This window comes from Poecile atricapillus, chromosome 7 (assembly GCF_030490865.1).
Source record: "Poecile atricapillus isolate bPoeAtr1 chromosome 7, bPoeAtr1.hap1, whole genome shotgun sequence".
NCBI lineage: Eukaryota > Metazoa > Chordata > Aves > Passeriformes > Paridae > Poecile > Poecile atricapillus.
The window spans coordinates 16,939,617-17,516,332 of record NC_081255.1 but is presented as its reverse complement, the minus strand read 5'-3'; the positions used below and the strand labels follow the sequence as shown (position 1 = coordinate 17,516,332).

Here is a 576,716-nt window from a genome sequence, read left to right as displayed (position 1 = left end):
AAACAGATTCTTACTGCATCTCTTTCCAGGGTGGAAGCACTGAAAACACGTTTTTTTGACACAAATGCTTATTCTGAGGTCTTCATTACCAGGATTTCCAGTAAAATAGCCATAGGCAAGAAAGCACTTAATCTGACTGTTGCATTAGGCTTCCTGAAAGCACATATAGGTGCAATTCTGAGTGAAGGCACAAGAAAATGTCCTTATACATCTAAACAGACTAACAGAATTATATTTCTATCAATATGTAAGGTTGTGATGAGGTCCTACTTAAGGGGTAGTCCTGTAGTGTGTTAGAATTGGGTTTTTTTATAAACCAGTGTGATTTCTGTTAGTTTATGCAAAGCATGCCTCTAAGAATGAAACAGATTGAGATGGGACATAACATCCTGTCACAGCAGCATAATTCATGACTGCACTCAGGAATCACTTCTCTCTTTAGATTTAGGTATTAGTTCAGAAATTACTTCTAGAAAGCAGTATTCTCTTTCAAACATTCAGTTCTATATATCTCTAATTAAGTGTTTAGCTAATTTATTACTGCTGCACATCTGTTATTTCTGCAGTAGTGGGTAAATACAGCACAATATTTTCAGTGTTATTACCATCACTGTTTCTGTAGGTGTTGGCCCACTTCCTAATCAGAACCTACCCTTCTAACTGTGGTACTTGGTGTTTTGAGGCTGTGGGAGGAGGAGGACTCTGGAGGTCACCTGACTTCTCTCACCTTTGTCTCCTGGATGCAAGGAACCAAAGTAAGGGAATTAAGGGAATTTAGCTGCCCCTTGAAGGTCTCCACCAAACCTGCATGACTTCACAGGAGTTGCAGGTTGGACAGAGGTAAAACTCCAATACTAAACCCAAGATGTTTGCTACAGGCCTAATCCCAATGTCCCAGAGCAATGAAAGGGCAGCAGAGGCACCACTGATACTCATCACCAACATGGCAGGAGTGAAAAGACCTCTGGTCTGTGGGCCAGTCCCAACTCAGTAGCTGAGGCCAGCTGCACAGCAATTCCCTGGTACGTAGCTGAGAGCCACTGCTTTGCTCAAGCAAACCCAGTGATGTCATCCAGACACCACTCACAGGCATGCAGGTACAAGCATGAGGTAGAGGTAATTGGCAAGGTCATTAAGGAAAGTCCATACTCCCTTGTTTGCCCAGATGTAGGTCTCATTTCCTTGTCACACACTTTGAGGTGAAGACACAGAAGTGCCCATCTCAGAACAGCAGCTTGAAAGGGATGAACTCTTTCAGGTGCTTTTTCCCCCTTGGGACAAAGCAAACAAGACTGTGGAGAAGGGAGGACGTCCCACCCAACATGCCATGAGAGGGAACTGCAGCTTCCTAAGGAGGAGAGCACAAAACGAGAGTGACATTTTCCCAGCATCTTGTTCTCAAAGATGGCTAAACTACAGTGACTGCCTGTAAACCCAAGCAAACAGCAACATAACAGGTAAAGCGCCACCATAAGAGAGTTCAACCTATTTTGTTGATGGGCAAATGAGAATAGGGACCACAGCAGCAACTCTTACACAACATTTAAACACAGTGTTTCCTATACGCTCATAACATACAGCAATCTCCACAAACAAGTTCTCTTAGGTCGTAATGACTGCTAAGTAACCCAAAATTTTTTTTTAAAAAATAAGAGCACTAAACAATTCTGCTTTTTAAATGCAACAAAAAGATCAAATAAAGGGGAATTTGAAATAAATACCTGCTAGGAGAGGACTTGTCAAACTCTACTCTCTGTGTTCTGCTAGTTTGAGAAACCCACACCCAAAACCACAGAGCAGTCAGGCAGGGTCCCATTGCAAGGAGGCTTCTGTCACACAATAATCTCCCCTCTCCACTAAGGCTGGGTTCTGACCAAGAATGCGTTCATCCTTCACCTCTGGTTTCTGAGGATTCACTGTTTTGTTACAGCACTGGATATATCGCTTCCAGTTTAATGCAATGAATTTCAGGCTGACCACAATCAGGTGCAGAGCTACTTAACATGAGTTCTTTCTCCAGGAAGGTTTATGAGTAGCCTTTAGTGTTAGGTTAGTCCCTGGTCTCGAGGAAGAACAAAGTGAAAAACAGATGCTGCAATAAGCACAAAGACCAAATGTGCTGAGCCACACAAAATTGCAGTGGAAGTACTGAAGATAAGAGTAACACCCACTGTCCTGGCTTTCCAGCAGCCAACAGTGACCAGGAAATGACCTTTTATCCCCAGCGGACTGATCATTGCTGAGTTCGGTTGGCAGAGGCACCTCACCAGCACCAGCGAGATTCTTGCAGTACCAATTAGATGCAATCCACACACTGATTGAGCTACAGACCTGCAAAAACATTCAGTTCTGTTTAGAGCACAGACCACTCAGATTTACACTAAATATGACATATTAAATGTAGGTCATTCTACAGTCAAGTTCCCGTTCTTTAATTTCATTTAGAGTAAGACAAATCTGTCATATGTGAGTCAGCTTCAAAATGCTCTTGGAGCAGTGGGAGTTTCCCTCTATACAGAACTATGTAAATACCAAAAAAGAAACTAAAGATTTGACCTTTGTTTATCCAAGCGAGTCTCAATTGACCAAAAGGCATGTTAGATTTTAACAGCATTTCTAGGATTGATTCAGCTCTGACAGGCCAACTTCCACAACTTGACTGCAAGTACAGCACATCTGTCAGCAGGAAGCCTACACAGAGACTGCAGAGGTACCAGGAACCCACAAGTTACAAAATAAACACTTTGGTGAAAAATCTGAAACAGGAGCAGAGCCAGCATGATAGAATGCACTGATTTACTCACTGCCTTCACTCTACTGAGGAGCCCTCCTTCAAATGTCTCCATCATCTGGCTCTCCTGGGGGAATGCCCAGAGGGCTGGAGAAGGTGCATGAGCAATGATGAATCAAGTCCTGTCTGCACTTGCACATGGGGGCCAGTCATCAAGGGGTCCATCTGAAACTAGCCATGAGCACCACCAGCATGGGAGCAGTGCTGTCAGAGATGCCCCATCACAAAGCTCTGTGTCCCTTAGCTCACATGTAAGCCCAAGACAAATCCTCAACCAGGGCACTTTTACCTTTAGTCAGACACAGCTTCATGACCGTCTCTGTAATACCTTGGGCAAATATTGACTCGGATCCAACAGACTGAAAATATTTGGTTTGCACCAGATGTGGTGCGTATGTATCTTTGAAACATTAGCTAAAGGAGTGATTTGGGAAAATAAAAATTGTAGGTGGATGTGTTTACTTTGCAAGGTTGTTCACATTGTGCCCAGATGCCAGAAGTGTGCATGAAGGTTTCCCCCACAGGAAGAAAGCCAGCTGTAAGTGCTGTGATGCACAGTCAAACTGTGTGCACGTGTGTTCCTGCGCCTGCAGCTCACCACATGATAGAGGAAGGGCTGAGGATCACGGGTGAGACGTTAACGGATCCATGTATTCCTGCTCTGAGGACACCTGAAAAGGTCTGTTAGCTATAGAACAATTACTGACCTTATTGCTTCAGGACACAGCCTCCAAAGTTCTTGGTGTGTAGTGTTGGGGCTGCTTTCTGCAAGAGCTTGGGCACCATTTCCACAGCCCACGGACCACAGCAGCTTTGGAAATGCAAACACAGGGAAGGGAAGGGAAGGGAAGGGAAGGGAAGGGAAGGGAAGGGAAGGGAAGGGAAGGGAAGGGAAGGGAAGGGAAGGGAAGGGAAGGGAAGGGAAGGGAAGGGAAGGGAAGGGAAGGGAAGGGAAGGGGAAGGGGAAGGGGAAGGGGAAGGGGAAGGGGAAGGGGAAGGGGAAGGGGAAGGGGAAGGGGAAGGGGAAGGGGAAGGGGAAGGGGAAGGGGAAGGGGAAGGGGAAGGGGAAGGGGAAGGGGAAGGGGAAGGGGAAGGGGAAGGGGAAGGGGAAGGGGAAGGGGAAGGGGAAGGGGAAGGGGAAGGGGAAGGGGAAGGGGAAGGGGAAGGGGAAGGGGAAGGGGAAGGGGAAGGGGAAGGGGAAGGGGAAGGGGAAGGGGAAGGGGAAGGGGAAGGGGACTGCTCACTCCTCTCCCATTTCTCTTGTCCCAGCTAATTAGAAATTAGAGTTCCAGTAAAAACATGCATCAAAAGCACACATCTAAGCAGAAAAGCACCTTTTGTTAGAAGGCTGAAAGCAACAGAAAGGTGGTTTGATTGGTTTAAATTACTTCAGTTCTCAATTCTTAAGTCCCTCCCTTACCCAACTGTCAATTCCTCATGTGCATCTACTCTCTCCTGCTAAAAATCATCAGTCAGGTGCAGCTTTGGCAGTCACGGAGCTTGCTTATGGAAACTGGGAGAGGGAGGGAAAGCACTTTAGCACCATTCAGTAACCTATGGATATTTCTGCTATCCAATATTTTCATATTGGGAATTGATGTGCATTCATTTTGGGAGCCTTTCAGAAGGAACAAGAGTGTGAAAAGAGGTTCTTTTCTGTATATATTATACCAAATAAGTATAGAAGAAAAGAGGAAACACTGAATTTTGTTCTGTATATTTGCAGGAAAAAACTTAGTGAAATATTTGTTTGCTGGACCACTCAGGGCCAAACTCAATTGGTAGAATTTGGTACAGAACAGAATTATTCTTTGGGGACTGGAAATTCATAGCAAAGCCCTTTAGTCATCTCTCTTAAAATAATTGAATTGGCAGCACATCCCAGCCAGCACTTGAGGAGTACAAGAGTAACATTTTGCTGAATCTTTTTCCACAAGTGAATCTTTTAATCAGATACACACCACCTGACACCTGGGGCTTTTATGCCCTCTGAACAGTCAACAGATTTTGCCCAGATCAAGAAAAACCAACAAGCCATATAATGATCCACACTACATCTACCTCTAATGCACTGCCTCCCAACTGCACTGGAAATTCAGGGGTGTTGGAATTTTCCTGATCATGTAGAACCACTACAGCACCCAACCCATCCTTCCAGACAGCTTACCTACAGGCTTACTGTGAATCTCTGCAGAAAACTAACTCTGAAAACCACTTAGGCACTAAGCTTGCAATTCATCTGATAACACTGAGCTGCAGGAACATCACACCTCCCAAAAGGGGAGTTACAGATTTGTTTCAACATCATGATCAGTTAAACCAGCACCAGGAAAGAGATGAATCTTTAGCCATATGTTTCCTTGAAAATATTCCAAATTCATTACCAGAGGCCAAGACACTTCACAGTAACATACCATAGGTTCAGGAACTAAGGTTATTTTAGAGGAGCCCTAAAAAGACACTTCTCTGTACTCATGGTAAGGTAGTTAAGCTCAGGCCTCAGTGTCACAGCAGCATGCAAAGCCTCCTAATGCAGCAGTAAATCTAGAAAGGCTATCTGAGGTTTCTCCCTGCCAAGGAAATTCTTTAGACATGTTACAGTCAATGTACCCCATACCCAAAGACTTTTGAGCCATCATCCCCTCCATCCACTGGTAGGGCTAGGACCTCCCTCCACAGCTAGTTACTGGCAGTCCAGCAGGCTCTCAGCTCTGCGTGTCCGAGTGAGTTCAGCCTAGGTTTCCTTCCTCCAGATCACTGCATGCGTTTGAGTACTTCATCTCCCAAGTCATATTCAGTTTATAGTCCCCCTTCAAGGTGTTTGAGGGTTTCCTGTGGAGGAATCAAATCTGTCCAGCACCACCTCATGAATCCTTAGCCTGACCTTTCTGGCTGAAGCTGCCCAGAGCCTGGGTGTGCCAGAGGCACTTACTGCACACACATTTTCTCTCAGTATTGTGGTGGAGCTTCCTCCACCTCTTTGTCAACCACTGTTACAACATAAAACCAAGCACAACTGTTAGCAAGATGTGCAATTACCCTATTTTAAATTTCTCTTTTAGGTTTATAGGACAGCAAACACACACAAGGAGTCCCTAGCAGGTCTGTCTATGCCATGGACTTAAACACAATCTCTTCTGGCCCATGACTTTGTTATACTGATGATGTCTTCCATGTTCCCTCTGTTCCTCTGCCCTGGCCAGCCTTTACACGTAGGCGTAATTTAGTTTATTCTGTCTAACAAAAGTGAGTTTCAGTCCTCAGGGCATCATATAAAATTAAGTCATATTGTCAGTCCCATGAACAATGCTTTGTCAGAAGTAACAATGAAAACCTGCCGTTCAACAGATCCTCATCTCAGTTTGGCTCATTTACACTTGTTGAAGTTGACAAAATATTTTGTTATACTGTGGAAAACATAAAATGTCTCAGAAGCATGGCTGGGCAGCTGCAGTGTCAAGGTGATCAGAGATTTTATCACGTCTCTGGCTACTGTGGGCTGTGCTAAAAGGCCACTTTAGCTCCTTTAGCCCATAAACCTGATTTCAGTTACCACCCTTTATTGTCAATATACATAAGAGCACCCCATTGGAGTAAAGGGACTGAAGAAATAGGAAGCAGAGCATCCAAAACACAGACCAGGAGCAGGGCTTCACCATCACAGGCCTGTGTTTGCCATGCACTGGCCTGCCTGGGGGGTCACATGCAGGAGCCAGATCTTGGCAAGGTTGACTGTCACCAGCTCTCACACAGAGGTGACACTTTTCCTCTCACAGCATGGGGGGCCAGGAAAACTCAGACTCCTGAGTCACCCCCTAGCAGCAGCAGAGAACAGGCACAGCAATGCCTACAGCCCAGCCAGAGACAGAGGAGAAACAGCTTTTTGGGTAGAAAGCAAGGACTGGTATTTTTTGGCTTCTACATTAGTCAGGAAAATGAAGCACAAGGAAACAATTTTTTGTCCTTGTTGACAGGTTTTTTTACCCTTTTTACCCTCCAGCAAAACAAAGCCCATCATAGCTTCAGGACTGCCAGGTCTCTGGCACTGGTACCACCACTGGAGACTGATTCACATGCCAGTACTTGTGACCTCAGGGAGCTTCAGTGATTGTCAGCTGAGTTGCCACCACACAGCTAACAGGAAGAGGGATTGGAGAGAGGGCAATAGCATTTACCTAGGAGACTCTCACTACCAGCACCAACAGACACCCTCACTGTAACACATGCTGCACTCCAGTCATGCTGCTTAACTGCAGCATTTCCCCTGATTCAGGTGGACAGTGGTAGAACCCAACTCAGCCGATGCAGTTGTCCCTTTGTGTTACTCTTTACTATTATGGGAGTCATAGGATCCAACAGTTTCTGGGTGAGAACCACACCTCCTTGCATTTTGTAGAGATCATCTTGGCTCTCTAGCCACTGTTGAGATCTAAAAGCCAGGAGTCCTTAACCTTACCAAAGCATCAATACAAAGGCTGTGGCAGCTTTCTCCAACATACAGAAGTTCACAGAAAAAATTGCTCAAACATGAGATTTCAGCAACTGAACATACAGAGGAACAAAACCAACATTCAAATGGTAAGTGGAAAGAGCCACAGTTAAAAACTAAACCACAGCAGTCTCAGAAGAGAGAAGTAACAAGCTTCAAGCATCTCCCCTTCTGCAATTATTTGGTGCCTAGCAGTTTGAGGCACTTCACACTTAAGAAGGCACATGCTCTTCCATGGCCCCATGTCCTCCTGGAGTACGGTGAGTGATGTGAAAGGTTTCAGACAGATATATTTAGAATTCAGGGGAAAGTCAGAGAGGACAGAGCTTACCCCACTTGAATAAAACCCCTTCCTCCCATAAATGCAACCGTTCTTTTCCATCCCTGCAAAGGTCTGTGACGCAACTTGGGCTGGGGAAACTGGGAAGGAAACGCTCACTGGAACATCACCCCCCTTGCCTGGGATGAAGGGAGAGGTGGCAAACGGCCTCACCACCTCAACTGGCCACAGAAATCAATCCAAAGATTGCCAAACCCCTGCAGGGAAAAACAGCAGTGAGCCCTGCCAGAGCCAGGCCCAGCTGACAAACGGGCAGGGAGAGAGCAAGGCTAAGCTGGCTTAGTAAAGGAGCTCACAAGCAAAACACCTCAGCAATGGTGGAAATATCACACAGGAAGGAGACTCTTCTCAATTGCCATTAATGTTAATTTAAGCTACTGAAAACACAAATAATTCCAAAACCAACTGACAGCAGATACATAGAGTACACAGCAGAGCTCAGCAAAGGTCAGGCCCCTTCAGCACAAAGCCCAGCACAAGCACACAGGAAGACCCAGCTCTTTGCTCTCAGAGCTCGAGGTGACAGCACCCTGACTCACACTCACTATTACTCAGTGTGAACAAGAGCATCCTGGTCCCGGAGGTCCGAGCTCCCTGACTGCAGGTTTGCAATAAGGGATCTCTACCTGCAACCATCATTTCTGCAGCACCTCAAAGAGTTAGAACAGCTACATAAAGAGGATCAAGACTATTTTTTACCCATTCCCTTTTTGGGTCTCAACCTCCTGCCTGCCTTTCCATGTTGCTGTGTTTCAGGGAGGCAAAGAGCAATAGTAGAGGAAGAGCTGATAGTCTGTGAAATTGGGAATTTAGCAGGTATAACAGGCAACATAAGATCCCTTGGCTTAAATCAGTTAAAGCTAATTGCTAGAAGAAATCTTTGGAAGCTATTTAGACCAAAGTAATGTTTATTATTTTCTGAATGTGGTTGATTCTTTTATTATGTGGCTGACCACATAATAAAATACTATTAATTTGTGTGGCTCTTCACTTCAACACTTGAACTTTCCTACATGAAATACTAATAACATATTTTTTTTCTTTTTCAGATGACTGTACTCATTTGAACACTGGGAGTTAGCTTCTTGTCTCTTGCAATGATACCTCTTTTTCCCCTTTGAAGTCACCCCCTGAGTCTAACAGTGAGTTTTGGGAATGTATTATTCACGGGGTGGGGGAAAGCGTAAAATGTAAGTTCTATATCATAATGAACTGTCTGTCACCTCAGAGGATTACAGTTTCCCTTTAATGCCAGCTGGCCCTATTACAGTACCTAAATCAATGGAATACCTTGGCCATTTTCAACACCTGCTGTGCTGCACTCCTGCCAGCCAGTGCCAGTGCGGTGGCGGAGCAGCCACCTCTGAGGCGTGTGCCACGGAGGGAGCTGGCAGCACAAGGCAGCAGCTGAGCAGAGGAGCCCAGCATTGCTGCAGCAACTGCCAGTGCCTTGGGAAGCTGAGCCTGAGTGAGCTGGGGTGGATGTATGCACTGCAGTATCCAGCTGGATGAGAGATCTCATATGTGTCAGAAAGTGGGCTGGACAGTATTAAAATAATTTTGATACCTGTTACATTATTTTCCTTCTATGTTTGCCTTGTTCAGTGTTCTTATATCATGTCACCTCTACTAAAAAAAAAAAAAAGCAGATGAGGTGGTGAGTGTCTTGGAACAAGCACACAAAAATGGTTTGCTTTCAACTTATTTGAAAGTAGTACTTATCACATGTTCCAGGTAAATCCATTAGGCAACATTATTCCATCAAGGTGTGGCCAGCATTTTTGTAATATATGAAATATTTCCTTCAGATTTATGTGGTCTCTCTTTACAGTCTGTATGTTGTGCATATCACAAACTGGTGTGACACAAACTCAAGAAATGTTCTGAGACTGATGTGTTAGGTTTTATTCATTTTTCTTCCCCCAGTAAAGAAGTTGGAGACAAAACTAGATACTCATATCCAATGCACATTCAGACATATCTGCAGCTTAGGTGTGTATCTAAATATGTATGTATGTATATATACAAATACCTTTAAAATCTGGTTCCATCATTTTACGTGCTTTATAATGCATAACAGATATTTACATGCCTGAAATCTATTTAGACTGCTTTATCTCAGAGGAAAAAATACTGGAAACTACCACTAGCCTATTGACAATTTAAAAAAAATTACCCTTGGCATTTTCAGAAGCCAACTCCACTGCAGGTGAAAATAGATAGACAGGATGCGGCTTGGCAATGGAGTAAGGTCTAAGATTCAGTAGGGAAAATCTCTGGAATTTTAACTCTAAGCAGGCATCTAGTAAGGTCTCTGCTAGAGACACACTCCATTGACTTACATGCATATTTCAGTGCTTTTCTAAATCAGAATTTCCTCAAAGGGCTGTATGCTGAGCTATGTTTCACTATTTAGAGTAAGACCCAAATCTTGCAGAGTAAAGGCAAAATCCATTCCTGATGTGAACTGGGGTTATGTTGGAGACGAATTTGATACAACTGACCTGTTTGGTTTTTCTCTCTTACGGGTGGAAAACGCAGAGACTTGAGGAGCACACCTTTGTCAAAGTGCAACAGCAGCACAGCTTGCAAGCAGAGTTGCACAAGTCTCGCAATCTTTCATCCAAGGCTTATTCTAGAAACCTCTTCCTCCCTCCCCACATGAACTGCAACAAATGTTTTGCTTGAGGAAGGAGCAAGACCCAGAAGAGCTGCTCTCTAACTTGTGTTGCAATATCCAATCTGAGTGTTACTATCAGCTTTTGGAAACTGACTGTATAGAAAACACAGATGATGTTTGCATATTTTAATTTTAAACATCTCTGCTTGGCATAAGCATGGAACCTAATAAGGTGCATTGTTTCTGCCTCATGAATTAATTCAGCCTGCTAACTGATTTGGATAAAGCATTTTGATTCCAACTAATAAACTTGTTTTCTGTGCAGGCAAAACAACTTTTGGAAGCAAAATAAAAAGTTCTTTAGCTTGCCAGAGAAGTACTTCTACAGTATCTGTAAGAAACAGACCTTTTATTTTTATAACCCACTTGTTCCACCCATGTCTTTTACATCAATCAGATAAATTCACCTTGTTTTTCAATGCCCTGAATCCTGATAGCTCTGCACACTTGATAGGTAATTTAATCATTGTTGGTGTGGATGAACACAAGCTCAAATTAGCTTCTGAAAGGCTTAGCTGTCCCGTAGATAGCTCTGCCCTTCCACTTTTATGCAGGAACTGAGCTTCACCAACTGGTTAGCTAGAGGTGTCATTAAAAATTTACAGAAAGAAACAAAGGTGTGCTCCAGTGTCTCTCCTTACCCTTTCTACTGTTACTCTGGCAAACAAAAGGTATGGAACCTGCTTCATGAATAATGGGTCATGTAATATGCATAATGCATTTTTAATGGCACACAGTAATAACACTGAGAGAGATATTTCCAATCTTCAGACTTGCTCCACAGCCTCTCAGTAGCCTGTTCTGATTCTCCCCAGATAAATCTTCTTTTCCTTATCTTCATTTCAATTCCTCACCTTAAAGCCATGACTTTTCCCCACGGATAGCTGCATTTCACCTAAACCAGCAGCTGGCACTCGCGCAAGCAGGGCTGGGGACATGAGAACACCCTCCCATGCAGCAACACACAAACATTTCAGGGGGTTTGGATCTGAGCTGAGCCCAACAGTGGTGTCCTGAGACACACCATTAACTGCACCATGCTCTGGGAGGAGACACTTAACTAATAAAACATCTGTGGGTTTCTTCTGTGAAGAGTATTCTTGCCACCTGTGCTATCTCCATGCTGCCTCCCTGGCCACCCACCCCACCCTGTGGTCAGCACTACACTCAAACCACACTTGTTGCCCTGTTTGGAAATGGGATGCTCCAAGGGGACAAGCACACATTGCTATTATAGTTTTAAAGGTAAATGCCAGCAACTGAGCCGCTCGGGGCCTGCTGGAGCAAGGCCTGCCCAGAGGGAGGAAGGAGGGAGGCTGTGCCTGGAAGGAAAGGTTCTCCTGAGGGCAGAGGGACTGGGGGCAACAGCTGCACCCCAGCTAACCCATACCCAGGTCAGCACTCATTCCATCCACAGCAACAGCTTCCCTGTGAAATAAATACTTAGCATCACCCTGGGGCAGCCCCAAGCCTACGTGTGCCACCCAAGCCACACCTTAGAGTCTCCCCTGGCCTGGGTGGGACCCAGAGCATCACAGGCCTTCCACATAAGCACCGAGTCTCCTGCACTGACCTTCTGCATTAATTAAGCCAGCATAGTGGGCCTAATGTGGTCTTCAGAGCAGCTGGCACCTCCTGTGTCCTGGTTGCCATGATTGTGGCCGCGTTTCTGCTCAGCGAGAGCTCGGCATGCAGTGCCCGGCCTGGGCAGCCTCAGGAGCAGAGCCCGAGTGGGTGAGCCCTGAGGGGACACGGCCACAGCCTGCCAGGGCAGCCCTGAGGGGACACGGCCACAGCCTGCCAGGGCAGCCCTAAGGGGACACGGCCACAGCCTGCCAGGGCAGCCCTGAGGGGACACGGCCACAGCCTGCCAGGGCAGCCCTAAGGGGACACGGCCACAGCCTGCCAGGGCAGCCCCGTGGGGATCCAACCAAGGTTCTCAAGGGTGACAGAAAGCAGAAGCACAGGGAGGACCTCGGTGTCACCAAGGCAGGTGAGTGCCCCAGCCTCGGGTGGGCAGGGTGCCCCAGGGCTGGGCCAGCCCAGCAGGGCACAAGGGAACTCTGTTCTCTGGGTTTGTCCAGACTAAATGTACAAAGCTGAAAACATGAGTATATACCTCTGTGGGCACACAAGATTACAGGTACATGTAAAGAACCAGGCTACCATGCTGTGTGTGCTCTGTTGGGAAAAGGACAAGGGGCCCCTCCATCATCCTCCTGCTTCTCTTTTGTATGGGCTGCAACTGGCAGATGGAGCCAGCCCTGCTGACAAGGCAGGCAGGCAAAAGGCCGTGAGTCCCAACAGGCTTAAGTATAAATGATGCACCTGCTGCTCAGGTGTCCCTGCAAACTCCCAGGCACAGACATTTAATCTTGGAGGAGACATTCAAATTGCTCCTGGGCTAAGCAGGGACTTCTGGCTGTCTACATTTCCAAAGCAGAGCCTTAAAACTGCTGTTTTCCCTCTAAACACTTTTATGGTGATAGTCCAAGCCACGAATACCCTAGTCCTCAAAAATGTGAATTTTTATCTGAAATCAGTATAAGAATTGGACAAATAAATATGGCAGTTGTGTTCTTTAATCACTACAGCTCTTGTGCCTGCATTCCCTCCTTGGATGCTGCATCCCTGATAATCACTGTGGTGTATTGTAATGGCTGACATTCACAAATGTGCAGTTACATATTAAATAAAAATCACTCTGGACCATCCTCATTACTTTATTAACTTAAAACCTTGTTCTAATAAATATGTACCAAGAAATGTAAGACACTCCATAAAATCTAAATAAGGACATTTACAAACTTCTCAACAAAGTAAAAACAGCTTTTTTTTTTTTTTAACTGAGGTACATGCAGAGTTGTTAAGGCAAATTAAGTGAATTATACTTTTATAGTAAGTCCTGCCTACCTCAGAAAGTTTCCCTTTAAAAATTAAAAAAACAAAAACAAATATACAACTGATGCTATTGTGTAGCTATTTTCCAGTTATTAGAACAAGCCCAGAGTGTAGAAGCCAGTAATGGTTCTGGACAGAAAGTCTGTGCCTCCCTGATGCTCCTGCCCTCCTCAGGCAGGTTCACTTGTTGGATTGATTTCTATTTCTAAGGCATAATTCTGTGCTTTGGCTTTTCCACTGGTCTTTCACAAGCTTCCTTATCCCTAGTAGATGGAGGAAGAAGTAACCCTCCGTTCTTCAAACACTCTGGTAGTCAGGCCTTGGACAGACAGAGATGGCTCAGGGAGGATAGCAAGGACCTCTCTGTAACTGTTAATGCAGCTCCTGATTTGCACCAGAATAAGTGAGAGCAGGATCAGTCCCAAGTTTTAACCTTTGGTTAAAAAACAGCAAGATGTCAAACTGCACACTGGACCTGATCCTCCAAGTTTTCCTGGCAGGAAGTCATCCAAGAGTGAACCCATTCAGCACTGAACTCAACCAGGGCAGCTGCTGATGGCTCTCTGTCATTACCCCATGTAAACACTGTTATACCCATGTTTCCCTGCCAGCTGATTCAAGCTACTGAAAACTTGAAGGGGCTCATCATAGCCATGGGAGAAATATTTTTCAGCTTGCAGATATTTAGTAGCTTATCCATTTTTGGAGTATTAGGCTTTATATCTAAAAGGCTTATATTTCAGTGTTATTTCAGAAAGAACAACAGGAAGAGAAAGAGAGAAACCCCAGCCTTTACTTTCCCCTTCCACAGTCATTCAGGCTGAGCTGGCAACACATGGCTCTGTCCTCTTCTTTCCTCTTTGAGCTCCTGTTCAGAAAGGTAATGCCAGGTCTATGTTCAAGACAGGGCTTGGGTCCAGCAGGGAAGCCAAAGGAGTCTGTTCTCATAGTGTTGTAGGTGCTTTCCATATTGTAGTTTGGACTCATTTCAGGCCATGCTGTGTCTCCCGGTGTCTCCGTAAATCCACCTTTCGTTGGAAGCCTTTGCCACACAGATCACAGCCAAAGGGCTTGAAGCCTGTGTGCTTCCGACTGTGGGTGATGAGGTTGGAGCTCTGACTAAAGGCCTTTCCACACACCTGGCACTTGTGAGGCTTCTCACCTGCAAGCAGAGGGTGGGAAAGAGAGAGGCTGTGAAAGAGGCAACATGCTGCTTACGTGGGACCACAGCAAATATACACTGGTACTTAAAGTTTATCAAAGAGATTTTTGTGTGATTACCTAAGAAGTCATTCTTACAAGAAAACATGCAGTTGGGAGCCCCAGAGAAACCATAAACTGAGCCTCCACTGCAGCTGAGCAGGCCCAAACTTGGGTGCACCTCCAATAACCCAGTACAGTCCTGGGAGTAGCCTGAAGCACAGAGTACTCCCAGGACACCACATCTTGTGAATTGATTTGTCTGCATGGGCCCTGTGCAATTTAAACTGGCTTTGTGTCCTAGAAACATGACGAACTCCTGGAAAAGTGATGAATGCCTGACATCGATTACTATACCATCAGCATGAGGGCAGGTGGAATAGGTAGAGATTGTTAAAAGAAACCCAGTGATCTGGGGTCTGTCCCCAAGGGAGGTATGAGGGCCATTAAGTGAATCCTGAAGGGCAGGGTTCATCCAGACATCTGTTCTCTCTGTTCCCCACACTACAGTGCTAGCAGTCAGAGGCCTGAAGTTTTTACCTGCAGATAAATAATGTAAATGGGAATAAATGCAGAACTTCTACAGAGGAGTCAGTGGCAAAACTCCATGGGAGCAGGATCTAGGTATATTTTCATACTGTTTACTATCAAATAACAAATAAAAAGGAACCAAACCACAATATCAAGCAGGATTTTCAGAGTGGTTTTGCACCTGCAGAGCCCACTGGCTTCAGCTGGGAACAACAAACTCTTTGGGTGTTTGAAGATCAAATTCTCAGAATCAAAAAATAATACAAAATGTGCTGAAAGCTCATTTCAAAGTATATGGTGCATATGAAAGTAATCCCTCATTCAGTTAAGGATTCACTTTTATATTAGCGATTTAAAAGCCCAGGCACAGTTTCTGATCTCTCAAGAAAATAATCTGATTCAGAATTTGTCTGAAATTCTACTTCATCAAGCCTCATTTGAAAAGGTTACTATGGAAATACTTCTTGAATTACTTCATAAATAGTCCATTTTCATCCAGCAACCTTCAGTGAAAAATCTTGATAAGTAACATTTATTATTCACTGCTTGTCACCTAGAAAAGTCACAGCCAAGCAGTACTACATATAGTGCCATTTCTCTACATTATTTGCCTTTTTTAGGCTTCACCCTTTATATTTGCTAGTGGCCATTACCAGGGAAAAGAATTTTGGTCATCTGAACCACAGGTTTGGCTGGTACAACAGATATTTCATGTCTACAGATTCTTTCATATCTTACACATTCATTTCCCTCTACTTCAAGTGAACGGTAAAGGCAAGGTATTCTTCTAATGACTTCTGATAAACCTGCCTTCTCACTGAATGATACTTTTGAAACTATTTCCTTTGGTGATTCACCTGCACTACATATTAGTTTCCATGTTTATTAGTAACAGTGAAACTCGAGAACTCTGCACCTCTCCTCCCATTCTGTATCAAACTGCAGCCATTTCTCAGAAAGTCCAGATGGAAGTGCAGACAATCTCTGAACAAATATTTAGACTAAGACCTAGGCCCTCCAGTTTAGTGTTTGATCTAGAGGAGGGGACTCCTGTTGTTCCTATTGTAAATTGGTAGATCCTGCAAAAAGCAGTGCTGTAATCAAATTCACCTGTCATTTTCCCGGGACCTCAGCTGTAAATCAAGGCCACATGAATATATTACTCTACAAATCATCTTACACAAAAGCCCTTTGAATAAACATCGGTGGATCCTATTAAGAGAACACTGATTGGATTGCGAGGATTTTTGTAGGTTATTTTGCAGCTGCTGTTCATTAAAGCACATTCAGATCACCCTCCTTTGCCCAAGTACAGCTCAGATCGCGTGAACAGCAGCAGGACAGTGGAGGTGTGTGCCCTGTCCCAGCTGAGGAGGAACGGGCTGTTGCAGAGAAACCTCTTCAGAGACCTGCCCTCGTGTTGGGGCTGACACCAGCAGCTGCAGGGCTGACCTGTGTGAATGAAGGTGTGTTTCTTCATATCAGATTTCTGGTGGAACCGCTTCCCACAGTACTGGCACGGGTAGGGTCGGGTGTCTGAGTGGATGAGCAGGTGGGTGGACAGAGTAGAAGATCTCTTAAAACTCTTGCCGCAAATCTTACAATCAAAGCTGCGTTCCTGCAGAGATGAGCCCACACACACACATTACATCACAGCAATGACCCCAGCAGCACATGAGTGTTGTGCCTTCTGCCTTGGCAAGAACTTACATTTCTCCAGAGAGCTGGACTGGCCTACACAGATGATAACACTGGCTTGATAGCAGCATCACATGATAAAAAAATAATACATCTCTCCTAGTGCTGTGCACTACTAAAATTTAATTGAACAGCTCTTCCTACTGGCAGGAATGGCCAGGTGGGAGCAACCCCAATGAACTGGGCAGAGTCTGCCAACGCACTTTATCAGAGGCCTGAGACACAGTCACTCTACTGGGAAGCCCAACAGCTGCAGCACTGTTCAGAGGCCACCTCTCCACTGTACACAGCAAAAGTGGGTGCCAAAAGCTGCTTGAGTCTCTTGGAAAATCCCTGTGATGGACTGAGTTCTGGCATGGTAACAATTAATTGTTTTTTTTAGTTCCATTAAAATTCAAGTGGAAGGCATGTAGAGCACTTGGGACAAACAGCTTTTCAGCTTACTACTTTAACATATAAAACCAAACGCATCAAGACCTCTCACCTCTCCCTCACACATTCCTCTCAGTTTCTTATACCATATATCATCTCTTCTTTCCATCCTTTAACTTCCATTGCATCTTTCTCCTCCTTCTATGCTTTCACACAACCACCTGTATTTGGCTTTTAAAGCATTCTCCCCAAAACGCTGTCCCTTCCATGGACACATTATGCAGTGCTGCTCTTTTCACCACTGTTTGATGGATAGTAAGATATCTCCCTTCATTGTGTGCTCTGCTTGTTGCACACTCATGCAATGATACATTAAAGAGAAAAAAAACATTGCTGTAACTCTATCCTCCAAAAGTCAATCTGAAGAAGGAAGATTTGCCAGGTCAGGTGGGTGGGGAAGGGGAAATATGGCATAGTATCAGCAGGTGGAAAATGTTACAAGTCCTCCTACCAAAATTAACCACCATATTCTTTTGGTATGTGAGTCAGTGTGTTGCGACAGGTGAAGTCAGTGCTTTATACCTGAATGATCCTTCAGATGTTCCCTGCACTGACAAAAATTACTACAAACAAGGGAAGACTCACTTCTTTGTGGGAGGGAGGAGAAAGAATGAGGAGTGCTGCATCAGAAGAAAGCACAGAGTTGCTTTAGCTGTTAAAAAGAAGCCAATATCTGCATTACAAGTTCCAGCTCTGAGAGTGAACATTTATTATTTTTTGTTACTTCTGGAGTGCCAGAAGTGCCCAATGCTTAATACCTGTGCAAGATCTGAAGAATGGAAACAAAGCCTATGTTCTTTGATTTGATTAGCTTCTTTGCACACAAACTGGCTATCCTTTCCTCTGATTGTCACCATATTCTTCACCTACAACTTCCCACTGCAGCCCCCCACGTTCTTTCCCCTCCTCAGTTTAGGTCCCTACCTCCTTGCCGTGTATTTGCCTTTGTGGCTTCCCCAGCCAGCAGCATAGAGCAGCTGGCCCTGGCCCCCAGCCGTCTGTCCTGGCAGCCTGCCTGCTCTCACCTGTGAGTGCACGGCCTTGTGCTGCTCCAGGCTGACTGCATGGCCGAAGGTCTTGCCACACATGTCACAGGCAAAGGGCCTCGTGCCACTGTGTGAGCGGCGCACATGTACCTCAAGGCCATGTGGTGTGGAGAAGACCTGAGGAAAGAGAGTACACAGTGTCAAGTTTGCCACGGAGAAAGGGCTGGGGGAGAGTCATATCCAGTGTGGGAGAAAGGGACTCCTACCTTGCTGCACTTGACACACTTGTAAGAGCCAGTGCTGATGAGCAGTGGGCGGCACAAGAGGTCAGACTCCACTTTGAGGCCAGCTGGCCCCTTCTCCTGCTGCAGCCCAGGTTGTGTTTCGGCATAGAGTCCAGGAGCTGCTGCTGGCGGCTGCTCAAACAGCCCCGGACCCGGGGAGCTGAAGTCACCATACAGTCCCAGGGAAGAGCTGCACTCAGCGCCATAGAGGGCGGGCTCGGAGCCTCGGTCACAGAAGAGCCCCAGGGCTGAGGTCCGCTCCAGTGTCGGGCAGGGCCTGTAGCTTTGCACAAGGTGCCTGAGCTCAGAGCCACCCAGGCTGTTCCACATGTACGGTTTGAAGGGCACTGAGAAAGGGGGTGCTTCATCTAGGGATGGACACACAGATCTCTCTGAGGCTGTGGAAACACAAGGGCATGGGAATTGGTGCACTTCTTGATCCAGACACTACAATGAGGCAGAACAGTCTCAGCACTCAGGCTTGTGTCCAGAGCCTGGCCCCTGTACTGCACTTTGAGGCTGCCCTTTCATCTCAATGGAAGGACATTTTATATTGCACATTAGGGTCTGAGTGTCCAGTACTACCTACTTGCCCAGTGTCCCAGCCAAATTATTTAAAGCCAACACCAATTTTGTCTACCTCCACTTCTGAATGCCTGGGTGTGTACACACTGATCTGACTAGCAAGACTCTAAACAACTCAGTCTATAACTTCCTATAGTTTTATCTGCAGCTTCTTGGAAACATGTATCTACCATGTCCCAAAACGGACATCAAAGCTGACTCTGATGGAGACCACACACACACACATATGTGCAAATATAACATTACAGAGGTGCCAGACAGAGCAAATGTGCTGAGATTTACCTGGTCAACAAAATGAAGAAAATCTTGTTGCATAATTTAATGCCCAAATCTAGTCTCTCAACTTCATGCCACAATTCACCATAACTATATTACAGCATAACTTAAATAAGTAACACCTTCTGAGGTGCTTGCACGTTATGCTTCATTTTTTCAGAATAAAATAAAATAATAAAAACAAAAAATAAAATAAAATAACTCCTCATTTGAACAAAAATCATGGCTGTTTCAGATTGCTCTGAGGTTCTCCATGTAAAGAAATTGAATCCACCCAAAACACAGAGCTTTGTAAAGTCATTGGGATGGGCCACATTAAAACCTGAGAGACAAACCCATTTTCCTAACATTTGTAATCAAAGTAAAGCAAATTTCCACCAGGGCAAGCTCAAATGCAGCAGGCTCTAAGAGGCTTGCCTTCAGCAGTGGCATCTGACCAATGCAGTGGGCACATGAATTACATGTGGGGGCCCACAGCAGTCTGATGGAGTGGCAGGAGCACAGCCTTTGAGAGGAGTGTCTAAAGGCACAACTGCTCAAGGAGCCTCACATGTAGGAAAGCACAACCGGGCAAGGAACATGAGGCACCAGACCCCAACTGTGTCTGCCAGAGATGCTGATTAATGCCCAAGGTGCGCTGCTTTCACTCCTCATTGTAACAGGCAGGAGCACTGGGAGAGTCAAATATCTCCACCGGACAACAGTTTTAGTGAACCAAGGAAGAGATGGATCAGTGAACTACTGAAATGCTGATGCCTTCATAGAGATATTGGCATCCCTTACAACGTGGGCTTCCAGAGTAACCTCCACTAACCAGAAACTTGTCCACCCACAATGGATCTCTTACTCATATCAGCTCCCATGGCTTTTTCAGCCTTTGACAAACCAAAATAAATGGGGGTGGACTAGGGAAAGAAGGCATGTGTTGGGCCATCCATCTGGATAGACAAGTGGTCACTGAGGGGTTACAGAAGGCAGTAGGAAATTAGGTTAAAATTGAGCTTTGAATGACTTGACTTTTTCCTATCTTTTACATAATTTCGGATATTAACAGTCTCAAATTCTTCCACTGAAATTAGTAATCTTTTGGTTAGAAATATATGCACACATACTAGCTGGGCCATTTGAAGAGAGTGATGAAATCAAATTAGCTGACATGGTGTTCAGCATGATTTTTCCTGTTCTGCACTGACTGCAAAGTTGTGGTCAGCATCACATCATCAATCTTGTGTCTTTGTAACCAGTTTCAGTGTTGCCATCTCTCACGATTTTATCACAAAATTCAAACCTATCTTAAAGTCCCAGCTCTTAAAATGGCATGATTTCATCAGGCCCTCAGCTTTGCTTTTGTTTGTTCTTGTTATAACTTTATTTTTTCCTTTTAAAGTCAACTTCTAGCTCAAACTGTAAGAAAAGCATGAAAACAAAAACCCTCAATATTTCAACACTAGAACTGAATATCCATAAGGTATTACTTACAATCTTGATTTCTGAGCCAGTTCATTGAGTGAGAGGAAAGGCTGACCTGATTTTTGAGCCCTTGGAACTGGCAAGTACAGTATACAGTGAACATTGCACCACAGATCAGTTTGCGTGCAACTTTCCTTCCATCACCTCATGCTTTGGAGACCTCTCGAGCACAAATGCAGGGGAATTCCTCACATTATTCTCAAGCTATCCAAGCCCACTGGCAAAGCAATCTCCAAACCCTGCTCTGCCACACTGCAGGGCATTTCTGTGTGTGCCTCTTCTCCACAGCATCTTGAGGGGGGAGCAGAGACAGAGAAATATTCTCCCTCATTTTCCTAGAAATTCTGTGCAGCTGTTACACAGACTACTTCTGGGAGAAAAAAAATCTATATTTGTTTTTGGAGGCAAAACAAACTCAACCTTAAATGGTTGGGAACAGATTGATATGCAGAACAAAGAAAGATTCGAGTGTCCTCTTACACAAAACACCACACTTCCTTCACAACTCCATTATACCCAGGGAAAGTCTGTCCTTCTGCAGCACCAACAGGCTCATCAGGAGATACTAATACTGCTGCACTGAGCTCCCATGCACCTTCTGCATGTGCACATCCGTGTGGTTACAGACACATGTAGAAAGTGAGGTTAAATAAAGTGATTTGCACTGATGGAGTTAACATGTTAATATGTTATTATGTCTATGTTGTATGACCGCCTACATCAGCAGCACAGTGCTCAAAGACAAAAGTGAAATAAATACAGCTTTCATTGCATACTGAAGTGCAACCTGCACCTATGTTCACTTCTAGAGATAAGGGAGTGGTAGTACTACTCACCACACATGCCTTCAGCATTATTTAGAATCATCATTTCCCATCTGCTCTGCCTGGTAGAGCATAAAAATTGTGCCCCATCCAAACACGATTGTAAGAATACAGTCTCTCACCACTGCATCTTGCAGAAGTGACCCAGACACGAATTCTGGCTTCACACAGAATCTGACAAAGCAGTTTGAAAGCAGAGGAGCTGGAGGAGGTGAGCTGTGAGAGGAAGCCCAGCTATCTAATCCTGTTGCCACTGTCCACCTCTCTTAATACACTGAGATAAGTTTAATAAAGCTCTTACAGTACTTGGACTCCTATACATTCCCAGACTCCTGTGAATGGGATCAGACAGCCCCAGGACTGCTCACCCCACCCTGAAAAATCTTGATCTGTGGACATCATCCTCATTTTGTAAAGTTATCTTCCCTGGACAGCCTGATGGTTGGCTGGAAGTTGATGAATCTCACAGTGAGGGAAGAAATGAGAGGGAAGGAAGAAAAGACAGAGCAGACCTGGTAAAATACTCGCTCTATTTTACGTCTGTCTTTTTGACACCTCATGAAAATGGTTCATTTTCTGTGCCGGAATTTATTTGGGAAAAGAGCAGGAAAAATTCATTGGAACAAAAATTACACACATTGCTACAATCTGTGCAGAAATATTATCAGAAGAGGTATGCAGCAATGCTGCATTTGGTCTGGTGTGTCATTTGCACAGACTGAAAGTGTCCTGTGGCTGATGCTAGACAGCATTTTGAGTGTCCCCTAAAAGGAGCTTAGGACTCTTGAAAGAAGATGAGGCTTTAAATATGCAGATCCACATCATTACAATTAGCCATTGATATGCAAGGACACTGTAAAGACCAAGTGGGAAATGGTGACAAACTGGGACTAAGTATTTGTTTGCTGTCTGCTGTCAGTCGGTAAAGCTGACACAATTTTTCCTTCATCAAGACAAAAATTGTCCTTTTTTCCACCCGTCTCTTTTTAATCGAGGCAATAAAAAGTGGTTTTATATATATATATGCATATTTTTGTTCTAAACGACACCATTGTATTTTTAAACGATAGAAGTATTTGTGCCAGCCTGGGGACAGCATCTCCCACTGCCCCAACAACATCAAAGGCAGGACAAGGGAGCTAGAGATAGGCGCTGTAGCCGTGTGAGTTTCCTGGATTTGGGGTGTTTAAATCTGACTGACATTGGGTTTTCTTTCCTCTGGTTTTTACAAATATGTTTTTAGAAAAGAAAAACAAACAAACATTAAAAACACAAAACCCAAACAAAACAAACAAAAACCCCCAAAACAAAAAACCAAACAAACCAACAACCAAATAGCAAAAGAGAAGGACATGAAGGATGGGAAAGACAGACCTTTTTTGTATGCAAGAGGCAAGAAATAACCTGAAAGGGAATTAGGAAAAATGTCTAGCAGGTTGTAGAAGACACAAAATCAACGCTGTTTACTACAGGTATATAGATTGCCTGTACTGTCTTAAAAGACTAAAAAAATCTATGTAGGCACGACCCTGTTGGAGAATGCTGGGACCTTTTAAACATAACTCGGTTTGCCTCTAAGAATTAATCACAAACCAAAAAATCAACACCCGATATCGTGACAACTTTCCTACAGCCTGTCACCCGCTGCTCCCTCAGCAGCACAATACGGGCTGGAAAAGCAACCCAAAAGAAGCAACCCGAAAACGAGTGGAAGGAACAGATTCTGGAAAATCTGGGAGAAAAATAATAATAATTTTTAAAAGGAACTTGCAAATCTGTCCCTTCTACTCGTTTGTGGTGGTGGCGCCTAGCCGAGCCATGCTCCACTGCCCCACGGCACGGGCACGGACATGCAGGCTGACCCTCGCGGAGAGCTGCTCGCCCCGGTCCTACCTGGCGAGACAGAGGGCGAGGGAGGTCTCCAGAAATCCTCGAACTCGGACACTCTATCACAGACACTGCCCTCGCAGCTGGGCGCTGACTCGGAGGTTCCATCGGCAGCCTCGGTAAGGTGGGATTCCGGGGAAAAGCGCCCCTGAGAAGGCTCGGGATCGGGCAGGGCAGTGCGGCACAGCTCCGTGTCCTCGGGGATCTTGCCGTCTGCAGGGCAAAGGAGGAGGGAACTCCTCAGTATGGGTCCGTGGTGGGAGCCAGCCACCTCCCGCGGCGGTCCGCTCCCGCCAAGGTTTGATGCCCGACTCTCTCCGAGCCCGCATTAGCCCCTCCGGCGTCCCGCAGGGGCCGCAGAACGACCGCCCGGTGCCGCGAACACCGGGGTGATGTCGGGCGGGTGGGCAGTCTCCGAGTGAGGCTGCGACCGAGAGACTCCTACCTGCACAGATCTGGGCTAGCACCGTCTCCAGCCGCAGGCTGTAGTCCTCGTCGGCGGAGCGAGGCTGGTGGTAGCTGTGGGCTTTCTTGCTCTTCACTAGGAAGGACCTCGGCATGGTGGGGTGCTGCCACGGCCGGCACGGCCGCACTCCCTCTCTAAACGCTGGGCACGACGGCGGTGGCGAGCGTTACCCCCGAATGTCCTGCGGGGCGGCGGCGGGGAGGCGACCTGCGGGAAGGCGCCGCGCCCGCCGGTGAGGGCCGGGGGCGCCGGCCAGGAGGGGCCGCTCGCCAGGGGCGGCGCGCCAGGTGGCGACGCGCAGGTGGCTCCGGCCACCGCCCCCGGCCCCGCTCGCCTCGCCCCCTCTTCCAGGAGCGCAGATAACTCAGCCTCCAACCGGCCCCAGCCAACGCGTTTTACGCCCTCTCCCTCTCACCGCGGTCTTGGGGCCGCCCCAACCACGCTTCGACGGCTGCTGCCGGATTGCGGGGAACGGGCAATAACAGCAGCTGGGCACCGTTCTTCGGACAAGCGGGGGCTGAGGGAGCTGAGGGGCGCGGTCGGGTGTTATCCCGTCCCTCCAAGTGGGCGCACCGCGTCTCCGTGTTTGCCCCCGCGCCGGCAACCACGGCAGAAGTGGTGCCAACAAATCTCCCCTCCGAAACAGCTTATCACGTCCTACCGCCCTGGACGGGCTGGCCAGTGCGGGTTTGTTACTGGGACGGGAGGGGGAGTCGTTACAAACCCAACAGCCTAAACCTGGCGCCTGAGAGGCTGTTGCTGTCGGAGGGACTGATTCACCCATCCCGCGCGAACCACGAGAACACGAGAACGAACAAAACGGAATCTCTCCTGCAGCCCTCAGCTGTCGGCGCCGTGCTACCTTGCAGCTGCGGGCACCGAAAGCCGGGGCGGGGAAAGGAGACGAGGTGGGAAACCTCCTACGGGAGTCGGGGGGGACCGGGTTAAACAAAACTTCCCCGAGCCGACTTCTCTGGGGAAGGCCGGAGAGGTTCATCCGAACCCATCCAGCACAGGGCCGCCTCTGCCGTTATACTTGACTTTCCAAATAGCGAGTTTAATCCACGTTCTTTTGGGGGTTTGGGGGACTTCGAAGGGTTTCAAACGGGGAAGAGAGGAAAGAGGCCAGCCCGTCAGCTGAGGCCCGGGAACTACCCCGCAGCTGGCGGCACAAAGCTCCGGCCCGCCTCCCCCCAGGCAGGGGCAGGGCTGTTCAGCGCTGCTGGGGAGGCACCGCCCCCCGGCACGGAGCCGGGTGGGAGCGTTGCTGCGCAGCCCCACCTGTGCCTGCGTTCATCCTTGAGCAGGGGCTAGCAGCCAGCGAGCCCGCACGGAGTGGGCAGAGAAATCAAAGCGGCCCGATAACGCGTCAGTCACCCACCCGCGCCCCGACAGCAACGGCCGCCGCAGCCGCTGGGGGCTCCGGGCGCCGGCGCCTCTTCTGCCGCGTATTTCCCTCCAAAAGTCACACCGCGGAGGAGCCGCCGGATTCCCAAGGCCGGAGCTGGCCAGGCAGGTGCCGAGCCCGTGGGAAGGCGAGACCCGCAGCCCACCTTCGCCCCGGCTCCCGCTGGCCGCGCCTGCTCGGCGGCCGTCGCTGCGGGGGCGCGGGGCTGGCGCCGGGCCCCGCGGCTGAGGCAGGACCGGAGCGGCACGGGGTCCCAGCCGAGTGAAAAGGAGTGGCTGCCGGCCCGGCCCGCCCACAGGCAGCTGCCCACGCGAGGCGAGAGAAGAGAGAACGCTTACCCATTTAGAGGACCGAAGGAAGCTGGGATGCGGACGGGGTATGCGCGGCAGCCTGCTAGTTTGTGTGACTTTAAATTTAGCCTCCCTTTAAGGAGCAATGGTGCTTGAGTTGGCTTTTTTTTTTTTTTTTTAAACTTTTCTGTCTCTCTCAACTCCTTCAGAGCTCGGCCCCCTAAACCACAAATTCCACTTCCTGAGCGTTAGTTAGGAGCTTCTGCAAAAAAAAAAAAAAAAAAAAAAAAAAAAAAAAAAGCGCCAAAGCCTCACAAATCAGTAGTGTTCACCGCCTCTGTTTCTCTCTCAGTTTTCCTTAAATGAAAACGTCTTACCGCATTCCACCTCACAGATCTCGCTGAAGGGACATCGAAGCGTCATTCTGGAATCGGGCGTTTCGTTTCTCTCGGGGTTCTGCTCTAGAAATTACACACATCTATCTGAACTATTCTTGGATCCCCTTCGACTTCCGCAACGAGAACAAGTCACAGATTCAAAACACAGATTGACTAGGGCGGGCAGAGGGCAGGGGCTGGGGCAGCCGGCGCTCGCCCTGCCGAGCCTGCTCCGCTCCGCATCCCCCGCTTTGGCCCGGCGGCGGGGGGAACACACCTCCCGCCACCACCGGGCCGTGCGTGGCGTCGTAATCGGGGCTAAGGCCGGGCCCTGGGCGACGGAGACCTCTCCTAGACTAGAAATAACTTGTTGTGGAAAACTCTTCTGGGATAAATACGCCCAACGGCGCTGAAAATACCTTAAGACCCAAGCCTAGAGGTTTGCTCATTTCCCTTCGGATTTAGGTAATGGTTAAATATGGAAGAGGTAGGCGAGAGGTGTCGTCCCCCCGTCCCGTTCCCCCCCCCCCCCCCCCCCCTCCGGCTACTGTCGCTTGACAGCTATTCAAACACTAAGGCGACAGGGGAGCGGAGCTAGGCAAGTGGGAAGAGATTGCCCTCCTCGTCTGCGTGCTGGTGCTCAGGTGCTAACTCGGGGAGGATCCGTGAGGCACCGGCGACGAGCACGGTAACGGGATTCGAGCCAGGCAGCGTCCTGCACCTGTGGGGATCCCTGAGTTACACAATGGCAAAGCCTGCTTCCTTCTGCAAAAAGAAAAAGTTTCGCCTTGCTTTATGGACACACACGATCCCAGAATGCAGTTTTCCAGGTCTGATCTCGGATTCCTAATGCAGCCAGGAATTCAGGCTCGGATCTTCGGTTTTTTCTGAGGTGGCTCTCAAGACATCTCAGGCCATCAGAAACTTCGTTTCGGTGACTGTAGGGTCACCTAAAGTGCGACTCCGCAGTGAGCGAATCGAGGTTTAACACCGTTTCCCGTTCAGAAACGACTGAGACTGAAGTCGGACATGGCAGAAGCAAACTTCAGCCTCCCTTACGCTCAGGAGTGTGCTGGCTTTGAGACCAGATGCTTTTTTTTCACCACCAGCCCCAAAACATTTACAGAAAAATTAGCCTTTTGGTGCCTGTGAGCCCCTACGGCTCATAGGACTAGTTTGACTTCCCAAAATCTAACTAAGCAAGCGAACACCACCTCGAGTAAAACTGTCCAACAACTGTGTGATGCTTTACTGTGATAAAAAAGGAAGATGAATAACACGACTGACGTCTTCATTTTTGCCGGAAAGTTCCTGGTGCTGGGCACAGCAGTTTTATTTACGGCATTTGTGTACTGCGGTCGCCTTGTTGCACCTTAGGTTGATCACTCCGAAAATCATTCACGCCTTCAGCTTCAATAATCAATGCTGGAATCAGTAGAAATAACCAGATTAGAACAACCAGGAGTAATTTCGTGTATGCATCTTCGTTGATTCACTGTGACTTTTTGCAAAACAGTCTTTCTCGTTTGCCTCCGAAATGGGATGATAAATTCATGCCCTTTCGTTTACCTTGCTACACACCGCTTTGACTGTGTAGTGAAAACAACAGAACACATTAAATTACTAGTAACGCTCATAAATAATTGCGACCTGGTTACAAGAAAATACACATTAATCTTTATAGATCTAAATTCAAAATATATACAGGTGCTGCTGTGGGCTGTAAGGCGTGGTGATCTCCGTTCAGAGGGTGCTTGCAGCCTTTCGGGAAGCGGGACGGGCTGCCGGGTGCCGAGTGGCTCCGCTCGGGGCTGTCCTGCCGGAGGTAGCCTGCTGAGCCCCTTGTGCTTAGCCCACCTGCAGACGGCCCTTTCTCACCTACTGCTTCCTAATCAGGTTAAACCCCTTCAGCGGAAATAAATAAATCAAACGAGTGAACAAAGCAAATGCTAAATCCAGCATATAGTCTCTCGTGTGAGGGTGGGTGCTGCACGGACACCGGGAAAGGACCTCCGGTTCCTAGGGTGTCAGCTTTCTCAAACGATTAGAGGAGAAATGATGCGAAACTGGCTGTATTTAATGTTTTACAAAACTAGATCGTGCCTGAAGTATATCCTCTGCCTTCCTCGATCCTGGCTGGACGGGCGGTTTGTTTCATGTCGCCGGTGAGGACGGGGGAAGCGGGACGCGGGCGCTGCCCACCGAGCGGGTGCCGAGGCTGACCCGAGGCTGCGAGCGAAGTCTTGTCTTTAGCTCTGTCACTGGAAGGTGCGCGGGCAGCAGCCTTGGCCGGGACGTGGCGGGCTGCGGGTCATGGCACGGGCCGGCGCTAGCGGGAGCCGTGAGGGTTCGCACAGCCCGCTCTGCCGCGGGGCCCGGCAGGGCCGGCGCTGGCGGGGGCCGTGAGGGTTCGCACAGCAGGGCCGGCGCTAGCGGGAGCCGTGAGGGTTCGCACAGCAGGGCCGGCGCTAGCGGGGGCCGGGTGCGGGGCCGCCTCGTGCGCGCGGGCTGCTACGTCACGTGCCCGCGGGCGGTGGCACGAGGCCGGCGAGGCGCGAAGCCGCCCCGCGCGCTCGGCCCTGAGGGGAGCCCTCAGCGCAGCCTCCTACAGCCATCGTCCCAGGGCTCTTCCCACCCCGAGAGGAGCTGCTATCTGCAGTATCAGCACGCCGAACAGAGGTGAAGGGGTTCAGCTTTTATTCTGGCTTAGTGTGACTTGTGTGCCGGAGCTCAGTAACCATTGAGATCTTTTGTGTGTGCAGTGTCGAGATGTGTGACAGTGCCAAGTGTTCTGTGGTTCAGTGTGGAAAAGCCATAAACCAAGCCCAGAGCTGGCACAGCGATGTAATTCATAGGAAATGTAGGGCTGGGTTTTAATGAAGTTATTCTAATGCTTCTCTCAAAGGGAGGGTGATACTCAAAGTTAAACATAAAAACTTGGTAAGATCCAGTTGAATGCAATGGCACATGATTGTTACACCATAGTGACAAGAGAGGGGGAGAAATAAATAGGAGGGGGTTAAAGTAGGGTGGGATTATATTATAGTCGTGTTTAAGACTGAAGAGCTACTCAGTGTAATTCACTGCACAGTTTACAGTAGTTGCTTGGTGTCAGCATTAGATCTAAAACATCATCATATAAAGCACCAAAGGTGACAAGCTAAAGGTGAGATCTCTGTGTTCAGACGTGATGAGACACTTTGCAACAGGAGGAAGGATTTGAAGAACAGGATTTGGCAGGTTAGCTGCTTGGTACAGAGGGGAGGAGAAGCAGTTTCCTGTGTGGGGGAGTCAGGACTGAGAGAAGGGAGCAAAAAGGGTGATACTCTGGGGAATTTATACCCACTTTAAAGTGATAAAATTTGGGATCACAGTTATGCAGAATAATTCCACTGAAAAACTGCTAGAACTTGTAGCACTGTGCATTCTGTTGAGAACTGTGTCTTTACTTTTTAAAAACTTTTTAAAAATTACTTTTAACATGCTGCCTATTGTTTTTTCCTCTCAGCATCTTGTCAGTACCTCCTCTGTGGTCCTCCTTGTGGCATAAATGCATGCTGTAAATATGTCAGAAATTAATCAGTGATTTTGACTGCAATTTTTTATTGCTGGGGAAACCAAAGTAACTTCTGCTGCTCCCAGAGCAGATTAGAAAATTATCACTGTGAGCTCAAACTGGAGAGGGAAAGTGACGGTAAGCTGTGGTGTTGAAGGGTGGGATGAAAAGAGGGATTCCAGCTTTGGGAGGGAATGGATCCAGAACGTACCTCCATTACGAACAGCAGAAAGTTGAATCAATTACTATAGAACATATACTATGCAAAATGTTCTCATAGGAATTCTAGTTCTTAAAGTGGAGCACTAGAAATTTCAGTCACTTGTGCAGTACAATGCAATTCAAAGAGTATGCCACATTGCTTTTGTTTTTCATAACTGAGAAATAAGGTATTAGTTCCTGGAAAAGGAGAGCATTAAGCTGTTGTATCTTGGATCTAGCAGTTGTATCTTAGTGTCCAGAAATGAGTAGGTATGCATAAATTAGCATGATTGCCCTGAAGCTGAAACTTCATGCTACATTGATGTTACATTGAAAGTCAATTTACTGTGTGCTTTCCATCAGTCAGAATTTTTCTATCTGTTGCCTACTGTGTAAATGCATTTTACTGATTTTTCTTGTCTTGGACTAGTGTGTAAACAAAAAAAACCAAAACCAAACCAAAACCAACCAACCAACCCATCCCCTCCAAAAAACAACCAAAAAACTCCATCAGTACATAAACCCCTCAGAGAATTACAGAATATATACTGGTAAGAGTATTTCACAGACCAAAATGTACTTCATTTAATCTAGAAATCTGTTAGTTATCCATAGCTTTTATCTTCCTTCTTAATACACAGAGTTAGTAGCTGGTGTATGATTGAACATAACACTATAGTTTCCATATAGATTGCACTAACTTCTATCTTATAGGTTGATTTTTTAGTTTTAGTCTCCCGGACTACCATAATGGCTTTCCTAGGGGATTTGCATTGTCTCTACCATCCTCACAAGTGAATTACATTATTTGGAGCTTCTACAGGTAGGGGAATTAGCAGCATATCATATAAAATGTGGATATTTTTATGCTAATGTATCTTTAGGTCATTCTAGCTTAAGTTTTTAAGCATCAAGTTTCACTAAGTCACTAACATTGTCTCCGATATCAAACAGTGATCACATTAATACCCCAGAAAAACATGCAGTTCTGTGTTGCAGTTCCACAAAAGGGTTCAGAACTGATCAAGTTCAATAGCAGGATGTACAAAGAGGTTTTGATAAATTTATGTAAACTCCAATGTGAATGCTTCTTTTTATCCTTTTTGTAGCAATGTATTTCAGTTAATACAGAAATTGCACATACAGTTGAAAATTGAATTTAGCGGAAAATAGTACTTTGTGGATATGTATATAGATGGTGCCTGCTTTTTGTTAAACAAAACAACATAAAAACCTGACCAAAGTGAACAAATAGTTGTTGAGCTGTGAATGCAATACACTTTTCTTAACTCCACAGATGTATTTTCTCCCAACTAGTCACATTACAAATTTTTCATAAACGTTACAAACTTCTAATACATGAAATTAAATTACTTAAAAGAGGTTTAACAATAAATGCTATTAGTACCTAAAATATTCACTCCTCTAGCATAGAGAAATAAGAAAATGTAGATGTTGAGGAGTCTCTGATTAACAAAGGCACTTGATTTTCAGGTTGGGGAAACCATTTTCACTACCAAACATAAAAAACAATTTGCACAAAAACTCCACATATAGCAGGGCATTCCCTTGCCCTATTCCACCTGTCTTCTCAGCTGCAGCACTTGCATATTCAGAAATCTGTATTTTCATGTTTACATGCTTTTTTACCTTATGTTTTTAGTATTCATATTGAACTTTTACAGCCTGCATGCAAGAACAAATCTAAGCAAATAGCAATGTTTGTTAGAAAGTCACAAAAGAACGGTCATGGTGTACAGTATAATTAATATGTTTTATTTATTGACACATTATTATATATTATTGTCTATTATGTTAATGATTTGTCATTATGCTGATGTATATTCAAATTATAATATATATATGCAAAGAGATTAGTGTCATTTATTTGCCAAAAGAGTTGGAGAAAAAGCAGAATGATTCTGAAGAGCCTATCCTGGACTGTCTTACTAGGATAGTCTGTGTACAACCAAGTCTGAAACTGCAGTATGTTCAGTGATTCACTTTTATCACTAGAAGAGATGTAGTCAGTTGGATAAGAACTTCTGCATATTTTTATTTATGCTGTTATTCAGTATCAGTATTTATTCTATTTGTATACTTTAAAACCACAGAAGTTCAGGAAATAACCCTTGCCATCTAATCTCATTTGCTATCACTTGAACAGTAAGGCAGTTATTGCAAAATCGTAACACTTCACTATTCAAACAGACAGTTTTTATGGCACTCCAACTGAAATTTATGCCTGCCACTTATTACAGAACATTACCTTTAAGAGAGGCTTGCAGCTGGTATTGATGACAGGCAACAAGACATTTGTCACCTATCCTCTTGGGCAACAATGATCCAGGTGCAAACATAAGTTAGCAGATGCTCATTGGAAGGAAAGAAGACAACTGTAACTCATTTGTGAATGAAAGTGCTGATTTGGTTTTGCATACATAACATTTTCAACAGGAATAAGAATCACTCAGCTAATCCAACTCAGAAGTGGCAATTCCCACAGGCTGTACTTGGAACTACATATTCACTGCCAGGATATGGGGAAATTTGGCAGAAATACCGAAACAAGTTGGAGCTGCAGAAATCAGTAATTTGGAATTTGTCACCTACATGCTTAAAGATTTAAATTAGATTGCACCTGGGCAGATAATATTGTTGAGATGCCCATAATGTGCTGTTTCCATACAGTCCTCTCTATCATTCTTTGAGCATTTGTTATCTCCTAATTGTGCTGTTTCTTTCTGAAAACATATTCAAAACAAAGGGAAAGGAAATGCCTAGTGGGACTAGCAGATGCATTCAGCTGAATGCTTCCATACTTTTTTGCAATTTTAAACAGCTGCACTGCTTCTCATGGGTAGCAAACTGGTTAACATACACACTGCCTACCAGTACCAAACTTCTGTATTGCTACTTTTTATTTAATAGAACAGTTGCAAACATTGCTAAAAGAAGTCTTAAAGATTACTTAATTACATAGGATTGCGATAACAGAATATTCTTGACTAGAATGTGTCTGCAAGTGCACGTAAATTTTTATAAGAAAATAGTAGAATCTCTTGTTCTGTCCAAGAAACTAAGGCTGTTCGACTGGATCTCAGTTTTTGGGAGACTAGGAGCAGATTGTTCAGCTCTTCTCTTTCTGCTTTGCTCAATCACAGCTGTTTGGTGATGGCACCAATAGGTTATTTCCTAGATAGCTCTGTAATATAAACTGTAAGAGGACTGAATGTAGATATTTGGACTGCACTGACCACATCTTCATTAAAACTAAGACATGAATAATTCTTCACCTTATTTGAACCTAGCTAGAGCCTACAAGTAACTATGTGATAACCAAGGACTATAGCTTGGAAGGGACTAAACAGTAAATGCTGCAACCTTGTTAAATCATGAAAAATTTATTTTCATTACATATACATGAAGGTAAAAGATTTCAGTCAATAGTGTTTTGAACAAGCATTTCTGACATGAGCCTGTTAGTGTAGCTAGGCTGAAACAATGCAAAGTTAGTGTTTTGCCTTTATTTAGTAATTCACTTTTAGTGTATATACAGAATTCATTTTCCTGTTAGAATACCAGAGACAGTAATATCGCAACATTTACATTCCTCATATAAAATGGAGTAATGTACATTTTCAGCTTGGTGTAGATACATAAATATGTACAAAATAAACATTATTGTAATTAACATATTCAGACCAGTTATTATTTAGCAACATCAAAAGCAGATGCACATAGGTTTAAGTGAAAATGGTGAAAAACACCTTCATGACATTAGTGACCATTATTTGCATATATGAAGTAGTACAGATAAAGGCTTGTGTTTCAAGCCTTCTGTGGGCATCCATCAACTTTAGTAAAAAACCAAAACTAATTGAGAAGCATAAGATAATTATATATATATGTGTGTCATGATCAGATGGTTTACTAGGGTCCATCTTGATCACAAAAGGATAACAATGTAAAACATACACATTTGTTCAGAGCATAAAATATTGCACAAAAGCAATTTCTTTTGAGGAAGATAATTCCTGTGTCTGTGAACAGCAAAAATGCTTCTTACACATTAAAGAAATAATATATTTGCAGTTTCTAAACCAAAAAACATTCAGTAATACTGTCAAAACTGTCATACATCAACTTCTTCCCAGCCTATTTTATGGCAATGGTATGTCATTAGTAAGATTTGGCAAAGAGAGAAGGCAGATAGACAGTACATGTATATATTTATCACAGGCCAGACCAAATCCATAGTTACCTAAACCAACTTCTAGATGGTTTCAGTTCCCTCACAATTTCAGCCTTAAAGAAATATGCAAGTCTTCAGTACTAGTCACAGTGATAATCACACAGTAGTAGAGTAAGATTCCATTCTTCTCTGCTTAGAAACCATCTTGTCTGAATTCCCAGTCTGAAGGGCACTTTCCTCAGTATCACTGTCACTGCTGTCTACAAGTGTGTGATCCAAAGACATCTGACCAGTCCTCCTGGGAAGATGAAAGTTCACCCCACTCTCCTGTATGGAGTTAGTTATAAAATCTTCATCAGAAGAATGAAATGATTCATCATCTCCTGTGAAATGGTTGACAATGTGAATCCCATCAAAAGTGGGTTGGTCTGAGAAGTTTCTCTGGCCTTTTAGGCATTTGATCTGTTAGAAAAAGTAGAAGTTGACAGTTAATTAGAGCTCAAGAGTCCAGCAGTAAAAAACCCCAAACAACAAAAACCAAACAAAACAAGAAGTTCATTTTCAACAAATACCTCATTGAACTCTTACTGGATAAAATTAAAGATCTGAAAGTAGGACATTTGATGAACACTTTGAGTATTACAGTTTTAAGGCTTAACAATCAAGGGACTTAGAATCAGTAATGACAGATTCCGCTTTTACTGCATCTTTAATATCCCCACAAGGATGGTTTCTATTTTCTATAGTGGTCCATTTGTTTTGACAGCACTTTTGGGCTTAACATTTTACTTTTACAGCTCCATTCTTTCTCGTATTGTCTGATTTCTTACTTGAGAAAGCCCCCTCTTCAAAGAACAGGGTCACAAGTGAATATTGCCAGCTGCTTACAGTCACAGAGAAAAATCCTCAAGAATATGTTTAGTTCTGTCTATATTGTAGCATTAAGTGTCTTAACTATCTAATTCAGAGCCAATGAGATTTCAGATCAAGCAGTATGAGAGAAATGTCTCTGTACAGCATAAAGAGATTGTAGTTGCAATTTTAAGACAACATCAAACAAGATAAAAATTATTGTCTGACCACGGACAGATAAATAACATTTTAATTCAATGTGCTGCAGAGTGATACACAATTTCAACCATGCATTCAAGCTACTCGAAACTAAAACCCAAAGCACTAAAGTCTGGCAAGTCCCCTATTAATTTAATGAAAAATAACTGCAACTCATGGAAGACACTGTGGAGGTTGGTTGTTTTTGTGGTATTTTGGTTTGTTTGATCTAGAATTTCATTTTGGTTAGCTTTTAGTAGCAAATATCTCAGAGTCAGTTTGACAGTCTAAGAGTATTAAAATCAAATATCCTGAGCATGCAGATAAACATTAAAAATGGATTATAGAGCCTTCCAAATGCCACTCTAAAAGCTTAAAAAGGAAGATGCACCAAGTGCTACTTTGGAAATGACTTTTTGCAGTAAGAGACCTGAAGAATAGAAGGAATAAAATGCTGAAGAGTTTCTTTACCAAAATCTGTTGATGTTTCAGAAATCAGAAGCAATATTCAATTTGATAAATAAAAAAAGTTTGTATGTCCTTGGTATTGACACCAATAGGAGATTTTTACCTGTCCATTTGGGGAAGAAGGAATCTCTGTACTTACCATGGGCTTGAGCAGAAGATGAGAATAAAAAAGGAGTTGAAAAAAGATCACAAGAGTCATAATCATGCTAGAAGCCATTAAATTGCATGTTAGCGTGTAAAAACTCCAGCTTTTGATGCTATAGCAAAAAAAAAATCCCTGTTTTCTGTTAGGAATTGTTGTTACTGTGCATACTAACATTAGGTTTTTGCATTTTCTTCACATACACATAGGCTGCTGGTGTTTGATGAGGACTTTGTATAAAGACAAGTAAAACAGAGCTCCACACTTGTACAACATAACTCAGGACACAAGCAAAATCAGCTTATGACAAACATAAATATATCTGGAATAGATTTTTTTACTAGCTTATATGCCTAGATGCAAGAAAGCCTGGTACAGACATTGTTGTGTTACTTAGAAATATATTCTTGAAAATATCCTGCAATATGATCAGATTAGCTACCACATGAATTTTCCAAAACAGCTATCAATTTTAGTCACTAAGAAAATAAAACACAGAAACCCAACAATTTCCCTCCACCCTCACCACAGGAAAAAAAAGAACTGCTGTACAAGTGATTACAAACTTCATATTAGAGTAAGAAATTATATGCTTTTAGGTCTGTATAGTTAAGCCATTGGTTCACCTGAAATTATAAAGCTGATACTCAATGTTAGTTGTTTTGAACACTCAGAAAGGCAAGCCAATGACCTCAAATGTTTTCCTGAAGACTTAAACATGATACCTTTAGATGAAGTTATTTAGGTAACATGACAAAATCATGGTTTCACAGTTTTAGGCAGCAACCTTTCCAAATGGGAGTCTGTGGAAAATGCTGTTGGTGAAAATAATCCTGAATAGACCAGCCTTTGCCAGTTCCTCCAGGGAGTCTCAGAAAACACTGTGTTATCTTTGTGCATCCTTTCATTAGAATAACAAATCTCTGACTTTCCAGAAACACATTTGATCTTCAGCTTTACACTTGCCTGCCTTTTTTTCTTAAGCACTCCTCACATACAAGGGGAAACAGACTGCTGTGAAGAAACATGAACATACTGCACAGAATACACACTACGTATCTATCAATGGTCATAGAGCTCCAGAATTTCTGTCTGCTTCAGAAATGGCCACCTCAGCCAGAACATTGTGGCATAGACCTTGTTTGTATTATGGGGATCAACAGGCTGGAGAGCAACACTGTTGAAGAGGACAATGGGGTCCCGACACACAGGAGGCTAAGCTAAGCTTGAATCCACACTGTCCCTGTGCAATGACGAAGGCTAGCAGCATACTAGGCTGCACTGACAAGGGCAAGTGTACTTTCATACTTGAAGATTGTTCAGGGACCCTTCAACCTCATATTTGTTCAGGAGCATTTCTGAAGGAGTTTAATTATTTGGAATTTTTATTGCAATAGGAAGGCTTTCTATGGCTTCTCAAAGCATTTGAAACAACTTGCAGACAGCCTGCACTTATGCAATTAAACCAAAAGCTCTAAAATGGAGTTTTCCTAAAGTTTTGTAATCTCACATAAGCTTACAGTCTAGCAAGTGAGGCCCTACACCTCTAAAAAAAAGTGTCTTTTTTCAAGGAGGGAACGTTACTGTCCTATTGGCTTAGGGCAGGGTCCATCAGCCTAATATGGTACCTCCAACAATGACAACAGGATGTTCATGTTAGCAAGCCTCCATTCAGCTGCCCAGAAGCTGTTGTAGCAAATATGAGTGAAATCTTTTTCTAGCTGCTTTGCATATGTTTGTAGACCAGCCATCCATGACTGATAATACAACTTGCTGTTTACCTCCGTATCTTCCTGTGGTGTAAATTCCAGAAATTCCTTTATTTGTTTTAAACTAATCTATTTGTTTCAGTAACTGCACCCAAATTCTAATAATGAAGGAACAAGTGGTAAAAAGTAGTTCAGTGGTTATTATTCTGCAACTTACATCACAGTACCTTCTTCAGCTTTCTCTCTAGAACAGATGAGTTCCAATCCATTTTAGCCTCTCATAAACAGGCACTAATCAAGACAACTATCATTCAGTTCCCTTTAACATCCCTACAGGGCTTTTTAAACTCTCTACTTCCATCCATATATCCACATATATCTCACATATCAAGTGGCAATACAGCTCCCTTTATTTGTTTTTTAACATACTTCCTATTAATGCCCAATGTTGCCTTGTCTGATTTGGCTGGTGCTGCATGCTAAGCCAGTGTCAGAGGACTCAATACCTGATTTGTAACTACCAATTCTATGTTCGCCATTGTGTAGGTATGGCTTAGATTTTGCAACAGATGAATAATCAGCTCATTCACACTGAAATTCATTTGTCAGCTTTTTAAGACAGACTTGAGATTTTCTGTGACTGTTTCATTTGAACATGGAAAAAGAGCTTAAGGTAGGAACTAAAGCATTAGGCCAAGATCTTGCCATTCATCTAGCCAAGCATACCAAGACAATGGGAAATCCAACTAAGGGCTTGGAATGCAGCATGTGTGGACCCAACCCAAACACTCCCCCATACCCTAGTTCTCCTCTGTACTTATCTCTGAAGGAACTACAGCCATGTTGAGCAAAGTATGGACTTGCACCCCAGAGTCTCTTAGTTTCTGTTCTCTTTTGTACAGTCGATATTAGTTAAAGGCTTTCAGTTTTGGGTCTGGCCTTCCTTCATGTGAAGGGAACTAGATCTCTGTCATTCCAACAAGTAACATTTAAAGGAACCTTTTTCTTACTGCTTCAGTTCTGCAACAATCTCAAATCTGATCACATCTGCTAAAAAAAACCCCAAAAAGTAACCAATAAAAAACCAGGTCTGGTAAACCCCATGTGTTTTGCTTTTCATTCTCAAATCCAGGTCATATTGTCTATATTACTGCAGCTTTAACCCAGTTTTCACTACAGCACATTTACATGGTCTTTAGGAAATTTCAAAGGGTTAATAACATTATGTGATCAGAATATATATCATCATTATCCCTTCAAAAGCCAGCTGAATCAAGAACAAAATTTTAATAATGTGTTAATTAACATACCTTCTTGTGTCTAAAGAATGCAGCATTTTAAAGACAAACTGTATGTCTACTAGTCAACATATGAAAATATTTGACTGTACATACTCTTAACAGGTAACAGTGTACTTCCACAAATACAGGAGAGCTGAAAAAAGGCTAACAATCAGATCCTTGAACCTTAGAATAAACTTTCTTACCTGATGCTGACTGCCTCATCAAGCCAGGCATGAAGGAGAAACAGTAAAGAGAAATTTAGACATTTTAAACAATTCAAAAGGTGATTAAATGTGATTTAAAATTAAAGGTGATAATATTATGGTATATTAAACCATAAAATCAAGTTTGAAGAGTAATAGTTGCAAGAAAGTTATATTTCTAAGCCCCTTTGGTTGTTTTGAGAAGGGAACATAGGTTAAACTTTCAAGTGGGACTTTGTGAAAGAGTTTGACTTAAGCTCTGGGAGACATTTTTATGTTGCAACCTGTGCAGTTTTAAGCTAGGAGTTCAGTGGTGAAAAGTCAAACTAAAATGCTACTGTCTGCTCCCTTTAAAAGGCTTCAGTAACTAATTCTTGAAATTTACTCAATTCCAAAATAGTAAAGACAGGTTTTAACAAAGCTTGACAAAAATATTAAATCTATTCACAGTTAGATAACAAAGAAATACACAAGTGAGACTGAAATAAGACCACTGCCTTGGGTGAATTAAATTTGTTTTGGCAGAAGGCAGTATGTAAATTTAAATATTTATTTAAAGAATAAAGATCCTGAATTCTCAGCGCTTTTACTTATAAGAAGAGGAATCTAAAAATCAGAGTTCCTTCTTTATTTGTTCCAACCTTAGTAACAGCTGAAACTCTTCATAAGATTTCCTACTTAAAACCCAAACACGATTCAAAAGAAAACTAGAAGGTTGCTGAAAATATGATCTAACCACATTTAGCTGAAGAAATAACTCATAAGGATTTTCAAGTACCTTTCCTATAATTCAGAAAAACATTGTCAACTTGGCACCATGAAAACAGATATTTAGAAAATTACAAGTCAATTAAAAAAAAATCAGTTATGAACTATTAAATATAATCATTTAACATGAGAAAAGCAAATTAATTTGAGTTTTTAAAAATTCCTGAGTGTCCACAGCATCTAATGCTTACCATACTTTACAGCTGGCTGCTACTTAGTGATGACTCTCCTACTGTAACAAGATGACTCCAGTTTAAGGCATACAGGTACACTATCACTTCTTTAAAAACACCCCCACTAACTACTTCTGGAAAAATGCTTATTAGAGCAAATCAAGTAATCGGAGCATCTCCAATGGAATTTGTGGGAAATGTGCTGCCACTAAGGACACAAATATCAGTCCAGACAAATATTACATCCAGCAGATATTACAATGCAGAGACCATTCTTCCCCTGCACTCAGCACCGGTTAAGCTGCAATTCAAGTGCAATTCAATTTCAGACCTGGGCCCCTCAATTTAGAAGGGCTGTTGAGATGCTCAAACACATCCAACAAGGCTGGTGAAAGGTCTAGAACACAAGCCCTGTGAGGAGCAGCTGTAGGCACTGGGGTTGTTAAGCCTGGACAGGAGGAGGCTCAGGGGAGACCTTATCCCTCTGTACAAGACCCTGAAAGTAGGCTATAGCAAGATAGGGGGTCTTCTCCCAGGTAGTCAGCAACAGGACAAGAGGACAATGTCTTAAGCTGTGCCAGGGGAAGTTTAGGCTGGACATTAGGAAAAAAAGTCTTCACAGAAAAAATGAGTGAGCACTGGAACGGGCTGCCCAGGGAGGTGGTAGAGTCACTATCCCTGGAGGTGTTTAAGACTGGATGTGGCACTTAGTGCCATGGTCTAGTTGATAAGGTAGTGTTAGGTCATGGGCTGGACTCAATGATCGCAAAGGTCTTTTTCAACCTAGTTAATTCTGTGATTCTGTGATTATTGGAGTTTTTAAATGGATTCAATCTAATATAGCTGCAGTATCATTTTATCCACTTCTTCAAGCAATTGCAGCAAAAAAACCTTGAAACTGGCAACACTAGCTAATCAGAAATCAGAGCAAGCAGTAAACTCCAGGCTGGATAATTCTACTGTGGACCCAAGCCAGAATAGCAGTGAGTGACAGTATTAAATACCTGAACAGACCTAGGCTCATTTTTCTGGCTGAGCCACTAATGCTGCTATTCTTGAAAGTTAAAAAACCCAGAGAGTCTCTGACTTTTTTTTTCTTTTCTCTTTTGTTTCTTTTTTTTTTTTTTTCCCCCCATCTATAGTAGGCTTAAAAGCAACAGCCATAAGGTACTACAACATTAATTGAATCTGCCCCCCTCATTAGCTCTTTGGAAACAAAGTTTATATATGCAATTAATTAAGTCTCCCATTTAAGGAAACTATTACCTTTGTTTTTGAAACTCCTGTTTTAAAAGGACGACCAACATATTGCTGTACAACCTGAAATATTTATCTCAAATGAACTTCGCTGATCGTGCCACTAAAAAGAGATAAAACCCCTCCAGTGCATTGTAAATCAAGAGCGAAAGAGCAGCAGCAAATTTCCAAGACTGAGTAATTTCAGGCTTTGGGGTTTTTTTAACAGTATTTAAATATTTGGCCTCTGTTTTAAATTGCCAGCTTTTGTAAGTCATATTCAGTCTAAGGGTAATACAAAATGTGTTACAAAATCCCTATAGCTGTCAGAAAGATTAAATAAAATCTATGGAACAATTTTAATGCATTAAAAGAAACCTCATCTCCACTTGTCCATCTGTTTATTTCATACTGCTCTGAATGTACTCTTAAATTTCTTGACTTAAGTTTTTATAAAAAGCAGGTTTTTTCAACATGTTCATTTTGAGAGTACATGAACTAAAATGAAATATGATGTTAAATTAAATGTATGTTGTATATCAGTTTTACCATAGACAAGTCTGCTGCATTGTAAACGTGACAAAGATAAAAACCAGCAACAAATGTTCAGACCAGAAGGTTTCCAGTGAATCAGAACAGGAAACCAATAAAGCGATCAATGGGAGGTCATGACTTTTTGATCACTGCACTGTATGGTTAAAGTATCTAGTTTTGATCTAGTGCAGTGTAATCAAGTTAAACTTTGAAGTTATGTATCAAATATGCAATAAAATAGCAACAGTGCTGAGGAATACCCAACTTTAATGCTATTTTGAAAAGAAGTCAGTATTTGGTAACTGTGTCAGGCTTTATTTCTTGAGGGAATTTTTCTAAGAGCTGACAAGTTTGCTGTAGTGAGACTGTGTGCAGTTCCAAAGGAAGTTCCAGGATGACAGGCCTAGGAATTTTCCTTCTACCTCCTAGCTAGTTATTTATAGAAAATTCCCAGAAACTTTTTCTACAAGTAGCTCTAATGGAAGTGTTTGTTTGGAGCGAGGATACAGCAACAAAAATATTTTAAAACAGCAGTATAATCACATTTAATGTACTGCAATTATTACATTCAAAAAAACACCTAAATCTCAATACTCCTTCTCACTGCCATATGCATCTATAAATACAAACGTTACTGAAACCTCAAGCATTAACTAGAATGTACCGGCTGATAGAGACTGAAAATGCACCCGTTGCAGGAAATGAACATTTCACACTTTTACTCTGTACTTTAAAAGCAGGACTTAAACTCAGCATTTTTAAATGGACTAAATAATATTTTTGCCCCTGATTGCAGAAACTACTCTCATCTGTGCTGGCTGCTGCTCAAACTGATAAAAAAAATCTAGGAGGTGTTTCCACCACATTTCAACTGTTTGCTCTGCTTATATTCAGATAAACTTAGAGACCTATTACAAATTAATATATTGCAGTCTTCTCCTGAGCTTGTTTTCTCCCATAGTTGGCACCTCTGTATGGGTGCTAACACACAATTTTTGCAGGGAACAACCACTCAGATAAACCAGTAGAGCCTCAATTCCTCCATTTTTCAATCCCCAAAACTTGATTTATAGGCAGAAAAACATGACACACCCTGACAGCTCTAATCATAAAGCAGACAGGTCACAGAGATTCATTATAATGACAGGTCACAGAACATTATAATGCCACGATAATGAAATAACTTTATCTCTAATTGGTTTACTTGCTTTGGCAATCCACACAAAGGACACAGTGTAATTAATTATAGCTATCTTTATTCATCTCTAATGCTGCAATCAAGAACTATTATATTGCTCAGCAAGACACATCTTGAGCTGTGATGTGTAGGACACAGGAAAAAAAAGGGGGGAAATGTTTATAAAAACAGCATTCACCAATCTTCATTTATTTTAGCAATGAATTCAATCTGTCACTAATGGCAGTGAAACAGTTAAGATTCATACCAAAAACCATTGCCCTCATCCAAATAAACAAAGTCATACCTCTTCCATTTAAGGACAGACTACATCATTATCCTGGTTACATTGATCACATTTAGAGGTTTTCTTCACCCTCACAAGGGATGGAAAATATTTTGTTGGTGGTGTTACCAGGGAGGAAGGGCGAGGAATCAACCTTATCTGATGCAAAGATGATGATTCATTGAATGAAATACCACCATTATGGAATAAAGACTGTCATTTTGGGCAAGTGTAACATGTCTGTGTTAATTACACTGTGACCACTTGAAGTTAATTGAGTTAAACAAATGATGGTCATAAAATATACAGGGATTCCATTGTAGCTTCCATCTGTCTATTGCTTATTTAGCGAGATAGTTTCTCAAGCTAGTTGCTTTATTAAGGGCAACTAAATTGGTGAAAGTTACCGGATAATTAAGTCTCCCAATCAGTTCAATCTTTCAGTAATAATCTGGGTATTATACCCAGTATAACATCTCTGATGTTTTTAAGGACAAGCTGAGTTAAAGGAATAAAGCAATTCACTTTTCTAAAGTACAGAGTATATATTTAACTATCCTGTGTAGACAAAGCTGCTACATTAGATTGGGTGTTTGCAAACCACATGACCTCACAAACGCTATCTTATCACATCACAGGTTCCTCAGACTGACCACAACCACTTAAATCAGACTCTGCCAGCACAGAAGTTCTGTAACTTTGACACATACTAGTAAAGCAACTACATTTTTAGCTGTCCTTGCAAGAGCTTTACTTGTGGGGTGGGAAAAATCTGATCATCTCTTGTCCAACTGTTTTTGCAAGATATGGTAAAAGAAAAGCACATGATTTATTGTGCTATAAACTTCCACCACAAGCTGAAATGCTTATTTTGTAAATCTGAGGGCTAACATATTTCCTTTCGAGGACAACATTTCTTATCAAGTAAGAAAACATTTATAGAGAGTCACATATTTTGAAAGCATTTGTCTAGTTAAAAAAACTATTAGAAGATGTTAATGTGACTCTAGTCTGTATAGAGAAACAAGTGCTTTACAAGAATTCATACAGGACTTTCAACCAACATTACTGAGGACTATGTTTTACCGAGAGCTATGAAGGGAAAATAATTGACTGAACTAAAAATTGACTGGAATGAATCCCACAAATATTAGCTGCTTTATGAAAGTGAGCAAGTAAAGTCACAGTTTCCAAGAGACAAATGTATTTGTGCTTGTACTACATGAAAAAGGAACAGTACACCTCTTCCAGAAGAAATATTTGGTGGGGGGGGGGGCAGTAGAATAACTTAGCAAGAGACTGACTTAAAGAACATTATATCTAATTGCAAATAATTTCTGGTAGATTGAACTTTAACTACAATTTACTTTCCCCAGTTATTCATCTCCATTATGCAAAGCTATGTTATTTACTCCAAGTTATTTGCTCTGCTTCTGAATGTAGTTTCGTGGTGCATCAGATAAGAGAAGATTTGATTTGGTAAGCATTGAATTTGACTCAATAGAAGCCTAATAGTAAAATTATGAGATGAAAAGGAACAATGCTTCCCACTGGTATCCCTTCATCAAACCCAGATGCAATTATTATGAGAGAAATAGGAGCTAGGAATGCTGCTAGAAGTGGCCAGCTCATCTTGTGCTACTCCAATGGGCCACAAGCAGCATCATAATTTTGTTCTCATCTATGGCTAATACAGGAATCATCATTTAGCTGCTTGTAAGGACATTCCCTCATCTCTTCAGAGGACAACCTGGATCAATCTGTGCTGGGGCCCAGAACTACTCACTGATTTAAGATTATTAGCTAATAATAAAAAATATAAGGAGCAAATAATTTACAGCTTTAAAATAAAGTTTACCTACCATATAAGTTTATGGTATTTAAGACTAAAGGAACTGTTAATGTGGTTCAGTATTTCGTTCTGTGTACTATAGCACACTGAATTTTATTCAGGTATTTAATAGTGTGGTCCACATAGGTGAATTTTTTTAATCCTTCACACTGATGGGCTACAGGTTTACTTCCCCTTCTCCATTTCACTTTCAGCAGTGAAAGCCTAGATGGCTAATGCGAGTTGCAAGATATATCCTTAATTCAGCCTTATAACCAATTACTCTGTTGGTCACAACTTATACATTATTTATCCTCAAAGTCATTACTTAAAGTGTCTTGAATTTTATTTACACAAGCAAAATCTTTTAAAAGCATAGTATTTAATCTCCAACTTTTATATCTCTTTTCATTAAGCCAATCTTAAAATGTTAGCTCACCAGGAGCATGATCAGACCAAGAGATAACACCTATATCAGAATCTTACTGACTGCATTAGGTTCTTAAAACGTAATATCAGATCCATTCCTAGATAAACTATACATATGTGGAAATAGAGGAGTAGCAAACTAATGCTCACTACTTCTTTGAGGAGCCATCAAGTTTTCAGATACTGAAATGGGAAATACCTTTAAAAACACCCCATTTTCTGCACTGTCAATATGCAAGAATTTAATCTCTAGAATTTCACTTAAAGATACTATTACAAGTCTTCTAAATGCCTGAACATTATTTTGGCTGAATAGTAATGCTCCTGTTATTTGCCATCTTGTTCTTTTCCATCAGCCATGCTGAGATACCATTAACTGGATAGGCTGTAGTTTGTGTTAGACCAGTGTGCCACACTAACATCAGAATTTTGGTTTTCATTCAAATATCAGACACACCTGCATATGATTTGCACATCATCCTTGCTTCTTCTCAAAATATTTAAACTAATCATTTGTCAAAAGGATCTCTCATTGGAAAGAAACAGCTACGCAAAAGCTCTGTAGTCTCCCTCTGACATTGGTCAATAGCAGATGCATGCACAAAAAAAAGACAAAAATTCCAGCAATAATCTCTAAATTCATAGTAGGTGGAATAGTCCCTGCAGATGCACAGATGTCATAGCAAAATTGAATGGGCTATCTTTAACATCCATAGTCCTGCTTTCTAAGGATAAAATGTCTTAAGTGAAGGAAATGCTATTTCTTTCAACAGTGTGTTGCTGTTGCTTTCATAAAGCTGTCCTCTAACACAGATAGCCAAATACATCCACAATCCCAAACTGTAGAGGCTACTTGCTTTTGTACAAGCAACACGTTAGGCAGAATTCAGCTTTTAATATGAAAACTGTCCTAAGATTAAACCAAATCCACATTTGAAATACAATAGTATATAAAGATAAAAAACTGAAATTTTACAGCAAAACAAACACATTAAAGGATTACAAGAGCAACAAAAATCACCTAACAGTGTGACAAAGGCAAACTTTGTCAAATTTCATGTGAAAGACCTTAAGCACTTCAGTCCTAAATCACAAAGTCTGAAAGACTGGAAACCACTTGCTTTTGTCTCCAAAGGTGTCTTGTGGTCTGCCAGTGTAGTTTGTGGGTAAGCACATCAATTCTAATCTTTTGTACCACCCCTGTAATCTAGGTAACACATACAAGCCTTGCAACATCCAACAGGAAGCAGAAGCAGCTGCTGGGTAATATATATAAAGTGACTGCACATACAGAGAGGTAGTGCATGAAATGCAGAACTTCAACAGTTTATATATCATCTAATTCTATTCAGTTTTAATTAAAAGGAAAAGGTGGGAAACTACAAAGAATCTCCTCCTTGTTTCTCCAGCATATGATTTGTGTTGAAAGAGCAACAGCTTGTTCAGTAGTCATAGTTTTTCTTAAGCCTTCAAATTTACTTAATGGAAACTTGTAACAGGCCAAACTTCCAATGTATTCATTTCCACATAGTTTAACAGCTTTAACTGGGTACTACCTACTTAGTGAGATAGTCTCTTGAACAGTAAAAATGTTTCACAGAAGTTGCTTTCACATAACATTTCTGCATCTAATCAAAGACAACTTCTGTGAAATACTAGTAATCCTGGTGCAGCCTGGCGGTATCTAACCACAGTACAACCTTACGGTGTCTGTGTGCTCCTGTCATTTATATTACATCAATTAAAGCACATGAACTGGAAGGTCAAAGTGACAAAATAGACTGATCACTAGACCCTATTTCTGCTGTGCCAAACACAGGGCAACCAAGCTTCTGTACTTACTGACAAGAGTAACAAAAGCTGCTTCACAGAAGCTGTAGCCTGTTGGGGCTGCACAATGAGAAAATATTTTAAGTTAAAATCCCACTAAGCTAGAAGTCAAGAATGTTGCAGAGATAGCTTTGAGAATAGGAGGTAATCAGAAGAAGAAAGAAAATGCTAGGTGGAAAGATTTCAATTAATGAAAAAATGGCAACTAAACACATGATTCTGAAAAGGCGGAGTGTCTAAGGCTAGTACATATTAAAAGCTCTCAAAGTTTACATCATGACTTCCTGTTTGTGATGATCCTCAGCATTTCAGGTTTTCACACTAGTTTCAGCCTTCAACAATAAAGTCGTAAGTCACAACCACCTAACAACTTTGTGCCCAGTAAATCACAAACTCAGCCAATAAGGAGGAAAGGAAGTACAGCATACATATACATGACTTATCACAGGATTAGCTACTGGATAACTAGAAATACTTCAATCTGAGTGTCCTTTCATTATGCATCAATCAGCTGCTCTTTGAATACTGATAGGTTGTGTAAAAGATTACAGGAAAGCTGTCAGTAACTTTCTAAGAAATGAGCATAAAACCAGATATGTTTACTAAAGATCAAAATGTAAGTAAATAATAATTGATCTACATGTATTTGATTTCTGAGTGAAGCTATGGTTGCACTGAGGAATTTAATAATTCAGTCACTATTTTAAATAACATTATAAATTACAGTTAATATTTATATTCCAAACCATATCTGGTTGCTCAAATCAATGCAAAGAAAGAGGTGCATGTAAATAGATTTAAGATAATGTGCATAGATCCATAGAATTATTAAGGTTGGAAGATGCCTCTAAAGAGTCCAACCATTAACCCAACACTGCAGTGTTCACCAGTAAAGCAGAAATTTACAGAAGTCTAGAGTTTAGTAAAGCAGAAGTTGACAACTTCTGGTTATAATGTTCTCAAAGCTCCAAATTTTGTGTGTTCTCCTGAAGTGTTCATCAACTACATGTTTAAGACTTACTCTGAAGTAGTTAATATTCAACTCAGATTACCATGCTACAGAAATCCTCTGGTTAGGTATAAAAGGAATCAGGCAGGCAGCTTCTTAAGACAAGCCAAAAGTCCAATAATTCCATTTATAGTTATTTTACTGTATTTGAATGGTTAAAAAAAAGGCATATTTTTCTATTTAATTACCTTGTACATTTAACACCAATGTGGTCATCGGTTCAGTTTTGGGTGCCATACTACCAATTTCCAGTATGTGCAGTTTTATTCAGTAACAGGAACACAACTTGAATTAACTACAAATAAGTCTTCTTATAATATTATTTGAAGACTGACTGTAGCATTACTATTCCTAGATGAGTAATAAAAGCAGCTGAAATTTATCCTTTAGGCTGCAAGCTGCATTATTCTTAAGAAATAGGCAAAATTTTTAGCTCAGAAAAAGATGGCCAAATTAATTTTATTTTTAAAAAATTTTGCTTATACTTACAAAAACTTCCAACCAATTGTCCTTTGTAATCTGAATCCATTGATTAATCATTTGATACAGCATGCAGAGCTCCAACACATTGGAATGAATGAGAGAAATATCTGAATACTAAGGGCCAAACTTTTCTCACCCAGAAAGCCAAGAGATGGTACAGCAGCAGCTTGTTGCACCTGTGCCATAGCTAAATCCCACCCCCAACACAACTTTCAGTGAACAATTCAGCTTTAAACACTGTGATTAACATAGTGATTCCTCTGCTGTCCTTATTAGTGTTCCTCACTGATAGTCTAGATTTGCCCTGTGCCTGGCTACTAGCCTGGCTTGCAAACACCGATGGAACAGTAGACCTTTCACAAGAACTCTGCAATTAGGATGGATTATGCTGCATTTAGGACTGATCATGCTGTTGCCACAACTTAGTGCCATCACTATCTGATGGATGGTATCACAGAACAGAATGAAAGTATGTAGCTCCTCCAGGCTCCACTGACACAGAAACAGTTACATTCACACTGTTGGCCAAAGACATAAAATAGTGTTTATCCAAAGGCCAGAATATGGACTTAGCCTGCAGTTTGAATACCTATCCTATTCAATACAGGATTTGGTCATTATTTTGTTCCATCCTTCAGATGGAGAACCTGCAACTTTTCTGTTGTAAAAATCTGTAAAAATGCAGTGCTGGAAAGGAAAAAAAAAAAGTTAAAAAAATAGTATCAACATTGATGGCCACGCCAAGACATTTCATCTTGTTTCACACATATCCTTCCCACTCCTACCTTAAATTATAAATTGTGCTTTAATTAACATTTGCATTTATGTGCAGTTTAAAGTTACACAGTTATAATATATTAGAAGGTAACCATACAGTCACCAAGAGCTCTGTTCCTTTTCCAGTGCCTTTTATGTGCTAACCAGTTGGGAGCTTTGTGGTCAGCATGTCACATACACTATCACCCTATCTTCAGGAAGATGCATTTGTAAATGTGTAACGTTTCTTTTAGCTTTTGCAGAAGTAGAATCAAAGCAGCTAGCCAAAAAACAAATAACATGGTCATTAATGGATGTATGCATGAAGACATTTAAGTACAGATTTAAGAAAGTTGTTTATTTAACTGGCATTGACTGAATTATACTTCTCCTAACATTTACCAGTTGAAAGCAAACATTTTTGCCTCTTCCTGCTGCCATTTTCTTCAGATTTTGCTTTTTGAGGAAACACTGCTTTCCCTCTTAAGATTTTATTTTAAAAATAGACAAAGAGATAGATAACAGTAAGGGGGAGAGGGAAAAAGAAGTTATTAGTAAACACGGACTTCAGGCTTGAATAAAGTCTGTGTAAAGAAACATGCAGAATGCTGCCAAGGTAGCATACATCTATTACATACAGAGTTTCATAAAATCATAGAATGCCTAAAGTCAGAAAATATCTATAAAATCATCAAGTCAAACCATTTCTTCTTACTGTTCCTATATATCCTAGAATGATTTCCTTTCTATAGTGTTTACCTAGTTTTGAAATTAAAAGTTTAGCCACCACAAAGCACATATCTGGAAGAGGAGTGATTCTACATGGAATTACTCAAACTCTGCCATTGTTGAAATTCATGTTCTTCACAGCATTTCCTTTCTGTCAAATTGAAATGCTGATAAAGATTTGACTAGACTGAACTGTTTAGGAAATCACTGGTACTACTTAGAATTATCATTATTCTGTGAGCTTAGGAACCTCATGTTCTTCCCAACCTGTTCACGTTAAGTTATACACATTAAAGATGTACAATATTGCTTGCCTTCATGACAATTCAATTGCTCAGCCAGGCATACAACAAATGATTGTATAGAGAAAATCATGCAACAGCTTTCCAAGAGTATTTCTACTTTTCCCCCAAAGCAGTGTTTCTTACCTTTTAAACCTACAGTGAGCAGAGGAAAAAATCAGTACAGTGCCTTATTTTGTTCTTAATGCAAAAATACACTAAATACCTGACTTTCTTGGAATTCTTCAAGCAAGCAACAGAGAAAATTAATTAGGATGCTTTAATGGAGAAAGCCAGGTTATTGATTTTTTTAATCTGTTTTTAAGTGAGCTTAATGATTGGCAAAGGTGCTGGACTGGTGGCCCTAGAGACTATCCTCCATCTATAGCATAGTGATCTATAGCATAGACAACATTCCAAGATCCTCAACTGTGTTATAAGTCTCAAGGGATTGATCCTAAAAGCTTGGGTCTACTCAGATTGTTATGAAAACACTATCTACACTTAAAGGAAAGATGTGTTTATTTAATAAAAGCAAAAAGGCAATAAACAATTAGGTTGAATTGCTCTACAATCCTATGGTTTTAAGCAACACTCTCAGAGCTGTGTATGAAAAGGCTAGAAAGAGACTCTACTGCAAAGATGACCAGGCATTTTGCCCATAATGGAGTATTAGGTAAAGACATTTCTTCACAATGCAGCATGAACTGAAATGTGCCACTGAGCACAGGAGTTACATAAGCCATTTTGGTTTCAAGACCTTCTGATCTTTTTAACTAACATAAAGTTACTACAACTATTAGAGCAAGGAAGTTTGAAGACAGACATTTCATAGATTGAAGGGTTTGGCAGTTTAAAACTTAAAAATCTGTTAACTGATATTAAGCAAGCATCCTTTTTTTTTTTAAGCAATCTCAGTACACCACCACATAAAATTCATTTTCTCAACAGCAAGAACCAGAAAATTTACGCATGGATTCTTCTACTTGCACAAATGAGGTTTAGTTTCTAACTATAGTAGCCTTAATAGTTGTAGCAAATAGAGACATAAAGGGGCTTATTTTCATATATGTAGTTCCAAATGGAGTAAATGCAACACAAATATGATCAACTCATGAAATTAAGGGAAAAGCCAAGATGGAACATAAATGCCAATCTCATTTAATGTCAAATCACATAACTAAATATGATTTTGTTCTCTTATATTCCAAGATAAAGGCGAGATTAATGTATAAGAGTTTTTATTGCATTCATTTAAAATAACATACTTCAACAAAAACAGGTACTACAGATGTAGTAACTATTAAATAAGCAAACCCTGCCACAGGTGAAAGGACAAAAGGTACAAGTGATCAGAGACTGTAGTATAATATCACTTACCTCATGATGAAGCTCAGCTATCTGATCTTTCAGTTCTCTGATGTACTGGTTAGAATCAGATTTATTAAGCTGCCCTTGAATTTTTCCTTCTTCTTTCTGTTTTGGTTAAAAAAAGGAATCATGTTCAAATTATTCAAAGATCTACTATATTAAAAATCTTATTTTAACTGCCTGCATATTTTTGTCATGAACAGAAGCTATTCCCAGATACCACCCAGTGCTTTCATTTGGTTGAAGTTACAGTAGGTATCTAGAGGTGACAGTGGCTCAGACCAAGTTGATTCTCTCAATAGTACAAGGCAGGATTCTATGGAGGAGCATGAAGAATTAACAGCTTCACAGGTGGAATCCACATCCTATGTACATGAGATTGCATTTTAGTAAAACGCCCCTACAGAATACTATCAATACATAGAACATATCTTAGTGTACTTTATTTTCATTAATGTACAGTTTATGTTTAGCAACAAGACATTTCCTTTTGTCTCCAGTTGAACAAAACAGTTCTTTCCTTGCACTGTGGGACATGCACTGGGAAACACTACATAAGACAAGCTTCTTTTGGCCTGTAAGAAGAATTGTAACATCCAAAATATTGTGGTATTTGTCACATAGGAGTTTCAGAGAGTATAAATGAAGAGAGGAATGTCCCCTAATACCATTCCTTCAAGAGCTATACAGAAAAATTGGAAAGTAAAAAAAAAAAACAAACCCAAACAAAACTAGTAAACAAAAATAGATGAAGAGGAATATGACTTTTCTCTCATCTGTCAATCAAATGCAGCTCCTACACTTCAGGATGCTTAAAAATATTTCACTTGCACTAAATGCCTGCAGCACTGCTTTCCATCTTTGTCCCTAAGGGACATCCTAATGTGACTGAACCAAACTTGGCAGATCTGAGATGAATAATCACCCTGATGAGAAATGCACTCTATGTCTTCTACTTGCTGCTAATAACGACTATGCTCTTGCCTTTTTCCAGAGAAGTAATTTCTGAAGCAGCTACCACCTCTAGAGAATGCAAGCATCTTGGTTTTATATAATTCTCTACCTTGACTGTAAATCACATACGAGCAATATATTACAGAAATACAAATATAATGGGAATCTCTTGTTTTGCTACCTATAGCTCATTTTGCCGAAGTTTTAATTATACTTGAAGAAAGCAAACAGTTTACTTCAACGGCCAAATTGAATGTCATTAGCAAAGAGAGATTAAATACTTTTTAGAATGAAAAGTGTTAACTCTTTGTCAAAATACAAGACAAAAAGCTATAATGGAGACATTCCTTTAAAGCATCGCTCTGAAATATAAACCTAGAACAAAACTATGAGGAGAGATAACATGCTGCCTTCCAAACCCTTTTGCTGAGTGAAGAGAACAACATAGAACACTGTCAGTATTGGCAATATCAAAGCAATATCTCTTTTTTCAGGCTTTGTTTTACTTGCATTGAGTTATGCATTGCAAAATTGCTCAAAAATGATTTTGTTGTATTCACTGTTAATTCTCACAATCTGTAACATGAAGAACAAGATCCTTTAATGCATAATTCTATCCTGAACCTAGTTTCCAAGGTAACCTGCAGCCAAAATCGCACACATACACAAGTTCCTGTCCTAAATAGATAAAAAACCCCAAATGTAGCCTAACCCCATCATGCCTCTCTACAAGAATGACTACTGGCCTATGAAACAAAAGCAACATAACCTGCAGACTGAAAACACATAAGCATATGAAAAAAATCTTCCTTGCTGTCAGACACTTAGATTTCACACAATGAGCATGACCTGATCTCTTGAGGTAGCAGGAATATAAGAGAGAAATGCTTAAGTCCTTTCCCTCTGTTTGAAACCTTGACTTTCCCATTTAAGCCTCTTACTCTATGGACTCTACTATGTCACTACACACTATGCAATCAAGATGCAACAGTAAAACAAGGTTTTAGGAGAACTAGAACTGAGGTGCCATAGCACTTCTAAAACAGAAGTGCAATAAACAGCTGAGCTTCCATAGAAACCGGTGCAGAAGAGGCCGTGACACAGGCACTTCCAAGGTCAGTCCATATAAACTAACAGCAGAAGCAGTAACCCAACGCGGGTTGGGTCTGGCATTCAAATAGCTGAAAAGCTGTTCCCGTATATCATATAGGAATTCCACACTTCCATTACTTTTAACTGGTGTTATGGTTACTCTTTATTTTTAGAAATAACATTGTAAAGTTAATGCAGATATTACAGCATAATTGTGGGTATTTGCTCATGTAAGAACTGACTGTAGCTACAGTAAGTTAGAGCTGAATGGAAGGCATAAGCCTAGCTTGCCCATTATTACTGAAAGGCAAGTAAGTTTCAGTTTTCTTTTCAGAACTACAGATTTTTTAGAGCTGGCAATTCACAAAATAAAAAAAAGTAACCCTGCAATGGCATTTTCTACAAACATACTTTTAAAAAAGTCATTCTGTAATGTCCTCTTGCAATATTCAAAATGCAAGCTGATCCTTTTAACTTGCTGAAAAAAAATCATCTTCCTAATTAAATAATCCCATATTCTGTTGGCTACCAAATCTATCTACAGGGGATGAATTGGAAGGATGACATAGAAAAAACCATTAGGACAAGGTATCAGAGTCTTCTTTACAGCTGCTGGTCATCCCCATCCAACAGAAAAATATAGTATATTAAGTTGATCATGCCATTGTCTTTTAAAGAATCTTATGCAAGCGTACCAGTAGCAGTACGGCTCCAGTTCTAGTAGCAAACCACTGGAAAACATGCAGGAGTCAGAGACCACAGCATTAAAATGTATTTTAATTTCTATCAAAATAATCTAATTTAAAGAATAAATAATAAGTAGACAGCTGAAAATTACTATCTACAATAGAAAAGAAACTTATCTACAGCTAATGAACAAAAAAGTCCTTCAAAGTTTTATCTGTCATATTATGATTTTTAAGTTACCCAATATGCTTTAATACTGTGAAATGAGACTGATATGTCTCATCAATACATACATTTCTAGACAAGTACAAAGTATTACCATGATCTTCCAAATTGTTTAACCTTCCAGTGACATTTCATGTTAGAAAGTGATCTGAACTTAATGCAAATTTTCACGTGAGGAACTTAAATTTGGTCGTAATATTCTCTAACAGTAATTTTTTCTTAGGGGAGCTTGACACCACCACCCCTCAGCCTCTTTTTCTCCAAACTAAATAAGCCCAAAATCTTTAGCCACTCTTCACAGGACTTTTTTTTTTTCAGCTGTTTCACCAGCTTTATTACCCTCTGGACACATTGAAGGACCTTCACATCCTGGAATAGTGCAGCCCAGGACTGCACACAGTAGTCAAGGTGAGGCCATACTACCAGTTACTACACAGTCACACCAACATATGAAAAATTAAATTGCTTCAGTGCAGTTTAATTTCCTTCAATGCCTCCTGTTGTGGCATTTACTTTAGTAGGAACTGGACATGTAACTCTGCACTGCTTGTATACTGTGCTTGAATAGTTTTGTATTACTGTGCTTGAGCAGCTTTGTACTTCTGAGGGAAGCACTCAGATCAACAATATGGGTTCAAAACTAAATATTAAGACTCCACTTAAATTTTTTAAGTCTTTAAGGTATGAATGGCACATCTTTTAAAAGAGAATAGCATAAGCACAAAGTAATCTCTATGTTTAATTTTTAAAACCTAGAGTTATACACATAGGATGTGGGCTGATGGCTTGGTTTTTGGTGGTGAGAGGGAGCACTATTATAGCAAATCTGATATTTGGAGAAGTCACAACAAAAACTAGCTGGTTGCTAGGCAAATCACAGTCATTTTAAATTTAAAATAAATATACAGAGAAAAAAATCAGAAAACATATCAATAAGCAAAGTGTGGTTATTATCAGAATTGCAAAATAATGAAAGGTAACCAATTCTAGAATTTAGGAATTTGTTTAAAACATCCTGCAGTCACATGTGAATGAATCTCTCTACACCCACATCCCTGGCATACTGCATCTGCGTATTGGCACCACTGCAATGCCTACCTCCTCTTCCCAAAAGGTTTTTAGCAAGCAATGCCAACTGGTATTACACTGTAATTAAAGATGCATCATCTCAATTTCACTGTTTTTGAAGATTTTTAACTGCTCCTTTTTAGTGTCTTCTGGCAGACCAGCTCCAACAGCACCACCAGGGTTATAAATCTGTATCAGGGTAACAAACACCCTTGTGGCAGGTGTCACCTCGACCCTAGGGACAGGTGCTTGTAGCAGTGTACACAGCCAATACACAATCCAACCCCCTGCCCCAGAGGTTGTGCATACAGTGGGAGTAGCACGGGCAGCAAAGCAGGAAGTGAGCTCTATAGATCAAAAAAACGCACTGTTAAAACAGAACTCACTTAGGCCCCTTCACAGTTTTGGAAGCTTTCACCTCTCTCATCCTGCTGTGAAGTAGTAGAGTGACTGTACTTGTGTGCATACCAGGAGTTATACTGAGAGCTCCTGAGAAGAAAAATCCGCACTCCAAAATTTTGCTCCTTAAAATGAGGAAAAATTCTGTCCACCAAAAACTATCAGCTGAGAATTATGGTTTTCATATCACACTTAAATACTCTTCTGTCTGGCTTTCTAGGAGAAAAGTATCTTGTGAAGAAGCAGCAGCTAGTCTCAAAAAACCACCTGACGCGACTGAGAGCTCCTGAACATGTGGAGACCTTTCAAACTCAATCAGCATCAGGCCAGGATGTGTAGCTGGCAACACAAGAGTGCAGGGACAGACTGCTTAAGAAAAATGCTGATTTAAAATACCTGGAACCATTACTGCATAATGGCCTCCCAAAATCAAGTTTAGTACTCAAAATAAAAAATATTGTTGTTTATACAACAAATAAATAAATCACCAGAAACCACCTGAAAAACACTGGAGGCCTTAAACCAACTTTTCCTGCTTAATCAGAGTTTAAGATACAGAAGATTAGTGTAATCAAATTGCAGTTGCATATGTTTCATCCCAAGAGGAGCACAAATTTTCTGAAACACTAAATTATCACATCAGATAGGAAAGGAAATATCCATCAATAAGAAAATAAGCCACTTTAAATAATAAGAAAACATCTAGGGTTGTTTTCATTTTAATAACTGTGAACTTAAAAACACAGAAAAAAAATGTTTACATAGGCAGTCAAAATCCAAGAACACTAGACAGTTGCTGTTCCTCAGATAACATCATTACTCAAAATGACTAGAACATAGGATGTTTCCCTAACACCCTTAATTTGATCTTTTCTGACTTAGAAATATTTACTTGGTAACAACTTGCCTCAGCCTCTTTTCAAGAGAGGCTTTAAAATTCTTACTTTGTGGCAAAAGACATTGCATTAAAAATGTAAATGAAGTATATTCAGAAGGGTAGATGTGGTAACTAGTGTCCTTTCAGTGACTTTACAGTGACTCATTCTAGACTTTCAAAAAACACATCACTAACATCACACACCACTATTGATAAGAGTAAAAAAAAGTGTTTCCTGTAATTTGAAAAGATGGAAACAATTTCTTTACTGAACAGTCAGTACTTGGAAAAGTTATTAAACAGAGGTCATAGAAAGGCTTCATTCTAAAGAAATAGTGCTAAAAGTTTAAACTGTGGGGAGATTACTAGCACAATCATGGATTTCCTTTACAGTTGTTCTCAGAGCAGCTTTGACCGGGTTAGAGATAGAGTAAACGTGACAAAATTCTCTGAATCTGCCAGGAAACACAGCAGGAAGAAGTGATGTTACTCTCTGTCCAGATCAACCTAACAAAAAGAAGAATTAGTTCTTACAGATATTTTTTGCTTTAAGATTACTCAGTGTAAAACTAGCTTTTATATATGCTCTATAGCGCCCAACTCAACCCAGCCATGGGTAATTTTAAAAGGGTACTACATGTCACCAGCGTGCACAAAAATTGAAGGAAAGGGATTAAGCTACCAAGCAGAGGCTACAGCTGCCCCACTCTGCTTCCTCAACCTGCCTACACTTCCACTGGTCTAGTGCTCCTCACCCTAGGCAGCTGAGTGACTGCAGCTTGTAAATTATTTAACCTTGCCTGCATTTTTCTATTCTTCTTTCAATTACTGTAGGGAAAAGCTTAAAAAAATGAAAAAAAAAAACCAAAACCAACTTTAGTGGACCAAGAGGACTGCCCATATGCAATCAGAAGGAACACTTGTTTATTATTAGGCCAGAAATATTTGCTTGCAGTTTGAAGCTCCCAGTTCAGCTAAAAATAAAGGAAAGACTATCTTCCTGAGGAAACAAACTTGAAGCTTTGCTGATTTACTATAGACATAGACAATATCCATTCCTTGGCTCTTTTCATCTTAGGAAAGGATGAGACAATCAGGATCACACTGTGTGCAACCTGACCAGGACAAGCCATTTAGTTGTAGGGTGTAAATCTCTAACCTTAGTGAGAAAGTAAAAGCTGCACCTTGAATGCTGTGTTCCGTTTTGGGACCCTCATACAAGATAGACATTGAGGTACTGGAGCATGTCCATAGAAGGGCAACAGAGCTGGTTTGGAGCCTAAGGCTTACAAGCGGCACCTGAGGGAGCTGGGGGTGTTTAGCCTAGAGAAAAGGAGGCTGAGGGGAGATCTTAGCACTCTACAACTATGTGAAAGGTTATATAGCAAGGTGTGGATCAGTCTCTTCTCCCAGACAGCAAGTGAAATGGCATGAGGAAATGGCCTTAAGTTGCCTCAGGTGAGGCTTAGATTGAATGTCGGGAAAAATTTCTTGATGGAAAAGGCTGTCAAACATTGGAACAGGCTGCCCAAATAAGTAGTTGAGTCATCCTCATCCCTGGAGGTATTTAAAAGATGTAGATGTGTCACTTTGGATCATGGTTTAGTGGTGGACTTGACAATGTTGTGTTAACAGTTGGACTTGATGATCTTAAAGGTCTTTTCCAACGTCAATAATTGTATGATTCTATGTATGCTTCTCCTCAGTGTGGAAATACAAAAAATAGCAGTCCAGTCATCCAAAAATTCATCCTTCATCTGTTAATAAATTGCTCAAATGTCCTGTTCAAAGCCCAGAAATCTGCTAAATTTGTCCAAGTTGTTTTAGGGAAGGGATGCCATCCAGAGAGACATGAATAAGCTTTAGGACCAAGCTGATGGGAACCTCATGAGGTTCAATAAGGCTCAGTGGAAGGTGCTACACCTGGATCAGGGCAAGCCCCCATATCAATCAAGGCTGGGGGATGAATGAATCAAGAGCAGCCTCACCAAGAAGGACTTGGGGGTGCTGTTGGCCAAGACTGGATGTGAATTGGCAATGCGTACTTGGAGTCCAGAAAACTAAACGTGTCCTGGGCTGCATCAAAAGCAGTGTGGGCAGCAGCTTGAGGGAGGGAATTCTGCCCCTCTGCCCCACACTTCTGAGACCCCACTTGGGGGCTGCTGGGTCCCCAGCACTGGAACAACACAGACTTGGTGCAGTGAGTCCAGAGGAGGCCGTAAAGATGATCAGAGGACTGGAGCACTTCTAGGACAGGCTGAGAAACTCAGGGCTGCTCAGCCAGCAGAGGAGAAAGCTCCAGGGAGACCTCAGAGCCCCTTCCTAAGGTGGCTACAAGAGAACTGGAGAGGGAGTTTTGACAAGGGCGTATAGTCATAGGACAACAGGCATTGGCTTTAAACTGAAAGTGGATAGATTGAGATTGGATATTAGGAAGAAATTCTTTACTGTGAAGATGGTCAAGCAACCTGGTCTAAGGAAAGCTGTCCTTCCCATGGCAAGGAGGTAGGAAAAAGATCTTCAAGGTTCCTTCCAATCCAAGCCATTCTGTAATTCTATGTTTGCCTCCCAAACATAAGCTGAACTGGCAAGTGAGAGAAAAATAAAGACATGATAGAGGAGTGAACAAATGCTGACAAAGTAAACCTTTGTTTCCACGTAACAGGATTATAACATCAGGGTTTTTCTTTGTCACTTCTGGGGCTTAGTGATATGCAACGTAAGTTAAACTTCAGTTATACTTCAATTCCATGCTACTTTTGCATGGAAAGTCTAAAGAAAGAATATCCATCATGTATTGGACAACTCATTGCATTTCAATATACTTACACCAAAGTTTAAAAACTCAGTATCATGAACTGCACGCTCAAACAAGACAAGGTGACATTTAGAATATATTAAGAAATAATTTCTTAACATCATAATAAACTGACAACTTGTTGCAGAATTACATCTGTTATTGAATGATAGTTCACTCTCCATCCCTGTCACTAACCAAAACTAAGAGTGACCCAGGAACTGTGATTTAAATCTAGGATGTGTGTGTGTGTGCTGTCAGATCAGTTCTTATGTGGGAGTAGTGATACTCTGTGTTACAAATTTAACATCACTGTCTTGCACCTACACCTACATAAACATTTAAAAGAAAACCTTGCAGTTTAGGTTAAGCATTGCTATGGCCCATGTGGACCTGGAAATTAATCCCTTGAGCTTCTTTGAAAAGCACCACCCCCTCAAAAAAAAGGGAAGGTTATGTGGTAGGTTAACTTCCTCCCTTCATTTTTATCAGCTTTGAAACAGCATGACAAGCAGACCTATTTGTGATGCTCTGTGCATATGTACTTTAATCTTGGTACCTATGCACCAAGACTGGCCACATGTATTTCTGGTCTTAAATACTGCATTTCAAGTCATTAAGGCAAGTTCTGATTAAAAGGGCCTCTGGTCCCCACATGAGGTGCCAGCAATTACAGCAATGAGCTAACAGAAGAGAATTCCTCCAATAAGGAAGGCATTATCTAGATTTTCAATTTCCTTTAAAATTCTGTTTTGTGCAAGTCCTATTATCAACTGCATGTTTTACAGTTTACAAGCTTTGGGACTTCAGGATTTCAAACTCCATTATTACGTTTCTTTTGGTGCAGGTGTTTCAAAGGCTTTTGAGCATGAGTACCCAAAAAGGAAGTTTTGATCACAAGTTTCATATTTGCTGCCAAAACACACTAGTCAAAAATACCTGCTTAGACTCTTAAAAAAATCCAAACATATATCACAGTTCAATAAAAGCATTTCAAGTAATGTTTACAGGGTCAAAAATAAATAAATTAACATTAGAAGAACTTATTTCTGCTAAATAATTAGTTTTAAATACTATAAAGTTCACACTCAAAATCTGTATTTCACAATTGAAGAAGTTATCTTTCCTGCTACTGTAAGTTTGAGATCAGATATTCACCAAAAACCTAACAGAGTAAACCCAGGAATGTGAACCTCAGCCAAAAAATTCCTTCATACTCCACACTGTATACAAAGAAAGCACAGCCACTCTCACTTTTGTGAAGAAAATCAAGAATTTTACTAAGATCAAATTCAAGTAATCATTAGCAGGTGATAATCTGAGAATACTATAAAGACTGGAAATTGAAATGCACTTTGGAAGGAAACAAAAAACCTAGAATATTAAAAACATAACTAAAAATTGCATTGTGCAAAATAGTACTTGTGAAAAGAAAGGAGAGATGATGTGGATAAACAACTGAACCTGAGAGAGTGCAATATTATGTCAAAACAGGAGTAGTGTGATCATTGGATGTATTAGCTAGAGTCATAAAATAGATTATGTTTCTGCACTTCTTTCTGTCTCATGACAAGGTATTAAAATCTACATTCAATTCTGAGATCCCAAACTTAAGCGAAATATGGAAAAGGAATAGGAGAGAGCAATAAAATGATGGAGCATGGATGGTTTGATCAAACAACAGAAAACCAAGTCTGATGTATTTACACTAAAAAATGAACACAATTTTAATTATGTGACAGCTATCAAAAAATTCCCAACCGATCATTAGACGAGTCACCATTTAATAAGATACTGACTACATTTTGAGAGATGTGTATTAATCAAATAATGGAAGCAGGATGGCATTTGAAGTCTGTGCTAAGGTAAAAATAATACAAAATGAGTACTCCCCACCTACAAAATCACATCATTTGAAGAAACCTTTAAACTTCCCCTCTATTTTTTTTAAATGTTAATTTGAGCAGAAGATTGACCTTAACTTAGCTACACTTTAGTTATCTTACTAGATGATAAATGATTCATATGCAATGCTTACCATACTTCTAGATATTTCTACTGATCACAGCATTTTATGATTTAAAGAAATGATTGCTCTAACTTTCAATAAATGTAGTGCTTGCTGCACTAGAGGAAATATAGCAAGAATTCCTTATGCAAGCACAATGAAATTTATTTCTACATTCCGTATAGGAAGAGATGAAAAAGATACAACTAGTTGAGAAATCATAGGGAAAAGGTGGCTTTGAAACAATATTATCATCACTTCAAAGGAAAGATTTCAGAGGGAAGAAACATGATACCAGCACCAGATTTTAAAAACAGTAAACCAGACAGTAACTAGTTTGTAACAGTAAAAATAACCAAGAAAAACTTTGCATCAGAATTCAGAGAGCACAACAGTATACAAGTATAGAAAGGTCAGACTACAGTAAGACATCTCTCAAAGCCAAGAAAATATGAAGCACAGCAATTTCTGGTTTTCGCATCAAGGGAGCAGCAAGTTCATGGGACAGTGAAAGCTCCGAAAGGAACTGAAAGTGTAAGGAACAGCACAGAGGACAGAGGATGCCCCTTGAGATCCTACAGTGGTGTGGTAGCAGTAAATATTTCTGGTTTCCAGATTTACATGAAGGGAGTAAGAGTTTTACAATAAATCCTTCAATACTGATCATAGCAGAAGAGTAAGCACAGGGAAAAAAAAAAGGTTGCTGGAATCAAAATTGTATGCATGTTTTTTTGGACAGAGGATGTTTTCAATCTTGTCTATTAATTGGTAAGAAGTATACCACCAATTATAAGCAAAAAACAAAACAGAAGTCAGAGTTAAAACGACCGCTGCCTTTAACATGGTATTTGTACAGAAGGAATTATTAACAGCTCACAAGTATGTGCCCAAGTTAGATTTAAGACCTCGCTTACACAGGAATTCAGCAATACAGCATTATCCCACTTGGCAAAGGCAGTGTCTTGTATTCACAGTAGGCTAATGAACAAATACAACAGAGGAAGAAAAAAACTCACAAAGTACAAAATCTAATCAGTATCAAGTTTCACATTTAATGCCATCACTTGTTACCTGGATTTCTAATTCAGCAATATGCTGCTGGAGTTCTGCCACAGCTGCAATGCGGTCTGCCTCACGGAGCCGTACTGCCATCACTTCTTCTTTACTCTGAAACAAGCCAGAAATGGGAGCTAACTAATACCAGTTTTAGCTGATTAAAGACTGTGCACTGCTTTTACCCAAAATCCTGAGAAAACTTAATACACTGCTATGCAAACTTCTAAAGAACTCAAATTTAATTTTAACCCATAGGAGGATTATGTAATAATCTAATATAAACTCCAAACTATAGTAATCTAAAAAAAAAAAAAAAAAAAATCTGTGCCGTTTTGAAAACTTGCTGTTATAAATTTCAAGGTCCAGAAAACAACTGTCTTGTTTTCCAGAAATATTATACTGTAAATTAAGAAAAAGAATCAGCATAATAAAAGAAATCAGCTCATGTTTTAATTTTGGACTTTATATGCATAGAAACAGCAAAGCTAAGCAAGAGTTACTTATTTCATCATTTCCTTTCTCCTAAAAAAAATTTAAAAAATGAAATACAAAAGCAAATGTATTCTCAACCTCATTTACTCCAGCTTAATCACAAGTATATAACAAAGACATTTTAGAATAAAATACTAATGCACATAACCTACAATTGGCCTCCCATTGTAAGTTTAACCTACAAATCTGTCTATAAATGATAGGTAATTTGAGTTTGAATATGAGAGAAAAAAATGTCCTGTTTTATGAGGCAAGTCCTCAAAACTCCAGAGCACACAACAATATTATATTGTCAGCAGCCTGGTACACCCACAGAGAGAAAGCAGTGTTAGATAATAAGGGAGCAATACTATCAGCTAAAGAGCAAACTGTTCTGGGGAAGAGACAAATTAGGCTCAGGTACACTTACTTTTATAGCTGACTGGTGTAACTAAACTGTATTTACTGCAAATCAGTTCAAGCACTTCAGTTATTTTAATGTGTTCTGTAAACTAACAGTACTCAATCACCCTTCATTAGACAGTGGAGTTGAGATCAAATCGAACGTATCAAAGCTTATCCATACTAGCTACTTCTAAACATGCTATTTGTTCGGTTTTGTTTGTTTTTAAATATTTCTGTAATGGAGGTGGATAATCTACAGGACCCAGTTAACTGCATTTGTAATCAGTGGAGCCCATTTCAGAGAAATCTATCATGTGCTAGCCAAAGTTTAGCCATTCTTGCTAAATTCTGTTGCATGATTGCTCAAATGAAGCCAAACCGACAAGTCCACAGGATTGCATGTATTTAACTGAAAGCTGAAGGAAAGACTGGCTTGGTTTGACTTTGGTATCAGAGATGAGTCAATAGTGCTGCTCTAGATGGCACTGATGCTTTATCTCTGAAACAGAACACGTTCTCAATAATTACCACAGAAGTTGATATGGTAGGAAAGACAAGACTGGGTGGGGGCACAGATCTTAAGTTGTAAATTCTTTAGCACGACTGATTAGAAAGATGAGTGGTGAGTTTCAAGAAAAAAAATTGAAATTGAGTCCTTCCTGTAGAAGCAGTAGTCACATAAAAAGGGAAAAACATAACAATACACACCTGTGACAAAAATGATTGCTGTACAGGTGGTATGAGATGCAACTGGCTACAAAAATTTTTATTTCTGCTTAAGTATTTCAAGATATCTTTTAAAAGAAAAACACAGGCTCCTGAAATAACATGCCAGTCTGTTATGCATAAAACAACTGGGGAGTTGAAAATCCAAATATATATTTTTTGAGACAGTAGAAGTATTGCTGCCTAGCCAAGACAAAAGTAAAACTAGAGCATGATTTCAAACAATTTGAAAAAACAATTTGAAAAAAAAATAATCCAACATCAGTTATTAATAGAATCAGGAATAATTATTGTTGTTTCTGATATATAATCAAATATTACTTGTAAAGCATCTTACAGTGTAAATTGTAATCTTTTTCTATTAGCTGCAAAATAAGGTTCAGGATCTAATGTTAGTGTATGTCAGTGAAGATATTTCACTGAATATTGACCACAGCTACTTTCAGAATTTCACAGAATCTCTAAAGAATATGACTGGTGCTCTGTCTATTACTGTCACACTTTTCTCTAGCCCATGCTAGAACATTGTTCTACAAATGTATTATCCCATTGAGAATAGTTATGTGTACTAACTCATTTATCAGGTTAAAGACATATTGCTCTATATATAGTCAACATGAAAACAGAAGATTGACTCTCAGTCCCTTAAGGATTAATGAGCACATTCAGTATCAAAAACTAGCCAAACAAAATAAGTTACGGGTTACATAAAAAAGACATCATCAAGATTGTGATTATTAAAAAAAAAATCAGTAAAAATAATTTCAACATTAAAAAACTGTAATTGGGAAACCAGAGATTATGGCAAACAAGAAAGTCAATAGAAGAAATTTCTTCTAGTTAAGATTCAGTGTCTTTTTTCTTAAAAGTGATGGAGTTTGATGAGTCAGCAGAAATTACTTCTTTGCTGCACTGTATATTCAGGTCCCACTAGAAACAAATGGAATCAGCAAGACAGTAAGAAAAATGAGAATCTGAAAGAGTCTGTTGTTGAGGAGTGTCTTTTTATACACAGACACTTTTCTGAGTAGAACCACACTTTAAAGTAAATGTTTATCTTCGTGGGACCACAAAGAAACAGCTCTGTCAAAACCTCAAGTGTTTTTTATGAGATGGTAAATTCAAGAGTGTATTGTCAAAGTCAGTAAAAAGAACTTTGGTTTTATGGTTTATGCTTCTCAGTTAAGACACAATTTTATTCAACAATGGCAGACAAGACTGAAATATACATATATTAGCGCACAAGTATTCTTTTCAGGATGTTATTTACCTTGCATTCAATCTCTGCTTGTCTACGTTTTGCTTCATTCAACTGAGCCAGAAGTCCTTTGTTCTGTGCAGAAAGGTACTGCACCTTCTCCTGTAGGTTGGTAACCTCTTGCTCTGCCCTTCTTAAGTGATTACTATTGATCTGGTTCTGAAATTTATGAAAAAAAAAAAAAAAAAGGAAGCTAAATACATGTTAAGGAAAGGATATTAACTAACTCCCTGAAGTCTGACAAAACAGACTTAGAGATCATTTACCATAAAAAAACTTTTGATGAAAAAGCATTCAGAGGTTTCCAAGTGTCATCAGAAAAGTTTGCATGACTTTTTTTTATGACCAGGATATTAAAATTGTTCTTAAACAGATGTCTCATTGTAAGAGCATTATTGCAAAGCTCCAGTAGATCTTTTTTTCCCAATTTGTTGCCTAGGTAAGGCAGATTTTGTGAACTTGTATCCTAACTGCACTATGCACCAGGAAAGATCAGGTATGTCAGAAATACTGTGCACATTTCCTGTCCAGTGAATTCCTGAAAGCAACATGGCACCTTAGTTGAGATCAGTGCACATGTACAAGTCACAGCATTTGTACCCAAAGCTGTGCACACCATACCACGAGAATGGCATTGCTCTCAGATGACAGCCAGACAGCTAGAGCACACACCAAGACTCCATGTGAAACACTCAAGTGAGAAGTACCCAAATACATGTAAGCCAGACAGCAGGATCTCTATGCCCCCTACTGACCAAAACAATATTGACACGTTAGAGAAAACTTGAGAAGGCAAGAAGTCCAAGTGGTGCCTCTGTCAGAAAGAAACCTTCATATGCCTTGCAGTTGGTTAATCTCTCTTCAATAGCACGTCCTTACATGCTCTCCTGGTTTCTGGAATTGTTGAATCTTGTCAAGTAAAGCTGTTGTTTGTTTAGTTTTTTGGATGCATAAATCTCTTTCAAAAAAGTAACGTTTAGGAGGTATCTCATGGGAAGATTTCTTAGAAGTCTGTTACAAATCCTACTCAATCACTAACACATTGTGCTTATTACCTTGAGTGGAAGTTTTCTAATATAATATGAACTCATCTCTTTAGTGCACTTTCATTGCAGGTGCTTGGCAACTTATTCCCTAGTTACACAAAAAAATCTTGGCAGTCAAGGTATGATTGTTTTTTCTGCACAAACCTCAGCAGGAGTAACCCACGCTTTTCTATTCTGGCACATAAATGGCAAACCTTGTGATAAAAACCCCCTGACCAATACATAGCTGCTTTGCTGAGTCCACAGCTCAGTAACCAGATTCATGACCTCAGCAGAAAATAAATCACCAATGTCATCACACAAAAGCACACACTGCTATCTAAATACTACTATTATCAGAATTGCCAATTAGATTTGTGAAATTTAAAATACCTTAAACATACTTTTGTTGTTATTACACCTGTTAAAATGTAATGAATTAAGATGCACACACATTCAGCATCTACCAACTAACCCAAACTAGAAATTCAGGAAGCATAGTCCTGGAGAAGATTAAAGAAGAGACATTAAAGTTGGACTGTATGCACTAGAGTCTCCCATCCCCATCTAACAGAAGTAAAAACATCCCACATTTTGGAACTAAAGTCCTGCATGTAAGCAGTGAAGATCATCAATCAGGTATCTACCATTTAACACCAAACTGCCAGCATCCCGCTCAATCCACACGTCCTAGTGTTCAATAACATACCTGTGTCTCCACCTCCATCATTCTTTGTTTGGTCTCTTTCAGCTCAGCCTGAGTTTCTGCTTCTCTCAACCGCACTGTCATCAGCTCATCCTGTAGCTCATTCACTGCATTTTTTTTGGGAGGATCTTTCCATCTTCCAGTGGTACGAGCTAAATGACGCTAGAAAAACAGCATGTTTTTGCTGATAATGCTTGATCATTCCTGGTAATTTTCTTACTTCATCTAAGGTCTCACAGTTATATGAGGACAAATAGCTAGAGTTCCCCTGTTGATCCTGAAAGCTAAAAACCAATGGAAACTTACTGGTTTTAAGAATGGACAATTAAAACCTGAATACATTAATTCCCAGCTACAGTAGTCAGTGAATTGCAAGTATATCCTGAGATTTTTGTCTATTTCTAGCCCTTTCTAACATTTAGCAAAGTAGGAGTACTGATCAGGTACTTCCCTCCTACCATTACAGTTAGCTGGTAGCACAGGCCCTCTGCCATTTATAACAGCTAGGCACCAATTTCTAACATACTTTTGAAGTTAAGTTTCTTGTTAGAATGAATTTAAGGGTTTTCTCACCTCAGCAATTTGATACATTATCATTAGTTTCTACTTCATCTCAGTATCTCAAAATTTTATAGTCTTTTGATTTATCATTGAAAATAAAAATTCATAAAAGTGTATTGCTACCCATACCTGCCAGTGTTCCTCCAAATCTTTGACTTGCTGCCTTAGTTCTTTGAGACCCATCAAAGATTCTGCTTCTCTTAATTTTACTGCAATCAGTTCTTCTTGTAGTCTGGCAACATTTTCCTCATCAGGGAGGGAGCTGTTCCTCTGCAACAAGGACCACCCTCTTAAATATGTATTTGAATAAAATTGTGCTTAGTGAAACCCAGTCCAAGAACATAGACATGGAACAATAACTAAGAAAACTTTAGGTGCACATCCTCTGCAAAATAAAAATCATCAAAAATCTAAGCTTCTGGATATAGTGAGTGTGTATAAATAACTGCCAACTACAAAGAAAAATTTATAAGGTAGTCGTTCTAGCTACTCTGACTTCAAGACTTCCCTGAATGGTATCCCTAACAAAAAATTACATTTACAGTATTTGAACACATCATCAAAAATGGAGAGTAATCTGAAAGGTTTTGATCTAGTTGATAAAAAGTAAAGCAAACAGGGAACTGAAATTACACCTTAAAGCTCTAACATTTGTTTAGGTTACAGGAAAAATAATGAATGAAAATTTATTTTTTAAGAAGTAGGTCATCAGGCTTTGAAAAGGAGAACAGATATGCTGACAAAGGAACCATCTGTTAATATTTACAAACAACAACCAGTCAAGAGATCTTAGAGATGAAAGTGCAAGACACATGAGGGAAAAAGCAGAAAGGTGAGAGAAGACTAAACAGAAAACGTGAACACACCAGGAAAAGCAAAACAGATGAAATCCTAATAATGGAAACCTGGGGAAAAAACAAGAGGGTAAGAAAATGGACAGGCTGTCTACAATATCCCTACAACAAATCGCTGGTCACTAAATATTCAAAGTTGAACTGTTCTTCATCACTTTCTACTTTTATCTCCCAGTAGTTGTTTTCAGCAAAATCAAGTGGTTTTGCAGATGTATAGTACTGTGACAGCTGTCAGGTTTTCCTGAGAGTTGAGTAAAGCACATGATTAACATTAACAGAACACAGCACAACAGCCATTGATTAGCATTCCATGCTTCAAAATCACAGGATCTGAGTATTGGTAAATACAGCAAATGAGAGGGTATGTTTCTGAATGTTTATGGCACTGTCATTATGGCCATGCAAGTCTCAGGTTATTCAACAGAAGCTCCCCAGATTACACAACTCATCACTAATAGCAGTAAAGAGCTGCACTGGGGGAATTTGAGGGAGTTCACTTCAGCCACTTTCTCACGTGCATAAGTTCATTGTGACAGACTGAAATATTACTGTATGTCTGAGTCTGTCTGGTACACTGGAACTGACCGCACTATTCCACTTTTTCTTCACGGGTAAGTTTTCATTGTATGTTGTCTCCATACTGATGAAGCGAAGTAGTCTCCTAAATTTTGAAAAACACTTTATATCCTGAATTCTTAGCAATGGTCAATACAGTAAGAACTAACATGCTATTAATACTAAGCCCATCATATAATTGAAAAATAAATCTTGATTCCAGTGGGTTAATCTAATTTGGTAGTAAGTTCTAGCCTGGGTACATAGCTCGTTAAAATTTGCTAGGGAAACTAATTCCAAAGCCAGTAGAACAGGATATGAAAAGCATGCTTTATATCAGGTCAGTTATTGGGGTTTTCTTCCTTTTGCTAGTTTATCTTGCAGTTAAATTTTGCTTCAAAGAAGCAAATTTAACAGTAAGTTTGAGTACAGCTTGAACTCTGGCATCAGTAAGTTACAAGCTAGCATGGCACCCAAAAGGCAGCAGAGATTCTGATACCGAGCAGTGAAGGGATTCTTTCCCTGTCCACAATGGGACGGAAATGCTAATATTGAATCCTTTCTTCTTACCCTCTCAAACTATTTAGTTTCACATAATCTCAGTGCTCACTCTAAGCCCACTGCTCTTGTTGCAGGATATTATTTTGAAACAATTGATGTTTCCTGTCAAGACTTAAGCAGAATCCAAGTTTTTCACTACAGCAGGCTTCAGGAATAGAAGAAAAGCGATCAGTTATTCACAAACTTTTCCCAGTGCAAACAGACCTTAGTTTCATTGTTGTAGTTTCAGGTTAGAAAAGCATCTTGCAGTCACAGAAGCATAGAAGAGAAGGTTCTAGAGCACAGTTCTGCAAAGAATGACAGGGACCCGCAGTCTGTTTCTAGTGCTGTTCTGTACAGAGGGTCCTGGTTTGATTTACCTTTTCCATCTCTAGAACTTTATCTTGCATCTCCTTCAGGGCACAATGGGATTCTGCTTCACTCAGCCTGGCTTGGACCAGCTCTTTTTCCAGCTGTAGCACAAAGTCTTCACTGTATCGTGAACTGCATTTATGCTACAAAGTTTGCAGAAATATGTTTAGTATGAAGTACAGATTGTTTGAAAGGGGTTTTATATACCAGATTTGGTGGGAAAAGTACATTCAAATGCTTAAGATCAGGAATTCCAGCCTAAGTGCTTACCTTATACAAGTCTGTAAATGTTAATCTAGACTGCTAACAAATTTATCCCTACTGCTCTGCCTCTCAAACAACTGCACCTCCACACAGCCAAATGTGTCAGCCAGATCTGAGACCCCTACTAGAACTCACAAGCAACAACTCATACTTTTCTCTCACTGTCAACCAAATTGAAGGATTCTCAAACAATCTGTGATTATTTTGTGATCTGCAGAAAAAGATGTTCAGGAAAGACCAGCAATTACAAGGTTAACACAAGTACCACTGAAACCCTGTTCACTTGAACTCCAATTCAACAGAATGCTTTCATAATCTTGGATTTAAAATAAAACTACATATGCTTCAATGCACAATGACTTTAGTTTGCCTCTTTCTTCACTCCAGCTCTTGGCTCTCATTTGCTCATACTCTATATATTCCTTCTGAGATTCAGATACCTCCAACTGAAGCACTTATATTCAAAAGACTCACTTTTCCCCCCAATCAGCAGTTTAAAAATACATTTTATCTCTTTCCTGGGTCTCTTTAAAATGACTTGCCAGTTTGACAGATTGTCAAACTTGCTCAATAGGCAACACCAACCTAAATCAGCCTTTAAATTTCTGATTGAAGAAAAAAGTGGGTGTTGAAATCCTCAAAGTGTAGTTGTTTAGTTACTTTGTTGACATAGCTACTCTGGAAATTACATTTAGAGGAAAATAATTTAATATACTTTTGGTGTCATTAACTACATTATAAAATGCAAGTACTACACTTGGATGCATAGATTAAGTTTTAATTAACAATTCAACTTTTAAAATACTATTCCTGATACTAAAGATACAGCTGTGTCTTACTTTATGTTTGCATCAAACAATTTCGTTTTCTGCAACTGAAATCAGTAAAAAATGAACAGAAATCTTCAGTCCCACATGCTTCTGTTAGGGTGTGACATTCCCTTACTTTTTATGTACAAATAAAAGGCAAACAGGACAAAACAAGGATTTAAATGTAACTATATGGTCAAGAAATTTTTTTTTTATTTGCTTTTTTACTTCTGCAGGCAAACTAAACCTTTTGTCATGACTTACAGTACAATCCAAATGCAAAATGTACGCTTCTCTTAGTGTTACTATATTTCTTGTATGTATGTGCCTACAGGAAGCTGTAATGGAGGGGATAGGTACAAAGCATTAAAAGGCAAAGGCAGCTCAGGCAGGCAGCTTTTAGTGTCACTGACATCATCCCCCTAAGCACTCAGCATACTGTGTGCATGTGAACACACACAGAACCCAGATACAGTATGATCCTTTTACATTAATATTAATTCTCCCTTATACCATACTAATCAAATTCATATTATTTTCAACCCACACAATGTTTTTGCCTCAGCAAGCAGTGGGGGCAGACCTGATTTGAGTGTAAGGAAGAGGATGGTGGACAATGCTAATTCATTTCTACAGCTGCTTCACATCACGTAGCAACACAAGTACCATATGTAACACCATGCAGAGGCAGAGAAGAAGCAACCACTCTTTTTAATTCCCTCGCTGTTTGTACGAGTTCATCCCATGATATACACAGCAACTTAGATGATGGACTCTACATTTCATGTTCAGATTTCTGTCTGAGATACATATGGAATGAGAGCAAGTGCAGCGTTCTCTCTCTTGTAAAGTAGGAAGTTCTCTAGTATTTTCCAGGACACTGAGAGAAAACCACAGATTTAAAGAACTGAATACATGCTGATTTTGCAATAATGTAAGAGTATTCTGTAAAAATCTAATTGATGTTTATCAAATAATGAGTAATGGAGAATGTAAGAAAAGTTATTAACCCAGTTTCAGGCATGTGTCATGCCATCTTTAAATCTGTCTTTAGGTTTCACCTGCCTAAGGAATATGTTAAGAGTACTTATTTACTTAGCCACAACAAACTCGATATACTGGTAAAAAACCCCAGCTAAGATCAAAACAGACTGACGAGATCAAGATTCACAAATTAAAAGTTGTGAGTTTTGCTACCTAGTAAAACAAAGCACAATTTTAATAATTTAGTATATAAAGGTAATACAAGTTTATAGTTAGAACAGTGTTTGAAAACTACTTTTAAATTGACTGCAGAAAAAAAGATCTGCTTTTATATATTTACCTTAAGGCCTAGAATTTCTGACAAAAGCCACAATGCAAATACAGACTTTCAGGCACCACCAAACATTTTAACCACAGTAACACTTTCTTGTCCATGTTGAAGAGACATATGTAATATAAAGGGCTAAAACTGTAGTTCTACAGCCACTTCATTCTGAAAGAAACAAGTCCTTGCTTGGCTTCATACAACTGGATTTATTTCCACACAACTTTTCTTAAACATAACCATAGCAAATATTATTTTGGCTGATGACAGATACAATTACACAATGTTTCTCCAGTACACTATACTGAAGAGCAATTAACAGATGATTCAGCAGCTCCCAGCTAACTTTGTTTACACATTTAAGCACTAACTGTAGTACTTCCCTAAATACAGTATTCTTATCTTCTGCTTTTTCATTGCAAGTCAGAACACAGTATTAGGAAAGTATACTGTAAAATAAAGTGAAGCCTTCCATAAACTCATTTACAAGCATATATTCCCAATATCAGTTACTGTGTTCTTAATTATTATCAGTCATTTTAGCATGAGTTCCTGAAAAGAAACTATGCATTATGAAGTTGCTGTAACAATAACCACATACATCACTATAAATTACCTTGCAAAATTCATATGCTTCCATCTGAATGCTTAGTCAATTAAAATTCTATCTTCACATAATATAGCTGAAGAGCCTATTTAAAAATAAGATGTGAACTAATTTTAGCTTGATTAGCCTCCAATTTATCAGATTCAATTTTAAAGCATTCAGACTAATGAACTGGGTAATCATTGACAATTACAGTGTCACAGGGAAAGACAAGATTTGCATTCTGGAGGTGTTTTCATCCAGCAAGAAGCTACCTTTTCATTTAGAAACACAAGGGAAAAGAACAGAAAATAAAACTTTCAGCACATAATTATCAGGAGTAAGTTACAACAAGCTGATTACCCTTTCCCCTAACTCCTCAAATACCATTGCTCTTGGTATGCCTCAAAAGAAAACTCTGTATTTCGTTCTTGATTTACTAGCATACTAGCAGTATGAGGAAGAAGCCACCTTCCTCTTAATCATCTCGTAACCCACCATGACTTGCCTTTGGCAAGCTTCTACATTTAAAGACCAGACAAGCCAGAGAGAGATTAGTATCATTTGTTAGTATAATGTTTACCTCTTTAAGTAGACTCCACACTTCATAATGAAGTCATTCTAGTTTAAATAAAAACTATCTATAAATAGCTTAGCACAGTAAAAAATAAACTTGTGCGTAATTTGGGCTTCTGGTGTTGGGCTTCGATCAAAAGAATACTCCTCTACCCTTCTCTATATTCAGAAGTGCTGCAGGGGAGAATTTCTTCAGACACAAATCCAGTAAATACCTTCAATACTTACCCTTAAGCCATCCAGCCTATGCTATCCAGACTCATAGAACAGATAGCATAAATCCTTGATAATACTCAAATACAAATATACAACCTTTATACAAAGGATATGCTAACCTTCTTAGAAATACAGTTGTTTAGATAATTTTTGCTACCAACAAAACAGTGGGTTTTTTTAATCCCACAGTGTTGTTCAGAAGAGGCAGTTGCAAGTACCCTTAGGCAGTTCTTCTAATATATTTCTACTCAGAAATTCATGTCCAAACACTACAGTTTTTATCATGCTGAAACAGACAATTCAAGACTGAAAAATATGTAGATGATAAAATATATGCAATAGATGCTGTATCTTTAAATAAGCACAGATAAACTATGAAGTGCAATAAGTTTACAAAAGTACAAGTTTACAGTGCAATAATTCTTGCTTACAATAAACAAAGCTGAAATAATTAGAGAAGAAAACATTAAAGACGACAAGATACTTGCAAGACAATACTGAAAAGGAGTATTGCCAAGAACAAAGCTGCTGGCACTAGCAAGTGGCAAAAAATTTACCAGTGTACAGTAAAATATCAAAATTCCAAATAAATCCATGCATTCCCACCAGGTGGAGCCCTAAATGCATGCAGCTGCTTACATTTGTTGCTCCCACATCCATGCTTGGAAATAGTTAAAGCCTGTTCAATTACATGTTTTACTGATGCAGCAGAATCTAGTGAATGCTCCTCACTTAAACCATTTTAACACTTTGACCACGCTATCTGATTCTGATGGGTCTCTAAGCCACAGTGCTATTCCCTGCACTTCAGAATAAGCCAGCTGTTAGGCACAAATCTGTCTGTAACCATATGGATTTACAGTCTCAGTTCCACACACACAGTCAGTTATCCTACAGCCATGTGGAGGAAAAGTATGCTGCAAGCACGGAAAGAAGGAAGCATGCTCATAATTTAACTTACTCTCCATTCTCACAGTACTTGTCTAGTTGTCTGCACTCACAGCTCCAGCCCAGTCAAATTTGCAATCCACAGTTATCTAAGGTTTTGCTCAGGATCAGTTCCCATGCCTGTCAGGCAACCTGTCAGGTCTTCCCATCATTGCTACTCAGTAAGGTCCCCAGGATGGTTAAAGGCATTAGTTTTAATAGTCATTTTCCCACCAATTAACAAATAAATAAATATAGTATCTTAGTCTTCTAATAACTTTTAATTGCATACAGGTCATTAACATGGATGCCTCTAAAAAACACATACCAAAGGTATGTGTACTATTGTAATCAGACAATAAACACCTGGATATCCAAAAGTCTATAAATGTTTCTCATTGCATTTTACTTGAAAGATTACAATATATCTAAAAATGTTGGAAAGCATTACTAGACCATCCCCATCTTCCTAATCATAATTTCTTCATATTTTTCCCCCTAAAGAAATTATTCAAGTTCTATAAAAAGCAGTATTTCACATGAGAGAGTAACAGCTCATTAATCACTTCTTACAACTATTCTAAAATGTGTGTCTTTTTTACACTGAAATGCATTAAACAGACATAATAAACTAGTTCTAGAATGTTGCACTTAAGTTGTGATTTCTTTTCACTCTAACAGTAAATCTCATCTTTACCTTCCAATATGAGACACAGGTATTTCTAGACCTTTAGTGGAAGACGTAAAACAAACTGCCATACTGACATTAAGAAACCTGGTAAGCAGCTGCAGGATACTTAGTTCTAGTAAGTTGCATTTCCTACTCCTGAAATTCCCAAGACTCTGGACAAGTAGTTGGATACCACTTAAAACAATATGAGGATATTCACATCAACATAGTGGTGCACAGTTTTAGTCAGCAAGTGAAGATGCTAAAATGCTTCCCCCTGCCCACCCATAGAGAAGATACTGAGCACTTCCAAGTGTCTTAGGGGAAGTAACTTCAGTCTTACAGCAACAGTCAGAAGTCTTGACCATTTTACTACCTAAAACACAGAGTGCACACAAGTGCAGCACTAGAAAAGGCTACTAAAAATTATTTTCCTGCTCCATATGCACATAAACCCACACTTTCAAATCAAGTTCTGTAGTTCCAAAATCAGGGACAATACTCTTCTACTTCAGCAAGCAGTAAATTTTAGCATATTCAGAAAAAAAAAAAAACAAATACAGGTACACAGAAAAAACAATACGAAAGAAACTGACGTCAGTTATACACTAGGTAAGGGCACTGTGAATCAATGCTCAAATTTGAGTATTCAGAGTGACACAACTTGCAATGACTAGATTTTTAGCATTAAGAGCTATCAGAGGTTGTATGTATGTTTTTTTGTATTTATTTTGTGGAAGGGTTTTGTGTTGTTTTGTGGGAAGTTTTTTGAGTTTTTTCCTTGGTGCATTTCATTGTGGGTTGGTTGTTTATGGTTTTTTTATTAACTTATAACTTACACCTATCCAGGGTTATGAATCTCATCTATCAGTAGAACAGAGCAAAATTTCATTTAGTCCAATTTGTGTAATTTTAAGAATGCAAATCACAATGAACAGGGGTTTACAAAGACAGCACAGAGACCATGTCATGTAATGATGAGGAAAAATAAACACATGTGACAAAGATGAGATGATGTGCTGCCAGGCTCCTTACCCATTGCTGCTGTTGCTGGAGCTCCCTGATGGTATTCTCAGCTTGCTCCAGTTTAGTATTGGCCTCATCACTCTGCTGTTTGATGGTGGCCAGCTCCCGTTTTATGAGGTAGTTTTCCTCAGCCTCCTGGGCCCTTGTCACTTGTCCCTTAGGACATAATTCATTTTTTTAAGCACTTGACAAATCCAAGGAAAACTACCTTTGTGATGCTTAGCTGCTTATTTCATCAGATTGGTTTTGCAAACAGCACAGAGTATAATTGGTAGAAATTTTAGGACAAAGTAGTACTAAAAAGCTGCTTTAGTACTTTATTACAAAGTTCAGCATCCATTTAGCAAGCACAGTTTTGTACTTGCATTCAATAAAATTCCTTTCATGCATTATTACTCAGTTGTACATGCACAGATTGAGGTTCACTATTCAATTTCATTGTTAATACAGTGTCATAGAATCCATTTGCCACAGGAATTTGTACAAAAAATTACAATAGGTTAGGAAAATTACTATAACGTGCAGGTATTGGGTTTATATATTTTTAGTAAATGAAATTAAACAAGTCTCTAGCAGGATATATTAGCTCTGTATTTATTCCAAATCAGCAAAGCAGGGCTAGAATACAGCATGCAAATATGCATGCATTAAAGCAGTTGGGGTTTTTTATGAGTAGAAAGAGAGTCATACAGTAAAAGACTAAAAGACTATACCTGTATCAATCTATCTGCCAAGGAAGCACTTTCCTACAAAGGAAAAATTCAGATAGGAATGAGGAAAAGGGAAACCAAAATACAAGGGGCTGATAATAGTGACAAAAAAGACCAAGAGCTGATAGAAAGAAAATGCCCAAATTCTACCCATTTTCTGTGCAACTCTTTTTGTAAAATCAACAACTCTTCATATAAATGAGGCAACTCAGCCTGAAGGCCCCAGGAAGAAGCTTTTTCTGCAACAGATTTTCTGCAACAGTCCATCTTTGTTACAAAAAGGTTTCAAAGCCAGATTTCTGTAACATTTAAAGAGATTGGACATTTAACATTTAAGAAGATTCGGTGTTTTTATTTGAATGGCTTACTTCCCTAATCAACAAAAGTTACTGAAGCATTATCTGATATGATTGAATAGATAGATGCAAGACACAATCTACAGTCCCCCCACATGAAACAAAGGCATAATTTGAGCACAGAGGGAACTCCACTAAGCACTGAGGCACTCATGCAGCACTACAGCTTCCACTAAGATGAAGCAGGGAAGTTAAATGGTGCAAACTGACAGACAAGTAGGAAATGTCAACTATGACAGCTAACATTCTGTTTTACTGAACTCTTGTAGTAACTCCTTGAGCAGTTCATAGATTCTCTTTCCTTGCCAAACTTGCAAGACAAATTTTCAGTTTTGCACACTGACAAGCCCTACCATCCTGCTGTTGCATTTAATTAATTTCTATTTTATCGCCTCTGAAACCACTTAATTTTTTTGAACATTCTACAACAGAGAAACACATCTATTCCCAGACATTCTTTGTCCTTGCAACCTCCACTAAAACTGAAGTTCAAACTGGTAGGTAAGAGCTATTTCTTAAAAGTTAAGATACACTAAGGAAATCACAACTAAATCAGATGGGTTTGAATGATGGAAAAGTACTTTAAAAGTAAGTTTCCAACAGAAGAACTCCACGTATTTTTCACACTTTATGATGTCTTTCAAATGCTGCAATGTTAACAATCGGCAGAAATTCTTATTAATAGATATTTTCCCATGTTGAATTGTTTTAATTCCAATCAGATTGGGATTTTCTGAGGGTGAATTCTGAAATTCTAAGTACAGAATTTGCAAAAGCACTAGCATCTGGCAGTTCATTCTGGACTTCCTAACTAAAAAAGAAAATATTTCAAACCTCTACAAGTTAAGTATAAAACAAGGATATTACCTATTATATATTTGCCAAGGGCATTGAAATGATTCACTACAGCTTCAAGCTTCTCAAAGAGAGCCTAATCTTTCCCATTCATTTTATAAATCTCCAATACTAGAAACAAAAAAGTCCATAAAATCGTATTTTTGGTCACAGCTTTCACAATGTCCTCATTATGCATCTTTTCCAAACTAAATTCTGAAATCAGTTAATTAGAATTTGACATAGACGGACTGCTTTTCAAGAAATTGCAATGGGGTTTAACATCTGAAGTGTGAGGTCTTTCAATTATGTCACTCTTAATTGAAATGTTACCATTTTCTTCCCTGTGAAATGTGAACAACTGTTTGCAACTCACAAGAACATTCAATTGTATTTGTTGAAAGATGGTCCCTGTTTGTCCCTGCTGTTGGTCCCTGCCCTAAGCAGAGCAGTTCAGATGCAATCTGCCACAGGAAATGTGATACCAGGATACAGGAGAGGCCACTGGAGAACAGTTGGCAAAATATCCACAGCAGTCTTCATGCATACTTTTGAAGTTTCAGTCAGTTACAAAAAAACCTAACAGAACTCTACTTCAGACTACATATATGAAAATAAGTATTTAGATATTCTCCCCACCACGTACCCAAAATTGCCACAAAACCTGAAAACTACATCGAATGAATGAATGGCAGTGTTCCTGTTCTCAATCTGAATGCTGCAACATCTCTCTGGTTATTGGTAGGTCTGTCATTTTGCTCCTACATAAAAACACCAAGCAGCTTCAGGTTTTCAAAACTGAGGATTCTCTCACAATGACCTCTTTTCCAACCAACCAGTCCACTATTTCATGGAGTCTTCTGGACTTTGAACATATGCTTCTAATTCAGAAAGAAAACAGTACCACACAAGCTGGGTATGTCAAAATGTTTGATTTTATAATCACTAAGAAGCAGTCATAACCTTACATATTTAAAGCATTGACCTTAATTTCTTGGTGATAGCCATGTTATTTGGCTAAGCACTGCTAGTAAAACACCAGAGATTATCAGGAAAACAGTAAACTATAATTCTGAGATTCCCACTTCACATAATGAAATTGCAATCAATAAAGTCTAAATTAATTGAAATTAAATCTAATCCCCAACATACTTACTTTTTCTAGTGTTTCAATGCGTTGTTTTAGGAGTCTATTTTCAGTTCGCAACCTCTGGAAGGTAAACAGTTCACAAATCCATTTCTCAAGTTATGAATTGAAAGTCTGATAAAAGCAAAGCAAACTAACAACATTTTTATCTCATCACATCCGTGAAAATCAATATAAATCCAAAAAATAATTAGTGACCTTCTTAATATCCTTTCATATTACGTACTAGCTCAAAATATGAGTTTAAACAGCTTGGCACGGCAAAAGCAAGAACACATCTCATGTTATGCAACACTAGTTGCACTCCCTGCACTAGGACAAGCTAAGGAGGCAGCTACAAGGTCTCCTTCCCTTTTCACACAAGAATTTACATAAATCTGTAAGGTTATACTGAGAATTACCTCAAATGCCTCAGAAGTAAGAAAGAATTGTACTGAACTCCAAACTTTACCAAGTGCACTTCCTGTAAATTTTTGCAGTCAGAACTGAGATAGAAGAGGTCGATACCCCTCAGAACAGTGCATTGGATATATGTTCAGTAAATGCTTTCTTCTGACAGGCTAAAAGGCAAACTCAAAATATGGTTGTTTTTCTATCTCCCCTAAAATAGTCTCTTCTGCTAAGAAGCTCTGCTAAGTCAGAAATTGTTTACATATGTCCCAAAGTAGGCCCTAGAAACAGACAGCTTTGTATTGTTTGGTTGGGGTTTTTTGGTTGGTTTTTTGTTGGGGTGGGCTTAATGGTTTTTGTTTGGGGGATGTTTTTTGCTTTCTCCTTTTTTTGGGGTTGGATGGTGGCAAGAAGTAAAGGATTTGAAATGAGTTTGTATACTAGAATCTAAAGTTACAGCTGTCTTTCATATGCTTTTACTTTGTCCTGTTCTGCAGAGAGTTGTCACTTGAGCCCTGCAAATCTGATTTCAGCTGCTGCTACAGCAGATACTGCTAACTGCCTCACTACCTGGTACAATAATAAACTGCCTGAAAAGGCTCCTAATACCTTTGTGCTCCCAGATACGTCTCACAGTAATTTTTCTGAAGAACTGGTGCCTTATGACCGATATTGAAAGTCAAAATGACTAGCAGTGGACAGGAAGAAGGAAGGCTGTACCTAACTCCCTCAACAAAGCTTTATATAATACACTTGCATATCATTTCTCCCAATGTCTTTTCTCATAGAACTGGCTAAAAACACAAGGAAGAAAATCCAGATCAAACAACATGCTGTGGAAAAAAAAGTGAAATGGGAAAAAAAAAGGCATCAAAAGCCTATTTATGTCACAAGAGCAAAAAGATGCAGTGATTAAGTACATCCAGGAAGTAGGCCAGTTAATAAAAAGGGAAAAATAAACCCTGTCAGCTTGGCTTTTTCCCCCAGTTTATATTAACTGCAAAAGCTCCAAAAGAAAAAGTGACAGCAGACAAAAGATACTACAATTTGGGTCCAATACATAAGAAAAATCAAGATCTTAAAATCAAAGACAATCCACTTAAGTGCACTCTATGAAGTCTATCCTAGCATGTGTCATACAAACCTCCTGTGTGGAGCACCTACATCTAAACCAGCATATTTGGAACCTCTGATAAATGAGGGCATCTGTTATTAAGCTTTTGTCAGCAGGAAATACTAAAAAAATAAGTACAGCAGGTCCCCAAAGATTTTTGTTTAATGTCCACCAGAAGTCTCAATGTCACTGTAGGTGTCCTTTATGAACAGACACCCCCAATATAAATGGTGAAAGAAAATAATTTGGGGATCTTAATTATGTCCTGCTACATGCAGAGATCAAACATGTAATTCCCCATCTAGGAATTAAACTTATTCATAAATAAATTTGCTGAGGGTTCCTTACTTTAATTTCAACTTGTTCTTCCATTTCTTTTGTCTTTATTGTAGTGTACTCTTTTTCTAGCCTAAAAATTAGAAATAGTAAATTATGATCAGAAACATTGTGGATAATTTACTTGTTGATGTAATACCTAACAAATAACAGTAGAACAGAGATACATATTATTGATACTTCCTCTGAAATGCACTCCAGTAAGTGCTTAGACTGGACCTTGAATTTAAACACAGATTTCAGTAGATATGAACAGACTGAACCAGCACCCTGAAGTGCAGGAGCTTGCTTGGATACATTACAGTGGCAGCAATTTGGAGCTACTCTGTAACAACCCCTTTATGTGATACAGTCATCAATTCAACAGATTCAGCCAAAAGAAATCAGAGCTTGGGTAGCCTGGAAGAAAAAGATGCAAAGAAATCTGAGAAAAATACCTTAAATATAAACAAATTTTAGCTTCTACCTGGCAAACCAAATGAAAAAGGAGGCAAGAAAAACCCACAAGCTAAGATAACAATGCCTCTACAGAAGGCAGATCAGGAAGTTCAGACTTTGAATGGTAGGATTTTCAACTACATACACTTGTACAGGTTTGCAAAGAAAATATTTTTCCTTAAAGCTTTGTTGTTACTTCTTTTTTAGAGAAGACTGCTCACTCTACTGATCATAGGCTGCTGACAGGAAAAAAAAAAAAAAAAAGAAAAAGATTGACAAATTCAGCTTGGAAGACCCTGGGCACAACCTGCAGTGCAACAATGAAAATAAGGTACTTTACAATCAAGGGGTGACCCACCAAACTTAACCCTGGCAAATCACACTACCTGCAGCTTGGCTAATCAAAACAAAATTTACTAGAGGCAGAAGAGACATGCAATTAAAAACAAGTAGTGGTATTCTCAAGATTTCAAACACCAAATGAAAGCTGTTTTACTGTTGTCAATGTTACTACAAAGTTGTATCAATCTATATTTTAAAAAGCACTAATTTTGACTATAAATGCACTTTAGCACCATGATTATTTTTCCAGTTCCTGAGAACTAAAATCTTTAGAATTCAGGCCAGATTGTAAAAGTTTCATCTCCTTTCCCTGCTTCACTCTGAAAAAAAACCCCACATTCTCCCTTCCTACCAGAAAACCACCCTCTACCCAGCCTCCTATTCAGTTCCTTTTTACAGAAGTGCTGTAATTCCCCATAGCCTTCAGGTTTTTTCAAAAGCTTTTTTAGTTATTTTTGTAAATGAGATATAGCTTTGTTATATTTAAGAAAAATAGCAAATACTACTTTAGAATTTTTTTTGCAGACGGAACTTCAGTTTTAACTGTTTATATAGTATAAAACCCCCCAAAAATGTAAAGACAAAAAATTCAAAATGAAACACTGAATAACATTTCTTAAGGGTAAACAAACAATAACTCAGCAACAGTATAATCTATTTTCTCAAAATGTAATACCTACTTTTTCATCTTTTTTGCATTGTATTTGACCTGGTAAGATGCTTGGATTAATTTGTCTGGACCACTGTCAAACTGATGTGGAATGACCTTTTGAAAGTGCTAAAAGCAATCAGAGCACAAGATTACATATAATTAACAGCTGCAAGGAAATATACACACACTATACATTTCAGATATCTCTTAAAATTATTATAACCAATAATAAATAAATAATAAATTTATTATAATATTACCTGTAACATTCCTTCCATGTCAAGTTGCAGTAATTCTGCCTGGTTCATCTGAAGTAACGCTAAGCCTACTCGAAATACTATCTCTAAACCCTGAAAAGAGAAATTTAAAAATATCCAACAATTATTCATTGTCAACAGTACAGAGTTTTTCTACTATTTAGTAACATTGGAAATCCCACCCAAGTAAGCACAAGTAAAGGGGCTACTGAAAAAATCTCTCAACAAATGGCTTCTGTGTTTCTTTTCTTTTTTGTTGCAAGAACAAGCAGTCTGGCTATTTGTCCTGATGCCAGACATCTCTCTCAGAGAAGTTCGTGATGAGGCAAAATCTCGAGTGACAGGAATTCTCTAGGTCAGCTCTATTAACCATTTTAAGTATATCTAGCAGAAAAGGCTCCAGTACTTCTCAAAAAAGCTGCTTTAATTTCAGACACAGCACAGTGTAGTTAAATTACTAAAAAAAAAAAAAAGGAATGTCTCACTACATACCCCATCCTGGACTTTCCTGAGGGCAAGCTGAAAGGACCTACCTTTGACTTACTGCTTTCTTAAAGCTGATTGCAGACCAAGCATAAGCTATGATTTGTTACTAGTTACAATTATGCAAATCTCTAATCCTAACCACAGCATAGGTGTCTTTGTGATAATGACTCTGAATAATTCCCTAAATTTCTTTGGCACCAATCTTCATCTGGACAATAAAAGGAACTAACACTCCCTCTTCTTGGCTTGCATATCCCCAGTGAACTTTAACTTTGCCCCAAAAGCAGCATTAGTTTCCACTGCAAACTCACCATAATACTGAGGAATGGATGTCCCTGCTTCATGCAATGCTAATGCACTGCACCCAGAAAGAACAGATTTGGGAACACTTCAACAGGCTTAGGGAACAAAGCTACCCACAGTATCAACATTCAGTGACTTAGCTGCTCCTCCTTGACAAACTGCACACACAGACACCTTCCCTTAGAATAATCTAATCAGCATAAGAAATAAAAAACAAGACTATGAGATTTGTCCATCATGATGGGATTTATACCACTACCTACAGTGCTTTCAACAGCTACTCTTGAAATATAACATATGACTACTATTTATTAGTTACCTCAGACATAAAGATATCAAATATTCTCGTTGCAATTGGTAGTGGAAAAGTTGTAAGGAATATAGTTAAAAACCATGACGATGCATACATAGAAGTGTGGAAACTCTGAGACTGAAAGTGCACATAAAGCTCTGGAAGATGTTCCTGGAAAAGAAGAGAAATAAAATACACAAGTATGTTAAGCTTCTGCTTCTAGTTTTAGTGCAGACGTGTTTTTGACAAATTTTGAATATAAGAAAATGATTGATACTCAGTACAGATAGCATCTGTCTGTACTAGCAACAGCACTAGGAAAGATATGACACATCATTATCAAGAACCATGCAACAAAAATCCCAATATAGTATGTCCTATAGAATGTCTACCCTGCAAAGCAGATAACAAAAACACTTCCTGGTCATACAAGGAAGTCAAATGTGTAAATCCCTGAGTAATATCTAGAATGGGCTACTAAAAAGAGCTGACAAAATTTAGGGCTACGTGATAGCTCACCTCAATCATCAAGTTAGAAACTGGATCACAAAACAGAAACCTATTTTTCTCCATCAGCCTAACCAAGAAAAACCTGCATTCCAAAGCTGAAAACAATTTCAATTCTACATATGAGGTTATCTACCAATTTTCATCTTTTAAGATACTATAAATTGACTAGGAAGACTTTGACTTTAGAATCTTCAAACAGAATTAAACATTCATATGCTTAAACTGCAGCAATACAAATCCTCATGCTTCGGTGTTTAAAGCCAGTCACTGTCTGCCAAAGGTTAAAAAAAATTGCTCACAGAGACACATGCATTTACTTCTGAGGTTCTGAAACTAGCTATTATCAAGAGTACAGCCTGTTAGCCAACAGACATGCCTGCTCTTGAGCTGTAACTCCCAAGTTCCTTTTCCATAGTTACTGAAGAGCAAGTTTGATAGATTTTGTATGTACCTGTATCATGCATTCAAACTGGTACATACAAAGGCCCAGTTCAGCCATGCTTGGTTTAAAGAGTTCTCGTAGTCTGTAATCTTGCATTAATTTAACAAACACACAGAATGCCTCTTCTTCTGGCATCTATATCAAAAATAAAAAAGCACAGTAAAGACTCTGGACAAATATAACAATATATCAGAGTAAAAGCCTGGGAGGATTTAGAGTTGGGGTTTTGTGTGTGTGTGCATGTGCACACAGTGGAGTGGTATTTTTGGTTTTTGGTTTGTTTTGAGGTTTTTGTTTTGCTAAAGGGATTTACAGCCAAATACTCCAATGAACTTTTGTATATATTAAATTCTAGCAAATAATTTCTAAACTGAAATGGAGGTCTGTAAGTTTCTTATTATATACCCTACTTTTCCATAAACCAAAAACCAATAACACAAAGGCAGCTTTAAGATAATCAAATCAACTGTATAGTTCCATTTGAACTCTGAGGAGATTCCATGTAATAGAAGTGAAATGAGAAGTTCATTTATTTTTGAAGTATCACTCACCAAAATAGCTCGCAACCCTTTAATCCTGCCTCAGCTCTGAGAAAAAAAATACATTCTCCCACTCCTGTACAGTATCTTGGCAAATAGAATGACACAAAGTAAATCTCATTTCATCTCCAGACTAAACAGCTGCCCCTGACAACATTGTAACAAAATTATGAAGGAAAACCATCGCAAAAATTCCCAATAAATCACCACAGTATATTATGCATTCTAGCATGGATTTTAAAAGTTCACAAATTTTAAAATATTTTTTACCTGCATAAGCAGTAATCCAACTATAAAAGCACTTCCTTGACAGTATCCAACCTCACGATCCACCAAAGAGTAAGCCTGGGAAATGAAGTTAAAATTCTTAACAATTAAAATCTAATTATCAATAAAAAGTAATCATAGCTCATCCTGCTATCTTGTTAATGACTTATTCTTCCTCTCCCCAAATCCAACAAGGACAGGCATCCTATCCAGAAGTTTTAGTCAGACATTCTAGCTTCTACTTGCTGCTACAAACACTGGTCTCTGAGCACTTACAAAGTTAAAGCTAAGGCATACCTACCAAAAATACAGGCAGTTTTCAACTACAATTCAACAGGAATTTGCTAAAAGAGACCACAGGCATACAAATCTCACAAAGTACTACTTTTATAGAACAGACCAGACAATGAAACTAGTTGTCTTCAGAAAAAATATATGTTGCAGTTTTTTTTAACAGATGAATGAAATGTGGTGATCTCCATGCAGGTGGCATCTTTGTTTGAGAGTTATGGAAATTATTATGATTTGGAAACCTGCCAACTTTTCTGCTGAAACTATGTTGTATGGAAAAGTCTGATCTTCAAAGTTTAACCTCTAGTAAAGACTAAGTAATGCAAGCAATGCTACGTTGGCATTTTCATTTGAATGCCAAATGAACCGGAACAACTGCATATTAGCCATTTGCTCCTGCTGCCATGTGCACTTCCTCTTTTTTTCAGAAATACCTACAAACTGAATACTAGTTCTGATTGCCAATGTTCTTGTCTTGGGCAATGCTGTTTACTTTAATTCATGGCACACTTCATTCCATGACAGTATCAGCAGTTAGTCTGTGACTTTGATCTAATGGCAACTTGGTTTTACCTTGTGAGATATAAAAAAAACTTACAAGAATGCCATCGAAACTAAAATGGGATTTGTTAAATCATTGCAGTGTCTGTCTTTCAAAAAAAACTTACAACACATGAATCTGGTGCAAGTTTTCTATATACACGGCAATCCAAGCTAGTGCATGTTCTTGCTAGTATATTTTCAAGGGCTGAAATACCAACTCACCTTCATTACGTTGAACAAGACCTCCTGCCCAAGGCTATCTTTTTCTTTGAAAAAATCATGTTCAGGGTATGTTCTAGCAATGTCCCTTCTTATTAATTTTTCACAAGGAGATGTCATTTTTAAAAGCTCTGAATACTGATCCTTAATTGGCATGCTTTGAGCACTGCATAAAAGTTGCCAAACAATTGCTCTGAAGTGATGAGGTATACCTTTTCGAACCAGCTCCTAAGGAACAAAATATCAATTTATATTTCCTGAAAATATTACAAAAAATAAACCTAGAGAAAAATCAAATTCCTCACAATTTCAGAAAAAAATTAACATTATGGCAAAATAGTACTCATGCAGTTAACAACATCAAATTCAGTGGGATTATTAACAAAAGTAAGCAGTCTCTGAATAATTTTTAGTGGCTAAATTAGCTACCGAAAGTAGTCCCTTATCCATGGCAAGCTATGTGAAAAACTGAATAGTCAAATAATTTTATACAAGAACTTCAGTTAAACATAATTTAATACAATGATGTCTATAGTTCATTAAAGATCACTGAAGAAAACTCCCTAGTAATATTTGTAGTAATTGAGATCTAAGAAATCACCAACTAAAAATTACTTCCAAAATTGGTAAATGACAAAAAGTAGAACTAACCATAGCACAGTCAAGTGCAACAAAAAATTTGCACAGTACAACTGTCATTTAACAAACTTGACAAGTTGTGTCTAATTTCTCTGGTGTGCCAGTATTTCCAAGCTATCTTTTAAGAAAGCATTTACATGCAGTTTCAGACACTGGACCAAGAAAAAATTAAGTTTACATCTACTAAATCAACTAAATTTATTTTATCTTTTGAAAAAAAAATCTGCTAGGTATTATTATTATACAATTCAAACATGTCCAGATGAGTAGACCTAAGAACCTGTTACTTGTCCTTTAAGAAATCACAAGGACAAGTAGTCTTGTTGCTTGATCTGCAAACTGAGAAAGAAGTATTATTCAGGAATTTAACAGACTGTCTCGGTGGTATGTTTTGCAATGGAATCAGTCTGACCTAGAAGATTGTCTCTCCAAGACTATTTCCTTTATGTACCTTAAGAACTTTTTGTACCTTAAGAACTGTTATCAAGTATTCCATCTTCTAAAGGCTAATTTCTTTCATTATTATTTATTATGAAGCCACAGTTATCTCCTAATCTGCAAAGCTTCCTCTTCCTCCTGTTTGTTCCACTTATTTCTACTTCTCCAACATTAAAGTTAATAAATGCAACACTGATAACTTTCAAAGATACTCTTGCTTTCAAGATTTTTCTTAAGCTTGAACTCTGCTGCCAGAGTTTTGCATCACTGACCTCCATTTTCTACTATCCCTAAATTCTCAATCCATCCTTCTTCAGAACCTCCACAGTAATGCCACTCCAGCTATTTCTCCTGCCTACAACACAACACAAAGGGCTTTTTCCTAAAAGATTCCCAACTCTACCAGACAAGAACCCTAAGACATCAGCTTTACTTAACTGTCTCTATCTATCCTTTGTCAACAACAGAATTGGACTGTACCTCAGTCATCTAAAGCCTCAAGGGCTACTAATAAAGCAAGAAACTTCTTGCTAATGCCTCGTTAATGTACCTGATTGACAGAATAATAGAGTTAACCTCTCCAACTTCCCTAAAAGGAACAGCAGGAAAACACATCTGCTAGGCATGTCATGTGAACTGAACAGCAGGACTGAAATCATCCTTCATAAACTGCTCCATATTGGATTTGCATCCATGGAAGTGCTCTATAAACAAGAAGCAAGTTCTGAAGTAGATTGAGAGACGTAAAGGATGGAACACATCACCTTTGGAGGAAGGTATAGACACTTATATCTAAAACCTAAAAACTTACCAGATTTCTAATAACCTAAGACCAGCTTCTACAGCCAGGACAAAAAAACATATGCTGCTACCTATGTACATACTGGCACAATCAGGGAATAGGTGTGCATGCTCTGATATTCCACCATAAATGCAGACTCACAGTTAAGTTTGACTTTCAACAAAAAAATACCGAAAATTATTTAACAGCAAAGGAAAACTTGGCTAGTTTTCAATATAATATTAGTCAGCAATATAATTAAATATTCCCTGAAAGTTAGTCAAATACTCCTAAAATTGTACTTGGCCAGCTCTAAAAACAAGTAATACTTGTGAAATGTTCAAACAAATTCTAACTAACCAGATCTTATTATCATCTCACTTTTCCTTTCTCTTGCCATGTTCCTGTGGCCTTCTTTTCATGGCCTTTTGGAACACCTTTCTCTATGCTGTCTCTATGCAAGCAGGAAATCTTTAGTTCATTTTCTTCCTTTATTTCCTCTCTCAAGTCATGTTCTCTCTTCACAACTGCTTCATATAAAAGATACTTTACTTTAGCCCATTGTTCCGCCTTCCCACAACCTATTCATAGACACATTTCAAACTGTTCAAAAGACCCTGACACATTTGTATTCTGCACATAAAACTACAGACTACAGCCAATAAAGAACCAAAGCAGAACAACTTGCCTACTAACAAAAAAAATCCCACACTGCTGTGCTTGCTGCCACTAAAACATGGATATGTTCAAATGCACTAAATGCTTTTCAGTTTGAATTTAAAGTGTAATTGAGCTCCACTTCTGTACATGACCACAACTAACCCAGACTGGACACACTGCTCAAAACTCATCTAATCCATCCAGAATTTAGAAACTATGTGTTCTTCTGCCTAAGGCTATCTCTGGGATCAACATACTTGGCAAGCACAAAAACCGAAATTCATTGCAGCCTTTGAGTAGAATTAATTATTAAGAATGCTTTAAAAAGTGAGCTGCTCAGGATATAGCAGTATAGCATACATATACATAATCATAGCATCAAGCTACCAGATACACTTAAGTTGATTTTCAGTAATTCCGTTTTTGGAAACATAAAGCTAATCATCCCTGTACTCATGGAAATCTCTCATCAGAGGTAAACTGAAAGCTTTAGCATTCAAGATACAGTAAATGCATCTGGTTTTCAGCTGGGTGACAGCACATAGGAAGGTTACAAAGGAAGCACTAAGGCTTAGGGATGGAAAGATTCAACTGGAAGTTTGTATTATATATTTATTTTAAAATAATAAGCCCATCACAAAGATAAAACAGTATCACTTATATCACATTAAAAATATATCCAAAAAACAGTTTCCAGCTTCTACCTTAACTTGCTTTTCTTTCTTCTTCCGTACATCTTCCCATTCATTCACAATCCTTCCCCACAGGATCCATGAGTCTTCTTCAAGATGGCTGAGATTGCTAGAAGCTGATGAACTAGATACAAGAGAAGATCCACTATTTCTTCTTGACCCATTTACTGATCGTAAGGATTTGCTATCTGTTTCCAAGAGTCTGCAAAGAAAGCACACAAAAAACAAATTCTTCTAATCAAAGGATCACACTACTAATTGTTTTCTTGACAAAGAACACACCCAGAGATTCAGTGAAACAATTTTACCAGCATGGATTTGGACTAAATGTGTAAAGAACTGTTCAACATTACTGCTTTCTCTTGAGATCACAAGTAAATCTGCAGACAGAACAGTTCACACTGCAGCATTTTAAGAAACAGATAAAAATGTCACCCACAGCTGTCATGCATCAGACTGACAAAGAAAACCTAAGGAAGTCAAATATCCTCAATGATAACATCAAATGTCAAAAAACTTTTAAAAATATATAGTCATCTAAAAGACAAAAAATTGGCCTCTTGGAAGTCTACCTGATTACACTTTTTTAAAACTGATAGTGTAAATAAAGACAGAACAATTAAAACCTTTGAAATAATTCTGAAACAACTGACATTTGCTGACCAATGTTCACAAATCAACTCAGTGTTTTATAAATGCACAGGAGAAATCCCAGACCTACAGACCAAGTGAGGCAACAGAAGTGATTGGTAGAGCTAATGAATGTGTAATTAAAGTGAGGAGTTCAAACGTGAGAACCTCTGGGGTTATCCAGCAGCAAAGCATAAACAAAGATGTGTTAAGTGCTAGACAAGTTCCTGAGGAGACTTCCCTTAGAGCTGGCTGCTGTGGCCATGGACTTGGCAAAAAAGCAATGCTTTGTTAATCCTCAGATAATATTGAGCCCCATAAGCAGGGAAAACTTTTTTAGACCATGTGTTAGGTAAGAGCAAGAATTCAGACTAACTTCAAAGTGTTTTGCTATACCAAGAGTTTCATTTGTGCTTTAACTTCTAAGAATACCCACATCAGTACATCAGTCATGTGGTTGAGTAATTTCTCAAAAATTAGTATGAAAGTTAATCCACCAGCATTTCAGCAAGGTCCGGTTGTATTTTAGATAATAAACAAATTATAACCCAAGGTATATAATATCTGAGGTGGTATGGAAATCTCAGCATATCTACAATTTTTAAGCTCTCTGCTATAATAAAGATATTTATACTAGCTTTCCCTGTTCCCAGCTTTCACCTACTGATGTTTATGAAAGTAAGGGAAAAAGTAATTTAACTCCTGGAGACAAATAGTACAGATTCTCCAGGAGTATTTTGTTTGGAAAAGAGTTAAATGGCAATACCTCATGGGAAAAAAAAAAAGTAAGAAAGCCTTTTCAAGACAAATTTTAATTTGGAATTTTATTTTTAAAAACAAAAAATTCAAATAATTTTCCATTTATTAATGGAATGCATAAAATCTAGTTTTGAAGAAAATACTTTAAAAATCTACTTCAAATGTTTAGAAACCTGGGTTATACTGATCCATAATGAAAAATTAGTTTGAAACTCCTTCTCTCAATCCAAGACAATGCCTAAAGACCAAATTCAGAGTAATCACAGAGAAAAAAAACATAGAATAAACATTAAGATTACAAAAACAAGGTTCTAATGAGACACTTCCAGTTTCCACAGGTTTCTGTAGAAGTTATACTAAGTTTCTGTAATTTGACCTTACCTGGCTAAACTCATTGTCCTTAGATCTGAAAACAGGAAGTTCTTTTCACAGTAAGTCGCAAGTTCTGTGACGTTTAGCCACTGTTTTCTTCCATTTAAAACTTTATAAATGATTTACTAATGCCAAACAGTTACAACAGGACTCTGGACTGAGCTTCCTCTTTATTTTGCAGGGACTTTCATTATAATTAGATTACCGAATGCTACAAGACATAGCTTGAAACAATTTGAGTTCTTCTCTTTTCTGTTACCTAATTCATATTCTCCTTCTGACATAAAAGCCTACAAAAAACCCAAAACCTTTACAAACATCCACAGCAGCAGTTCTTCCAGCAAGCAGAAAGAATGGTTCCCTGTGAACAGAGTACAATTGTCAACAAAGTGCCACTGTGCTAAACTGCAGATGCAAACTGTTCTGAAGCTACAGTGCAGCCAGCATAAGCATCGAATTTCAGTATTAAAGGGCAGTATCTCACCAGCAAAGATACACTTGATAGGGTAGCCTCTAAACAGAATTGACACACAAGAATAATGTGGGAATAATAACATGTCTGGCTAAAATAAAATTAAACCAGAAAAGATTGGCTAGTTTATTTACTAAATGAAGAAAGCTGATTTGAGACAGAAAGCCCAAGCTCACGTTCTTCTTGCAACAAGCCAGGTAGTCTGACTGCAGGCCTTAACGAGAAGACTCTAGATGTAAAGACATTACATTTCAACATAGATAAGCAGTCCAAAGAACAGTTTGCTTTTCAAATACAAGCTAGCTGTTTTGTCATGAACAGACTAGAAAGCCTCAGATTAAATGCAAATTAGCTTTCTTTAAAGTACTATTTAACTATTTTTTTGCTTCTTTTGATAATTTTTAATTTGCACAGCAAAAATTACACGGAGTTCATCTTCAAAGACAAGGAAGAGCGTATGAGGTGGTTCTAGAAGCTTCCTTCTATTGTCAAAATCTGGACAGATGTATCAAATTCCCTTCAAATTCTGCTGCTATCAGGCTGCAGAATGTAGACATGAGAGAAGACATGCCAGGTGACACACAGGCATTGCCTCTTCTCCTCCAGTTACTCTCTTCCTCCACTGGAAGTTACCACCCTCAGAAGTGACTCAGCAGAAAAAAATAAACAAATAAACAGACCAACAAAAACAAAACCCCAAGCCAAACAACCCCTCCCAACCAAGAATAAGAATAATATTATTAAAAAGGCACCAAGCCACACACAAAAAAATACTGCCAAAAGAAAACCACAAAAAAAAAAAAAATCACCAAAGAGCAACCCCCTCTCCCCAAATCCACCAAACAAAAAAGAAAAATAAACCAAACAGAAAAACCGCACAAAACAAAAGAAACAAAAAAGCCAACAAAAACCACACAAAAAACCCACCCAACCCAATCAAAGACACAGTACCTCAACTGCCTCAGTGCAAAGGCCAGCACACTCACAGAAGCTGGAACAGAAGCTCATTTGAGCTAAATCATCAAGCCTTGCACTTCACTACAGCTCAGGGATAGCCATCTCCTGTAGATAACAAAGCCCTGCAGCTACCTGCCAAGTCTGAAAATCTATTTGGAGCTCAAGTTGTTTACAGCCAACCTCTCAAAAACTACTGAAACATACTTTTCAAATACAACCAGATTTTGCAAAAGGACAGATGACTTAGGAGTTCTGCCCCAAAAGTGCAAAAATGCGTATGGCTTCTGGAAATTCAGCATTAAGAAATTATACAGTCCAATTTAATTTCTTAGTGATATTCTGAATTTGCATCACTGTGCACATCAAGAGCAACTGAACTACCTGAAACTTGCATCTTGAATTGTACATGGGGCAGATAAATAGGCACCCGTGGAAAGTTTATCATGAAAACTGTTATTTACTAAACATAAAAAGGCAAGATGAACAGAAAATATCTGATTAGGAATGTACTTTTAATTAATTTAAGATATTGTGCATGCAGCACCACTAGTGGAACAGCAAGAAGGTGGCTGAACAGGGTTCTATCTCTGTACATAGCAGACTATGTAGCTGAAACAAGAACTGGATAAAAGTGGAATAAAAACTGAGAAATATTTAAGATTTCAAGAAATTCATAGAAATTCTAGTTATAATCTTAGAAGGTAAGAAAGTTACACACAAGTCTCATCCCTGAGATGCTCTACTTTAAATTGCATACTAAAAATCACAGTGTAATTTCTTACTATTGGAGGCAGCTATAAACACTCCTGTAAAACTGTAAGAGAAAATCACCTTTTAGAGTTCCACAAAAACATAACTTGTAAGAACACAGCACAAAAATACAAATTCTTAAACCTCTGGGCTTTCAAATTGAAGTGTTGTGCCATGAAGTTTTAACTAATTCCCCTTTAACAACCTCAATGCTACAACTGCAATAAACCAATTTTAGTCTCATTACCGTACTGTAAAGAGCAAAGTTTTCCATTCACCTGTTCTGTTCCTCAAGTTTAGCAAGTAATTCCAAGTCGTCTGGGCTCAGCTGTGTTGGTGAGGATGGTGACAGGGCAGGTGTGGACAGAGTGGTGGAGGGGGATGTGGTGTGCAGGGAGGCAGATGGACTCGCCACCTGGCTGGCCATTTGACTGACGGTGTGCGATACCGTGTTCTTCACCCATGAGAGAGTGGAGCTCAGCTTGCCTGCAACCTTGTCTGTCGCCACCTGTATTGAGAAAAAGAAGAAGATGCAAAAGTTGTCCTTTTTAAACTCCTTTTTTCCAGCAAACCTGCTGCATGGAACAAAGGAAAAAATATACAGTATGCACAAAGCAACACTGAAATTATTTATTTCTCCAGGACCCCAAGGCTGTCAGAAGTAACACAAGCATCACCAGCAATACAGTATTATAGAAGTAACATGCAAGTATGTTGCTAATCCACAAAGACAAACCCCGAGAAACTCCTGATGTATACTCACAGAGCTCATCTCTGCAGTACAGAAATACCACAGGATCCAGGATCAGCTCCGACTTCCCATTATAAAAATAAATAGAAATAAAAGCTTATTTTAAAACATCTTGATAAACTAAAATAATGGCACAGAAACTGTAGAAATATAGATATAGAAACGATCAACTACTTTACTGATAGACACTGAAGCAGAACATCAGTGTAACCCCCCCAGACCACCCACTGCTCACCTTCACTAATCCCTATAGTGCAGGACAGAAGAGCAGGGGCACCACATTTCTTATTTATGTCCACACAAAGCATCCTCCAGCACTGTCAGTGTACAGAAAATGGTCACAAAGAAGCCATACCCACGAGTCTACAACAGCTGAAAGTCTCACAGTAAGGCATCACACTCTTTTCTTTCCCCACTTTCTCTTCAGGTCACTCCTACACCAAGCGTCCTTGATCCCCAGTCCCACTGCCAGTGCCTGGACAGACCCCAGGGTTTTGGGGAAAAAGCAAGAGGTGCTGTTAGAGTAAGGGAAGTAGTGGGCTCGGGAAAGCAAAGGTTAACTGGCGTTGATCATTATCTGCTGCTAGTTCTTGACCAGTGCTATGCAAAGAAGAGCAGCTGTTGGGGGCATCTTCCAGTGAACCCCTCACTAGAGCTTCCCTTCAGCATCTGAAAATATATAGGCTTTGACATACAGTAACTCAGAGTTTAATCCTTCCCCAGCCCAACTCAGAGGAAATCCAGATGTACCAGAGGAAGAGGTAGCTGCCTAGCAAATGTTAAATCTTCACAAAACCAAGGCTGAAGAGGAACTTCTGAAGTAGTGCTGCTGTTAACTATTTATTTTGAACTTTGCTGATTTCCTCAAAACACTGAATTACTCAATGCCACAAACAATTCTGCAGTACAGCCCATAAATAATTACTAAGATACTAAAGACACTGAGATACAGGGGGAAAAAATCCTTTCCCAAGATCCTCCAACAGAATCTAATTAAAGCAAAGTTTCAACTGAAATAAAAAACTCCATCTCATCACACTGCACATTTATCTGAAGCACAGTATAAAGACTGATTGCTGAAACAGGAGCTTTTATTTGGATACAATGCTACAAAGAACTTTCTTGTCAATCAAATCCAGCAGCATTTTATTTTCACTTCATATCAAAAATAAGACACATCACAGGCCAACCCCAAACAAGTGGTACTCAACCTTCCCACTTATTCTCCAACAACAACATAACAAAACAAACAAACACCTAAGAGCTCTCCCAGAAGACTAGAAGTTTCCAATTTCCATATGCTTAGCATTCATTCTGAAAATATTATTAAATTTTGCTAGAAGTCTTCAGAGGCAAGAATGCAAACCACAGGTGGGAATAGTAAGATACCAAGATAAGCATCAGAAAGGTTCCAGCTGGTTCGTGTCACTACTGGACAGCAAAAGTCAGGTATATAAAAAGAAGAAAAAAGGAAAAAGAAAAAAAAACTCACAACAACCCAAAACACAAAAATCTCAACACATATCTTTTGAATATAATTTTGGAAAAAAATTGCTTCCAACACTAGCATTTGGCATCATCTTTTATAAAAGAAAAGAATGAAAATTACTAGAGATTTCAAAATTCTAATTTTAATACATGTATTAATATTTCATGCAGTCTATATCCTTTATTCACTATTGCTATGAAAGGATAAATTACTGCTGTTTCACTTTGAATGAAATCACATTATAATGAAGGTAACTCATACATCTCACTTAAGACTGATTATTTTCTCAAAGGCTTTAAACTGCTTAAAATATCACAAGTAATGCAACTATTCCAAAAATAAATGCTGGCAGAAACAGGGCCAATCTTAATACAGTAAAAATTACTGCCATACGCAGCAGGCTTTAGGAGTCACCCACTCTAAGAATCTTAGGTATAAGGATTAGAAAAGCAATGATTTTGAGTAATATCCTATGTGGTGTGAACAGGAAGAAAAAACATACATTCAGTGTTTATCTTTACACAAAGTTAAATAACTGGGAAGACTTAAGACATAAAACAAAATTCAAGGTCAATCTGGCTTATAAATGACGAGGCTTACACTGTACAGTAAGAGAGCTGAAGGGGGGTGGTGTAGCAACAGAAATCAAGAATCTTGCCAACATTCATTCACCAACATACCACTGGGCATTAAAAAAAATAACTCAAAAGTGTGAAGAAGACAATTATGTGAAGAATATCAAATGTATGGTCAAGAAAACCATGCAAGACAGCAGTTAAGTCAGTCAAAACAATGTGCCTAACAATATTGTTTCTCAGGGCAGCTCAGAGGTGTATTAGAATGTATCAGAAAATTAGTACCCCAAAACTATTTCTAGCCAGCTATCTGAAAACATTGACACACAGAACAGGCAAAGTGCACAACTGGCAAAAGCAAGTGTTTGAACATCAAAAAGCTCACAGCCAAATTTGCATCAAAAACACATGAAAATTTTGTTTGGGGGAAAAAAGTTATGGCAGTCACCTAGGGCCAACCAAAATTAAGAAAATACAATTCTGATCTAACAGCTAACTAGTCACACCTACATCCTTTTTGCCAGACTTTTCCAGGTTTCCTAAATATCTAAAGCCAGCTCTCTTAGCTTGTCAGCATCAGTGAAGACTCCTGAACCATGACATAGAGGTATTTAGTTATGTTATCATCATCCATTTCCCTAAATAGGATACAATAACAGGATTTTTCATATTTCATCATTTCACCTATCTTAATTTCAAAATGTATAACAGTGGCAGAAGATTTCAGAGGTAAACTTTGAAAAGTGATTTAAAACCTTCTAGAAAACAGGTCACTGAAATTTGAAAATGAGAAAACCTTGGGCTGTATCCCAAAACATCTGATCTGAATAAATGCATACTTCATTAATAAAGAAGATTCTATATTTTTTTATATCTATGGCTCTAGTAAACTGACTGCAGAACTCCATATGCATCAGAACACTAATTGTCAAATAAGTCATATGTGGTTTTTAGCATTTTTTTCCTCTTTGTGATTTTACTCTAATATGAGAAGTTGCTGAAAATTTATATTTTGATGAGAAGTGAAAGTAAAATACTCTGACTTGGAATTACAATGTCCAGAAAGTCAATTATAAAATACCAGGATTTTTCAAAGTGAGTATATATTGTCATTAGTAATTCTAGGGGTTTGGTTTTGATTGTTTCTTCTAAGTATCTCTTTTCTTTTGGTTCCCTTTAAATACTAACATGCATATAGAACCCAGTCTAAACTGTAATAGAAAATCACTGGCAACAAAGTAAATTATTTTGATGGTAATTATTAGTAGTGTTGATTCTCTTCAGGAAGCATAGAAATAGCAATTACATTTGTTGAGCTGATTCTAATGATTTGGAAAACATGGAATAGCAATATTAACAAGTAAAGGTCTAATTAATTAATTAATTAACCATATTTAAGCTGCAAATCTATAGTTTGGTTTAATTATTTTTTCCTCCTGTAAAGAGCAATGTGCCAGCATCCCTATGGACACACAGAGTATACCTGCCTTTTCAACTCTTTAGCATCCTCTTAACAAAGACTGAAAATCCCTGCTATGTCACCATTTCCAATCCCATGTACACCATTCCAACCAACAGCACAGCTGTACTTGGCCATCACTAAACCACCACTGTTGCCTCCTACCTTTCTGCTGACAACCCCTGCAATAAGAGATCTGTCACACATCAATGTGCACACACAGCACACAAGCGATTCCTACTGACTCCCAGGAGATCTGTACCTCTCCTCTGACAGCACAAAGGTTTCATTCTAGCCCTGACAGAGAAACTGGGGCTCCCCCAGTTACAAACTACAGTGACAGCACTGAGAATACATTTACTGTAAATGACAGCAGATAGTTTCACTGGGCATCACCAGCACCAGCAAACACAGGAAAATTTGTGTGAGCATTTGGTTTAACCTCCCTTCTTTAGGGATGTGACTTTGCTTAACACAATATTCTGGAAAGATTCAAGAGAACAAGTCTCATTAAACCTTTAATCTTTGGGGTTTTTGGACAGTGTCCTCAAGGCTTTCCTAAATAAGTAATTCTTTAAAAACCTGGTTATTGTTTTAACAGGTACATCTGCAGGCCTGAAGGAGTATCTGCCTACAAGGATGATGTTTTGCACTTCACTTACAAAGTGTCCTTCCCTTTGCTACTCTTCATTGCTGTGGAAAAGAAATTGTGGCCGGCTGTTTGTAGCAATAACAAGAACAGCCAGACACACCACAGCACCTCTCCAATGATCTTAGCTAGGTCACAGTGGTAAATCCAGCTACACATGAGACAGAAGTTTTACCCCCACCCTCTCATCTCTGCTGCTGCCCCCTCACTGCTGGAGCTCTCCTGCTCTCAGAGCTGCTCCAGCCCGGCCCTTCCCAGCCAAGCAGCACACACAGAGCGTGAGCCCAGACTGCTCCTGAGTCCCAACACTTCCCAGACCTAGGAGAGCTCTCCACACCCCCTCAGCTAACCAGTCCAGGCTGGAAGTCCCCAGTGAACAGAATTCTTTGCTCAACTCAGTTCAACCAGTTTTTCAACTCTGCAAAGAGAACTGGTTTCCTTGTTATTCTCAACATTTTTCGGATGCTGAAGTCTGAGTTACTTTTAAAGAGTACAAAAGGTAATCTACATTAACTGCTACGCCAAACCATCAAGAACACCATCAGGATGCTCAAGCTGTTTCAAATTATAGATGTGTCATCAAAAATAGACTTAATCAATTCTTAAAATGTGCTTTTTCTCTGGAGGGGGATCAATCAAGAACCTGCCAATTTATCCAAGATTTTGAACACAAATGCCACTTCTAGCTCACTCCTGGGACACCAGCCCCTTCCACTGAAGATGGCTAGGTCTGGAGATAAACAGGCAGGGGCACATCTTCCTTACCCTGCACAGGACACATGGAATTGAGCAGGCATCTCTCAGCTCCAAAGCAGGCACACTCATTCAGGCTCCCAGTCCCATTAACCACTCCCAGCTTGCCAATGAACCCAGAGCACAGGAACCATTCACTGGCATCTGCCCGCCTGAGGTCATGCAGATACCTCCTAATACCTCCTAAAGAAATGTGTGAGTTTTGAGTTTGAACATTTTGATCTTTAAAAAGATGATGGGACACAAAACTTAATTATCAAAGACTTTGTACTCTTTCATTAGGAAAACTGAACTACCAGCAATTCTCAGCCACCTGATGAGCCAAACAGGCAAGACACAGATCTGTCTGCTACATCCTCTGAGCTACTGCAAAGACAATAAATGTTTATATTGATACTAAACATAGATGCATGATATGTAGCATATATATATATGTAATATATATATTCCAACTAAAATATATAAAATTCAGTATCTCAACTTTATGTTTAGTATCTTTAATTACCTGATGATTACAAGGCTTTATTACCGAGAGAACTACAATACTGTGTTTAGTTTTCCAAATTACTCAAAGGAATACTGCGATGAGGCTGCATATAAAATATTTTAAGTAAGGCCAGCTACAGGTAGACTGCAACATTCCACGCTAAATACAAATGTATAAACCTCTTTCCCTGAGAATACTCAGGTCATCTTACAGAAGGCCTAATTATGTTAGCAACCTGTGTATTTGCATTTGCCAGACAAAATCTGTTTTTCTTAAAAAAAGCTATTTTGATTTCTTTTAAAAAGGTATTTCACTGTACACATTGAATTTGCTTACTAACTTTTTCCTGCATTTTCCCAAGGAACATTTGTATCAAAGAATTATATCTTGCTATTTTGATTACTCAAAAGATTATAGATATCTTGAAACACTATCTCAACTATTTTTCTTACCATATGACAAAGTAAAAATAACTGCAAGCCTTACACAAACACTGCCGTATGTATCATTTGTTTCCAACCACTTCTTCTCTTCATGAAAAGAGAAAGAAACAGGAACTTCCAGAATACAGGAAGTAATCTCCATATTACTCTACATATAAAAAGAAGTCTGACATAATTTGGTCTGAAATTGTATATGTGGTTTTCTAGCTAGTTTTATAGCATTCCATAGACCCAGTCTCTTTCCTGCTTCAAAGCTAATACTATTCTAATATCTGTAGAACAAATTAAACCAACTCACTCAATGACACATGTAGGAGGTGAATCAGCCTGCTGTAATGCTCCCTGACAAGCTAAAGTCCAAATTCAGGGCTCAAATGTAGCTTCACTATAAACTTCATTTGGGTCTTTTATACGAAAAATTCATGTAACTGATTTCGGCCAAAGCATGAGTGAGAAGTCTTCACTTACCCTCATATTCCTGATTTTTCTTGTAAAATCACCTGACAGTAGTCAGGAATATCATGGCTACCATTCCCTAGCTTCTATTTCACTTGATACACACTAGCTCTCCAAGTCCTTCTGAGACAAAAAATAAAGCAGTCTAACATTTTAGATTGTATAAAATTTAGGCTTTCAAAGCTTTGTGTAGCATCATTTTTTAAAACTCATCATCTGACTAACATGTCATGTGGTTTTGATGGTCCCAGAGAAACTTGAAGTGGCCAGTTCACATGTACAGCAAATATATGAAGTGTTTTAAAGAGGAACTTCATTAGAAATGTTGCAGCAACCCACTAAAGGTTGAAACCATCGCTCAAAGTCATATGAGTAACATTTGCATCACTTACCAAATTGTACTAAATTTAATTTATTTCCAAGAACAATTCCAGGTTTTTAATTACCTCTGCAGTCCAGTATGGTTTACAGACTGTCAGGCTCTGTCCTGGTGTGCTGAGAAGACAAACCACATTGCTTTTGCTGACACTATCTTCTGCCATCTAGAGATGGTCCTTCATCAGAAAAAGTTTCACGTCTTACACAGGACTGTAACAACCTTCAAGAAACTGAGGCCTTCTTTCAAAGGAAAAGAATTAGATACAGTGCTTTTGTGCAAAAGATGGCTGAGAGCTCCTCAGAGCTGCAAGAGAAAATACTGATGGACTACACTAAAACCTTCAAGAGAAAACTTCCTTTGTTCTCTTAGACCTCAGTCTGGAAAATTTCTTTGTATTTGATGTTCAGCATGTCAATGGCACACACATATACTTGAAGGACTATCCCCTTGGCTAACAAAACAGAGGGAACAATCAGATTAATCAGCTAAAATAAAATCAACCATGTCAAGTAATTTTATGCAATAGATTGGAAGATTCAAGGGTTTTGTCTTTTCAGTAAAATGCAACTCAATTATTTAACTTAAGTTCAAGCATTATTGGGCACTTACGAAAGAGTAACACACTCTGAAGCAGACATGTTTATAATTTTAACTCCTTTCTATAGATTTTATTTTCCTACTCATTCCCCAAAGCTTAGCTTCCTCCTGGAAGGGGACAGGTCTAGCATCTACACTACATTAGGACAAAAATAAACAAAAGCACACAAATGCAGATACATTTACTAAAAGCTTTAGGTCCGTATCTTAGAAATAAGAAACAATTGAGTCCTATTTTTGAACATTCACTGATCCTCAATCAAAATCAATGTTTTTAACATAACTCTTCTTTTAAAAAGGACACAAAATTTACAGGCAGTTAAATTGGTAAGTTTAAAACACTTTAGTACCTGACACATGAAAACATACCATTCCATGCAACTTTGTTAATGTACTAGCAGCTCAAGAATTTTTTAGGTCTAATTCTCCTTTTTACAGAGACCAGATTAATTTATGTCACAATTTGCAGGTTAGAACCAAAATGCTCATCTCTCATTTACTAAGCTGTTCCTAAGAGGTGTATGAAATGAGATTTATGGAGAAACCAAAGGACGCAAGCGTGTCCCTTAGGCTATATGGTAACACTTAAAACCTTATCAATTACTTCCCAGAAGTAAAAAAAAATACATGACAAATGTTGGTGAGACCCTCACCTTCAGGATATTCCTCTCCTACAAATGATCAGCTAAAAGGCCAACTTTCTATCAGTTACACTCACAAGTGAAACAGTTTGTAAATGACTGACTGGTAACCAGCCTTTCTTGTGGAGAACTACAACTCATTGCAACCTGCAGCTGCTTACAGAGAAGAAATAAATGTAAAAATTTCAGCAGTGAGAAACATAACTAATTAGTAATTTCCACATAGGAAAGGTGTCCAAGCTACCCAGTAAATAGAGCAGATATAAACACAGCTCTAAACATCAATAGTCAATTCTTTTAAAACAATCCATGCCAACATCTGTGGTCCTGCAGAAATATTCCATTTTGCCCACTAATTTACTTACCATAGCCATGACTTGCCTTCACAAGCACAGCATAACTGGAAGCAGTGTATTTTTGTGCTGCAGAAGGGTCTTGCTCCATGCTAGTCAAGTCTGTAATAGTGCTCCAGGAGCCTTCTCTGAGCACATCACAGAGAAATCTAATTGTCCTTAGATATTTAATAAAGAAAAGGGAAATGGCTCTTCAGAGAAATGATGTATCTGCTCATCATCAAATGAAGGCAGTTATGTTCTGATTAGTTGGCCACTGACTTCTGCACTTTTATTTAGAAATAAGGGCCTGTTTACTTCTTCATAACAGCCTGCTAGGGAAAGAATGCAAAGGAGATCAATGAAACACAGATGATTTTTTTGTGAGTGTGACACCAAAAAGTTCAGGTAAAAATCCCAAGTCCACTTTAACATAATGTGTCTCACTATGGAATTTAAACTTGCTTTTGTAATCTTGTCTTTAGAAAGACTGATCACAATTCTTTCTCCAAAGGGCTAGGAAATACTAAGACTTCAGCCAAACCCATAAAGTTCCACCAGTAATGCATTCTAATGGAGGAAAAAAATTACTTTGCTCAAAGAATACTGAGTTTTAACTCTGCTGTTTCAGGCAGCACAGAAGTTGGAATTTCTTTTTACTATGCCTGGACGTAGTTCACTGCCTGAACAACATATAATCAAGAACGCATGACAAGTGAGAGACATCAAACTAACTTCTCCACAATAGTTATGTCAACAGTACATGTTCAAAACTTTAGGTTTTGGCTAACTAATAATTTTTACAACAATTTTAAGTGACATTTTATAGTTTTAGCCATCTATAACAAAAATTAACAGCAAGCTTCTCTAACATCTTCTTAGCTATAAGTGCATGGTTAATTTACGGCAACAACAATCCACTACTGAAAGACTGACCTGTCTGCAAGCCTGATGAAAACAATGAAAAAAAATGCAGTTAATGCAGTATAAGATACTGATAAGTCAGAATTCTAAGAACATGTTATGATGTCATCAAACAGGTATTTAATGCTATGCTAAGAATCACTAAGATTTAGTCATGACAATAGGCCACAAGAAAACTCAGGAGTTTGGGAAAATCAACAGCTTACCATATGGCAGAACATATTAACACAGCCTACTATCAAAATACTAAGTTTGGATTTTTCTTTTTTTTTTTTTTTTTTAAAGGATTGAACCATAGAAGCAAAAGCAATACTGGTCAGAAGAGATGATAAAGTAACATAACCCATGAGCGACAGGTAAAGTTTGTTCAGGCAAAAGAACAAAATGATATTTGATGATGGCTTTTGGCTGCTTTCCAAGTTGGAAATTAGGAAAAAATAGGTGTCCACAGTCATTCTATCACACCACCTTACTTCTTGTCCAGAACAAAAACCCACCTTAGTACTTTACTTCAACCCCAAATATACAACCACCTTGCTGGGACTGGGGAGGATCACTTCTACAGGCAATTAGCAAACAAAGTTGACGGTCACGCTGTCAACATCACCTTTGTCATCATGACTGAAAGGATATCCATTGCCTGAATCCTACAGCAGGCTCAAGACTTCTTCCTAGGCTGTCACCAAAACACCACTTGATGGCTAAACTGAACAGTTTCCAGAGTCCTCAGAAGTTAGACGACATTAAGAGTAATTACAGAAAAGTGACAATTCACTAAATCACTTCTTGCTCCTCTGAGCAGAGGTTTCTGTGCACACATATAGGACAAAAACACATCACAACTGTGTGTAAAATGAGCAGAGGCAGAGCAGGCCCAGGCACTATCCATTACCCATTTCTTGCAACCACCACTTGCTGGAGAGGGAAAGGATGCACTGCAATGCACAGACACTTGAGCAGAGATCCCTACAATGAAAGCAAGACAGTACTCCAGATTTAAAGGAATCCAAACATTGGCAACACATGATGTTGAGTGTCACAAACAGAGAAGGCACAAGGCTTGAATTCAGCATGCTACCTACAAACGTCAGTCACATATTCAAGAACTCAGGGAACACATTTAATAACTCAAAATTACATATTACTATAATATTTACTATTTGCCTTTTCTAAAACTATTACTGTTTTAATTGGATCTAGAAAAAAAAATTATTTAAGAGACTATAACCAAGGCAAGTGTAGGCTGGTTTAGAAAGCAACATTCATAAACGCAGGGTTAGTTGTTATTGTTTCTTGGATCAACCAGAAAAGATTTTTTTCTTATAAACTATGCACTTGACACTTAAAATTAGAGGTAAAATGTCAAATTCTGTCTGTTTCTTAAGCATTAGAATTTCTTTTTTCTACAATTTAAGGAAACTGAAGTCAGAAAGGGTAAATAATCTTAAGAATGCATACCCCTAACTCAGCTGTTTTTCCCTTTCTAAATTATGATATTAGAACCTTGAAATAGCAAAGTAAGCATTTCTGTTTTCCAAAATTCACTGATAAAGGATTTGTCTTCCCGTTTTTAAAACTTCTCAGATTACTATCAGTCTTACCCAGAAAATAAAAGGACAGTAACTGTTTAGGCACATCACTTTTTCTATCCCTTCTTCTGCTATCGATCTGGAAGGGCTTTTCTCCTCTATCTTTCTTTCAACTACTCCAACCACCTCCTGCTTACTTCTTCAACAGCAATTAAACAAGTCCACAGAAGACAAAGATATGAAGAGCAATTCAAAAAAAACCCCAACCAAACAAACCAGCATTACCAAAACAAAATATCCAAGCCACCAGCTGTAGCTCAAGGAGTCCTTAAGCCTCAACCTGTGGGAGTGTAGGAAGAGACATGGGAAGGAAGTAGGGCTGTTCTGTTGAAGCTTTCTTCTCCAAACATCTGTTCCGCTTAGAAGTGCTGTGGGGCTGGATGGACACTCAGTGACAATCACTATAGCTGCTCTCAGCCCACTTGAAAAAATTCAGGCAATGCTGACTCATAATACTGAGTGCTTTCCTCCTGATCATGCCCTCCTTCCACTGGCTGTCTCTATTTTCTCTCCTAATCTTCACTTGAGAAAGAACTTATATCTATGCATTTCAAAATAAGCCTTAAATCTTTATAAGCATAAATAGAGAGCTGTACAATTGTGATCAAAGCTGACAGCTCACACTGGGAAAGGGAAAAGAAATAAACAGGCACATTTATACAAAACATCTTAATGCTATCTACCAGTAAACCAAAAAGATTCAACTGCCATCTCTTTTAGGCACCTGAAGCAAAGTGAATTGAAAAAAAAAAAAAAATTTTTTTTTGCAAATACTTTTGGAGATAAGTAAAACACATTCAATATTATCTGTCCTTCTGTGTTTCAGTGTCTCCTTTCTACGTTTTTTGTATGTGAAATTTGAAACAGAAAGAGCTATCCTAGACTGATGTGGAATGCAATGTTTTGATACAGACAGCGTTAATGGCAGCTCACACTGGAAACTGAAAATCGTATAAACCAACTTCTCCTTTGCTACAAAATTGCTTTAGCAATGCTGACGATTAGCAGGTGTTACATGGAATCACAGCCATAACTGAATAACTAAACCTGGAATATATAACAAGTAGACAGAACATTATTATCGACTGTTTACCCTCATTATATAATCCCGTTCAGGCTGATGCAGCAGGAGTTCTCGCATTTGAAAACTGAAAATTATCTCGCTCAAGAATGACAGACCCGCGGGTTCCCGGCTCGGCGTTACGCCGATAAGCCAAGGAGGAACTCGCCCTCTGCAGACAGACCGGCCGGAGGCTCCCCGGGACGCGGCCCCTCCCGCGGCCGGTGCCTCAGGGCACTTCCAGCGCGCCCGCTGCCCACTCGCGTCGCGCCGGGCCGAGGCGCGGAGGGGCCGGGACACGCCGGCCCCGCGGCCCCCGAACCGGGCAGGGCCGCGCAGCGCGGCCTCCCCTCACTCCGCCCGACGCGGACGCTCCCTGCCCGGCAGCACCGCCCGCTCCGCCGCCCACCGCCCTAGGAGGGCCCGGTCGGGGGCGGCCGGTGGTGCCCCGACACCGCTCGACCCGGCCCCGCCGCCGCCCGAGGGGACGGGACGGCGCGGCCGCGATCGCCGTGCCCCGCCCGGGCCCGGCCGCCCCTCGCCCCCCGCGGCGGGGCCGCGCGCCCGGCGCGCCTCACCTTGGGAGCGCTGCCCGCGGCGGGAAGCGGCGGCGCGTGCGGGCATCGGCGTCCGCGCCGCGCCGAGCCCCGCGCGCCGCTCCGCCGGCCCCGGCTCCCGGGCCACGTCCCTGCCCGCGCCGCGCGCAGGCGCACTGGGCGCGCAGCCGCCGCGAGGGGCAGCCCCGGCCCCGCGGGCCCCCCGGGCGGGGCGGGCGGCGGCTCTGCCGCGCCGCGCTGCCGCGACTCCCCCTCCCGGGGCTCGGGGGTCCCGGTGCCGTACGCTGGAAGGCCGGGCGGCGAACCGTGCCCGCGGCGTGCCGGTCGCTCCTGTGCTGCTCTCGCGGAGGTTCCCCGCTGTGTCACCGTTGCCGCCTCCGCACGGCCCCCGGCCGTGAGCCGAGCCCCCGCCCGGCCCCGGGTCGTGGCATCCCCGCCGCCCGAGCTCGTTCCTCACGGCAGCGGCACGAAGCCACCGCGCCCCGCCGCACGAGGCGAAGCCGGTGCTCCGCGGAAAGCCGGGGTTTTGGTGTAATCAGTGTGTCTGCACAGGCATTTCCGTAACGCCGTCTCTACGCTAGAAGCTGCACTCAGTAACGCGCTCTCCGGGAGCACCGTCGCCTCGGGCTAGACGGGCCCGTCCCTCCACACATTTGTCAGACACGTTTCAGCCAGATGCCGATTAGGTTACACAAACAGTTGAGAGACTGTCTGCCCGGAGCAGCTCCCCATCTAATAATGAGCCCATTCGCCATTGTCCTTCTACAGTGTGTAGAGACTCCTAGACAAAACCATACAGAAATTTTCATTTGCAACAATTGCAACAAAACCTTTAATAGATAATTTTTATCTAAAAAATATTTATGAAAATAATTACAACACTACCAGAACACATACAGCGCTCTACAACTCTGCTTTATAGCCAAGTATGCAAAGAATACACTCTTTAAAAAAAAGCATGCAGCAATAGCAGGGATAGGTTATCGCCAGGCCTTCATCCAAATTCTTTTTCATTGAATTAAGGCTGTCACTCCTGTAAGCAATAGCAAAAAAAAAACCAAAACAATTCCTACAAGTGATCACATGGGTCAGTCCAGTCACCGGGCTTTACTACTACCTTGACAGGGCTTTACTACCCTGAGTCCTCTGCAGGCAAACAGGGGAGAGAGTCCCTGCTTGCAGAAGATGCTGCTCAAGCATCAGTAGTACTAGACATTGATCTAAAACCCCTGCTTGATACCTTGCTCTCCAGAACACACCTAAGTAAAAATGCCTTATACAAGAAAAATTGAGAAATAGCATTAATGAACAACAACAAAAAAAAAAAAAAAAACAAAAAAAAAAAAAACTTATACTTTTTCCTTATCAATGTGCCATGAATAAAAGGTACTTAGGTACTTCATTAAAGCACTGAAAATACTAGCTTTTACCTTGACGTGCTCAGGGTGTGTATGAACAGCAGCCACCCTTCCAACAAACATTGTCACTAAAAGCCAGAGGAAAAAAATGCCAGGGGAGCCCTTCACCCCAAATTTGTAAGAGATGCTGGGGTGGGGCAATAAACCCAGCTGGAGTCTCCCTTTTGCAGGGTGGCAATGAGCAAGAAAGCATGGGGGTGTGTTAGGTTAACAGGCTGGTTTTTGCTGTGGTGAGCTGTTTGAGGAGTAAAAAGTCTTGTTACAGAGAACAAGAAATCGATTTTGTTTCCCCTTGTTTAACAAAAACACTAACAAATCTTGCTTATGATACCATTGTCTGAGAGGTATTTGTCATGGGAGTAATTGCCCAGTAGGAGCAGCAGATTTTTTGAAGACTATGGATTTATATACCAGAGGGGAGAAAAGACTATGCGCTCTGATAGAGACACTTTCTGTACAAATTGAAAAGCACATAGAATTCTGAACTTTCTGAAATTCATTCTTAGATCACAGAATCATTTTTCATTTAGGTTGAAAAGATATCCAAGATCATTGAGTCCAACCTTTGATCACCACCTTGTCAATTAAGCCAAGGCACTAAGTGCCACATCCAGTAATTTCTTGAACTCCTCCAGGGACTGTGACTATGCCACCTCCCTGGGCAGCCACTTAAGCCAAAGCTTAACCACCTTTTCAGTGAAAAAATTATTTCTGATATTCAACCTGAACCTTCCCTGGCACAGCTCGAGGCTGTGTCCTTCCAGGGAGGAGGCACCAATCTCCATCTTGCTACAACATCCTTTCAGTTAAATTACTTCCAAAGCTAGCAGGTTCCTGCCAAGTAGGAACCACGCTAATACTTGCCTGATGTAAATATTTTTTTTCTTTCATATTCTTGGTTATTTATATGAAATTAATATATTTTTTAAATAATGGCTTATGTATAACTAGCAAAGTGGATTGTCGGTATTTTTTTAGTGATAATGAGCATAACCAGACAAATGCATCATTCAGGAATGAAGATTCACTATTATCTGACAATGTCAAGAAACCTGATGCCACTTGACCTGTTTGATCTAGTGTATGTATATATATATGCAAGTCTATATTCTTGCTATAATTTATTAAATATCAATAACCCCAAGCAGCTATAATTTATTTTAAGTACAGTATTCAATTGAGATTTTTGTTGGTTTGATGTTTTTAATTATTTGCTGCTTGATTGGTTGTGAGAATTTCCCCTAGAAAATGATGGGAATTAGAATCCTACTAATATATACATAATTGGCAACTTTTTAAAAGACCAAATCTATAGATATTTTTTCTGTTTAAGAACCCCTTCTCTGTGATATATCCTTGGCTAATAACTACCCAGGCATTTAACATAAGGAGACTTGGAATCGATCCTGCATTATGTGTAGACATTAGATTATAGCAGTGTTATTTTTTTCCTCTGAATTGTGTTTCTTTGATATCACAGAATCAATTAAGCTGGAAAAGACTTCTGAGATCATTGAGTCAGAGCTTTGACCGAACACCACCGTGTCAAGTAAACCATGGCGCTGAGTACCACGTCCAATCTTAAACCCCTCCAGGGACGGTGACTGCAGCACCTCCCGGGACAGCCCATTCCAACGTCCAATCTGTCTTGTGAAGAAAATCCTCCCAACGTCCATCCTAAACCTCCCCTAGCGGAGCTTTAGACTACGTCCTCTTGTCCTCTTGCTGGTTGCCTGGGAGAAGACGCCGACCCCCATGTTGCTATAACCTCCTCTCAGGCAGTCGTAGAGTGTGATAGGGTTTTCCCTGAGCCTCCTCCTCTCCAGGCTGAACTTGAGCTCCCTCAGCCGCTCCTCGCAGGACCCATTCAGTCTCCAGACTCGTTCCCAGCTCCGTTTCCCTTCTCCGGACTCGCTCCAGCACCTCAGTGTCTCTCCCGAAGGCACGGGTCCTGGCGGGAGGCAGCGCTCGGGGTCGGACTGCGGGGCTCCGGGGGCTCGGCGGGCAGCGCAGGGAGCGCTCCCGGCGGGAGCCGCCCGTGCCCGGCGGCGCTGCCCGGACCGGCCGCGGTGGGTCCGCCGGGCCGGCAGGGGGCAGCACGGCGCGCGCGCGGCCCCGCCCCGCCGGGCAGGGCAGGAGCTGCGGCTGCGCGGCACGCGCGGCCTTTTCCCGTTTGCTGCGGAGCGCAGTCGTTGTGCGGAGCGGGCCCCGGCCTGAGGGACCGGACAGTGCCTGGCACGATGGTCGGTACCGGTACCGGGGGGCTCGGGGGCATCGCGTCCGTTGTTCCGCGTCCGCCGCGCCGCGCTGTCCGCGCGGATGGAGCCCGATTGCCGCGGGTTCGGGGCGTCCGCCCGGCGCCGGCGTGGCAATGGCTGCCGTTCTGCCGGGGCTGCGCCGCGGGCGGCTCCAGGGGCTCCGGCCCGGCCCCGTTACCGGCTGCGCTGCCCCCACGGGCCGCGTCCCGCCGACGGCGGCCGGGTCGGGACCGAGCCGCGGGCCCGGGGCTGATACAGCCCCCTGTGCCCTGCAGCAGCCGCGCCGGGCCCCGGGGTGCGGGTGTCGGACTGGCTGAGGGCGGGGGTCTGCAGGGGAAGGGGCTCCGTGGCAGAACGTGCCAGAAAAGTCACTGGCTGTGCGGAGTGACAGGAAATGAGCACGGTCACTGCTCCACTCCGTGCGGACGGGCAGTCAGTTAAAAGATACTTTGGTAAAAGACACACGTTGGTTTTCTCTTGAAGCATTAGTTCCTGTCGGAGGAGTAGAATTTATGGGGTTTGATGTGCCCATGTTTATTTTTTTCCATTTCATTTTATCTTTTTATCTAAAACATACTATTTTTATCTAAACATACAAGAAAATCTGGTTAATTCCTGATTGCGCTCTAGTTTTACTCATGACACGTTTAGTTAGAATGGTCTTGGTTTACAGGATTATATGTTAATAACACGTAGTTTATGTTTCTTATCCAAGGGGTTTGTGAAAGTTGTCAAGAATAAGGCATACTTCAAGAGATACCAAGTGAAATTCAGGAGAAGGAGAGGTATTACTAAATTCCCTGTAACACACAATTAAACGCCCTTGGTGAATATTCCAACTTTATTCACGCGTTTTGCACACTGCAACTGTTGTTTTTCAGAGGGAAAAACTGATTACTATGCTCGCAAACGTTTGGTAATTCAAGACAAAAACAAGTACAACACTCCTAAATACAGGATGATTGTGCGCGTTACCAACAGAGACATCATCTGCCAGGTAAGGCCTGCCGTGTTTGCTGCTTACTGACTGCCTTGCCAGGGTGAAGTCAGCACAGAGAGGGAGGCTTGGAGCACCTGGGGTTTCTTAGGCCGGATGTGCAGAGTGTTTGTACTGTAAAACAGCTCCTTAGAGGAGGACAATCTTCAGTATTATTGCAACTTCAGTAGTAAACAGTACTCATTCTAGTAAAGAAGTTTTACAAGTGTTATCACTTCTGCTGTGAGGTTATTTGCAGTGTAAGATTGTGATACTTCATGATGCTGGGATAAGTAGAACATTTTTGGGAGAGGGTCGGACTGCGGGGCTCCGGGGAAGATAGAGGAGAGGGAAGATGTCTCTGGGTGTGTTATGTTTTGCTATATTTAAAGGGCTTCAAAAAGAGGCCTTTTTTGCTTGGCTGAAGACAACCAGTTTGACAGTGTGACCTGTCAACCTGCATTGACTTGTGCTGTGTCTAAATGTGACTTCTCTTTTGAGAGTTCTATTTCTGTGATGTTGGGTGGCTCGCATGAAGCACTGAGGCCTTATGATGGCTTTCCTGTGAGATTAAAGCAGTCTGGTAAACAAGAACAGTAGGCATTTCTTCATGGTTGTGGTTGTGTGTAGCATCATATGCAGTTCTTCACCTCTGGCTCCCTTGTTTAATTTTTTAGAATGTTTTGACTAATTCTGAAGTTAAAAACTTAGGAATACTTGTTGTATGATAAATAGATGTTGAGCTCTAAGAAGAAGAAGCAGCTGAATTTAACTTGTTTTTCGTAGAGTAGTTATCTGTTGAGAAAAGTCAGTTCAGTCATTAATGAGATTATTTTATCTTTGAAACTCAAAATGAAAATCAGTGGTGGCAGACACTTACATCTGACTGATAGTGCCTTTCCAGTATGTCAGAATCCTGCAAAAATGGGACAACATTTGGATGTAGAGAGGAGGTGTAAGAGAAAAAAGGAGAAGGTCCTATACATGAAAGGAACAGCAGAAACATATCTGATAGTCCTGCTGTCCCTCAGGAGACCCTGGGATGATGATGGTCTCAGACCACGGTTAATAAAATCATTGCATAAGGTTACTAACAGTGTTACCACAAAGTGTAACATACTTGTTATATTTTTTGAGATGAATCAGAAAGTGGGACAGAATTCATTGCCATTCGTAATGATTTTTTGTAAGGTTGCTTTTGTAGGCAGTTTCTGGCCTCTTGTTCTATGTGGGAAGGTAATTAAACAGTTGCTGCTGACAAATGTTTTAGCTGGCCTAATACAGATTTGATTTACTTGAGGAGTTTTTTACTCCTTTTGCAAAAACAAACAAGGGGGGAAACAAACAAGCAATCACCCAGCAAACCAAAGCAGCAGCACTCCTTGAGCTTGCACACAGAGATTTGTTGTAAGATTCCCCATTGGTCTACAGTTTGTACCCTCCCCTGGAGGTCGGGCCATACTTAACTCCTTGCACAGCAATGCTCAGGGCTCTCTTGGACCTGATCCCTTCCAGCGTGGACCCCTCGTTTCCCTGACCTAGTAAAACCATTGCTGGGAACCTCAATCCAGGAGAGACTCCTCTACTTTCTTGTCTCCACCCCTGACACCGTGCACCACAGAGCTTGGGGTGGCCCAAGACTCTGGAGGTTTCACTGAGGGAAAAGTCACTACTCCCCCGTGATTCCCCACTCCTGGCGTTCGCCTGCGCCGGAGTGCAGAGACCACCGTAGAGCCAGCCAGAGCTCTGGTGCAGTGCAGCGTCAGCAGTTGGCAGTCTTCTGCACACTCAGACCCAGTATTCCTGTTGGCTTGAGTAGGGGTCAGAGGAGCAATGCGTGGAGCCCCAGTGGTGGAACACTAAGGTTTGTTTGTTGCCAGATTGCCTATGCCAGAATCGAGGGGGACGTGATTGTGTGTGCTGCCTACGCCCACGAGCTGCCCAAGTACGGCGTCAAGGTGGGCCTGACCAACTACGCCGCCGCCTACTGCACCGGCCTGCTCCTGGCGCGCAGGGTACGTACAAGCACAGCTGGGGCTGCTGCTCTGCTTCTCTGGCTCCTGCAGGCAAAGGAGAGACTTCCTTCAGTGCTGTCAGCCCACCGGAGTCTTGGGGGTTCTCAAAATCATAACTTTTGCTCTTTAATAGATTTGATGTGTCTGGTGACTGTCAAGTCACAATGAGAGCTATGACAGCATGCAGTCTCAGCTCCAGCAGCCCACTTTTGTCTCAGCCCTTAAGCTTGGGGGAGGGAAGGAGGGTAAAAATGTGAGAAATGCACCTTTTAGAATTGGAAAACATGTAAACAGCAGCCATCCATTTTCCAGAGGGGTTCTTGAATAAGTCTTAAGGACGGTGTACCTGTAAGAACAGAAGATTGGAGTTTAACAGATACACTTACAGTGGTGGTTGTATAAAAAGCTTTGTTATTAGTATTGGGTCCATACTTTTTGTAAAGAAATTTGTTAAAAACATGGCTCTGCTGCAAATTGACATTTTAAAGTATTGGTAATTCTACATTATTATCAATAAATGGAGGGAATTTCAAAAGTGCATTTTCTTTCCCCACAGCTTCTGAATAAATTTGGCCTTGATAAGATCTATGAAGGCCAAGTTGAAGTCACTGGTGATGAATACAATGTGGAAAGTGTGGATGGCAAGCCTGGTGCTTTTACATGCTACCTAGATGCAGGTCTCGCCAGAACTACCACTGGAAACAAAGTCTTTGGTGCTCTGAAGGGTGCAGTGGATGGGGGGCTGTCTATCCCTCATAGGTAATGTGTGTTATGATGAATTTCTTCAGGGTTAGCCTGAGATGCTTCTGTATGTGACAGTCTACTTACACTAATCAATTTATGCTGAAATAATTTTGTACTGACATGGTAATAGTTACGTAATTAGGTTCTGGGTTTGGAGGTTTTTTGTTGGTTGACTTTTAATCTACAAATGCAGTTCTGATAGTGCTGCTGGGAATCTTAAAACTGTCAAGAGATGTTATGAAACTTGTAGAAACTAAAGAGCTATCTTGTTGCTTTTACTAATCAAGTGAATGTCCTTATGAGATCTTCAAAGGGTATTTGCTTGGTTTAAGTCTTCACCAAATTGTGTGTAGGTGTTAATTTCAGTGTGAAAAAACTACATACCACATAAAAACCCACTGGTACTTGCTGCAGTTGTCAGTACAACAGTAAGTCTGAGCAGTCCACCTTCATTTAGAATTTCCATGTGGATATTTTGACTGTTACCTAACACTGATACTACCAGCTGAGTGCTGCTTTCTGCTAGCAGCAGTGGAGGAAAGAAAATATTGAGATCTTTTCTGTGTTTTCCTACCCTCTCCCATGCTGTCCTATTCTTGGCTAATTGTCCAGTTTTTCTGACTTGGCTGCTACATGATGATACTTGCAGTGACTGAACACACTGTAGTTGGTCCATGGTGTGTATTTGATGTACTGCAGTGTTTCAAGACGGGACTGATGGCAGCTGAGATCAACTTAAAACTTCTATTTTTTATTTTTTATTAGAGGGTCCTATCCCTCAGTTATCTGTAGGGTATCTGATGTATCAGTCATTTCAGTGTGCATCTCAGCCTCTGAATTAGAGCCTTAATGTGACTGTACCTGCTGTTTGACAGCACCAAACGTTTCCCCGGCTACGACTCAGAAAGCAAAGAGTTCAATGCTGAGGTTCACCGCAAGCACATCATGGGCCAGAATGTGGCTGATTATATGCGGTACCTGATGGAGGAGGATGAAGATGCTTACAAGAAACAGTTCTCCCAGTACATAAAGAACAATGTAACACCTGATGGGGTAAGATTTATCCAGCTGGAGCTGGGGAATTAATAGAGCTGCTGATAGGGACTTCTGTAGTAATGCAAATGAGTCTAATATATGTAAAATTATGTGACTCATGTTGTATGTTGCCCATGCAAAGAAAATATTTTTTTTCCTTCATTAAGGGCTCTGTAATGCAGCATAGAACTTCTGAAAATGAGATCTTTTTGCCTGCTGTGGAACTTAGTATTTCTGCCTATAAATCCAGGTTTACAGGACCTGAATCTGTGCAGGACCACTTTCCCCTCCTCCTCAGTAGAGAAACTAAATAAGTTTCTGTACAGTCTCTTGGCTTTTCTCTTATTCTGCCCCAGAGCCTGTCATTTTTGTAGCTGTAGTGGTTGTAACTGTGAGTGAGCATGTGGTTGTGGGACAAATCTGTGATACTGTTCCTGTGACCTTAGAAGGGAGTTCTGATATTCTAGATGAATGGAGAGAGCCCAAGGTAGCATTTCATGAAAGTCTACACTGTAAAACACTTTATTTTAGTGCTGCTCTGCATTCTAGAGTTAATAAAGTACTAGAAGATGGGTAAGAATACAGAGGTGCTTCTACTACTTTTTCCAAGTATTAAACTCCTTTCAGATGGCTTGTCCTGCTACCTGTAATGTTCTTGCCTGGTTCTCCTAGTAAGTGATGTTGGAGCTTTAAAACACAGCTCCCTCATATCCCCTTTTTAAGCTACAGCAAACTGCATTCTCTGTCCCTTCATTGCAGTGGGGTTTTGGGGTTTTTATAAATTTAACTAGTTGCTATTTTTTTCTAACAAGTTCTAAAAAGAAAGTAATGTAAATGCTAACTTTATCTGCTTCCTAAGCAAACAGCAGTTACAGCTTGAAGTCAAGTGAGTCTAGGACTTAGGTCTGTAGATAGACACTCGCTCTTTGTACATCTGAAAAGTTTCTCACAGCAGAGATCTAGTGGTCTGAATTAACCACCAGCAAAAATATTCTTACAATTTGTGCCATTATGGAGCCAGAGTTGCCTTTGGAACAGAGCAGCATTATTGCATGCCTGGGGACAATGCAGGCCCAGGGATCTTGGATTTCTGATAATCCTACAACTGCACTACTATAGTAAATTTAATTATTTTTTTTCCCCCAAGATGGAAGAAATGTATAAAAAAGCCCATGCTGCTATACGGGATAATCCAGTCCATGAAAAGAAACCCAAGAGAGAAGTCAAGAAAAAGAGGTAAAATTCTCATTCTTTTTAACATCTGTGTGACTTCTCTGTTGGCAACACCTTAGTTACAGTAAAACAAGTAATGCAGTTTTCCAGTTCTGTCACTAGTCACGTGTTCTGGACCAGGTTAAGATACAAGCAGTTCTGTATAACTTTGGAGTTAACTTGAGCAGTGGGAATACGAAATTCAGGACCTCTTAAGTATTTAAAAAATCTAAGTGAAGAAAGTTTTTAGCTTGGATAGCTGGAATAGTTTGTATCTTCAGCTCCCAGGGTTTTCAGTGGGAAAGCTGCTTCTCTTCAGCCGAGAGCTCATTGACTAGTCTGTCAGTACCAAACTATTTTGATTTTTAAGGGCGTGGGAGAAAAGAAATCTAGACACAGCTATTGGTATTGGGCTTGATAATATCTATACTTCAGTCATAGAGAGGAGAGTTTCCTTCTAGAGAAACTGTCTGGACGTGCTTTTTGTGGTGGACCCAGCCTTAGAGCATTATGAGGAAATAAAGCATGTTACAGAAGTGGGAATATATTCTCCAATGCACTCTTAAGCACAGCTGTGATGCACTTCTACTTTTTTGCTTTGGATCTACTGCACACTGTGCTTCCATTGCAGATGGAACTGTCCCAAGATGTCCCTGGCCCAGAAGAAAGACCGTGTTGCTCAGAAGAAGGCCAGCTTCCTCAGGGCCCAGGAGCGCAGAACTGAGAGTTAAGACAACTTCCACAGTTCTCTGTGAAGCTTTCAAAAAAGTGGCAATAAATTTATTGAGGAAGCAACTGTGTAAGACCAGCTTATTTATATAGTTCATAAAAAAAGAGAATATTTTTATGATCTAGATATTCTGTACCTGAAAGGGTTTTTTTCTCCCCTCTCAAAGTACCGTGTGAATTGAGTTTTCACAGAGAAGAGAGGTGACAGACTTCAAAGACCAAGGCTGCTGCATCAGAATTACTTCTATAAAGATGGAGAAGGAAGTCAATTTGATTAATTTTTGGCATGGTTAGTATCAAGGACTAACTACAAGAGCTTGCTGCTTCTAACTAGAGAAAGATTTAATTTTTTTTAAAGGCTGTACCTGTCCTTCATAATTCTTTCAGCATACTTCATGTTTGGGTGGAGTCTGGCTGGAGCTTAGGAAAAAACCAAGAGAAGTCACAGTAGGTTCTAAAGCCTCTGCCCAAAGGTAACCTTGGGATGTCAGGCTCTTACCACCTTCAAGCTTTGGCTACTACTGTACTGTCTTGAGCTGAATTCTTCACATTATTTAGTTGATCAGAGAATTCACTTTTAAGTTGCATACACAGGGGTAGGTACAGGGGCCTGGTTAGGGAAGCATTAATGAGGGTCCCTGGCAGTTGCACATCAGAGCCTTTCCCCTTGACTCCCCACACACTCCCCACGTAGCCAGACCACATTCCCTTCCAGTTCACCCCTAGGCTTCCCTTAGCAGAGCCCACAACATCCCATTCCACAAGGCAGTTTATTCCTGGTGCAGGAACAACTCTACGTGGTCCCTGTGAGTGGCACCCCATGGCTTTTGTACCCTCAACACTGCCCCGCCCCTCCTAATCACCCTGGTACCAGTCTCCACCTCCTCAGTCTTCTCCTGCCTCCCCTCTCCATGTCCATCCACCTCACCAATCACCAGCTTTCATCTTCTTATCCTAAAGGACAGCTCCCACCCAGAGCCCCGTCTGTGTTTCCCTCTGCAGCTTGCAGGCTGAGGCACCTGGAAAAGAAGTATTCCTCACCAGCCTTGTCCTGCCCTGGTCTTTTGCCTCCTCCCTCTCAGTTTCATAGGCATTTCTGTGTGCCAAAGGATTTCCCATTGCACTCAGAAACTGCACATTTTAAGCACGAGTCAAGTAGGCTACATGGAGGAATGTTTTGCTCTAAGATATGGGTATTTGGTGTAAATACTGCTTTTGAAAAAAAAGAGGCCTGTGATTTATTGTAAACAAAAGTGTATTTTTTTCCAATGAAAGCTTCACCTTGATGCAACAGTAATAAAAATGAAGATTCTGTACAACAAACTGCACTATTAAACATATTCTCCAGTTGTTAAGATACCCAAAGATGTTGGGTATTAAATCTCTGCCCAGATAGCAGTCACTGTCAGATTTTTTTTCACCAAGAACATGACCACTTTACATTTTTAGTGCATTGCTGCTTACAAATACTTCATAGCTCATAGCTGGAGCATATTAGCAAGTTCAAGACAATAATTAGCATGAGCATAGTATTTCTTAAAGTAAAAGGCTGATGTTCACAAAACAGTCTTAACCCAAGCTGCATATTACTACATCTGGTATGGAGAAATTACTTTATTGTGGTCCTCTACTTCAGTGTCATCATTCTAGGAATGCATTTAAGACATGATACCTAAAGCAGTTAACCTTTCAAATTACTTAAGGCTTGATCTTACCTCTACTGAAAATTAATTCAGGGGCCAGGATTCAGAAGTACATAGATGACTGCCATTAAAATCATAAAGATTGAACAACTTTAGGTATAAAGCATTTATAAATTAAGTGTTCAATAGGTAAGTATTGAGCATGTATTCAGGTGTATTATGGACATCCAATTCTGCATGATTACAAACACAGATGTGAATCTGAAAAATAGAAGGGTGCAGATTGAAAGTGGTAGAGTGGTGGTGCTTTGTGGAGTGCCAGGATCAGGTGATGTTAATTTACTCAAGATGAGTCTTAACAGTGACTCATAGATGCTACTAGAAAAAAAGAATAGTAACACACTGCAGCTCACTTAGTAACAGCAAGGAATGAGCTGGAAAAATAGGCTCTCATTTGAGCAATATTGCACAATCCTGAACAATCCAGCTTATGTCTTAAAATTCAGGTCTAGCTCTTGCTTACATATTTCCTGCAGTAGTTAAGAAGACTGAAGTACAGGTCTGTAGCTAAATGTGGAGGACAGGAAAGAGGCAAGACTATCCACAACTATTAATTGTTTCTCATGTCATACAGCAGATGCCTACACTATGCAAACTTCCTTTTTCAACTGGTTGGACACGTCCGCTATTCAGTATTTTTAAAAATTAGCTTCAGCTTTCATACAATAGCTTAGTCCATGAAGTCCTTGCTTTTCACTATTTGCTACAGCTTAATTTGGGTTAAAGGTTTCCACTGAAGTTTTTGAAACAGATGCTGGTATTGCTGCTAAACCAGATAGATGACTTTAAGAAATAATCTAAAATTCTTGGCTCCCACAGGGCTCACCATATTTAATTAAAAATGTCAAACTACTTAAACATTCAAGATGTAAGCATGAGGTAACAATGTGTAAACAGAATCTGATTTGTCTCATATTACAACCTATACATTCTAGAATAAAATTCTAATTTTCCACAGTTAAAAATTATTTAAAGTGCAAATTCTGCCATGCCAAGGTATTAGTAAACTTCAATCTCACAGTTCAGTTTATTCATAACAGCAGCTTGGACTTGGACACATTACTTGCAGTAGTGGTGATTCTTCATAAAACTACTCAGGAAAAAAATCCTCTGCAGGTATTTCACAAGTGAGCAATGTTTTCCACAGAAATGGAAGATGTTCCCTCAGCTGATGTGGTGGCACAGTGAACACTTTCATCCTGTTCAAGATCTGACAAAGTGCACAGAACAGTCAAGCATGCAGAGTTGTTGTTTCCATAACACAGCACTGAACGCCAGAAGGACTTCTGGCCTCTGCCTGATCATTCAGTGGCATGTTCATTTTTTGAGAAGCCCTGTCATCAGTTACTGACTGAAGGGCAGGACTGAAAGAACCATTAATAAAATCTGAATAAAGAAATATCTTTTTTAAAAGGTGCAGATTGTTTTTATCAAATGTCTTAGGCCACTTCTAGTGACAGGCATCAATATTCTCTTCTGCTGGTGGAGAAGCTACGAGTCATTTGTATGAGAAATTTTCTTCCACAGTAAAGTTTTTAAGTTATTGAGTATTAAAGAATGCTCCATTTCCATCTGATTTGCTGTGACTTTAAGGGCAATGCACAAGTAGAGTTGTTTCTCTAGTTCTTCATGGATATCAGAAGGAGCACCACGAAGCAGATAGTCTTTAAGGAGCTGACAAGCTTTTGCTAAGTTTGGCTGAATTACTTCAGTGGTACATCGCATTTTGCTTTGGTCACATAGTGTTCTACAGTCTGTACCATAAACGCAGTCCAAATCTGAGTCACACTGACGATCTTTAATTATTTCCTTCAAATTAATCTCTGGCACTATTTTTCTCATGTCCATCATTTTCAAATCATATTTATCATTATATCCCAAGTTTTTGGCACTTGTATCACACATAAGAAAGTTACCGTAAGGTCCGTGGAAAATGTCTTCCACAAATTCTAAAAGCCCTATAGCTATTTTTGCCTTTCTTGGCCATGATGGAGTGAACCACTGGTCCATGCTTCTCCTGAAGCCAGAGGGAATGAGAAGTTCTATAATCCATGGAAGGCTGATTCCATAGAGAGAGGTATATTCAACTCTTTCTGTCACATAGAGATCCCCACAAAAACCCATCAGCTTGGGAGTATGCTCTTTATCCTGCAAGATCACCATTAACAGAAACTCTTCAAGCTGCAGGAGTGCCCATGCAGATTTTGCCTCTGGCAAAGAGACTCTTCCATCTTTGTTTCCATCAGCGAACGACAGGATGAGATTAACCAGTTCTGAAAGATTTCCTTGTTCACCCAGTTTTGCCTAAAAGCAACAAACGAAAAATATTAAGTAGATTACTTCACTAACTACTCCCAATCCATCACTCTACCTCCAGTTACTCTCCTTCTAGGAGTAATACAAATAACTGGGTATGTTCTGGTTTTCATTGGTTATGGATATAACAGGACCTGCCATCAGGTGCCTGCAGAGCTTCCTTTTTGTTCTGTTTTCACAGGCACCAAGCATACAATCCTCTGAAAGTACTGCCTTTCTCTGCACTTCAAAATGCAAATATTAAAGTTCAATCATTGTTTTTGTTCAGACCAGTCTTTAGAAAAATTGTATCAAGTAGCTTCTTCAATATTCTCTAAGAAAAAGTATGCAGAATTCAGAAGTTTAGATCTGGTTTAGTTTTCAGCTGATTAGCCCCTACAAATGGAATAATGTTATCAACTACATTTTGTCCAATTATTAAGGGTACCAAGACAAACCAGTACAAATCCCATAATTACACTTAAATGCTTAATTTTCTTATTTGATGTAACTACCTCCATTGTAGGAATACAGAGAAAGAAGCCATTGCTGCAATCAGAGCTGTTCCATTTTCAAGTACGCAGATCAACTTTTTCCAAATTTTCCTAAAAACTACCCTAACACACCTGCTGCTCACCATTGTTAGAGACAAAGCTGCTGTAATGCACAACTGACATCAGCCTTACATCATGTTTTCCATACCAATACTAGCAAAATCTATACACATACAAGATGAATGTCAGCTTCCATCATTTAAAGATTAAGGAAAAACCCCTGGTAATTAGTACTTCAAACTTCAAGATAAACACCTCTGGGAAAAACTATTTTTGTGCTGATTATTTTTCTAGCACACCCTTGAACAAGGCTCATACGACAGGGTATCCTCTCCAGCTTCAAGAAAACAAGCCTTTCTGTCAAAATAGAATAAATAAGAATACACTTACTTTAAAAAGACCATATACCATTTCTTTGAATTTCTCAACGGTGGTTCCTCTTGTTGGTTTATCAAATAGGACTATTTCCTTCCTTGGTTCTGGGTCAGTACCAAAATCAAGTTGAGCAGCTTCTTCCATCTGGCATTTTATAACACTTTGCAGATTTCCCCAGATTCCTAAATAGATCTATGTAGAAAAAGAGGGGGAAAGGCATAAAACACTGTAGAAGTCCATCTGAAGACCACCTGTCCTCCAACCACTGCTTCAAGAGTCAAATAGCAACACAGATCAGAAACTGAATCCTGTGTGCAGACAATGATTATGGCAATTATGGCTTCGAACACAACCCACTGCTGCAAGTACTTCAGAGACACTGCACTGTAAAAACACAGCTTCCCAAACAACAGATTGGCTTCACTGCCACCTTTGCATAGCTTGTTACGAGGCTGCTGCTTCTACTGGTGATGCAGGATAGCAGAGAAGCAGTATGATGTACAAAGTATGCACATTCTGGCAAACTGTGGAAGGATTCAGTATATATTATATGTTTCCAAAATACACGTAGCATAAAATATCTACATACCCCTCTACATACAGGACACACATGCTCTGCCTGTCACAGCAAATAAAATTTTAAATAATCATTATTAAACAGATTCAACTTGCTGATGCTAAGGTCTACCTTTGTTCCAGATAAAGACATTTCAGTGGGAAATAATAAAACTAGGATGGATGAGTAAAGCTTTACCTGGTTATTGGGCTTTGTTGACAAACATTTTCCAAAATACAATGTTTCTTTAGCACAAAGACTGCTACATGCTGACCCATCAATAACACCGGTCTTGTATTTATCACACTGAAACAAACAGGGGAAAAAAAAAATTAACAAATTGCCTAAGAAAGGACACAACTGTGTCTCTTCCAGCGCCTGAGTCTTGAAAGAAAAACCTAAGAAAAAATTTTAATAACCCTATGCCAAAATACTGTTAAGAGACACAATTGGTTTTATCTGTAACTGAAGTTGTAATCTTAGTTCAGCATGATGGAATATGAGAATTTGATTAAATCACATGTGGCACTGACTGAATTAGTCAAACACTTCAGAAAGCTGTACTAAATATACTTACTATTATTTTCCTACAGTCATGTCCTCTGCACAGTTCTGTGTAGGTGGAGTACTGGACATACATAATCCAGCTGCCAATAAACACTACCAACCAGGAGATGAAGAGATATTTGATCCGCACGTATGACAGACGGACCTAGAGCACACAAAGAGAAAATATTGTTAGTAATTCACTGAGCAGCAGTAAACATTATTTACTATTTCATCTTTAAGGAATTTGACTTCCACAGTGATAAAATAAGCAGACTGCGTTATATGGAACATTTGCTTCCTTCAGTGAGCAAAACTGACAGCAGAGGTCAGTTTGACTTATGTGAGAGGATGAAAAATTGAGATATAAATGAATAGAAGAAAAGGGGTCAGACCCTCACAGGGCAAGGCAGACTGCAGGAACCAATTTGATCAAAATCATAAACTCCCAAAGCTCAATTAAATGCATTTTTCTCTAAGACCAGTTACCTATGTTCCACTCATGGTAAATCAAATCCAACAGACCAGGAATTTGGCCAAAAATTAATCTGTGTTAATGTGTAAATATTTAAGATAGAGATACAATAAGCAGGGTGAATATCAGGGCCAGGTTCCACGTGCTGAAATCTCCCACTCCTTCCTTGAAATGACACCATTCATCATGCAAATAAAATTCTTCTGTACTAGCTGCACCTTCACCTTCCCACAGCTGTATACACAACTTTCCTGATGCTTCTGTGGCCTCACATACCAAGTTTTCACAGGGACAGAAGGAAAAGCTATTTCTAAATTAAGAACTGAGGGAGAGCTAAGTGTCTTACAAAGTAGGAGGGATGTTTTGATCTTTTCCTTCTTTCATTTTTCTCCTCCTCAGAGTCTGGTGTGCTATCAGGTTGATTTACATACATCAGGATCAGAAACTAATTAGAAGATCAGGATCAGCTGCAGCAGCAGGATATAAGTGCATGAGAGCAGCTATATTTGGTCAGTATAAGATCCATTTCTATCACTATCCTGATCTTCAGCAATAGCTACAAAAGATGCTACTGAAGACTGATAACATATATTATATGTACCAAGTGTGCTCCCAGTTTCCTCTAGAAGAACTTGCTAAGCCAGATGTGATATTCTATATTTAGTAAATCCTAAATAATTTATCTTTTAGTAATTTACTCACATTCCCTTAAAAATCCACATAAGCTTTTAGCATCCACAACAAACTTTAGCAATTAATTCACAGGTCTACTATTCACTACCAAGGTGAGGGACTGGACTTTATTTTGCTGAAGTCTGATTCATATTAGCTTTGTTTGAGACCCCCTAGTTCATTTATTGGAAGAGAAGAGTAAACAATCTCTGTCCACTCTGTCCCCATCCGACATGATTTTTTAGGCCTCCATAATACACCTCCTTGTGACGTCACCTCTTTTCCAAATTGACAGGTCCCAACTTGACTGTTCATCATAGAGAAATTATTCCATACATTTGAAAAGGTTCCAAGAAAGGTAGTAATGATGAGCAGTTTTGCCATCACATACATACACAGAACTGCAGCAGATGCAAAAAGGAATTTTTTTAAACTGAAAGACCGCAGTAATTTATTAGTATTTATTAAAACATAACAAAAAAAAGTATGCATTATATCCTTTCTCTTGGAAACAAAAAAATCCAGAAAAAGTCAGTTTAAAAAGACCCAAAGGTGATTCCAATCCATAAAGCTGTGGTCCTGCCACGTGCTTCAGCTGTGCATCCCTATTCTTTCATGCCTTCGCATGCACTCACTTGACAATCATAAAACTACCTGGTTAAATAAGGAGAGGTACAATTAACTTTTTACTCCAGTGATTTTTTTTTTTTTTTAGAGGCAGGTTTTATAATTTTGGCATGTTTTAAATCTATTTCTAATAACCCTGTTACGTAGCAGAACATGAAGCACAGAAAACTACTGGTGAAAGCTGGGGAAAATCAAAAGAAATAAAACTGACAATTTCAGGGCAAGTTGTGTCGTGTAAAACTGCTTGGTAACCAAAGCTTCTGGGACAACAAACCCTCTTCATTCCTCAGTGTTTCTTGCTGAATCCTTCCATGAAGCTTTATAATACACCTTAAACCTAAGTGCTGTTTAATGAAATTTTGTATTATTGTATACATTTAAAACAATCTCAGAGACCAGCAGCAGCCTGCAGGCCACAGGACCACTGCAGAATATTGACCACTCTCACAGTACAGATACTGTACATATTGTTCTCCTCCTTAGGCAGAAAGGGAACGTACTTGAGACCAAAAATCCTCCCCAAATGCCATCTGACTACGTCATGTATTTGGCAGGAAGTTCCAGAGAAGCTAGATTTATTTTGAGCTCAGCACTGTGCCAATGGAGTCGTGCAGCTTTTGACATGAAAAAGCCGCCCAGCCAGTTCAGAGCACGGACAGCAGCATCCCTCTGCTTACAGACAACCAAGGTTCCACTCCCTGGTTCAAAGGGAATTGCTTTTCTAATAAGAACTTCCTCATCACGTTCAGCAATAGGCCTGATCATTATTTGATTTCTTCCCACACATTCCCCTACCAAATTTTAATTTTCTCCCCAGAATGGGTCTGACAGAATGGTAGACACACTCAGCTCACTTCACATGGCACATGCACACGCTGTCCTAATGCAGGGACAGGGCTTTACTGAGCTGGTTTGGTGACACGGGTGATGCACCCTGAGCACAAGGACTTATATCAACTGTGCAGATCACTGGAACGTGTTTCTGAGCAAGAAGTCCCAGACAGCATTTAGGGAACAACACATATAAATGGACTCTGCTTGAAGCTGTGACAAACTGCCAGGAAACTTGTCATAAGAACATTTTTAGGGCAACAGAATGACTGAGAGTTCCAAAATTATCAAAAAAAGGAAGAAAGTGTTCAAAACAGGGAAACTGTTTCCTTTTTCAACTCTACTCTTCCATCAAGACTTAAATATGAGCCAGGGAATGCAAGAATGAGGGAAGCACTTGCAGTGCTTGATGTTACAGATTCAACTTCTCCCATCACTTGTATATTCTGCCAAGTCATGTGCACTGAATAATAATTAGACATTCATCCCCTGAAATAGAACTGGAAAACCACTTCTGGCAAAACTCAAGCCTGGATGCACTCCAAAGCATATGGAGAGTAGTGAATCAACACGCAACATAACTTGACAGATTTTTGGTGAGTGTACTTTTTATTTAAAACACTTTTTTGGTTAAAGAGTATTAAAGTGTTTCTTTGTTTAATGGTACAGAGAGCTTAATTCTGGAAAGTATTACACATAACTATAGTGTAGTAATCTTCTCCAAATCACAGTTCCTCACTCCATTTGCCTTACATGAATGCAATGGAAAAGGACAGATGAAAAAAAAGTAGGCCAATCACATTAGAAATTCTGTTTTGTTCTCTGTTCAGATTGATTTGTCTATCACAGGAGGCATTTCAGGTAGGCTGACATGATGTCCAAGAGCATTAGCCCACACTGTTTTGGATGCCATGAGCAGGACACATTCACATCTTTAAAAGCAGACAGTGCATGCTTATGATTATGCCAGTGTCTTGAATTATTTTGTATCCTGAGTAAGCAAAGTGAGGAAAGAGAGCTATCTTTTGAAATAAAATAATAACTAAGATAGAAAATGGGACATCTCTTCTTAAAAGATTAAACAAAGCAGAAAGGATTAAGATCTTAGAGCAAAGAGATTATTTAGGAAATTTCTGCCATGTGGGGCTTTAAACTTGCTTATTCTCTGGCCCTTCAAAGACAGTCTCTTGTACATTACTGAAGTCCATGAGGCACCTTTAAAGAGTCTGTAAACTTGGTCCAGAATCGATGAAGTCAAACTTCCACACATGCAAGTGCTCTTTACATGATTATTGTCATAAGCAATCCTGCTGGATAGTCCTCAGCCACACAACACAATTGGTAACTACAGCTGTCAGAAAGAACTTCAGGGCAATGTCCCTTAAATTTGGGACACTAACTCTCCTTGTCAAACAAGATCCCAGTGTTAATCACCCAACTGTAAAATTAAATACAATTAAATTATTTTTGTGGTCTTTAGTGGTGTTTAACAGTTTGCCAGGTTTTAGGGTATTTTTGTTGTTTACTATCATTAGATGATTTGCAGTCTAAGCAATGGCAAAGCTTTGTACTTCAGAATTAAAGTTCTGTCACTAAGAAGAATAGTAACATTTACTCAGGGAGGCCCTAACACTAAGTTTTGGGCTGAGCTAAGATAGCTATGAGTGTGCCCTGCTCCTTTGACATGAGCTGACACATGGCAGGATGTCTTTTTTAGGCTCAAAGATCACCAGCTGATTACCTATAGGTCTTGCATTCTGCACAAAAGCTAAAGCACACAAAGTAAGAGAACATTTGCCATAGAATATCTGTTGCAACCCAGCTCATAACATCCTGCTCCCATTAGGGCAGAAAACCTGGAACAAGTATTAAGTTCTGCCTCACAGAACCTGATGTTCTGGCAATTAATTTCACAACATAACATTCAAGAAGTCTGGAACACCAGCCAGCAAAAAACTGGCACTCACTCAGTGATAAGCTTCCACTGTACAAACATCTCCCCTGGTGTGCTACTTGAAATGCTGCATAGAAACACTACACAAGTCTTTCCACCTTGCTCATAGCCCTACCACTTACTTGGAGAGCATTGGCTTCTTTGGAGACAAATCTCAATAAAGCACTCAGCAATTAATGTAGTTAAATCATGACTAAATTTGTCATGTACCAACAGTAACATGCAGTGACAAGAAAAGCCAATATATTGATAGTTGCTGCCATTCTATGGATGCATCAAATATCAACACACATTCATTAATGCAGGAAAATATGTTTCTGCCACTATTAGATCTCCTAAAACAAGTCTGTAGAACAGGCAAAATCAGCTCTCAGTATAAGAAAGCACAACTAGAATTTTAAAAAAAAATCTGCAATAAAAGCAGACATTTAACCTCTTTGGCTTTTCTAATGAATAATTTTGTGGTCTTCTTGTTTCTTAGCAGATTTTAAAATAACACATTATGCTTGGAAGGCCTTAAACTAAGTTTTGAGGAGAAGAGTAGAGAAGAATGTTATCAGATGTTGTCATATGATGATAAGAAAGACTGTCAAGGCAAAGGAGGCAAACAATTTGGAGACTCCTAATTTGAAAGGTAGTGTATAGATTATGAATTCATTTTTATTTGTACTGAAGGCTTTATGTCATGGGAATCCAAATATTACACAAATATCTACTTCAGTAAATAGATCTAGAATAATCTTTTTTGGTTTAGAACCCAAGTGATACGGGCCCGGAGTTGCAGATACATGCCATGAAACAAATACTAAAGAGGGTAAAATTGTATCTGGATGCTTCTCATTAACCATTACACCCCACTCCAGGTACTTCCAGGAAGAGAACCCGATTTCTCCTCATCTGGAAAAGTTCCAGATGGGGAGAAATTCAAACATTCAAGATTTTAAAATGCACCAATATTAAGTTTAAAAATTTTTAATCCATTGATCACTAAGCGTATCAACAGATGACAAACACATAAGCAGCATATATAAGAAAAGCAAACATTATTTGTCTCCTCCAACTTAACAAACGCTCACCGTAGTTACAATCTAGTTAAAATACAATCCAGCTGGTAAGGGGAAACCCAGTGGATAAACCACCAAGCCACCACAACATCACGATTAACATTTCACCGCAGAACTTCCTATGACACAATAGCCACAGTACTTCCAACCAGAACACCCTTACTCTACTAACTGAACTAATACAAACACGTACCTGCACACAGAAACACAAAAGCAAGTCTACGAACATATAAAGAAATGCGGGGAGCAGCATAAGAAAAGTGCCCGACATTAATTTTTTAGAAGACACGCAGAAAAGGGCACGAGTTACTCCGGCAAGCTGCGGTCCGTGCGCTGGCAGGATGGATGCCTGCAGCACGGGCGGTAGGTGTAAAGCAGGGGCGCGGGGCACCGCACGGGGCTCCCGGGCCGCGGCAGCGCCGCAGGTGTCGCTGCCCCCCGGCCGTGCCGTGAGCCCGGGCGCCGCGGGCCGCCCGCCTCCTAACAGGTCCTGCGCCGGCCGCTCCGCGGAGCGGGAGAGGCCCGATCCGAGCGGCGGGCGGGCGGCGGGAGGCACCGCGGCCCCGAGGCCGCCGCCACCTGCTCCCGTGCCCCGACACCCGCCGGCCGTGCCCGGCGCCGCCACCTCCCGCCGGCCGAGCGGCAGCGCGGCGCAGCCGAGCCCCGGCCGCTGCCAGGCGCCGGCGTGAGGGGAACGGCGGCCGCGCCGGGCCGGGCCGGGGGAAGCGGCGAGAGCCCTGCGGGGGGCGCCCGCTCCGGAGGGAACTTTGCGGGGAGGGACGGGCGCCGGCACCGGCCCCTCGCCGGCCTACCTGCGCGGAGTGGGGCTTCCTCAGCCAGGCCCCCGGGAAGAGCCGCCTCGCCATGGCAATCACACATCCCCGCAGCGGGCGGCGGTCGGAGGCGGAGCGGTGAGGAGCGCTCCCCCGCCTGCCGCTGCAGCCGCGCCGCCGGCTCCGCTCGGCTCGGCGGGGAAGAGCTGCCTCGGGCACCGGCGGTGTCGGCGGGCAGGGCGGGCGAACGCCGCCTCAGGCACCGCTCACGCCGCTGCTTGAAGGGGCGACAGCAGCAGCTGCGAGGGAGCGAGGCGGGGCTGAGGCGGCGAGGAGAGCCCCGCCCGCCCCGAGCCCCTGGGGCTGTCCCAGTCCCTCTTCCCGCTCCGGGGCCGCCCGGAGCCCGCGGAGCCGGCAGCCACCCCCGAGTCCCCCTCCTGTCTGCCAGAAAGTGCTCGGGGCGCTGTCTGGGGACAATCATGGAGAAGTCAGTTAATAAATAACGCGTGTCGCTGATTGCAAACAGGTTCCTGTTATTTACTGTGCAGGGTATTAAAAACAGCTGTAGGCTCCTTACAGTCTTTAAAAAACCCTATCAACCAAACCCCCCCCCCCCCCAAAACTCCAAAAAGGTGTAGTTCCTCCAAAATAAGGAAAGAACATTTGCCTGGACCCAAACTAACGCAGATGAGTAAATTTTTTACCCTGAGGTTGGTGTGAACAACCTGAGTAAGTTGCTCAGAGAAGCTGTGGATGCTCCAGTTGAAGGCTAGGTTGGACAAGTCTTTGAGCAGCCTGGTCTGTTGGGAGTTGTCCCTGCCCGTGGCAGGACGGTTGGAACACGATGGTCTTTAAGGTTCCTTCTAACCTCAGCCATTCTATAATTCTACATCAGTGCCACAAAGTGAGGAAAAGTTACCTATTTCTTCTTCACCAGAAGATCTCTCAGCCCTTCATGCATTGTGGGAAGCCTCAGTCTAATTGAAATGTGTGGGAATACTATTAAGTTCAAGTAAAATCATCCTTTCTTACGCAAGGTTTGGTTTCTGTCTAGCCTTCTTGTGTTTATGACTTGATTGTGACTTCTTTTAATGCAGTGTATTAGAAGAATCAAAGCCAGAACCTAGGAGTCTCAAGTTCTGATCCTTTTTGTCTATGAGACTTTGGGCACAAAGATTCTGCCAAGGTGTTGGGATAAAAATGAGACAAACATAGCATGTTACGGCTTTGGGTGTTCAGTGCACTTACCAAAGAATGCTGCTTTGGTGAAAGACAAGTCACAAAACACTACTGTAAGGATAAGCTGCCACTTTTTGGCAGAGCTTACTCGTAAGGAAAGATGTATACGTAGAAACCAAATGTTAGGAGCTCACAAAGAGTTTAGAGACTTGTGCTTGAAGATTCAAGAACAGTCTGTGACTGTTTTTTGAATAATATAATCACTGCCAGAGTCACCCTGAAGTATAAATCTGAAAATTAATTAGAAAGATTTGGCACTCCTGTAAAAGCAATCCTGGCTTTAGTAACAGCTAGTGACTCTTGCAGGGTTTTCTCCTCTTCTTATTCAGCAGGCCCAGATGGCTGTGCTTTCTGCATCACCTCTCTACACTTCAGTGGTTTGCACAAGTTTAGCTGGGTTATGGGCATGCAATAGAACAGCAACACAAGAAGAGGCCACAGAGCAAAACATTTTAACATTTTGCTGAATAATCTCAAGCCCTTACTTCATTCAGTGCTCTCTGCCAACCCTTGGAATAACAGGCTGGGAGTAATTGTGAAATGTCGGTGTCCCATATGGCTGGCAAGGATCTAAATGTTTCATTCCTCTTACATCTAGATCCAAACAGTTCCTGGCATATGTTCATTAGGAGATATATTTTTCACTTAGTACTTGAGATCTTCATCATCTGTGAGAGCAGGTGCTTTATTCCAGCACTGAAATGTTTAGTTCTTCTTCAAGTACTCTTTGTGCCCAGGCTTTGCTAAATGCTAAAAAATAAGGTTGTTTCAGCCTTTTTCAGTTACCTGTTAAATTCCCAGTTAAGCCTCAGTAGAGGCAACTTCTATGAAAAGCTAAGCCACTGTCTCGGTTTGGAAGACAGGTGTCTGCTAGAGAGGGCAGGAGCACCCCTTGGAATGAAAATGTAGAGCCCCTTCCTCCGAATTATTATAATTTTGAAATCAAGGACTCTCAGGCAGAGATCTGGGGATAGGAATAACAATTCTTTACTAATATATATAACCAGCCAAACAAACAACAATAACTACAGCATTAGCAAGAAAACAGAACCAGGGACCCCGTGACAGCCTTCTCGGCCGAGACAGGAGGGGATAGAGGAGAGGCTTTGCTTCACAAACCCCCTCGGGCAGTCCCGGTGCTCCTGCAGGGCTCTGAGGAACACTCAGCTGGAACAGCAGGGATGAGCTGAGATCCTGGGCCGGTGGCTGAGGTGGATCAGCAGCTCCGCAGCGGTGGCTGGCACTGCCACACGTCCCGGCAGGACAGGGGGTGCGAGGCCACCAACGAAGAGGGAAGAAGGAGAAGAAGCAGCAGCAGCAGCTCCTTCTCGGTGATGGTGAATTCCCTTCTCCCAGACGCAACAACTCCCAGCAGAGTTCTGCTCTGAAGCTGAAAAAACCAGCCAGCCCCAGCTGCCCCCGCCCTCCCTTTTTCCTGCCCCCCTTCCCCCCTGGGCCCAGCCGAACTCTTTGTGTTTCTGAAGCACCCACTAAATACCAGCCGCCAGATTTCCCCACCACTGATAGGTAAAAAATTCCATAGGTGAGCCAGAACAAAAGGAAGGACACCTAACCCCCAACAGTCACATAAGCCAGAACAGTAACAGGAATCATGTAACTGACTTGGTATTCCCAGGATGTGGAAACCCAAAGGAATATTCTAAAGACTTGGGGGCAGATGCAGAAAACCCACAAAGATAGAACATAAGTCATATTGATGTATTATTTACTGTACAGCCTTTCCATTCACACATTTCCATTCTGTAGTTCACACATTTTTGCAGGCCCACACCAAAAGTTTGGTATATCTTAATGTCCGAGCAGTAGAAGTTACGCTGATTTATTGCTACCTATTAATTCTTAAGTTCCCTATCCAGCTATAACAACACTACATATTGTTATTCTAGTGATGCAGGGTTTTGTATATGAGAGAATTCAACTACTAGTTGTACAATGCAGTGCTTGTCACTCACAGTGTCAAAAGGTAAATGTGGTTTTATAATACCTTCTTACATTCACCTACAGTTCCATGACAATTTGGAGCTTATTACATATTAAGCATAACTCAGAAAAAACAAAAAATGGTTGCAAAGACCGAAGCATCCAGGAACTCTGGACATATAAGGAACGAATATATGAGACAAATGAAAATACTGAAAAGCTACAGAGAAGAATTTGAATTCTTCAAGACAGTGAATGTAACGTGCGCCTTTAAAATATAATAAATAATTTTATCCAATTTCTTTTGAAGGCAAGTCTCTGTAACTTGAGCAGGTAATAAGGTTTTAACATCACATGAAACCTAAATATTAACTTATTGCAGTGGTGCTGGACTTGCTTCTTTCAGTTATTTGAAGCAGCTGCACCCACTCAAATGCTGTCATGAGACTCCATGGGAAGTCCTCAGGTTTCACACTGTCCCCACCATTATATTATTATATGAAGGGAGCCTCTGGCTAATGTTAATAATCACAAGACTTCTCTTTCTCACAGCAGCTTTACCAACTTCCATTCTGCCTAGCATGGCTTCCTAGATTAAAGTTCTTTTTCTCTGGATATGCCTAAGAAATATTCAGTGATGCTGAGCAGCTACCACAGTCTTAAAGCAATACAGCAGCAGTAGAATGTAATGCCCTAGCATTTGCCATTGCCCAGGTTTGTAGCTACATTTATTAAGTGTATTTACACAATATATAATACGGTAATGATTTAAAATAAAATTACCCGTGTTTCCTAAAATAAAGTCAAGAAAAATTTAGAGATTTCTCTCTTTTTGTGCTACTCAGCTATCTACTTGCTCACATATCTGTCTAAGAGTCTGTTTTTATACAAACTCTACTTTCTTAGGCCTGTCTTGGTGGAGGAGAATGAAGATCTGGGGACTCATCCAATCTTTAGATATAAACTTTCCCTCATGTTTCCTTCAGAGAGAGATACTGTTTCCTTCCCCTTTGCAAATTTCTGTTAACTCTGACTTAATCAGTGTGTTAGCTTTAATTTTATCCTAATAGATTATTTCCTATTCAGATTCTTAGAAATGTTAATGCTTCTATTGCATGAAGGGCTGGAGCCATCTCTTACCCAGAAAGCAGACACAGCCTGTTAAGGATTCCCTTGTGGTTTAACTTGGTATAAACAAATCATTAATCTATTTGAGGAAACAGACTCTTCCAGCCAACAGGTTTCATTTCTAAGGCTCTATTTACATGGTCACTTTAATCTCACATAAATCCACCCTGCTGCTGAAGCAGATGGTGTCACCTTCTCTTGCTGTTGGTGCCTACCTTCTCCCTTGGGTTGGCACAAACATTTCTGTTGTTGTATAAAGAACTAGATCAATGATCTGAAGTAAAAACTAATCTTGTCTCTTTTTTCCTCTGAGATAGGTTAGAGGCACTCCAGTTCCTTTCATCAGTGGCTTGGACTTACACAGGAGAAAAAGGGCTGTTTGTAACCTCTGAAACCTTTATCTTACTTAAACATATATCCTTGTGAAAAATCACATTTTACCATCAGATAAATTATATAAATGTATGTGACTCAGTTGTAGCTCTTGACTGAGATTAGATACAACCACTATTATTAAACATTCAGATATACTGATTAATTTGATATACAAGTCTTTGTTTTGAGAGACCCAATGTTTACTCTTTTATTCTGGTATATTTTTAAAAATTCCAAATGTGCTAAAAAACATTACAGTAAATAGGTCTTAATCACATAACATATCTAGAGTAAATAGTCCTCAAAAATCCAGAATAGAAAGCTTTACATATTACAATCCTGTATACATTAGAGGAATAGGAAAACCCCAGAAATATTGTGCTCAGAAGATTCAAAGGTGGTAAACAACTGTTTGCATTTACGTTTGCATTGTTTCTAAGTTTACAAAGACAACACAGTTCAGATTCAAGCAACCAGTAAAATTAGGTTTCCTTTGTACATATTTGTGCTTTCAAGTCTACTTCCTCTATTAATTGCTGGAGTTATCAAGTTCAAAATTTTACCCAAGATTAATTGAGGTTATATGTTAAAATGCATGGTCAGAGTGCACTTGCTAGCATTAATCTATTTCTGGTTTGGAAAGCCTTTTATAATTTTCAGATAACTTATTTTCGACATAGTTATTTTACTTAATTATCCAGGCTCTTTCCTTCTTTGAATTAGAGGCAAAATAAAGTTATAATCCACTCTGGACTTCTGTTTGCACTACTTGAAGTAAAAGACTTCTTTGTTTTGTTATTTTATGCTTGTGTTAGTCATCTGTTAAAAACCACAAACCGCTATATAATTGAAATGTTAGTCTTAATTCCTATTTATGGACTTTCCAATAAACAGCCTAGTTGGCATTTTCTTCATGCCCTACTCACATTTCCCAAAATTTCTTCCTCTGAATTAACACTTGCACCTTCTTGGTTACTTCATAAGGTAGGCTCAGAGAGCTAGGAAGTATCCAAGTCCTAGCCCACACTCTTTAAAAAATCTTCTTAGGTTGTAAATAGTAGATTCCAGTACTGAATCTGGTACATACTGATATGAGAAGGTCAAGATAAAAGGAGATGAGCAGAATTCAATTCAGAAAGAAGATGCTAATTTTTACCTCCTAAGGAAGTATATTGGAACAAATCACCGAGCAGCACAGTACATTTTTCAACACGTGGTGCACTTAGGAGAGCTCTGAGCTAAGTGCAAAGCAGAGAACAGCTGCAGTGGTTGAATGCATTGCTACCCCCAGCTGTCCTGCCATCCCCTCTGCCCGAGGACATTTCCACAACAGAACTCTTTCAGCTCACAGTTGAGCACATTTGCTTTAATTGCCTGAGAAGTCAGTTCATGCTAAAATGTTAGACTGTGAACCTCAGCTAGTGAGGTACAGCTCTGCCCTGCCTTCTGCCAGCTATGGTATAGAGGAGAAAAATGGGAAGAAGAGCAACTACACATAGCAGAGCTACTGTGTGAAGCCCTTTCCTTGCTCATCCTTTATTACTTCTACCTACTCTCATGCTGTTCTCTCACTTCTGCCATGCAGCTCTTCATGTAGCTGAATGGTGAACTGTCTGATGAACTCAAATTAAAAATAACACAGAAAAAGAAAAAAGCCATATCAGTTCTCCATTTTGATTCTGCATGCCACTGCAGAGTGCCACATTCAGAAACACAGGAATAGCTTGACATTTGGAAGAAGAGGCAGAAACAGGAACTACTTAAAATGGGATACGATGAAAAACACTTCAAGTCTGCCCTAAAACTGATGTCTCCCTATAATACATACTCCAACCCAGTGATTTGTTGGGCAGAATGAATGAAACATTGTATTACGTAGGAATTTGAACTACTAATCATTGTGTCAGGCCTTAAATCATACACATATAAATCTGCTTCAGTTCACAGGCTTTAGTGAAGCTGGAAATCTGGTCTCCTAAGCAAGAATTAGTACAGTGTAGTTGCATGCCTTATCAAACAGTCTTCAAGATATTGATAAAAATTAATCAAAACATAACACTTTGTGTTACTTTTTTTGGCTACATTCAAAACCTCTATACATAAAATCCAGAAATTTTGAACTGAATTGTTAGAAGATTCTGGCAGCACCCTCAAAAAAGCAGTAATGATTAGAAGAAATCTCTAGGAAAGAAATATTTCCTTTTAGTAAACCTCTAGTTGTAAGGTCTATCAAGTTTTTAGGTAAAAAAAAAAAAAAAAGTATTTTTAGTAGTAGCTTATTGAAGTTAGTAATTTTGAGGTAATTTGTAATCGATAAACTTTCTTAAAAAGCTTATCAGCACTTATGAAGGCAGCATCTATATCACTAAAATTCCAAGGTCTTAATAAATATATGTACAGTTAATCTATTTAAGTATTTATCATTGTGTTTTTTTCTCTTCCCTTTAAATAAACAAAACAACAAACAGACAGTCATGTATATTCCTGCAGAGCAGGAGCAGATACCTTTTTCGATCCCTAGAGTAAGCCATGTATTGATTATATATTAATTAATTCCTGGAGCCTACTTAATGGAAAGTGCTATGGGATTGTTGATTGAAAATGCCAGTGGGCATTAGGTAGTAATTGAATTATTTTAAATTTGTCAACATCTAAATTTCTACAGTACTTAACAGGAATTCCCACTGTAAATATAATTGCTAGAATTAAGTAAAACTATCTTATTATTAGACTGATTTTTTTAGAAGGAAAAATGCTGTTTTAAGCAAAGTAGGGAGCTGCTTTCACACACAAATTTTCTTACATCATTAAAAATACCTAGGCAGAATAAATGCAGTAGTCTAAAATACATTAATTGGGTTCTTTTCTGTGTAATAGTACATATTTCTAAACAACAGATTTTTTTATCCATCTATACAACATAGTAAAAGAATGACAGCACAATAAATACCAGGTTACAGCATTTCTAAAAGTGTTTTCTTTTTCCTAAATGAATGACAAAAGGCAATTTGGAGAGTGACAGTTTAAAATGCTATAAAATAAAATAAACAACCAAGCTTATGCGAAGATAGTATGCAGTATTATTTTTAGCTCTATGCTTCATTAAACTTCGAGGTAACTGTCACTACAGTCATAGATTGACTATGCCATACCAATATGCTAAAAAAAAACCCTTTTCAAATTAGACTTATGCCCAGTTCTTAGAAGGCTCTACAAGTCTGGTGTTGCAGGTCTCATTGATCAGTTCTGCTACATACTTTTACAGCAACACTGAAGTTCACAATAGAAGTTATTTTTGTACTGCCCCCTCGTTTTATATCTGTACCATAGATGCACCATTCCACCCCTCCACCCAACATTATTCAATGGTTTTAATTAGAGGTTATTTTTAACCCGGATTATATCTATTATGAAATTTGCAGCACAGCTGAACAAAGTTTTTGCCTGCACTAAGGGTGTGTGGAGAGCACCCAAGAGGCAGATTGTGGTCAGAACCTATTAAAGCAGCCCAACTGTTAAAGAAAATGCATCATGGAACTGCAACTAAAGTAACTTTGTTATTTGACAATATGGTATCTGTAAGAATATGTAAAAATGAATATAAAGATGTATTTTAAGATTGCCCTGTATGAATCTACATCAGAAACCATGCTATCTGATTCCTTGTCTTTTGTTTAAAAGAAACCAGAGCTGCATTTTATATACAATCAAGTGCATTAAAAATTGCTATAATGTCTAAATATATAAGAAATAAACTCTTGCAGTTAATGAAAACTTTTATTATCTCATAACAAACACACTGAACACATATCTTTTGTGCTAAACTGAATATATTCAGTGTCATTATGGTGAACAGTGCAACTGTTGTGCCTGCCCTGAGTTCTCATTGTACATAGGTTCAGATCCCTCTTTCCAAACACAGCTTTCAAATGACACCACCATCACTTCTCAGACAGAAGCTGTAGCAGATAAAGCATTTTCTTTTGATCGAGCAGGCAATAAGACCCTTTCTAGATCTTTTATACTACAGTGTAGCTGAACAAAAGGAAACGATTCACAAACCCACATTTCTAACACAAAACACCAATTTTGGTTTGGGATTTGGGAGTATATCTAAAAAAAATAAGTAGTGAGTGAGGTAAACTGAACTGTTTGAAGACACAGAGAGTCTTTGTTACACCTTTACACCTCTAAGAAGGGTTAAGTGGTAGCTGGTCAATGTAGTCATTGTAGTTGACACAAATAGTGTGATTTCTATGAAAATATTTCAAATTTCTACAGTTACTTATTTTCTGTTTTATCTAAATAATATGTATTAAATAATTTGTTATAGTTTAGGCTGACTTTGTGAGATTTGCAGTGTTTTCAACCAAGTTATTTTGTGACTTCCTCTTTATACACAAACAAACACACTTACTGTGTATTGACATCCCAGCTTTTACCTGTTTTATCCCAGCTTCTTGTTCTCATTGTGCAATTGTCCACATAAAAAACCCTTCAGCACAGTATTGTTTGAACCTGGACTCATCTACACTACCGAGGATATAGGTTTATACCTAGTTCTACTTCCAGTCAAACTCTAACCACAAATATAATTTTCCATCAGGAATCAATGGTTACAATTTATTTGAATTTAAAACCAGAACAGAGTGGTAACTATACAACTTTTCCATCTCTTTTTTTTTCCCATCCATCTTCCCAGCCATCACGTGAGATTCAAAGTGCATTCTAAACAGAAGAAAATTACATTTTCAAGAATTTTGCTGTTTCTGATTACAAAAAGGTTTTAAAATAAGACCTGGATTTATAGGTCTAGCAAGTAAGGGTGCCCTTTTCACCACAGCTATCTGTTGGTAATTAAATCACACCAGTAATCTGATACAGCATTAGATCTTTAGTAGCATGATAGCACTGTCACAGGCATTTTACATCCTAGAAACTGCAGTAAATTAAAAAGTCCTTGGAGACCATCACTACTTGACCTCTTGGTCTTCTGGATTCCAAGCAAGGCAGAAAAAAATCAGTTCTACTTTTAGCAACCTCCTGCATATTAGTGCAGTGTCTTATCAATGCTTGCCTACATATCCTCCTATCTTTGGCAAGTACAGCTCTAGAATTGATCCTACCTGAGAAATTTGAGACAGCTGGTAAAGTTCCTGGGAGACACAACCTGACAACGGTCTGTTGTAATTTGAAGGAGAATTAATCTATAGTGAACTGACTTCTGACTTATATAATCCTCACACATGCTTACTAGGCCTTCCCTTTTGTGCAATGTCTTCTTTAATTTGTCTCAGCCTTTTTTTTTAGGGTGTTTTCATATTGACAGCCCTTTGAATGTGGTCTCTTATCCTGAAGTTGTCTTCACATCTGCTTATGGCAGGTCTGGGTATTCTCTTTTGCATCTCTCATGGTCAGGTGGAGGGATCTTGACTGGGTGTAATGGGGCACAGCAGAGCCATCAGTACCCCTCTATGGCCATGGGTGCTGCCCAGTGAGGGAGGCACATGGCCCTCGACTCCATTCAGCCTGAGCCCATCACATGGCACTTCTCAGCAGCAGTGAATTCACAGGGCCAGTGCGCCTGCTTGGCAGTGCTGCCTCGCAAACTTCTGCTTTCCTGACTCAGGAAGCAGCTCATTTGTCCCATAATCAGAAATATTTCAACTGTTCACTTTGTAAGTGGCCCATGACCACAGAACATACATTTGGTATCTGAAAGAGAGGGCAGCCCATGGGATCAAACTGAAGGTCAGCTTATGTTTCCCTTTTGGCTTGTAGGTGTTTCATCCTGTAACTTAAACACAGGAGGAAATAAACTTTTTCTCTCTGCATTTCCATTTTGATGTGAATATTTGTATCACCTCTTTGTACTCCCTCTTCAATATGGACATGCTCTCAGCTCCTGGCCCCTGAAATCTGCAAGCTGACCTGTCTGCAAACAAACCTAAAGTTACAAATACATGTATGTGTTATATAAACATATATACATTGAAGTTTTTCAGCAGGAGCAGTTCACTGAGCTGCCACCTCTGCATGGCTCCTGGCATAGGGGAGAGCCAGCATGTCCCTGAGCAGAAGTGAGTGCAACCTTAGATGGCAGCAGCTGTTGGACAAGTGTGGCTGAGTCAGGTAACTGTACCCTCAGCTACAACTGCAGAGAACAGACGGAATTAAAGCCCCTTGCTGGTGTTCTGCTCCCTAACCCCTTCTTCAGCCCAGGCCTCTGCTGTTTCTGGAAGGAGTAAGCTCAGGGGACTGAACCAGCAGAAAACATTTTAACCACTGTTGTGGGCTTGGTTTGTACTTCTGAGGATATGGAGCAGGTCAGAGGAGCACCCACATAGACTCGGTGGGAGCCATGGCAGCACACTGGGAGGGAAGCAGCAGAACTGCCAGATCTTGATGTGCTGCTTTGTAAAAATCACATTTCCACCTTGCTACAAAAGCTGGCAGAGGGGACAACTGATATTTAACTAATATTTAGAAACTCATCACAAAAGAACATAGCACAAGAGAAAAAAAAAAAAAAAAAGGAAACCCTGTCTGTTGCAGCAGCCCCAAATTTGAGGGATTGAGTCAGGACTGTATAGATATGGATGTGCCTCCATATCTATATGGTATGAAACAAGCCAAAATTGAAAATAAGTGACCAATGTAGTAAGAACTGATTTTGATCCTGTTTCTGTATACATATTTTTTAGCTGAATGCAGATAAGTAATGCTGTATTAGAACAAAATCTGGGCTTTCAGGCTGAGAGAACATGACATCAATGTGATCAAAATACGTGTGTGACAATAGCTTACATTTGGATTAGCTAAAACAATGACACTTAAATTGCACCTTTCAAGTAAGCATATCAAAGTTAACAAATGTAACAGTGTCATTATTTCATAAGCATTGCAAGAATGAAGAATGAAGCGTGTAACTGGTGACTTGGCTGGTGTGTCAGCCTGGGACCACTTACGGTTCTTGCTGTGCAGCCCCCTGGGGCTGGCAGCAGAAGGGGCTACTGCTTTATCTTCAGCCCCCACAGCTGAATTTGCTGGGCTGCAAACAGCTCTTCAGCCCCTGCTAAGTGTTAGCAGGGTCTTGTCATGCTGCACTGTTCAAAAGTATTTTGTCTCTGGCTTCATAAAGAGATGCTATCAGGTAGGAAAAAAAATAAAAAAGAAAAGAAGAGAAATGAGGGATTTTCCATCTGAGTGGGACTTGGCAGACCTGCTGAAAGCTTGTTTGAAAGCTCATACTGCATTCCAGGTAGTGGGAGAGCAGAAGGAATGCTGTCCTAATTCTCCCTCCAGCCAGACTGATATCCAGAACAGATTTTTCACTGCAGATGAAATGGCAATATTCTGCCATGTAACTGTGTCCTAGGGGCCATTAAGCATTTTTTAACTTCAGTTTAGAGTTAAGAGGTAAGTCTGATCTGTACTGCTACAAAATTTAACCACAAAAGAGCTGGAAATTCTGCTCTGGGAGACATTTTTACAGTCCACAAAGGAGCACAGATGCTGACAGGCAAAACCTTACCATAAAACAGTATGATGCTCCTGTCCTCAAGAAGTTATGATACAGCCCATCTCGATGTAAAATATTTGAGATTGCAATTACTTTTGCAAATCTGCAGAGCATCACTGAAGTGAAAGAATAAAATGCTTGCTTAGGCTTTAGCTCTGAAATGCTGACTCTGCATTTTAACTTAAGTCACTAGCTAGAGCTTCAGTAACTGCTTTCAAATCTGTGTGTAGAGAGGAGGGGAAGGAATGCATCATACGGCTGCATGACTCAATTCTCAGGGAGTTTGAGAACCGGAATCTCTTTCTGATCCAAGCAATTAACCAAAATTTCAAGCCTTGGCAGCTGTTTGTTTTCTGAAAGGAGGCAATTATATGACCACAGCATCAGAATGACAGTGCAGGCAGAGAGTAAACCTTTCTTAAATTCCACCTCTGAATAATGAGCTCAGATTTTTAGAAACAGGTCTCACAAGAAAATGGAGGAAAATATTACTTAGGACCACACTTGCATACCCTCACAAAATTTCCACTAGCTGGAACAGTTGAAAATTGCAGTTCTCTCACAGTGATTTTGTGAAGCTAAAATACTGCTACATTTGCTCATAAGTCTTCAACTCAGAAAAAAACAGTATTAGCAGTAAAAACATAGTAACTCATACATAAGCCCTCTCAGCAAGGCCAAACCTAGTCAAACACTTATATTTTTTTCCTTCAGACTCACTCACCGTCTTCAGGTACAAAAAACGTGTTAGTATAACCAAGATAAATGCGAGACAAAATCTGTTACAATAAAAGCCTTTTGTGCTCTTAACTAGCACACCCAAAGGTGTTGTAAATAATGTAGAAACACTGTCTCAAGCTCTTACTATTTCTGTCCTTGAGTATCTCAGTCTACAACAAGGTTTTTTTTCTGCACTGTTACACATATGAGAACTGAGGGATTTTTCTTGTTCAGCCACTTCCAGCAAACAGAATTCAGCCATGGCAGGGTATGGACTAGAAAATAGGAATAACTAAGGGCTTATAGCAGAATGATGTGAGCATTTAACAGGTTGTAAGTGCCTTGAATTATTAACTGTAGAGCACTTGAAGGACTATCTATCCACCTATCAAGGATTACTCAGTCATACAAAATCTTGGCTTATGTTTTACAACGAATTTCAGCAAGGTTACACACCTGGAATAAAATTTTAAGTGAATGAAACATTAAGGACCTTTTAAGCATCAGCTTGTTTGACATTTTTTCAGGCATCTGAAGTGTGTGCAATTAGATGAAGAGCTAATAGGCAGAGTTGGTTGTTTTGTTTCTTTCTTAAAGTGTCTGTGGTGCTTTGAGTAATAGTGACAGAGAAAGATTTAAAGAATAATTATAACATTGCTAAATGTTAATTTTTCAAAGGTGAACAACCATCTAATGATTTTCAAGTCTAAATGTAGCTTAGTTCAAAGTCTAATATAGATTGTGATACAAAGAGATCATAGACTAACCCACAAAGGGCTTTAGGGACTTAATAAAAAATAGGACTGCCATACTCACAATATTCTATCTTCAAAAGTTAGCAGAGTTTTAAATATTAAGAATAAAAAAATATAACTGCTTAGAATTAGCAGGACAAATATATTGTTTTTCTATGCATTGAACTTAACAGAAAAAATCTAGTATTTGACTGGCTAAATTGGGTCAACAGTGACACTGAACACATTTAAGAGGGTATTTATAGTTTAAGATTTATCAGGCAAGATCATGACATTCACAAGAAGATGATGGAATATAGGACAGTTTTTTTCAGGATTTCATGATCCTTGAGAAGGTAAAAAAGGAAGAAATGGTGAAGTGCTTGTACTAGGAAAAACATGGATTTGTGTGAAGACCTACATAAAGGCACCTTACCACAGAAATGTTAATTTACTTTCCTCTCTATGATGTTATGTGAGGATGAAAAAAATATTAGTATTTTTGTCTATCTAGAAAAATATTTAAATATGTTTATTTTTAAATGTTTTCAGTGTTATTTTTATATCTTTAGCATAAAGAGAGAAAAAAAGCTACAATTGTTAGCTAGTTGTAACACAATTAATACAAAATTCTTCATATCTTACCAGCTGCCTATTTTTTAAATTTTGAAATTGAAAATTATTTTCTGAGTTGAGCTCTAATAAATGCAGCATATGTGCTTTGTCTTACTAATTAGTATGTTTATGTAAAAGTGGATGTACCATATTTATCTTGATTTAAGATAGGAAGATCCCAGATGAGCTTCCTTGCTGTTTCTGTGCTTAAACAATGCAGAGAAAATGTCCTGGGATCTAATTTTCCCTCCTTGCTGAATTGTGGTCATGACAACCATCTGTACAAGGATAAGCTTCACAGTATTGTCTTGTTCAAGGGTATCATTTTGATGTTATATTGTGTGATACAATAAGGTAATGGCAAATAATACTGTGCAGCAGTTGGTGTTCTCATCGACATACACTGCTGGCTTACGCTTCTGGTTTTTGTGTGGTTTGGTTTGCTTGTTTAATATTTAAGTGGACATTGGGGCAATATAAGTATAAAAACACTAACTTGCAAAAAAATACATTAATGTTTGAGAGAAGGACTAAGGGAAATGCCATTGTTCTGAATCTTCAAATTTATCCATCTCTACTGGGTACCAGAGAATTTACATGTTGCATATGATATTCAATTTCTCTCTGCTGTGCCAGCAAGGCAAGACATAATTTTTAAAATCCAAATTTCACATGTCTTTATGGCAAGAGATTGCCTAACAGTATATGGACAAATATAAACAGAGGTAAAGACAGTTCTAGGTTGTTATTATTTAGCTTCTTTCTGAAACACAGCTATTTATAAGATGATGTGGAATAAAGCTGAACACACCTATTATTAAGCAGAGTACGACAGATAATAAAAGTCTTTTTTTCTCCAAAACTTCTACACAAGAAAGCCCTTACTGACATTGCAGATAAAGTAATTTAATTTGGCTTTGGTCACTCTGTGCCTCAAAGTACAAACATAATATATGTGGAATTGAAAACACAAAAGGAAAGATTGCTTAAGCTGTACTTTGAAATACTTTTGAGATACTAGCAGAAGACAAAAAAGAAAGTAAGTCGAGTTCCTTCTAAAGGCATGACATACAGTGTTGCCAACTATGAATAGAAGAAATAACAGGTTATTTTACTTACTACTAGCACTGAATACAAAACAAAGATTCTAACTTGCTCCAAATCAGATTAATCATGCACGTCTCATAGTATAGTAATGGGAATGCTAGAAAAAGTTGTTTAAACATTCTGAATTGCTAAACCCAGCATTGTTGATTTTTTTTGCCCCACATATGTCAGTCATTAACAAAGGTCCTCCTGCAAACGTAGGTTTGCCAGCTTGAGCATTTTAAATTGAAAACCATTTGTAAAGGAGCATTTGCACATTTCCAGTAAGATTTCCACCCCTGTAATAAACTGATCAGGCTGTGCAGAGGAATAATCAATGTTACACTTTCTGTGCATATTTCTTGTCCTGGAACACAAGTTACTGAACTTAACTCATCTGTGTCTATGTACCCCTCAGCCATTTGATTTACCTGCTCTAGCAGATGGGTTGGAGTCACACACCTTCTGCTCTGGAAAGGTGTCAGATGGAAATTCAGTGACTTGCTTAAGTGATCAAAAAGGATGTTATGAATTACTAAATTAGGTTGCTGGGGGATGAGGTGTCTATGTGAGAGGTATAGAGCTTGGAATTTTTCTAGCTGAGTTTAGAGGAAACAGAATTTAGTGTTTTGTTTTGTTGGGGTTTTTTTGGTTTTTGTTTGTTTTTGGGGTTTTTTTGTGTGTTTGGCTATGAGCTCATATTGTTCTTCGATATTACAGGAGAATAACATGGAATTGAGGTTGTGGCAAAATATGCAGTCTACTTTTTAGTAATAAGGCTGAAGGTAACAAGCTTTGGGACTATATTCTGGTTATACATTCTAGTTATTTTTTATTTTCTATCTAGTTATTTTATTCTGCCCTAACTATTGCAATCCATGTAATAGCAAACAAATCAATTTATCAAATCCTAATTATTCTTACATAATGTAGGGATTCCTAGTTTGTTTTTGCGCTGCCCTCACATAATGCTATTCCAGCAGCAACACCTAGCTTTGTGACAAGTGATGTTTTATGGGTAGGATGGGGCCATGCAGCTCTGCAATTCTACAATGAAGTTTGCAAACTCCTGCTGGAAACAATATTTTAAGGACAAGGAGCGTAGAGATGGCACATGTCTTCCTTGTCACAAGATTTTGTGTTGAGCTTGTGGGGATTTTGAAGCTGGTGGTGAAACAAACTCCAAATTTACATTCCAGGCAAGTCATTCTACTTTGACAAATTTTGATTAAATTAATTTTAAAGATATAGCAGGACAACAGGCTGGTAAGACCTTTCAAGTATGACACTAAAAAAGGAAGTTGTGATGTAGCCAATTATTGATGTTCATTCTATTGCTGACTAGAAAGTTTGCTTTTTAACTTAGCTGAACACTGGTTCTCACACAGCCACTGTGATTGAAAAACAAGAATTTGTATGTGGATATACTTCAGATTGAGTCTAATTTTTTTTTTTTCTCCTGCTGGTGACCCTTTGCCCTCAGCATCAGCAGTACCTGACTGCTGTTCACTGTACATGGAAATCTGTGAAGAGCAAGCAGGGCCCTTTGTGCTGTCCAACTTTGTTTTTAGCAGACCATCACAACTCCTGAACTGTGTCTAGTTAGTGCATCCAAGGGAGAACTATCGCCTCAAACTTGTATTTAAAACAGCTCTGAACAAGGGATTTTGTTTATAAATACTACTTTATTCTGATGTAGCTAGGAAGTGGCCAGACTAAGCTATGCTCCAGTGCTCTTCCTGGGCTTCCCTCCCTGTGCCCCTTTCCACGGATGGCAAACTGCTCCAGTACCTTAGTTTCAATGGCTTCTGCCAAGAGGGAAGATGGTTTTGAGAATTTGGGCAGTTTGAGCAGGAGTCAGATTGGCATCCTAAATTCACTGCCCAGTCTTCTGAGTTCAGCCATTCCTGCGACTGACACCAGTCGGTGAAATCTGATCCAGGGAGCACTTGCACACCAGTGTTGCACAGGACGGAGCTGCACACAGCAAAGGCCCCTACATGGTCAGGACACGCTTTATAGTGTTTATTACTACGGTATTGGGCAATTGCCATACTTAACCATACAAACCACAGAGACCGGCTCAGTACTGGAGTCTGAACAACTGCAAAACACAATGATGGAAAACAAAAATATATTTCCGGAATCACAGAATTGTCAGTGTTGGAAGGGAGCTCTGGAGATCATCTAGTCCCAGCCCCCCTGCCAAGGCACAGTCACCTAGACAGGTAACACAGAAATGAGTCCAGGTGGGTTTTGAAAATGAATCCAGAGGGAGGCTCCATGGCCTCCCTGTTCAACCTGTTCCATGAGCTTAGCTAATATAGCTGCTGCTAAAAACTGGAACTGAGATTCAGCTAATCTCCTAAAATGGCAGCATCCCGATGTCAGTGCAGAGGAGCACACAGTCCAGCCCGCTGCCCACGGGCCGGCTGCGGCAGCCTCCGGTACCTGGGCCGGGCCTCGCTTCGCCTCGTCTCGCCAACCACCTAGGCAAGAAGGCGGACCCAGAATCATTCCACATGGCAGGGCCGACCCCACCAAGGCGGGGAGCTTCCCCCTGAGCTCGGGCAGGGGTCCCGCGGAGCAGCAGGGCCCGCGCCCTGCCGCATCCCCTCAGGTGCGGCGGGAACAATGAGCGCCACAGCCAAAACGAGCCCCGGCGGCGCGCACAGATCCGCTCTAGGCGCGCACGCCTAAAATAGTCCCTCTTTGTTCACCAGCGGCAGAGCCTCTCCCGCGCCCGTGTCCCTCCGCCGCGGCGGCCCCGCGCCCGCCCCCGGCGCTGCCGGCGCAGGCGGGGCCGCCGGGGCGGGGCCGCGGCCCTTTGTGCTCCCAGAATGCACCAGCGCCTCCTCCGCGGGAAACAAAAATGGCGAGGGGCTGCGCCGGGGCCGGGCTGCCCGTGAGGCGGGTCTGACCGTCCCCCGCCGCCTTCCGCCGCGGGTCCGCGCCTGGGGGGCCCGCTGCGCACCGAGCGCCCGGCCGCACCGCATCGTGCCGCGCCGCCGGGGGAGGCTCCCGAGCTCGCCGATTTCCCTGTATGAGGCGGTTGGCACCACTGGAGAGACCGAATGAGGTGAGGGGTGGGGGGAGGGAGGGGCGGCCGGGCCCGCGCGGTGGGGGGGGCGCGATCCCCGCAGCCCGGGCCGCCGGTGCCGCATCCCAGCGCCGCGGCGGGGAGCGCTGCGAGGGGCCCGCTCCGGAGCGGGGGCCCGAGGCCTTGGGGGGAGGGGGAGGGAGCTCCCTCCGAGCGGCCGCTGCCGGGCGAATGTGAGGGGTCAGTGGTGCTTCTCGGTGACCAAAACAAAGGGAGGGAGGCAGCGGGCCGGTCGGCTGGGCCGGGGGCTGCAGCGGTGAGGTGCCATCAGCCTCGCGCCAGCTGTATTTTCATCTTCTCCTTTAAGGATATTGTCCGAGTAGGCTGCGTTTGCTCGAGTGCGAAGAGAGCAGCACAAAGAGGTAGTGGTGCTCGTTGGTAACTTTGTTTTTGGGATTTTAAATTTTGTTTATTTTTATTTGGATTTTTTTTTTGTGTGGCTTTTTTTTGTTTTTTCTTTCTTTGTTTGTTTGTTTGCAATGCTTCACCTCTTAATTTCTGTCAGGCTTGACGATTTGAATGTGCACAGCAGGTTTTTAGTCCACTTAAATGTGGGAACTGTTGCTGGCTGAAAGGATATGCTGTAATGCATTTTCTTTTTTTTTTTGTATTGAATTCTGTGGAAAGAATGGGCTGATACCTCTTTTACTGAAAGAGAACAATATGGTTCTGTGCTGGATGCTCTGGACACCGATATTAGTGTTGAAATACGAGGGGCTGTTGTTCATCCATGAAGGATCAGGGTGCTATTAGAAGTAGAGGGTTTGCATAATTAAACGAAACAGGAAAGCAGTGTAGCATTGTGGTTATTTCTGAAATTTGTGATAGGCCCATCTTATCATAACTTTAAAAGGTCAAACGTAGTAATGGATAATGACATGGTTTTCTCCTGACTGAGTGTAAGGGAATGTGATCAATGATACAGATTCAAACTACCAGAAGTGTGGGATAGTAACAAAAGAGTTCCCCTCTTGTTTTTTTTTCTTTTGATTTGCAGTCAGGTTGGTAAAAGTTAACCTGGTAATATTTGTCCCTTTTTTTGAGAGCTCAAATTACATTTAATTAAAAGCATTTGAGATTAAAAAAGAGAGCAAAAATGTTTAATTTCTGTATTATTAGAATATAGGTAATGAGTTCATAGCTTTTCATTTAAAGGAGAATAAGGGAAAACAAAGATTGAATGTATGAAAGGAAGTGCATAATATAGTGAAAATGAGAAGGATCTTTGCAAGGAGCTACAAGCTGTGAAATGTGGATCTGTACTGAAAGTATAATGAAGTAATGTTTTCCACAGTTAACCCTTTTTTTTGTCAAATACAGGTGTGTGGCTTCTTAACAAGTTGCCTTTTCTGTTTTGGAAAGAATTTAAAATCAGATGTAGATGATTCTCATATGACTTAAGTTGGCTAGTCAGCAGGGTATATATATTTTTTTAGTAGGTGAAAGAGACATGTATTGGTAGTTAGTATGAAGTTATGTTTGTCCTTCCTTGCACTGGGAGATCAGGTAAAATTTATGAGAAGAGCGTCTGTAACAAATGAGTTCCAGTTAATTTCCCAGTAGACAGTGGACTTTTGTATTCCCTGGAGATGGATGTGAATTAATGTAGAGGCACTAAAGCATATTTTGTGTTCCTCATGTGAGTTGTGGAGGAGGAAGCTTGGAGATGTGACTAGAAGCACATGTGACTAGAAGCCAGCATGAATCTTCTCTTAGTTTGTGAATTGACTGCATTTTTCATCCAACTGGCCGCTGGCCTCGCTGCAGAGTTGGTTTCACCTTCTTCACAGGCCTTCCTTGCCGGAAATGGAGAGGAAGTGTGTCTTTGAGCAAAACACAACAGGAGAAGAATTATAAATCCACAGTTATTGCTGGACAGATAATTTCCATGGAGGAGTGAAATCAAGATGCACCAGTTTCTTTGAGAGAAGGAGAGCTAATGATGAGAGCATTCCTAACGAGTCTGGACATACTTCATTCACTAAATATCTTCAAGGATAATACTACTTTACTTATGTTTCAAATATTTTTATTTTTTTTTAATTCTGTGAAATGCTTGTGGAGGTTGCTGTTCTTGCAGACTAACCTTAAAGAAGAAAAGTTAGCATTATGGGATGTTGGTCAGCTCTGAAATCCTTTTTCTTCCCCACTTCTCCCAGAGCAAGGTAGCATGTTGTCTGTTATATTTTTCATTGCTGGGTTGTGTGCTCACACTCCCTTGGGTGTGTTGCTGCATGTACTGGATTTGGATACTGTAGAAACCCAAAAGGCAGTTGGTGTATTCACAGAGGTGCTGAGGATATAATTAAGGGGAATTTTGGTCTGAAAAGGTGTCTTGTGACCTGGTACCATTGTTTTCTCCCTGTACCTTACCTTCTGCCTTTCACATGCAAACACATGATTGATCCCAAACAAATGGCTCTTGCAGTACATGACTGCCCTGTCCTACTTCCCTACATACTAAATATGTTATTCTGGAATGATTTTTTTAAACTCTTTACCTGTTCATATAAAATAGATTTAAGACACTTCCAGTTAGTTAAGATTCCTTCAGGGAGAATGTGAGCAAAAATAAAATCACAAGTGATTGTAGTATCATGAACATGGGAGTACAATTACCCTGGTGACCACCTCTTTTTAACAGTATGCATCAATCTTTGTAAGGACAGTCATATTTCACAGGGGCAGAGAGCAAAACACCACAGTATTCTATCTAAATGCTATCTAACAAGTTTTTTGCCACAAACAGTTACTTCCCCTCAGTCTTCTGGCTAAACTTCTTTCTGATATGCAGCAGATTCATAGATCTAACTAATAATCAGATTAATAGGCTGCAGGGCCTCAGTTTTTATTACCAGTTTTTTATTTCTTAGAAGCAGAATTTATTACTTTTGTCAGATAATGTGATGTATATACTTTTGAAAACATGAATCTACTTAAAAACTCAATAATGAAAATATACTTTGTGATAACTAAACAGTTGCCTAAAGAGTCTAACCAGACAGAAAAATTCAGAGAAAAAAAATCATAGCCAAAATATAAGGCAATTTGAAAGAACTAAAATCCTCACCAAAGCCAGCCACCCTACTGGGATTGTAATATGTTATGCGAAATCACATTTGATCATCATGGGTACTATTAGGGTTGGTTGAGTAAAGCTGAGAATAAGCAAGTTACAATTTCTCATCTTACTGACAAGGAGTGGCTTATACAGAATGGTTACCCTGAAATCATTGGTAGGACAAAGTTGTTCTGCCTTAAATGATATTTTAACTTCAATACATGGTGGATTTGTTAAGCTTTGCTTGAATGGCCCCATGAATTGGCTTGCTGCATGTTTGAGCAAATGTGAACTTGACTCATGTAGGCCCATGGGACCAGACTGCTTTCAAGAGCACTAAGGAAACTATGTAGGTATGTATGATGTTCTTGTAGGGCTCTTCCTCACTGTTACAGGTTGTGAAGAACAGGGCTAATCCATAATGATTAGAGAATTGCACGTCTTACACCCAACTTTGGAAAGGGCTGTGAGCTAAACCCAGGGAACCACAGGCTGCTTAGATTCCCTTGGTCATTAGGGAAATCATGAGGTCTTCCTGGAGGATGTTTCTGGATACATGGAAAGGTGATGGTTGGTAACAGTCATTAAAGATATAAATCATGGCCTGAACAACCTGACTGTATCAGGTTAAAACCTGAACACTTTCTGTGTTATAAATGGCAGAGTTTTTGAACATGGGGAGAACCTCATCCAACCTCAGTTTCAGCAAGGCTGAAGGAAGAGATTGAGCATGAACATCATGAAATTCAAGAGATAAGGAAGCAAAGTCCTGCATCTGAAGAAGGAACCCCAGGCAAAGATTTGCAAGATTGGCTGGGGATCTGACAGATAGAAAGCAGAATATGAGCCAGCACTGTGTCCTGTGAGCTAAGACAAGTGGTATCCTGTGCTGTAATGACAGTAGTAGAAGACCGAAGGGAGGTGGTTATTTCCTTCTACACAAAACTCATTAGACAGTATCTCAATAGAATGCTGTGTTTTGGTGCTACCATGCAATGAAGAGACTTCAAACTAGGAGAGTTTGGTGTAGGGCCACCAGGACAGCTAGGGATTGGAGCACTTGCCCTATGAGAGGAGCCTTAGGGAACCAGGTTCATTCAGCTTCAGGGAGACATAACTGCAGCCTTCCAGCTCCTATGAGAAAATTAGGGTGATGCAGTTAGTCTCTTTACAACTGCCAGTGCGTGGCAGGAGGAAAAGAGGTAATGTGCCTATTTTGGAATAAGAGAGATTCTGATGGGAGAGGGAGCATTCCCCCTCCCCAGGGTGGCAGCTCAGCAGTGAAACAGGGGCCCAGGGTGCTTGTGGGCCACCTGGTTTGGCCTCGTGCTGAGCAGGGCTAGAGAATCCCTGAGAATCTTTCTACCCTGAATTATTGCATTATCCTAAACAACACTTGAAACTGAAAGTAATTTTGATAATGTATTTCTTATCCCCCACTCATTACTCTCTACTTTTTGTAGACTTGAGGGATGCCTAGGTTAGACTCCTGTTGCCCTTCTTTGGTACAGTTGGCCTTTGGTTGTACCAGCATACAAAATAGTGTAAAGATGAGGAGTTTCAAATGTGTTTTGTAGATGTTGTTTGATTGGAAAAGCAATATTCATTTCAGTCTATGAAGTAGTGTAGATGATAGACTATGATCTGGATTTATATTTGATCCTTTGCTTGATAGAAGTAAATGGCAGTGTACTAATATAATAGCCGGTTTGTGTGTAATTGAAAAGTGACTATTGCAATAATGTTGGTATTATGGAAAGCAAAGTGTTTTTTTCTTTTTTATTACCAGTTGGATCAACCTGATCTGAAGTTTGGACCTGGAGTGGGGTGGAGGAAGTTAACTTAAGTTTGACTTGTCATCCTGTTAATTTTGACTGTCTTCTTGGTCCAGCGGAATCTTTTTTTGGGGGGAGGAAAGTATGTTTGCCACAGTGAACAGATAATGGTTGGTATGAGATCTCATAAATAGTGGAGAAGCTGAAAGGAAGAAATGTGGCCAGGATCCAACATCTCTTCAGCTGTTAACGTAGGTACCAGATCCAAGTCACAGGCAATGCTGGAAACATGGTTTTAGCTTGGTTATGTGGAGCTGGGTAAACAAGCTATGATTATTACTCTCAGAAAAGATTAATTTCCCTTTTCTGCTGTCTTCTAGCTGTGAGCACTTGTTGTGTACCTGGCTTGTTTAGTCACCAGATCTCTCTGTGAGGTACTTTGTTTTAAATACCAGTCAGTAAATCCATATTAAGGGAAAGAAAACTGAATAGAAAGCTAATGGAGAAGCCAGCTTGTCATTCCAGAGCTGCTGGGAGGGGAGCAAGCAGCTGTATTGGATAAGCCATGTGTGGAAACTGCCATGGTTTTTTGTGTGTTCTGGGCCCTTGCTAGACCTCCACTCCCCTCATTCCATGTGAATGTTAACTCTCCTGTTTTAAGGAGAGAAGAACAGACTGCTAGTATTTACAGTATCTTACAACTTCTTCATAGTTCAGCTTTCTCTAATAAAGGGATAGTTTGCAACTTCAGACCAAAAAAAAATTGTGATTAATCAGCAGTAACATCATACTTCCAGAATCTGAAGTTATTATCTCTAGTTATCCTAAGCTCTTTCACTATATTTTCCTTTTCTGTGGGATACCACACTTCAGGTTTTGAGATAGATCCTAAACCTCTGTGGGCTGTCTTACTATAATGCTCTGTGTGTGATTGCTATCTGAATTCCCTTCTGATAAATCTTTAGTGTAATCATCCCTTCACTGTGATTTGTATTTACTAGCATTAAATGAGCTGTTTGTCCTGTTTTGGGTTTTCTCAGTGGATTAAAATTTTCTTTTCACGTTTTTTGGGCACTTTGTTGTTAAAACTTAGTATCTTTAATGCTTCCAAAAACTATCTGTGCTCATAGGGTAGCTATAATCTGTTACTGGTGCAGCATTTGTGAATTAGGCAGCTCTTCTCGAAATTTCCTGAAATTGTATGGATTGTCAGTGAACCTGACTAGTTCAGTCATGCAGTCTGGCGGTGCTAGCTGAGGTAGCTTGTGTCCCAAGTTGCTTGTTTGCATTTATTCAGTTGTGCTTACAAGCCATTCTGTGAAACAGATCAGTGAATTGAAATAGCTGGGCAAAAAAAAAAAAAAACAAAACAAAAAACAACCCATCAAGGGAGTTTTTCTTAACAGAAGTTTTTTCAAAGCAGTTGTTGAGACTGAAGGAGTATACGAGAATAAATGATCTTAAGAAAAAGACACTTGTAAACAAGAATGCTCAGTCTTTTTAATCCTCAAGCCTCTTCATATCTTTTTTCCCAGCTGTACCTTCTGTAGGATAGCTGTAGAGGAGTAGAGACACCGAATGAAGACCAAAAATTTCTGACTGCTAATTAAGAGGTTAGAGTTACTAGTGAGTCAAAACTAGCAAATGTAATTTTGATATATGCAGTGCCAGGTGTAGTAACTGCTTATGGTTCATAAATGAGACTGATTTAGGCAGTTGACTTTGTGAGGCAGTTTGCCATTCCTGTTGACAATTTCCTGCTTTTCCAGCATATAAACTAATTCATTAAGTAGATGAATAGAAGGTATCCTGCCTGGCTTGCTTGAGAATATCTGTGACTACGATCTAGACTCCAAGGTGAAAATCAGTGAGCATTTTCAGTACTTCTTGACATCAACTTCTCAAGAAAAGGTGGAAGTGCAGTTCTATTTTCAAAAGTGTATCAGTGTGCAGACTCATTTTACTGACTGCCACCATGAACTTCTGAAAGATTGTATGGGTATATAAGTACTTTTTTTTATTTTTGCATTTTAAGTGCTAGAGTAAGAATTCAGCACAACATACTTAGCATTGAGTAATAGATGTAGAGCCATACGTGCTTTATGACATACAATGTAGTTTGGTTGTGGAAGTTAAATGAGATAATGAAGATATTTATACTGTATAGGATTTTTTGAAAAACAGTGCATTTGATGGCTATTGTGCAATTATAAGTTCTTGGAGAGAAATGTTTAAGATGGTGGGGAAATTGTTATTTGGAGGTTACTAATTTTGTTGGTAACCATATTATTAAATGTTAGAAACGTGCTGTGAAGCTAAGGAAGACTGGAAAGTGAGTTGCTGGAAAATGTGGGACCTTTACTTTCTTGCCAATTTTGAAATTCAGTTTGCATTTTAACTTCCAACAAAAGTATTATTTTAATAGTAGGTGTGACTTTTTGGGGTTCCACTACAACAGTTAGAGCTGTGACAGGACAGAAGGCAAACTAGTAACATTTTATGCGGTGTAGCTTTTACACTGGTATTTACTGCATTTCTTGTGCAGAGGTTACAGAAGATACTTCAGAGACACCTACTTTAAGTAACTTAGGTCCTGTTCATTAAAGTCAACTTGTTAAAACAGTGGACTTCCTACTTAGTCGCAGTCAAAAACATTGAGGGAATGTGTTTCTGTGGAGAGAAATTTCCTATCCGTGTGGAGAGCAACTGTTAAGTTACTGTCAGCCTATTGTAATAAGTAACCCTATTTTCAGTCTCTGAGACAAACCATAAAGTGCCACAGCAGGAGATGCTTCATGAGCTGTTTAGTTGTCACTTCACCACTGCCATCACTCACATAGAGAACAGTGTGGACAATGGAGAAGTATCTGATTTATTGGCTCACATCTTCACTGTGTATCAAGCTTCTTCAGGGTCTGAAGCTGCTGTTGTGTATTTATGTTGTTGTTTAAGTGAATGTATGGGTTCATTTAAGTGTTTTGTGTCAGAAAATTATGCACACTTATTTTGTTACGATTTCAGTGGTCTTGTGAGACAAACTTTTGTACTTAAGAGAAAGCTTTTGAAAGCATTTTTTAAATAAAAAGCTCACAGTTGTTTTTTAAGTGACAATCTGTACTGTTTATGACCAATGAATTTGTCTTTGGTACAAGATCTTTCACACATTTTTTTCAAGTACTGGAAAAGAAGCACAAACATTCTTGCCTTGTAGCAGGAATGAGCTACCTATTTCTAGGCTAGCCTATCTAGGCTAACCTATCTTTTTCTAGGGTCTTAAACTCCAGAAAAAAATGGGTAAGAAAATCTTTGAACCTCTCTGAGAGTAGTTCTGTCAAACCAGTTGTAAGCCAGATGTTAGTGCCAAGAAAGTAAAAAATGTGTCCTGGACTACCATGCTTTTACTCTGTTACTGTAAACCTATTTTGAATGCTGCATGTATCCTGTCTCATTTATCTGAGAGTAGAGCTGAGGAAGAGAAGCAGTAACTTGAATTAGCTTTTGTGTCAGAAGCAGCAGAATTGGTTAGTCTTTATGTGAGAAATCTGGTTGGGTGGTGGGTCTGAACATTGTTACTTGCATCATGAAGAGAGAAGATGGAAAATGACAGTTTAATTTTCTGATGCAGTAATGAAAGTTGTCAGATGAAGTGACAAGCTGTGAAACAAGCCACAGGATTTTTTTGTTCCTCTGGTCTTCCCTAGTCACCCATTTCAATATTTTTGTCTTTGGCATCAAACAGGACTTAAATTGGTGACCCAGTTGTGCATGAGGATGCCAGAGGCCCATTATAGCTGCTCTTACTGTCATGTCATTGTTAAATGTCACATTAATTATAAATATGCTTACAGCAGCTGATTTTCTTGTACCTCACCTTCTTGGTTTAAATTGTTTAATATGATATTTTAAGCCATTTCCTTTCCAGTTTTATTGTCATATTAAATGTGAGTAGTAAATTCTTTAGAGAGAAGATTGCTTTCTCTTTGAAGCTGGAGAGCAACTTCTCAAATAACTGTATAGCAATTCTCAAACTGTATGGGACATTGATTAATTTACTGCTTTTGTTGGTGCTTTGAGATGAATTCAAATGTTTCTGGTGCTGGTAATGTACCTAAGATAATCTTGAGTGAAGTGAAACTGCTCTTCAGTTAACTGTATCCTATCTAATTCCCTGATCCCTACTTGTGTTTGCATCCTAGTTGCACATATACATATAGTTTTTAGGGGAAAATACATTCGGATATACAAATGGTAGCTTTATTACATAGTCTCAAATTCTGAGTATTACTTATGAAGTTCTTCCTTGTGCGGTCTCTGTTCCTGTTTTATATTTTTCTGTATTTTACTGCTTTAATTGAAGTGTATTGTTTGACAGCTAGTCTGGCATAAAGGCATATCCACACTTACATATGATTACACTATATATTGAGGAATATATGAGGAAAAATGCTTACTCATACAAATAACTTATAATTTTGGGTTTCATGTGTGAAGAAAGGTTGCAAGATTTGTTGTTTTTTCTTCCTTATCATTTTCCACCCCTACTCTAACAGAGAGGAAAAAATATTTTACATACTAAATTCAACATGTAGATGTTTCCTGTGCTGGAAAGCTCTACATTTATGCTTAGTGGCATTGCATTGATTCTGTGTTGGAGGTACGTCAGTATTTACAGCCAGCATAATTCTCAACCTGTACTGTTCCAACCAAGGTACTACAGTTAGAATTGGCTTAGGACCTTTTTAGCTTCCTTGGAGTTTTAGAAAACTGGCAGTGATTTGAGTTTTGCATAAGTAATCCTGTATTGAATGTTTTTGGTGTGTTTTTCAATGGTTCTGGTGATTTTATGAAGAGTCTCTGGGCTGGGATGTCTGTGCATCCCCATCCTCATTTACATTAGCTGATTTCCTAGGACATTTCTATAAACTTGTCCCTTTCAGATTTTGTACACTTGTATAGTAGCAGAGGCACTGCTGCTAAAGATGTGTACAGTCAGTAAAGATGAGCAGGTCTTTTGTTACCTGAAGTTCTGGAGTTGGTCGTGTTGGTATTTCCAGTCCACGGTTCCTTTAATCCAGTTCTGGTTCCCTGTTCTCTTCCTTACCTTCCCACAGAGACTCCACAGCGGTGGGTAATTCACTGGTCCATAAGCGGTCTCCTTTACGTCGCAGCCATAAGAGCTCAGCGTCTCTGGCCAAGCTGTCATTACGTGATGGACAGAAAGCCAAAAAGCCAATTTGTAAATTTGAGGAAGGTCAGGATGTCCTAGCTAGATGGTCAGATGGCTTGTTTTATCTTGGAACTATCAAAAAGGTAATCACATCTTTTAACTTCACTGGAGTCTTAAAGTGTCACATACTGTTGAAAATTGCAGCATTATTGTCTCACTTTCGTAGTAGTATTAAATACATTCTTCTGTTTGGTGCTTTTACTCACGGCTTCTGCTGTATTTCTGTCTTTCAGATAAACAAACTGAAACAGAACTGTTTCATTATATTTGAAGACAGTTCCAAATCCTGGGTTCTCTGGAAGGACATACAAACAGGCAAGAACTTCCATGAAGTAGTCATTGTTTGGTATCTTACTTGTTTAGATTACTGTTATCTGTTAAAAAAGATGATTATAATATACTCTTTTTATACTAAAGAGTAATATCATTTAATGTGATCCAGGAATAAAAATTACACGAATAAGAAAAAAAATATTTTCAAACAACTCTGTCATTCAAGTAACTGTTTTGTTTTGGGCTTTTTTTTTGTTTGTTTTCCCATGTGTGAGGTCGAGAAGCCTTCTAAAAATAATTGTATTTGAGTTTGGGTGGGGGTAGATTATGTTTTCTGCTTTAACAGAAAATTCCAGTCCCTAATTTACACCAAGTTTATATTCTTGAACAGTTTTCAGTTGAAATGACATAATATAGAAGGAAATTAAAGCTTGGTTTGAACAGTTTTGACATTTAAAAGCAACACCGTAACTGTTGCACATAAGAAACTGTTACAGATTTTGGAGTATTCGTGTAATATAAAGAAATGTGTAGTTAGCAAGTGAGGCACATACTGTGTAATACCTTTTTGGTTTTCAGACATTTTGATAGTAGTTTATATTTTTCTAACCTAATCCTAATGAAGCATGGATGATAATTTCCTTTGAAAAACAAGTTTCAATTTCCTCATTGTACAAAAGCAATGGAAATCTGCTCTCGCTCTTGTTGATTCTTGATGTTTAAGCTAAACACTGTCTACTTAAAGGTGAAGCTTTGTATTTGTAATAGCAAAGAATCAACTGCTTAATTTCTTGAAGCTTATAAAAAATGCCCTTCTGCTTCTGTATACTACAAGTTTATGATCTCTGATTAATTTATGCAAATTATCAAAATTTAGTAAATGAGTATGAGAAAATTTCAAGTTGATGATCCTTATGGGTCCCTTCAAACTCAGAATATTCTGTAGTTAAGAAACTTGTATTTTAATCACCTGTTATATTGGTATGTGGTATAAATGGAGCAAGATGTAGTTTTGTTTCCATTTTGCAAATTTATTTTTTCTCCTTCCTCTACCGTAACTGTGTGCTTTTGTATGCTTGCAGATATGTATAAATAGTAATAACAGTGCTGATGTTGGAGTTTAAGGCAGCTTTGGCAGATCTGTCAAAAAGACATGCAAAGTGTGTATGTATTTACATGGAAAGAAACACTAAGTGATATGAATACAAAAGATCTATTGGTTGCCCAGATAGTATTAATTTATAGCTATTTTTAACCTAAGTTTACGTTCTTTATTCAGTTACTGAATTTTTATTGTTGATGTTGATGTTGAGGAACCATGGACCGCATAGTCAGTAGGCAATATAAAGCCTGTAAATATTTGATAGCTTATCATAAGTGATATAAATATTTATAATACAGTCTGTATAAAATGTCTGAATATGTTCTTATTAAGAAGTTTGGCACGTAACAATGTGTTTCTACAATGCATGCATCTGTAAGTGAAATTATGAAGAAGGCTATACATGTGGTAACTGTTCCAACTGCAGATTTAATCTGAAAAAAATCACAATCTCATCTTTGTCTAGGAGCCACTGAAAGTGGGGAAATGGTCTGTACAATATGTCAGGAAGAGTATTCAGAAGCACCAAATGAAATGGTTATATGTGATAAATGTGGGCAAGGTAACTAGATTTTTTTTTTCTATTTACTGCATTTTAAAAGTTGTTTTGATTTGTTTCACAAAGGAGGATATTTGCCCGGCTATGACTGACTGCTCAACTGATCTTAAATTTTGTAGCCCTTAGTGGCTATTAACAGCTCAGTGAAAGATGATAATCCATGTTAAAGTGACTAACACCTGTTCTGTAAGTCAAGATTATTTTTTTCTACTAAGAAAATTTAAAAGGCCATTTTGAATGTGTTACAAATCTTTTTGTTCAGGTTATTGGCACTTAATGATGGGTAATGCCTTATAATTGCATTGTATAGTTAATTCTGTGTAAGTTTTTGTCATTTAAATAACAGTTTGGCTGATCATTTTTCATACAGGTTACCATCAGCTGTGTCACACACCAAATATTGATTCCAGCGTGATTGATTCAGATGATAAATGGCTCTGTCGACAGTGTGTCTTTGCAACAACAACAAAGGTGTGTTTCTAGAAAAATGTTAATACATTTCATATTGCATATGTCTTTATCTTTGAAATTGAAACAATAAAAATATATGGCTTTTTTTAGTGATTTCTTTTTTGTCTGTGATCTGATCTCAAATTTTGTATGTTGAGAAGTAATGCTATTTTTAGAAATAGACGATGTTTCACTTCTAAACAAACATGCTAGTATTAAAACATAAATGAACCTGAAAATATTTGACTTCAAAGTTATGAATAGTTTTCTACAATTAAATTAAAAGCTTTGAAAGTTTCAGAAATATGTTACTGTTTTTTGTAAAGTTATGTATCTGTTTTGGCTCAGAGAGGTGGTGCGCTTAAGAAAGGACCAAATGCCAAAGCACTGCAAGTCATGAAACAAACGTTACCATATAATGCAACAGACCTTGAGTGGGATGCAGGTCATAAAACCAATGTACAGCAGTGTTACTGCTATTGTGGAGGACCTGGAGAGTAAGTAAATGCATAATATGTAAGAACTTTTCTACTGCAGCTACAAACTTGGACTCTTTTCTTGTAGACTTCCTTGTGAACTTGTTAGTTTCTGTTTCTGTTGTGTGTATGTATCAGACTGGATGCAAAGTGGGATTTTGAATTCTCTATACATTTTTGAAGTGTCTCACAGTAGGAAATACATTATTAATTTCTTTTCTTCTCCCATGGAATATTTTGGTTTGTTTTAATTTTGTCATGTGACCATCACAGATATCATCACAGTACATTTTGTAAAGAGTGAGAAATTTTTTTGGTGTTTTTACTGTTGATGTGTTGAGTTTGGATGGAGTTGTTTGTTGATAATCTTGCAGTTCTAGGAAGAATTTTTCTGATGTTAACTCGGCTCTGTCATAAGTCACGAAAATAAATATACCTAGAGATTAATTTATTAAATTTTGTTGGAAATAGATAGCTGTCTGATTCTACCATAATGTCATATCCTGATTTTCAGTCACTGGGAGGGGAAAGATTTTTTTTTCCCCCTCCTCTTATGGCATTAGAGTCCTCTGCTGGTTATTTTTTACAAGAAAGGCAAGAAGAGGACTTCTTAAGCAAGTAGAGATGAGTACTCTGATGTCTACATGAATGAGTGAATGAATAAGATAGTGTCAAAGATCTGAGGTGAAGGCAGGTAGAGAGTCACACAAAAAAGCAAAGTGTTTGAGTGTATACACACAGGACAGTGCTCTGGTTTGAGACTTTTGAGACTTGAACAAACATGGTGTCAGTTTTGCATGGTTCCTTTTCTCAAGGGAGAAGCTGAAAAGGAAAAGGTGTAAACTGCGAGGTTTCTTTTGAGGATTCAAGTAGTTGGATCCTCAGAACAAATGTTTGTGACTTAATGCAGTTGGGTTGTGCTTTAGAAAATAACAAAGAAACTAATCTAGTATGTCAGAAGAAGCTTGTATGGAGTTCCTGAATTCTTACTGAGAATCAAAAGATGGATGTTAGAGTAAATTAATTAGGTTTTTTTCTTAATTTAGTAACTTTATTGTTTTACTAGGCCATCTTTTTATTATTCCTAGTCTGTCTTTTCTAGTAATTCACTATGGAGCTAAGTGTTACTGAAATATCTGTAGAGATGACTGTTTTATAAATGAAAAATCAGTTTCGGTTAAAAGATCTCTTCCTATTTAATTTAAACATAATGAAGAAACAATTTTCAGTAACTTTTTTAACACATCTTGTGTCTCTTTCTGTTGTTGAAGCTGGTATCTAAAGATGTTGCAGTGCTGCAAATGTAAACAGTGGTTTCACGAGGCTTGTGTGCAGTGCCTCCAAAAGCCAATGCTTTTTGGTGACAGGTAAGAAAATTAAGCTGTACTTTATGGTTGTATTTATTTTAAATGTGGAGGAAGTCTCACATATGAGCTTTTATTAAGGCATCCATAACACAATGGTATTTTTCAAAAAGGAGTTGAATTTTGAGTAAAGTCTATACACAAGACAGTCTGTGTTTGGATGGCAGGAAAATGTAGTTCTTCATCTCAGTTGAACGGGGGATGCAGTGGTGGATGGTGGAGAGGTGGCTAATGAAGAGTTGGATTCCACCTGTTACTGCCTTCACTTTGTGTGGAAATCCTTTATAAGATAGGTGCAACTCTACATCCTCTCATCTGTTAATGTGTGAGGAGTTAGGACAAAAAGAATCAAAAAAGAGTGCTGATCTGTGCTTTTATTTTAAGAGGATCTTGGAGCGCTTCCAGCAGATGAAAGGAAAACTGGATAAAAGGATCAAAGAGTATTTAATTCACTATTTATTATAATTCTGTGTGGGAATTTTTCTGGAATGTATGTATGGAGGAACTGAGTTAGGACCCAGAAATGTATGGGTTCTTAAAATGCATATCTACATTGGTGCATGGGTTTTTGCATTTGTGAGATTATGCTGGGGACATTACAGAGCACCGTCACTGATACAGTCACAGGTTGAGGGACTTTCTCAGGCAGAATGAAACAGTGGTAGCAGGATGAAATTGAAGAAGTATCTTGTATCTGGCCCAGTAGGTATTAGCACAGATTACAGAAGTTGCTAAAGTAAGATAAAGAATAAAGGGACTCACAAATGCCATTTGGCCAAGTTTCTGGCTTGCTTAATTTACATTTTTTTTTCATAATCAGGGTGTTAAAACACTGTGTGTGTGTGTATGGACACCCACCACCCAGACATGTGTACATATACATATGTATATATTTTTAGGTTTTATACGTTCATTTGCTCAGTTTGCAGTTCTGGACCAGAATACCTCAAACGTTTACCCTTGAGATGGTAAGTATGAATTTTTTAAAGAAGGGTGAGTTGAATACATGCTCTACTTTTCTTTTTGGTGTTTTGGTTCTCCTTCCTAAAAAGGAAATCTACTTGTTACCTTGAGCTGTTTCCTGAGTCGTTCTTGCTGTATGATCAGGGATAAATCTCTTTCAAAGTTTATCTTTAAGGGTAGAGATATATTGTGATTGCATGCTCTTGGGATTCAATCCTGGGATCATTCAGTGAAGTAACAAGCAACTACTCACTTGTTGTGTATGTGAAGATTGAGATATCTAAGTTAAGTGGTTTTTGCAGGTTTAGGATCCTGCTGTATTATGTAAGCCAAATGTAGTAAGTACTAGAGCACACATCCTGATATATTTTATAATAGTTTCCATGAATAGTCTTAATGCAACTACTCTGTAATAGAAATTATATCCAGTTTAGTGGATATATTATGTAGTGCTAACAAATACATTGTGGCAATTATCTTGTTAAATGTTAATTCACCAAAATACTTGCATGAATTCAGACTTGCTTACATATCCCATGGTCCAGACCAGTTTGGAGTTTAAAAAAATATCATGACAATGAGATGAGGCAGAAATAAAAATGAGATGCAAAACAGAAGGAATCACTTGAAGAGAAATTGCAGGAGGCTTCATAGTGTTGTCTGGATTGAGTGTCTTAAGTTGGGCTTTGTGTTCCTCCACCTGTATAATGCTAATATCTTTTCTACTAAATTGTTTCAAAGGAAAGCAATTGGAAGAAAAATACTTGTTTTCTCTGGTTTTTTTATTCAAATATTCTAGGGTAGATATAGCACATCTTTGCCTTTACAACCTAAGTGTTATTCATAAAAAGAAATATTTTGATTCGGAGCTTGAACTTATGGCCTACATTAATGAAAACTGGGATAGATTGCATCCTGGTGAGGTAAGTAAGTAGAATACCCTTTCTTGTTTTTAAATCACAGTGCATACGTATGTCCTGAAAGTTGACAACCTGTGAACTTTTCTATTCTGGATGTTAAATCCTTTAGTACCTTAAAATCTGGTAATCCCAAATAGTTCTTGATTTCCTTGCAGAAATTAAATGCCTTTTAAATGGTGCATATTTTTCTAAACTGTAAAATTTCTTCAAGTTACCTAATTACTTGCATGGCAAATTTTCATTACTTAACCGTTTATTCTGTTGTGTATCTATGTTCTCTTTTAGTTTCATAATTCTTTTATTACTTTGATATTTTCATGTGCTGTGACCCGAAAATCTTAAGTGTAGAATTGAAGGCAGAGTGTACTGCATGTGAAGACCACATTCAGTATCTCTAAGGTGTAACACATTCTTTATGTGTTAAATATTTTACTCAAAATTTTCTTCTTTTCTTCCTAATACTTACAGTGGGGGTGGTCAGTTTGTGTCCAGTGTGTTTTTGATCCTTTTCCAGTCAGATTCAGCTACTTGTCAAGACATTTTGATTTTAGCTCATTACTATACTAGTTATTTTCCCAGCTATTTGACTACTGAGCATTTATCATAGCATTAAAGGAAATCCATTTGCTCAAGCAGATTGATTTCATATTTAACGAAGAGGACCAGTGTTGATCTTTGTTTCTGCTGTGAGGTTAGGTGCAAAAATTTATGACATAACTTCAAAGTGGCATACTGCTAGCAGCATGCATGAAAATTCTTTAGGGTTTGGAAGGTTTTTTTAATACATGGCATGTAATGGGTTGAAATTTTCTAACTGTCAGTATATCCTACTTTTATATGTCTCTTGAGTAAATTCATACAACTGTAGTCCATTTTTACTAGTACACACCATTTGAGAACCAAGTGTATGTTCTTGGTTTAAATGAGTAACTGTTTTTCATAAATAATGGAAAATAGTCCAAACATATGTATTTTAAACTATCAGTATCAACAGTCTTTTAGAAAGTCAAGCAAACACTAAAGCATTACTAAAAGTTAGAGTAATGAATACAGATCTGGTTTACTTTGATATGTATAACATCTTTTACCTAAGTCACATAAAATAAGTCTGTCATAACAAGTCTTGAAGTTTGATTGAAAACAAAAAGGCTGTACAAAATGTAATTCTCACACCATTTTTTTAATAGAATAAATCTCTTTGCTGTTGCACTGTATAGCTTAACAAGTGTGTAAGCTGTATTTAATTTTGAATTTTGTTTTTCTTAGTGTTGAGGGAAATGTGGAAGAAATTATATTCATTTAACATAATATTCCTTATATTTAATGGAATTTCATGTCAGACTGCCTGGTCAAAGCAGTGGAAGAGGAGAGTGGAGCTGTCATTGATTAGGAGTACATAAGCCATTTTAAAGAAGTTGAAAGGCTACCTTCCTCTTTGTGCTCTTCCCCTTTCTGCTTCTAATCCATCCATGCTCAATCTGAGAAAAACACGTCACTAAAGGGGAGGAAGGAAAGGGCAGATCCAAAATAAGTAAACTCACTTCTTTAATTAGTATTTTCAGTTCTTTAATATTTCTACACCTTCAAGGAAACTACTAATTTGAAGTCTGAATGCTACATTTTAAAGGGCTAGACTTTGAATAAATCCATACAGGCTGTATTGAGGAAATTTCAATACTTTATTTTGAAAAGATTTTAAATGACTTTCATGAAGTTGGCAAAAATTGTCTTGAAAAATCTGATTAACTTTGGTTAATTAGGGAGATGAGAGAAACAGAAATTAGTCACAGAAATAATTGACATGTACAATATAATGGTTTTAGGGGTTTTGTGGTCTACTTAAATTGCCACTGTTAAAAATGACACTTTCGTTCCCTTCTCTATCTATTTATACTTGAGTAAGAGGAAAAGGGTTTTAGCTGTAGGTGAGACAGTAGTAATGAATGGTGGAGTTCCTAATCCAGTAATTTTTAACATGTTGTTGTTTAGAAAGCAATAATATGTGGCAGTTTTCTGTAGTTTAGTGCTGCAGAGTTGCAAGACCTCTAGATAGCAGTGGGTTGTATGGCATGCATACGGTGAAAATGGAAAACAAGTTGTTACTTTCTTTGGCTAAAACCACTTGAACACCTCCCTTAGCTTTGGTGGTCAGGTAGACTGTCAATCTTGCCCAAAATCATGTTAAAAGATTGGGGTTTGAGTATATTTATTCACTTATTTTTAGGTGTTAGCACATATTCTTTGACCTTTTCTCTCTGTCTTGTTTGGTGAGAATTCTATTCTTCAGAAATTATCTGATCATGAGTATTTTGTTGGGTTTCTTTGAGCTGCAAATGTTGTACAATCTGGTCTATAGTATTCATATTAATAGTGAAACTTAGAAGTTGCTGTCAGCTCTATAGTTAAACATACAAATTTTGGTATGGCAACTGGAAATAATGGTAGTTTTGCTAGAATTGAAAAGTAGATATATAAATATAAATGTAAACAATCTTATTTTGCATTATGGTACATAAACATTGTGTCCACATGATGGTCACCACCATACTTTTTCTGCTTTTCTTTGTAATTCTTTATGCAATTTTTCAGAGAGATTTCATGCTTTGAAAACTTGATAGGGACTAGTTATTTCAGTCTTTGGTGAAAGGAGGGAGGTTAGACTGGGACTTAGCTAAGGGGGCATGAAAATAGATCTACTAGTTTGGGGTTTCTTTAATTCAAATAATTTTTCTGGGTGTTTGTTTTGTTTTTTTTTAAATCAAGTTGAGTAGTGTTAAAAAAAATGTGAATTGTGTACTATGGCAGGATTTTGCCATAATTATCATAAATAACTAGTTTTTTCTTTTGTCTATATAGTTATCCTCTGTTTGCAATCTCAATTAATTTGGGAGTACATACAGAAGATTTTTTGTTAAGAGTCTCAGGAGAGCAATCTAGTGTTCTTGTTCCCTCATTATACTAAATGTTTTTGAGATATTTTTCTTGTACTTCCTAAAAGTGAAACTCATTCTATGGCCTGGGCTTGATCCTGGCATTAATTCTGTGGATGTAAATCACAAAATATGTGGGATTATGGTTAACATGCAACCACAGCTAATATTTTGTTAATGTAGTTCACATTTAAATCTGTAGTTACGACAACTCAGTAACTGGAATCTTTCTATTATTAAAGAATTTGACAGGTTAAATGATTTCTTAATACTTTACAGCTGGCAGACACACCAAAATCTGAAAGATATGAGCATGTCCTGGAGGCATTAAATGATTACAAGACTATGTAAGTTATTGGTACTTTTTGTTTTAAATGTTTGCCTAATTTAATTTGACTTACGTTACAGTTTTCGGTCTATGTAATAACCTCTCTGGCTCTAGATAACATTTTAAATTTTAAATAATATTCCTAGTTATAATATATAATTTATATATATATATAAAAATATATATTATATATTTTTTATATAATGTTCCTAGTGTTTAGTTTTTCAAACTATAACATGACATAAATATTTTGATTTTAACCTATACCAGGAAGGAGAATTGTTTTAACTTTCATCCTCCTTCCACTTCACATTCTGTTTTTGAGAAGGAGGATTGTGATGGGGAAATGAGGGGAGTAAAGTAGCATTTGAATGAATATTCTCTTAGGATAATTTTGTTTTGCATGTACCCTGCTATTTTAAAAGTTGCGTTCCCTGGGATCAGACTTTTAACAATTAGTTTAACATTATCTAGGTTTATGTCTGGAAAAGAAATAAAGAAAAAGAAGCATTTGTTTGGCTTGAGAATTCGAGTTCCTCCAGTGCCACCGAATGCTGCTTTAAAGGCTGATAAAGAACCAGAAGGAACTTCACATGAGTTCAAAATAAAAGGCAGAAAGTCATCTAAACCAATCCCTGATGTGAGGTAAAATAACCCAGTCCTTCTAGCAGTGTTGTGGTTAATTTGGGCTATTTTGGGTATTTCTTGGTGCCATCAAAAAAGGCCTTTTCTTTGTAGAATTTTTTAAAAAATAATTATTAAGGCAGATTATTTGCGAGAACAAGGTCTTAGAACAAATGTAGTTAACTATCCATTAGGATTCTTCTAAAACATGAAATACAGCAGTAAGAACAACAGAAAATATACCAACTTTGCTGTCATTTGGGAAACAAAACCTTTTGCTTTACTGGATCTCTTAGGCAATAATCTAACTAGAATCCTCAATAGGAAATATGTTGTGAAACAGTAACTTGTATTGGTTATGTGCCATCTTTTTCAATATGAGTGATCATATGAATAAATGATATTTAACACTTGTTCATTCCTCTTCAACATTTGGTAATCAGTAATGTCCTTAGAAATACATTGAATCTGTTCTGTTATTATAAAGACAAAACTGTGTAGTTTCACAAATTTTGATTTGACAGAATCACCTCATTTAATACAGTGCTTTAGAGATAATGATCTAATTGTATATTCATTGCCAAAGGAAAACGTGTATTCAGTGAAAATTGTCATCAGTAATACAGAATAAAATACAAATTTTCTTCTAGGGAATTAAGTAATGGTATAGAAAGAAAGGGGAAAAAAAAATCAGTAGGTCGTCCACCTGGTCCCTATACAAGAAAAATGATTCACAAAACTCCAGAGTCATCTCCTCTGGTAAGGATATTTCTTCCCCCTTCCTCCCTTCCTTCTAATTGCATCATAAATGTTGAAGAAAAACATAACAAGTTAATATGAATTTATATTCCCCCTCTTGCTCTCAAATAAAATCAAAAAGAAAGAATAAAGTTGACGTACCTTTTTTTTTCCCCTTAGGATAATGAACCAGTTCCAGTGATAGAGAACCCAGCCTTGGAATTACCCTGCACTGTTGGGTAAATTATAAAAAACCAAACAAACCCTCCCATAAAACATTTAAATACCACATAATTTATCTGTTTGCTTCTGAAATGTCAACTCAGTTTTCAGTATAAGATTATTTTTTTACATGGCAAACCTGTTATCTTGCAAAACAGGAAATCTGATGGAACTGCACATTCATCCAATACCTCAGATGTGGAATCCACAGGTGCTGCCAGTATGAAAGAAACTACCTCATCTAACATTTCCAGACATTATAGGTAACTACTCAGTCACTCTATCTGCTATAAAAATCAAGATTAGCAGCGTATTAATTTTTAACAAATTTTTATCAGACTAGAGCTATAAATAGCATGGGGAAATACAAAGAAGTATGATAAGTGAAAATTTCTCTTTAGTAATTCTGCTTGCAACTGAGAGGGATTTTTTGGTCCTCACTAACCATTGTTTTTGATGTAAAATATGTGGCTAAGTGACATTTACTGAAAAGGATTAAACTGTGTAAACATTTCCTGAGCTTAGTTTTCTGCTAGTGGTCACAAAAGAACTGATGCACTCTGAATTAATTTTAGTAGCTTTTGTTTTCGTAGGTTTATGTATTCATGTTATGAAATACTAAGTATGCTGTGATTTTGTAAAGTTAATAGAGCATGAAAAAATTTTGGCACAGAGTTTATAAATAAATTATTAACTGCAGTCAACCTTCCTGCAAGCAAATAATTACTTGAATGTTTCCTTCTTTCAAGTGCAGCAAAGAGAAATTTCTCTTTTATTAACACACGTGGATTCTACTATTTTGTCTCCCCTTTCTGGCTTACGCTATTGAGTGCTTTCATGAGTCATTTTTGTATGCATTATTGATATAAATAGTCAGTTTTTAAAAAGCTTATGTTTAATTTAGAGTTCTGAAATTGTTACCTAAATACGTAGAGTTACCTATCTGTAGGAAAAAAGTATTTTTTGAGTGAAAACCAGCAGAAGTTATTACATGAGTGGCATGGAAATAACTGATGATGCAGCACCCATTATGAATTCCCTTGGAGTTAATGCTGTGGGGTTTTATTTTCAGTAGTTTATCTGACTCGAGAAAAAGGACTCGTACAGGAAGAACTTGGCCTGCTGCAATACCACATTTGAGGAGGAGAGGCCGCTTTCCACGAAAAGCACTCCAGACTCAAAATTCAGAAATTGTAAAAGATGATGAGAGCAAGGAAGATTACCAGTATGATGAACTCAATACAGAGATACTTAACAACTTAGCAGATCAGGAGTTACAGCTCAATCATCTGAAGAACTCCATCACTAGTTATTTTGGTGCAGCAGGTAGAATAGCTTGTGGGGAAAAATACCGTGTGTTGGCTCGTCGGGTGACGCTTGATGGAAAGGTGCAGTATCTGGTGGAGTGGGAAGGAGCAACTGCATCCTGACTGTAGGACTGAACATTATGTTCACTGCACTGTCATCTGTAAGTACAGTTCATAATGCAGAGCCACGAGAGAAATGGTCTTTAAATGTGTTTCTAAAAAAAAAAAACAAAAAACAAAACCAATTTAGCCTTAACATCCTTAACATGTAATTGTTATCATTACAGCTCTTGTGATAAAGACTTATCTTTTTAAAATCTGATCTGAGACTTAAATTTTTTAATCTGAACATTGTTAGATTGTTTTAGGTTGGGATATTTTGGGTTACAATTGCTTAAAAATGTGCATGGTGTTTAAAAAAAGATGACATTTTCTAGAGAACATTCCATGGATACAGTTATTGTGATTTAGAGAAAATATTATGTAGATAGCACAAATATTTGAAAAATCTTGGTTTGTTTTCTTACCCAAATGTTTGCAGAAATGTATTTCTATTTCAATACTTTCTAGATTTCATAAGTGCAGTGTATATAATGCCTACTGAAGACTGTAAAATACTGAAGTTTTCTTTCAAACAAAGTGTAAAAAAAAAAAAAAAGAAAAAAAAAGAAAAAAATATATTGAGCCTGTAAATTGCTCTGTGACCAGACTTCATTGTCTTCTTAATATATTCTCTGTGTGTGTGCGTGTGCGCGTGTGTGCGTATATACTGAGGTGTATATGCACACACAGACCTGGGCGTGTATATAGATGTGTGATTGTGACCTATGCAATACAAATTATGGGATTGGTCAGCTTCTGAGAATACATCCCATAATTCTTTTTTCAGGAATAGTTGCCAGTATTTACACAGCAGCATTTCTTCTCAGGCTTATTGGGTGCTGTTGCTTTTTATGTACTAAGGAAAAGTGTCCAACCAGTGCAGCGTGTTCTGGCAATGGGTGCAGTCATTGATGTTCATGTGCTCTACATTCCATTATTTTCCATTTGAATTAACCGTTAAAAAATAATGCAGGATCTGAAGATTTTGAAATTAATTCTACCAGAAAGAACAATTTGAAAGCTCTTGTGGCACTCTGATTGTAAATTTCATGTCCCAGTTATAAAGTAAGTTGACAGGAGTCGTGCAGGATCTCTACATATCTGTAGAAACAGTCATATTTTGATAAATGTAGTATGAATTAAGTGTATTATTGCACAGGGTCAACAAATGTTGCCATTTGAAGTAAAATTACTGATTTTATTACAACATTACCTCTTTGTGTTTATAAAATGTACCAAGTTTTAAATTGATGATTATTTTACTTGTTTAAAAAAAAAGTCAAAAAGTCTCTTGCCAGTATTAGATGTTTTTTCTTTGTCTGCTACTTTTGAGGGGGTTTTAGCCAAAGAGTAAACAGAAGAATATTTTTACTTTGGTGGTTATTCACTGTACTCTGTATAAGGTTAGTTTTCTTACGTGCTTACAGTTTGCCACCAAAATAAAATTATATAACATTAACAAATGACAGAGTGGTTTAAAGTGTACTGCCTGACTTAGTACTTATTTATTCCATTACTTGGTTATTTGACTTTTTCTGCTCATCTTGAACATCTTGAAAAGGTGATATTTTTTTCTAAATTTTATTTGGTCACCTTATAGCCAAAGGAAGCAGAGAAAGCTTTTTATCCTGTGCTTGGCTTATGGCTGGCTGGGTTATATTAGCTTTATAAAAATGCTAATTCAAAACTCCCACTTCTGTTTACCTTCACTAAAATGTGTGGGTTTTTTTTCTCACACCCTCAGCTATTAATTTAATGTTGCCTTGCCTATAGCTGCAATATTTTGATAACACAGCAACTTCATGTTAATTTTTGAATGTTTATATCTTGAGATAATGCAAAATGTAAAGCCTTTGTAACCTTACTCACATCATCTGTATTCGTCTTTGTTTCACTTTATTCAAGTCCTTTAATTCTAACTGAACACCAGCAGTATTTTTCATAAAGATTCATTTAACGATAAATATTGGAATGTACTTGGGGACTTTAGTGGGGGAGGTGTGGGGAGAAAATACTTGTCAAACTTCAGCTGTCCATTGACCTAAGTATTGTGAATGTCGTTTCATTTTTTTATGGTGGTTGACTTAACTCTGATGTTCAGTTTGTATTTTTGGAATTGCTTTTCTCTTAGAATTAAAAGACCAACATTAAATGTGTGTATTTTTTGATAGAGAAGAATGAGTTTTGATTCTGTACTCTTGTGAAGCACATACTTGGTTGGTGCCATCTTCCCATCCATCGTTTACCAATCTCTAGCTTTCCTGTTCCTGTCCTGGAGACACTTGCCCTGCACATAGACACTAACTGGTGTTCCAGCTATGGTTAAGGGATGCTTTGTTACAAGGTGTCATGTACTGGAAAATGCTGCAATAGTGCTGCTGAAGATAGAACTAGAGTAGTAATTAAAGCACACCTACAAATGCCTTTCTCATTTATGTGAATTTCATTGTATGTAGTGGTGGTGTGTCTAAAGGAAAAAGAAAAATGTTGCTGTATGTAATGATTTCATTTTGGTATAACTCGATCATTGTATGTATGCATGTGTGTAAATATATGTAATTCAACTTTGTTGTGGTCACTGATTTAGAACCATTTCTAAGTGTGTATTTAATATTTTTCCATTATGTTTTATTTGTGTTACAGTAGTATTTAGGTAGGAAAAGTCTATTATAACAGTTCTAAAAATATAGGTGTCGCATGAACAAGACAGCAAAGAAATAATGGCACAACACTGGTCAGAATTGTAAAACGTGCATCATAGCAAACTATTTGTCAACTCATTGTTCTCAACAAAAACATCAGCAGGAATTTTGAATAAAACTATGGATTTTCTATGCATAACAGCCATTTTGAGTGAGATTATGGAGGAATTTTGAAAAATATCTAAGCATGATACATGAAATGAAGGTCAATGTTTTGATTTAACATGAAGACAAATAAATTAAAAAAGGCCTTAAAGGTGAAGACAAGCACTTTATTGTCTGGAGGGGGGGAAAGATAATTTAATAAACAGAAAAATGGTGTGTCTTTGAAACATCCTACTAAAGTGATCTTTAGTGTTATATTTTAAAAGGAAATTGGTGAATTGAGATGGAACATACCAAGGCTGACGATGGAGCAATAGTCAGAACAGAGTGATAAGAATAAACTGGACAGAAGCATCAGTTCTGAGCACAGAGGGAAGAGGATGAGTCTTGCAAGTGCTACGCAGGTAATGTGTTCAGGCATGTCTCTAGTTGACTTGTGTCTGAATGCAAAATAACCCTCCAGTTAAGGGCATGATGGAAGAAAATTACATACTGTAGAAATGGAGAAAAGGGTTTAGGATGCTGAGTTTTGTTCAGTCAATGTTGAACTTAAACTCACGGTTAAACATCCATATGGATATGTCAGATCTACTGATATCCTAGTTTAGTTAGAGAAACTAATGCATGAGTTAAATTCTGGGGTTGTTTATGTTTGTAGAAAAATTTGCTGGTTTGTTTTTTTGCGGGCTTTTTTTTTTTTCTTCTGTAAATTGGATCATCTATTGGTGAGGTGTAATGAAGAGAAAAACATGGGAAGTCTTCTAGAGTCCCTGAAGGGAGTTGGAGGGGGAACAACTCTTTTAGCAGAGGTAGTGCAGGACAATAGAAAGAAAAGCAAAAGACAAATACTAGTACAAGCTGTGCAGAGTCTGAGAATGAGCTTGAAATTTCATGCTTTTGCTGTCTTTCAATTTTATCATCCACCAACAATGAAACAAGATTTTTGTATTGTCTTGGTATTTTACTGTTTTGCATTTTTGAATCCCTTGATGTTCCCAGCTAGCTCATCTCTGCTGTTTCTTAAATCAGGTTTGTACATATTTCAGCATTGAGATCCATATACCAAAATATGAACAGTTGTTCTGGTTTTCATTAGTACCAAAATATTTTTCGTGCATATACTAGTTTTTCAAACACAGCTGTAGTTCATACCATTCTTTTCATATAACCTTTCTTCTAATCTGTTTACTGATACTGTTTCATCAGTGTGTGTTTGTCTTGTTCTAATTTATGTTTCCAGCTTCTCAATTTGACAATATTCAGTTTACTTCCCATTCTTAGCTACTTAGTATTTGGCACGGATTGACTTCCATGTGGTTTTGGTTTCCTAGTCTTCTGCTTATTTCATGTTCAACCCAGGATCTTCCAATCCTGACATCTGCAGTTTTACTCTTAACAAGCTCACTTACTTCAAAACCTGCTTTAAAGCAGGAAGCTCATTAATAGTTCTATCTTGCTCTAAATAAAGTTCTTCTGTAAGCACCATTTCCAAGTCCTTCATTTGTGTTTTGCCATTGTCTAATGAACACTCACAAAACTTGGCTATTGTTGCATTCACTTGTGTCACCACCCAGTGGGATAGTTATTGCTTTGCTATGTACCTGTTTTTCTCATTCATGAACATTACTAAGGTTGCTTTCTTTGTGTTACTTGGTTGCTCTAATTTGGTATTCATAACTTCACAAATTGGTTGCATGATAGCAGAAACCAGAAAGCACTAACGGTAAAATTCTAAAGATCATCAACAATAGCTGGAAATTGTGGGAAGGGGAATGAATAAGCAACTGGAAAGGTTTTAACTCCATTAAATCCTTAAATGTAAAAGAATATTATATGTTTAATTTCAGGTCCCTTAATGTAAGGTTGAAACGTATAGATACATACTTCTAGAACTTTTCTTTTGGCAACTTTATGCCTTCATTATACACCTGTGTTCCAATTTAGCAGGTAGCAGATGGGGAGTGAGGATGGATATAGTTTCCAGAAACTTGGTATTCACCAAGTGAAGAAAGGAGTCTGTGAGCAGTACAAATTCCAAATCTCATTAACTGCTGTCAACTCTAGCACTAGGTAGCACAAGAGATGTAATTCAGATGCTTCTGGTGAAATTTCAGCAGTGTAGGCGGGCTTACTATTACTTCTGTTTTTCATAATTTTATTACTATTTTATTATCCTTGCCTTTGATAAAAATCAAGTTATGTGAATTGTTGGTTTTGAAAATGAAGTTATACAGTAAGTTATGCAGGTTTTGATTGCATTAATTTCTATAGCGATTTGTGTAAATTGTGCTTACTTATCTCTGTACCTCACTATTCATATGGCACTCCTCCTGTATGAAAAGTGAATTTCTGTGGGAGAGTACTGCTGGAGCCAGGGGGAAAGCATGGAAAAGGAAAGGCTTAACAGAAGCAATTTCTTAGCAGTAACTAAGAGTTGTATGTTTCCTGTCCACCACAGGTTGCTAAGTTCTCAAATGAAAGACTTGAGGAGAATTGTTCTTTGAAGCACAGGAAAGGAACTGTTAGTTTTTAAAGAAGTCATATATAGCTCAGTTGTCTTAGTTTCAGTCTGAAACTAAGTTTTGGGGATAATGAGTCTTTAGAACAGATTGCCATATAAATATTAAAAAACCCAAAAAACTTAAGAAAGAAGAAAAAAACGAATTACTGTGCCTAATGGAATAAAATCTTTAAAACTGTGTTCTTAACACTGTACCATGTGGTCATGGAATGAGGATGATGCTGCAACCTGGCAAACAAGTGGAGTTAAAGGATGCTGTGCTGTACTGCTGAGCATGAGAAACGATGTACCAGTGTGAAGCACAAGGCTGTGTTGTGTTGTACAGGAGAAGTGAAGGCAGAAGGTGTCATTTCTCATGGAGCACACTTGGAGAGATCAGGAAAGGGAACTTTTGCAAGTATTTCACATATCTGTGTCCAAAAATAGCTCCTGAAAGTTTTTACTGCTCATGTACTATTTCAAGTCAAATCACTGTTCCTTCTACCACTAATTGCCCAATCTGACAATGTAACATTGTACCTTAGATCAAAATGCTATTTCATTGATTCAAAACACTGCATAAAGGAAGTTCCTGTTTCATTTCTTGAACAATGTGGTTTGCAGGCTTCCGGACAGGCCCGGGTGTCTCAGGAGTCTTATGAAATGGCAAACAAGCTTGGGTTTGTTGTGTCAATTACCCAAAAAAATGCTCCAATATTTTCAAAATATTCCAATATTTTGAGCTTTATTCTCAGGATCTTGAGTATTATTTTATGAATAATGCAAAAATATTACATAAGAACAACTAGTAGTAATTGATGAGATTCTTAGTTGTGAGCTTGAGATTGTGACACTGCTTCCTGTTGATGTTTGCTGCTGAAATAAACAGGTAAATATGTTAGATACTTTCTTTTGGAAAAACCAGAGGTTGGTATCTTTCTGAGCTGATGCCTGTGTAAATCTGAAATTATTTGCACTGATAAAGTTGATATTTACAGTGAATAAGAAGAGAATTTGAACACTGCACGAGGAAGAAATGAAAAAGCTGCATTACTAAAACTGAATTTCCTGTTAGCTTAGCATCCATAGGTATTCACTGCATTCTTCCTTCATGACAAAACAACACAAACACAGGTTTAAACTTGATTTATTGAAAATCTCAGTTTTGCATAATTATCCAACATTTGCAAGTCTTAAAACATTTAATTCTGAATAAAAAGTCCATTAAGAAAAAAAATGTTATTTATATTCTCCTTTGTAAATTTTATACAGTCAAAAGCAATCTACTCTTCAAAATCCATGTACAGTGTTACTTAACTGCAACTTTGAATGTCAAATCCTTCACCCATCATAAACATATTCCAGCTGCCAAAGTCAATGAACCTTTCTAGTTATTCCCTCTTCCATTTTCTATAGTGGACCTTGAATGAAGAGCAAATACAGTCAGAGCTCTTAGTTGCAAATCAATAATTTCTTCCAGATGACCTCTGCTGCTGATTGCTGCATTTTCCTTCTCCCAGTGATGGCTGTTTGTGATGGGAAACACTGAACTGCAGCAGTCCTCTGTCTTTGATCAGAGTTGGCTGCATCCAGTAGCAGGTTAAACTGGGACACCAAACGCCTTTGCCACTGATGTAACTACAGAGAGGCACAGCAGAGCAGCTGGGGGAACCCAATCTCTTAAGGCGCCCTTGGAAAACTTGGCAGAGCTTATCTGTTGCAGTTGTAAGGTGAAATCTCGACTCTAGTAGCTTGGAGAGCAGAGGTAGATGTCAGTCACAGCTTCCTAGAGCTAGGTCAGCATTTTGCAGATGATTTAGAGCATCACACGTGGTGATGCAAGCATATAACATGATATAGTGCTGCTGGGAGAGGGAAGGAAAACATTATTTGCTACTCTAACTGAAAGAATTATTTTTCCTAGACTTTGTTCTTATCACAGAAGTAAGCTTTCTACTTCCAGGCAGTTTAGACTAGAAAGCATCATATTAGAATTAAGATACACAAAACCTTAAAGGGGTAGTCTTATTTTGGACGTAGCTCTGCAGAAGGTTGAAGTGGCTCAACAGCCTTTGGAGCCCTCTATAACAAGTTCTGTAATAATAATTTTGCTTATAAAAACTATTTAGAAATATTATTGCTAGGTCCTCTTGTCTGAAGTTGAAGCTGAAGTGCTGTTTCTATATTCTGTAGCCCTTGCTAGCATCTGTTTCATTTGAACAATGTATTTCTTCAATGCAGCTATTGACCCTGTTTTTATTCATAAAACAATATTTATCACAGAAAGTCTCAAAGTTGCAACTCTGCCATTCATACAGATGACCCCACAACAGGCACAACACTACTACATACACTTTTTTAAAACACTTTTTTAAAAAGTGTTTTTAATAAAGTTTTTAAAAAACTCTTACGATGAAATGTAGTTAACACATTTATACAAGAAATTCCAATGACTTGGCACATCGTAAAAATTACTAACTTGAAACTACTGAAAAAAAAGTTAATTCTGATGCACCAGGGGTTTTGGCAAAACCTATGCCCTCACTACACTGTTAAAAGCCACTTAATCCAGATATTATACATTTCTGATTTGGTATTAGCTTTGCCTTGATATGATACTACATGATACTACATGTTCAGCTGATCATAAAACTTGAAGCCTGTACTTACAGCTCCTGTGATTTCTGCCTTATCCAGATGAACAGAAACATGGGTTATATGAAGCATATACTTACACAGCTGAAAGACTTGTGAGAGTGAACAAAAAAGGAAAGTTTAGGTGAACAGCTTTGGTTTTATATGCCTATGTAAGTCACCTGACTGTTGATTAGTCATAGTTGTAATAAAAATGAAATGGATAGTAAGAGAAATTTTGAAACTACAACAATCAGTGTTTGTTTTGGCAAACAATGACAGCCCCTACCTTTCATAAAAGGAAAAAACATGAGAAATTACTTTAAAAAAATTATCTATTACATGAAGTGACAGTAACTAAGAATTTGCAAGTCATACTTCAAAGTGTGCCTGTATTGTCTGTATACAACGTAGTCACTTGTCTCATGTAACAGCCAAAAAGGAAAATAGGATTGTACAACTACAGGACAGGAGGATTTATGAGCAGAAGTTATACCTATTTTTTCCAATTGTTTTTCAAGACTGCCTCAATTTCACATTGATGGTGCTTTTTTTAAAGTGCTGATATTAGTCATCTGTTATAAAAAGAGGTCTCATGTTCTTACATAGTTAGCCCAGCGTTTCTCCATGATGCCAAAGAACAGAAACTGAGGATTTTAAGAAACATGTATCTTTGAACAAAAATGACACTAATTACCAATCCCATAAACTTAGGCACGGTAAATTCAATCCGTATTTAACAGCAACTCAACCAATGTCTAAGTTACTACTTAAACTTTTTTTTGAAAATGAAGAAAATTACAGTTATATTAACATTACTTTGCATATGCACCAAGTATGCTATGCATAAGGTAGGCATTAATAATCATTAACAAATCCTACAAATACAAAAAAATAGTTAGTAGCATTTGGAAAAACAGGAGAGTTTGGGAGGAGGCATTATGTTCATGTTTAAAAAAAAAACCCAAACAACAAACCACCACAAAAAACAGAAAACCCCCAAACACAAACAAGACCAGCACTATCACATCCAAAAAGCCCAACATGAAGTGAAAACCTGATTTTTACTGTCTGTTCAAAAGAATCTGGAAGTTCTTTATTTTCTTTACTGTAGTTTATTGCTCCCCTTCTCCCCCATACCTGTTATATTGTTATGATCATAATATGAACATTAATGAATATTAAGTTCTACTTTTCCTCTTATCTTCAAAGAGACTTTTCAACATGTAAACCTGAACAGCTGATACCACCACCATTACTCCCAAGTTGACCATGGACCAGAAATTCACTCTGTCAAAGTTGCTTTCTTGTATGTTTCGGTCACGAGCCTCAAATGCTCTGAGTAGGGTCTGAATCTGGACACTTTTGCTCAATCTGGCTTTGACACTGTTGATGGATTCCTGGTAAGTAACAAAACAGTATTTTTAGAAAAAAAACCCACCTGAATTAAGTATATAGCTCGCAGCACATACAAAATTATTAACACTGTATTACCACCTGTAATTTAATTTCTTGACAAGTGAGTTAATTTAATTTTAAAATATACACATCATCACAGTTTTTATTAATTTGTCTAGTCTGTGTATCATCTAAAAAGACTTAATTAGTTTTTTGTAGTAATTTTGTTTTTTCTCTTTTATAGGTAGGGAGGTAAGAGAGAAATCAAACCTATTTGGACAGAATTACTCTCAGAACAAATTATGTAGTGGCAAGCAAATGCAGAGTTTTTTTCTGCTGCATAATAAAATTAAGGAGTTATTTAATGGAAACTACCATCAGGGCTGTATCTGCAGCAAAAGAAAAGTAAAATAATGTTACATTCCTGTCTGCTTCTGGTGTTTCCACTGTAGTGGCTATAAACTGCTGCTTCAGCCCAGATACAAAAGCAGAATTTTGACAATAAATCTTGAATAGGACAACTGGAGGTCCTACAAAGGACACAGAGTGTGACCCTGGAACTAGAGGAAAGTACATGGACACTCCAGCAATGACAACAGCAGCTCAATATTTGCACCCTTATTCTGCACTTACTAAGTAAACATCTGGTCCTATGATCTGTTGAAGTTTCATCCACCACACAATAGATACTGACAACATAAAAGCTGGTCTCAGGAAATGCTGAATTATGTTCTTGATATAATTATAGATCCTGAAGTAACTTTTAGTGAGAGGAGTAACATTTGCAGTAAGAGGAGGCTAATAATTTTTTAAAAAAACAACCCAAAACCATAAGGTTAAACCCAGCAGTAACATTTTTCTGTTTTGTATTAAACAAAAATATTTCAAAATAGCTATTCTGGGGAGCCAAATAATTTTATGATGATAAAGTTCATTGTTACACAATAAGGAAAATGAACACCACACAAGAGCTTTAAACGTAAGATACAATTCTCTATTTTTGCCAGAAAATATGCTCTCATTAAGGAATTAAACTACTAAGTGCTTATGTTGGTCCTCATAGATCTTACAGGGAAAGTAACCAATAGTATCAAATACTAATCTTAACTTTACAAAAATTACCTATGTTGTAAGATTTTCAAGACTCTCATGGGTAAGTTCTGCATTTCTTTTTCTTTTGGAAGATACACCAGTATGTAAACAAGTATCTATCAAATCCATTCAAGTATTTTTTGTGATTAGTGTGAGTGGGATTTTCTTCCCAACTTCACATACAAATTTTTCTTTTTTCTAAGTGTCTTGAATGCCAATTTTAAAGATCTGGTCAGATTTTCAGATTCTGTATTTGGTTTTATTATTATTTAAAAGTGTATCATACACTTATAAAATATTTTAATTAATATTGTTTTGTTATTTAAAAATCTGCATTGTGTTTATGGCAATAAATAATGCACTTCATTTTTCTACATGATGTATTCAGTAAGTGTGTGCAGATGTTGGGGTTTTGGGTTGGTTTTTTTTAAGATACTTATTGTCTGTAGCTATGATCAAATAAACAGTAGCTCATGGCATCCTACCAAGTATTAAGAACAGTGGCACTGGAGCACCAAGAAATCCTTTGCTTCTAGATTAATCTCAATATCTAATGATCATAAAGAGAGTAAGAGCTTTGATTCAGCAATAGGCTGAATCCTATACCAAACAGGCTCAGCATACAGTTTAAGAAAACGTAACCACTCAAACAGTGTCTGCAAATATGAACCTGCAGTTTATGCAGATGAACTCGCATTCTGTTTATTAGTTTGAAAAGATGTAATAAAATTTGGGGGCATAAAACCTAATATTGTAGTATCTAATTTACTGAAGATAGCAACAGATATCCGTACTTCTGCAAAGATGTGATGAAGAGGCTAACACAGTACTTTATCTTTAAACATTGATAAAAATTATGCAGTAATTCCAACTACATCATTGGCACTAAATAATACTTTAATGCTTGAAGTATTCATTTAATTGCTGCTAGGGAAAAATGTCCCCTTTTAGCAGTGGGAAGAAAGGAAGCTGAATTGGAAACCAAGTAACTGAAAGCTAGGCAGTTTCTTCTTGCTGATGAAGGGCTTATTCTGAAGAGATCTTCAAGTTTCTGTGTGTCAACAAGAGATGCATGGCGCTAGGCTTCCTGTATTAGTAAAAGCAATATATGGAACTGGAATACATTCCAGTATGGTGCAACAGACCAAAGCAGAATGGCTACATGATGTTGAGTTTTTTTCCAAAAGCTCTTACATTGAATAGAATTGAAGATCAAATACTAACCAGAATATCTTCCAGTTTCATGTCTAGGAGATCTGTGCCTGTAACATACTTCTTCCAATCTTCCTCATCTTGACCATCTTCTCCCATATTGTCCAGGATCAATTCAAAGAAAATAACCTTTTCAGAAATGGTACTGAATGTGTTGTCAAAGCAGAACATGTAATCCCCATCTTCTGTCTCCACCCTGTGTATATAAGCAAAGCATGATTAACTATACTTTCTGTGCTGGTTATCAAAAAGTCAGTTTTTGCAAGCATACCTTCCCCTTTAAGACTGACAACTGTGCACTTACAAATAAGCAAATTGTCTTCTAAATAAAAATAAGAACTCTAAAGATGCCTTACACATTACACAGTTGCAGCAAAACAATCCCACTAACTCCAAAAGGTTCAGAATGATAAAGACAGCAGCTTGCTTTCATTTATTTTTGGGGATTTTGAATCATTGCTAATCATTACAACAAAATAAGGAGTAAGTGGAATTCTTATGTTGTATAGTAAAATTACAGCAAATATTACATATTTTGATGAAAGGACTGGAAAAATAGGGGACTTTTATCTTCTTATTTGTATGACTCACATGATCTTTTGATATTAGATATGGAGACCTTTTTCAACTCCATAATAATTATTTTTATCTACTGAACATTAACAGCTATCATTTAAACAAAAATACCCTTCACTTCATGGTACAATTAACGTAAAAAGCATTCAGTATTTATAAAAAGAAAATTGGTATTCTCAAACTGTTCTATTATGAAGTCGTTTGTAATAGTAAGGAATAAAAAGTACTCAACCTTCATTTTAGTTATGTTTGCTAAAGAAACCAGAAAAGTTCTTTGTTTAACACTTCTGAGTCTGAAGATTTTAAACTTACGTGTGAACTCCATCTGATTTTCTTTCATCAAAAACTAGAGTTTCACCTTTTGGGGACAGCAGATGAAAATCAACATCTAATCCTGCTCCATCTAGAACCTGTGGAACAAACAAAAATAACCAATCTCTGTCCAGTGGAATTCCTGTTTGCATTGCTGACAGCAACGTTTTTAGAGAAGGTGTTTTGAGAACGTTTTTTAGGTAAGGGAACAGAAAGAATCTGAAAGATTAATCTGTCTGGATGAGCTGACACCAAATTAACTAGAAACAGATTAAAAAATGGCTCAACCTAGAAGTATTTTAGCAATTTCATAAACTAAATGTAATCTAAACCTGCCAGGCTGGGCTTATATTGAACCATTCCCTGATTAATAAAAACTTTTATGTTTTTTCAGGAGGAAGAGTTAGACAACCTGTAAAAAAACCAGCAACAGATGGCTAAATCTGGTATTTCTATAGCGGCTATCTTTGATTGGTAAGTACCCGCACTACTTCCACTTCAGTGGTAGAAATGTTCCAACAAATCACTTGTACACTACATGGTGTCACCTCTTTGTTGGGTGAATTAACAGTACTGAACACAAGACCAAACCTCTTAGGCCAATCAAAGCTGTACCACAAGACCTTCTCACAATTTGATGCACATTTAAGGTCGGAATTCTGCCAGGACATTCTCTTTTCCCAAAGGTAGGAGGAATTGAAGGCATTTAGCTTCCTAAGTTCTCAGGGAGTATCTACAGCATTACAAAGCTGTGCTGCTTTAACTGTGTAACACAGCTACAGTTGCATCACCACAGCTATCATGTTGAAGAACTTCTTTATAGGGAAGGTAGGGACTGCATAAGGGGGTGGAGAGGGATCATTTTTATGACATTACTTAAGGGGGAATTTTTGGTTTGCTTGTTTTCCAGTGAACTTTTTGAATACAGTTGTCTGCTCCTGCTGAAAAGGAGGGCAAAGTTTACACCGACTCAAATTGACACTGAAGTCTTACCAAAACAAAACAAAAAAGATAAAGGACAAAGAAAATTATTGGGTAACAGCTGATCAAATTAAAAACCATATATAGTGACTTATTTTCAGGGCTATGCTCCAGTCTGAACACCTAGAAAAGAACCTTTGTATTAGAATAGTGTTTACCTTCTGTCTTTGGAGAATGACCTGCATCCTATGTTAAATATTCCTATGCTTCAACCACTCAAATTAAGTACAAAATAAATCTATTTGCAATAATATACAGAGATCCTTTTCTACACATTCAAATAAAAGGATGAATCATTACTGTTAACAGTAGTGCTAAGAAATTTATGCCTGAGTAGAAATAAGTTACATATATAATGTTATACACGTTAGTCCTTTCTAAAATAATGTCTTTATTTAGCCTATGATCAGACTAACATCCTACTCTATGAAAAATAAACTTCTGTTCGGCTTAGAAAGGGCCTTAAACAAAGCTTGAACATCTCTCTTTTATTCTTGTTCAGTTCTGCATGTAACAGAATCAGAAATTAGAAAAAACCCACAAATTTCAGCTTTCTCTTTCAGTTGGGAAACAGAGGGGAAAAATAGATGGAGGGCAAGAGAGACATCCTGGCCCACTTCGAGGCACAGTAATAGGGTGGGAGAATATTCAGTGCAGCTTCCCTCACTGTACCTATTTTACTGAAAAAAAGGTTTTGTTTTAAGGAGGAAAAATAGTCTGAGATCGAGATCTATCCCAGGCATCACTGGGAAACTCGAGTCTTCTCAAAAAGGACATAAAAATCTTAATGACAAACTGTTAAATTGGGCTGCTTCTGTAAAACTTTCATCATTGAGATGAAGGTTGTTTAATATCAGCACAAAGTTAGGCAAGTACGGGCTCTGTGCATCAGCACAAGGTTCCTTATGCTTTAGAGCTAAAACACAAGGTCAGAACCGTGAACTTTCTACATCCTGCCCTTTTAAAGGATGGCGACTTGTGCTCTTCTAAAGTAGAAACAAAAAGCTCCCCCCAAACCACCAAAATAACTGAATTATTCTAATTTAATTAGAATAATTGAAAAGGCCGGTAAATTAATTTTTAACTCTCGAAGGCAGAACTTGTAACAGTGTCCAATTCCGACGTGGCTTTGCGGGCGCTGCCGAGGCCGGCAAGCTCCCGGGCAGGGCTGAGCTCGCTCGGGGCAGGCACCGCGGCCCTCGGCAGCGCTGCCCCTGAGGCAGGGCCGAGCTGCGGCCTCAGGCAGGCAGGACGGAGCCGCTGTACAAGGGGACGGGCAGACGGCCCAGGGACGGCAAGGCCGCCGCCAGGGCGGGGTGCGGGACCCCAGCTCCCTTCTGGACGCCCCGCGGGGAGACGCCCCCTCCCGCCCCGCCCGACCTGGTACTCGAGCTCCAGCGAGGCCTCCTTGCGCATGGGCTGGTAGAAGCACTCCTTGCGGCCGGCGGGCAGCGTGAATGTGAAGTCGCTGTCCAGGGAGGGGCTGAACTCGGCGGCGCCGGGCGGCGACAGCAGCAGCACGAGACACCCGAGCGGCACCAGGAGCAGCCGCGGCCCCATCGCGGCACCGCCTCGGAGCGCGGAGCCCCCGCGCGCGCACGCACCGAGCGGCGGGGAGCCCCGGGGGGCGGGGCCGGCATCGCCCCGCCCCCTCCGCCCCGCCGCGCCAATCGCCGCCCCGGCAGCGCCGCACGCTGCCCGCCCACACTGCACCGCGCCGGCGCGCGCGCTGCTCCCGCCCCAGCGCGCCGGCGGCGGGGCCGCGCCTGCGCCGTGAGGGCCCCGCGCGGTTCGAGCGCGGTGGGAGCGGCGCCAGGCTCCGCCACCGGCAGCGGCCTGCTCGGAGCTGAGGGACGGCCGCCAGCGCCCCGTGCCGCAGCTCTCCGCTAGTCCGGGCCCCTGGGTCGGGGTACTGCGGCGCCCCCCGCCCTGGCTGTGGTGCTGCCCGTCCGCCCGGGCCGGTTCGCTTTCGTGTCGCGTTGCGCCGGTCGCGGGCAGCGAGGCAAGTTCTGCGCGTTCGCGTGTGCGCCGTTCGCTTCTCGGGCTCCCCGCCAGCTGCACGGGACTGCCAGATCTCTGAGAGTTTTGGCAAATAATGTATAGCAGGTTTTTCCAGTTTTCATATATGGCAAGTCATGAAGCTTTTTGTACCTCGTGAATGCATACAGAATTCCTTACAAAAGGGACAATTTGTTACATTTATCTAGTGAACGTAGGAAGGAGTAGTGTGTGAAATTAATGTCTACATTTGGAAATTCAGTTTTTTTCTTTATTGTATTTTTTCTCCTTTTTGTTTTTATAAATAGTTTTCATGCCCATTTAACAGTGCTTTAATATTAACTATTACTTTAGCCTTATCCATGTTACCAATGGAATGTAGTATGTGGACTTGCTCTAAAAGTGGTGCTCACGGCGACCTGCTCGCAAATGTAGAGTCATTACAGAATCAGCTGAGGAGAACTGAAAAAAATCTACAAACTGTAGAAAAAGAGCTATCCAGGTATGAGCGTGTCTGGAAATGAGAACCTCCTGTCTCTTGTAGTGTGAGTCTGTTGTATTTTGTGTGGTGGATCAGTGCAATTAGCTCCTTTTGTGCTTTTCATTTGAATAGTTTTTATGAGCAACCTAATAAAGAAAAAAAGGAGTAGTGACTTTTTGCTCTCCCTCCAACCACTAGTACAAGTGAACATTACAGCCACTGCTTCGATGAGGTGATAGATGTCCCTCTGGAGGACTTTGTACAGCCGAATTACGATTGTCAAGGATTTTCCAGCTTGAAGAACTGTGGTAGAACATCTCGCCAGGATTTTCAAAGAAAATCCAAAGTAAATATTTCAGTTCATTACTTCTTTTTACTACTTTTGCTTTCTATTCTTTGCTATGTTTTTCAACATTTTTGGTTTGTGGGCTTGGAGCATCAGACAGTGGTGTCAGATGAACACTCTTAAGTAGTATCACTCGAGTACATTTCTTCGGAGAAGTTTCCACTCCCGCCTTTCAGTACTTGAGGTGTGTAAGAAAGATGGGGACAAAGTTTTTAGCAGGTCCTGTTGCGACAGGACAACTGATTTAGATTAGATGCAACGAGATGTAACAAGTGTTTTACTCATGAGGGTGGTGCAACACAGGAACAGATTGCCCAGAGATGTGGTAGGTACCCCATCCAAGGAAACATTCAAGGTCAGGTTGGTCAGGGCTCTGAGCAAGTTGATCTACTTCAGGTTGTCCTTGTTCAAGGTGGTTGGAGTAAATAACCTTTAAAGTTCCCTTTCAACCCAAACTGGTTTTGATTCTATGGTATATTTTAATGTAAGTGTGTGTATATGTATATATAAATGTATTTTTATGTCTAGTCTTACTCAGTATCCACAACTTTGGATAAAACTGTGGAAGAAAATGAACATCTTCAGGAGAAGTTGGATGCCCTTTATGAGCAAAATGCATCTTTGACTTCTCAGAACCACTACCTAAAGAACAGAGTGGAAACAATGAACTTTGAATTGTTGCAGTCAAAAACAAAAGTATGTATCTTTATTGTGTTCATCAAAGAGAAACACAAGCCCCAAAACACCCAGTGAGCATGACTTTTGAGTTTAGAATTCCAAGAATGTGCTGGGTTTTGTCTTACGTTAATCTGTGTATGTTTAATATTTAGTATATATTTAATAAACAGTATTAATCTTGGACAGAATAATTTGGAATCTATTTCTCCATGAGCAAAACAACTATATTAATTATGAATTCCATATACTTATGTTCCAAAGTTTAAGCTAAAGACAGTAACCTCAGAATGAAAAATACACTATAAAAGAAAATAGTTCAGTAATGCATTTAATGCTGTACATTCACATGTCTGAAACATTAATGGGAATAATAATGGCACAGTAGTCATTTGTCTAGGAAATGAAAATAGTTGATCTCTCAGGTTGGATTAATATTGCTATTTTGAAAAAAGTGAAGATGAGTTAGAAGGGAATATTGTATCTAATAAATCATTACTGATTTAATGTACACTTGTCTGTACAGGTTTGTTTCAGGACAACTATGTTCTTTTATTTGGGTTATATATAATATTAATATAATATAGTTATGCTTAGTGGCTTTTTTTGAAAAATGTTATCTCCAAAATAGTATAAATAAATAGAGTAGCAAAATGTTGGACTGTGTGACACTGAAAGAAGAAGTAGTTGGATATAAACTTCTGGGGAAAAGCAAGAGACAAGATCAAACTATAAAGAATATATTATGCTAGACAGAATATCACACTGGAACGGGAAGGAATGTTAAATGAGCAGAAAATTGGAGTTAAGGTGGTGTAGATGAATAAACATAATTTACAGTGGGGTTAAGAGCACTTTCTTTCAGTAAGCAGTTTTTTATTCTGTTTCTCACCTATATATATGCAAATGTTAATGAAACCCCAAATACGTTTGTATTTCAGATTTCATATCTTGAGGCCGCTTTAGCTACACATTTAGTCAGCATTCCGAAGTTGAAAGAACAGATTGTAAATTTGGAAGCAGAAGTTTCAGCTCAAGATAAAATTCTGAAGTAATGTGTACTATTAAATCAATATTTTATTGTTGTCTTCCTGCTTGTCCAATCTCTTTTTAGGAATAACATAATTTCTGGTACTGTGTGGGTCATGTAATCTGGGGTCTGGGAAACTTGCATTTCAGAGCCATTGATAGGAGGAGGGAGGTGGTTTAGTTTGTGCTGAATGTACTTCAAGAAACTGAGAAAAAATAATAAAGACTGGTAAAAGAAACCAGTTTGTAATGTGTGCTGAATAGGAATGTGCCCTTACAACTGGATAGGGTGATTGTTTGCTCCATGACCACATATATTCTCTTGTAACAAGCATATATATTTCTGAACATGACCATGTTCTTTGTAACATAAAGGATTCTTTCTTCATGAATACATTAATCAAGGCAAATGGCCAAATAAAGCTGATGTAAGCACTGTTCAGAGGTGTCAGGAAGACATAAAAAAAAAAAAAAGGTAAAAATATTTATGTTAAATTTATATTTTAGTGTTCTTTCCCAGTCACACCTCTTGGCAGACAAAATATGATTTCTGTGATCAGAGCTCGTGACACAAAAGTCAGCTCTCGGGGTCCTTGACAGTTGTGACATTTGGTGCCTACTGATAAGTCTTAGACACCACTCCAGTCTGCAGACATACTCCTGGGGAGTCTGGAGACTATGGGTGTTTCTAACCTAGTTTTGAGAGTTACAGCATATTTGTCTAGCACTTCTGGAACAATGTGTGCACTAAAGAACAACAGAAATCTATTTTTTTTACAAAAAGTTCTTATTTTTTTATTATGCTTTGTTTATTTGCTAGAGATGCAGAAGATAGACTAGATGAAAATCAGAAAACAGCAATGGAAAGAGAACACATGTTGCAAAGATATCAAAAGGGCTATAAAAATCTGCAAATTGAATTAATTGAACAAAGCAAGCAAGAAAGGAGGTAATTGACTAATTTTAATAAATTAGCATAGAATAATAGAGCAATAAGTGTTTATTTCCATTGGAAGTTGTTTGCTTTGCCGGAATCAAATTACTTTGTCTGTTTTAAGAATGTTATTTTGAAAAAAAGGGGAAATTATGTGGGAAGGTACTGATTATTTAAATGCGCATGTTTAAAATTTTGAAATCGGTTGTTGCAGGCTGATATCACACACTGGAACCCAGTTCATCAGCTGTTTTTTTTTCCCTTCAGAGTAGATGTACTGCACTGGAAAACTTCAGTGTGCAGAATATATTTTTCCTGAATTATTTTTGTATTGTCTTGCAAGAACCCGCAGTGTATGCTCAGTAGTTGGTATTGAGCAGTATTCCTTGGTGTGAGGAAAGTGACAAAAGAACAACTTAAATCAAGAAAACATTTTAATGTTACCCTTAATCTTACCTGCCTATATGATAACTGTTGAAAAGGGTGCTGTAAGTCCATCTCAATCCCCATTTCCCATTCCTATTTCCTCCTTTAGCCTGGTGGCTCTGTCACTACTTAGGAGGATTAGGGAATTTGCCTGTTGGAAGTTGCTACGAGCACTCCTATCAACTCCAAAATGTAATTTAAAGAAGTGAGTAGAATAAATTAAAAGATCCCTACATTCCTTATTAATTAAACGGCATTACCTGGGGCAAAAAATTACCTGAATTCATGGCTTGGAAAAGCATTTCTTGAACCTTTTAAATGCAAACTATTTGTTTGACTTGTGGCTCTACCCATGAAATTACTTCTGACCTTCTTATGGCAAGAAAACCTGAAATACTGTGGGGCTTGCACTGCTGGTTGAAGAAATGTTTTGTGATTGCTGTTCCATTGGAGCATGTGGGGTTGGAACTAGCTGTACTTAGTTACTAGTTGTAAATGTAAATATTTTTGTACTTCAGAAAAGCTGAGCTTCTGCCAGGTGTTAAGTGTGATGTTATGGTTAGTATCAACAATTATTATGGTTTACTTTTAATCAGTAATTGCAACAGCTTATTCTTCTTTACCCAGGCAAACTGAAGTGCTTTAGCTTAATGCTTTTTTATTCTGAAATGTTTTTAGCCCCTTCTCTGAATACTTTTGCCATCTCCAAATAGGCACTGGTCCTCAGTGAGACACCGATCGGAGGGTTGGCTGTACTTAGATGAGGCACTGCCCCATCCCCAGCCCCCTTCATGGAAGAAAGAAATGTTATTGAGCAGCAGCAATTCTTGTGTGCCTGTACTGGCTGTCCTGGACAGACTGCAAACCTGAGCTGTGCTGAGGTTACTCTGCCAACTTCTTCCCTAATGAGTAATGACAGGGGAAGGGGCAGTGGAGTGATAGAGGGGAGCATTGGGTAGCCTGGGTTGTTTCTTGGAACAGAGTCTCATGTGATGTCTGGGGCTTGGAAAGTTGGAAGAAGAAAGGAAGTACCTGGAGCAATTACAGTAGTAATTGTTTTATTAACTGGAGAAGATAGTTACATTAATGGCTGAATGGAGTTTGTGGGTTTTAAAATTGGTTTGCATCTTTTGCTTGGCAGAGCACATCAGCAAAGAAATGAAGCTTTGTTGAATGTGGAGGAGCTGACAAGAGCTTTCACAAAGTGTAAAGCAGAAATAACTGAAAAACTAGAAAGGGTGAGAGTTTTTTCTTCACTTGTATTTGCCATGGTGTTAAGGTGTTTCTTCCAATAGGCCCTGCAGCTAATAGCAACAGTTCATCAGGGAGTCAGTTGTCTCCACTTGTTGGTGGCAAAGTCCTAAAAGAGGTGGGACAGGGTAAGCAACTGTTTGTGGTGATAAATTCAGTTATATAATTTTATACTGTCTTTGCACAGTCTGGATCTTTGGAGTCTGCATCTTTGGAGCATCCTAATACTGCTGCTGTTTCTTATTGACTGCTGCTTGCCAGCTGGAAAGTTTACATTTTAAAAATACAAGATTCTTTTAAAAGCTCTTTTTCCTCCATATGTATAAGCTGTTTGATGAAACATGTGCTGAAGAAGAGCTAAGATGAAAATGTAGTAGTCTCCCTAAGTTCTGATGATCAGAATTGTTAATCATTCCTGCCTTGTGGGAGGAGAAAATACAGTTCTTACAGAGATTTTTTTTTTTTTTGTTAGACTTCTTTCCTTGTAGAGCAAGGTTGCCAACCTCAAATGTGCCCTAAAATATTAAGTTAATTTTTTCCTAAATGACAGGAAAAAAAAACTTCTTTGCTTCTCCTTCACTTCACAATAGTGAGCAATAGTGTTATCTACTGACTTACAGAAAGAGCATAGTGTTCATAACATTATTTTAAAAATAGCCTCTTGACCATGGAAGCTTAGTTTATTGCTATACAGTAATGAAAAAAAATTGCTTTTTAAGGCTAAAGCTGAAGAAGTAGTTTTGGGAGAACGTTTAACTAATTGTGAAAAAGAAAAAGAGAAGTTGAATGAGAAGTGTATCAGCTACAAAAAGAATCTAGACATCCTAGAAGAGCAACTAAGGTAACACAAAGGCTTTAAAAAATTCTCTGCACATTTATTTTACAAGAAATTGGATGTTGCAATTGTCACTGTGAATGTTCTGCTCAATTCATACAGTTCAAACCAATGCATTTCTACTTATTTTCTGTAACTAATTTTTGAACATTTTAATCCCACATGCTGCCCCCAGTCTCAGGAAGAAGCTCCCCCCTGAGCCTTCTGGGGCAGTGGTTCTTTGGCTCACTGGCTGCTCCTGAGGGCAGAGGGCTGCCTGGTTTGCTGGGTACCTGTGCTCTGCCCCTGGGCTGCTCCCCCTGGGGGTCCCCTTGCACTGCCAGCTGTGTGTCCCTGCCTGTTGCACACCACGTTTTCAGTCCCTGGCTGGAGTGAGGGATACTCTTGGCATCTGATGGGGAGGCTGCACTCAAGCCTCAGTGGTGGTTGTGATGCTGCCTGCAGCTTATGGAACAGTCAAACCTGGTTTTGACTGCTTTCCATCCCAACTCAGCAACTGTTACAAGTTTTTATATTCCTGTATGTTTCATTTCAAGCTGAAGCCCCCTTTTTTTCAGGAGTTCCTTGGTAGTTCCCTCATTGCTTTAATGAGGGAAGGCAACCATCAGCTGGTTGTCTTTAGAATTGTTAGGTTTGGACAAACACCTGCAAAGACATTTTGGGGTTACTCAATTTACATGCTTTGTCCACACTCACATTCCTGTCTTAATTGTCATTCTTTAGGCCATTTTGGCAAGAGTGGGCAGTGTATAAACACCCTTACGTTAGCTTGAGTCTCCTGAGTAAGTCTCTGCTTCTAGTAATAAAAATACCTTTTAAATGTCTTTTTAGACAATTAAAGAAAGAGAATCACAACACAAAAGAAGAAATTAAAGCTCTAGAGGCAAAGAACACTGAAATGACAGTAATGCTGAGTCAGTCTGGTCAGAAGATCATCAAGCTTGAGAGTGAACTTTCTGAAAAAGAAATAGTACTTAAAGAGAAAGATGCTCTAATAATTGAAAATGAAGAGCTGACAGCACTTACTGCACAGCAACATAACCACTTGAAATTATGTCGTCAAGAAATAGAGGTTTCAAGGGAAGAGCTCAATGTACTAGAAACCATTATTTCTCAGTTGTCTTTAAGTCCATCTGAAGAGGTAGAGTAACTGATATAGTCTTAACAGTGCATTATGTTTTGAATAATTTTAAGGATTGAGTTATCCAAACTTATAATATCCTGAGATATGTATCTTAAAATTTATATGTCAGAATAACACATGAATTAAGGATGCAATAAAAGGTGTGAAGCAATAAAAGGTTGATTTTTCATTGACCTTTATTTTGTGTTAACTTTTAGGTCAAATGGCACCCTTTCAAACAGCACCTATTGAGTTCTTCAACAGAAGCTACCTCTGCATCTTGTGGTGAATCAAGTAAACCTTTGATTGCAGATCTAAGGTATAGCTTTCTGGTTACTGAACTATGGCAAGAATAGGCAGATAATAAGGTGCTATTAGAACTAGAATGTAGAAAGAATGTTAAATAGCTGTCTCCTCCTTTATAATAGCATTAAACTGGCAATGAAAGGAGCAGAAATTCAAAAACCTGGTGAAAACTTAGCTATCTGTACTGGAGCTGATCATCTTTCTAACGGTAATGAAGGACAAGAAAACAGCAGGTTGTGTGACCTGGAAACAGAACCTGTCAAATTGATCAGAAGTCCAGGAGGTAAGCTTGCTGAAATAGCCGTGCAGTTCTGTCTAATTAATCCACAGAACAGAAATGTTCTGCAGGGGTTCAAATTGGTTTTACAGCAAGTGTGCTTTGCTTGAACAGAGAATATTTTTCCACCTTGTAAAGTGTCATGTTCTCCAGAGAATAATATTTCTTTCTTTTGCTGCTTAAGTTACTTGTTCAGCAATAGCTGAGCTAGGATTTGTGTTGAAAGGGGAACCATGTATTTCTTTTTTCATGCAGGTTGTGCTAAAGTCTGTGTTTTTGTTGATTCTTTTCTCTGTATCCTGCTGTTACAGTGTTTCTCTGATTGCTTCTGTCATTACTGTTTGGATTGCTCCATGAAATTATGTCAGGGCACCTGTCTTTATTCTGTTTGTTGATTTCTTGGGGTTTTGTTGGGGTTTTTGTTTGTATTCATGAGTCACTGATTTCAGTTAAATTATGGGTTTGCATGTGCTTTTATAAATTAATCTTAAATTTATTTTTTTCTACTTTGAGAGAGGAGAAAATATCAACAGCTGGAACTTATAAGCAAACAATTTGAAAAGGTGAGGCAAAAATTCCAGAAAGAAGTAGAGGAGCTACGCACTAAACTGATGAAAGCAGATGAAGAGAATTCTGCCTTGAGGACCAGCATGGCTCAAAGAACCAGTCAGTTTCAAATCATACAAGAAGACCTATTGAAGAAGGCTTCAAAAACTAATAGCTTAGAGAGAGAAGTAAGTTTTTAATAGCACTGTTTTCTTCAGTTCAGTAATCAAAGATAGTAAAGGAAATAGTTACAGAAAAACTGCAATTGCCATATAATTTTGAAATCTGATTAATTGGAGAAAAATTCAAACTAATCTTTTCAGCAGGCAGAAAGAATTAGCAGCCCTAATTTGTTAGTTTTCAGAAATAGTTTTAAAGCTGGTGTAGTTAGTAGGCTTTTCTGCTACTACTTTGATTTGTTATGTGAAAAATACACACAGCCTTGTTACTCTGGTGTGGTTGAATTGATGGGTAATCCTAGGAAACAGGCTGAAGGAACAGTTGTATTTTTCCTCATTCAATGTTACTGTAGTTGCTAGAGATGAACATCATTACCAGAGAGTCACCAAAGAAAAAGTTTAAGCCTCAGCTTTTCTCAGGGTAAATAAATTAAATTGTAATGTTTCCATTCTGGTGCTAATGTGTTGTAGAGTTTAGCACAATAAGCTTTGCAGTTATTTCCTAATAATGAATGTAAATGTTATAAATATGTAAAACTATGTCATTGATAATTAATTGGATAAATTGTAAGTAAATTGTCCTGAATCTTTTTCTGTAAGTAATAAAATATAATGGTTAAACAAAATCAACCCAACTACTTACTAAAGGTACTATAGTAGTAGCTAAAATGGAATTGGTGATAAGAAAGTGCATACAAATATTTGAATAAAACTAAAACAGTTGTCTATGGGCTGTTTTGTGCCATATTTAATTTCAGATAAGAAAGAAATCTTCTCAGCTTTCTGCACTTGAGAAACAGTTGGAAGAAAAGACTATTGCTTATTCCACTGCTGCAGAAAGAAACGCTGAGTTGGAACAGGAACTCATGGTAAAATGTTCTCAGTGAGAATCCACATTTATTTAAAAAGACATAAAAGTTTAACTTGACACTACTATTCCCTGTATTCAAAATGTGTGGACTTTCAAATTTTCTAAATAATCAGTGCAGATTTTAGGAATGCAGGTTTGAAAAACTGAATCTTGTTTGAAATAAAACATCCTTTTTTGCCTGCCTTTGAATGTGGTAAGTTATTAATGAGCATGTTACATTCTCCTTGTGGCCACACGTGCAGTGAAGGTCTGGCCCTGTTGAATTGCCATTTGTTTCAGTGAAATACATGTAGATTTGTAAACAAAAAAGTCTTCAAAAGTGTATTTTAAAGATTCCATCTATCCATATGAAGATTGAATTTCTTTTTGTCGTTGTCAGGAGTTGTTACCTGTGCCATAATCCATCTTGGCAGGTGCTTCTCTCTGGTGGCTTCATTTACTGACATTGTATTCTATACCTGTGGTATAGGTGTGACGTCCTTTGAGATGACACATGCTCTGTGTAACTTCAGAATTTTGTTTGCTGTTCCTTTATGAAATCTAGAAACCAGATGATCAAATAAAACACTAAGTGTTTTTATTGAGTCCTTTTATTTTGGCAATTCCCAGGGAAAAAACAGATGCATTCATGAGCTGGAAATGACTATCAGTGAAGAACATGAGAAAATAACTTCTGCTTTTGAAAATGAAAAGTTGCTTCACCTTGAGCAGCACAAAGAAATGGAGAGACAGATTGACCTAGTAAGACCTTTATCTTGTAGTAGTGTGTATGACTGTTATATTTGGTATCTTTTCCCTATATTAATTTGTCTTGTAATTTTGATACACATCCATTAAAAAAGTTATGTTAAAAAGCTCCTTCTTTTCCTTACTTTCACTGATATTAGTACATTTTCCACCTAACTAGCTATACAACTTTCCCTCTGAAATATTCATATCCTGCTCAGCTGAAGAGAAATAAGGACTTAGGAAGAGTAGTGTTGTTCTTTGCTCCAAACAAAAAAGAGTATAGCTCTAGTTTTTTGGGTTTAAAGCATGACAGCTTCTGAAAATGTTCTTGTTGGCTGAACCTCTGCCAATCTGAGCCTTATGAGCATCTGTTGTTCTGGGACACCTGTTGGGGGGTTTTCAGTCTCTAGAGAAGTCTGTTTCTCCATGTGACTAGAAATATAACTGATTATTTCAAGCTGTTTAAAAGATTCTCATCTTTTAGTAAAGAATGTATTTATGTCTTATTGTCTTGGCTGCTGACAGACAATTACACTCTGTCTGCCGTCATTCTCCTCTGGATTTAAGATATTAAGTGCTTGGGATTTCCTGATAATTTTAAGACTGTGCAATGCTGTCAGTGGCAGTAATGTATTTAATTTTCATTATAATAATGATGGGCGAATAGAACTGAATCACATATTTAGGTGAACAAATTCTTATTAAAATAAGTTACGATTTACTTACGGACAGCTTCGGACACAGCTGGAGACAATACATCAACAATACATTGAACAAGAGAAAATAATATCTATGTTACAACGAGAGGTTATACAGAAACAGCATCACATTGAATCATTGGATGAGCTGCTAATAGGAAATAGAGAGGTAAGGTTAGCTCTTGACTTTGTTTAAATGCAAATCAAACAAGTGACTAAAAATAATGAAAAGCATATCCATAAATACATGGAAAGATTGAGAAAAATGAAAGATGTTTATGTTTTTGCTTCTAAATTCTTGTTTGAGTAATTGACTGAATCTAGTGTAGTCACCAATTACTGCTAATACTACTATATTGTACAAATTTTAATGTATTTTTAATGTACTTTCAGTATTTTCTGTCTTAGCCTTCTCTTTATGCCTCTGGATTGCCCCTTGGGTGTCTCTCTCTAATGAATGGAAAGATACCTGGATCAAGAATGATTGCATCAATCCTGCACTAGGAGGAAAAACAATAATGTTCTAGTATGATAATGTTTTGTTTCTTTTAATAATGCCTGCTGCTGCAGGATATGAAGAGACATCTCTCAGCAACCAAATTCAGTTCAGAGTATCATGTGCATAAATATTGTAAAAGCAATTGTGTTTTAGATACACTGATCTGCACTTCTTTTCCTGATTCTGATTCTGAGTTTTTATTAAATTACTTATAACCGTATAACATTAGATTAATGTTATGTAATATTTATATTTGGTTCTCTTGAATAAAAATATGTGTAAAAACAGGAAATGGAACATCAAAATATCAAGAAAGATCAAGGATTGAAGATGCTGGAAAGTCAATTAACAGAAGAAAAAATCAAAGTTAGTAAGCTCTCTATAATGTTCAAGTAGTAGTTTTAAAGGTTGCATTAACAGTATATTTCCTTTGATCTTTTATAGAAAAACTGTTCTATATAAATGTCTTAAATTCATATTCCAGAAGTCATTTATCAGAAGTATTTCTTTCTTTTCTGCTGTTTAATTTTGTTTTGTTTTCTTTTTTTTTTAATTAATAGTAGTATGATGAAACCTAAAGTAAGAGAATGTGCAATGCATAATTGCTTAATGTGATTACTGTAGTTACAAATAGGGCAAACTTGTGCTTATGGTACTCTTAAAGTCCAACATTGTCTCATAGACATAATGTTATACGTACTTTTGGTCTTAATATGGAATTTATTTTAGATATATATGATCCTACAATGTTGGTCATGTTTTTAGCCATCTGTAGCTCTTCCTAGTGTTTGCCTGATAAACATTTTCCATGCAGCACTTGTAAAAGGATTTTAATAAACCAGTGCAGATTTACCCCAGTCAGGTTTCAAAGTATTAAATCTTCAGGATATCAGTGGGAGAAGATACTAGGGACTTTGCTGTTTTCATGCTCTTTCTGAGCTTGTGTTGGACCAATTGTCTATCCTAGTGGCTTTGTAGTATTTGGGATGTTTTCCAGAAACTTAAAATTAAGACAGGTAGTAATTTCTCTTCAAAAAGCTCTTGAATCAGCTGAGGACAGATACACAAAGTCCAGTATGGTTTAGAAAACTGGCAGTCTGATTGCAAAATTGAAAGAATTGGACATTCTGCAGCTGAATTCAGGACAATTCTCATTGATGAGAAATCCTAGCATTGAAACCAAATGGTTAAGAAAAGCTTAATTACTATGCCTTAAGATCTCTGGGGGTTTGTTTGTTATAATTTTTATCAGTTCAAGGTTATAAGGTGTTTGTTAGAGATTACTCAAACCCAAATGAGCATTAAAAGTGTAAAATAGATTGACAGTGTTGACATTGCTCGAAGCTTTTCCCTTCTCATCTGGTGAAACTCAGGCACTGTCTCCCAGTGCAGAAAGGGAAATTGTGCTGCTTGGTAACTTTTTGAAAACAACTGTTTTAAGGTCTGAGTTTTTGTTTTTTTTTTTAAAAACATGTGTGTCAACTCACTTATGATGATAATTCCAAATTTGTTTATGCAGTTCTATATGTAATAAAACATGATGGATTAATGATTCGGTATTGACCCTATGTTTGCTTTTAAATTCTAGTAACTGACTGGCATTTCTCCTCATAACTGAAAGTCTCATCTGATATAAACACAGTCTAAAGTATTATAGTTTTGAATTTTGCAAATAATTTTAATTTTTGAAGACTGTTTCAGTTTAAAGTTTACTATAATCTTCTATTACTATTTTAATACTCTTACGATAAAAATGTAGTTTTTCTGATGTTTCACACAAAGCTGTCTTTTAATACAATTTTTAGACCAGTTAATACAAAACTTTTCAATTTTAAGTAATTTTAAATAATTAAATAAGTAATTTAAAATAATCTATTGCATTCACCTAGGTACGACAGCTTGAGTCAGCATTAAATGTTTGTAAGGAAGAAGTTGCGCTGTATTTGAGCCAGTCACAAGAAAATAAACAGATGTTTGAAAATCAGCTGAAAGAAAGGTCTGAAGAGGTAACAGATTGTTTTACAACTCCTGCAGAGAACACTTGTTACGATTGATTTAATCTAAAAGTTTGTGACGTGACAGCCAAAATTTGCGATACGACCTGTGAATGGGAAGTAAACTGGGAAAAAATGATAGATTTTTTAAAAATGATAGATAGAAAAAATTGGGAGAGCGCTATTGCAATATAAATTTAAGTGCACAAAATTGATCTGTTTTTCAACTATCTTAATGGGGAAGAAGTCCTGGGCATAAAAAAATGTTTACTTCTAGACCCTGAGTTTTATCATGTTTTCCACTATTACTTGAAAGAGTTAACTTTAAATATTAGAATTAATTTTTTTTTCTGGGTGAAGTAATTAATAGTAGGCTGATCATGTCAGTGCTGGCCTACCTGCTGAGAGCTTTAGTCAAGTGGAGATTGCTGGACCCTGTACAGGATTAGCATGATGGAAGTTGTGTGGTCATTGTCAGACATAAGCCTGTGATATTTACTGCTGCTTCCTAAGCCCTAAACACTGTTGTTCTTATACTGCACATGAATGGACTGGATGCTGTGTGAAACATCAAGTGTGGCAAGTGAGGCTTTATAATTGTGACCACTGTTCTCATAAACAAAGTCCAGTTACTACTTCTCCTCTGAGTGAGCAGTTAGTGATTTCTTTTTGATTGTTTTTTCCAAGAACACTCCTCCTTTTTTTATTTTTATTTTTTCCCCCACCCAGAACTGTTCCTTCTTGTATTCACCACTGAGAAACCAGACTATTCAATATAAAACAAGTTAGGCACTCAAAATTCCTTTTTTTATTGGAATGACTATTGACATACAGGCAAAGAGAAATAAAGGGGAGGACTGAGAAAAATCTCAAGGGGAAAACAAGGACTTCTTGAGAAATAAAGAAGACTGGTAGAAAAAAAAAGTAGTTCTAACTAAAAATCTGCTATGTATGTTTTTAAAATACTGAGAAGTTATATTTAGAAAGCAAGAATCAAAACCTGTGACTGACTGAGAAGTTACTACTTTCCTCACTTTAGAGCATAACTCAATGATGAATTATGAAGTCTGTTATCTACTGTTGAAACTGTAATGCAGCTAAATTCAGAACCAAAAGTTTTATTGAATCACAAGTGTGATTCTGTGTTCATTATGAGAGAATAGCTGATGCAACTGCAAATAAAATGTTTTATTGTAATGGAGAATAAATGTCTTTTCAGCTTCATTATTTACAGAAAGAAATAAAAATAAAAGGTCAGAATATTCAGGACATGAGTGAACAAAACATTCTCTTGCAACAAACTTTGCATCATCAGCAGCAAATGTTACAGCAAGAAACTATTAGAAATGGGGAGCTGGAAGATAATCAAATTAAACTTGAAAAACAGGTATGGTGAGAAGTGTCTACATATATAGAGGAAATTAAATGCCTTGTATATGTTTTCATAATACCTATAAAATTGAATATTTTTTGATAACTGAGTTGATAATTATTATTTAGATATATCTAAAATAAAGAGTTTAGTAGCTTGTTTTATCTTAATCCAGGTTCTGAGCTATCAAAAATTCTAGTTAGCATTAGAATGGCTAGGTACTTGGAAAATCAAACCCTAGGCTGCAGTTAAGGAGAGGTGCATTAATTCAGAAAGTTGCATCTTGTTATATTTGCTAGAAACTATTTGTCTTTCAAATGTGCAGTTTTAGTTTTAAATTGTATACAGACTATAAAGAAATCTGTTGTGTAAAAACTCTCCCTATGTGAGTTGCAAGACAAGAAAGTGTATTTCTTTTGTATGCAATTTGAAGGTACTCTTTAATTGCCATTTTAAATAGGTATCCAATTTGGAAAAAGAGCTTCAGAAACAGAAAGCATGCACAGAAGATAAGTTGAGAAATGCGGAGGAGAAACTGCGCCTAGCTGCTCACGAAGCAGATTTAAACAGAAAGAAGGTGGATGAACTTAATTCTACAATCAGGTGGGTTTAGTGTAGGTGAGAGGTGTATTCTGAGCACGGGCATATGGATCAGAGTGTTTTCTGTCTGAGGTGGTGTTCAGCTGTGGGCTTACACTTCAGTCTCTGTGAGCACAGACTGGAAATCAGAAGGGAAGCTTCTGACTAGCAAAGGCATGACTTTCTGGAACACTTTTCCAATGGAATTAATGCATGTCCTGGCAACCTATTTAGCCTTAAGATAGCACTTCATAAAGCAGTTCAAATCATAACTGTATCAGCTTGCTTGTAATTGTAGATAGTACATTCTACAGGAGCTTGCCAGTCTTAAAAAATATAGCTTTGGTTACAAGAAAATCCTACTTAACATGACTTTTATTTCTGTTTTAGTCACAAGCACTTGTCTTAGAGTGTGTTGCTCTTGTTCCATGGTTCATTTTAATCTGGTTACTTCTGTTAGACAGATGAAATTGGAGATGGCTCAGTGCAAGAATGAACTTACTGGCATGGAAAAAGCAGCAGTCCAATTAAAACAAGATGGTGCAAACAAAGCACTGCAGATAAATCAGTTGGATATCACTCTGGAAGAAGCAAGATCAGAGCTCAATAAAAAGGCAAACGAGGGTAATTTGGCTATTTTGCTTCTCAGGCTTCCTTTCATTGAACTATTCCTCTGTATGTATTAGACCTTTTTCCTCCTCCTCCTTTCATAATCAAGTATCTAAGAGTCAAAAAACGATAATCTCTTTAAGCCCAAACAAAACCAAACCCAAATGAACAACACCCCCACAACCCAAAAGAATCACAAATATTTTTCACATGCTTTTGCAAATTCTTGCTTTTGTGGTATATACCTTCACCCCAGGTGAAATGTATAAGTAATTTCCCTGTAAACTGATAATGCAGATTCATAATGTAATAGTCAAATTATACACTTAGCTTTAATAAAGGTATATGCTGTTCAAAAAATGCATCCCTTTGAAACATACAGAACATCCCTATGGAAATAAACTTTCCAATCCATCTTCTTCCATTTAGTTTAATCGTATCATTGTTTTAAGCCAGAGAAATACCAGCAATTCTCTTGCACTTTCCTAGCACTACATGTTCAGTTACTATACTGTGTCTGTATTGTCTCCTTTAGACATCTTTTAGATGTTTTTAGATATATCCTTACATTTCAGGTCAATTGTTGATTATGAACTGAATAAAACTAGCAAATACTTAGACACCATAAATTTTTTTTTTGTAAAAGTGGTCACTGTTTTTCTAGATTGTCTTAAAACATAGTGATACTGAAAATTTATCATGACCACAAGTGCTACTAGGTAGTGGTGTTGCATGAAGACTCTGATGTACTGATGATTAAAAATTTTTTTGTGGTGTGTGTGTAAAATAGTGAATGATTTTGAAGATAAGCTGCTTCAAACTGAGACTTGCCACAGGAAAGCCTTACAGAAAATAGCAGAACTGGAATCTGCATTACAGAAAGCCTGTGGAGAATTAAAGATCACTTTAACACAGCTTCGGGAGTTGCAAGATGCATTACAGAATGCACAGTCCTCCCTGGAGGAGAAGAACATTGCTATCGTGGATCTAACAACTGAGCTCAGGTGAGCTGCTATCTTTTCCATCAAGAGAACTTAGGTATGTTGGTTATTCCTGAAGAATAGCAAGTAGTTTGGATGGGGTTTTTTAATGTTCTTATGTTCTTATTCTTTTTTCTTATAGAGAGCAGCTCTCTATAATTTTTAGATGGTTTGTGTCCATGAGGTAACTTGATATTTGAGATCCTCGGCTCATTTTTAATTTCTAAAAGTGGTGCTGAATTCCTTTTGGGGAATTCTGTTTTAAAATCTGCTGAAATTATTTTCTGAATCCTAAAGCTATGAAGTAATCATAAGAATAGACAAATTGTCCAGTTTCCTTTCTGTCACAAATTAATGATACTTTATTTTTTAAAGAATCCTGATATAGCCAACTAAGTAATTTGAATAATGAAATTATTAGGAATTGCCCACCTGGAATATAATCAACAGAATTATTCTATTTGGCTTTGTTTCCTTGCTATCAATTCACCTTTAGGGTAATATGCTTTAAGTAAGTAATACATCTTGTGATTTTCAAGCTGGGTATTTGAAGCCAAGCAACTGGATGTTGATTAAGCAATTAAACATATGAGAATTTCAGGTATTGCAAGGATGAAATTGAAGACAAAAAGCAGGAACTCCTTGTCATGGACCAAGCACTGAAAGAAAGGAATTGGGAACTGAAACAAAGAGTAGCTCAGGTCAGATAATTTTCAAGCATGTTACTGACAATTATGCCTGTTATATAGTAGATCATTTATAAAAAGCCTGCTAGGTTTGGTTGCTTTGATGTATTGTCTCAAACAGTACTGGTTACTACAGCCACAGTGCCAACCTCAGACCAACTGTATGTTGCTGAAGCATTATGTACCAGGAAAATCAGAAGCCTTATGTCATAACTGCCCCAAGATTCTTCATTAGTGCTAAAGTTATGGGACAACTGTTCCCATCTTGATGTTTGCTAAGAGGAAGGAAAGGTCTGTGCTGAAGGGTGCTTGGAGATGATAGATTCCTTTCCTTGTTTGCACTGAAGCGTATTTGATTCACATTAAAGCAGCCCCTAAATAAGAAATTATATCTTTGTTGTGAATAAATTTCTGTAGCTCACTTGAAATATTTTCAGTCTTTTGATCTGGCTTCAGGATTTGATGCCCATGATGGGAAAATTCTGCTTCTGTCATTTTATTATAAGCCTCTTCCTGAAGGAGTTACCAGCCTTTGTATTCAAGAATATTTGAGGTTCAGAGAAAAGGAGCGGGGATTTGAATAAATCTGTTTAAAGAACTGACACTGTAAGGAGGCCAGATCTTGCAATGTGTTTTTGCCACAGTACCCTGTGAACTGCCCCAGGAAGTCATCAAAGCATTTGACTGATTGAATTTTTTTGGTTTGGCAAAATTTGGCACTTCCTAACAAGGTGGATTAGTATAATAAACTACACATATTTCTTTGAAAAGGAGAACTAGGTTTGCATTATGTATACATGAGGACCTAATATATTCATTTATGGATTTTTCCCAATTTCCCCTTTTCTTTTTATGTTTGGCCACTATTTAAATGAAATAGTAGGAGTAGCTTTATATTGACTACTCAAGAGAATATGCTTGAGGCTACAAAGGATTAATTGCATTCATTTTGCTCTCATAGTTTGTAATATGGCATAATATTATCTGCATATTAGTTCAAAATAAAGTATTTCCTTTTCTTCCATTTTACCTCTAGATTACACAATTGGATATGACAGTTCATGAGCATAAGGGAGAAATGGAGCAACAAATAATTCAATTACAGTGCAATTTAGAGAAGTCAGAGTTGGAAATTAAGGAATGCAATAAACAGGTAATTCTTCTTCATCAAAAACACAGTTTCCCTAACAAAGAGCAGCTAATTCTATAGAAAGTCTGGTCCTGGGACACAATAGCTGGCCAAATTTAATCTAGAAGATAAAAACTCTTTTATATTGCAGGGAGAGGGAAGGGGAATGTATCAGTAAAAATAAATGTTCATCAATTAAAACTATAGATTTTGCAAGGCTATAGCAGTCCAAGAATGAAAACCCATTTTTCACTTGGTATGATACAGATCCCAAACTGCTCTTTTAGTAAAGGAAAATTTAGACAAAACCAAAAAATTGACAGAGGAATCCAAAGTCAGGGTTAATACTGACAATATTTGTGAGTTTCATTTGTTTTGTGTGTGTTTGTTTTTTTAATAAAATTGTTCTGACTTAGGTAAAATATTGGTTCTGATTTAATTGCATTTTCTGTTCAGATTGAGAGCTTAGAGAAGAAACTCCAGCACTCTAAAGATGAGCTTCGTGAAAAAGAGTTTGAATTGCTCCAGAGAAATCAGGAAATAAATCAGCTGAAGAAAAAAAAAATGAAAGAAAACAACATAGCCTAGAAGCTCTTGGAAAGGTAAAACATACCTTGGATAGACAACATACTATCAATTTTTAATGCCACTACTGTACTGCCTAGAAGAAATTATAGGTTGTCTCTTTAGTGTAAATATCATTACTTCTCCCAGAATCATTGTATTTTATAGCCTGGTGTTTGCTGAACCTTAATCCCCTGAAGTGAAACTAGTTGAATTATTTTAAAATTACAAATTTAATGGTACACTCTTAATTGTCTGCTTTCTGTGGAGAAATTCGATTACTGATTATCTTTAGGGACCTGATTTTCTGGCTATGATATGGTCTTTGTTGAAATTAAACAAAGCAATATATGATTATAGCTTCTTATGGCTTAGGTACCTATCTTGTGAAAATTAATTGCATTAAAGCTCTATCATGCTTGTAGGAATGAGAAGTGAGAATTTTTTGGCATAATGAATAGGAGTGTGTGGAAGGACTTAAGAAGACAGCTAACTCTGTGAATTGTACCAATCTTTTGTTTGGTGCATGAATCAGTCTCTACAAGTACAAAGGGGATCTGAGATAAACAGGCTTCCTTGCACAAATAAGTTCAGTCAAGGATGATTCCAAGTACAGCTAAACACCAAAGCCAAGATGGCCTCTGCCGCTTCAGTTATGCTGCATCTGTGTGTTTGTTTTCCCTAGGGTGAGATATCAGAGAAGCCTCATTTCTGTGTGAACACCAAAGGCATTTGGTCTGTATTCTAGATCATGAGGGTTGGCTCTGTCACAGCTGAATATGAAGGTTGTTTCACTGCAAATTGAAGCAATGCTAGCTCTTCCATCTTGAATTCTGTTAGGTTATTGATGATGCTTGAGAACAGGACAGTGACTGCTGCTACCTTTCACGCATATCATTAGCAATTTCCAGCTTTTCCTGAGGGATGATTCTGAAAGAAAGAATTTCCTAGCTAGCCCCAGTACAATTGCTTACTAGACTCTTTCCTTCCAGACAAATTGTCTTGTTTTTGCAAAGGAATACCAGGAAGAGGCCTAAGAATATATAAGAAAGGCTTTGGAAACAGACTTACTTGGTCATATTCCTTCCAAGACTTGGGATAAGGAAATGAAATTTTATTTTAATTGTAGTGAAGTAGATAAAAAGCCACTGAATTTTGGAAGCATTCTGTGTAAAACATGAAATATGTTGCAGAGGGCTTCTGGCTCCACATAGAATATTCTATGTTTCCTTCTTTGTTTAAAAATTGAGTATATTAACATAATGTAAGAAAATACTTTCTCCATTAGTAACACATTGCAAGATTGATTGACCAGTCTTCCACAGAAATTTTCTGTCCTAGTTCTAAAAAATAAATTACTTAATCTATCTAGGGAAAAGGGGTGGAGAGGCAGTGTGTATGTCTTGCCCAGGGGTACAGTCTGTCTCGTTCTTTTTTTTCTTAATACATTGCCTTTCTTGTTTATTACAGAAAATATATTAGTTCAGGGAAGGAATTGCTAGGAGGGTTGATTTGTGTTCTGGTCCACTCTGTCCCTTTGGGACTCATAAAATAACCAGGTCACAGAGTTGTCTTTGTTCTTACTCTGCTTCAATCTGCAGTGAAGATTTTGTAACAATACAGCACTTGGCTACCCTTAGAAGTTGTAAATATTCCAAATAAAGGAACTGAAAATATCTTGCTGAACATTAAGGATGGCTTTTTCATTTTTCTGGGAAATTGAAGTAATTTTCTGTATTGAAAAATGATAATTTTATAAAGGCAAATTTGATTTATAGCAAACTGATGTTTTGTGACTATAGTTCTTCCTGAAATGAGAAGCAAAATTGTATTAAAATGGTAAGTAAGAAAAAAGTTAGTGCTTGCAATGATTGACTTCTTAAAAAAGTGATTTTTATAACATTTTTGAAAAATTGTGTATGACATAAAAAACTTAGGAATTACTGTAATAATCTTTCATATGTAAGCTGTAAGCTGCTTATATGCTACTTACAAGTGTTTGTGTACAGTATGTATAGCATGCCTCAAAGAATAAGCACTTAGCTAAGCATGGGTAGATAAACAGTGATCCAATATAACCTCTTGAAATTTATAGCAGGAACCTTAGTATAATATGATGTGAAATAGTAGTGGCTGATAGTCTCTTGTGCTCCAGCACTAGCTAATGTGAACATGACTGCTGTGTATCATGTACTAACGACATCTAAAACTCTGTTTTTGTCTATAAATGAACTCTTGAATAATTAGATCCAGCATATACACTTGTTTTTAAAAGGAGGGGCAGGGGTAGTAAAGCTCTAGAAACGAAATAAAACCCTAACCTCAAACATGCTTTGGCTGCATTTACTTCTATATACAGCTTAAATTCACACTGCTATTTTTCTTGCTGTGTGTTGGTGGACATTATAGGATTTTTCCACTTGATACCTTGATACTACTGTTGATGGGGTTTTTACAGACACTTCCCGAACTGTTAGCAACTTAAGAACAAAAATGCAATCCAACATGAAAACTTAAGCCTCATGCAGAGGAGTTATTTTAAAAGACAGTGCTTATTTAAACTGTACAAAGTTTTTATAGAGATTTGCATATGAAGATTTCTTCTCAAAAACATTCTGCATAACATTTTCCTTATCTGCTAGAACTGAATATGGTATCAGAAAATTTGTAAGTTGTGCTTTTTGAGACAACAAATCAACTTCAGTTACAAGAATAGTGAACAAAATAACATAAATCAGAATTTGAGATGGCAGCTATGGACTTGTGACCTGCTGTTAGTTTTTCTGAATTTGTAAGATAAGGTTTAATAATGAAAAGTAACATCTTGGTAAAAATTGATTTTGATATGGTAATCACAGATATTTTGTTTCAGGTACAAGAACTGTGAAGAAATGACAGCTGCTGCCTATTGGACAAGCAGTAACCCAGAAATGCTGTTGCTGGCACAACTGTGCACCCAAAGAGGACATTTTAAAGCTGTATTTCTAAATAAGGAATGTAGTTATTTGTACTGAAGCAGATGACAACCTTTCTATTTTTCCAACTGTTAGTGAGATTATTGCCTTCATATAATAACATATTAATTTATCTTTTATACTTCAGAATAAAATTTATTTATTTTAAGTTGTAGGGATGAATTTCAGCTGTCATCTTTTTCCAAGGTTTTTAAATTATGTACTTGTTTAGTATCTCACTGCTAATCAAAGGTACAATGGTAGTACCTTATTAGCAATTCTTGTTTGGGAATATTTTATCTTTTTTTGTATGCATTGCAGATACAACATCTTATTAAAATGGACCTGTTTGTAAGATGTTTTGGGTCACTGGTTTGATCATAGACACTGGCAAAACCTGCTTGCTTTACTTCATGCAAGTGTCTTTGAGATGCAGAGTTGTGGGACAGGATCATAAAGCTTGTGCTTGTTTCATTTGATATTTTTGATCAAATGAAAATCCATACAAAAATTCCCACAGATTAAATTCACATCATAACTATGCATTGTAAAACATACTTATTTCCAGGTTTTCAAAAGTACTACACAATTTAGCTGTTATAGATGGCTAGTGGCCCCACTTTTATATTTACATAAACATCAGGAACTGCAAATACGCTTTTGAGGCCTCAGTCTAAGTCTGATTAATGCACACATGACTTACGTGCATTAAGACATGTGATTCATACTTCAGAAATTAAGTTACTAAAGTTATTTGATGTAAAGAAGAGGAAAATAATCAAATGTATTTCAGTTTAAATACCAGGCCTCAGTTAAGTGTTTTGCATATTAAAAGTGTATCTTGGCCAATAAACTTACCTGAGGTATTCCAGAAACTTTGCAAGTGGCAGTTTGCTAGACTCCTTGGGCAGTACTGGATCTTTCACTTTATGTAAACACATTCCACAAATGTCACGGGTTCTACATTAAGTGGTTCTACAAAACCAGCCACACATTCTGCTACCGTTGACAAGTCAAGATACACTCATCTAAAGTATTTCTGCAGTTTCAGATTATTTATTCTGCTATTATGAAAATTATGATGTGACAAAAACCACTGTTACTTACATACAATTAAAATAAATATATTGTGTGTTTTAAATCAAGGTATTTCTTTCTCTACATAACTGTAAAGGGAAAACCTTAGAATTAGGTTGACCAGTGCAATAATTGCAAATTAAACTACTTTTATTTTTTAACTCTCTTTCTGTGCATCACTTTGCCTTCAGCCTAGAAGTGTATGCATCAAATTTTAGACAGATTTTTTTTTAAGCAGTGGAATATATAAGCCCTTCAAACCAGGATTTCAAGTGGAAAATATAACCAATCTTAATTACAGCTGCAACACAACACTAGTGGAATTCCACTAACTAGCATTGTATAAAGCCTCATTTGCTCCTCCTACATGCACTAAATATAAATGTGCAAGAGCAGCAAAAGTAATTTGCCTAATCTCTGAATCAGCTAAATAGCATTTGGACTAAAATTTTGTCTGTATACTAACTTATCTGGTTAAACTCTAGGTTAAACCTAATAAATAAGTAGAATCATAATTGTATTTTATCTTTAGATATTTTGTTGCTTGCCTGAGAAGTTAATAATTCCACTTACACTGTTCAAGCCAATTTATTATTTTTGGAAAGGATGGTCTTTTTTAAACATAAGTTCAGTTAAATATTTCTGTACTGTCCTACTTCTTCTTGAGTTACTAATCAATTTACATCTATGTAAGTCCTGGAACACTAAGCTCATTCTTCTGAAGTGTGTTGCATTTACACAGGGTTGTTGACTGTTGGAAAACATTTTACTGTACATAATGTTGTTGCAATTAGCTGAATGCTGTTCATAAGGCTAATTGCTTATTAAGGTATTTTTTTTTCCTGTCACTCAAGACAGAAACAAGGGACTGATTTTCTTCCTGAATGTTGTATGCCTACAGTTAATGTATGTTAAACATGAATTGCACTGAAATGCCAGCCCAAATGCCCCTCTCTTTAATCCATAATTTATATGCAAAATATTTTCTCCAAAACCTAGACATCAGGCTAGCTGTTATTTTTTTTAAATGTGTCAACTGCAGAATCAGAAGTGTTGAAAGAGATTTCAGTCTCAGCAAGAATGCAGTGAAGCTGGTCTGTTCAACATTTCCTGTCAGTTCTCTGCTGCAGCATACTTGCTTACTTTCTCTGTTCATGGTTGGGAGCACTGCCAAAAGGAAATGTGAGGAGTCTGTCCAACAACTTGTCTCTTTCAGAATCCACATACCATTTTGCAATTTGGGTTTCTTTTTCTGTAATGCCTATTAGAACTCTTACAATAGTAAGGCATCAGGGAAGAAATCCATTCCTCAATCTGTTGCAGAAGAACCAGGAGCATGCTGTAGGTGTAGGAATTCTAAACAGCTTTAGCAGAGGGATCCCACTCTGGGTGCAGTTTACTTTCCACAGATGTGAGTGGAGGACTTAGTGCTACAGACCAATTGTAATTGTGGCAAGGCTTTTCCCGCCAGTACTGTGCAAGCTGGCTATTCTATTGAAAAAAAAACAAACCCAAACAAGTAGTTTACAAGTGCCTCAGTTTATAGATTAAACAAATTTTGTATTAATGAGTTTTGATAATGCAGATTATAGGCACATGTAGGAGCATCTGCTTCTATTTTGTTTAGTCGGAGATTATCCCTTAATCATGCAAGGTCCAGGTGTGCATTTTCAGATTTGTTGACTCAGGGAAGATGGAGATAGTATTTAAGGCCAGTCACATTATGCTGTCATTACATTTATGTTGTTGCTTCTCTGAAGAATTGAACCACTCAGTGAAGAGAATGGCAAGAAGAAATGTCCTCATTACAGGTTGCTCCTCAGGAATTGGACTGGCATTAGCTGTAAAAATGGCAAAAGATGAACAGAAAAGATTTAAAGGTAACAATCTATCTGTTCGTTATTAAAACATAGTATTTGAGATAGTGCTGGTTTTTTCTCTGTGATCTAACAGGTATTCAGTTTGGTGAGTAGTTTCTGGCTCGTTTTCCTCTTTTACTGTCAAGAAAATACAGTGAAAATATACTGTTTTCTGTAAGCAAATGATATTTCTATACCTTTATTGAAATGGAATAACTGTTGGAACTGAATAGTGTACACCCACATACACAATGAGAAAATACAGTAGTATAAAATGAATAGCTGAAAATACCTGTAGTATTATGCTGCTCTGGGTATATATTCACAGCTGTGGTTAGCTCTGCTTCTGGCTACTAAAATCTGTACATGTAAAGGCCTGTGCCCCTTTGAAGACCAAAGTGATGATTTCAAGTAAACAGTTTCTAAATTTGCAATTTTATCCTTCAAGCACATTTCATTATTCCAAGCCTGTGTAGGCAGGTGAACAAAGGGGCTGGGATTTGTCTTACTGCTGCAAAGCAGGGTATTTGCTATGATTGAAAATGGATGGCAAGGTGAACACAGCAATCTGTGGCAATTCAGTCTCTCAGGGTATTTTACTGCTAACTGACTGGATGCAGCTCTACAGCTTTCTGAGGAATTAGGCTGCAATAATAACTCATTTCAATTTTGAGATGTAGTTTACAAAACCAGGTATTTTTTTCAACCTAAGGAAGTATGTCTTCCACTTTTTAATGAAATTATGGTTGTCCTGCTAAATATTGTGGTGGTGATTTTTTTTAAAAAGGGGAATTCTGGAATCTAGAATCAGGTTTTGGGTACCTAAAAACAATTTAGTGGCATGATTTGATACCCATTTTTGAATATTTTGGTGATAGTACTAACTTGATACACTGCATGTTCTTCATTATGCATAGCTGTTTAATTCTTCTTTTGAGTTTCTTGAAGATTTCAGAACTGGACTGTGAAATTAGTGACAATATATGTTGAAAATAGAAACCTTTAACTTTTAGTTTTTATGTGGTTTCTATCACTGATATTTAAGATCTGGATGTAAAAGGATTGTTCTTTAATACTTCTCAGTGAGACTGTCACAGTAAAGATTTTATTTCTGGTGTTGTTTCTGGTGTGTTGCAGTGTATGCCACAATGCGGAACCTGGCCAAGAAAGAGCCACTGGAGGAAGCTGCAGGTCACAGGCTGGGCAAAACCCTTGAAATTAAACAGCTGGATGTCTGTGATGAGCAGTCTATTAAAACTTGTGTGAATAGTATCCCTGACAGAAGGATTGATATCCTAGGCAAGTACAGGATGTGTGCGCTATCAACAGATACCAGATTTCTATTAAACATTGTCTCAAATACCCTGGAGAAGTTTCATTAGCATATTTTTTAAATTATCAAAGTAATAATGATTATAGAGTGTATTTGGTTCAAGATTTTTAAGACTTCATGCAGACATAAGTGGATTGAATCTCACCCTGCTTCCATGAAGTAGGGAAGTTTGTTTTCCCTGTTTACAAAGGAGAAACTTGATCACAGGGAGGTGTTTTGGATAAAACAATATCATTTTAGTAAATGTGAAAACTGGCATCTTCATGTGCAAGACTTTCCACCCTATTGATGAAGCACAGCCTTTTCTATAATGAAGGTAACACCTGTCTGTACTAAGAAAGCAACAGCATTCAGAATTCACCAGAAAAAGAACAAATGCAAAAAAATAAGAATATTTCCATTTTGTATTGAGAACTGAAACTGTACTTTACAAGTCATTCAGCAACAAGTATTTTCCTATTGTTTTGCTAAAAATAAATATTGGTATCTTAGTGGAAATGCTTACACCATCAACTATTAAATCTTACTTACTAGAAAATTATGGACCTGCCTTTTTTCTTTCTGATTAATTATTAAAGCAGTGTTTAACAACTATTTCTGTAAAATTTATTATACTCTAATTTGCTGTCTTACTTCTAGAGCAGAATGCCAATCCTATCATCACTCCTCACTTTTAAATATCCAGGAGGCAAATAAAAATCAATGGAATTGTGTGTTTTGGTTTGTTTGTTTATTTTGTTGGGGGTTACTTCCTCTTGAAGATATATGAATGTTAATAAAACAAAAAACAGACCAAAGTATGGCTTGGTCCATCAATTTCTGAAGATTTCTATTCATTCCTATGGGTATTGACTGTAGCTTCCAATTCTTAATACTGAATTATAAAAAAATACAAGTAATTCTTGATTTATTTTCCTGTAATCCCTTTATATATTTTTTTGAAAGGGCTAATCAGAAATAAATTAGTTAAAATGCAAAATAGCAGATAATGTAAATTGATTAAAAGCACAATTAAAAATAAAGACATATGGAAATGTCAAATGTATTTGGAAAGCTCTAGTGACTAACATCTTTTAATTCTTTCTTTAAGAATTATTTAGGATAATTTAACCCTTAATCCTCACATTCCTTGCAAGTGCTTTCCAGTAGCGATTACAAATTTATGTTTATGGAGGTTTTTGCTTGCTCTTGTCTCCCATTTTGTGCAGTGAGCAATGCTGGAATGGGGCTCATTGGACCTATTGAATGTCAGACCATCGAGGAAATGAAAACTGTGATGGACACCAACTTCTTCGGTCTGGTTCGACTCCTGAAGGAGATCTTGCCTGACATGAAGAGGAGAAAGAGTGGGCATATAGTTATAATAAGCAGTGTTATGGGAATACAAGGTAAAGCTGGTTTTTCTGTTTGCTTGAACTAATAGATCAGTGTTCAAAATCCAGAATTTTCCTCTTTTTAGGGAAGAAAAAAAAAGAAAAAATGAGAGGTAGGAGCTAGCATATCTGACTCTTGTGCTTTGTAATGCTGAAGTTCCAACTATAAAAAGCACCTGGTGGGTTTTATGCTTTCAGCTAGTTAGTTACTACACAGCTACTCTCACAGCATTTTAATAACAAAACCTGCAGGGAAAATTTTTTTAAGTGTTTTAACTTAAACTCTATAATTTTTTAAAAAATTATTGTTATATTTTTATTATCTGGAAAATAGGACTTAGCATTTTTTCTTTCCTCTTGGAAAAAATTACGGGAACAGACAAACATGCTTTCACTACACTCTGCACAATAATAATAGAATAAACTCTAATCCTGGACAACTGTACCACCTTTTTATAAAGTTTCTCATCTCACAACACTTGAAAGTCAAATTTTACTGATAGACAATGATACTCTCATGTCCCATCCTCTCTAGCTGTTTTTTTGTTTTTTAATTTATTACAACTATGACATTGATCTTACCTGGATTATTCTGGCGAGCAAGGGTCCTCTATCTAACTCCAAGAATTGTTATTTTAATATGACACATACCCTCCGCCTCAATGGATTGACTGTAGTGCTTTCTCTAAGTCACTCAGATGCAAGCTGGATCTCTTGCATAATTGTATCTCCTGCATTTCACTCAGCCTCTGTGTTCATCTAGAGCCTATAAAAGTCTTGCTGATAAATAATGCAGATGGTATTATATGTGCAGACACTTTCATATCTTAGACTACAAAATAATATCATCCAAGGAGACCACAGCATCAACTAGGGGGAGGAAAAGCATTAGTCAAGCATCTTTGCTAGACTAAGCCACTTTGAGAACACAGGCAAAAATTAGTATTGAGATTCAGTGCACACAAGGATTTTTCTAATGTTTTCCCAGCAAGACTAGAAATTTTGGGAAAGCACATGAGTTTTTAAAATCAAAACTATTAGTATGTTGGATAAAATCACATTCTCAGGATGTTTTGTTTGTACCATCAGGCATCTTATTTAATGATGTTTATGCCGCATCTAAGTTTGCTGTGGAAGGATTCTGCGAAAGTTTAGCTATACAAGCACTTAAGTTCAAACTGCAGTAAGTATTGATCCACTGGTGTAAATGGCATTGATTCATTGGTGTAAATGGTATTGATCCACTGGTGTCAATTGTCTTTTAGGTAGTTCAAAATATATTCAGAGGTAGGAAGAAAATCTTTAAAGCTTGCTGCTAAACAGACTGAGAAGCCCTTGAAAACTGTACAAAAGGCATAGAGATGCCCACACTCTTCACATTATATAAGCAAAGAAAAAGATCTAAATGTTAAAATAAACACGTTCTCTTGAACAGTTAAAGACTATTTAATTTGGGATAAAATACAGTTCACGTAACACTTCTGAAAACAGATTCTTACATATGACATCACAGGAATAAAATTATTAACCTGTGATCTTTCCCCTTAGAAAAGATGATGGCCTTCTTAGGCAATTCACAGATAAAAAAGTATCAGAGAGACTGAGCAAGTGCAAATCCATCAGAATGTTACACATTCTGTGGTGTACTATTCCTAACATTTTAGACAGTATTTAAGAGACTGGTCTGTTCACCATCCTCAGGTTTGATTTGTCACATGTTTATTCACCCATATAATTCTGCTATTATTCTTTGTGTTAACTCCAATAACTGGTTAATGTCCATTGCATCTCTGTGTGTCTAAGCATTTAGACCTTATGGGAAAAAAGACAGCTGCTGTTGTGGAATTTCAGAGACAGAACTGTGATTCTGCAATCATGCTCTGCAAAGTTTGGAGGGATTTAAAATAAATGTAATGATACACAGGACATACCACAATTCATGGTGTGAATTAATTATCTCAAATAATGAGATTTCAGGAGCATAAGATGCAGCAAAAAGGAGGTTATAAAAGGAAGTATAATAGGAAAAATTCAAGGTGTAATGGGAAGAATCATGCAAGAGAAAAGCTTTAATTCCAGCAGTAACTGGAATTCTGCCATGAAGGTCAATAGCTTGATTTAGTTCTCAAGAAGAGCTTTTAGAACATCCCCTGAAGAACTCAAGTCTAATAAGAGGCCCAGTCCCAAAGACTGGGTGTTTTTGATAAACACAGTGGCTGGGAGTTATTACCCTGCCTGAGAATAGAAGAATAAAGTTATTTTCTCTGCCTGAGAAAAGAACCAGGAAAAATGTTACCAGTAACTGTATTTCAGTAATTTGCTATGACATACCAAACTTGGCAGCAGCCAGAATCTGTCCACCCACAGTAAAAATCTCTATATTGTATTTTATTATTATATAGTGATGGGATCTTAAATTATGTAACACTAACAGCTTGACAAAGAAAATCCATGTTTGGGCAATTCCCCCATCTTTTTCAGCTACTTCTAGTGTTATCATGTGAAACAAAGAAACCTACACAGGATTTGGTCCAGAAAGAAATGAATTTTGTTACCATCCATTAATTATTTTTCTTAATATCTGGTAAGTCCCTGTGAAAAAGTCACCCTTAGATTCCACAGCTGTGAGAGAGCAGGTAACAACTGGGCTCACTTATGTCATGAATTAAATTACAGCACTTCTCTGAAAGTTAAACTATGCAGATTTCTACTGCTGTATGGGGATGGGTGGGAGGAGCAGGACAGCAGTACTGCAGAATGGATTGCCTTTACAGAAGGTACTGTTATATACTGTTTGCTAGTGCAACTTTTCAATGTTCCTTTTGGAGAAGGATTGAGGGGTGTGTTTTCCATGAAGGATAGTCAACAACCAGTTAACTTTTTTTTTTTTTAAACAGGTTAAGTTTGATTGAACCAGGGCCAGTGGTTACAGAGTTTGAAAGAAAAGTGTTTGAAGATGGAATGAAAATGGATCTTTCAGCTGCAGATGAAGAAACAGCTGAAATGTTTACTAATATTTACCTTAAAAATTACAAACAAATTTTCCAGAGCCTAGGACAAAGTGCTGAAGATGTTGCAGAGGTAACTCATTAAAAAATCTTTTATTTTTTCTTCTTTTTCTTTGTAATTTACAAATGCAGTGGTTGGTTGGTGGGTTTTTCTAGTAGAAGCATTCCATTTAATTAAATGTAATATACACAATTAAAAAGTTTTTTTAAAAATTCAAAACAATTTTCAGAGTTTTAAACAAAAGTCTACAGAATACCAAAAGAATGTTCAATTTGAAGTATTGAAGACAACTATGAATTGTAATCTAAGTATCACTGAGATATTAGCTGCCCTTTACATCCTCTGGTGAAGTCTGAATATTCTGCATTGTTACCATACATCCAGCCAGGGTTCCCAACACTGGTAAAGCTCTGTCCTTTCCATCTCACTCATAATCTCTCCACTAAGGGAAGTTCACTCAGCCACCCCAGGCCACTGAGGCACAATAAAAGAAACATGGATGTTTCTGGTGCTTGGAGCTTCCTGCAGGAAGACAAGTTTAGGCAAGCTGTGGGAGAGGATGATGATTTCAGGTGTTTGCTGGCAAGGAATAGCTTCAGTGTCAACTGAAGATTCCAGATCTTGCTGCAAAAGGCACTGTCCTGAACGTTTCCCAGTGAACTGCAAAAGAGAGGATCTACCTACTGTACCCATATAAACCCACAATAATTTGGAAGACCACTCAGGATACTTAGGTGTCAGGTGCTATCAGCATGGTATAGAGAAACAGAAATAGAACTAAGAATAAATAAGAAATACTTCCTATGGGCTTTAAATATTTCAAGAAAAAATTCTAATGATATTCTAATAAAACTATATACAGGGTTTTACATAATTCTAGCACTTTATTCGTCTACTTTTCCACAGTTTAACTGAAAATTGGGTTTTTACTTTACTGTCTTGGTAAAGGTTATTTAAAAATTCTATTTCTCCTTCTCTACAGCACACAGTAAAGATAATTCTTGCAGAAAATCCACCTTTTCGCCATCAGACCAACACCTTGTATACTCCAATGACAACTCTGAAGTATGCAGATCCAAATGGAGATCTACCCATTGATATATTCTACAAAATGGTTTTTCAGCATGACAAAATCTTCAGTGCAAGTCTCAACTTCATCAAATTGCTACGGTGGAGAAGCAGAAAGAGCTTTGACCTGGGAAAGCCCTCACAATAATTATGAGATTATACTGTGCAAATTGGAATTACTTCTTGTAGCTACTGATGACACAGTATGTTGTTATTCAAATGTCTTTGGTCTGCAATTATGAAAAGGCATGCAAGATGTTTGAGCTCAGCTAAGATATTAATTTCAATGTGTATCTCTTGAATGTTACCATTTGCAGAACCTTGGAACTAAAATTCTCTAACTATAGTTTTATTCTGTTTAGTGTTTGCTTTTTGCAGAGATGTGTTCTTAGGAACATGAACATTGACTGATATTTGTGTATTCAACATTAACCTGACCTCCTTTACTTACTTGGATATAATTCACACTGAGAGGTGTACAGTATGCAAACTATTTTAGATTCTTAATATAATAAAAATATGTTTTTACTTATTAGGATAGAATCAGTATAGTAATCCCTCAATCACACACTGGCATTCTCATTTCCAGAAGTCAGATCTATTTATCAGCAACATAAGAGAAAGTCTCATAAATCTTAAAATATAACAAGTAGAATATTTATTAATCATATATACTTCTAATATTCTGAATGCTTCCTTTATATGCAATGGTTACTAGCATATTGCACTTAGTGAACAATAAAATATATTTTTAAAGCATCTTAAAATACCTTCTTACTGTCTGGGTACTACTTTTTGAAAACAAAATATTGTCAGTAATAAGTAATCTCAATCCACTTAATGCCTTCGGTACCTTCAGTGTCTTGACACAGAACCCTCTTGTTCCAAGCTATCCTAATAAGCATGTGTTAAACCAAAATTCTACCATGTAGAGCAGGTCTTTTCCCTAGTTTTTTCTCAGTCCTAGTCCTCCAAGTGGGCTGAGGCCGAGCAGGGTGACTGGGCTGCAGTGCTGTTCCTGCCCGGCATCCCTGTTCCTGCCCGGCATTCCAGCTCCTGCCCGGCATTCCAGCTCCTGCCCGGCATTCCAGCTCCTGCCCGGCATTCCAGCTCCTGCCCGGCATTCCATCCTGCCCGGCATTCCAGCTCCTGCCCGGCATTCCAGCTCCTGCCCGGCATTCCTGTTCCTGCCCGGCATCCCTGTTCCTGCCCGGCATTCCAGCTCCTGCCCGGCATTCCAGCTCCTGCCCGGCATTCCTGTTCCTGCCCGGCATTCCAGCTCCTGCCCGGCATTCCTGTTCCTGCCCGGCATCCCTGTTCCTGCCCGGCATCCCTGTTCCTGCCCGGCATTCCAGCTCCCTGGCCCCCGGCCCTGCCGGCTGCCCCCTTTGCGCTGAGGCAAAGGCCGGGTGTCCCTCGGGCCTCCAGGCTGCAGTTTCTCAGCACATTCCAGCTGCTGCCCTTGTTTCACCCACAGAGCCCAGCTGGAGCTCACTCGCCAGGCAGGAACTGATTTTTTCTTTCCTTCAATACCGTCTCAGAAAGCCAAAATCTTAATTCCGTGCTGGGACTTGCAGCGGCCCTGTCCCGCCCTGCCTCTCCCCAGAGGAGCTCAAAGCTCCTGCGGTACTAACACAGCTAATGCAGGGCTTGCTCTGCTCTTGTGACCCTTCTGTTGGGCCCAAGGTGCAGGGGCATGCAGGGCAAGCCCGGGCCAGCAGGCAAGGGTCTGCGGGGACGAGAGCATCCGCAGCAGCCCCTGTGCACAGCTGGAGGCCCCAAACACGTTCCCAGCTCACACCTCCGGCAAAACACCGGGTGTCTGGAGCCCAGCGTCAGCGTATGGGTGGCAGAGAGGTGGGAACAGCAGCGAGGCTTGAAAGGAGAAAGCGGGAATTGAATGGCAGCAGTGCTGCCGGGGCTGAAGGGAGCCTGGCAAATCGCCCCTCTGCAGCCCGAGATGTCATTGTCACCTGCTGCGGCTCAGTGCTGGACAGAGACACCACAGAAGGGCTGGGCCTGTCAGGAGCCCCTCAGCTGTGGTTGTCTCTGCACTGCAGCTCGCCCTGGCCTGCATTCCCTGCAAGTTTTTTTCCTTTGCAGTACAGAGCAAGGCAAGACCAGGACTGTGGGTCTAATGGGCCTTACACAAACACTATTGTGGTCTGGTTATTTCTCCCTCACACTACTGGTTATGGAGTAAGCGAAAGCAGAAAATACACTGTAATAGATGGCTGCCGAGGAAAACCAGCCATGCCTGCAAGTCGTAAATACGCAGCAGATGAAGCGCCGAGCCCGTCCTGCTTCAGGGACAAGCTTGGCGGGGCTGTCAGATCCCCTGCTACTGCCGTAACCGAGGGGAAGGGCGTGTGGGGCCCGAGCGCAGCTCCTGGCGGAGGGGGGCGGCTGAAGGACCCCTCGCCGCCGCCGTGGCCGCCGCCGCCCGCACGTGGCGCCGCGGCCTTTCCGGCGCTGCCGGCGGCGGAAGCTGTTCCGGCTTCCGGCGGAAGCGCCGTCCCTCGCAGGTTGAGCCGGAGTCGGAGCGTTTCCGCCTCGCGGCCGCCGCACGGCCGGGACCAGCCGAGCCGAGCCGCGCCGCTCGCGGGGCGTTCCGCCGCTCGCCTCCCCTCGGGCTGGTCATAAGGCAGCGGCGCCGGCGGCCGAAGGATGTGGCGGAGGCGGCAGTGGCAGGCGCCGCGGCCGAGGGAGCCCTGAGCTCGAGCAGCGCTTCCCGGCCCCGCGACCCCCCAGCCCGGCAGCGACCCCCGGCCCGGCTCCCGCCGTCCCCCGCCCCTCCTCGACGTCGCCCCCCGCGGCCCCGCCCGCCCCCGCCGGGTCCCCGCGCCCTGGAGCCCCGCGCGGGTGCTGAGCGCAGCCCGTGAGCCGAGCGCAGCCAGGATGGCCTCGTCGTCCGGCAACGACGACGACCTCACCATCCCCAGGGCTGCCATCAACAAGATGATCAAAGAGACGCTGCCCAACGTCCGCGTGGCGAACGACGCCCGGGAGCTGGTGGTCAACTGCTGCACTGAATTCATCCACCTCATCTCCTCCGAGGCCAACGAGATCTGCAACAAATCGGAGAAGAAAACTATATCCCCGGAGCATGTCATACAAGGTGAGCTTCCGCGGGCGCTGTGCCGCTGCCGGGTCGGACACCTGTGAGCCGCTCCTGTCCCGCTGCCCCTTTTTCCTCTCCGGTTGCTTGTAGCTACGTGGAACACAAAAGGCAGGGTCTCGTAAGAGAGAGAGAGAAGCGTGTGTTGTCCGGCTTGCCAGTCGCACTGCAAGAGAGGTTGTCTTTGTGTGGTTGGAGCGGCTGCTGGGTGTGCTCAGGACCAGCTTTGATTTTGTGCTTCAGAGAAGCCTGTGATGCTCTGAGTGAAGTCACCAGATCTCTTCCTCGTACCTGTGAAACAAGGTCTGCTTTTTCGAATGGATATGCAACGTGTTTTAAGATTCTGAATGTAGTAAATGTCTTTCTAGTTGGAGATTGATTATGTGGGGCCCAGGCTTTATTCCATGCTAGTCTTGTCTGGAATCTCTAAAGAGTATATTTCTTTAGGGCTGTCCTTACCGTCTCCTTGTTTAACGTTGGATCTTCGTATCTGTTGCAGAAAGCATTTAAACGTGACCTATGTCCTTGTATCTTTCTGTGCTGTTGACTTGCACTTCTGCTTGCTTGAATAAAAGGCGAGTTCTATCTGTCTCGTTTGTTTTTCTTTAAATTCTGTCACAACCTGAAGTCTGCATTAGGCATCGTTTGTCAGAACTCATTTGCTTTGTTTCTTTTGCCAGGGTTGTTGATACCAGTGTCTGCTACAAAAAAATTTATAGCAGCAGTAGTGAAAGAGTACTTTACTCGGCTGTCTAGGAGAGATATTAACAGCAGCATTTGTAGCAGAGCTATTTTCAGGGCTGTGATGGTATCAAGTTAGTTTTAAAAATGTTGTTGTATGATTTTTTTTTTTAAGCAATATTTTCTGTTTGAAACAACAGAAAAAAATTGGTTTGCTTGAAATTTGTTACCTTGCTCACCAGAAGATATTCAAGCACTTGACTGGGTCATGAACAGCAAAAGAAAATATGTAGCATGCATGAACTTTAATGTTAAATTAAATACATGTAAGCTTGAAAGTTTAGCAAAGTAGTTCCATCACAGAAGCCTAGGATGTAAAGTAAAACCTGTGCTTGCCCATGGGAGCATACTTTAGGTGTGGTGCTCTTTAATACATGGATTTCTTCAAGTCACCACAAAAAATGTTTGAGGTTAGTTCTTAACACAGGAATAGACACGATCTTTAAGGCTGAGGGCAATAAAGGGTTTACGTGTGAGAGTGTTTTGTGCCCAGTACTGGTGGTCCATAGAAAAGATTTCACCTATCACTGTCCTAGACTTGGTCTGGGTTTTTTGGAAGAGAAATTGAAACTAAAGTGATTGTGCATAATGTCAGCAGATGGTCCCATGCCAAGTATTTTGCTGGGTTCTATGTCCTTGTGTTATCGCATCTTAGAGTTAGGAAAAGTTATTTTCAAATTAAATCTATACTTTCTGGTAAAATTTTGCAGTGTATCCATTTTTGTAATGTTCTAGAGATGGAAAGGATTTTCTGCTGTCCTTATGTTTAAGGAAGCTCTAACTGCTATTAGCTCCTTTCACATGCCTGTCAGTTGGCAGAGGATCCCTCTGTGAGGTTTGAGGGTTTTGGTTATCAGTTTTGGAAACAGTGATCGTGTGTATAGGTAGAGTATTTCAGCATTTTCATCCATCTTCATACATTCTAGATACTTGCTATTTTGAATGCCTCCTACTCCAGCTTCATGACACCGGTGCTAACAAATGAGGCAGTTTGAATCTGTTTGCTGTGGCCATCCTTGTATCTTTTTCTTTCTGAATGCTTAGAAGTCAGATGAGGCTGACAGCCATCACCTGGTCCACATAAGCACAGGGTGCTGCTGAGAGGAGTTTTTTGTGCCCTCCAAGGGCTGCATCTGGCACCCGCAGATACCACCGACGCTGAGGCTTTTGAGAATTTAGGGCAGAGCAGGGTTTCCTCTCAGGTGAGTTGCTGGCTGACTGGAGCTGTAAACAAGAAGTTACTAGACTGGGAACAAGAAGTAGGAAGAGTATTTTGCTGGGCCAGAAGAAGGGGAAGAGGCACTCTGCAGCTGGTGACACTGCTGCTGGACTGTATTAGAGGTGAGGTGAAACTGCACTTTGTCACTGAGCTTAGGTGTTTGGCACAGTGCTGCCTGAGACACCCCTTCCTTTGCTGCACTGTTAAAGTGGTTGTGTGGCCATCTGCTGACGAAGAACTCTCTCTACCCTTGGGTTATACTTCAGATAGATGAGGTCCTTCCTGTGTTTTATTGTGTGGTAGCACTGGCACAGTGCTGTCTACAGCATAGGGAAGGGAAAGCAGAGGCTTCTTGCATCCCATTAGAGATCTGATTTGATAGATGTTCTCAGACTATGCCAACACTTACTATTGGTAACAAAATGCAAGACAGCTTTCTTGGAGAGTACCCAAAAGCATCAAGGCTATGTAATAGTTGTAAGTGGAGAGCTCCACGTTTATTGTTGAATTCCACCATCAGGAACCCAGCTGTGAATCTGTAGCTCTAGTAAGCAAATGAATGTTCTTCCATCCTGGAACAGAAAATAGAATTGTTTGAGTGTTATATGACCTGTGACAAAGCAGACTTTTTATGAGAAATTAAATTTTCATTGAATTCTGAAAATGATGACTTGTAAAATCACCTTTTTTGTGAAGCTGGTTACTTTGATTACTTGGTCAACATGGAACTGTTGTAGAGTAAGGTAGGCTGTGGACTGATGTCAAGTCTTGTCACTTCTTTTAATCAACTGTTAGGATACTGACAGTATGTATATTATCACTTAATTTAAAAAAAAAAAATCCCACACAGCTGTTGATGTTTGGGATTTTATTTTGGAAGTTCTTTTTTTCTTTAAAAGGAGCATAAAAATTTAAAAGTCTCAGATATTAACAACTTGATTTTATAAAATAAAAGTAGTACTAACTATGTGTCACTGATTACTCAGAGACCTGCACCTTTATGAAGTCATTAAGAGTAGGAGGAAACCAGGGAAAGGATAATTGTGATGTGGTGTTTGTAAATATGAGTTGTGTTATCCCCCCAAATGCTATGTTTTGGAATTCAGCTGTTTATATTTGGTGGGATAATTCTAGCCTCAGGAAGATACTGAATTTTCAGCAGTCTGGGTAGGATGGCATGTTTAAAGGCTCAAAAAATAGGAAGCCTTTGAGTTTTGATGAAGTAGCAGCTCTGATAGAGGAATAATCACTTGTCCCACATTTTAGCACCATGGTGGTATAAAGAGATTCATATTCCTTCCATTCATGTGTTCTGTAAGCCTTCATGTGCTCCAAGAAGATGGTAAACTTTGTCAGTTTTTTCACAGGCAGTAGAATTTTGATGCAATAGATTTATGATGCATATATGGTTCTTCATAGCTTTGTCATATTGAATAATTGTAAAAATCTGCCTTGGTTGTATCACATGGGGGTTTTGAAATTTATTTTTGTGTGTGTCTGTGTTATATATAAAACACAATTGTTAAGTCCTTTCTATTAATTTATTTTCTTTTAAGGACCATGTAAAATTTCTGTAAAAACCCATCTTGCTGCTAACTTCAGACTCAGCAGCTGTTCATACTCTGCATCAGATTGCCAACCCTGGTCGACCTCTGGTTTTGCCATCATGGTTTTCCTTAGTGACATTAGACTTGTAGATTTCTTCAGTTTGGTTAAACAAGTATGGCTTACAAAAGTTTACTATATATACTGTTTGCATTTTAAAATTGAATGACTTCTTAAATATCTGTAAAGTATTAAGATAACCAGTTCTGGACTATGAGACATGGATTTGCCTCCTCTCTGCTGAGGCTGGATGAAACAAGTTTCTGAAGTTTTTTGTTAATTCTCCTGGAAACTGTGGGTTAATTGGAAGAAGTGTTTCCAGTGTCTGTGTGTGGGCTGGGGCTGAACTGGCATACTGTCTCTGAAGTAATTTGATTATCTCTAAATCAGTTTGTCTTTTAACTTCCTTTTTTTTTTTTTGAGAAATAAGTATTATGTGAATTCCTTTGCCAGGTGTTCTCTGTTAAAGGGAAGCTAGTGCTGTATGACTAGAGAGCAGCACCCACAGCCCTGTTGAAGACAGTGTGAATTGTCTTCCTTAGAACAAATTGGAAGCTGAAAACTTAGGGAATACCTTTGGGCTATTGTTTGGATTATGATACAATGACATGCTGCTGTAATTATGGCTAGGAAAATGTTGCTTCCAGAACTAGTGTTAGGATATTGTCTGAGTTTCTGTAAGTAAGATCTTGTTTGTAACAAGCTGTTGATTTCTGTTGTGCAGTTTAGTGCTATTTCTTAAATAGCTTGTCACAAAAGTTTGAAGTGAAGATAAAGGTTAAAACAACTCTTGTACTGTAAACTCTGAATTGTGTAAATGCTAGAAAATTAACCATGTTTTTTATTAAACTGATGCTTGTTTCTAGTATAACTGGTGTTTATGTAATGTTTCCAGTATATTCTGCAATAGGTTCACTTTGGGTGTGTGTGGAGGCATGTCATACTAAATGGTGCATGAGGAAACTGCCTTTTGTCACATGTGCTACCTGGCTTTTTATCATCCTTTCTGCTACCTTTGCATTCTTTAAAAAAAGTGTTGTTGCAGGATATAGCTGCCTTAACAATTTCTTTGGGCAAGATTAAAAAAGATAAAAGATAAAAGTGCAAGATTTTAGCTTCATAATACATTTTAATGTGGAGATAAATAGAAGGGTTCTGTTCAGAAATAATAAATATTATAAATAAATTATAAATAAATAACAATGAAGAGCTTACACATAACTTTATATAGCTTTATATGTGTGAACTATGCATCTTATATATAGGAATTTAGATACTAAAAGACAAAAGTTAAAATTCAGCAACCCAACATAATATTATTTATTTCTGCCTTTTTGAAGGTTTTGTGATCATTTTACATGTGTCACTTCTGCTCTGTTATAGCGTGCTAATTTACCTTCTACTGAAGACTTGCAAAAACTGGAAAGGTAGAATCACTGAGAGAAAATTCAGATAGAAATTCAGATAGGAAGGACTTCTTAGCTGTATAAATTATGTCAATTCTAATACAGAAAGGATGGGAAAAAGAGGTCTTTTGAAGAATAATGACTGTCTCTAACAAAGTGTATCTGAAAGCCCTGCATCCTCTGCAAGTGCAAGCTTCTTTGGTTGTACTTGATGACCCTTAATTTTTTTAGCCTAAAAACATGAATTCCTAAAGAACGTAGCAGAAGAGAGAGGGGAAAATAGCTGTCAGATCTTTTTAAGAATAGAGATTTTTGTCACCAGATGATAGGAAAGTTACCAAATATTTTGCTTTTCTTTTAAGTAAAAAAATCAGTATCCATTATCAGAAGCTTTGTAAAAGGTAAACAATGCCTTTTCTTTTCTTTTTTTTCTTTTTTTTTTTGTTTCTTTCTAGCACTAGAAAGTTTGGGGTTTGGCTCCTATATCAGTGAAGTAAAAGAGGTCTTACAAGAATGCAAAACAGTAGCACTAAAGAGAAGAAAGGCCAGTTCACGCTTGGAGAACCTCGGCATTCCGGAAGAAGAGCTACTAAGGCAGCAACAGGAATTATTTGCACAAGTAAGTGAAGCAGTGCTTGTCCTGGTGAGGTTGGAATAATTAATGCTGCAGGTCTAGGGCCACACAAACATGTGCACACCTCAAGAAGTATCCCCTTCCTTGTGAACTGATTTGGCATGTGGAATGTATTGACCTTGGCCTGTTTGAATTGAGGAATGTGAAGTCAACAAATAAGAAGCTGCTACTTGTTACATCTGTGATTTGACATATAGGACTTTGTATGTGAACATATTTCATATTCTAGCTTTAAAAAGCATGGGGTTTTGCTGCTACTTGGGTATTTCCAGTCTATCATAGAGAATACATTAAGAATTAGTTGAGGAAATAAAATAACAGGTGTTTCCTAGGAAATTACCCATTGTGAAGCATTAAAAAGTGAAAATAGCTTTTCTGTTTATGACCATCAGTGCACAAATGTTATTTCTGATACTTGGAAAGAAACTTTATTCGTGGCAAGATTATAATTGAGTGAATTCATGCATAAATTTTTAAAGAGACCATTGAGGCATGGCAAAAGCATTTGCCTGCAAATAGTGTACTAACACAGACACACACACATTTTCCTTCACCCCAGCCTTATCCTCTTCCAACTTTCCCAGATAGTTGCACATCTCCCAGTTTGACTAAAACCTGATTTTCTTTGTCTTCCTACACCATCTTTCTCTTGACTACTCTCTTAGTTTGGCAAGACCATTCTCTAAACTAAGAGATGAGAAAGTTATCTGGTATTGCTTTTTTCTCTTTACCAAGGCCAGAGTCTTATTTTCTCACTGCTTGCTTTGGTTTCCTCTGATGAAAATGCTTATTCAGTTAATGTCTGATTACTGTGACCTCTCTCCCCTTTGCAATACTTGTATCTTGCTGAAACTGTTGTTTTTCATCTTATGACACACCAACTACTTTAATCTCTATTGCGTGATGAATTTTAAGGCATTTAAAATTTCAGCATACCATGTAGCTATTGCAGTGAACTAGTTATGATCAAGTCACATGTGCCTAACTCTTGTTTGATTGTACTAAATTAGAAAGACCAATGTGGCTGCTTCTGGATTTTAGGTAAGATTTACAAATAGGAAGTTTGATACCTGTTTTTTACTTACCATTTTGTGTAAGTAACTCAGCATGATACACAAAATAAAAAAGCAGCAAAACCAAGGCTTATTAAGGGAATACTAGCTCCACAGTATCACTGAAAAAAACACATAAAAATAATTGCTGAAACCTCCTTATGCAAGCCACACTTTGTCTAAGGAATGACAATTTTAAGAATATTCTTTTAAAGTTCTGTTACTGTGCCTTAACTTCTAATTTAAGACAAAGCATGCCGGTTTGACAAGATTGTATGAATGTTTTTTAAAAATAGCGTTTGGTAATATGGAAAATGTTTGCTTAGATTCAAGGATGACAGTCTCATTTTTCAAAAATAGTAGCTGTGATGTGCTGTTGGAGATACTGTAATTAGTCTTAAAAATAGTTACAGAAGTGCATGCTTATTTATTTGTGTTAATCTTTTTAATATTCTAGAGCATGATACTAATGCTGGCTTCTTGTTCTATTTTTGAAATGCCTGCCTGTTAGTGTTATGAATATTTGACACTTCTGGCTTGAATGATTGTAAATATTTCAAGTTAGGGGAATGTCTAAGTTTTTGTGCAACACAATGGTCTTCATAAATTTGGGGATTTTTTGAGTTTTCCTAACTGGAGTTGTTTAGTAAATTAGTTAAGTTTACCAGGTGCTTATAGAGCTTCTTGGTCAGTCCAACTCAATGGAATTCTTCAGTATGTGTTTTTTTTTTCTCTTCCCATTTCTGAAATGGTGAAATGTTATCATTACAGATGTGGCAGGGTGGGCACTGACAAAGTGATGCCTCCAGTGTGAAGTGCTGAGCCTCTGTTTCCTGGAGCATCAGCTCTCTGTGTGTACAGTAAACTTCACTGGACAGAGTCACTAGGGAGCTGTTTTGTTATCTCCTGTCTGATAAGTATTTGTGCCTTCCTATGTGGACAGATGCTGCTGCCTTTCCTTTAAAACTCTATGATGTCTTAAATTGTTTTCCAGCCCTTGTAGCTGTGCTACCACTTGAAGTTTGATATACTGAAAAGTTTTCATTGAGGTTTCTACTTCTGTAATTTTTTTCACTGCTAGAACAGAGGAAAATGCAGCACTTTGTAATAATACAAGAATACTCTGCTTTTTTTTACATTGCTATGTTGAACAACAGGGTTTGATTCTTTTCCAAACATTATCTTTTGGCATCTTACACTTTGCGGAGCTGAAAGAAAATTTGATGCTTTGGGAAAAAAATAAGAAAATTCAGTGGGTGCAGTAGTCTTAGTGATGACTTCTAAAAATAGAAGAGTGAAAAAGATTGAAAACTACATTTTGGGACCTTTTTCTTAATGTTCACTCCAAATAGAAATTGAAGTTGTAACTTTAACACAATCAATTAGTATATTGCTGAAATCAACAAGAGTTAACAAAAAACAAGTGCAAACTCTGGGCTATTTGAAATGTTGTGGTAGAATCTCTTCTACTTTTCAGTAGAAGTCCGTACCTTTCTGTAGCAAAGCCATCCTCAGTTATCATACCTGAATTTGAGAAGACTTGCTCTGCTCTGTTTTGCAAAGATTGCTTAGCAAAGTAAGATAATGGCTTGCTTTGTTTTTGTGATAATGTGTGCCTCTGTGGTTCAGTTGGATGATTTCATAATTGGAAGTTTTGTTATTTGTAATCAACAAAGCAGTGCTGTTCTCGTCTCTGAACTGTGATTAAATGTTAAGATCCCTCGAAACTGATGTCTAAAGTTTCCTTTGCTTTGCCTCAGTTAAATTTTTCATTAGTTAGTGGTTCAGCACAGTCCTTATAGTGGAACTTAAGTACGCTAGTTTCTGTCTGTTGTTTTTGTAAGTGTAATGCCTCCAAACAGTGGTGTCTTCAGAGGAAGAGAGAATATAGCTAAACTTGTTCATACAAATAATTAAGGTACTTCTCAATGTGGTTTTGCATATGAAATTAATAAAAAAGGAATCTACAGGTACAGATAAAAATGTGTTTGAAGAGAATGTGTTCTAGAGTTTCTTCACAAGCTATTTATGGCCTTAACAATTAAATTCATGTCTCTAGGCTAGACAACAGCAAGCAGAACTGGCACAGCAGGAATGGCTACAGATGCAACAAGCAGCTCAACAGGCACAGCTCGCTGCTGCCTCAGCCAGTGCATCCAATCAGGCAGGATCTTCTCAGGATGAAGATGATGAAGATGATATCTGAAAATCACCAGCTGAGTTGTCTTACTAAGAAATACATTTCCTGCACAACGAAAACAGTGAAATGAATGCTTACCTGTAAGTTTGTATGCATTGTGGACTGGCAGTTGGTATTCTAGGGGTGTCTGCTGTTGTGTGCTGTACATGTATAAACTGTCTTTTTTGAACTCTTGAAGATTTAAGGTTCAGTATCATATCAACTTTGGATTTTTAATGGTGTATATGGAAATTTTAGATAGCAGTGCGTCATTTATTTGATCAATAAACAGTGTTACAATAAACAACATGTTTATAAAATATAGTGAGATTTATACAAAAAGCTCTAAATCCACATTTGCATTTCTTCCCTTTTAACTAAACTATAAAATCTTACTTAGAATTTTTAATTGTTTTTTGGGGGAGTGGTACAGTAGACATAATCTGTTAATGGGAAAAAAGTAGAGTTCAGCATAGAGGAGTCTGAATTCTTAGTTCTTTTTAAAATGAGGATGTATATGGCAATAAATATTATATATGCTCAAACACCACACTTGTTAAAATTTGAAAATGATACATTTTCACCAAGCTAGGAAAAGGTATGTTTAATAGGAGTTGTACAAATTCAGTAATTTTTTTTTGTATAGGGGTGAAAAAAAATAAACCCATGGTTTTATTATGACATCCTTTTGACAGTCCTGAGTATTTCACTTCAAAGACTGCCTGGTTTGAAGAACTAACTCTTCTATTACTTCACTCCAGTTTAATGTTAACTGTTGTTGATGATATTTTGTAGTCCAGATTTATGCATATTGTTGAAATATAAAGCTGGAACTTAAAGAAACAAAATTGTTTGTTCTGCTGATGTGACAGGGAGTGATTAAGTATTCAAGCCCAAGAAGGCAAAAGCTGACCCTAACAGTGTGTTTGTCATAAAAGAGAGAATTTATTTAACCTTGATTAGTCATTGTCAGCATAATGCTAACGTTCTCCAGACTAGATTGCCACTGGATTACTAAGATACCTTGTTGAAAGACAACATTTTCTTCACTCAGATTGGTTTGTAGGTAAGTCTAGATTTCTGATAAACTGTTCCCCAAGAGTGATCAGCAGCAATACATGAAACAGAAATGATGTACTTGTCCTTTTGATAGTTCTGTTGATTTAATGGATGAGCAGCTGTCCTTTGTGTTGAAATAAAGCACAGTAGTGTCCATTGCTGAGTTTTAATGTGTTACTTGAAGTAATACTGGCATATCTTCTGGTACACTAATCTGAGCAGACTAGAAAAGCCACTTGCATGCTGCTGTAGATGACCCCATAACTCTCTAACAATGTGGATGGTTTTATCAACTTCCATCCTCAGCGAGTTGCCCTAGTTAGAATTCTTGAGAAGGGCTGCAGCAGTCTGTTTACATAAGAATGCAAACAGCAAATGGTGGGCCCATTTTTATGTAAATATCTGAACAAGATCCAATTGGCATGTGTTCAGATCTCAGTCACATAGTGACTTTTGATTTAAATTTGAGATGTGTTAAGTTGCATATTGAATAAATGTGAACATGTCTTTAAAAGCAGTAATGCAGTGAAAATGCAGAAGAGTATTTGTTTGAATGTTTAAGTTTTAAAGAGAAAAAAAAAAAAAACCAACATCTTTCCTGGATACTACATAAAATATGTTAGGCAAGGTTTGACTGAGGAAGTGGTTTTCTGTAAAGGTTTAAGTACCAAAGGTAGAAAATCTAGTCTAGTGATACAATGTTAATGTGCAGTGTTGGCTTTTCTAATTTGTACTGTAACACCTTCACACTTTCTATTTTAAATACGTCTTTTCCTTCTAAATAATACTAGGTATATTTTCACACCTTTCTTTTCTGATGCAGAAATCAGGTTAACATTTTACTGCATCTGGTATGTATGGTGTAATGTTTGAATTTTTGTGACCTTTCTTTTTGGACATTCTTGTGCTTTTTCATATGCTGTATTCTTCAAGCAATAAAATTCTGATGTGTTTTTATAAAATTGCTTTTATATTTAATGAATAGTCTGTCTTCTTCATTTTCTTTATAAACAAAAAACACTTCTTAAACCCTGTTTTTATTTTGGCTTACTGAACACTTTTTATGACCTGAAGTCTTTACCGTCTGCATTGCTGTGCACTAGGGTTGTTATTGCTTGCAAACAATATTTCTGGGCTCGACCTGCTCTCTTTCCTGTTGGGAATTGCCTTTAGAATGTATGTATTTTTATAAACTGACATTCATCACCTGCAAAATTGCACAAAAGCCCTGTAGATTGTATACCAGCTGCTGCAATACTTTCATAAAGTGAAAGGCCACAGGCAGAGGCTGAGGTAGTAAGAATTTAATTTCATGTAGACAGTCATGATTAGAGATTACTTATTCAGCCATTCTTCCCCAAGTATGAAAATAAACTCTGGCACTTTCAGGGAGAATCTTCACTGATCTTTCAACAGACATATTTTGTACTACTTGGCTGTTGTGCTTCCATGCAGGAGCTGCTCAGTGAAGACAGATTTTTGAATTTATGGTACCCCTGATGTTTTTGGTACACCAGGTACATAGAGCATAAAATTTGGTTAGTGAACTGTATTGTTGCTTTGTCTCACAAGAAATTTGTATAAGGATGTGCCTGTTAAATATTGAATCAATGAGATTATCTGTGGGTTTTCCATAATTACTCTGACAGTCTGTTTCAGAGTGCTCAGGTGACTTACAAAATCTTTCTATTCTATTACTTTTATAAAGTAATTTTTTCTATTACTTTTATAAAGTGCATGCGTGCATGACTGTGGATAATGAATATAGTTGTATTTACTACACTGAGGTATTTTAAAAGGAGTATCTTAGGGGTTCTAGACATCAAATTGGTATTTGAATTTCAGTATTTGCATGTGGCTAATTGAGCTACATTTTGAAACACTGGAATCTCTGCCACAATGGAAAATGTTCCTGAAAGCCAAAAGTATAAATTATGTTCCTTAGATTTTTTAAAAGTACCTCCACAAAGGAGGACTATGTGTAATAGTGCTTGGTTGATCATTTTGTATGGGAAGATTGTTTTCATTTGAAACAAAGCCAAGTAAAGGTGACTTGGCATTTGAAACAATGCCAAGTAAAGTGACTTAATGATTGTGGAACAGCCAAACCCTTACTCTGAAATGTGTACCTCATTTTAGTTTCCTAGAGTTGGATTGTGATTTTGTGTAAACGATGCACAAAATATTGTGGAAGAAGGAGGAGGAGGGGAAGTGTAATATGAAAGATAAAGCATGCTATGGTAAAATTTACTTTTGGTATTATACTATTTACCTGTCTAACATGGAAAAGTTTTACTCTGCAGCTTTACAGTGAGAGCACATCAGTGGGATGCTGGCTGGTGTTCACATGGATTTTGCTTACAGTCAGTATTAGCTCTTTGAGCCCTCAGATTTGTTAAAAGGACATTCAATAAATATGCCATCTGGGACTAAATGATGCTGTATGGGTACAGCTCAGTGATGAAAAGGAGCATCTGTGAGCTTTGCTTTTGTCCCATTAAGGTTTGCTGGCAATCAGGACCAATAGGTTCCTTTTCAAAATATTTTTGTACTTAGTTTGAATTTTTTTCCTGATTTAAATGAGTGCTTTTTGTTGTGATTCCATGCCACCATTGCTATAGAAATCAAAAACTGAGAATTTAGTAATGGCTTTGGAAGTACTTACCATTTCTTGGATATGTGGGGCAACAAATGTGCTAGAGCTTTGCATTTCTGGAAAGAAACAGATTGAGTAAAAATGTTCTGTGGTACTGTGCTGTAATACGACTGAAGACAATACCTGGGGAGTGGAGGTTTTGCAACAAAATAATTAGACAGTGAATCCAGTTGGATACACCTAATCCCATACATCAGTCATGGATAAATCCAATAAACAGGTTTTGCTGTGTGGATAAGCCTAGCAGAAACTTCGGTAATCTGGAAATCTGTAATAGATGATGTTCTGCATATGTTGGGGAAAGAGACATTTGATTTTAATTCTTCATGGCCATGATTTCTTGTTGCATCAACTGCAGGAATACATGAAGAGTTCTGTCTCACAGCTTGAACCAAAAGTTCAGGTAAGGATGGACCACAGTTGTTATAACCAGTTTGGGTGTTTTTTCCCTGCATTTTAAATGGGCACAGCTTTACATATCTGGGGTGAAGATTTATAGCAGACATGTCAAGCTATGTAAAGACTGCACTTACTTTTAAGGCTGAATGTTCATGTGGTTCATTTTCCTGATACTTCAGAGATTTTATTTTGGTCTTGTTTCAAAGGTAATAATTGATTTCTCCCTCAGCCCCCACCCAGGGTGACTAACATTGGAGCAGTAATATTGCATGGTGTAACTTTGATTTCCACACTAATTTCAGTAGTAATTAGCCGAGTTTTGGTATTAGTTCAAAACATACTACTCAGTAATTGTAAACTTTAACATCTTCAAAGCACGATACAAGTATTAATTAGGTGTAGGCAATGTTACATTATGCTTTGAAGTTAACACTTTCACATGCTACAGAACTAAGGTGGTGCACTATGTAGAGGAAAAAGATGTTATCTTCATGGTAGGGTGAATCATCTAGACAGCAAATAATTGGGAAAACAACAGACTTGTAAAAGTCATTGTCAGAGATGAAAGCATTTATTTGTAAGAGCCTAGTGCTTGGGATTCCTGGTTATGGACCAGGACTTCGTTTCATTAATGTTGTGTTCAAGTTTCATTCTGTCAGCTCAGTGAAAAACCACAGCTGAATTAGAAATCAAATTCAATGTTGTTTTAGTTTCAGGTAGTTTTTTTTTCTCAGTTAGGCAGCAGTGTAATCCACAGAAGAGAAGTAAATTTGTCAGGGCAGTGGCAGTGTTAGTAAAACAAAATCCGACAGTCTTTGCCATCCCAGCCTGGAATGAAGGAGACACTGCCCTGTAAAAATGTTAGAAAATATGTGTGAAGGAGTAATGTGACTAATAAATATTTTTTTATTCTACTATAATGTAAACACCTAACTGGTGCCATTTTCACACACAGATAATTAATATTGAAGCAGGTAAAAATCAGAATTTAAATACAATTGCTTCTTAAGTATGTACTTACATACATCTTCCATATTATCTGATGAATTAGCTATTCTATGCCTGTGGCAATTTATTTGTGTCGGATTGTTGGGCAAGTTGTATGCAACTAAACTCATTACCTTGAAACCATTAATAACTTGATTTTTTTTTTTAATATGTTCTAATGTTGGAGATAATCATATTTTCATTTCTACAAAAATTTTACAGTTTTTTACAGCTGTTGTTTAAAAAACAACTTTTGTTTAAAAAAAATACAGTTATAGAAATGTAAGCAAAGTAAAATGTTGTGGACAAAAAATTAGTTTATCTTGATACATTGTATCATTAGAATGAAGGGACAGTTTTTGAGTGACTAGGAAAAGGTATTTATCCTGTCTTCAGGATATGAAAATGGGTCTGAACTCAACATCACTTCTGTTAGTGACTTAGCTTTCCCAAAATGTGTAAAAAAGTATTATTTGATCTTTCTTTAAAAGCACTAGTGGATGTTCTGAGGCAAAAATCACCTTTCAGACTTTGCCCTCAGGAAGACGATTGGCTGGCAGGCATCCCTTCCAAATATGAAGGATCTGGGGCATGAATCACATAGTCCTGTGGGAAGAACTACAGGAGCAGGCAAGCCTGGAGGGAGGACATTTTCACTGATTGCTTTAACTGTGTTTTTGGCAAAATGCATTGAGAATTTCCCATTTTCCTAAAATGAAATATCTGGTATTGACTGTGTTACAATAGCATAATTAAAAGTTTCTCCTTTTTGGACACAGGATAAAGCTTCTAATGCTTAGAGTTTTCAGACATGTCTGTGTTGGGATATATTTTTGTAACATGCCTCAGTGGCCTCTATATTCCAAGGCAGAGGGGCAATTTATTCCTCAAATTGAGTAATTTTTTATCGGGTGCTGAAAATAGTGCATTCTTTAATGTGAAAAAAAGAACATAGGAAATAGTGACATGGTAACTTCTTTCTGTGGATGAAGTATTAAGGATACAAAGTAGCAACACAACCCTTACATTCGGTGTATTTAATTTTTGGAAATTTATCAGCTGATGAGATCTGAACATAAGGAGAGTTCTCAAGATAGTGGGAAATCCAAAGGGAGGAACCTTGGCTACTAGAAGATGAGTGTGTTAGGGAGGGAAAAGAACAGTTTTAGTACGTTGTGTATATTCTTCCCTTTGCATGTAACCTTGTCTCAAAGGGAAAAATGTACAAAGACAAAGGGATGTGGAGGAAAAGTCTCTTACTAGGATGCAATGGGCTACCTGTTGGATTTGATCTGCCTTTGAAATCCAAAGAGCAAGCATTGCACTTGGAATTTAGTTAAATAAAGCTTCAGAAGTGTAATGTCACAAAACCAAAATTCTTTCATAATTAAGTGATTTCTTTATTTTTGGTTTTGTTCCTCTGGTATTTGAAAGCTTCAGAATCTCACTTGGAAGAAATAAAAATGATAAACTGAGTTGTAGCTATCTTAAATAATGTGAGATTGTGACATAGAAAGGTAAATTATTTGCTTAGTGGGGTTTCTATTCTATGCACAGCACTCTGTTCTCATTCCCATTGTTTTCCTGATTCCTATTCTTTTAATGTGATTAATAGTGGGAAGGAAAGAGTTTTCTTTGACATGTGAATAACTTTTGAGTTTCCCTACAGATTGTGATACTTTGCAATTTTTTCCATGCATCAGTTAAATGTGGTATTATGCAATGGACATCAACTTTCTCATGAAAGAAGGAGGAACCACCCCAGACGTAAAATAAGGGAAGGACACGTGAAATAGAACCCACTGAAATTAAATCCTTTAAAGAGAGAAGTGATGACCTGCAGTTGCATGGAAGGTAGGACAATCAAGGGGTTGTTGGCCCTCTTGGTTTCCCATTAATGTAACTCACACGATGTTCAGTGGGACGGGATGGGCTGGTGCAGCAGCAGCAGGAACAGCAGGAGCTGCAGCAACAGCGCAGCAGAGCAGGAACAGCAGCAGAGCAGGAACAGCAGCAGCAGCAGGAACAGCAGCAGCAGCAGGAACAGCAGCAGCAGCAGGAACAGCAGCAGCAGGAACAGCAGTAGAGCAGGAGCAGCAGGAACAGCAGCAGAGCAGGAGCAGCAGCAGCAGCAGGAACAGCAGCAGAGCAGGAACAGCAGCAGAGCAGGAGCAGCAGGAACAGCAGCAGCAGCAGGAACAGCAGCAGCAGAGCAGGAACAGCAGCAGCAGAGCAGGAACAGCAGCAGCAGCAGGAACAGCAGCAGCAGGAACAGCAGCAGCAGCAGCAGGAGCAGCAGCAGAGCAGGAGCAGCAGCAGCAGGAACAGCAGCAGCAGAGCAGGAACAGCAGCAGCAGCAGGAACAGCAGCAGCAGCAGGAACAGCAGCAGGAGCAGCAGCAGCAGCAGAGCAGGAGCAGCAGCAGCAGGAACAGCAGCAGCAGCAGCAGGAACAGCAGCAGCAGCAGCAGGAACAGCAGGAGCAGCAGCAGAGCAGGAGCAGCAGCAGCAGGAACAGCAGCAGCAGCAGGAACAGCAGCAGCAGCAGGAACAGCAGCAGCAGCAGGAACAGCAGCAGCAGGCGGCGGTGCTGTGGCTGTGCCACTGCTGGGGCTGGCCCTGCCGGCAGGCGGCTGTCGAGCCCAGAAAATGGTTTGAGCCTTAGAACCCAAACTAGTGAGGGTGACCTGAGCAGCTCCGTGCTGATAATGCGTGAACCAGTTCTAAATTACAACTCGCTAGGGAGCTTAAACAGTAACCTAGGATGCTGAGCGTGTTCAAATGCTACGGCAGATTTTGCACAACTGCACATTTGTTTCTGATTGTAGTTCAAAGTCAGATGATAGTAAAATATTGTTTAGCAAATCTTAAAATGGGTGATGCTGATCCTTTGCTACACATTGATCCACTATTCATTTTTCTACAGCTTGAATTAGTAGCATGACAGAGTCTCCATCTTTCAATATTGAGACATGTCAATCCATACACTGCTTGAAAGCTGCTATTGATGCCAAGAGCAGTGACTGTTGAAGTTTTTGGTTATTATCTAAAAGCTAATAATCTTTATGCCTGTAGATAATATGATAATGAAAAAAAAATTGAATCCCAGAATTTACCATGGCCAGACTTAACTCTGCACATTAGATAGAGCTTGATTTTCTTTTAATTTAAAGTAACATGCATGGAAGAGTTCATGGGAGAATGGAGAAGACATGGGTTAAGTGAACTGGAGATACAGAAATTAAGGTAGCAAAGCCATTTATGGTTATGTTTTGATATAATTTTGAAGGGATGCACAGTGGAAGCAAATGGTTTTATAGTGTTCAAGAAGGCAATGCAAACATTAGAGAGTTGAAAATCATATTCTAAAGTAATGATTTTTGGGTGTTTCCTGATATTTTGTAATTGTCCAGCCTCCAGGTTGGGATACAGTTTATATTATCAAAAGGAAATGCTGAGTTATCATGTGATAGTCTTGTTTCACTGGGAAAAAAGTAAATTCCTGTGAAATATGGCTGTTCATACTTATAATATTGCTGGTTGATGCTGATTGACAACACATTTTCTCTACTACATATGGCATGGAAAGATGTGCTCTTGGCTATAGTGCAGGCAAAACAAAGTGAGCACAGGATATTTCGTTAAAGCAGATGGAAGTTCTCATTTTACTCCTATTTATAGCTGGTATTTGTAGTGTCCTTTCAGTTCTGTTATCCAATCACTGTTGATGTATTTCTGTTTACTGAGATGAGAGGGAATAAAAGAAAAAAGCCTTTCTTTTGCTATGTAAAATTCATTTCAGTACAAGAACTGGACTGGAAAAGATGGAAGGGATGGATGGTTCTTCCCACAAAAATTCAGAGATAGGAGAAAAATTAGAATTAGGTCATTCCAAGCAGTGGCTGAGTTTGCACTAATAAATGAAGTTTTCCTTCTGTCTTGAAGCAGGAGTGGTGTGGTCTAACTAATATAGTTTCCTGGTAATTTTCTGCTTTAAATAAAAAATAAATCAGTACTCAGAGTAAAACCATAAGTTTATTTTGCCTAATAGCTGAAATAGGAACCGAGTGGAAGTAAGTCTCTGGGCAGATGCAGAGCTCCCAAGGCTTTGCATACTGCTGGTTATGGTTAACCAGCCTCTGGGAGACACAGGAAGTCTGTGGGGAGCTGGGCACAAGCTGAAGTGTCAGGACACCTATTCTTTTTTCTCAAAGTATTTCCTGAGCTGTGAAGTAATGATTACCCACTCACCACATGGAAGTGTTATGAACATAAATATTTTTTAAAATTAGAGCACTTAGAGTGCTGGTGATGGGGGAAATACAGGTGTAAAGGAAGGAGGGAGCTAAATTCTTTTGGTTTTGAAGCCAAAAGAGATAATACTGTTTATGCAAACCTTCTTTTTTTTTTGTGGAGTAAGAATCTAATTTTAATATGCCAAAGAGACTGCTGGCTAGCAAAGAAAAGAATTAATGGCACCTCACACTGAGACAGAGATATTTGGAAGTAATTTGTTTGGTCCTGCTGAGTTTTGTGGCAGTGGAAAGCTAAGCTGCTTCTGTCTTTAGAAAGTGTGCCCACAGGGAGTGCCAGACAGCTTTTCTGCCACTCCAAATTACTGATTCCGATTGTTTTTCTGCCAAGATAATATCCTTAGGTACACTTAGAAACTCAAGTAGATTCTGTTGAAAAGTGAACAGAATTAACAAAATACACAACTGCTGTAATAATTAGAATTATGTGGATTCAGTCCAAAAGCAGAATTGGGCAGTTTTCTTTTAAAGCCTGCATTAGTGAGTCAATGATGGGGGAAACAGCTAAATTTAAAAGTAAATTTTCTAAGCTAAAAATAAGTTGTCGTCATCTGTCAGGAGAAGCTAGTGGTTTACAAGAATACTAGAACAATGCAATCTATCATGAAACCTTTGTTGCATGTAAAATTACTTGAATATGTCTTTAATATGTTCTTGAGTCTCTTTAGTTGCATTCCCTCTTCCAACTGATGATTTTAAGGATGTGACTAGAAGAATAAAAATCTTTTGGGTAATATTTGTTTAATTATTTCTAGGCTTAGGGCCATTTACATTCCCCGATAATGGAAACAGTGTCAAAATTCTAAGTGATTAATTTTAGCATTTCCAGCAATATCCCACAGAGATGTGGTAGACTCTTCCCCTTGTCTTACAGCTTGGTCATTTCACATCCTCAACTGCTAAACTGGAGGAGAGCATGGCTCAGGATTTATATGGGACTCTCCTAAAGCAAGAGTGTGCTTCAGCAGGAAAAGGGGGTAACAGTGCCTGATGTCAGATTTCTCACTAAGCTGAAGTGGTAAGTATTACGCTGCTAAGACTTCTGCTTTATTTTTAATGAATTAAAATTTGTTTCAGTCACAGGGTCTTAATATACTGTTCATGAATTCCAAATTTTGCAATAATTTGTCTAAATGCTTTTTGTCTCAACTTCAAATCAATTACCTGTGTAGCTTATTGTGGTCTATGATCTTTACTGATTGACTTCTAGTTAAGTAAAGGTGAAATGCACATCTCTGTGTATGTACCTGCCATATATGTACCTGCCATATATGTGCTTCTGTTTTTGGAAGAAGTATGAGTTAAAAGCAAACTAAAAATCAGAAAGCAGTCTTGAAAACAGTTGTGCCCATATTTAAATTCAAACACTAATAAAACAACTGAAATATGTTGGGAAGAAATAGGCTTTGCATTTGACTTTTTAGAATCTCCTTCATCCTTTGAGGCAGATTTTGTGTTAATTCTCTACAAAATGAGAATCACAATGCCTGCAGAAACACTAGGTTGGGTCCCAGAAACAGTATGTTACCGTGGGCAATTTCTAATCAGCCTGACTTCCCAAGTGTAATTGTTGACTTCCAAAGTGAATAATTAGCCAGACAGCAGCAGTTCTATGATGGTGTCCTGTTCTGGTGCTAGCTTGTTCAAAGCCTGCTCGGTAGTATCTTTTGATTGCTCCTCTTTATTGTGCACACGTGCTCTTAAAAGGCAGCTGTAGCCCAGAGCTGCTGTGCTGTCACCTGTCCTGTTTTACACGGTATTTCAGAGCAGCCTCTCAATCAGTTCTGGAGGTTGTGAAGTTACTCAGAATCCAGAACACCCTCCAGCCTGTGATGCTTGCTTTACCTTAGGGTTTGAAAAGGTGTTTTTCAGGGAGAGCTGCCTGGAAAGAAGGAATCCTGTTTGTCCTGGGAAAACCTTTCATTGCCAGATTTAGGCTTTTTAAGCATTACTGAGTAGCTAAATATTGTATTAATGCTGCAGTTTCCTTCTCCTAAAATGTCTACAAATCACCAGAAAGCATTTTATTTTGTTACATTGCTCTAAATAAAAACAAGTTCTGACATGTTGAGAATGTTGGCATTGCACATTTTGCAGAAATAGGAGTAATTGATTAATTTTAATTTAAGAATTAAGTAACAAAAGGTTAATGTATCAATCAACCAACCACAAATATCAATATAAATAAATAAATACCTATATAATGCATTGAAGCCCCCTTGATGTATATTTAATGCAATGAAAGGCCAGTGTTTAAATTTGAGTGCCAATTAAGTGCCTGACTTCCAAATCTTCTGACTCCATAGATTTAGAACTTAGGATCAATTTTCCAGTTGATTAATTTTCAGTACTTTACTGGGGCTTCTAAAGGTGAAAATTTTTGCTCTAAAGTTGTTTCTCTAGGGTTCATTTTTAGATATCTAAACTGAAAGAATGCAAATCTGAATTTACCTGCAGTAATCAGGAAGTGAAAAATCCTGGCAACAAATTTGAAATTCACATCGGGACTCTTACCTCTAGCGTCTATTAAAGGTTCAGTGTACATCTTTTCTCAAAGTGACCGTTTTTAAAAAAAAATAAAGTGCCATACCAGGCACCCAGGACCAAAGCTGCCCAAATTGTTGTATGCATTTATAAACCTTGGTTGGGACACAGTGCAGTAGGGATTACTGGGTGATTAAAAAGTGTTGAAATGCCTCTTTCTAAAATTATTACATGTGCAGCAAGTTACAGGTATTAATTTACAAGAGATACATTGGAAACATATAAAATGAACAAATTATTTTAATTTTTACTTCATTGTTTTTTGCACACGTGTTATTTCATTGTATCATCTGATTATATTTTTTGAAGAATTCTATAAAGATATGTGACAAGCTGGTAGCTAAGAAAAAGACAGATTGATCTTTCCAGCACTTAATGGACATTGTTTTTTCCCAATCCTGAAAGCCATGTAAGTTACGTGAATTCAAACATATAAGTAAACTATAAAAATTATTAATAAATATTTCTGCTTCATTACCTGAATCCTCAGTGTATGTTCTGCTTGCTGAATATTTTCAGTAATTAATACAATCTACCAAGTGAGTTAATGTGCCAGACTTTAACTGAACTGTGCCCACATATGGAATTTCATCTTCAGAATCTAAAATGTGGAGGGTTCATGACCATTACCTTGCTAAGAGCATACACAAAGGTCACCACAGCATGTGGCACATTTACTCATTTTGTGGATCCCCATGGACCCAAATCCATTTCTGGTGTAATCTGACTTTACCTTTAACATTTTGCTCCAGGAGTTATATTCACCTGTGAGGTCCACTGCTTATTTTGATATTCTGATTTTATTGTAGTACAATAATTTCATATCAATCTGAAAAAATTTGCATGCTCCTTTCATATGGAAAATAGAACTTAACCTAAATTGTCATGCAAAAGAACATTACCTGAAAGGCAACTTGGGAGTCAAAAAATGATTGGATTTAAGTAATTTTTGTTTCACGGTATAGAGACTTAGTAGTATTTATTATTTTATTATTATATTGAATTTTTATCCCAGCCTATAAAAATTATTTCTAAGCAAAAAAATGAGAGGAAAATTTAAAAATTCATGCCCTCAGAGGGGAATTTAATTCAGATGGCTTTCAAAACATTTGCTATTAGTAGCTTTGTAACACTTAGGTGGAAAAATAATGTTTTACAAGAATTTAACACCTTTTCTAGTTGCTGAGGAAACTCCCTGTTACAGTCAGTGATATGGTTCACCCAAGTACTCTGAGACATGGGGTTTTTTTCCCTCAGCTGCCTCACTCACCTTTCCTAACATCTCAATTTGTGATTTCCATACAGAGCTGTGATGTAAACAGTATAAAAATCGTTGTTTACGTCTCTGTGTCGGCGCGGTGCTCGCTGAGGAGGGGGCGAGCCGGGACCCCGCCGCTGCCGGCCGTGACTCAGCGCGCTGGGGCGGCGGGGAGGCCTCGCAGCCGGCCGGACACGGAGCCCCGGGGCCTCGCCGTCGCCGCGTTAATGAGTAACAAGGCGGCGGCCGCGGGGCCGCTCCGGGCGCGACACCTTCGCCCCGCGGCGGCTCGGAGCTCCGGGGCAGCCGCTCCCGTCCCGGCCCCGCCGCTCCAGCCGGACCCGCCCCTCTCCCAGTCTCCTCCGCGGCTCCCCCTCCCGAGCCAGGCGGAGCTGGGGCTGGGAGCGACGTCGTTCCTCGCCGCCGCCGCCTCTCCCCAGTGACCGAGGGCACCGGCGCTGCCTGGGGGGGTCCCGTTCTCCGGCCGCCGCCCGACGCCTCATCCCCGCCTCTGCCGGAGCCGGCACTGCCCGCGGAGCAGCCATGAGCTGGGGCACGGAGCTGTGGGTGAGTCCCGGCTCGCCTCTCATTGTGTCTGAGATTCGCCGCCTTCCCTTGTCTGCTCGGGCGGCTGCCCCGGGGAGGCGCGGAGCGGCCGGAGCCGAGGCGCTGTGCTTTGTTCGGCACTGGGGCGGCGGGCAGGGGAGGGGGCTCGGGCGGGGCGGGGTCCGGCGCTGGGCCGGGGGCGGCGGGTGCCGGGCCGGGGTCGCCGGGCCGGGGGCGGCGGCGGGGCGGGAGCGCCGCGTCCGGGGTGCGGTGCGCGCGCGCCGCCTGCGCGGCCATGGCGCTCCCCGGGCCGGCCCCTCGCCCTCCGCCCGCCCGGCGCGGTCACGGCGGGACGGGCGCTTTGTGTGCGGCCGGAGGAGCGCCCCGCTCGGGGCCCGCCGGCGGGGCCCTCACCGTGCTCCCGGCACGGCCCGGGGCGGGGTCCCGGCGCGGCTCGGGCAGCGGCCCGCACCGGGCAGCCTCGGGGCGGCGGCAGAGCTGCTGCTCCCCCGAAAACCCCCGGGCTGCTCGGATGAGCAAAACGTTTTCAGCTGCCGGCCCTAATTAGAAGCAGCTACTATATAGCTTTGTCTCTAAAACTACCGCAGAAGATTGGCTAACACTGGATTGTATTTGTTTTAAATAGGAAGAATTGGCAGCAGCGAGACAGGCAGTGTCTGTCTCGCGTTAGGTCTTTTCTTAAAGCTGCCCTCTTCCCTCCAAAGGCCCTCTGGCTGTGCCGAGGAGGGCAGAGAAGGGGCTTCTCCCGGGGGAGCGCCGGAGCCGAGCGCAGCGGTGTCTGCTCGCACTGCTGGGGTGCTGCATCTCCTCTGTCAGGCTTCCTGCTGCTGCCGCTCTGGCTGGAGCTAACACTGATCATGGGAATGCTTAGACATAAAAAAGAATAGCGCCAAGGAGGGTTTAACGTCCCCGCTTTAAATGCCGCCTGCCCTCCATTTATTTGCTTTTAAAGACTGTGAAGCAGAGACTTTTGTGCTACGAAAAAAAAGAAAAATTACCGAAAGCCAAACGTGACAGTTTGAAGCCTGGCCCAGAAACTCTTAGTCTGGACCCAGCATAATAGGTTGTTTGGTAGTGCGGGGCTGTTAGTCTTTGGAGGAGCGAAGATCTCGCAGCGAGACGAGCCCGAGGAGCCGGGGCAGCCGTGGCGCTGCGGGCGGAGTGGCTGGGTGGGGCGGGGGCTGGGAGCGCCGGCGGAGCTCCTCCAGCCACCTGAATTAAATTGTGTCTGATTATGCAAAATGAAGATGTAATAGCATCACGTGTCCTACGTGGAGAAGCCTGATTTAAAGGTATTTAGGGGTTGCTTTAGTGTTTTGCATGCATAGTAGCTTGTACTTTACTAGGATTTGTAGGCACGATGAGAATTCGGACAAAATATATTTTTTAAAGACTCATGGTACTGCTGTAGCAGGCCTGAAATCTAAAGCTGTCGTAACACTGGCAGTAAGGAGTAAGTAAAAGCTGTGATTTATATTGGCTACACTAGTGTGTGTATAGCTCATGCCTGTATGTACTTCAGGTGAGAGGTGTCACTTGAGGAGAGTGGGGCTTGGTGTTTGGGTGAGCACTGACTGTAAGCACTCAGATATGTATTGCTTTAGAAAACAGTTCTAGCTTACTCATATCTGCTTATTTTTGTAGCCTCTTAATAGTATAGGGTTTTTTTGTCCAACTTTTAAACAATAGTTGGAGGTTTTATGCTCTGTCTTGTGTTCAGTTTTGTATGAAAGGGCTTGTTTTTGTAGTGTGTTTAAGAAACATATTCAAAAACATGGAATTTGACCTCAGACTTCCTTTTAGTGATAGGTATTTAACTCACAGTGTTGTAAAACTAGCTGAAATTTATTTTCACTTACTGTATTTCTTTTTTCCTAAGTCACTAATTCTTATGCATTAGCTGGCAGAAATAATGCCAGAATTTTAAGCTAAAAGTTTTATTGCAATAGTTTTATTTTAGCAAAATTTAATGTATTTTTTGCTTGATATCTGGGGATGACCTGCATCTCTACACTGAGGTAACTTCATGCATAAAATGATCTGTTTGTTACTATATAACTACACTTTAACAATGCAAGTTTTTACATTACAGGGTACATTTTCATTTTTTTTAAATTGAATCTAATCTGCTTTAAAAAAGTATACTATGTTTATAAGTCAAACTGCTTTTTTAGTTGGAAGAATATTCAGTGCTTCGCTTACTGTAAAAAGTATTAAACTTTAATTGTTTTAACAACTTGTGCTGGGCAAGTAAAGATTACTTTTTGAAGATCTCGCACGAAATCAAGAATTATCTTAAATCTAGGTTAAAAACACAGGGAAAAACAGTATTGTGTGTCTTCAAAGCCAGGGCTCTGAACAAGATAAAAATAAACTCTTAGACACGTTTGTGTTCTGGTGTGATGCGTTTCATCATTCCCTGTTGTTAGCATTAGTGGAGCTCCAGGAGGCAGCCTGAGCTGATCTGTGTTTGCTGATGGCAGCAGGGGCACGAGAAATCAGAGAACTCTTCTGCTCAGGTTTTCTGGACACCTCATTAGGCCTAAAGCTCTCCTTCATCAGAGCTTTCACCTCATAAAGTGGAATTTTGCAGGTTTAAGACAGATATCTAGATCATAGTTTTTCAAAACATTTGCACTAATGTATGTCAGCTTTGCTAATTCATTGAAGCAAATCTGATGATTCTGTACCAGGCTTTTTTAATATCTCCTCAACTCTGCCTTAAGTTATGCTGTTTTTTTGGTATTTTATGCTGATTTACAGTTCTTAGGTATTTTTTTAATTGTTCTGGAGTTTTATACTGTATGCTATTTTGGATAAAATAAAAAGCTGAACATGGAGGGATATAGAGACAAATAAGGAGAAAAAGAAGAAAAAATAGGGGATAAGGAAAGCAGCTCATGTCTGGTATTTATGTGGTAATTATTAAATATAGCAATTTTGTTATTGAAATGATGCATATTCTAATTAAATGGTTACAACAGGGACAGGACAAAGGAAAGATTTTCTTTGATTGGCCAGTATTTCCTAATTCTTTAAATTTGGTAGTGGTTTCTTTGTTTTTCAAGCAAGATTTTTTTTTAATAAGTACACCACTATTCTCTGAAGTGAATGTGCATTGTACAAAAGTGTGCATTGTGAGTGTGCATTGTGTCTGTCTTGATTAGACTGAAGCACTTGGTGCTTTTCAGTGTGTCTCAGCTGAAAAGCATGCTCTGTGTTTCTTTTGATAGCATGACATGAAATAATGTAAACGAATAATACCAAAATAAATGTCAAATCATATAAGCCATCCTGAGATTAGAACTGTTTCATTCCACAACATTTTCTGTGCTGTGGGAAATATGGTCCCCTTTTCTGCTTTCTTATTACAATAGAAAATTTTGATTATGCTTTGAAAGTAGTATTCAACAAATAATTTTATTCTCATTGCTCTGTGTGTTTGTGGTCGTTCTGCAGCACATTTCTTATGGTATGACCACACAGGACCCAAAATACTTTGGTAAACTGCTGTGCCTAATATTCTCTTAAGGGTTAGAATAGAGTAGTGAGAACTGGCAAGTCTTGTCTAATTCAGTTGAAATTAGAATTTGAGAATTTGGCTGTTGGGTGCCAAATTTTCCTATCTCTAATATCTAATTTCTTTGTAGGTAACATTTGTAAAGCAATAATTGTCTGAAGAAAGGCGGCACATAAATGCAAAGTAGCATTGCTGCACTTCATTAGTAATAGAAAATTGCTGCTGTTTATTTAGATTCAGGTATTTTCCAGAATTAACTTTTTGGAGTTTGTGGTGCTCTTTTCAAATACTGCACTTCATGAACAGTAGGAGGGTTTGTACATTGAATTTGTAGTTAGACTTGCATTTTTGCTTTATAAAGTGCCCTGACTTCTATCAAACTGTGCTGCAATATTCAAAGCAAGAATAGATAGATGGGACAAAAATTGGGGTGGGTTTTAGTAACTTTAAATATTTAGAAATAAAAATGATAGATTATGATATGTTTAAGAATCTTCTCAGTATGAGCATCTGTTCAGTGTATATGTTTCTGTACATCTGGAGTTCTTTTTCTGGTGGGCGTTAAGTGTACAAATAGCACAAACATAGAATATTTAAAAATATGTCTGGTTATTGTCATCTTGGGTTATTGTGCTGTTAAATCGAATATGTAGTGCATTTGCTTTGATGCTAAAGGCTTACTAACCTTTGGAGACTGGAGTGTAGCTGATAATGAAGTTCTTGGTGTAATGAGTGGAGACAGTGTGATTTGCACTCTGAAGTGGCTTCTTTGGAAATTAATTAAAGACTTTGTGCTGTCTCTTTAAAAAAAAAATAACCAGGAAGGATGTTTTTTGACTTTGGATTCACGTTCTTTTGTTCCAACCCCTGTGAACCCCTTAATAGCAGTTGGCAGAAAAAGAGTTTGAATACCATGTCAGAGCATTTTCAGTCTGTAGAACCAGTCTAGCCATCTGTTTCTCACCTCTTGATAAATATTTAAAACAGAAATTTTGCTGAGGGCTTTTTGTGCAGAGATTTCTTGATTAAAAAGAAATGGCTATAGAAGATTTAATGATACTATTGTTGTGAGCTCCTTGGGGCCAGAAGCACACCATCTTATATAATTAAGAAACCACTGGCACTGGAGAGTAGTATTTTAGAAATTAGTTATGTTGGACCAAAGAAAGATCAAAGTATATTTGGTGATGTGCTCTTTCTAATCTTTCCTTAAATAAAATTCATTCTGTGCCTAAACCCGAGTTCTACTTTTAAAAATATTAAATAACTTGGTTGCATCAATAATCTTCCAAAAGCTGTTAAATCTTTTCTTATGTTGTTAAAATGTAGCTGTTAAAATTTTCAGTCTCGCTTTTAGACATTGTTTCCTTCTTGCTTTAAAATCTTAGACTTTTTTTGTAGAAGATAAATCATGTGGTGATGTTGTCTAATCTTAACAGTTGTCAAGTGTAATTATATAGGGAAAACATCCACAGAATGTAAATAAGGAGTTAACTTCAAAAAGTAGCTATTATGTAGCATACTTCTGTCATAGTAATTTATTGTATTTTTGTTCACTAGGTTAGAAAATTTAATTTTTAGCTGAATAAAAGATTTTTTTACAAGCAAAAAAAGAGATTTTTCTCTCAAAACTGAGAAACTTTCTTGATTGTTAATGTGAATGTGGTTATGTAGTTACTAGCATTGTTAATACAGATAAAAAAACCACTGTAAATAATTCTAAATATCAAGCCATATCCCATATGGAAGTTCTTATGTGCTTTTGAATCTTAATAGTTTGTAAACTTAGTCTCCAGTGTGCTAACATATACTCTGTTAAAGACAGCACTGTTTAACAGGGGGATGTTTGAGAGATGGAATGTGGATTTATTTATTTATTTTTGTCCCCAGATTTCTCCATCATCTTAAACCAAAGATTGCAAACAGTATTCTGTATAGGTTCTCTCTTCAATCAGTACTCTCGCTGCTGTGGTCTGCAAATGTGTGCAAGGAACGTGTGTTGTGGCTAAAGTATAAGATTACAGAGTTTTCCAGCTGCATGGTATGGTTGCACATTTCCCCTGTCTTGGGTGACACGCTGGATAAAATGCCTTGTGGCTGTGGGGTTCCAGTCTTGCACGAGCACTATTGTGCAGCTTACCTCATCCTTGTGAAGGCCTCTGAGATTTCCAGATAGAAAGTTATGTAAGGATCAAATACCTGCTCATTGAAAGTGGAGGTACTTTAGGCTTTGGTGTGAAAACAATTGTACTGAGTTGTAGTTGGAAATGTTTGTCCGTATTTTTCCAGCAATTGTCTGGTTCATAAACATCTGACCTTTTTACTGGTTTTTCCAGGAAGGGGTGTGTCATTGTCATGAGACTTTATCAGTTCAGGTTTGATGTTGAACATGATTTAATTTAAGAATGCATACGTGTGTCTTTGACTATCTATTTAGAAAGTGTTTTTTTTTTTTTGAGTTTTGAAAACTTTTATCATCTGATATCTATTAAAAAGGCATCTGTTTTTATTTATGGCCCCACTTGTTTACGTACTTGGAAGTGCATATGCTTTTCAATGAAGTTCCTACAAACATACATGGGACTTTACTCATCTGGAAATTCTGAACACTGGAAAAGTATTGCTGCCTTATAAAAAATGTATGCAGTATCCATGTTCATAGTACGAAATCTAAGAGTTGTCTGTATCAAGATTCTAAATGCTACAGCTGTCATTTGATTTCCTGATTGAAAATAATAAAAAGGTCATTGGATATTGCAGGATATTTCATCTCAACCAAGCTGAGGATTTCTTTAAAGTGTGTATCTGTCAAAATAATGATCCTCTGGAATGACAAATCCCTCAGAATTTGGGATGGAGGAAAGCACAGCAAGAAAAGAGTGTTAGCAATGTGTTGCCGCTGAAGATGGACAGATCACACGGACACAGGTCGAGGTGTGGTGAAAAGAAGAAGAGTTTATTTTTCCTCCCAGGATTTATAGGCTTCTGACCACGGCCAGGGATTGGATGGTCAGGATAACACTTTCTCACTGCACTGGCCATGAGAGATGCCCATCACAAGACGTGTAACAGAAAGTTTTCTAAAGACTTTCCCAGGACAGTAACTGTAAACATAGATATGTGTACATTCTATGTTAGCAAGCTCAGAAGCTGAGTTTTCAGGGCGACAGCAATGTGCTCATGAGCTGGGGGTTGCCCAAGTAGGTATGATTTGTGCTTTCAGATGTTTGCAGGTAAGTACTGGAAGACAGAAGGTTTGTTGTTATTGCTTATGTAGAATAGTCACTGATGCTGTAGACCTACTGAAATAAGTCTAATATCTAGAAATTAACTAGTGTTGTATTTAAATTATTTCTTATACTGGATTGATCTGGGTGAGACCCTCATTTGTTCATATAGTATCTTTAAATAACTCAGTCCTTAAATTTGCAGAGCACTTTGTAGTGTTCTTTGTAAAGCCAGTAATTGAGTAAGAGAGTGTTTTATTTTTTTGTGGAGGGGAAGTTATTTCACACAATGCAGATTAAGTTCTCATTGTTCATGCAACACATGTGCATACTTTTTAAAGGACTTAAATTCTTTTTGGTAGAGAAAAGAATTCCCTGAAGTCCAGATATGTTCAGCTTTTTCCTTGTAGTGGTGAACAAACTGTTCAGTGAAAGCTGAAATTCCAGTCAGATTGTTTCATTTTGCCCCTTGTGAGTTTACGTACCCCAGTCCCAGTGCTCTCTTGGCAGAAGGTTTAGAGGTTTGTCTTCAGATGTATGTCAGTGCTTCAGCTGGATGGGAAAAGAAGGGGAAAAAAAGTATTATACTAATAAAAGCCTTCTGGTTTTCATTAAAATGCAGACCCTCTACACTGACTTTGTTTATGGAATTATCTGCAATAAATTTCTGTGTTGCTGGGGTTTTTTTCAGCTACAAGTCCTAGTCCTAAGAGGAGAATGGCAGAAGTATTACATTTCCTGCTAGGTGACTAGAACAGGAGAGGGCTTAATTTTAGGTGTACTAAATTTTCTGAAAATTTCTACTGTATGTAAATTTGAAATACTTACATGTAAGATCCATGAATCTCTTTTCTTTGATTTTTTTTTTTTTTTTTTTGTCAGAACTCTGCTTCTGCTTTGTCACTTAAAATGAACAGGGCATTAGACTGACGAAACTGCTTTCTGGCATTGTGCTTTGTACATTTTCCTGTAGTTGCATTACTATTTACATCTTGTGAAGAAGTGCAGTCATACTGTGAGCTAAAAAGGTAATCTTGCAGGACCTGAATTTTTCTTGGGCTTTAATGTGGAACTCTCGTGTCATCTTGGGCAAATTAAGTTTATTTTTTGTCCCTGTTAGATGGGTAGTAAAATTGGAATGCACTTTGTTTTAATCAAATTAATATTGCAGCAATATTTGTAGAATACTTCAACATTCTTTATTGTGTAAGAGCACGGTAATATGGTGCTTTAAAATGTTGAAAGTAACCCCTGCACTTTTATCCTGGTTTTGGAGGGGATAGAGTTAATTTACTGCTTAGTAGCTGCTGTGATTTGGATACTCACAAATGTTTCAGAGGCAAGTACCATGCAAATCCTTTCTCCTTGGCTGGTACACAAGAAATAGTACAACATGGAACTTTTTCATAGTTCCATGTTAAGGGAAGGATACTTCTTCAGCATTGTGCGATGAAATGACATCCACTAGATTTAAGTTTGGAGTTATTTAAGTATTAAAGAACTTCTGAAATATGACAGCAGTTGCACTGGAGAGTTGAGAGGCAGCCTTAACTTTTGGCATGCTTGAGGTAACCACATGTGAATGCAGGTGATGGAGATGGGTGTGCCTTTTGGATCTCCATCTGCATTTTAAATCCTTTTGTAAAGAGAGGTTTTGATTACTGGATTCTTTCTCATGATGGATGCCCAGTTCCAGTGGCTGTGAAAACCTCACTTGGTATATTCTGGTTGGTAATTTTCTTTGAATACGGGTATGTTTCTTGTACACTTTGTCTTTACCCCAGATGCCTCATTTCTTTCAGAGGAGGTCAGTAATGCTTCCCTTTCTAATAATATCTTTAAATAAGCATTTGGTCTAGGTGGCATGGATTTTCTTGTGGCAGTGAGTGGAAATATAATTGATGTGTGTGAACTCCAGACAACATCTGTGCTCCAGTGCAGTTGGCTGTCTCTACAGCAAGGGAATACTCTGGACGAGGAAATTGTAATATCTGACACTTTTTAATCCTTAAAATAAATGGATAAAGTGTCCTCTTCCAGTGATCTGTTGTGGCATTAAATTGTCCTGTATTTTTTCCCGCGTTTATATGATGTCAGTCACAATTAGAGGAATATTTAGGCTATTTGACATTTGTAATCAGTTGTGGGATTGTATTTTATGTTGGTATTTATGTATGACCTAGTACCATTAGTCATGTAGTGTCCTTGTGTTGCATTCTACACAAACTTGTTGCAAACTTGTCCTTGCTGCTGCATTCTGCACAAACTCAGTAGAAAGAGCATCCCCAATCCATTTAACTTTGAGTTCCAGCGGGGGCTGGGCCATGTAGTGGTGGTGCCAAATGAGAGTTGTGCAAACCCCAATTTTAGCACAGTGGTCGGTGATCTCAACTGCAGCCTCTTAGCTGTTTCTTTTGGTAAGCCTTGCAAGCAAAGGGTAGTGGTGGGGTGGACATTAGTCATGTTTGCAGGGGATGAGCACCCAAACAACCTAAAAGAATGCAGGAAATACTTGTTGAAAAGTACAAGGGAGTGTTGGTGTCTCAAGTGAAGCAAACAGCAATCCTTGGTATGATGAGGTAATAAGCTGGAATCAGCCAGCAGTGGCCTTGAAAGTGAGGTTAAGAAGCTAATGTTTGATGTGATAGAGAAGGAAGATACAAGAAGGAAGATTTTTTGCTGGGTAAAAAACATGTGGGTGAAAGAAAAATCTCTCAATAGATTACTGATGTGGTGTGGTTGAGAAAAGAGATGGATGGAAAAGGCCTAAAGATTGCAGATACTGGGATGGTTAGAAAGAGACTTTTTTTTTTTAAAAAAAGGAGAAATTGTTAACAAGTTTTAGGATGGACATAGATGGGACATTCAGGAGAGAAGTCAAATAATCAGGTGAAAGAAAGGTTAAAGTTTGAGACCTTAGTGTAAAAGGTATAAACCAGTAAAATGCAGTAGCTGCAAAGATATGATGCATATTGTATGCTTTTAAATGAAAAGTTTTTTCTTAGTTTTTCCCTGAAAACAAGTTCAAATTTGTGATTAGTAAATGGAAAACTGTTTGGAGGTTCACTAAGGATGACTGATAAAACAATTTTGTTCTGTCGAGTCAAATATGGGTTCCCTCATGCCCCTAATACCTACTTTATTTATACCCTGATAGTTCAGATACTCATTTACATAATTTTACCAATACTTGCTCATTTTATGAGCAAAGATCTCATAGGATCAGTGAAACTCATTAATCTGCTTGAGACTAAATACTGTATTACCAGGAAATTTTCAAAGCTGTTTTTTGTTTTTGAGAAGGAATATTTGCAACCTAGCTCTACCTGTACCTTGTAGTTGATGCACAGCATTATTTAAATCAGCAACAATTACTGATGTTATTTTCTTTATTTCTGCATATTTCAGCCTTATGAGTTTTGATGGCTATGAACTGTGAGTTAGAAGAACAAGGATATGTACTTGGATTATGAATGAAGAAAATTTTATTTTCAGAGTATTTATAATTTGTTTAATTAAAAGTTTTATCTCAGTAACTGTGGTTTTTAATATCTGGGAAATTGGCTAAACGACAGATGATGACATTTGAGATCTGAGCAATATGGTCAAGGTGTCACAGATTTGTTTGGAGGAGGACGAGAAAAGGATGAACTTGTCTTGAAGAGTTCTCCAGCATGTTGTAATAAAATGGTAAAAGCCAGACTGGAATATCTAGTTAGATTTCATGTCTAAGAAGGTGGCAGGTTTAAAGAGGAAAAATTAATTTCTTGAAAATAAATAGTAACTTATCAGGAAAATCCAAATGTTTGGGATTTTTCTACATTGTAGTAATGTCAGGGGAATGTAGACTGTACTGCTCTATGAAACTTAAATAGAAATGTCACCATGTGAGGCAGGCTGAGCAGTTTTTGTGAAGTATCCTGGCTCTGCATGATACTCAAATATTTACTCCTGCAGCAAGAGGTGTGGTGGTCTGATTAAGTGTTTAGGTTGAGACTGAGGAAACAGGGGTTGTGGGTTATTTGTTTTGGTTTATCTTGATTACGTCTTTTTGTAAAAGCTGTGAGGTCTTTTGTGTTATTTCTGAAGTTTTACAATCGCATAAATTAGACCTTTTAACTTACCTCCCCAAGTTTGAGACCCTGTTAATTTTAGGACCTCTCTCTAATAACAAGGGTAACTTCTTCCCCAAATGGCTTTTCAAGAAGCATGTTCACTTTGGTGTTAGTGCTAGGGAGAATAATTAGCATCTTTCCAGGAGCAGCATTGCAGTTGTCCCTGTGCTTGAGAGATCCTATGGATTTCCCCAAGTGCCAGCTTTATGTTCTGCATTTCTGGGACAGAAGCAGTGAGGTAGGAGTAGTTGAGTGCAACAAGAAGTTTTTGCTGGAGGAAACATCCACTTAGTGGATTGGAGTCGGAGTTTTGTAAAACCGGGGATTGGCTCTGCATATTAAAGTTGTAGTAGGTGCAAACAAACCTTGTATTAGGCAGAGTGTGCTACCTGCTCTTCCTGCTTGGATGTCTTAGCACCCAGTGACTCCAAATTATTTTGGTTCTTCATAGTTGTCATTCAGTTTCACTGAAATTTCAGTAGTTGAACTGAAATAATTTTCTTAAAAGAGTTAAAATAGTCTTAAAGATGAGATGCAAGTGGTATTTAAGCTTAGTGATTCTTAGATAAAATGTTTTTCCATGTTCTGTCTGCTTTATACTTCAAGGCTGTAATTGTGGGCTGTGTAATGAATACATTTCGACATCATTTGTATAAAATCCCTTGCAATTTTTGAGAAAACATGTAGTTGTCTTAAGGTGGTTGTGCTGAATGGCCAGGATTCATGCTTTCTACAACAATGAGGTACCATGGAATATCAGTGCTCCAAACTCAGGTTTTAACCTTGAGTTTTAATTCTGAAAGGAGAGCTTCTGCAGACCTTTATGCACACATTAGGTGGGAATACTGCTGTTAGTTTCTTATGATCTTGAAAGACTATTTGTAGTACTTTGTACTTAGCATTTCAGCTTCTAATCATGCAGGCATAATCAGACTTAAGTCAAACCTGGAACTTGTGGCTTTCCTGACTACTTTTCTTCATTGTGTCACTGGAAAAGAGGTTTCATTTTGTGCTGACTTGTGTTCATTTGTGAGAAGAGGATCATGCTCCCATATCTCCCTAGTTAATCTAAAAGTTGTCTGGATGTTGCCTGTTATCCTTTCAGGACTGTTACCCCGGTTACTCTGTTATGAAGACAGCATAGCTTTTCATAATGTTAGTTCTTCCTGTCCTTTCTTAATCAATGTTAAATAATGTTTCACGTGGTGTAAAGGGTATTGTGTTTTAAGGAAGGTGGTGAATTTTAAAGCATTTATTCAAGAGCACTTTGCAGATTTTTCATTTTTTTTTTCAGTTGATTTAAATTATCTCAAAGTAGCACAGTATGCAGTTTAACCTCATTGAAAGAAATTTTTTAAAAAATATTACTGTGTTTTGCAAAAAGCTGATAAGAGCACTTGAAAAATACAACTAAAAATCTCTGTATTCCTGCTGTAGTAAAGGGGTTTGAGGCTTCGCTTGTAGTTGGATCCTTTATCTTTTGATAGTCTCTGCCACTAAAGCTAATCCAATAGAAGGTTTATAGCAGGAAATGGCACCCTAACATCTTAAACAGCTTTTTTTTTTTTCTTAAACTATCAGATTCTGATTGTCATTGTTCTGAAAACAGTTTCTTCTGATCTGAATTTACTAGGAGTTCCTAACTATTCCTAACATTTTTAGGTTGTTTAGACTATCTTACTTTTATTCATCATCGCCTTTTTCTTTGGTGTTGCAATTTATTCAATTGCTTCAGTAGCATTAATTTCTGTATTCTGCTTAGTATTAACTTCTATTTTATGAGGAAAACAGATGGACAGAGAGGATGGCAAGTTAACAGTGAAGTAGTATGAGTTACAGAGTTATTTGTAAGATCATCTTTTGGGGTATAACATGCTTTCTGATGTGTGCAGTTTTCTTCTGGGCTTTGTATGATCTGTGTTTATCATGTCTAACATGGTATAAAACATCTGCAACACCTGTAGAGGTGTTGCTGAAGGCTTTCATGTTAGTATTTCCATATGAGGGACCCTTTTCAGTAGCTGTCATTGCTTTAACTTTTTTGAGTGGAAACAATGGTAATTATGTTTTAGATAATCTCATAAACTGCACATTTAAGCACTATCTTTTGACTTTAAAGACAGTACATTAAAAGACTTTTCTAGTAAAGCTGTATTTAATACCAGATGACATAAAAGGTAGTATTTCTTATCCAATTACATTAATCTGGCTGGAAACTGTTTACTGTTTCATCTGCAAGTAGTTTATATGAATTACATTTGGTGTTGCCCTATGATATTAGCAATCCTAAGTTACTTCTTGGAAAAACCTTTATTAAGTATTTTGAACTAGCTGTGTATTTATTGATGATGTGGCTCATTTTAATTGGTACTCAGTTTTCTGCTGTAGTTTCTGGGAATCTACTTGTTTCTGTTAAAAGTCCTTTGCACGAGTGATAAACATTTTAATTTGCATTTTAGTTGATTGTTGAGTTGGGAATCCTTGATGTGAAATGTTTGCAGTAATCTTGAGCAACAAAATTCTATGTCAATCAGATACATGCTTAGTAAAAAGTATTATTGTTGAGGTATTGGTGCATGTTATCTCAGCTTGATTGTAACGTGGAAGTAAAACAAATGATGCTGATGTTGGTGACAGCCATTTAAGGTGGGTACTGAGAACCACATCTGTTTAGAGAGCATTAAATTATTTCTAAATTGTTCTTGTGTTACTGTTGATTGTCTCTATGAAGTAACTAGTTGATACATTTGTTTGTATGAATGAGCTGGTTTGTGGAATGCTAGAAATTCAAGTATTTATTTTGTGCTACTATGTATTCTTGAGAGGCATAAAAGTTTTTGATTGTTTGTATGTAACCAGAAAAAAAGAGAAACTTTATTTTATTATCAGGATTGTTCTCTAATTGCAGCAGGTTGATAGCAAATGAGTATTTCCAGCCTAATGGACTAATGCCAAATGTGTGCCAGCCTGATGGACTAATGCCACTAATGCAAAGCATGTCTCATGGGATTTGATTCATGCTTATATTTATAAAACCTAATTTGAAAACTGGACTTTTAACAATTACAGTAAAACTAAGTCCAATAGAACTTTGTGAACTGAAAAGAAAATATATTAGTATAGGCTTTCTTTTTGCAATTTAAGAAATGCCAAGAATTAACCAGTGTTCCATGACATTAACATCAGGGTCATATTCATCTAAATGATTTGGGCTCAAGTCTAGTTCCCTTGGATGATTCAGATGGGAAGGTCAAATTGCAAGCAGTAATTGTTCTCTTCTGTATTTCTCTCCTTACAGAAGTCTTTCTAGATTGTACAAGGTTATTTTCAATTCACAGAAGAGTGAAGTTGCTTCAGAGTTAAGAAACAGAAGAAATCTAGCATTCTGAAAAACTGCATTTAATTGCTAAAATGCCGTTTCAGGGTACTGCTGACAAGATATTATATTCTCAACTTTTACTTTATCCAGTTTGCTACTTTCATTTCAGTTTACTAATTCGCTTTGTAACTGGATAGTGGCTATATTTGGTGCAAAATACTTAATGTATTTCAGTTTATCTGTTAAGTGTTTAATTTATGCTTTTTTATTATATGAAACAAATATTGGTTTCACAATTAAACTTGTGATTTTTTTAATGTAAATTGTGCATTCTGCTCCCATAAAAGTGTAATAATTTTGCATATTCTTAGAAAGTTTTTTAAAGTATCTGGGAAATGAATCATTCTTGTGACTATTTTGTGGTATATGTGGTACCATAAGAAGAACACTCAAAATTTAGTCAAACATATTTTGATAAATGGTCTTTTGAATGTTTTAAATATTTAGTATTTCTCTGAGGCTGATGGGGGCAATAGTATCAAATAGTTTCCTTTCCAAATCATTCTCTTCAGAAAAAAGTAGTTGACTGGTGAGTGTCTTTAATTTTCCATTATACACTAAAGACGCACTGAATTCAGAATACTGTTACAGATTAATTACATTTAATTATAGTTTTATTAATTTTCATTCTAAAAGATATGCATGGTTTTATGCAATGATATGTAACAACAAAAACTAAAAAAAGAGATTCTTGGGCAAAAAGCACTTGCTTCATGATTTTATGGTAGAAAAAATTAGTGTGCTTTTGATTACAAGTTGGCATGCTTTAATCACTGATTTTTAAATGTTTTTTGTAAGATATAAAGTGTTAAGGCTCCCCAGATATGAAATACCAATTTTCAGTGTTTTTTAAATCAAGCTGGTAATGTTAAAAACAAAATTGAAACTCCCATGTGCAATTAGATGGTTTCAGTTTTATAGTCAGTGTAATAAAAGATACAATAGTTTTATTCAGTATGAAAGAAATGTGTTTTAGTTTTTTCATTATGTCATGCTTTATTCAATATTTTAGGCTATTTGTCAGAATTTCTTCAGTATTTCTTTGACAGTTCCTAGACCACTGATTATTTACGGAGATTTATCCTTTATTGCTTAATGTTTGGCTATTTTAATTCCATGCAGACTTAGTGAAATGAGTGCTTAATAAAGATATGAATGGTACTTCGTGTGGAAGAAAGAATGAAATCACAAATAATTAGATTTTCCATAAAGGACATAATGAATGTGGTGTGGCAATGACATTAGATACAGGAAAGGTTATATCTTTAGGTGACAAAAACACTGTTGCTTTCCTCTACTTCTAGGTCAATGTGCAATAAAGGAGTGTTAAGTTTCACAGGGTTCTTTGGGTAGAACTGTTTTCTTTTAAAGGAAAGTACAAGTACAAAGGTTTGGAGGTGTTCAAGGCCAGGCTGGCTGCAGCTCTGTGTGACCTGGTCTAGTGGGAGGTATCTCTGCCTATGGCAGGGGGTTTGGAACCACATGATTTTTAAGGTCTTCTCCAGCCCAAGTCATTCTATGATTTTACATAGTGAATTTGTAGTAAGTTTTGATCTGCAGTATATTCTGCAGCTGAATTTTGAACTACGTCTGCAGTATATCACTGAGCACTTTTTTACTGTTTTGCTCTATTATTTCTGGTTTGGTAATACTGAAACGTCATTAGGAAAGAAACCTAGTAATTATTTATGACAGTAGTAGTTTTTCTGTGGCTGATCAGTGGAACAAGATGCTTTGCACAGAGTATAGAATTAACTCAGTGTTTAAAATGCTACTTTTAAATTGGATTCCCGCAGTATTTCTTTATTGAGGCAGGAAGAATGTTCTCGGTATCTGCTTTTGAAGTAAATAGTGACGTTATGTCAGAAGGGTAAGCACTGCAAAGGAGGCTTAAAGAAGGAATTAAAAGGGAAGTAATGGATGAACAAGAGTTGAAAAAAATTAGACCGGAAGAATAAAAAATCCTGAGAAAATATGAGAGGGAGAAACTGGTAAAGATGGTTCTGTTTCATTCACAGAATCATGGAACGGGTAAGGTTGGGAGGAGCCACAATGGGTCATCTGGTGCAACCTTCCTGCTCAGGCAGGATCAGGCCAGAGCACTCTGCAGAGGATTGCATTGCAACAGTTCTGGAATATCTCCAGTGGCAGAGACTCCACACCCTCTGGGCAATCTGTTGCACTGCTCAGTCACTCTCACAGTGAGGAAGTTCTTCCTCGTGTTCAGGTGGAACTCCCTGTGCATCGTTTCTGTCCATTGCCTCTTGTCCTATTGCTTGGCACCACCCAGCAGAGCCTGGATCCACCCTCTGACACCTCCCTTCAGATGCTGCCAGGCACTGATGAGGAGCCCTCTCATCCTTCACAGGGCTGAGCAGGGCGAGCTCTCTCATCCTGTCCTCATAAGAGCGTTTCCTCATCCCTGTTGCCCCCTGCCAGACCGGCTGCAGGAGCTCCCTGTCTGTCTGGTGCTGAGAGCCCAGAACTGGGCACAGCTCTCCAGCTGTGCCTCACTGGCTCTGAGTAGAGGGGCAGGATCACCTCCCTTGACCCACTCACGATGCTCTTCCTGGCATTTCCTTCTTGGCACCGCTGGCTCATGGACAGCTTGTCATCTGCCAGGACCCCCAGGTCCTTCTCTGCAGAGCTGCTCCCCAGCAGTCAGCTCCCAGCCTGTGCTGGGGTTATTCCTCCCCAGGAGCAGGAGCCTGCGTTTGCCTTTGTAAAATTCAGGTGGTTCTTCTCTGCCCCTCTCTGCAGGCTTCTGGAGGGAGCCCTTCTGAGGGGCTGTGGCCTCTCCTCCCAGCTTTGTGTGGTCAGTGAACGTGCGAGGAGGCATCTGCCCCTTCATGCGAGTCATTGATAAATAAGCTAAAAATACTGGGCCCAGTTTTGAACCTTGAGGTCCAGTCACAGATAAAGTACTGAGATTTGGTGCTTGTTCATCTATACTGTTCACATCTCCACTGGATTTTAGTGTGAATACCTTTCTTTTTTTATCAGTTTAGTCAGGAAGGAAATAACTGAAGAAGGTAGGCTTCTGCTGAAGTACTTTAATTTCTGCATTGCCTATTCATTTGACTCCCAAAAAGAAATTTGCTCTCAAAAAAGAAATCGATGTGGTCTGGTGTCACTATAGCCAGTGTGACCCTGTTATTCATGTTTATTTCTGTCCTGAATGCGAGTACTATTTGTCTTGCTTCAGAAGTATTGGCCCTGATTATGCTATAAATTTGCTTGCTTTCAGCATGGAGCTCCTGAAGTGGTGCAGAATGTATTTATGGACCCCACTGTCCTTTTAATATGCTGGATTACAGAAACAGTATAAAAAATTAGATGTTAGGAGTTTGGACTTTGTACATGTTTTGGAAAGAATGGGGAACCTAGCTATGACAGTACAAAAGTGTGGGTTTTCTTTTCAGAACACTAAAGTTTGTACTCATCTTTTGTGTATGCAACTTCAGTGTCCAAATATGCTGTAATTGGGTTGTTTTACCTTTTTGAAATTGTAACTTTTTAAATGGATGTGCATAGGCTTATGGTTAAATTACATCACTCTTCTTATTTCCTTTGTAGTTTAAGGAAAAATACCTCGTTAATCAAGGGAAACGGTATGTGTTTTTGTATGATTTGATTTATCAGAGGAAGTACATTTCTTCTAGAAATAAAGGTTTTATGAATAATGTTATACTTACAAGACAGCTTATGATTCTGAAAACTGGTGAAATATAGGAGAACTTTACTGTATAAATACTGAAAATACTGTATATTTCTGGGCTCATATCTTAAAAACTGAGAGAAACTGATACACGGCACAACTGCGTTACATTTTAATGTTATCTGAATCACAAAACCTTGAAAAATTCCACTGTTTAGAAGGTGCCAGTAATAACATCTGGTTTTAGTTTAAATTCTTTATTCAGTTATGTTAATGTTACTATGAATTTTGCTTCAAAAACTGAGTACAGTAGATTCCATTGCAAATAGAGGATGTGGGGGGTGGTGTTGGTTTTCATTTTGTTTTGAGTTTTTGGATTTGGGTGGTATTTTGTTGTTCCTGGGTTTGTGTGTGTGTTTGGTTTGTTTTCTGTCGGGGTATTTGTCTGTGTCTGAAATAATGTTCCAAAGAACAGAGGAAGGCTCTAATTCACTGCCATGTTAATTTCTTGTTAAGTGTATGGATCTGGTTTTATGATCAAGTTTGAAAAGTGTTTACTGTTGTTGGCGAGGTATCTGTGAAGGGAAAAAGATGTGGCTACTGTAGTCTTTTTCTTGAACACTCAAGTGTATTCACAGGTGATACTGAGAAGGGAAGTGCACTTTACGGTAGGACTTGTTACAGAAAAATCCTCTTGTTCATTGGGTTGACAAAACAAACAGCATATGGCAAATCAGTTAACAGCCTTCCAGTTCTGTAACTATTTATGCAACTGGTCCTGTGATCTCTGGTTTTCTGAAGTACTGAGCAGTGTCTGCTCCCTTTTAGTGGGGAGTGTGCTCAGAACAGGCTGTGGTATTTATTTAACTCTGTTAGTATTTGCAGCCCTTCCTACACCATAAAAGGCCAATGATTTAATTCAAGAAAGTTGAAGGGCTGATCAAAGTACCTATGTATAGGTATCTTACTCTGAGTGGTTAAGAAGAGCAAATATTTGTTTACAAGCTATGTAGGTATAGTTGTATCTTTTGAATATCAATAACAAAAAATGTATGGTTTATGCCTTTGTCTTAAGTCTGTCTGATGGAAGCTGATAATAACACTAGGAAATACCTTCTCATATTCCAGCTGCATTCACTATAGCTTCCTGCATTTAGGAGGAGGGAGTAGTTGAGACAGTTTATCAGAGCTATGCTGCATGAGGAGGTTTTGTCTGGATCTCTGTGCTTAGTGCTAGCTGAAAGAGTCATGTTACAAGATCTTCTGTATTTTTTTCCTGTGCCAAGTTCTTGTAGGTTTACTGGGTATTGTAATTACACCTATTGTGAAAAATTAACTAAAAGTTAAGAGCAGGATATGTTTGTTATATTTTTGTGCTGTAAGTTTTATTTTATGAGTTCTTTGTTCACTCCATTTGCTGTGTAGAAATAGTGCCATGAAATGTGTATTTTTAGGGAACTGTTGACAGGGGTTGAAGATTCTAAATAATGTGCACCTTCTTTAAATACATATGAGGGAAGTTATAAGGAATATGCCATAGATACACCTTGCTCTCTGTTGAAATGAAGTTCTACTGACGATACGCAGTGCCTGGATTCTGTGTAGATATTTTTACACTATATTTGTCCTAATTGTCAGAATCAAACAATATGATTCAACCCATACCAGATAGGTTCTTTTCTTTCTGACAATTCTATTGAGACAAAGCCCAAAGATGCATCTTTTAAGTATGAAACACACTAAATTCACTTGCCTGCCTGGGATTTCTCCATCATACTTGTTAAACAGTTTATAATTTTTAAGTCAGTTGAAAATGGTATCCTAAGTCTACTTAATAGCTAGCAGATATACAAGGAAGTGATATTTGGGTGAGAGGGAAGTTGCTACTCTCCCTTCTTTTTCAGCTTCTCCATCTGGCAGAAAGTACTTCCTTTTTCTAAATTTGTATCAAGCATCTTGGCTTTTTGATGAGTTCAGAGCTGTGACCCTTTTATAGTTCTAGACTGTAGTAAAGTTTATAGAATTGCCTCTAAGTAATATGCAAACTAAGTTATTTTATGTCACATTTCAGTTCAGTAAAACTCACTAAATAGCGCAGTGTAAGCTGGGTCTCATGGTATTGCAGCTGGACATGTTGTAATATAATTTGAACAGTTGTGTGTGCACATGCAAAGCTGGTGCATCTTGTTTTCTGAATTTGTGATGTAGGGCATCTAAGTGTTCTGTAATATTCCATGTGCAAACCTTTTATCCTTCCCCTACTGCCTCGCTTTGTAACATTGAGACTATTCCCTTCTTGTCTTTCGCACACTGTTCACTCCCTTAGTGTATGGAGAGGGAAAAACCAGTGTTAGCTTCTATGCCAGAGCAGGAATTTAACCCTTCACTGAAGAAGTTGTTGGTAGGTGAGATCCCTTTCTTGTTTCTACAAGTTCTGAAAAAACAGATCCTTCAGAATGCAAAAATAGATTAAGTCACATGTGCAAGAACTGGGGAATGTCGGAGTTGCTTGCTCAGTCAGTCTCCTGTGGATGCATTTTTAATAATATTGTGGAAGTATCTGTAGTTGGTGGAGAGACATTTAAGTTTTGAAAGATTTCAGTAGTTTCAGCAAGGGTTCTTTAGTCATATACTAAAACATTACATTACGTGTAATGTACAATAATATTTTGTAACTGAAGAACTAAATGATTGTTTACACAATTTTTCAAAAATAAAAGTCTTGCATCAGTGTTTTCCAAGCCAGCTGATTTGTTCTTGCAGATTTTCTGTAGGCTACCATTAATGATGCAGTAAATGTGCTGGTTTTGCACAGAACTACTTTTTCACTCGAGCCCTCACATGGCTGTTGGTCATAGAGCAAATTCAGTATTCTGCTGCTTCGTTGATATATAGCCTCACTGCTTTATAATCTGTTATTCTAGTGTTACTGGTGTCCTAGTTTAGGGCGTATTTGGGAGAAAAACTCCAAATGGGGGTTTCACCAGGGGAAAAAAATTCAAATGACCCCTCCCCCTGCACTGGTCCAGGAAAGGAAAAAAAATTTCCTTGGAGAGAAGAGGAAAAAGAGGTCCAGGGAGCTCCTCTGCCTCAGCTAGCTAAAACTAACTAAAAGCCAGAGAGAAGCTCTGTCCCGCTGTCTGTCCGTGCTGCAGGCACCACAGTCCAGGAGCGGGATGTGTGGGAGTGATGTTTTTCTTTAACACAAACTGCGCGCTTCTTCTTCCCCCCGCCTTTGCTCTCAGAGCCAGTCTAAAAGGTGCAGAACTTAATATATTAACATAAACCAGACGATTGGGGATACCAGTATCATAAAGTCACCCCAGGACAACTGGAAAGATGGAATTTTTCTCTAGATATTTTTTGCAATGAGCAACAGCATCTCTAAGCATTGTATGAACAGTAGTAGCATTTTTTTACTGTGATGCTGCATGGTATCGCGCTTACTTCATTTAGGGTTAAACATAGTCTTCCTGTCTCCTATTTCAAGTGACATAACTAGGACTAAAATGTACTTACGCTTCAGTCTGTTTATTAACAACCTTCAGCTATTCCCAGAAGACTCAGAAAGTGCCTGTTTTCTGACTTGGCTATGGTGAAAATAAGATTTCTTGGTGTTTAGGGGAATGGACATAATTATATCCTTTGGATATACAAGGCAAGTGTAATACTGCCCCTGTGTTAAGATGGCAACTATTTTAATCCAATAATGCTCAAAAATACATGGTTTGTGATCTGCTATTGTCTTGGATAGACATGTTTGAAAATGATCTGTTGTAAGTTAGTGTGGGAATTAAGTTTAAAATTGAACGTGTTTCAGAATTAAGCTTTGGTTCAGATGCAGATGAGACTCAAGTATTCTAACAATCTCTATTAAGAACATATGTGAAAAAAATTTGGCTAAGTTTCTTTAGAAAAAAATTCTTCCCAGTTGAAAAATTAAATGAAATTAAGGGGGTGATTGAAAGCTAAGTGAGTGGGTTCTGATCCAGTTTACAAAGTAGGATTTCCTGATCTATATTTTATGTATGCTAGTATCCTAGTGATACTTCGTATGAGTGTGTATATGTGTTTGTATTTTTTTCAAGTGGTGGTGGTAAGAGAGTCCATTGTGACTGTTTGGGACACAGTACTTACCTCCTTCCTAGCTTGTTGGTAAAGATACGACAGCTGATGCACACCCACAGTCTTCTTCATTGGCAAGTACAAAGTGGAGAGGCTGTGATGGGTAGCAGAGAGGAAGGAGGCCTGGAACTCTGTTGTGGTAGAATTTCCTGAGGAGGAAGAAATGGTGTGTTTAGGAAATAGCCCTCCCTGCAGTGTGTGGCAGGCTGTGAGCCTGCTGTGGGACTGCAGAGCAGGGTCATCTGAGTGAAGAAGAGAGCAGACCTGTAGGTACTGCAGAGAAGTGACATTTTCCTTACTTTAATTTCCATTATGGTGCAGTGAGGTAAATATACTGTTCTAGTTCTTATGAATGTGACTATCTGTTAACTGAAGAATTCTGGAGATTATTCATTAACAGGGCAAATAGGTGTGGTTATTGAGATACCCTCTGTGGCAGTGTGTTCCTTGCCTCTCTTAACACCGGTGTTCACTGTCCCAGTTGTGAACTTTTTCAGTCAGTTTGCTCTGCTGGTAGGAAACTATTGCTGCTAAAGTCTAACTCATCCATTTAGTGGCACCGGTGAACTGGAGTGCACAGCTGTAATCTTTAATGTTTTTCAGCTGATCTGCTAATCTCTAGAAGCAGAACTTGATTCTTTTGTAATTATGGCTGCTCATTTCAAAAGCAGTCACAAGTGTTTCCATGCATATTCTGTCTGTGGCAGATTCCTCTTCTTTCCTGGAAACTAAATGTGTCACACCTGTGAAGTTGTTGGGTCTCAAACAAGGCATCCCCTCCTGCCAGACCCGACTTTCATCTAGAGTTTCCAAAACAGTTCCTTTGCTGCTGGTCTGGGGACATCTTTGTGGAGAAAAACAGTCTTAGTCTTTCTCTTCCTCAATTGCATCTCTCCATTTTTAGCTTTGCTTTGACTGACTGTATACATTATCTTACATCGTGGCTGGATCTCCAGTGGCTCAGTACTTTTTTTGAGCTTTTTGCTCACTTTGTCATGCAAATATTTCTTTAATCATAGAAATTGACTTTTTAAAATAAAAGTTGACAGTGATAGTGCTTTTTAAAAATATATGCTAAAGCTTAACAGAGAAATAGATTTTTCATACTTTGTTGATACTATGAATTTATTAATTCTTCATTCCTCAGAGCAAAGTAGTCTTTTGTCCAGCTAAAAGTGACTTTTTAATTCCATTTGTTTTTCTTTTGCATGTTAAACACTGCATTTCTAGCAGTTTCTCACACAAATATTTTCAAGCTACAACATAGTTTACTGTTAATACCAGTGTATTAATTTTTGCAAAGTAGCTCCATGTCCTGAAGGTCAATCTACAAACTGTTTTGAGAAATTCTTTTTAGGAATTATTCTTCTTTTCATGTCTCAAAAAGACCAGCAGGTTTTCTTCATAATATCCTGTACATATGCCTGTACAATCTACAGTGAACTTGTGTTTTAGTGTGAAATTAAAATGTGAAGTACTGTTTAATTGATGTATACGAACATGTTACTATTTTTCTCTTCTTAATCTGAGTGCCTCTGCTTTATTTCCAGTGTCACTGTGGCTTTTGATATTGCTACCCTGAACCCTCTAATTGATATTAATCTTTTAGTCTATAAAATACTTAGCCTTTAAGTTTGCTCACAGCACATTTTTTCCTCTGTCTTGACTGTAATACCTAGATTGTTTTCAGAGAGGAATGAGGTATAATTTGCAGATCAGGCTGGAGCTACAATCCAGAACTCATAGAAAGCAGAAAAGCAAAGCACTTTGTTTTTTGTTCTTGATATAGAAACAGCTCTTTGTTAGTTTTTAGATGTGAAGCTAACGGGTGTTTTGAAAAGATAAAGTACTGTTGAGCTGGAAGCAGCTTTTGTCTGCCTGGTTGGAAGAAGCACATTGCAGTTGCAAGGAAACAAGAAAGACCTAACCAAATTGGTAATTATGAAAACAAACAGGCAGGAATACAGAGAAATGATAATCAGTTCAGACAGTAAAATAAAAGAGCTATTATCCTAAGATAGAAAAGGAAGCAGGAATGCATAAAGATGGAGACAAAAGCAGAAACCAAAAACAGACAGTGAAGAGGTATCCATGAAGAGAAACTGAAATTTATTGTCAGAAGTAGATTAGTGTAACATGGTCTAGTTAAAATAGAATTTTATAATTAATTTGTCCTGAAGACAAATAGGGAAAGGTATATTATACAGGTACCTTCTCATTAATATATTCATGGGTGATTATGGTTCCCATAACTTTTAATGTAGCGTATCAGGTAGTTCTTTGTATAAATAGGGAAAATTTTTTTTTTTTGCTTTGTTTCATTTTTTTGAAATAAAGCAGTTTCTTTGGTGATATCTTCAAGTAAAACAGTGAATCACTTGAAGGTGATCATTATCTAAAAATAAAATAAATGAAGACCAAGCTGCGTAATGTTTCATAATCAAGCTTCAGCCTCCTATTTCATAAAAGTTTTATAAAATCTTAAATATGTTAAATCGTCACTTTAAAATGTTTTATAACTTAAAATATGTAACTTCTTGAATAGAGTTGGGTATTACGAAGCAGTCTTTTTTTTTCTGCTGTGTTGCTTATGCAGGAAAAAAAGATATGCAGAATTTAATCTATCATTTAAATTTATGCATAATTCAGGTTCATTTGATAAACCTTCATGGGCATTAACTGAGTAAACAAGAACTGCTAAGATTCATATTATCACCCACATTTTCTCACTTGACTTTCTGTGGACTTGTGTGGTTAAGTAAGTCATGGCTTTTCATAAGGTGATAATAAAATACAACAATTATATCCACAAATGCACTGGGGCTTTTTTGATGCCAAGTGTTTTGATTATTTTTTTCTCCTGAACCAAGACCTGACTGCTGCTTTTCCATGCTCTGAGCACTGGCATAGTGCATACTTCTGTACACCAGCCTGCACAAGGGTTAAGAATTTAGAGAGCAAAAGACAGGATTGAGTTTTTAATCTCTCACTCACTGACTTGGAAGTTTAGACTGTCTGTGCAGCCTGGAGAACAAAGAATTAGGAAAAAAAAAATTCATCTTGAGCCAGTCCTTCAAAAGTGCAAATAAGATCACTTGGGTAACTGCGGACTAAAATTGTGGTCAGATAAAAGTCTGGAAGTAATGGTGTGCAATTGAGTCAATAGAGAATAAAATGATGGTAGAATAATTAATGCAAAGTATCCTCATTTCAAATAAAATGTTTTATTAAGTAGATATTGCAGATGTAATTAATTGAGATTGGTTTCTGAAACTTGTAAGTCAATGTACTTGAATGTTTAATGTGATTCTTAAAACTTTCAGCTGTCTTGTCTGGAGGTCAGTGGAACGGGAGACTAATTTGAAAGCAATTGGATGTTAATGCAGTTGGCTAGTTTACATATTGTAAAGAAATAAATTAGTGAAACAGAAGGTTATTTTATAGAATGACACCACAATCCTAGCTTTAAATGCAAGTAGAATTGCTTTCTGAAGTTGATGAAAGCTGGGAACATTAACCCCTTAAAAATCTGTCTTGTTTAATGCCTTTTATTTGCAACTCCCACACTAGTCCAGTGTCTGGACTGGTAGCTTTGGGAAGACTAAATGCCCAGTATTTATGCTTTAGCATGCTCATCCCTCTGAAGAGATCTCCCATGTTTTTATTTTTATTGGTTCTTGAGGCTTGTTTGGAGAAAAAACAAGTGTAAGTATGAGGAGGAGAGCGAGACTCAAGTTTAACCCAGGAGAGTCTGTTTTGTCTTGGTTGCTGATTTGAGTCAGGTTCGCTCTTGGCTTTGATGCTTCAGCTTCTATTTTTGTAAAGCTTCCTGATATCTGCAACCACATGGTAACTGCAAACCTGGAGTGTTTGTAACACTGATCTGTGGTTCCAGTAAAGAATCTGAAAGTAGAATTTAGGTAGGTGACATTTGTTTTGGAATAGTCTGTTTTGACCTATTACAAACTTCTTGTCAAGTGTCAGATTTGTTTGTTTGTAATGGAGAGGCTTTGGACTAAATTCCACTTTTGAGTGGGCAGTTCCTACGTAGGGCCACCATCCGTTAGCTGACCTTGATTGCTTTAATAATAGTCAGCTGCAGTTTTAATAAGGCTTTTTACAAAAATTGTCTGCTCAGCTGCCAAGGGGTGTGGGCAGTTACTAGACAAACAGCAAAATATATTTGCTTGGAAATACTGTTGAGAATATACTTTATTATCAAGGCATAGATAGCCAGATATTGTAGGATGTGATATTTTTTTTTTAATAACCTTTTGCTGATCTAGTTAATGCAGTTTTCATATTTCTTATAAAGGAGCTAGCCAAATTAATACACTGATGTATTTATTTTGAAGTTACAGACCTCAAATTTATTGGACTATTTGGTCTGTTTTCTTCTCTGTACAGTATTGCTTGATTTTGGACCATTTTTTTTTTTCAATTGAAGACATCACTTGTATCTCAGTGCATTAGTTTGATTTCCTCTGTAGCAGTCTGGAAGATTTGCTGTTTGTGTTCTGGTACAAAAAAGAAGCTTTTTGCTTAATTGAGGTCCAGAGCTCGAATGTGGGCTTCTGGAGAGGGACTGAAAGTAAATGAGTAGATTTGTGACTCGCCTCTGGAAGCCTTTCTGAAAAGGCCAGTCCTTTTTGCTTATTTGTTGATGTTGCCTTTATCTTTTGCTCATTTATCTCAGTGGCTTTACAGAACAGTGTAAGGTGATTCTTGTGACTACAGACTTTCATTCACTGGTTTATTGTTTATAGAGGATTTGAAAACTTGTGAAGCTTGTGGGGTAATCCAACAAAGCTGTCTTTGCACAGAACATAGTGTTTCTAGAATCAGATGAGGAAGAGGAATTAAGGAGGGGGGAAAGAATTTTTGACATGTGATCAGTGATGAAATCCTTGTAGTAAATCGTGATAGTTTGTCAAATGTAGTTTTCATATTAATAGCAGGTCTTGAAGGAAGTTTGAGCATTGGAGTCCTTTTCTGTTTCAACAAAATATTTGGAAAGCCACCGTCTCTGGTTGCATGTTTGGAAACATAAGTAATGTGGTGTTCCCTAATGCTAATGAAACCTTAGCAGCAAACGAGAGCTTTGTGGTCTAAAGAGCTTAAGTAGGACAGCAAAGGCTTTGTTCTGCTGTGTGCTGAAGGAAGTCAGTTCTTTTTAATGGTATTAGGTATTGACTTCATGCCAAAAGCATCTTTTACAAACTGCTTTTGGATGCTACGTTAATTTTGTCAGAGTAATTACACAAATGAGTGGAGTATAAAAAAGACAGACTTCTTGAGGTTGATGTATTTTTATGCATGTTTGCAAATGTGGTTTGACGCTACAGCCTAATAATTGTCTTCCTGTTCCCACACTCAAAACAATGCATGTGCAGCTTCTCTAAAAGCAGTAGCAGAAGTGTCACTTTATTTGACATATTTTGAGTGGAAGTGTCCAGTTGGTTCAAAGTGCACATGTCAGAATAATGTGAGACACAGGCCACGGTTTCCCACATACATTGAAATCTTTGCTCCCTCTCCTATCTCCTGTTTCTGTGGTTCTCTGGTGAAACATGAGGGAAAGTGGTTGTGATTTTGGTGGAGAGAGTGGTGCAGGGGCTGGTGGTAGAACAGGATGGATGCTTTTGGCTGGCAGTACTTGCATGCCATCACGCTTGAAGTGTTCAAGGCACTAATGGCTGTGGTAGTTAGTCCAACATTTGAGAGCAACCTTAATCTTGTTAGGTTATTTTTATTTTCCTTGATTATATAGTTGTGTTCACCTGTCTTTATGCACGTTCCTTGAGTCTCAGGCTTTGCAGGATTTTATGGCATTTTTTAATTTAGCTGTAGATCATCCTACTGCATGTTGAAATTGAACTTAAATTGCTAATACTAGAAGTCTACATCATTCATTAGGTTCAGGCAAGCTACTGAGTCTGCAAGAGACAGCCTCTGATAAACAGCCTTCAGAGCTTTTTTGTTTAAGTTAATTAAACTTTGAACTTAATTGCTTCCTTAGCTTTTTTTCTTTTTCTGCTTTTTATTTTTTAAGATTACTGTGAAGTGTATTTGGATTCAGCCTCGACTGGACACAGACTTTGGTGTTTCAGTTACTTGTCTTTTTGGATTATTAAATAACTGCTAATTTTAAATGCTATTGTAAGCTGAAAATCCTTGATTTTTTCTCTGTGGTGGATTATTGTAGCATAAAATGCAAGTATGTATTTGACTAAAAATGTTTGCTAGGAGGTATTTTGTACCTGTTTTGTACCTCACCTGTTGATCAGTACAGGGTGTGGTGAAAGATGGGTTTTGAAGATGGTTTAATGTGTTAAAAATTCCTAAACTTTTTTTTTAATGTAGTTTATTATTGACTGTTTCTCTTTTTTGTTTTGTGCCTTTGCTGTAACTTAATTACTAAGGACAGATTTGCGTTCTTTGGAATCTCCTGTTAGAGCTGATCGTGAGTTGTGTATATAGTTGTGATTTAATAAACATTTTTGATATGCAGACTACACCCAACTTAGTCATGCTGCTAAAATCTGTTATTTTTTTTTCAGTGGGTAAGCAATCCTAAGAGTGAAAGTAATTTTTTTGTATCCAATGAAATTAGAAGTTCTTATGTTTTAAAGCTTCCAGGCATCTCTTGTGCAAGCTGTCTCTTACTTATGTAATAATGATCTTTGGTTGTGTCTGTTACCTTGGTGGAAAAGATTCACTTTTGAAATAAAGGGTTTTAAGAGGAAGGAGACAGATTTGCATTGTGAAAGTGATGAAAGACTCCTTACAACTTAACATGCAAGTATTCAGAGCTGTGTTTACAAAAAGAGGTAGATCTGTTCCTGCACATGCAACCTACTGTTCTGGTTTATGGCTGATACCAATATACACATTTGACTGATTTATAAGGTGAATGACTTCTACCCAAGTAGCAAGCATTCCCTCAGAGCACAGCTTATAAATAAATGATGTGTAAATCTGGTTACTGCTGTGATTCTTAACTAATTCTGGGTAATTTTGTTTCCTTTTGTTTTTAAAGGATCAGTTTGATAACTTGGACAAGCATACACAGTGGGGCATTGACTTCTTGGAGAAATATGCAAAATTTGTAAAAGAGAGGATAGAAATTGAGCAAAACTACGCAAAACAGCTGAGGTAAGAGTTTTTTTCTTTGCAAGGGGATCTTAAAAGTTACTTAAAATCACCGTAACACTTGGTGGGCAACTATGAAATGCTGTGATTGATGTTTTTCATTTACAGAGCGAATTAGATCACTAGCTATTTCCACGACAGACCACTCCAAACCAGAAAATTATCTTTGGGTGTGCACTTGCTTGTTTGTTTTTGCCTTTTTTGTCTTTTCTCTCACCCTTCTTTCCCACCTACCATTCAGATCTTTGAACTAAAAAGATTTAAGGCTTAAAATTAAAGATTCAAACCAAGGAAAGCCATAGTGATTTTTTTGCACTGACTGTCAGCATGTTTGCTGTAAAGTGCATTATCTGTGTCTACACTTGAGTGTGTGTGTGTGCCTCTGCTACTAATTAATTTCTCATGCTGAATTGGCAAGAGCTACACTACATTGTTTTAAGAAATCTGATTGAAATAATTGAGTAGAAGTTGAGAAAACAACAAGACCTTCCCGTCCTTAAAGCACGCCCTTTCCATAGCAGGTTTTGTCCCTTTGGTTGAGACGGTAACCCAGCCACCCTTTGTCTTACCTCTGTTCTATAGCTGCCAAGTGAAACATCTTTTAGGTCCAATTGGAATTTCCCTTCAGGGATCATACAAGGAGAGTAGCAACCATGAAATGTCTGCTTCAGAATAAAGTTATTTCTTCAGAATAAAGTAGGTTGATTTTTACCAACAGTGCTCTCAGTGCTTGAAGAATAAAATTTAAAGTAAGACACTCCTGTGAACTTGGCCTTCAGTGCCATCTTTGCCTTCACTGCCTTGAATTCCTTTGGGGATTCAACTGAAGATGCTGCCTACCCTTGTCAGACTGAAACTGATAGCAGCTTCTCTCCTGTGGTTTCTTCCATCATCTCATCATTTGCAAACCAGATTGTTACTAGATAGAGAGCTGAAAAATCCTTCCTCGTTAATACAGTAATGAGGTCCACAGCTGAGGATATGGATGTTCTCTATCTGGGGTGCTCATTTCCTTTTTGATTTCTTCATCAGTTTCTTTTTATCCAGTTGGATATATTCACCTAACATAATAACCTGTTGTTTTACTGAAGGAATTTCTTTCTTAGAAAGAAGAAAATAAATACCACTTTTCCAAAGCTGGTATAGAAGAAATTGAGAAGGTAAAGGAAAGTTGGAAGCATGCATAGCACAGTTTGCAGCTCTGTTTTGATTTGTTTTCAGTTGTCTGTGAAAAAATAGAAATATGTTTTATTTCCACAGATCTCTATCAAAATATTTTCCTTAAATAGTATTCACAAATGCCATTTTGCTTAATTTGTATTTAAAGGTTCGTTCCACAGCTAGCAAGATGAGACACCACATTATGACTTCAGGATTTGACTAAAAATAGGAAATTTTCTCTGTTCAGCATTTTACTCTGGGTAAAACTATTGATTTTTCTCGAAGTGTCTTTCAAAAATGAAAGAGCTTTGTCGAGTCCCTCTTCTGTCAGATGGCCGGAGTGACTGTCCCTGTGCAGTAAGTATGACAGTTCTGGGAAGCACAGGTCTTGCTGCACACACATTATACAGTGCATGCATGCACTTCCTGCCTGCTTCCCACGAGGCTCTGGACAGCACACACGTCAGAGGGTGACTGATTTTCTGCCAGTAGACCAGATGAAGCTGCTCTTTGATATTCTGGCATATGTATTCTCTGGAGGAGACTTGATAGCTTAGTAGTGAACTGTCTTGTGATAACAACTTGATTTCAGCCATCATTCCCCCTGAGGACACTCACTGTTTTTAATTACGTAAAATAGTTATGAGGCCCAGGGGGGATTGAGATCAAGCAAAATTGTCACCTTCAGAAGAGTTAGCCATCCTGCATCTTATTCCTGGGAAGTTCTGAGGGAGAAGATCTTGTGGAATGGACTGTGGTTCTGGTGAATTTTTATATTGGCAGCATATGGCCTGTGAAATAGATACTAATATCCCTACTGGAAATTTCTAGTATATCACTGCTGCTTCCATTTGTAATGGAAAACAATCTGAAAAAGAGTGTTGAGGCTCTTTTTTATAATGCACTTTATAACTGAGATTAATAATGCTCTTTGTTAGTAGAGGATAAACAGTACAGCAAGAGGTCACCTCTTGGTAGTTCTGTGGCTCTCTTAGTGCTTGGATGGGAGACTGAGGAAAGCCAAGTTTAGACAGGAGATAAAGCTAGTGATGTATGGTGTTTTTTTCTGTCTTGCTTTTAGTGTGGACTGTGAACATCCTGTTGAGGTCATTGGTGGATCTTATTCTCATAGACTTAAACCCGAGAGAACTTGAGTGAGCTTTTCATAACAGTTTTCACATATTAGAGTCGTCTCCTGGCAGAAATTCACATTCACTTTGTGTATACCCTTGCATTTTGAAAACTTTATTTTTCTGTATACTGTCACAATGAGCCTTTCCCAGGTGCCAACAGCCCTTCCAGGTCTTGTAGGAGATGGCAAGTGATGCATGTATAGCATAAGAAGAGCTGTTTGAGCAAACTCGCTATATTCTTACTGTATGCAGGTGTTGCAGCTCATGGTTGCCAAGTAATTCCAGAAGCGATAACTTTTCCAAATGTTGGTTTTAGGTTACAAGTCAGTTCTTGCTATTCTTATTTGATACTGAAAAAATGACAAGAAAAATTGGGGAATCCTCAATTGTCTGGGGTGGGGGGGGAGAAAAACACCTTAGACAGCTTGTCTTGTCTTTGTCTGCACATCATGTGTTCTGAAACAAAAAAAGGAAGCACAATTTGATTTTGTTTGAGCTAACTTAAAGGAAAATCTGAAGTTTTGTATGGTGTAGGTCTCAGCTAATGAATGTCCTGTGTTACCCCAAGGTTTGCAGGGGTTATTAGAGGCTGTTACTGAGTTACAGGGATGTGAATCAGGACAAAGATATTGCAGGGTACGTTGTACATTAAGATATTCCATTTTAATGATATGACTATTTAATTTGGTTTTATTTTGTAATTGGAAAAAAATTAGATTTAGTATGTACCAAACTACTGCACTCTTGACTGAATTTTTCAATTGAATTCTCAGATGCTCTTTTTCATCAGGATTGTTTTTTAAAAGGGGCAAGGTGAAGGTTTGTTTTGTTCTGCATCATTACACACAAAATAATTCTGGAGGTTCATTCCCTTTTCATCTTGTCTAAAGCATTATGACACTTGAGCAGACAGTGAAGTTCCACTTTCTGTGATGTTAGGCAGTAATACAAGTTATACCTGCAGCTGGAGATGAAACTGCCATGGAATAAAATTTCTGAATATGGTCAACTTCTCTAAAGTTGGTTTAAAGCAAATAGCTGTGATTGTTCTTGAGCTGTTTGTTGCCCATTAAAATTGAGCATTGTGATCTCTGGAGACATCTAGTTACTCTGATCAAATCTGTTTTTCATGTTCCTTTAGTGTACTGTTGTGTTTAAGTGATATTTTCATAAATACAATATTAATATATGCATTTGTCTAGTCAAACTGAGACAGTTTCCACATTTTTATATGCATAATCTTGGAAACATTTTTGAAAATGCGTGTAAGCGCAAATGTAAACCTGGGAACACGTATTATCACCACATGTGATCATTTCTCAAGACTTTGTTCCTTTGATTAGAGCTGAGATTTTTACACTGCTCATTACTATTAAAATATGGTTGTGGCAGGTTTTTTTTTATAATCCTGTTGCCATAAACTTAAGCATGTGATTCCTTAATGGTTCCAAGGATATTCAGCTTTGTATACTTGAAGTCTGGGTTACAATTTTTTAAGATTGATTGCTCCAGTGTTTCTAATGAGGTGTTACTGAACACAGTTAATTGTTAGTGTTTTCACCAGTGAAATAATACTACATGTAACATATAACTACATAATACTGGTCTGCATTCACTGAAGATATCAGAATGGTATTGAAACGATTACTTTACATATAAATAGGAAATGCTTTTAAGTACTTACTGCAATTTTAGCTACTTAAGAAAGCAAAAAAAGTTTGTGACCAGGCTCATTTGTAATGTGATGTAGAGGCTGTAGTGGTTTAATATGAGCAGATACCACAGTAGCTGAGTTGCTACCTTAATAGAAATTGTGTTGATACTGCTGCTTCTGTTCTTTACATGCTGTATGAATTGACTGAAGAAAACTTAGCTTTCAATTGCTGAACACAATTTTTTACACATCTGTAAAATTTTGTGTAGGTGTTCTATGTGCCTGACTATAAGTAATTTTTATCAGCTGAAGTGCTTTTTGAAACTTCTGCCTAGGTGACTTCTCTTAAAAATCAGGTTTCTGTCTCTCTGGTGTTGACCTGAGACCAACTTATACCAGGAAGTGATGTTAATAAAATTACAGGAGCAGCACAATTGGATATGGTTAATCCTGTATAAAATCTGCTTCCAAATGGCTGGCTGTAAGACAGAGTGTGATAGAAGCCATCAAAATTTTACTTCCAAAGAGGATTCAAGTGTCATCAGCTGCACTTTTCTTAGGAAGCAAAGACATTAATCTTGTAGATATGTTTCTGTTCTGATGATCACCAATTACTTGTAGAGTTTTCTTATAAACTAGTCCAGATCCATGTCTGAATTCTGAGATTTAGGCATGGATTTAGATTGAAATGTCAGAGAATGTTATGCCCCCTTAGAAGTGTCAACTGGCTCCTCTTTGAAAGAATGCTTCACTCTTCAAATCCATGCTCATACTGGCTGCTTGTCAACCTGTGCTTTTTCAAAGATTTAAATTTAATATTTCTGTTTTGATTAGGTATTGGTATTCACTTACTGGAAAAGCCATCTATGCATAATTGTTCACATGAACACTGTCTATTTCTTTGATCTTTAAAACCTACATTTGCTTGTCAATTCATTTTTATTGCCTTTGATTACTGTACCTTGTACTCTTAAATCCTAATGTCTCAAACCTGTGTGTTCCTTTGATCCAAAGGCAGATGAGATTCACTAATGAAACTGGCTGTTATTAGGAGAAGGGATTATATAATATTTTTCTCTATCTAGAAATAGTAAACAATTGCATTAAAGAATGAAACCAGAACAGAAATCAGCATGCTAATAAATCATCTGCATTTATGACCCTTCTCTCCTGCCATTTTAAACTGTGTGGCTGTAGTAAGTAATTTCTTTTCTCATTTTTAACAACTCTGAAAATCTTCCCTTGAAAAGGCTCATGCATGGTTGCTTAGCTACAGCATTGTATGTGTGTTATGCATTTCACATTCTGAATAAAAATAAGATGAATTTTAGGAATTTCCTATTCATTAATAAGCACTGAGGAACAAAGCAGAAATGTAAAGGAAAATGGACCACAGTAAAGTTGCTTAGTGAATATTATTTTTTTTTCTATTGTGTACATGCATTTTCCTATCAAAATGTCTGCATTTAATTCCTACCAAGCAGAATGGCAGTGGGTTCTGGGGACAGTGAGAAGAGATTCTTACTTGAACATCAGTAAGGAGGTTACTATAAAATGTGTAGATAATTTTTAAGAAGTCAGTGTTTATTCTGTTTCTTAGTACATACTGATATTAGAAGGACCTGACTTTCTTAACATAGTTGGGTTTTTTTGGTTGTAGTCTCAGAGGGTATAGAAACACGCAAAAGATCCAAGTTTACTATTTCCACACCAACTCCCTGCTCATATTCTGATGTATACTTTGTGACTGGACATAATCTCACTATGTGGACTTCTGTACCATAGAGATGACTTCCAGGTAAATGGATTTGAGAAATTATACGAGGTTATTTTGGATGAAAGCAAAATGAACACCTTTCTTTTAATGTTAAGGTAGTTCATAAATGTCACAGCTGAAGTTACAGAGAGGCAGTGGCGTGAAATACACAACATCCATGCCAGATTTTTTTCTCTAGGATCTTCTCTTAACTCTTCCATTCTGTTTGTTCTCTGCATTCTATGATAAGCAGATTATTTGATATCAATGTTATCAGAAGTTAGACTGTGATACTGTGTTAAGTACCAGCCCTGTGGATTGTCTTGTAGAGATTTGCTTGGTTTCTAAAATCCGGATATTTGCGATGCTGATGGTAGGACAAACTATAAAATCTTTTTTCTATAAAGACATGTTGCCTCTCCTGTTCTGGATGTGTCCTTGTGGAAGATTTGGGAATACTGTGGTTAAAGTCTTTGACCTGAATCTATACTCAAAGCTTGCTCCAGGCAGGGAGCTTTGTGCTCGTGGCACAGCACACAGTGCGCACTGTCCGTGTTACACCGTGCTCATACGTTGGCCTTGTCCTCGTCTGCTGCCGCCTTCTGCATGCGGGAAAAGGATGTTAAATAACAAACTCTTCATTTCATTCAACTGCAGTAGAAGTTTTCAAATACTTGCAAATTGTTCTAGGTCAAAGTGGTGTAAAGCTTTGATAATACCACAGATTTCAGCCTTGTGTTATCTCAAGAACCGTTATAAGTTGACAAAGGGAATAGATTTGTTCATAGAATGTTAAACAGAAATAATTTGTTCATGCAGTTTTCTTATGTGTGGCTTCTCAAAAGAGACTCTAAACTAGGATCTTTTTTTGTTCTTCTTTAATAGAAATCTGGTTAAGAAGTACTGTCCTAAACGCTCGCCAAAAGATGAGGAACCCAGGTAAAAATGTCCATTTCAAAGTTCGATGTGTAAAAAGTGAGAACTAACAGTATATGCTATTCTTTTTGGAGTTTTTGGGTTTTTTTTTTAAGATAAAATATTTAATTGGTGATGACAACAAAAGAATTGTGCTTGGCTTTTTACAGTTCTGCTCTAATTCTTAAGCATGAAACCTTTGTTTACTCCTACTGGTGTTTTAATGTAGTAAACATGGCAGGTTGTACTTGCTGCTCCCTTCCAAATTAATCTTTAGGTAACTGAAATTTTGAAAGCAGAAGTTTAGCTTGCCATGTACAGTCTAGTATTGTTTTTTAAAGAAAAGTAAGAGTGTGTCCTTAGGCTTTGGTTTTTTTGCATAGTAATAGAGATTTTCAGTGCATTTTTATGGCAGTACAAATGTAGCTGTGCATCCTTATCCTGAGACCAGAGTGTACACAAATTGTCACGTTATGGGCAAGAAGAATGCTTAAAATGCTGACTTGCTTTGACTCTGGAGACAAAATAAGTGGGTGCCTAATGGTGGAGGAACAATTTGTGCTAAACAACTTTATTTTTTGGAAGTGTGCTTGTTTTGCTGTCCATTCCATAGCCATTTAAAAAATTTATTTGAAAAAGCACAATACTTTTTTTTTTCCTTTAGGGATAAGTCTTAGGGAATAGACAAAGCGGACAAGTTTCAGGTTGCAGCCAGAGCACATGCTGTGCAGAGTGCCTGAGAATTCACAGTAGGATTTCCTCCAGCTCCTTTAACTATGTAAAGATCCTGGACCTGAGGGAACAGGCTTTCCAGTGCTAGAGTGACATTTGAAATTCCCAAAAGCCAAGCCTATGGAGATGGCAGTATTCCACAGTTAAAAGAGAGAAAGATGTATATTTTAATGCGGTGCCTGTTTTTTTTTCCCTTTCTTCCCTTCCACACACACTTTCTACCCTTTGCCCCTCCTCTTCCCCCCTTTTTAGTGCCAGCCATAGTGGCACCTTACTTCCAGCCAAGAGGTGGGCAGGCAAACAGGCAGCTGTCTCCAGAGCTGATAGCAAACTTGTTCTGTAGAATCCATCGGGATGCATAGGAGTGGTATGATTGGCATGTTCCACCCTCAAGACCAAGCACATCATCTCTGCAGCAAGCTCAGCCTCCGAGCCTAGGGACGTATGTATCCGTTCCCAAGCTCAGGCCTCTCCCTGGGCAGCTTAGGAGATACCACTATACTACAGGGCTTGCCAGGTAGTATTCTTCTTCTTTCTTTTCCATCCACAAACCCGTGTTCTTATAAAATGTATTTGAAGAGACATTGCAACATAGATTACATACAAGGCTTTAACATAGGCTTTCCCAGCTTGTGTTTCTACTCTAACTCAATTAGCATGCGGATGAGGTTTACTGTAAAATGTCTATGAATTTTTTTTTAATCAGGAGTACAGACTATACTAAAATAAGTGTATTTTTAAAAGCTGTCTAACTTTCTGTGCATGTTTGTGTGTGTGTGTGCTTTCTGTCAGGTTTACTTCGTGTATTGCCTTTTTTAACATCCTCAACGAGTTGAATGACTATGCAGGACAACGAGAAGTAGTTGCAGAAGAAATGGGACACAGAGTGTATGGAGAATTGATGAGATATTCTCACGATCTAAAAACTGAGAGAAAAATGGTAATTTCCGTGTTTTTAAATTTGAAAATAGGATATCAAGATGTATGTCTTTTAATGAACTGACCTATTTGTTTACCAGTTTTGACGAACATGGCAATATATAGGTGTTGTAATACATTTATAAACCACATTTAAGGTTTTCTATAATATATAATATTATATACTGTAATACAGTTACTAAACCTAAAAATTTTTATCTTGGGAAGACAGTGCTTACTAGTAGCCTTTTTTTTTGCCAGTGTAGCACAGTATCTGTGATACTATTCTTGCATGTTACGTAATGTCTTCCAAAGAGTATGGGTAGCTTGTGGAAGATACTGCACATCGTAGGCTGTCAGTTAGTGCGGGGACTAATTAATGGCAATAATACTAAAAATATAGGCAAACTTAATTTATTTGTAATGTTTTTAGCATCTTCAGGAAGGGCGAAAGGCTCAGCAGTATCTGGACATGTGCTGGAAACAGATGGATAATGTGAGTTTGTGTTTGGGTTTTATTCCTGTTGAACTTAAATAAGATATACAGGCTGTAAGTGGAATTGTTTTCATTTGGCTTGCTTAGATTTAATATTTAGGTATATTATTAAATGTCCAAGTAACTTACTAACATAATGCAGTTCAATGTATTTATAGTTCCTTGGTTAAAAAAATCTGTAAACAGCTTCTGTGTTTATGTTTGAGAGAAGCCTTGGCTTTTATCCAACGTAACCAGCATAAAGGAATCTGGTTTTAGCATGGGTACAGACTTTGGTTGCTTTTCCATGGGCTACTAAAAAGGATAGTTTATTTATATGAAGATGAAACCTTAAGTCACCGAATTTGACTTGAGCTTGAGGGCTTGTTCCAAGATGTATTCAAGAACACCACTATAGACTACTGTACTTTCAGGAGGTAGAATTACTGTTTAACAGAGAAATGCAGGAAGTGAATGTCTCTAGGACAGACTATAAGCTTCTTGAAACAAATGCTTTTAAAGGTAAGAAAATATAAGATTCAACCAAGTCTGTTCAAGATGTATTCTGATATTCTGGTTTTCTGTCTTAAAAATTTATTATGTCTTTGATCCAGATTATTGGGAAGTAATACTGGAGAAATGAGTTTCTATTCTGTTGTTGTGGTCCCAGATGAGCAGGGTCTTGCTTCACTGTCACATCCAAGAGTTTAATTCATCATCAGAGGATCAGAATAGAAGTAGATGTGGTAGTTTTAGATGTTATTCCTCTTCACCAAGTAGTTCAGCCCACAATTCAGCTCAAACAATAGAGTGCCTTGTATTTACCTGAGTGCAAAGGCTGTCTTTTTAATGCATTTAGATGCCTTTAAGGGACACACTAACCTCAATTGACTGACTTTGCTGTGAAGCAGGAGCTCAGAGTCTCAGTTGCAGTTTCTCTCTAGAGATGTGAACTTCTGCAACAATTTTTCCTACAGCAGTTGTCTTGACAACAGCCGCATATATGGAACATCAAGTATATTGAATGCTGTTGTCTGTGCTACCTACAGCTGTGCCACTTGACATGAATACTGATGATGATTGTAGTGTTGATACATCCTTCAGACTGCCTTCAAAATAATTGAGTTGACCTAGTTGCTGTGCTAACAATGTGCTCCTTTAAAGGGACTTCGTGAATTTAAGATACTTAAATGGAAGCTTTGATATTTAGAATTCAGAATTAATGTATGAAACCAAATGGGAATAGTGCCTGTTGAAGCAGTAAGTTTGTGCCTTTTGTAGAGCAAAAAGAAATTTGAGAGAGAATGCAGAGAGGCAGAGAAGGCACAGCAAAGCTATGAACGACTGGACAATGATACTAATGCAACGAAGGCTGATGTTGAGAAGGTAAGGGCAGTGACTTTTCTTTACTTCATTATCGATGATATTTCTTTTACATGTTAATCATCAATACTGAAACAATATTCATTGAATGTATAAAATCGCATATAAAATATGCTTACTTGTTATATGCAAAATCAAAGTTTCAGTGATTTATAAGTGTAAGACAGCACAGGAAAGGGGTGTTTTTCAGAATCAGAATTGTTTGAGTTGAAAGGGACCTTGAAGACTTGGCAGGGACAACTTCCACTAGACCAGGTTGCTCGAAGCCCCATCCAGCCTGGCCTTGAATGCTGCCAGGGATGGAGCATCCACAGCTTCTCTGGGCAACCTCCCACCAGTGCCTCACCACCCTCATAGTGAAGAATTTTTTCCTAATGTCTCCTCTAAACCTGTCCTCTGTGAGTTTAAAACCATTCCCCCTTGCCCTATCACTACCTGCCCTTGTGAAAAGTCCCTCTCCAGCTCTCTTGTAGACCCTCATTAGGTACTTGGAAGGGGCTCTAAGGTGTGCCCAAAGCCTTTACTTCTCCAGGTTGAAAATCTCAAAATCTCTCAGCCTGTCTTCATAGGAGGGGTGCTCCAGTCCTCTGATGGTCTTTATGTCCTCCTTTGGACTCTTCTCAGCAGGTCCATTTCCTTCCTGTGCTGAGGGTACTCCAGGTGGGGTCTCAGGAGGGCTGAGCAGAGGGGCAGAGGCAGCTCCCTTGACCTGCTGGCCGTGCTGTTTTGGTGGAGCCCAGGGTAGGGTTGGCTTTCTGGGCTGTGAGTACACATTACAAGGACCCCCAGGTCCTTCTCCTCAGGGCTGCTCTCAACCCGTTCTCTCCCAGCCTGTGTTAGTGCTTGGGATCACCCCACGCGCGTGCAGGACCTCGCATCTGGCCTTGGCAAAGTTCATGGGAGTCCCTCTGGATGGCTGTGCCGTGTTCCTTACACTGGCAGCTCTCTGCTCTTTGGTACCTCCTGGTTTGTATGTTCAGCCACTTCTGTGGGTTTTAGGATATGCATTGAAGCAGTCTGGCTTAGGGAGCTGCAGTGATCATTGCTTTCTCCGTATATAAGAAATGAGGGTTTGGAGTGTCAGTTTATGTCAAGTCTCGCATTCTTCATATTTCAGTTATAAGGATGTTGGTTTTGATGACTTGTGACTAGTGTTCTTGCATAGTTGATGAAATAAAATAATGCTGTGTGGCATTGAAAAGTACAAGACATGTTTAACCTGGTAACACTTTCCTACTAGGCTAAGCAACAGCTGAACCTGCGCACACATATGGCTGATGAAAACAAAAATGAATATGCTGCACAACTACAGAATTTTAATGGAGAGCAGCACAAACACTACTACATTGTCATTCCTCAGATCTACAAGGTAAAATAATTAACAGATAAAGTATGGCAGATCCTTTTCTAAAGAGGAAGTAGACTTTAAAATTAAAAACTATTTTTCTTTATTTTAGTGGATCATTTTATCAAGAAATTACCTTAGTCTTGAGACAGTTTGTGGTTTTTTCACGAGACTGTGTACCATACTAATGCTTAGATTTCTAATGAAAATTCTTGGTTGCATTTTCTGTAAGATTTTACACTTTATAATCTCCTTGTTTAAATATTTCTGAAAGGCTTTAGCAAAATGAACATTTGAGACATCTGGGTGACAGCAGACATTTAAAACAATCCTAATAAGGGTTGAAGGACTATCCGAGTAGCTCTCGGGTCCTTGTGTGTGTGTGAATGCTCTGCCTCTGGCGAGAAAAGCAGGTGGCTGATGGTGACTGGGTTAATGGCTCTCATGCATGGGTGAAAATCAGCTGCATTGGAAGTAGAAGGTCCAGCACACTCCCCAGCCCCCAATTAGTCCTTGCCCCATCAGTGTTACCAGCAATCCACAGATCTCTCTAAACCAAGTAAAAAAGTTAAAGATCAGTACTTTACATCTAAAGTGGGGATTTCTTGAAGAGCTTTATGTAACTATTAAGATTTTTTTGTAACATTCTTTCAAAAATACGGACTTTGCAAACTGGAAAACCAGTTTGAAGCAGTTGGGGGCATCAGGTGAGGAGAGTTCAGAAGTGTGTTGGCATGTACCTTCAGCCATTTGGGAAATATGGGTGGATACTGTCAGGGAGTGAGGAAATGGAAGGTGAAACACCGAGTTTATTTGAAGGTATTCAACTTTAATATGCTTGATATTTTCGAGAAGCACAAGTCAGTTCACATTTTTTTTAATAAATCCTTACTAGAAGGTCTAGGATTCACAGGAGAAAATTGCCTTGGCTTGTTAAAGAATTTTCTAATATTTTAACTGTTAAGCAGCACTGCAGTAGGTCTGACTTTACACACTGATCCAAGAACTGCAGTCAGCTCCCAGGAGAAACAGGCTGATCATCTTTGTAGCTGGCGCCAGACTTTTGCTTTACTGCCTTTATTTCTCTAGGGCTAAAATCCATTATCATTGTAAGATATTACTCACAATTTTTGAACTCTACAGTAAGAGTAGAAAGGCCTAGTCCTGCTTTCTCTTGGGACTACACTTTTATTACTTCATTGCAAGTATTTGGTAACATATGGGAAAACCTTGGAGAGGGGTTTAGTGTGTCTGGGTGGTTTTTTTGTCTTGGAGAGCTGAAATTGAATATTGTTTGAGACATCTGCCTCAGTGTAGATACAGGAATGATCCAACTTCTTATTCAGTTTTTGACAACCTATTGGTATATGTTTTACTGATTTTTGGTTTTGTTTGGGGTATTTTCCACGCACAAGTGAAAAGTCCAGGGCTATTATCTTAATAATATTTTTCTTTAATTTATTCTTTTTTGTTCTGTTCCTGTAAACTTTTATTGCAAATCTTACGTAATGGTATTCTTCTCTTTATTTTCTTGCACACTGCTAAAGGAAATGGTTTGTATTTCAAAATAGAGTATCTAAACTGCAGATAATTTTAATTTTTCTTATTTTTCCTATATTTTAAATAACTGCTATTGGTTGGAAGGTATAATAATAAAAACAAGATGGAGATATTTATCTCCAGAGAGGAATTACCTGGAACTAGGAGGAGAGAGTGAGAAGATGTAGAAATCAGTAAAATTTCCTTCACTGTAATTTTCATTTTTGCATGAAACAAATACTTTAAACAGTAGCCTGTAAACACTATACATGTGCTTTATAAAAGACAAAGGAAAAGAAAGTCCCATCCTTTACATGATTTTTAGAAATCAAAGAGCATAAAGTCATCATAACTATTGTACTGGGTATCCGAAGTTTATGTCTGAAAGGACTTTTAAGTTCTGTTTTGTTAAGCAAATAAAAATACTGGGAAGGCATTGAAATTCTGTCCCACACTGTGGTGACCACAGTAATTGCATATGTCAGGATCGAGGAAGAAAAAAGTCAGCAAATGGAAGCTTTATTTTATCTTTCTTTGCACTTGCAGCAACTTCAAGAAATGGATGAAAGAAGAACTATCAAACTTAGTGAATGTTACAAAGGCTTTGCTGACTCCGAGCGCAAGGTTATTCCAATTATCTCAAAATGCTTAGAAGGGATGATCCTTGCAGCAAAATCAGTTGATGAACATAGAGTAAGTAGAACTGAGTAACCTTTTAAATGTGTGTGAGCAATTTAACTGCTGCAGAAGCTGTGGAGAGGGGAAAGACTGACTTGCCCTGTATAGTTACCTTTCTGTTGTCAGATATCTGCTTCAAAAGTGTTGTTGTGACTGATTTCAGCAGAAAGGACCACTTCTGCTTTTGTTGTCTGCTCTCTTCCTGCTTTATTGATTTCATGTAATCTGAATAATATTTTTGACACATTCTCGTTGGGTGTGATTTTGGACACATTATTTTGGTTTTCCTGAAATATCTCGGAATACCATGGTCAGTATTTTCCCCTGTATGTGACAGGGTGTTCATTCAATAAAGTTTAATAAAAGGGTGCTCAGTTAATGAAATATCATTCTGTGTCCTATTTGATTGCAGCAGGTTCTGTCCTATTTTATCTTACTACTTCTAGTTTCTTAGTTTTGTCTTCATTTCAGTGCCAATGTTGAAAGATTAAAAGGTGGAAAGTAGTTTTGCCCTGTTTTAAATTTGTGGTAACCCTTGGGAAGAATTTGCTGGAATATTCTGAATAGCAGAGTATGCTTTGCTATGCACTCATGAACACTTTTGTGGTAAAAGAATGTTGTTATCTTAACTTGCTCTGTCCAAAAGTGTGTTTTGAGCTCACTCTTACTTTCTGTGCATCTCTGCAATTAAATGAAAAATTGGTCTCTGTTTTTTTCTCTCTGGTTCTTGATGGGTTTGCTTTTTAAACTCCTTAATGTCCTATGTTTAGGACTCTCAACTAGTGATAGACTGCTTCAAATCTGGATTTGAACCTCCTGGAGATTTTCCATTTGAAGACTATAGTCAGAATATTTACAGAACTATCTCTGATGGAACAATCAGCACACCAAAGCAAGAGGGAATGAGAATTGATACAAAAACTACAGTTGGCAAGGCTAAAGGAAAACTGTGGCTATTTGGAAAGAAACCAAAGGTAACAATTAAGAAATTACTATTTGGAAAATTAAAATTTGAACATTTAGAGTGCATGGAAGCAGCAATTTATGTATTTGTAAAAAATCTTTCCCATGCCTATCGATGTCTTTTAAAGTATGTGTAAGGAGATCAGAAGGTTTGAGTAGGTTTGAGTTCTTACCATGTTAAAAATTAAATTGCCAGTGGGGATGTTTTTCAGTTTTTATTCTAGTATTTGTGTCTGGGAGTGTGTTTAATAGTTATTTGATAAAAGTAGCTTCCCATTACTGTAGTGTTTCTAAGATTCTGTAAAGACTTGCTGTAGTTGCATAGGAAAGGTGTTAATTGTGAATGTGAAAATAAGGGAAGGGGAGAGTATGCTTCAGAATTGGGCAGATTTCAGATCTGTCTGTTATGGCACAAATGCAGCCCCCTTCTAAATGTCACACATATATAGAAGTGTCATATAGATTTTTATTACACCTGCTGCAAGTTTTGAAAACTCCTGAGGTTTCTCTGAAAACATTAAAATTTATAATATGTCACTGGTAAAACATAATGTGGAAGCTCCATAAAGGTAAATGTCCAAGAAGAAATACTACTATGAAATAGGTAAAAATACTCCTATGCTCAAGAAAAAATTGAAAGCATTGAAGTTACTACTTTGTTTTCTTATGAGTTACAGTTAACACTTTCTGTGTGAGGTGCCTTCATGGATCAACAAAAGATTGTCAGTACATGCGCTAGGTATATAAATGAATGGAGCATATACGTATTTAAATTTTATGCTTTATTTAATATTAGGGCATATCCAATGAGTTGTTTTAATTCCTCCCAAAAATTTCTGTGAGGTTATTTTAATGCTCCAAGACAGTTTCTGTCATTTATTACAGGAAACTGTTCTCAGAGCTTCTAAGAGCTTCTAAAATGGTAGAATTTATTTTCCACTTGATAGTATTCTGAGAAAGTAGGTCTTTACAGAAAGGAAGGATACAGCTGATTCTTTATTCCATCCTCAGAATATTATGTAACTCCAGCTGTGTGTTAAAACTGACTGTTTACTTTTCATGCAATTTAATTAATGATTCATAGCAGCTCATGTGCACTAATATATGGGCATATATATTGCATTTGCAGAGGTGAGTGAGATTCAGCCTGTTCTGAAATTAGATCAGTTGCCAGTTTGACCACAAGATATTTCTGAGAGTTTGCAGAGTATGTACAGTGGTTTCAGTGTGGACCTTGACATTTACTATAGTTACAAGAAATCCCTTAGTGTGATGACAGCTGAAGCTGACAAGACTTGCCCTGCACTTTCTTCTGCCCAGTTCACTCACTGTGTAGCATTCAGGGAGTCAGGTGTACTGTTTTCTCTGTGGAGCCACAGGTGTGAGGTGTGTGTACACACTACATCCATCTCTTCCCTAAGGACCTGGATCAAATGAAAGATTTTGTCCCTGTTTTTTACCTGTTTCTGGGGAGGACAGAGGAGCGCTCTACAAAACAGTAGCTGGAAGCAAAATACTTACTGGAAGATACATATTTAATTCCAAATACTGTTCATGGGTTTTAAAGTATATTCTTAAATTATCAATTATAGAATTAGCTGGTTTACTACAGCTGGGGTATTCACAGGGGCCTTTGGACCTTCATTTAGCTGAAACTATGGCTGGTCTTGACTTCCAGGTATTCCTTTACCTATTTTAATGTTGTCAAAGACACAAAAGCCTTTTATAAAGGGAATGAATTGTGCATCAGTGGAAATAGTAGAGGAAAATTGAACTGAGAAAGAATAGCAGAGGTATGAGAGACAAAAAATGAGAGAAGCAGTTTGAAAAAAGGGGAGGAGATTTTTGGGATTATATTGAGTGCCATGTAGCCATTGTCAGTCAGCTTGACTACTGAGTTTGAGAATACTTTTTGTTTTAGTCATTCTCCATAGATGTACCAAATCTTTCTGATTTGGCTAACCTGGCAGGGTACCTCAGTATGTAGGAGGAAGTAGTGAGCAGGAATGCTTAAGCTCCCAGGACGATTGTAACTAAATTGGCAATAGCAGAGCTGGGTTTTAAGAAAAGAGAGAGGGAGCTTTGGGATCTTGTTAGGATCTTGTGGCAGTATTGAGTCTAAAGCTTCCTTCCTTCTCTGCAGCAACCTGTAACTCTGAAGATTAATTCATGACAGAAACCTTTTAAACCAAATACAGTTAAGAGTATAAATGTGTGTGGAACGTTGCAACCTGTTTCTGTGTTGGATGGAAATTTTATTTTTTAAGACAGAATTTTCATTTTAAATTCACTTTGAACATTTGGCTTATTTATTGCTTTCTTTATTTCCACATTAGCCACAATCCCCACCCCTAACCCCTACTAGTTTATACACATCCAGTACTCCTAATGGGTCCCAGTATCCCATATTCTCCATTGAACCAGTGCATTATTGCATGAGTGACATAAAAACAGGGAAGCCCAGAATTCCTTCTTTCAGAAGCCTCAAAAGAGGGGTAAGTTTGATAATAAGTTGAAATGCATGATGGGCTATGAGCAGTGTGTTTGTGATGTGGCTTTTCTAATGCTCTTCACCCTCATTATAAGGCTTACTTAGTTAAAAGTAACACTTCTGCTATAAGGTCACTTCTAGGATACTTTGTTCCATACTATACAGAAGTTACCAACAGATTAAAAAGAAAATAAAATAGAAATATGCATTATCACATTTGAAATGCTCATGCCTAAAAAAAGGTGTTATAAAGAGGGTGCTCAGCATGTGTTTGATAGCTTTCTTCATTGTTGTTCACAGTCACAAATGTTTTCCTACCATCATGTAACATATTTTTGCAGTAATTTATCATTGGATATTCAGTTACCACAAAAGTCATCTGACAGATCAGATGTCTTATTTGCTGACTTTGAATATAGTAAAAGTTGATTATGAGACACTGAACTAAGAAGAGAGAGTTTAATTTAGTTTGTACATCGACTGCTATAACTTATGTAATGGCAGATTTTGAAATACTGCTTTTGTTTTTTTAAACATTCCAATTTAAATGAATTTTCTGATTAATTAGTCACTCTTGTTTGTCCTAGTTTCTTTTGGGTAAAATTATTGAAAAAATTACTACCAAATGCTACTGAGACTTATCAATTAATTTACTAATATAGTGGCATATTCTGCAAATAGAATTTGTCTGGAAGCCAGTAGAAGGGAAAATACAAAGTGGTTTCTTAGCAACATTTACAGTGCTAGTGATAAATGTGCTGGCACTTTGCTAGTATGTCAGAAAAGCGTAGGCTGCCCAGTTTATGTATGTTTAGTGATATTTATTGATCCAAATGAAAAGGAAATTGGATGCATTTGGTTATATATAATAAATATTTTTTTTGTATTTCAATACAATATTGACTTGCTATCTCATGTGCATCAGGAATGGTTGACTGTTGTTGACATAATGAGGAGACCAAGGTACAACAATGTTCTAATGCAGTGAAGTTGCAATTTAGGGTCTCCCTTGTCATCCTGAAGCAGAATGAGTTAGAGTTAAAACTTCCTTTTTTTAAGTCATGTTGTGATGTCTAATTTCAGGCCCCCAGATACCTTGGAAAGAGCCTTTCTAATAATGCCATTTTCTAGAAAATTCTCATGTTCCTCTATGTCCATACAGAGGGCAGTGTCTCCTTTCCCTTCTGAGTCATTAGATCATAATTTGGTCTGGTCGTGAAGGTAATGCCTCTTCTTGAGTTCCCAGTGAGGAACTGCCTGCATTAGGAAGTTGTTGGAATTGCACAGGCCTTGATTACACATGGATTTTGTGGATTATTAAATGTACTGACTCCTGCCTCACAAATCATCACCTTGTACTACCAGTAGTTCTAGAACCTCTTATGAAGGAAAAGACCATCTTCTAACAACTACAGAATGCTAATGGAAAATGAAACCATATTTGATTTTTAAATACATTCTTCATGTTGCAAAACTGAATTAATTGAATACATTCTTTAAATACTTTAATAATTCTTTAACATTAGGAAGCATCACTAGTATCCCACAGATCTAGACTCATTCAAACGTGACGTATTAAAGACTTCATCTCTGTAAAATCTTCAAGAATGAACCTTTAATTTATATGTATTCTGAATTTCCTTGCAAGCATTTGAACAGACACCACATTATTGCATATTTTTAAAGTCTTTTCAACTTAAATGTATACTAGACTAGTAATAGATTTTTTTTAAATCTTACTGATTAATCTTATATTTATAATATACCTTGGTTAAATGCATAATAGCTGCTAGTACATGATGCTGTTTCCCTATGTGTTTTGCCCCTGGGAAATGATTTGTCCCTGGGAAATCAAGTGATGCTGACATGCAGAACGACTAAACCATAGAAACATAAAAAGGTTTGGCTTGGAAGGGACCTCAAAGGTGGTCTTTTTCCAACCCCCTGCCATGGGCAGGGACCTCTTCCACTAGACCAGGCTGCTCAGAGCCCCACCCCACCTGGCCTTGAACCTGCCAGGGATGAGGCTGCTCTGGGCAACCTGTTCCAGTGCCTCACCACCCTCTGAATATAGAATTTCTTCCTAACATTTAATCTAAATCTATCTTCTTTCAGTTTAAAAATGTTCCCCTTTGTCCTATCACCATCTGCCCATGTAAATGGTACTCAGTTTGCTTCTGCTGAGCTTTATCTGTGAGTTGGCGTCTATCAGCCAATGAAGCATACAGGTCATTTTGTTAACACGCCCTTGTACATTTTGTACAAGATTCCACTCAAGGTGCTGGAGACCACAAATGCAGTTTCCCTGCACTCTGTGCTTCACACAGTGCATTTTCCTGATCATGATGGAGAGCAAGAGCAGCAAACAGTAGTTGTAGAGTAGGTCATTGGAAGGAGGTGTAAGCAAGTGTAGCTTGCTGTGTTAGTGCTGCTGCTTCTTCGAAATCTTAACAATTCCAGATTGTTAATTCAGTGTTAGTGCTTATGAGAGCTCTGTGCCTGACGCCACTTGGTACATAAAACATCTGCATTATCAGCAGTGATCTGCAAACCTCAACAGAGTGTTCTTGGAAGACTCTTTCTGAAGGGAAGAGGAAGTTTGTTTATGTAATTTTGCATCTCTGGACTTTGAGATTCCTACCAAAGTATTGTTTGTGAAGGTGCTTTACTTCCCTTGTTGCTAGAAATTCTCATGTTGTGTGTGTGCCCCAAGCAGCAGCCTTAAAAATTGCTCAGGGTCGAAAGTGAAGTTGAGATATCAGTCTTCTAAGTTGCTTGGTGTTTCTCTGGAAGGGGCTGTCCAAATCTTTAAAAGCATGGCAGATCTTCAAAATGCTGTGAATGTTAAAGCCAAGATTCAGCTCCTGGCACCCATGTTTTATTTGCTTCTTCTAAGGATAATGTCTTAACTCTTTAAACGTCTTTATTTTCATATGGACTAAAATGATTTTAGATAACAATGACCCAAATGCTGTTCTCAGAAAGTAAAATTAATTACTTCTAGACTTGAAAAATATCTCTGTTTATTCTAGATCTACTGTGATAATAAATTAAATACATTGCAAAAATTATATTTGTAAGAGTGATTGTAGTGGATTTTGAGCTATGATTAACAAATTTTTTGTATATGGCTGATCAGTCCATCATCATCAAATTCTGCTATTTTGTGTAATGTTGGCTGTGTGTGTGTTTCTTTTCTTACAACAGAAGGCTCAGCCCTTTATTCAGAACACTAAAATTCAGAAGTAGCTTAATGAAGTTGTGTGTTAAAATTTTGTAAGTTAAAAGTACCCATTATCACCTAGTATTTTTTTAATCAGTAATTCTTAAAGCAATTATTTTCTTGTGCTTATAGTAAAATGTATTTTTTATAAATGGAAATGTCAATCCTTAAGTGATATTTTAAAAGTACATTTTTAGGCATTAGTCGCTTTTGTAACTGGACATTGCATGTAAATAATTTCCCGTTTCTTTCTGTTTTCAAATGAACTGTGCAGTGGTCGGTGAAGACGGTAAGCCCGTGTGCTGATCTGTCTGCTGTACTTCTGCTAAGATAGCATGAAAATAATCTTCTGAAAGTGTTTCCATATCATAACTGCTTTAAGTCAGGTGCTGAAATACATCTTCAGATTTTCCACTCATATGCACAGTCTTCTTAATCATCCATGCTTAATGTAAGGCAATTAGACTTGTGATCTGGCTGCACTTAAATCTGCAATTTTGGATTTTTAGAGTTGACCAGTATTCACAAGTTGGTCTTGATGGAAATACTTGGTGATTTTTCTTTGTCAGGAAAATTGTTTAAGCAGCATAAAATATGTATATAAAAAGGTGATAAAATTAGTGTAAAGAAGAAATACTGAATAGTGCACTCCTTTGAATCTGGAAGAAAATTTGCAGTGGAGAACCTTTATGCTTAGAAATACAGGAAGCTGTTACATTAAATAAAACCATGCCTTAATCAATATTGTATTGCAGACTAAATCAGTAAAAATTCACAAAAAGACCTCTGTTCTTCTGATTGATCTCTTAGGATTCGCTGGTTTAAACTGACCTGTAAGGAGGAATGATAGAGAGGACATGATTGTATTTTTGTTTCTTTGTAGTGTATTCCACTTAACAGGGTTTTCTTGGAAGGCTTTCTGAAGGGAACAGGAATTTTGTTTATGTCATTTTGCATCTCTGGACTTTGAGACTATACACAGTGTGTATTCTTCTTCCTCCAGAAAGAAACACTTGTTTTCTTTTGGAAACATCATATCTTGATTTTCCTTCTCTTATGATGTCTTGTATTCCCTTCTTAAAAAGCAATGAGCTTGATTTTACAAGTGCAGAAAAATTGAGGGGGTGAGAAGATCTTAAGGGGGGAGGTGTTGGAAACTTGGCACCTGAGCATAAGGCTTGTGTCAAAATCTCAAGTTTCTGTAAACTTTATTCTTGACAAAAGAAATGCTCACCAGTTTGGTTTACCTCCATGGAGGGTTACTGGAATGGCAAGTGGGTTTCTTGGGTTAAAACCAACTTCCTTAGGTGAATGGGATCACAAAAAAAACCACCCAAACCAAACCTTTGGTGATTAAGACATGTACCACATTTCCTTCTTAACACTGTCAGTGTCTGGCACCCTGAGGGAAAGAGTTTTCACCACAAACTTGCAAGGTACATAAAAATATCTTCCCATGCATTTCATACTCAGACCCTTCTATCCTCCTTATTATAATCTTGGCCAAGTTTGCAATCAAGTTTGCAGGTTTGGGTTCATAACAGTAGGTGGTCTTAAATTTGCTGGTTTATGTTTTCTTTTAAAGTTTGGGAAGTAAGAGGGATTTTTCCTCCCTGAACTTTTTTGGTTGCTGTTTTTTTGGGGCTTTTTTTTTTTGTGAAAAGGTGACTTGGAATATTTCAGCAAGTTTAGAGTCAAATAAACAAATTTAAGTAAGAATTTTGGTATTAGAAAGGTTTTTTCTGTGCTTCATGAACCAGTTTTACTTGAGGTAAAAGTCCAGCATAACTTTGTAATTTTTAGTTAGTTTTCTAGGATTGCTGAAGTTCTGGAAGAGAACTATTATAGTGCTCTGGTGTGAAGATCCAAAATACAGTATTTTTCTTTTGAAACCATCCAAATGACCACAGAACACACTCCAGAGAAAGAAACAATTTGTATATATGTATATAACTATTATACACACATCTTAGATTTTTGTTCTGACTCAAATTATTCTGTCCTTTCTAAAATTTTCTTTAAATTCAGTGGATGTAAGAGAAGGTACATGACTTCAGAAAAATAAAATCTAGAAATTTTGAGTTACCTCTGTAAGCCAGCTGCTACAGAAGGCAAAAATCCCCTTGACTGAATGACTACACACTGGCAGAAAGAACATGCATTTATTCTGTGCAGTCTTTTGTAGAGCTGTCTGTCAAGTAGAGTTTTTAAGAAGGTCCATCTGCTTCCAGTGAACACTGTCCATGTGTGGGTATGTCAGTTCAGCTGCCCAGACCTGTGCATGTAGTAGCTTGTTTCATGGTATTTCTGCTTGCAGGGCCCTGCACTGGAAGATTTCAGCCATCTCCCTCCAGAACAAAGACGCAAGAAACTGCAGCAGAGAATCGATGAACTTAACAGAGAGCTACAGAAAGAAACAGACCAAAAGTGAGTGCATTTTTTTTGGGAGTTCTGTCATGGTTATCTCTCTTTTTTTTTATGCCTTCTATTTAAAGCCAACAGTGCTCAAAAGATAGGAAACAATGTTAGGCCAGGCTATTCAAAAACTTTGAGTTTCTAGTTTGTTGTATGTAGGTTCTGTTACTATTGCTTCCTTCTGCTTTAGTGTTATACTCATTTTGATTCTAACCCTGCACAGGGAGCATTGGCTCTAACGTTGTGCATTAAAAAACGTGTGAGTCTGTTGAGCAAGATAGCTGCAGCTTCGTGCTTTAAGAACAGGGCATGACTAATATTTAGGAAATTGTATATAACAAACAGTATGGGAAACAGTGTGGAGACTGGATAGGTAGGAGTCAACAGCTGGAGTCCTTGTGTGCCTGTGCACAACACAAGAAAGGAAGGCAGAGGGCTGACAGAATGGGAGAAGGATTTAGGCAAGGTGTGAACACTCGCAGTTCCTCGTTGCTGTGCTTCGTATCTAATCACAGTTCAGGATCTCATACACATTATTTTAGCTTTAATGAATCAATACTGATATATTAATTATTGTCATGTTTTGTATGTTTTTAGAGATGCCCTCATCAAGATGAAGGATGTGTATGAAAAAAATCCCCAGATGGGTGATCCAAGCAGTTTGCAACCAAAATTAACTGAGACGATGAGCAATATGGACCGTCTTCGGATGGAAATACACAAGAATGAGGTTAGATTCTAACAGGTTCTTGGAAAATGTAAATGATTGGTACAATTGTACTTTGCTTTACAGATTTTAAATATAGCACCTAGAAAAACTACTCAGTTTAAGAGTAGAGCTCCTGATAGAATTTTTTGTGGGGTGCTGTATTTTCAAGAACATTCATCTAGCTAGAATAAGGATGTACATTATTACAGATGTAAACTGTTCAGAAGAATATATTATTATTTACTTACTCTGAAATTCACATATAATTAAAGATTTTTTCCTTACACTAAGTATGGGTCATAGGCTAAGCATAAAGGATAGGTTCATGCTTTGTGTGAAGTAATTATGAGACCTGAAAACTGACCACAGTCTCTGTGTGGCTGTGAACAGCATGCAGTGTATTTGTTAAATTTGCTGGCTTAGAATCAATTTTCCTTTGACACCAATATTTGCCTTTTTCCCCCAAGGCCTGGCTCTCTGAAGTTGAAGGTAAAGTAGCAGCTAGAAGCGACAGGCGGCACAGCAGCGACATCAACCACCTTGTCACCCAGGGCCGAGAGAGGTCACTATTCTGTTTCTACTGCTTTAGATCCTGTGTGAGAGTCTGTACAGCTCTCTGGTGATTAGAGGAGTGATGGGTGTTACTTATCCTCCCAAAGTGTATGTCCTTCTAAAGGAAAATCTTAACTGGTTCTGACTTCCAAAGGTCACTTCCTGACATTTTGGTAACATAAAAATAATCTAATTGAAACACCTGCTCATTAAATAGCAGCACCTTTTAAACCTGTCTTACTCGGTTGCATAAGGCTCACTAGTTTTCCATGTTCTGTGGAGACAGGTACGTGAAATTTATGGTTTTTCTTTTTTGTTATTTCTTTTTCTAGCAGAATTCAGTCTAAGCTTTTGCTAGATAAGTTTTTATCAGTAAATCACCCCTGACAATAATATAGAAACTGCTAACAGGAACTCCAAAACAATATCCACGCCCTGCCCTTTCTGTGATGCACGGATGTTGTGAGTTCTAGAGCTCCTCAGAGTCCTCATGCTCCACACATTGCATTTCAGCCCTGAAGGGAGTTACACGGATGATGCCAACCAGGAAGTTCGTGGCCCACCACAGCAACATGCTCATCCCAATGAGTTTGATGATGAGTTTGAAGATGATGATCCATTACCAGCTATAGGACATTGCAAGGCAATATATCCGTTTGATGGTAAGGTTAAACAACATGCACCGAGATTTCTTTGACTGTAAGGCATGGATGATTTGTTATAAAGACGACAGGTAAAATGATTTAAAGCAAATTACCTGTATGAGTAACTAATTGCTCAAAAGATGAAGATACTTTATAAATTACTTTAATTTATGAGCAGTACTTGTGCTGTTTTAGGATAAATATTAGCACAGCTAATTCAGCTTTACAAATTGGGACTAGGTTTTTTTCGAAGTCTGTGTGGCCATATGTTCTCTTGCACAGATTTTTCATTCTTCCTGTTTATATATAATTTGGAAACTGTGCCTTGGGGAAAAGATGTCTTGAGATTCTTTCTAAACAGTGAGACTTCTTTGCCTCTTGTTTTTCCCAGGTCATAATGAAGGCACTCTAGCAATGAAAGAAGGGGAAATTTTGTACATTATTGAGGAGGACAAAGGAGATGGGTGGACAAGAGCTCGAAGACATAATGGAGAGGAAGGCTATGTGCCAACATCATATATAGATGTAACGCTAGAGAAAAACAGCAAAGGTGCAGTAACCTATATCTAACAGTAAAACTGGCAGCTCTCAGTTGTACATTCTCCAGGGAAAATAGTGGAAAAAATTGTAAGTTATGCAGGCTCATGGCAAGAATTGCAGAATCAGAAGTCAGCAATGAATGGGGAGTCAGCCGCAGTTCTTTTCAGAGATGAACACATTAAATTACTCATCTTACACTGGTCTGTAATTTTGGCCAATGTCTTCTGCTTTCCTGCTTTACAAAGCACTAAATCCAATTCAGCTATTGAACTGAAAAAGACCAGGATTCCTGCTTGATCTGTGGAATACTTAGTTTTTACAGAGAACTGAAAAATTACTTAAGTTTTAAAGATCTCCAAGACTTACTGTTCCCAGTTTCATGACTTTAAACTATATTCTTAAAACAGAGATCTTTTTCCTCTAATAACTAACTGAACTCAGTTACTGAAAAATTATTAATTTCCTTCCTTAGCAAATACTTGGCAGCTTTCACTTCTTAAACAGGAAAATGTTTTCTGATTCTGAAAGTTCAACAAAAATACTCAGGAATAAACATTATGATTAAGAAGGACAGAAAGTCCACTGACCTATCTCCTTCCTTTCAGTACTCGTAATGTAGAATGTTCTGCATTGGACATGATGTCATTGTTTTAACTCTAGATACATTGAACAAACAAAAAAAAGATCACATGTCATGCTTGATGTCTTACTGAAAACTCCCAGCTTCTGAGAAGGGAATGATTTTATATTCTTAATCTGTGCCTGTAAACCAAGTCTTTGAATTGTATTGTGTTTAGTCTGAAGACAATGTCTTAAATGTACAGTAACTCTCCTAATTGTTAAATCACTGAGGATTGGAAACTGCATTGCACAACTTGATTACTGGAAAAAAAAAGCTAATTTCATATTTCTGATGAGAGCTTGTGGACCTAAGTAGAAGGCTAAATGTAAAGCCACTGAGAATGGCCTGTTAAGAACTGAGCACGCTTCTCTGTCTTCTAAAGGCCTTCAGTAACTTTGTTCTTTTCTTTTTCCTCTTGGACTGCAGGTTCCTGAAGCGGGTTTCTGAGAAAATGGGCGAGATCTTGAAGGAGGTTACATGCAGCTGCTGGGGGGGTGGGGGTGGGGAGGGGAGGGGTACTAGACTGGGAGGCCCAAGGGAAAAGCTAGTTGCATGAATGCATGCAGACATACATTTAGTAGTCACTAACATCTTAGCATCTCCATATATAGGTAAGGATGTATTACAAATCTTCAATTTGTGCAGGAAAATAGAGTTCCATTACCAGAGTAAAAAGGCTACTGCTCCTAAAATTGCTTTATTTTCACTGTCCTAGGTTGTCCCAGGTGCACAAACTATATTTTAGCTTGTGCTACATTTTGATTTTCTCCGTTATGCTCTTTTCCAACTCACTTTTATTGGCAGTCATTTAGAGCCCCGTATCAGTTATCAGTCTGCCTGTGCCACCTCCATGCTCGCCGTTAACCTCCTCCTGCATGCCTAGGACAGTCAGGCATGTTCTGTGTAACACTTTGGCATCATTGCTCATCTTATTTAGTAACAAATCATTTTCTTTAAATATCTTCAGCACTAGAGTTTCATCCCAGTATCCATGTGTGCTGCTATAACAATACCACTGCAACCATCATTACATTCCAGATGTTTGGCATAACTGATAAGCGACTGTAAGGTATTCTGTTAATTTGGGGAAATAATGCATCTCAGCTCTAGCCTACAATGCAATCAAGAGAAACTCCTAGAACTGTGGTCCATCTTCAGCCCTTCAGTAACCTGTTGTGAGCACTGACAGCCTGGAGCACAACCAGAGGATTCACCACTGCGAGCTAATGACTGTTTTCAGAGGTCAACCACTTGCCATTCAACTGCTGCCTTAAACTAGAGTGCCTAAATCTGTTGTTTGCCAACACTACCACTTACAGTATCCCACAAAGGGCTTTGTGTCTCAGCTCTTTTCACAGTGCTGCAGCTGCTGAGGTAGCCACGGTAGGTGTTTTCTAGAGCTCTACTTTACTGGATACATGGTGCATCCATGAATTTTATACATTGAAATGTGTATCTCTTCATTTGACTTTTAATATTTTTTTAAGATATTTTTATGGAAACTGTCTTTTAGTTTTTCACTATGACGTTCCAATTTCAATTACTGCAGTGCTAGTCCATTTCCAGGTGAAGCTTCATTGTATGGACCAGGTGACATTTGAGTGATACTTCGTAATGATCTTTGTGCACTTTCACTTGTAAACAATTGAAATTTGGATATGTTTATACGTGTAAATATAGTTGTCTGCAGTGCCCCTATTGCTTATGTTGTCTTGCCTTCCATTTGTGGTTCTATTAATAAACACATCATATCTGATTGATTAGGGTGATAAGAATTAGACTAGAGATGTTGGGGGGAGGGATACCTACATCAACACAAGCTTGTCAACCCAGCCACCTGCTGTTTGGCAGTGTACTATGGAATTATAATTAAAACATCCATTATGGAATAACAATTAAAACATGTTTTCTGGGGTTTGAAGCAATATGTGGATGCAGCAGTGCTGGATTCTTTTTCACTTCAGTGTTATTAGGAACTGTACTACCAGTAAAACTGATCTGAGTGACTTTGTGTAGAGGTTTATTCCTTTTGTTATGTATACCACTATTACACAGCTTGACCTAGTGTACTTGGGGCCTATTAAACTCTAAAGTTTAGATTTTTGGAGCTTGTATACAGGGTTATTTATATAATAATGTGACATTACTCAATACTGACAAAACTACTTAAGGTAGTTTTTTGGGTTTGGGGTTTTTGGGGGGTTTGTTGGGATTGGGGTTGGTTTTTTTCTTTTTTTTCTTTTTTTTTTTTTTTCATTTTTTAAAATCTAGTGCTTTTTTTATTTTGGAGAAAACTTGGTGATCGTTGTGGGTCCCTTCCAACCCAGAATATTCTGTGATTCTGTAATTCTGTGAAGAGGAAGAAATGTGATCTGTGTATTTTCTGGTTAAGGGCCTGTGGTCTGCCTGGCTAACAGTCTTGGAGGTCAGTAATAACACTTCCTGGTAAAAGACTAAATGTTCTTTTCACACTACTGTTTGTTTTTCTGAATCCAGGATTTGCTTCCTTATGGAGGCAGGTTGCTTTCAAGAGGGATAGTGCAACTTGTATGAGGGTTATTAAACATAGGAAAAAGCATTTGTACTTGCACAGCTTATAAATCACTTATTCTAAAATTCTGAACGTGAGTTGTCTTAAAGAATCAGACATTTTCCAGTAATTTTTTAATCCTTTTTTGTGCACATGTTGATTTCCTAAATGTTAAATGCTTTGTTTAAAAATAGTGTTCTCTGTTGAGAATATTTTCATGGAATAAAAAAATGTTTTCATGGTCTAAGTACTTAGCTTCCCCATTTGTCTTCTGTTAAAATTGACAGGCAGACTTTCAGGATGAGGTCTGTAAACTCTTGTTCTGGAGGTAAAAACCTCTGCTGTGACTGTAGACAGGAGGAACAGATTGTGGTGTTGGTTTGTTGTCATCCTACTCCAATATTTTCAGTGCTCTAAGAACATCTCACTCCAGAAATGGGCAGACTGACAACAAGCACATGCAGCTCTGAATGTCATTCTTAAATATTTGTACCACATCTGAGGATAACCCTTACTCACCAATTCTGTATATGACAAAGTGGGATTTGCTGCTAAGACTCTTTGTATAATAAACCGTGCATGCTGATTTCCTATAAAAAGTGCTAACACCTTAGGCTTTGTCTTCATCCAAGGAAAAAGTACTTACCAAAGTGATTCACCTCAGTAAATGAAGCAAGTTTAACAGATACATACACCCATGTTTACTCATGTCTGAAAGCATTTTAATTATCTGGATTGTTTGTTCTGGCCATTTCACCATTCAGTCCTGGCAGCGTAGCTTTTGTGCAGGCTCCAGCAAAAGCTGAAATACTACAGATGCTGTCTTAAAAAAAGGGGAAGTTGTCTCAACACATACCCAGACTAATTTTGTAGTTTCACAGGCACAGTGATGTTTGAGCCTTCTGGTTACAGATAAAGGATCATTTCTGCAACTTACAGTGTTTCTGTGATTTCTAAATATGCAAATTATTGTGCATAAAGATACACTTCACAATCCTATCTACAGTGTTTTCTATATTCATTAAAGGAATATTATACAACAAATTTTCTGCCATGTCAGATAATTAATCTGTCATTTTATTTACACTATTTGCTTCATCTTAATAAGATGCCAGCGCCCTTACTCCTTGGCATCATTAAAACATTGCAACTTTTGGGGAAATAAAGGGATAACCTAAACTCTTTAAAGGGATCAGTAAATGACTTGGTGCCACAGTAAATAAATAATTTGTTTAGAAATCAGTAGTTTAAAACAAGTGTGCATTGTGCAGTTAAAAGTTCTAAACATCTTGTGAAATGCAAGAAGTTTGTGCAGTATCAAATTGCCAGAAGAATGCTAAGGTTATTTCAAGTATATCACTTAAATAGTGTTTCCAGAGTCTTATATACTTAATTGTTCCACCAGCTTCACTGGAGGAGGTTCCAGTTTTCGTGAAAGTGCAGTTAAGATCCGGCTGAATTTCTCGTATCTTTCACTCTGATTAACTTGTGCTCCTTTGCTGCCCCAGAGCAATCTCATTTGAAATTCTGTCTTGAAGATTTCACTCAGCTCTTCATCTGGCTGGAAACCTAGCAAGTAAAAAGAATCCCACAGTATCACCACCAGGCAAATTATTTTATTCTGTAGAAATGGCTTTTAAACTGTCTTCTCTCCAAATAAGCTGTAGTGCACTGGGTTCTATTTGCACAATGATTTTAACAAGCTCTTGGAACAATGAAAATCCTTTCTGGCTTTGACATTATAGTAACACTGATGGCTCTAAGGACACTGGGATAGGCTAGCCTTGCTCAGTTCTAATGTATAGAATTGTCATTATAGTCAGACCTTAAATATAATTACTAATGTATATATGCTGCCTGCAGAAATTACTGTATTTCTCCCCACTCCCTTAACTTTTCCATTGCAAGATTAAAAAAGTCACATCATGTTAGCATGTTGCTGCTTTCTGGCCATATGTGGTCACAGTCTCAGTGCTGCAACTTGCACTGTTGTGAAGAATCTTAGGATGGTATTTTAGCTGTAATAATCAGAGTAGGAATTCTAGAATGTACAGAAGACAGGAAGTTATCCTCAGTCTGTACTGTACTTCTGTTCAGTTGCCAGAAGGGTCAGCGTATTGAGTCATGAGGACTTTGAGTATGTTTAACAAAAATGCTTGCTGGAGAGCTGTAGTGATGAGTAATTTACTGTCTGCTTTTAAACAATATTAGTGTTGTCCTCAGACTGAGTTTCCTGCAGGACATTTGCTACTCTCAGCTCCTGCCAAAGAGGAGAATTTCTCCGACGCCTGGGGGCACTTGGGCAGGCACACAGCTGGTGTGGCAGTGCAGCAGTCTCTCCTACCTTGCAGCAGCCGCTCTGCTGTCAGGCGAAACGTCTCGGCGTGCTGGGCGAGCAGGCGAGCTGTGCCCAAGTGCCTGAGCATTATTTCACCGCTCTGGTCACTGCTTTCCCACAGCTCCATGCCTTCAAAAACAACAGCCTGGCGCTCCATCAAGGTAACAAGAGGCATCAGCAGTGGCACTGTTATGTTGTTCTGTGGAGCACTGATAGTTTCTGGAACAGAGTAACAATCATGTATGTTGTATCATCAGACATTATTAACTGAAGAAGGTATTGTAACTGCAATGTTCTTTTGTTAAGTTGGAAATTACTATTTGTCTTCTGTCTTTCAAATGGAACCTTCAAAAACCTTACCTTAAATATACCTGTCCTACCAGTTTGCAGTGAACTGGTGGGGGAAGAAGACCAACACAAATTGGTGTTGGAAAGCTGTGTTTGTTGCAGGGGAAACCTCAGCTGAATTACTAGACAGTGGCACAGAGATTTTAAACACATTTTTTTAAACACAGATTTAAAACATTTTCAAAATTGGTCACTCCAATAAAAATATCCGTGAGGCTAAAAAGTTTTCAGTGTCTACCTGTTATCTTGGAGAAATGTTCTGAGAAATTTTCTCTGCCTTCCATCCCTTTAGAAACTAGAGCTGCAGTGAATCTGGCACAGGGGCACCTAATGTGACCAGAATTACCTAACCCATTCTTTTTATTTGAGGATTCATCCTCTGATCTAATGGCCAAAGCAAATAAGAAACAAAATCTGCCAGAATTAATTCTGCTGTAAGGAGAGATATTTTTTTTTTCCTGTTTTTGTGGCAAGATGATGCAATGTGTCAGTTTCTCCTCAACATAGAGGAAGCAGGGATATGGGAAGTATGTTCTATTCTGCAGGGATACAGGCATACAAACAGATACTGATGTTTGGCTGGCAGACTTTGCTTCTATTCATAATCATATGGCATTATACAAGTTTACAGAATAATTTTAACATAGAATGCACAGCTATGGAAAGAGCAGCTGCCTCATCTCCCCACACAGGAAATCAGTAGGGGGAGGGTTAAAATGCCAAATAGAAACCAGTGTCACTCATACTCACTAGTCCACTCATCTTGTCCTTCATGCAAAGCTTTGCAAGATGGTTTCAGCTGTTTTTCATACATAATGGCAGTCTGGGTATAACAATGTCTTAGAGCCGTCCAGGTTTGTTCTAACCTACTGACCTGTTCATGCAAAATAGAGAATACCCATTATTGACTCCACAGCAGAAAAAGTACACTGCTAGTCACAGTCCTAGAATAGTCATGAAGACTAGTCTGGTATTCTCTCTAGTCTTGAAGGAATTGCTCAAATTAAATTAAATAAGCCATCAAACAACTCCACATTTTCGAACATAAAGAGAAACAGATTCTACCTGTGGCATTTCCAGTGCTTTCATTATGGCAGAAAATCCATATAAATCCCCTAGTGACTCCTTCAACTCCACAGCAACTTGGATGATCCTGTTTAATGTTGCTGCTCGATCTTCTACACTTCCTGTGCAACCCAAGATATCCACAGCTATTCCTATTGCCATGGTATTGTGCCTGTAAGTAAAACAATTCATGTAACCAATTGCAAATTACTGAATTTACATGTGTTCGAAAATCAGTTCAGAGGTGTATTTTTATCTTGGCATGCCCAGCAAACTTAGTCTTACCAACGTCTTTGCACCAAACCCAATAATGACATATGGAATAAATACACACAAACTTCAAATTCTTTAATAAATTCTCCTGAGATACTACTAACTATACAAAATTCTGTTCAAGCAATGAATGAACCAACACTTCTGGGAAAATTGCCCCAACTCCCTTTGTCAACAGAATTTAACAGAATGACTAGGAAAAGACCTCCAAGATCATCGAGTCCAACCCATGCCTTAACACCAAAAACTAGTCCTCCAAATTCAAATCCTGTGACCCCCCCTGCCTATATCTCAGCAATCAAACTATTGAAGTATGAGGAAGAAAGTGAAGATCAGAACACCCTAAGTGTTCCCCTTAACTTGTGCAGAAGTTTTCAGAAAACTTTGTTGATAATTTTTTTGCTTCATTAGATCCTTTAGCCTCTTGCCACGTGCAGAAGAGCACTACCATTCAGTCTCCTCCCCACACACATGCTCAAATTATAGGTCCCCTGAATTTTAGTTTCCTTGAACTTGTAAAGGAGAGCTGATGGCATTCAGCTGTTCCAAGGACCCTGCTTTCAACACCTTTCCCCTTTCCCTGCACTACAGGTGCCTTATGACCTTAAGGTCGTAAAGGAAATTTACGTATGTAAAACGAATTTACATAGCATCTCAGTAAATCATCTGTACATGTGAATTCAGGAAACATGCAGGAGAGTATTCTTGGAGGAAATGAGGATAGTGCAGCCATGCTTTGAGATTCTGGCCATCGGCCCTGGCAGTGAACATTTACCTCTCAATCAAGTCAAGGCGCAGCTGATGTCCGTAAGGCAAGGTGATCAATTCAAGACCAGAGTTCCCCCCCATATTCCTCCTCATCTCTTCAGAAACTTCTACTATCCTTGCCACCTGTCAAGCACAAAAAACTCTGCATGAATTCTGAAACTTAACATTTTTTAAAAAAAACAAACCCCTCTAGCCACAGAGAAGTCCTCCAGGTAAGTGCACGGCATACAGAGCTAAGTGCATAGCATGCAACATTGTAATACAGGCATCAAAGAAAAAGGTCAACCTATGCATGTTCAGTGCCTTACACAAAAAAGCCAAGGAGATTTTTTTAAAATTATACAGCCACCAAAAAACATAAAAGGTGTGACCAAAATGCTTTCTCAAACTCCATCCTCTGCTTCCAGAAAGGGATTACTATGCAGGTTCCAGGAAATGCGGTGTGCTCTCAGCCTGATCCTTGTCAGAGAGAAACTGCTCTTTGCCTTGAGGACATACACACTTGCTTTGCCTTTTTCCTTTCTAAAATAAACTACTGCTCAGAACATTTTTGGTTACACCACAGGGCCCTAAATTTGAATTAGGTTCATAAAAGTTTGTAAAGATGAATTAGGGAAAAGAAAATTCAAGGAAAAGGACTAAGGAGGACACAACTTTTAGTGCCTAATGAAGTCAGCGTGTAAAAGTTGACAGCCTTACCAATTTGTCTTTGCTTTTTAAACAGATTGTATTAGCTACTGGTTATCTCAAAAACAATTATAATTGCTAATAATAACCAAACCCACATTAATATGATGGTGTAAGATTATCTGCTGTTTTAAGGCCTGTATGTTGACATATTTACAAACCAATCTGCCTGCAATTTTCTGATACACCCATCAGCAGGCTTTTTTGGCTATGAAACTTTGAAAGCAATGTGGGCTGCACAACAAGCCCCTCCAGTACAAAACAGCACTGTAGAAAAACCTGTTTAACTTCTAGGGAAGCAGGAGTTATATGAATCCCCTGGAGACATGGATTGCTATTCCATCACAGGTATGCAAGTGGCAGACACCTCATCACCTACAATATGGGTGATTCTTTATTTGAAATGTTATTATTTAAGAGACAAACTGAACTACTACTGATGACACAGAGGACATGTGAACTTTAGCCTGGGATCTCAGTACAAAGCCTTCATTCTGGCCCAACTCACAGGCCAATCTCATTGCATCATGCAGTTCTTATCGGTGCAGTCTATGCAACAAGTTGCTAGTAAATGACAGGCACTGGCTCAGCACTTGGAGGTGAACATCAAACAGACTGCTTTACCTGTCCCAGCTAGTTTCTGTTCCTGCTCCAAAATCCAAAAATCTGTTTCTACAAAGCCCTCAAATGACTCTTAATTAATTCTAACAGGCTACTTGGTGCCTTAGCTCCATTGCAAAGTTTACAGTATTTAAAATAAGGAGTCTAATAATGAGATAATTGAATATTATATACATACATATATATAAACTCACTACTTCTCTATGGTATGCATATCCTATGCCTTCAAGCAACACACTCTAACAATATATTAAAAATAATTTAGTTATTAAGTTGAAGGAAGGAAGGAAAAAGTGAATTTTGGAACTAAAACGTTAGTGAATGCTGTTTATATTCTTGGAACCATAGTAAAGAAACCTCGATCTACCACTTCTGAGAAGAGTGAGCAGCTGTGGAGCTGAGTTGCTCTGAGTCACCTTGTCTGCATGAAGCCTCACTTAGCAGCAGCCAACAGTGCTACTGAGGAAAGAAAAAGCTGTGTTTGCTGTTGGCAGGCCCCCAGCACCTGTCAGGACTCGTACTTGGCTGCTCCAGGGAACTGCCCCCTCCTCAGACCTTGGGTGTCTGTCAGTGCAGCAGCAGCAGCAGAGTGCTACTGCTGTGCTTCTGGAGCATCACCACTCCCACTTCCTTTCCTGTCTGCAATGGAGTTGCCCAGTAAGTAGCTATGTGCTTTGCTTCTCAAACTCTTAAAAAGACTAAAACCACCAAAGCCCAACAAAGCTTGCAGGGGTTAGATACCCACCATACCATTTGGTTCCTGTAGCTGCTCTGCAGCAGGTACAGCACTCAGTCATGCCAGCAAAGTCATGCAGATTTAACTGCAGTTACATTTCTTTCATTACACAAAGTCATCATCTCATTAGATTATTCTCCTGTCTTTCTGATCCATTAGCTGATCTCCAAGCCCTGGCAGCTGACCAGAGTCTACAATGTGAAAAATAGTTCTTTGTGTATTTTACATCCTTTTAAGCAATTCCACTAGCACACTTCTCTCACAGGAGAGAAAAGCACTGATAGCTATTTTCCCACAGCACCTATCCAGCTGTAAGAGAGGAACTCAAAGATTAGAAGAGCAGCTGGTTTAAGTAGTTCAAATGTATTTTGCTCCACTGAACATTGTATATAATGGCCATGTGGCAACCAGGTAGTGTCTGCCTGCACTTTGCCCTTACCGAGCTATTTCCTGTCATGAGCAGTTTTCCCCACAGTGCTTTAGAGCATAGAGAGCTCGTCCTCCAATCACGGGTATGCAGCAACTGATAGGACATTTCAAAGACATATGGAACTTTGAGAATTTGAGTCTAAAGTCAAGCATGATAAGAGACCTTTAGTCCAAAGAGTTTGTGAACATTCTTATTCTTCAAATGAAAAACAAACACCCTAAAAGTTCCTGCAAGCAATACAAACATGCAAATCTACCCATTATTCTTTTCAGATCAGTTCTTTAAAAAGTCTGAACTGGTAGAATATAAAATAAAATGCATGATCTTTTTTTTTACCTTGCAGTCCATTCTAAGAATATGCTGTGCAATAATCTTTGGGTTATTGTTGGTGAAAAGCTCCTTAACTCTTCTTAACATGGATGTTTCCAATGGCTTGTTTTCAGGAGGAAGTAGTTTGGATTCAAAATCATTTGGTTTAAAACTAGACACTGTCTCATAAACAGGTGCAGAAAAGATGCTGTCTTCTTCAGCCATCTGAGTTGAAGCTTCTAAAGGATCTGCAGGGCTCATTGTAGGATCTTCATCAAGGATCAAATAGCTTGTTTCAGAGTTCCTGAATATTGCCCTCTCCTTCCGCAGCATATGTTCCACATAGCTGTTTTTCTGACACAAGTGTTGATTTGCTGCTGTAGGATGTCTGTCAGGGTTTAGTTCACAATAGTGTCCTTCAGAGCTGTGGGAAGCCAAAGCAGAATCTGGGGGCTTCATCAGGGGTGCTTTGCTGGGTTTAGGTGGAGGCTTTGGACAGAGCTGACTGTCTGATCCTCTCAGAGCTTCCCCTAGCTGTGACTCTGAGGTGACTTTCTGAATAACTGTGGGGCTTAGAGATGGTTCACTGCCTGTTCTAAATGCAGGTGAGCTGGGACAGGAGTTTGCATCTGCTTCAGGTAATCGAGATGGATGTCTTGAACCTGCAGGGGAAAACAGTGTTTTAGAAGGCCAAAATACATACAATTCCTGGTGCCTGTGCCAGGGCTCATCTCCTAATGCTATTTCCTAAGGATAATGTCAGATCATGTCAATTATTTGCTGGCAAAATCATATATTTTGAGGAATGACCTAGCCAGCAAATTCCATTCACTTGCTGATCCTCCCAAAATCCCAAATACATGGAACAGCTGCACCATAGTATTATTCTGTGGTAATGCTGACAATAATTCCAGTCTCTCCTGCATACATAGGCTATCCTGTCAGAGCTGGATGGCCTCCATGGCTTGGAATAGGAGGTTTCTTTGTAACCTGATCTAGGCTATAAAAACAGTGACTTCCAGCTGCATCACATAAAAAGATGAGTCATTTCTGAGAAGGACAAGTTTGAGATGAAAGCAAAACTTCCCAAAGTCATGCCTGAGCCTGAACTAAGGTATGGAAGGAATGAACTTCAGAAATCTGAATCTTTTTGTGAAACAGAGCTAGTTTGAAGAGCTGGTTCCATATACTTCTGTGTATTTAGGCTTCATCCTGTACTCATTGCATATGCAAACCTCAGCATCTGATATGGGATTGTCCTGTGTCAGACATTCCCAATCTGCAATTCTTGGCACATTTGCGGTTATCTACAGCAAAGTGGTCAGTTGCATTGTACAGGTGTTACCGCTCGATTACAGATATAAAACAAAAATTCCAAATTACAGGCAATATGATAACAGGACCTGCTCAAAGGATCCTATGACAAAATGCACAGCAGAACTCTTCAGGCTGTTGTAGTACCAAAACAAAAGTATCTACAGGCCACTGATTGGAATAATCAATTCAACTATAGAGGGAGAGAAGCATGCCTTATAAATGTCTGTACATCCCACAGTTAAAACACAGGAGCACACTCTATCAAAATACAGTCTCACTGTACAAATACTTAATATTCTCTTTGTCATGAGAACTCTTCCTACATGACAAGAAAAATTTTAACAGTACCATGTTCAAAATGAGCAGCCTTGGAAGTCAATACTAGTTTGTCTGCATGGGAAGTGATGCATTATTGCAAGCCTCTATATACAGGTGTGTTACTATGGAAACAATTGCTTAAACCTTCAAAGAATCTGAGAAATAAAATTCCCCAATCAGCAACTGTTCTGTGTTGTCACAACCTAGATCCCTTGCTTAGGATGATAGTGACCATGGAACCAGACAGCAGCAAAAGGAACAAAAAGCAAAAGGGATGGAGGGTAGAGAGATTGGGGGAGACTAAAGAACAGAACTGTGTACAAAAGCCATGGTAGTGTTTTTTGCCTAGTGAGGAACATTACCTCATCTGCATAGTTTACCCTGAGAAAAAGTGGTTACCCAAATTTCCATGAAACACCCCTTCTACTTAATAAAGTTTTGTCAGAAAGACATGAAAAGAACTAGTCCGTTCTTGTCACGTACAAGTGAGGAAAGGTATTACTATCAAAAATTGTATTAATGCAAACCGTAGCTGTCATTTTTTTGGTGTGGAAGCCTACAGAGTTGTGTGCTAAGGTTCTCAATTAACTGGTGCATTGTAAATAAAAATCCTGTTCCAGTGACTTGAAGAGAAGCAGTGATTAACACAGCTTACAGTGGCCATTAAATTTCATATATTTACAGTACTCAGAACATTCAGCAGTCTCACTTTGGTCTGAAGAGTAACAGACCACCTGGACACACACCGATTCTAAGCATGAAACTTCTAATTACAAAACATACCTATCAGCAGATAGCTCTCTGACTGGTGAGCCTTTAAAGGGAATCTTTTCTCCAGAACATGATCCAAACTAGATGGCTGGCTACCACTTTTTTCTTTGTTTCTAGGGTAAACAAAAATGCAAACAAAAACGTATCAATATATGCAGCAATTAAAATACATATCTAACTGCCAGGATATATCATAACCAGTGCAAGGATCATTAGCTTTCCACTTGGGCAGCTTATGATAACAAAAGGTACTTCATTCATTCATAAACTGCTGTTGTAGTGGTAGTGAAATGGGCTATACCATATGTCACCCTGCAGCATTTATGAAGGTATTTCCTTTCTAATGGAACATTTGATTTGGACACTGAAATTAGGATCCATTATCCCACACTCGGGAGTTTTTATTTCAGAAGTCAACTATGGAAAAAACAGACTTCTCTGGAGCAGCAGCAAGATGTTATTTTAATCCTTTGTCTCACATGGTTCAAGATTTGCCAAGTCACTGCAGTGCTGTTGTGCTTCCAGAGTCCACATTTGCTCTCACTTTGTGGATTTGCTGATCCTTTGCTAAAGTCAGCAAATACTCACGCCTAGTCTTCCATCTCAAATCAGAGTGAAACCTCACATCACCTCCACTAGGATCTGATACACTTTACTCCATTTCCTTCCATAAGGACAGCAAAATTAAGGTACCTCAAAAGATTTCCTCTGGGTATGCTCTGCTCCGGGGATTGCATGCTGGATATACCAAGACTCAGCCTTTTTGCAGTTTCCACTTTTCCTTCAGGGGTGTTTGGCTCTTTTTGCTGGACTGAAGTTACACCATATTTTTCTTCCAGACACCTGAGAGGCACAGTCCTGTTGATAGGCTGAAAAATAATTGCTCCACTCTGCTTTGATATTGGCGTGCGATTCCCAACATAGTACCTAACTAAGCCAGGGATAGTGTCAAAACTTTCCAGTTCAAACTGATACTGAACACGACAGTAGGCTTCATTGAGTCTTAGGACTGTTTTGTTGATTTTAAAATGCTGAGGGGTATTTTTCCACTGACTTGTAAGAACAAAGTTCCCAGGACTGGAGAGAGAATCCCTAATCAGAAAATCTCCATCTCTCTGAACTAGGCCTTCTGCCACCTTTGAGGAAAAAGAATTATACAAAAAAAATTACTCTCAGAATCAGAAAACAATACAACAAAATATTCTTAAACACAGGAATTAATTTGTCTACTCTGGGAGGATACACAAAGCCACAAAGAAAAGTGTGAAGTGTGGTAGAAGAATGATGTCTCCAATTCTTAATTAAAAGCTCATCCCACAACAGAGATCTGAAAGGGCTTCTTGGAAGGAGCCAGCAGCCAGAACAGACCCACTTTTGCACGTGTATTTCCTCTAGTTTGCTAATAGAAAATAAGGCATGAAGGGAAAGCAGTGACCCAGGAATTTAAGTTTAAAGCATCTGAATATAGATTCACACTGAAGTTTAGAAGCCATTAGCACAAGATTCTGGATTCTGCCCTTTTATTCTTTGTGAACTATGTAAATACTAGTGACTAGGAAGAGTCAGAGACATCTAGTTTTTCTGTTTTGAGTTAGTAGTTTCATGTGATAAAAAGGACGCCCAGAGACAGCGGCGGGGCAGCTGAGCTGGCCCTGCCCTGGGGCTGAGGGAGGCCCGCAGGGGGAGCTCCAGCGGCTCTGGAAGCTCTGATCCAACCTCAGCCTTACCGTGTTTGTAACTGCGTTTGATCTGATCTAAAGGCGAGTGACTGAATTGATTTTGTTGCGTTTCTTTCCCCCCTCTCCCCCAAGTTCCAAGCGCAAGAGAGAAAATAAGCAACAATTTAACTTTCATTAAGAATACTGAACCAAATTAATGTCAGTTCTCTAAACAATATATGATCACAATGTTCTTATACAAAGTTTAAATTCCATTTCCAGATTTATACAGTGCACAAAAATCCTGAAATGTATCTATTTTCCACCAGAGTCTGCCCTGAATCCTTCCTCAGCCTCATTTAATGCCAAGCTGTGATATATACCACAGCTTTCATACAAACAGGCACTATGTTCCTACTAAATTAATTCAGGTATCAGAGATGTGTGCAGCACATCAGTGAAATTCTGCTTGCCTGTAAAAGCTCAAAGCACACTTGGCAATGCCAAGTCCACCTACCTGCCGAGGAATACGTCCGTGGTACCAGGCATGGCTACGCAAGTCTTCACTGCTCAGTTGCAGTTCTTCCTCTAACTCCTTCTTCAGTTTTTCCGGGCTGTTGTCCATAACTTGCCTCTCCCTAGAAAACTGCAATAAAAGATTAAAAGCTTCAACTGTGCCAAGTTTAGTGATTAACATTTTACCTGGGTTATAACTTCCATCATATGACCTGCACTGGAATGCAGGTGCTGCTTTCAGCAGGCTGGCTTGGCTTTGCTCTCTAGATTGTATTTGCAAACCCCAGCATTCTGTGAGATAACATGTGATTGTTCTACACCGCATGGAACGGAGCAAAGTGTTCTGCCTGTACACCAAACTAATAATGACACACCTACAAAGTCACTTCTCTTACTTCCTTTTTCCAAGAAGAAGCTATATCCAAAAAAACGGAGCTGGACCCAAATGCCCTGCTCCAATATTCTTCCTCCTGTTTAAAACTTATATTTTAAATTTAGATTCTTTCCCAGCAGCCCCCTTTGAACCCATCTAGTTAGGAACATTCCAAAAGCATCAAGACAGGCTAAGCTGGACATACTTGGTTGTTCAATATTTCTGTTGCCAAAGAACCAATCTGCCAAAGGAAAATTTCAATCTTAAGGCGCTTACTCCTAATGGTCACTAAATCTGCACATCCAAGATGTTCCTTTTCTAAAGGACAAAAGCTCTTGTTGCCCCTTAGCACAAAAGGCATGAGTTTTGCTTGGAGATATCTCCATCATCACTATACAAACTACTGTAAGATTTTCTGGAAAATTTCTTGTCTTCATCTCCTCTAGGGCACAGCTTTCATGCTGGCCCACTCTGGCTCACTAGTCCTTATGGATGCAGCACTGCTCAGAGTGAGCTGCAGGGTCTTCTCTGGAGTAGCCACGTTCTCTTTCATAAGCACTCAGAGGAGGGAAATACTCTGGACTTCCTTTCATTCTCCAAGGGCTGGGACTCCAGCCCATCTTTGTTGTGCTGAAAAGTTTCAAAAGCCTGAGAATATGTTCTACACTGATCAAAGAATCAGAGTATACCCTCTCTTCAGAGAAAGACCATTAAAAAAAAAAAAAAGAGAGGGATAAGGGGAGAGAGAGAGGGGGCCTCCAACAAAATGCAGCATTTTGCTCCCATGTGTTATGGATTTTTTTCTTAGGTCTGGACATGAGACAAAGCTCACGGGTTCTTTTAATTGACACACTGATGAAAATAAGGAACACACACATTATTTTAAAAAGAACTGGGAAGGCTTTCCCACCAATTCCTGTTCTTTCCATAAACACTGCTCTCTCTAGCTTTTTCTTCTTCACAGTGAATACTCACAGCACTTAACTGTGGGAGCAGGTGGCACACATTTAACACTTCTTTTAACTAACCTCCCTGCAATTTCAGGCAGACTGAATTACAACAGATTACCAGACAGCAGATTTTTGGTGGAATAATGCCAGAGGAGGCATCCTGCTGCCAAGGTAATTTAAACATGCTGGGAACCCAAAGAAATTCTGAGATAAATTCTCCTCTTCTCTCTGCTTTTCTCAGAGAAAACTAAGGCTTCTCTTAGACAAACACTAGTAGCTAACATAGAAAGGCAGAAGATAAAAACAACCTGGTAAAGAATCACTTTTCACCTTAGTTTCCCTTCTGTGAACCAGAATAGGGTGTTATTTATTCATACAAGTCTGGTTCAAAATGGACAAGCACTTTCATCAAGGAGCAAATTCTTTGTGCTTTTGTACATTAAGGTTTTGCATCAACTCCTTCCAAGCTTTATAGAAGACTGTGCAGAAAGAAACCATGCCATTAAAAAAGAAACCTTCACTGAATGTACAAGAAGTCACAGAAGAGGCTTGTTGAGAACTGAAGTCCAAAAGCATATTGAAGTGTCAAAACATAAAGAAGGCCAAAAATGCCCCCTCCACTCCAAACCCTTGTGACCTATCAGATCAGCACAGGTGAAGGACCTCTGGCACACGCCTACCACTTGTTATTTCCCAACTTAAATGGCTGGGAACCCATTTAAAGCTCACTGGCAACGATTCTAAAATTAACAGCCCTTTCACTGCCACGTCTTAGAGAACGATAGCAAGTATTATAGCATCTACACAAGCTGAAGGTAAAGAGCACACAAATTGAGCTGAGGCTTTTCAAAAGCACCTTTTCCCCTGACTGCACAAGGAAGTAGCTGGAGAACTTTTAAAATACTCCCTCCAGGGTAAACAAAAACATCCAGCTGCAATGGTGTAACAAGATCTTAAAGATACAGCTGTGTGTTTTGCTGATCTTCTGAGAAGAACTACTGCTTTAATGTGAATTTTATTTAAGGTTTCAAAAGATGCTTTTGACTGAAAAGAGGTCTTAAAGGACCCAAAGCTGCTATAGAAATTGTTACCATCTTTCCAAAAGCATCTCACTGTATCTCAGTGGTAGGCAGAGCTATTGAAAATAGAACAGACTATAGGATTCAAAGGCAGTAACTGAATTTGCTTAGGAGAGTTATACATTTATCCAACAAAAAGAACTATAGGTCTCTACCAAAGACCTATACAGGATGAAATGGATTGGTTTCATCCATGGTACTGAAATGAATTATCTTAAAAATACCAGGATGATCCACTTAGAGATACACATTAATTACAAATACAGCATAGAAACCTAGAATGTCTTCTGGTGGTTGAATGGATTTTCCATTACTCAAATGAAGTTAATGAGACACAAATTGAACTTGAACCACATCTTACAACACAGCAAAAAAAAAAAAAAAAAAAGGAATCCAAACCAATTAAATCATTAACTTTCATAATTATTGGTTTGTTAAAAATCCTCTCTACCATGGTCGACCACATGGAATACATTCTCCAATTGCCAGAGAGGTCAGACATCTCCTGAGATGGAGCAAACGTGCTTAAATAACCTTAATGCATCTCAGAACTTAGTGAAAGAGCTCCAGTGGCTAGCACAAATCCCAGGATACATAAGGGGAAAACTGCCTAGGTAAGCAAGTTTAGTAATAGCATGTCTTCCTGGACAGTTTTTTGTTCACTGAAACTGATTCTTATAGAACCTACTAAAGGAGAATTATGACTGAGAATACAGACTGATGAACTGTCTGTAATCTCACCAGCCAATACCTTTCTATGCTAAACACTACACCCAAGGTCTCTGCTCTGCAAGAATCTCTGCATACACTGAACTTCACATCATGAAAGGCTCAAAAATCACTCCAGGCACAGCCAGCGCAAGCATGTGAGCCTGGAAATAAAGAAGAGGGTAGGCTTACAACACGATCAGCTATGCCAATGGGCTTTCTCTCAAAAGAAAGGTGACATTCCACATAGCATGATGCAGATGCTTCAGCCTCATTTCCCAATGGAACCCAAAAGTTAATGGGCAACAATGGTAGGCTGCAAATTTACACTAACCTCATCCTGACAAATCTTCATTTAGCAGTATCTCCTTGTTTTATTTCTTTGCCTTAAGACACTTTGTTGGCTCCTACTCAATGGCTGAATTTACATTTACAGCTAGATAGTGAAGTGGATGGTAAAAAGGAATTTTAAAATAATCTAAGGAAAAATTAAAGACTTCCATGTATTTTGCAACAAAGCATGGTTGAAGCAACACAGGGAAGCTTCCAGTTATACATTATGAGATCTTCAATATTAACAACCCTGTCAGATATCCCTGGAATAAAAAGCAAATCAAGTCAGCAGAACTGTTTTCTAACACAAATGCTTTTCCTGGCCTACAAAGAACTCCCCGTAAGTGTGTGCTTTCCAGAACTGTTTGTTCACATTTCACTTGCATTGTTTCCAGCCCTGGTACTATTTTAAGATATTTCTGCCATGCTGAGTTTTTGTGAACAGGTCCTTAAAATAAAAATACATAACCACCTAGCAATACAATATTATTAGCCTCCATCAAAACCTCTCAATTCTACTTACATACACGATGGAAAACCTAGAGAGCCAAGACTTTGGAAGGAGGAAAAAAATCAGTCAGTAGTTATAAACTAAAAAACCCCTTGGCAGTTTATTATATTTCACAAAGGATTTCCACTTCAGGGACATTATCTAATAGCAAATTGTGCTTACAGATGTAACAAGCTATCCTTAATGTTACATATTACTCTATTTTTTTTTCCAGGCAAATGTTAATCTAGTCTACCAAAACCTGGAAAATATCAAAGTTTAAAGAAATAAAACATCAAACTATGATCTTATTTAGGGCAAATTTGAAGAGGACTTGACCTACCTACCACAATATGCTGTGCCTCTGAAATTTGTGAATGTATTTTAATGGGACTTTCTCACAATAATCTGCTGTTTAAGCATTCATGAGGTTACTTTCATGTGAATGTTTGGCACTCTCCAAAGGCAACTTGCTATAGCAAACTTGTGTTAACCATCCTAGCAGAATTTATCATATTAGATTGTGTTGAATAATCTACTGTATGAGGTTGGTAGTAAACAAGAGAGAAGTCCCACAGTTATTTCTGTATCGTTAATAATTCATTCCTCTCTCAGGTGATGATGTATTTGGTTTATTGTTTTGGCATTTTTGTTCAGTTGTGGGGTTTTTGAATTTTTCTTCTTTTTTTTTTTTTTTCCTAAAACAATTTGAATTATGAGAGAAAGGCTTTTAATTTTAGACACTGGAAGTGGTCCAAAATCTGTCATTCTAGATCCCCTCATTTGGTTCAGATAAAGCAAAAATTCACATCATCTCTGTATCCTCCTGGCAAAGTATTATTTATGCAAAGCACAGCCAAGGCCTGTTACAGGTACCAGACTAGAGGGGCCCACATTCCCATCCAATCTCAATTACTTCCTGGTGCTTTGCACAGCTCTGCCAGGTAACAGTTAAATGAGCACAACAGGCAGCCTTGGACATAACTGATTTCCTGTTGCCTTGAAGGTTTCAGGAAAAAGAGAAAAAGAGAAGAGATGGTTATTAGAGATAAATGAGAACAGTTTTGTGAAAACTGAAGTGTGATCTGACTAAGGAAGAAAGTCCAGTCCATACCTTTCCCAAAATTTTAGTACTTTGTTTAAAGTTTAAATAAATGTACTGAATCCATCTCAACCAAAGCTATTTAAGATTTCTCACAAATCCATCTTTTCTGGAACACTGGAGGCCTGCTATGTTTGCCTAAGTACACCATAAATGCTGAACTGTGACTGACTAAAATCACTAGGTCCTACAGAGCCTTCAAACAAATGACAAAATGTGACATTTATGATTAATGAAAAACTTAAATTTTGTGAGATTGATATAGCTTTTAGCCAAGGGGATAATTTAACAGAAAGACAATCAACAGAAAATATGAAGGGGATGCTGGGGCAAAAACAGGAAATACCAAGAGGGAAGACAAAGATATGAAACAAGAAAGAAGGGAGAACACAGACACCAAACATCAAAAACATCTGGAAAATTGAAGAAGAATGAAACTCCTCTAATTCCAAGCCGCTAGAGAGCAATCAATTTGTTCATACAGAAAATGAACATTTTATTCATGGATTCAAAGTTCCATTTCTGGATCAATCTATAATTTACAGGCTGCAGAGATTCTTTCAGTCTTTAATCCTTTGTCCTTGTGATCCTAAGCAGACTGCTTATCTGGAACTATGAATACAAGCACTTAAAAATATACAATTACATGAATTTATAAGATGTTTTAATGAATACAGTGTATATAATTTTACTTATAACTCTACTAACTGGCCACCAAACACAACATACTTGCACTGAGCATTTGCATGCAGAACCAAATGCTCCAATATTGCTCAGAAACATTTTTGTCTTATTTTCTCCTGTACAGAAAAGCAGCATCATTGGTTAAGGCCTTACAAAACAAAAACACAGACAGTGATTTTTGATTTTTTTTTTTTTTTTTGAGAAAGAACTAACAGGAAAAAGGGCGTTCTAAACACAGGAATCCATTTTCTGATTAACTTGGAAACTGAACCATAGCTGGTGCAATGTTCTTCACAGAGACAGCTTTCTCTAACCTTCCAGGGGGCACAAAGTTCACATGGGACTATAGCAAGTGCTGTGCTAAATAAGAGGAGGTAAAGAATGGGTCATTTACTCAGAGAAGATTAATTAATACAGGAGAAAGGCAATTTTGAAGCCACAAGATTTCTGCATGCACTGGTGACAACTTTTGAGGTTAATGATGAAAAGATAACAAATTATCATGAAAACTTTCCCCATGACTGCAATGTCTCTTTAAAATCAGATGAACTCCAACATGTGCATGTTCTCACTCTGCGACTATAAACAACAAAAGTTGCCTGGCAGTCACAGAAAAGTGGCCAATTTCTTCTGGTTTTGGCTGTCATAGAGTTAATTTCCTCTCAGTAGCTGGTACAGTGCAGTGTTTTGGATTCAATGTTGATAATACTCTGATGTTTTGGTTGTTGCTAAGTCATGTTTATCCTAAGTGAAGGACTCTTTTTGTGTCTCATGCTGTGCCAATGAGGCAGTGCACAAAAAGCTGGGAGGGAGCACAGCCATGACAGGTGACCTGGATTGGCCAAAGAGATATTCCACACCACAGAACATCATGCCCAGTATACACAACAGGGAATTACCTTGAAGCAGGGCTGATAGGAGTTCAGGGACAGGGTCTGACATCAGTCAGTGGGTGGTGAACAACTGCATTGTGCATCGCTCGTGCTTTTTTCCTTTGTTACCATTATTCTTATTTACTAGTGTGATTATATTTTACTTCATTTCAATTAATAAACTGTTCTTTTGTCAACCTGGAAGTTTTAGTTTTGATTCTCCTCTCTATTCCCCCAGGCGCTGGGACAGGGTGGGGTGGGTGAGTGGCTGCGTGGTGTGTAGCTGCCAGCTGGGCTCAAATCATGACAACTAATAAGTAAGATGCTTATTTAGAATGAGGGAACTAAAGAAAGTTCTTTTTGTACAAAGATCAGCTTAATGTTAAGTGAAGGTAATAGGAAAACTTAATTCTAGTGGATTCAATAACCATTTTCCACTACACCACCACACTTATAACAAATCCTTACATTTCTACGTAATCGCATTCAGAGCTAGGAGAGTTTTGTTTCTGGAATACAGATCCTGAGAAATCCTCAGTTGAGTGTTAGTCAAATCATAATCTCCCACTCAGTGACCCTAGGGATTTGCTTTTCCAAATGTAAATTATGTTAGCAGTTACGTAGGGTTTTTTGTTTGTTTTTATTGGAGACATACCTAAAAAATAGATACTACAAAGAAGTTAAATGCGTAAATACCTACTGAAGAATATTCCCATTCCCATCCAAAAGAAGTCACTTACTGAGTACCAGTGGACCCTGAGCTATCTACGTATTTATGACAGAAGATAACCAAACTTTTGCTGCAGTGTAACTATAAAATCACCATGGGAAATTGAAAAGAATTTTTGACTCATCCAAAAAAATTTTGACTCATCAAAACTCAAACTCAGCAACAAGACAATGGGAAATCAAAGTTCGGGGAGTTAAAAAAAACTTCACATAATTTTGAGCAGCCAGTGTTTTCACATCTTTCCCTCTCCAACAATAACAAATCTAACATTGAAAAGGCAGCCTGATAATGCTGAGGGGTGATTACATGTAACTCACGTGTTATCAAATCCAACTGCCTCCATATATATGCTGAAACTGGATATATGAAGCCTGAGGATGCCAGTGAACAGATTTAGATCATCACACACTGAAGAAATATTAAGATCTACTATCTATAAAAAGTGTTTGCAATTCACCCAAGATAAGAGATGGCACTTGCAGTAAGTAGCTGCTTATAAAAGGCTTCTTACGCACATCACATTCATGGCATTAGTACATTACTCACTAATGTGCTACATCAACATGCTGGAAGTTACAAAACTTGGCAGTCCTGATAATTGGAGTGGCTTTCCCCTTTTGCACGGCTTCAGCTGAGGGTGAATCATAGCAGAGAATTAAGAATGAAAATACTTGAACTTCAAGGCCCTTCCCTATCTGATCATGACAACTATACTGACTAGTACTAAAAAACCCCTGTATTGTGGCCAAGTGGATTTCATTCATTTAGACCTCTACATTTAAGGTACTGTTTATCACTGATTTAGTCTTAACTTCTTCTCTTCCAAAAAATGCAAATTTAAAGAAAAATATTTTGGCTTGTAAGTGGCAGAAGTCACAATTTAGTATTTCATCTTCACTTATTTTAAAACACAAACAGAAGCCCCTTTGCCTTGAAGTTTCTCTATTTCCCTCAATGTAAAAGCTGACCTTGGCAGTAAACAGCTATAAAAACCAAATAGGATCATTAAAGGTACTGACACATCATGACTGAATAATGAGTTGATCCAAGTTCAGATGTTCTGCACTAAGCATTACATTTTCTATTAATACATGGGAAAATAAACTAAATATCTGCAGTTGAGACCTCAGTTTCACACACTGAAATTAACTGCCACAAAATAGGAATGCTCAAGTGCTGTACTGCTTCCTGTGCTTTGGTGGGACACAACAAGGCATCTCTGAGCTTGGCCACATACTGCTTTCAATTCAACTGGATAACGTAAGGAATTCATCTCAATGCAGAAAAAAATCTGAATCTCTCAGGGGTGGTTGAGAATTTTAGCATGTTTATTTATGATCAATCTGGTATTGCATTACACTTGTAATTACTACTAAAACCAAGAACTAACTTCATCTAATTACGCAAACTGGTTTTGCTTTATTATTTTAAAAATTAAATAATAATAATAACAAAAAATAAAAACCCAATTACTTCATTTCATACGATCTTATTGTTCACACCATATCCTAGGCCCTTTAGCATTTCACAGAATCCATACCATTGGGCCCCAAGGTTCAAGACATTACTTGATTTGACCATCAGCTATTTCTATACCTACAGCCACCTTCTCTTCAGCAAATGCACCCCAGTTCCCTACCATCCAAACTTCTTCAAATAGCAGTTAATCAGATTTAACTATTGCTAAATCTGCATACTGGAACACATGCATTCAAATCTATTTTAAATGCTGCAAATCTCTTTAAATAGAACATTATTTTTGAAAGACCCCCAACTGTAATTTGTTTCTACATAAAAGGTTTTATTTTTTACTCTCCATACAGCAAACAGTATTAATGTTTCAGCTTCTCTAGAGACTTTATGGATTAGGCTAAATGGAAAGTTGCTATGACAACACCACCATTATTTTAGGTATTAGAAATTCATGCCAAGTTAAACAAAGGGCATATACATGGTCAAGAACAAGTTTTCTCACTCTTCTGACAGCCAACAATAAACCCCAATGTCATTTAAAAAGTTCTAGAACTGGAGAATTAAGCCTTGAAACTAGAATGAAAATCAATTACAACACAATAGAGCATATTTAGCTCTCTATTGTGATGATAATTGCTGACATCTGTCCCAGTCAGAAGAAGTCTATCTGATCAGAATCGCTTTTTCAGAGTGCCCAAAAGACTGATCCCCACAGCCCACTTTCAGAAATGGACAGTTATAAGGCTAAATCACTGAAGGTGAGAGAAGGGGATTGCTGTCCCCAGCTTTTAAGTGCCTCCATCAAAGTTTGAAAGCCATGGCCAGAAGATAGCAATCTTCACATCCTTCCCTCACTAAAGTCCTCCATGGTATTAAAGAACAATTCACACGTTAAATAAAAAGATTGAAAAGTTTAAGTGTAACTCAGATTGTCAGAAGTAGTTAGATTCCCCACATGACTACAATTCCAAAGTCACTTGGATACTTCTGTAAGTGTAACTCAAAATTATTATGAAGGCTTTTCCTGTACTTACATTGTATATGGCACATTTTTGCATAAAGTAAATTATGTCCCTGCCCATGGCATGGGGCTTGAACAAGATGACCTTTAAAGATTCCTTCCAACCCAAACCTTCCTAGGAGTATATGATTTTGTGCATCTTGCAATTAAAAAATTTCTAAAATATAAGGACAAATCTAAAATTGTCTGAAGCATTTTAAAAACAGCTATGCTCCTGAGCACAATTGTCTGTGTTTTCCTTAAATAGGTGAAAAACATTAGGGAACCAAATGGTCTGATCAGTTAAATACTGAAAACTTCAAAATTTCCTAAAATCCTCCTCACTAAGTCCCAAATCATAAAGTAAGTCCCTAAACATAAAGACAGCCAGCTTCAGGCTCATGAAACTGCAAGTTGCTTAAGCTTCTCTCTGAGACAATAGTGAATTGTAAAGGTGTTCTTTAAAAGAGAAACACTCTGTACCCAACCATGGTATGAAAACAAACACTTCTAAACAAAAACTGAAACCATTACTGACTAGCACACTGTAGTTGAAAAAGAGAACCTACCTTGAATCTGATAATAGACTTACGATGATAAAAGCAGCAAAGTGCTGCAATCAGCATTTGAAAAACATTATAATCCTTCGGCATTTTCAGTTCTGCTGTCTGTGGTTCCTCAAGCCTGAAGATAAACAGTCACTACTAGCAGTGTTCTGAGATTCAGCAAGCTCTTCAGTGTCACCACTGCCTACCAGTGCTGCTACACCCCCCTACTCACGTATCAGTCTGGGACACTTTCCACAGCTGAAGCTGATACCATCAATTCAGTGACCGCTGGCACGCTGGCTTCCAGCATGCTGTACAGAGAGTGCCAGAATCCTCATGTGATCTGTTTCACTCACCAGTGAAATCCTAGCTCCTCTATCTTGGTATCCCCTGGCTCAGAGATGCGTTTAAGGCATCAGCACAACCCAAACTTCCCTTCTTGCTGAGTTACAATGCCTGTCTCCCAGTGCTGGTAAAGGCTTAATCAGTTGCTCCAGCTCAATCCTGCAACATCTCTGCCTGCATCATCAGTTATACACACATACAAGGAAAAAAAACCAAGAGGAAAAGCAGTTGATTACTGTTTGACAACTGTAAGCACAAAGCTTCAGTAACCAAACAAAATGAAAAATCTGTTTATTTTTAATTAGGAAGCTTAGGATACAGTCCTTGGAAAAAAATAGCAAGAAACCAACCCTGTAAACATTGTCATTGTCAGGTAACCAAGGTACCTTCCGTGTTTCAAATGCTCAGTGGACAGCTTTATCTTGGTGATAGTCCCATGGGATTGTGCAAACTGCTTGAGAAAGAAAGAACTGAATTTAATGAACATGTCTGATTTAGCAAAGTAAAAGTACGCATTCCAACAAAATAAAAAGCACCAATTTTATTTATGCCTGTGATTCCATTCTCTTTGACAGCACAGTCCATAGCTTACTGACCAGCCAGGAAACTGTTCATCAGCAAAGAATCTGCCTGACATACCTCAAGGCTCTCTCAAGAACCAGGGAAAAAAAGAGGCAAACAACTTGAGTAATTATGCTAACTGTGAGAGACAAGACCACCTCCATAGCAGCCTAATTAACAGAGTTGGTGAGAGGAAACCAAATGGACTGGATTGAGGGGTACAAGACAACCTGTAACACTTAAGAATGAGAAACTTTGAAGAGATCAATCAATTATTACTTGGGTGGTACAAAAAATACAGAAGTCACAGATATTTCAGATCTTGGTTTAGGAATAAATCAGTCACAATGAGTGGTTAAAATGAATCATTACTTGTCTTTTTCATTAGCAACAAGTATCTCACATTAGCAGCACTGAGAAAAGACATAAAATGAGCATTACCTTTCAAGGAAAACGGGATGGAGTGCCTATCTGAAAAGAAGAGGAAGCCTCAGTGTTGGTAACACGGAAGTGTGGTGTGTAAAGTTCTCTTACCTATCTGACCACGGAAGGTTTGCAGGTACCCACCTCCAGGTTATGCACCAAACCCACAATGCTCATAAAGGTAGCCAGACTACTTGGCCATGTGTAGATGATGTGATGCGAGAGACTCTTTCTGAGAAAAGGTAAACAATGTAGGAATAAAAGAACAGAACATTAAATGGACTGTAAAGTAATAAAGCTGGCAAGAAAAAAGATGTAAGATTGGCCAGAAAAGAAGCTGAAAATACTGACTTTGAAGATGAAGTCCCGCTGAAGAGTACTTTATGACAAACTCAAACAATGAATGAGTAGATAATATAATAGGAATGTGAAAGTACCCTCCTTTTCTCTTTGCACTGTGTTACAGCGTATTTTAATTTACTTTGAGTTATTTTTCCACTTTGAGGAACTCCACAGGATTGCTTTAGCAGGTGGTCAGAGATGAGAAGATTAAAAGATATCCTGCTAAACTTCAAACATAATACCCTCAACTGTGATGCTTGTTTCTTGACTGAAATTTTCTGGTACTGTGGCAGGACATCTCATTAAGTACCATATTTTAAAAGAATATTAATCAAAAGTTCTCATAATAACACCCTAATCTAATTTTAAAACTGGAGGGGCAGGAGGGAGGGATGATAAAAAGGGAAATTATATTGAAGACTGCATACATCAGGGTGGTTTTGCTTTACAATGCTAGCAAGACAATATTAGTATCACACACTTAAGGTTCCACTTGCAATACCATGAACAGAAACTATCAAGACAAGCAATGCAAACTACAATAGGTGACAAGAAGGGCTGTTAGGATGACTTAGCTATTTTGGCAGCAGAAACAACTGATTTAGCCGTACAAAATAAGGTGACCACTTCTGATCTGAAACGAATTAGAAGTTCCAAATAGGAATCCTTTATGGGGCTGGAAAAAAAAAAGACAGGAATACTATGACCTATCAATGTGTAAACCTACACTGAAATTTAAACAAAGGTTCCCATCCATCATCAAGAATAAAACCCCCCAGCTTTTCAAAAAAAGGAGGATTGGAGTGGCAAGTCTAATACAAACGGTAACTGCCAGATCTTTATTTCCTGTAATGAAGTAAAGAATCAAAGATTACATTTGTTGAGAGAATGCCAGAAATAATGAAACTTAAAACTAATACTGTACAATTACATATAGCAGTTGCCGATGCTTTCTATCAACAGTACAACTGATAGAAAAGAGGATGCTTTATTTAAATAGCAAACTTTAAATGTTTTAAAAATTAAACTAATGGGATTTTTCTTTTTATTAAGCTTAGTATGACTTCTGCCTAGATAGCTCAATGAATGGATAACAACCTTTGGAAGACACTGTGTTACAGCAATATGACAATTAGTATTACTGGAAGGAATCTCAAAGAGATGTGAAAAATCTCTGTGTGATATTATGGTATGTCCTGATGGCTATCATGACTGAAGACAGGCTGCTCCAATTATGCTTCATACATAGGTAAGATTTACATTTTTAAATATTGACTCAGAGAAACAAAGGATGGCTTAGGCACATTTTCACTCTTCTGGCCTTCAATTTATTACTGGTACTTTGGGTTCTTGGATTCTGCACATGAGAAACAAACCTGTTTATTGTACCTCAGAAACATCAAATACAATCCTTCTGCTAAGTAATCTACTGATGTATTTTATATGTTCTCCAGCACCAAAAGGTCAACCATCAGTTTTATTTCTTTGTTTTCAAAGATTCTTCCTAGAATCTTAAATTATCTGATAATCCCTTCATCTGTCTCTGTGGATGGCTGGCTAGATTATTTTTTATAAAATAAGCTTAGTAAGAAAGGATTTTTAAGTTCATAGAATTGATGGCCACATGAGTTCAAGGACACTTGGAACATACATTCTGTGTTGAGCTCCTAATAGCCCATTAGGAAGAGAAATTAAGGAGTCTCTGCTAACCTCATCTGTTATTACAAAGCTTCTGAAGCGATACAGGATATTTTCATGGTCTAGTTTAAATTACCCAGTATTCCCTTGACACACCTAAACTGTGCCCAGCCCACTCACAGCACATTGCTTATGCAAGAGTTTGAGGCGTTCACACAGGATAGTGTGAACCTCCTCACAGGGAATCTTCTTAGGCTGTTTTAATAGTACAGGTCAAACAAGAGAAAACAGGGATAATTTCTTTAGTAGAGGTCACTTTCTTTTTCTCTCATCACAAACAAACAAAAAAGGCTTCAAGATTTTAAGTGGCTCAAGTAAAGCAACCACACTCCTTGAAAATATAAATGCTTGAAAACTCACAAGAAAACTCACAAGCAGTCTGAAGTTTCCAAAACAGTCTCCTGAGCTACAAGAGGCTATTTTGAACCAAATACCAGTCATGGTCATGGAAATGCTTAGAATTCATACACAGAATTATTATGATTTGTGATTGCAGATTAAAGAAAGAGAAACTATTTCAGACTAAATTAGATGAGGGAATTGTTGGGTTGCCACTTTGCTTTTCACTGCTCTACTCATTTAAGCATTCAAATCAGCCTAACAATATTCAGTGAAACACATGTAATGCTTTACATTTCACTGCACTAAATGGAAGTAAACAATGCAGGCAGGAAGCCAGCTGTAAATGAAAGCAGGCACGGTGCACTGTACAAGGGTCAAGAGCACAAATCTGATTAGATCCAGCCCCAAGCACTGCTGCTGAGTAAGTGACATCACATGGATATGTCCCCATTACATAGGGCATGACCTAACTATGGTCTGAGTGCCTATGGCTACAAAATGGCAACTTTGGGGTTGTAGTAAAGAACAATAGGAATATAATTTGAAAGAAAAAACCCAAATAAAATCAAATAACTTACATCTTCATTTGAAACATTTTTCATTTAATACATAAGAGTTTTTGCCGTAACTAGTTATTTGCTATTTTTAATGAAATAAAAAGCAAGGAAACGGGACAACTGAGAAATAATTTGTCCTTGCAAACAACATCTTTACAATGCCTACTCCCAGTCAGTTTTAGCAGTAAGTCCTGCAGATATGGCACATCACCTCTAACAAAGCTCTAGGGGCAGATACCTCCAAATACAGGTAGCGCCCAACTTTACAGCTGAACACCTGTTAAAGTGTAGAATAAGCAGAAGAAAGGGGATGACAACAGTGTCAGAAGGCTTACTTTTATCTGTTCCTAACTCAAATGTCTACAGGCACGTGAAGTCCCATCTCATGTCCTACTATTCCTGTCTCAACTCTTAACAGAACTGACTCTTTCATGTTCTCTCAGATAACCTCACTTCCTGCATGCTGTTGCTGGCACAGCTTCTGATCATAAATCAACAGATAGAGCTGCAGTTGTAATTACCCTTGTTTGCATTGCAAGGTGTGGTGTGGGAGAGGTCAGAATAATTTCTTCCTCCTTTCTATCGCGGTTCCCTGAGGCAGACTCAGAAATATGCTGCAGTTGTACAGGAATAGTGAGAAAACAGAATTTGCATCTATTTAGTTTATACTGCTGCTTGAATAAATCTCTTTGAAAATCTGCCTCATACAAGAACCCAGGTCAGCAGGTACAAGAAATAAATGCCCAACCTGCTTATGAGCTTCCTACTAGGTCCTAATTTGCACTTTAAAACATCCAAATACCTTTGAGATTTATATGTTTTAGTTAAAAAAGATCAAATTTTTTCAAAGTCAACTGGCAAGTAGGTCTGGCTTTCCTACTAGACACCTTCCTATTATGAATCCACCAGCAGGTTTAATTGATCCTACCAAAAACTAGTGTGTTCTTGAGCTCCACCTACTGTCTGCCAATCCATGTAAAAACATGAAATAATTTTGTAATGTCCCACCTATTTTTCTTTCAATTTGTTCCTTGGATTTGGGGGGGGGGGGGGAGGAAATTATGAAAAGGCAAGAATTTCCTTTTTTTTCAGAATTAGTTCACAGTTTATGGATAATACAATCTCCTCTTTCCTGCTGACATAGCTGTCATTAGTCTAACTAGCTTTGCTGGTCAGCATATCAGAGTTGTCTTGCGTATAAAAACAAGGCATTAAGACAATTGTTAACTTTAGACTTCTGTTTTTGAAAGTCTCCCCATTCCTGTCAAAGTAAAGGGCTTGTTTGTGTGAGATTTATACCAATTCTAAATATAATGGAAAGATGAAAAAAATGTGTTACCTCTCCAGGGTAAACAGCTGCCTTTAAAACATCAGCTAATTATCTGATGAAACTCATGAATATCCTAAAATACCTCCCTGCAAAGGATGTATATTTTGGATGTGTAGCACTCAAAAAGAAAACTTACAAGTCACTTGGTTCTGTCAGAGCTTGCCTTTTCAAGTCTTGCAACATTTTACTAACAAAAGGATTTGAGGACATGGCGGCAAATGACCTCTAGGTATTCTAGATAGCCAATGTAACATTATGCTCCATTATTTGTGTAGATGCTTATTTTCTATAAATAGCCAACATACAAAAATATCAGACCAACCTGCTCCTTTGACAGCACACAGCAGTAGATGACATCCCAACTGAAATATCCCAATGCTCTTCTGCTGCCCTCCCTGCAGGCTAAACTGTATCTCAGTGTGTCTCCAAAAAGAGGCAAGACAGACAGTCACAATGTACCAGTCTTACTCTAATTATTATCTGTAAACACAAGTCTGAGAGATTAGGAGCTTTACCCTTCTAGGCTTTATCAGTAAGAGGACCCAAAATGCTTAAAAAAAAATTAACATCATCTGCTCTCCACACATTATATACTCACTCCCCCTTGTGGCTCATGAGCTTAGATACAGTGAAAGATCAACAGTAAGGTGTTGCATGGAGTTAAATATAAATATTTCCGTGTCCCTGACAGCTTTTGCTATTAGTCCATCTTCAAAACTATGAAAACTAAAAAACAGCCCCCGTTTTTTCCCCTTCTTTCTTTGAAAAGTAAATGCACATCACCATGTACCCATATCTGCTTTCTCTGACATTTTGACTTGGGTGTATTATCAAAAGGCCAGGTTGGATGGGGCCCTGAAAAACCTTGTCTAACGAAAAGTGCCCCTGCACAAGGCAGGGGATTGTAACTAGGTATCTTTCGAGGTCCCTGCCAACCCAAACCATTCTGTGGCAAGTGTCAGCATTTCAGAGCCACTGGGATTAGTATTTTGGAGAAAACAGGCCATTGTTTAAATCCAAGTTTCACAAGATCACCAAAGATAAAATAATACCCTGTTTTCTTTACCCCAGGACTTCTATGACATATTTTAGATCCAGACCTTTCCAGCTTATGTTTCTCATTTGTAAATAAGACCTGACAGTAGTTACTGATCCTCTAACAAAGGTATTGAAAAGGCCAACTAAGTAGCTACTGCCACTAGTATTACTATTGGTGCAATTTCTAAGGAAATTAAAGCAAAGTAATTTTATAGTCAACTTAAAAATCAGTGCATGTAGTGGGTTTTGAGGACTCTAGACCAGACATTACTTGAGAGTTAATGAGTAATAACAGAAATAGAATACAAACATTAACTGGGTCAAACCCGCGGTAGGATAACATGTAAGATTAACCATTAACATGCAAAGAGAGGATGCTTGCTGCTCTAAGAATTATCAGCATTTTATATTTACTAAAGCACCCTCAGCATTACAGAAGATGCTCCCATAAGCAAAATACCCTAAACTCCATTTCAGCATCAGGAGAGGGGAAGGCACTCCTAAAAGACTTCATAATGAAGGCCAGAATAATCAGAAAGCCACTATCCATTTGACTCAATTTACATAAGGATTATCATTCACAAAGAAAAAAAATTTCTCCTCACAGTACACTACCTCCCCTCACCCCTAACCCACAAAACCCCAAACCCTCAACCAACCAAAAGAACCCACAAACCCAAGCAACTACAGAAAAACTCAGTTAACCAGGCCAGTCAGGAACTGGGGGCTGGGAAAGAGCAAATAGCTCCTAACAGGAACAGGATAAGGAAATATTCTAGGGAAGCATGAACTAGGACAGTAGACTGAAAGTGCATTGCCTTACAGAGCTGTAGAATCATACTTCCTGCATAATTTACTGCAAACACCAGCTTACACTTTATTCATCACTTTGCAGCCAATCCACTACAGAGCTACTGACTCAACCTTATTTTGAGAGACCAGCCTGTTGGTCAAATGAAATTCAACATGAGAAAATACTGAAACTTGTGTGTTACATTCCACCACCAATTATGAATAACTGCATTATATCAAATAAGATAAATTTTCTTTAACTCCAAAATGAGCAAGGCAAGATTCTCACCATCATTTCAGGGAAATTAAATATTTGAGAACTGCTGAATTTCACCAATATATGTAACTCCTTCAGTATTTTTTTATTTTTTCCTGGGCTGATAAAAACTTTTAGGAACAATTATCAAACATATTTAAAGAAATTGTTGACCCTTTTAAGTAGAGAAAAGGCAGACATTATAAGAAATAAGCCTATTATAAGGCTGAAAAAAAAATTTCTAATACCGGAAATTTTGCTCTCACCAGAACAGGACAAAAAGACAAGATGCTTTGTCCAGCTTATTGCAACAGAAACTTATCCCACTAGAAAATCAAATATAGGTTATGAATAGAAGACAGAGGGACAAAACCAACCAAAAATCCCCACTAACAAAAACCCCTCTACATGCAAAATATCACAATTTAGGAAAATTTTTCCCACAATAACAATTAAAAGATCATTTGATTAATTTAGTTTGGGAGGTGCAGCAGATTGTTTTGGGATCATAAGGAATCTCTTTTGTTGGAAGTTTTGGAGAAATCAATGTTTTTTCTAACAATCTCAGGGACACCCTGACAAAAGAAAATTCTCAAGTTCCCTCTCAAGGACCTACTTCTATAACTTAATGACAGGGAGGAGGGGAAAAATCTCTTCCCCCTTCCGTGCCTCTTGAGAAAAAGCAACCAACTTCCAACAGTCCTATGAGAATTACAAAAAAATTATTATGAAACGTGATTTGAATAACCGTGACGCGATTAAAAATATCAAGTCAAGCGTTTATTTTCCAGCAGAGGGCAGTGCACAATCAGCAACCATCCATCGAGAATCAAACCCAAGGTTTCCTTGAGACCGAAAATTACGTGCATTTAATATGAGATAGGCTCTAACAAAATCTTGTATGTCTGAATTTCACAGCTTACATACAAGAGGCAACTGCTGTGGAATGATGTTTGTGAAGCTTCTGTTGCTGCTAAGCAAAGAAACATAAGAGGAAATGTCTCTGTCTCTAGCCTTACTGACATCACTGACGATCTTTGAGTTGGATGAGAAATCCGTAGTGACAGAGATGTGTAAAGTCCAAGCTGGCCACATGGGCATATTGCTTCTCTCCTCAGAAAAGCACATTCCATCTGATAACTGCACCTTCTGGGATACTGTTGTTCTTGCTGCAGTTGCAAAATGTGTGGCAAAGAAGTCCTTAAACCACCCCTCAGATTCAAAGAGAACTTCCTGATCATGTGGTGCCTTAGTGTCAGGCATTCCTCCCAGCTCTGCTACTTAATGCTGTCAGACAACGCAGAAACCCAACAACCTTTCTGCTCACAAGCCCCAGCTCGCATCTCAACAGGCAAGTCTCTGCAGGAGTGTGATACACAGCATGAACTGGAATACACTGGACTTGGCAAGTTTTCCAGTGAGGTGGGGATTTCTCTAATATGTTTCCATGTCTAAAAAAGGCAGCTTGCAAGGAAATTTCGCTGTCATCAGGAAAAATTGTTTCCCAAACTTGTCACACTGACACAGATTTTTTTCTAAATTCTCCTAAACTTACATACACACATATAAACTTTGCTATTGATCACCCTCTTACCATAATATCTTCAGCCAGTAGAATGGTGAGAGTCAAAACACCCACACCTATATACTGGATTGACAACCACAACATTACGAATTTGTGCAATTAACTATACAAACTGCATCAATAAATCTCATAACCTGAAATAAGTTCCCTGAAGTTGAATTAAACCCACAAAATATTGTACTATCTTGCAAAGCTGTAGATAATGATCAACACACTGGAATGTCATCAGAATTTTATTTTCAGCTGCACCAACCAAGTACATGATGAATGACAGTAATTTCTATGACACTTTGCTTTCTAACAAAATCAAAGAAGAGTAAACATAGGGAGAAAAATTAACAGTGTGGGGCTGAGACAAACAAGAATCCTCCAGTAGAACTTCACAAGAAACTCTTTTTCTGCAGCTGTAACTTCCTTAAACAAGAAACAGTTTTTTCAAGTCTGAATCTAAATATAAACTTCCCTCATGACCATGCTGAGCGACAGTCATAAATTTTGAAATCTTTCTACTATTGGAATAAAATACAGCTCCAAAATTTCAGGCCACAGTAATATTTATTAAGTCGCTGCTGATATGCATTTTTATAATTATTAAGCACTATTTCCACAGGAAGTGCTTGAAAGGTTTACCTGAAAGGAGAAAACTTTTTTTTTCCTTTTCACCCTGATATAGATTCAATGATTACAGCACAGATTTCTATAAAAAAATCCTAAAGTATTTATAGTGAATAGGAATGGGACCAAAAGCTATCTTTAGTTCACATGAATTTGATCAAAATGACTCACAAAAAGTTCTCTGACACACTCTAATCTGCCAGCACTTGATTGTTTCTCCCTTGCTGCAGGAATCTATTCTGTGGATGTGCAGACTAAGGGTGTGGGAAGAACCTGCAGAGGCTACCAATGGATCTATTATTTGGTTCATAAAACTTGTAAAAATCTCACAGAATGTACAACGTGCTATTGTGTCCCTCAATCTCTTTCATGACTTGGGTAGCAGCCTGACTCAAAGCAGTCTGGCCTGTTTTCACTTCTACCATAAAAGGTTTTTTTTGAAAGAGCCATTTAACTGTGACCATGGTTTCAGCAGCACTGTGAATACAAAGGAAGAGTTGAAGCCATATGGACACTTCAGTATACTCAGACTTCCAACAAATCAGTACATTTTTTTCTCCCTTAAAACTTGCTTTTGTATAATTAGCTCTTTATATACTGATTGAACTAATGCATCAATATTCAAGCTGTAGTGAACTGCAACTTGTGAGCAATGTAATTTAAATAGTTAGAAACCACATTTCATCTATACAGAACATTCTCTTAAAAAAATTCTATAATCAGTATTTTCTGCCTTATATCTTGAACAGAATAAAACAGCAGAAAACACCAATTTATTTTGAATTTCCTCTATTCAGAATATTTCTGAATACAAGGATTTTTTTATATTACTTTAAGTCATCAGATTTCTTCAAAGAAAGGTTTGTTAAAAAGCACAGTGCTACACTCAGCTTCAAAGTTTACCATCAGTCTATCTGCTTGTAGTTACTACAGCCACAAGAGACACGATGATGTTCTTCTCACTGTGAGCCAGCACACAACTAAAAGCAGCATAATGAACCAGCACACTGCTCTGTGCCCAGGTCTTTTTGTGAAACTGCTTCTTAAACCATCTTGTCTTAAAGGAGAGTAGGTATGACTGTGCAGCCTGATAAAGTGCATCAGTTACGAGAACAGCACCTATTTGAATCCATCAAAATAGCTACCTCCAACCAGCGTGTCAGGGACAACAGGACTGGGGCTGCTCCCTGCGGGACAGCAAGCTGAGCACAGGGTGGGCAATGTGCTCACAACAAGGCACAGTCCCACAGCACCCAGACCCAACCAAGGTGAGCAGGGTGATGAGATCAACAGGTCCTATCACATTCCAGAGAGCCTCAGACAAGAGAGGTAACAGGCCAGGTATAAAGTCTGTCCTGCGCTTCCCACAGAGCACTTGGAAGCAGGACTAGGGGCAGAAACACCCTCTGAAGAACTGAGGCAGGGTCTGAAGGTGCAGCCTGATGCAGCCCTCACCCAGGGGCTGGCCAGGACATCTGAGAACAATTGCTTCCCTCAGGGCCCTGACACAGTACAATTTGCTTGGGCTGTTAACTCCTGGGTAGAACTGCCAGCAGCCAAACTGCCCTAACACAACTTAAATTTGTGCCATGTATTACTTCAAGATAACACAATTCTTTCAAGGCAAATTAATCCAAAGTCTCTCTTCTCTTTACAGCCTGAATAGCAATATGAGAGAAACAAGAATCAGTATCAAGACTTTTTACAATTACAATGTACAATTAGTTCCAGTGTGAGTTTTATGTGTGAGTGATACATCACACATGATTCATAATCAAATTTATATGTGTTTTCAGTCAGTAAATCAACACTTCTCTGTTGAGAGACAATATTAACTATATTTTCCTGCACACTAGAAATATAAACGTACTACTCAGAACTTGCATATCCTGAATCAGCAAAATATGATTCCCAAAAGTGCTCTTGTTTTTTCCCTCTTCTCTTACTATCTCTTTTTCATTTTAAGGTATTTTTTTATCACTTAAGCAACATCTGTCAAAGCCTTCCTGCTAGCTCAAACTACATACCAGTTATATACCAAAGAGACTTGTCCAAATGGCAGTGGTGGTATAAACATGCTGCAGAAATCTATTTTTTCAAACTTGAGAAAGTTAGTGTTTGGCAGTTTATACCTGCCACCATAATGTATTTGAGGATCTGGAAAATTTATCAACATTAATATAAAAAGTTACAGAAGACAATGAACACATACTTGCTCAAACTGAAGCCAACAAAGGGAGTCCAAGATCCTGTTGGTATGAATTCACGCACAACTTTTACAGTTAGAGTTAACTGATAAACGAGATAAAAAAAAGAGGTCTCTTGCCAGTTTATGATTGATTGATTTCTGTGCAAGAACACATTTCTGGAATCAGTTTTATTAGCAATGCAGACTTTTACATACAAAAAATGTTTTGGGGAGTTATATTTAATAGAAAGCAATTTCTTAATATTTTTCGAAGTTGTAGTTTGAGTTGTCTAGAATGCCTGTTTTAACACCACTGAACTAGGATCCAAACTTGCAGTTCACTGAAGGGAGGTATATAGACAGGAAAAACTGGAAAAGAAAGGGGAAGAGAAGGGACTGGTAACCCGTGTATTCTCCCTCACATGGTTTCTTTTCCCCAGGCTTTCCTCCTCAACATCAAAGTTTTAATAACTAAGCTTAGTAACACTGCTACCGACAAGAGTCCAAGACAAGCTTCTACTAGAAAAGTTGAAAAAACCAGAAACCACATTTATAATACAGAACTTGCTGCAACAAGACAAGACACACATATTGATGAATTGGCACATGATACTTCTGCCTTCTACTTAGTCACATTATTAAAACTGTAACAGCATACTCAGTACAGCACAGTGAGAGATACACAGTAAATTAAATACAGCAATTAACATGCCACCACTTTGTTGCCTCTGGCATCCCCTCTTCCACAGTGCTCTTGAGAAAGATTTTGACCTTCTCTACCATATCCCAACTTCAGGCTGCGATTGAGGCCAGGGATCTCACAACACTGAACTACCTGTTCGGAGCAGAAATCCAGCAGCTGCTCTGAGAGTCTCCTGTGGCAGCCACTTTTCCAACCATGTTTTGGACCAGAAGTTATTTTTTACCTGTAATTTTAGTAAGTATATGCTAGAACTGTAAACCTAATTTTGTCATTTTTATTATATTTTCAGATGTGTTTCTTTACTTCCCCAAAAATCTATAAGCAAAAAATACAGCTTCTTTTAATCTGCTAACCAAAGCAAGAATTTAAGCAGTCACCATGTAACTGTAAAGAAGCCCCATATAAAAATGCAACCTACACCCAAAGTACAATGACCACAAGTATTTCACTGAAGCTTTAAGAAACAGTCTGACATATAAGTTTAGTTTATCTGTACTAAAAGATAGACAGTTGCACTATTTACCTACAAATGACTGGAAATGCTCTGTCAGTGCTGGGTATAGACCAAATAAAATATTCTGAGGGTAAGAAACAGTACCTTACCTTAACATATTCCAACGCAGGATCCAGAATATTCTGATCTCTGTAAGAAAACGGTACCAGGAGAGAAGGACAGACAGAAAAAACAAACAAAAAATGGTAAATCCAAATATAATCTCATACTGAAGAGATGCATTCATAGGAGCAATATACTACAAGGTCACACTAAAATTCTTGCTTAAAGTTGTGTGTTTGAGACAGGTAGCCTGTGCTATCATATTTTTAACAAATGTATAAACCACTGATTTCCTCTAGGACAGGTAGTAGAGCCAATAGTACTTAATTTAAGAAAAAAAGTTAATTATACCATTTCAAGCAAATAAAAAAATCTTGACATTTCAACAGGTGGCTGAAATAATTACTTGCCACCTAAAATACTTGAAATAAATTTAAAAGAGAGCTCTCCCAATGGCTTTTAAATTTATTTCTTCACTTTTATGTTTTCCCATTTAAGCTACTGCCTCCGATAGCACTGGGAGGGCACTACTTACAGGAAATAGAAAGTACTACATTCATTTTATATATATACACAGAAGTTCTCAAAATAATAATTTCAGCATCACAACTATTTGAACACCAGATAGTCAAGTCATTGCCCTAATCTAAAAATAAAAATCTCATCATAGGTTTTCTAGACAGACAGATGGCAAAGGGCACAGAAGCCTAACTGAAGAGCCTTGCAGTGTTACAACTGTTTCCATAAAATATATATTTATTTTTATTTCAAAGCATTTTTTACATTTGTTTTTATTTGAGAACTATCAGGTTAACAGAGTTTGTAGTACATTACTGGATGTTTTCTACAGAACCTGGGATGACACACATGGTACTGCCCTCAACTATAAACATGTAACAGCACAACAAAAACCATGCAAACTTTAGAGAGGGAGCTGGCACTTGTTACAGCAATCAAGTTTGCCACATGGACAATAGATCTCTATAAATTTATAAACAGGATCCTTTTTGGTGGAAGCTGTTGCAAAGATGTAACACTAGAAACCTAATAAGCAGCTTCAGAAATGCAGAATTTGGGTTACACTGGAATTAATCAATCCAGAAAACAGTCTCTGGATTCCCTCTGTTGTTTTGAATGTACCTGCATATCACCTGAAACTATGTTATTATTTTATACTCAATTTTTAATCCAGAATATACTCAGCTTTTAATCGAGAATATCAGAACACTGAGCCTTCCCCATAGAATGATGGTGCTCAACTGTTCAGGCTGTATCATGTGTTGCTGTTTCACATTATCTCAGTAATCATCAAGGGCCAAATTACATTCTCAACTGATGTTTAAAAGAATAAAAATCTGGAAAATTCAATGGAAATAGAATTTGGACCATCTGAAACTTTCTCCTATGCAATATACAAAGAAGGGTCAGTTTGATAATTGTATGAGCATAAAGCATGTACAAGCATAGCAGAATACACAGGGGTGAAGCACATAGGAAAAAAGAAAATAAAGCTTCTAAACAGATGTTTTTCTTCTCAACACTTTGCAATTTGACTGGGAAAAAAGAAATCCCATTTTTAATCAGTTCAGCAAAGTCATTAAGCATGCCTGAATTCTTCTCACATTCAAATGATCTGTGGGAAGTTGTTCCAGCACCAAATGCTCCTAAAAAACTCTGCAGTTTAGTTCTTCATTTGCCTGTGGAATCTCTCAGGACAAAGGGTCTATCAGCACTGCATATGCAACACACTGTGAAAGAACAAACCTGCTTACTCTGGCAGCGAGCATGTCTTGTTATGGGCTGCACTTACAACCTGCACTCCTGCAGGCCAGCCTTCCTACAGACTCCAGTTCCCACCTTCGGCTACAAGGCAAACGATCTTTAGGACAGATCAAGCCAAAGCAAAATGAAAGAGATAGAAAAGCTTTAAGACAAAACAGTTTATTTACAGGTACATAAAGCAGGACCTTCAGAAGAGAGCAGAGAAGAAGTGACCTGCATTCCTTTCAGCATCCACATGACAAAAGTGCTTTAAAAATGTTTGGGTTTGAGAAGTGGATGGTGTAACAAGTATCTTCACAAGTACTGTAGTGTTTTATCTGGTAAATTGACCCACAACAAAATATACAACAAAATCCTGCAATTCACCCTGAGTCATATAGAAAGATGTTTATGTTGGAGCTCTATTTGTGTCAGATACCCGTCTCCAAGCTCTCCCCATCTTCCCTTGTTATCTAAGCTTTCATCTTCATGCAAATTTTTTGAAGTTATTTTCAACGAATGCTAACTTTTATTGATGTATAGTAACTAATAGTAAAGATTAACTACTGCATTTTCCGGTCATTTGATTCCACCACAATACTATCACATTACATGCAGAAAACCAGATTAAGCAGTTAGCCCAAATAACTAGAAGGCAACCTAATAAAACTAACTCCTGAATCTCAGCTCTCTGTTAGCAATGGTGATGTTTCTTTAGGCCATGTGCTCCTGGTGAAGAAAATCTGTATTGTCATGAAGTTCAGGAAAATATGGTATGTTTTTTCCTTTCCATTGTCCCTCTCAAAGAATCTTAATAAAAAATGATGAATCCACATTCTCATTTACTATATTAGAAGATGTGTAGAAAAAATATGAATACTTTCAAATGACTAACAGATCAGATGAAAGATAGCAGCAAGTTCTGCCATCTCTCAGAATCAATTTAACTGAAGGCTTGTTTCATTAATACTAAATTCTTATATTTAATCAGATTTTATTAACTTTCAAATAATGCTAATGTTTGTCTTGATAAAAAGCTTGACTTTACAGCTGTATTCATTTGCACCTGTTTACCTACAACATTCATGTATTAGAGTCTGCACCAGTCAACCAGTCCTGTGTAAACTGAGGCACATAGATTGGATTTTATTACGCATTTTGGTTTCCTAATAATCATATACGATCTGCTTCCAGTCCAATAAAAAGCATTTTTAATACAGAATGATGTCCCTGGAACAAAGAAGTTTTCAGAAGACCTCAGACTGAGCTAAGTATGCTCTAGGACACACAGTATTGGCTTCATGTTCTTTCCATATCCATTCTGTCACAGGCAGGAATTTACAAGGGGGATGCAATCTGACTCCCACAGCTGTTTTGGGTATTGCTATTGATGCCACCTCTTGCTATCACCTCACTTTGTGACAAAATCCCTTTCCAGCATGTTTTTACTCATAGGAACAAAAAAGAAGAAAAAAAGCACCTGACTTGTTACATGTAATTAAGCCATTCTCCTGTGTAGTGTAAATCCTCTGGTGCCTCCTCCACATGCACAAGGTCTGTGTGGAAATTGCGTAAGCATAAACACTCCTCCAGTAATATTTGACCACTAAAAGAAATCATCACAACCTTAGCTGTCATGATTCTGAGGCTTTTCCTAGCCAGAAACACATTCTCTCTAGAGACTGACATCTGACAACCCCTTTTTCAATGTTGGCTGATCTTGCAGACATACAACCATTTAATCTCTCCCTAGCAGTCCTTGGAAATTATCTCAATTTCTTCTCAATCCAGTTTCAAGATTTTTATCAAGATTCTTATGTGCTTTTTTTCATGCATGGGTTTCTTGCTGATATGCCCAAGAAAATACACAGAGCTTGCAAACAAGTGTGGAGCTTCAGCAACCCCAGAAAAAGATGAAGGCAAGAAAACAAAAAATGTGAAGGTGCTCTTTTGCTTCCCTCTTCTCCCCACAGCAACATTTGTTGCAAGAATAAAGGGTTTGGTGTCATACTGGTTGGCACTGACTGTCTATGAGCAAGTAGTGACACATTTGACCACTATGAGAAACAACACAGCTTCTCAGAAAATAGGAATTATCATTGTATGAGGACCCCTTTGAAATATAACTAGAGCTGACTGATATGAGAAAAGGGGATGGAATACAGCTGTTATTGGACGATAGTTCTCTACTTCCCAGTACCTCTAAACAATAGTCAAACATGCGGGGAGTGTTAAAAGATTTTTAAAAAAATGCCCTTTTGAAGGCATGTCACTATGAACAGTCACTGGCTAAAATGAAGGGAAAAAAAAAAATCACTATAAGCAACCTGAATCATACTTCTGGTATGACAAACTAAATACTGTCATACTGCCAGTTTCAAATCCTGCATGGATTTGAAGACAATGAGCAACCAAACATGAAAATTGGGTAAAGGAAACTTTAATATCCTGGTAACTAGTCACTCTTCAAAAATATTTGATAAAATTCTTACATACTCACAATCAATGCTGGAATTGAAAAGCCAAATCCTGGCATTCAATCCCAACATCCATTATTCAGTAACTCAGATATCATCTGTTTTTCAGACTCTGAGGTTTGTCCAATAGTTCTCTATAGGACTGCTTCAATAAAAAATCTTTAAGCAGAGATGCTGTAATCTTTAGCTGTTTGATTCTATGAAAACTTCCACCTTTCTAACATTGTACATTACCTCCTCTCATCACTGGTGCTATAAAATTCCTGCAGACCTTTACACACTAAGCCATATGAAGCATCTGCATTTTCCAGGCCCTTGGCATCTTCACGGAACCATCAGCTACAATTATACATAAGCGGTGATAACTTTAACAAAATTTAAGTGCAGACACAACAGTATTATCAAGTTGCTCAAATCCTTGCTATCATTCAACTCCCATATAAACACTCTTTCAGTGGTGGAAACTGCTGAGTGGCCCTGAGTCAGCTGTGTGCTACTTCACACTTTTATAACTGTGCTGTGGGAAAAATATTGGGACACATTGCCAGTATTTGATGTATGAAAATATATTTGTCTGTTCATTTTAAAGTGACTTTTCCTGGGGATGTTTTGAAAAGCATCTCCTTTCTACCCCATTGAAAGAGAAATCATGCGAACTATCTTCTCAATAGTTCCAACACCAATGGTGCCAATGCCAAATCTGAGTAAAGACAATAGAGGCTCAAAGGGAGCCTGAGACCCTCAAAATGTACCAAGCTGTTGCACGGCTGCTGACAGAACTGCTGTAAAACAACCAGATGGGATCTCATACCTTCTTCAGTTTGTGTCTTTGAAATCTCTTCATCTCTGTAGATTTTTTAAATACACACTACTTAAGTATGAAGGTACAAGTTGGAGCATGCTGGACATGGCATGTTTTAGTATATGTAACACAGACTGATTTTATTTGTACTGCGAACTAGAGTAAAAGATCCACTGATTTTACCCCCCAGCAGCTTCTGCTTCACACACGCACTTCTGCTACATTCCAAAGGGCATTCCACCCTCCTGCCTACAGCTGCACAGCACCATGGACATGACTCATTCAAACACCAGTGGAAAGAAGTGCTAACTGCTATGACTAACTGTGTGATGACCTGCAGTGCACACAAGAACAGCAGGGACTCCAGTAATTAAAACTCAAGAAGAGATGCAATGTACTTTTCCTTGAATTAAATAAACTTTCAACTTCTATTTGTTCAGAATGCCCCAGCAGTGATAATGTTTCAGCAATTTACTTTTACCACTTCAACCTGCATGCCTCCAACTTGCTCCAGTTTACCTATTGCAGCAGAAAAACCAACACATTTTTTTCTATCTTTTCCAGAAGAATTTCTTTTTCTGCACCACACACAGTACCAGTCTCTACAACCTGTTCAAAATCTCAGACCAGGCACCTCCATTCTTTTTCCTATTTTCCTTAACATTTAGGCCTACAAAAGCCAAAACTGTCCCTCAAAGCCCTTCTTAAATCTTCTATCCCAAGACCTATTCTATTGAAGTAGTGGTTGGGCAGCAAGACTATTGCTTATCCCAAACAGGCACTGTTACTACATTCCCTGTTTATGTATGTCCTGTTGCCTGTTGACTTGTATCTTCAGTTGGCAACTCTTTACAGTGAGTGTTTTAGTTGCTGCACAGTTATCCTGAATCCAGTGCCACAAAATTCCAAGTGTTCAAAATCAATATAACCTTACAAAATAAATATGTGTATTCAAAAAAAGACATTGACAAATGTTCAGTAGAATCACAATCTCCATTAATTAATCTGAAATGCATCTAATTCTAGGTACAATTTACTCACAAAGTATGTTTCTCACCTGGCTAATAAGTCTTTCAGGAATGTATATTTGGACTGAAGCATAGGAATGGTAATACATGGCTTTGATACTGAAGATGACAGTGGAAGTATTGTCCTCCCTGTCTATTCTCTTAGCCCACCTTAAAAAGCTCGTCACATCAGATGCCTCCCTGCATTGGATATCACAAGTAAGCATTAGGAATACACTCCCCTACCTAACATTTAACTACTATTTAGAGCATGAAAGGGACAGAAAGGAAAACAACTGCTTGCCTGTGAACAGGAGGCAGGATAAGGAAGCAATTTAGCATTGGTACAACTGAATAGAGCACTCCATAACACTTATGAAAGAGACCAGAAAACAGCAGAGCCAGGGAAGGGGATTTGGGTGTGATGGAAGGAGTGATTCAAGAAACTTCCCACTACACATACAGTGCTCTCTGCTCAAAGAAGAAACAGTCAGAAAAAGCAGAACTTTTCAGGAAGTTTTTGAAAAATAACACTGACTAATTTTCCTAGGGGCTTTGAGGGATTTGGGCTCAAGTTTACCTAGCAAGTTGTACATTAACAACAAGGTCATGATCCCACATTTAATTTCAAACAATAATACAACTGTGTTCATCCCATAAGTAACTTCAGTTCCTCTGCTCAGGAGCTGAAGGACTGTGGTTTAATTCATCTCGAATACTGGAGAGATGGTCTCTCTTCTTGAGACATTTTGTCCTGTTTTCCTCATTTCCCTCTCTGAAGATTCCACGTGGGCAGATTTCCAAAATCCCCATAAAAATCAAGAAGTGAAGCACTGGTTCTGCAGGGTCACATCCACCAAGCAAAGAAAGAGGATGTGAACATCAAATGAGAACAAACAGGTGAAGCAAAACTTCACAACAGAAGAATCTGAACCCAACAATGGACAGAGGGGCTAAAAAGAAAAGGTAGACAAGGCAAAACAAAAAACCCCAAGAGTTAAAGGATAAGAGGATTTGATACTGAACATAAGCAGATAACATTGGCTATTCTCTGCTTATCCAACACAGCATTCCTTCTACCACAAACAACTACCAGCTTTAGTGGGTAGCTCTGCTCCACCTCTGAGACAGCAGAGGTGTGCAGGTAGACAAGGGAACAGGATACATCAAGAGAAAGAGCAGGAAAATCTGTGACAAAAAACATGAAGTATTGGCAGCATCTAAGGAATTCTTCCATTTGAAAAACCTGTGCATGGAAGAAGTCAATGAGATATTCCCTAACCCCAGATTCAACACGCTTATGTTACTCTTAATTAAGAAATACAACCACATATGAACAGTTTGGTTCAGGTTTTTTAAAAACGAAACTCATACTAAGAAGTCGTTTCAGGCATTACACCAAAACCATAACTATTTTCACTTTCAAAATTTTGTGCATTTATAAAACTTCCTCCCCACCTAATCCTAAAATTTAAAAGGGAACCATGGTATTGGTCTTCTTCCTGGTAATCTTGCAAATATTTCCATACTTGAAGAACTACACTGCATTTTATAAACCAAAAAAACCCAGTATTACTCACTTTACTCCCCAATGGAAACATATAAAATACTTATTTTACTTGATATATTAAAATCTTGATTAAAAATTATTTTTAATTTTTGAAGTGCACTTAATCATTAATATACACAGTATTAATATAAAAAATAGCACAAATTTAAATTAAAATTATCCAACAAATCATGTTTTCAAAATCACTAGTCAGAAAAAAATAAATGCTGTCTAAATACCTGATCCACCCCATTCTCCAAATCCAAAGAAGAGCAAAATTTGCAGCATCTGGAGAAGCAAAACAGGCTGCAAATTCTTACAAGGATAAAGAAAATCCCTGAATAGTGTTCTCCTCACCAAGTACAGCCTTGCCAACTCTTTTCCTTCATAATTCAACTGTCAATTCAAGGACTTCAGCAGGTCTGTTCTATTGTGGTAATACCACTAAGAGAACAGGAAAAGTTTAGGGAACCCAGAATTCAGTCATTAATAGCTTTATACTTCAAGACTAACACCTTGCCAACTTCCAAATGTTCTGTCCTGCAAGGACAAGGGCAAGCACTGTAGAGAACAGTGAGCTTGCTTAGCTGATGGAGTTACCCTGTAAATGTCAGTGGTATTAGTCAAGGTTAAAACTGAACATGTTTTTATTTTTTCCTGGACAGTTATATGAGACAAGTATGTGAGGATTATCCAGCCAAACATGCAGAGCCTTGAAGATCAGAAATTCAGAAGAGAACATCCTAAACAAGCAGATAAACTAATCTACTCTACTCTCTGCTACAGCAGTACAAAGTCCAGTGCTAGATGAGAGCTCTTCATCTGAAACAGCTGACATAGAAAAACAAGAGGAAAAAAAAAGTCTGCTGACCAGCACTCAAAATAAGAGACTGAAGTCTAACTGAATATGTAGTCACACACACCATACTTCCAGAACTACAGAAAATAAGTGTATTCTTTGCTCCTCTGTGTAGATAATTAGGGCCAGTCTATAAAATACACTTCAGTTTACAGGCTATCAAAAGATCACATTTTGATCTTTTGCAATAAGGTTCAATGAGCCCTTGAAGATATTAAGAGTTACTGGTCTGCCCATTTCCTTAGTGAAAGAATCAAGCAATTAAAAATCTTTTCTTCCACGGCTCCCCACACCTTCCAGATTGAATTTTTCTAATTTGCCTGAAACCATGTCAAAAAACCACTGTATATGGACAGTTCACACTTGAGACCTTGGCAGTGTAAAAAACCAAGCTGCTATGCCTTGTCTACCTACAAAAATGTATTGTTTCATTGTTATCAATGGAAACAGTAGTGTTTTAAGTATAATCACAATCAGTACTTATAGCATAGCCAGGAATTTACTGGGCTTGAGAATAAAAAATTAAAACAGAAGCAAAGAAGAAAAGATTAAAATTATAGTTCTGTAGTTACTACTCTACACTTCAAATTCATACACAGTTAAAACTAAAGCTTCAAAAAAAGAAAATCAAATTCTGACCAGCTGGTAGGTCAGAACCTCTCATGAATAGTGCTAAAACAAAGCACCCAGCATATATTATTTAGAGAAATGCACAAAGTATTTTGATTCCAAGCCAATTTGAACAATACAACCCTACTGTTTATCAGTGACTCGTTTTTTTCAAATGTCTTTATAGAGTAAGAATGGAATTTGAACAAAAAATTGTCTTTGCAAGTCCAAGCAAATGAAACGGCTACTGCAAAGAGAGCTAGTAAACAGAAATGAAACCAGCAGATACTCACAAACATCCTGTATAATGTGAAGCAGCCAGTGTAAATTAATGTCAACTTTGTTTTAAAGCTTTAATTAGCATGAAAACTTAGAGCGATCATTTCTGGCAGATGGTGTGCTTCAACACTTCCTAGGGGTAGGCTCAGCAGAGGGAAGATAGTGAATAAATGCAAATGGGCCACCACACAGTTTCTCCCAGAATATCCAAAGCTCTATTCTGCAGAATCCCATACTACACATACAGGGCAAAGGCAAAATTAACTCATTTTTCTTTCTTTCAAATACTGAATTTATCATACATGTATTTTTAGCAGTTAAGTAACTTTTCCAAAAAGTCTTAAGTGGACACTAAGGCTTTTGAAACACTAAGAGCTTTAAAAAAGGCATATAACTCTACAAACTGCACAAAAAAATAATAAACTTATTTCTAAGAACTTTGTGTCTAGCTTTTTTTTTTTTTTGCTATGCTACACTGTCCATCCTAAAATTGACATTAAATTCTTTCAAAGCACCTTGCCCACCAACAGCATCAACTTTGTGGAAATCTAGATCCTATTTCTGATCTCTTAACAATTTACAATTTCACACTGGAGCTGTTATTAAACTGAATTTCACTTAATTTTGTCAAACACTGTGTTTATTTCAACAGGAACACAGGCTATTTGCAGGCAATAGAGAAATTACCAGTACTGAGAAATTAGTATCTTTTCTCTCCTTCACTGCTTTTTAACCGATTGTGAAGATCACATCTTTATTAGCCTGATTCACTGACAACACAATGTTGAACCCACCATACCACTTGCATTACATCTCTCCCTACAAAACAACTTGGAACCTGTTTGACAGTGAGGTATCAAAGATACATTTCTTTCTCACAGTATTCTGTGATTCTTGCATCTTGCAACACTACTAACTTCAACTCAAACCTCAACTGGACAAAAAAATCCTCAGAATATGCCTCATGCTCCTCTCTCTTTTTCTTTCCCTGGTGTGTGGTTTGGCTTACCAATAAAGCAACAACTGTCAGCACGAGAGGACAAGAGGAGATGGCTTCAAGTTGCACCAAGGGAGCTTTAGAATATTAGGAATACATTTATTAGGATTTTTTTTCCCCACCAAAAGGGTAGTAAAGCATTTCAAGAGAATGTCCAGAGAAGTGGTGGAGTTACCATCCCTGAAAGTGTTCAAAAAATGTTTGGATATGGCACCTGAGGACATAATTTAGTAGTGAATGTGGCAGTGATGAGTTTAGGAGCAGAAAACACTAGACCTGTCAGCTGACAGTTGAAGAAGCAAATGCTCTGCTCTCTCTTGCAATCACACTGCCTCATGAAACAGATTGCACCGTATCAATACTGGAATCTAGTTTTGCTTTGGGACATTTGCGAAAGTCTCTGTTCTATTCCATGTTTTTAACAACATCTCAGAAATTCCTTGCATCTCTACAATGAGATAATATGCAAGTATGTTTATATCAGTACCAAGCCCACAGAGATAATGACTGTATTAACCCAAGACTACCTAAGTACTGCTGACATCCAGCTGAAATGGTATAGATTGTCAAAAAAGACCTTTGAAGCTGTTCGTATCACCACACTTAAACTCACTGTAGTAGTGATAATTCTGAATTGCTTTTAGGTCCTGTTTATATGCGGGACATTTGGCTGCATTAATGAAAAAGCATGAAAACGCCACAAGTCTGCTAAACTGTAATGTCACTCATGAAGGACCATAATCATCCAAGTGCAGTGGAAATTCTGGGTGTACTGATGGCAGCCCCAAGACCCAGGCCAAAAAGGAAAAGCCACTGGTTCTAGCAAAAGATGAGAATTTGAACGATTTTCCTTTAAACAAAGGTATCATAATACAAGGCAGAACTAAATAAATAAAGATAACCCGTGGACCAGGTCAAAGAGAAATTACAATTAAGCTTTATTTACGTTTAATTATCAATGTCAGATAATAAAGAACATTACGCACAAGCAGCTTTAGTTTTACATGCTAAAGTGAGAATTCTCTTTTAAAAGTGAAGTTCTTCACGTTCAAGAGTGAATTCTTTTTTAGCTAATAAAACTACCTTCCAAGGTAGTACCTTCCTCTAACTCTGGCCATTTAATTATTTCCAAGAGATTCTAAAACTCAGGTGTCAGCTTCTTTAAAAAAGAAAACCATTTTTTTCCCCTGGAACTAATTAACTAGCAGAGATGTACATTTGCAAACCAAGAAGAGAACACATTCTTATTGCATTGAAAACTGGCAATATAATTTCTCCACATTACCATAAAAATTTTAGAATCAAAAGAATTCCATTAGGGAATTACATAGTTCATTATGGTTTTCCTATTCTCACCACTTTGGCTTATTTTTTGTTTCACAAGGTAACATGATGTGTATTTATATATTTATAAGAATATTGCTCACTTTGACTTACTGAAATGCTATCATAGTTATGTTTTTTAAGTTAGAATTAATCAAAAAATGACACAACTGAGCCACAGTTCAAAATACTCGTATCCATTTGCACATGAACATTGCAATCCTTAAGACTATTAGCTCTGGCCCACTGGCATCAAACACAGCACTTGGTTTGAATAGTGCATCATGAAAATGTTTCATTAAAATATGTACTCACATGTTCAGTTTTTGTAAACAGCATTGTAGCAATGAAAGACTGATATACTCCTGAAGAAAGAATATTCCTGTAATGTTACACTATTTCACAAATTCCTACACTGAAGTAAAAGGGCTTTTTAAAATAAACACTAATAAAGAAACATTGACTCCCCTATACTATTAGGCCCAGATAATTTCAGTGTGTGTGTTAGCATTAGAATGCATACCTTAGCACATATGGCAAACTGTTTACCACAGGAAAATCAGACTTTCTCAATTTTCTTTTAAAGTAAACTAATGAAAAGTACAGTGTCATTGCAAGGAGATTCAAGAAATGATGTATTTGATGACTGCCAAGTTGGTATTGTCTTCTGCTCTAACACAACTGTGCAGTCAGGTCATGGAGCAGAACATATAATGATTCATTGTAAAAATTAAAGAAACCAATTGTTAGAAGTTGTTACCATAGCATTCAGAGTGTGTTTTAGCAAAGTAATTGAAAGATCAAACAGGAACAGCATTTGGTGCTGTGACTCAATAGACACAAATTCTATTCACAGGCTGCACTAACAACATCCTTTGAATCTCTTTATTAATTCAAAAGCATTATGTTTTCATTCTGACCAGGCAGACCTTCCTGACATTCTCCTCTCAAGCATTCTGTTTTCACACTAACTGGTTGTACGCCAAAGTGTTCTTTATAAGACAAGGTTATATTAATGAGACAAATTATCAGTAGGATTTGGTCTCTCAAGAAAATCATGTTTAGTAACTGCTCTTGAAAATTAAGATATAAAATACAACTTTAGTGTGTATCACCATATTCTTTTTACGGCAACACCCCAGGCTGCTGGCATTCTCTAAAAATATATAAATAAAAGAAGCACATGATGTTTATAAGCCAGTTCATGTAAGCAGGTACATCTCAGAGATCAGTGACAGAGGAGTACTAAACCTACTTAGGTCCCTTCTTCTTTTAAAATGAATGGGGTATAGAGAAGAAAGTCTTTTTGGGTGAGAAGAAAGCTTGATCCCATAAAGCACAAGCAAACCACTCTACACACACAACCTTACCTAACTAGAATTCTTCTTCACTCACAAGACTTGAAAACCAAGAAATTGTAGTGGTGAACACAGAATGGTTGTAGATCCTAACTCAGAACTTATAACGTGGATATATTTTCTCAGCCTTTAACTCCATCAGTCAAGCAACAAAACATTCTCTCATTTCCATGTCTTTAACTGATCTACTGCTGTACACTGAATTTTTCTTGTGTTAGCTGTTCTTTTTTCCCCATTTTACAGAACTCAGTATTGAAACAAAAAAAAGAACATTTACAAAACTGATTACTTTTTGTCAGCAATGAAATATCAATGCTGATAATACGTTCCAAAAAGAAAGGCTAGCTGTAAGAGTATAGGTCTTTCTCAAGAGTTATGCATATGTTAGCCACAAAGTCGGGCAGGAATTACAAATAGGGATAATTTGTCATTAGAGACAATTGGAACACCATTCCCCTTTTCCTCGGCCCCCCAGACATACTGCATTGACTACAAATCAAAACCAAGTTTGAACAGTTATGATGTCTTGTATAAAATTGCTCTGTTGCAACAATGCAAAGGCTCATATCAAAGCAATTCAGTAACTTAAAAAATTTTCCTCCATGGGACTAGTACACACAATATTACACCTTTTAAACAGGCAGAGGCAAGACACAGTCATTAAAAATTATTTAGGTCTTCCACAGTAAACCTATGTAACCTATATATAACCTATAGTTATATAACCTCAGAGTAAACAGCTGTACATATGACTGGGCCTTTAGAGGCCTAGAAGAATATGGAATAATCCCTATGCAACTAACATATGTAAATTAAGGTTTTACAACATACCTGGCATGGAGTTTGCTGCTCTTTCCATTTTCTGGAGGGTACTCTTCTATAACATCCTGTACAAAAGGTGGCTGCTGCCGTGCTCTGGTGTAAGGCAATGTTCCTACGTGGCTAAACATATCACAAGACCTAGAGGGAACTGTCCCCTTCTTCTTCCTGGGGAGAGTGCCATGGATAGAGATGCCTTGAAAAGAGTTTGAGCGATGCTCAATTGGTGAAGGTTTTGTGGTCAAAAGGTCCATGGAAGAAGCTAATGAAAACTGGTGGTTCACTGGGCCGTTTCTGGAAAGACTTGAAAATTTTCCAGCAGCTATCATTTTTGGTTCTGGAAAAACAAAAACAAGATTTCTTTATTTTTATTTTATTATTCTTTAAACAAAAACAAGATTCTGTATATCAATCATCAAAGTCCTTAAAGGAAATTAAGTAGTATGACTAACAAAGATATCTGAAACTGAACTTTTGCTTTGCATTGAGGCAGTCATATCTCAAGACCCAGTCACTCTGCTCCCAATGCACATCAAACACACATGTATATAACTTTATACATGTTGAAAGTCACAACAGAAAACAACCAGTTTGGACAAACATGCAAGAGTGGGCTCTGAACAATTCTCCATTTTTATCCACAAAGTTCCTCTTTTTTGCTTTTTCACATCCTCTGTAGACTCAGACATCAACTTTGAATCACTGACAACAAGCAAAGTTTTAAGAACATTTTGTAAAAAAATTAAGGACAGTACAGCTTGGTTTGGAAGAACTGTTTTTAAACCCAGTAGCTGGCACACTATGAAGAAAAACCTGTTGCTAAGGAGTCTTGCTCAAGTAATAAATCTAGCAGATAACTGGTCACATATTTCTAACAGGCTGTAAACTAAACGGCTCTACCCAAGAGATAAGGGCAGGAACAGATTACTGGAATTCTCTTCTTCAGCATGCCCAGCCTGGTGGCTCAAATCGCTGTTGACACAGAGATTTGCATAGCTGTCAGTCTCTGGTACAATCAATTGCAGTCTGCTGTACAGTACAGGTTTTTCTGTTAGCATGAGCAAAAAGCTTTGCAAGAAAACACTTCACACTCATTAACAAATTATAGTTCTGTTCCTCAAAAAATGCTGCCCTGTGCTCAGTTTATAGAGTTTATAGGGTTGTATTACAGAAGACAGGCAGCCTTACCCTATGCGGATTGTGTTAGCCTGCAAAAGCCACTCTATGGAACATACCACCAGACCTAAAGGGCAAACAGTCTTGTATTATTTAACCTAGGAGTTAGCCAGGTGCTTCCCATAGAAACTGGAACAGCCACAGATGCTGCAGAGATTGATATGAACTCAGAAAGCAGAAGCGCTTTTGGAAATAACAGTTATGGACAGGGGGAATCTGTTCTGACCTCAGTCAGGTTCTAGGCTGAAAAATAAGACGAGCACCCTGAAGGCCCAGCAGCCTGGAAATCAGCTGCTTACAGCTGCACAAAAATTCCTCCTGTTTTGAGGAATGCACAGGTGTTGCAAGGAAAACAGAAGTGCCTCTCTAGTCCCACTCCCTTCTCCAGCCTTACCATCATAGCTACAATCAAAATGTCCCTGCACTGAAGCTACTGTTACTTCTACTCAGAGGTTACCGTAACAGGCTTACTTTTACAGTAATCCTAAAGGTGATCTAAGAGTATGTAAAAATTTTGCTTTTTCCTGGCAGCTGCATTGCAGAGATTCACCAGCTGGATAAGGTTTTCAGACTTCAACAAAAAATTCCTTCCCAATTCTCCTGTATTGAAGGTCCTACAGTAAATACTCAGTAATTAATTTTTTTTTTTTTTTTTTTTTTTTTTTACTCTTCAATTTGCCAAGCCTCTGTCAAGCACAGGTACTATACACTATAGTAGAAAAGTCTCTGGCAATATCACTTCTACCTAGGGAGAATCTGTTCAACTCTGGTCACATTTCTCAATGAAAAGAGTAGAAAAGATCTGAGGTGTTAGCAAAGAACTGGATTTTTTTTGTCACTCAGATCCAAATAAAATACAAAATCCTAAAGAAACCAAAATGCATTCTCACAAAAATTCTGCTCTAAATTATCACACTGATGTGCAATACTAAATCATCTCTCCAGTTATGATGTGGTTAAAGGACACAGTTTCTGCTAGTTTTGGCAAGTATTAAAAATATCTCGTAACTATTTTCACAATAATTGCTGTAAAGTCAGTTTTGCATTACAACTGTTCTAAGCAAAAGAACTGGTCCACAGACAGGAAGATGAAAAATGCAAATAGTTACTATAAACCTGCAACCTCGTCTAGCTAAAGCAAACTGAGTGAGCTTGTTTCTTGTAAATTCAGCTTCGTTATTAGAACAGAATGACATAAATCACCTCCAACAACTGAAGTAAAAAAAGGCTTCTTATAATTCACACAATCATTTGAAACTCAACTTTGTGTATTCACTGTAGAAAAGCAAGAAACATCGATTATGGAGTCTGAAAAACTGGAAGCTAGCTGGTTCATATTATACAAATCTTGTTGTTCTCCTTTCAAGGCCTGCTGAGAGTCTGTACTCAATTATTGTACTTTCTCATTTGTTTATCTAAAATCCACCCCCAAACCTCTGAATTCCAACTCTTTCAGTTCAGGTTATCCTGTTAGAGAGTTTTCCTTAGCCTTTCCTGGAAGGCTCCCATAGTTACGCTGAAATGGAACACAGGACATTACCTGCAAGCAGGTATCAAACTCAAGCCGTTATAAATGTAACCATAGAAAGCTTTGGTTTAATAGCTGATGAGTCCACAATAGGCTTACTGTGAGGAGAAATTGTCAACCACTTCATGTTTGAGGATCCACAAAGAAAGCTAAGAATTCCCTCTGCTAACCCAATCACAAAGTAATTCTTACAGCAACACAGTAGGTTTTCAATCCAACAGTCTGTGTTTTCAACAAATTAATGACTACCTGATGCACAGCATTTTCCATTTCACCCCTACTCCTAAGAAGCCCTTAAGAATCAAAACCAAACTCCCAGAGTTGACTTAATCATTGCTTCTTTTAAGTAGTACTCACATGACTTACAAATTTAATCTCTTACCCTCAAATTCATACCTGAGTACTGTTTTGAGGAATCAAGGTAGACTTCCACAGTTACTACAAAAACACCTACATTCAAGAACTTGCAACACACTTAGCCACAAGTATGTGTACAACTTTGATAATATTTCTAACAATCTTCCCTGCAAAACCTCTTAAAAAAAAACCCCTCAGAAAATCCCAAACAAACGAAAAACCTCACAAAACAAAACCCAAACAAATAAAAAACCCAACCCAAACAAAAAACCCAAACAAAACTGAGAACAACAGGTCTGCTAGCTTCCACCACACATTTATCTGCTTGCCCATGCGCTGCTGTACTATGAACTCTTCATAAATATTAACAGAGAACTACAACAATCAGCTTGGTAACCAAAGTCCTGCCAAATTACCTATCCAGTTTTCTTGTATTGAATGTAAACACTAGAAAGTGGGAGCCTCTTCAGCTGAAGATGCTGGAATGTCTCAAATACTTCAGGATATGATTCAAAGAATGTTTGACTTTACTAGATACAGAAACCCTGCAAATTTTACTCCCTAAGAGACAGTGTGCTTTGAGCATTGGCCATTATGCAATCAACAATAGAAAAAGTAGAAATTGTAACAGAACAGTGGCTCAAAAGGAACTGAAATTTAATTGTACACATTCCTATTTGTCAAAATGCAGCAACTAACAAAATAACACTTTGTAGTCATGCAAATTTCTCCTAACTAGGGGCAAACAAGATGGACTTGTGCCAATATAATATTAAAAATGGCAAATGAATTTGTATTTATACATAGTGTGGCACTTCTCTTTCTTCAGTTTTTAATTTGGAAGAATAGATGGGAACAGAATTGTCAGGAGTCACAGTATGAATTCAGAGAACTAGAAAGCATGAAAGGTTTCCAGGTAACTTATGACATGTTCTAGTTTTTTTTTTTATGAAGGTGAGCAAATTCAAATGAAGAGGCCTCTAAAATCAACATGGCATTTAGGGTAACAGTATCAGATTGGACATAAAATGAAATACTATCTGGTGGTAAGTCCAAACAGCTGGGGTTTGGTCTCTTCATATCATTGATCAAAACAAAATGAACCACGAACAATGAAACAAATAACTTTCAGTTTCCTAAAACAACATACTAAATATTCTTCTGCTTGTTCCACCTTTGGGATGCAAATCCAAATTTTCTGGCTCAGCTTGTCCTCATGAAATCTTTCTGATGTTTACACAGTCTGAGGAAGTGTTCTGGTGCTTCATTCAAAATGGCACAGGTATAGGATTAAGTGTACACAACAACAAAACCAATGGCAGTGGTTTCTACTTTGTTGTTTCAATATATTGGAGGAAGAGAAATGAGGGAAAGGGAAGTCTTCAGTTCAGCCCCAGAGATGCATGAATGGCATAGCAAACAGTCGAAGGCTGTATATGCTCATGCTAGTGGAAACCTCTTGAAACAGAAAAACAATTCAAGAATTCCAAATCAAACTCTCAAGCTATTTCAAAACTCAAGAGTTATATCTAAATCAATTCTGGATATTAAAAGACGCACATTTCTCTCACTTACTGATCTGGCATTTTGGTGATTCTCATTCTATTTCTTAGATCAAAAACCCTAGAGTTTATACCTGGTGTTGTACCACCAATCTTTACCATTATATATGCTATGAAGCCAAGAGGGCTTGAACGTGGTTTAAGATATTCAGCTCAGTGTTCTCAGGTCTTTAAAAGACAGAGTCAACTTTTGTGAAAATTCTACTTACTATTGCCGCATCAAATCTCCTCACAAATTCCTCCCACCCATCTCCTCTCCCTCCCTTGAAATCAGCAACAATGAATTTCAACAAGTGGAAGATCTATTATTCTCTTCTCCCTGATATTGGAATATTTGTATGCACTATGCAGATATGCACAGAAGAAAAAGGTGAACATCCTTAATGGTGAAGAAAGTCAAGGTCAGAACAAATAGGCAGATGAATTTCCACAGATTTTTTTAAATTTTGTTTTGTATGTGTAATATGAGAATAAGGGAAAAAGATAAAGCATGACTTTAAAAGCCTCTAAAGTTAATTTGTATCACAGGAATAAATACAATCAAAACTGTAGACATAAATTCAACATGGATTTAATATTGACTCCCTAGAAGCAGTGTAGTATTCTTCACTATTTTAACAAAAAAAAAGGTCTTCTGCTCCCCAAAATGACTTAGAAGCAGCTTTCTGCAACCTCTATTTTCTGCTTCTGTTATGAGAAAGAGAAACTGATGCAGTAGCTTCTATAGCAAACAGGACTTTGAGAAGACTAATAAGGTTCAAGAACCTACAGCCTGTTATGATACAGAGACATAGACTGAGAAAGCATATACAGTAGTTCAAAGGCTTTAAGCTACTATCATAAAAAAACATGAGTCTGTCAAACATCAAACATCCCCACAAGATTAGTCAGGTCAGTGCTTCTAAAGGGTCCTGACATGCTATCACAATGTTCATGCTCTCCTCTCTCTTCATACATGCCACACAATTTCCACCCTCCTCCCATACATCCTTGTGCTGTAATCGGTCAGCTTATTTAAATTGTTATTTTTAGCTATTATTCTCATGCAACAAAAAACACAGAGACTGGGATAAATGATCTTTGAAATGCCTTTTTTTTCCAAGATGAGAGAAACAGATAAACCCATACTTCTCCTTGTGAATTTTCACATGTAGAATGCCTTCATATCTATAAAAAATTCCAAGAAAAAGTGATCATTGAAGATGATTCAATAATAAATACAGCGTTCTTCATTTGACCATGAAATTATCTCTGAAATGTAAGTGCCCAATCTGTTAGCTCAGTAATCCTGAACAATATGAAGCCTTGACTTGAAATAAACCTTCTCTCCCCATTTTGTTGGCAGAAACAGAGAACTTTACCAAGGTTACAGTCAAATCTAAGTGTTTTTTAGCCAATGCTTCAAAAATACAACCTTTTGTTCCTTCTCCTGGTAAAGGAAGCAATTTATTTTGACTGCTCCTCTATTCCCCCCCAAAAAAGAACAACCCACTTTAACTAAAAAAACTTTTCAGCATTATTATTTCGAACTAACTGCCTTTCAGAAATCACAGATTCGGACAGCAAAAAGTGCTTTTGCGTACTCTCCTCCTCAAAAGACAAAGAGAAAAAAAGGACACAGCTTTTCTTTTCTCTCTACTAGAGAACTATCTCGGTATCTCGAGTACACACCAGTGTTTTATACTTATTCAGCCGATTTCCATGGGATCGATTCCCACAGAACCTAAGCACTTGGATCCAACGTCTCGGTGGTCACTGCCACAGCTATGGCATTTCTATCAACCCGCAGGCCAGCCCGGGCCAGGGCAGGGCTTGCCCTGCTCCCGCGCCCCCTGCCCGAACGCGCTGTGGGGACACAGGGACACCCGCACACACTCACACACAAAGCCAACTCTGCATGCTCTGCCCGAGAGGTTAGCGCTGTCCCCGCAGTTACCGGCTCTGATCACTGCTGCTTCTCTCCAGGCTTTCTGCGGATCGGCTGGAGCGTCTGTCCTGCCGAAGCGATCTCCCGGCAGCCAGTCCCGCCCGTGCCCCTCTCTCGGGGCCGCGGAGCCGGAGCGGGCAGCCGGGCACTGGGAGCGGTGGCCGGAGGCCGGACCCGCAACCACAGCGGTCCGGAGCGCTGCCAGCAAATGAACCGGGAGGCTCTCGGGAGAGCCCAAGGTCTGGCCGTGCCGCGGTAGGAGCCGGCACGCAGCCAGCACCAGCCCGCCCCAAAGAAGCGCAGTTCGCGATTACTTAAGGGTGACTCAACCGGAGCCTTCCACGAGCGCCTTATCGCTCGCTGCCCGCTCCACCACAGTCCGGCCCCGCTTCCGTGCCTCTCCCGGCCGCCACACGAGCCCCTGGCGGGCGCCCCTCACCTGGGGCGAGAGGCGGCTCCGGGCGCTGCGCAGCCCCCGGGCCCTGAGGCGGCTCCGGCCACACCCTCCGGGCCGCTCCGGCTGAGTCTCGCCGAGCCCCCGGCGCACCAGTCCCCCGCAGGCCGTGACCTCCCGATGCCCTTTTCCGTAGGTTTAACAACTTGGCCTCCGTAATTTCGTCTCTCAAATTAGCGCTACGGCAAAAGTTAGTAGTTTGCTAAACCCACCGTGTTCACGGACGATTCAGAGCCTGTCACATACTTTACTCACACAGTTTATCTGCGTTGGTAGACGACCCCCTCATCCTACCAAGTCGTGTGAAATTATTTGTTCAACAGGTTGATGGGATAAAACGCATTTTCTACAACAAAGGGTTAAATAGCTGTACAGAATCGGGAGCTACTAATAGAACATATGGTCACTTACCCTTCTTTTGTAAAGCATACCTTCAAAACAATTAAATAATTATAGATGCAACCTTCATTTTCAACTAATTACCTCAAGCACCTTCAGCTGTAGCATTGACGTAGCCACAGGGCTTTTGCTTTAATACAAATCAAGGCACACTCAGTTGACTTTTAAAGCACTGGATCAGTTTAACAGTATCTGTCTCTTTCCCATTGGCTCAGTCTTTCCGGCTGCCTGGACAACATTTCTCTGATTTTTACACAGTTATTCCAGTTTTTTCAATTTCAATTTCCATTGTATCAGAATTCATAAGATTTAATTTTTCAAACCATTTTGCTGGTACCCTATTTGCATTAGCTTTCCAGAAGCAAATGCTTTTCTGCCTAACCAAATTTTTAATTGATTTTGACATTAAATATTTGCTTCCTACTAGTTGTATGGTGGTTCTGTTTTGGGAGATCCTCTTCATGCAGTATTCTCTTTTCACTATAATGTTCAATCCTTCCATTCTCCATTTTTACCAGGATTAGCTTTAATAAATTGCTTCTGGTATATCTACTTCAGAGCCTGACTACATAATAGTTGTGGTCCTAAGATATCTAAATGATAAATGCAATTAAGGATCAGATTATTTATGTTCCAGGACCTCTGCATATTATCAAGCCAATAATCAAAAGTAAATGAAATTCTGGTGTTCTCACACTAAACAAATTAAACATCCCAATAGTGACAGAAGCAGGATTAAAATTCCACATCATATCTTACCACAGTAAGACACCTCTGGGTACTGGATAGAATTAGGATATCTACCTCTCTATAGTTTGGCGTTTTATGCATTGTCCATGAAACTGAATTTTGCAATCTCAGCTATCTGAAATATCTCACAGCAACTGATTTTTTTTATTAATGAAGCAATTCAAACTAGGAAAAACCACTGGGCCTTAATTTGGCTAGAGTTTAATAAACATTTATTTGATCAAGACAAGATCCTTTAGCCACCACATAAGTTGCTGAAGTAGGTATTGCAAGATGAAAATTCTTGGGAAAGTCTAGGAATTTTCATAGATATGAGTAGAATCTTCACAAAAGAAAGCTCAAGTAAGATGAAGTTTGGTGTAAAATAAGAGAGAAGAAAATAAAGGCAGAGAGTAGTGCTCTAATATTCAGCAAGGGACGGAGACAGAAGATTAGAAATCTGAATTTATCAAGTATACTAAGGTAAAGGAAGCTCACTGCAGCATTTCCCATAGCAACACTAGTTCCTTAAGGCAAGCATGAGCTGTAGGGATGCATTATCAGTGTTGGTGTTGCCCCACACCTTTTACAACAACTTCCAAAACAGAAAAGTTGAGGTAAATGTGAAAGACAACAGCTTTTGAAAATATCCATTCACTGGTGTTGGAACGTAAGTCACTCCCTGTGGCATACTGACAGACAGACTTCTGTATTTTTCTCTCCACAAATTACAAAAAATTATAGCATCCTATTGTCACTGAACAGAGCCTTGAATTTAAGATCTAAATCTAAATTTCACATAAAACAAGGCTTAAATGCACACCAAAACCTCACTCTGTTCTTTTGTCAGTTGTTTTTCCCTGAATGCTCTGTTATTTGAGCTACTGATAAACTAGGAAAACTACCAAATCTTGACTAGCTGATGGCACTCTGCATCTGTCTTGCTGGTTGTGAAAAGTATTGAGGACAAACATTTCAGGCCCAGTGACAGATTCCAGAACTTCACTAGCACAAGTAACAATCTGTGGAGATTTCCCATAGAATATTCTACTCATAATCTTTCTTCAAAATACTTGAGAGAGGGAAGGAAGGGGAAAGGAACTGAAGAACACCAGGCTGTGATCTTATGTTGGACAGCAAAATGCCTCACCAATATGTCCAATGCAAGAAAAATGGCATTAGGGTGAGAATACAGAAAAAGGAGTTGAGATACTTGGGTTCCACGTTCAGTTGTAGTATTCTGAGCCACCTACTTCCTGTATGACATAAACTAACATTTTTGTAACATACATCACAGTGGCAGTTACTTTCCACAGGGAAGACTGTGTAGTACTCTATCAGCTTATCTGCTGGAAGATGCTACAGAAGTGCAAGCTATTATTTTCCTCATTGCATAAAGGAAAATGTCTTGCTTCTCTATCTAAACTGCACGTTCCACAGTTCAGATAAAAGACATTTCAAACCATGCCAAAAACTCTGATCTGTTAGCATGTAAGATGGTCTCTACTGGCTGATTCTAATCACTCGGGAAATTTTTGGGCACTGTAGTTACATAGGAAGTAGTGTCATGCTTGTCATTTTTATATGACTAAGAACCAGGAGAGGGGCAGTAACTTCCTTAGTAGCATGCCTACGTGCTAAGTAATGGGATTGTAGCTGGGCAGCCCTGCCTAAACTATGATTACTCTTACTTGCATGAGTCATTACATTGTTTTCCTAAAGTTTTTTTTTTGTCTTCAGGTGAAATTGAAAATTGGTCTTTGTCTTCATGTTTGATATTTTACACAACCCATCCTTGCACATATTTGATGCAAAGCTGTTAAACACAATTTGCCTGTAGGATGCAAGAAAGAAAATTCACAGGACTGCCTACAGTAGCTCCACTGGTTGTGAGTAACTCCAGATTAAATTAGATTAGATTCCTCATTGCAAAGCTTTTCTTGTTTTCATACTTTGTCTACTTTGGAAATGAGTTCACGGAGCTGTGGGATGAAGTCTGGAAGCATCAATGTCCTGAAAGGAGCACAGCACCTCTGTCAAGCCCTCCTCATCAGCATTCCATGTTAAGCTGCCATACCCCTGAGCCATCTGTTTATCTATGTGGCATCATGCTGCCTGTGTATCACCTTGCCACAGACAGCAGCACTGGAGCATTGTCCTTTGTGACACCAACCTGGGGAGGCTGAGAAACCAGCAGTGTGCTGGCCATTGCTGGCTACACATCACACATTGCTGGGGCCTTCCATGGCCACCCTTGACTTCTGCTTTCTGAAGGAGGGGAGTATGTACAGGTGCATCTTTTCACTGAAAAAGACACCCAAAAAAGCAGCTAACTGAACAGATATGGGAGGAAGAACACAACTGGGACATAGGTTCCAAGACCTGTGCTGCTATAGTTTGCATGCCTTAATTATGCCAAGAGTTGGCCTAAGAGTACTTGCCAGTTCTTGACACCATTTTCAGATGTGCTTGGCTTACAGAAACAGAGAAAACAATGGGACACAAGAAGGGGATTAATTGGAAATTTTCAATTTGTCCTTAAATGTCAGAATTCCAGTCTTCCTCAAATAACCAGGGGAAAACACATTTACCCCTAAAGCACTGTTCTGCAGCTGCGGGGATAAAATGCAGGAGTAACTACACACAATGAGGACATGGCATGTGTGGATTGCTCACACAGCAGTTCTTGTAGATTCCCGATAAACTAAAGTCAAAGCAAGTTACTACTATAGACTGGTCTTAGAAGAAAAAGGACCCAAACAAACAAAATGCTACACTCAAGCCTCAGTTCCCACAGATGCCACATAGAAGAAGAAACAATCATTGCTGTTGTCTAGGAGATGAAGTTTATTTGCTGGTAATTTTCAAGTTAGTCAAAGACATCAGGGCGAATAAAAATAACAGTATGAATTGAGAAGTGCTCCAGCACTTGGAATCTGACAATACTTAGTTTGAAAACTATGAGCTATGGCAACTGTGCTTTCTAATGTCCTCTCTGTCTGGCTGCCAACTGAAACAGGCAAGTTTAGTCAGCACGTATCCAGACCGCCATAATAAAACTACCAATGTGATCTCTTGCTATTTGATCTGTCTTAGGTCTGGAGACACAAAGTCCTTCAGAAACTGACAAAGAGTTATCTGTTACGAGTTGGTGTTCAGAAACCTCTCAATCCCCAGCCTCAGAAGATGTGTCTTGCAAGCAGACAGGTCCCATAGCTGATCATTCTGCAAACAATGTTGTAGCACAGCAAGAGATTTTGAAGAGCTATATAAACTTAGTCATTGTCAGATATAATACAAGAAAACTATCATCTTGAACAAAAATATAAGTAGTAATTTAAAAAAATATTAAAAATAAATCACACAGATTCTGTGGCAGAAATATGTTATGCCCCTTTCCACCTCTTTCAATGTGGAGCAATTTGTGCTGGCATTGCTTAGACAGACCTGTTTCAAAAGTTCAAAATACACTGGTAAAATGGCATTAAATTCAGTTTTCTTTTATTGAATATTTTTGGTAGACTGGAAAGAAGCAGGACAAGGTCTTATGGGTCTTATGGACCCTTTTTACTGGAGGGTCTATTTTCCTCTCTTTGCTTTTAGCAGTGGTAGAACTGTTACTAGGGATTTAAGACTTCTTGCAAGTTTCTGTTTCTCCATGTTTCTGTAAGAAGTCTCAAATGCAGGGGAATTACCAGCCTCTCTTTGCCTGTGACAGACGTTTTTCATTTTGAACATAACTGATGTAGAGGAAAGGATAAACAGAGGGCCAGAAAACATCAGTAAGCAAATTTGGAACTTTCAGTCGATGAAATGGTACTGTCAGAGATGTTTGTTAACAACTCTGTAACAGCATTTACATTGCTGATTTTCTCAAACAGAGAAAGCAAAAAAACTCCAAATCCTTGTGTCTCAGTGAGAGCAAAACAGACCACACAGGTAGCAATGCCACCTCTGTCATGCAGATCAAAGTGTTCAAAGCAGCTTCCTCTCCCTCTGTTGGCAAAGCTATGAGGATACTTTAGTACGAGGTTGGAATCTGACAGGCTGACACTACATACCACTGCCCCAAAGCACTCTGGCTGCATTTGCAATGTTTCAAAGAGCAGAAGCACCAGAAATGTGTAGAAGGACTTTATCTGAGAGTGACAAAGGCAAGATATTTGTGACTGACAATGCCAAAGCTGGTCATGGCTTTATGCTAACTATAATGGTCATCTAATAAAAACACAGGACAGAATGCCTCAGTTATTTTACACCTTTTCTGAAGATGGACTTCTCTGTTTATATTATCCAAAGCACAATTCAGGCTCTATAGTGCTTGCTCAGGTTTCTTCTTAATACCACACAACTTAGGCCTTCCATAAGATGACAAGAAATCACTTCATATTTAACTTCATACTACTGCAGCATGGCAAGAAATACAACATAGACAGAAACCGTTGTCTAAGAATTTAAATGCAAAATCTAAAAGCAGAATATTATGGAATATTAATTTAATTCAATCATTTAGGTTTTGTGTATTATTTTATGTTTACCTACAATAAATTATGTCAATGCATATATTTTATTTAAATGCAGTAAGGCTGGCCTTCTTTGTATGATAAAAAAATCATAATAGATCTAAACCTATATTCTATATCCTCTCTTCATAAGAAAATCTGTACAAGACAAAAAGAAAATATTCTTTATACCTTTTGTCTCTCAGAGCAAAACACTCCAAGATGTTAATGAAATCACATGAGGCCATAAAATGCTATTATTCGGAATTCATCTCAGTAAAAGAAGTCACTGGAAAAATGAAGTTCTAGCTCTAATGATACCTCCTTAAAAAATACTTTGCACTTAGCTTTCTCTATTTCTTTCCACTCATAACCGGTGATGTATAGATACATCATGAATACATGCAAATGTATGCAAATATTTTAACAGTCAAATGATACTAAGTTTTCAACTATAATGCTGTATTTAAATTCATGTCCCTAAAGGGAAAAAAGAAATATCTTCCGTGTCTGACAATACCCAAGGCCTTTTTTTTCATTGTCTCAAAACAGACATCTTCATTTATGTGGTTACATTTCCCTCTCCTTAGGTACCATTTCTACTGGACTGCTCACATCATGGTAGGTTTCCTCAACACATATGAAGCATGATTTATTAGTTTACTATAGGTCATAAGAAATCATAATACAATCACAATCCTACAGACTGTAGCACACTATGAGATTAAATACAACAAACATAAAACAAAATTATTAAATAACACTCTGGTCCAATCCCGTACAGCATAAACTCTGTATTTAGTTGTATTAGAGGATACTGAGTAAACCCTGGTTCCTTCCAGAAGCAATACCCTACAAGTACTGGGATGTGGCTTTCAGGATGTGTCTTGAACTGATGATTGTTGCAATACACAGTGCAATATGCCTCATGCTCAGGGAAAGAAGACCTTTTGAGTAATACAGGAATCAAATTACACCTGATTTGTCACCAATTTTTGTCATACCACAAGAAGCTTCTTCTGGAGGAGGATATGTAATTTCCTGGCTTTTCTAAGATGCCATGCAAGTATTTCAAAAAGGTGTGGGATAGCCACTGAGAACATTCCTGAAAGCATTGCCCAGATTTTTTTGCTTTTCTTAGAAGTGCTAGGACCCAATTTTTGGATGCATTTTGAGTCCACACTATGACAAGCCCAGGCATGTTGCAGGCCTCACCCTTACAATTTCCCTGGAACAGAAAACAAAAGGTACATCCCAGAGGAGTCACAGCACATGATGAGTGTGTGAATGGATGCTGGTGTAGATGGCAGGACATCAAGATCCAGAATATGCTACAGTGCATCTACTACATCTCAAGGCAAGCCAAGATATAGGCAAAAAGACTGTGGAATGAATGTTTATGTCTCTTCGCATTCATACCTTTTGAAATGTTAGATTAAATCCTTAGAGGCTGAGAAAGTATTCTAGGAAAGCATCACTATGGATTGCTGTGCTCTTTCATGTTTTTACTCAAGAGCTACTTTGCCACTAGCTGATCCTGGAGAAACTATTTGTTAGACTCTACATGGCCAGACGATCTTCCGTTCATAGAACAGGGGTAGGAAGTATGTTTAGAACCACTAACGATTTTGCACTTAGGAAGAAAGTCTTCAGAAACTGTAAACACGTTTCCACTTGTATACTTTGATTTGCAAGGAAATGAAAAGTAGTGATAAATCCTAAGCAAATATTGGAGATCATCAATATCTAGAGAAAGAAACAAATGTTTTCTTGAAATTTGTAAGGCTGCACACAAAAGAAGAGATTAAATATTCCAGAACAACCATAGTTTTAGCTTTTAGACTTAATTCCACCAGCTGTCAGTGTTTGCTAAGAGATCTGTCAGGAAGTCAGCCATCCTGGTATAACTCTACAGTCAACAAAAAATATAGACACCTACAAAAGGCAGTGAACTGAATTATCTGCTGAATTCATCTGTCTCTCCAATAGTAGAGGGAGCAGAGTGAGTTGCCTCCCACTTAACACCTTCAGCTGTGGTTTCAGTTTGGCAGTAGGGCTGTTTCAGCCACCAGGGCTCAGCTGTCCTGTGTCTTCCATGGCCATTCAGGCTCTTGGGAGCATTTGTGCAGCTGAAGAGTGAATTGGCTTGGACACTTGATGTGGATGGAGAGAGGAGGAAAAAATGTTTTTTTTTCAACTGGATGTGTTTCCCAGTGGGTTCACCATGCAGCTGCAGGATAGTTTTACAGACAGCTAAAGGAATGATAGAGAGATGGGGAAAAGCAGCTGAGGAAAGATGAAAAGGATACAGGCTGCTTAGGGTGGCATTTTTGGAAACTCAGCTTCAATTAAAGTCAAGAGTCTACAGTACAGCAGCCTTTAAGTCTTCTGATACAGATCAAAAATATCAGTCCCATTATTCAAATCACTGATCCACGATTAAATTTATTCTGCTGGGCTGAAGAGCTGTAACAATTTTGAATATTTATTTTCCTACTGATTAGCTAATGCCACTCAAAAATCAGTTGTCCTACTCACTTCCCTATCACCAGCTACCATAAAGATGGCATAAAAGTATCAAGCCAGTGAACTTCGTATTGTGTACTCTTCCTAATTCAACAGATACATGATCATGTGCACATGTTTCATCCAGCTCTAATGTGTTGCTGGGCATTATGTCAATGCACAGATCTTGGTTTTAATTACTGTGGAAACAGCCCAAGTAGCTAGAGTTACACAGGATGAATCCAAATCTAATCCAAATGCACTAGACATGTCCCGTTCAAAGTAGTTTCAGAATCAAGATGATATTTGAGAAAACAGAAAATGTTTTCACAAATATTCCCAAAATTTAATGTCACTTTTAACTCTGTGCAAATGCTTACTTATTAAAGTGATTTATCACTTGAAGCACTCTCTGGAAACTGTTGAACCAGTACCAAATACAATGTTGTTGTTTAAAGCTCAAAATAACAGCAGAGTAAGATAGCCTTTTCTCTGATACAGTAAGTACATTAGTAGGACATTAGCATTTATTTAATAGAATAGAGAATTTTAGTAATTTTCTCTAAAGTCTGACTACAGTAAAGTTCAGTGCTGGAAAAGAAGCATTTCAGTGTAACTGATTAGCCACTTTGCTCCTAGACACAGCATTCTGTCAAAGACACAAAACAAAACCGTGTCATAATAGCCTGGAGACCAGATAACAACCATTAGTCCCCACTGTGAAAACAAACCAGTCTGCACTCATGTATGACTGACTGAACTGATCTTTTTTCAGCCTTCCCAGAAATCCTTAATACACTAGGCAAAGCTAATGAGGATGCAAATACCCTGGTGTAAACAGAACTTGGAGATCGATGTGTCTGTATTTTTTTCAAGCTCATAATTAAATTATACATTTAATTGTCATTAGCCAAAATCCAACAGTGAATGAAAACTTTGCTCAAAATAAATGCCCATAAAAATATGAACCAGCACTATTTTTTTTTTACTAGAGTTTAGCTTAAAGAGTTCTAGCAATTAACTGCCAAAAAAAAAATAAATTTATATATATACACACACATACACACACCATTTTAGAACTATTTTTTTTTAACTCAAATTCATATTCACTGAAGTCATCAGCAGTACATCAAGATTTCATGTAGGCTCAACATAACTGAAGCTGAACAAACATGAGCTGGAACATTCTGGTGAGTTGAATGAAATGTTGCATAACCATCTACAAATCAATTTACCATGTCAATGACAGTTTGAAAAGTGTAGTTTTCCTCTGAAAAACAGTGCTACATTGACAACTGTAATACATTCCACACTTCAGTACCTGAAAAGATTATGAAACACAGTCCTAATATACATGAAAACAGATACCAATTGAAACACATCCACTTTCACTGCAATCATCAACTTAAATAATTTCCTAATCTTTTTACAGTACCAGTTACAAAAATGTCATATCTACATCCATATTTTACGACAGTTGAACCCATGAGCCATAGAAGTTGTGTAATTTTTAAATCAATATTGAACTTGTTGGAAAACATTGAGGAAATACAGTGACCTACTTGTATACCATCAGTTCTAGTTTCTTCTGAAAACTTCAGTAGCTAAACACATTCTATGAATAATCAGTTTCTACGCATGGTCCAAAAGTCTTATCTTGACCAAGAGAATGTAGAAGCAGGACTGTTAGCCAAGTAACTAACTAACTGCTTCACATTAAACTTGTAAAAGCCTTTGGCAGTGATCTGAAGAATTACTGGACAGCATGCATAATACTTGTATCTCATTATCTTGTGAACAATTCTCAAAACACCCAGTACAACAAGTCATAGTTGAATAACTTCTCACTACATCCTTCCACTCAGACTAGAATGTCTTACAGGGCTTGTTCCAACTCTCATGAATTTGAGTTGAATTTTGATATTGAGCTGATAAAAACAACAAATGATGTAGTGATTCACAGCAAAGTCCCTAATGGAAAAGAAGGGTCAGAACTGTGCAAGCACACATCCTGTCTTTAGTAGGGATGAGGTGGGATGTACAGAAAATAGCTTGGTTTAGACCTTCTGATATGATCTTTCCAAATGAGGAAGATCTTTGTGACACAGACTTCCATCAATTATGATATGTTGAGATTACTGTGTTTTGTTAAGATGAAGACTGTGAGAGCAATAGCAGCTGAAATAAAACTGAAAACTTTTCTGAATGACAACTTGTATAAAAAATTTATTTTGTAAATCCATGCAAAAATATGAATGTTTGATTTTTGTTAAACTCATGTTTAACAATTCCTCTAATCGTCTGTATAAAGTCTCCCAATGATCTGCATTTGGAGAAGTATCCCAGGCTGAATCAGGGTATTTGTTTACTGTCCTTTGTGACAGAAAAGCTTGGGTTGCCTTAGTTCATTCCTTAGTCTTTAGGAGACAACACAGAAATCTTACCTCTCTTTTGTTTTACCTCCTGAAGCAGCAGGATATTGGAAATAAGGTGTGTTCGGTGGCCTTGATTTTCAATTCCCAGTTTTCTAAGATCAACTTCTGTAAGATGGAATAAGTCCTGTAGCAAATGCCAGAGTAAGGAAAAAATTATACTGTTAATACAGGAGAATCCAAGTGTCTTTCAAATATGTTTGCTGGTACCGTAAGTTACATAATAACAAATGATCATATTCAACAGCATATTCACATTTTATACGAAGCCCCTTTGTCATGATAAGGTATGTCATTGAAGGAACAAGGTATTTTTCTTTAAAAATATTAATTCCTTGTCTCTCAATTTTTTTTCTCAAAAAAAGCTGGTCAGCTTTGCTGGACAGTTCCTAATCTCCTTTGATTAAAAAACTCCTTTGAGTAAAAATCCCTAAAAGTGCTATTATGCCAATTGCACTTAGTGAAGTAAGATAATCTCAGCATGAACTGATAGGAATAATGATTTTAGAAAGGAAGGTTTTTTATAATGAAGAGGATATTCACTGTAATAATAGACAACATGACTTGTGACACTGTTTTGAAGAACAAGAATTTCCATATCACACATTTGAGTAATCAAACCTGAACTGTTTTCTCCTAATCCACTTTCTCTCTGAAAACTCATTCCTATTTTACTTTCAAAATAAGCTGCTGAATAGCTCCAGACATTATTTATAAGCCAGTACAGAATTTCAATGTGATGTTGATTTATAAGTAGGTACAAAATTTCATTTGATGATGAAAACTTTCAGAGCAAATAGAAGATATATTCAAATATAATTTTTTATATTTTACTGTTCTGTATTTTCACTGTAAATAAGATAAAGAGAGCTACATAGAATGTACAGTATTTTGTTACTAGCAAGTTATGTTACTGAAAGTGGCTTTTCTGTAATGGAGATTTGCAATTCAGACCCCAGAGCACAAAATGAGATTGATTCACTGTGTAAATAATAAGACAGTTGTCACAGAATTTCTAGTGTGAACCACTGTTTCTGAAACTGTAATTTTAAAACAAAAACCACTGCAAAAGCCTGACATTATTTGCTTTAGACTGAATAGTGCTCAAACTACAGAAAGCCTCAATTTCTTAAGTTGCTAGCTAACACTGCTTTAAAAGAAAAAACATTCTCAGTGTTGGAGAATTTCAGTCATGCCTGAGAATATAATATTCTTTCTCAAATGATAACTCATATGTAACTAATGACATGAAAGTAGAGAGTTGTATAATTCTTCTAATTTATTCCTTTCTAGGTTTGCCCAAATGCAAAGGTTGGTACTAATGTTGAATTCGCATTTCGGTAGAAAGGATTTTTCAGCTTTGGCAACAGTGACAGAGAGTCCCACTGCTTTTCTCAAAGACCCAACACACTTCTCCCAAATCCCAAAATCATCCTCGAAGAAAAACCAAAAAAGGAGTACAAATGCAATATGCCTGCTCTTCAAACTTCAGCAGAAAGTTCATAAGAAGGAACACAACTAAGATTGTTGTTAATTCCAGTACCAAACAGCAGATGCTTAGGGTAACACAATGGAAACTTTTATAGACACATTTTGATTGGATTTTTTTAGTAGCTTGAAAGATCTTAGTTAACATTTTCTCAAGAATTTTATTGAAAAAGGACAATTCTCACCTCTATACCATCATATTGTTGAAAGAGCGTGCAATATTCTGCAAGACCAAGCTGGGTCAGCCAGTTAGAAATGGGGAGATACTTCATTATCTATTCCTTCCCAATGCCTATGACTCTGAAAAACAAAGCAAAATTACAAATAACATTGTTTAGGAATGGTAAACTGAACTCAGAAAACACTTCATAAATGCAGGCTTCACTATTATGGCCAAAGAGATTAACACTTTTTTGGCTGCACAGTAAGAGCTAGTTAATTGTGCATTAAAATTTTTACTTAAATTCACTGTTTCATTGCAATCCTCATACAAGCAGGGAATGTTGATATAACAAACAAACAAAACTGTATTTTGTTTAGGTCTTGAAGCTGAATTAATCTTTCAGAAGATGAATCAACAGAGTCACTTGATACTGTAGTATCAATTAAAATATACTCAGCCTTTGTATTCAAAGAATGTTTGTCAATACCTCATTCAGTGATAATGTCATTCTTGTTACATGTGTGACACATGAAAAATGCATTAAATGAAGAGGAATAGAAAAAGGGGTTTGTTTTCTGTAAGAATATGTAGGGTGTGAGTGAAACTGCATTCTCTGTAAGACAGTCAAAATGACTAAGATTCCATGGTGGGTGTTTGTCCAAGGTGGGAGCATAGCTAAAATCAACCTGTTACAGAATATTTCTAAGGAAAAAAGCAACTGAAAGATTTTTACAGTTTGTTCTCATCACGTCATCTGAATTTGAGTTATCTGTAAATAAAGATATTTTTCATTACTTTTTCTCCCAGTTGCTAAGATGAAATAAAAGATAGACATTAAGACAGACATATGATGGATATCAGAAGATAAAAGACATGAAATACTCTCCCGCTTCACTGTTTCATGTAAGCAGTTATGCAAGATCTGCACAGACAAATACTTAAGCTTTCAAGAATTGCTGCATTTCTGAAGACATGTCTGTGTGCAAGTTTGAGCATAGCCTAAATCAATTCAAGGATGCCCAATTCTAAATCTGTAACTTGTGGTCTGAACATCTTTTTGTCAGAACACTGATGCCAGAAGCAGGAAGTGCTCATGTTCAGACACCTAGTGCATTTAATCATATATTTTTGTTATTTTATTTTTAGTTTGAGATCTTTCTCTCATCTGTACTTCAGAAGAAGTAGCTGCTCATTAGCTCTGGATAAACCAACTGTAATTATGACTTTTCAGCTACAAACCACATGTTCTAATACCTCTGCCTACTCTGAACACACAAGAAGCTGCCCCAAAGATTTTTGTCCCAGAAGCTGTCCCAGATTTTTGGGCTAGAACCACTAAGGCTACATGACTTGCTTCTATTTATTCAGTCAGCAAAGAGTCGGTGTTGCTTTCTGTGAGATGGGGAAAGCAATTTAGCATTTTTCATAATTTTTGGAACACTAAAAAAGCTTTTATGTCTTTGTTGTTGTTCGTGGTGTTTTTTGGGTTTTTTTGTTTTTTTTTTTTAAAATAAAAATTGCAAACCTAAAAATACTATTCTGCAGAAAGGTAAGCCACGTAGCAGTATTATTGGTGTCAATGGACAACACATTCCTAGAAATGTTTTAACAGTATTTCAGTTAGAACAGTAACTGTTAGTAATATACATAATGTTTTGGACCAGACATTGTATTGGAAGCATCTGTGAATTTTGCCTCTGTGCTCAACCTTGGAAAAAAGACAAAATGGTTGCACTTCAGAGACACATACACAGATACACTGTCGAAGTTTTAATTCTGGAACTTGTCACTTCATGGTATGTTAAAGAACAAACCTGCTTTTGCAAGATTTTTCAAATTTTCAAGTCATATCATGAAATCCCTCTATTATCCATTGGAATACTGTGTTATATTATTTGCTTTATTGCAGATTTTTCTTTACTGTGAAAATATTGCAGGCTAGGGATGATATGTATACATCTGAAGAACTGTGGCATTCCAGTAGCTAAGAGTAACATTGAGCAGAAAATCTCCACATTTAATTGACACACCACTAAAGAATTTCCTTGAGGAATGTTAAAGCCACAGAGAACATTCTTATGTGAGGCAAGGACAAGCTCAGCCACTGACATCCTTCATTTATGGCTTGTTTTAAACAGGTACTTTCAGATTTCAGGATGGTCAGCACGAAGGGCATATGATTCTCAGAGAGATAAAAGGAAAAAAACACAGCTAGTTGGCTAAAACATACATAAAACCATGGACAAATACCTCTTTTCTGGTTCATACATTTTAAAGTAAGAGACTTCATACTTGTTGTCATAAGGGGACTTGTTTTCAAGTTTTCAAGTTTGTTTTCAAACTGTTTAACAACTTCACTTATAATATATTTTTTAAGACTACAAATGTTATATTTAACTGTGAATACTTAGGATTCCATATTAGTACATGACAATTATAAAATTACAGTAAACGCTAGAAAGTCATCACACTTATCATCCCAGAACAAAGAGAAATTCTGTACTAAGCATGAAAGGAATCCCAGAATTTCCACAGAGCAACATTCTCTTTAACAATACAGTGATAAACTGTGGCTATCTAATCTTACTTGGCCAGCTGCATTTGCTCTGTTATTAATTTATACCAAAAAACCCCAAGCCAACAAAGAAATGCAAACCAAAGTACCAATACCCCCTGTCACCCAAACCCCCATACTAAACAAAGTTCAAGCAGAGAATGTTGGTACCCTTGTATGACAAGATACTAAGAAATACAAGATGCAATGCTTTCAAATATACTGCAATTACGCCTTTGAATGGGATTATTTATGGCACACTTTTACATGCTATTAAGTCTTTGCTAACACCTTGGTAAATTTATCCTTTTTGTTTTAATGAAAAATTTGTTCCTATAGCTGAAGGGGAAAAGAAATCCTTTCTCTCACAAGGTAACTAATTGCCTTTCTGATCTTTCTGCTAATGGTAATTCTGATGAATAAAATCAAATAACTCTTATTTAACCAATATTACACTGTTCATTGGATGCAGAGTACAGCCTAGTCGTCAAGACTCAAGATACATTCGTAGCCTGATCAAAGTTAAGAGTAAAATGAAATTGCAAAACAAATTGTAAAACCCACCAAATATATAATTATGAGATGTGGTTGTAGGCAGGGGGAGTTTCCTATTAATCTACTTTTACACTATTTATTTTTATCTCTGAAAACAGGATGAACTTTTCCTTAAAGCGGGTAATGCCAACATTTTTTAAGATGCAAAATATGATTATGAACAAACTGGTAAAGTGTATGGCAGATTTTGGGCAGATATTTTTTCCCTCCTAGGGAAAGAAATGGGAGAAAAATAAAAATGACAGCATGTATTTCAGAGAGATACTCTGAAAAAGTAAAAAACTCTGAAAAAACTCTGTTCAATTTATCTGTTCTAAACCCTGTCAGTTTCTGTACATCTAAGGACCTGCAAAAAGAGATCATCATAGGTTTAGTCTGGTCACCAGATTTTTGGGATAGAGCCACTAAGGCTACATGACTTGCTTCTATTTATTCAGTTAGACTTCTCTTATTACTTAACGAACTCAAGGATGAAATTACTCTGGACTCCTTACATGGATGGTCTTGTAGAACTATCCACATAATTTATATCATTTCAGGGGTTTTCACACAAAAATAAACAATTTAAGTACCACCTAGGTTTGTATCATTCTATTTCTGAACACCACCTGTTCAGAGGCTTTTATGAAATCAAGTTAGTGCTAAAGAGTTACAAAATGAGTAATAATGGGAGACTCCCAGCACGGCTCTCTGATCTACTGAGCTGAACTTTTACTTTCAGAGTGCTTTCCTGCATTCTCTCTCACAGTTGCAGTCATGCATATTTGGGCACACGTGATGCAAATGTACAAAGTAAGGTGTTTTATAAGTAGCTTTAAAATCCAATTGTTCACACTACAGTGCTTTACTAGATGGATAAGTCATTGCTTCTTTCCTCTATTATAGCATCCCAGAACCATTAAAAGGTGCTGTTGCTGATGTTGGCTTATTATGCTGCAAACACAAGGTAAGTAATATGCAATATCAGATTATTACTTCAGTTATGGTTTTGTCAAATTAGCATCACTGTCATTTTTGAAAAGTGTTTATGAAAAAGGCATCACGATTGAGTAACTCCAAATCACTGTGGGATTATAGTAAATATTCCAGGCACAGTAATTCACGCTCCTTTTTCTGTCTCCCTTTGGGACACAGGCAGTAATACGACAAGGATCAAACTACATATCATGGTATAATCCTATCCCCAACAAAATTGCTCATGTGAGTCAGCAGAGCCAGCAATTTCATCTCATCTGGAAAGTCATTTCCCTTATTGTGCCTTTTCTACTTCAGCAAAATTGACTTGGATTGTACTTCCAAATTAAAACTAGCTTCCTGCTGGGACAAATAATTTATTAGTATAAATTATGGGAGACTTGCCCAAATAAGTTTTCTTCAGGTTTTTAATCACTTGAACTTGGCATGCTTTCCTGACTTGAATGAAAGGCCCATGAGTTTTATTTTCAGATTGATTCTGATGTATTGCCACTTCAGATGTACCTTCATCTTTTTCTGTCATCAACAAAATCAACAAACCCTCTAAATTTCAGCCTCAATAAACCTGACCTTTCCATGCAACATCACATACACCTCAGGTCCTGTGTTGTGGCACTGAGTAATCACACTGACCAAAGGTCTGTCCCCATTGCTGATCACAACTATTTGTGCTTAACTAAGCAATTAATTCAGGAATGTTGTATTGTAATGTACGTTTGAGTGGCAGAAAGTTTCTGCCATTTGAGTGCCAGTTTCTGAATGCTGTAGAATGAAAACTAAAAAAACTGGAAGTGGTCATGAAGCTTGTGACATCACAGCTAAGAGATCTTACCACCATAATACAAAAAAACCTACCTCTTCTTTTGCAGAGCAGATCAAAATTCTGTTTCTCCTCTCCTTTAAACAATTTGCCAAGTGTAAGACCTGTTGTAAGTAGTACAGTTAATTTTTGAAAATACACAGATATACAATTTAAGATAGTAAATCTGTGTATCAAAAGATAACTGTTTTGTAAAAGGAATACTAAAGGCAGAGTGGGAAATCCAGAAGGTATCAGGCAATGACCCCAAAGCTTGCTTCATCTCCACAGAAGTGTTAAAATTTTAGTGAGAAAAGTAATCTCTGAGATTTATTTCTATGGTAATGGTAATTTGCCATAATTTCTATGACACTTGTTCTAGCTTACTGCCTTAAATAAATTTTGCAGTTAAGAATTGGACATGGTTCTCCTAACCTAATAAAGGTATTGCACTTACAAAAGTCTCTTATAAAGTCAAATCCATCTTTTCCACTAGCAAAAAGGGAAGGGCACCTGCAAGATGGGGCAAGAGACAGAAGCATCAGAAATACCTGAAAAGCAATCCACCAGCAGAATCAAAGTGTCAGACACTGATCAAACAAATACTGACTGGTACTGTGCACTGGTTGCCAGAGAAAGCACTTATTGGCCCAAGGACTATGGCTAAAAGGAGTTGGAAACTAGGACCAAAAATTCCTTCTTCTCTTTATTCACAAGAACAGAGGTTGGTACACTGCACGTAAACTGGATGACATCAACTAAATGATCTCCATTCTTTTTTAAGATAGGAACAATATGTAAAACCTTGATATTTTTGTTAACTCTGCATAAAAAGCAATAAGAAGTGACAATTACTCATTTTTTAATAATTAGTACAATCAGATTCCAACTCTAGTCTTACATAAAAAAACATCTTACAAGGGAAGAATTACATAAGTAAGAAAGTTTCATAGATGGGAATGTGACCTATGTAGAAACCTCATGCACAGGGCATCAAGGGTGAAGAGGGAAAAAGAAAGCATAAGAACATAATGTAAAAAAAGCCTTATGTTCTTACAGTGATAATGGTTTAACAAAATGAAACAAAGAAATAAAATTATCATAGTATCTCTGATAAATTCCTGTTATAACATGTCAAAAATACACAAGAAAATCACAAAAAAAGATGTGAGAGAGACTTGACCTGGTAGAGAAAATAACCCAAAAGAAGGGACTGTTATTTCAAGTGAACTTGGGCATCTTCTTTCCTTCACTGTACATCTACGAAAACACTTGTACTGCTACAAAGCAAACAATGACAAGGAGCTGCTTATACAGCAAAAGCGAAAATCTGAGACATTAAGCATCCAGTCAAATCCTGCTACAGTTTATGGACTCCTCTGCCATCGAGAGCAGAGTCTGCATGCAAACATAAACAAGTTAATGTATCCCGAACTGCAAAATAAAGCAAGTGATGCACAGATTTCCTTACTTTGGCCAACTGTGTTCTGGGAACAACTGCAGTAAAAAGATTAGGTAATTCTCTAGGGAGTGCAGCACTCTAAGTCACTGTAGCTTTTTGATTCAGTGCAAAAATCAGTGCCCTTGAACAGGAGAAATTATAAAGCTGCATGGAAAATTTCAGTTCTGGTTTGTAATACCCAAGAGGTTTAAAATCTGTGGTTTTTTGCTCTAGAACAATCTGAAAGTCTTTTAAGCATACTAAGTTGATGTATTCTCAATCAGTCCCCTTCTCTCTTAATGAAATGACAGGCTTGATTAAGATCTCTATCTCTTTATCCCATGGGAGTCTATGCAGAAGCTGTATCAACTGAGAAATGACTGAAACACACATTTTACAAGAATCATATTTCAGGATTTGTTGAAAAGAGATGAGTACAGGAAAACAGTAGCAAAAACAAAGCAAAACTGTGTACACCAAATATACCACTGTCTTGCAACACTTCATTCACAAACAGATCAAAACAAGCACTTAAATTCAAGCACTGACTGTATTACATTGAATTTAAAATACAAATGAAAGACTGACCCACCAAAACTTCTAAACCACTGTATTTTAAAGTCATAAACAGCATTTGCAATATAAGTGTTAACAAATAAATATATTTTAAAAAATCCTAAGACTGTGTACATATGAGATTTAACTTTTACTTTTCTTTCCTCTTTCTTGGAACTTCTAGGCAATTAATTTCAAGCTTTTCCCCATACTGTGACTATTAAAGCATAATTTAAAACTCTGAAAAACTAAAACACAGTTCTATGGAAAATTTGAAATTGAAAAAGAATTGTAATGTCTAAGAAATAAATTTAATTTTTGCCATAAAGCAAATGACAAACAAGTTTGCTTGTAGGATACCATAAGCTGCAAGCTTTTCATGCTTATATTGCTACCAATTAGCAGTTTGTGTGCTGCAAGCTAGGTAGACATAGGTGAACTTTATAGATTGTTTATAGTTACATTGTGAACTATCACATTTTCATCAAATGAGTTAAAGCACAAGTCTGATAATCTTATAGGGTAAGGATATGGTGACAACTCCTCCTAGTGGAAGCACATCTGACACCACAAAATTCAGAAACACACAGATTTCCTAGGTATCATGCTACGTTTTTACTGGCACTAGCTAGCTCTGCACTTTTTCTACCCTTTACTGAATTAAACTAGTCTCATCCAACTTCTCAGTACTACAGAAAACTATGAGCTTTTAAGGATGGTGAAAATAATTTCACTTTAAAACTTGCTGTTACATTAGTATGACATGGTTTCTACACATTGCTGAGAATTAGGTTTCAAATTAATCAAAAGCAATCTTTTACTGTAGGACTATGTGCCACCACCATCTCTTAAAACTGTGGGTGAGACTGATGTGATGCAAAGTAACTTACATTTATCGTAAACAATGAAGCTCTGCTGATTTACTGGTGCTGGGAATGCAGCTCGCCGTGGCTCCTTTTTGCTTCCTCTTTCACTCATACTTTGTTTCAACTGTGCCAGGAATGATTTCCATGTGAATGAATCCCCTACGCTAATCTGAATAGACTACTCTGTTCACCCAGTTCCATCTCCAAGGCTCCGGCTGTCACAGACATTACACATGCTGTTCAAGCCTCAACCCAGAGGAGTGGTTTTACCAGAATAGCTCAGAGCAGACAGAGCTACTTAGGAATATGCAGCATCACGTAACATGCTGAACAGGCTATCAATACTCTTAATTCATTTATTTTAGTTCCTGATTTGCTTCATGTTTCCTTGTTCAAATTGTTTTAAGTCTGAAATGTTCTGGGTGAAATTTTGAGAAATTGTGAAGGATATAAGGATATTGGATTCTTTGAAAAGAAACTATTAGCATAAATGTTGGAAGTCTAGACACTGAAGGGGTACTTCTAACATGGATTTTTATATAATTTCAACATTTAGCAAATCTGTTGCACACTACAGAGAAACAAATACAAAACATTACTCAACTTGTATATGCTGTTCTGGCCAATGTTTATGTAAAGCTAAGTAGTCTACAAAGTACCAATCAGGAGTTAAATACATACTGACTCAGCAACTCAACAACCACACTGCAGATTTTCATGCCAGACATCTCACAAAAAATACCACAGACATTAAGCTACTTTATGTCAGACTTCAAATCAGGTATTTTCAGTTGATGTGATGTCAGTACTTATCACCAGTAGCTTACAAGAAACAACTAAGACAGTGGTTCATATTCTTTATGTACTGCTTATAGAAGGCATAGACTAACCACCCTTCATTTATTCACTCCTTACATACAGGAGTGTAACTTTCTTCATTTCATAACATCAACATATTTTTAATTATTGAGCCAAAGCTCTAAAACAGAAGCAGAGTTTTTCACACAATCTTATTCAAAGGGGAACATAATGTCACTCATGTCCTGCATAGAAAATGGATAAATATGTTTAAAAGATGGTCTATGCAGATAAAACAACAAATAAAATATTATTTAAAATGAAGACAGACACAACCAAGATCTCTGAAAGTTCTTACAGGATGAATAACTAAAAGCTGTGGTGGCATGCTGGGGTAGTAAATATACCTGTATACTTATGTTCTTACAACACATGTCTGAGCAAAAGTTTGTCTTAGGAAGAAACTTTTGGTCAATTCACGCAAATGTTCTTGCATTGCACGTGGAATGCAGATGTGGCACAAAGCTGCTCCACTAGTACAAATTAGTTCAAAGAATCTGAAAGTGTCACTTTGCTCTTGTAAATCTTAACAGTACTTGACCCAGTGGATGGGCAATTCCCTAATTCTGTCTCTACAACCAAATTAGTCATTGTACATTCTCCTGCCACTGGCCTAAAGTTAAAATGAATGTACCTTGTAGGTTTTTTGATTCCCAGAAATGGCAAATGTTTGTGCTTAATGCAAGTGATATGACAGCAGTCAGGTGGCCAAGTATTAATGAACCTAGCCCATCACCAGAAAAGACAAATCTCCAAATACAAGCAACTTAGCAGATTTTGAAGGCTACAGCTAATTGTAACACTATTTATGTGATCAGACTCAAATGATTAAATAGAACTAAGATAATCCAACACTTAAACAGGAAGTGCTGGTCACTACAGCGTAGTAAATCTTTCCTCTTTCTGTATGTCTGTGTGGTCTTTTGTGGCTAGATGGGAGTTCATCCTACCTGCACCAGCAGCGTGTTAGTTCAGTGCTGAAACTGAGCCAGTATTCACTGTTGAAAAGACTCCACAGCTGCCTCTCAGCTTGAACAGCCAGAGCCTATAATGCATCCAACAGTAACAGACTCTAAATACATATGCCATATAATCAGAAATCTGATTAAAGCTAGCATGCTAGGCTCTCTGTGGGGAGAGAGGATGAAGAAAAAAGGAGTTTACGTCTGTGATTCTATGCTGAAATTTTACTGTGGACTGATCCAACTTCAACATTCTAATCCTGCTCCTTTCAATTCCTCAGCCAAATTGATCCAGAAGTTCCTCACTGCCATTGCATCAAGTCTACCATTTGTGTGGTCAGATGCTAAACTGGATACATGAAATGGTCCTGTTTTGCTGAAAACACAAAATTATGCCCATGCATAGTGTGTGCTTTTTAAAAATGTGCATATCCAGGACCATGGCCTGTCTTAAGTCCTATAACTACTAGTTACTGCAATGGGTTTCTGAATGTTTTATCATTTAATACAATTCCTCTATAGCTCTTCTGCCCTTCAGAATAGGAAGGAAATAGTAGGACTACCATATTTTTTTAATAAGGCTGCTCACAGAACTTCTGAAAAAGCTCCACAATTTTTTTTTTTTTAAATATTATTTTTATTTGACTTCTGGTCTTTGAAACTTTATGGTTAACTTAGGTCTTTCAAGAAATTATACAAATGTGTGTTCTACAAATAACACAGTTTTTTTTTTTTGTAAAAGGCTGAGATATTTGCATGACTAATTAAGTCTGGGATTTGAGTGCTGTCTAATCTACCAAAATTGACTTGTGATAAGAATCAAGCTGGCAGAAGAAATAACAACAAAATACATCACAGCTGCGTTTGCTAAATCATGACCAACAGAAAAATGTGCTCTCAAGTTGTGCTTCACTCTGCACCCACATGGCAGTTTTTGCTGTGTAACAAAAGGAAGGACTACGGTGGCACTTCTCACATATCCCAGTGCTAAATCAATCTTAAGACACTAAATGTGTTTTAAGCAAGCCAAGCTGAATTTGCATTGAAATGGATTAGAACAAAAAGTTAATTTATCTGATCTTGGTTTCTTCTTTTCTGCAAGAGCTTAGTAGTCCTGAGCCTTTTCACTCTGCAATCTGCCTTTGCTCTTGTGTATGTGTTCTTAGTGCTTGGCTGCTCTAAACTCTTGAACTGTGTAGTTAACAACAGGATTTCTCTTCTCCTTCCTACTCTTTACTGCAAGCCACAAAGTCATGCCTGGTACGTTTTCGTATCTACTTATGCACTCATTTTTGTTGACTTTTATTTTACAACAGAGCGAAAAGAACTGTTTAGGGGTTAGGAACAGAACATAACATGCTAGTTGCTACCTCCAGATTGAAAAACTGCATGATAAGCAATAACAAAAATTTAACTTTAGTTGTCAATTTGACACCCTCAGAAAGTAAAATCAGTTGCTGAATTTGTTTCTTTTTAATCAACCCATGATGAAAAAGGAAAAGAAAAATAGTGCATTTCCTGAAGATGATCAATAATCATAGAATCATTTGGTTGGAAAATACCTTTAAGATAGTCAAGATCAAATAAACAGGTTTATTAAAATAAACTGTTGTATTCAATGAGTATGATTCTGTAAAGCACTGGGCACAAAGCTGGAACAAATGAGGTTTAATATAAATTCTGTTTTAATTTCAGATTGATGTTTTCTCTGTTTTCTAAATTGAATGTCCTTGTATACGTGGCAGTTAGGGCTAGAACTCACAATACTACATAACTTGCACTGAGACAACTAGCAATAAAAAAAGTATCAGTAAAAGTTGGGCTAAAAATTGTAACATATAGGAAGCCGCTTTATGGAGAGCTCAGCCATAAAGGGCAAGATGGGTCATAACCTCACCAACTTTCTTAGTAGGTCAATCTGTATGTAAGAGTCAGACAGATCCTTTACTTACAAGTGATTCTATATGCAAGAAGCAGTAACTTGGTTTGTAGCATACCTTTGGACCCAAACAGCTAACAAGTTTAAATGTTAAAATACTTGGGTTCCAGTTGGAGAAAACACTAGTAGCAAGTCAGGAATATCTTTGAATCATCTGAGCTTACATGCAAAAATGCTACCAGTCGTATTTTTGTAAATGCAGGGCAAGTCTCATAAACAAAGAACTACTTCCTTTCCCTTTGAAGATATGGTATAGGCAGTGCCAGGAGTACTAGAGACAGATAAAAAGGACCACAGGTAGATAAAACAAAATGCTGAGCCAGTTTAAACTTGCAATGCCAATTCAAATTTGTTCAGAATATTTTTGATTAATTTTGTGGTAGCAAGCTTAATTCCTTACCAATCTGTCTACATACCACTTTTATTGGTATTTCTGCAGATAGCGCAAAGGATTTCTTTCCACTCCCTTCTTGTTTCCCTCCTGCTATGTGAGGCAATGTTACTTCATTCAAGCCATGAACCATCCTTAAATGGAGGCTGGGTTCTACTGATTTCTCAGTCATCACCACTGAGCTTTCCTTACCTGCTGACTTCTGTTCTGCAGCATTTCTCATGACAAACTGGTACTGAGACTGTGCTGTGCACTGACCCTCTTCCTCAGAAGCTGTCCAGCCTTGCCTCACCATATTCTGTAGCAATCTGCTCCAATAACAGCACGAGTGCAGAAACAGGATGATCCATACTGCTGCAGTGTAGGACACCTTCCAGTAGAACTTTGGTTCTCACGTGTAACTCAGAGGATCTCAGCTGAGGTTCAGAGCAAAGCTGATTGCTTCAGCCAAGCCCTTAATTTGCAGCAATATCTGAACACCTATTCAGTGACACAAGCATATCTTAGTTTGGGTTAAAATCTGTTTTGGGTTAAAATCCTAATACACTGCAGGTGAAGCACTGGGCTTCTACCTGTAGTATTTTGACTTTGGTTGTGTTGGCTGTAATCTTGCCATTACCAGATAAACTCATGACAAGTTTTATAGTGCATCATGTGTAAACTGAAAGGAGAGCTTCAGTGCTTTTAAGCATTGGAGTTTAACTTATTAAACATTTCCTCTGACATCTGTCTGAAGTTCTGTGTATTGGCATTAGCAGAGCAAAAGACAGGTCAGTTACAACTCTCTGCAGTGGTAACAGCAGCTCTGCCTTGAAATATTTCCCTTCATTTAATACCCCACCTATGTCAAAGATATTCAAAGTATTTACAGTACAAAAGTATATCTGCATGCAAGAATAACACTGACTTGCACATCAGCAGTAGTATTCCCCATAATGGAACTAAGCCAGAAGCAGCTCATCTCCTGTCCTGGAGGGCTTGCTCAATAGAAGGCTTTCCAAGCAAGGCTGCATTAGGCTTGCTGCAGGAAGAGGATCTGATCTCTCTTGGAACAGGAAAGTAAGCGAGTTTCAAGACTGACAGCATTGTACTGTAAGTCCTGCAGTTTATTAGCATAAGTACCTGTGTTAATTTTAAAAACCTGATAAACACTGATAATTCTAGAAATTTGATGAAGTGCACCAATCTGTAAAACAGTAGTCATTGTGCTAAAGTGTATAGTTCAGAGAGCTATATTAAAGTCTCACAAGTACTTTAAGCTACAATATAAAGGAATATTTCCATATGATACTTAACATTATATGGAAATTTCTGCTCTCAGTTCTAATGCCAGGGCTGGGCATGGGTGTACAGAACTTGTACATGGAAAACAGTGGAACACCTGTCAAGAACACTAGTTGATGGTCCCCAAACTTCATAAGCAAAGCAATATGATTAGTTTCCTAGATAATTTTTTCTAATTCTGATATTTTAAAATTTTATTGCAGTTTTTTTGAAGTCATTCTCTCTCGGTATAACTAAACAACTCTATTTTATCCTGCTCCTCAAGCTATCTTGTCTTTTATCTTTTCACTTTTCCTCTTACAGTTTCATGTACTCCACTTCCAGAGAATTGTTCTAATAATATTTTCAAAAAGTAGGAAATAAACATGGTATTAATAAGAAAGACACAAACAGATAAATGTGAGATGCAATAAAGAGGAAGAAAAGAAGTAGCTAAAACCAGCCAGATGAAAAGACATCAAGAATACTTTAAGCTGAAGTAGGTAGGGAGAGTAAAGAGAATATGAGAGCCTGAGTCTAACATAGACCAAAATAAATAGCTGAAAGTCTGCAGTAAAACATGATTAGAGAAAAAGCTGACACGTGAGAATGACTAACATTTTCCTTGTTTGTTTTTTTTCCCCTACTGTTACATGAGCAATAATGCAGTTTCACTAGTGGAAGAGTCTGTAAACATGTTAATAGCTCTAGAAGTAGATCAAGAGTTGCCTAGATAATAGGTTTCTATTTTCTAAATACATAATTTTTTTCCCCATTAATAAAAAGAATTCCATAGCTGAATTGCATCAGTTGGTATGTTGTCTTCTGACTGAATTCCTGTAAAGTGATGCCGTCCTCAAGGCATTTTTTTAATAGCTTTATTTTGGCAAGTCTTAAGGGAAAGTTAACAGCAGAGGTATGCAATTTGAAAAAAATTGTTAATATTCTGAAAAGTTGTGTGTAGGGTAAGAAAAAACCACTAATATTGGGGAATTGTAATTAAAAATCAAAAATTACCTTATAGTAAGTAATAATTTCCTTAACTTGGATATCAAGACAGATATATTTAATAATAGTATTTTTCGTCATAAATGGTATCTGTCTGCATACAAAGTATTTTTTTTTGTAAAAAAAAACCTAAACAACAAATTCCCCTGCCTCAGTAAACCCAACCAAAACAATCCACAGTGCTTTTCAGACTACTACACCAAACTGAAAAAAGAAAGTGTATGGAGGAGGTGAAATAAAATTACTCAAAATAGAGTTTTTTTTTCTCATTCTAAGATATGTTTATGATGGAGAGCTTCAAAAGCACAAGGATACAATATCCTGTAAATCTTAGCTACTCTTCAAAACCATCACTAGGCTCTATAGCTGAGAAAATAGTTATGCAACAGGGAACTGCTACAGCAAGCTTAATGATGGGAGGATTAGAGTTGAAAGTGAGAGCACTAGACATTCTTTTCTAGCAAAATAGTTCAAATCCCAAATGAGACAGCAGGATAAATGAGCCAGAGGGCCTCCATTCATTCTCCAGCAAACAACACACTACAAAAGATCCATACATTATGCCAGGAAAATACTCAGCAAGAATGAGAAGCCTTGGAAACAGAAATTCTTGACTAAGAGTCTGGTTGAAGGTCACTGCTCTAACACTGCACAGTTCATGTATTTGCATTTGATATATTGATATGTAAAGGAATTTCTGAGTTGTTTATGCTCTTTTAGTTCTTGCAAATGATCCAATGATAGAGACAAATACTAATCTTTTCAACTTTATAGGCTGATGGAAGGGTACTAAAAGAAATGTTTCACATTATTGAAGGAGCTACTAAAATTATATAGATAGTTCTGTAATTTCTATATAAAGGAAAACAGATTTAAAGTTTTGAGTTTCCACACTAGAACCTTGCTATAAATTAATAAGCCTACATCCAATTTGTTTGTTAAGATCTTGTTTAATGGTTTCAGAAAATTCCTGTTAGCTAATTAAACACTATGAACTTTTACTGATTTGCCAACCCCCTCCTTGACTTCAAAAACAAACCTATGCTACATTGATTTTTTTAATTTTCATTATTCCATGATGCTTAAATCAAATGAGATTAGACACAGTTAAGAAAGCAGCGTTAATCTGAAGACACTACTTCACCAAATAAAGTGTCAGGACTTTCATTAAAAATATACAGAAAAGGCTCCAACAGTGACTAGATTATTTTCTTTTTTTTCAGAAACCCTTTTATATGACAAAAAGAGTACTTATCCTGGCATCTAATTATAATTCAAATCATATAATCCACTGCAAAGGATTACGCAATCCTTGCACAATTTGTGTGTGCCATTTACTGCAGGAACCAATAATGCACTGAGATGTGGAACTTCAATGCAACAAATCAAACACATGGGTGTTCTAACACTGGCACTGGTGATTGCAATCAGCTGCTGGGACACACTGAAAAAGTTACAGACATTAAATTAATGGCTGCTTTCAAGACGTTTAGACTTAGCAGTTTGCTGTTTGAACTCAGTGTATTACTGTGTGTGACCAAAGAGGAAGACACAAAGAAGGACTTGCTCTTTTATGAGCACTTGGCTGAATGCATATCCACACAGCAGACATTCATTAATCTGATTCACCATTACAATGATTGTAAACTGCTGAACGATTTTCCTGGACTCCAACCTGATAAATACTGTCTGAGAGTATTCTTTAGCCAGACACATGTATCTTTCTCTAGCTGGTGTACCCAACTCTAGAAATACAGTGTGGTGATTCAGCAGTAGGGACTGTAAGGTATGGCATGCTTCATCTTTTGAAAGCAAAACCCACCTAAAAATATGTAATTCAGAGTAACTTATAATTCTGCCATCCAAGCAACAAAGGCACAACATCTCATTTCTTGAAATCAAATTTCTAACCCTATAAAGTGTAACTGCCTCTATCAATAGTACTTGCGCTTTGGTTCGTCTTCTGTTGCAGCACACTGGCTGCAAGACTTTGAGGAAATGAGCTTGAAGAGCAGGGCACACGTGGATCCTTAAAGCTTCAGCCCAGACAAAACCATCACATAAAAAAGGGAATGGTTAAATTAATTGTATCATGAGGGTCTTGCCCATGGATGATTAATGCATTTCAAAGTTCCTACTATCTCTTCCTTAGCTGATAGCATGGCACATAGAAATAGAAACCAGACTCTGGCCCCTGCACATAGAACTAAAACCATCACAAGCAAGACAAGAACATGACATAAATTACATAAATTGCTGTTGTAGCTAAGTTTATTTGCATAGTGAAAAATCTTTCTTTGATGGTACCAGCTGCTGGTGAGAAGAATGTGTTTGGTGTCATTATAAGAACAGCTAGAAAGAGTAGTATTCTGATCACAGAGTATCACAGAGGTGAACGTGCAAACAAGAAATGGTTGGGAGAGATCAAAACAACCATGTTTAGAAAAAGTATATTATGTATATAACACTATTTTTACCAGCATTTCGGCACCCTCTTGTGTTGACTGGTGCTCAGAGCTAAAATTCTGAGAAAAAATCCACTCTAACCTTACAAAGTGTGAAGACATGCCTCATATAGATAAACAAAGAATCTTCCTGTTCTAAAGCACAAAGTCTTTTAAAACCAAGAAAAATTCTGAAGAACTAGAACCCAATCCATGTAATTCAATAGCAAGAAACTTCTGTCTGAATATCAATAAAACCCTTGTGGTTTTGATAGTTTGGTGAAAAAGTTACTTCTTAAATGTCTCTTTAAATAATTTATCCTTAAAAGGTTCTTTGTTTTCAGTTATGTATTATCCTAACATTAATTTTCTCACTAAAGCAATGTTAAAATGAAACTCTCCTTTTACTATGTATCATCTCTCACAAAGAGGTTGGTGCTTGTGCCATGACTGCAACATTTTTCCAAGAGCCAAAACAAGTACAGTCATGTGCGCTGAGCTCTGAGCAGCGCTGCTGTGAAGGAGGAGAGCAGACATTACACTGCTGGGTATTACAGCTGCCGTTTTCCTAAGCCTTTTCTGCCACCCTCCAACAGCATTAGCTCACAGACATTTACATGCAAACTTGTCTATGTAGCACATTTCAAATCTTTTCAATCCCTGTGATTGCATCTTTTTAATTGATAGTAAAGCTGACATAAACCTATCAATTACAAAGCACAGATGTTTCTAATATATCCCTGTATTTTTCCTCAAGATTCTCCCTTATTTTTTTCAAAGTCAACTGAAAAGATATATGAAAATCAGACTAATTTTATCTTCTAAATAACTTAGATTGATAAATTCACAAAAAAATATAAAGCCAATTCATAACTCTGAAAAAATAAAATTGTCCTCAACACAATGCAACATGAGAAGAAAGTTTCCTTGTATTAATTAACTTGCAAATGGTTGACACATAAAATTTTTGTAAAAAATATAGACCCTCTAATTCTTATAAACATTTCTCTCTCAAAGTATTACAACATTACAAAAAAATATTTTAATCTAATTATCTTCGGATTTGACAATACACCTTGCTATTATATATTCACAGTTATTTTAACTCAGAATTTTTAAGATCACTACTAGCATACTGAGCAATAGCTGTCACAATTAAGATCCAAAATTAAAATCTTTCCAGATTTTAAACCCACAAAAAGTTGATTTGGAAACATCTGCTGACACATGTAATTATTTGTTACTAACCACCAAGCACTGTTTCTAACAATAAGATTGTACAGGTTAATAAACAGATAAACAACAGTTCTTACCATAGCAGGAGGCTATCACGGTCTACTGTGTGCTCTTAAAATGCAAGTGCTTCTTGACAAAAGACACACCTTGAGAAGTTCCGTGCCCAATCAGCAGCCAGACCTGCCCAGGAGACAGCAGCTGCTGAATCACAGTGACGATAATTGAGCAGTGAGGCTGGATCTTTCCCCCCCTAAATCAAGGAGAAATTGAATACTGTGTTGAGTAAACTTTTTCACACTTTAATTTTGATTATTATTTTTACTTTTCTACCAGGTGAAAAATGTACTATTTGCCAATGAGCCATTATGAAATACAGAAATTCCTACTTTCAGCTGCCAGTTTTGCAGGCTTCTTCTTAAAAAAATATTTCTAATTAAAAATTATTTTTAAGAAGTTTATTTATAAACTGGAAGAAAGAAGAAAATCCAAATATCACCACTCCCCCCACCCTCAACAAAATTACTTAATTCATGTCAGTGTAAAACTATGCACGTACTTGAAACACGCTTCATCAGTCCCGAGTTCAACAGACTAACAGAGAGGTAAACTTATCTATTCCTGGCATCACATTATATTTTGTAATGTATTATTATTAGTAGTATTAGTATTGATAATAGTACAAGTATTTATTAGTTAGTATTGATAATACTATTAATATTTATTAGTATTATTTAGTTATTAGTAGTAGTATTAGTATTTATTATTAGAATTGTTAACAGTGATGATGATGATGATATGGAAGTGTCTTAAAAGTTCCAGTTAGGATCACTCCCCATCCACCCAGGCTGTATATCTGCTCTGCAAACATTGGTGTTCTCAAAACCTAGGTATTCAAGTGCATCAATTTGCAGCACTTTATCCAAGGACTGTTTCCTCCCGGGTACTGATGCTGGGCAGAAGATGCCGGTACTGAGGAATCAGTGATGGCCCTAAGAGGCCCAGGCCGGTGCTGTGCTGATGCAGAGCCTGGCGGTCAGGCCGTGCTGTGTGACACATCTCCTGTGGCTGCAGGACACAGCCAGCTGCAGGAGAGGAGCCCACAGGGAGCTCTCGCTCCATACCGCTCATTACACTGACTGTGTGTCCTTGTCTCCATCTAAAAGTGCAGCAAACACTTCTTAAGTGAACTGACTTTCTGTTTGTAGACATGAGAATTAGAATTGTTTTAAGAAAATCCTGTAAGAGTTCAAAAAAACCAAAATGTCAGATGTCCCTTCCCTGGACAGGCTCTGCCCAGTGTGCTGAGCTCTGATTTGAGACCTGTTCAATATTACACAACTCAGCATCTGGAAGGAAACAAAACAACACTATCCTTTTCCTTTACAATGTTAGCCACAACAAATGGTATTCTAAGCGATACTTTATAGTCTGTCTTCCTTACTGGAACCATAAAAAACCCATATTTCATGATGCAAATCAACAGGTCACTAATTTGCTTTTAGATATAACCCAAAGGAAGTTAACATCAGGAGGGTTAAAATTCATAAGCTGAAAACTAATGATCCTGCCATTTATGTAAGGATGTTAAACTGCATTGGTCTTGCAGGTGTATGTCGGGTGCATGTCACACAAGCTTTGCCAACACAGAGACAGCAAAACAATCTGAATTTCTGATTTTATGAAGAAGGAAATTAATACAGCCTGGGAAACTGATTTCATCATGTTCTACCCTATTTTACCTGCACACTCACTCTAAACCCATTCTGCACTGCCAAAGTGAAGACCCTGAAAAAACAATCTCTACCCAAGACCAACCTTAAGTTTTATTAGCACCATCAACACTACTCTCATTCTCCATAATCCAGGTCTTTATGCTTCACCTTTTCACCTTCTTTTTTTTTCACTTACACTCTCATATTTTCTAAGGATTCTAAAATAACTTCTCTAGCAGAGTCCATTACTCCATTTTAACCCAGTATAAAAGTTACTTGCTCAGCCTGCCTAGAGATCCAATTTCTCACACTTTCACCAAATGCTATTTCACTCTCATTCTTATTAGTGACATAAAACACACAACTATCTCTATTAGATAACTGCTTTGTCATCCAACAAGATGCAAATCTTTCAGTCAAAAAGTACAAGGCCTCTATGTAACAAACACCAATTACACAGAAATTTATACCAAATACAAAAAGGGCCTATTTCCCTTCCAAACTCCCTGGGAATAAGATTAGTCTTTGAAGGTAAATTAAGAAGACATCTTCCCCTTTTTAAACACACAAAGGAATATCTTGTCATCACAGCACTAAGAAAAGCAAGTGATAATTTTGTATCAAGTTAATGGAAAAAGGCTACTTGTATTGAAACCTGATTGAAATATCCCTGACCCTCTCTCTGGTGTAAATGTCTACCCTAATCTCTGTAATTTTGGATGGGAGTTGTGATAGTATTTTTTTGGCTCTTTCATACTTTCCTAGATTCCAAACCTTAGTGATTGCAAACTTGGGTATTTACAAAATTAACTACAGTCATATATTACAATAACAACAACAAACAACAACAACAATACATTATCTCCATGGAGGGTGTGGCAAAAAATAAGGGGTCTTGTTAGCAGATTCCTATGATTTCCAGATATCACAGCCTGTGGAAGCTGCTTGTTTCACTTCACTGCAGGAATGAGTGGTACCTATTAATAATTTGAATAAATCAAGATACACGTCTATAAAAGTACATTGCAATTCTGAACACAGGAAATTCATTTTTTGTGTTGTTAAGTCAATGCACTGCCTGCCAGCAGTTTGGAAATGAAAGTATACTCCCTACAAGAACAAAGGACATTCTTTTACTTCAGTGCTAGAGCTGAAGAAAATTCACTGCTGATTTAGAGTGGCAGAGCTAACTCTGCACATTCATCACAAAGAAGCCTTTTGTCTGCTCTGTCTGCACAGAAGACTCTTTGATGTTCAGCTTTTTGTTTCTTCATACTGTAACTTCTGCTAGGTGATAAATTGCATTAACTTCACTGACTGGTTTTATGAGACAAAAACTGGAAGGAGAATATGGAGCAAAGACTATGGAAGGATTAGCTATAAAAATCACATGCTAGTTCAATGTGCTTCCACTATGGCTGTTAAAAGAAATAAAAAGTTGTACCGATAGATTTCAAAAGTGCAGAGTCCAAACTCGGTGTTCTGCTTTTGGGCTTAGTGCGAGATTGCAACATGGCATTCACTTACACAATATCTAAATGACTTCCAAAACAAATTTACTGTGCTTACAGATACAAAGTTTTGGGTTTTTTTCACATTTGTCAGTCTTGAAACACTATCAAACTAATATTCTGTATTAGAGCATACCAGTATAAGACGCAGCTGCCTAATTACACAGTAATTTTAACAAAGATTCTCAAGAACAAATTTTAATATACTTGGTGTATGAACTAACTTTGCTGTTTTCACTTTCCTTTCATATATCTATTATCTTCAACACACGGTAAATTAAGTCTTCCAGCTGTAATACGAATTAACCAGATTTTAATTTGGCCAGTACAAGATGGTAAATCTGGGTCAAATAATGACAGAATTAGTAGTCTAACTACATTACATAATCACAGTCATTATACAATTTTATGGATGGAAAATAAGAAAAAGAAGATTAGAGTAGAACTCCAGATAGTTAAATCAGAGCTGAGCTGGCTCTGCTAGGGACTGGCAGACATATCCAAGTCACTAAACCATGAGTCAGTCTACCTACAACTGGAATTCTGCAATCGACCTTCTGTTATAAAACCATTTGACACCATCAAATTGAATTTTAGAAGGTTAGAAATTACTAAGAAAGTAATAACCAAAGCATACATTTCAAGTAACTGCTATTCTATTTCTAATGACATCTTAGTTTTCCAACTGTGCACAATCTTCAAAGTACGTCTGCTTTTTTCCACACTGCAAGCATTTATGTACTGGCACTTAGGATAGGCCCTCAGCTCCACTGCTTTCACAGAGGAAGAGTGAGATCCTCCCCTATCTTAAGGACACCATTCACCCTGTATCATTACTTCATTTTAGATTACAATAACCTGTCCTCAGGCTGTCTTCTTTCCTATACCAGCCTCTGCTGTTCACTGAAAGGATCTGGGCCCTTGTAACCTTCACCCTCAGCCCCACAGCTTCACTGTCCCTCCTGATATGTCCTTGGTGCCCACGCAGACTCAGCAAGGAGCAAAAGTCTATGGACCAGACAAGCCTTGACAGTCTCTCTGCAGTATCCTGGATCCTGGCACTCAGCAAGCATCCCAAAACATCACATCAGCTTAGCAGATGAATGTTTCCATTCCCTACAGATGGGAATTTCCAATACCTATCAGCTGTCTTTTACTCTTGTTGATGTTTGGCAGAGGTTCAGCTGGCTCCAATGCCTCCCCCAACTGTCCTTGTTCATCCTCATCTTTTCCCAGGGCACTACATTTGTTCTGTAGATTGCACTTCTGCAGGCAGAGAAGGAGCCTTCTCTTCTTCTGCCAAAAGTAACAATGCTCTCAATCTGATTTCTGTTGATCTCTCATTTTTTCCCCGATGGTACAAAGCCTGCTGACCTCCTGTCATAGCTCCTTTTCCTCAGTTAACTGCTTAGCTCCAGTGCATCCCTGATCTACACCCTAGTAGCAATTATATCTGAAAAAAGCCCTGAGGTCTTCTCTTACTATAAAAATAATTTCAGATTTCTACCTGTGTACAGGAGAATGCTCATTTTCACAAGAAGTCACTCTGATCTTTCTGTAACTTGTGAAATTGGAAGACATTTCTTTCCCTTTTGGCAGATGGCATGCAGGGATACAAGAGGCCTAAGACAGCAGTGATGTCCTTTTAGTGACATCCTTTTGTTCAAAGGAGACAGAGAATTCACAGGTAACTCCTTTGGACTAGAGGTGCTTGATGATCTTCCTTGTCCACTGTGTGTGTGAACCAAGAGCTGCTGAGCATCTTCTCTGCACAACTGTGCCTGTGCAGGCTCTGGTGCTCAGTCACACTTCCTTCACACTTGGAGTAAAAGAAAAGGAATGAGAAAGGTGAAAAGTGTGCTCAAACAGTGAAAAGGCTATGGATACTAATTGAAGAGTTGTCAATTCCATAGAAATATTATGGAGCTAAAATCTTGCAGCTGGATATCACCCTGCAAGAAAATGTGAATGGCTTGCCTCACCACACTTCAGGACCAAGACAAAGCCAGTTAGAACTTGGGAATTCTGCCATCCAGTCCATTACTTCATGTTGCAGAATAACCTTAGCTACAAAAATCAAACTCATAAATTCTGATCCAGTTAAAGTGAATATTCAAGCAGATATAGCAAATTTACAATTAAACCATTAAAATACAATCCACATTTACTGGTTTGAAAATCCACAGAGGGGTAATTCTGCTGAAAATTTCCAGTATGGTAAAATTAGCATACATTTGAACAGATTTAGTAAAAAACTTGTTTGGGTCAGGAGAAGAGTGTATTTATAATTTGGGGGTAGATTTTCAGCCTCTTCAATATTTATAATTGCAATAGTGACAAAAGGGCACGATTTTGAAACAGAATTGTATCTATGATTACATCAGTCAGTATTAGAGGGAATACTGAGTCAGTCACTCATAGTCATAATTGGGTGAAAAGCAAAAATGTAATTATGAATGAAAGCTTTTCATCCCATTAGAACATGCTTGGCAAGATCCTTCTAGAAAAGGCACTGACTACATACATCCAACCTTAGGGACACATCTAGCACCCAGTGATGATCCAGGCAGTGACAGGACACTGTGACCCCACAATAAGTTTTAGCTGTCAAGAAAAATAGTTCCCACAGTACTAATGCAACACTCTGGGAAATTTAAAGAGCAGTGAATCCCATGATATTAACATCCCTCATCGAAAACACAAGAGTGTGCAATCTTTCTCTTTCTATCCCTAATCAGAAAACGGTATCATTCAATAGAGATGAAAAGCTTTTTTCATCTGAAAGAAAGGTAATAACACTTAAGGCCTGGATTTATTAACCAGGGATATCTTCAAAAGAAAGGTCGGCAAATGTTACCAGTTTTCTCTGTTAACATGAGCATTGTGCCAACTCTAATGAACAATATGCTGTGCTGCAGAGGCGGCACAAATCAATGTTTCAAGATAATTTGGACAATACAACTGCTTCGTTCTTACAAAACAAAGAACCAAGTAACTGAACTGAGGAAGCAACTGAGTAAGCAGGGGACAGGAGAACTCTGTCACCCAAGAGTGTTTAGTAACCCCATTCACAGGAGAAGGGAAACTTGGTGAAAAGAAGCTGAGTCAACTGTGTAGGTTCTGTTACCTTTTGCCATTCACTTTTGAAAGATGTGATGTTACAAGCAAAATACATAATAATAAAGAATTTCCAGAGGAAGTTTAATCTCAATTTTTTAACATTACCTTGCAGATGACTGGCTTGCACAGCACCATAAAAAGGCATCTGCTGTCCATATTTTATAGAAAGGAAAAAGCATCAGGCTGCCCACAGTCACCCAGCACAGTAGTTTCACAGCTGGAATAAAAATCCAGTTGTTTAGGATTAAATAACTAGGCCACAGATACACTTTGTCTCCTGAATGGCATAAGAGGAGCTGAGTTATAGTGTCACCTGTAAAGCTGCAAAGGAACAACTGGACTGTAAATATTCAGTGGCTTAGTGTTAATTACAAAAAAAAAAAGCCTCAATGGTTACACCTAGACTTCAAAATGTAAGACAAGAACAAAATTTTGCACAGTCAACTTTCTCTTTGATAATTATTAACTCAAGGGTGTAGTCTTTTAAGTCTGCTTTGGCTCTTAAGTAAAATGATAAACATTATTTTTAAGAAAAACAAAATGGGGGCCTTTTTAAGACTATAATTTTAAAATATAGTGGAAGACATCACTTTGGATATTTTTGAAGGGTGTTTGACACAAATCTTATGCATTTCTGGAAAAAAAAAAAGGATTAAAAAAACAGATCAAATTAACAACAGAAAACATTGAAACTCTCTTGAAACAGACTCCTAACTCTCTGTAAATCAGATGTACTCCACTTTTGGCAAGAGGCTGGGACTTTTCCAAATGTTCTGTTGCAATGCTCTGAGAGATGCCATATGACTGCTTAGGTTTGGCACTATTAGGGAGCACTCCTGAAGTAAATGGCTTTGCAACACCTGATCTGTTAATAGACCTACACACAGTTAACATTATCATGCCTTGTAGTGATGATTTGGCATAACTGATCACGTGTCCCCAACTCTTCAAAGGCACTACTCTTGGGAATTTCTCCTATCTACCCAAACAGATTCGAGAGGACAGAACATGCATTAGTCCAACAACAACCATAAGTAAGAGAATTGGAAGAGTTTCTTAACAGCTTCCTGCTGGCAGCCTGACAAACAAATTCTCCAATACCCTGATAGTCACATGGCAATTACAGCCTTCACTGAGGAAAAGACAGAGATGCAGAAGTATATACAACACAGAGCATTTATCTTCATGTTAAGAAAATAAAACAAAATGAAAATCGTAAATTACCAAAAGAAGCCCTCCCTGAAAGAGTTCTTTCTAGTATCCTTAGACCTTGTGCATCCCAGCATTTTTTCCTGTCACTTTGAAGAATGTTTTCTCTTTCTGCACTACACAGGTGAATCATTAGAGCAGTAAGGTTATAATAATCCTCCCACTGTAAATCCTACATTGTAAATGTACAGATGGTGCAAGGGTCCCATTTAGGTAATCTATGCATGAGAGCCTTCTCTAACCTCTTTCAGCAAGAGTATTAATTACACTTGTTCTTAGAGAAAGCTGGTGGTACTCCCAACAAACCTCTGTAGAAGCCCTGCAAATTTGGAACTTGCTGTTTTAATTCATTTTAAAGCTCAAATCCTACCAAAAGTAATTTAATATATAGTACACAGCACTACAGTACATCAATAGCAGTTCATGTTGAAACCCATGTTGTAAAACATCTCTCAAAGATCAATTTAATAAATAACATCTAGATGTTTTAACATCTATTTATATTTATAACATAAATAACATTAATTTTAATCAATAGAATACTCCTATATGATAATATTTTTTTCCTGCCATTGATTCACTTCCTGACTTGTGTCAAGGTATTCCTACCTCAGTTTCTCCTCCCATTAAAAATTAGCAAAATGGCACATGGTTGAGCTCAGTAAAATTTCTCTGAGTGCCAGTAACTAAACCCAGCACAACTCTATTCCAAGTAACTTCTGCTCCTTGAAAAGGAACATAAAGTTGAAGAGAAGCTGAAATGAAAGACAGCTTGCAACACAAGTGGACTTCAGACAGTCCCAGAAGAGAGAAAGTCCAAAGGACTGATCTGGGTCCAGGCGCCAGCAGAGGTTAATCAGGTCGCTCGTTTTTGCCTATGACCACAGTTCCTGAGTTCATGACCCGTGAGCTGCCCTGCTTCTCATGCAGTAGCTCCATCTGCTGTCCAAATGCTAACTGTGGACTTTGCATAGGGACTGCATTCACACAATAAAAAAGCAAAACGACTTGAATATTTTGAAACATTTCTGGAAAAATTCCAAACGTTTTCATAGTCAGTCCTAGTTCATCTTGCATGAATGGAACCAGCCCTTGTTTAACTTTATAAAGCAACTATCCACAACGAAAATATGAGAGGAGGAAGTAACAATCATGTGAGTGTTACAAATCTTCACTCTTACAGTCTCAGAACTAGTCTTGTGACAGAAAAGAATGGTTCTTCTCTGGTTCTTTACCATCTGCAGCCACTTAGTGCCATGCTGTCCAAAGGCGCCGCACTACCAGATCACTTGGGTGAGGCACCAACACTCACTGCACCCCACAATGAGCGTGCCCAGGTGTCCACAAACTACAAGATGTTTACAGCAATTCTTAGTTACTGACAAGAAGTTTATTTGAATTGCACAAACATAAATTTAAGCTTATTATTCTGAAGATCAACTCAGTTCTTAAAAACAAGACTTCTGCTTCTTTTGTGCACTACAGGGCTTCGAGGAGTCAAATTTTCCAGACTTTACATTCCTTTACCAGAAGCACTATGAAGAGTTCTATCCATAGCAGAACAATTGTTGTAAGACCCAGAGCTTAGAAATTTGGCCAGACCTGCTCTGAATCTTGTACAGCTTAGTGAATCTTGGTGTGTTTACAAATGTTCTGGCTCAACAACAGTCAAGCTTGGGGCTTGTACCTCCAATTTGGTACTTGCTGTACCTGCTGAATGCTTCCAGCAGCCTCCTTTTCCGGGCAGCGTTGCAGGAGCTACTCAGTCGTCAGGCAGCTCAAGAGTGCTGGCTCACTGCTGGCCACAGGGGCAGCAGCTGGCTTCCCGGGAACCACAGGACACTGCCGGAGTGCCTGAGTCACCTCGGTTATTCATTGCACTCGGTATCTCAGTCCTGCATGCAATACCTCTGAGTTGTTTTATATGCATGTGATTAGCTTCCTTGTCCCTCAGATTTTAGGGTGTGCTTATTTACGTGCTATTCTCCACTCTTATGGATACCTGTAGTTTTAAATTATGATAAAGTGTAGCACGAGAGTCTCACGAAGTTTTATTGCACAGTCCTCACTGTCCAGAGCCCTGCACGCCCTCCCCGAGCAGGCCAGAGGCTCCACTTGCAATATACTGGAAGGCAAGGTTAAAGAAAGAGTAACTGCATACTTCTGTCTCTTGGGGTTTCTATTATGCCTATTAATGGTTTTGAAAAATAGTACTGCAGATTTGTTTCAGACTAGAATTACAGCTTTTATGGAAAAATTTCCCTTTCTGAATCCACTGGGGAGGGCGGTGCTACTGACCATGTACAGACTTCTGGAGGAAGAGTTCCTCAATACAAGGCAATTGTGGATTATAATTATATCTCTCGAGCATAAGGATCAGTACTGGAAACGTCAGAGTGGGATGACGACAAACACACTGACCACCGATGAAGTCGGTCTTCCGTGAGAAATGAGGACGCAGGCCCCTGGCGAGCGCTGCACAGGAAGCCGTGGGCTCCACCCGGGCCGTGGGCAGCGCTCAGGCAGCACACAGGGGCTGCCGCGAGGCTCGTTTGCGCATCCCGGTGTACGACTAACACTATTCATGCTGGCTAAGAAAGATAAAACTGAAAAAAGGAGAAAAAAAAGTCGAAGCATCGACGGCTAACGCGTGACGGCGCGCGCAGGCTCTATAGACGGTGTGCGAAGACTCCAACAGGTGGCTCCGTGGCGCAATGGATAGCGCATTGGACTTCTAGAGGGTTTGAAGGGATTCAAAGGTTCCGGGTTCGAGTCCCGGCGGAGTCGTGTCTTCTCTTTTTCCTTCCTATTTTTTTTTTTTTTTTCCCAGTTTTTATAAATTTCCCCGCCCCCTACGCCTTTTGGGCGGAAATCTTTCCCCCGCGCTCTCCCGTCCCTTACCTCACCGCCACAGGTATCCGGCCTGGCCCTTCTCCCGTCAGCGAGGCTCTCCGGGCCCGCCTCCCGCAGTGCCTGGCGGTCTGGGGAACGCTGGAAGCCTGCGGCGACAGCCGCCATGGACCGAACCTGGCGTGTTCGCTCGGCCTGGCGACACGAGGCTTCCTCACCGCCAGCGAGAAGGCAGAGCACGAGAAGGGCTCGGCTCTCCTTCTCCCTTGCCCGGTCCCGCCGGCCTCAGGCAGCGGGAGAAGGGCTCTGCTCTCCCTTGCCCGGTCCCACCGCCCTCAGGCAGCACGAGAAGGGCTCTGCTCTCCCTTGCCCGGTCCCACCACCCTCAGGCAGCACGAGAAGGGCTCTGCTCTCCCTTGCCCGGTCCCACCGCCCTCAGGCAGCGGGAGAAGGGCTCTGCTCTCCCTTGCCCGGTCCCGCCGGCCTCAGGCAGCGGGAGAAGGGCTCTGCTCTCCCTTGCCCGGTCCCACCGCCCTCAGGCAGCGGGAGAAGGGCTCTGCTCTCCCTTGCCCGGCCCGAGCTCCGTCAGAGCGGTCAGAACTGACAGCCAGCCCGGTAGGGCCGCTACGCTTCCAGGACAGTCTGCAGAAAGTAATTTTACTTGAAAAACCAAGACTTTGTCTTTCCTGGAGGCACTTCAGTTAAGATGGGTCACCGTGATTAATTTCTGGTTACTTTCAAGTAATGAAACAAGCCCACAAACTGAAGCCGACAAAACACCGGAATCAACACCATCTTTTCTAACTTACCGACAGATTGAAGATGAAGAACCGTTTTAATTACAGCAATCAAATTAGGTGGTAAAACAAAACAGCAGCAATAAACAAACCGCCTTGATTTTGCTCAGAATAGAATAAATTAATGACTCCTGAATTATTGAATTTGTGGAGTTTTCTTGATAAATTATTTTTAATTCTGCAGGTATAATTTCCAACTGTAATAATGCTTATTTAAAAGCAATAAAGGAAAATCTGGAAATGAAACACACCATTAGGCACATTTACCATCACAGTCAGTAAAGGCAGAATTACAAATTAGCACAAATATTTCTGCCATAAAAAGGAAATGCTACTTGTAATTGATAGGCAAAGCTTCACAGAAGTTTTTATGTGTTTTTAGAGAAATCTAATAACCACAGGCATTCGCATGGTGCATTTGGGTTTTAATCTCTCCAGCACCTTAAACTTTACGTTGATTTCAAAGCCCGTCTGTCAGTGCTTTAGTGTAAACTGGTGGCGAAGAAAAGGGGCTCTGTCCAGTGCCTCATCTCGCAGAGGCTGAGGCACAGGCAAAGGTGACTGGCACAGCCGGCCAGCACAACCTGCAAGTGCCACCTGCAGCCCTGGGAACAGCCAGCACACCTCGGCCCGTCTGCACAGAACACTCCCTGGGCACAGTGTGGGACAAAACTGAAGGGATTAGAAGAATAAAATGAAGGGAAAGGATATAGAACACAAACCAAATCCCTTTCTAGCTATGCTGCACATGAAGTAACTTCTGTAGCTATTGAGCAGCCTGAGCAACAGGCATGGAGCTCTTGTTTGCTGTGTAACACCACAGCCTGCACTTCTCTTTTGAAGGCTTTCAGGCTCGCATGCTGCTTCTCCAAAGCTGCACCTGAACAGCTCAGGATGCAACAGGATGAAAACTACTGTGGTGCCTGGTTTTCTTCTCTGTGTTCAGTATTAACTTTTTTGTGCTTCCATGTCTCAGCCAGCGAACACGACACCAAAGTTGTTTTTACTGGCTTTTTTATAATTTACTGGAAATAGAGATACTAGCATAAATATCATTGCATTAAAATAGCCTGTGCATATTAACTGAGACCTGGGGACAGGTGGTTCTACTGGTACTTGTTAAATATTTCCCAATGAATTCACTTTGACACCATTCATCTCCCGGCAGTGAAGACTTTTTAAGGACTCTAGATTCCTGTCTGTTTCTGGTAGTAAAACATTATGGCCAACTTCAGAATGATTAAAAAAAAAAAAATCCCAAAGGATCTGAGGAAAATTTCTTTCAAGCTTCAGTTGGTGGTCAGTATATACCACAATGTTCATTTCAGCACAACTAACTAATCCTTAAAAAAACTACTTCTCAGTAGAAAACTTGATGGTTAAACATTAGTCAAGAACATAATTTTAAGCAATTCTTGCTTAAGATTTGCAACCTTTAAAATTCAGTGCTCTTGTGGTAAGGAAACAATCGACCACTGCTCCTCTGATAGTGACTTCTACATCCCAATCACCCAATCCACCTAAGACAATGTAGTGCCAGTTTAATTTCTTCTATTATCCATCTTTTCTGCTACCTCAGGGCAGCAACTAAATTACACTAATTGTAACAGCAATAAAATGACCAGGTAATTAAAAACCAACCAAACACTACAGCAGTTCTGACAACCACAAACGGTCCTGACCCGTCACTGAGGGGGAACTGAGCTGATGATATCTCTGGCTCTACAGTGGCAACAGGGACCTTCCAGACTCACTCCATTTGTTCACCTTGCTCCAGGTCAGCTAACAGACACAGTCTGCACACCACACCCTAGATAATGGATGCCAATGTTATTTTCAAAATATCATTAGACAGTGATCAAATGGTAGAAGTTAATAAAAGCAAAACATGATTGTTAACATTTTACATATAAATATTACTTACTTATTTATTAAATAATATGCAGTTTGTATCTTAGAAATAATATATATATTATAATATATGCACACATAAATATGAAAGTATATGTGTAGGCACTGAATTCCAGGACATTCTCTATACTATTATGGTCAGTGTTGAAATAAATTCTTCACAACCCAATGATTTTTCAATGCCTTCCATTAGTTTTGGCCAGCAGCACCTCTGACAAGTCATGGAAAAATATATTCTGGCACACAATATATGACAAGATGAATTACACAAAAAACTTCAAACTGAATTTACTAATTAATTGATGTGAAATCTGAAGCCTGAGAAGACCCCAATCTGTGAAATTGAATTTTGTACTCAAATGTAACAATATGCTTTCATATCATTATCTCTTTACATAAATATTAATTAAAATAAAAAGTAACTGAAAAATCTAAATTAATTTAAATTGAGATACCTGATAATTTTCTAAAGCTTCCTTGCAAATTCTCATGGCAAGAATTTCCCTAAACCTCAATTTGTACGTGACCTGCAATCTTAAAAAAAACAAAACAAAACACCACAACCAAAGCATTCTGTAAGAAAGTTTTATAACAAGTAAGTTGTTCCAGCTTGGTATTTTTCTTCAATTCTTAATTGTGAAATTTCCTCTTCTTCCGATTCCTCTTCCCTGCTGCAAAAGCTGCTTTTTCACTCATGATCTCCTGATACTTCTTTTTATTATATCTGAACAAAATAGATAATTTACTTTTAAGCATGGCAAACCAAAGTTCAGGAAAAGATAACATGGACACTACTCTATGCACATTATTTGCCAAACTGAATTTTCTCATGTTTTCTGAATCAGATTCTTTGATTTATACATTTGTGTGTAAGTAAAGGAGAATCAACAGTTGGATCAATGATAAATGCAGGTAAATTTGCTTTGGAAGTAAATTCTATTGAATTTTGTAATTAATTTTGGTTTTGGGAGGGGTTGGGTCTTCACTGCATATGCAGTCACATTTTGGACAGTTTGCTGAAACACTGCTACTGCTCTTAAGGGGAAGACTCAAGAATTTCAACAATACCATGAAGAAATTGCACCTGCTTTTACAGTGCCTTCTCACCACACTCAAGATAATAAACCTTACTCTACTCCAAACAGAAAGCTGAGGTGAATACTAAACAGTGAGCAGGGTAATTACTGAATATGAGTTGCTAGCTCCTCTAACACAGACTCTTATGAACCTGCAGTGATGAGTATGACAGACACTGCACACTGAGCAGTGCTGAGGCTTTAAATGCAACAACAAAATCTGACAAATACCTGCACTAATGCTGAAGTATATGATTAAATCCCTTAATTGGCCACAACATAAATCAACTGATCAAATTTCAAATATATACCTTTTTAAAACTACTTTCTAATAAATACCTAATTTATCAGTCAAACCAGAAAACTACTTAAGAAACAGATGCAGTAACTTGCCTTCCCAACATTATAGTTAAAGTTACAAGTCTAACAAAATTAACTCTGTAATCCCAAATCATGCACTACTTCAAATAAAAATTTTCATTATGTGAAGAGACATGCAGATTAACATCATGTAATGACCAATACCAAAGCGGACCAACTAAATTATCTACTCTGAGAACTGCAAGCTATGCAGACATTAATTAATCCAATCATAATCTTACGTAACTCTTCTAGCAGAGTTTTGACTCCCATGACAGGTGGCAGACCGATGTCTTTATGAAATTAAATAATATCAACATTCACAGAATTACAGGCTGCTCTTTTTTATCCATTATGCCAAGAAAAAATAATCAGTCTTTAAGAGTGGCTGCCAATAGTGATGACCAAAGCTGGATAAAACCCTTTAATGAAGATGAAATATACATTATCTCAGTCTAATTATCCCCGTAGATACAGGTTCCTTAGGCCTTCGAAATGGCAGTACTATGGAAGTGCTAACCACCCTACAAGCTGAATAAAACCAAAAAAGGCTACAGAGTTAAAAATACTCCTCTTTTACATAGGATATTAAAATTACAAAACTACTTTAAAATACCTTCTGAACTCTGAATCTGCAAGCAGCTCTTCCACAATTGTTCTCTTCCTCTGTTTCTTAGGGATTCGACTGTGGTAAAAGTCTATGGGAGAATCAACTACAGTTCCAACCTAGGAAAGAAAAATGAAAACATTCGTACTGTACATGAACAAGAAGATGTTGTTATGCCTTTTTTTTTTTTTTTTAATCCCCAGCAATATGTGTGAAGACACCTACAGAGCAGATGAGCATGACAGCTGCTTAATAAAAGTGCAAAATACCAGAATAAGTAAGTCATGTTTTGTATGCAGAGTCCCTTTTGGTCTCTTTGGGGAGTGCCGAGAAGAAAGCCTGAGCTTTAAGACTCTACAGTTTTCAATGCTGGACTGCTGTATCAACCCTAATTCATATATGAAATCCAGTTCTTAACTTCTAAACATTTTAAACATAAGGGAAAATAATCCTTTATGACCACCTTAAACCTATTCCTGTCTCTCATTCTGGTGGCTTTGGTAGATGACAACACAGCAGCTAATTTAATACAAGGGCTTCATCCTGAAAATTATCACATTTTTTCAAACCAGTATGTCAGTCAGCTCTCATAGCACAGGTTAGCAGTAAAGATATACACACAGTACATGTTTCATGCAGTGAAAATAAACCTGCATAGATCTAATTTCGTGGAACACTTCAGTCTATATTTCTCTGATTTAAAAAACATACAATACCCTCCACCCTTCAGAGTCAAGTGGCATCATTTTGAGAAATGAAAGCATTTCCTCAAGCATGCTAAATAGTCAAAGTTTCTGGAGGCCTAATTCTATAGCTTCCGTAGTAATTTCTTTATTGATGCAAACCATTTCAAAGCTTAGAGATACAAGCAGAAAAAATTTCAGCTTATCAGAAAGGTAGCTCTCTCGATTTAAACTATATTAGCTAGTAAAAAAATAAAAGCCTATTATTTTCTACACACTTGTTTAAAAAGGCCTGTACTCCAAAAAAGCAGTGAAAATCTAGTCCTCCAAGGGTTCAAATATGGAGTCAGTATATTTGTTCACTTCTATGAGATCAACCAAGGCTAAAAAAATCAACAGCATATATACATATGTAACACAAAGTTAAACAGTTGCAAACTCCAGCCTAGAAATCAAAACACTTTAATAATAAAGACAGGAAATTAAATAAACATAGAAGCTACCTACAAAATATACATTATTAGGTATCCTTAAACAGCTGTTCAAAACTTCAGCAGTACAATGCCACCTTCTGCTGCTTCCTTACCTGGAAGTACTTGGGGAGACCATCTCTATCATTCTTCTTATAGAAATGCTTAGGGTCCAAAGACGCTCTCATTTTCAGAACTTTAAGATCATTTTTCAGTTCACTTGTGATTTCTGGTGCTTTCATACCAAACCAGCCATCACCTGTTGTTTTCTCTCGCTCCGCCTAGGATGCAATACCATGAACAATGAATTTGTATTCAGTAACTAGGATGGGACAGAAGAGGGAACTCCTCCCTATACAAAAGACAGATAAAGCATTTAGAATGCAAATATGTACCCTTAAAATACGTATTTTATGACCACTGTTATAAAGGAGGTTATCAGCACTGCATCAATGACAGATTTGTACTGAACATATAACCATTCACTTCACTGGGCTGCTGACTGAAAGGATAACTTTTCACGGGACAGCTCAAAGAAGACACTAAATTGGAATTCATCCCTCCATTTCCAGTGAGGCCTGGATATGCAGAGTCCCAGCATGCAGCTTTCTACCACAGCTTATTTTGTTATTTGAGGCATTACCAGCTCTTCACTTACCCTGCGCTGCTTCTTTAGCTGGTGAAGTGACTCCTTGTAGGGTGGGACACATTCCTTTCTTTCAAAGTCTGGAGTTATTACACTCTTCTGCAAGAGCTGTAAGAATTTTTTTGAACATTAGAGGATGACCTCACTGATACAAATTTTACTGCTTAACTGTATTTACAAAACCTACTGAAGGAATCATGTAGAATCTAAGCAAGCATTCTAATACAATATACAAGCAATAAGGATCTTCAAAATAGAACACTGGACAACAACAGAAAGCAACTGACTTGCTCCAGAGGAAGTGAGACAGCAAATCCTCCGGAGTAAAGAGGACTATCATGGATGAGCCAAAGAAAAGAGTCAGTAAAAATAAAATAGTCCCTTTACTTCAAAGGATGCTTTTGAAAAAAAACCTGCTAAGCCCATAATAGGGTATTTACTGAAATTCATTCCGGCTATGGACTAAATATCTTGTCAGCAGACCTTAAGCTTGTGTATCATTAGGCAAAACTCCAGTATAATAAAATCTGGTTTATTTTACGAGATGCTAGAATTTGCACTGGTTTTCAGTTTCTGAAAAGTCAGGTATATTTAAACTTTCACTACTAAAATTAAATATAAAACCACACTCTGTTAAAAAAAGAATGTAAGTTCTCAATGAGGCACGAAAAGGGTACTTCTTTAAAATCAAACAACCTTCTTAGTTTAACAGCTTCATGTTACTGTAGTCAAAGGTAACTGAATAATTGTAAACACATTACCTGGTCCTTCTTCTCCTTCAGTGGTTTAATCACACTCGATCTAGACTTCTGATTTTTTGCATCAAAACTGATATATAAACCTCCAAGCTTATTGATATTCAGACCAGGGTCTATGCTACTGGAAAGATGCAAACTAAAGGAGAAATAGTTAATTATTAAAACATTGTAACATGCGTGCAGCCTAAACCTACTGTATTCTGAGGAAGATTAAAGAAAAAATACTTTTCTTATTCTTCACAATTAGGTTCTGCAATGATTTTAAGTCTTGTTATCTAGATTATGCAATTTTGAAATGACAGGTGCGGGGAGATTCATGCCATTATATGAAATAAGACTTATTATTAAAAAATACCCGTGGAATCACTTCCACAAATCTTTCATATTAACTCTAATGCTGGACTCTCAGATATTATTAACTTCTGTATAATTGAATCTGTCAATTTTCTTAACCTTGTCAAAAGAACTCATGACCAGCATCCTTTTATACAAGCTTGCTAGCTAAAGAGAAAAAACATATTGGTGGTAAAAATACTGTAACTTTTAATAAGCAGTATGAAGAAAGTAGAATTCACTGTAGGAATGTTTAAGTCCTTGCCTGTATAACCATACTAGGAACAAAGTCATTAAACTTGGATAAGAAAGTGATTGGATGATTGCATCCAGAGCCCTGATGGTTCTATCAAATTTCCAAGTTAGTCTTTCACAGCCAAAGGGATGTATCCACAAACAATGTACAATGGCTGTTTTTGATGACAAGAATGTTTAAAAGCTCTAAAGTACAATGGAGAAAAGATGGTAATACCTAAAAAGGTACAACAGGTATTTACTGTAGCTTAATGCTTATTAATATAAACTTCTAACAACTTTCTATCAAACTGTGACTGATATTGTACAAGGCCTTCATACTGACTGCTTGGCTAAGTCTTCTTAGCTAAGACTTTTGGTCTACCAGAAGAAGGTTTTAAATAGATTAAGATTTATCTATCCAACCTAAACAACTATTACACTTTAAACATAAGAAGGGATTTAAGCAGCAGCTGGAGTACAAGAATTCAAGAAGTATCACCCCACCTAAATGATTCTGATTCCATGCTAGGTTTCACCTGAAGTGTCACCATCCACAGCACAGCAAGAACTGACACATAAAATTATATGCAACTTTTAAAACAATATCTAATCAGGCATTGTGTAAGGAATTTACTGGATCTTTTGTTATCTACATTCCAACTGGGAAAAAAAAAAAATAAAATGGTGACCTGAATAATCAATTCAGTCAGCCTGACCAGTTTAAAAGTTTCACATCGTTTTTTAAGCTGAGCATGTACAAGGCCTCCAGATAGCAAAAAAAAAATTCAGAGTTCTGTTACTACTATATTTAAAACTGAAAAAAATCCCCAAACCTCCATTTATGGACCATATTCATATTTTATAATATGTGCAACACCATTTTCTGCAGCAACATGATAAATGTGATGCAACTAGTCCCTTATTATCCTGCACTTAATGTGCATATTATAATGTACATATGCTTAAATGAAATGCAGATTCCTTAGCTATTCCTAGCAAGATACTTACACATCAACCTTATTTTTCAACAGATCATCATCTTCATCTTTTTCATCTTCATCTATCAATTCCTCTTCATCCTCTTCCAAGTCTAATTCTTTATCTTTTTCATCTCCTTCATGCTTACTTTCATCACCACTGTCTTGGTCTACATCATCCAGATAATACTTTTGGCTGGAACTCATGCCAGGCTCAGTATCAATTACAAAAAGACCTTCAACATGCAGCGAACCACTTTTTAAGGATTTTTTTAAGGAGGGAGTTCTCTCATCTGACTTCTTATAGCACAGATTCTTATTGACTGTATCTATGTCTGCCACATCACTGTTTTCAGAGTCATCACTTTCACTCAGAAACAATGCAACAGAGTCATTATCACTGCTTGGTTTTTCACTGCTATGGGATACTACATATTCTTTTGTTTGGTTGTCACCCCTGTCTGCACCAATTTCGCACATCCTGCTTTTATCAAAGCTTTTAGCTGTCTGTGTAACAGCCATGTCCTTTGATGGGCTGCTCACTGCACTGGCTTGCTTACTCTTCCTTAATTTCTCATCACATGACAAAGACTGCTGTGCATCTGCCTCAGCATCTGCTCTTTCACATTCTGCAATTTTTTTACTTTCATTTGGTGTTTCTTGTCCTTGGGATTCTAGAAATTTTTTGGGACTCATGCAGTCAGTCAAAGAAACAGCCACACGCTCTAATTTCCCCTCCCTCGCAAGTATTTTACTGTGATCTTCTTGTATTTGGCCACATATTGCTTCTGAATGGTCTGTCTCAACAGACTGTGTATTTTTTTTTTGTTTTTTCACAGGTGACTTAGCATCACTTTGTTTTGTTTTTGTAAGACTGGATGTCACATCATTTAAAATCTCTTCTTTCATGTCTTCACTCTGGGGTGCATTAGCACACTTGGAAGCACATTTGCTTTTAGGTGGACTGGGTTCTATGTTACTGTCAATGAGGGTGGAAGCATCTTCTGTGTCACTGACAAGTTCTGCAGTAGGTCTAGAATCAGAAATTGTGGGCTCAGATTTAACAGCGTCCTCAAATAAATTCTCATCTTCTGAAACAAATCTATTTTTTTTCTCAGTCTGCTTATTATTTTCTGCATGTGACTTAATTTGCATGCTCCTAGTAATACGTTTGGTAGTGACAGATGGTTCCACGTGAGAACTTAGACAACATGATACTGCATCAGAAGTATCTTCACTCTGGGCTTCACAAACTCTATGTGGCTGCAATTTCTTTTTACTTTGTCTGCTCCTTGTACTTGTGAGACCATTAGGCATCTGGACACCAGAAACAGCAGAGGAACAAGACTCAGCTTCAGAGACATCATCTTCATCCAGAATCCTACTTAACTTACTTACAAAAGCTGTATTGTCTTGTCTTTTTTTGTCAGCAGACTCCGGTTGATAAGGAATTACAATTTGTCGCCTTCGTGTTACTCTTACAAGTAAAGGTGTCTGGAGACCAGACACAGAAGAGCAGTTTGATTCTGCTTCTGACACATCACCATCAACTTGTGGTTCAGCAGCTGATTGTACTGACTGAATAGCTGTGCCTTCATTCCCAGTGATCTGCATCTCTGAGCTATCACTGACATCTGATTTAATTTCTGCATGCTCCAACTCTTCAAACTGAGATTCCTGAATCACCTCTGGCTTACGAACTGATTTAGTTCTTCTAGTCATCCTCCTAGTCACAGGAGTACTAATTTCAGCAGACCCCACCTAGAAAAGGAATAAAAAAAAGGTAAAAATAATGCTCTAATATATAATGCTAAAACATATAATGCTATAAAAATGGTCTAAAATATATATATATAATATATAATACTAAAATATAAAATGCTATAAAAATCACTGAGAATATTTTTAAACAAATCTACTCAAACAACACATTACATGTCTCTGTGTAGCCCTATCTATGTGGGAGAAGTCTTAACAAACCATCACTTGCTTATCTCTCTACTGTATCTTGGTCAGGGCATGAGAAGAAACACATACATCCTTTAAGAAATATAAACAAATATCCTCTAATTCTAAAAAGTTACGTGAAGTTGTCAGGAAAAGCAAATCCAGAAAAAATGTTCAGAAATATTCAAAGTCTTCTATAGTCTTTGAACATACATATATATATAGAGAGAGAGAGATATTTGAATCTATATATAAGACAACTATAAACCACTAAATACTATCAACTGTCAAAATGTGCCCCAAAATGGTGTCCAAAATAAATTTTAGGTCTACGAACAAACTGGCCTCTCAGCAATCGCAAAACTAGGTATGATTATTCTGACATAGAGAAATGCTGAAAGATCTGTCACGCAAAGAAAAATAAGCCTACCTTTAACCCCCAGCGCTAAATGGCCCAATGACCTCCGGCGGCTGCTCCGTCCCGCAGGGCCGGCTGCGGCAGGGGCACGGCGAGCGGGCGCACAGACGCCGCCCCTCCGGGCTCCGCGGCCGCGCACCGACCCCGCGCTCCGTGCGGAGGCTGCCCCGCCCGCCCCGCTCCCGGCCCCGCTCACCTCCGCCGCACCGGCATCGGGATCGGCACCGGGACCGCCGGGGCTGCTGCCACCGCCTGCCCGGGCCCCCGGCTCCCGGCGCCGCGCCGCCGTCCGCCTGGTGTTCACCATGTTGCCGCCGCGCCGCAGCCGCCGCTTCCTCCCTGCCCGCCTTCCTTCCGGCCGCCCGCCCTTCCGGGCCCCGCGGAGGGAACGAGGTTCCGGCCCCGCCCCGCGGGGCAGCGCGGTGCGGGCCAGGACGCGGAGGAATCGCCGGGTGCAGGCACTTGGGAAGGTGTAAAATGTGTGACAGTGTAAAATGCTGCACTAAAAAGCTTACGGTAATTTCAGATTTTAGTTAAACTTTCAGGTTTTTCATGGAAGGAAACCCCCTCTCGCCCACCATGATGCAAACCAAACGAATGAGATAATGGCAACTTGATAAAGTGTTACGCTATTGGTGACTCTAGAAATACCACGTAAGGTATTAAAAGGTAGTTTTCTACAGCAAGCAAACTATTAGCAGTTTACAGAAAGGAAATAAATCGTTGTTCCCATTAGAGCAGCCTTTACATTGGTTTAGCACAGTTCCTGTTTTGTAGCATTTCAATATAAAAAAAAGCACACACACAAGTCTAATATGATACAGAATCAGCCAAATACAGACAGAGCTTACAGGCAGAGGTTAAACCATAAGCACACAACACAGAGCTAGTAGGGAAGTTTAAAATTAAACCCATATTACTTTGAACTCTGATACACACTGGTCCCACATTAAAAAGAAACCACTACATTTTTATGATGAGAAAAAAATCCAAACTTTTATTGATGCATTACTAGTTGCAATTCCCTGTGTCTCTCATTTATCAAAAGAACTGAAGAAGCCAAGAAAATTTCCAGCTATTTGCCACTACAAATATATTTGAGGACTAAGGTACCTTGAAAAACCTTCATCATTCAATTTAGTGGAATGGATTATAGGAAGCTGACACTCCAGACACTACCTACAGGCATTCAAATTCCACTTGCTGCCTATATAAAGAATTTGCAAGATGTCGGTGAAAATTGATTCCCTTACAATCCAAATCTCAAAGTATGTACAACAAAGTTAATGACTACTACAAATATGAGGCCATGCCCCTGTCTGAAATTGAAACTTAATTTACTATTTTAGAGACTTGGTATCAAAGTTCCTGCTAAACTACAAGCTGAACTTTTGCTATCTACTCTGATTTAAAGGCCAAGGAAAGGAAAAGGCCTTTTTGATAGAAATACTACATTAAACCTTGCCTTAAACATTAAGCCTTGCCTTAGCTGCAGCAATAACTCTGGGATTAAAAAGCCAGTGCACTAAGCTGCTGTCAATCAGAAAGGGATCTAACTTAAAGCTAAGCCTTGCTTCATCTTTCCTGAATGGCACTCAAGCAACAGGTTTCCCGGGCATCTGCAAAATTAATTTTAGTGAAGAGTATCACCATTTACTGTCTATTCTACTTGGCTAATTGCTTGCGTAGTTCACAAGTATCAAAGAAACAAGCCACAGTTGAGAAGGAGACAGGCACAATTCAGTCTTTGATTAACAGATTTCTTCATCGCTTATTTTCAAATCTTATTTTAAACATTCACTATTAATACATTTTCTATTTCAAACAGTAAAAATGCCATCACACTTGTGCGAACACTAAATGAAGCGTATCGAGGCACAAAGAAGCCAGAAGGAATTCAAGTAACAGTCAGAAAGTAATTTGGAAGGTGCATTTTCTTCTAAATCATAGGGGTCCTTTCCACTCTATTAAAAAAAAACCAATTTTCCCACGCCCACAAATTAAACAGCTGACTTGCCTATATATACATATCAAGAAATAAGATACCAGCTTAATTTTTTGGGGGTATCGTATCATAAAAGATGACAATTTTCTATAAAAGCTAGTCCTTGAATGCTTGAAATGTGTACCCAACAGCTAAGTATGATTTAAGAGAAATTTGTTTTTTAAAAAACCAAAAATATATGTTTCTCCATACTACCTAATGGCAGCTAAAATATAAGGATAATTTTTACAGTGAACTGGTCATAAAAAGAAAATTATTTTAAACTGTTACTCTATAGATAACTTTAATAAAAAAAGCCCCAAAATATTTAATATTTTGAATGAACCCATCGATAGTGAAGAAAGAAAAATAGTGTTAGAACACTACAGACACTCCTGCTGACATCACACTGAATAATTACAACTTTTGGTAGTTCATTATAAATGCTGTAAAAATCTTTCTATGAAAAATGCAATGTTCCCCCATCCCAAAGAAATTTAAACAGCCTTTACAAAAAAAAAAAAAAAGTGTCTTAAGATGCATTTCTTTTAGCTTGTACAATATAGCCTTTGGACTTGATAATTCCTCTGCTTTTAACAATGACTGAATACCGCAGAAGCCATAAAGGAATCCACTTGTTCGCTTTCACGTTCTGGATGCTTTCCTGGAGAACTTCTTGGAAACTTGCTTCACAAAGTAATTCTGAAGTTAAAAAGGGATATTTGTGCTTAAAACAATATAATGCAAACAGCTGCAAAAAACAACACTTAGTAAGAGAAGCCTCTTCCTACAGTCAAGATCTTAAATGGTACCACATACCCTTCAGATCCACTCTTCCAGAATGCATTTAGGGTAAAAGCAGCCAATATTACAAAGTAAGTCTCCAGGACTCTTTTTTGCAACACCGAGTGTGCCCCACAAAACTGAGACTCTGGAATATCAGATGGAGTTGATCAGCAGAGTCATTAGTGGGAGAAAATGAAAATGAAATTTGAGAAGCTAGCTAGACAAACCAGAGGTGACTAAAGCATAGGGCTGAAATCAGCAAAGTACTGAGCATCCTGTTAACTCATCTAACACGAGTTACCTCTGCAGTCACTGGAAACCAAACATTTATAGTATCTCCCATAACTGTCTCATAATAACCATAAGCCCAGAAAGCTTTAAGAAAAATGGGCTTAAATACCACAAAGCAGAGAAAGAAGGCAAGTACAAATCCTCCTAGTTTCTGATGGAATTTTCATCAAGGGAACAAGGTCTTTGGTAAGGAATGCTAACAGAAAATAGCCTCGATACTCTTCAGCTGACCATTACAGAAAAGTTAGGCTGAGCAAACAACATATAAAGGAATCACAACTTGTGCTGTTTTCTATCAAATCCTCTTCTCCTTAATTTCATGACTTTCAATGGATACTATTTATGAAAATGCAAGTTGCATTTGGACTTCAGAGGACATGGAAATTGTCAGATTGAATGGAGATTCATCTTGTGTGCAGCCACAGCAGTGATAAATCCTGCTCAGGCACTGACGAAATTTATTAGTTGTAACAGTGGTACTATGAAGTATATACTCGTAAGAAATGCTTCACATACTTTTTTCTCTGGGGTCAAGTGGAAAGGAAGGAGAAGGAAGGAAAATTATCATCATTAACAACTTGTCATAAACAAGAATGTAGGGAAGGAATGAACTAAATATTGTTTAAGACTTTATTATTCCAACGAGGTGTTAAGATGTTCAACACTCTTAAGGTGTTCTTAAGAGTGATGAAGATTGATGATGTTTGAGAGAAATGAATGTTATATCCTAGAATATTGTAGAGAGCTGGTAACTCAGTTCTACAGCTCAATGGAAAACCTCCAATTTTTTCATTCATTTAGCAAATGAATCACTGCATTAAAAAAGTGAAGTATTTGAAACTCTTTTTGTAATAATGTTATTTTAACAACTCAAGACTGAAAGAATCCTACTTAAAGCATAGTAATTTTACAGATCTAATATTACCAAACTGTTCAAAAATCAACTGGCCATCAACATTTCTATCTATCTCACAAGTTCCAGGCAAGTACACTTTCATTTGTCATTTACTGGTCTTCAGCAAGACATTTAATTCCATACTTTGTAGAAATAAACATAGTACAAATTTCTCAGTAGGTTGTTCTTCTATTTACTTTATTTTCTCTGATTAGAAGTATTTCAAGAAATTATCCAAGGCTGCAAGATTGTTTCAAGAAGGGGTGGGGGGGAAGAGGAAGAAGCAACAGCAAAAGCTTAACAGAAATATTTTATAAAGGAGAGACTTTTAGAGTCCTTGGTTCAGGCTTCAAATATAACAAACTCTGAAGCTCAGGAAAAGATTATTCTTGATCGTCTACTGAATAAATGCATTTAGAAGTCTTCTGTTAACTTAATTGGCTAAGTCTTACCTTTGGGGTCATTGTGAGTTAACAGCTGTATGTCACATTCTTTTGCAAATGCTGTAAGATCAGGTGGCATCACACAACAAGAAGCTAGGTTCACCTGATTACTACTTGGTTTCACCTAAGAGTAACAAAATACTTTTATAAGAAAAAAAATACAAAGGTACTTACACTAGCTGTTTCCTCCATTACAACAGAAATTTTGCTTTGAACAATTTGCCTTGTTTTGTTTTGAGAGTTGAGCATTGTTTTGAAGTCTTAGCAAGGCTAATTAATTCTGCATGATTAATAATGTAGGCAGCTGCAACAGCTGCAACTCCCTGCAGCACATAGCCCAAAACAGGAGTAGGATCTAACTTTAGGTGTTGCCGTAGCAAGATGAGTGCTAACCCACTACACTCTGGCTTTCTGTCTGCTGTGCTCCTAAAACAGCAGCAGCTTTATTTCCCCATCTCTAGTAAAAGCATTATGGGAATGTTAGGTTGAAAAAGACTTCCAATTTAAAAAAATCCAAACCCATTTTTGTTAGGGATATATTAATTTGAAATCTTCCATGTCTTATACCAAGTGCTTCAATCAGACCAAGTGCTTTAATCAGATCAAATGAAAAGAAATGCTCTTCCACTGATTTTCTCTCTTCTCACAAACTGCATTCATGATCACCATGCAGGTGGTAATTAAATCCTGCAATTGCCCTCTCTCAGTGTACATAAAACACTGAGGGTCACAAAGATGATCAGGTGACTGGAGCACATCTCCTATGGGAATAGGCTGAGAGAGTTGGGATTGTTCAGCCTGGAGAAAAGAAGGCTCCAGAGAGACCTAAGTGTCCCTTCTGGTACTTTAAAGGGGCTACAAAAGAGCTGGAGAGGGATTTTTTGCAAGGGCATATGGTATTAAGACAACGGGAATCACTTTAGACTTACAAGGCAGGCTTAGTTTAGATATTAGGAAGAAATTCTTCACTGTGAGGGTGCTGAGGCACAGAAAAGTGCTGGATGGCTGCCCCATCCCTGGAAGTGTTCAAGGCCAGATTGGATAGAGCTTCCAGCAATGTGGTCCAGTGGAAAGTGTCCCTGCCCACGACAGGAGGCTTGGAATGAAATGACCTTTCAACCCATTTTATGGTGCTATGAATTAGTCACTCTGGACAACAAAGTATTGTGCCATTTCATTCAGAGCCTGTCTTCCTCTTTACGTTTAAGCTTACCATTAAAACATAATTTTTCCAAGGGGAAATCCCTCCCTTTGTAACACAGCTTAAAGTAAAAACCGCTACGTTTTCAGGGACACTGGACTAAATCTGAAGGTTTAAGTGAACTGTTTGTACTCCTTCTTAAGCATAAAAGAATACAAAACACAAACCTTCAGTACTTCAAAGAACCTGCTACTGAACAGACCTGTGTTTTCCAGCTGTCACTGGTCAGTACAAAAGAACACTGAACAAGCAACAGTCATATTTGAGCCTCCCCCACCTTGAACATTATGACCATGCAGAAAATGTTGAAAATAACAGGGCTAATTAGTATTTTGTATATAAAACCATTTATAACAGAAGTTTGTAATAATGTGGCAGCCAACAAAGCAAGCAGTTACTCTGTCCTAAGAAAGGCTATGAGTAGGAAGTTGGTTCTCACCTGTGCCCACAGATAGAGCTGCTCTAACAGCGTCTTATCTAGGTCAGAGGTACCTATGGCAACAATCTTTTTATTTTGAACTAGATTTTCAAGTTCTTTCCAATAAGGTTGCAAATATTCCAAGGACAGGTTAGTTCCATCTTCAACAGGAGGTGGGACAATAATGACTGAGTCTAACTGAGCAACTCCGAGGGCAGAACACGCTGAGGAAAAAGAACAGACACTGCAAAATCTTTTGTCAGACATGAACATAAACAGCATGACTCTTCAAATTTAGCAAAAGCCACACCTCCTGCTTCACTCTGCTCTCCATTCACCATTTGAAACTGAGTGTATATGCAGTCAAGAATAATAACACAGCCTTTTTAGCAAAGATTCAAGCATACAGCTACAAATTCTAGGTCTTAGGAAAGAAAACAGCAAAAACCAAAACCAGCAGAAAATGAACAAAAGCATTAATCTTTTTCCTCCTTTTTAATGTTAGAACAGTATTTTTCTCTGAAGACACTGAAGACAAACAATTCTCTATCCCTTCACTCTGAATTTCTTTTAAAATTTGTAGCTTTCACTCTGAACTATAACTCAAGTACAGGACATGGATTTGGAAAAGTACTTGATATGTGTGAGGAGTTTGACTTAAAGAACACCAAATACAGAGACTTAATTTGCCAGAGAAAAGAGTAAGTCTTGGAGTCTCACTGAACTTCAGGAAAAATGCAAGTCATGAGGCCTCTTCAGCACGGTAAACGGAATAGAACTACCTAGCTAAATTAATTATTTTCTTCAAGAAGAGGAGTCCATTATTGTATGTTTGACAAATGGTAGTAAAACTGAAAATAAACAGGCTATTAACTGGGCTATCAGTATAAAATAATGATATCTGAGCCTTTCTTCTTTGGTCACCCCTTAAGCCAAACAATATTCCAAAACACTTAAGTTCAGTGTTGCTCACAATTACTGCTACTTAAGGACAACACAACTTATGTAGAGACATTGTATAATATTTTCGGTAAAACTTAGCTGTTTCCTCAGCTACTTGCAGCATTATTTCATTTCCTAAATAATCTCTGAAAGACTACGCAGTTAGTACCTAAGTTCATGATGTTAAATGCAACTAACAAGAACTGGCAAGCTGTTTCACTGCTATTAAAACATCACATGCTATTTACTTTTTAACAAGTTTTGCATGAAAGAATAAAAACTTGCTCCTGCTTGTAGCAAGGAATCAGATTTCACTATGTGGATCCAAGGTCACGGTGATCCAGTTAGTAAGTTTACTGACTGAATTATTGTGCAAATAGACTTGATTAACTAAGTCTTCCCTAATAGGAAAACAGGAGATACTTGTGACAGTGACTAAATACACCTCTTAGAAATACTGTTAGAACTTTTTCCATCTAAGTTCTAGAGTAAAAAAGAAATTTTAACTTGAGTTTAAGTTCCAAACTTACCCAGGTCAACTGCATCTCTGATCGATGAAGAGTTTGATCCAACGATGAAAAGCTTTGCTAGTTTCAAACAAATTGGAATCAGTAACTAAACAAGCCAGGTATTACTAATATACAGCCATTTACTTTTGCTATACACACTATTAATGGGTTTCTGGGTAAAAGATTTTTAGAATATACACCAATTACCTAAAAAAATCCCCAACTTTTTGAAAGGTGACTGCCCAATAAAGACCCCATTCTCTTAAATTTCAATGTTGTTGTGCAGTCTCAGAACAAGAAATCATCCAGTCAGATGATGTAATAAGCTGTAAAGCATCAAGACACGAAGCAATAACAGTAACAACCTGTATAAAAACCCCAAATGTAATAGTACAAACAGACTTCTTCACAACTTACTGAGACTCAAAATGTACTAGTGTTAGTTTGGACTGCCTCCTTCAAGTTCATCATATTCAACCTGGAAAAATTATGCAAATAAATGTGCTTCCAATGCTATTTCTTAATTCCAGTATTATCTGTAATATTTTGCTTCAAAAATGTCAAAGATTCACAGAATACATTTAAAATATTTTGAGGTGATATAAGTTAAACTAGAAAAATGCCGAGCTGCTTTAAAATCTGAAATACTAATTCAAGACTTTCTTAGCCAACGTTTAGGAACAACAAGTGTGCAATAGTGTAGTTTGATTCTGCAATTATAAAAGAGAGAAAAAAAAACCCATACATGAATATCCTATTAACGACTGCATATGAAACCTTTCCATGCCACGGATTTTTGACTATGTTCTTACCTGACACTTTCAACTCATCCCTTTCTTCAGGATTTATTTTTTCTATAGCTTGAGCTACAGTACATTCCAGAACCTCCAATGTTTCCTGTAGTAAGTACATGAGACTTAGGAGCAACTCATTGAGAGGAGACCGTAAGCTCCTGAAGAATGTTTTTAAGTAATTAAAAAAAAGAAAAAAAAAAGAAGAAAGAAAAAAAAAGAAACAAAAAAAGAAAAAAAACCAAGTGCCTTACAGCAGTTAGAAACAAAAATAGTAGAAAAATGCAAAGACAGAAAGAAAGTAACCCAAGGCTTCTTGATCACTGAGGGGATGTCAAAATAATGAAGATATATGAAAGGCGCTATATGACCCTAATACAGAAAATAAAAATTACTGATTAGAATTATGGGAACAAGATTCAGTAGTTCTAGTAGTTATGATTTTACAATGTAGAAAGACTGCTGTGCCAATTCAAAGGACTTTGTTTTAAAAAAGCCTTGTGACCAGTTGAAAAGAACCCCATCAGAATTAGGAGGTTTGAGTGTTGGATGGGAACATCTTTGCATAAAAGTATTTTGTAATTTCAGTGAATCTTATGAAAAACCTACAGTGAAAATGCTGTAAAATACTGATTTAAGACAGTAATTATTTCACCCCCTGACCTCATTAAGGATTAGGCTGACATCTCATGTCAGCTGGCACAAGGTGAATTCCTTAGTATTTACCTACATCAGACAGTATTACAGGCACACTCTACACTCTTCCCCAAGCAAAAATGCTTTGCTAATTTTTGCTGCACTACCAAAGGATTCTCAAGTTGGCCTTTGAGTTACTCCATACAGTCAGCATTTTAAACAAAACTTAATTTTTTAAAAAATTATTAGATATCAATATAATTCATGAGAGAATTTGGAATTACGCAAAGTAACATGTTCTTACAGTAAAACCTAGCTTACACTAAATAATCTACTTTAAATGGATAACTACACCAAACAGAGACAGATGTTTGTTTTTGTTGTCTTCTTGAGCAATCATTAGTTCCTGCACAAATCATTCAGCAATAACTGCCTCACACACTTCAGTCTGGAATGTAGCAACATGCAGCTGATGTCCCCATGATACAAGAACTGGGAAAAAACCTGAAGAAACTATCATATTTTAGGTTTATTGTTATTGTTTTGATTTTGGGTACTTTTTTTTTCCCTGAAACATGCTACTATTTCACAGAGCAAATAATAAATTTAGTGGGGGCCTATTACTGTTTAGCTGAATTTCAGAAGCAAAAGTGGAAGAGAAGCAGGCAAATGCACCAAGATCTTCATGTCAGATGTTCGTGTCTGTGGCTTTAAGACTTATGTGGAAGTCTTTAGCTCTTAAGGGAAAAAGCAATGCCACTTCTGCATTTTCACAAATATTTCTGAGACAAAGATGCTTCAGAGCTCCCCTCCAAATGGGCTGGTCTTCAGCCATCTGTGATCTCCCTAGTTCCGAGAATTCTCTACTGAGTTTTAACAAGCATGTTAGCAAACTGCTATGGTATACAGATTTTATTTATTTTTTACTTGCCCCTATAATTAATTTAAAATTTTACAGACCACTGCTTTTATTTTCAATAAGTGTCTTATCTGCCATCAACAGGATTCTCTCTTTACATTGATATTTCTTAACCTCTCTGAAGTTACTAAACATTAAGGAAAGAAGGGGAGTTAAGAAATATTCCTTCATGGTATCTGGAGCTGCAGATACTTTTACAGCAATTTAATAGTTACTGTAAATTTTAGAAGTGTAACCAACTACCTATTTCTCTGGTTTCACATGTAAGATGGATAAGATGCAAAACATCTCTCCTACCTGATTTTGGTCTTGGCCGATCTTTGAGCTCCACTCAGTCAGTGTTTTCTGGATGCAGTCCCGCACCTACAAAACATTTTATCACCTTGAAGTGTGGGTATGTTCCAGCCACACACAAACACAGAGATGTGTAGGAGAGACTGCACAGCTGAACTAAAGACACCATCCCACGGAAGATTCTTCCTTCATAGCTTCTATCTGAAACTTGCTCAAGCTAGTTTACTTACATATTTTTCTCTCCTTTTTCATAGGGTTTTAGCAGTAATATAAGTACTGTACTTCAGTCATTTCTCAGACCAATGCCATCTTCAAAGGAAAATACAATGCTAAGCAAGCAAGAACTAGGACATGGGGCTGTTTGGGGTTTTTGGGTTTGGGATTTTTTGTGCAGAAATTCCTAAGTTACAAGGTAGTCAGACAAGAGCAGAAGTGCTGTGACACTGTAGAAATGAGACTTTACAATCAACCACTAAATACTCATTCTATTAATTACTTCTCTTTTCAAGATGCATATAACCCTTCCCATTTACTGTCTACCTACTCCACTGTGTCAAACCACTAATGCTTTTAAGTCCTTCATTACTGTAGGGGGAACCTACAGATCCTACCCCACACTTGCACTTCTCCTTCATCCACAGATGCAAAATAAACTCGACTAAGATTGTGATCATGGATTTTCTTGAACATAGTAAGACATAACTATTAAATCAGCTAACTAATTTTATACAGTGCTGCAGCTGTAGCAGTGCTGTAGCTTCCCTCTGATGCATCTCAGGAGTTACATACAGGTACTGTCTGACTGCCACCTGTAGGAGCGCTTCCACCAGCTGCTGCTTTACTTCACTTTCCACAGTGTATTTTATAACTGTGTGCATACCTACTTTGTGTACCACTAAACAGCCATTTCCCATGACTCCCAACTCAGGGAGCTCTAATACCATGCACAAACTAGAATTCAACATCCCTGCCTGATATCAGACACAGTACAGGAACAATTCTTTGTGAACACAAATACTATACATTCCTTCCATCGTTTAAAATACCATTAAAACCCCCGACCCAAAAGGCAAGAATTGACTCCTCCCCCAGTACATAGCTAAACACAATAACCCTTTAATAAAATAACTCTTTATCCTATTTTGATACAATTTATGGCATTATCTTTTCCTTTCTGAGGACAGTACTAAATTTTTATGTTTCTGCCTTGCAACTGTCACAGGACATATCTCCATTGCAGTTCCTATGCACAGGCCTCTGACTCCAAAGCACACCACTCCCTTGCCCTCAGGCCATGCGGATACAGCAGTGTATTCCACTGCTTTGATCAGCTTTTCCAAACACAGCTGCATCCCCTAACACTGGGGCTCACAGTTTGCAAAATTTTAGCTTACATTCTGCTGCTGAGAACTGACTACACCAAATAGAGGAGTTAAAAGCTGATTGCAAATAATACCAATTATTTGCTTTTGGAAGTCCAGCAACTCAGGAAAGCCAGCAGATTCCTCTGTAAACAAGTGAATTTCAATACCCTAACTATCAGTTATACACATTTCCCTCCAGAAACTACCCACACAAGCGCACCCATCATGACACAGCGATGCCTTTGTTACAGAATCCAGCCCTACTTCACACAGATCACAGAATGTTTAATAAGCAACCAGGCCAAATAAAACGTTATGACCACATGACAGCTAAACAACAGTATGATGAATTTTTCCTTCTTGTTACATCATCCCCCCCGACAACTTTCTTCCACTTGTGCATGATTAATATGCAACCAACCAACTTCTAGGTTATCACTGGTGTCCCTACATAGCAATAATCAGCCAAACTCATAGCTTTTCTAATTAGTAAGTTATCATTCTGAGATTACTGTGTCATGATGAAACAGCAAATACAGTGTTCTAAAGTTCATTGCCATAGGATCTCTAGACATTTTATGAGAATTGTTTTAAGTATTGACACATACCGCTAAGGGTAATACTTTTGAAGTGGTGGTTAAAAAGTTCTTTTCAATTTCTTAACAAAGAATGACAGCTCTACGCTTCAAAGAACACAGAAGGCTACTTTCCCCAAGACCTGTCACTACCGAGAAATCAAATTAACTTCACATTAACTTCACAGAGAATTTTCATAATCTGTAATGCAAGCTCATACATATGCATATTTTTATCTTACTATAGAAGTATAACGGATCCCCTTTGCTATTACAGACAGTACTTAAATTTGTGTTTTAATCCTTCATTCCCAAGATCAGAAGGCTGGGATCGCTCTTTCTCAGTGCAAAGTCCTTCCGGGGGCACGGGGGCCCGACCTCCCACCACGGCAGAACACAACAAACGGACGAAAACAAACAAGCAGAACTCTGTTTTGCCATTCCCATCTCGCGCCTCCCGAGGGCACCGGCAAGCGGATCGCTGGGGAGCCAGAGCCCCTCCTCGCCGTGACGGGCACGGGCCACGCCGTGTCCCGCCGGAACGAGTCCCGCTCCGGACGCCGCAGGGACCGCCCGGGAAGCGGTCCCCGGAGCCCTCTCAGCCGCCGGCCCGCCCGCGGCCCGGGCCAGGCCCCTCGGCCCAGGGCAAGTCTCCGCCGAGCTGCCCCGAAGGGAAGCCCCGGCCCGCCCCTCACCTCCTCGCCGGGGGTGGCCGGGCACTTCTTGCGCAGGCAGCCCCAGTTGAGCAGGTTGCCGGTCTGCAGGGTGAGCCTGCCGGCGCCCTCCAGCAGGGCGCGGGCGCCCTCCGTCGCCATGGCGCTGCTCAGGCGGTGGCCAGCAGGCTCTCCACGACACCTACGGCTCCGGGCAGCGCGGAGCGAGCCGTGACTCAGCACCGGCACCGGGGCGAGGGGCGGCGCGGGGACAATGGGCGGCGGGGCGGGCCTGGCGCGGAGCGGAGCGCGCCCCGCCTCGCGCCGCCTCAGGGCGCTGGGCCGCAGCGGGCGCTTGGGCAAGCGCCCCCTGGCGGCCGCCGGGCTGCAGCGCGCTGGGCGGGGCCGGGCTGGGGCGGGGCGGGGGCGGAGCGGGGCCAAGCTCGGGGCGGGGCCTGTGGGAGGGGCGGGCCCGGGCTCGGGGCGCGTCCCGCTGGGGCAGGACCGGGTCCGTGTGTCTGTCCCGCCCCGAGGGGCTGCGGCCGCGGGACCCGGAGTCGCTCCCAAAGGAATACCCGAGGCACAGGTGGCGCTGCCCGGTGGTCGCGGCCCCGGTTCGGTAGCACCCCCCGAGCCGCGGCCGAGCCGAGCCGTGGTCGCTGTGCAGGCTCAGAAAATGAGTGGGACCATCTGGACTGGGCTCATGACCCGTTCCACTAACAGGTAGTCGTTGACAGACAGCGAGCTAAAAGGTCCAGAAGAAGCATCCAAATGCTTATCCTTTCTGGCTGTGTTTGCACTGGGGTAAAACAATGTCAGGGCAGCACTCCAGTCTTACATCACCTGGTTCCAGTGAAGACACACCGGGTAAATCTTGAAGGGTTATGGTTTGGGGATATTTTCTTTTTCAAGATGAGGGGGCTCCTGGAACACCACACTCTGACCAAAATCCTTCTGTACTGAAGAGTTGAGGGGGGTTATTTTTTTTTTCCCCCTGTAACTCCAGTTAAAGGGAACAGTGAGCCACAAATTCTAATTTTGCTGTCAGCTTGGGAATTTGAATTGTGTTTCTAACAGATTTTTCTTCCTCAAGCTGCATGTTGTGCTAATAGAGGGAACCAATTTGCATAACTTCTGTCAGTCTGAAGCACTGCCTGATTGCTTTCTGGTACAGAAGGTTAGTTTAAATGTTCTTTATATTTGTGATCTGATTAACTTTTCATGATGGGAAATGTTTTCAAGATTCTATATAGTTACAGAGCATGTAGACATGAAATATACTGAAAGAAATGCCAGCCTATTTGGAAAAGCAGTAATTTTGTTTCCTTTTTCTTTAGCATAAAAATCCAGAATGTCTAACTTGGCCCAAATGTTAATTCTCCAGTCTTGGGGTTAGCTTGGGAAGCAGCGTATGCCTCCGTATTTGCCCATATTTGCACAAATAATGAATAATTTACTGTTGGGGCTTTCTGATCAGATTTTCAGCTTTCCAGTAGAAAGGCCAATAGAGGCCTTTTCTTTTGGTGAAATTTATTATTTGATATTTCATTTAAGTAGCTTTGATGGTTATAGATCTGCGCAAAAAGGTTAAACTTGGAGATAGCAGAAGGCTTTCAAACAGTACGTAGCATAAATCTTTCCGTCTAATGGAAATTTATGGCACTGAAAAGGCAATGTTCCTTTGTAGCCCGGTAGATTTTGCTGATACTTAATTACCTTAGCTCTCAAAAAAAGATACCACGTAGTGAAGGCGGGGTGGAGGAAAAACAGTGTCAGCTCTGTACTGCTTTATGCCATGCATGTGATCCTCAGCAGTGGCAGGAACACATCACAGAGGAAGGGATCTCAGCAGAGTTCTGTAGTCAGTCCAGTCACCCCTGAAACACCAGGTAAACTATCAGAGCAAGAAAGGAGGATGTTTTCTAGTTCACGATCAGTTGCATTTTTGCAAGTTATCTCATTAAGATACTTCAGCTCTTAAAAAAAAATATTAATTTCCGGCAGTAATTCCCAAAGCAAAATAAATCACCCTTCCGAATGAAATGTCACTCCCGGCGGCCGGTGCATATTGCTCTTCTCTCGCAGTTTTTGAACACCGGGAGCTGCAGAACTTGGCGTGCGCGAGGTGCCGGCGGTCGGTCCCGCACTGCTGCGGCTGCCCGGGGCACGGCGGCCGGCTCGGCGGGCAGCTCTGCCAGCAGCCGCCCACCGGCACGGCCGGGCAGCGGCCCCGGCCCCGGGCGGGGCGGGGGGTCCGGGCTCCGCCTGATTGGCCGCAGCGCGGGGCCCCGCGGAAGGTGCCGCGGGCGGCGGCGGGGGCGGCGCGGCGGGTGCCCGCAGGATGGGCGGCAGAGCCGGCTTCTTCGAGGTGGGTGCGGGCGGCAACGGGGGCGGGGGGCGTCCAAGGCGAGGCGAGCCCGGGCCAAGTCCCGCAGCATCCTGCCGCCGGTGAACGGGGCTGCCCGGGATCCCGGCGGGCTCCTCTCTCTTCCCCCTCCATCTGCATTGAAGCACCGGGGAGCCGGAGGCATCCGCTCCCGCGTCTGCCGAGGGAAGTGACCGCCGCCGGAGCCGAGCAGAGGGGCCCGGGAGGGCACGCTGATCCCCGGGGGTTTTCTTGGGGCGAGGAGGCAAAAGAGGATGCCGCCCGCCCCGTCCTCTCCTTTCCCGGGCACGTTCCCGTCGCCGTTCCGGATCCCCGCGTCCCCGGTGTTCCTCGGACGTGTTCCCGGAGAGCGGGGCCGGGGGAATCCCCGGGCTTCCCTGCGCGCTCTCGGCGCTCCGCGGGGGCGCCGGATCAATGCTCTGGGCTTCTTCTTCAGCCCTACAGAGAGGGCGAGAGCGAGGAATTTTCTCGGCACCTTCTGTCCCCAACTTCTCGGAAAACCCCGTCGCCAGGCGCCGTGCACCTCGCCGGCAGCCGTCCCGAGCAGCCTTCCGGCCCGCTGCAGGCGTGGCCGCGGGCGGCAGCATCCTTGGGTCGGCCCGGCCCGGCTCGCTTCGGCTGGGCTGGGCGGCAGGAGCCGGCGGGGCAGTTGGTGCCCTGGGCGAGAGGACGGCTCCCGGCGCGGCGCTCACTGCCCGGTGGCTACGGGCGAGGGGCCTCCGCTAGCCCGGAGCGCCCGATCTTGAGGGGGGAACGAAAACCAGCCGGGCGGAGTTTAGTACAGTCAGCTCCTTGTGCTTACAGAAAGCGCAGAGTAACGTGCACCTGGGGAGCTTCAAGGGTAACATCGCATCCACTTACATAAACAGCCACACAGACTCTTTGCTAGAATTAGTTAGGCTGGGTAATACAAGAAATCCTAAGAGCGGCTTGTATTTCAAAAACAGGTCTGTGCAAGCTAAATGACAGCAATCCTGAATGTGTTTCTGCAGGCTTATACTTTGGTTTCTCAATCACGATTTACCTAAAAAAAATGCACAGGTGGAGGAATGTCCCTTCCCCCATGCAAATTACAAAGCAGTTGTTGTTATAACACAAATAGAATCCAAAGCCATCTGAAAACCACCTACTCCTTTAGGAACTTACCATGACCTAAAAGTTCAGATTTTACTTTTCAAAGCTATAAAAATGATCCTGATGTCACAATTCAGCAAAATAAACTGCTTATAGCTCTTTTGGGTGTGAGGTAGGCACCTGCACCATGCTTTTTTCTCAGCAGTGTTGACTTCCTAGAATTTTTTTAGGAAAAACAATCAGACTTGTACTGCCTCATGGATTTCTACCAGTGAGGTAGAACTCAAACTGTTGTGAGATCCAAATACAGGAGCAACCACGTGTGTAATACTATCCTGATTGCCTTCAGTCACTTCAGATTTGCTCTTCTGCCTCAGACTTATTTGAGCTCCTGAGGAGCTCTAGTTAGTAGAAGATCTCACAAGCATGGACATCATTATTGTCATCTGATTTTGCAGATGAGGAAACACACAAAAGTTGAATGACCTGCTCAGTCTCGCTAGGCAGGACAGTAGCAGGAGATCCGGGTCTTTTGAGCCCTAAATCAAGACCCTGTGTTTAAGCAACACTAATGTACATTCAGCATGATTCATGAATTTACATGTCAATCTCGTATATCTTAGTCCTTTTCTTTTTATGGCAGATAATGGATGGAAGCAGATTTGCCCAGCTCATCTAGTATGTGAGCTGTGTCAGGGGTAGGATGTGGACAAAGACTGCCTAAGTAGCACTAGCAGTGCAGTTGCCTATTGCTTTCTGCACTGTTCTCCCTGATTTGCTTTCTGTTACAAATTCATTGACTGAATCCTGAATTCATTTCCCCACCTCACATTCAAAGCTGAACTATGTAAAGAGGGAAGGTGAGAGTCCCACTTGTCTCAGTAGTTCCTGGGGAGGGTGGGCAGAATCTCTACTGTCATAAAATTTAGTGTTCCCTCTTTGAGGAACTGTATAAATTTGTACTTTCCCCTATACATTTATAAACCATTTACCCTTTACTGTTCTTCTATTGTGCTTCCTGATAAGAATCACAAATCACAATCACCAAACTGTCATGTTTACTTCAGGTGTTGGTATGTTTCTACTTTCACCTCATTTTTCTTATCACTAATAGCTCAGAAGAAGCTTCGCAAGGACAACTATAAATAAGTATGCATATACTTGAAAATACTGCACCTGATAATTTGAGGAGATTCAACTCCAAGGACTGAGATGTACGATAGAGACTTGTATCTAGATTAATGTTATTTTAAGAGTGCTCATTTCTCTAAGTTGCATAGAGAACAACTCTTCTGACCTATTTGAGATTTGTTTCCATGATTATGATGCTGTTTATCCAGTGTCTGTTTTCCTCCTTTCCATAGGAGGGATGCCTATGTGACACACTCAGATGTAAAAGCCTCCAGTAGAGCTCTGAAGTTAGGCTAATGAACTGCATCATTTCTTTTTACTTGACAGGTTTAGGTCTTCAAAAGAATTCCTTATAAAGAAAATAGTATGGTGTTCTGACTTCCTAGAGGAAAGATCCTTGAACAAATATATTCATACTGTAGAAAATTAGTGTCACAAGACCCACAGTTGTACTTTTGCTTCCTTAACTGGTTTGAATGGTAAGTGCATTTTGTGAGCAGTGATACCCAAAAATGTTTTGGAATCTTCACCCCCTGATGATAGATTGAACTGACATGTGCCCACAGTCTAAAAGCAATAATGTACTGGCCCCCCTTGTTGGCATTTAAAGTTCCCTCCCTCTTCTGTCTGTGATGAAAACCCTCTGAGTGTAAGGGGGGTGGTGGCGGCTGGCTGGCTGGCATGGCTGAGATGTCACAGCTCCTGTTACAAAGGCTTCTCCCTCTCAGAGCTATGCTGTCTAAAGCCTTGTCAAGTAAGAGCACTGAGAGCAAGTGCTAAAATCATGACTGTAGAACATTTCAAGATGCTGTATCCTCCAAGAATTGCCGTAAGACAAGGCCACATATGAGATATTTGAACAGTCATTTAAAGGGACAACTGAAAATTGCCCTGCTGTTTGAAGACATCTGCTCTGTTTTCACAACTAACACAAGATTATTATCACAGAAAGAGATGAGATGTCAGGGCAAACATTATCCCTTACTCTTCTCTCACCACTTTTCCCCTCACTTCCCAACACTTCAACACTCAGTTGAAGTGCTTTACTTAAAAGATAGAAATTTGTCTTTTATATCTGTGAAGCTTGAGAGAGAAATTTAATTTTGTGTAGGAGAAGATGATAGTAAAACATTAATTGGCAGAAAGTACCTGGAGTTACTCAAAATTTGAAGGCTACATTTGAAATGAAAAGTCTTATATTAGGAAAAAAATGAGCTTCTTGAAGTATATTTTTTAAAAAATAATACCAGTATAATACCAGTTTTGTAAGTTCACCTGTCTGTACGAGGTCTCTAAAATTCCCAGGGTTTCCAGTCTTCCTGCCCTATCAAAAGACAGCAGACCCATCCTTGATGCTGCTAGGTAAAAAACAAAGAAAAAAACCAAAAAACCTCTTCAATTCCATGTCAAAAGCATACACTGTATGTTCATTTTGACATCCCCACACCAAATTATGCACAGAGTAGTAATGAAACTAGAAATACTGAACTTTGATAATGCAAATCACAATGCTGATACAAAGATATGACTGTGATTTGACAAAGAATTTGTATAACTCTTCTACCTGAATATTGCTGTTGTAGAACATAACCATCATAAACTAAAGCCCCAAGGCAGTGGATATTCTCTTGCACAAGGAAAAGCCTATGCAGTGGTGTTGAAAAACCTGGATGTCTACTTAGCATTGAGTCAAATCTGGCTCAGGTTCTCAGACAGAGGCACTCCAATGTGCTTCATGGTGACAGTGATACTCAGTGAATGATGTGACTTCTCAGTATGCCTGGGAAATTGGCAACATGCAGCTCTGTGTTAGCCAGCATAAGCACTGAGTCAGTATTAACTGGTGGAGGTTCCTTTCCATCTTGTGTATCCTCCTGAAAGATCCCATAGTAGTAAAAGCTGGAAAGTTTTTGTAGATTTTCAAGAGCCAGAATTCAATGTGAAAGCCTTAACGACTTTTCCTTTCTTGAAAAATAAATCAGCCTCCCACACCAAATGAATAGACTTTCCTTTTCCTTCCTGACTGTTCTTATGCTGACTCATTTAATCTCTGTCAATTATATAAATGGATTTGTCTTTCAGAAGGATGAGCATTTGTAGCTCTACCTGTTATCATCCTTAGGCCCAGGTCCACAAAGCAACTTGGGTTTTGCAATGTGTTTGGGTTAGGCACCCAGCTCCAAGATCAAATAGGACAATTTGGTCAGGGTATCCAAGTTTGCTTCAACTCTTATCTCTTTACTGTGTGCTATCCCAAAAGGCATCTGCTGTAGTGAAATAATGAACAGAATTACAGTGGAAGGGAGCAGTGATGAAAGGAGCCCAGAGAGACAGAAATTCAGGCTTTCTCTTTGGTGGGAGCCCTTTTCGCTGAAGTCCCCTCCTGCCTTTTCCTGCCTGTGGGAGAAATGGCAAATGACAAAAGACATTCCAAAGCAATTTTCCCATGTCCTGGCAGTGTGTCTAACTATTACATGTAAAGCATGAAGAACTAGATCATCTCCTTTGCTGACAGCTCAGTTTCATTCAGAAAGAATCTAAATGCTGTGCATTGTGCTGACCTTGGGATAAAGATGCTTACTGGATCAATATCCTTGGGGATTTAGATGAGAGCATGTCTAACCAGCGAATCAGAAACAGGTGGAAGAAATAAAAATGCAGTATGAGTGTCAGCACAGGTCAAACACTGGTGCTCACTGGCTTGCAGAAGAGCAGAACTTAGCAAGATGATGAATAAATACTAGTGTATCTCTTGTGAACCTGTAAATGTTAGACATCTAAATTCTACAAAAGTGAAAATTCATTTTAGAAAATCCTTTGAGTATGGGCATCACTGTATCTCTTTATACACACTGAAATAATGCAATATAGTTCTAGTCTCATGAAATGTGAGCCATTGCTTCAGAAGTAAGCATTTGTTTAGCTGGACTGCTTAGAAAATGAGGTTCAGCACTCCACAGGTAAGATCAACCACAAAGCAAAATTTCATGAACATTTGCCTTGGTTCTGGTTTGGAAATTTCTCACATAGCATGTGATAAGCTGTGAGACTCCCTGCCTCAAGACTGTTTACACAGGTTTAAAAGGCAAATGGATAAACTAGTTGAGGAAAGAAATCCATTAAAAATTATTAAATACATAGGCAAGACTTCTGGTGCAGGAGAATCAAAATCACTGTGTCTGTTTCTTCCCTTTCCCTCAGGCACTACATTCTTGCCCTGTTTTATAATTTTTTCTGAGTTACCTGCTGCTGGCTGTTTCAGAAAGAGCCAGTTCTAGATGGATCCTTAGGCCCATCCTCTGCAACAATCTGTACCTTAAGTGCAAGAGAAGCTTCAGACTGAGAGTCAATTGTAAATCAGCAGCACAAACAGAATTTTCAGTGTGAGTACACTTACAGCAATCTCTCTTTGGCTTAACTCGACTTGAAGAAAACTATTCTTGATATGCCCTAGTGTGAGATCACACTAAGGCATACTTCCTCCCCTCAGGAACAACACAGTCTACCAGAAAAGGAGGTAGAGAAAATGAATAATTCTATAGGAAAAATGCTTAGAAAGATTTAGTTAGGACTGTGGCAACCATTGGATTGTTTTTTTAGAGTTAAATTCAAAGAAACTGATTTATGTAAGAATTCTAACAGTTCAGGGAGAATTAATTCTGCATTGCTCTTTCTCAGACTGGTTGGTTCCTATACTATGAAATAAACTTTTTTTTTTTTTTAAACTGAATAATTTCAAAAGAAATCAATACAATATATGCTTATGTCAGGGCATATGAAGTGCCACTCAAGTTTACTCAGTCTGATGATTACAAGTGGTTTCAAATTAAACTTCTAAGATGCACAGACATGATAAATGTGTCACTATTACCATAATAATTATCACATCATTTTTTGAGATCTATTGATCTTTCAGCACTTCAGCTATGGCTTTAAACTTCAGGAATTCAAGCGACTATATTTTTGTAATCCTATTACAGAGACACTGCATCTTAAAAATTCTTTCTAAATACTTTGTTCAGCTGTTTTTCCTTTATGAATACTTTCCTCCCTTTTATTTTGCCTTTTTATTTTCTGAATAAAAATTTAACAGCTGAATGTACTTTTTTGTGCTTATATTGTGTATTGATTATTCTTTGTCCTCAACCTGTTCATGTTCTAAACATTAATAGTCAAGATTTTTTTCTTTTACTAATGATTCTATCCATCTTTAATCCTTATGCAATAGAACCAATTTATCTTCTAAGCAAAGATACATATTTGTAGTCTTATGAAGGAGTTTTTAACATCCTGCACAAATCTGCCTATTGATTAATTTCTACTCTAAGTAGTCTCAGAGAAGCTGTAGTTGAAAATGTCTTTAAAAATTCACCAAATAAGTGGACTGTAAGTCTTACTGCACTAATGCAGGCCAACAGTTGATGTCCTATTGTGCTAAATGCTTTGAAAACACAATGAAATTAAAGTTCTCTGAGCCAAACAATTTATGTTTAAAAGAGATGATACCTATCAGTAAGTGTTCCAAGAACAGATTGCCGGGTATCTAAAATCTGTTGCCAACCAATGCATTAACTGCCTTGGTGCTGTGCCTCAGGGCTGGAAACACTGTGTTCAGTGCTACAGTGCTTCATGAGATTGGCCAGGATGTTCAGGAACGACCATTTCTTGCTTTGGATCAAGCTTTTCTGTTCCTTGTGCAGGGAACATCTACACTGGAGGATGTTCTGATAAATCTAAGAGGCGTGATAGAGGAAACAGTCACCTTGCTTTCACTCTGTTGCTGCACAATTTGCTATGGACTGGAGTGGAATCTAAAGCTGTGTCTGGGATCCATCTTTCTGAAAAGGGAAAGAATGTTTGATCTTTGCTTAGATCTTGAAAGTAATTGAAAGTAAATTAAATGTTTGAAGTGTAAAAAAAACCCAACAAAAACAAACATTGAGCAATTTAGGTTGCAGGAGCCGTGTGGAAATCATGCAGTCCAGCTCCTGCTCAAAGCAGATACAGCCAGATCAGATGGCAATGGGTCTTGTCCACTCGAGTTTTAACTGTCTCCAAGAATAGAGATTCCACATCCTCTCTAAGCAACTTCTAATACTTGGCCTAGCTCATGGTGAAAAAAAATTCCTCGTGTCTGGATTTTCTCCTATTGCATCCAGACACACATTCCCTCTGACCATTATCTCCATGCACCTCTGAGAAGAGTCTGGATCCATCATCTCTATAGGCTTCCTTTAGGTATTTGCATGGACCAGTATAGGCAAGTATGACAGTTCGAAAGAATTGTGCTGTAACAGAACCAAATAACAAGTTACTTACTTAATAACAGTAAGTAACATCTTGGACAATTTATTTTTTTGTTTTCCACACTGATTCTAAAGGTTTACAGAGATTTCTGTACAGCCACTCCTATGAAAACCACAGACCAAAAGAAAAACTCTAATTTTCAGTCTGGTCTTGTGCATAACAAGAAAAGCCCAACTAAAATACCATAGGTGTCAGAAAGATATTTAAACTACTGTCATTGACCTAAGAATATCTCTCTAATACAACCACTGAAGGCCATAGATTAAAACTGCCCCTGGAGGATTCCGAAAAAAAATACAGATACTTGGGTTGGGTATGGAATGGGAAGGACACTACTGAAAGTGTAGGCACTGCTGCAGTCTGCAGAGCAGCCCAATCGTATTATTGACAAAAATCTTTGAGATACACCAAAGGTTTCAATAGTCCTTGTAGCAACTTGGCATCAGAAGGGACAAAAAGTGGTGTACAGCCCCCTCTCTGCCCTGTACTTGTTCTGTGGACTGCAAGTGTCAGAATGATTCAATGATTTCAATGACTCAGACTGATTGTCAGAATGATTTCAGTGGCTGACAATGATGTCAGTATTTCAAGAATAGTCTTCTGGGAAAGGAATCCACTTCATTTGCTTTCCCATAGAGATTTCACACAGACATTAAACCTGGAAATGTGTGTTATTTCAAGTATAAAAATCAAGGGAAAACATATCCCAACAATCCATCACATATTTGTTACATATCAGAAGAGGGGAACAGTGCTTGTCTCCCCCAGTGTCCCAGTTAGAGCTTACAATGCACAGGCAGAAAATATCATGGCATTAGTGTTCCTTGTGGAGACCAGATTTGATAGGTGTGACTGGAGCTGAAGCGCTCCATCTCTGTGCCAAAAGAAAAAGAGCCCTTTGAGACAAGTGAAGCAAGGAAATAAGATACTCCAACCAAATGATCTCTTCAAAGCTCTCTGAGAAAGATACTGGACCATGACTCCTATTTTTAGTGAGGAATCATATTGAAAGTCTAATGTTAATCTATTCTCTTGGCCAGTTAATACCAAACATAATTAATGCTAGATGTTTATATAAAAACCCCAACAGCTGCAATGAGGTTTAGGGAACTGCTGCAATGGGGCTTTGAAATGTCTGGGGACTTTTCTGCTTGGCTATTGATCAAAATCATAACATTTTTCCAAACTGCCTTTTGATCATGGAAATAAACTGCTCTTTCCTTTCCAGAGCTGTATCTAAACCACTGCTTGGAATAAAAAATGCTAATATGTAGTTAATAAAACAGGTGATCTATGAGGCAAGAGTAATGCTAACTATTCCTATAACAAATGCTTAAGTGTTTGTGAAGCCCAGATATTTAGCTGCATTTGTTCATTATGTCCACCAATATTTTCAACCCTCCTTGCAATTAAAATATTCTGGGAACAATACACAATAATCTTCAAGCTTTCTGTACTCAGAATATTTGCTTATATATATATACACACATTTTTTTTCTCAAACTCTTTCTGATTTTATGAATCATAAAAGTACTATTCCTTAGTGACTCCTGTGAAAATTCTCTACCTCTTGCTTATTTCTCTTGCTCTAGCATAAAAAAATATCCAAGATCACTTTTTTGGTCAAAAACTTAGCTACTTCTGCTACTGAATATATCCAAGAAGACAATTCATTTGGCATTTTTTTCCAAGTTGAGTGCTTTTGGAACCTGGCGATTGAAGCTGTCTCTTGAGAACACCAAGAAGTTTTTAAACTCAATTCACAGATCAGAGAAAAATGGTGTCTCACTCTGAGAGTTATAATGATTATGAATTTGAGAATCAACTAAGAGTTTACACATTATTGAGCCAATAATGATTAATTATCATTTTGTATCCTTTCAGGTGGAAATCCTTGACTGGGAGACAAAGAAACAGCTATGCTTCCTAGATAAGGTAAAACAAAAATCTGCTTAAAAGGCTAGGTGACTTTGTTAGAAATTACTAACTTTTCTTAAGTAAATTTGGTGTTTATGAAGGGTATTCCATCTCCTGGTAGCCTTTCCTTGGCCACTTGCAATGATTATGCAAATTTTATACTGACTACAGTGTCTTTCAACGCTTTTCCAGACGGAGATTTTGAGCAAAAAGGAGAACTTCAGTTGCATTACTAAGAGGGTGCCAGTTGTGTGGTACTCAGAAGCCATGAAATTGTCACTGCTGTAGTACTTGGTCACTGCTAGAGAGGTTGCCTCTGAAACAGGCATCAAAACTTGTCCTGCCTTTTCCCTGTCAGTTCTCTGAATCCTTCATGCCAAGGCTAGACATCTGTAAGAAATAGTTACATTGTCTAAGTCGCATTCCTGTTTGACTTAATAGTTTTACACCTAGTAGTTGTCTTTCAAAATATGCATCTTATATTTACAATATTTTTGTTGCCTAGGTGGAACCAAACGCTACAATTAGAGAGATCAGATTGATGTTCCATAAATTATGTGAGTATAACTCCAGCAGCAGCAGCTATCACATCAGAATGTCCAGTAAATAAATAGGAAAAAATTGCATAATTTGAAACACTATATACACACACATAATGCTGATTGTCTCCACAAGAATGTGATCACAGTGAGATTTCAGTAAAATGATTTTATTCTGTCCTGATACAGCTTTGTATTTTTTTCTGCTGCATAAATTATCACCTATATTAGTGTTAAATAAATATTTATAAAAACCTGTAAACGAAGCTCATCTTGTTGTATTGTGTTCATTATAGTAGTGGATGATCTGAACTGAACATTGTGTATCACACAATTCTCTATGGTCTTACAGATCCTCGGTGGTACCCAGCAAGGCAGTCAATAAAACTTGATCCAAGTAAGTACTTGTGAGGTCTGCAGTAACAACTCTGAGGGGGGCCCTGGCATGAAAGGTGTACTTCAGGGTGTCAGCACTTAAGAATCTGTTTCCAGCTATGTTAATTAGCACTGTGAAGGCTGAAGAAAATCCAGAACAAATACAATTCTTTGCAAGTTCCACCCTGGTGCTTGGCAATTAACTCAGGAGTTTGCACATTGCTCCAATGCACTTTCTAACTACTGAGCACTGTTGCTTTCCAGAGAGACAGCACAGGATCTAGATATTCACTGCCCTTAGCTGCAGTGAAATTATCTCCATCATGATGCTCAGCTGAGAGTACCAAAAAGGGCTGTAAGTTTGAGCTATCAATTCATATAATCCTCTGCTCTCAGGCAGGAATTGCAGTTCTTTAGAGGGAAGCTAATGCAGAACACATTGCTGTGGACACAGCAATTGCTGACAAAGCTGGAGACAGCTGGCTGACTTCATTAATACACTTGTAGGCATTGCTACTGGAAGCCTTTTACATGGCCTGAGTCCACAAAAGAAAAGTCTAGTTGCCAAACTGTGTTAATTCATCTTAGCTAAAATATAACACTTTCTTCCTTTGCTTTCATTAAGGATAGTTTTATTTAAACAGTGCCTTAAAGTATGCTGGTGAAGATTTGCTCATTGTGTAAAATCTATCCATGGAAAACAGATGTATGTTTATCTTGTTTCCTTCTTTGAAGGTCTCCCTTGTCAGATTCCTCTATGAATTTATGTAGTGAGATTTGCCATGAGAAAATGCTGGCCTTCTGGAGATTCCTCTAAATCTAGGCATTAAAAGCTCAAGTACTGTGGGATGGTGCTAGCTAGGAATCACCTCCTAGTTGTTTGGGAAAAGAAAGGCAGTAAAAATTTCTGTAAGAGAGTTTTCCAAACACAGCTTATCCTACCTTCTGTTTGTCTGATGATGAGCAATGAGAAGAGCAGAAGAGAGGAGAGAGAGAGAGGTGCAGCTGACTAGGAGGTCAGTGAACTCTGATAAAGGGCACTGCTCCATCAACAAATTCTGCTGTTAGCAGTGATGAAACAAGTCTACTAGACTAAGCAGGCACATAGAATTGAGAATTCTCTTAACTGTTTTGATGTGAATAGAAGATCCAGGCTTATATGTGATTACAGGCATAAATAAAAATTAAGTGTAAATATTCTTGGTATGTTTAATGAGATTTCAGTAAATCCACATCACATCAAGTAGTCTCATAGATAAAGCACCGTATAAAGCTGGTATGCTACCAAAGTGGACTTGAATGTCGCTAAGATGTAATTACTTCTTTCCTTCTCAGAAGGAAAGTCCCTGAGGGATGAAGAAATCCTGCAGCACCTCCCTGTTGGCACAACTGCTACCTTATACTTTAAAGATTTAGGGCCACAGATAGGATGGACTACGGTGAGCTCTGCTTCAAGTCTGAGCCATTTGAATGGCTAGTTTTCCATAGTTAATCCTTACATCACTTTTTGTTTCTCTCCAATATTTCTGCATGATGTCTGCTCTGATATGGATGCAGGCAATGAATCCTCATTGCTTCAGTTCATTTAATCAGGGAAAGCAGTAACAGATTGAATGCCTATTTAGTTCCCTGGGAGAGCAGCGGTGGAAAACCTGCTGCAGGGTAGGTTGGCTCTACAGAACTAAAATGCAGGTTGTCAAATGGATGTCTACTCTAAAATCATTAGGAACTAGGTATGTAAATGCTTTTGGCAATCTGCTCTGCAGGACTGGTGTAACTCCTGACAAAAGATTATACTCCTATGGGTTTGTCCTGCAAAGAGGCATGGGAACAACTTCATATGTCATTACTTGAAGTGACTTCAGCAAGAAAATGTATAAAAGTACGATTAATTGCTGTCTGCACGTGACTGTGTCCCAGGAGGCCAGTGACAGGCTAATGACAGCTGATAATTTCTGCACTATTAGCAGCCATCCTCAAAGACCTTGCATATTTACTGTCTTAGCTCAAATGCAAATTTTATCACAACTCACTTGGCAGGCAACACAACACTGCTGTTTATGCAGAGAGGTGACCAAGGACCCTTCTAGCTCTTTAAAAGGTCCTTGCTGCACAGTATTACACCAGTTCTAATAAACAGCATGATGTCAAGGGAAAAGTACCTCGTAATTTAAAGGCATATTTACCATTTATTAGCTATGAGACATTAATAAAACCTTGTGTTGATTACAAATAGCAAAGACAATGTTAATAGGAGGTAAAATAAAAGAAGTCAAATATGTTCTGTGGGACTGAATCTTCACATCTTTACTTTGGATGCAGTGTGGATAAATCAAGCAGCTATTACTCAATCAAAAAAACCAGGAAGACAGACAAAACTTCTAATGCCAGTGTAGACTTCAAGACACATGTGCATTAATATACACCAAAATATCACAGTGCAGAGTAACACCAGGCTTCTACCATTTCACAAACATTTGCATTCTGCTCTCTCTGCCCTTCAAGTTACTTCATTCAAATATAAGCCAACAAATATTTAAGTATTATCAAATAGAAAAGATGAGCTTCTCATCTACAAGCAAACCTGATCTTTGCATCAGAGAAAATGCTGATTGTAGCAGAAGTCAATATCCCAACTTTTTTGAGTATCAAAATAACTCTAAGCACATTAGAGAACTGGGATTGTTTGGGTTTCTTTTTTTGTTTGCTTTCTTTTGTTGTTGGTTTTTTGTTTGTTTGTGACAGAAGTACAATCAATTTCCCTTCTTTCTCTCTAAGTGAGGTATGGACCTACCTTCCTCACTTATAGAGGGGTAGAAAATTCAGCTGTTAATATTTGGTCCAAAGTTAAGTTCAATTTTAAGTGATGTTCCCAAGAAATACACAACTATCTGAAAAGAAATGAAGTTAGAGAATAGGTTCTCTGGTTTCCTCTCTCTTTTTTTTTCTTTCTTTTAATTTCCTTCTAGTATTCCAATTAAAGCTTGTTTGAACATAGAATGAAATTATTGTTTCCCAGGACAACTGCTGTGCTAACTGTTCACACAGATGGGGTCACTGTGAATACTTACGAGCTGTGTTTCCAGTTTAAACAAAATTCATTCAGTAGAAGCAGAACTCCTATTTCTCAAGACAAATTCTTCACCAAATTTCATTTTATACCAAAATAAAGCAACAGCTTTTGAGTGCAAGAGAAGGGTGAGAGCTGCATAAATGTAACCTGCATGCATATTTGTCATGATCTCTGGGCTTCCATTATTATCTTTTCATGCCCTTACTGTGTCTGCTGCACTGGTAATGGCTGTTTGAATGCAACTGAGGCAAATCATTGCAAAATATTTATGTGCATGGCTACCAGTTTCCTAGCCTGAGCCCAAACCTTCTATTCCCTTCCTACCTCTCTTAATGCCGTCCTGGATGCGTGGAGATTTTTATCCCACTGCATTAGTTATTGCAAAGAAACCAAAGCAAAACCATCATCTAATTCAGCTGTCTAATTATTTTCTCTCTTTTTACAGGTATTTTTGATAGAATATACAGGTCCATTGTTCATCTATTTTCTGTTTTATTTCCGCATGACTTTTGTCTATGGACTGGATGAGAGGTTTACATCAAGTCCACACCCAGTAGTTAAGTAAGTCTGTTTGCAGGCTTGAGCAGTGTTTCTTGTAGTGTTATTCCAAATGTCTTGACACACTTGGTTTTTTAAGCACTCTTAAATACTTTTGTCTTGCTGTTTCTAGCTTGGCATGTATCTGCCATTCTTTCCACTACATCAAAAGGTTGATTGAAACAGTATTTGTTCATCGGTTCTCCCGTGGGACTATGCCACTGAGGAATATTGTGAAGGTAAATTGTGTCAGAATCTATGCATAGCTGCCCTTACAAATCCAGCCTAGCCAGCCTAAAGCTCTGCCTCTGCACCACACACATTTTGTGTGGCTTTTGTAGCAAATCTCACCCGTAAAGCTGCAGTTCTTTCAGAAGATTTCTTAATGTCACTGTTGTATAACCCACATGCTGTCATACTGTTACTGATATTATAGAAGTGTCATTACTTGTTAGAATTTTAAACCTTCCGCATACTCTTCCTTTTCACTCAGCTAGGTCCTTGGGTGTGAATGTTTTACTAACAAGTTAACTTTCAAGGTAGTACAGGCAGGCACAATGGTGGGAGAACAACTTTAAAAAAAAATAAAAAAAAAATCAATTTTTGTAACAGTCATTTTATATCTGCTTTGTCCCTAAAATTCTCCTTGCTGTTAAGGAACTGTTAATTTACCTTCGATCCAGTGCAAAGCAGCTTAGTTGTTCTGCATTTTCTTCTCCCCAGGAGCATTCCTAATGTCATCAGTGCTGCTGTGGCACAGAGCAACTCTTGGGGTGCAGATTCTGTTTTCAGGGTGTCTGAGAAGTAGTACAGTGACTGCATGGTTATGCATAAGCTGTAGTTATTTTACCAATATTTGCAACAGAAAACACATTAGTAGTCAAAAGTACACCTTATTCTAATGAAGACAAGAGATTACCTACTGGAAAAGCATTTGGGAATTCTAACATTTGGGATTTAGACGGTTCCTTGTAATTTGCACTGTGGCAGTGAGACTTGTAGCAGCTGAAGCTTAGCCTTGTGGCTAACTCCTTACAGCTGTCTAGTGGCTCTGGTCCTTCAGGAGATAGCTTCATGCTTCCAGGAAAGGAGGGTCTGTAGTGGAGCAGTGGCCCTCCAAAAGAATCCTCTCTAGAAATTCATTGTGCTTCCTGCAGCAAGAGTTGTTAAAAGGTTTGCAGATCTCATTTTTGACACAACAGATCTTGCAGATCTCTTGTTCTTGACACAACAGTAGCTAATGTATGCTAAACAGCAGATAAATGAGCAACTTTACCTTGAAAAAACAAGTGTGATAATTTTTTTTCTCATTGTGATCTCTGACAATTACTTGTTCCTTTCAGACCATACAAGCTGTTGCTGTTAAAATTTACATTTATACCAGTCATTCTGATCACTTCCTCTTTTTAATCTTCTCAAGTTGGTGGCACTTGCTTTCACCTGTAAAGCTGCTCACAGTTCTTATTCTACCTGCTTAGCAATGCTTGGGTTTAATTTGCTTTTATAATTTCATTTGCCTTGGTGGTGTTACTCCAAAATTGTGCCAGTGCAAAAAAACATCACAACATCTTTTTTCTGTTTTTCCATCACATACAAGTGGTTTTCCATCACAAAAAACTTCTTGCTTTCAGGGTTTGATCACATACACAGCAGATGTAGATAACTTATTTTCTAAGTGCAGTGGAATGCTATGTGTGCAGGAGACTTCAGCCTCAATAAACAGAAATCTGAGATGGGAATTGATGAGACATGTGATTTTTCATCCTTTTTTCCCAAATGGAACTAGGAATAAATTATGCCCTACAATGCAGCAGCTTCACCAAGAGGAGAGCATACTAACACAGTATAATTTTTCTAAGATATGTGATTTCTCTAGGCATTGGAAAGGTAGAATACCTGATTTATCTGAACCTAGTGAACAACTCTTCAGGGTGAATAAGATAGGGATTAATACAAAAATTGTGTGCTGATAAAGGAACTAACTGAAAGAAAGATAATTATGGTAGTGCCAAAAAAGAAACAGTCAGACCTTTAATAATAGGAAAGTATCAGTAGAATTCTTCAAATATTAGTCGCATGATTGGTCTTACATGGTCTTTCTTTACCCATGAACATTTTTGTGAGTAAAAAGAAGGGATATCATAAATTTTTAGAAAAACCTCTGGAGGAAAGAGAACATTAGATCTAAATAAATGCTGTTTAAACCAGAAGACAATATAAGAAGACAAACGGAAGGGTAGATTCTGGTAATGAATAAACAGAGGCAAGATATGAAGAACTATGCATTGTCAACTGCTGTAGAGAAGACAAATGTACTAACCATAAGTTTGGAAATTTAGGAATAATTTATTTATGGGATCCCTGCAGTACCTGAACTTGACCCACAGCATTCTAAGAGATTGTTGTAAAGCTTTATTATTCAAGATTCACAGAAACTTTCTTCCTTCCAACTGAGTTTATGAAGTCTGTATGTTCCTATCTAGACTTCACTGGAGATGCTTGTATGAGCAATAGGGATTCAAGTGGCAGCTGGACATTTACAAGTATTACTGTTAAGGTGCTTAGCAGTGGTAGACCCCACTCATCTTAAAGTTCCTTTTCTTAAAACTGAGAAATACTCATGCAGTAAATCATGTTCTTTGGCTGAATAGCATTTGTTCAGTTTAATGACAACATGTATTGTTGGGGACTGAGCCATAATAATTAATTTAATCTTACTTCACTGAAATCCATTGCAATATGTTCCATTCTGTGCCAAGACTTGAAGCTAGGAGAAGGTTTTTTTCTGAAGACGCCATTCCAAGATTACGAGAAACTGTTTCCACCTAAGTTTGTACAGCAGTCAGTAAATTGTAAGTGCCTGTTGAAGAAGCTAGTGTTAGGGAGAAAACAGTAGTTTATGGACAGGACACTACTTATATTATCCCTCATTGGAATCGTTCTTTTGGTTCTGCTGCATTTCCTGGGGGAAAATGAAGTCATCACAGGGAAGCTATTTATTTTTTCTGCTCATTCATCCCACCTGATTTGTAATTACCGGCTAACAGTTTACTCTTATCAGTTATCTCATACAATCTCAGAGCAAGGACATACTAAGTGCTTGCATGAGAGCAAGCCCAAAAGGGTGTCTGAGGTCTCTGGGCACTGCTGTGTTCAATTAACCCTAAGAAGAAAGTGGAAATGCAACAGAATGTTTGGTACAACTGCTTGCAGCAGATGAAGGGACACCAGCATTTTCAGAAAAATGCACCATCAGACACTGCAGTCAGCTAGTGCATGTTGTAGACGCTGAGGTAATCACTTTTCCAGGGTATTATTGCTAGAAATGCAGTTCTGGTATATACAGGGGGAAAAGACTGCAAAATTCAAAGCAAAACAGAAAAGTTAAACCAGTCAGGACAGCAAAAAAATGCAGCCTTGGATGGGATTTTTGCCTGCGTGAGCAGGAAAGGAAATGGTGAAAGAGAAAGCAAAAACACCTAGAAATGTCTAAGGTATAGGAACTATCTGGAAGTCCAAGAAAAAGAAAGGACCAGAAAAAGAGTAAGAGGACCTTTACTAGAAAGAGTAAGAGGATCAAAGTTTTACTCAAAATTGAAAACAGGAAGGAAGGAAAGATAAGGCAAAGAAAAGAACAGAAGAAGTGGTGAAAGAAAAAGAGCTCGGTTGTGGTCTTGCTGAAGTCCAGGTGATGAACAAACATAGCCTGATACATCAGAAACTGAGGCACTAGGTTGGATGAAAGAAGACTCAACTGATGAGAGGCAAATGTATGAATTGTTAATGAGGGTTAAAGTGTCTGCAAGAGAACAGCACCTAGACGTTAGAGCACAGAGCAAGAAGAGGAAGGGACCAAGAAAGGGCCTCCCTCCCACTTACATATATAAGGAGGGAGACAATAACATGCCACCAAAGCAGCAATGAATATCAGGAAAAACCCACAGGAGGCAGAGCCAAGGAGACCAAACAAGAGGTAAAGATTGTCATTGTAAGTAGTTTTTTCATGGATGAAGCCTATGAACAAGCACTGAGATTGGTCAGGAATGAGTCAGTACAGCCATTAATGACAGCTGTGTTATCAGAGTTTAGAGAGGAGAAACTGCATCGCAGAAACACAAGGACAGCAGAGAAAGGGATAAACTGGAGAAATAGCAGTGCAAGTACATCAGGAAAGCACCAGACAGGAAAAGTTAAAGCATGGGAAAGAAAAAAAACTGATGGGGTGAAGGAGAGGAGGACAGGAGATTGGGCAGTGCAAAATAATAAGCAGACAAGAGAGGACAGTGCCCAAATCTGGTTTTACAGTCTCAGGGCTCAGCAAAACAAGTTTCTCTTTAACATACAGTCTGTATGCACTTCAACTTTGCCCAGTGGCTTGCCAGACAAGATAATTTTGTTTTCAGTCATTACTTTCTAAAACTGTTTATAAATTTAACAGCTCGAAGATATTTTAGAGGTAATCTTAACTCTACTAGCACTATTTTCTTTCTTATTTCCTGTTACCTGCTCCCACCTACCACACTTAGTACTGCCATTTGTTGTTGTATTATCAGCAAGTTGAAGGATTGTCCCAATTCATTGTTATCAACAGTCCTTGCAGTGAATATTGGCCTAAAAGACTGTAGTAAAACAAAGAATAATTGCCTATTTTTCAGAACTGCTTATATTACTGGGGATTTGCAGCTTGGCTTGCATATTACATCAATCATCCTCTTTACACTCCTCCTTGTAAGTAACAAAACAACCCTCAATGATGTAAGTATTTATGTATGTACTTGTGTACTAGTACTAATGACATGCAAACTTTTTTTTTCTAATAGCTTATGGGAAAAAACAGATAAATTTTGCTGTCATCATGTTTCTGGTAGGTTTCTTGCTTTTTCTATAAAATGCTAAAATATCTGGCTTTATTTCTTCTGTCGTGTAAGTGGAGGAGTGAGTAGGATAAGCAGATACTTAGAACTTGGACATTTGGGACGTACTACTAAAGCTGACAGCTTGCATGCAAAACAGATAAATTCATCAGTTTGTAATGTGATTTTGTACACAAATTAATAGTTTGGTTTAGTGTCCATTCCAAGACATTTATCTGCTGGAGTGATCTTCCATAATCTTTGTTTAAATCTGTGTTTAAAAGCCAGTAAGTTTGTTGTGTGAACTGTTTATTGAGTGTTGAGAATCACAACAGACTATAAATCTCAGAGAACTATCCAACTAAGGGAATATGTTGCTGATAATTTCCATTGATAAAGTTTCATTTTGCTGAGCTTCAAAACCTGCTTTCAGCTTTCTTTATGATTCAAAATTCTTCAGTCACTGTTCATTCTGACAATTCATTCTGACATTTCATACATGCAGAAGCAAAGTCAGCGTAGCCAATAAGTATGTACCATACAAAGACTTTTCCTATGAATGTGTAACTTGTTTAGAACATCAGCTGTTCACTTGCTTTGACAAAATAATTATCAGTGACTGCAGGATCCCAAAGCAGCTTCCCAGGATGAAAATTCTGTGAGGTCATAATCTATTCACATTTTATAGGGAAACTTCACAACTGAAAGCACAGAGCTGGGAATAAAACTCAGGAGCTCTGACCACTAGTCATTTGCTGTAACAGATATGCACTGCAGACGCTGGAGACTGTCCATAATCATATAAATGGGGCATTTCAATACACTCTCTTCATTAGTGATTGGGGGAAGCTGTCTTTAAAACCAGTGAAGGAAGCTGGGTCAATTATATTCCATGATTCATATCAATTATACTCTAGAGAAGAAAACTTAGAGACCAAACTGTATCTTCCTTGGGATTTCAATAACTTTTGAGAAACCAGGACTATGCAAATAATTTTGTGGATGTTTTTAAAGCCGTAAGAATGATCAAAAGATAAAGCAAGTAATTCCCAAGTTCACTTTTATCCCCTGCGGTTTATTTTGCTTTCAAGGGGATTATGTAAGTAATAAATTTGATCTTTTGGACATGAAGTCCACATTTTCTTAAAAATTTAAATATATAACAGAATATAATATGGTCTCATATTTGATTTGTTTCATCCTTCTGTCAGCAGTCTTAGTTAAGGATATTTATTATCTTTATAATTATTTTCCTTTTCTTAAATATTTTAAAGAACCCCAGGAAATAACAAAAGGAAGAAAAACAAATAGAAGGGAAGAACACTTTTAACTTTGTCGTACTTTTTCTTGCAGCTGTGTGAAGCTGGAAATTTTTCCATTCATGTTGCACTCAGTGACCTCCGGAGGAATGGTAAAAACTGCATGATCATTTTTCAGTTTTGTATGGCCATTCAGTTCTCCTTCAGTTACTCTGCTTCAGGGAAGACCTGATCCTGGGGGGTGTTGATACTTGTCAGCTGACTGCTGTGGGAGCACAGGTTGCTCAGCACTGTAAAGATTGGATTCTAAGGGAAATGAGGCATTGCAAGGATTCTGACATCAGACTGTTGAAACACACATCTTATTGTTATCTTTATTGTTTCGGGCCGGGTTGTGCTGGGGGAGCAGTTACACTGGTTGTACTGCCAGTGCAAAAGGAAACAGTGCTGCTATAAGCTATGTCTGGTGAGCAAGGGAAAGTTCCCTCACAGGTATCCTATTCCTCTTGTGAGTCCAGGGGACATCCTGTCTTCCCACATCCTGTTTGTCCCTCTGGCAGTCATGAGACACAGAAGTAGGCAGAGCTGGGTTGTCTTTACAGGAAACAATATATTTAGGAGTGTGAATATTTTGTGATTTGTTTTCTAATCTATAGGATCCAAAACCTGTAAGATCCCATATCCAACAAAGAATCCTTTCACATGGCTGTTTTTCTTTGTATCTTGCCCTAACTATACATATGAGGTATGTATTTTCAAACAAGATGTTCAGATTTCAGTTTCGCTGAATCTATTTTTGTTTCTTTTAGAATGTTTTACATGGAAGAAACTTCTGAAACTGTTCAGCTCAATACATTTCCCCTCCTTCCCTAAACCCCATGAAATCCGGTTGTGGACAAGAATTTGTCTGCTCTTCCTCCCCTCCCTTGGGTCAGTAGTGGTGTGACTAACCTTACACTGACAGCCCTAACCCTGGGCCAGTGCTCCTGTGTGGCTGCCAGACATGACATACACTGTAAATTCTGCAGCCAGGAACAGGAAAATTACCACTGAATATGTGTTGCAATGAAGGGATGGAGCTGTTGGGTGGATTTATAACATAAGAGCCTAGAAATATCACTGCAGGCAGGAAGATAGTGGTCAGACAAATAAAATATATTGTGATAGAGAAAATAAGACAAAGTCTTCCCCTTTTTCTTGAGTTACACAATCATTTGTGTTGGTGGTGACTGCTTTAGAGATTTTAATCAGTTTATCATTTTATGCCCCTTAATCAGGAGCTAAACTCCTGACTGAGTTCAAAAGCAGATGAAGTCAGTACAACTCAGTATAACATTCATTCTTGCACAGAAGGACAGTGAAATTCAGTGGAGATCAACAGATGTTAATGAGAACAGCATTGGGCCTTGGACATAGAAAGTTACTACTCCTAACGGTGATGGAGGTCTGATGAATACAAATTAGGTAGAGAAAGAGGAAGGACACTGTTTTAATGCTTAAAATTTTGTCATTGTAATAGCTGTGGATGGAAATATGAAGGTTTTGTTTGTGATAATAAGGCACTGTTCACCTTTTTGGCTAAAGGTTATTAACAGCAGAAATTGATCTGGCTGACCTTGATTTTTTTATTTACCTATACTAGGACAAGGTTATTTTGATCAATAGAGAGATAAATGCAAATGCTGTCACCAGAAATATTTTAAATTTCCTTGGCCAAAACAGGTGGGGACCTGGATCAGTTTCACTATCATGACTCAGTGTGTTCCAGGTGAGTAATGTTTCGGTACTTCAATCTGAAGTGATGTCAGCAGCAAGAGTATGTTTTTAATCTGATTATGAAATGTATCTTTTTTTTCCCTTCCTTCCTTTCAGTGGGACTGTTCACCTTGCTTTGCTTCATTCAGATGACAATCTGGGCAAAGGATAAACACTGCACCTACTTACGAGAATTCAAGGATTATCCAAGCCACAGAATGCCAATTATTCCCTTTTTGTTGTGAGAAAAGAAGGCTCAATTTGAATATTGCACAGAACTTCAAGAAGAAAAACTTCATAAATGTCCTCCCAAATAAATGAATTAATTAAAAGGATTTTGGTGCATGTTGAATCTCCACTAAGGGAAATTGTATGCACTTGAAAGCTAGACTTCCTTACATTCAAGAATTCTCAACTCAGAAGCACCTTAGAAAACAAGGCTTCATTGCACAGCTGCAAAAAAAGCCCCTGCAGTTCACTGTAACCTGCCTTAGATTTTTCTGTACTAGTCTGTTTAGATTGATGGATCAGGGATCCTGAGAAGTCTGTGCTGAAAAGCAGCTCTAAATTTAGCAGTGGCATTCTGCAAGACAGAAGTACATTGGAACGAGGACACACTAGCTAGCTACAGAGCTCAGTTCAGCCAGCACGGCCAGCTGGCCTCAGGACAGTTGCATGATCTGCCTTCTTTGACTTGAAGAGAGTGCTCTGCCTGGAGGCAGGTGCTTTGTAACTGATAACATTACCAAAGAATATGAGTGGTTCCTGGAATAAAGAAATAGGCAATATCTCAAAAACCTGATTTGGGTCTAACCCCTAATTTGCCAAAAGAATCTGAAGTAACAAGTACTTGTAGTATTTGTGAATGTAATATCCTGTGCTGGGTTTCTTTGTTTGTTTTTGGTCTTCTTCATTAGTAAGTTGCATACTAGTAAATAAGATTCAGAAGCAATCTAACCTATGCCATATCTTTGATATCTGGTCTGTTTTGATATTATATCTCCTTATGATACTAATTGACCTTTAACCCAGAATTTTACATCAGGCTTCTCTAAGTAGTTTTTAATACACTTTGTAAATACATGAAGTGACTGCTAGTCCTCGGAATGCTCTTCCTATTTTCAGAGCCAGGGAGAAAAATCAGCTTCATTTTGGACTTCCTGTGTTTTCTTTGTCACTGGATGTTCTGGACTTAGTTGGGTTTTATGTAAATCTAGTTAAAAAAGGCTATTGAAATCTATCTGAATGACATTTTAAAGAAGCTATTTTAGAATATAAAGAGAATGCATAGATACTGTTTTGTTTCATAATTTATTTATCTATAATAGATGTATAGAAAGATTTTTGCAACTATTTGTAAGGGTGAAATATGCAATAAATTCTATTTGAAAACCAGTTGAAATAATTATGGCAAAAAAAGAAGGCTACAGCTGATTGCTGAAGTTTCACAATATTTTGTACAGTACAAAGCAAGAGTGTCCTTATAAAAAAAAACAACTACATCAATTGAAGAAAAATATCTTCCAAAGCAAAAATACATGACCCAGATTTTAATTCTGTATAACATATCTTAGAGAAGGTTTCTTGGAAATTATTAGATCTGATAGATAACTGAAGCAATACATCATTATGAATTTGTTTTCAGTATTGTTTTTCCACTAGTTAAACTGTGAACCAGAAAAAAAGGGCTAAATGTCAAATGATTTCCCACTGAGTGCAGTGTGGAGTACAAGCAGGTTGAAATTTTCCTTCTGAGGAGATAGAAAGTACATTTCCTATTCACACTTTACATCCACTTAATGTCCAGTCACAGGAAAGAAGAAAAATTTGGGCTTGTTTAGTAACAAAGAGATCTTTCCACGTCTCTACAAGAACACAAAACTTCTGGCAGATTTGAACATACTCTCTTTCTTTTTAATCTCCATTTTGACATTTGGCCTCTGTTTGAGGCAACTTGAAGATGAGTATGAGATCATTTTAATTAATTTATTTTTAAAAGCAAGTTTCTTGTCTGGGTCTGAGCTCTGAATTAATTCTTTTCATTCTTGCTGAGACAACCGTCTGTTGTCACTGGCAGCCTGGTGAGACAGTGAAGCAATCCCCCAGGACCAGCCCCATCAGCCAGCACTGTTCTGACCTTGATAGTCCCGTGCACTCGGCATAGCAGGAATCTGCTTCTAAGCTGGGCAATGCTCTCAGCCTTGGGACCTGTCTGCTGACTTGTAGCAGTGGACATAAGGGTTAAACAAGAAAAACCCGCCAGCCTGAAAGTACCAGAAAGAGAGTCCATCTTTGATGTTATTTATATGTCAACAAGGAGGAATAAGACTTCTTGTATCTAATAATGGACTTTATATTAGAGGAAGATTTCATTCTATAGCAAGGACCCCTGCCTTTCCTTTGACACTGTCAGCATGTGGTGTTACTGGTAGAGCAGTAGAAGTTGGCTGTTGCTAGGGCTGTTGTTGAGAGCACAGTGCTCAGAAAGGTGCAAAAAAATCAGTGTAATACTGAGTGTGCGAACCTTTGTTTTACCCTTGCTCTGCTCTGGCATGGCACCTGTTTGCACCGTGCAAACACGAAGCCTGGAGGCTGCAGGAGCAGTCTATGCAACTGCAACTGGGGACACCCTGGCTTCTCGGCTGGCTCCAGCTGCACGCGGATGCAAAGGCATTTCCTCATCCTCCATCTGCTGTTTAGCAAAGTTCACAAAAACCTGTGTGAGGAAAGCAGAAAATGTCACCATGTCTCCAACTGAGATGAGTTAGTGCTCTGCAGGAAACAGACAGAAAGGGGAATCCACAGACATCAACTGAACTGAGACACTGCATTATCAGCTGGGATCATGAGTTCCTCCTTTATTTTGATAAACTTCCTAGTGACTTCCTTCCTTGCAACTTCCTTCCTTTGGATGTACTTGCTTGCAAGTAAAATCCTACTTTTTCTTAAGGAGGATATGGCTTCAGCCAGGTTTGCATGGTTTGCAGAGCATGAGTTTGGTTGTGATAGGAAAGAGGAGGCAGAATATTTTAGTAGGAAGCTGAAATGCAGCCAGGAATGTCTCTCTAGCAATCTCACCAAAAACAGCTTTGCACATGTGGACCGGGCCCTTTGTTACTTAGGAAAGCAAACAGATGGGGCCAATACCCTCTAGCAAGTGGGTGTTTTCAAAACTCCCACTGGACTTCCCAGGTTTTATGTGTCTAATTGCTTCTTGCAGTATCTTTGACACAACACAGTCCAAACCTCTTATTTAAAATAAAGTGCTATTCTCAACTCAGTCTCATTCCAAATTGCTGACCTTGCTCAGCCTGCTGCTCCTGCAGGAATGGGTTGTGTGAATTCTGTAATCTGGGAAACACTGTCTTACCAGCTTTCACATGGCACCTATTTACACAGGGAATAAGTTACTGATTCATACTGATACACCTTCCTTGATGAGAGGTCTGGGAATCTTGCCTCAGAAAGAGGTGTGAGGTAATTTTCTAAACAATTTGGTCCTTTGGTTGTTTGGATACATCCCCATTATGCTGCCTAATTCTCACCAGACAGGCTTTCTCATGGATGTTTTATTTTTACTCACCTGATCTAATGTTGTTTGAGACACAGAATATTCTTCAATATGCAAATTTTCCTTATTGGAGATTATTAATCGAAAAATCTTAGCCAGAGAGGAAGAACAAATCTGATACTGCAGCATGTTGTAGTGTTTCTCTCGCTGTAAACTCCCTGGGAAGTTGATGCGTATGAATTTCTCAGCAGGAGCGGGATCTGGAGGCAGCCCAGACTTTGGAGCTTTGATTTTCAGAGTGACAATGTAGCCATCTCCAAACCTGGGCAAAGGACATGTGGATTTAGGAATTGGGTGAAGAGGTTGTTTCATCATTCAGGAAGGAAATTAGTTTTTTGAAGCTATGAGAACAATAACAGTATCTGAAAGATATTGCACAAGATCCAGCTTTTTAGGAAGCCATGCATTTGCCCTGCAGAAGTGGTATGCAGCATAACAGAGTTGAAATGAGATCTGGTCAGACAGTCTAATATACAACAGAGCTGCACCCAGAAACAGGTCTGGTTAAACATTGAATTGCTTGTATTAAGAATAGTACATGTCACATACATGAAATTTTCCCATTAAAAACCACCATAAAAATATTCTACTTACTTGTATTTCAGCTCCTGAATTGTGCCTAGGCATTTGAAGGTACCTTGTACCATGATGGCTAAACGAGTACAGAGGGCTTCACATTCTTCCATGCTTTCAAAACAGAGAACAGATATTTGAGATAAAAGCTAACAGATGTACCTCAGCTGCTTTCAGATTCTGAGTTCTAACTGTTTTTACCTGTGTGAGGTTAGAACCACCGCTCGCCCATCTCTGAGCACACCCACGATAGAGTCCCACAGGAGGCGCCGGGACTGAGGGTCCATCCCAGTAGTTGGTTCATCCTATAATGGAAATGTTAAGGCAATAAAATAGGTATAATCTATTTAGAACCAGGTCATTTTTTGGGCCACAGCATATAATTGCTTCTTTACAGTAATCTGTGCCTTGAGAAAGCACATAGACCTGGAGAAGCGTAGGAGTGAGTGTGTACCAATGGAGTTCTTGGCACAAAGCAGTAAGGAAACAAGAGCATGGACTGCGGGTAAGAATACAGTGCTGTCTGTGTAGGGCACAGCTACAGCGAAGGGAGTGCCTTTTCTGGGCAACAAGGAGCTCTCACCAGGTCATCTTACTTGCATAAACATATAGGACATTGTTCAGTCCAAGAAACCAGTGAAGTCACTCTGATTTATACCACCTAAGGATTTGATCCTATGTAAACCAGCTAACCCAGCACGTAAATAATAATAATCAATAAATAATAATAAACATATAAAATAAATAATAAAATAAAAATATAATAAACAATAAAATAAAAAGAATAAATAAAATTCTGATAGAAAAAAATTTCATTGAATATCAGGTCTTAAGAAATTATGAGAAAACATTTTATCTGACTGTTTACTACAGGCGGAATATATGTAAAGGCATATTAAATGGTACAAGGAACCAGCTACTAGAATGTATTAAAACACTTCTTCATAGGCTTTTGTGAAGTAAAAATGACTGTGTCTGAAAGTCATAGACATACAAATTAAGGTAGTAAAATATAGTCTAAGTAAAGAATTTCAGTAGTAATTTAATATAGAATTTCCTTTTAGATATGCAATTATCTGATCACTTCTTTTATTTGGCAAGAACTACATTTCAGCATTTGTATAGTTTAGTATAAATTTGCATAATTTATTCCAAAGATATTAAAAGCTGGAAAAGGTAGAGGATATTTTCCTCTGTTTTGCTGGCTAAAGCAGCCAGGTGTATATGTTGGAAGATCATCTTTCACATCAGTGGCTACACTGACAAGAAAAGGCAGACTGAAACTAAACTACAGTTTAAATTCAGATTTTTCTGGATTATAGATTTCATCTCAACATATTCTGTTTTGAAGATCTTTCTTTTGTAATCACTTGGGGTGATTGCCACTTACCAGCAAGACGAGTGGTGGGCAGCCTATCAGGGCAATGGCAGTGGAGAGCTTGCGCTTGTTGCCACCACTGTAGGTCCCTGCCAGGTGGTCTGCGTACATAGGAAGTCCCAGCTTCTGGATGCCCCATTCAGCAACCTGTGAGAAAGACCATCTGTTTCACACAGCAGCTAATGCAGAACAGACAGGATTGCTGATACTCTTCTCTTCTGGTAGAAACATGATGGTCCCCTGGGTGTTAGCACATTCATTTTAGAACTGGGCCAGGGAAGTACAAAATGTTTATGATGATGATGAGGGGCATTCTAACTACATGAGAGAAAGCCATAAAGCAGCCTCAGCTGTAGACTTCTATCTGTGCAAGAATATTTTGTTTTTTTCTGGAATCTTCTTCATGTTTTCTTTCCTATACAAATACAACTTTAAAGGCAAAAGCAAAAGCAAAACAGCAAGAATTGCCATTCTGAGACATAGAAATCACATCTTTAGCCTTCCATTGTTTTTGCCACAATTTGCAAAGTACCATTTATGCCTGAGAACCTGCATTTGATAGTGTGGTCTTGTTGCTCAACTGTCCAAATGAGAGGAAGCACTCCCAGGACTTCAATTCACAGAATTAGAAGTCCCCTTTGGAAATTCTGGCCCTTGGCATGTTAAGAGCACAGTTAATTATCACAAATATCACTGTAACTATCAAAAGCAAGACTACTTTACCCTCTTGATTTCTTCTGCTGGAACCCCCCGCAAGCGTGCATACAAATAGAGGTGTTCTCGTCCCGTGAGCAGGTCATCAATGGCATCAAACTGAGGGCAGTATCCCATGTTTTGATGGACATTAGAAATGTGGGTCAATATACTGGAGAAACAGAGAAAAGAGTTGTAGTTCTGTAATAGTAGCTCTAAGACAGTGAAGAACAGTTTGAATAAAATCCTTATTTTCTGATGCAACAACTTATGTAAGAAGAGAATTAATTCTTCCTGATGAAACATGCTATGAAGATATCTGTCTGTACATAAGAGCAAGGAGTATATTGCTGTCTTAAGTCAGCTCAGTCCTGGTTAAGAGTGTAAGCCCATTTCCCCTCACCCATTTTCTTGTTAAAGTATAGACTAACTTGAGAGAATTTCTTTAAACAGCCAGTTGGGTTTATTATTTTTTGAAAACAGTGTTTATATCTAGAAGAAAAGAAGCTCAGAATATGGTCAGTAGCAGCAGACAGGCAGGACACAAGGCTAATACTTCAATGGTAGTAGGAGAAGTACAAAATCACAGCATGGGTGTGGTTGGAAGGTGGCTCTGGAGGTTATCTTGTCCACTGACCTCGCTTGTGCAGAGTCACCTAGAACAGGGTGCCCAGGACCATGTCCTGACAACAAAAAAGTTACTGTTCAAATCACATCAATGGACAAAGAATTAAATCCAACTACACCTAACAAGCCAAGGCACACAACCTGGAAGTAAACCAATATAAGCGCATACCAGACCACACTGTAATAACTTATGACATTATGCCAGCACTGTGTAAACAAAGATGCTAGAAACAGCCAGAGAAAGGTCCCAAAGCTCAGATCAAAATACCCTGTTGGATGGGTTATGTTATGTTTGGGAGCTCTTGCCACTAGATATGATTGCCTTGTCCCACTGTTGGCACTACTGCAACTTATCCACAGATTTTACAAGTGTTAAAGGTATCAAATGCAATTGTGTGTTAGCTGTGACCTCAGTGCCATAGAGCTGCTGGATCATTGAGACTGTGATCTGGACAGTTCTATGCTGGTAAATGGACTGCCACAGAGGTTTTTATAAGGTAGCTTGCTAACTTTTTAAAGTTACTTACCTATTGCCAGCCACTACAGCATCTCCAGATGTCACATCAGTATCTCCAGTCAGCATTTTGAATGTTGTTGTTTTGCCAGCGCCATTCACTCCCAAAAGGCCAAAGCACTAAATTGAAAAAATTATCATATTCTTTAATATTTCCAACTTGCAAATCAGCGGGGGCATAAAATCTGAACCGATCCATGGAATGTAATCCATTGTTATTGAACAACCTACCTCTCCAGGACGGATGCCAACACAGAGTCTGTCCACTGCAGGCTTGCGTCGACCTGCATAAATCTATATTGATGGGGAGAGAAAAAAAAAGGAAAGTTCCTATTTCAAGACATCTACAGAAATGAAAATCATCTGAATTTTTGGTTTAGTTTAATGTTATTGGGATGAAGCAACTTTAGAACTGAGACAGGACTAAATTTTTTTTTTCATTCTTCTCAAAATATTACCTTGGTCAGTTCTTGTAATTGTAAGATATCTGTTTTGTTTCCTCCATTCATAATTCTTTTTCTTTCTTCTGCAACATCTTCATCTTCATTAATAATAGGTGACATGTCAGTCTCAGCAAACCTGGAAAAACCCAAGATACTGAGTTGCCCTGGGTTCAGTCAGAATAACAGTGTGGAACAATGGCTAATCTGCTGCCAAAAATGTGACTGGTGGAAGCAGTGGGGTTGAAACTTCACAATGTGACATTGGCAGGAGTATTCCTGCTGTTGGGAGAAACCCTGACCTTTAAAGTTAATCTCTAGTTACTAAAAAGGGAGGAAATGGCTTGCTCAAAAGAACATGCTTTGTTGTGAAATGTCAGTGATATGATAACAACCTGTCCCTTTAGCCACAGCTTTCACTATTTGGCTACTCTTAGTTCCTAATAATGGTCTTTAGAAGTAGAAGGTTTGAGTAGATCTCTCTGCAAGACAGCATTTTTATAATTGCATCAATTAGTACTCTTGTTGTCAATCTTGAATGACCCACTCACAGCTGGTAGGTAGCTGTTTTCATCAAGGGAGAGGCACATTGGTAAAGCAGAGAGGGGAAGTTCACATAAAGTCCTGGATACAGCTGTCCTGTGCCACGGACTAGAATTGCTATCCTGGGATGTCAGGCTAGTACCTCATGGTATAGCTAGTACCTAGCCTGACTGGTACTGAGTACACTACAGACTTCCCAGGTAATTTTATAATCTCACTATTACATTGTCTTAAACTAAAAAAAAATACATTAAAATCTTAATTCAAGAAAATGAATTCTTTAATAAAATATTCTTAAATCCTCTTAAGATAATGCAGATTTGTAAATGCTTTCTTGAATCAGGATATCAATAAGATAAGATCAGGTAAGTAAACAGAAAACAAAAAAAGCTATAAATTTAGAGAAAAAATAAGAACAAGAAGACAAGGACATAGAGAATAACAAAGATAGTAATCCTTTTAATAAAGGAACATTAATAGGACTTTTAGACATACCATCTTGTGGAGCACAAACGGTGCTGCATAAAGAGATTCAGAAAGAAGAACACAACTCCTTGAAGAGCCATGGCAACTAGGTTCTTTCCAACAAAGTTCCACTGAAAGGGATCAGAAACATGCTCCTCACCTTTGGAGAAAGAGCACCAGAAAGAAAGATGAAATATTGCTGAAAAAACCCACTACTCCTCAGAACAAAAAGTATAATCATAATGAATTACTGGACTTTATTTGCTCATGATCAGGCAATAGTTTTATTTTTCCAATCTTATAAAATTTCTTAGCAAAATGCCTTCCAAGTTCAGCTGCTGCATGGGAGTAAAAATAATCTCTCTGAATATGCACTAATTTGGATATCATTATACAAAACTTGCACGGATTATGTGAAAAGACACATTTTCTGAAAAAAAACCCCAGATGGGTTCTGGTGTATGATTATTCTTTTAATAAGTTGTCTGATACCAAAGACAGCCATATCCCAAGAGAATGCATTTGAAGAACAGTCACTTTAAATGTTACCTCAGGTATTCAAATGCAATGAAAATATAAATCTTCCTGTAATGATTTAAGGTCTTCCAAACAAAGGAAAAAAGGTGATAAAAAGGCACCAGAGTCTGACACTGAACAAATGGGTTCATTTCCAATGCAGACTGCTGGTTAGGCTGCAGAGCTCTGGCAGCATGACCAGAAGCTGTGATTCCTTCAGAGAGGGTAAACTTTCATACTCCTCATCCATCTGATGATGGAAGAGGTGAGAATTCCAGAAACATCTACTACTTCTCTGAGTTAATTCTTCTGAATATCTCATCCAAGGTCAGGACATGTGATGCTGCCATAACTTGTTTCTTATTGGCTTTACCTACCAAACCTCGCATATACTTCAGTCACAGCTTGGTTCATGGCCAAGTCGATGAGTCCACGGCCCAAGCAAAAATGTGGCAGGACAAGCAGCACATTTTTCAATGTTTTATTAAATTTCAGCAAAGACTGTAAGAAACAGAAACATAAGCTGTTTAAACCAGATCTGTTCAAGAAAACATAGCAACATAAATGAAAAGTTCATTGTGATATCAGAGAAACTGGATGTTCTGTGTTCTTAAAAGAGAGAAAACAGAGTATTAATCAAGTTACACTCAAAGCAACATAAAACAGAAACAGCAGAATCCTGGCATACACTGCATCAGATAAGGTGCTTGTGAAAAACTAGCAACAGGGAGAAAAATTAGTTTTTGTAATGAAGTATTTCCCTATGTAGCAGAGGTCATGTAATTCTGGTGGTAACATGTAAAGCTGCTATGGGGCTGCTTTGGATTTGCACTGAAAACGGGGTTGATAACACAACAGGGATATTTTAGCTATTTCTGAGCAGTACTTGCAGAGACAATGCCTTTTCTGTGCCTTACCTTACCCCCCTAGCAAGGAGCTGGGGGTGCACAAGGAGTTGGGGAGGGACACAGCGGGGATGGATGGCCCCAGCTGACCCAAGGGACATCCCAGACCGTATGGAGTCATGCTCAGCACATAAAGATGGGAGAAGAAGCAAGAGGGGAATGTTCATAGTTACAGCACTTGTATTCCCAAGTCACCATTACGTGTGATGGAGCTCTGCTTTCCTGGAGATGGCTGAACACCTGCCTGCCTGTGGGAAGTGGTGAATGAATTCCTTGTGCATGCAGCTTTTGCTTTACCTATTAAAATATCTTTATCTCAACCTATGAGTTTTCTCACTTTTAGTCTTCTCATTCTCTACCCCATTCCATGAGGTGGGGGAGTGGGGTCAGAGTGAGTGAGTGGCTGTGTGGTGCTTGGTTGACACAGAATTAAGCTATGACCATAGTCAGGGCTGCCACAATACTGAAAAGTGCTGGTGGCTGGGCATAATTACAGTGAATGTTGGTGCAATGTAGAGATGCCTGAAATAGTGTAAGTGCCAGCAGCAGTTGAACTGCACCAGCACTGAATCCAGAGAAGGGCCATCTTCCCTCTGGACATAGTGTCTGCAACAGAGACATGTTTTCAAAGGTAACCATGCTGCCCTGATGTCTCATAGACTGAATAGCACTAGATTGAACTCTGTGTTATCAAGAACCGTAGCTGTGAATGCAGGAATAGCAAGGACAGAAAATACTGTCAAGTTGGCCCTTGAAAACATGAATTTAACCAAGATATGTTTCTCCTTTGCAGCAAATAACAATGCTTGATCAGCACAGAGTGCTTGAAAATGCCTCATCAGTAATGACAGCTAATTGGACTGCTATGAGATGGAGTGCCAAATGTAGTGGCCAGAGCTTCAACAACTGTGGAGGTGATAGCAGTAGTGCACACAAACCAACAGCATCTTGTAAACTGATCTCTTAGCCTTCCTTAGAACTATTTTTGGTACTTGCTGTATTCCGTCATCTTTCTGATGGTGTTAAATAATTTTCAGGCAATTCTCAAAATGCTGCTATAAGCAGAACACCTCCTCTAACACAATAACTGCCAGGAATAAGTTCCCACCATCTACATCTTCCCATAACACACAAGCTGCAGAAGCAAGCACAAAGAGCCATGTCTAGACCTCCCCAGCTGTGAAAGCATGCAGAAGCTTGCTCCTAGGTCAGTGCAGAAGGGGCAGGAGGTGCTCCAGGCCCTGGAGCTGAGATTCCTCTGCAGTCCCTGGTACAGACCACAGTGAGGCACCTGTGCCCCTGCAGCCCTTGGAGGTCCACAGGGATGCAGAGATCCACCTGCAGCCCATGGAAGAGACCCATGCCAGAGCAAGTGGATGCCTGAAAGGAGGCTGTGACCCCGTGGGAAGTCCATGGAGAGAGGAGTCCATGCTGGAGCAGCCTATCCTTGAGGAATTGCACCCTGTGGAAGAGTGACCCATGCTGCAGCAATCTGGGGAGAACTATTGCCTATGGGATAGACTCATACTGCAGCAGTTTGCAGAGAACTATGGCTCATGAGATGGACTCGTGCTGGAGAAGTTCAAGGAGAGCTGTTAAAGGGACCCCACAGTGGAGGAGGGGAAGGGCTCCTCTCCCTAAGCAGTGGGAGAAACAACGGGTAATGAACTGACCATAATCCCCATTCTCTGACTTCCTGAGCCACTAGGGGAGGAGGTAGAACTGGGAAAGAGGGAAGGCTGGGAAGGTGTTTTTTTCAGTTTTCATTTTATTTCTCATTATCCCGCTTTGATTTTTTAAATAATAAATTCAAGTAATATTTCTAATATTTGCCCATGATGGTATTTGGTGACTGATCTCTCTCAGTCCCTAACTCATGAAGCCTTCATTATATTTCCCTCCCCTGTCCAGCTGTGGAGAGGAGTGAGAGAGAGGCTCTGGAGGATGCCTGGCATCCTGCAAAATTACAAAACATTACTTACCGGATTATTTTCAAATAATTCCAGGATGAATGTAATGGCACTGCTGTTGATTCCCACGAAGAGATTAATACAAGACAACGCAACATAAGCAGTGCTGGGGACACTGAAGAAAGAAGAAGCAGGGTACATCATGGGAATTACTGCCCATCTGCATGCAAGAAATAGAAAAAACAATGATAACTTCTCAGTATTCTCATGTTAGTTGGCCTAAAGAAAATGCAAAGTTAAGTTTTTTTCCCGTCCCAAGTATAACAAAATAGTGTAACAACCAGTAACCCACCACAGTATTTTCTCCCTGGTTACTACATAAGATTTTTTTCTGCTTATTCTTTTTTTTTGCAATGAAAATGCACTGCTAAAATTGAGAAAACTTAATGCTAGCAAGGTTGCTATTACTCCAGGTATCTTCACACATTTCAGTGAGTTGTACAGCAAGAGGAAGAAACAAAGAAATGTTGAATGCTGAAAGATGCTTTAGTATTGACTGTGAATGTGGGAAATGAACAACCACTAAATTCCTACACAATGTGCAAGGAAGAAATCAGCAAATTGAACAAATATATTTTCCTGTACTGGTCACACTTAATGCTTCAAAGTGCAGGATAGGCAGTGACCAAAGAATCTCTTTTGTAGCATGTAGCCAGAGTATGTAAATATCCCATTGAAGAATCTTAACCTGTTTTGGATCCACCCAGGTCTATTCTTCAAAGCCACTAAGTACCAAGCTCAGTGACATTAAATCACTTCCATGTGAAATACAGGGCCCACCTGCAGCAATAACCTTGAACACTCACCCATAGAGGAGCAGCAAGGCAACGAGCACAGGGAGATTGGTGGGGGAGGCGTACGCTTTCTTGTTGAATCCAACAAATATAGCCACAACCATCCCAGCACTCAGTGCATAATTCACCTGCCACAGCACAGGGGGAAGATCAATGTGTAAGACCTGAGAAGGGCTACAAACGTATCTAGATCCTTCACATTATTCCAAAAGGAATTTATATTGAGGAACATCAGAATTTGAGTTAAATTAGTCACACTGAATTTTTTTGATCAACAGGTCCCTGGCAATGTTCAATGTTTTTCTACCACATCTTTTATCAGACTGTTCATCAAAAATACAATATATATTGTTGTTTCCTAGATTATGGTTTGTGAATCCATTATTTCATAGTCTGGCTTCCAGGCTTCCCACAAAAGTGGCCATGGGTCTGCAAGGGAAGTGCAGCTTCTGGTGATGCAAACAAAGGCTGTGTAGGATGGAAGAGCTAGTCACCCCAGCCACACTCCTGGGAAGAGGCTGCAGTGAGTATGCTTGGCCACTGCTCAGTTTCTCTGTTCAGTACTAGTAGCACTGCTCTACTGCAATGCACAGAATTCCCCACGCAGAATGGAAGGTAGCACTTCACGGAACTGCTAACACCACTTAATGCCTTGGCATCACACTGTCAAGGGCAATGGCCAAGCAGAATTCCTGTCGAGGAAGCTGCTGTGAACAGCAGGGAATGAGAACTCTGGGACTTGCTTCTTTTCCCTCATTTACTAAATACTTTGCTTTATCTTCTCCTGAGAGAACACCTTCCAAGTCCTGAAGAGTTTTTGGCTTTTCAAATATTGATTTTCTTTTCTTTTCAATTTTTTCAATTCCATGTTTGTACTTTTCTTATTGCATAATTCCTTGGCCACTTTTTTGGTTGTGAAGGCTTTGCCAGAGAACCAGCCCTTGCTGTGCCTCAGCCAGACAAAGAATTTTCTCTTTTATGACAAGGAGGCTGGAGGGAAGCTGAGCCCTGTCTAAGCAAGTCTGCACCTGTGGTATAAATCTTTCTGGAAAAACAGTGACCATGATACAGTGACCTAAATGAATACATCATTTTAGACACCCTGGAGTATTTTGTCAGGCCTATAGATACTGTTCCAGCGGGCTGTGAATCTTCCCCACTTGGGTTTCTTGAGTATCTTGAAATATATCTTGGGTCTTCTAGAGGATAGGAGTGACTAGCACCAGGCAATGAGGCCTCCCCCTGCTGTGGTAAGTTGTACTTCATGATATATCTAGTTGTAAGGGCTAGAAATCCTAAGACTATAAAAAATACAGGTTCAGTACTTGACTGAGTTGTGCACCTGAATTAATTTCTATATCTGTAATTAGTTCAGAGACCAGATCCTTAACATCTCTGTCTCTGAGAAACACTTAAGAGAAATGAACACTTTGCAATGCTTAGAATCACCTTCACTTGATTCACTGATTTGCCCTCAGTTCATGCACACCCAGGATAATCAGAGGCTGTCAATCAGACCAGCAGTTACTTACTATGTCCCACATGAAGTTAGTTAGCCAATAGGTAACAGGGCTCACACCACTGACAAACTGGAGATGTTTGGCTTTTGTTACACGTTCTTGGATCAGGTATAAAACAAAACTGGCTGGGATAAAGGACATGGCAAAAATCACACAAATGGCAACAACAGCATCCACTGAAGTGGTCAGTCTACAACAGAGCACAAGAAGGGACTGTGAGCAAGGGAAAGGATGCAATGCAACACTATTAGCATTTGGGGATGCTGGAGGGTGCTTCAAGATCTACAAGTAGCAAGGCTGTTTTTAAGTAGGAGACTTCTCCAGTTTCAAAATGTGCTAATGTAATGTCAAGTTGTTTTGAGGACTGTAGCTAACAAATATTGCACCATTCCCTGATCTTTTACTTGCTTTATATATCTCAGTTTGACTGCCTTTCCTGTGTACAACATCTCAAACTAGACATTTAGGCACAATCGCCAAAGTGCTCTGGAAACAGGAAAAAGAGAAACTTAAAAAGTCAAGTTGGAGACAGTGAGATGAAGCACAGATTTTGCATCTGTGTTATAATGCAAAGTTTTCAGTTTCACTGAATTATGAAATTAATAGGAGAGTAGAAAATATTGTCTTTTTAGGGATGTCTTTTTCAAGAAATTATGACTTTCAGATTTGGGAATACACCAACCTTACAACATGCTGCTGAAAATCTACCTGTATGCTGTCCTTAGCACCAAGAGAGCAGGCTGTCAGCTACTTGAGCTGTAGTCAGTTATGGGCAAATTCTCATTCCATTTTTTATTACATGTTTTATTTCAGAAGTAAATGTATTGGACTTGGAGCATGAACCAAAGTTTCAGAATCTTCATGCTCGGCAATCAACAGAAACATGCAATAACACATATCCAACGGTTATAGGTCCTTTGTGGGATGGGAATGAGCTCTCATGGGAATGTAACGAGACATAAATAGATTCTTGTTTAGAATAAAACTTCAGGGAAGGGCCCCCATATTCTGTCAGTTGAACTCTTTCTCCTCAGAGTGTGAGCATGCTGGAAGTTGCAAGTTGCCTGAAGAGGAGGGGGTAAAAGCCAGAAGCAGAGCACAAGCAGACTTACACAGTGACTTCAGAGAGTTGCTCCTTGGTGAGGTTCAGAGGATGGTTTATAGCAGTGATCCCATGTTCCTCAGGGTCTTGGCCAGTCCTCAGATTAGCTCTGAGGATTGCATTATTGGCTACATTGAGGAAACTAACCATAGCATGCCAGCCCTTATTGTTAAACCACACCTAAAAGAGTCAGAAACCACAGATTAAGTTGTCAGTTACTGTCTTCACTGAGCTACAGGAGAAAATTTGGCTGCCTTTTATCTATTTTGGTGGGCAGGGTTGAATCCAGCACCAGGAATTCACAGTTCCTAGGCACAGTCCTGCAGGAGGAGCTCACATACTACGCTTTTAAAAGCATTGGAAAACTACTGTCAGAGGTTTTTATAGAAGCATATTTTAAGATTTAGTGTACTACTCAAAGAATTTAGAAGAGCAAGTAGTACTAAGAACATGATTTTAAAAATCTCACATTTGAAACACTATGAATAAGGATTACCTATAATATGGGATACAGTGTTAACACCAAGTCATTTCTAAATTGGAGTATTTCTGCTCTTCTTGCATCTGGGAATACCACCAGCAATATTCTCATAATTTGAAGGCTGTGTCAAGAAAGACAGAATTAGCAGACTAATTCCAGCAAATACCTTAATATTATCTTCAGTTTCCATGTATTTAAGGAAATTAGGGATTTCTTTAGCAGCAGCCAGTGAAGCTTGTCCCTAAAACAAAAAAGAAAAAGCTGAAGATCAGCACGCTACGTGAAATCTAATGCTGCAGTAACCATGCTTTAATAAGGGGTCAAAAACAAGCAAACAAAATTAAAAATCTTGCTTACTCCTGTCACATTCATCATTCGGCCAAGATCACTGAAAAAATTGACAATTTGATCTCCAGAAACATGAAGGACTGGAAGCCTTCCTCCAATAGAAATTCCTCCATATCTAGGAAAGAGAAAAATATAATCAATAACTCATACCAAACACCCATAACTGCAAATTAGTGGAAATACTGAAAACCCACTTAATGCAAGTTTAATTTCTATACATCAAATATTTCATATATAACCATTTCTACTCTTTTTCTAACAAGTAGTATTAGGACTTTTCAGGGCTTACAAATAATAGAAGGTATATCAGTTTCTGAAAAGGTTTATGCCAGGATCCTGAGAAAATTATTTAGAGAGAAGATTTGGAGAAAACAGTGATTTCTACAGAACAAAATCTTTAAATCAAGATAATAACCATATAATTATAATCCTCCATGTTTAGACAGCATGGAGGACTAAGGACAGCATAGACCTCAGTAAAAATTTTACATGCTCTGAGAGGAACAGGTATTCACCAATGTCAGTACCAGCCAGTGCTCCATAATGATAAATTATTAATGATTAAATGTGATATAATGATTAAATATTGCACAAGATGAACTGAAGCCTAATCCTATAGGAAGCAATGCTTGCACATGAACAAGAAGATATTCCCTGAAGTAAGGCAGTCATCTGCTATCTTTGAAATGAACTCCTGCTGCTGGTGAGAAATGACATGAGTATGTGCTTCAGGCTAACCAGTCATCTTGCTAAGCTTTTAGTAACTGCAGTGTAGACATCACACACTGCTGTTAGCTGTTGTCTCTAGCTAAAGGAGAGAACTACTGCAATCTGGTTAATAACTACTGCACATGTACAGAGCAGGCATGAGGAATTGTGGTTGTTACTTCTGTGTTTGATAGGCTGGTGTCTAGGTTTCATCCCACTCCGGTCCTTTTTTTGGAGGGTTTATATTTTTCTGCAGCACTGAAAGAGTTGTGCCACAGCAGTATTACAATACACTGTACTATTGCATCTAACATTTTCACCACACAGTTCCCACTGGCTTGACTCCTATAGGTAATAAAGCTCTGATAGTTCCATTGTGAGCCTCTTGCCTTCATCTCCTGCAGGGAGTTCAAATGAATATAATCCCTTGCTTTTATAAGATCCTTCCTGATCCCCAGCCTATTTCCCACTGAAGCCATCTCTTTGTTCTACACTGCCTGCCACAATTCCCCTTGTCCATTTGCAGAAACATTGTGAGGCTCCCTGGTTAAACAGAAATACATTGTTCCTTTATTTACTACCTTAATCTGTGAATTGGTTTCTTACCTCTGCTCATTGACCCAGTATTTACTCTTCAAGCTGAAATAGACAAAGAGAATCCCCTCTCAATGCACAGAACCAAAGTCAAAGGTACATCAGGCTTAAATAAAAATTGAAGTTGAATTCCTATACTTTGTAGACCTGCAGTCTGCTGGTTATTACTTTGAGTTCTGGGGTTGGCAGGACTTTTGGCATTCCTTGCAGTGTGTTTTTGGCTTTTTGTTTTCTGACACGGTTCATCTCCAATTCATACAGAGATAAGCAAGATTCCTAAAGTGATACATACTTGGCTATTCTAATCCATAATTAATTTATTTCAAAAGATGTATCTAGAGCAATTACAACACATGCTAGGGGGGATCAGTCAAAGGCAGTCTATATAGCATCTAGCTAATATAAAGGGAATTTCAAGAACTCTGCTGGGAACTGGAAAGGTAGCAAGGCCTGAATCAGAGATAAAAGGCAATGGACACTGCATAGCTAATTACCACACTCAACACAGAGGCCAGCTGAGGAGCTATCAGTAGGATGGATGTATCTGTGTAACATTGTCCTTTGGCTGCTCTTTAGCACTTCTGGGAAGCAAGTGATAATTAACTCAGGCAGATGGGCACGTTAGCATGGCTGCAGTTCTTCAGAGAGACAAAGTAGTAGCTCTGCAGGGCAGTTCACCCTCACTGTGCACAGGCACCATTTTTGTCACCATTAACAAGACATTCCATCAGCACAGACGCTTAGTTCTGCCTATAAAGGAGTACCTGATTATGCAAACAGTTATAATTGAAAATATTTAACTCCCCTAAAACCACCCTCTTCTATTACATCAGAAATATGGGCATGGTGCTCAAATCTACAAAATACTGGCAAGTCAGGTGTTATGTCATTACCAAATAAGAATTTCATCAGCAGGTACAAAATAACCATGTGAAAAAGAAATAGAGATTCATCCCTACCTTCCTTTTATCAAAGTGGGATATGTTTTCACCAGAAAATCTGAAATGTTTCTGTGGGTCAGGTCTTGAAGAATTTCTGTGCTGCGTTGCACTCTCTGGAAAGAAACAAAAAATAATAATCACAGTAAAGTTTAGCATATCTTAAGCTATTAAGTGTTTGTCAGGAAAAGAGGAAAAGAAGTTATGGTTCAGAGAAAATTCTCAGGTTCATAGTATCACTGAAAGAGAGTGGGTCAATCATTCGAGCATCATTTCTAACCTAAACATCCTTACTTTACTAAGACTTTAGAAGACATTTGTGATGCATGACACAAAACAGTTGCATGTCACTCTGAAAAAGGTATTTGCAACAAAAGTCAGGGCTGCTCAAGGCTTTTTCTTCAACCTGAAAGTAGGAAACTTATCAAATAAACTGAGGCCCCAACAAAAAAAAACAAAAAAACAAACAAAAAAACAAACAAAAAAAGGTAGTTTCCTATGATTTAGCAATTTTAGGTAAAAATTAATAAAAAAAATTCACCTTCACTAACATATTAGATAGTTTGAATGAAAATGGTTTTTTTTTTTTTTTAATATGAAAATGATGCCATATGACGAAGTTTTAGAGCCTTTTACAAATACAGGATTGCTGTGAAATGCAAGACCTCACAGTCCTGAGTTTGTCCCAAGGTAGAATACACTTTAAGAGCTTCCTGGGCAGCTTCAGATGGCAAAGCTCGCAACCTGAAATCATCTGATAATGACCCAGAAAGTAAATCTAATGAACTTTCCAGAAGTTCCTGCATTTGTCCACAGAGAGTAGGACACAGAAGACACATCAGAGACATCCAGCTGATTCTAGACAGGAAGACTGGTAACATACCCATAATGCCTTCATTAATTGAGTTGTCTATGCTTAAACATAATTATATTGCCAATTATTTATGCACTGTGGCTTTCCTGGAGACTCAAGTGAACTGTTTCTTTATGACAAGTTATAGAAAACTATAACATCCTGCAAAATTATCAGGATAATATTATAATAAACATTTTGTTTAGAGGACTAGAATCCCCACAAACAAATAAAAAAATTGCATCTTACTTGGAATTGGAGTTTGAGACTAAAGTTCTCTGAAATACATTAGCATGCAATCAGCAAAATGCAACTTTGTCTGTTAGACAGGGATTACTAAGAAATGAGAAATAACTTGGGATGCTGTAAGGTAAATAAACTATATTAACTTTTTTTCTTTATAAGCAGGAATTCTATTGATATCTGAAACAACTTTGTTTTGTGAACAGTGATAGAGAAATAAAGCAAACTGAATCAGTCTTCAAGAGAATGTGTCATGGAAAGTCACCATCCCTGGAGTGTTCAAAAGTGTCAAGATATGGCACATGGGGATGGAGTTGAGTGGTGAAGATGGCAGTGCTGGTTTAACACCTGGATTCAATCTTAGAGGTGTTTTTTAACATAATGATTCTATGATTTGATGAAAATTAGAAATATTTTAGTCATTTTGCTAGTGTGTTCAGCCTGGAAAATAGGAATATGAAAGATGAACAGCAAGATGAGACATTAAATTAGTGAGCTAAGAGTCTAAGAGTGGCTGGAATTCTGTTTAACTTCTTAGAAAAACATTTATTAAATGCAAACACTGACAGGCTGTAATTTTCCTTTGCTCTTCAAAAGAGCAAGCACATGTTATGAAGGGCACTGCTAAGATAATTCATTGATAGGAGAGGAGGCAATGTAGCTCTGTTTTCCTCCATACAGCATCAATGGTTATTAAACTACCCATTTTCATGCACATGCATACAAATATTCATTTTTATAGCTTAGAACATTTCTGATAGAAATGGAACTGAAAGACATGTAAAAAAGTAATAATTTGGGGTTCACTGAATATTATTTTTTCCAGTTAAATGAGAGGACTGCACTCCATGTTTTTAAAATGATGCCTTTTTTTCCTTTTTTTCTTTCCTCTTTCTCCCTCCTGCTCTTCCCTTCTTTAAAGAAAGGCAATTTTCTAAATAGAATTGTTCTTTGAGGCAAAATAAAAAATATGTTTTTTAAATTATGTGATAAATTGTTAAAATTTTTGTAATTTTCTTCTACACAAAAGGTGTGCAATTTGGATGAAAACGGTAATCAAAACATTTAAATGTGCAAGCTTTTCAAATACCTCTGAAACTGAATTTCAGATTCCATCAAGTCTTGCTCTCTTAGAAAAGAATGTATTCAACTCCTTCCATGTATATTAGCATGGCAAGGTACTTAGACACTGATCTGTTTTTCCAGCACTTGCCATGAAACTTTTCTACAAAGACTTATGTCACAAGGACACAACCTGTGGTGGTGGGAGGCCTCCTGCACCAGCAGGGCATTCTGGCAGCATAGTGAGTTTCTTGTGAGTGCTGCACTTGCAGGAAGGTGATGGATTCTCAGGGCTCCACTCTTGGCTCCCCAGGAGGCTGCTTAGGTTAGGATGAACAGCAGGAGTGTTCCAGGCAGTTGGCATATGATTGCATGGGAAGCTCCTGTGGAGAGGAACAGAGCTTTCAGCCATGCAGAGGTAACGGTCCATGAGAACTCACAAATTCACAAAATCACAATGCTCTAAGCAGATATTCCCCCCTCAGCCCTCATCCTGTGAGTTTTGAATAAGAATAACATTTTAGAGTATTTGGTACATAAATAAATACGATCTCTCCCCACATTTCTGCCAAGTTTGCTGCCTTCAGCTCACAGATAGGACACCGAAGGGGCAAGGGGACTGTGTTCCATCCATTAGTACTGGAAATCTGCAATGGATATGTCTTTGTGAAAAAAAACCCTGTAATTTTCCTTTCTCATGCAGTATCTTTTCCTTTTTAAAAGTTTCCTCTTTGCTTCTGCTATACCAGGTAGAGGAGAGGAACGGGAGCAGAGAGACAACCAGAAGGATCAAATTGCTGGATGTCATGGCTAGGGAAGAGTCAGGAGAAAGGGGACGAATGTCAAAGCACAGCAAGACAGTGACAAATGGCTCCAAAGCAGGACTCACAGGCAGAGTAAGCAGTTAGGACAGCAAAAGCTGCAGCTCTGCTAATGTTGCCTTCTCTTCAGAACGAGAGTAGTTTCAAATGATGGACACAGTTGTATTGCTACTTCACAATCTGAGCAATTGCTGAAGTTATTGCTTCCAAACACATCAGTGGGAACTGGAGGAACCTGAAGGGACTCAGATATGGAAAGTACCAGCAAAGCTGAGATTTGGGCCTGAGGTCACTGACCTACTGACATAAATTTCGAGGTTACTCAACTCTATTGTCAAGCTATGCAGGCTGGTTTCCAGTCAGTCATACTGAGCACTGTGAATCGTTCCTAATCCAGCGCCAGTGTTATCTTGCTGTTTGTTTGTTTGTAACTTCTGACCCAATATTAGCCAACAATACATGTGAAGCACTGGCTCTTGTGAAGAGTCAAGCCAATTCAATCTTGTTTCACTACTCAAGTTCCTCTAGAAGTACCCTGCTAGGATCTCATTCAAGAGAAATTAGGTAGCAACTTACAAAAGAGGCTGATTCTTCATGCAGCGAATTCCAAAGCCTGGTTTATTCAAGAAAGCATGAGTAAGGGAGACCATATGCTCATTGCCAGGACGTTCATTGCTAAGGGAATAAAATAGGAATTTCTCTATAAAATATTTTTTCAAACTATTGTACTGTACAGTAATACATTTGGCAACTAGAGAAGGACAGCCAAATGACAGTACCAACTGCCCCCCTTCAAATGCTGATAATTCAATTGTTTTATTTATTTATGTAAAAACCCAGAATGTTCTGAGGTGGTTGACAGGCAATGGTTCTTATCTCCTGATACTAAAGTTAACTTCTGACAAAGTCCAATAGCAGCATTCTCCAAAAAAGGCTGGATTCCTCATTGCTAGACTCTTTGCACTGTCACAGTCAGAAATCAGAAGATGAAAAACATATTCTGCATTTTCATTTGTGGGGGCCTGGATCTCCTGTTTGACAGGATATGTAACTTTTTAAGTGTTGAGGTCCTGAATTCAGGTGGGAAGAGGAGAATACCAAGTTAGAAAGATATTTGAAAGACTGTTTGTTAGATTTACCACTGGCTGTATTCTCCATGTGCACCAACTTCAAGCTATTTTAAATCTGCTGATTCTAGTGAAGTGAATCTTTTCTTACATCACACAGAGTGAGAAAAAAACAGTGAGACAGGGCCCCATGATGCTAAACTCTAGGGAGAAAAAGGTAAATGTGTGACAAGTGTACTTCAAGTGATTCCTCTTACCTGAAGAAAGTAAACTGTTGTCCATAGATCCAAGGATGTAATGTTAAGGCAGGATATTCTCCAAATGGAGGAATAATGACTGTAAGTACTAGAGACAGCAGCACGAAACTAGCAGGAAGAACAACCTGTGGGGAACATGAAAACTTCACATTAGGTTATTATATCAATGTTGCAGAGTGACACTGTGTACATCCCATAATATATGTAAACAAAGGAAGGACAGCAGGAGCTGTCCAGTCTAGACAAATCAGTCCAGTTTAGCTCCTGAACACAAACAATTTAATTTCCAGCACTTCTGCTTAAAATTCTGGTTGTCACAGAACTGTATTATGCTAAAAATAAAACACTGGGCCAGTAGTGATAGAATGACATATGTGGTATAGTTGGTAGACTCCAGAGAGAAAGAAATAAAAGAAGAGGCAGAAGAGTTGGAATCTTAATTGCACTGTTACCCATTTGCAGCACCCCTATTGCTTTCCATAGGGCCATCATTTCTGGAAAGACAGTGTTCAGACTGTTGTGGGAAAGACTCAAGAACAGCACAAGTCAGTCAATACCTGTGCTAGGAAGTCCTTGTAGCTGCGGGAGGCGTGGTGGAAGCGTTTGATGAGCAGTGCTTTGATCTGCTGATGTACAAGCTGAAAGCCTTTATACTGTCGGGACCCTTTGCCTTCATTTTGATCTCCTGCTCTGCCTACTGGCATTCGAGAAACGTCATTAGTTTTCAGGGTGGTTTGTTCAGCTGGTTTGTTCTCAATAGGAGTTTTCTCAAGAGCAGAACCATTTTCTTGAGTATCTCCTAAGTTAAGATGAGAAGAATCAGAGAAGACACTTTATCTTCCATATATGAAGCAGCACAGACATTTTTATGAGGTCGATTTTACCAACCATATGTATCATATTTCCAGATTGTTTTAAGTACAACTGTTGCCCTGTGGTTGTATTTAGTGACATCATATACGTTAATTCTCCTCTTATTCAGCAGGATGGACAATTTCATCATCTATTATGGACTAACAGTCAGCAAATTAATTTTTATACAACTACTAAAACCATTGACATCTAGGTGCTTGACACTCCACTTTTATTTACACAGTTAAGAACCTCATCCAATCTAAATACAAGTCTTTCTGCTGACTTAATCTTTTTTTTTTCAGGTATCATATCAGGCCCTAAAAACAGATATTTGCTGACCAAATTAATTTTGTTAAGAACACATAAAAGACTGAAAGTTCTGAAACTCCTCTTTACAGAGTGTTCAGAATAAAAAGCAGTCCCAAGAACAGTTAATTAAATATGGATTTGTGAATCTATACCTGTTTTTTGCATTTCAGGGTCAGCTTCTGCTGTGACCTTTAGGAAAACCTGCCATAGAGAAACACATTTTCTGGTTAGGAAAACTTACATTAACATCACTTCAAGAACACATACACCATCCTTCAATAGAAAAGAAGAAAATTTTGATACCTTTTCAGTACTTCATATTATTACACAATCAGAGATCTCTTATGAAATACCTCAGAAAATAAATGAATGAACAAAGATAGCAAAAAAAAAAAGAAAAAAAAAAAGAAAAGATGCATTTCAGGCTAATGGGTCAGGCTCCACAATGCTATAATGAATTAAGGATTGGATTCTTTCTCTAAGCCCTTCTCAAAGATTTTCTGTGTGCCACAGCTTATGGGACTAGATTTTGAAGGACATATTAGGAATTAGGAATTAAATATTTAAGAAGAGGAATAGTCTCAGTAAACACTTCGGTTGCTTATGGTGAGGTCAGCAAGTATTTAAATCTGTCTGTTACCTCTTCAAGTGGAGTGTCTGAAACTCCAAAACTGCTGAGTCCCAAGTCATCCAATGTTTCCTCCAGTTCTCTGAAGAGACTGGCATAAGATCGCTGTTTAAAATTTTTATTGGGCAAAAGATAAATGAGTTCCTGACCAATGCTTTCAATCAATTTTGCTTCTGGAATATGATGGTGGATTACTTCTGCTAGCTCATTTAGGTCTCCTGTGAAAAGTCAAAACAGTGTTCATAGAATGAATATTTAACCATATTAAGCATGACTTCAAAAGCTGTTATTTGCACTAAAAGGGTACTGATCTATTTCATAACCCACAGATATCTCAGTTAATTCTGCACTAGACTGGGCTATGCTCCTAGTTATGCTTTGGAACTATGCAGCAGGAAACTATTTCAGGTTTGTTAATAAAGCACAACAAAATCTTCAGGAATATCTACTTAAATTATTCTCTTATGCAGAAAAGCCAAAATTACTTTTTTTTTCTGAGCAAGTCTATTTCCTTGCTCTAGATATGCTTCTTATTTCATTAACAAATGACACAAAACTCTATGCCATACTTGTAAAGTACACAAACTTCCAGTTCATCATCTATACCTGAGACATATACACAAAAATGGGTCAATGGTAAGCAAAACCACAAAGAACCCTTATTAAATTCACCTTACAATACAATACAAATGTTAGACACAAGGACCAAAGAAATGGGCCTTGGCAGCATTGATCTGTAAGACAAGACTGCAGCATAATAGGAGACATAGCTATGTGCTGGAATGCTGAACCATCCTGCTTCTTACCATCCAGTTCCAGCTCTGGAGCTCCCTCTTCACCCCTGTGCACACAGCTGGAGCAGGAGCAGGAGCACTGAGATCCACAGCTACAAAATGACTAGCATGGACAAGAAAGAGATAGAAAGATTGAAGTGTTTCCGACACACTCAAAAACAGGATGTAAAGGTTGGCAATATTTGAACAGCTTGAGTCAACGAAAAATATGTCATATCCAGAGCATCTTGAACATATTATACTGAAAATCATCTGAAGACTGGATTAAGCAATGCAGAAAACATAAATCCATCTGCATAAATCAGTTCTAAACTACATACAAAATAGTTGGGGGAATGCAATCAGCAGGGTCCATGAGTGTACAGACTGTGTTGCTATTAGGACTGGAAGCACTATTTCAACCCACAACCCTACTTTTCAAGCTGTGAGAGGCTGGTTTATCTATGAATAAATGTAAACTTTTCTGGTGTCTAAGCTACTTACCCGACTGCCTAATGTTTAAAAGCAGTGTACTGCAAAAGCAAGAATCGTAACGTGTTGCTATACATTCTGTATATGGACAAAGGCAACTTGAGAGTTGAGGTTGTTCAGCCTGAGAAGGGAAGGTTCCAGGGAGACCTTAGAGACCCTCCAGCACCTAAAGAGGGCTACAAGTGAACTGGATAGGGACTTTTACAAGCATGTAGCAATACGACAAGGGGGAATGGCTTTAACAAGGGGTAGGTTTAGATTAGACGTTAGGAGGAAATTCTTTACTGTGAGGATGGTGAGGCACTGGAACAGGTTGCCCAGAGACACTGTGGATGCCCCACCCCTGGAAGTGTTCAAGGCCAAACTGACTGGATGGGGTTTGAGCAACCTGGTCTAGTGGAAAGTGTCCCTGCCCACAGCATGGGGGTTGGAACTAGATGATCCTTCCAAGCTAAACAATGCTAATACGATATTCGTAATTATATAATGATATGATTAACTGCAGTTTTGTACAAGGTGTTAAGCAGTACTTAAGTGATTTTACCTTGGCGCAGTGCAAGCATTATTCAGATTACATGTGCAGGGGGTGAGGTTCATACTTACTGTAGCCCTTCCCATCTTTGCAGTTCTCATCTTGCGAACAAGGGTGAGATAAAAGCCAGAGCCAAAACAGTTCTTTAGGAATACAGGAGAGCCCGAGCAGAAGAGTTTCCCTTGGGATATGATGGCTACTCTGTCTCCAAGGATGTCTGCCTCATCCATATGATGGGTTGATAGGATAATAGTTCTGCCTAGAAGGAACAAGGAATAATGTTCAAGGCATGGACTCTGTCTGGAACTCAAAACTGTGTTTAGCTTTTTGGCAATTATTTCTCTTCACCAAAGCCAGTCCCAGGCTTGCCACAACAGTAAATGTCTGTTCAAAGAATCTTGTTTGCTTGTGTTCATATCCCACTACTCATGACAGTTTACACAGCAGGCACATATTGCATCTATGATAAGTTTAAAAAATCCCACCAAAAAATCAAAGTTTCTACTCCCAAATCTCTTACCTGGGCGATATTTCAGCAGAAGATCCCAGATAGATCGCCTGGAATATGGATCAACTCCAGAAGTGGGTTCATCCAAGACTACCACTTTTGCTTCACCCACAAAAGCAATGGCAACAGACAGTTTCCTTTGCATTCCACCTACCGGAGGACAAACACATCCAGGAGTGTAAGATACACTGTATAAGTGGCAGGGATGTAGTTAACATTGCTTTTTTGGTGTGCGGACAAACTGCTACAAATAAAATGAAACCCATCCTCAGACCCATATCTGCAAAGATAAATTAATATTTTTTCTTCTGAAATTCAAAACAGGCTGTTCAAATTTTTTTTTTTTTTTTTAATATTTTCCATCTACACATTGCATTTTCTGCTTCTTGCCAGAAGCAAAAGCAGGAAGATATGAGATTTTCATGTTCCTTCATGAATCTAACCAACTTTCATAATTGCAATCAGGTCAAAGTAGTATAAGAACAGCTGTTTATGCAAACCAGCCTTTGAATGTGGAAGTGAGAGTTGTTCAAATATACTATGTGCATTTGTACTGTCAGGATGGAAGAAACTACTCCTACCAAATAAAGCAGTATTATGGAGCACTGATCTATACAGTGGGGCAGCATGACAGTATAGTATTTAATTTGTCTTGAAATAATAGAAGGTTGTATTTTCATTAGTTTCTTATACTAACCAATTTTATATATATATAAAACTAATAGCTTCAAGTATATTTGAATTTGTTGTGTATTTCTAAGACATAGAAGCTTTAGGGACAGGTTGTGCCAGCCTTACTACTTGTATAGTCACATTTACTCCTTGAGAAGAAAGCATCCCCCATGTGCATGCTGGTGTGTCAGAATACAGGCTCAAATAAGTAACTCAAGCAATAATTGCCCAAAGGCCAGGTAGGATGGGGCTGTGAGCAACCTAGTCTAGCAGGGGGTGTTCCTGGCCATGACAGGGGGTTGGAACTACATAATCTTTAACATGTGTCTATGAGAGACAAAGAAAAGGACAAAACATCTTAGAAAATTCCTGTGGGCACCTGACAAATTCTGAGCTTCTTCATTTCTTTTATGGGTGAGGCCCATGTCTTCCAGCATTGTTTCCAGCTCTTGCTCAGCTTCTTCCCTGGATCTTCCTTTCAGTTGAGAATAAAACAAGATGTGCTCTGCTACAGTAAGGCTGTGACATCAGACAGAAAGACAAGAAGGCAAGTTAAATGAATAAGCTGATTTTTTTCCCAAGCAGCAATAAATTCACTCTAGCTTTATCTTGCCAAAGGAAGAGAGGTTGCTTTACCCTACAAGATCTTTGGGATCAACACACTTCACTTGGAACCTTTTGAAAGCAGAACCTGCTACTAAAGGACCAGGTATAGCAGGCATCAAACCATCCATTTATGGGAATAAAATGGGAGAGAGTGTGCTGTTGAGATGAAGACAAACTAATGGAAGTGAAGCTGGTAATCACCAGAGAAGGCAATAAGTGGTTGAGTGGCAGTAAGAAATGGGCATAAAAATATCCTGCTACTGCACTGTCAGCTCGAATTTTTTTGCTTTAGTGGCCCTAAATTATAGGGCATGAACCTCCAGGATAACTCCTGCTGACCTACATTACAACAGAAAACACCAGGGGCACTGCTATTTTCCTAAGGGACTTTGATCCCAGTGAAATGATGCAGGAGTTTTCCACTGCAGGATGTGATGTTAAGAGATGGAGAAGTTAATCTGAAATACATCTGCTGCCAGCACAGCAAGAGAAAAAAACACAGACTTTGGGGATTCTCACACATGCAGACTGGGATGCTTCTTCTTGAAGCCAGTATGGAGTGATACTTACTGATTGAATAAGATGTTGTGCTGAGGGCACATCCCCAATCTGTGCCGAATGGAGTCCATGTGAGTCTGGATGTCCAGACCACCAACCAGCACAGTTCCAGATGTGGGTGGGAAGAGGCCTGTCAGTATCGACCTGCGAAAACAAAATGAGGAAATTCCCCCTCTCCTACATCTCTGTGCTGGATAAGAAAGCTACATGACATGATTCCACTAGATGGAGCATGATGACCTCTTACTATAGGCCTGGATGAAGCAGCTCCAACGAAAAGCATGTATGTAAGTACTGGTCTGCTACAGAGAATCCGATGGATCTGCTCACGACATTTTTGATACAGCTGTCTATATGGTTCTGGCTTCCATTAAGAAACTGTTTTAGCTCAGGGTGTTATATCACCCCTACATATAAATGGGTCTAAAATAAAGCTCAGTAGGAAAAACAAAAAAATGGTTTGAGATCTCTGGTCATGCTGACTCATGCCCTAAATCTTTATTTTCCGTAAAGTAGAAGACTAAATGTTATTTTGCACATGGGTGGCATCTCTTAATAGCTTTGGGTGATTAGTGGATTTTTCAGTTTAAAAAAGTTCAAAGCAATAAAAAAAATATTTTTATCAGGAGAATAAATCCCCTCAAATTTACAAAATATTTCAGCAGATTAGGATGCTTTTATTTTGGGTTGAACATATTCCTTGTGAAACAATTAAAAAAATTAAAAGGTAATTTAAAGTGCCTTTGAAATAAAAGTGTTTTAATTGAAAAACCCTAAAGTATTCTGCTGAGAAAAGTCATAATGAAGCACATTAAATTCTTTCAACATTTGGTGAACTTGTAACAGATTTATAAAAGGTTTTGATCACCAATTAGTCCTATTTTGTCAAATAAGGTTCTGTATAAGAAAATCACACATCTTAAAATTCAGGTTCCTGGGATGCTAGGTTTCTAGGACTGGAGGAACATTTTAATCTGGACATGGATCTTTCGTTAGTGTAGCCATTTTATTTAAAGAAGGCCTGTATTTTATCCTTTGCACACAGACCAATAGATGTGACTGACCTAGAGCCAGTTAGAGAAACCAAGAGCATGTGGAATGTAGTGGCTTGCAAATTTGCAGCTCTTCCAGACAGGAGATCCTCCTCTTTCTACACCTGTGGTAATTTTGCCATGGGAAATGAATTCTGGGGGAGAGAACTGCTTCCTGCTCTCTGGACTTTCACTTGTTTGTGTCATGCATTACTTCCCTCCCAGGGCATTAGCTAATCCAGAACATCTTTATGCCTAGGGGCAGCGTTTCCCTGTCTTGAAAAGGCCTAATGTTGTGTGTCAAGCCAGCTACAGGGTGGGTAGAGAGAAAAGGGAAGAATGAAAAGACTGCTCCAGCAATAGAGCACTGCCCTGGATTTGCTTCTTCTAAAAGAAGAGACTTACATGGTAGTTGTCTTTCCTGCTCCATTGTGACCAAGGAAGGCTGTGATCTGACCCTCATAAAAAGTAATATTTATCCCATCTACTGCTGGTTTGGGCCTGTTCACAAAAATCTTCACCAGGTTCTGAATGCATACTCCTGGAATCAGTCCCGTTGGCTCGGGCTCAAAGAAGGTATTTACTTGAAAGGCAAGAAATCAAAAATTAAAAGAGAATAAAAGCACCTGTTTTAATCCTAGTTCTGATATGACAACACATCAGTAAGTGCAGAAGCAATAGCACATACCCAGCATTATACAGCATCATGTTCCAGGGCCAGATTCTCCAATTCACACCAGTATAAAACTAAGGCCAGATTTCTAACTGCGGTGCCATTTACTTAGATTCACTCTCATATCTATGACACAAAAAGCAGAGCCCAGAATTATGGTGTTCTGTGGAGACTTAACTCATTGGGCCAGGGGAAGCTGAATTTGCTTTCTGTTCTCATTGTGTAGCAGTAAGATTATTTGGAATTGTTTTCTGGAAATACTTAGATAGGCAGAGAGATTACATTAAACAAGCAGCAGGTTGCCTTTCTAGCTGGGCTGAAATCTGCCATTCAAATAATCTGCCCAGCTGTGCATTCTTTGACCATGATGCTTAAAAAACCTCCCCCAAACACAAACAAAAGACAACAACAGAAAAAATTTGCCTTTAATCCTGGTAGGTGAAATTTGCCCCATTGCTGAGACCAGGTCAAGATTTAGATAGTACCTAACATGTGCACTACATGAGATGGCTTTCTCTCAGGATTAAAAATGCATTATTGCAAATAGCACCATCAGGATATTTTATTGCACCAGCTTCTAGACAAAACAAACTTCCTTTGAAGTAAATTAAGCCCTTGGGCAATGTGAATTATGGGAGTTGAGAAACTGAAACTAAAGACCCTGTCCACTTTTGTTTACACAGAATGTTTTAGGCTTTGTAGGAAGGTTTATTTTGCAATTGCAGTTTACTTAAATTGTTCAGTACCCAGCAGGCCTGTGTGGAGAGCAGCCAAAGCGATCTGGGTGTAACCAGCCCCACATCCATCAGCGGCTTGTGACTGTCATTACTGTCACCGACAGCACTCGGGAAAAAGTTCCAAACTTGTTGTACATGAGAGAGCTGTGTATATTACAGAACAGCTGCAATAATCAATATAGAATGGGTACCACTATTTTAGATAAAATTATGTTTATGAATTACTTTTCTTTTCACTTGTGAAAGGAATCTAGGTTTTCATTTACCTTGCTGGGACAAATACAAACATACAAAGTTCACATGGAGTCTGGCTAGATAGTTATGCATATATTGGCAATTGAGGCACCTTCCTTGGTTTTATCTGCATCCTAAGCTTAGATGATGTCCCACAGTATCTGCTTTGCATCCCCTGAAGGACCCTGGTGGGGGGTTGAGCTCCCTTTTTTTGTGATTCGTATTTCTCTATTTTGATCCTATATCCTCATTGCCATTGAACTGTACTAGGTCTGCTCTTGGCTTCTCCTCATGCCTCCCAGCTCCTGGGTGGCTGAAAGGGGAGACAGGCTTTTTTTGTGCAGTGGCAGGCAGAAAGCCCTTCCTTTGTGGCCATGGAGCAGCTGGAACCTGGGAACTAAGGAGTAAAGCACCAAAAAGATAAGGCAGTAGTAGGAGAAGATTGGCTGAAATAACCTTTAACCTCTGCCTGACTTTTCCCTTTGAAGTCCTGTCCTGTTTCCATTCACCCTGAATGCATGTTTTCAGTGCCTACGTGAGGAGCTCTGATGACCCCACTGTTATCTCTTGCTTTTCAAGAGTCAGAAAGGGCTCAGAGCTGCCTGTAGCAGTTACTTGTGCTACAGAATCCACATGCATTCCTCTGAGCATCTCATACAGAAAACTCCTCTGGTTCACCACAAAAGAAGACATTGGGGCTTGAAAACAAGACAGGTCATTCAGGAATTCTTAGGTGGTGGCTAATGTCAGCATCAGAAAAGGCTGCAGACAGACACACAGAGCACTTCAGACAAATCCCTTTGAAACCAGCCTTTTCCTACTGATGCAAACCACACTATAGATAGGCAAAAAAAAAAAAAAAGAGGTGTGGGACTAAGAGGAAATAACATTCCCCTCAGCATATTTTTATTGAAGTCTGTTTAATTTTAAAAAGTCAATGTATGTGTCTCTGGGGCTTCCCTCAGCATGAAAACTAGCTTGCCAAAGAAACAGCCTGCATTTGCATGATAAAAAAACAAGTTAAGGAGCTCTTCTGGAAGGCAGCTGTCTTATGTGTAGTGGCTAAAATATTCTAAGGCATGATGAATGTAGAGGAATAAATAAGAGTTGGTGTCTCTCTCGTGCTTAGCTCTGGCAGTTACATGCTACCACCTACTGGGCTCCTACGGGCTCTTGGAGCTTGGCTACAATCACTCCTATGTCTAATTTGCTATGAAGTACAATGAGTATAGTATCTCAGAAGTTCTCAGGTTGCTCTCTCTCCTTACTATTAATTTCATCTTTGTCCTGGACATCTGTCTTAGGCTTCCCCTGCTCGCCGGGTTCTTTTTCTCGTTTGTGTTTACATTGTTTGTTTTTACCATCCTTCTTCCCCTGGCTGTCACTCTTTTCTTCTGCTTTTTCAGGTTCTTCAGATTTATTTGTGTTGCTTTCATTTTTTTCCCTTTCCATGGTCTTCTGATCCACACAACCTTCTGACTCTGGACTTTTTTCTATATAAACCAAAAGTAATCAAGATTTAATTAACAAAAATTTAATATACTTTTATCTCTAGAGGTATTTTGAGGAAAAAAATAATTCTAAGTCTTGAGCTTTTCAAGGGCATTAACTATCAGTGTTTTACTCAGGTTAGGAATACAGCATTTAAAACCGTCTAGCTTAAAATCTGCTTCATGGTGTCAAGATCAGATATTTAAGGAAAATAACTGACAATATTACAATTATAGACTCAGAGTCTGAGTCTGACTCAGGATCAGTAAGATCCTGACTAGTATGAGGTACATGTTTTACATTTTATCCATGTAGCTCTAGACAAAGTTCTCAGCATATGAGGAGAAACACCATACAAATATTTCCCACACGTACAGAGAGTGAGAGGAATTAAAAGAAAACTAAAAGGTTAAATGAAAAGCAAATTGCTAAACTGCTACTTAGATTAAGAGCACCAGGCCAAAATGAATGAGTTGGTATTAACTTCTAAATAAGAATGTCTGGCTCTCCAGTTACTAGCTCTCTAGCTACCATGAAGGAAAACAGTCACATTGGGTCAGGCTTGGAGCAGGAAGAAGCAGGAGCCTCTGAACAAACTTAACACAAATTCAAGCTGGCAATCTGGAGTGAAATTAGCACAATTGTAATTTATCAGATGGCCTAGGACTTATTTTTGTTCTGAAACTTCACCATTACTTTCTGCTATAAGGAGATTTAGCCCACAAAACTATATACAATTACCTTGTGCACAAATAGCAACATGAACAACTTCACTGCATCACCTAAAATGTTCAGGGGGGAGAAGGATACAAGAGTGTACCGAGAGAAGAAAATTTTAAAAGTACCAAGATCATTTACCAGTTCAGCTTCATTTTCAGACATGAATTTATATGATCTGGCATTTCTTATCCAGTTTTCCTCCCAGTCCATTAACCAGCTATGATAAATTAACAAAAAGCTCAGTATTATCCTTGAAGAAAAGATAGGAATTGTGAAAAGTTCTTCAGTTGTTCAAGTAAGCTGAGCCACTGAAGAGTGGTAAGAATCACTGTCTCCTAGCAAGGAGTTAATCAGAGATGACCTTTTCCACTGTCCTTGCTTGAGAAAACCCAGGGTAATGCATTTTAGAAGAGTGCATGAAATAAAGATGAACACAATCAGGATACTTGACATAATAATAGAATAATTTAGATTATTCTATGTATAAATTACTTCCAAAGACTTCCAGTTCAATCCTCAAAAAATATGGCCAATTCAGATCATGACAACTATCTCCAAAGATGGAGATTTCACAACCTTTCTGAACAACCTGTTCCAGTGTTCTAACTACCTTCATAATAAATACTTTCCTTATATTGAACCTGAATTTCTGTTTTCCAGCTTATATCCATTGTCTCTCATCCTTCCCTAGACACATCTGAGAAGTCTAGCTCTTTTGAGCTTTCTCTCTTCAGGCTGAGCAGACCCAGCTCTCTCAGCACCTCGTATGTTACATTCTCCAGCTCCTAATCAGCTTGCTGGCTCTTTACTGAGCTTATTCAAGCTGGTACAAGGGTGGCATAGATTGTGATATTGCTTAGAAAGTAAACAGACTTCAATTAGTGTCAAACTAGATAGAAAAGAATCAGGTTTAGAAAAGTAGGGAACCTCAGTGTAAGATTAACATTTCATGGATGTTGTGCAGAGCAATAAGAACTCCTTGAATGTCTCAAAAGGTGCTGGTTACAGAGTGGGGATTTGATGCTGCTTGTTAAACCAGACTTTAAAGGCTCTCAGATGGAACAGTGACTCATCTCTAATAACAACACACCACTCCATCTTCAAAGGCACTTGCCAAGACTCCCAGTGTATGGCAGTCTCTCACCTTTGCAGCAGCCCAGATAATGGAAATATTGTGCAGTCACCTTTAAGCAGATCAGTAAAGTTATTTCTAAAAAAAAAACTTTTAAAAGAACTCACCATCAGCAGTTGCTGTTTTCTCAGCTTCTGGGCTTCTGGAGCCAAGCCAATAGGATTCCAGCACAGGGAAATACCAAGGCTGTGGTAACCCATAGTCCCCTAAAACAAAAATAAGTAGGCAGAGTGCTCTTCATAATTCCATTCCGCAGTAGGCATAAATTCATCTAAGCACTTGCAGTCCTAGTGTTGCATACCAGAAGGTCAAACCATGTACCGAGTACCTGACAGAACAGATTTTGTTCACAGATGTTTTTTTTTCTTTTGGACAGCAGTAAAATATTCAGAAAATAAATGGCCTTATCTTAGCTTGTACTAAGTAGGAATTGGTTTAATTGCAGAATGAAGCTATTGCCTGAATCCTTACCAACCAGGCAGCAGCTCAGTGCCTAAGATGGGATCCTAGACTCACTCAGGGACTTTCTTTTAATGCCCACTTAACACTTGAGGGCTGACATCACTGAAAAGCTTTTTAAATTTACACTTACTACCCTAGGGCTAAATTTACAACTGGTAATGAGAAAAGACACTCTGCTATTTTAGCACATAGCCTTTCAGGAAAAGTGACAACAGTGTATTCCTCTTCTTAAACAGAAGTGGGCTTTTTTAGTTACAGGTTAATTCAGTTTCGGTAAGACAGCACAATAACATTAACAGTTCTTGGTAGGTCAGATCAGAGTTACTGCAAGTCAACACTGCTTTCCTGGATCATATTGATTTATAGAATGCAGGGATTTAAGCTTCTATGATTAAAACTGGCTTTGTGAACCCAGATGTTATTGGACTTGTGCTACCTATTCAAAATAGGCAGGGGGGATCTGTGATACTCACTGAAAGACGGTCGGTTTTATTAATTGAAAACCACTGCTTATGAAAGTGTCTGTTTACTTCTGAACTAACAGAAACTACCTGTGTTTTAGCCAACCACTTGTACTCCTACTCATGTACAGAAATGCTCTGTCTGCATTCACAGTTTGCCTTGCTATGGACAAAGTATTCCCCTCTAAAACTGGTGGCTAAAACAACAGCTTCTCACTCAGGATGAATGCAAAACCCAGGTGAAATTTGTTATGGAGCAGAATGCTCAAGTAGCCAATGGGCCATTGTGCCAGTGGGTGGTTGGTTTCAGAGCAGACTCCAGCAGGACTAGAACCATAGGGTTCAAAGAATTATCCAGTGAATTCCTGTAGCAACCTCCAGCATTGATTTGGCAGGGCTGCATATATGTTTAAATAGAGAAATGCTGTGAGAAATTCTACAGAAACAGAGCAGCAGAAAAACAAGACAGAGCAAATATTGGGAGGAAGTGAAGCTACTAACTAGAAGCCCTGATAGATGCTACTTTTGTGTAAAGTCCTGACAGAAAAAAATGAATTTGCATCTATGAATGAAGAAATTTCTATTGTTTAATTCCTGCTGTGTTCATGCAGATAGTCCATTATCCACACAAAATAGTCCACTCTTCTTTAAACAAACAGAATTGTGAAAGAGGAAAAAAAAGAAAAATAAAGAAAAAGAGAAAAAGAGAAAAAGAGAAAAAGAGAAAAAGAGAAAAAGAGAAAAAGAGAAAAAGAGAAAAAGAGAAAAAGAGAAAAAGAGAAAAAGAGAAAAAGAGAAAAAGAGAAAAAGAGAAAAAGAGAAAAAGAGAAAAAGAGAAAGAAAAAGAAAAAAGTCATCTGCCAAGAACACCTTCTGGAGCTGTAGTTCACATGCAGGAGTAATAAATTAATGAAAAGAAAGCTCACTTGCTTGTACAGCATTAGAGTTTGCATTTATTATATTGTAACAGTATTCAATATGAAGCAAGATAACCATTTAAGTTAGAAGGACAAATCATTTTTTTCACACAGAAGGTTCCAGAATTTTTGTAATTGATAACAAAGAAAATCCTTTTGTGACCTCATACTAGAATCATGATTTCCATTTAGAAGTAAAACAAATCCACACAGGAACTATTACAACTGCCAATGACACAGCATATGTCTTAGGAAACAGTACAGTTCTTTAGGAAACAGTTTGCATAATGTCGCCAAGGTATATATGTGAATTAGAATGGTCAAATCTGTACTTTTAAAAATTTAAAGAAATCTCACTAGAAATGGTAGAAACTTATCAAAAGAAAAGTATATACACAAACTGGATTTTAACAGATGATGTTTTTGTGGTTTATTTTCCATTTAAATTATAAAACAGGAGGAGAAATCACATTCTCCTTTTTACTCTTTCTTCCTTTTTCATTCTTTTCAAGAATAACACAGGAGAGACAAAAAAGAAAGAGAGAACAGTGGAAGTTCTTAATAAACCAGTAGTGCTAAATTGGATAAGATTCATAGTTTACAAGGCCAAACACCCTGTTTCTGCCAGTGAAATACACAGAGACTGATTAGACTAACACAGTTAACTGCAACTACAACTACATTGCATGAATAAGAAACTGACGTACCTGGAAAAACATTATCGAGATACCAAGCAAGTATTCCATAGAGAAAAGCATCAAAAAGCATCATGTTAATAGAAAAAAGAAAACTATATTCATCTCCTTCCAAGGGACTGGTCCTGATGTTACCCCACTGTAGGCCAAGACCTTGTTCTTCATAGCGTGACAAGTATTCTGTACCAAACCCAAAGGCTACTTGAGAAAGAAAACTCTGGAATAAAGGAAAATGACATTCAGCCTGACAGGGGAACACTTTGTAAAAAAACCCCAAAACAAACAAGCAAACAAAAAATCACCATAACAACAAAACAAAAAAGCCCAAAACAACTTCACCCCACCCCAACTCTTAGGGACTGGACTTTAAAACTTGCCTAGCAAATGACCTGAGAAAAGTTGTTTCACTTTTATATTGGCTTATAATGTTTAATTTTCTGTAATTCTAAGCAGTATTTAGCTGTAATAGACTGAACTCAACCTTGCCTGTACTCTCTTTACCTACTAGGCAACCTTCACAGATTAGTTCTTTCTTCATTAATGTCTGTTTTGAAAGTACTATCGGTGCACCCAGAAGTTTGCAGTGTACACCCCTGACTAGGTGAAACAAAATATTTTCTGAGTGTATGAGGCAGGGGCACTATGAGTAACATGACAGAGAGTACACCAGATGATCAGGATATGGAAAACCACAACTGCTTCCCCTGTCATGTCTGCTAGCTGATTCTAACACAACAAACTAATAAACCAGTAATTTATACTTAGTTTATAACTTTATACGCTTATTTACAGCTTTGGAAGTGTTTTGATTTCTTTTTCCTTATATTTCCTAGTGCAAGAAGAGAAGACATTTCTTTACCTATGTTGTTAGAATGCTTAGTAAAAATGGGGAGACTGAGCTCAAACACCCGCTCCCCTTCCTGACTCATTGGGCAACATAAAATCATTCTGAATAATTTTGTAAGATCATGGTTCCATCTCAAAAAACAGCAAGCAGTTTCCAGCTCCTCTGACTTGTTAAGTATCTTACCTAAAATGGAAAAGAACCAGCAAGGAAGCACTGCATGTAGAAGATCTACAACTTGTTAGATGAAAGGTATTTCTCAGAGCTTTGGCACTGGGGTTCAATTGCTAACTCTTTGGTTCAGGTAAATAAGGAATGTGAACCTGAGGTCTTCTCATCCTTAGACATAGGGTGCTAACTAGGTTATAGCACATAAGAAAGATAACTGTCCCCATTTTGTGAATTGCCTTTATACTTATTAAACATACCAGAAGTTAGATTTTAGTATGCTAATTTCCTGGAGTTCAGAACAAAATAAATTTTATTGAATTTTCTAAAAGCTAGGAAGATATCTCTTGCACTAGGCCTGCTAAAGGCTTCCACAATTGCAATCCTTAATTATTTAAGAGAGATTAAGAAGTCTCCCTCTCGGAGTCAAAAAAGCCAAGAGGAAGAGGTGTGTTGTGATTCACATATGCAGTGTGAGAGGGGGAGCAGAGATGCCACAGAACCAGGGAAAGGCTTACTGCTAGGATCTTCAGATTAACAGTCAGACGGTCTTGCCAGACAAAGCAGACGATGTGGGGCAGGTACAAGGTGAAGTAGATGACTCCACTGCAGGCAGCTGCCAGATTTGCTTTGGAAAAGAAGGTGCTGAACAAGAAACACTGCATTATGGTGGCTGTGGTGAATGTCAGTAGGAATAGAAAGAAGAGAAGTGGATTGCTATAATGCAGCACTTGTCCATGCTGTAAGCAAAAGGAAAAGAGAAAATTTAAAAGCTGCTTTAAAATGTAAAAAATTTAATTGCTGCTTTCTGCTAGCAGGAAGATCAGAATTGCTATTGACATGTAATAGGCAAAGAGTAATAAACCAGTCTTTCTTAAGTAATATGACTTCTAACTCTCCCAGGTATTAGTTTCAACAACTGAGGTCATTACAATAACAAATCCTTCATCTAACTTTATCCCTGCTTTTGGATTGTGACTTTGGGTTAGTACAACAGAATGAACAAAAATCATAACTGAATGAAAACAGATATTCTGTCCCTGTCTTAATAAGTAAATGATTCCAAGCAAGATCTGCCTCCTTGGAAACTCATGCAGTTTAAATAAAACTCTTTGGAATATTACAATTATCTTTCATTTATCTCTTCACACCATCCCCTCAATCCACTTGCTTGATGTGCAGAAAAGACAATGTAAGGAAGTGTTACAAAATACATTTTTTAAAAACCCCACAATAAAACCACAGGAAAATTATAAAGTTTCTGCACCTCAATGTTATTCAAACAGAAGCATATCGCATCTGAGGAATCCAAGTGCAGTTTCTCAGAGATCCTTGTGTATTAACTGACACACTGGGTGAACTTTTATTGACCTTTCTTCATTAGAGCTTTTGTGGATTAAATGCTCTCTCTTGAGAAGAGCAGGAACTGCTGCCAATTATCTATGTAGTCTTTAAAGCCAACATTGAGACCTATTTATTAGGTCAATTTATATAATGCTCAAATAAATCTTTAAGGCTATAAATAGGTCTCAGCATTGTTGCAACATCCCACTGGGCCTTTGAGACTGATTTCTTTACCAACAGGGATGCAATGTCTCATTAGAATGTATTTACAAAGGTGCCTCACACTGGCATAGTGAAATATGGGAAAGAAAGTTAATTACAGGTATGAGCACATTCCTCTCCGATATGAATTACCCCCTGATTTTTAATTAAACCAGTGTGGCAAATAAAGTGAGCTTTCTATATCCACCCAAGCTGCAATTGAAACACCAGGAACTACAACTCATCAGGACATGCTGGTAAGACAGAACAGCTTGGACCCTAAGTATGTATTTATACCAATATCAGTTCCCCACAACAGAAAAGATGCAAGGGCATTCTTCTTTATCAAAATGCTACACATTTATATGATAAAATTTAGCAGCAAGCTCTCAATATAGAGCTTGGTTCTCAGGTAGAGGATAATAGGTAGTCCACAGAGACAACATATTAACTGCCCTGAAAAGTTATAAAAATTACAGGAATCCTGAATCACTGGAGCAAAAGGTGGATTCTTTTTAAGGTTTTCCTGAAAGTTCTGTTCTTGCAGTCTCTTTTTCTATTGAAATAGTTGCACAGTTTCTAAGCAGACAAGCACTGGATATTAAGAATTAATCACATATTGTGAATTACAAGACAAAAATTCTGCAAATTATTATCTCTTTGATTTAAAGCAAACTATTATTTACTGGGAGACGTGCATCTGCCTACAGAAAATACAATATACAGAGTAACCAACCTGATGTATTTTCTATGAGGGATCTCACAATTAATCTTTACTAGTGAATTTATTGTTCTGTCTCTGCCAGGTGTTGTATCTGCTTAGAAGAATGTGCATGCTGTGATCAGAACAGGCCTCCACCCTTCCCATCTCCCTGTCAATGGCTACTGTTCTTTCCCAACAGCAAACTGGTGTCAGGAGTGCAAACACAAGAGTGACTTTGAGAGTAGCAATCTTTACCATAATCAGAGCTGTGAGGAGGAATGTGCTCACAGCCATCATGGAAAAGCTGTCTAGGAACCAAGTGCACCAAATCACGCCGTTGGTTACGCCCCTGTTCTTCATAGCCTCTTTCAGACGCATTTCCTTCTCCAGCACTATACTCTTCACGGTCATGGAGACTGAATATATCCAAGCTAGCACCATGAAGATGGGAAAGGCGCGGTTTAAGGTGATCATGAAGCTACCAAAGCAAGAAGGAATAAAGTAAATTGAGGTAAAACAGAGAAATATTAGATGAAAAGCAAAAATTAAAAGGAAAAGGAGTGGGAAAGAGTGCATTAATTAAATATAGAACTGTAAATTCTCAGTCCTAACATCAATAGCATGTCGCTAGTAAACCTCACAAGCATCCTAAATATTAATAAATGAATGGTTTCTGCATTCCCATGAGACAGATGAATGTTATTTCTATTTTACAAAGAGTTTCTAAGGATTATTGAAGGCTACAAAATATTTGGTGCCTCATGAAAATACATCTCTCTTCACAGTGAATTTCCATAATGCTTTTACCATGATCTACAAATAATATTTTAAGACATATGTTAATGTTAACAATCTGGGAGTGTCACTGTCTTTCTGCTCCTAAGATTCACTGACAAGAGAATTAACCAAAATAATCATTAAAAGCATCATATGTTGCCAGCAAGGCTGATGAAATTTGTACAAACCATGAGTCAGGGTATTGGATCTAGCTGAGATAGAGTTAATTTTCCCATGGCAGCCCTCAGAGTGCCAGACTTTGCACGGGTAGTTAGAAAGATGTTGATAATACACCAGTGTTTTGCCTCCTTCTGGGCAGTGTTGGCACAGCAGCGGAGCTGTCTCTCCAACATTCCCACCTCACCAGCAGGTAGGGGGTGGGCAGAATATTAGGAGGGGACACAACCAGTACAGCTGACATAAACTGACCAAAGAGATATTCCATATTGTTTCTGCTCAGATATAAAATACAATAAAAAGGAGGAGAAAGTGGGGGATATTTGATAGTTACAACATTTGTCTTCGAAAGCAACTGCTATGCATGCTGAATCCCTGATTCCCAGGAAGCAGCTGGACATTGCTGGATAGTGAACAAGTCTTTGGGTTATTTTTTTTAGCTTTGGTAAAGGGACTTATCTTGACCTACAAGTTGTTTCCCATCTAAATTTCTTCTCTTTTCTTGCTGAGGAAGAGGGTGATAGAGAGGCTTGGTGGGCACCTGGTCACCAAGGTCGGGTGAGGCCAACTCACTGCAGCCCTTGGTACCCAACACAGGCCGAGCCAGAGGCAGTTTTCTATTAAGCATGCTATAGTTATAGGAGTTATTAAGCAAGGTCCTGTTCAGGACACAGTTTGTCAGCTGCACTGTTTACCTCTTTATTTTGCTTAGTCTGGGAACACGTTAACATAAAAAATGTCTCCCTGGCATTGATGGCCTTGCTGTGCCGGGGGAGTTATCTTGAGAAGAAGATGAAGGAATACATCTCCCTCTCCCTAGTTAGGATTGATGTGGATGGTCTTATTATTCAGCCTGCCAGGGTACTTGTTCATCCTTATGTGAGCTGTTTAATAATGCTGATCAACACTGCTATGTATTACAGAGATTGTGGACTCCAGTGTTGATTGCTTAAAGGTCAAAAACTCATAGCTGCTAAAAACAAGGAGCAAAAGGTCTTCAGCTTCCTAAGTCTGAGCCCTATAGAACCACATTTTTCCCATAAGCTACTTCAGTGTCAAAACAAAGTGGAAATCCTCAATTTTTCACCAAAAATTCCTGAAAACAATCTGGTCTGGAGAAGCAAGGCCATGCTTTTGTGATATGGCCTGGGGCACACTGAATTTTGCCTGTGGTGGGCATGTGTAACATGCACAGCACAGGGTTACTGTGAGGGTGCACTTGGCCTCCCTTAAGCAGCGTCTCTTAGAGGCCATCACTGAGTTTGGGTATCAGCCCTGAGCTGTTTGTGGCTACTGCAGGCTTCAGAGAACTTTTGCACAGATGGGGTTTCTGCCCCTGCAGTATTCTCAGTGGGGAAGAAACAGACAGCAGGCTTGCCAGGGTGATGTTTTGTCCGACCAACACATAATGACTGATGGGAATGACAGGTCAATCTATGTGTATGCAATTTGTTTTTACCAGAAGTAGTATAATTTTCCTGCACAGAGCACACTGACAGACCTATGAAAAGATTTCTCTAATGCCTTTTTCTTGAGTGATACTCCAGGACAGCTGGAGTATCAGACTGTAGCATTGGAGCAGGCACACTGTGAACAGGGAAGAAAATTGGAATAAACCTGCTGCTTTTAAGGGCCTAAGGTATTGAGTTCATTTTAAACCTGGACACTGGATGCAACAGAGGCCAGGAGTGGGATTAGGGGTAGAATCTTGGCGAAGGTGGCTTGTAGAGTCTGGGTTATGACAGGATAAGGAAAAAAACAAATTAATGCAGATGTGTCTCAGTTATCACTCTTGCATTTATATCCTAGGACATTCATAACTTAAGGTTAATTCTGGTGCTTGAGAATTTTAAACCATTCAACAATTCAAGTATTCAATAGAATTAAGACAAACTGCTTTTACTCACACATCATCCACAAAACATGGATATGGCATTTGCTGCAGATAAATTCCTAATGGAACTTCAGTGCTGGTCTGGGTCTTTATAATCCCATGCTCAATCATGTCCTGGAGATATGCAAAGCCTCCCCAGATATAACGTAAATCATCCACAGGATCAGCTCTTGGACCAGGATCCCAGTACCTTAAAAGAAAATTTACATGGAAACCATTTAGGTAAGCAGTGACTTTAGGGAAGGGTTGTGGGGCAAATAAATAAATAAATAAATAAATAAAATAATATTAGCAACTGAGATTGTAGGGGCACTGCCTGAAGCTGTCTTTTCTAGACTTTGGTCTATCAGACCATATTGCTTAAGAAAGTGGAAGGCTCCATTTTTTCCTTTCATTTTCTCTGCATTGACTTGGAATAACAATTTTGGCCAAAAATGTACATGTAGCAGAGTAACTGTTCTAGAATAGAAATAACTGTATCTGGAACACGGTATCCTTGGAGATCAAACTGGATTGACTGGATTGCAACTAGCAGATACCATTATATTCTTCTGTAGACAATCCTGAGAAATTATATCCCTTTAAGTGAGTCTATTTGGTGGGGACTTGAGGAGGAACAGCAGAGAAGTTCTGCTGTCCAGGTGGAGGGCAGCTGAGTCACAATCCATGTGGGACTTCCTTGTGTGTCTTTCCCAATGGTGGGACCATCTGAAAACTGAAGCAGGTTACTGAAGAGATTCTGAGCAGAGTCATCCCTTTGCCTTGTAGTCCTGCACGTACCCATTGTGTGGCTTGTCACTAGAGTGATGCCACTCCTGGTAGTACCTGGTAACTGGAGACAGCACTTATGTGCTGCACTACAGAGTAACTATTAACAAATGCAGTTGGATTTCATGTATGTATCCAACACCCTTATGTCTCTCATACTTATGTCGTGGCAGGGAAGAACTGAGAACTGTTAGGTAAGTACCTGTCTTTGATTTTGTTTGTTTTCTCCACTGAGTCTATGTCCATTCGGATCTTGTATGTCACGTGTGGTGGGAGATTGCTGGTTGTAGGTTCTAAGTCTGGAAAAACCACAGCAGCCCATAATTTGTTTTCCTCTAGAAGATAAAGGGCTTGACGAGTCAGTTGAGTTTCATCAAGATAACCTTCAAATTTATCCAAGGTCAAACACTACAAATAATTACAAAGAGAAAAATTGCATGGGAATAAAATAGGAGGCATACATCAAAGCAAACATCAGTGGTTGAAAACAGAAAAGGAAAGTAGGTTCAACTGAAACTGTTGTTATTTTCAGCTTTATGATGAAATTATTAAAAGTTGACTCTCTCCTCCCTTCTTCAGCCTAGGAAGTGACTGAGTGAAAACTGCAGAGCTAAAGGATGACTGATCTGTAAGAAAAGAACGCTGGCTGTGGACTTCAGATAAAAAGCACTTTGTCAAGTGAAGCACTGGGAAAAGTCAGAGCATACATTTAAATTTTAATGTCTCTTAGGTATTTCAACATTTACTCCTCTGTAAACCAGACAAGTTATTTTTTTATCTAACTGGTCATCTTGTGTCCCTGCTGAATTCTGACATGTGATTTACCTGCTGACTTAAGTTAACATATAATTTTTATTGTCTATCTCAATAAAATAATGTCTTCTTTCTTAGTCTCTGTCATTACTACAAACTGTATTCTTATCAATGCACGTACAAGACAAAGATTCATCAAAACCTAAGTTCGTTCTGTTCCTCCATTTAAGTTCTACTTAGCGGGAATTATAAAACAAAAATTACAAATGCTATAAACTCTAGCATTAGTTCTCTGTAAAATTACAGATTTATGTTTGCATAATTAGCTTCTGCCCTTCAGAATTGGAAAAATATTAACAGAGAGTAGAAGTATTTAACCCCTGATGGACTTGAAAGATATTTATAGAATTCCTTTGCTTCATAAAATTCCAACAGGCTAACTTGTTTGATCTTATCTTCTTGATCATTTCTTGCAAGCCAGTAACTAAAAATTAGTTCACATCAAAGGGCTCATACTGGTAACTTGTTATTTAAACTTAAAGACTCCTTTACTTAACCTTTCCCTGTGAGAAATCATGCTCTTGTTTCCTTTAAAACTTGTACTATCACAGCTTAATGGGATCTCCATGAAAATATATTTTTTTACTCACAACAGGACATTGCTTAAATTGATAACACTATTTTGTGGCTCTATTCTTCCTGGTTTTTGTAGGTGTTCGTTTTCCCTTTTGCTTCAGAAAACAAAATATGTAGAATTTCATATCAGAAAGCAAAATAAGGCAGAAAACTTTGCATGCCAGAAGGGAAATAAAATCAGACTCATGGCTCAGGTTGCATTAATTTTTTTGGGATACATTTATCCCACATGGTGTTAACTGAGTTTAGGAATTGAGTTTAGCTCTTGCAAATGTGGCAATGTGTGCATAACAAACCCCTACTGTGGAACTGTGTCTTTTCAGGGTCTGGAGGATTACTTGCTGTTTCTTTATCAGGAGGAATTATTTTCAAGAGACTTATTTCAGCTGCAGAAGAACTCAGACAGTTCTCCAGGGGAATCTGTGAGAATGATTCTAGCAAGTACTGACAGCAACTGATCTTGTCTGGATTTTCAGTGCAGAGCAGACAGTGCCTGGAGTGGGCTGAGGAGCAGCATAGGCTCTTATCCAGGGGTCAAGTAAAGGAAGGTGTAAGTGTTCAAAACAGAAAACACAAATGCTTATAGATCTACTCTACTCTCAATGAGTAGAGTGAAACCAAAGCTTGTGTAAGAATATAGGCCAAGACAGGAGTGGTGCAGTAATTCACACAGTTTAAAAGTAAAGACACATTTCATAGAGTAATCTAAGAGTCAAAGGCTAGGATTTATTTGTTTTAACATGAATTGCATTCAAAACAAAAGCTGTATGCTCTACCTGGGTTTTTCATTCTCCCCAGTGAATTTGAACTCAGTTTGAGTCTTCATAAACCTCACTGTATCAAAATTAATCTATCAACTGATTGGGGAAATTTATTTCAAATCTCCTCCCAGTTATTATTTAAAAATTTTAAATGGTCCAATGAAAATGGGAAAATAAAAACCAAAATAAGACCAGGTTTGGAAGATAAAACCAGACAGTAATAAACATAAAGAGGTGACTGTGCAGCTCTCACTAAGAGTGTAGCTGTTCTGTGGCCTAAGGTAATCAAAGGGAAGAACAGGAAATTCTTGGGGTGATGAGGAGAAGCAGCCACTGCACAATTTGTGGGATTCTCAGCTGCATCACTGTTTGCAGTAGAGAGTTGGAGTCACCAAAGATAGGTGCTAGCAACACACCTGTCCATATTTCATGCTGTGGTGGTAAGGAGCAGGCTATTCCCCAAAGGGAGTATTTGTTACCATTGTGTCTGGCACAGTGGGAAAACATTCCCGAGTGCTTACAACTCGAGTAAACAGCAGACTTTAAAGAATAAGCTCATTACAAAGAACATTAGGACACAAAGATCTGTTACCAGGTAGAGTAACTGTTCTGATTTTATTTATGTTCAGCACTGACCTGCTGCACAAAATATATTTCACTCACTTTCTATCATGCTAACATGATAGAAAAAGATCATTAAATGAATCAGCAGAGCTTTGTGCAAAGCCTTTATTGCTCCTTCTTGTAGTAGCTGTAGGAAGGCAGATAATCTTTCAGTTCCTGCTTTCTTGCAGGGGACAAGTGGTTTTTTAAACTGAACTCGATTGAAATTAGGAGTTAGGCTTAGTCTTGTTGCCTATACCTAGTACCAATTTTCTCTTGGAAATCCTCAGAAGGCACCACTGAAAACAACTTGCTAAAGAGAGGTACAGATTGCAGGAAAGAGACAGACTTTTTGTCAGAGGTGACCACAGAACAAGTGGAAACTCCCTCATTTATTTCAATGGAATTTTGATCAGGTGCTTAAAAACCTGTGAGGGGACTTACCAAAGAACTGTTAGTTTCTCTGCTCCTCACCTTGCTGAAATTAGTGGCCTGTTGGTCATTAATACTTAGGAAATAACATTTCATTGAGGTTTTGCATTCACTTTCTGCCTCTCAGCATTGAAATGTGTTCAGACATTCAACCAACATTTTGAATAAAGCATTTGATAATCATAAAATTGAACTTTTTTTAATAAAAAGTATTCATGTACTTATGCCACTATATTATTCTAAACACATGCTTTTAATAACGAAATTCAACTTGACAAAAACAAATATTTTATGATTTTTACTTTCTTGTCTGTTACCACAGCCACCAGTACCACATAACTGGTTTTAAGATATCCTCTACAACTATTCCCTGAAGGGGCAGAGCTAAATTTACCTCCAAATACTGACTGAGCAAACGCAGAACTTGGTCTACAGCACTGAAGATGTTCCGCCAGTCGAAGTCCACCATTCCCTTCTCCCGGCTCCTTGAAGATCCATTGTGGAGAAAGTTGATTATCTGTTCTGCGGTGAAGCCTTCTGCACCCATCTGGCTGTTCAGGAACTCCCTCACTGTCGGGTGCTTCAGAGAGTCCTGAAGAAACATATCATGACAGCTCTGCCACAATGACTGTCTTTCCCTGTTTAGCTTGACAGGTTTCCATTTCCATAACTCCTTCAACACATGAATAAGGGCAAAAGGGTATGCTAAGGAATCAATTTTACAAATTGGTAATTGCATAACTGGATGTGTGATCTGAAGAATGGATGAAAAGAAATTTTTCCTTGACTATTTATTGCATTCTTTCCTTATAAGCAAGAGGATAAATGTTATAAATGCCTAATACAATATAGAAAAATGAGGAAACCAAATTTTTTTCTAGTATGAACTGCTTTATAAACTTTAACTACAGATAGTAATTGCAGCTGATCAAAGTCAAATCTAAATGATGCAAAAATAAGCAATTTCCCAAAATAAATTTCTGTCTGGTCCAGAAAAATATAGTCTGACTGCCTTCTTTGCCTGTATGGAATTCAAGAAAATCAAGTTGTCTGCTCTTGAAAGACATTTTTGGGAGGCAAGGAAGCAGCAATTTCTGCTTTTATTAAGAAGTCATTAGCCAGATTCTTGACTGCCCAGATCTGAGGTTTTGCCACTGAGATGCTGTAATGCATCTATGACTTGCCTTCAAACTAAGCCCAGCAGCCAGCAGCCTTAAAGGCCACAGCTTCCTTGCTGCAAAGGCTGCTCTTCTGGCCAAACCTTTCAAATTAATTGTTTCCTCTGTTAATAAAAATAAAAGATGGTGAAAGGCTGCTCTTACTGAGGATCTTTGAAAAATTATAACGTACACGGATCATATTCATTTGCAGGCTGTTTTGAAAGAAGTACCACAGCTGAGGTCCTACTTCCTCCCAAGCTTTGGTCAACAGTTGGAGGCGTTCAAGTTCCTCAAAAGTGGAGTTTGCCTGATGAAAAAAACAGCAGAAAAGAGTGTTAGAAATCTAAGGAGACAGACAGAATTTATGATTCATCCAGGATTTGGTGACAAGGGAATCCCTAACTTAGACAGCTGTAGTTTTTACCTTTAAAACTTAACCAACTTGTTCAAAGAGCAGAAATTTTAGGACAAAATTCTGTGATATATGTAATAGAAAAAACAATTGCACATTAAGACTAGTTAACTTCAATTCCTTTGAATAATCAGATTTTATGTAGAATTATTTAGAATTTTTCCCCTTGATTATTTCGCTCTACTAAGAAAGATGATGATGTGAGTAGATGAATGAATGGAAGGTAACTGGAAAAGACAGATGCTCCCATAGCTATGATATTAAGACCTGAAATGCTGAGCTACTTTAAATCTGATGTTTTTCTGTGTGAATTCTGAGCAACAGTTCTGTGCCTTGTACAGATCTCTAGAGTAGTGAATTGCTGGTTATGAGATGGCCAAAACCTTGGTCATATGCAACCTTGATTTAACTGCTTGGATTCATTTCATCCAACTTCAGCATTTTGCTGAAGAGTCCAGGCTTTATCCTATTTTAATGAAGTGAAAATTCTTTATGATTTCAAAAGATAAAATAATTAACCATGATGCTGCTATTGGTTTGCAATTCTCAGTGTAAGTTCTCAATACACTTATCCAAGCCTCACAGTTGTCCCATTTAAATATTTACTGGCACAGAGCTGCTCATGTTCCTGCCTCTGTAAAATAAATACTGCTTACTATGTTTACTAGTGTGAATATGGAATCATGTCAACAAAAAGCTGCTTGGACAAGCCAGAAAAACCATGCAGTGTGGACCAAGATGGGATGAATCAGTCAAGACCTGTCTCCCATTTTTTAGACAGAGTATCTGTCCTTCCTCTGAGGACCATGAGAACAAATGGAGTTTTGAGAAGAAAATTTGATTAGGCTGAGGTAATTGGGTGGCTGTTTTTCAAAAGATGTTTCTTGGTACACAATTTTTTAGAAATATACATTTTTGCATTTCAGAACTTCTTACATTTTTTATGATTTCCCGTACAGAAGGTGAATCAGGAGCAAAAAGGATTTTTCCCATCAGCAGGGGCTTCACAGCAGTCCAGGCTATTTTGGTTAAAGGGTTTGATTCCAAGTTCTGGATCAATGCATTACAAAATGGTGCTGCAGACAGAAAGAAAGACAGACAGTCTTTATGTAACCCTACTGAAATCCTATCACACGTAACATCCTGGTGGGCTTTTTACTGGCAGTAGAGACAGTTTGAATCTGAATGAGTAAAAACACATTCTGCAATGCAGAAGTACAATGACTGAATGGATAGAAAAGACTATTAACTAGATATTGGAGCTGTAAAATATACTATGGAAATTGGGAAAACAAACATAAATAACTACTTGAAAGTTTCTGTTATTTACATGTGTTTCAAATAGAAGGAAACAAGACAGTTCTGAGACAACTCTGAACTCACTGAGCAGTTTGAGCTTTATTTGCTTTACTCCTAATGACTTAGCTCCTTTGTATCGTAGCTGTTACTGGTACAAAGCTGATCCTGCGGGCTTAGATGTTGAACTCCAGAACAGTTCAGAACTGGATCTTGCAATAATTTAAAATGAAACATTTTAATGCAAATATTTTTATCTTACTCCTGCACTATGAAGTAATTAGTTTACTTGGCTAGCATTCAATTAATTTGTTTCCTGGCTGAAGAGATGGGGTGCTGGGCCTTTTACAGGTCTTTGGAAGTCTCGGACATAAGTAGAACCAAGTGTCAACACAAACAGTGGAAGGTAGGAGTCTCTGTAAGCAAAGTGCTCATCTGTACTTTGTAACCATGCAACCATATCTATCACAGCAGAAGGGACACAGAACTACCAGCTATAACATGAGTGGTAGTACAGAAAAAAACTGCTGGTCAGCTCAGTGTAGAGAAAAACTGAATGACAAACAGAACAGGACATAATAGAAAGACAAAATAACCAACAGTAGAAAACTGGTACTTCTTTGCATTATATCCTATTACAGTAGGAGGAAATAAATAGTGAGGAAATAAAAGCAGCAGAAATTGGTAAATTGTAATATTTTCTATGTAAAATGTAATCATGCTGTAGAACATTACTATTACAAAATAGATGTACTTTTACACAGGAAGATAACAGTGACCATGTATCAAATTGACTATTATTTGAAAAAAGAGATTTTTAAATTCCTTAAATTGCCCCAGGCCATCAAACAAGTTACGAGAAAAAATAAAGTTTAAAAAAATAAAGAAAAATATTTTGGCAAAAAGTAATTCCAGAATGCCACACCATCTTTTCCTGAAGCCTCTTCAGGGGCATCTTGTTCTTCCTGATATCAGTAACATACAATGGAAGATAAAACAGAGGGACTGTCTTAATTATGATCATGCCTATGTTTTTGCCTCCATATTAAAAACAAGTGTATTCCTGTCAGTTCTCAATTCCTGGGCTTCTCTGCTTCCAGCTATGAAGTAAGTGTGAAGTAAATTCATTTCAACAGAATTCCACAACAGAATTCAACAACAGAATTCAACAGAATGACTAGGTTGGAAGAGACCTCTAAGATCATTGAGTTCAACCCATACCCTAACACCACAACTAGTCCATGGCACCATTTCACCTGAATCAACTGCTTTAAAATGTTAGTTATAGAAGCAACATTCTATGCTAGTACTTGAACATAAGGTGCACCTGTCGAGAGTATCTTAATGGTTTGGTGGAAAAACTTACTGGTTGTATTATCATAAAGATAACCAGATTTCTTCCTTGTTGAATCAATCCCCAGGAAAGCTTTGTAGTTGTTATCTTCATACCAGTTGAAGGAAAGCACTCTGGATCCACCTCCTTCTGGGTAGCCACAGAAAAGATCCGACAGGGAACTCACCAAGTGGCCTAAGGATTCTGGCATTCCATCTTGTACAAATGGTTGCAGAACCCTCAAAAGGTCCTGAACGCTTGGCTTCCTGGCCAGCTGCAGTAAGACAAGACTTGATTAATTGCAGCCCTCAAAGCAGGTAAGTATCTGGTGAGGGTGCAGTTGTGCCCAGATGGTAAAGTGTGAATGCAGTCAGAACCTCATCCTTTCATCTCCTCTGCCCTGGTCACAGGCACCATTTTCAGTTCTTGTTTTTGATATCTTTTCTGAAGAATACACCTTAGAATTGCCAATGAGTATGTCCACATTTATTTGCTAATGAGAGAAGAATGAATTTTTAAGGAATCAGCTCTTCCCCAACAAGTCTATTTTCTTTCTGGTAAGGCAGGTAACTGGAACATAAAAACATCAAAGGAAAACAAGGACTATGAGCCATGGAGAAAAGCTATGTAATCTATTATTAGGCCACTTACCTTTTGCACTGCTTGGGAGACATTAGACAGCACCCTCCCCCAGGCCTTCAGGTCAGCACCTGGTGAGTTTCTGTCCAACACAGTGGGAAGCTGTGGGTACATAAAAAATAGAGATGAACTTCTACTTGACAACAGTTGTAACAATGAGAAGAAAATCCAAATGGCAACTGTAGATCAAATTCTTTGAGTTATTTGGAACAATATCTTATAAGCCTCTCTTATGGGGCCAGAAATCCAGTTCCCAGACACACAGTAGTCTGTGTAAATGTTCTTTCTAATACCAGGCTGAAACAAACACAGGCCACTTAAAATATATATTGGGATTTGTTCTTCTCATCTAAACCCACCATGACAAAAGATGCAAAATTGGAGGAGGAATGCAGGAACTGGGACATTTGAGAAGCTGCTTCTCACAGAGGTTATTCTTCCAGTGAGATATACAGACTCTTGGTAACTTCCAAATTTAGGTAAGGTTGATACAGAGTCCCAATTTGCCACAGAGGTAAATAATTTGTAGAACTTTATATTTCAGAGATTTCCTGATTTTGGATCGTCTGTTCCTCACTGTCTGTCAAACCTGAGAGAAACCATTACTTTCCCAGGCTCCTGCAGACTGACCAAATTTCCTTTTCAGTACAAGGTGACATTTTATTTATCAATGACTTAAACAAGTGACACCATGGTGTGCTGTCACATACCACTTTGTTTGCATCAGTGCATCCTTTTTTCTCAGCTGTCTAAAGAATCACACATGCACTTGGAGCTGGCACTCTTGAGGCTCTCTCAGGCATTTTTTCTGCTATTACAATAAAATATAAAGCTGGACTGGTAGATAGCTAGACTGTGATATTTATGGGACAAGCCCCTAAAAAGCCTTCCCCAAAAACGCCTATACACCCTGCTGATTGCCTGCCATTCCCTTCAGTCAGTAGGTGGTTAAGAAAGCAGAAGTCAGCTGCACTGTGTATGTACCTGGCAGGGGGTCAAAAAGCCAAGATATTTTATGGAAAGCTCATGCTAGCGTGTTCTGATCTGTCACTTGACAGGCAGGAAGAATTCATGCAGGGCTTCAAAATACACTTTTCCTTGTCCCATAAGGGGAGCCAGTCTGTGCAAAGATTATACAGGGTTCTTGGAGCACCTGCCTTAACCTGGTCTTTTTAAAACTCTGAGGAACAGGACTTGTAACCTGTAAAAAAGCTGGGCAGTACATTGTGAATATTCACATTAAGTCCTCAAATACTGAAAATCTATCTTAGAAATACTGCAGTATTAATTCTCTGCAAGCATAAGGTATATGAAACATAAGACAATATATTTTTAGGAATGGAAAAGAGTGGCTCTCAGAAGCTGACCACAAATCCTTATCAGGGTTGGTAAAATCACATGGGCACAATGACTGACTATTAATGATACAATAATCAAACTGTGTTTCGCTAGTGTGTCAGTCACAGCTCCTGGCATCCTCTGTTTCCAGTTCTTGGAAACTCTGAACTGAACAAAATCCATGTTAAATTAATCATAGTGCTACACTTCTGTGGCAGAAGAATCCAATCAATACTTCCTATGCAACTTGACAGGTTTTTCATATATCCTGCCTGCTTCTATAAAGCAAACTGACAAGGTGATGGTTTCATGACATGTGAAAAACAGCAAATTAAATTCAGTGTTGAAAAATGCAAAGTATAATCATAGGGAAAACAAACATGAAAGACATATACACAGTGATGGACACTTAAGTTTGCTATCATGAGGAAAGAGACCTTAGAGCCTTTATTAACAGTTCTCTGAAAGCACCACCTAAGTGTGCAGAATACAAATTAAATACTAGAAAAATATGCCATATTTATTTATTTGATATAATTTGCATTTTATTATATATTTTAAAGTAATAATATTAATCTATGTTTACGCATATAGCTAAAGTGGCATAATAACTCCATAGTAAACCAAGGCTGCAGAAGTAGGTAATTTATAGGAAGGTCACAGTAAAAACAGGAACACAAAGAAAGGCAAAGAAAATGAACAGAGGTAAGGAAAAGCTTCGCCAGAAAGAATGATGAAAGCCAGCACAACTTCCTAGTTTGGTTGGTTTGGGTTTTATAAAAGTGGCTCACATGGCTATGCCAACTCAAGCTACATCATGACTTTGACTATAGCATAAAATTCTGTCATGCTGGATGGAGCAAAGACAGAATGGGATGTATCAGGTATTTTTAGAATCCTCAGGAAGGTCCCTGTAGATTTTTCCACACACTATTTTGCTACGCAGACTGGAAAGACCAGATAATATTTCAACACAAATTTTGATTTAAAAACTGCATTTGAATCTCTTAGTTCTGCTGTACTGTGAATTTAATCTGTTTCATCCCAAAACATACTCTGAACTATCTGGTGTCCTGCTGCTGGTAGGTTAACAATTACCATGCATAACCTTACATTTGCAGAGGTAAATAAACAAAGACCACTTGGAACATTGGTGATGTATTATGAAAAAAATCTTGAAGGCCAATGAAATATAACAAAAAAAAAAAAAAGCAAAAAAAAAGACATCACAAGGCAGGATTAATTGTGTTAATACTCACCAGCCGAAATAGCTTAAAGAAATCAACATTTGCATACAAGGCATCTTCTACTCTTTGCAGACTGTCCTGGGACAGGGCACACATGGCCTGGTGTACAGAAGGGAGACCTCTTCGGCTGCTGAAGATAATAAAGCGGTCCAGGAGCATCTCACTGCAAGCAATGTCCTTCAGAGTCAAGCTAGGAACACCATAGGCAAACTGCAACCAAAACCAACATTTCACTTACTATTATGAAACTTGCACATTGCTCAGGAACAATTAAACATTTATCAAAAGGGGACAGTCTGATACCAGCCCCTGCTAATATTTTAATGAATGGCAGAGCAATGTGGTCAGCTAAAGCATCAACCCTTGAATCCCCTTCACTTGATGTTATGCTAGATCACCTTGCCTTCAGACACATTTTTCGTCTTCTCATTGGCGAGTTTTCCCTTCATTGCAAAAGCCCCTGTCAGTCATCTTCCCTTCCTCACTAAGCACACCTGAAGATGTGCCACCCATCCTTGTGGCTAAGGAGGGACAGTTGCAATTTGCTTGAAATTATTTTACCAGGACCAAATGATATTACTGCATCACTCTACCTTTTGTGTTCAGGTTAGTTATATTTTTGCTGTTACTTTCGCTAAGAAAAAACAAAAAAAGGGCCAATACCTCTGATTCTCAAGCTTGGTTTACCTCAGCATTCTATTTCACTATTGACTATTCCACTACAATGCTTCCCACAGCTATTATTCACTGTCACTCTGCACAGGCATATAGCCAGGGTTTACAAAGCCATTTTACATTAAATCACACCCATTTACTGTTTACCACTTGTAATATAAACATGGAACAGAAAAAGCCCAAATTTTTATCTTTAGTGTTCACTAATGAGAATGCATTAGTTTATAGTTAAACCAATGTAAATGCAGAATAACTCTGTAGAAACCAGATCTACATGAGATTTACATTGTTGTTATGGAATGCTCTTTGTATTCTATGAATTAATTAAACTTACTTTATAATATACAGCATACATGGTCATATAATAAAAAGTAGCTCTGGAAATTGCTTATAAGCTAGTGTTCCAATCCTTTGTCCATCTCCTTCCACAGTGCAAATTTAACAGAACACTATGATGACTGTAAATGCCTACTGTGTTTGAGATGAACACAGCCTTTCAGACAAGTAAGAACTATGCACTATCACAATATCATTAGACTAAGTGAATTTTATAAGCTGCACAAGAAAGAAACTGTAAAAATCTACCCAGAAAATAATTTTTTTAGAAAAATAATCTGCTGAACATTTCAGTCTCTAAGACATACAGATTAAAAAAACACACCACACCTATACCAGATCAGACATAGGTGCATATTTATTTCTTATCTAAGCAAATTAGGAAATTCATCATTATCAAGATTTTATACATGTAAATCTCCTATAGTTAGCAGCTAAGACTTGTTTGGTGGTGCCTGTAAAGAGAATATTTAAAAACACTGAGGAATGAGAAAAAAAAATAATTTAATTGCTTTGAAGAGTGGATCAAAGTAGACTGAGGAGTTATCCATTAAGTGCTTCATCTGTCAGAAGCTATCAACCAAAGTGCAAGTGTGGCTCTGGAAAGCATCCAGAATATGAAAGGTAGAGGCAGAGAGGTCTAGGATAATGTTGTATTTTATCTGCCATGACTTCCCTGAATTTCATCTTATGGAGCTGCAGTTGACAAAAAAAGAAAGGACTCTGAATTATACACAGATTGTATTTTGGAATTATGATGCAAAAAAAGGGATGTGAATTTCTAGAAGTATCTGAGAGACACTATCATCACTGCAGCTGTGCTGATATAAAGGCATTGTAAACACAAGTTAGACAGTGTGGAGAGAGGCAGAATGCAAAAGAAGGAATTCAACAGACAGATCCAGTCTATCTTCCAAAAAACCTCCAAAACCACACATCCCTGCCCCCCCTCAAATTGGAACATTTGAATTGGAATTAAGTTAGTTTATGTCAGTAAAATAATTTGCATATTTGCTCAGTCACTTTTGTCCTGGGGATGTGTGTGGTAAGAGCAGCAGTTTTTGACCACACGTGCCTCGTTTGGCATGGTCCTCATCAGCCAGTGTCAGCTGCAATGAAACTGGGCTGCACAGGGAGGCAGCCTGGGAGCCTTGATTTGTGAAATGAGGAAACAGTGACATTAACATCACTGAGAAGGATAAACACAGAAAAAAACCCAACAAAACAGAGTTGTTATTTACAAACTCAAACTGCATTTCAATAATATTCATGAACAGATGGGATTAGAAAAACATAAAACCTCCACCCTTCCAATTTTTCCGGTAGGCTGTGCTGCTGCCAATCTTTCCTGAACTTCTCATTGTGTTTTAACATCAGTTTCTTATCTTTATCTTAGAATGACTCAAAAAAGCAGGCCCTCAGAGGGAAACTTCAATACCTTTTTTTTTTTAATCAATGTGTCACTGTTTAGCCAAAGCTGGCAAGATGAAGTCCAAATTATTTTTTCAGCTAGTTGGCTGTTTGATCAGGTTTAGCTTTCAGCTCTGTGTGTCATTTCCTGACTCCCAGGCGGCTCAGACCTAGATCTCCAGCCAGCTGTTGGCAACAGCCAGGCTTTTGTAAACAAGTTGCTTTCAGGTTGATCAGCTCTGTGCCATCAGCAGCAGGGGGAAGGGGTGTACAGAAATGTGCAGGCAAACAGAGGGCACAGCAGCATGAAGAACTGGAGATCAATTATCAGTTGTGGATTAAGACAACCATAGATCTAGGGTCTAGTCGTGGCTCTGAAACTTCCACCTCAACCATGCATAAGTTCAGCCCAAGAACTTGCTTATCAAGAGGGGATATTGGAATGAAACAAATTATCCCCCACAGAAAATGCAATGTTCAATTCCTATTGAAAAGAATTCTCTCATTGTGGCTTTAAAATTATGTGTTTGTTTTTTCTGCATCATTTTCACCTGAAGGAAGTATTCACAGCACTTTCTTTCCTCATAGCCGTAAATCAGCTCTGGTGAAATGATCTTGTATCCCTATAATTACTGCTAGCAAGGAAACTGTATAGAGGACAGCAAAAGTGGTATTTAACACCGGATCTCCTCCAGCTTCCTCTAACCAACGCTCAATTTCGTTAATTTCCAGCATAAAGAGAAGTACATCTCTTTCTACATTAGCATAGAAAATACAGCAGAAAGACACCACATTCCAGCAGGTTTCAATCATTTTTTTTGGTGATGGTGTCGAAAACTTCAGTTCTGCATACACTGGCAAGCAGAATTTTTAGCAGTAGATGAATAAATGCCACTGGGGAGCTAATAGAGTCTAACACAGCAGCATTCAGTTCTCCTGACACAGCAGACCTCTGGTGTAGAAGAGGTTAGGAATGAATAGGGGAAGAGAAATCCAGCAGCATATCTGTATATATTCTCCTTGTCACAGCAGCAAGGAAGCAAATTTTCAACATCTCAGCTGACACGGAAGCGTGAAAATATGTAGGATTGTTACCCTGATAATCAGGCCTTTCGGTATTGTTTTCATAATTTCTAGCCACATTCCCAGGAAAGTATCTATAAACATAGGTGTTTATACATTCCATTAAAGATTTGCCTTTTGATGGATGTCTCTCATGGCCAGTGTGGTTGGGAAGGTGGTGACCTGACTATCCAATCCCTGGTCATTGTCAAAGACATATAAATACTGAAAGAACAAATAAACTTCCTTCTTCTTTCATCACACTTTGAGCTGCATCTGTGTGAATCATTTCGTGTCTGATAGTAACATAGGATGTATCAATTGGCACTGGCTTTGGTATGATCTTGTGGCATTTGATTTGTGATAAAGTGAGGAGAGGGGAGGGCTTCCCCAGGTACCAATCAACAATACAGCAGATAAGTGATTTGGCTACTGGTCACACCAGCTGAAACCTGTGATGCACAAAAGGAACTGCATGAAAGGTCATGAATACCCTCCCTCTTTCTGCCCACACACAGTTTCAGTATTTGCATTTTATGTGGCAGTGAAACAGAGGAATTGTCTTTCAGCCTCAGTTATTCACTTGCTTCCACCCACACTAATGCAGTGTAGAAACTATTCCAGAATTCCAATTCAGCAACATTCATTCATTAATATAGCATTCCTCACAGAGCTCCCAGCCACCATGCAGCAGCAAATGCAGCATGTACATGCAGAAGCAGAGACAGCCTGGACTTAACTTGAACCTTAACTGCTTCAGGAGGGATTTGACCTGCACTTTTCACTCTGACTTTTCTGAGCAGATCTATTATTCGATCAGAATCTAAGAAAGTGGCTCTGCTTCTCCACTTCCACCTATTCATGTGAGACAATACCAAAAAGCCACCATGCTGACATTAGGGCAGAGAATTTAAACTATAAACTAAGAACCTCCAATAGTTCTTCTCTCATCAGGACTATTATCTCAAAAGGATGCACAGTTTCATTATGCTCTTGAGTCAAATCTTCAGCCATGGGGATGGATGCAGAACTTGGCAGTACTGTTTCTTGACGCTTATTATTTGGGTGCAACAAAAGGATTTTGCTGTTTATTTAATACTTTATTAATATTTAATGCATACTCAAAATGTTTTTTAAAGACAAAGCAAACTGCTCTTCCTTTAGATTCATGAAAAAAAAGGGGAGAAATTGTAGAAACAACCCATAAGACATCAGTTATTCTGAGCCCAAGGCCTTCACTGAGGCTACTTTGTACATACAACTGGGAAATTCTTTCCTCACAGGTAACGACTTGGTAACTGTTAAACTCTACCCACCTGCTCAGGGCGCACTTGAGCATTAATAAGCTGGTAAACAACAAAATCTGTGAGGCCAACATTTTCTAGCAAGAAGGAAGTGAGGGTCTCCCCATCTTTCAAAATGTCTAGAATTCGTACTCCTCTTCCTGGATGAAAAAGAAATGCACAGATCAGTGAGATACCAAACAAAGGAAGTTGAAGAACAACTCATATCCTGGCTTAAATCTGCAAAAAGAATGTGCTTTAGCTCTTATACCTAGTCGTAACTAACTGGGGATAAAATTATTTTTGCAATTCAAAATCATTTTAATCCTTTGTTGGGAAATGATAATCAGAAAATTCTGAGTGCTCTGGCTCTGCGTATCTGATCTCCCAAAGATGTTTCAAACTAGGGCTACAGCAATGGGCACATAGAAACCAGCCCTGACTGCATTTGACAGCGTCTGATTTTTTCTAATGTAATGCTTTATTTGAAATGTTCAGATTCAAGTATGCTACTGTTCTTTGTGTCCTTTCTTCTGAGCCTTGTGTAAATAACTTTAGTCAACCCTTTACATTTACACTAATTTATCACTTGCTGTCAATCAATTTTTGTTAGCTAACCTTATTCTCCAGCATTTCAAAAGTGACCCTTGAAAATCTTCCATGAGAAAAAACTCAATTTCTTTACAGAAGCATAAAGTGTAGCTCATGCTTCATATTAAGCAAGATTAACAACTACTCTTCAGGCAAACCAGTGAGACCACACATTGTTAAATTTGACACATGTAAGAGGCCACCAAATTTCCCTGATACTGTCTGGAATAATACTCAAAATACCGCTGCTCCTAAAGTCGAACAGCTCCAATCTTTTAAAACTTGTCTTTGTTACAAATCTTATCAGTGAGAACTCTGCCTCGATATGGTGCAAGACAAAAGCTTGGAATCTTAATGTTGCTCATGTTCATCAAATGTTTATTATAAGTTTATTAAATTATACATTTATTAAAGGTGCCTTACACAGCATCCACAGACTTTGGTAAAGAATGCTTGAACAGCTTTAACTCTTCTAGTCTTTAGGACAGGCAATTGAAACTGACAGGAGCAGTGTGTATTCTACTGACATATGGAATGTAACTTTAGACATTTCTAATAAACATGCACTCCATTCTGTGAGCTGAGTCTTATCAGAGTTTCCAACTAACTTCCACAATTCCATCTGCACTAAGCATATTCTAGCCTGAGGCTACATGGCCTGAGAACTTCTTCAATTGTTTCTCCACATATTTATTCAAGCAGTAAACACTGAAAACAATAGCAGGGGTCTGTCCCTCATATTCTTACTGATGCCTTTCCTGGCATCCAGGCAGTGGGGAGGAAAAAGCACACCACAAGAGCACATCAAAAGTGTCAGTGCAAAGGGAGACTGGGACCAGGAATGAGGACTCAAAATGTAGGTCTGATTTCAGGAATCATTAAAAGGGGCAATCCCAACTCTGACATGTGTGAATTTTTCCTTTCTCAACTTTGCAGCTGTTCTATTAAGATTGTTACTCAAAAGGAATTGTAGTAAGCTATAAACACAGAGAACTTAAATAGCCAATCTTTCAGTAACTTTTTCTGTATGAAGAAAGGTGGTGATTTGTATTTTATTAGTTAAACTTCAGAACTGACTTTTTATTATGTTTTATATAATAGGAAATCCCAAACTTCTATATTTATTTTTTTTTAAGTAAAACACATTTTAAACCCCCACAGATTTGGAAGGAGCATTAGCATTGTATGTCACAGGATTGTGGGAATGTACTCTATATTTCATGAGTAAAGTTGATATGGGATGCAAAGGCAACTTCCTAAACCGTGGGGTGTGGCCCCTTAGCAATAAATAGCAAACCCATGGCATGTGATGCTTTTCCTTGCCTCTAAATAGTCAGGTTTGATTTCTATGGCTGGGTACAAACAACAGCTCAGATTATACTCAAGCTCTTGTTTACATTCTGGGGCATTTGGTTGTCTCACTCTTATTTACAAGGACATAATCCCTTTTTTACTTCCAATTATAAACCTCTGATAGGACAGTGGACCATGTGTATCAGATGGCTTATATACACCCTGTTAAAAATATATGGAGGGTGACTAATTTTAATAAGAATGCTATTCCTGTGACAAAGGATTTGAAAATGGGACAGATCAATTCAAAAAGCCAGACCATTTTTGTATCTTTAGTTTTAGGAATACCTTTTCAAATTCTGCACTTCATGTCCAAAAAATGTACAATCATACCATTCCCTGTTTTCCCCAGGACTGTGTTTTGAGTTTGGCAAGTTGCTTTAAATAAAAGCTAATGCAAAGTATTTGTGATTTGCAATTCTGCTTATGAGTTCAATGCTTTATCTTTCTAAACATATTATGAAGAGTTTCCTTCTTCACTGTTTCAAACCTGTTTTAGCTAAGACCATGAAAAAGTACCTCAAAGCACTTCTCTGAGTTATGCTCCTGCATATATTCAGACATGTTCCTAGCTTTCCATTCCTCTGCATCTTCCAGTGATACTTTCTCAGTGCTTCTGCTTTTACTGTAATAATAATTAATGACATTTCTTCAGCCACGTTTTACTTTGCATGGTGAGATATCTATGCTTTTCGAGTTTTGTCTACTGTTATTTCAGGAAGATGGTTGAAGAATGGAGCTGACTGCCTCTCTCCTTTCCCTCAAATGACAAAAAAAAAAAAAAGACAAAAAAAAAGTGTTTGTCACTGAACAGATTTTAACTTACCCTAACAGTAAGCAGAGACACAGTAACATGTGAAATATAATGTTGCCAGCCTCCACAGTAACTACTATCCAGCTCTCAGAAGGAAAAATTAAATAGTCTAAAGGATATAGACACAATTACCTGCAATTCTTTCAGGATTAGTTCTCATTGTTTCCATGAACTGAGTCATAATGATCAGTTCTTCCCAGATTCTTCCAAGGTCATGAATTTCAGGGGCTTCCAGTAAAAGCTCCTGAGCATCTTTATATACCCTTGCAAGGCTGAAAGGGGAAATAATGAAAAATAATAAGAGTGGTGACTCTTGAGACCCTTTCAAGTAAAAACAAAACCGAACAAACATGCTGGTCTTTCATTAGCCATGCTACCTTCCCCAGACAACTTGTATCTCACAGTTAGAGTGCAAATCTGCCCTGCTTCTAGCCCAGGCCCAGCTCCAGCAGTTGTAATGGGGCACTCTGGGCACATGCTTAGCCTAGCAAGTGATGTGGAATCAGCCACAAAGAGAAACATCCTTCCCCTCACCCATCAGTTCCCTCCAATTTGTGTGGCTCCTTCAGAATATTTCTCCTAGGAGAAGCAGGAAAACACAGGTAGCAAATAGTCACAGCTGTTCAACTACTGGTTCTGGGTTAGAACATGCAGATCAAGCAAGGATGCACCAAGATCCTGCGTTTATGAACAAGCATAAAAAATTCTTACTATCAGGTAAGACCATTACTTTTTTAACAGTATTATGTTTTTCCATGCATGCAATAGTATATGTCAGTCCACATGACTCGTTTTAGCTTACAGGAAACAACAAACAGGAAGGACCAAATTCCTTCAGAAAACACAATGAATTTACTTCTGCTGTAGTGCACTGAATTTACTGCAACTGACAAAGTAACAGTTTGCTCTGTAACAAGCAACCTAGAAAAGCTAGAATGTACAGAAAACAGAACTTTCTAGCTTCACTGTGTACTTGATTGTACCCCACCAAAAAATGTTCCACTGACTATTTTAAATCCTGTACAGTAGGAACAAAAGGGAAAATGGTAAATTAAGTCCACATTACAAACTTTCAAATGACAGGGGTTTCAATGGTCTTCATGTTATTTTATAGCTCATGAATTTTAACCATTGGATGCTCCAAAGTGGACTTTGCAACAGGGAGATTTGGAGGATTTTTTTCTATTCAGGCTGACAGGGGTTTTTTCACTCTAAATCCGCTATACTTTCTTTCATGACTCAGCTGTAACAAACAATGCAATAAAACACTCCCACAGCCCCCTTTTCAGTAATAGTCTGGAAAACTCCCACTCTCCTATTTTGCAAACAAGCTTAGTATCTCAAGGTTATGTGCTGATTAAAGTCTCAAAAGTATCTATCAAAACCAGGGCTACATGAGAAGTGGCAGTGCAGGTTATTTGCTGCTACTTCATCAGAGATCTCATTCAGAAGGGACAACTCTGATGATGAGAAAAGAAAGCTTAGGGATTCCATGCTCTTTTATCAAAAAGGTTAGTCCTAAGACATTCAATGAGCAGGTTCTTACAGATTTTATTAAGTGAACAAGTGTTCCCTAGAGACTTGCACTGAAGTGTCTCTCTAAAAGGCCCAAACCTACCATTGTGAGCTCTGTTGCAACTTTGCTGACCATTGTCAGCATGAAACCAAAGTGTTAGAACTGAAAATTTTTGCCTTCCACTGTTTGCACACCGGTATTATTACCTTCCCTTTTCATTCATATCACAGAACAATTCTTTAAAATTCTTTAAATTAAATTTAAATTTTAATATTCCTTGGTGTGGTGAGAGACCTTTCTAAGCAAGGTGAGGATACTCCAGCCTTTCTCCCTGCATCATTCATGCCCAAGAATGCCCAACAGGTGTCCAGAGCAGGCTATCAGCAGCTCCCAGCAGGCCTGGATTGCTGCAACCCAGTGTCACACATACAGCTCTACTTACATGGAATTTTTGTAGTTGGACACTACACCTGGACCCTCTCCATGGGTTGGGCTGCGGAAACAGGGATTGTTCATGTTACAGAAGATGCCATGTAACCATGGCAGTGTTCCTGATGATGGCATGGCCTTGTTTGGGAAGTGACCTAGAGTATTGAAACACAAAATAGAAATAAGGTGTCTTTTCTAATGCAGCCTCTGTGAATATAAATAGCGTGATGAGTTGGCTCTCTACAGAAGTAATGTGATAGGAATCATATAGGTTTATCTTTTACTGAGAAAAAAGAAGTCACCAATATAAGCAATATGGCTGTTTTCAATAGAATTTGACTCAGAGTAACGTGAAATGCCTTTAAAATAGGTAGTGAGGTAGTACTTTCTCAGTACCAGTATTATGAAACTCCAAAATTAGATAGCATCTTGAGATCCCAGGTAAGTCTGATCAGAAAGCATCTCACAGGAAAACTAGATTTATTTTTTTTTTATGTCCTCACTGATAAGTCTTACACTACATGGCTACAAATAACTAAGCTACTCGAACTGAAGTCTGTTCTTTCAGCTCTGGACAGTAACAGTCTGCAAACAGGCCCAAATACTTCTGTCTGAGAGCACTTGGCCATTACCTACAAGTCAGATCATGATAACATCTTGAACATTCTTACATTCGTGTTGGCGATACAGTGGATTAGCTTTCCTCAGCCAGACGAGCACAAGAAACAATGACAGAGGCCATACAAGCTCCACCAGAAAACGAAGCTGGAAAAAAAGGAAAAAAGTAAATTAAAAATAAATTTTACAAGTAGACCACCATAGAGTCACTAGGTGGCCAAAAGGATGGGACCTCCTCTCACAGCAGAAAAGCCCAGTGCAGCATGTGCCCATGGCTATCCTTTGCCTGTTTCACCATTTGAAAAGGACACCCAAAAGAGGATTTCATCAGAATGACATGAAGCATCACCATGAATTCAGTGCTCAGTGGCTTCTCCACCTCTTCTAAAGAAATATCTAAGCATGCTGACTGGGGTAAAAAGAGGCAGCAGATAGTGCATGACTCTGCAACAAGGATTAGATACAAGAGACTAAAGGATTTTTTTAATCCACACTTTGACACTGCTGGGCTCATTAGCAGGCTATTATTTGGGTAAGCACATTGTGCTTACCCAAAGGTAAAAGACTTCAGTGTAAGCTTTACATACTTTGACCTTTACTTTTTCTTTTTTCTGTCATCATTCATTTCAATGTTATTCATTTCCTAATACCTGTAGAAATGTAGAAATGTATGCATTAAGATCAAACACCTTATTCAACAACAGAAGACCCCATCAAAGGCCACTTTTTTGCCCAGACCTTTCAATACATTTACAACAGTCACTGCCTCCCGTGTCATGTCAGAAAATCAAGGGCACTGCTTTACCACAGAGCAACATCCTGCCTGGTTTTCAGTCTGTTTCCTCCACCCCTGAGTTTCAGTTTGTTTTACTGCCTCTGTGTGTTTTGGCAGAGGTTTGAAACTACAGTCCTTTGATCCTGTAACACAGGCCTTGGGCTCTGAGGAGCAGCAATGAGATTTTTGTGTCCAGACACATGGCACGTTTTTGCTCTTCCCTGTAACAGCCAGGACAAAATATCTTCAGAACCAGGATTGTAGTGTATGCACAGGAAAGCCCTCCTTGTTTCTTTACCTTTGCTCCCTCCTCCCCAACCAGGTACCAAATATGGAATAATAATGCACATTATTATTCCATAATAATAATAATGCAGAGCCAAAGACAAGATGGGCTACACGTGAATGTTGTTTTGGGCAAAAGGCACTCCACAGCATAATTAAGAACAGTTTCTGTGGAGCTGCCCTGTTTTTCCACTAGAATTCTGTCTAACAGCTTTAGCGAAACACAACATATTTTTACAGCAAAAGGGTAGAAAGTTTACATCAGGCAACAATTCGTTATTTCGTATTTTTCCTCTTAAGGGTTTCCTTTCTAAAACAGAACAGTAACAATAAAACCACCCACCACCACCAAGGAAGTTATGCATGCCCGATCTTTTTAAAAGCAGACAAAATCTTACCAGCAGCAAAAGGCAAATGACACAGTTATTAGAGAGGGAAACCTGACAGCTGCTGTGCACAGCTCAGAATACAGTGTTACAGACCCTTCCCAGCAGGGTCCATAAGGTCTGAGCAAGACCCATTGCCATCCATTTGGTAAACCATTTGGGACAAGCACTAAACACTCATAAACTCAGAGGGGCAAGAACTGGTGAGACTCCTTGGTCCACCTTTGCTGCAGAGTTAACCTGTGTTAATGCTCAGATGTTGATTCTTTCTTCATCCCCAGGAAATACAAAATCCTCAGACTTGAATTTGGTAGTGCCTTTCTGTCTGAGTTAACTAGTTTGGAAAAGATTGAAGTCTGAAGCCCAGGGGAAGCTTTATTTTGACCTGGTACACAATGTGTTGTGTGGTAAGAACAGACCAGTGCTGTCAGGCCTCTGATTCTTTCCTGTAGACCTTACCCAGAGGATACAAAGGTGTCTCAGAATTCACTAGAAGTATCAGAAAGCAGCCCATAAGCCTGCAGAACCACATGATAAATAGCCAGGAATCCCAGCAACATGCACAGAGAGAATTGTGATGGAACAAGCACAGTGGTAAGACCACATAAATGTGAGAAGCTTAAATTAGTTGTGGGTCACCTGTTGACTCTGCAATGAAGTCATGCTGTAAGATGAAATATCGTAAGATCTAAGAGGATTTGAAACTACTTAAAATATTTCTGGCTTTTGCTTTGCTTATGTCATTCAGCCATACTAAAAAAGACACAATCTCTCTGAACTGTAAGGTCCTAACTTGAATCACATCTAAGAGCAGCTGAGTGTGAAGAGCCAATCTAAAATTAGGACTCAAACCTTCCTGAGCTGAATGGTGCTCATGATGTTTTCTAACAACAGATCTTTTTATGTGAAAATATATAAATATTACTACCCACAACTCTTCTGGTACACAATATTATTTGTCAAAGCAAATCCCAACACAGCTATTCTGTGTTTGGTGTGTAAAGAGCAGCTTTGCAAACTGCACCAGACAATATGCCAGACAACAGGCCCCTACAAAAATCACATGTGATTCTTTGAGGGACTTGAGAGTTTTACATGCTGATAAATGTACTCCACTTAATCCAGTGCATAGTTCAAACCTGTAATCCAAAGACCAATATTTTACCTTTTGTCTTCTCCGAAGGATCCAATTCTTCCAGAGGAGAAGTCTGACTTGCCTAAAGAAGTTCATTCTTCTGCATCAATACTTCTGGTTAACCTGTGGAAAAGGATGCATTGCCACTTCTCAGCTGACAGCAGAAATGGACCTTAGAGCAAAATAACAGCTTTCTGTTCTTATTTTAAGATCATGTTATCACAGAGATCGGTTCCTTTCATTGTCTGCACCATTTAATTTTGCACTTGATACACTATCATGCATGAAAAATCGTGAGTTTCCTTTGTTTGGAGGCTACTTCCTGTGACACATTTATCAGCACCAAAAAGCAGTAGAGAGGAAAAACATCCCTTTTGAATAAAAAATGTCATGAACATTGAATTTGGCTATTAACTAGGACTTGTGTGTAATGAAGGCAGTTAATTGTTGCATCATTTATCACAATAAATCTGTGGTTTTAAACTAATTTTTTCTAAGAAAAGATGGATTTCCTACTAGACATTAGTTTATATAAAACTGTTTCATTATTATGATCCAATTAGGTTTATCATTCAGACATGATAAACGTATATTGATTAACTGAGTGTGAAATGGAGTTTATAAAAGCAAATACATTCTGTTGCCATTTCCTTAAAAAAAATACAGGATTTCCTATTTTTATGTTTTCAAATTCAGCAACTCCCATTACATTTTAGTAGATATACCACAGAATTTAAACCATTGCATGCTCTGTTTTTCAGGTTAATGACTCTTTATAATCACCAGGAATTTTTACCTTCAAAAGAAAAAAGGAAATTTTACATATAAATCCAAATATCAGATAAATGGGCCTGTTAAAAAATAAACAAATCATTTAAATTTGCTACCTGCATCAAGTTCCTACTTTATTGTTGCTTTATGGGATTTAAATGATTGAAGAGTATTTTCTATATTTTCTTTCTTTATGAATGATTAGTAACTGGGCGTGTGTTGAAAAGGAAATGGTAGTCAGATATTGGAAAGCACACTTTGATTATAAGAATGATGAAATAGTAGAACTGATTTTATGGGAATCTCCACTGTAGATTACTGAAGCCTCTACAAAAACTTACACAGGTAAAACCACTCATGGAATAGATAATTTTTTTAAGTCTCACTTTTCACTATTCTTCTAGAATTTTGTTTCTAGAAATTACATTAATTGAAGGAGATTTTATCTGATTTTAACAGATAAGGTTTGGAAAACAAGTCAGGACATTTTGGCCTAACGTATCAGCAAAGCAGTAGTGAAAAACACCAGACAAGAGATTTGATTATTCCAGAAAATCATCTCAGGTCCACATTTTATGAACTGCAAAGGAATTTGAACTTTAAGGGAAAAGATGGCCAGCACTAGGGAAGGGTTGGCATCAGCTGTGACTGACCCTGGTAGACAGAGACCCTAAAGAATGTGCAATCTCTTCTGATATGCCAGGCATGAAAGTGATAGAAGCAGGATATTTAGGGTCAAACAGTAAGGCTGTGCTGCTTGCTGGGGATCAAATTATAAAGCAACTATTCTGCAGAAAGAACATCCATGCAAAACCAAACTTGGAACATTTTCCATATTTTGGAGATCAACAGTTTCATGCAATTTTCCACATCCCTTTATCAACTCTAACTGCTTAAGTTACAGAGCAAGAGTTAAGACTAGCTATAAAAAGCTGCTGCTGTTGTGAAGAGTAAATGGACTGAGATCTGATGGTTTGGAGAAATACACTTTAGGGTATGACAGCCTCACACTTTGAGTTGCCAGCAATAGGCAGTCAGAGAGCTTCCTGACCCTTTTGTGTAGCCCAGGGCTCTTGAATCTGTTGCTACTCTGAAAAAAATGAACCCTGCTGCTGAACAAATGAGGAAGAGATAGTTTTGCACTCCAACTTCTCTTGCCTTCCTCTAAACCTCAGATGGATGCTGCAATCTTTCTGCAATAGCTGTGAAAGGAAATTCAAACTTTCATATCAAGGCCATAAAATCTGTAGTCTGCCAATGGTCTGGCCTCTTCTTTTCCGCATGATGGTTCTTTACTGAGCCACTGTCTTGGTTTGAGACAAAACCAGGACAGCCACCCATCACTAAGAGTTTTTCTCTCAGTGAAAGATTCCACAGTACTACAGAGAGTCCTAGCTAGTGTTTCTAAGTATTGTGCTACGTGTGACAAACCTGCATCTCTCTTGAACCAGTAGCAGTACTACCAGTAGTACTACTAGTAGCTAGAAAATTTGTCATGCAGAGCGATAACTGAGATGACTGCCAGATAAAATGGTTGCTAGCATTTGCTTTGAACAATCTAACTATTTTTCTGAGACTAAAAATATAAGTAGTAAAGAAGCCAAACGAATAAACCTTGGTGGGAAAAAAGGGCAGAAAGTCAGGTTATACAGATTGTGTTTGCTATGTAATCTTCAAGATGTTTTTTACACTGAATCTTGCTAGTTATATTTGTTGATATTTACAGGGAGCCACTGTTTTTAAGAAAAGTAATTCAATGACAGACAACCTAATTTATATGCATAAAGGGACAAAAAATGCTCAAATGCTCTCCAGGAAAGTGGCTACTAGATTGACTACCAAGGTTAACACTGTGCTACATGAGTCAGAATTTAAAAGTACATAACTATTAAAGTTATGGCATTAATGCATGAATTTCCATCAGCATACAAATCTTTAAGAAAGTTTCTACATTACACATCAAAAAGACACACTTTAGGAACACATGTAATTTCAGGATGAACAATTGTTCTCCTTAGACTGGTTTGTTTAAAAAACCTTCTCTAGGAGCTAAAGGGCAAGAACCTTGTTTCCTAAATGGAACAGCTTCAGGGATGTGAGTTAACCTTATTCTGCTTTGAATAATTTGAATAAATTAGTGAAGATGAGACAAAGAAGGAGGAAAAGAAGAACTTAAATCATGCAGTCAGAAGACACTGGACAGATAAACCTACAATTTGGTAGCAGCACAGAATAAATAAAGAACAATTAATTTTCAGTCCTGAAATATCCTTTCCTACATGGGCATTACTCAGGCAAACCAATACATTTGTGTGGTTAAGATTCAAGATTAACTACTTTAAGTAGAGCAAAACACTATAATAAAAAAGCACAGTAGAACCATGATAAAGAATAGTACCTAGTAATAATGTGTGGAGAACTCCACTTGGACTGAGGAGGTACATGAACTTCTGGAGTGATTAGTCATGGTGGAGATCTATCTTCACTCTTTACAGGCAGTTTCTCATAAAATCAGTGGTGGCTTGGGACTGCTGCAATCAGAAGGAGAACAGGCACTGAAAGAAATTCAATTTCCAAAAAAGAAGTTCATTTACATAGATAACAATACTCTCCTAAAATCAGAAAAAGACCACTACACTAATGAACTGAGTGAACACTGAATTCCCTATAGATTTTCATCTGTGAAGGGCATCTGAAACAGCTATGCAGCAAAACTTCCCACCAGTGCTCATGCTGGGTGATGACTCTGTATAAGCACTATCACAGCTTCCCTTGTGATTGTTCTTCCAAGTAGAAGCTGAACAACAATCCAGCCTTCAACTATTAAAAAAACCCTTAAAAAGCATGTGGCAGCACTTGCCTTTTTCTTTCCCCTTCACAGGGCTTTGGAAACACCTTTGAAAATCCTCCACAAAACTGCTTCACTGAATTGAACCATCTCTAGATTTCCCCCAGAGCTCACTGCAGCTCTGACAGCAGAGCACTGCACTCTGCTTCTATCCCAGCACCATCACAGAGCCTTTGAGCCCCTGCACACAGGTGCCACCTAAACCACCCACTTCAACCTGGCTTCTGGCACAAAGGATAACAGAGCACAGGATCAGGCCATCTCTATGTGCTGAAAGGTGAGCCAGCAGGAAAGAAGACCAGCCTTGGCTGAACAGGGCACTTTCACTGGAAGTCAGGGGAAAATAGAGAGTTTATGACCTTTGGAAGAAGGGGCAGCCAACTCAGGAAGAGTGCAAGGACATTGTTAGGTCACGTAGAAAGAAAATTAGAATGACAAAAGCTCAGCTAGAATTCAAAGTGACAACCACTGTGAAAAATAATAAAAAGTGTTTTTATAAATGCATTAACAACAAAAAGAGGGCCAAAGGAAATCTCCATCCTTTACTGCATGCAGAGGGAAACACTGTAACCAAGGATGAGGAAAATGCCTTGGCCTTTAATGCCTTGCTTGCCTCAGTCTTCAACACAAAGATTGGTCATCCTCAGGGCAACCAGTCCCCTGAGCTGGTAGACAGGGATGGGGAGCAGAAAACTGCCCCTGCAATCTATTAGGAGGCACTTAATGACCTGCTGTGCCACTTAGACACTCACAAATCCATGAAGCAGGATGGGATCCACTCAGGAGTACTGATAGAACTGGCAAAAGAGTTCGCCAAGCCTCTCTCCATCGTTTATCATCTTTCCTGATAAACCAGGGAGGTCCCAGATGACTGGAGATTGGCCAGTGTGACAAGCATTTGCCAAATGGTCATAACAATCCCAGTTACAGATGCTACAGATGGGGGGAAGAGTTTCTGGAAGGCTGCCCAGTGGGGAGCTGGTCAGCAGCTGCTGAACATGAGCCAGTGTGTGCCCAGGGGGCCAAGGAGGCCGGTGGCATCCTGGCCTGGATCAGGAATGGTGTGGCCAGCAGGAGCAGGGCAGGGATTGTCCCCCTGTACTGAGGCACCACCTCGAGTGCTGTGTCCAGCTGTGGGCCCATCACTGCAGGGAAGACACTGAGGGGCTGGAGCAGGTCTGGAGAAGGGCAGTGGAGCTGGGGAAGGGTCTGGAGAGTGAGTCCTGTGAGGAGTGGCTGAGGGAGCTGGGGTTTAGTCCGGAGAGGAGAAGGCTCAGAAGAGAATTTACCATTCTCTACAACTGCCTGCAAGGAGGGTGTAGAAAGATGTAGCAAGGGTGTTGGCATCTTTTCCCAGGCAAACAGTGACAGGACAGGAGGGCATGGCCTCAAGCTGACCCAGGGAAGGTTCAGGTTGGACATCAGGAGGAACTCTTTCACTGAAAGGATTGCTCAGGGAGGTGGTAGAGTCACTCACCCTGGAAGTGTTTAAGAAATAACTGGACATGGCACTTAGCGCTATGGTTTAGTTGATGTGGTGTTTTTGGTCAAAGGTTGGACTCAATCCTGGAGGTCCTTTCTAACCTTAATGACCCTATTCTATGATTCTATGGCAACCTCCTCAAGTGGCTTTGATCTAATTTCTGTTGAACATATGTTCATATCAGAGGTTAGACCCAGCCTGCTTCAATCTAGCCAAAGAAACAAAGCTTCACAAAGCCACAGATAGAAGCTAACTCTGACTAATGGCAGTGCAAAGCTCAGAAAGCAGCACTGTGCTGCTTCTCAGCTGCAGACTGTGTTTAAGCCCTACCACAATGTGTGAGGCAAACAGATAATTTAATTGTTCTATCCAGCAAACAAGAATTTTACCTCTAAAATCCTAAGGCAAGCTATTTTAAGAAAATGGATCTCTTTTTGCTGTCCACATGTTCGCAGAGACAGCTCTAACAGATTAAACTAATCTCTCCTAATTAGATTTTTTACATCACAATTGGATGACGGTAGGGTATATTTTGTTTTCTATGGTCAACCACGTCCACTGCTCCTGTGACCCATTTCTGCTTTTTAGCTTTACAAAGGGATCCTCAGAAGTAAACAGAGAAAGCTTATGCAGGGCCTATCACTTCACATGGAAGGGTAAAATACAGTTCAGCTTATCCATAAGGTTAATTGTGCACACTGCACAATTTCACTGTAGTTCTACCCACAGTCATCACTATGACTTAGCTATTTCCTAAAAATCAGCAGCAACAAAACACAAGACATTCCACTTATGTATCAGAACATTAAGAAAGCAATAAGTGGAAATAGATGTTTGGTGACACTTCTTGCATTATGCCTACAGTAGATATAACATTAAAGTTCCCTGTGACATGCTTCATGAGCACCTACATGCAATACATGGGGTCACATGGCATGTGTGTTGTGATATCCCCTTACCTCACACACATATGCCATAGTTTTTACAGCTGTTTTAAATACCAGAATTTTATTTTCTTATTTCCAGGCTTATTCCTGACTTTTGACTAAAAAAACAAGTTTGATTAAATGCTATTTGTCCAGAATTATAAAAACATCCCCATTAATCTCCCCAGTACCACAAGCAAATATTTCTGTATGAGAAGGAGAATTTAAAAATTACTTGAAAAGATAGCTTTGAAAATATGTGCACTTAGGTATTCTGGGTGTGCTCATGGGTGCTTTCCAGCACCCAAACCATTTCCTAAGCCATGAGACATTCTTAAACATGTAGAAGAGCATGCTCCTCCACACAGGCTCACTAGAAAGCTAACACAATTAATGCTAACAGAATTTTGCCTAGATTAACTGTAGGAGTGGGTGTGTAAAAATGTATCCTATGTCAATAAACAGATATATCTATATGTGTGGAAAGAAAACCACACAAACATAGGTTGTGACTGAGTTAAGTTTTGCACCCAGCTATCTCAAACTGCTGGGGAAAACCCAAGCTGAAGCTTTTTAGGTGTTTCCTATGCATTACAGAGGCCTCCCTGTGAAATTAGTAAGGAGTAACCTGAAAGACAAGAACGGGAAGTTCTGTCAAACCAGGATCAAATGACAAAAATCAGTGAGACTATGAAAAGGCCCCATGGAACTTCTGTTTGAAAGGTCTATTTCTATGAACCAAAGACAATCACAATCAGACTTTTCCATGTCAAACACAGAGAAATGTGGAATCTTAAACAGATTCCATTCTTACACAAACCCAGCAGTGGGCTAATCACCCCAATCTACGGATAAACAAGCACAAAGCAATGGAAACACACACGGCATGTTTTCAGCTTCCGGCGTAATTCAGCTTATTTCATATAGACACTGTTCTGTCATCCAGCTGCATGAGGCCTGAGGAACAAGGATTTTCCCAGCATTCATCTTCCTCAGACATTTAACATTTTGGAAGATTTAGGATAGCTTTTTCTCCTACCTGTGAGCAAAACACTTTCCAAGGGTCCCTTGGATCTCTAAATTAGAAAAAGAATTCCCCTCTTTCTATGAATATAAATGGGCATGCAGATACAACAATTTATTCAGAAAGGCTTGTCTCCAAAGAATGTTCCTATAAGGCTTATTTCCATGAATATTCTAAATAACACTGTTTGTAAATATCAGACGTTCTCTGTCTCTCCCCATCCCTCCCTCCCCACCCCTTTACTAATGGGAAGTTGAAACATTTGGTTTTTTCTATTTTCCTGACACATATGTGCACATTTACGAGAGGGATGGCCCAACAAGAGCAGCTCTATAGTGGAACAGTGGGTGCTGAGGACCCAGGACCCATGCTCTATTTGCTTAAGGGTTACCTCAGATGAGCTCCAGGCACATTAGGTGCATTAGTAGCTGCAGCACATCAGGTGCCGAAGCACAGTTTAGTTTCACCCAAACAGAACTAAGTTTATGTGCTCTGAGATCACTCTGTATGGTGAGCCACGGGGTACACAGTGAAGTCACTCAAAAAGTACAAACACGCTCTGAGCTAAGTTACCAACGTTACCATACGTGCGCTGCCTTCGCACAGCGTTTCGTGTCAGCTTTCAGATTAGCTCCATTAGGCCTCTGCTACACGGAATCTAAAGAGTTCATGGATTTGCAAGCAAAACACAGACTTCTTACACAGAAGCAACAAAAACCTTGAAAACTTACCACAAAAGCTTACCTCATGTGTGAGCACTGCTGAAAGAGAAAGGTTTCTGAAGGAATGTTCGGCTTGGCCGCAAAGAAACACATATCTTAGATGCAGTTAGAACTCACAGAATAACACTGCTCAGTTGTAAGGAGATTGTTTTAATCCCCTGCTTGATACAGAACAGCTCAATCTGCGAGTTTAAGGTCTCATGAATAAAAATCCTCCCAAATATCCAATATGACCTACCCAAGCACAATCAAGCCTGTACTAGGATGTTGATATTTCTGTATTTCTTCAGACCTGAACAAACCCTGTATTTGAGAAGATGGTTTCAGAAGGGCAGTTCTGGTAGCATCAGGGGCCCTACTAAACAAACAGCTGTCATGACTAATTAGGTCAGCGATTTACAGAAGTCGGTACTCTGCCAAAGCTTTAAGAGGGATGAGGCGGTGCATTACGACTTCAGAAAATGCAATTACCAAACAAATCTGACAGCAAAAGGTTTCCTCCCCAGAGTTCAAGCTGCAGGGTTCTCGCACTTTGCGCGATCCAGAGCCTGTCATCTGGGACAGGTGGGTAGGATTGCTGCGGTTCCACTGGAGTGAAGCCATTTCAAAGCAAGACTGAGGAAAATCTGCATCCGAACCAAAAGAAACAGCAGGGGCTAGGCAAAACATTTCCAGTTCCAAAGGAAACCAAAGTATTTTCCACCGGGCGTAAGGTTCTGCTGCTGCGGCCGCCGGCCCCCGCTCCTGCAACCTACGGGCCCGAACACAACGCGGCCGTGACGCCACCGTGCAAATGTTCATGAAAATGGACAAGTTAAAGAGTCAGAGCGTGGCCGTGAAGCTGCTGCCCCCCAGGGCCCCCGCAGGCCCCGCTGCCCCCGGGCTGGCAGAGGGCTCGGGAGGAAGCCCCGGGCCCGGCCCGCAGCCTCTCCTGCGCTGCTGCCACGCCGGGCAGCGGGGCCACAACTCTTACACAGGCTCCACATGTTTCCATTCCCAAAGTCCTGCCCTTGCTACTTCGCTTGTGTTACATTAAAACGGTTGAAGGCATTATAAAGCTGGGACACGTAAACCATCTTTTTAAATGTCCCAGCATCTGGGACTTTCAACTTTTCTGTAGTAAGAGGCAGCTCCACAAAGAAATGACCCCGAGCATGGCCAGAACCATCCAGTGACATGGTGGCCTTTGCCAAGAATGCAAATCCTGCTTCTGTGGAAATGTGACAAGGAACCAAAGTCCAGCATTGTGAGTTCTGGAAATAAAAATCAGATTATGCCCACCAGAGTGTGGGATTTTCTCTGCGGTGTTTTGGGGAGACTGGCAAAGGTAATGATGTGTTGAAGTCCAGTGTATTTCCTGTTGCAAAAGCAGAAAAATGATTCTTCATTTTTGCTGCCCCCTTTGAGAGTCATCTTGGTGCTTACATCAGTAGAAAATACTGTGCTAAAACAACAGTACTCTATCGTGTGCAAGAAAGGGTCATGCTAATTGTAATTCCATAAAGAAAAGTGTGCCACTCCCTACTCCCAGAAGACAGATGCAGAAGAGTACTACACTATTGCAAAGGCCAAACATCTGTATTTTAATAAGTTAGAAGAAATCCAGATATAGAAGCCATAGAGTCACTGAAATGTTAACACGTTAATATATTTTAAAGCAAATATAACACAGTGTACACATAAAAACCATTTAATACAAAGTGAAAACCATTAGATGCACCTACTAACGCTGATTTTTGGTTATTTTTAGGTGTTTCACAGAAACTTGGAAACAAAGCTCTTAATTTCAGTTACACCAGGTTAAGTGGTGAAACTGATCTATAGCAAGCAAATCACTGCCTTTTCATTGTCCTGGGAAAGACAGCACCACAGCAACTGAGTGTGTCCAAAAGGGCACCCAAGGGAAACAGGCTGTGCACATTTGCCCCACTCCGCTAAGCTATACAAGAAACCAGATGTGAATTGATTGCTGCTTCTGAATAGTAAAGCTCAGTAAGTGCATCCCTGCTGTACAAAAAATAAAAAATAAAAATTAAAGTGACAACAAAGAAAACTGGCAACAGATAACCATGTCTGCCTAAAATATACACATATGATACATAATTATGGCCATGCTGGCTATGTAAGTATGCCAGTATGTAAGCCTGTTCAAGAGCAAAGCTTTAATTGCACAGATTAGAAAAATGAACAAATGCTTTTACAGAGCAAAGCACAAGCTTTGGTTTATGCTTAGACAGTGAACATTAAGCCTTCCATTTTTATTATAACATCTATTAAGAAAAAATATCTGTTTCTCTATGAATAAGCACTCCATTCCACACAATGAAATGAAGCTCAGTGTCTTATTCAATGAACCCATTAACTGTATCTAGACTGGGAATGTATTACATCTTTATTGAAAGCTACTGAACTACAAAACTTTTGACTTACTCAATTCACAGTTCCCCAGGTCTCCCCCCATCTTTAAAATGCTGCATATATAAAAATAACTCCAATATGGCACAAAAGTGGGATTCTCAAGGGAAGGCAAAGGATAAAGGGGCAAAGGGAAGCCTCCACTGGCACCATTAACGAATTGCATATAGTCCAAGAGGAATTTGCACCCTATACAAAATGAGCTTCCCTGTGTTCCAGTTCCTGGATCCTTTTTGGTCTCAGTCTGTGGTAAGAGGGCTTCAGATCTGTGGGGTGAATATCCTCTGAGCCTGATTTCTGTTCATTTGTGTTTTGTTCAGCATCACCTGATGGAAGTGCAGAGCTCCTAGTCATTTTCACAGTATTATCCTGGGGGAGAACAGAGCTAGCACTGGTTGGTGCACAAGCTTTAGCAGAAGAACTATCTCCATTTTCTTTTGATTTGTTAGAGGGTGGTTTATAAAATGTCCCTGGAGGTGGTTGCAATGTTCTTGGTGCCCTAAAGGCAGCAAGAGGATTAACATCAGGACCATTCTCTTCTGCTGCTGTCCTTCCTGACCCAACAACAGAATATGGCTTATTAGGAACAATGGCATTAGATGAATTGTTACCAAGGCTGCATGAGGATGATAAAGCACCTGCAGTTCCACTCTCGAGTGCTCGGATCTCCTGGGGCACGTTAGTCATGATCATTGCTGTCCTTGCTGTGATATCATACTGTTTGTACTGCTTGTCCCAAGTTTTTCGCAGCATCTGGGTGTCGTAACATGGAAGCCTGCAGCAGGTATCAACAGAAGGGAGTGCCTTCACCTCTGAGACTTCTTCAATGGTAGGGCTTCTGCCCAGCTTCTCTGAACTTACTGCCCCTGTATTTCGTGAATTTCTTTCATTCAAAACACATGGAGGAAGTATACGGTCTACAGGCAGGCTGACAGGGCGAGATGCTGGTTTTGTCCTTGGAGCCCGCAATGGAACTTTGGCAATCTGACGGTTGGGTTTCACAGGAAGTAAGTTCATTTTACAGGGGTCTTCACCTAGAGAAATTAATGGATCATTGTCTTTCTCTGCAGCTGGGCTCACAGCATCACCTAGAAACACACAAATAGATGTGACTGGATCTTTGCACCCCTTGACAGTTAGTATTTTAACAGGATAACAGTTTTTAGGGATAGCTTGTATACATACTAGCAATAGCCTACTCTAACTAAATGTTAGCATTTCACTAGCAGTAAAACACATATTGTACAGCTGGAACCAAAGAGAAAACAGACAAAAAGACATTTCACTTTTTGGCTGGTGCTTTGCCATCTCTGAGTATCTTCAGTTTTAGTATGTTTCAGGATGTCACATTGTTGATGTACAGGACCTGACTGAACTGGTAACATCAGATGAAAATCAGTAAATAAAAAAGGATTATGTACAGTTACTCCTAAATGAAATATGTGAAATTATACCTACATTAAAACAAACCCCTGTAGTAGCATCAGCAGATAAACAGGAAAAAAAATTGAGCTAGAATTAGGTTAGCAAACCTGGGGTTTTTAAAGCAGAAATATTGATATTCAAAATGCTCTGATGATTCTGTCAGACAATTACTCTTTCCAAAACCTTCTGGTTTAGTTCCACTGAGTGGCAATGATATACATTTTGGGGGCAAGAGTTGCCAAAATACATCAAGCGCTGAGTATTAGTTTACAGCACTGGAGTGGATTTCAGAAATCCACAGTCGTAGCATTATTATGGCTTTGTTTTGTTTGATTTTTTCTTTTTAAAAAAAGGGAAAAACCAAACTACTGTTATAGTCTCTTAGCAAGTACTTCAAGCTCTGACTCCATAAACAGATTTCTTAAAAGCCTTTAGAAAGATTTGATTCTCTGTTCTTACAAAAATAAACAGTATACCGAGCAGTGATAAACAGGTTGTATCACTTGTTTCTGTCTATACTGCAGAGCTACACGCACTATAACCTAATGCTCCTTATTCACCACCAGAGTTAACAGCATACTAACCAGTTACAGATGGATCTGCCTCTTCTTTTGTATTCTGGCTATTCTTCGATTCCAAAAGGAGTGCAGCTGTTTCTGAAGCTCTTTGACTTGGAACTATCTGAACACCCTGCTAACAAAAGTCAGAGCAGAAGTAAATGAGAACTCAACAGAAAAGGCATACCTTACCAAAAAACCCACAAAGATTTATTAGAAATGTGCTCTGGAATGCTCCAATTTAACAAAGAAGTTAATATGGCATAGGTAACATTGTGGCAACAAAAGAGTCACTCACTTCCTTTACAGCAACAAACGAGTTCCTCTGCTGCTGTGGCTCCCTCTCATCTGCTGATAAAGCAACTCTGACTGTAACAGCTGTTTCTTCTGAATGAGAAGCACTCAGAAGTGGTTTCAATGAGACATCAAATATCTTTTCATAGTATGTTATGAGCAACTCCACTACCCGGGCCTGATAAGGGTAGTCCACAAGTGACGACAAAGAAACTGTAGCATCAGTTTGACGTGGTCTGATCAGAGTTGGGCCAAATATTATGCCAAGGTTGCTGGCTGACATTTTATTTTCATCACATTGTTCTGTAACTCTGCACAGAGGAAAAAAAAAAAAAAAGCAAACCAAAAGAAATCCCCAAGAGTTAGAGGGTTTTACTGCTTCAGAAATACTTTTGATATTAAAATTAATAAAATTAATATTAAAATATGAAGAGTATAAGAGACAATAAAAAACTGTAAGTGGGTTCGATAGGCAGGGAGAATATTCAGTGCAGACCACATTTACCAGTGGCTTGAACTTCCCACACACTGTGTTTTTATGTTCTATTTGTAAAAATTATTTGTGGCTATTTGGCATTTATGAGGTTGGGGAAAAGAATGTCTCTCATTCTAAGTAATAACATAGCTATAAGCCCAATATTACCCATTTTTATAGGTAATCATCAGTTTGGTACATCATCGTACAAACCACCATTTGGAGGACAAGGAAATGAAATGTGACGGAAATGGTTATTAATAGACATGATACAAGTTTCAATTTTCTCTTAATAGCCTACAAATCACTGCCCTATCTTTGTTACATCACAATTTAAATCATATTTAGATCCCCATATGTGACACTAATTACTACTGACCCCACAGCTAGCAGAGAATCAAAAATAATGGAGGGCAATGCTTTCACTGCTTCATTTCCCTTTCATATTCTTCCCTCACTTGGGAATTCATTACATGGAAAAAAACTCCAGCAACAGAACAGGGTCTTGAAAGGTATATGTGACTTCTTCCTCAACAGTCATCAAAAAGGTACAGGAGATTCCTAGCATGCAGCATTTAGCAGTTAAGTTTTCAACCTCAGTTTACATTTAAAGTATTTTCTTACCTGTGAAGGTGTCCAATAAGGTACTGAAGAGTGTTATAGTTTGGTACAGGCAGTTGTTTCAGAAGATCTTTAATTTTAATGATGATCCTACTCAGTTCAATACAGAGTGACTGTCTTGTCTTTGCTTTGGGACTAACTTGTTTAGCATCCAACTCCTCATTAGCGTTCTGGCTTTCTTTTGCAAGTCCAATGAACTCATTGTAAAGCCGAAACAAAATCAAGGGCTCTGGAAGCTGAAGAAATATGAAGATTTCAGAAACATACTTAAACCTGAATTTTAACTGCTTCCTTCCTGTTGTTCTTCAATTTTTTCTGGTCTAGCATCTGTTCTTAGAGGATGATATTGTTCAATCCTTGTTCATTAGCTCAACCCCCAATTTTTTCAAACCCAATCCCATCTAGCAAAAAAAGTTCTTCCTACCTTTTTCCAGAAATCATTTGCTAACCCTTTCCTAAAATAGCTCCAGGATTGAGCATTTATCACAATTTACTGAAATAAGTAGATTTCAAGAAAATAAAGGATTTTTTTCAAAATCACTTAATGGTGATGATCATAGGATTGGAATGCTCATCTCTGACAGCCAGCATGAGGAAGAGGGCAGGACCATGCAGATAAGGATTATTCCTTTCAGAGTTAACAAGTTTTCAGAGTGACTCAATAATTTCACTGGGCAACATCCCAGCTTCATTTTTTCACATACATACTGAAATGTTTTAGAAAATTCAATCATGAAGCTTTAAAGCTCTGTTTTAGAAGAAAAAGATGGATAATCCCTCCATAATGAGCACATAATGACCACTGTGAGTGTTTCATGCGTTTTTTGTTAGCAGGTATTAACAGCAATATATCAGCATCTGTCTGCATGAAGAGGCAAGAACATGGGAAACTTTTAAACTCCACATAAGACAGGCAAATTCACTAATCAGAAAAGTTTTAGAAATTAATCTCTGCTATAATTAAACAAACAAAAGCTTGTTTTGCATATGGTACTAAAAAAAGCCGTAATATCCATGTGCAATACATATTGTTTTCTCAGCCCTTGTCACAGGCTCCACATGTAAATGAAGATGTCACTGCAGTTATACAAGGCACTTGTTTAATCTTCTGCTGTAGGACTGCTGAAAAGGGGTGGTTGTTTTGTACTGTACTGAAGAAATATACTTCACTTTGGTTTTCCATCTGACCTCTCAATTCCATACCTGGCGGAGATACAGCTTGAGAACATTGCTGATATCATGTGCATAGAGTTCTGAGAGCTCAACCAAATCCTTTCCATTTTCAAAAGCTTGACAAAGCTTTTCAACTCTTGATTTAGCTCCATTCACACGATAGATGCCCTAAAATTAAAAGACCAGCACAATACTATTTCAATTTGAATGGAAGTTGTAAAACACATATGATACTGACATCATTAGAATCTTAAGAGAATTTTTTTTTAAGATTGTGTCAAAATTAAGCATGAACAAACTTGAGCATACCTTGACATTCAGTGCTCTGCTTTCAATTTCTGATGTACACTTTTTGATGATGAAAGGAATGCCATCAGGAACATTTTTAGCAGCTTGGGCAAATTCCACTCCAAATAAGTGAAGCCTTCCATGAAGTTTTTTGTGCCCACATTGAATAGCTAAAGTCTCTAAACATTTTTTATGGCATGCAAGTGAACACTACAGGGGAAGAAACAAAAAAGCACATGGCTTGATACAATCTGACACCATAAGAAATATTTCTGTTGTTTGTCACCCCATATGTGAATGAAACAACAAATCTAGTTAGTATGGTGTTCCTCTGCTTTAAGTTCATGGTGATTATAGGAGCACAAACTCCAGTTTTTATATAGAAACTTAATTCAAGTTTCCAAAACTCCCGATTTTACAAAAATCCCAAGCAGCAATTAAAACTAAATTTTAACTTACCTCCTCACATTCAGCTCCATGAAACACCACTAAGCTGTCACATTCTCTGCATTTAGATGGTGCTCTCAGCTTCCGCAGTTTGTGTGTTTGTGCTGCTTTGGACATATTAGCATTTCTAAAAGGTCCTGGAGAATTTGCAGTTTCAGATGTGAGATCATTTAAACCTGAAGAGAATTTCCCTGTTATAGTCATTTTAATATCTGCTATTGGGGTGATATTTACTCTGATTTTTTAGAATTGTGCTGCAGAACACAAGTCTGTAAGTAATGGCAACTACTCAAGTAATCAAAACCATTTCAATCACAAGGAGGTAAAACTATGTTGCAGTTCACATAACAGAGACATTAACTATCAATATTGTGTAAAAGCAGAATCAAACAATAATTTTTGCATTTTTAAGTATTCCATTTTTTCCTGTATTGTGGCCATGTGAAAATACTAGGACATTTAATTCCAACTGCCCTACATCTCAGGCAATAATTCATGGAAGTTTAATTTTATACATTTTGAAATCCTGTACTAGAGAATGAAAGATTACATGTTTTGGCCTGTAGTGTTTCTGAAATACTTTTTAAAAAATATTTTGCAGCAAGGAAGAATAAATACACACTCTGGGCAGAAGTCACATAAAATAAAAATAAATTTTTTAAAAAAAATCACTGATTCTCAGTTTCCTCTAACAACATCAAAATATTTTCTAGAGGATTCTAAAACTAAAAAGAATAGCAACTGGTCCTTTTTGTGTCCAAATTTTTTCAGGCAATTTATTTAAAAAGCTATCAATAACTCTGTAAACCAAACTCCTTTGTTTTACAGGTAAATTAAATTTAGCACATTCATGCTAATGACAAAATTAGCACATGCCCAGAAAGCTTCTTAAATGCTCAAGCATTGATTAAAGAATCCCACTCCAAGTGAAAGCTTCCATTCATTAACACATTGCCATGCTTTAAGTCTAGATCTGAATGAATACTGTTTACCACAGGTTCCTTCCTAGAAGGCTAAGTATACATTTAGGAAATAAGGACTAAGTAAAGAATTTCCTAAGGGCTTTACTGAGCAAGTGCCACAAATATTTCAATATTAGTTTGTAAGTACTATAGACATACCATAAAACTATTTCTGATAATCCAGTTATTCAGGTTCTATGTTGCCACAGGCAACATAGTCATTATACAGTCAAAATTCACTTGAAAATAGAAATGGCCTGGTCAAATCTGGGACAGACATTACTGAACTCATTTATCTTAGCTGAAAAGGGTAAAATCTCAGTTATTACCCTAACTATTTGGATCCACTTTTTCCCTATTTGCGACTTATCAACTCTATGTATTTGTGCATTTCATGTTTGTGTAAAGTTTAGAAGTGATCTTACATAACTCAGTGCTATGCAGCTAAATTTAAATGCGAATGTCTGGAGGGAATGGTTAGTGGATCATTTGCTTTACCTCAAGAGGATGAAGATACTAGAAATGTTCTATGGCTGCCCATACAGTAACCTAAACATATAAAGACAATTCTGCACCACTTCATTACAATTATTTGAATATTATTCTTCATCTCTCAACCTCAAGTGGATGCATACTGTATTGAAAAACAAAGCTGTTGGCAATCACACCTTGTTAAAGTACTTTTCTTAAGAATATTAAAAAGAAAAGCCACACACTGTAACAAAAAGCACCTTCTGGGGACTACAGAAACAACATTACCACAGTCTGAAGGCGATGGTGGCTCTCTTTCATCAAGATCATCCGCAGATGACATAGTCCCAGTGGAAGGTGTTCGGGGAAGTCGTCTTTTAAAATCCCCTAGCAGATAAGAAAAATTTTCAGGAAGGTGTAAGTATCAGTCCCACCCAACTGTTCATTTTTCTTTACATGCTCTGCTTGATACTTGCTAATTCAACAATGATGTCTTCACTAATGTGCAACAGTGCAGGAAAAAGACTTCAGTATAGCAGTGAAGGTAGCTGTACCTGGACTGGCAGATGGAGAATCCATGGATCGGGACTCACTGCTTCCCCCAGCACTTTCAGAGTCACTGCACATTCCTCCACTCTGGTTGCCAACTGACCACGATCTGAATGGTGGTGGCCCTCGCACTGCTTTTGAAAAGAAAGTCTGCTAATTCCAAATGTCAAAGACAAAATTTATTTTCTTTTAATTGAAAACTAACTGTGAGTATATTCAAAATAGGAAAATTTCCACAAGTGACAAGAACATGCAATATAGTGAAAAAACCCCAGGACATATAATCCTGTAAAAGCTTCAGGAGCTAAGAAAATTCATTTCAGAAGACCTGCAATCAACATGGAATTTACAAAACCAATGGAGTTTCAATTGCTAGAGCTAATTGAAAGAGTTTAGTCCACTGAGTTTGACAGTACTTGCTGTGTGAATTGTATCTCACCTTTCTTGTCAAAGAATCTAGGTATGCATACAGGCAGTTTTCCATTTGTCCTTATTTTGATCAAATACATAATGTTTTATAGGTTTTGAAGTTCATAATTCATTTATAACCCTTCAGTATTACATTTCAGACTGAGAAACAAATAATCTTGTAATTTTTAAAAAATTATTATTTACTTATTTATTTAGAGACTGAGCTCCGAAATAAATACAGAAGAACTACCTTGAATATCTGTGTTGCTGGAAGATCTCTTCTCTCTAACCTTTTGTGAACGATGATAAACTGGGCTTCCCACATCATCTAATGTCTGAGCAGGAAAATCTCCTGAACACTGAGATAAGTTACCATGCGATGTATGGACGCTGTTTGTTGATTGCTTATTAAAAACCCTTCAGAAAGAAAAAAGTAATTTGAAGAATGAATAAGAAAGAATTTAATGAAAAGTAACGTATTTTTTTAAACCCTGGGTGCTAAAAATGCTACATTTATTTACTATTCAAGAACATACATTTCTGACATGTCATTCTCATAATTAAATTTAATCCCAAAATTAAAAAATAAAAATATTAAAAGAAGATTAATTTTCAATTAAGTATGTCAGATTTCAATTAAGTATGTGAGTGTTTTCTCTCCACCCACAGCAGCTTTTCCACATGGCTAAATGTATTATAAATATTATCTTGCAGACTTTGAAAAAACAGCCTATCTGTTCATCTGAAGGTAAGAATAATCAGAAGCCATTGTATTCTATAATTATGCTTCCCCCTGCAAAAGATTCTCCAACTAACCATCAGGATCATCCACCTATAAAAAAATAGGTGTTCACATACTGTGCTTTTTAAATGCATAGAAAATGTGCTGAAGCTGTCAGAGTGTCAATTCATTTTGAAAATCCTCTCACTGTAAGAACAGAATAATGTTAACAGTAATTAATGTAAAATGCTGAAGCACCCTGGGGACAAAATGGCCTGCTGGCCAAGTTCAGCAGTCAGGAAGCTGTTCCTTAATCAGTTCTACCCTATCAAGCTTAAGGGAAACAGAGACTGAAAAACATTCAAATTTGCATTTGTTCAAGGAATAGTCCTTTAAATCAATGCAGACTCAAACAATAAAAATGATCAAGTACATGAAGAATCACAAGGCTATGACAAAGAAAACAAAAGTTGGGGAGAGAGGAGGAGAAAAAGCATGCTCCTATAAATGTCAAGCAGTAAATAGCTGGGAGAGCACACAAAGTGTTGGAAATTTTATGCTCATCAGTTTCTCAGGGAGCTATATAGTTAAATCCCCTGAAGTCAAAGTTTATGAGTATAGCCTAAATCAGTCTTAAAAGGCAGGAAATTTACAGACAAGAATTAAGAATCTCAGCTTTAACTTTGAATTTCCTGCCTTTTGTTGGTAGAAGTCTGACTCAAGCATTTGGTTTTTTGTATTTAGTTTCCTTTTGAAAAACGATGACGACGCTTTCCTGTAGAACTGTGAAACACACAGATTGAAATGGATATTCTGGTGCTTTAGTGCCAAGATGTCTATTTTACAACAAATTAAAGGCGGAAAAGCATTTGGCATGCTGACACAAGGAGCTGTCTTTGTCTTGAAATCTTTACTTCCACATTAGCTGGATCTTCCATAGTTTAACAATAAAAGCTTCTATTTCATGCAGGTTGGAAAAAAAAAAGTTGTAAGACGTCCCGACAAGTGGACTCTCAGTTTTTTTTAGGCACATAGCATGAGACAGACATCGAGAAACACTTCCTGCCAAAAAGTTGCCAAATGTAAACAGTATGAAAGAAGCTACTTTATGTAGCAGCAAGGCCTGTGAAAGAGGAAAACTATCTCATCAGACTTTCTAAACTGATTATCAAGTTACTATTTTAATGCGGATACTGGTTAATATTAATTAAAATTTTGGACTTGGTAGCGTTGTGGCAGCAGTACAAGTCTTGCACAACAATTGTCAATGTTTTAGCAAGTATTATTGCATGCAATGACATTCTGCCTTAGAATTTAGAGGAAGATTTTAGTGTCAACATTATATATCATCTACCATCTAAAAGATGAGACTAAGAATAGTAAAGCATGGTAAAACACCAGGATTCCTTCAGGTCCTCCAAAAATATTGTTTTATTGTTAAACACGTGTTGCATTCTAAACCGAGCAGTTGCCACCTGTACTTTGGCACTTACCCATCAACCTGGGAACTCTGGGTTTCAAAACAACCTGATTCAACAGGAACACCATCCTTTGGCAAACTTTTCACAAACTCTGAATACTGCTGACCAGGGTCATAGAGTTTGGCACTCTCACAGAGGGACTGGCAGTTAACTGGCAGAGATACAACCTGAGCATGCTGCAGCTGGAACAGGTTAACTGTTGCCTATTGGGAGAAAAAAAAAAATATTATTTGTAGATCATTTATTAAACATTTCACTTACACTTTGCTCAACCCAAATTAATACCCTAACAGAAGATTATCTGAACAATAAGACTAGAAAACTTCTAGAAAATAGTAACATTACTTTTTACAGTCAACTTTCAGGAGATTTGCACAAGCTTCATCTGTAATAGAGACACAAGTATTTCTCTCCTCTCTGGCTTATTGAATCCTCCCACTAGCAAAGACAATTCCAATTGCTTCTCACTTTGGGTTGATCAAGATAAACACCAAGGGCTTTTGCTATCAAAAAGGCTTTTTTCATGCTCTGGAATGAATATTAGTCATCACTACAATGATGAAGCAGTTGTAATTCCAAACCCAGGTGAGCCCTGTATTGTCCTGAGACATGAAACAGACAAAACTGTGTCCCAGCAGACACTGACAACTGAACACTTTCTTCATTAAATTACCTAACACTAAATCTAAAAGATTTTATCACATGCCAGAGACCAGAAAAGGGGACACTGCATAACTGCTTCATCAGCTTTTGGGTTGAAAAGTAGTCTGCAATTTAATAGATTTGAACTGACAAGTCTGTCTGCACTTTCTACTGTTCTTATGGGTTGGTTTTAGGGTTGCTTGTGGAGCAGGGTTAGGTCTGATGCTTTATTTTCCTTCCCCACCCCAGCATTAAATTTTCATTGTCTAATCTAAACAGAGAAACAAAAAAAACCCCAAAAAACTAAAAACCCCAAACATCTCTTGGCATAATGAGTTCTTATATACTTTAAGCTTTTTTTTAAAAACTGTGCATGTCATATGCAGTTTTGACCATCGTTTCCCTATTACACCAATAAATTAGTACATTCCACTAGTCACAATGGATCCTGCAGTAACTGAAACTGACATCAAGGCTGAAGTGTGTTAACATCCATTCTGGGTTTGATCCAAATGCCTTTGCTAATGCACTAATCAAAGCAAAGAAAGCTCTATTCTTAAGCAACAGAGGAACACTACTGCCATCAAAATTTTGAAAATGTACTTTTTTAAGGATTATATAGTCAGAGTGCTTGCAAAGCAACAGCTCATGAAACACCCAGAAATGTTCAAGACCCACCCAACCATTTTTTTTAAAATTCCTACCAGAAAGAGAACACAAATAGATTAAAAGTTTTCCTCCCTTTTCTTGACACCTGTCCTTTGAAAGCTTTCAACTTAAAATGGGGCTTATGAGGGCTTCTCTTAATTTTAACAATATATAAATATCTGTGCAAAAGGTATTTTAAAAACCATGCTTACAGCTTTAAGAGTAAGATCACACTGATAAATAAGCTCCCGAAGCTGTGTTAAAACATCACTTTTAACGTTTTCCAAATAATTTCTTTTTTCTTCAACCTCTGCCATGCTTGCTTTATAGTGTTCATTGGCTTCTTCGGCCTAAAGAAAACACAAATATAAAGAGTTGATGGACTACAGGCCTTGATACTAGAAACAATAAAAAACTCCACTCAATATGCTTGTATTTGAGATTCCCTTTAAAGATAAAAACCCAAAGGAACACAATATGTTTAAATTAAAAATGTGAACTCAGCTTACTCTCCTTGGGAAAGCATGAATAAAACCAGAATAGACTTAACTTAAAAAGCAAGGAACAAAACCTCTTTACCTTTTGAAGAGCTTCCTCTTCTAGCCTTCGTTTTTTTTCCAGTTGCTTGCTGAAATCTTTCACAAAGCTTCCACTTGAGCTAAGATGTTCCTCCTCAGCACGAGCAGTACAGGATTTTGCCTTTTCATACTCATCTTGACGCTGCGTATACAGCAACTTGGCTTTTCTGAGAGCAGCCTCCAGCTCTTGCTGCCGAATGCAGCAAAAGAAAAAGAATAAACAACATTAATTTTTCAGTTATTTAATGTGATGCTTAAAGAGATTCATGCAAAAGTCTGCATGCTGCAGTACCAAGTACATGTTCATTGAAAGATAACCTCCTACAAATGTCAGATTGCCATGAAATGGACAGTTACATCTACTTTCATTAAGCCCTAGAGACTATGTATGAATTCAAGTGCATAACAGTCTAGTTTGGAAATTTCATCCTTTTGAAGAATTCTAGACTGAACTGCTAGATATGAAAGAATTACCATTTTTTTCTGTTCTCGCTGCCAAAGTTCCTTGATATCCTTTCTTTGTCTATCCAACTCATTCTTCCTTCCAAGAAGAGGCTAGATAGGAAACATTAATGTAGTACATTAAAGGCATATAGGCTGGAAGTATGTTCTTTTAAATATTCTATAAAATTATATATGCTTTTGTCTTTTTCTTTAAGCATACCTGCACAAATTTGTTCGACTGGAGAGCAGCAGCTGTTTGTTGCCAAAGTTGACTGTTCTCGATATCATTTTGAAAAGCATTAATGAATATTGACTGAAATGGCATAAAGTCCTAAAATTACACAAAACACATTGATGTTCTAGGTAAGACAGGTATAACGCCATTCAAATGTCTGTATGAGTGAAGTACATTTTCAATTAAATGTAGTAAATTATTTACTACAATAGGTATGAATGTAGGAAACTACTAATTTCTCATCTGTGATTCAATTTACTAGGAAAACACTCTGCAAGTCCAAAGCACAAAGCACACAAGATATTAGTCAGCAAAAAGAATATTGTGGATCTGCATATTCAACAAGAATAATATTATATATATAAATTTCTGTAACAAATGGAAAGATGTAAAATGCGGATCTTTTAACCACTGCTTTATCATGTAAATCAATTCTCTATCAGCTTAAAAATCCATTTTTCAACATCAGAGTTGTATTCTGGGCAAGCCATCCAATAAAGACTTAAGACTATGATAAAGCCCCTAAGGTATACACTCACCTGGTGTCCAACAACAGCTTTAGCAGTTTCAGCCATTTTTGCTAAGTTTTTAGCACACTCCATTTCTGTTAAAAAAAATTATCACAGTTACCGTTTACATTACAACACAACAACAGTTATAACACATGCTAAATGCTTTTTACAGTCTTCCTTTAACAAACAGACTACAGAGGGGACCACCTTCGCTTTGTTACAGGCCTTTAATTATAGGAAATGTGTGATAGCTCTGTCCACTTCAGCGGAACAGCTATTAATTTAGAAATCACATTATTGACAGTCTGCAGCACAGAGGCCTGACAACAGATTTAATTTCATCATGACAAAGCTGATTAAATGCCAGAAAGAGCCACTCACCCAAGCTAAGCTTTTTTTCTACCCATGCGACTACATCCTTGGTATATTTTGACCATGCTTTAGCATAGGACAGAGCCGACTCAATTCCACTGTCATTTCTTAGGAGCATGCTATCAACCTCCTCTGCTCGAAGATGTCCTGCAAATAAAGCATCCAACACAAAGAAGTGATTTTTAGATATGACCACACACTGAGAGGAAAGCCAGTATTAGCCAACTGTGAATGCTTAAGCAGCTCTGATCTTGAGTTGGTCTTTAATGCTAGTTGACACTAAACAGGACTGACAGAGGCTTTAGAACAAATTAAAGGGTCATAGTATTTTATCTGGAGTAGTCATATGGTCAGCATAACTTTCTTCAAGAAAGTGACCCAACAAAACACCAATTGTATGACAACACACAGAAAGTGCTTCCTGAATCACAGAAGTTCTGCCCTGCCCTGCCCCCCCCAAAAAAAACCAACCTGGGTACCTGGGTTGGATTATTTTCAGGAAACTGAAACCTTTGCAATAACTTTTTTTTTTCCCAGTGAAGTTGTAAAGGCAGCATAGGCATAAAAAAGTGACCAAAAAACCCCACAGATTACAAATTGGTGTTTATCAATGTTAAATGAATGTCCTACCTTGAATATCATCCCTTTCATGCAGTGAACCCCCAGACTCCACAGAAAGATTCTCAAAAGACTGGTTTACAAAAAATAAAACATGAAGTTAGCAAAGAAAATTTCTCACTAGAATTGAAAGCTAACAACATAAATGGCATTATCTGCCTCTTTATTCTTTTTTCAGATAAAGCAGATAAAGTAAGCTGCACCATTACTCCCTCTCATCCAAGGCATAACATCTTTTAAACTCCTGATTGCTGTCAAACGAGAAAGAATAAATAGCAAGGAATAATTATACCTTTACATCAACAATCTTGAAGATCTGTGATGAAAGAGTTAAATATCAACCAGATTTGTTAAACAATTAAGTGAGCTCCAGCTTTTCTTAAATCCCTATCTACCTTTTGAAAGCCTTTTCACACACACATAATGCCAGATACATAAAACAGACATCATTCTACAAGCCACTACAATCCTGTATTTCTTCCTCAAGGGAATAAAGTTTTTTTGGAAATTATTTGCAGGTGTTGCACTGTAGACACAGCAGCTGACTAGTAACACTTTGCTAATGAAGCCCTGACAAACAGTACAACCTGACACAATGTAATCCAATAATAACAGGAATTTAGCACATCATGTCATCCCTACCTTTGTCCTCACTGCATTTTGCTACTCCTTTAATTGTCCAAGTTGAATTACTTGAAAACAAGACTGTGCTGTAGACCTGACTGCTCAACAACTTTAAAGGAATAAAAAGTTTACTTTGTAACAACTGCCCCCTTAAAAGCCAAACCAAAACAAAGACATCAAACCCTACATAATTTTAAACTGATTAACAACTTTTGAAAACTTTGAAGTACAAAGAAAAGGCTAAGATATAGCTGCAAAGTGCCCTTCAGCTTTGCAAGCAGAGCTTGTTTCCATTTAGATTGGTGCTGGTTTATTTTCAGACATTCACTAAAATGGAGTACAGTTATCGATGATAAAAGTAGTTTTGGTTTGTAAGGTTTTTTTAATGTAAATGAAAACGGATCATAAATCACACAAAAATCTCTCAAGAGCCATTGTTTACTTCACAGCAAAAGCAGCTTTTCCATAGACCAAAACATGCAAGGTATTAATCATCAATGACATCAAACAGAATCAAGCTACAGCCTAAAGATCTGCTTCATTCTTAAGAAAGTGAAATACTATTATACTGGCTGTCTAATACAAGAGAGTTTTGACAAAATGGAAGGACATTTCCAGAACAGGTGGAAATCCATCTGAAGCTGTCCCCAGCTAAATTGGTAAGAACGCCTAAAATCTGAGTATAGCAATAGATCTATAGTTGGCTGCAGAGAAAGCTTGAACACTCCTAGATTTAGTTCATATTTTATATAAAATATTACTGTCTTCAGGTAGATCTAAATGTTGTTAGGGAAAAAAATAATAATTAGAAAACCTCCATACTTTATACTAACTTGATGCACTTTTAAATTCTGGTGCTAAAAATTATTTCACATTTCTCTAAGACCAATATCATTGCAATCCTGAAAACCGTTCACTCCTTCCCAGTAAAACAGGCACACTAGTTAAGGAAGCTAATCAAAGGTCACTCATTCTTTCACATTCACCCACTGCAAATATTTAATACCAAATTTTAGAAGCAAGCGAGAACGAATGCTTTTATATATGTCCTACAACTTATTTTAAGAATGAGATGCACACAGCTCACCCCTCTCAAGCAAACAATGACTCATCCCAGTAGTCCTAGCAAAAATTAAAAGCCTGACTTTCGTTTCCAACTTCAATCAATCAGTCTCTTCTTTTTTTCCCTCATTACCCAAGACTCTAACAGGCAAATCTCTTCATACACTTTGAAAATTTTATACTCCTCCTTTATTATGCTCTCAGATCTGCACAGCATCAAATAGCATTCAAATAGCTTGTTGAGTAATGAAAGGTCAGACACGTCTGTCTGGTCCCTTTCAGTATATTTTAAAGTGCTTTTGTTTTTAATTAAAAAATATCTTTGCTTCCACCTTGTACATCTGGTTGAACTACAAGAGCTGAAATGAGAACAATTACATTTGCTAAGAGGGGGTATACATATCATTTAACTTAAGCTTCCAAGTGGAATGCCTTAAGTAAAGAATGTAGACTCCCCTGCAGTCAACAGAAGCAAGATCAGTGCTGCCCACCCCCCTCCTTGGAGCCATCCTCATCAGCGTAATAAGGGAGGTCCCTAACTAAAGAGGCAATTAAAATATTTCCCCTTAATTGACCCTCAAAATATTTACATGTTAAATTCTACCAAAATGTTATGCTCTGTTTAAAATACAGCTAGCTGCTATGATCAACCACTGAACACACACAACTACAGAAAAAGTTAATACAGCTATTAAATATTTTGCATTTAACTCCTCTTAACACTCAACTCCCAGCTGGCCGCCAAATTGCTCTCTGAATTGTAAATTAAAGCAAAATTATTAACCTGTTAAATGTGTATTTATTTGCCTAAATGAAAATGCACTTAAGATAGATTTCTAAGAAACTGAACTATGTCACTCTACCTGCCCCAAAATTTATAATTGTTCACCTTCACATTAGGAAAAGCATGAGATACTACAAAAGTAAGTTTTAAATATCAGCTGATGATTTCTGAAGCACCTAGAATGGAATTCCTTCTTCATTTCACTATATTAAAATTTCCCCTAGGCCTTCCCCCCATCCCCATGTTCAGAAGAGTGATCTTAGAGAGAATCATTTGCTTCACAACATACAAGACCATCTATTTCCACAGGCACATATTTTTGAAATGCAAAACCATTTCAAGGTTAATATGTTGGCAAATTCAGCACCTTCCTTTTGCTGATGATCCAGTTGGATGAACCAGTACTTCTTCAAATAATGTCATTTATTTTAAATGAGATGCTGGGTTCCATGCTATTTTATTTCATATTTTTTATCAGTGACATAATTCAAAGTTTGCTGGAACCAGTTTTCTGAGTAGACTACTTTTCCTCCGTATTGTTTATGAAGGTAGGTTTTGTAGCAGCTACAGAAGTAGCATTTGTGTGATACCACACATAGGAGAAAGATAGATTATTAAACACAGTCAAAGTCTGAAAAGACTACTCAGCTGTAGCTGCATGGCTTGCTGCACACAAGCCTGTGTCAAGAAATGCTAATTTGTAAGTACGTTTCAAGTAAAAAAAAATGCTCAATCTAATATTTTTAACCTTGTTACAATTTAGCTTGCAATAGACATTAATTATCAATTGTATCTTCCTTGCATGTAACTCTTAATTTTATTTGGTTTACTGGAATGTCTGCCTCTCAATATACAAAAATTCGAAACAAAATTTGGTACTGAGCATTTTTCAATCATGCCTTCAGTGTGTTTAAAGGGAAGTTTGTGTTTTTCTTTGACTACCTGTAAGTTGACAGTTCTTTTAGTGAATTGCTGCTGAAACAGACCACAAAGTGGGCTCAGAAAGAAGAAAAGGTCATTTTGTCATGAATATGCATCTTGAAAAGCCAAAATGGAGTCATTAACCCTTTGGTTTCCAGATTTAACAGGTAAAAGAGTCCTAACTACTTCACCGAGCAATCATTCAAGTATCTTACTTTTCCCTATTTATTTTCACTTAACCAATTTAAAAATCTCAAAAACAATGACAGCAGGTAGCCCTGTCAAGTCGTCCCTATCATTTATAATTGAGAGAAGACTAAAGTATTTGAAACCTTGAAAACACATTTTTCCTGGGTTTAATCTTGCTTTAAAACTCAGATGACTCCAAGTGTCCCAGCTCCATGATGCAGAGTTTCAGAGGAATTGAAGTCTCCTTTAACAGATATCATTTTACACTCCAAGAGAACGTGTTTAGCCTACCCGACTTCTCCTAGATACAGGAAGTCCCAATGACGAGCCATTGTCTACATCTCCCATAAGGAAGTCTGAAACACTGCCAGAAAAACAAAGAATTGTGTTACTTCATTACTTCACCTCACCAAGCAATTCTGTATCACTGAATTAAAAAATTCAGATAGTGTTACTAAGCCCTTTAAAAGTTCTGCAAACCATTTTTAGTAGTACTCATATTCTCTGCAAGTTCTATACCATCCTAGATTTCCTTGTTAAGAAAAAAACCCAAACTGACAAAAACCCAAGAGAGTAAAATTGTTCTACATGTAGCTAATTTAAATTATCAGAAAACAGTTGTCCAAAAGAAAATTAAAGCTTTTGTTATTTCAGCTCCACTAAGTTCTTTGAAAACTCCTTCTGGATTCCAACTTACACGTTTCCAAAGGTGAATGCCAATGTTTCAATGGAAGAAAATATTTCACTGAAGAGTTCTCTCTTGTTTTCTTCATTAACTTCTTTGAAGTTCACCGCTTGCAAAAAAAAAAGGAAAAAAAAGAAAACCAAAGGGTGAGAGGTGGGGCCAATTAAGCAAGTTTACCAGGCCTAGAGACAAATTTTACACACAAAGTCTCCTACAGAACATACAACATTATGTTTTTCTGAATAATTGAAAAAACAGTTTTAAAGAAGATTAGTAAGAAAGTAAACACTAAAGGAAAAAAATTAACACAATCCAGATGCTTCCCACAATGAAATCAGATTACTCTTGCACTTCCCGTATCTTCCCACTTAAGGAGCAGCTTTGTGTGAAAATGTTGGTAATGCATGGACAACAAAAACAGTCATTTACCAACTAGAGACAAATCACAAAGCAGCTCACAAATGCAGTCAGATATTGAAAAAGCTGTTTCTTTTCTGAGTAGAAGTTTCAGAATTCCAAACAGAAGCAGTAGGGGTGCCCCCTCAACCGAACGCAATCCAGAACACAGCATTCCTGGCTTGAGTACAGGCAAGCAGAAAGCAATCAAAAGGTGGTGTCTGCTGCAAAACCCTTCCATTTAGCAGCTTCATAGTCTGGCAAAAGCCCCTCAGTTTTTCTTGTTTGGGGGAGAAACTCAGCATAACTATTGGTGGTCCCAAATAGGAAGGAGTGTTCCTGGACAAACTAGATGATTTAAAGTGGTGATCAAGTACTTAACCACTCAACACAGCCTTTAGCACACTTCCATGGCAAGCTAGAATAATGAGACAAGAATGATTCATCCAGAGTTTCTATTAACAACTACTAAACAAGAAGAGGGAGGGAGAAAGGACAAGACAAAAAGCACGACCATTTTTGTCTGTTTTCAACTTAACTCAAGAATCACTGGTGACTGGGAGATTTTTTGTAGAAAAGCTGCATACATTCCTTTGAGCTGAAGCTGTATCCTCTGGTGGGAAGTTTTTCCCAGAGTTACATTGTGAGAAACGACAACTTCACGTTAATATTTTATTTTAAGTTTACTTTTTTATTTTTTTAAGCAATGCAATATTCTTAATTGTCTAGATGTGTAAGTCACATATGCTCACGCCTATTTCAGAGATACTGCAATGACACACGTGCAAGTACTCAACCCACATCAGATTTTGCAAAATCTTAACAAGGTTAATTTGTCTTCCTTACGTTTCAAATACAAATAGAGTACAATGACTTGCAGAAGTAGCAAAAATAATGTTAAAACGTTGCCCATTCTATACAAATTTTCTCAGCAAGTTAACAGGCTTTAATCTTTAAAAGTATTCAAACTTCCTGCCAGGTGCCTAAATACTAATGGGTAACAAACAAAGAAAGTACAGTAATCTGCTCCCCCATTAGACTTCCTTTGTGAAAGGAAAAGTTTTTAACCAGTAAAGTAACACAGTTAAATCCATTCCTTTTTACACAGTATGTCAACAGACTTGATAAACATTTCAAAACAACTATCTTCTAGACAAAGCCGTTACAGAAAATACATATTTTTCTCATGGGCTATTTTTACAATAAATTGCAGATATGAAATAATGTTGTAACAAGCCTACAGCAAAAAACAATTATCACATATTACAATAACATTACCAGTCTCTGTTGACACAGCTCACTACTAAATTACAGCTTCTCCTACCTCCTTGTTTGGCGACACTTTGTAATTACACAAAAAAAATGCCTCTGGCACCTTTGTTTGAAATGATATTTGATAAAGCTCCACAGATGGCTTCTTTTTAAATAACTTTGTAAATAGCAGTGGATTTCTTTTTTTTTAATTCATATTAGTTGAAAACCTCAACTTTACAGAAATAATGCTTTGTATAACTCTAAACTTTGCATTCCGAATCATCAAGCAAAAACAGTCACAATGAGACCTATTGATTACCAGCTCCTAATGACTGGAAAAATCATTTAACAGCCGGCACTAAATGCAAACTGCTTCAAAATTAGAAGGAATTAGCAAAAATTGTCTTTGTATTCAAAGCACTTACCATGGAAACATTAGTATATTCGTTAGCTGCCGTGTCTTCGGAGAGAGAACACTTCTTCCACTTAGTTAAGAAGACATTAATATAGAGAACCTTTCCCTAAAGAAATGCTGTCTGTTTTACTCTGCCTTCCTGTTCCAGGAAGAGTTTTGTTAAGCTTTACACTTTATATGCCAAAGAAATCCTTTCTTTTCAGGATCCATTGCAGAAGGAATAACAAGTCTCAAATTTTTCAGATTTACTTCTTTTCACTTCTCCTGAAACAGGTTAGTCTAATCTCTTAGTAATTCAGTAGAATACCACCAGCTTTTTTCTAGCTTACCACCACTGGAATGCTGATGTACTTAACGTCAACTTGAAACCACGCACTCTCTTTCCCCAGGACATCCTGACTGCACACAATAGCTACTGACAACAATGAACTAAAGTAATCTTGCCATGTCTGGAAATGACAGCTATCTATCTATCTATAGTTCTACAGATTTCAAAGTATACGACTAGACAACTCTTAAGCAAGATTTCAGGTGAAACATAATGAACTTCAAAACACCATATGACAAGAGATACATTAAAATCCAAATCCAGTACCAGAAATGCAAGTTTGTAGTGGATCTCTACTTCCACAGCTGTCTTCAAACTGAGGTGGGTTTGGCAATCTCATCAAAATGCTGCAGTACGCTGCAGTTTCAGCTCTTGGGTCGTGCCACCAAAACTTTTCTCGATTTCAATTTCTGGTTCCCCAGACCAGCTGGGGAACCCAAAGCAGCCACAAAGGTTTTGGAAGTGAGAACCCCAGAAGCTGAAGCATTGCCTGAGGACATTTGAGCAATGCTTCTAAAAGGATGAAGAAAAAGCTGACAGCTGTTAAGACCGAAGGGCAAACAGAGCCTTTAAAAGGTGATGGATAGTTCAGTGAGCTTGCAGGCACACAGCCACGGGACACAGCCATGCTGGAGTCTACACGAGTTCGCTCACTGCCTCAACCCTGCTGCCCACACACATGTGCAGCACTGACAGCAGCAAAGCTGCCTTGCAGAGCCTGGACAAGCTCGCAGAATTTGCTTTTAACAGGTCAGTTTTCTCATACATGATAGATATATACGGTAACATCACCATGCATTTTTTTTTTAAACAGGAATACATTCTCAATCCATGCTTTAAACTGACTTATAAGAAGTAGGCAACTGTCTTGACTTCTTGGAACTGAGTACCTTTGCAACCAATTTTATCTTTAAACTCACAACAATGCTTTCAAAAACCTTTCAGAACTATTTCAAAAACAAAACAACCACCCAAGCAAACAAAAAACTCAACAAAGACCAAAAGACCACTCCCTCTTTGAAAACAAAGACTTGTAATACTTCTTGTTATTACCTCTCATCTTCAAAAACGTGTAAAATAGATGGGGAGAGGAACGTAAGTAAAGAGCTATAATATGGAAATTGGAAAGAGGCAGAAGAATATTCCTGTATCCTAGAGAGGATCACCAGGTTGTCTAAGCCCCACTGTTCTACTTTTAGTTCTTACTACCACATAATTTCACCAGCCTGTACTTAGTACCAGGTTTGGCAGCCTCCTCAACTTGAGCTGGATATCAAAAAGACAATTTCAAAGAACTGTTTCCTACTCCTTCCATAATCAATTTTGTTCAGAATGTACATCACAAATACACCAACAAAACTGGTTACTTCATCTTGTTTGAGGTATTTCTTTCTGATGCAGAACTACAACAAAAGCCTATGCCTAAATAGGAAATTTCTACAAGACAAGTGTGATTTTCAGCTTTACCAGGAATCAGTCTTCATTCTAGTGATTAAGTCAAAGGGTGTTATTAAGAGCAGAAGAAGAGTACAAACTTGAATTCAGCATGGGATCAGAACCATGTACTCTGGGGCCATCAACTATTTAAAGGCACTGAGTGGAAAAATAACAACTATGAATATGATGCTGTGCCAGAATGGGAAGTGACTTACAGAAACAGGAGTCTAAACAGGTTCTAAGCAAGAAGCTTCAGTAAGTTTCAATTCTTTCCAGTCAAGTGAGGTGTCATTTTAAAGACATGTTTCATTAAGCACTCAAGCAAGCATATGTAAGTAGTAGAGTCCAAAGAGGCCCAGTGAGGCATGTTATGTCCAAGTTATAACAAGAGAAATCAAATATATCATGTCCCACTCTTCTCACCACCATTTTCCCTCAACCTCAGTCCAAAATAGTACAAGTCTGACAAGCCTATACTGCCAATTATGATTCTTTGCAGCAAGATTTAGATAATATGTTACAGTTAGTTTTTCCTTCAATCTGTCTGAAAGGAAAAACATTGAATATCCAAAGCAGAACCAGGGGCACATTTGTATCATTCCCATTGAGGTCCTGAAGAATGGCCACAAAGCTTGCAAACAGGGTCACAAGCGCTCTAATCTTTGTTAGCCTTCAAAATATTCACATTTGCAGTAATCTAAAGGGGGGCAGTCTATCATTGCAATGGACATTATGAATAAAGCATGGTGCAACTTGCCATAGTTATCAGAACACCTCACAAGATACTAAGACTTCACATATCACTAAGGTTGCAAAGTTATTGTAACTGATTTAATGAAGAGCAAAAGGCATTTGTTTGTTATAATAGCAGTATATCCCTAGATGAAGTTCTAAAGAAAAACTGGATTTGAAACTGTGACATTATTCAAAGACTCAAAAACCAGGAGGTGGAATCACATGTAAATCCCAGCTTGTTTCTATTTCATCCTCTCCTAAATACGCATCAGAATTTTTCCATGCCAGGTTAATTTTCTTCCTAGTCATAAATCCAATTACAGAGTGCTTCCATATCTTTTTATAGTTCTGTCCTCCAATGACAAGAAACAGATGAGTCACATGAACTTTTCATAATGTCACATTAACAAAGACAGGGAAGCTAAAGGAAAAAGGATACTGGATATGTTTCTACCAGCTCCTCACATTCTTGTAGCTTCCTGTTTATTCAAAAGCTGCATTACCTCTGGTGAAGTAACCACAGCAGAAAACCTGTGAACGCATGTGTTACACACAGGTCAAAGAAAGCAAATCTGAGGTCTGATATGTTTACAGTCACCACAATGTGCTGTATTTTTATTTCTGCTTTCTCAGTACCAGGTGTCACACACTTCAGTTTGAATATAAACTTGGAGCAGTATGATCCTCAGAAAAAGAACAGCTGTAAAAATCAAACAGGTGCTAAAGGCAAACTGCCTTCACATTTACCACAGATTATGTTGGGGGAAGGTAGTTTGTTTTCATACAGCAAAGGCTTCACTGTTCACACAGAGGAAGGATTGAAGAACTAGTCAGAAAGAGATCTGAAGTCTTGAATCTCCCCATTTCCATCTCCAGAGGTGTGACAAATACAGTATTGTCTTTGAGCACACACAAAATCTTTGTATCAAAGTACCTGTTTGCATCAATGGCTACAAATACTGAGGCAGTACTGACTGAGACCATCTTTAATGTGATCCAGAGTTCCCCTTCCTTGCATTTGTATGGCCAGGTCACATAGTCTGGATCACAGGAAAGACTATTTGCCACAGAGCGAGTTTGTATTTACTTTAGCCAAAGGACCATAGAATGGTTTGGGTTGGAAGAGACCTTAAAGCTCATGTAATTTGACCCCTCTGCCGTGGGCAAGGACAGCTTCCACTAGACGAGGTTGTTCAAAGCCCAATCAAATCTGGCCTCGAACACTGCCAGGCATAAGGCATCCACAGCTTCTCTGGGCAACCTGTCCCAGTGTCTCACCACCCATACAACAAAGAATTTCTTCTGTGTATCTAAGATAAACATGCCCACTTTCAGTTAAAGTCCTCCCCTCTTGTACTATCACTGCATGTCTTTGCCAAAAGTCCCTTTCCAACTCTCTTGTAATCCCTTCAGGTACTGGAAGGGCCTCTAAGGTCTCCCCAGTCTTCTTTTCCAAGCTGAACAGCCCGAAATTTCAACCTGGCTCCGCAGAAGAGCTCTCTGATCATCTTTGTAACCCTCCTCTAAACTTGCTCCAACAGGTCCACATCCTTCTTATTCTGGGGGCTCCAGATGCAGTATTCCAGGTAGGGGATCACAACTGGGGAGTAAAGGGGGAGAATACACTGCTGGCCACACTGGTTTGAATGCAGCCCAAGATAGGGTTGGCTTTCTGGGCTGCAAGAACATATTGCTGGGTCATGGTAAACTTCTCATCAATCCATACCCCCAAGTGTTGCAGTCAGCAACCTCAGGATCTCATCCAGGAAGCTGCAGGATTCTGGGGACCAGCATGAAACACCAACGAGACGGGCTCCCGTTCACGAAACCATTTATTCAGCATGGGAACAAACTCAGGTCCAGAACAGAGAGCTCCTAACAGAGGCTGAGCAGGGGTTTTTGAGGGACAGAAGCTTTGGGGGTCTCCACCCTTGAGGTCCACCCTCAAGGTCAGGGTCAGGGACCAGTAGAAGCACACCAAGGGAGAACCCCCCAGGGACTCAAACCCAATCAGAACACCTGGGCTGCCCTTCACAAGGGGTTTGGGGTGGGACAATGTAACCCTTTGTCTCCCCTGAGGCCACTGCCACACCCAAGTTCTCCTCAGGGCCTCTCAAGCCATTCTCTGCCCAGCCCATGCTTGTTTGGGATTGCCCCAACCCAGGAGCAGGACCTTGCTCTTGGCCTTGTTGAACTTCACGAGGTTCACACAGACCCACCTCTCCAGCCTGTCAGTGTCCCTCTGGATGGCATCCCTTGCCTCCAGCATGTCACCACACCACACAGCTCAGTGTCATCAGTGATCTGGCTGATCCCACTGTCCTTGTCACTGACAAGGATGTCCAGCAGCACAGTCCCAAACCAACCCAAGGGTACATTACTGCACTTCGGATCCTATAGCAGGAGTCTTACAGCTAGATTTTCAAGTAATTTCAAACCATTGCCAATGAGAAAATTATTCACAGAGTAATACAACTAAGAGGAGAAAATGCCAAAACTTGAACTTAGCTCCAGCTCAAGAGCAAAGACTGCAACCATAACATCAAGTCCTTTCATGCCTTTTTCCTTTAAGAAATGTCTTATCATACAATATCATACTAAAGATAGTTCAAGTGAGTTATGGCTGAGCACAAGCTTTTCTTGTGCACCTGAAGTACAGCCTTAGAACTTGACTACCTTGGACACATTTGACAGAAAACTGGAAGACATAATTATGCTGCTTCTGTTTAAAGCATTGTTCTTAAAACAATAAAGGATGGTGCTACTTTCAAAATTCTGTAATTATGCAATATCCACTGTGTTTTCCTAAGAGTAGTTTTTCTTTCCATAAATAACGCAATCCCCCCATGACTGTAGCTCCTTTTAAACTCAATATATTAATGGAGAGTGAAGTCCACAATACAGGTCTTTCTCGTATATTTCAAGTGTAAACAACTAGATCTGTTCAGGGAAGAAAAAAGTATTTGTGAATATCTGCATTGCCAAAAAAAAAAGGAAAAAGCTTAGTACTAAAATGATTTCTTCTTTTCACAATCAAGGTAAATGAATGAATTAAACAAAAAAACCCCAACTCATTAAAGTAACAGCTACTCATAAAAACAGGAGATACAGAAATATATAAGAAAGACTACAGAACACAAATGCATCTGTCCATGGTTCAACCTGCTATCATCTATTGTATGACAGAACATTACACATCAAAGACAAAAAGTTGGCATCAAATTCAGAAGGCTGCAAGTACTCTGCAGGAATAGATTATGTAATTCAACAAAGTGCTTAATTCTCCACTTCTGAAGTAAAAGCATAGGAGAGAGAACAGATGAATCTAGATCTGGAAAACTAGCCCAGTACTAGAACTATACACAGTGACCTTGGAGTAATCATGGACTTTTAAAGTATACAGAAAAAACTGACAAAAAGCCAACAAAATTATGGACTCAAAAGCCTGACAAGCAAGACAAGGAAAATTATTCTACTACTTTACCTTGTGAACTTTGACAGTAGACTGATTAATATGGGGCATTTCACATCAAGAACAATACTAATAAACTATGTAGTCCAGGGAGAATAGATGATATCGCAATGGTTTTTGAAAACATAATTTAGCAAATGCTGATGTGATACAATTCACTTGCATACCTTAGGTCACTTTTCCTCAGCATTTCTTAAATTGTCCTGTGTCCACTGAAATTAGGGCGGAGTAGAGGACACAGTTATCTCACCAGAGCAGTTAAGCATGGAAACAGCTTGACTAAGGTGGAAGAATTATGTTCACTAAACAATTAACATGTTCACTAAACACTGACTACCACTGTATGTACTTAACTCTCCCCATGACCAACAAGGAAACAGCACCACAAGGGATATTCTCTGTGTTTCTCCTGTAATATACAAACCTCTAAAGCAAGTTCAGAAGTTACAGTCCTGTTCCATGTTCATTTGAAATATCAGGTACAGAACTATAAAAACTCTATGTGTAACAGGAAGAAAATGTGAAGTCACCTCCTAGTACCTGCCAAGATCAAACAAATTGGCAAAGCTTCCTATCAATAGGAAGAATCCATAAGAAGCTTGGAAGAGTCCAACATTTAGGAATCAGGAAGCTAAGCACATGAGAATTTTAACTGATATTCCCACTTTATTGAATCAACAATACATTTCAGATACACCAAGATAAATAGGAAACAAGAAGGAAGGCTTAAACAAAGAAGAACAACTACATTCTGTGTGTCTGAAGGAAGGTATCTTACATGATTTAACACTGAAAAGAGGTAGAGATTTAACCCTAACTCAAAGCTGGTTCCACAGTAATATACCAGACTCTAGAGCAGGAAGAGCTGAAGTCAAAGGTTACACAGAGAAGGAGCAGGTTTCTGGGGCTGGAGAAATTGAGTGCTTCACTATTTGCATTTGTCTGGCACGCCAAGAACTGCAGTAGCAAAGAGCAACAACAGAAAGTACCAACATGTCTGCAATACTTTTTCTTGTTGCTGTTGACACCTTTATTGACACATGGCTATGATCCACTTATGGAATTTTTAAATGTTCAACTATCCAGATTTGGATTGCTAAGAGATTTCTTCACCTGATATAAATACCATCCCCACAGATTCACAGAACTAGGCAAAGATTCTTGGCAAATTTCAAAGTGAATAAATGCCAGGTTTATTACTCTGTGATACTCAGATAAAGGAAGCTTAAAATCAAAGGCTCGTGCTTTTAAAATTCTATGTGGATTTGCAGTTAGCGTCCTATAAGCAGAATTTTATCACATCAATGAGAGAACAAGTTACTTAATATTACTCTTCACTTAGGGAAGGCACTTTTTAAACAAGTATTAAAGTAATACCCTTTAAAAAACCCAGTTTCTTCTGTATATGTAGAATTCTATCTATAACCACAAGCCAGAGTCAATCAAGTCACTAATTACAATTTTCCATGAATATGAAAGGTAGTAATTCCTTACCTTTTACTTTTGCAATAACTGTTCCTGCAGCACTAAGAATATCAACTGAATTCAGAGTCTGATGTTTATTTATCACTGCTTTTAAAACACGTAGCAACTCCCCCAGGCGTTCATGTACTACTTGATGTAGACCATCATGATTTTCTGAAAAAAGTAAAGGAGAAACTATGTTAAGACAGTAAATTAACACACAATCACATTAAAAACCACTTTGATGGCATTCAGTTGCATGGAATTCTAAGCAATATTGAAGCTCAACCTACTTAGAATAAAGAAATTGTTAAAAAGATAGTTATAATTGCAGCTGCCAATAGCAAACTTGCAATATTGTACATCATTTACACAAATTTATTTCTCACAAAAAGTCAAGCAAGTATACTTTAAAAATAAAGGGGGTGGGAATTTTACACCAATACCCTACGGTTTCTAAATTAAGCCATTATCTTCTTCTCATGTAAATTCATCAACCACCATTCTGACAATTACATATATGAAAGAAAGTATCAACAAAATCAGATTCTGATTTTTCATTAAGTACTTCTTCACCTAATACAAATTCAACACCATTTTTGTATGCTCGTAAATAAAAAGTTCTGGCAAAAGTTGGCTAGTTTTAATCAGCAAAATCTTAAGCATCTTTAGTATACAAGCCTAGATCTAAAAAGGTCTGTCTTTAAGCATGTCAGTCCTGAGAAGCTGAACACCTAAATTAGGCCAAATCAGAAAAATACTCAAACACACACTCCAAGATGGTAATGCTTTTTATAGCACATGCCTCTTGCTATGTGCCTCTAAATCCCAACCCCATCTCAGTTTTTTAAAAAATACTTCTTGTTGCATCCATAGCACAGGTTAAACCACAATCTGTTCTGTCACAGAAGAGGTGCTGGTGCATGGAATTAAAGTTTCTCATGCGCTAGAGTGCTGCGTTGCAAGTTGTGGTAAAAAGCTTTCAAATTCAGGAAAGTCTAGCTTATGAAAAAGAAAAAGAGGATCTAATACAAGCTGACTCACTTCCCCACTGAGCAGAGCAATTCTGTGTTGTCTGTGGCCATGATAACAAACAGGTCAATACAGACAATTACAGTACAGTGCAAATTGATCCAGTGGTGCTCAGAGAATAGTTTCAACTCAGAGCTATTTTTTCTGGTGACAAGACATTATATTTAGGCTACAGACACCTAAATTTTTCTGAGGAATCCGCATAGTAAAACATGACACATCAATACAGTAGATCACTGCTGTCAGGTGTGCAGGGGCTACACATGAATTTTGTATGTTTGTATCAGGTACAATAGCAAGTCTCCTAAGGACCACTGTGCTTCAAGCTTTATTCCCCTACATGCCACATATATAAGGAGATTTTTTTTTTTTCCAATTCACACTGGCTTATGCATTGTCAAAGGAAAAAACCTTGACTCAGGAAGTACACTAAGGTAAAACCATCTACCATTCACCGGCACTTTTCCTGTGGGACAAGGAAGCTCTATCTGTAACAGGACATACAAAAGTCTACGAAAATCCATCTTCCACAGCAGTAAATTAGCAAAGTTCTAAGTAACTTGTTTAAAAAAACAAAAACAGTTGTGGCTTTAGCTTCATAACTACTATACTTCACACCTACATATAATGATTTCAACTGACTCAAGCACAGCTAAAGTGAAAAGAATGTCAAAAGCCTGGTACTCAACAAGGTCATGATTCTGTGCATCCACATTAGCAGAGGCTAATGCAGCAGCAGAGGCTGTTGATGACAAACACACATTGATATAAAGGCATACCATAGCTCTGAGTTTGGAATTTAATGGGGAAAGAAATCCTGGCTTGGAGCAATTTCCATGAAAGCAACAATAGTGGAAGCTGCAATCTTGAATAAGAAATGATTTATAGGGGATATGAAAGAAGATTAGAAAATTTAAAAAGGCATGAAAATACCAGATATCAATTCCTTCTCCATGTCTTTCAATTGTATGTAACACATCTCAGATGATTAAAGTGAGCAAGCAGGAGTTTAAAAACAGAAAAGGATGATTCTGTGGACTTTCTTGCCAAAACACAACATCGACACAAGAAGTTTATGTGGAAACAAGGAGAGCTGGACAAGTTAAGTTTCCCTGCGAGTTACTAATGAGTCAATAAATGCCCTGGTGGGTCTGGCTGTGAGTTCTGTGCCTCGCACAGCTCTGGATGCTGCTGATCAGAGCCTAGACCAGACTGGCTGCTTTCAGCAGTCCAGTTCCCCAGCACCCACGACTGCTGCACCACAGCTGTTCCTACACACGAAACATAACCGCTGCGTCTGAATTAATTTAATTCCTTTTGAACCTGTCTTCACAACTTTTCATTCAACTACTCCACACTTTATTCTACTGAGCTACCAAGCACTGTACTAAACCAATGTAACTTGCAACAGCTCAAGAATTCTACTAAGCAAAAACAGTTCAGAGCATATGGCCAGCCTCATTTTTACTCTTATCTAGCTATTCAATTTTGGCAATCATCAGAACTCAGATGATGGGTTAGACACAGCTTTAGCCTAAGCCAGTATGACCACTGCCACCTTCTCACATGCAGAAAAATTTTATAGCTGTCAAAATGAAAACAAATAATTTTTATGGTCCCTTCAGGCTTTAATCCATCATTTGTACTCCATCAATGCAAAAACAAATGCTGTTGGGAGTACCAGGAAGCTCTGGGTGAAGGCAGTGATGAAAATGACAAACAGCATAGTTGTACTGATGCCCACAAACTCCAAGTGGATCAGACAACACAGAAAATATATCTTAAAATTACAGTAACATGTTATCTTCAAGAATTAGGATATTAATAGTTAGAGGTAACTCAAATTAGTTCATTAAGAAATGTCTAGTGCAGACTTCAGTTTTGAAATTTTATGGAGGTAGTCTTTGGAGTTTTTATCTTATCTATTTTTACAGACTTCCAGAGGTAGCCAAATACTCCACAATCTTTCATCAGAACTAATTCTTTTTATTGGCAGGGTTGGGATGGATAGGGTTTTATGAAGGTATTTGAGGACTATATGCTACAAACCATTCCCATCAGCTGTCTCTGTCTAACCAGGATACATGCAGCCCTCACATGAATATTGTGGTCAACGGACTAGAGATGGTCACCACAAGGGCACCTTTTGACCAGAACTGCATCTCTTGCCTAGTCAAGATGATGATGGTGTCCCTGCTTTCTGCCAGACAGATGTTCACTTGTGTCTGTCACTTCTCAGAGAAGAGATCCTAATCTGTGATCAGAACACCCATACCCTATAGCCAGACCCTTTTGGCAACATGGTGGGTAGATGTTTGGATCCCTAACACACAGGAGAGGGGAAACAAGGCCATAAAGCAGCCCAACCAATCCACAGATTATTATCAGTTTGAGAGTGCTCAGGAAGGAGTCTAACACAGGCATACATCAAACAGCACGATTCATTCTTGGGACTTCAGTGTGACCCACAACTACAGACTTGTCATTTGAAGTAAAAAAAATCTCTTAGGGTTCCTTATGCGTTAGGTGAAAACGGAAAACACCACCCCTCCAAGACTAATTAAAGCAAAATTGATCCCAAAATGCAGTTTCTTACTATTAAAATTTGGTAATCTATCTTGCCAGAACAATGGAGCTGGGGGAAAGGCAAAATAAGTGAGAAGAGGAAAAACAAAGGAAAAATCTTGAAGTGGACACAAGCCTCTTCAAGTCTGAAACAGAAGTAACAAGCTTCAAAGGGAAATGCTAGCGGAAAACAACCACTGAGTTGAATTAAATGTTTATAATATCATCCAGGAGAACACTATCACTAAAATAATGCACTCAAGAAAGATATTACTTATTTGTACTCTCAAAAGCAAAGATCTGGCTACACCCAACTGAGATTTCTTTGTACTCCATCACTGTATCATTTGTTTACAAAATATCTGAAACATTGTTTCTGTGCCTCCAGAAGACAAAAGGTCTGTAACAAGTGGTGCTTGGGGAGAGGTGGGGGCAGAAGTCATCAGAACCACAACTACATTGCATTCACAATAACTGAGACCAAACAGACACTAAACCAGAGATTTCCTGTTCAGTACAGATTTAGAAACCTCAGGTAGCAAAACAGTCTAAATATGCAAAATCAACAGAAACACAGTTTTAACGGTAAGAAGTCTGAAAATGGCTGACACCAAAACAATGGTAGAGCAAATACAGTGAAAGGAATGTACGAGGAAATATATCTCCAATGAGTTCCTGCAGCAATTCAATCTAACTGAAGTACTCAGAAACTATTTACTTTCAGTTTTTCTTCTGTCCTTTGTATTGCTGTACAAATTCATTGAGGCACATGAAGTTAATATGAAATTCTCCACCAACGGATGCAACATTGTTTTAAAACCCCTCTCAAGCTTAATAGCATAAAATGCAAAATCCATAGAAGTCTAAAGCCATGACTGCCAGTGATCCTGCAACATTCAGAGGCCCTCTCTGGGCACTTGAGTTCAGCTGTTCTCTCAGGTAACTACTTTCCTGCAGTCTCCTGGAGGAATGAGTCAGTCCCCTACCTCTCAAAAAGAGAAAACCAGCTCTTAAAACTGAAAACGGGCCAGGGGGAGGGGGGCAGGGAAGGCTTGGATAGAGTTTAGTAGGCTATCTAAAAATGTTTCACTAGGGGTTGAACTGTCATTTACAAGACCTGAAAACAAGCTCTTCCCAAATAGAAGTATGGTCTGTAGCACCAGAGAGAGAACAGGGTTAAAAAGCATGTATTCAAAGCTGACAAGTCTAATATTCAAGAATGACAGTACAGAGCAGCTGGAAAGTCTGCCTGTTTGCCAAGCCAGTAGCACACTATCGTCATTGGCATCCCACTCCCCAGTGGTTTTGGTCACCACATTTTATAACTGCTCATGCTTCTTTAATGTAAAAGCATAATCTACCTATTTTCTGATTTTACTTATTTCTCAAAGGGAAGCCTTTGTTTAGTAAGTTACTACGCAATAATGTCCTTACAGCTATGGATTTTATTCACACAAAACAAAATCAGATTTGCTCATCAAGCTTGTCAGCACCAGTCACCCTCCCTGCCAAGGCAGGGCTGGTCACAATACACGCAGTCAGGAAAGGCACTGCTGTGTCAGTTGGCTGGCATTCTTTTGTCTGACCTGATTTATTACTGGCCCAAACATTTCTGAAGTTCTTTACGTCAACAAATGTTTGTCAGGATAAGTTTAAATATAGACTAACAGTCCTTTCCCCACTACACTGCTATTCAGACCCATACAGGAGATGTACATACAATTCTACTTACTGCTTGTCCACCTGGAATATTAAGGTCTTTTAACAGCAGCAAACTCTCTCTCTCTCTACTACCCAATTTCAACCAGTCCCAAAAGAAGGGAAACCACTGATACAACTATTGTTTTGCTGTGGCTAAAAGTTTGTTTAGAACGGAAGTTGGTCTCACTAACAAAAGAGTAGCAGCCTAGATAAAACAACTGAAAAATAACACATCCCTGCAAAAGTCTTTGAGTCAGAATGCATGTGAGACTGTCAAAGCAGATATTCTAGTTCACAGCACATAATAAGGTCCAGCTTTCCACTAGGAGCTTTTAACAATTAGAAAATGTGATCAGGTATGTCATGCATTCAAATACTTTTCAATAATATTACAGAGTATGAACAACTTATCATGCTTACTCTATACAGCCACAGGTTTATATACCCAGACTAGTCTCTTTCAACTGGAGGAAAATCTACATAAAGTCACATCACTTGTCAAAATGTTACTATAAACAAGGTAATTTGGATTTTTGCACAAATACTTTCTCCATCTAGCTTCATAAGCACACTATGCCTTCACTATAATCAGCATCTACAGAGAACTCACTCTGGACATTTCCAGTAGAATAAATGCAACTGTTGAGAACCTCTAAATGCCCATTGTAGCCATCATCCCCACTAGGTATAGTCCTCATCTTAACTTCCTTTGTAAATCTGTTCTCCTGGGATCAGATGAAGTGTGTGTCCCTCACCTCCCCTTTGACTGAAATATAATAATCTGAATTCCAATTTTAAGCACCATTTCACATCTTCTCCATAAATCCTAACCTCTTTCAGGACAAACGGGCCAAAATAGTCTTGAAGGATGGTGGGGAGAACAAGCACACAAACTGGAAAGCAATTTCCCCAGTATCTGAATCCAGAAAGTTTCACCTTATAGAATGCAAACATTCAGCTTCTCATTACTTTCCATCTTGGAAGGATTCAGAAGAAAGAGGCCTGAGTAACCAACATTTCAATATGCAAGACCAATATCCTGGCTAAGTGACCATTCACTCTTATTTACTAAAAATTTCATTTTGACCTTTAGGTAAATTATATCCTGCTTCTGTTACATTATACAGGATTATGTGGTATCACTCATTATGCCACCTAGAGCAGGGAAAAATAATTTGCATTGGAATGAAATTGATCTACAGTAAAACAGATTTAATCTAAAATCACATTATTATCATCTTCATCTATGTCCATATTGCATACTAGGACACAGTCAGCACTCAGGCCTGAACCTGATCCAGACTATGAGACTTCCCAGTGAGCATCACAGAGTAGGCAAAACAATCACACAACAATGAACTGTGTGGAAATCACCTAATTCCTACATCTGCAGTTTGGCAAACAGTCCCAGATTAATCCATCATTTTCTTTTTGCCCTTCTCTCTGTCAGCCCAATTCTAACATTATTAACAGCCTGGCATATTTGCCTGATTTAACAGAGTTCACTACCACATTCAAAAGACCACAAGACTTAATCAAACACACACTGAAAACATGCTTTACATTGATTGTGGTTTGACCATAGCAAAGTTATCTGTGCCCCTGCTGTCTGGTCTACTGTCAAAGCAGCTTTTTTTTTTTCAGGCAGTAAACATATGAGTTAGACATGATTTTCATTGATTGTATGGAAATAAAATGAACAAAACTTTTTATTTTAATGGTGGTAGAGATAGTTATTGGTGGTCATAGCTCAGGAGTGATAGGAAAGCAACAGCCTTAGCTATCATATTTCTTTCTTTGTCTACATGCTGCAGATGTAAGGAAAGAAACATTTTAAATCACTGAAAAACTCAGATAATTTCTGGAAGAATTTATTCCTGCAAAATTTCTAGCAAGGCTGGAAGCTGCAAAAAGGTCTGGTGAAGTCATCACCTTTCTACCCTGTGCACAATGCAGAATAAGAAGCTACCTATCCATCCCTCTGTCAAGAAACAGTACTTGAAGCTTCCAAATTAGCAAGATAGCCAGTCCTGGCCTTTTTGTTCATCAGTATCATGGCAACCCCTGCTGTCATGGCATCATTAAAACAAACCACACTAAATTAATAGTCTTTAGTAACGTACTTCAACCAATGTTCTAACTACATCGTATCGTAGCATAAAATCACTATGGAGAATAATCAGTTGAGCAATTATTTCAATGAGAAAAATCCAGGGACATGTGAAGTTTGATTAGGAATGAGGAAAATAAAGCAATAAAAATAGTAACTCAAACCCCTATATTTGAAATAAAAACAGAGTTTTGTACGGTTTTTTATAAGAAGAGGAATATATTGACCCAGTTCAGTGGGAATGCATTGAGACTTCCTGCAAACAGCTCACTGAATACACTATAAAAAGTAGCACTGTTTCATTTCAGTTATTCCACACAAATGATGCTTTTGCAATACAAGAAAGCATTTAACATTTGAAAAGTCAATTGTCTACCTACTGTTAAACTACTAAATTTGTTCTTAAAGTCAGGTTGCACAAATTTAGGAAAAAAAAAAAAGGCACCTGGTACTTACCTTTTTTTTTTTTTTAATTTTAATGGTAAAAGTTCTGTCTTTACTTTCAGAAATAAGCACTATGAATATGCAAGCTTACAGTTTTTGCAGAAAAAAATATCCCTGGATAGAACACAAAACTATCCCAAATCCTTCCAGGTTAAGTTTTCTAGCGCAATGACTTCTTATTATGTATCACAAATGCCCAAACAACCCTTTCAGATTTGTCATTTGCTATCAGGGATTGTCCAAAACACAGTAATCTATCCATTTATATTCAACCACTAACCATGCTGATTAGCCTCTGATGTGACCTTGAGCTTTGGTGGGTTTTTTTTGGTTTTTATTTTTTATTAAACTGGGCTAACATTCCTACCCCATTTTAGTTATAGACCAATTCTGTACTTGTAAAGTCAAGATGTTTGTAAGAAGTCCTTCTTGACTACATATATAGAGCAAACAAAGACTAATTTAATTCTCAGAAATTGAAGTTACAAAAATAAAGATGTCTTAAAACAATCTTTTCAAAAAGTCAATAAAACAGGTATATATGCAAAATACATCAGAATAATCAAAATCTTGTAACTTTGCCTACACTGAAAGCAGTTACATATTTTCCTTTTGTTGGTTTGCCATCACTAACATCAGCAGAAAAGTTGTTACTTCACATTTGTCTCACATTTAAATTCATAGATGAAGTCCCCATTTGTTAAAGTGGGGAAGTCTCTCAGAAAATAAACAAACTACCACAATGCAGCTTTTAATCTATTTCAATATGCTGTACACTACATGCCTTTAACTTTTTTGTTCTACTAGCCTTGAGACTCCAGTCAACTAACCCAGATGTATTCAGCCACGCAGTTTAATCTTTAGAATACTTTAAACTTGTATTAAACCAAAATTTACCAGAAACCAGTAACAAAAATTGCTAGTGTTTCCTTACTTACCTGTTTCTGACAAATGAGAGTAAAAAGCACTACATGGCTATTTTAGTCACTGTTCATTTCCCTGAATCTTCCCAGAGATAAAGAATTAAGCTAGGTGAGGATAATGCTTCAGCAGTTTGAGAACACATTTTAAGTTAGAATTGCAAATGGTCAAGTGGACATAAGGCTATATTCTTTTGTATGAATACATTAGCAATAAATCTGATCAGCCACAGTTCACAAAGAATCATACCCATTAGGAAAGGCAGCCATACCACTAGTAGTGACTAGTTACTTATTTCTTATTCAAGGATGTTTCACTAAAACTTAGTCAAACAGTCACTAGACTGAACAGCTGCCAATGGAAGATACTGTTAAAATAAAATAAGAACTCTCATGCTCTAAGCAACTATTATTTCTTGCATACTGGTTCAAGTTCTCTGAGTACATGAAGCAATGTTCACTCAACATTTACAGCACAAATTTTCTGAAAAAAAGAACAAATCGCAAAATGAAACAATCTCCAGCAAGCTGATCATACCATATCAAACTGGCACACAAATGATAGTATGAAAATTATGGTTTATTCATTCTAAAAAAAAATAAATTCAACTTTTGATAACCAACATCAAGAGATTATCAAACACTACTTAACTCACGTTAATTTTAGTCTAAAATGCTGCTTGTTCTACATGCCTGCTTCTTCTACTTTTAGCATAAGCCACTGACTGAGTGAAGTATTTTACTGCTGCCTGCCCACCTATTTTTCAAAAGACCACACAAAGCCAGGATTAGGAGATAATATGGTATTAAACAATGGGTGTGTTACTACTTGCATTTATTTTAAATGATCTTTTAAACAGTACTATGGACTGCTGTAGGATGTGATAGTAGTCCATTTCTGGTTTGTTGATTGAAAGAAAAAAGTTACACTTTAAAATCAATTTAAAGTGGTATTCAAATCAGTAAAGCAGCAGCTAGTAACATGAGTTGCCTAGAAAATTGGTGAACATAAAGGATTACAGATTATCTGAAGTTCCTTCACTGATGTCCTGCTAAAACAACCACCCAAGAGAGTAAAGCCTGACCGCATAATTCACAGGTGACAGAGCCACTTGAATGGTCCAAAGGATATACTTTAAAAATCTTCCCATTTACTTCCCATTGACTATTGGGAACAGTCAATCTCCATTGCAATATAAAGTTTTGATATCAGTTAATTCACACCAAACATTTTTGAAGATTTTGTATAAAGAGAAAACAGAGTAACACTATCATTAAGGCAGCAACTGATGCCATGCTGGCACTTGCACTTAGGACAACAGTAATTCACTGTACATCTCACCATGAATTTTCAACAGAGTAGTATTTCTCCATAAATACCTTGCAATAGAAAGGTGAGAAACACCACAGAATCCATTTGCTTTTGTAGTTCTGGATTTACCCAGCTGTTTCTCCCTAGTATCACTGAAGTTGTCATTCCAGGTAGTCAATGCTGGATCAAAAATTCATGTGCTGCAGACCTATTGCTTTCTTTCCTAATTAAGTTCTCAGCCACCTTCTCTACAATCTCATGTCTAGTCATCATCTGAAGCCAACTACAGCTAGGAGTTCTCCATGACTTGCTGAATTTGTTTGCTTGTCCTTAATACAAGGGCTTAAACATGAATACCAGAAAGCATTTAATCTGACCACTCTGCAGTCTGAAGTCTACTGTTAGTTTCCCCTTCTTCACCACTGGCATAAGCTATTTATCACAGTCACTTTTTCAAAGCCCTTCACAAACTGTCTTCACTCAACTATCACAATTTACGTGAGCTGCTAAGCTTTCAGATAAACAATTTGCAGCTTACTCAACACAGAACAAAGCACATAGAGCTAGTCCTCAGAAAAGCTGCCTCCTTCAGCTGCTCTTCTGTCAGGAATAGATAACCTACTTGTGAGCTGAGACCACAGCCCATTTTGGCCACCAATCTTCACTGCTCTGCACCTCCACTTTAATAATTCCAGTAAACACTTTTTTTTCCCACTTGTCAGCACCGGACAACTTTTGGACAGATCTTTCAGTTCCACAGTTGCAATAGAAGAAAATAACTTATGTACCCTGTACACAATGAATGAAATAAAAAGTCCACAGGAGAAACAAATAAAAAACCCCACAGAAAAGCATTCTACTAAAGAACCCATTCATACCACTATCAACACTAAAACAGCAAGATGAATTTTTGAACACTGAGCAGTCTTTAAGTTAATGCTTCAGGAATACCATGTCCTTAACTATTTCAGTGACATCTGATCTTAAAAAAAAGTAGAGCTAAGAATACAGTTGCAGTCCAAAAGTAGAACATTAACTGAGATACTACCTTCCCTCACAATACAGAGCCCTAAAACAATCACACCTGCATAAAATAGGAAAATTTAAATACAGTACTTAGAGAAGAAATTGGAAATTCTAAGTACAATGCCAAGTCCTAAAGATGTCAAAGCTCTTTTAGAAAAGGTATGAAAGTGCTCTAATTCCACCATACAAAAATACTCCCTGCAACTTACTGATCTACAATTCTACAACTGACATTTTCCATTATTTTTTCATTTTCATTTTTTAATGCATTTTTGCTGAAATTTCTTTACTAGGTCTTTCTCATCTTGCAGATTTCTAAAACCGGGAAAGGACTGAGATATTACAAGAGTTAGAAGAACACCTTATTCCTTCCAAAATAAGAACTTTCTCCTTCCCTTAAGCATGTATGTGTAGCAAGATCCACAAGCCCATGTGGGCCTTCTGTGTCTCATAGCTAGGTAGCACTAACAGAACTTGTACTGACATCATGAACTGCTGCAACACCCACCTACTAGGCCCTGAACCCAAGATACACAGCAGAGAAAACATATTTCAAAAAGGGAATGTGTTATATACTAAAATAGCTTAAATACCTGAAGCGGTTCAGTCATGACAAAGAAAACAAGACTGAAGAGGTAAATTTTGCTAACTTAAGATTAAAACTGGTTTATCAACTAAAAATAACAAATTAACAAGTAAGAATTACTACATACTTTTAAAAACTAGTCCAAGAAATTATTCAAGAAAAAGATGGTGAAAAGGAAAAATCCTTTGTTCAGCTAAATCACAGCCTCTACAAAAGAAAATTCCTCAAGTCCTAGGTTTCGCTGTTACACTGTTCTGTAACCAATGTCATTAAGATGAAAGTTTAACTCAAACGTAAGTATTTTCTACAGCCTTACATGAGTCACCTTCCATAAAAAGGGGCATTTTAGGCAGACAAAGGAGTAAGTCCCCATAAAATCCCTATTTTCCTGAGAAAAGGGAAACAGCTCCATACAAAAATCAAGGCCCAAGCTCTGTATCCAATCTCCTACCCTGCCATGCTGTTCTAACTCTAATCCATTACCAAGACATTAGCGCTAACAATCAAATCACTAAAACTGTCAGATTAGATGAACATTTACTCAGAATTAAGAAACAAGTCAGCTTCTGTGACCTAGCTACATAAATAGGAACAACAACCACTTCCAAAAAAACTGGTAGAAAAGCAATGGTTTAGTCTATGAAACCTTAATGAAGTCAAGGTCATTTAGGATGACAATTTCAACTGCTAACTCTATGCTGTCAGGCACACAAAAATTATTTGTATTGATGTTCTTCTTTTATGTTGAAACTTTGATAAATTGATGCTTGAGCAAAATGAGAAAACTGAGTATTTTTGTGGATCCACTATAATACATTTCACCAAGAGTGGGAAACTCATTTATGGCAAGCATTTTTTGTTCTGTTTTTAAACATGAAAGCCCACACATGTACATGGGAATTGCTGTTTAGAACACAAGATTTAGACTGGATATGGGTCAAATCTTATCTTTCAGTCATTACAACAGAGTTCTTTGAGAGATACAAGTTGTTTATTGGTTCAAGTGTTCCTGTTCCTTAAGCTGCAAACTATATTAGAAGAATTTTTGTTGTTGAAAGCCTAGCTTTACTTTCAAAAATGAAAATACGACTATTCATCCTCTTCCTCACTAGTGACCTTTCATCTTGCTGATCTTGCCATTTCAGTTCCATTAGTCTAGCTGCTGTGACGGAAAGTGAAGCTAATTCTAATTAACACTCCAGCTAAGGCTCTAAGTGTTTTGAGCTCCTTTTATACATCAAAAATGCAAAAAGGAGGAAGAATGAAGTTTTTCCTTCTATTACATTTTTTTTCACTTCAAAAGCAACATAAAAGTGAAAAATGGCTGTGCTCTCTTATAAATAGCTCAGTTTTCCTAAAGAAATATATGCTAATTATTTAAGTCAACAAAAATATCTGACTGCACATAAGGGTTGATTTTACATGTTAAACACTCAGGAGCCTTCAAGACACCCCCCTCCTGACTGCTGATCTTAGACACTATAGCAACAAGTGAACATTTGTTCAGAAGGAATGTGGAGTATGCAACTGGGGGAGGGGTAATACTATCAGCCACAAACTTATCTCCTGGTCCACTAAGTTATTATTTAACTTCAATCTTCCCTGAAACTGAAGAAACAGCATTTACTATCCAACATTAGCAACCAGCATTTAACAGGCAGCTTACACTTTGACTATGAAGAACACAGATTTGCTCAAATTCAGCTTTAAGAGAAGGTTGGTTTTTTCCTCTTCTTCAGAATAGTGGAAACAGAATTGTTCCATGACTGCAGATGAATTAAGCAGTGCACTATCACTGCAAACTTGCAAAACCAAACAAAATACCCAGCTCCTCTGGCTCTGGCCACAGTATCTGAAAGTCCAAACCTCCCTGACAAAAGCCTGCAGACAGCAGACTCAGAAAACAGGAGGCTTGGGCAAAACAGAGTATGGGATGATCTGGAGTGAAATAAAAAAAAGTGGGAAATTCACCCTCCCAGATTAAGGGCAACATTCCTGGGGACACCTATGGTTCATAGCTATGCCTGCCTCCCATTAACTTTTTTAACCTCTTTTTGCACTGCTGTGGTTTTACCTCTAATCAGGCTGTACATCACCATTTCTTTGCAAAACTTCTCAAGTCTGAGGAAACTGGACAGGAACATGACTCAGGGCCAGAGATTTTAGTGCTTTCCGTCCAAGAGAGGGACCAGAAAAGAAAGGTGTGAAAGTGAAGGAAGCATGGGAAAATGACCAGGGCGTCTCTGGCTTGCTGTGGTCCTACAGCTACACTAAGAGAAGCAGCCTGTTTCATTTTTTTCCTCTGAGTTTTGCCATGAAAAACCCAAGAGAAGCTCTTAAAAAAAAGTCACTACTATTACATTTCAGTTCTTAGCAATAATTTTACTTTTAGCTTGAAAGACTATTTTAGATTTGTGAAAGGACAATTTCAGCTTCAGATTGACTGAACTTCTACTTAGCAGTGACTACTACTTGGAGATATGTGAAAGGGTCTACTAAGGAATTTCCAGACTGGAAGCAGATACCACTTGGCATGTAAGAAGCAGGTTTCAGAAAGGTAAGTTTAAAAGCTGACTGTCAAATTCAAGTGTGCCAAAAGCTTAGTGCTAAGGTGATATGGGTAATTTGCCATCTACAAAGGGCATTCTCTGCGTGCTGTTCTCCCCACCACCACCCCACCTTTCATAAACCCCTGTCAAACTTAGCATTCAATAAAGGAGACAAAGGAATTGACACAAGTTTTAGACCGGATGGCCACACCAACGATGCCTGGAGTCTCAGTCTTGCTCCATTTTAAACCTCTGGCAACTTGTTCCTTTGCCAGCCACCTTCTCCCTCTTTGCTGGTACTCAGTACAACTTTACAGCCAGCAAACGGAACTGATCTGGCTAAAAAATAGTTCCTTTCTTCCTAGGACTAGTTTTCAGGTAGATCTGCCCCCAAAACATGGCTTGCTGTGCATCACCAGAGAACTACCACCAGTGTCAGGAAAAAACAGTGAGATCCCAGCAGCTCACGTAGAAGTTCCTTTGTGGAAAAGAAACTGCTGTGGAAATAGACTATCGGCATGTTTAAAACAAAGCCCCAAATAGAACAAGTTTTATAACAAGAAAACAACCATTTTAGATGCACCTTGAGGATTTTAAACAGTCACAGAACTGTATCAACAATGAAGCTGCTGATGGAGAGGGGAAAATAAAGGCAATTTCAGCAGCAGAACATCAGAAGTTACTCCTTGCAGCTGCCCCAGCCTGATTTAGTCCTGGCCTCCCTGCTACTGCAGCTCACAAGGACACCTCTGCTAACTCTGCCATGGGAACAAAAACATCCAAAGCAGCAAATACAAGTTGTCAGAATTCACCTTTTAACCTAATTTGGTTCAAGCAAGAGGATGAACAATCCGATTACAGGCAAATGCATTTTAAACATGCAGTTATAGTTCCTTCTGGATCAAGTTTGAATAGAGCTACAAAGTACAAAAAAATTATATTTTAATAATAAATCACAGAATTATTCTTCAGATACTGTAAGCATATTACACTTTGACATATTTTGGAAGTGATAAACATTAAAATTCCACTTTAGACTATTTGTCAGCATCCTCAAGTATTTTTAATTCTGTAATATTCGTTATTAGCTTGTTTTCCTTCTTTTTTTGTGCTACATGAAATAAGAGAAACAAAGTGCTACATATTACATGGATTCCTCTGGCTTTTTCTAGAAATTCTCAAAGGTCATTTAATAATTCATAAGCAGGTTGCTTACACATTTGATAATCACTATGTATTCACAGTTCCCAAAAGTTAGCTACCCTGATAGCATTTTACTTTCCCTTTTCTCATAAAAGTTTTTTATTTATCACACAAAATACTACCCAGCAGAAAACCAGCACCATCTTCCACGAGAAGTCCAAAGACACTGTCACCCTGAAAATTAAAGCCTTCTGATAATGTTTTCATAGTTTCAGTTACTTTCCCATGAAAGGTCTATAAACATAAGTTGTTTATCACATTCCTTCTAAGAAACGTCTTTTGATGGACGTGTGTCATGACCAGTGTGCTTGGGAAGGTGGTAACTTAATTTTCCAATCCCTGCTCATTGTCGAGAATCTATAAATACTGGAGTCAGAGAATAAAGGTTCTGCTTTTCTGTTCTGACGCTGAGAGGCGTTCATGTGAATCATTTTGTGTCCTTCAGCAACAAGACATTAGTCCAAATGCCTTCAAATCAAAACAAATATAAAGAACTCCCCCAAATGTTGCTTCCAGAAACTGTTGCAAAGAAAAGTAAATACTTTATCAGATCCTTGATTAGAGCAGTTTGCCCACCTACCAAGCATTCATAGTATGAGGTATCATTAGACAGGTAAATACATTCAGTTTAAGGTGTATCAAAGACAGCACCTTTCATTGAGAAACATCAAAATTGGAATAAAGAACAAACAGCAAAATTACACCTAGTATTAAAAAATTATCATAAATTCAATCTGCAATCTTCACTGCAATAACTAATGACTTCAGGTTTTCCCTCGCAAAACAGGACTAATCTACTTTCAAGAACACTGCCTCACAAAAAGACATTATTATTTTAGGCTATAAGAAAATAAGGAAATAAAAAATGAAATGCCAGAAATACTGCAGTGCCTTAATAGTACTAAAAACACAGACAATATACATTAACAAGCCAGGAAGGGCTGAAGAGAAATCATTCACCTTTGAGCCTCGGGCACCATATTCAGTAAATGGCTTCTCATTTTTAGTGTAGCACATGATTAACACCAATCTCCATGGTGCTATAAGAAGGTTTTGAAGTCATTAGAGATTACAAGTTACTCATTTTGAGGAAACTATTTACCTTGAGACACCTTTAGAATTGTCCCACTGAGGTGAGTATCCTATCCTTCAAAAATAACAACCTGATAGGTTTCAAGTCAGGTAGCATTCCTGATGCTTTTGAAGGTATTGGTGCTACTATAAAGAGAATGCAAACATTCCTGACCAGGCCATCCAGCTTCAGCAGTACTTTCGCCTCTGCTTCAGTTAAAAAAAAAAACAACAACAAAAACCCACCAAACAGAAAACAAACAAAAAAAACCCCAGCAAAAACAAACCCTAAATCAAAAAATCTATCTAAAAATCAGACACATTCTGACCCTCAGAGAAATCTGTGATGGAAGACAACAGTGTTATCTTCCTACTCTGGTTCTAAGATACCTGTGGGAAAAGAGTATACTAACATTTTAGAATGAACTACAATTTACATTTGTTGAAGATAGGATGAAATTGAAGAAAAAGGATTTGCTCATTCAAAGGATGCAGAATTAACCACATGAAGGACACAATATCACACTTTGAAGATTACTTCAAAGTTTGTGATAAAGTAAGCAAAACTTCCACAATGTATTCTGAAGTACAGTCAAGAAGACTACATATTAAAATGTAATTACACCTGCACTTTTAAACCACATGCAAATTTTACCCTTAGAGCTATTCATAATGAAACACATTATTTCCCACAGTCTCAAGGGCAGAGCTTATAGTATATATTATATTCCTAAAAAAAAAAATAGCAGATGTCGCAAAACTAGTAGCTAAGTACCTTCAGAGCAGGGAAACAGGAATGCTTTCTCCCTCTCTAATGCAACACAAGCAAAAGCTGCTACATACTGCTTAAATATTAAATATTTACTTTCAGTTCATAATTTGAAGATATTTTACTGTGTCCTAAATATTCTTTTGAGTGGTCTTTTTAAACCTGAGAAAATGAATTTCATCTGAGCAAAGACCACACAGTAACATCATTTACTTAATGCAACAATTATATGCAGCTTGGACTGTAGTCACCAGCCTCATACATAAATACCTATTCAATAGATTCTCAACTTTGCATATCAATACAGTAAGCAATGTTTTTTTGAACTGGTAGATTCTCTAATAGAAGATTGTAAGAATTAGGTCCTGCATGTCTGGGACAAGAACTAACCTCTGCAAGTTACAGGATTTACCTTAATTATACCTCACACACTTAGAATCTTTAATATTTTCAATACTGTGGTCAGGTTGTTAAGCCCTCAGCAGGTCTCCATGGGAAGCAAACAACAACTCAGTTCCTAAAACTGCTTTTACCATAGGAAGTTACTTCTTGAGTGCCACTACTCTGAAACCCACAGACGGGCTCCAGCCTGTAGACTGTACTTCCCTGTGTGTCCTAAGAGGGGTGTAAGTTGAAGGCAACAATAAGTTCTCGTGCTCTCAGCTGATAGCTGAAATGTTACTGTTGGAACTCAAAGCACAAAGAAAACTCACCAGCTTTCAAGCCATTATGTCTTAACAGTTTGTACTTGGGATGTACATTAAAACAGAAAGAAGTAAACCTGGGGCACATCAGGAAAACAGTGGCATCCATAAAACTGAACAGTCAAATGAACAGCAATAATAACAGCACAAATTATAGGAAACTATCTGAGTCTTCTAGGTATTAATTCAACATACACTCTCAAGTCTGACCTTCCAAGCAGGGATTGCTAGGGAACTGTTTTCATTTTCTTAACAGAAAAGGAAGAAGATTGACTTATTATGAGATTTTTCAATAAATTTAAATTATCTCTCATTTCATAAAGTACAAATGCTGCAACTGAAGACAACCTTTCAGTTCAAACACAAAAATACAATGACAACAACTGTCCTTACTAGTGCTAGCCACATGACAATCTTGCTCATCTGGAAATTTACCTGAAGACTGGACCAAGAGACTGATGCACTAACTGCATCAGTGTTTCAGCCTGTCATCAATCAGAATTACATACAAAATTTGAGAAACAGCACTGGATTCATTTACCTAGGTTCAAAAAATGCCCAGAGCTCTCCTTTAATGAAGACAATGGTAAAATATCTTGATCTTATGCCTCAGATTAGATTACTAATAACAGAATGTTACATCCAGCGCATGCAAGGCCTAAAGGACAGCAAGAACTGAAGGGTATGGAACCCATGGTATTTCACTCAACACAAGAGAAAACTGCAGCTCATGTCCCTCATGTCCAAACAGCTGTCAAACTTTTCAACTCTACAGTTATATTTGGAGTGTTTTGTTTGCTGGTTTGGGGTGCTTTGGTTAGTTGGTTGTTGGTTTAGGTTTCCCTTTGTTGAAGGGTGTCAAAAATGTATTCAGCATTGTAACAATGGGACTACTGTAAGAAATTAAATCATATTAGCATAAGGAATGCAAAGAGAAGTAGCCTTGAAATCTATAGAACATTTAATTTATCTAATACTCCCCTCAAGAGATTTCAACTTATTCTTCATGTAACAAATCAACTCGCACTGGTACCATAACAAAACACAGTTCAAGGCTGCAATCCCAAGGCACTTACATTCTAGTTTAGACACAAACACATGTTATAACCCAAAATCTCTTAGATACGTCATCCAAGATTGGATCACTACATCAGAGGAACGCTAAGTGAACCATGGGTGAGTAACTTCTGGGCTCTTTCATGGTAGCTCAGGTACCACAAACAGGGAACACAAGAATTGGTCAGTATGACATTGAAGGCCACACACCCATGGCAATCAGCTGGTAACCACTGCAGGACCCCAGCAGCAGAATGAGGACAACTGGGAGCCACATGGCCAAGCCTGAGGCTACTGTGCATCAGGAGTTTGGACAAATCTGCCAGAGAGGCAACACAGCAACTAAGAGTTGATGCAGAAGTTGGGGGAACAGTGGTTAGAAGCTGAAAGACCTACAGCAGTCTCTAGATATGCTTACCAAGCAAATATAAACAGTCACTGATGCAACCCTTCCAAAAAGGAAGAATAATAATTTCTATCCCTGCAACTGATTCCATCTTCAAATAATCAATGTAACTGATTTCAGGATAGTGGTAAGGTGCAAGCATTACAAACCAGAATGTTATGTGCAAGAAGCCTGTTCAACCATCTTCGTAAGTTTTTGTTAGTTTTTGGACAGATAATTTTAAACATTTGCCAAACATTAGAAAATGCAAACTAAAGTGTGCAGCTTCCAGGAGGTTGTCTCCAGCCAGCGGTAAGCAAGGCCAGCATTACAGAGCTCACTATATTATGGGTACAAAGGTCAAAAAGAACACTCCCAACTATGGAAGAGAAACATCTTTCCTTTATAAATTATAAATCTTTTAAATGGGCAACACTGCTTCACAAATTAATTCTATACTATATTATAAAATGACAACTCCTGCTTTCCATGTTAGTTTTTTCTGGATCATTTGAGCTCAAAATTTTAAACTGACAAGTAATTAACTACTGATGCATGACAACGGGAACACTTCAGTGCTTTGATAGGCCTTTCCTACAGGATGCCCATTTCATTCTCAGTAGGCACCAGACACTCAACGTCACAAATAACTCTGCTCATCCTCATTGCTTGTGTACTCAGCAAAAACTATGAGGACACAAAGTGATCACTAGTGTCAAATTATTGGTCTTTTAAGAATTGTTCACAAACATTTTAGCAGCAGTATTTCAGCTGTGTGCACACACAGAGGTGGCTGCAAATGTTCAGCACTTAGGACATCTTATAAAAAACTGCTCTGGCTGTCATTTACATTATTAATCCCACAAAATTTAGATAAAAGTTTTCCTCCTGATGACCAAAACTGGACTAATGGTATTTCCCAAAAGGAACAGGAACACAATAATGCAAACCTCTCACAAGCAAGGAAATTTGCAGTTTCCACCTGCTGGCAGAAGATGGTAAATACTTGCAAAGGAAGACTGTGTAGTTACACTCTACCTTAAAACTCAATCTACTACTGTGGAAGACTTTCAAAAACCAAATCAGCCTCAAAAACTGAAACATAACCAAAATAGTAATAGAATTGTTTGGAATTACAAAAAACATTCAAGTGGTTAAAAAACTAATCAGTCGATGGTCTCATAAATTCAAGCATCAGCCTAGACAGCCTGCTAAGAGCTTATTTTCCCTTGCTCTGATTATGAAACAGATTGCACCGTTCTGGTGAGGAAATGCAGAACCCAAACTAAAACCCATCACTTCCTGTAATCATCATGCTGGGGGTGGGGAGGGAAGAGGAAGGGAGGATAAATGGTGAAGGTAAAGGGTAGGGGGAAACAACCACAGCAAACACTAGTTAAAACATACAAATAGACTTGTTAGGAGTTCCAGAAAATCTAAGAATTAAGAACAACTGACACACCTTCTGAAAGAAAGGCTTCCTTCAAATAAAGTAGCACATCTGCAAATTTTCTGACATCATTCACCAGTTGCATGATATATTCTGGGTCCACAACAGGATTATCATAGCAGTCAGAGTTGGAGCTAATGCTGCTCAGAGAGCTGCTCTTGGTGCTGCGCCCCATTCCCCAGTTTCCTGCACTCGAGATGGTGAAGAAGTTGGAGGTAGACAGTCGGGCTAATCCCAAACCACGCTTGTTACTTCCACCGTTCTGTCGCAACATCCCAGCAGCCACTGTGCTTGTAGAGCTCCCGCAGTCAACATTCACAGTCACTTGATGTCCATTGGACAAGCCAAACGTGAAACCCTTAAAAATTGGGGAGGGGGAAGGAGGTGGAAGAGAAGAAAAAATGCTGATTAGTATAGAAATATATGCGAAGCAATACTTTTGTACCGAAAAGATGCAAAACTTTTTTCAAGATGACACTGCTTTACATAAAAATGCTAAACTGAGTACCATAAAGGCTTTGACTATTTGAAGTTACTTGAATTTGTACAGCAGGTACAAATTGTTGCATAGAAAAAAAGAAATCAATGGCATGACAAAATTATTTTAAAAGCTAATCATGATTCATGCTTATTCCATGAGAGAAGTTTCTTCCATGAATATTTAGAAATCACGCGCTCTACCAAGCACCTATTCTTTAAGATTAAATGTTACTTCAACTGAATAAAATCACAAAAACACTTGATATGATACAGACTATGATCAATATCCCCTCTTGCATGAACCACCAAGCTGTACTCAGCATCCTGTCTCTTAATAAACACTGTCTTAATACACAGCCTTGATGTCAAAGGATGAATTTTCTTTGTGCAGTGTGCCAAGCAAGAAACCGTTGCCTATCACAGTGTCTCAGAAAGGAAAACATGCTCAAAGAAGTTATGTGGGCTCTTCAGCTTGTTATCTATCAATACGAAAAGCAATCAAAAGAAAGACTCAGAAAAATGAAGAGAATGAAAAAATATTTTAGTATCAAAGTTTATCTGCAAGTCTCAGTGCAGTTATCTTGAATAATGTTGCTCCGCCCTGAAAGTTCCACAAAAAAAATGCACAAATTTGGGGGAGTATAAACCAGGAGACTACTTGCATTCCTTTCCTTTAGGAAAAAAAAAACGAACCAGAAAGCTACTGAAAATTTTGCCATGTCAGGTTAAGCGATTGATTTCAAAGCAAACTGCAGGTGGCAGAGTCAGGTACGCTTCCAGCAGCTCCCACAACGCCTGCTGTTGTTCTCTCAACACCAGGAGAAATTCTCAGTGTTTACACCACAGTGTAAACTCCATAGGGGAAAAAAAATCCCCAAAATCCAAATTAGAACACAACAGTTAAAAAGCAAACATGGGTTACAGACACATCTACAGCAAACCTTTAAATTCAATTACTTTACCTAAAAATAAAAGTTCTTATGAACTAAAAAATACAGGTTTAAAACGGGTTCTCCTGCATACGTCTGCACTTGGTTACACCAACTGAAGTAGCAGCACCTTTACCACTTTGAACACTCCCACTAACACTTTCAATAGGCATTACTCTAATACACTTCAATTATTTTTCCATTATTTCTGTTTGCAGTTTAAAAATATCAGAGGAAACGTGGTCAAAGCAGTTGTTTTTGTAATTAATGTGCAGGCCTTCCAGGGAGTGTGTGCTGGGAGAGAGGGAAAAAAACTTCAGAATTTAACACAAATTAACTGCTCTAATTTCTGTTTACTGCTTAAAGTCAGTACATACAAGAGCACTCATGACACTATACAAATAATGCAGATAATTAAGCAATTCCAAACACCTCAAGTAGATTGAAGTGAGGTTTACATTAAACAGTGTTTAAGCAAGTTTCTTCTGTTCCCACATATAATTCTCATGGCTACAAAGCTACTTTGCAATTCTACCTTGCAATTAAGGCAAAACAAGACATATAACCTTCTCTCCTCCTAACAAGTGTGATATCTATTTATATCGAGAAAGATTTTCATATTATTTAAAAGACATGCCTCTTTTAAGTCTGGCCAGGTTCAGAGTCAACTTTTTAAGTAGCATGATGTGTTAGACCTGTTCCAGTGGCAAGTCCATGCTTTTAAAGCTGTGTTGTTTTAGAAATACTGCCTTTTTTTGTACAAGCAGTACAATAATGCCACCACTTTGAAAATTATAAAAGTGATGACAAGTGTTTCTAAGCGGGAAAAACTTGTGAAAACCAAAACTGAGCAGCTTAGCACAGGAGGCACCTTTTCCTCATAAATATTAGCCCTTACGTCTGTTCCTCCTGTGTTACAAGGCAGATGGGGAACGTTTCCCTCCCAGAACACATGCCTTTCATTACTGAGAAGTGTTTCATATTTCTTCAGGAGACTCTGGCTTTGAAAACGAAAAGCATCCACCAGCTTTGCTATAAACGCCTCCAGACTCCTTTGCCTCACAGCGAGCCACTGCCCGTCCCGACGGAAAAAAAAAAAGATAAAAAAACTAAAGCGCCAGATATTTCAAAAATTTGCTCTCCCAGCACAATCTCCCCGGTAGGGAGGGGAAGAAAGGGAAGGAAAAAAAAAAAAAAAAAAGAAAGAAAGGAAAAAAGGGGCCACGTCGCTGGCGGGCTGAGGGCAGGGCCGCTCCCGGTGCCCCGGGCGGGGGTCGGCGCTCGGCCCTGCCCCCGCCGCGCATTCCCGGCGCCCCGCGGCGGGCACTCCCCGCAGCGCCCCCGCGCAGCGCCAGCCCCGGGCCCGCGGCAGGTACCGGCCAGGGGCCGCCAGAGGTGCGGGGCAGGGCGGAGGTGGGTGCGCGGGGAAGCGCCCGGCACCGCTCCGGCGAACCGCAGGGCGGGGCGGTGGGAGTCGCTGGGGCTAAACTCGCACCGGGAGGAGGACGCCGGGCCCCCTCCAGCCGTCCCCGTTCCCACGGCGGCTCAGAGGCGCCGTGCCCCACGCTCGCCCACGGCTCCTCCCGGCGGCGACAGGCGACGCCCCCCCCTCCTCCCGCCGCGGCGTTCCCGTAGCCCGCGGCCGGCGCTTACCGGAGAGCGGCGGCCGAGCGCAGGCAGCAGCCGGGCCGCCGCGGGCCCCTCGCGCGGCCGCCCCGCTGCCCATGGAGCGCCCTCCCCTCAGCGAGCCCCGCGCCGCCGCCGCCGCCCCCGGGGTCGCCACCGCCCCCGGCCCCGCCCGCGCTCCGCCATTGGAGGGGGGCCCCGGGGGCGGGGCTCCCGCGGGACACGCCCCCCCGCGCCGGTGCGCGGACCCGGGCGGGAACGGGGCCGGCGAGCGGAGCGCGGCAGGTGCGGCACGCGCACCGAGCCGAACCGAACCGAACCGAATCGAACCGAGCCGAGCCGAGCCGAGCCGAG

General features: G+C 38.7%; 16 protein-coding genes and 2 non-coding genes across 42 annotated transcripts; 9 read left to right on the top strand and 9 right to left on the bottom strand.

Annotated features, from left to right (window-relative positions):
- Window positions 1-13,156: 13,156 nt before the first annotated feature.
- Window positions 13,157-25,700, bottom strand: GFI1 (growth factor independent 1 transcriptional repressor). Of its 2 annotated transcripts, XM_058842898.1 has the most exons (7): window positions 25,587-25,700; window positions 23,820-24,047; window positions 23,381-23,587; window positions 18,315-18,730; window positions 18,088-18,225; window positions 16,385-16,550; window positions 13,157-14,363 (listed from the first exon to the last, which is right to left on the bottom strand). In XM_058842898.1, exons 2-7 carry the CDS (start codon window positions 23,932-23,934, stop codon window positions 14,185-14,187), a joined length of 1,221 nt encoding a protein of 406 aa, XP_058698881.1. In that variant the 5' UTR covers window positions 23,935-24,047; window positions 25,587-25,700; the 3' UTR covers window positions 13,157-14,184. The 2 variants fall into 2 exon arrangements, with proteins under 2 accessions (XP_058698881.1, XP_058698882.1); XM_058842899.1 differs by lacking the exon at window positions 25,587-25,700 and having other exon boundaries at window positions 23,820-24,146.
- Window positions 25,701-33,055: 7,355 nt separating this feature from the next.
- On the bottom strand, window positions 33,056-107,546 carry EVI5 (ecotropic viral integration site 5). Of its 8 annotated transcripts, none has more exons than XM_058842873.1 (21): window positions 107,415-107,546; window positions 95,016-95,067; window positions 94,531-94,760; window positions 90,325-90,514; window positions 87,106-87,330; window positions 86,053-86,127; window positions 85,253-85,378; window positions 84,319-84,462; window positions 83,214-83,303; window positions 82,982-83,079; window positions 81,534-81,594; window positions 79,691-79,744; window positions 77,348-77,380; window positions 76,644-76,790; window positions 70,260-70,394; window positions 68,060-68,200; window positions 67,373-67,531; window positions 65,651-65,797; window positions 62,794-62,889; window positions 51,625-51,720; window positions 33,056-34,329 (listed from the first exon to the last, which is right to left on the bottom strand). In XM_058842873.1, exons 2-21 carry the CDS (start codon window positions 95,022-95,024, stop codon window positions 34,024-34,026), a joined length of 2,562 nt encoding a protein of 853 aa, XP_058698856.1. In that variant the 5' UTR covers window positions 95,025-95,067; window positions 107,415-107,546; the 3' UTR covers window positions 33,056-34,023. The 8 variants fall into 8 exon arrangements, with proteins under 8 accessions (XP_058698856.1, XP_058698857.1, XP_058698858.1 ...); XM_058842874.1 differs by lacking the exon at window positions 107,415-107,546 and adding an exon at window positions 95,239-95,471; XM_058842875.1 differs by lacking the exon at window positions 107,415-107,546 and adding an exon at window positions 95,359-95,456.
- Window positions 107,547-110,923: 3,377 nt separating this feature from the next.
- RPL5 (ribosomal protein L5) lies at window positions 110,924-117,843 on the top strand. The gene is made up of 8 exons (XM_058842902.1): window positions 110,924-111,054; window positions 111,785-111,854; window positions 111,951-112,066; window positions 113,926-114,060; window positions 114,617-114,819; window positions 115,680-115,857; window positions 116,987-117,075; window positions 117,683-117,843. Exons 1-8 carry the CDS (start codon window positions 111,052-111,054, stop codon window positions 117,780-117,782), a joined length of 894 nt encoding a protein of 297 aa, XP_058698885.1. The 5' UTR covers window positions 110,924-111,051; the 3' UTR covers window positions 117,783-117,843.
- LOC131581301 (small nucleolar RNA SNORD21) lies at window positions 115,433-115,529 on the top strand. The gene has a single exon (XR_009278062.1). It is a non-coding gene; the product is annotated as a small nucleolar RNA SNORD21 (small nucleolar RNA).
- A 1,174-nt stretch (window positions 117,844-119,017) lies between the features above and the next one.
- On the bottom strand, window positions 119,018-130,639 carry DIPK1A (divergent protein kinase domain 1A). 2 transcript variants are annotated; one of them, XM_058842897.1, is made up of 5 exons: window positions 130,245-130,639; window positions 123,841-123,975; window positions 123,462-123,569; window positions 122,723-122,899; window positions 119,018-121,787 (listed from the first exon to the last, which is right to left on the bottom strand). In XM_058842897.1, exons 1-5 carry the CDS (start codon window positions 130,296-130,298, stop codon window positions 120,975-120,977), a joined length of 1,287 nt encoding a protein of 428 aa, XP_058698880.1. In that variant the 5' UTR covers window positions 130,299-130,639; the 3' UTR covers window positions 119,018-120,974. The 2 variants fall into 2 exon arrangements, with proteins under 2 accessions (XP_058698880.1, XP_058698879.1); XM_058842896.1 differs by lacking the exon at window positions 130,245-130,639 and adding an exon at window positions 129,626-130,224.
- Window positions 130,640-148,413: 17,774 nt separating this feature from the next.
- MTF2 (metal response element binding transcription factor 2) lies at window positions 148,414-174,548 on the top strand. 3 transcript variants are annotated; one of them, XM_058842895.1, is made up of 16 exons: window positions 148,414-148,644; window positions 148,973-149,027; window positions 158,613-158,811; window positions 158,962-159,043; window positions 160,570-160,665; window positions 161,033-161,133; window positions 161,461-161,609; window positions 162,860-162,955; window positions 163,852-163,920; window positions 164,715-164,838; window positions 168,045-168,112; window positions 168,568-168,738; window positions 169,368-169,476; window positions 169,636-169,694; window positions 169,836-169,940; window positions 170,750-174,547. In XM_058842895.1, exons 5-16 carry the CDS (start codon window positions 160,590-160,592, stop codon window positions 171,105-171,107), a joined length of 1,485 nt encoding a protein of 494 aa, XP_058698878.1. In that variant the 5' UTR covers window positions 148,414-148,644; window positions 148,973-149,027; window positions 158,613-158,811; window positions 158,962-159,043; window positions 160,570-160,589; the 3' UTR covers window positions 171,108-174,547. The 3 variants fall into 3 exon arrangements, with proteins under 3 accessions (XP_058698878.1, XP_058698877.1, XP_058698876.1); XM_058842894.1 differs by lacking the exon at window positions 148,973-149,027 and having other exon boundaries at window positions 170,753-174,548; XM_058842893.1 differs by lacking the exon at window positions 148,973-149,027.
- Window positions 174,549-177,524: 2,976 nt separating this feature from the next.
- On the bottom strand, window positions 177,525-186,243 carry TMED5 (transmembrane p24 trafficking protein 5). The gene is made up of 4 exons (XM_058842904.1): window positions 185,979-186,243; window positions 183,618-183,715; window positions 182,742-182,925; window positions 177,525-180,427 (listed from the first exon to the last, which is right to left on the bottom strand). Exons 1-4 carry the CDS (start codon window positions 186,156-186,158, stop codon window positions 180,209-180,211), a joined length of 681 nt encoding a protein of 226 aa, XP_058698887.1. The 5' UTR covers window positions 186,159-186,243; the 3' UTR covers window positions 177,525-180,208.
- A 34-nt stretch (window positions 186,244-186,277) lies between these two features.
- On the top strand, window positions 186,278-209,756 carry CCDC18 (coiled-coil domain containing 18). Its single transcript, XM_058842866.1, has 25 exons — window positions 186,278-187,098; window positions 187,276-187,423; window positions 187,952-188,119; window positions 189,040-189,149; window positions 189,948-190,076; window positions 190,597-190,692; window positions 191,629-191,725; window positions 192,458-192,579; window positions 193,405-193,714; window positions 193,915-194,015; window positions 194,125-194,285; window positions 194,793-195,013; window positions 195,763-195,873; window positions 196,485-196,616; window positions 197,337-197,471; window positions 198,090-198,167; window positions 199,691-199,807; window positions 201,015-201,182; window positions 201,628-201,770; window positions 202,207-202,370; window positions 203,146-203,359; window positions 203,937-204,036; window positions 205,058-205,174; window positions 205,607-205,752; window positions 208,587-209,756. Exons 1-24 carry the CDS (start codon window positions 186,959-186,961, stop codon window positions 205,736-205,738), a joined length of 3,414 nt encoding a protein of 1,137 aa, XP_058698849.1. The 5' UTR covers window positions 186,278-186,958; the 3' UTR covers window positions 205,739-205,752; window positions 208,587-209,756.
- A 1,019-nt stretch (window positions 209,757-210,775) lies between these two features.
- On the top strand, window positions 210,776-219,373 carry LOC131581039 (retinol dehydrogenase 8-like). Its single transcript, XM_058842901.1, has 6 exons — window positions 210,776-211,625; window positions 212,742-212,903; window positions 214,146-214,325; window positions 215,400-215,493; window positions 217,208-217,391; window positions 218,302-219,373. Exons 1-6 carry the CDS (start codon window positions 211,439-211,441, stop codon window positions 218,533-218,535), a joined length of 1,041 nt encoding a protein of 346 aa, XP_058698884.1. The 5' UTR covers window positions 210,776-211,438; the 3' UTR covers window positions 218,536-219,373.
- Window positions 219,374-221,197: 1,824 nt separating this feature from the next.
- Window positions 221,198-232,378, top strand: DR1 (down-regulator of transcription 1). The gene is made up of 3 exons (XM_058842905.1): window positions 221,198-221,505; window positions 226,932-227,095; window positions 230,222-232,378. Exons 1-3 carry the CDS (start codon window positions 221,286-221,288, stop codon window positions 230,366-230,368), a joined length of 531 nt encoding a protein of 176 aa, XP_058698888.1. The 5' UTR covers window positions 221,198-221,285; the 3' UTR covers window positions 230,369-232,378.
- An 11,413-nt stretch (window positions 232,379-243,791) lies between these two features.
- Window positions 243,792-301,927, top strand: FNBP1L (formin binding protein 1 like). 4 transcript variants are annotated; one of them, XM_058842889.1, is made up of 16 exons: window positions 243,922-244,123; window positions 273,187-273,302; window positions 279,889-279,942; window positions 281,443-281,590; window positions 282,002-282,064; window positions 283,325-283,429; window positions 284,667-284,795; window positions 286,857-287,003; window positions 287,759-287,962; window positions 290,288-290,446; window positions 295,983-296,092; window positions 296,678-296,810; window positions 297,257-297,351; window positions 297,855-298,003; window positions 298,377-298,535; window positions 299,574-301,927. In XM_058842889.1, exons 1-16 carry the CDS (start codon window positions 244,100-244,102, stop codon window positions 299,579-299,581), a joined length of 1,803 nt encoding a protein of 600 aa, XP_058698872.1. In that variant the 5' UTR covers window positions 243,922-244,099; the 3' UTR covers window positions 299,582-301,927. The 4 variants fall into 4 exon arrangements, with proteins under 4 accessions (XP_058698875.1, XP_058698872.1, XP_058698873.1 ...); XM_058842892.1 differs by having other exon boundaries at window positions 243,792-244,123; window positions 298,377-301,927; XM_058842891.1 differs by lacking the exon at window positions 243,922-244,123 and adding an exon at window positions 245,306-245,415 and having other exon boundaries at window positions 298,377-301,927.
- Window positions 301,928-302,950: 1,023 nt separating this feature from the next.
- On the bottom strand, window positions 302,951-388,637 carry BCAR3 (BCAR3 adaptor protein, NSP family member). 4 transcript variants are annotated; one of them, XM_058842868.1, is made up of 14 exons: window positions 388,491-388,637; window positions 370,590-370,704; window positions 368,929-369,043; window positions 351,358-351,682; window positions 337,553-337,592; window positions 313,834-313,962; window positions 312,352-312,794; window positions 311,671-311,771; window positions 309,280-309,914; window positions 306,477-306,592; window positions 305,429-305,600; window positions 305,114-305,237; window positions 304,022-304,234; window positions 302,951-303,246 (listed from the first exon to the last, which is right to left on the bottom strand). In XM_058842868.1, exons 2-14 carry the CDS (start codon window positions 370,674-370,676, stop codon window positions 303,059-303,061), a joined length of 2,688 nt encoding a protein of 895 aa, XP_058698851.1. In that variant the 5' UTR covers window positions 370,677-370,704; window positions 388,491-388,637; the 3' UTR covers window positions 302,951-303,058. The 4 variants fall into 4 exon arrangements, with proteins under 4 accessions (XP_058698851.1, XP_058698853.1, XP_058698852.1 ...); XM_058842870.1 differs by lacking the exons at window positions 368,929-369,043; window positions 370,590-370,704; window positions 388,491-388,637 and adding an exon at window positions 357,848-358,274; XM_058842869.1 differs by lacking the exons at window positions 368,929-369,043; window positions 370,590-370,704; window positions 388,491-388,637 and adding an exon at window positions 357,905-358,274.
- A 10,028-nt stretch (window positions 388,638-398,665) lies between these two features.
- On the top strand, window positions 398,666-398,752 carry TRNAR-UCU (transfer RNA arginine (anticodon UCU)). The gene is given in 2 exon segments: window positions 398,666-398,702; window positions 398,717-398,752. It is a non-coding gene; the product is annotated as a tRNA-Arg (tRNA).
- Window positions 398,753-401,692: 2,940 nt separating this feature from the next.
- DNTTIP2 (deoxynucleotidyltransferase terminal interacting protein 2) lies at window positions 401,693-410,591 on the bottom strand. Its single transcript, XM_058842883.1, has 7 exons — window positions 410,232-410,591; window positions 407,702-409,431; window positions 406,127-406,259; window positions 405,378-405,473; window positions 404,836-405,000; window positions 403,576-403,685; window positions 401,693-402,247 (listed from the first exon to the last, which is right to left on the bottom strand). Exons 1-7 carry the CDS (start codon window positions 410,340-410,342, stop codon window positions 402,154-402,156), a joined length of 2,439 nt encoding a protein of 812 aa, XP_058698866.1. The 5' UTR covers window positions 410,343-410,591; the 3' UTR covers window positions 401,693-402,153.
- A 439-nt stretch (window positions 410,592-411,030) lies between these two features.
- On the bottom strand, window positions 411,031-423,089 carry GCLM (glutamate-cysteine ligase modifier subunit). The gene is made up of 7 exons (XM_058842903.1): window positions 422,779-423,089; window positions 420,148-420,213; window positions 418,317-418,401; window positions 417,526-417,582; window positions 416,075-416,277; window positions 414,444-414,558; window positions 411,031-412,721 (listed from the first exon to the last, which is right to left on the bottom strand). The coding sequence occupies exons 1-7, from the start codon at window positions 422,896-422,898 to the stop codon at window positions 412,552-412,554; spliced, it is 816 nt and encodes a 271-aa protein (XP_058698886.1). The 5' UTR covers window positions 422,899-423,089; the 3' UTR covers window positions 411,031-412,551.
- A 1,927-nt stretch (window positions 423,090-425,016) lies between these two features.
- Window positions 425,017-448,563, top strand: LOC131581135 (very-long-chain enoyl-CoA reductase-like). 3 transcript variants are annotated; one of them, XM_058843076.1, is made up of 13 exons: window positions 425,017-425,104; window positions 434,519-434,569; window positions 435,057-435,108; window positions 435,443-435,487; window positions 436,801-436,904; window positions 438,984-439,099; window positions 439,209-439,314; window positions 443,731-443,803; window positions 443,896-443,939; window positions 445,282-445,339; window positions 445,844-445,932; window positions 446,910-446,955; window positions 447,060-448,563. In XM_058843076.1, exons 1-13 carry the CDS (start codon window positions 425,078-425,080, stop codon window positions 447,185-447,187), a joined length of 939 nt encoding a protein of 312 aa, XP_058699059.1. In that variant the 5' UTR covers window positions 425,017-425,077; the 3' UTR covers window positions 447,188-448,563. The 3 variants fall into 3 exon arrangements, with proteins under 3 accessions (XP_058699059.1, XP_058699061.1, XP_058699060.1); XM_058843078.1 differs by having other exon boundaries at window positions 446,830-446,955; window positions 447,060-447,193; XM_058843077.1 differs by lacking the exon at window positions 425,017-425,104 and adding an exon at window positions 427,688-427,806.
- ABCA4 (ATP binding cassette subfamily A member 4) lies at window positions 448,192-514,661 on the bottom strand. Its single transcript, XM_058843075.1, has 49 exons — window positions 514,596-514,661; window positions 512,038-512,131; window positions 511,380-511,521; window positions 509,554-509,693; window positions 506,697-506,824; window positions 501,910-502,107; window positions 499,325-499,414; window positions 498,707-498,947; window positions 496,981-497,120; window positions 495,823-495,939; window positions 494,867-495,064; window positions 491,490-491,695; window positions 490,533-490,709; window positions 487,927-488,149; window positions 485,942-486,163; window positions 484,424-484,628; window positions 481,984-482,082; window positions 479,802-480,026; window positions 477,295-477,472; window positions 475,871-476,002; window positions 475,074-475,213; window positions 474,035-474,172; window positions 473,586-473,773; window positions 472,524-472,614; window positions 471,730-471,935; window positions 471,242-471,290; window positions 470,483-470,724; window positions 469,926-470,050; window positions 469,178-469,276; window positions 467,974-468,163; window positions 465,644-465,738; window positions 464,697-464,729; window positions 463,392-463,497; window positions 463,201-463,275; window positions 462,564-462,733; window positions 461,464-461,641; window positions 459,944-460,059; window positions 459,150-459,297; window positions 456,640-456,763; window positions 455,777-455,906; window positions 454,757-454,877; window positions 454,530-454,592; window positions 454,312-454,418; window positions 453,188-453,329; window positions 452,477-452,611; window positions 451,288-451,391; window positions 451,108-451,200; window positions 450,526-450,775; window positions 448,192-449,658 (listed from the first exon to the last, which is right to left on the bottom strand). The coding sequence occupies exons 1-49, from the start codon at window positions 514,659-514,661 to the stop codon at window positions 449,548-449,550; spliced, it is 6,990 nt and encodes a 2,329-aa protein (XP_058699058.1). The 3' UTR covers window positions 448,192-449,547.
- A 9,244-nt stretch (window positions 514,662-523,905) lies between these two features.
- ARHGAP29 (Rho GTPase activating protein 29) lies at window positions 523,906-576,516 on the bottom strand. Of its 6 annotated transcripts, none has more exons than XM_058842804.1 (23): window positions 576,390-576,516; window positions 573,340-573,685; window positions 552,475-552,618; window positions 542,956-543,052; window positions 542,550-542,622; window positions 538,691-538,751; window positions 538,070-538,207; window positions 537,716-537,780; window positions 537,162-537,272; window positions 536,972-537,052; window positions 536,499-536,687; window positions 536,132-536,269; window positions 534,642-534,832; window positions 532,678-532,844; window positions 532,022-532,150; window positions 531,756-531,854; window positions 530,047-530,210; window positions 529,609-529,797; window positions 529,330-529,467; window positions 528,130-528,362; window positions 527,035-527,341; window positions 526,764-526,872; window positions 523,906-525,842 (listed from the first exon to the last, which is right to left on the bottom strand). In XM_058842804.1, the coding sequence occupies exons 2-23, from the start codon at window positions 573,599-573,601 to the stop codon at window positions 524,944-524,946; spliced, it is 3,984 nt and encodes a 1,327-aa protein (XP_058698787.1). In that variant the 5' UTR covers window positions 573,602-573,685; window positions 576,390-576,516; the 3' UTR covers window positions 523,906-524,943. The 6 variants fall into 6 exon arrangements, with proteins under 6 accessions (XP_058698787.1, XP_058698788.1, XP_058698791.1 ...); XM_058842805.1 differs by having other exon boundaries at window positions 526,764-526,869; XM_058842808.1 differs by having other exon boundaries at window positions 530,047-530,171.
- Between the last annotated feature and the right edge of the window lie 200 nt (window positions 576,517-576,716).

Excerpts from the sequence above, each read along its gene's own strand:
- GFI1 (XM_058842898.1), bottom strand. The coding sequence starts at position 23,934 with ATGCCGAGGTCCTTCCTAGTGAAGAGCAAGAAAGCCCACAGCTACCAC. Across the intron at positions 23,588-23,819 it reads GCTAGCCCAGATCTGTGCAG|ACGGCAAGATCCCCGAGGAC; the intron begins GTAGGAGTCTCT and ends TTTGCCCTGCAG. Across the intron at positions 16,551-18,087 it reads ACAAGGCCGTGCACTCACAG|GAACGCAGCTTTGATTGTAA; the intron begins GTGAGAGCAGGC and ends TCATCTCTGCAG.
- EVI5 (XM_058842873.1), bottom strand. Across the intron at positions 76,791-77,347 it reads TGGCAGATAGATTGATACAG|GGACAAGTGACAAGGGCCCA; the intron begins GTATAGTCTTTT and ends TTATGTCCTAAG. Across the intron at positions 62,890-65,650 it reads AAGCAGAGATTGAATGCAAG|AGTAAAGAAGAAGTGATGGC; the intron begins GTAAATAACATC and ends GGCTTGTTTCAG.
- RPL5 (XM_058842902.1), top strand. Across the intron at positions 114,820-115,679 it reads GGGCTGTCTATCCCTCATAG|CACCAAACGTTTCCCCGGCT; the intron begins GTAATGTGTGTT and ends GCTGTTTGACAG. Across the intron at positions 117,076-117,682 it reads AGAGAAGTCAAGAAAAAGAG|ATGGAACTGTCCCAAGATGT; the intron begins GTAAAATTCTCA and ends CTTCCATTGCAG.
- DIPK1A (XM_058842896.1), bottom strand. The coding sequence starts at position 129,703 with ATGTCGGGCACTTTTCTTATGCTGCTCCCCGCATTTCTTTATATGTTC. Across the intron at positions 123,976-129,625 it reads TTTTGTGTTTCTGTGTGCAG|GTCCGTCTGTCATACGTGCG; the intron begins GTACGTGTTTGT and ends TGTGTGCTCTAG. Across the intron at positions 122,900-123,461 it reads CAACAAAGCCCAATAACCAG|ATCTATTTAGGAATCTGGGG; the intron begins GTAAAGCTTTAC and ends TTTTCTACATAG.
- MTF2 (XM_058842893.1), top strand. Across the intron at positions 159,044-160,569 it reads CTGGAAGGACATACAAACAG|GAGCCACTGAAAGTGGGGAA; the intron begins GCAAGAACTTCC and ends ATCTTTGTCTAG. Across the intron at positions 161,610-162,859 it reads TATTGTGGAGGACCTGGAGA|CTGGTATCTAAAGATGTTGC; the intron begins GTAAGTAAATGC and ends CTGTTGTTGAAG.
- TMED5 (XM_058842904.1), bottom strand. The coding sequence starts at position 186,158 with ATGGGGCCGCGGCTGCTCCTGGTGCCGCTCGGGTGTCTCGTGCTGCTG. Across the intron at positions 182,926-183,617 it reads AAATCAGATGGAGTTCACAC|GGTGGAGACAGAAGATGGGG; the intron begins GTAAGTTTAAAA and ends TTATATACACAG. Across the intron at positions 180,428-182,741 it reads TGAAACTGGAAGATATTCTG|GAATCCATCAACAGTGTCAA; the intron begins GTTAGTATTTGA and ends GTTACTTACCAG.
- CCDC18 (XM_058842866.1), top strand. The coding sequence starts at position 186,959 with ATGTTACCAATGGAATGTAGTATGTGGACTTGCTCTAAAAGTGGTGCT. Across the intron at positions 188,120-189,039 it reads TGTTGCAGTCAAAAACAAAA|ATTTCATATCTTGAGGCCGC; the intron begins GTATGTATCTTT and ends TTTGTATTTCAG. Across the intron at positions 202,371-203,145 it reads CAATAAAAAGGCAAACGAGG|TGAATGATTTTGAAGATAAG; the intron begins GTAATTTGGCTA and ends TGTGTAAAATAG.
- LOC131581039 (XM_058842901.1), top strand. The coding sequence starts at position 211,439 with ATGGAGATAGTATTTAAGGCCAGTCACATTATGCTGTCATTACATTTA. Across the intron at positions 211,626-212,741 it reads TGAACAGAAAAGATTTAAAG|TGTATGCCACAATGCGGAAC; the intron begins GTAACAATCTAT and ends GGTGTGTTGCAG. Across the intron at positions 212,904-214,145 it reads CAGAAGGATTGATATCCTAG|TGAGCAATGCTGGAATGGGG; the intron begins GCAAGTACAGGA and ends CATTTTGTGCAG.
- DR1 (XM_058842905.1), top strand. The coding sequence starts at position 221,286 with ATGGCCTCGTCGTCCGGCAACGACGACGACCTCACCATCCCCAGGGCT. Across the intron at positions 221,506-226,931 it reads CCCGGAGCATGTCATACAAG|CACTAGAAAGTTTGGGGTTT; the intron begins GTGAGCTTCCGC and ends GTTTCTTTCTAG. Across the intron at positions 227,096-230,221 it reads AACAGGAATTATTTGCACAA|GCTAGACAACAGCAAGCAGA; the intron begins GTAAGTGAAGCA and ends TCATGTCTCTAG.
- FNBP1L (XM_058842892.1), top strand. The coding sequence starts at position 244,100 with ATGAGCTGGGGCACGGAGCTGTGG. Across the intron at positions 296,093-296,677 it reads CAGAAAGAAACAGACCAAAA|AGATGCCCTCATCAAGATGA; the intron begins GTGAGTGCATTT and ends GTATGTTTTTAG. Across the intron at positions 298,004-298,376 it reads GGCAATATATCCGTTTGATG|GTCATAATGAAGGCACTCTA; the intron begins GTAAGGTTAAAC and ends TGTTTTTCCCAG.
- BCAR3 (XM_058842868.1), bottom strand. The coding sequence starts at position 370,676 with ATGAAGTATCTCCCCATTTCTAACTGGCTGACCCAGCTTGGTCTTGCA. Across the intron at positions 337,593-351,357 it reads AGCAGCAAACTCCATGCCAG|AGATCAGAATATTCTGGATC; the intron begins GTATGTTGTAAA and ends GTTTTCTTACAG. Across the intron at positions 306,593-309,279 it reads TTCTTAGAATGGACTGCAAG|GTGGCAAGGATAGTAGAAGT; the intron begins GTAAAAAAAAAG and ends TGTGCTTGACAG.
- DNTTIP2 (XM_058842883.1), bottom strand. The coding sequence starts at position 410,342 with ATGGTGAACACCAGGCGGACGGCGGCGCGGCGCCGGGAGCCGGGGGCC. Across the intron at positions 405,474-406,126 it reads TGAAGGAGAAGAAGGACCAG|CTCTTGCAGAAGAGTGTAAT; the intron begins GTAATGTGTTTA and ends AAATTCTTACAG. Across the intron at positions 405,001-405,377 it reads AGCTAAAGAAGCAGCGCAGG|GCGGAGCGAGAGAAAACAAC; the intron begins GTAAGTGAAGAG and ends ATTGCATCCTAG.
- GCLM (XM_058842903.1), bottom strand. The coding sequence starts at position 422,898 with ATGGCGACGGAGGGCGCCCGCGCCCTGCTGGAGGGCGCCGGCAGGCTC. Across the intron at positions 416,278-417,525 it reads CAGAGATGCAGTTGACCTGG|CGTGTTCTGCCCTCGGAGTT; the intron begins GTAAGTTTGGAA and ends CTTTTTCCTCAG. Across the intron at positions 412,722-414,443 it reads AACTCACAATGACCCCAAAG|AATTACTTTGTGAAGCAAGT; the intron begins GTAAGACTTAGC and ends TTTTAACTTCAG.
- LOC131581135 (XM_058843076.1), top strand. The coding sequence starts at position 425,078 with ATGGGCGGCAGAGCCGGCTTCTTCGAG. Across the intron at positions 434,570-435,056 it reads AGCTATGCTTCCTAGATAAG|GTGGAACCAAACGCTACAAT; the intron begins GTAAAACAAAAA and ends TTTGTTGCCTAG. Across the intron at positions 435,488-436,800 it reads GTCAATAAAACTTGATCCAA|AAGGAAAGTCCCTGAGGGAT; the intron begins GTAAGTACTTGT and ends TTTCCTTCTCAG.
- ABCA4 (XM_058843075.1), bottom strand. The coding sequence starts at position 514,661 with ATGAACTTCTTTAGGCAAGTCAGACTTCTCCTCTGGAAGAATTGGATC. Across the intron at positions 490,710-491,489 it reads ACAAACAAAATCAAAGACAG|GTACTGGGATCCTGGTCCAA; the intron begins GTACTTACCTAA and ends TTTTCTTTTAAG. Across the intron at positions 450,776-451,107 it reads ATTCAGGAGCTGAAATACAA|GTTTGGAGATGGCTACATTG; the intron begins GTAAGTAGAATA and ends TCCTTTGCCCAG.
- ARHGAP29 (XM_058842804.1), bottom strand. The coding sequence starts at position 573,601 with ATGTTGCGACAGAACGGTGGAAGTAACAAGCGTGGTTTGGGATTAGCC. Across the intron at positions 552,619-573,339 it reads GGAAGCCTTTCTTTCAGAAG|AAAATCATGATGGTCTACAT; the intron begins GTGTGTCAGTTG and ends TACTTTTTTCAG. Across the intron at positions 536,688-536,971 it reads AGCGAGAACAGAAAAAAATG|CAAGAGCTGGAGGCTGCTCT; the intron begins GTAATTCTTTCA and ends TGCATTCGGCAG.